Raw genomic sequence first — 513,841 nt, 5'->3', positions numbered from 1 at the left:
CAGCCACGGCCTCGAAGCCAGGGTTGGTCTCCTTGGTCACAATGTTGGCCAAGGGAGCAGCTTGGAAGGTCTTGCGGACGTACTTGGCCACCGCAATCTGACTGGTAAGATCCCAATCGAACTTGTAGTAGTTGGGGTTGATGATCGGCTTGGCAGTAGGATCGGCGGATCCAATGTGAACATGGCCACGGGCAAAGGGCATCAGGGCCCAGTACTGGGCGCTAATACTGCTGGTGCTACCGGGGTAGTACAAGATCTCGGCGATCGTGATCTTATCCTTGAAGATCAGGTCGTACTGCAGCTGGAAGAGAGCTTCCAAATCCTCGGCCTTCATGGTGCCACTGCTCACCTGGGCGGTCTCGTTGGCCCATTGCTTGAGCTGGCGGCGGACGGATTGTGCGACAGACAGGGTGTCGTTGCCAAGGACATCATAGATGTTGGGATACACAACTGTCTTGGTGCCCGTCAGACCAGGAGTGGTGGAAGCAGCCAGCCCCGCGTTGGTCTGGTCCTGAAGGTTCTCACCGACGGTGGGAAGATCGACGCGGACAGAGATGTTGTACTTCTCCAAGATATCCCGGTTACCGATACCGGAGAGTTCCAGGATACCGGGCGACTTCAACGAACCAGCAGAAATGATGACCTCCTGGCTTGCTCCGATCACACTAATGGTGCCATTGGAAGAGGTAATCTCAACACCAGCAGCAGTGGCATTGCCCTGGGATCCTCCATCCTTCCAGACAAGACGGTTGACAAAAGTATCAAGCATCAGGTGCAGGTTAGGACGAGACGCAATGGGCCAATAGTATGCGCGAGCGGCATCTTCACGCACATATGCGGTGTAATCGATGGTGGAAGGGTAGACGTTGAAGCCACGCATCTTGCCGCCGTTGACATCCTCGGTCCATGGAACACCCAGTCCCTAAAAGGTGGCATTCAGGGTGTTGGTGAGGTTACTGGCGGGAATGTCAGGCCAGGCTACGGACAGCGGACCCTCCTCGCCGTTGGCATTTGGGTCGTAGGTGGCTCCTCTAGCACGCTGGCTGGCTGTGGGAACAGTCAAGTTCTCACTCTTCCGATAGTAGGGGAACAGGCTGTCCCAGGTCCATCCCTCGTTACCGATGGTCTGCCATGCGTCAACCTGAACGTCTTCGGCCCGAGTGTACGCCATTCCTGTGAATACGTTAGTGCTTATTTCCATTTCAGCCCACGCATGACATACCGTTGATGGCACTCGTGCCTGAAAGCGCCTTTCCAGCACGCAGCACCTGGGGGGCATTGCCAGCATAGGACTGGTTGATCGTCTCGTACTGCCAGTCGATGTCAGTACCGAAGGCTAGTCCGTATCCATCAACATCCGTGACATTGGAGTTGTTAAGAACAGAACCGCCGGCTTCGATAACGAGGACCGACACATTGGGGTTCTCCGACAGGCGGTTGGCAACCACGAGACCGCTGGTACCTCCACCAACGACGATGTAATCATACTGGGGACCAGAGTGACGGGTAGAAGGCGCTGCAAGGGCTGTTGACAGCGCACCCAAAAGGGTCAAGCTTCGAAGCATCTTGGTGGCCATGATCGCTCCGGAATGTTTGAACGGTGATGATAACTTCAAGACCTTACTCACTGGGCTTTTATACCTCTCATGACGCTGCATCCGTTCTGCAATGGCCCGTATCGAGTTGCTTCATAATCCTCCGTCAGCAGGAAGATATCCACTTCCCGAGCGCACCGGTGACCACGTTGGATCGTCTGTATATTGCTCGTGATCCTGGGCCCATTTAAACTTACCGTGCCGTGATCGGACAGGATCCACCACCAGATATCGGCATGCCGGGTCAGGCATCGGCCTGAGACATCGCCAGACACTAGACACCTCCTAGCCGCAAATCCTGGCTGGCCAGAATCTCCCTGACCGATATCTGCAAGGACGCCACGCAGGGAGACGCATGACACTCGAAGCGTTGCTGATCCGTTTTCGCGGGACTGACACTTGGTTTAATGATATTCATGCGACACCGTTGCATTATTCCCACCGGTTCCCGGAATGGCCATGAGGACCCTGAACGGGTCAGGTTTGATTGTTGGGCTCGGACTGAACGGGTCTTCCCGCTTCAATTCCCGGCCGTCAAAATTTGCGCAACGGCTATTTCCCTTCCGTCACATCATTGATCGTGAAGGTTTCGTGAGGAATCCATAGTGCCTGACTAAATGTTTGTCATCTGGTTATCGGATCCACATTCCCTGTCGATCGGATTCATTTCGGCGTAATCAGATCCCAAGCAGGACACCAAGTGGGGTGGGTGAGTGATTTCTCAGCTTGTCTTTAACTTCGGCCCTGACTATCGCACTGCTTGGCGACAACATGGCCGCCACAGTGCAAGAAGTGAGGTGAATGGCCTAATTTCGGTGAGAGAAAACAGCTATTCTGGCATTAATTAAAGCCTTTGGGCGGGTGTAATTCCGCGTCTGGTCTGCATCGAGGAGAGTTCTGGAAGGACCAGTGGTTTTACTTTCTGTGGCACCATGAGTGAACGTCTGCTTTTAATATATCCCTCTTGTAGGCTGTGCTACATCCAGGGGATTGAAGAAGCAGGACAAGGCCTGTCTGTTGGATCCTGCTGATAGCACCACTTGATGGCATCAGATTGCCTCCGTCCACCTCAGATGACATGAGAAGATAAATGGCCCTTACAGCGCCCCCTCCTCACCGCGATGGTTATATAGGCTGCCAGTATCCGTGTAACCAGCAGCCAGGTTGGCATGTAGCACGGCATGATTTCCGGTGTGAGAGCTCCCACTATGCAAGGAGCTGTGTCACGCCGATAGCATCCGTGCCTGAGATCGATATTTTCCTTTACTCTGGTGCCTCTTACTCAACGCCAAGGCTTCACTGTTGTGGCGCACAACGGATAATTACCTAGCTTGCCTGTCGGCCATCTCCATTTGCCCGATAAGAATATGTGGAGCTTCCCCTCAGACGGTTCTAACTAGCTTCACACTAATTCTGGATACAGTATAGGTGCCTATGCAGCAATCCTTGTCCGCCATACCAATGGCCTGTAACTCGCCATTTGCTGCTCATATGACTGTCAAGGATACAGTAAAGGATTTGGTCATGTGCTGCCTTCAGGAGCTCTTCGACACTTCGCTCCTCGCGCCTTTGGACCGCATGCTCGTTACATTTGTCGTGTATCAGCCAAGTCAGTTCAAGAAGTAAGGAGTTCGTGAAACTACGCCGCAGTCATGACCATCGAGGAATGTGCCCCGCTACCCAGCTTTGACATTACACCCGCGGCGATTCTAGACCATGCCAATCAGGTTATCCGCCGGGTCCAGCTGGACATCAATCATTTAATCGACACAGTTGCAACTGGGGATGCCACTGTCGATACTCTAGTACGTCCACTAGGCAACTTAGATAATGAATTCAAGTATCACATTCAGTATATTGCCCTATTCCAATCAGTCGCGCCGTCCCCGGATCTGCGCAAAGCATCATCACAGGCAGTGAACCAGGTTAATCAAGCTTACCTAGCTCTGTTCCAAGACGAGCACCTATTTGCTCTAGTCGATACCGTGTTTGGCAAGGTCAATGACGACATTGAAGATGGCGAGTCCATACGTCTCCTGTCGAGATTCCATCGCATGTTTGTCGATAATGGCCTCCGTCTGGCTGGGGCAGATCGCGATCGGTTTCAGCACATCGTGAAGCGGTTGCTCGAATTGCGTGTCCAGTTCATGGACAACATTGCCACCGACCCGGGAAGTCTGTGGATAGCGACAGATGAGTTGAAGGGCCTCGATGAGGGCATGCTGAAGACCCTCGAACGGGGTCCTTCCGAAACTAGTCGGATTCGTCTGGATCGGCCAACAGTCAGCACTATTTTGGGAAAGTGCAGCGTGGCTCAAACCCGGCGAGATGTTTTCCTGGGTAGTCAGTCAATCTACTCTCAAAATGTCAGACTATTCCAGGAGACTATCATGCTGCGACATGAAGCTGCCCGACTACTGGGGTTCCCGTCTTTCGCAGCACAACAACTACGACACCAGCTGGTCAAATCCCCCGGCGCTGTCACAGACCTCCTGGAGGACCTCAGGCATAGATTGCAGCCACTTGCGATCCGTGAGTTACAAGCATTGCAGAGATTTGCTGGTCTAGAATCACCGCTTCATCTGTGGGATTTCGACTACTATCACCGCCGGATCCTGCAAGAACAGTATTCTGTCAGCCATGATTTGATTTCTGAGTATTTCCCAGCGGAACATACTATTCAGCGAATGCTGGGCATCTTCGAGAGGCTATTCGGATTATCCATTACGGAAGTCACAGAGAAGACCGACCGGCATGTGTGGCACTCTGATGTCAGGATATTCGCAGTACGCGACATACAGGAGTCTTCAGGCTCCTTCCTAGGCTACCTCTATACGGATATCTACCCTCGGCCAGGGAAATACAACCATGCCGCCAACTTCAACATCCATCCCGTAGGTCTACTATGTTGCAAAATGCCCAAGATGTTGCTAAAGAATATTGCAGGGATTTCAAAGAAAAGATGGGAGTCAATCTCCCGTCGCCACGGCTCTTGTATGCAATGTAACGCCCGCTACAGTTGACCGACCGGCGCTTCTGCAGCACAGGGAAGTCATCACGCTGTTCCATGAGCTGGGACACGGTTGGTCGCATAGATTGCCTTTACAGTTCTCTCCTTACTAATATGGCCTATAGGAATGCATGATCTACTGGGAAGAGCCAAGTACGCTCTATTTTCCGGCCATCGAACTGTGCGAGACTTCGTCGAGGCACCCAGCCAGCTGCTGGAATATTGGTGCTGGGTACCAGAGTGTTTGCAACAGCTCAGCTGCCATTACACGTACCTGCCGGAGTATTGTGAGCAAGCTCGTGCCGCTGGGATCGCGAAAGATGCCAGCCGGCCACCCAGAGAGATCCCCGAGGCCCTGGTCAAAGGACTTGCTGCCGTCAAGCAAGTCAATCAGGGTATCTTAACCCTGCGACAGGTTGCTTTTAGTGCATTCGATATGGAGGTACATGGCGAGTATGGCCACGAAATCTCGGAAGGCAATGGCATTTCCGAGCGATACAACTCGATACTACAAGATATGACCCACCTCCGGGGCCCCGAGGAAGTCAACTGGGGCCATGGATATGCCACGACCCAACATTATATGTGGGGGCAAGAGGCCAACTACTTTTCATACCTCTAGTAAGTGTAGCGTCAATGGGTGTGTGTTTCTTGTTCTTACCTTGACTAGCACACGGACCTTGGCAGCGGACATATGGACCTCCAACTTTCGTGATGATCCCATGAGTGCGGAAGCTGGACTCCGCTATCGACGGATGATTATCGCCCACGGTGGTAGTAGAGACGAGTTGGAGATGCTCAGGGACTTCCTGGGACGATCTCCGTCTCCGGAAGCATATCTTGGGGATCTAGGGGTCGGGGAAGCATAGCTTTCGATTCGTAGTAGAATTTACTATCAGGAGCTTGACGAACCGTGGTTGCTATCTATGCCGTAAAGATCACACGAGCATCAGCGGAGCGCCCCCGAGTCATAATGATGCTCCTTCATTGGCTGCCATCTCGTGTTGGGAGCAAACGCTGTAAGACGGCGGCTCAGCTAGAAGTCTCCGCGGTCGCACGGAGACTTACGGAGGGCGGCGCCCGAAGAATGTACATAAAGACCGAAGGGGATGATGGTGCTTTGAGGATAATCATCGTAAATCACAATACAAACAATCATTCTTTAAATTCAATACGATAAATCAAACATGCAACAACAACAACACCAGCCAACAGTAGCCTTCTTCGGAGCGACGGGGGGATGTGCCAATGCATGTCTGGCTCTTGCCCTACAAGCCGGCATTCACTGTTCCGCCCGTATGTGTTGTTTTTCCGTGTCCGATGCAAACATCTCCAACTGACTCCGGACCTCTGATCAATAATAGTGGCTCGCACTCCCTCCAAGCTCCACAATCTGCTCCAGCAGCTCAATGTCTCCGATTCCGCCATTGCAAACTACCTGACAGTAACGGAGGGTGATATCTACGATCATCAAGCTGTTCAAAAGACCCTCTATGTCGATAGTCGCCCCGTTGACCTGATCATCTCCGGCCTCGGCGGCAAGCCACGCTTCGAGTATGGCATCAAAGCCACCCTAGACAACCCAACCATCTGCCAAGATGGGATCAAGGCCATCATGTCTGCCGCTCGATCGTGTCCCCGGAAGCCCCGCATCGTGATCATCAGCACCATCGGCCTCAGCGACATGCGCGACGTGCCACTCATGTTGCTGCCCCTGTACCATTGGGTGCTCAAGGTACCACGCGCGGATAAGAAGGTGATGGAGGATCTTGTTGTGGCCGAGATGCAAAAGCCGGAGGAGGAACGCGCCATCGACGGGTATCTCTTCGTACGGCCCACCTTGTTAACGAACGGCGATGGCGATGGTCTGTCGAAGATCAGGACCGGCACCGACGAGAACCCCGCGGTCGGCTATTGTATTAGTCGTCGTGACGTGGGTCTCTGGATTTTCGAGAGGGTAATTCATCAGCCATCGCTTGAGGAGTGTCAGTATTGGGGGCAGAAGGTGTCCCTGACGGCCTAAGCAGCTGCGTGGAATATTTATATATAGGTTGATCACTTGGAGCGGGTTCTATGGGATACTGTGGGTAATTGTCTGCACTACTTAAAGTTTACGCTATTATATCAACTTCAATTGACTTTCGAGACTGGCGCATGTCGAATATCTATATTGTAATGTAGACACGGTCAGAAACATACAGTGTTTACTCGTATAACAAGCAAACAGCCGTTTCAATTCATAGCTTGGACTCGTTTTCCATATCCTTTTCAGGAGACTGAGGTCTGATTAGCCTGGTTGCAGCTATCCAGTTAGTGCTGGATTTCACTGCCAACCCGACCATCAGATACTGTAATATCACGTGACCATTACACACTAGTCCTCTCAAGCCATGACATCATTGCATCCTGTCCTACTTAGTCATGAACACCCGAATAGGAAACACATCAACATTTCTCCCATGAAGTAGAAGAGTCAGTGGCCTGGAGATGGGCTATACTCTTGGGAACTCAAACTATAGCATACTGTATCTGTTACCTGCATACGGGTTGTATGATCATTCCTAATAGTGTTTCTCGTTGATTGAATAGTATGATGTCAGTGTCTTTTGTGAGCACTAGTAGTAGTCTCGGGATATATATACATCTATATGTGACCTATTGAGGTATCTCACGACTTCCATCAGACATAACAAGTTCCTATAAACAGCCGTTTATCTTAGGATTTAAAATATAGCATACCTCTTTTACAAACACATATCACGAACTGATTACGGCCCGTAGTAGCTTGCGCGTGGTATTGATCCAGTAAGGTCACTAGCTTATGAGACTAGTAGCTAATGGGATACTGAAGAAAGTGCTGGCTCCAACACATCTTCCCTTCAATTTTATACCAACATACTTTTTCACCAAGACAATCATCGCCGCTTCTTTACCACGACTGCAGTCACTCAATCACGGATTCACGGCACCAATCTTCTGTCGTCATACCTACTGATCTGGCCATATCTTGCCTCAAGAGTTCACGTTGATGAGGAACGCTACATCCACCATCCAGTATGGGACATTAATTTGCAGGCCTAGGTCTACCCCTTCCGAGGATACGTTCTATCTTCGGAGGAAGATCGCTGTTACAAGCTCTCATGGCGAAGGCTAGACGAAGAACATTGGAGCCAACTCCAGAACCTTGCCTGCTATATGCTGGATCCTGATGTCCTGGAAGGCGATTTTTGGAGAGCATGTAGGCTTCTCACCACCTATGAACGTGACCCAGGCCGCTGCTACCTTCTCTCAAGATCTCGGCATTTCTTCATTCCCCTAGTAGATCACCACGCATACTTCCTTCATTGCCGGGGAGGCATTGCGCCTGATGACAGGCACATGATCCCCAAACACAATGCCGTAGCAGAGGTCAGTCATTGCCCATCTCAGCATTGCTGAAAAAAAATACAACACACGGAAACCGAATTGTTGAAGGGCTTGATGCTGGGAAAGACCGGCGAGCCCCGACTACCGATCGCTCAGGAACACAGCTGGGCTACACCGTAGATGAGGCACAGGATCAGAGCCGGCTCTATGGGCCCTGGTGTAAATTCTTCAAGAAAGCGGGCCTTGGTACGAAGCAGAAAGGCTAAGCTTCGCGTCTTCATGGCAAGCATCTTCACGCGCGGATCCGCAGCGTGTTTACGATCGAGCACAGCCGACTCGTGGTATGGAATGCGAGTATACTTCAAAGCGACCAGGATCTTCCATCGTTTATCCCGCACTATCGAAGTCAATGGCTTGATGTGTTGATCACAGCCATGAACAGTAAGTCTAGACACGAGTAGCTGACAATGTCGTGAAGCACAGCAGAGCCTCGGAGGTCACCAGGCTTTGCCAAAGCCATGATCAATAGTCTGGCGTCACCAAAATTGCCAAAGCAAGGGATGGCGACATAGGACTAATTACTGGCGAGGAATGTAAGCCATAAAGTGCCCCGTTCCTTGATGTGTTTGTATGTGTTTGAAGTAATTAGAAGTCGAGGTATAAACAGGGCTTCCTGTGCTGTCCTCACGGATTTATTGAAATTATCGAATCTCACTCTACCTCTATACACAATCAATTATCTTTCACGTTAGTCACGAACCTCATGATGAAGACTTACAGTATCTGGAGCACACTAGCCGCTCTTGGCTCATTCACTCTCTCATCGGCCAAGACCCTCAACTTCGTTGCACACGAGGATGACGACCTCCTCTTCCTGAGTCCGGACCTGATCCGAGACATTCTTTCCGGCGAGCCGCTTCGTACCGTGTTCCTGACTGCAGGAGACGCTGGAATGGGATCTGACTACTGGAGCAGCCGTGAGGCTGGCTCGCGGGCAGCCTATGCGCGCATGGCAGTGGCGAGTAACAACTGGGACGAAGACGTGATCTACGTCGGAGACAAGACCATCACCCTCTACACGCTGCAAGACGACGATGACATCTCCCTGGCATTTATGCACTTGCCCGACGGCAACATGGACGGAACCGGCTTCGGCGGCACCGACCAGAACGACAGTTTGCAGAAGCTGTGGGACGGCGACATTGACGTGATCCGGACCATTGATGGCTCGGGAGTTGAATACACGAAAGATGAGCTGCTGGAAACCATCGCCGCTCTGATTGACGACTTTGACCCCGACGAGGTCAAGACGGGTGACTATGTCAACGACTTTGGCGATGGAGACCACAGTGACCACTACGCCACCGGATACTTTGTCGACAATGCATTGCAGCAGTCCGACAGCGATGCTGATCTGACCGGATACTACGGGTATCCGATCCAGGACATGGATGTCAACTTGGACGACTCGGACATTGAAGACAAGACGAACATCTTTTACGAATATGCTGGTTATGATACTGCCACCTGCGCCACTGATGATGCTTGCTCGAGTCGGCCTGAGTCTGCTTGGTTGCAGCGTGAGTACGAGGTCTAGGAAAGCTTCTCTTGAGCTGGTCTTGGGGACGATTTGGCCATTTACTAGGCTGTGAGACACTGGGTGTTTTATTCTTTGCCATCTTGTACTTTAGTAACGACGCTTTGAAATGTTATATGATACGTTGATTGGTGTATCTAGGAGAGAGCATCATACGTGCCATGGGCAGAGATTGTAGGCCATGCGTTATGTTCATAACCATTGTGTGCTGTAGAGACTTACTACTGAATGACAGTGCGGAATGCACCGAATGATCTTGGACGAACCGCGATGTTTGTTTACTTCTTATTGAGGGTCAAGTATTCGAGACAGTCAACGTTGCTCTGCAACTAGAGTATACATTCCAAGTACCAGCGGAGGAATGTTCCCATTGTAGGCAGTATCACGAGAGAAGCTTCATGGTTCCTGAAGGAGGTTGAAGCTCATTCCGTAGGCGAAACCTAAAGCTCCACGGCATGTATGCTTACCAACGAGAGCTAAATAAGTTTAGTTGATTCAACACCATGCTCATACTAAGAATGTTATTGCACGAATTGCTAATTTCCCCCTTCCTAGCATTTCTCTGGGCACAAGTCGCTCTGTCTGTGCAGTGTGATCATATCGGTCGACTGTTCAGAACGTACTCGAAGTCCCTGACTTAATGGGGTGGTGATTGGTGGTATTGATGGACACGTCGACATGCATGAATCCCGGAATATTTCCAGGGTTATCGGAAATCCCGGATTTACAAATGTATGGAATAGCCGGTACTTCGCAGCAGATTTCATTAACAATTTACCTGTTATCTACTACTGAAATCCCTTTTTAGATTTATACCCACTCTACGCAGTGACCTTCTTCCAGCTCTCCCTAGCCTTCAACCCCTCCCACCACTTCTGCACATGAGGGAACTTGCTCACCAGCTCCGTGAACCCGAATGGTTCAATAAAAACCCCATACGGCAAGTGAGACAAGTCCGCCAGTGTGAGTTGCTGCCCGGCCAGATAAGGCTGCTTGGACAGGACCCGCTCGTAACCTTCGAGAGTGAGTTCGAGCTGGGAAAAGAGGGATTGGACACGGGCTTCATCGGTCTGGCCGTGACCTTTGCGGGCCTTGAAGACCTTTTCGTAGGCGATTTGGGACGCAAGGGGGTCGAAGTAGGATTGTTCGATGGAGAGGGCCTATCCCATTAGCTTCATTGGTCTCACAGAACTTGTGATGGATTTGAGGAATAGGGATATGTACCTGCTGATAATAGGCAAAGGCCTTTAGATCCGATTCAGGAGGGGCTAACTCGGTGCCCTGGCCGCGGTACTTGGTAGCGATGTATTGAGTGATGGCTCGACTCTCTGTTCACAGAGGTAGTGTTATTAGGGTATATCTGGAGATTGTTTATCGCAACACCAACCGTAGATCTGGATGTCTGTTTCTGTATCCTGCAGCACAGGTACCTTGCCAAATGGCTGGAGATCGTTCAGATAAGAGGAGGTCCTCTGTTCGCCCTTGGCCAGGTCGATGGGGACGATTTCAACGTCCAGCCCTTTCTCGGCCAGGGCAGTGCGCACGCGACGGGTGCAGGTGGAGTGAACGAAGCCGTATAGCTTGAGAGTCATGTTGGAAGGATGAGGTGAGATGCCCTTAGTGAGATTCAAGCCAAAGGAAATGAAGATAAAGCGATGGTGGTGAATGCGACCGAGGGGAAGGAGGGGAAGGTCGGGGATAGTTGCATCGAGATGCAAGTCTGGCACGTCATCTCGGGTTCCCCACCACCGCGGAATCATTCCGGCATATAAACAAAATTCTTTGCATGTGCTTACAAAAGATTGATTGATGACAAAATTTCCAATTTAAACAACTACTAACTGATGGACTAAGATGAGGGCCGACGGGGTCGGAAGGTGGCCCACAAGGTTGGTACAGACATGGCGAAGTTATCCAGTTCCTTGCCATCAAAGGCCCGCTGCTCATCGGCTAGCTGGATGTGATATTCTCCCACGATCATCGCCAAAGCCATGCGCATCTCCATCCAGGCAATACTCTTACCTACGCAGTCATACGAGCCTATGCAGAGAAGCATCTTAGTTGACAAAATCACTGAAGATCTGGGTTGACAGACTCACCTCGTGAAAACGGAATGAACGGCACATCGGCCAGATTTTTAATCGACGCCCACCGTTCAGGACGAAACTGGTCAGCATCCTCCCAATAGCGCTCATCACGTTGGATGGCAAAGGTCGGCACGGACACTATCACATCCCCCGGTAAGTGGAGATCCTTGTCCACCTGCAGTCCCTGCGGCGGAGTGACGCGCACTAGACCATCCAGCACCGATGGCTTCAACCGCAGTATCTCGTTGATCACCGCTGTCAGGTACGGGAGATCCTTCACCTTTTCATATGGCAAGTCCTCTATTCCCTCGGGCACTCTCTCGTCGATCTCGCGCTGGAGCTGGACCTGCGCGCCCGGATGCGTCGCGAGGTAGTAGATCGCATTGATTAACGCAGATGCCGTCGTGTCGCTACAAGATCCGATTATCTTTCGTCAGCCTGTTTCTATTCGTCTAGGAATTACCAAGCGTAAGGCTCCTCAGGGCCAACCTTACCTGCCAGCCGCCATAATGAACCAGGCATCATCCTTGATTGCTTGATCCGTGGGTGGCGCGCTAGGATCACCATTCTCCTGGCCTTGGATCAACCAGCTAATGATGTCTTTGGGCTCACTCGACTTGGCTCTAGACTAGAGATGCATTAGCACAGCCAGACAGTGATATTTCTACAGAAGCGGATGGAAGATATACCGCACGCCTCGTCTCAAACAATTCATGACAGCGATGCCGGAACGGATTGAGGGTCGCGGACAGACCGGGAATCCTCAACAGGAGTGGCGGGATCCACGGCATAGTGCCGGCCACTGCAACGTATCGCTGGCCCTCGTCGATAATTTGCAGCTCAGGGATCCTCTTTCCGGTCTTCAGCATCCCCAGCTCCGCTCCCAGGACAACGTGTCCCATGACATCGAATGCGTAACAGTTGATCCAGTTAGTAACGTCCATGGGCTGCCCTTGGCGCTCCCGGATCTTCTCTATCAGGATTTTGCTTTGCTCCTGCACGGAATTATGATAGTATTGGATACCTGGCGCCACACACTTCTGTTAGTGGTCTGGTGGCACCGCGATCGAGAGGAAGAATTTGGTCAGAATCGCACCTTTAGCTGCTTGATCCCACTGTCGACGCCGCTTACTGTGCACCTTGAGGTCGCGGATGGCAAACAATGTCTTCTTGTCGTTCTCATAAGTGACCTGATCGTACCAGGGTCCCTTAATACATCGGCTAGGAGGCCCATAGATGGCTTGAATGGCCGAGGCGCGACAAACGGAAACCTCGCGGGGGCCTATTAAGAGTGTCAGTGGAGGGGGCTTGAAGCAAGATTGTGGGGGGTCTAAGTTACCAATGCGAACGACATCACCATACTGCTGGTGCAGACGCTGGATAGTATAGTGCATCTGCGCATCCTTGACGGTATGGTAGGCAGCGTAGTGACGTGAAACACGGGCTGCGATCGGGCCCGGCACGTTGCGCAGTCGGTGGAAGAAGAGGCGGTACATGAGGATATTCCCGAACAGGCCTGTGAACAGCGCGCCATCCAGGAACAATACTCGAAGGACGATCTCAGATGTGCTTAAGGTGGCGCCTAACAAGGCTGGAGCCAGGGAAATCAGGGCAATGTGGGCAAGAGTGAAGATGCCAAACAACCTCGACAGGTGTTTCTCGATTTCGCCCGAGCGAGTTATAAAAGCCAGTAGCACCCCGGCCAAGGTGCTAAAGACACCCAGCTGGGTCCATGGTGTGTCCATGTTGTGATATGTTAGTTCGTTCCGACTATCCTGATGGTTTGATGATCTTCAAACAAGAAATAATCCAGATCAAAGCCCTTCTTATAGGCGTAGGCGGGCTTAAGACACTGTGAAGACAAGAATAGTGAAGGCACCTTTCAAGTGTGTGAATCTCCACAGTGACGACCGCTGGCAGGGGTAAGAAGGACAGACTGGATGAATTAATTCTAGGGAGGACGCCCCCTACGTCCCTATATATACCAATCGACCGGTGAAACTTGTGTAGATGCGAGGCTGAGACTGACTGGTACTTACCGTCCGCTTAGGCGTGCATCTCCGGCATGAGACGGGCAGCAAGTGACCCACTCATTCATTGTCGCTCAACGAGATGGATGATATTACTAGTCGAACCCACCAATGAGCGGCACTAGTATAGAGGCGATCATTAAATCTAAAGTAGCCGGCCGTGTTTTTCTTTGTTTGTATAGCATCCCTGCTTTGCACTAGAATAGCGCCATGGTGTGCACCCCTAATGTTCGCCGTTTGAGAGTCCAAAAGTTGGCACTCCATGATCGCCAACCTCAACACATATCGATCATCTACAAGGCCTGATCGATGGCCCTGAAAGTAGAGTTCAAGAAGAGAGTTCGGGGTCAACCAAGGAACACCCTCTTCCCCGCTCCCGACTCAATCTCCACTTCGACTGACGCCGTCGATCTCATGAAGCACCGAACAACGCACCACTACCCCATAAAGCTCAGCTGCTATAGAGCACGTAGCTACTCCCGACAAAATGCTTGTTGCTGTTCTTCCCGCATCACCCAAATCCGCTCAAGAGACCATCCGGGCTCTTCTGGAGGCAGACCAGTTAACTGCTCCAGTCCACGTGCGCGCCATCTACCGCGATCCTGCCAAAGCCCCCGCTGAGTTTATCGCACATGGTAGCTTCCACGCGGTCGCAGGCGATCTCAGCAATGCAGCCAGCCTAGACCTTGGAAATGCTGATACCGTCTTTGCCATCACACCACCGCGCTACGATGGCACCGACATGATGCAGTGGGCCCGCCAGGCCTCGGAAAATACCCGCGCAGCAATCCAGAAGGCCGGGACGGTGAAACGCTTGGTGCTCCTCTCCAGTATGGGGGCCGAACAGCCAGAGGGAACTGTGCGTCTGACTCCACACCGTGTTTTATATGAACAGGTACGGAGATTTATTAAACTCACCTAGGGAGAAATCATGACGAACCACGTCGCGGAAGAGATTCTCAAGGATGTCGTGCCCGAGGTAGTCTTCATGCGATGTGCCTACTTTATGGAGAACTGGGCGCCAGCCATGGAAACTGTCCAGTCAAAACATCCACATCTGTCCTCGGCCATCACTCCGCTGGATTATGAAATACCCATGGTGAGATTAGCCTTCTGCTGATGTGAATTGGATAACTATGGGATTAGTGACTGGATCTCTTTGCAAGGTTTCCGTTGCCGATATCGGAAAGGCATGCGCCACCTATATAATGGCCATGGATCACCCCAAGAGTCCATATGTCGTGGAGGTTCACGGTCCACGCGAATACACGGCGAAGGACGTACAGAAAGCATTCCAAGATGTGGCCGGACACGCAGTCGAACTCAAACCCGTTGAAAAAGCAGATTTGCCCGCATTCTTCGGCCAATTCTTACCTGAAGCTTCGGTCGGTCCGTTTGTAGAGATGACTCGGAGTTTCTTGCCGGGAGGAATCATTGCGAAAGAGTCGGGTAACTCCCCATCTCCGGACCGTATGTATCGTGGTCGGACGGAACTGGTGGATGCTATTCGGCGGATAATTAAAAGAGGTTAACTTATGTGGATGGTTAATGCGCTGTAATTGAAGGTTTTCTGTCAGTATTATTGCGTGGTAATCTCAAATTCATAAATGTTTATTATTACACCTACGAATGCACTGTGCCTTAAGCCAAAGTCGCCCATACGTGTTTCGTATAGTCCCAATAATCTCATTTTCTCAACATATCTTACTCAGGCCAAGGCAGCAGGAACAGATCTTGATGTGCAAGCACAAACCCCATAACATTGTAAAGCTACCACATCTTGCTACAATGGAGCTTGCTACGGTGTGACTAATGACCTCCGATCTTGGTTTGAGGATAGGGACAAATGAATGGTACTCTTAATGAGCCGAAATGAAGGAAAGAAAGGAAAATTGACCAATACGGTACAGGCTAATAGTCATTGGGTATCAAAACTTGCTAAAGCTTACACTCACTACTAAACATCTTCCTCCTTGCTTGTTCGGCCTGTTCCTGTACATCTAAATCCCAGAGCCATCGCAATCGTTGCTGGAATGTCTCACGTAGTTTTACCTCATTATCCCCCACACCATCCAAACACAAGCACAGTAGATACGCATTCTCCTTACTCGTAGTGACCACATGCTGACTTCGCGGTCGACGGACTTGATCATAAGCTCTGAATGCTTCCACGACGGCATCTACGCTGTTAACTCGCGGGTCGCTCAAGAGCTCTGCCAGGACGTGGGCATCCTCGATGGCCTGACCGGCACCTGCACCTTGATGTGGCGTAGAGGCATGAGCCGCATCACCTAAGATGGCCACGCGAGATTTCGTGTACGTCGACAAATGGGGATGCTCAAAGATGGCCCACTGCGAAGGGTCAGGCATGCGCTGGTAGCAGTTAGCGTACGCGTCCTCGGGGAATATCATTGACGTACCTCAACGAGAGCCTGCACATATCTACCCATACCCTGAGCATCTCGTCGCATATCTTCTTTACTTGCTGGTCGAACCCATGCCTCATGATCCCAGGTCTCACTCAAGATGTAGAGCCCAAAATTCACCTTTTTGGCACGCATGATGGGATAGGAGATAGCATAGGCGCCCTTTCCGAGATACATGGTGGATACGCGGGCGCGTTGATCACCGACGGCCGTCACCATCTCATCCATGTCGAAGACGGCCCGGTAGGCATACATGCCACTATAGTGAGGTTGTTTGGCAGCAGACTCTTCTGGTAGCATTGATTCCTTGACCTTGGATTTTATCCCATCACATCCTACCACCACATCAGCCATGGCGATTGTACCATCTTCAAATTGTAGCCGGACCCGGTCTGTTGTTTCCGTCAGTTTTTTCAGCCGTTTGCCAAAATGAACGATTTCCGGAGGGACCAGAGCCACGAGGGCGGCGAGGAAGTCCGCACGTCGCAACGTCGTCTGTCCCGATGGCAAGGCCTTTAGGTTCATTAGTGTTTCGCCTTCGTGGTTGCCAGTGGCCCAGACGAGTTCGAACCATGTCTGTTTGTATTGTTCATAGCCGGGGCTATCCGCGTGGGTTGTGACAAGAGCGTCGTAGATGGCTCGAATCTCCGGGTCGATGAGGGGCATAGCCCGGTGAGCTGCTGGACCAATGGACAGCCCTAGGCCTATTTCTGTAAAGGCAGCGGCGGCCTCATAAATCTGGACGGGAACCTGACGTCGTAGCAGACCGACCGCGAGAACGAGACCACCGATGCCTCCACCGATGATGGTGACGGTAAACGGTCGGGGTGGGCCCATTGTGATTTGATGGGCAGCAACTTTGGTTCGGGCGGGGATAAGAAAATAGTGCCCTCAACTAGACTAACCCTCGGCTCGCACTCCCCACTCTCTTGCTTTTTCTGTCTGTCGCGTTCGGGGTATGGCTTCTCCCACTCCCAGTACCTCGTTCAGGTCCAGAACTAGTTTGACATGGGTGAAGGACGAGCCATGAGGCATCTTAAGGGAAGATTAGAAATAGATGGTTATCAATGCGGCGACGACAGGGAAGTGAGCCGCGGTGCCCCTGAGAGGATGGCCATTAATAATTTGGATCACCACGAACAAAGCGTTCAGGAAGCGAAGTAGGCAGGGATGTCCCATATGGATGCGATGTGAGTGGCGTGATCCCATGTCAAAGAATCCTGCCAATGTCACCAAGAATAGACTAAGACAACTAGTGGCCTGCTTAGATTGAGGGGAAATCGACGTGTCGCGGTCATTCCCGATCAGCCAGCCCCAAATGATGACTCCTTGCTTGGTTTCCGAAAAATTCATGATGCGTGATTTTACGACAATGCGATTGATTGGAGGGCTGTCACTAACCAATTGAAAATAGAGTCTGACAGCCGTTGATCCAGACTAGTAGTAGTATCGAGGCATGGAGTCCTCTCGTGCCTGGCAGATGCCCTACTCTTTTGTGTCGGCCGGTTTCCCCGCGATATCTCCGGGCCCGTGCTTGCATCTCTTCCCGTGTTCGACTTGAATTGACTCCAGTTCAGTCCGTTCAGCTCCCCCACACATTCCCGGTCTCAATGCTTAACCCTCTATTCCAAATTCACACATTGCACACTCTAGTCACTGTGATCGCCATCTATGTGCTACAACTTACACTACCAACGATGTTTATCGCAAAATTGAGGAGATTCAGGGTACCCCATCCCAACTACTCCCCGTAAACTATGTCAAGTCATGGACCAGGAGCACACGACAGGTCGCGTGTGTGGAGCCTTCCGTGGAGCATCAATAGATGAATGACTGTGCCAGCTGTAATTCATCCCGCCCTCCTCCATCCTCATTGGCACACTTCCGATCCACCCTGAACAAGACATCAAGAGATCTCGGGCGTGTCCGGCTGCACCCACGGACCAGGTTCATGCGCATAACTTCCTTCGACCTTGGTCTGGACGGACTGAGATCCACGATCTTTTTCCCTTCCGGGCATAGACAGGCCGATTAGGTTGACTTAGCTGGCTATCCCCTGATGGCCTTACGCACGCCTGCCAGGATCAGAGATTTTTTACTCTGGTCTGTCCTGGGGTACAAAGTCTTTTGCTGGAGCCTACCCCGGGGACTCGTCGGTCCCTTCACAGAATACGGATGACTGCGTTGGATTGTTTCTTCTACCACTCAGCGGTGCGGTTCGGTCAGATGCATCATGCTGCCCTGGATACGGGCGGTTGACGACAATGCCTCCCAGGCATCAGTCGTCGTAGTCCCGACCATAGTGACCACGGTCATTGCCGTGGTACTCACCCTGCTGCGGCTGTACGTTCGAAAGTTTGTCATGAGGACACTGTCCTGGGATGACTGGTTCAACCTCCTTGCGACGGTAAGGGCTGCGCTGGTAGGACTGTTCAACGCTTTCACTGATGCCCTTTGACTCAGTTGACCACCCTCGTCGCTATGGCCTTGATCCTCGCTGCAGTCCCGTACGGACTAGGCCGCCATTATGACACTCTCGACGTCGACCGTGCCGTCTATTGCATCAAGCTCATGCGGATGTGCCTCTTTCCGTTGCTGTTCTCGACCATCTTCCTGAAGATCTCCATCAGCCTTCTCTTGATGAGGCTGTTGTACGTCAGACCCGACAGTCGCTCAACTGCACATTAACTGACAAGGCGTTTAGTCTTACGACCAGAGTGTGGAAGATATTCTTCTGGTGCTTTATTGCCTTCAACACGATCACGAGTCTTCTTGATGCCGCGATTGTCCTCCCTCAGTGTGATCCGGTAGCGCGAACATGGGATAAGCGAGTTGATGGAACATGTTGGCCCAAGTCGGCAATCAACGGGGCGGCCATTGCACAAGGAAGTGAGAAACCCTCTGATAATTCTCTGAATCACCGGCTAAGACGTCAGTGTAGCAATCGCTGCCGGAACAGACATCGTGCTATCCATCCTACCCATCGTGTTTCTATGGAAGGTTAAGATCCCGATCAAAGTGAAGGCAGCCATATGCGGGCTCATGGCACTGGGGTTTGCGTGAGTCTATTCGTTGCTAAGGCCGGATAGTATGCTGACTTCGCATAATAGGAGTGCGGGGTTTGCACTTGCGCGAACAATGTACGTTTCTACCTTGACTGAGTCTTCAGATCCTACATGTACGTGAATACCTTCCGATTCAACTCTTGTCATAATAATCCTAACATGGGACTAGGGGACTACGTAAATCTCTACATGTGTGCATTGTAAGCGAGCTCCTTACCACTTACACTTTGTAATGCTGACCATCTCACAGCCTAGAATCCTCCATTGGAGTCATCGCTGCCGCAGCACCCTCCGTGAGACCCCTCCTTCGTCCCGGATTCTGGAACAAGGAATACTCCCGATCGAGATCCCGCTCTTTCCCGCTGCATACGTTGACCGCCAAGAAGAGCGCACGGCCGGTCTGGGGGGATACCCTGTTCGATACTAGGCTCGATCTGGAAGACCGCCCGATTAATTCGAGGGACAGCGAGTCCAAATTGTGGCCACAGCTGAGCATGGCTATTGTTAAGCGGACGTCGATAGAGGTGGTGACCAACTCTTTGACGAATAGCGAGGTGAAGGCCATGGGACGGCGAAGTGCTTAGACCTTTGTATAGATACGAATCGCCGGATGTAAAAGGTCCCCACGTATAATTTGTGCCAATGAACAAAAATAAAGAGCCTAATACCACTCAAATTACCCGGCTATATCTTTAGTCCCTCTTACCGACTGCTAAACCAGTTAGCGTAAGACAGAAAAGTGTTATCCAGTCTTATATCCATCCATCCAATCTTTGCCCGAGGTATATGTCAGATCTGCCCATCTTGTGACTGCGGGTTCATGTCCTTCTCTCATTATTGTGCGCTGAAGCTAGATATACTTAAATCCTTGATCAATTTCACAATCCACCGCCAACATCTCACAAAAGCAAATCCTGTTATCAGATGCGGGTTATCTGATTAGATTAATTCTCGGTACCGGATATGCACATGTGGCAGGATTCACAACTGAGGACAACTTCCCAGAGCAAAAGTGGACACCTCGCTTGGTTGTCGTCGTCAGGACATGATCTCTAACAGGGCAGATTTTCGTCGCCATCGAATAACATCCGAGCAATAAGGTCGTGGACCTGACTCTCACAGTGGAGACGTCGGACATCGGAGGCAGCCAAGTTGATCTGCCCCGACGGGAAACGCAGATCTTAACCCTCCAGGGTACTGCGCGCCAAGAACACCTGCACTGTTCACTTCACGTCTGTGGGATTATCGCTGGTTGCAGGAACATACCAAAGAGGATAAACATGAGTTATTCAACGATATGTCTGGGTGTTGAGGTCTCCAATTCCCTTCATATCTGCCCAAGTTAAGCAACAGAATCTTGATGCTGTTCCTGTACCTTAATTATGGCCGAAATAAGGGTCACTAGTCGGATTGCCCTTCTGTGCTGTGGATTCAGCCCTGAATTTCCGCGCCAATGGATGCGAACACAATACTACTTCATCTTATCTAGTGCAGACCGTCGTCGGACAACGGACGTCGGAGAGAATTCTCCGGCCGCGTCATTATTCATGCCTCAAATCATTGGACTCTTGGCAGGTGGATGTACAGCACCCGTCTGATACTCAGTGTCCGCCAACATCCGGCCGTGTATTCCATCCACATCATGCCCAGCGGAGCTGTAAGTCGGCAGCTGATCCGGAGTTTCAGCAGATGTATAGCGAAGCAATATCATGTTGCTTCTGCATACTCGCCCCGGTCGGACCCTATCACTCTGTTACCCGGCAGAGGCAAACAGATACTACGTGTTGGGCTGCACTGGAACCAGTCCGCGCAGGGCTCGCTTGTAATCAAGTAGAAGGAGTGTGCACGGATTCCACCTGTCCCACATCACCATGACTATGTCAATATCGACCGGGTTCATGATTTAGCCGGTACCCTCCCCAGTCTTGTAGGAAAGGGACGCACAAGTGGAGTTTACAGAGCAGGGCTCCACGCTTAGCAATGTTCAGCAATTCTACCTCAGACGCGGGGCAATAGCGCTTTTGCTGCAGGTCGGAGTGCATAAATACCACCGTCTTCTCGCTCGTCAGTTCTCCGCTCAGGCGTCGCTCATTCAAAGAGACTCAGAGTATCCGGCAGTCCTCCGCAACCATGCGCTGCTCCCTCCTCCCTCTTCTTGGCCTGGCCGCTGTGCCGGCACTTGGAGGCTGTCCCTTCGCACACACTGCGAATATGGATATTGATGATATGGTGAAGGCACACGCTCACATGTCCCGAGGGTTGGTGGCATCAAAGAGCAGCCCCTCAACTGTTCCTACCTCCTCTACTACCCCAGCCGTCGGCAAGAAGGGCGTGTTCATGATGAACCGCATTGCTCCTGGCACCTCTGAACTATACATTGCCAACACGGACGGCAGCAATGAGCGCCCACTCCTCTCCGACCCAGTCTTCGAGTACCACGCCTCCTTCTCTCCCGACGGAGAATGGATTACTTTCACCAGCGAGCGCAATGGCGACGGTAACTCTGACATCTACCGGGTGCGGACCAACGGCTCTGATCTGCAGGAGCTGGTCGCCACGCCAGCAGTGGAAGACTCCGTCGTGATTTCTCCCAACGGTCGTCTGGCAGCCTACGTCTCTACCGCCAACAACATGAAGGCAAACATCTGGGTCCTCGACCTGCAGACCGGCGTGCAGTGGAACCTCACCAACACGCCCACCACTGCCGCCAACTCCTCCCTCATGGAGAGCTACCTCCGTCCTGCCTGGTCTCCCGATGGCGAATGGATTGCCTTCTCTTCGGACCGCAACACCCAATGGGACGGACACGGCGAGCCGACCTTCCTCGGCCGCACGGGCTGGGAGACAACTCAGGAACTCTCCCTTTATGTCATTCGCCCCAATGGCTCCGACTTCCGCCAGATCGTCTCCAAGCCATACTACTCACTGGGATCTCCCAAGTGGTCCGCCGACGGTAAACGCATCGTCTACTACGAGATGACCCGTGAAGACACCTACAACGCCCACCGTCCAGAAACCATCACCACGGCCAACTCAACCATCATGTCAGTCGACTTCGCTACCGGCACCGATGTGCGTGTTGAAGTCGCCGGCTCGGGAGTCAAGCAATTCCCCCAGTACCTGGACAAGAACGGCACCATCGCCTACACCCTCAAGGGCGGCACCAGCGAGGGCTTCTACACCACGGCAGGACTGTATGTCAACACGACCTCAGCAACCCTCCGATCCCCGGCATGGTCTCCCGACGGCAAGCAAGTAGTCTACGAAAAGACTACCTGGAGCATCCGTACGGGATACAAGAAGCTCTACAGCTGGGACAGCGACTGGGACTACCGATTCACGGACGTCTTCCCTCAGATCTCGCACCAGGAGCGCATCGCCATCACGCAGAAGCAGCTGGGCAACTCGTCCATCGTCACGCTAAACACGACTGGCGCTGACCTGCAACTGGTCTACGACCCCAGCACGGCAGACTTCGTCAGCGACAACGAAACCACAGGTATGAGCGCCTACCAGCCCAGCTGGTCCCCATGCGGCGAGTGGCTCGTCTTCGGCGTGGGATTCTGGTTCGAGACTCGAGAAGCCTCCGGCGGATGGATCGTTCGGGCCACCGCCAACGGGAGCTACTCCGAGGTACTCGTGAACAGCAGCTACTCCATCACCGAGAACGGGGCCCTGAACAACGGATTCCCGAGCTTCTCGCCGGACGGCAAGAAGGTAGTGTATCGGGTGTGGGGAGCCGACACTGCGACATACGGCAATGCCAGCGAGATCGGGTTGCGGGTATTGGATCTCGAGACGCGGAATACAACCGTGCTGACGACTGAATGGGATAACCTACCCCAGTTCTCTCCCGACGGGGAGCTCATCCTTTTCACGCGCAAGACTAGCACGTACAACTATGACGTGTGCACCATTCGACCGGACGGGACAGATCTGCGCGTGTTGACGAGCAGTGGTGCCAACGATGCACATGCGGTGTGGTCGCAGGATGGACGGATTATGTGGTCGACGGGAATGTATGGATTCCGGTTCGAGTGTGCCTTGTATGATGATACGTTCCAGCCGTATGGGCAGATTATGATTATGGATAAGGATGGGGGGAATAAGAAGTTGATGACGAACTCGATGTGGGAGGATTCGATGCCGTTGTTTTTGCCCAGGGAGGTACTTTAGTTAGTTGTGGGAGGGTGCTGTTGTTGTTGGGGTATGTGTGTGGTTGGTGTATGATTATAGTTACAACGGTGGTTGTGTGATTATAGGATGATGGAGAGTCTCTTCGGAAAGCAGGATCTATGCGCAACACAAGCAACCTTGCTACCCCAGGGGACTCAGGGTGGTATACTCCGGGCTTTTTGTTACTGTCTATCATGTGTCTGTCTACTCTGCAGAGAATTTCTTCCGTCTTCTGCACTTCCTTTCTTGTGCAATAGTACTCAATGTACTGAAGAGACTGTTTGACCCAAAGCTGGATACATTCAAGCACAGAATCTGTTGAAGCTTGGAATCTCCTTGTATATTTCCGGATTAAAAAGCACGGATGGTATTATTACTTCAGTCCATAGCAAGGTGACAGAATGAGACGACTACTAAGATCTCATAGTTTGCTTTTCCGTGACTTGGCCGCGCGGAATGAACTGGGAGACTTGATCACTCTGCGCCATTCTTCATTCAGCACCAAATGAACCCCTTTAGCCATCTTCTGTCTCTTTATCTTCCACTCCCGCTCAGTGTCGCGGTATCTGCGCATAATCTCATCTAACCAGCTGGCGCAATGGCTGGCTGTCTCTTCCACCACCTCAAAGGCGAAGAAGTGGCCTTGCTTGGGTAGGGTAACCTCCTTGACCTTGTCTTTCCCCCCGCTGCCCCCAACCCCTTGACCACAGCTCTTGATTCCTTCCCGGAGATCCTTGAGATTCAAGTAACTCGCTTCCCCCAGCAAGAAGAGGGCCGACGGTCGTAATGATGGCAACTTATAGAATGTACTGGGTGGTTCGGGGCGATACACTGGAAGGACAGCCACAGAGGGGTCCACATCTGCATGGGTTGAGCGATCCAACTGAACCTGGCCATCCGTCATTCCAGCGTGGAAGCGCTCCCGGATCTGACCTAGCACATCATGATACTTAGTCGTGGTCAGCGTGACAGGCGGATCGGCAGCGTCTGCATCGTCGGGCAGGTCGGGATGCAGGGCCGTGGGCAGATTCCGGAACCCATACTGCACCATTAGTTCGAGACAACGGGGATCCCATTTTTTGAATACTTTCTTGTAACCTGCAGCAGCAGCGGCCCTATTTGGCCAAACGTCGTCACGCCACAAGGCAAAGTTGACGGGACCGGGCGGATCAGCGCCAAAGCCCATCTTGGGCGGTAGTCGTTGAATTACCGGGTCAAAGAGTATGACTGAGGTTAGTAAACGGGGGTGCATCAGCGCCAGATTCGTACTTGAGAGTGATCAGCAACCATGAATCTAGGGTAGTGGGTGGATACGCACATGATGGTACCGCCGAAGCTGTGGCCTATTCCTACTAGCGGTCGGTGCATCTGATCGCGGAAGTGGTTGATCATCAGGAGCAGATCGCGGGGATGGTCCATCCATGAGCCTAGAACATGACCATTTCAGCAGGGTGTCTCGGAATCTGGGCAATATGGGCCCATAGTCACGCACAGTCCATGCTGAGTTTATCTTCGTTGAGTACTCCACTCATGCCCATGTTGGCAACGTCTGCTATCCAGATACCGCGGATGTGGAAGTTGGAATGAGCGGATCGTGCGAGAAGCTCGTCCCAGAGTGGTTCGTAGAGCTCCTATTCCTGATTAGCTGACTTACATGTCTGATGGTTTGAGATGCCGGATTTTACCTTGGGGAAGCCCACGGCGTGAGCGGCAATGATGGTGACAGCATCGACTGGGACGGGATCGGGTAGATGGCGAGGCGTGTATTGCTTGATGTGGAGGTGCAGGACATCTTCTTGGTCCACGGTACTGCCTGCATACTCCCGAACATAACACGCCGGGATGATATGCTCGGTGACTTTAAAGCTGGCGGTTGACATTACTGAAACCACATTGACTGAGAGGTTTATGGAAAAGAGAAATAAGCCGATATGATGAAGGGCGGGGGGAACTACTAAGTCGCTGATGTAGTTGAGCTGAGTGAGACGGAAAGTCTGGGTCGGGCGGCCCACTTCCCCACGGATCTCGAAGCTGGCCAGTGATTTAAGTCAATCACGTTACAATTAAATGCAAGGCGTACTAGACTCTTGTTGTAAGTATGGCTACTGTTAAAATCTTAATGATGTTGTTATCGATTCTTGATGTGGGGACTTGGTTTGTGGCACTGACAGATGCATGCACTGTCACACAGTCATCCCGATAGGGCTGCCACGAGATTGACGGACAAATTAGGGTGATACTTGAGAGATGCCAACTTGTCTCAAAGGCATTGTTGTTGTGACTGTTATTATGCACCTTCAAAAACAATGCATTATACTCCCGAGCGATCACAAGGGACGGGAAGAACAAGAAGAGAAAAAAAAAGAAAACAAAAAGATATGACAAGAGTGGGACTCGAACCCACGCCTCTTTCGAGACTGCAATACATCCAACTGAGTTGGACAAGCGAGATTCACTTGAGTGCAGCGCCTTAGACCACTCGGCCATCTTGCCTTGGATGAATTATTGGCCGAAGCTTTGTGTACATGTTGACGACTGCTTTGACCCGGACGTTGACAATGCAGGTATGGCCTGCGACTGCTCTATTTTCCTTCAATGCAAAACAAGTAAACGTATTTATCTAGAGCTTAACCCAGTATCATCTACTTGGCTTTCTCTGGCGAATACACTAATCCCCAGAATTGCGAGTGGTGATGAAGAGTTTACTACTACAGAGTGCTCTGGGAGCCGCGAATATATTCAGACTCATTCTTGAAACATCACGTTGACTGCCTGTCGGTCACCTCTCCGACCGTGTCAAATGCCTCAAGATGGTTGGCCAGTAAACCGTCACCATTGCGATGGCGTGCGTTGGCGGCACCATCGCCTCATCACCGCCACGCCCAGCCCGGTAACTAATTGAATTGGCGCCTCGGCAGAGGCATCGATCATTTCAAGATGCGGGGAAATACCAGGCATGGCTAATCATCCCCTGCTCCCCGTTTTCAGTTTCTTCAATCTACCCTTCTCCTGCCGTCATGAGCGCTGAAGGAAGGATTCGTAAACGCATCCCCAAGTCATGTAAACGCTGCCACCGACGCAAGCAGCGATGCGTCGGTTATCCGACCTGTACCGGCTGCGATTCCGCCAAACAGCCCTGTCTGAGATCCGAGTCCGTTCCCTCCTGGCATCATGCCATGTCCAAGGGGGCATTGGTGCACCGTATCGAAGTGCTCGAAGCGCAATTATCCGCGGCACTGGAACAGATTCCCCCGGATGAAGACGCGCCAGCAGAACAGCTGTCAACGGGCGCAAAACTACAGCCGCATGACTCCCGAGCTGGAGTGGTCTCGATAATGGCAATGAGCCATGAGGGGAGCGACAACTTGGCGTATTTAGGACCCTCATCAGGAATGTCCATCGCAGAAGATTTGGGCCGTCTGGTGCAAAACGCCGTCTGGCTGAGATCCATCCCCATCAATGGCAGTCACCACCAACCTCCGCCGGATAGCGAGAGGACCGCAGCCAGCACCGCATTACCGACCGAGGCTGTTGCTCTACGCCTCCTCAATGCCTACTTCAAAGACATGCATACCCGTCTCCCGTTCCTTGATCGTGCGGAACTGATGCAGCTGCATGCGACCGTACGAAAGTCCCAGCCAGATGATACGAGCGAGGCTGCACGGTTCAAACTCTTCATGGTATACGCCATTGGCGCAGCTATCCTACAGATGACCGAGACTTACGACTCCACGCCCCCGAGCGCGTTTGTAGCGATGGCACTGCAGCTGGACTCTGTCCTCGGAGAGTCGCAGTCCTACATGAACATCGAAGCACTCATGTTACTCGTCCTCTATCACATGCGAACATCGTCTGCCACGAGGGTATGGTATCTGATAGGTCTAGCCATGCGCATCTGTATTGATCTAGGGTTGCATCGCGAATCCCAGTATCTAAAAATGCGACCGTATGAAGGGCAGATGCGCCGACGGCTGTTCTGGTCTGTTTACCTGGTTGAGCGATACGTGGCCTGGTCATTGGGACGGCCGTTCAGTGTCCCCGAGGAGGACATTGATGTCCATGCACCAGCGGATCTGGATGATTCGTGTATCAGCGACGAGCTGGTTGAGCAGGCTCTGCAGGGCTCAGTGGCTCCGCGCGAGCCGGCGCGTGGAAGGAAGCTTCGGAGATTTATCGCTTTGGCACAGTTGCAGCGCATCATGTCACAGATTCATACCAGGATTTATCGGACAGACAGGAATATTGCAACGCTTGTCCCAGAGACGACTCCTCTGCTTGCTGCCTTAGGAGAATTCGAAGCATCGCTGCCGGCAATGGCACCAGAAGAAGACGACTTTGTCCATATGCATTGGAACAATGCCATTCGGATGCTCATTCAGCGGTTCGTGGGAGTCTTACTGCGAGGCGATCCTCTGATTGAAAAATGCTTGTATGCGTCAGGGCAGATGTGTCAGTGTTTCAAGCGGCTGCGACAGCGCGATTCATCTGGGTACTCATTTCTCCTCGTTAACTCGCTGTATATGGCTGGATTGACTATTTGGTGAGTTTGACCCCTTCCAGCTTGCGATAAAGCTAGAATAACGAAAAAGCCTTTGTCTCTTCCGAGCCCCTCAACTGTGGACAGTAGCCGTGTCGAATGATCTGAGAGCCTGTTCTTCTGCGCTATTCGTTATGGCAGAGAGAAATCCTAGTCTGAAGAAGTACCGAGACGGGCTGGAGATGATCATCAACCGCGTGATGGATTATGTCAATGATGCGGCAAAGGCCGATCCCATGCCAAGTGCTTCTCATACCGAGGACGTTATTCCCACACCACATTCTGAGAGTGTAAGCGCACACACCGACGCAACGACTGGGGACGCTCAATTCTCAGCTGGATGGTTCGACTTTCAGTATCCGTTGCCCCCTACAGGAGGGCTAACCGGGCCTGATCCATATGGACAGGGATCTGCCACAGCAGATACACCCGACTTCTGGCATACATTCGGCGACATGTTCCCGGAGATATGGTCGAACGACCTATTGAGCATGGACATGTCTGATGGGCTAAACTGGTTTACTCCGGAGTAGACAGTAACTAAAAGATACCTAATCCCCACATAGTAATGAAAATAACTACAAATGAGCCGGAGACAGCGTATCCTCGATTCCCAGATCCTCCCTCCTCGACTTACTCTCGGGATCGAAGTAAGGCACCTCACCCACGCCAACAGCGCGATTGCCACTTCTAGGCCCGAAGCCTTCGTGATCACCGGTGGCTGTGTGGAACACACTGCGATTATCCCAGATGGCTATTTGGTTAGCAGCTTCCTACAACCACTGACTATCCAACTTACCAATATCATTCGGCTCATTCCACTTGAACCGCACCTGCAGATCATGACCGTAGGTAATCAGATCATGAAAGTACTGCAGCATATTAGCACTCTCTCGCCGATTCAACTCGTTGATCTTGCTCGGAAAGGCCCCTATTCATATTAGCACACACCACTTTCACCCTCCCACCCACTATCAATATAAACATACCAATTGGGAAGACCGACTTCCACCCTGTAATCGGATTCGTCCTAACAACCTATCCCAACAATCAGCCAAACCCCTCATACCCCAGCGACTTAAGAAAGGGCCATACCGGATGCACCGCCTCCAACTCATCCCCCACATTAACCGGCGCGCCCCTCTCCCCCTCATAAACCTTAACCCCCATCCTCTTGAACCCCTCCCCAACATGCGTCGCACTCAACCCCTCCAAAAACGCCCTATAGGGTTTACTAATACGATCATAGACCTCATACCCGGAAGCCCACAACGTATCCCCCCCGGTAACAGGCAACTGCGTCAACCTGAGACTGGAGAAATCGGCCGGCGCCTTCTCAAACGCAATATCGCTATGCCAGACCGCCGCCATACGGGTGTAATCTGAGCCCTTGTAGAGTTTCTTCCGGCCCTCGGAGTTGATCGTGCTGATTTGGGGATCGGGGTCGCCGAATTCCCGTGAGTCGTTGGTTACGGGGTGGATGTGTAGGCCGTGCGATGGGGGACGGGTGGTGAGGTGGCCCATTTGGAGGATGAGCTGTTTTTGGAGGTCGTTGGTTAGGTTGTGCTGGGAGCGGAAGAAGACGACGCCTCTTTCTGCGACTGTTTATACCAATGTCTTTGTTAGATGGGTGGGTAGGTGGGTTGGGGATAGGGATTGGATGGGATGGGATGTACCGAGGACGGCAAGGTCACGAATACGCTGTTCGGAATTCGGGGCATTGAGAATGTCGTCGACGATGTTGCAGCTGTCTTTGGGGAATTCGGTACCGATGACGGGGGTGACGAGGATGGGGTTGAAGGCGTTGAGGGAGCCGGTGGAGTGGATTCGTTGGGGCATTGTATAGTCGTATGTATGTAAAAAGTGGATAGATGTGTATGATGGTAGTTATTCATGTTAGATCTGGGCATGTGCAGACATTGATATTTATGTCCATTGGGGTGTGGTGTATACATCGGCTTTCGGCGTTAGGAGGGTGCTGGGTTTTGGAGATATCGCCGATTGCGTTATGTGTGGGAAGGATAGCCTGACTAGGCTTGGATGGTGTCACCGGGAATAGTAAGATTCATGAACGTAGAAGTTTGTTTAGATGGGCAATCATTGGGGAAATGGTTGATGTGTGGTCGGCGATGAATCAGGCATAATACTCTGTTGTATCTTGTGACAGTTTATGCTAAAAGACGGCTTGCATAATTCACCCAGCAACTGTATGCTAAGCTCAAAACTATGCGCCATTTCTATGCGGGTCTTACATATTACTGACAGTCTGCACTGGATATATCTCCACAACGCTATGCATATGCATCTGATATCTCAAAGCTCCACAAACGATCATACAGAAGGCTCAAATCGCTGAAGAACAAAACATCCAATATACACAAAGAAGAAGAACAAATAAGATACTAAGGAAATAAATCCATCATCCTCTTCGATGGCGACTCCGATCGGTAATGTCATGCTGCAATCATGTCGAACATTGTCCCGGGTATCTAGACTGTACATCCACCTATCAAACCATATTCGCCCGATGCTCATCCGAAGGCGTCCCCGGCGCCGTCCGGTTCATCGGCACACTCAGAGTCTCACTAGCCGCCATGGAGGTAGGTCTCCTTGCCATCTGGTCTAGGTTGAGCTGCGAGTTGGAGGCGAACATCATGGAGGCGCGGTCAAACTTGGCCTCGCTCTGGGGCCGGCCATCGGCCAGCGGCACCATGGAGTAATCGGCTCCTGCGTCGGCCTTCTTGGCCAGACGGTTGGTCTTGGCCTTCTCGCGGAAGCAGAGGAAGAAGGTGAGGGCGAGGAAGATGAAGATGAGAACACTGAAGGTCACGATGGCGGCGATCTCTCCGCGGTGGTTGTACTCCTTTTGCGCGGCGGAGATGGTGCTCGTGGCGGAGGTGGTGGTACTAGTGGTCGTCGAGGTAGTCGTGGTGCTTTGAGTGGTGGAGGTGGCGCTAGTAGTGGATTGGGAGGAGGATGATGAAGTGGTGCTGCTAGAGCTGGTGCTCGTGGCAGTGGTTGCAGTAGTCGTCGCACTGGTCGTGGAGGTGTCGGAGGTGGTGGTGGCTTCGGTAGTGCTGGTCGACTCGGATGTAGTGGAGTCCGCAGTGGTGGTGGCTGCATCCGTCGTGGTGGTATCATCGGTGGTGGTCGCCCTCTTTTGGAAGTTCAAGGACCGGTTATACCGCTTGGGCTTGAGGTATTGATCAACAATGGATGTTGGTTGAGCGACCGGCGCTTCGGTTTGCGGTGACAGCGAAAAAACTCCAGCCGCTGGTTCCGCGTGCGCAAGAGCGGCCGATGATAGGGCGCTGAGCGCCAGCAGGTAGCGGAGTTGCATGATGGCGTAGAGGAGGGGCCAGATATAGGCAGCAGCCAAGTCGGGTAGAAGTAGTTAGAATGATGAAAGAAGAGGAGGGCGAGGAGGTGGAAGAGAGAGATCAGGGTAGAGAAGGGATTGTAGGGCCCATCGGAACAGAACTACCGACAGGCCCTCAAATATGAATGACGAGCGAGATGATGGGAGAGAGAGCCGAAATCTCTGCCAGGCCAATCTTGCTGGCAGTCGTCGTACTCCATAACGTGCCTCAACTAGGGCTGAGGCTTTCGCAGGTTATTTTTATAGCGAATTGACTCGGTGATTGGCTTCGGGGATCCGGAGTGGGCCGTCGGCCACTCAGCGGCCACGCGGCTTTGGTCCACCCGTTGCTTGTTCGTTTCTTGTCATTAGTTTCTAGTGATGGATGGCGATGGCACCGGCTTTATCTTGTTCATTTCCAGTAGAGGATGAGGGTATCCTTTTCAACCCCAACTGAAATCACTCCCTTCGCGATACCTGTGAGCAGAGAATCACCAATATCCACAACATGAACCCTCACCACACCCCTATGTCCACCCTGACTCCACTGCACCACTTCGTGAGGAAAAGAATTTAGCCCAAGCACACCAAATCTGGTTCCAACCGAAGCGTGCTCCCCGCTAAAAGCTTCGCTCTGCCTCCCCAACAGAGGGCTGGGCAAATGCAACGGCCGATCGTCGAACTGGTGAGCGCCTTGGGCGTGGTCCACCCACGGAAACCCAGCCACACCGAACAGGCCATCTCGAAGCACAAGAATAGCAAAGTGAAACCAACTCTGAACAAAAGTTCGATATCTGCGCCACGCTACTTACGGTAGTCACTCCACGGATTCAACTCTTTCAGGTTTAATGCCGTTGTCCAAATGGACTAAAAAGGTGTGAGATGATGCATTCACGCACCATCTTACGTGGTTTGTCCGTCTCATCAACTCCACTTACTAACCCATATTCTGTGTGCGCAAAAGATCGACGCGTTCTGGCAATAAATCAACTCCCGGCTTAACCTTAAAATGATGCTAGTGTTTTTCTACCGCAATTTCTAGATTCCACGCAATTTTCTCCTTTACCGTCACAGCCTTTATTCCCCGATGGAGCAAAATCTTAGAAAAACTAAATACTTAGTTAAAATGCCGATTGAACATGCCCCGCTCACAACGGTAGACGCAACCAGTAGTTATCGCCGATAGGTTTGATGCTGTATGCCAGATTCTATGTGAGCCACGTATGCGCCTACTTGGACTTTACCTGCAGGGGAGAGAATATATATTATTAGCAGTATTCGACTGAAACTGCATTCCGTAGTTTCGGAAATTTCGGAACCACCTGCCAGGACTTATGCTGTGCTTGTTTTGATTACAGTGATGTACTATGCTAGTGTCGTCGGTTGTTGATTTCTACGAATATCTGAGACATATCACTATGCGCCCCAAAAAAAAAGAGTAACTGAGCGTGGCGCACTCACATCAGCAATTAGCAGCACAACCGTGCCGACCGAACCACTAATAAATATGATACTAGTACCGACTTGAAGGCCTGTGCTCTAGCTACTAGTACGCCGACCGAGGTCACAATGTTTGCGCCCAGTGTGCCGCATCCCAAAGAGTTCGAAACAAAGTTGTCGCAGTGGATGGTTGTGTGAAGGCATCAGTGCAGGTCGACTGACCCTGTTAATGGTTTATCTCCTATTCGAATATCACCGAAGTCATGATCAAACAGAATTCTCCGCGGATCCAATACTATTAAACATGATATATCACAGACTATGAATGCGCTGTGATGGCCATTATAACAGAACAGTTTCCGATTGTGCTTGATAGCATTAATTTTATGTGTGATCATCACTCATACATTCGTCACTCATACAGGCCAACCCCGCTGCTATCAGCTCAACCCCGGCCACGCCGACTCGAACCCCGTGTCGAATCCCAGAGACCAATTCTCATCGAGGAACGGCCATTGCCACATTTCCGCCTCTACATCTGCCCATTCACCGCTACCACCGCTACTTCCACTACCGCCTGGCGCTGTTAACTCGGCCACCGACATGCGTCGCACTCCAACTCCCTCTGAGGATACGCCTGGGCGTCGTCGTGAAGCAGGCGCTGTCTCAGGTCGCGAGACACGAATGTCGCCGTATTCATCGAGGGTACCAGCCAGAGTGAGGTGCTCCGGACGGGAAACGCCTGTAGGGCCTTGGGCGGTGGTTCGGGCGGTTTCATAGAACCGGTTGGCTTCTTGGAGGGTTCGCCACTATCACCTGTTAGTCTTTCAACATAGATTGGATGGGAGGTGTGGGGGTGGTCGTACCCAGCTCGTTCCCACGTCCCAGAACCGACACAGTCGCTCCAAGTAATCCAGATTCATCTTCTTCTCTTCCTGCGCGCGCGCCAACCCCCCCGGGTACCGGCCCGGGCAGACAGTCCCATACATGTTGATATGGGCGGCGACGAAGACGCTGAACCCTGCGTAAGGTGTGATTACCGGGGTAGCGCAGGCCTCGAGAGCAGTGAGTATAGCGCCGATGTGCTGGGCTGTCGCGAAGAGGTGGTCAATGGCTTCGTCGTCCGCAGGGTCATGATGGTCAATGGATGATTTGGGGGTGGAGAGAAAGCGGTCGCGGTAGAGGAACAGAATACTATGGTTGTGTCAGTAATGATCTCATCGAACACCAGGACGGTCAAAAGAACACACCTCATAAAATACACCAGGTTGATATAAGCGAACAACTCCCCCGACCCCAAGGCCACATGCGCCTGCGCATTGGTCTCGGGATACCGCACCGTCGCATCCTGAAGCCCCCTCCACTCGTCCAGCTCGGCTTTGAGCATCTCCCACGCGCGAAGGGACAACCCTGCCGATCCTTGCGCCCGACCGCGACGGCTCTCATTGGCGAATCGGAGTATGCGAACGAATATGTCGAACCCCCGTGTGACGATCGTCAATCCCCGATCAATGGATAAATTCAAGGCCAGAGAGGATGAGCGGTTCATGTCCGCCGGCATCAAGCGCGGCGTGGCTTTCCCAAAGGTAAAGTCGGAATCGCTGATGGGGAGGGGCACGGAGATCTGGCGGAAGGAGAGGGCAAAGTGTTGGCGGGCGCCGGAGCTGAGCTCACAGTCCTGCGCGAAGCAGCACCAGTAGGTGCGGACCAGCTGTTCGTAGGTTATGCGATGAGCGGGCAGGTCGAGAAGGGGTTGTTGTTCCATGGTGTCATCGGCGGTCTTGAGGAGGGATTGGATCATGTAGGTGGCCATGCCTAGATCGGCCCATTGTGTTAGTGATGGTCGGGCTGAAGGGGTAAGTTGAGTGGAACAGTACCGCTGCACATCCATGCGCGATAAGGCCGACCAGAACCCCATTCATACAGCGAGATCATGACAAGGGATTGTGCAAGATAGAGGGAGGGAGCTTCAAAGGCGCGATGGGCCAGCTGAGAGCGCGCATACTCGGCGTAGGTTTCAGGAGCAGCCAGGGCGGCGTCGGGCATGAAGCGGGCGCATAGAGAGAGTAGAGCTGAGAGAAAAACGGGTTCAACCGCGGAGGCATTGTGGGAGAGATCGGCGATCAGCGAGGGATAGTGGAGGAAGTTGACGACTGGAAATTTCTTGCGGTAGATGTCGCATGCTGCGATGAGAGTGGCCGGGGCGATAGCAGCAACGGGGTTAGCGGAATGAGAAGGAGTGGGCGTAGGAGCGAGCGAGCTGGCTGTGGGAGTGGTCGCGGTTGTCCTCGTTGTGTCTGTCGCTGTTCTGGTCCCTGTTGCTATCCCTGATGCCGAACCTGAAGCTGAACCGGTTCTTCTGATGGTGGCTCTGCGAGGGGTTCGGGGCGTACGCACACCGGGAGAGCGCGGATCGGTCAGGACGCAAGAATCGCGATGGAGGCGGTGGCAGCGACGGCAGGGAGGATGGCCATCGTGGATGCACTTGACCTTGGATTGTCTGGTAAGTGAGCAATTGATAAAAGTGATTGGACAGGGAGGATTGGAATGGAATGGAATGGAAGTGAGGGAGCTTAGCTTACCGACAGCTGTCGCAGGAAATGGACAGGCGCATTGTTGCAAATCACCTCAAAGCCGACACGGGAATAAATTAAGATGGAATTGGCCAATATTGAGGGGGGAAGCGGGATTGTGTGAGGGGCACGTGAGGGGTATCAATATTATATTCCCGGCGGTCGGGAATAACAGAAGAATGATCGGGAATAATGAGGGGAAGTGCCATATTCTTTGTCACGGAAATTGCAGCAAGTGGATTCCATCAAGTAATTTCCCCAACAGTCTGGCCCGGCCATTTTGTCTCCCTCTGTTTATTTTTAATTAGGGTTCCATGTTAATCTTCCGATTGACTCATGGAGATCTCATTAGTTCATCACATTAAACTCTGTCTCTGTCACTGTCACTGTCTCTGTCTCTGTCTCTGTCTCTGTCTCTCTATTAGATAGCTCGGGTATTATTATCATGACATTAAGAATGAAGCAAACCCAACTATGCCTGATGGATTGCCTGCAGCCACTGACACAGTTTATCCACCGCCATCTCATCCGTAGCCCACGCTGTCACAATGCGAATCACCGTGCCAGTTTCACGTTTGTCCCACTCGTAGAACCGAATGCGCTCCGCCAGCCGATGCAGCATCGCATCCGGTACCACGACAAACACCTGGTTGGTTTCTGTGTCGGCCGCCAGCTCCCATCCCATGCGCTCAAACTGCGCCGAAATGCGCCGTGCCATGGCATTGGCATGTCTGGCCAGCTCAAAATACAATCCATCCCGAAACAACTCGGCAAACTGCACCCCCATAACGCGAGACTTGCCCAGCAAGGCTCCGCGCTGCTTGATATTAAATTCAAACCCTTCGGCCAGACTTCTGCGCACCACGACCGCCTCGCCCAGCAAGGCGCCCATCTTCGTGCCACCGATCCAGAAGATGTCCGTGTAATCCACCATATCGCGCAGGGTGAGATCATTCATCTCGGCGCTCAGCGCCACCCCCAATCGCGCTCCGTCCACATGCAGCAGTAAATCCCGCCGTCGACACGTCTCCGACAGCCGCCGCAGCTCACTCCGCGTGTAGATCGTACCCACCTCCGTCGCATTGGAGATGTACACCAGCCGCGGCTTGGCCATGTGCGGGAAGAAGGTATTGCGATCCAAGACCCGTTCGAGATTCTCAGGGGTCATTTTTCCCCGGACCCCGGGCACGGGGATGACTTTGTGGCCGGTGGCTTCAATGGCTCCGGCTTCTTTGTCCAGAATGTGTCCAGTTTCTACAGCCAGGACGGCTTCATACGGCCGCAGACAGCTGGCAATAGAGATGAGATTGGCGGCAGTTCCACTGGGGACAAAGTGGATGGCGACTTCATCGTCGGTGGCTTGTATTTGAGAGTAAATTAATTGACGAGCTTCGTGTGTGTATTCATCGGTGCCATAGCCGGTTTGTTGTGTGGCGTTGGTGAGGAGGAGGGACTGCAGTAGGCGTGGATGAGCACCCTCGCTGTAGTCATCCAGGAAGCTGTATGGTTGGGTGAGTTTGACGATCATTGTGTGTCAACCCTGTTGAAGGTTTAATTGGATATATGGGGATGTAAGAAGAAAAGAAGGAAAAAGAAAAACTCGGGAATTGAGTTTGGGAGGGAAGCTTTATGAGGAGAAATTGTGTGAGGGGAAATGGATGTCATTTCCGCTCGGGAATGACTCGGGAATGTGAGTCATGTCAGGATGAAGCCAGAGTTTGACAAAGAGAAATAAGATGGTCGGATCCACTGGGTGGGCCTATTCTAAACTTATCTGTGACAGGTAGATAACCAGATAGATGTACGCTAGATAGATTGTTGGTGGCTATGATGGTGGTGCCTGTCTAAGCTCTCTACCGGGGTTATGGTCACCATAACCCCCACCAGATTCTGTACAATTCCTCGTATAGTTCTACCAAACCCCAAGAACAGTTGGCTGGCAACGCCGGGTTCTGGGCTTATTGATCGACCGAATCCCTGCTTAGCTGCCGCGGGCGATCAGATCTCCTCGGGAATATGTACGAGCATCGGTTTCGACAACGCTTCTGCAAGGCGTATCTCTACCACGACCAGGGAGGCAGTCACCGTATCATATCAGAAGATAGTCGTGTATACAGATAGAATCTGAAGACATGTACTATCTTAATTGACTGGCTGGAGCCGAATATTATAGAATCAAGATATTCTATACTAGTGCTACTACGGAGTAATTTGGTATCACTCCAGGCTGCATGGTCTGATACGTCCTATCTCTGCCATTTCTTTGCACTCCCACACCGACCATTGCAGTAACCATGTGATGTAGACAACCCCCAAGAATGTACATAGAGTTCCTCTACCTCCCATGCAGCATCTGATGATACCATCGTGTTCTTACACTGAAACCGACGCAGCAAAGAGGCCGATCGGGCTGCACTCACTCACCGGAGAAGCTGCTTCCGTCTAGTCCATAGTCAAGAACGATCTCACCAACTGGTGAATTGATGAACAAGTCATAGAACAGGCAAGGATGCCGCATGCCAAGGAGGAACTCATTCCCTGATTCCATCCTTCCACAAGATGGTTGTTCAATGAAATAAGCAAAAGCCCGCGATGAACGGGAATAAAACGGAATTTATCAATCCCGAATTCCTGATGAGGCTAGACCCTCGGAGCGCCCCGCTTAGTCATTAGTGCTTACGAATCGGTCAGTTTCCGAAGTGATAGCTGTATCCAATCAACTCTTTGATATTCGTGAACTATCAAAGTAGTACCGTCAGGTACATCTGCTAGTCTAAACATACAAAAGTATCCACCTATTATTCATCGATTTTTCGTTCCTCTCTCCTTGTCCAAACTCCACCTGCGTTTAAGCGGAAGCGGAAGCGGACGCAGAGGGGGTAGGGAGACCACCGTCAACAGCATCCGGGTCACCGTCACAGGTACCGCAGACAGCCTCGCCGCCACTGGCAGTGTACACATTGGTCCAGTAGGGGTAGTGGATGGCCGAGGTGTTGACGGCAACGGTGAGGTAGGCGAACAGACCGTCCTCGAGGGAGTCACCCAGGTAGACGTAGTTCAGGAAGGGGTCGGTGTCGGCGTTCTCGGTCTCCACGGTGACCACGCGGTCCTCTGCGTTGGGAGTGATGGGGATCGAGTTGGTGTTGTAAGGGTAGGTGGACTCGACCTTGCTGATCATGTCCTGGTCCCAGAAGATCTGGCCAATGTGGGGAATGGAGCCACCCGCCAGGGTGTTGTTGGGCAGCAGAGTAGCGCCCCAGTGCACAACGTTGTGGTAGTGGGTGGTGCGGTCAGCGTAGTGACCGGGGAACAGGGTGTTGAAGGTCACCACTCCGTCCTCATCGGTTTTCTGGACACCACGGAGGAAGGTGCGGTTGTAGTTGGCCAGGTCGTTGGAGTTACCGTTGCCATCAGCCACCAGGCCAGAGTAGACACCAGTGGCGTTGCAGCCCCAGATCTCGGTGTAGATGCCAGTGAGGGGCTGGCAGGTCTCGACGTCAATGAACTGCTGCTCGACGGTGACAGGGATACCCGGCTCGTTCTCGCGGATGTTGCCGCGGATGTGCTCACCGGGGATCCAGTAGGGTCCGGTCTCACCCTCAGCGCTGGGTCCAAGGAGGCAGATCTTCTTGTCGTCGTTGAAGACCTCGGTCTCGGGGGTGCTGGACGAGATGGGACGGGTGGACAGGTGCGACTTGTTCAGCACCTCAGCGGTGTCGCCACGGGCCTGCAGCTGACGGCGGTGCATATCGACCACGGCGCGGCGACGGGCCTCGGCGCGGGCGTGAAGGCCGCTGGCCTCCAGGCTGGCCTCACACTTCTGCAGACCGTGGGCCACACTGCGCTTGAAGGAGCGCTGCTGAAGGGCCTCACGCTCCTCATGGTGACCCGGGTGGGCGGTGGCCAGGAGGGCATTGCCGACGACGGCCAAGTTAAGGACGTTCTTGATTTGCATATTGAATCCGGGAGAAGTGTTGCAGAGATGCTTGACAATGCGAGGATGCTTGCGATGCGAGTGGGAGACTGAAGAGGTATTTGGGAGGGTATGTCCAAGGGGTTTATATAGCTATCTTGGAGTGATTTCGCGATCCCGATTCCTGTCCGGTACAATCAATATCACGCTGTGGTGGGTAATAGTTTATTCGGCATCCTTGTCTCGATGCGACTGAAATTCTCGTGCAGCCGATCCAATACAGGTACCTGCGGTGCACCGAGGGATGATCGTCCTGCAAACAAGGTCGATCACTTGGCATCAGTGTTGCAACCGATGGCGAGCTTCGCCCATGGTCCTCAGGTGTGTCTTCCTCAGGTTTCAATGAGGTCGTGGCCAATATACTCCGAAGGATGGAGCTGATGGAGACTGGATCATCTGGACTGTGATAGGCTGCACAAGCAAAAGAGATACCAGCCATGTAGAGAAGCATACTGAGTGAGCTGGCCAGACCGTCAGTGGCAGAAGGCCATCCTGCCAGAGCGGCCGCTGTGAATGGCTGTGATGTAAACCTCCCACAATAGGATTCTTCCACCCACATTCTCCACAGCCTGGGCATTGTGGGTGAGTGGAGGAGTTGATGGCAACTATCGTTCCAGGTTATCATAACCTAAGTTTCTGCAGATATTCGGAGTGATGGAAGGAAAGGATGCTGGGAATAGTAACCAGGGTGCCGGATGTGGAAGGCGCATAGACTTCAGGTGGTTGTGCCAAGCCGCGATGGAGATGCCAAGCCAGCGTGAGGAAATCGGATTCGACGAGAGCGAGCGCGGACTAAAAACCAGCGCGAAACTAATTCGCTGGGAAGTGCTGATCACGACGATCGGGGGCCAACCGACACGAATAATAATGCATTGTCTCTCACTGGCTGGCGGAGGACTTCCTGCAGACACCGGCGGGCCGAATGACCTCTCCGGACAGTCCGCAGCAAATGTAATCCGTTGAAGGATACTGGGAGATCGGCCGGCTCGACTATGGGAAGAGTCCACTCGGTTCGGCCCACCGTGAGCAGAGAACACCATCTCTGCTTCACATGCCCTGTCGGAATGGTCTCATTGGCAGGTTACTTCGATCTCTGACCCAGATGTGTCGCAGTAAGCATCCCACTCCATATACTTCCCAGTAAAGATACCTTACAGGATGGCCTTCAGGTCTCGAGATGAAGCCTACACACATCTCTCAACAGAAAGGAACAGGTATCCTCCCGAAAAGACAAACGGTCGCACCCGACAGAGTTGTCAAATAGGTCGACCCAACCGGGACAGACTAGCTAGCCACTGCTGCAGACAGCTTATTAGAGCTGCATAAGTCTGCTTGGCGATGCTGCGAGCTGCGCAGGATGAGGACCTCGAACGTCCAGATAGATTGAAGTCGGATTAGAATTTAACCCCAGACGGCGTTCCTTCGGGAAGGTCGCAGATCCACAATCCACCTTCCGCATCCAGACCCGACGCGTCGTCAGCATCGTCCCTTCGATAGCGAAGCGACCCTTTGAAATCAGATCTATTTTGAGCATAACTGGTACTGGGCCCAGCGGGGACCTAGACACGGCTCAGGGTCATCGCTTGGGGGGGAAGAATACGGGGAATAAACCACTACCGGCGAGAACGAGAAGACGGGTATGCCACCATGGCGGTGCACGATAGCGATCGTCAGCAGCGCATCGGTCAATAATGATCCGTTACCGGAGATAAACCTGATCAGGTAGGTGAAGCCGGGCTCCGTCGGCGGCCTACATACTCCTCATGTCGAGTAGATGAAACTGAATGCCTGCCATTGGGCAATAACCCCCTCATGGGAGCTTTCCCTTGGCACTCCAATGTAATCTCTCGACTTCAAGCATGATGAAGGACCGCAGTGGGGTGGTGTCCCTATCAATCCCGCACTAAACACCTGCAGGATTCTGGAGTATCATGTTGAGTCACGATTGATAAGCCGGTAACCTTGGGGGGCAAGTCGGTGGAAACCCCCGGATGAGGATTCACCCATTTAGATTCAGCCGTCAGATAAGGAAGAAGTGTCTCAGCTAAAGAAACACGTCTCGAGCCTTTGCGCACCTCGGAGTCGGACTGGAGAGGAATGCTTTCATTGACTGCCTAGTCAGAACGGTCATTATGAGTTGGTTGGTGGGGGTTATTCCCTCAAGCAACAATGAAGTACATGGTCCTGCAGGAACCGGGAGTGTCCGACGCAACAACGCAATGGCTTCCGAGGCCTTTCCGAGCTGAATAGTAAGTCACTATGTCAATAAGGCCAGCCGGCCCCTCGCCGGCTGGCGTGCTGCTGTTCGATTCTATCATAGCACAGGATTGAGCAAGTAGGCAGGGTCCTCGTCTTATGTTGGGCAGAGGCATTGTGGCATGATGCTATGGCCTGATCATAATGAGCTCAGAGTGACTATACTCTTGGCCAAGGCTTTCATACAGTGGGGGCTCGAGGACCCATCTATCAGAATCCATGAGGCAGAGAGCCTGTATTCCGATCTCTCAGCGAAGGCTTCCCCGATCATGCATGGTCTCTATAACATGTTCATTGGAAGCGTTCAACTGCTACGCTGCGCCATGCAGTACCGGGTAAATCTTCGGCCACGCCCTAGATTCCAAGTGAGGAAGCTAAAGTGAGAAGTAGAGGGTCATTGCGATGGAGAGGGAGTAAGAGTAAGCGGTGATAGGCTCGATTAGTCGGATCAGGTGATCCCTTCTGTTCCTGATGCTCTATAGAGCATAGCGCACCCCCAAGTCTCTGGATATCCTGCCATCACTCCCATGGAGCAGTCCAAGACACCTCGAGCTCTTCCGGCATTACTAAGTAGGTGCCAAATCCTTGCACGATGTACGCTCTTTCAGGAGCATAGTGTTTCGTCTGAATGTCGAATCATCATAAACCATATTTGCTAGAATTTAATATACCACGTGCAGCAAAATCATTCGCCAGACACCCTTAGCAAGGCCTAGGAGAGCCGTTACATGGTTTCTGGGGCTGTCCAAGATAAGGCGACAGAACATTCCAGTCTCTCTACCCAGCTGCATTGGAAAATTGTCATCTGGAAGCTCTCTCGGCTGGCCATGTATACCATAGATTCTGTTATCATCGTAGAACTAAGTTTCAATTTTCCCATAAAGCTATTTTTCGCCCATTGGCATCGGAAAGATATACAACTTGTAATATTGAGATTCCGTATCGGACATTTAATCTGGGATCAGGAAAGATATGTATCCTGCACTCAACTTTGGGGACGTCTTGCGGGTTGCTAAACCACCAGATATGACAACGTGAGAATAGACATGATAATATAAAAGAGACTTATGTAAAATAGTCAGAATTGCAGCTTCATGACACAAACAATCGATCGCAATTTACAATAGTGAAAGACGCGAGTGATTATGTAGACCCGTACTAGGTGTAATACAACCTACTACTAGTCTTGTGCCTAAATATATTTTTCGGCTGTGTTCATTGCACCTAGTACTACGAACTTATACCACAACACAACCATCACCCAAATGGTCCCCAAGAGGTGCCTAAAATCAAGATAGTAGACAAAGTGTTCGTAAAGTACCTAGACATGCAAATATGTATTAATGGTTGTATTATCATCATATAACGGTCAAAAAAAATATCGCCCAGCTTAATGAACCTCCATAGGTAATGAACCGTAGTATATGGTTTATGTATCCAATTATTCGTAAAAGGACATATTTGAGAGCTATCGCATTATTTATCCACACGATATAGCTTACGTCTATACTGTTATATAACTATCAGTACCTATATATCACTGTATATAACTTCTATAAAATCTCTATCACATCCATATAATTCCTAATACGAAAGCCATGGGCTTACTATGATTAGTAATCAATACACCGACGATCAATGAAACAAATCAGTAAAAACGCTCGTGCTTAACTAGCATAATTCATTTTTCTGACTTAATGCGCAAGCTTTCTGAGGATGGGTCATGTTAAGAGAGTCTCTCTATCGTGCCTCTATATATGCCGGTAGTTTTAATCATGGAGCGACCCTACAATGCAAAGTTTCAGAAAGCTTTGCCACGTGATTGACCAGAGTTCAATGCTATAGGATGCGTTTATAGTGGAATCTAGATGCTAGTGACTAATTGATCGCATTGCAGCCGGGAGATTACGTGGAGAGAAGAGTCGTAGTCAGGCCAAACACATCAGGTCAATAGAGACATGAGTCTAGCATTATTCTGTGTTAGTTGCTAAGATCGGATCGAAGTGACGGGAAGAATACTGCCAAACTGAATACTCTCTTGATGCGATAGGTGTCATTGTCGATTGCATTAACTAAGGGTATAATGATTACAGCTTCGCTTTCCGCTCATTCTTCAACGCTGCGCGGACCGGTTCGATGAAGTTAGCCAGCATCTTCTTATCCGCACCGGCATACACATTCGGTGGCGAGACATTCCACGGCGGGATGACTCTACGTCCGTCCGGGCCGGAGCTGGTAATCTCCACCACTGAACCGCCGGGGTATTTGCCCTGCTGGATCAGCTCGAGCATGTACTCTGCCACTTCTGCGGCCGGGACATGTTTTACTCGGTCATAGGATAGATGCTTGCGGACACCGGGGACGGAGTCCCACAGAGGCGTGGGGACAACGCTGGTTGACGTTAGCATGCTCTAGGAAATCGGAGACTCGACGGATAAAAGGGGATGGAATACCCTGGACAGATGGAGGTGACTTTCACGCCCTCCAAGTGGTCAAGCATGGTCATCGACTTGACGAAGCCCCAGATGGCATGTTTGGATGCGCAGTACAGGGGGCTTCGGATCGAAGCATTTATTCCCGCGATAGAAGAGACCAGGCATACGACACCCTTCTTGTCCTTACCCAGGAGAGCTCGGATGGCCAGTCGAGTAAGCTTGATAGGGTGGTTCACGTTGATGTCGATACACGCGTAGTCGGTCGTTTCCTTGTCTTCCCAGAAACTGGACCATGACTGATTTTAAATTTCGTGAGCGAGGAGACCGTGAAGTATTTGATGAAACGAGAGATGCTTGGTTAGGAAGAAACACGTACGGGTTCAAAGATGGCAGCTGATGCGACATACACGTCGGGTACATCGTTCCATTTGTCTTGCGAAAGCTGGATGAGGGCTTGCAACTCGGCCCAGTTACGGACGTCACAGCGCTGGAAAATGACGGCGTCGGAGCTGTCGACAAACTGTTGGGCTTCGGGAATGAGGCGCAGATCGGCAATGATGATTCGGGCGCCTTTGGCGGCGGCCTGGCGGCAGAGCTGCAACCCGATCCCTGAGTGGTGCGTTAGTGTGATGTGGAGAAGGGGTGAAGTGAGGGTCAAATTGAGGCCTCACCGGATCCTCCTCCCGTCACCAGGACGATTTTGTTGTCGACGGGAAAGTCACCGAACATGGTGCCGTAAGACAAGATCAAATTAAAGATGAGGTTGAGGTCGATCTGACAGAGGGGAAGCCAGGAATTAATACGGGATCAGCCTGGCCTCGGCAGGGAGTGAGCTGACTGACTCGCACGCGGACGGTGCTCCACGCCTTGCCCGCTTAGCGCGATCGAGTACCAAACTCTGCCAAGACGATCCTCCTCCGAGCTGAACTTGTTGACTAGGTTGGGAAAAGTGCGGTCGCCGCCATTGAGAGTGCAGACTTTTTAAGTGGGACAGATTTCGTCATAGGAATCGGTAGAGAAACTCCAAATTTTGCAGATTTATAGACGGGTCGTGGCTGGGAATGACCCCCGAAATGTCGGTATAATCCTCGGCAAAATTGAACAGCCCGTACCAATCACTCGGGGCGCTAATATCACCAGTGGGATACTGCGAGTGCGCCGATTGACAAGGTGCATCGAGCGTGTGTCCCTCTGGGTTCATATTGAGAGCAGGGAAAGCATCTGGGGTGGCAGGGACAAAATCGCGGGCTTCGGTCTTTGGGGGAGGAGCAGTGGCATCGACCGGTCGCAGAGTACGGGCAGTGCTATCATCCAAACATCGGAAGAACAGGTTTAATACCCAGTTCTCCAAGTCCCAGGATTTTTGCAGCTCCTGTAGGCTCAAGAGACAAAGTCTGGCTCGGTGTTCCGCCAGTTTGCGACCTGTCCCAGATGAGCGACGGAACTCGATGGTGTGAATACAGAGGGTTGAAAACGCGTGGGTAATTCTACATGGTCAGTTTGATACATGTATGGATTATCGACGAGGACTTACAGATGTGGAGGTCCATGTTGGACCAAATTATGCGAGAGCATATCCTCCAATACTCGTGTGCTTTTGGTCGCAGCATCCAAGGCTATCTGGCCTTGGCTGTCGAACTTCCCATCCGATGGATTGAGAAATGACGGTCGGTAAAGCAGGACATAGAGGTTTCTAGACATTGACAGGTCAGGGGAGTCAATTCGAGTGAAATACATGTTGCTTACTGGTATGTCATTTGTAAGAGTCCCGCTAGAAATCTGGCTCGCGGAGTTGTGGCGTTTTCGAGCTTCAGCTCAGGAGGCATATTGGATTCCCAATCCACCAGTTGCTTATGCAGCACCGCTCGTGACGTACCGCTGGATGACGAAGATACCGGCGAATAATGGGTCGATACAATAGAACGCACTGAACAGTAAGCAAAGATTCCAAGTCGGGAGGTTCAGACATACATAGTTTGGCCAACTTCGCCATCTCGGCCGGATAACGGAGATCTTCTATACACTGCACGCCAAAAAGACCTTGTCCTCCAGCTACCTCTTCTTGGATATCATCTGGCTCGAGCATGGCGACATCGCAGTCTTCGTCCCGAATGTGCGGCGGAAGCCCAAGTGCTGCGGCGCTTTGCTGGTCTCGGGCCTGACAACGATGAGTATTGACACCAGGTTTATGAGAGATGACATACGTAAAGTGACCACCAAATCCGCTTCCATAGCCCCGCTTCTCGACCGGACCCAAAAGAAAACTTCGACCTGATTGAATTAGCAGGTGAGATGGAGCATTAGAAAATACATACATCAAATGCATGCCGCGCTTTTGAGCCAAGTCAATGGCAATGCCCAGCCAGAATCGAATGTCCCGCTCTTCAGAAGGACCTCCACGCCAGAAGCTCAACAGAAACAACGATTGAATTTTGACCGTCTTGTTAGACTCCCAATCCACATCATAGATCGCCTTTGCTCGGCTGTAGAAAAGGAATTTCGCCCAGTATCGAACAGGGAACTCCGTCTGGGCAAAAGCCTCGTCCGTGCAAAGGCTTACGCCAATGAACAGCATAGCCTGGAGGAGCAGGGGTGACAAGCTCCCTTGCGCATAGCCCTCATACACAGCAGTACGATCAACGATCGGGAAACAGGGATGAAACCAGTCAAAGTACGCCCGCAGAAGAATTGCACATGTCTCTGGCGGAGGGTACGAGAAGGCCCCGTCAGCTTTAAGCTGGTCTTCCTTCTTGACTTTGTGCGCACGGAAAGCCTCATCCCGTGTATTGAAAGCGTTGAGCTTCTCTGGAATGGGATAGTGAAAGCGAGTCATGTGCAGTTCACTACTCCCCTTCTCAGGCGATCGGCGCCCTTCGTCAATGACTACAGTGAGTGGACTGGATTCGCCAAAGAACACCGTCTGGTGGGCACTGGCAGCATCCCCTGACATCGGATGAACATGCGGCTCTCTTTCTTCGTGTTTACCACCCGATGGTGACGTTGAGGAATGGCTTCTTCCTTTCCCCGATGATGCCGGCAATTGGACCGAATTGCCGTCCGTTTGTGACATAGCATGTTGCCGGGCAGTCTTCTTACGAGGATATCTATGCCATGAATCAGTCTACGTCCCACGGCCACATTGAGAATAAGGAAAGCATACTTTCCTCGCTTCGAAACGCCTATCTCACAGGGCACATTCAACGAGAGACAATTCTGACATGGGCGCATCTGTAGCACATTGCAGCGGATTCGTCGCCGGTTGCAGTGGAGACAAGCCTGCTTGGCTCTGGTTCTCACCTGTCGGTGACCTGAGGCCTCCTGACTGGACATGATTCTGGAGTTAGTTCCAGCTACTATTGAAAGAGAGAATGTCCGCAGCGGAGTTCAGAGGTGACCAGGGAAGAATGCAAGTAGCCGTAGTCGAGGATAAAGCGGCTTTATGCTACCTCGGTCTTGGCGAGGATGTCGGCTTTTTGCCTGCTTTCCCGATCCACCTGCTTCGGCGATGGGGATATGGTGCCGATATTCACGGCCAAGTCGAACCTGCCACAGTGAGAAAAATGAAGAATACGCAGCAGTAACTTGTTTCGGATAGAGATTGAGTGCAAATTTCATGATGCGAACCACTAGCTCTACGTCTGATCAGTATGCAGTCTACGTACCTCTAACCTTTGAGTGGCAACACCAGCCAGTCCTCTTACGTATTAACAAGGAATCAAAATTTTAACACTCGTAGGTATAGCCAAGTCTAGGTACTAGCCCATCTGTAAAGAGTCTAACTTATTCTACCACTATTTCTCCGTACCCTCCTCGAGCCCCAACTCGGCCAGAATCGCCTTGTTATGCTCACCCACATCAGGGACCGCATCCATGCGCGCCCCATAAGTATCCGCATCACCCATGGTCATTCCAGGAGGCAACAGAGCCGGCACAGTCCCCGCCGGAGTCTTAACGTCAGTCCATCGCTGCCGGGCGTTTAGCTGAGGATGGTTCCAGACGCCTTGCATGTCATTGACGCTGGCATTCGCAATCGCCGCTTCATCCAGTCGAGCAATTACCTGCTCCGCAGAAAGCGACGAGAAGACATCGCAGATGATCTGCTTCAGCTCCTCTCTGTTCTGCGACCGCAGAGAATTGTTCACGAACCGCTCATCCGTAGCCAACTCAGCTTGACCCAATACGATATCACAGAACTTCGCCCACTCGCGCTCATTCTGAATCCCCAACATCACCGTCCCATCACCCGTCTCAAACGGACCATAAGGGTATATAGCCGCATGCGAAGCACCAGCAGGCGTCGGACCCGGGGCATTTTCATAGGTATAGTACATGGGGAACCCCATCCACTCAACCATGCTCTCCAACATTGAAATATCAATGTTACATCCTCGCCTGGCGGGATCCCTCTCCCGCTGATACAATGCCGCCAGGATATTCGAGTAGGCATAGCTACCAGCGGAAATATCTGCGATGGAAATGCCCACCTTGGCCGGCTCTTTCCCTGTCCCCGTGACGGAGAGCATGCCGGCCTCGCTCTGGATCAGCAGATCATAGGCCTTCTTATCGCGGTACGGTCCGTCAGGACCATATCCGGAGATATTGCACACGATCAAGGAAGGATGAGCGGCTTTGAGATCCGCGTAGGATAATCCCAGCCGGGCACTGGCGCCCGGGGCGAGGTTCTGGACGAGGACATCGGCGCGACTGAGCAGGCGCATTAGCACGCTGTGATCGGACGGCTTTTTGAGGTCCAAGGCGAGACTTTCTTTGGACCGGTTGGTCCAGACGAAGTGGGAGGCTAATCCATTAACGCGGGTGTCGTAGTTGCGGGCGAAGTCCCCGACACCGGGTCGTTCGACTTTGATGACTCGGGCTCCTAGGTCGGCTAATTGGCGAGTACAGAAGGGTGCGGCTATGGCTTGTTCCAGACTGACGACGGTGATGCCAGCCAGGGGACCTGCTTTTTTGGCAGTATTTGTGGACGCATGCCGGATGCTTGAGATGTTATGGCATGCCGCGCGGACAATGGGACGAGTGGTAGGCATGGTGGTGGTTGTTAGATTGATTGGGATTCTTCGTGGGGATAACCTAGGCTTTTTGAGGGCATCCCCGACCGGAGAACATCGCCGACCGTGGGGGCGCGGCTTCTCTGGGGTCGGCTATATGCCCCGGCCTGGCCTCGGTCCACCATTAGGATCATGAATGACTGTCGACTATAAAGGACGATGGCCATCCTAATAATGCCCAGGAAGAAGGTATTGATTATGTGCAATAGGGGAACCTTGTTGTTTCCAAAAGGACTAGATGTTTCTTCCAGACGTTATACAGTTTTTCTATAGCGCCTGTGACAACAGCTATTGCTAATTTGCTATTATGTCCATTCACCATTAGGGCGCACCGGTTGATCTCATCATGTTCTTCTTTTGCTATTTCTTTTTCAAGTTTACTCGGCTTAGGTATGACTGTAGGGATAACACTGACCTCTCTAGTCCACGGTTGATTGGCCACTCGTTCAGTTATTCTTGTCGCGCGGTCGCATTCGAACATATGCTTGGAAAGCCCCGATCGTAGCAAGGTTATGGGAAGATTTTACAGATAGCCACTTGGTGCACTGCAAAGGAGCAGTGGGAAGGAAGGTTGCTGGAAACACAGCTTGTCCTCAAGCACGTGGCCGGCACACGGCTTGAGCATTGATCACTTGTATGACTGCGCAGCTCGAACTCACAAATCCTAGCAGCTACATCTACTATGCAAGTCGACAAGGATGCTCCCTGCCAAATGCAGCCACGGGGCTGTTCGGCTGAACCCCTGCTGGGTGCCGCTTGTGGTGATCTTGGACAATGTTCACACCCACGCAAGCACTAAGGAGTCTTCTAGCCTGACATGTTTTTCCTACTACTGCACCTTAATGCGACCAAATGCCGGGGGTTCTTCGTAATGTGCATGTCTGATGACTGTCCCTTTACCAAAAGAACCCGAGCATCCTCAAAGAAATCAAAGCCTGCACCATTTGTAGACGGCGCTGTCAAGCTTTACATCTGTTCCTGAAGTAGCTCGGTCCAACGGACTAGCTGTCTCAACCGACGGATGAATAATGGCTGTCCATCGGGGAGGATGGCATCGTCCAGGGAACTCGCTTGACGATCATCGGGAAAGCCTCAGACCTCTCTGCCATCTGATTGGCGGGGGCAATGTGCTGTTCACGTCATCAATTTTGCGACGGGGGATAGCCCGATGAATGCGACGTGCCTCTTTCATGTCGGTGTGGCAGCTGCAAGCAGACGTTTCGGATACATCCGAAATTCTCCGACAAGAAACCTCCAAGCTATGACCTGAGCAAAGCTGATGCCCAAGTCGATCCTCAATCCACAATCATGTGTGGACAGAAGGTGACTCTCGATCGGCCGTAAGACTAAGTATTGACGGGATATTAGGTAGTATTATTAACTGCTGTCATCCTTTGATCAAATGTCGCATGCACACGTCCCAATGTTGGGCACGTCTTGCAGTAGTTCATGAAGTTCATTGCTCTGTACTTGGATCCGGCAGTTGGGATCAGAGTTTACACAGTGGATACCATGTGGGCCGCATCATCCCAATAATGGGTTCGAGAGTCTTCTGGCCAGGGTTCCCTGGTGTGGCTCGCTCACAGCCGCTTCGTGAGCTTTAGCTGGTCGCGAACGGAGGGGAAAGACCACTGCTCTTCAGCTGAATACCCAGCCCTAGGCTCCTCCACGTCCGATTAATTTACACAGCTCATATACTCTTTCAATTAGAGACATGCAATATTGAATGAGTCAGATCGCACTTGCCTTTGCAATGACACGGCTAACTTCATGCCTAATGCGACAAATGTTCGCATAATTAGCGCGACCCTGGTGAGCAAGATCCTTGTCGCGTCGGCCCCATCGGACATAACGAGAGCCGAAGGCCCGAGACGAAGCTTCTCATCGAAGCCCAGATACTTATCTTAGCGCCCGCATTTGTTCGGTCGGACTTAGCCAGTCGTAGACCGAATCGCTGTCCGGGACCCTGTGGAGGCTTTTTTCCCCGAGAATTTGTCATTCGCCTCATACATCCCTAATTATTCAAGAAGCGCTGTGAACATATATTAGAACAATATCTGCTGGAGAGTTCTGGGCTAGACAAACATGTCCGAGCCAAAGAACCAGCCGGTACAGGAGCCAACCATTCCGCCTGAAGAAGGGGTCAAGGGTTGGCTGACTGTGGCTGGAGGCTTTTGCGCCCTATTCTCCTCCTTTGGGTTCCTCAATGCGTATGTATCGACGGGCTAAAACTGTTACCCATACTCCGTACTGATCTTGTCACAGTATCGGTGTCTTTCAAACAACATACCAGCAAACGTCACTCAAAAACTACGACGCGTCCGACATATCATGGATTTTCGCCGTGCAGTTGGCCCTCATGTGGGCACCGGGACCGCTATGGGGTCGCATAATTGACACTTACGGCCCGATCCCGGTCCTCTGGCCATGTAGCATTCTGTGCGTGCTAGGACTCTGTATGACTAGCCTGGCGCATGAGTATTATCAGATTTTTCTTGCGCAAGGCCTCTGCTTTGGCATCGGCGCAGGCGGTGTTTTCACTTCGGCCATGATTTGCGTCGGCCAATGGTTTGTTCGTCGCCGAGGTCTTGCAACTGGCATTGCTGTATCTGGAAGTTCACTTGGGGGTGTTATCTTTCCGATCTTTCTGGACCGGGTCATCAACGACATCGGCTTCTATGGTGCCGTTCGGTATACAGCGCTATTCGTCGGGATCATGCTGGCAGTAGCCTGCCTGCTGATCCGTAGCCGTCTTCCGCGCAAGGAGTGGAATGGTAAAGCAGCGTGGATTGACCTGACTCTGCTGAAGGATACCGCGTTTGGGTTGTACACCGCTGGTGCATTCTTCATTATGTTCGTCAATATTCCGATCGATGACCCTGGTTATTGACTGACAGTGACAGGTGGGGACTCTGGGCGCCGTTCGACTATATTTCCAGCATGGCAGAGAACGCGGGATTTTCATCGACTCTTGCTCTCTATCTTATTTCCATTATCAAGTAAGGCTGCGCGATGCTTTCTTTCGCAAATCTCAGTGCTGACTCCGGGAAATGTAGTGGTGCCTCCATATTCGGGCGTCTCATCCCTCCCCAGTTGGCAGATGTTTTTGGTCATTTCAACGTCCTGACACTCTGCTGCTTCGGCACCGGCGTGTCAATGCTCTGTCTATGGCTTCCTTTCAACTACCACCCTTCTCATGCAGGGATCATCGTGTTCGCGGCGGTCTACGGCTTTGTCAGTGGCGCTGTTGTCTCTCTGATGATGCCATGTGTTGCCAAAGTGGGGGATCTGCAGACCCTGGGTCAGCGGTTCGGAACATTCCAGCTGATCATGTCAGTGAGGTGAGTATCAGGTTGTTCGAGCAAATTCAGTTTCCTGCTTGCTAACTTTGGCAGCTGTCTCACCGGGTTGCCGATCATGGGTGCCATTCTCGAAAAGCAGAACTACACGGATTATTCCGGCCTGCAACTTTTCGGTGCTTGCTGTGGGATATTAGGGTCTGTATTGATTGGAGCAGCGACGTTCCTGCTCAGGAAACTGCGCAATACGAGCAAAATGTGAGTTGGGCTAGTGACGGCCGGGCTAGCTGGGAAACAAAAAAGACTCGACATTGGGATAGAAGAATATATCTAGCCTTAGTACGACTTGAACGACTGCTACATGTAATAGATAGCATATAATAAACTCGAGCTTAGCACTTACTTAAAGACATGAATTGGGGAGTGTTAAGGGGTTCGGAATCCCCTTCTACCCAAGGGACGATATGTAGCAGCGACCAGCGACCAAAGGAGGATAAGTACCCATGATTTCCTTTAATCTTCTCTGGGTCCGATGAGAACGGCTGGACATCAGTTAGATGTGACAGATAAGCTAGTGATCCTTATCCAATGGCTTATCAGTGGTGTGCTCGGGCGAGCTCCCAACGCCCCCATCTTTGATGCGACAACGCCGAAGCAAGACCCCACTTACCAGCGCTGCTCTGTTATATAGGCACTGTGATGATCCGAGCTTCTCTGAGCCACCCTAACAATTTGTTCCACAAACTTCATCACAATGTGGCGATTACTTGGCCAGTCCTCCAGCACCCCAGAGAAAAGCTCTCCACCTCGGAGCCTTCCGGCGTCATGGTATCGCTCTGATGCCATGTATCAGCTGGAGCGGCGAGCCATCTTCTCCAAGCGTTGGATGTTACTCACACATTCCAGTCGACTTACCAAGCCTGGCGACTTTCTTTCCTTTACCATCTCTAACTTTTCCTTCTTCCTGACTCGAGACCGCGACGGTAACATCAACGGATTTCACAACATTTGTCGACATCGTGCATACCCGGTTGTCCAAGCTCGGTCCGGAACTACCTCTATCCTCAGCTGCAAGTATCACGGCTGGTCCTATGGACTGAAGGGAAACCTATCAAAGGCACCTCGCTTCGAGACTGTACCAAGCTTTGACAAAAGCCAACATGGGCTTCTCCCAATCCATGTGCATATCGATAAAGCGGGCTTCGTCTGGGTGAATCTAGAGGCCGGCGACCCGGAGGTCAAGTGGAACGATGACTTCCAAAAGATTGATGAGCAGCCGCGGATGCAGGATTTTGACTTTGATGGGGAATATTCTTTTGACCATTACTGGGAGATGGACGTGGAGGCGAACTGGAAGCTTCTGATCGAGAACTACAATGAATGTTACCACTGCGCGACCTCACATCCACTGATCAATGGAGTGTCGGATCTTCCTCGGTACCGGGTTGAGCCTAAGGCGAGGTATATGGAGCATCATATCTTCAACAAGGACAATATTGATGCGCAGTTCCGGAGGTCAATCACATACTTTTACCCTACCACATCGGTCACGGTCACGTAAGTTTGTATTGGAAAGGGAAGAGGTCGATGGTGAATTAACACGAGCAGAGATAAATTCTTCTACATTCAGCGCATGATCCCAGTTAGCGCGACGACCAGCAAGATCGAAAACGAAGTATATCGACACCGAGATGCAACGGACGAGGAGTTTGCCAACATCAACGCGTTTTACCGACAAGTCCTAGATGAAGACAAGGATCTCTGTGTTGGAGCACAGGAAAACTTGAGCGCGGGTGTGTTTATCAATGGCGAGCTTCACCCGGACAAGGAGAAGGTATGTATGAGACTTCGACATAAAGAGACGTGAGATTGGGCAAAGCTGACTGTTGGCAGGGGCCCATCCATTTTCAAGAAGACGTGAAGACAATGGTCATGGAGCACCGGCGAAAAGAAGAGGCCCAAGGCGGGGAGGAGATCTGGCCAGCTGTCCCTAAGATGACAGGGGAGATGAGGACAGGGAAGTTGGCAGAGGAGGAAAGGTTCTGTTCTCAGCTGGAAGCGGCGAGTTGCATGGCCAGATCAGAGCTGGCTTGGTAGTGGTTTAGCTGAACATGAAGTAATGAGCTTGAAAGGGTTCGGAGCCTTTCCTAATCAAAGACATTCGCATTAAGCAGTCAATGCAGTCAGATTGTGTTGAAAATTGAAAACATACCCAACGGTTAAAGAGTGGGGGAGTCCCTTATCTGGTAATACTAACTACCCCGATAACGTGATCCACCACCCTTTCCCTATTTGGGTTTCCCCACTACAGCTTCATCTCATTTTCTACTCATACCTTACTACTTACCTTTTCGTCGCGTCAATCCCGGGTTTGGTCGCCACAGCTCGATACTGTCGAGAAAGATCAGCTGGTCACTGTTTCATGCGTCGATCACTACCCCGGCCAACTATTATACTCCTGTCATGAGGTCAGGATATGTCAGCACCTCACTCATTGCCATCATTTTGGTCTGTCGATCGTATACTCAGTGAGGGCATCTCCAATACGCATTTGACAGCGGGTGGACGATTACTATGCTATTAGGCTTTCATCCAAGTGGTTATTCTCCACTCTATCCTGTTTCCAGTGGGCAATTAGCATCACAAAACAAACTTTCCAATCCACATGAAGCTCCGACGCAACCGCAACCGGTTCCAATCCGGAAGCTAGGGCAATGAAACAGGATTCGGCTGAACTTTGCAAAAGGGGCCGAACGCCCTTTGCCAGATATATGTTCCATACTCATGGGGTGCTCGTCATGCGAGAGTGCTAGATGAGTACGAAGCAAAATGGGACTCGACTATATTCTTTTGTAAGAGGCGTCTTTACTACCAATCTCCTTTCTGCATCTGCTAATCTTAAGTACGCAAGTAGTCATTGCACTTACACTATACCTGCTGCATCGGCACTGACTGTGCTCTACTACCCATTCTTCACCGCGCAAGACCGTTGCAAAATATGCATCCTGATTACGGTATTTCGACCGTACCTTAAAGCCAAGAACCTCTGATCTGATTTACCCTGGATTGACAGATTTCCATCATCGCAACAATTCCATGGGATTCTTACCTGATACGGTGTGCTATCTGGACCTATCCGCCCGACGCAGTAGTCGGTTCCAAGATACTTGATATTCCGGTTGAGGAGGTTTTCTTTTTTGTCATACAAACCTACATCACGAGTGTGGCATACTGTATTTTCACGAAGCCGCTTGTGCGACCCATGTACCTTCGGCCACATCTGGGGAGATGTAGAACAAGAAATATGGTAGCATTCGTCATTTTAACCTTGATGGGTGGTGGAATAGCGTGCCTGCTGTTGGGACAGCATATGACTTACCTGGGCCTAATCCTGGTCTGGGTCTGCCCAATCCTGCTCTTCCAGTGGTAAGGTCGGACTACCTTGAATCTATTGAAATGCTCATGCGAGAATGCAGGATGTTGTCCCATCCTTTTCTTATTGGACTTCCCGGCAAGCCCACAATCGCCGCGATCTGCCTCCCCACGCTATACCTCTGGGTTGCAGATTCCTGTGCTATGGAATCGGGGACTTGGAGGATAGAGAGTGGCACAAAATTGGATTATCAGATCGGCGGTCTCGAAGTTGAGTCAGTCAAACTCACCTGTGATTGTTAGACATCAAGTCTAACAGTAACAGAGAGGCGCTCTTTTTTCTGGTCACCAATATGATGATTGTGTTAGGACTAATTGGGATTGATTACGCATATGCGCTCCAAGAATACAAGTCCCTAACACGGCCAGCAGCAGACAAGGGCACCACGCTCAGGACAGCACTGTCTTTATTGTGCAGTCCGCCTTCTATAGACGAATCTCTCATATCTGCATTGTCCCAGGCCGTATATCGTCTGCAGGAGAAGAGTCAGAGCATGTTTCTCGGTAGCGCATTATTCCAGGGTCATCTACGCATTGATCTCATATTCTTGTATTACCCCTCAAACCCATGCGTGGTAAACTCATCTAATATGCATAGGTACTCCTTTTGTCGGGTCATGGATGACCTCATTGACGAAGCTGAGGATGAACGGGAAGCCGGATTATGGGTTACAGAGTGCAAACACCTCCTAGATCTAAGCTATCGCGGCCAATTACATCACGACACCTGTCACGCTTTTAACAAAGGGGAGAAGTATGAGAGACTATATCAATCAATGAGCCACCTGTCTCTCTCCCGTTTGACGGAGAGCTCTATCTATGATTTGCTGGAAGGGTTCGAGACCGACTTGGCATTCGATCCTAAGAAGGGAGCTTCTCCGATCAGATCCGACTCTTGCCTTGACCGGTACGCAGGGTTCGTAGCTGGAGCGGTGGGTACATTAGTACTCGACCTTGTCTTATTCCATCATGGCCATGACTATACGGAGAATGTGCCGCGATTAGGACGAGCGGCGAAGGAGATGGGCAAAGCCATGCAGTGTGTCAATATTGCACGTGATATCCACCGCGATGCAGCAATTGGACGAGTATATATTCCTACAACGTGGCTGGATGAAGTAGGCCTTACTCCAGGAGATGTATTAGAGCATCCTAATATCCCAATCATGTATGGCCTGCAGGAGAGAATGCTGCAGAAAGCAGATGGATATTATCAGGTCAGCCGAGAGGCAATTGAGGAGCTACCTCGTGGTGTAAGAGGGCCACTTCGGGCAACCGTGGAGAGCTACATGGATATTGGACGGCTGCTGAGGGAGCAGAAAGGCACAAGCCTGGCGCGAGCGTCGAAGATGAGGGTACCTTTGATGCGACGGCTAAAAGTTGGTTGGCTGGCAATGTTGTAAACACTCTATGACACAGTTTGTGCTACACATTTTTCTCACAAGGCACTGCTTCAATCAGGTCGAATAAGTGATCAAAATTGTCAGGCGTCAGGACGCAACGCTAGTGCTGACACTGTTTTCCTATTGTCACCTCCCGCCTATCGGCTCGAATGACCACTTCTGCCCCCAGGACCTTGGCTTCTGCACCAGACGGCGCAGGCAACTGGGTCCGAGGATTCAACTGACTTCACTGGTGAATATTATCTGACAGCATAAAAAGACCGCCTCGGCGCTATCTTCCGCCCGTCTGACAACACCATGTGTGGCGTTATTCAGCTGTGCAATGGTTCAGCTACAGCCCGTATCAAGAAGGCGCCATCGGCAAGGATAACCCAAACCTCGTCGTTTTGCTTGAATCGGTATCATACACCAGCTCGTCGGCTTTGACCGTAGGTTTAGCTGAATATCGAGACAGCCAGCCACTGCAAAAATTTCGCAGACAGGAGCTGAAAGGTGGACTCTGAGGCTATTATAGTGCCCACTAAGATTTTGACATGAATTGATTCCAGGAATATAAGGGTGCGACGCACCCGAGACTGGGCCTTCTCCAAGGTAGTTTTCGAAAATTTCAACGTAGACATGTCTCTGCTGTTGAAGCAGATCAAAGTCTGATATGCAGAAAGAAATGGATCTTGTTGATTTTTCTCGCTTCTACGAGATTTGCACGTCTTTACTTGGCGCTGTCGGTGCTTCAGTTAATAGCGATGTCGTAAAGTCCAGCCAGAGCAATACAAGGGCTTACAAAGTGAGTGACCTTCGATATAACCATCAACTCAGAAAGCTCACAACCGTATAGAAAGGATGGTACTGGACAGACCTGGCTCTGACTATCTGGCTGTTCACTGCGGACGACTTTGCAACATTTGTCATTCCTGAGACAGCATTTGGCATTTGTGCTGCTCTGTCCGGGCCTCTTCTGACAGATGAGAACACTCCGGACTTACTCTCAGTCGTTTGTCGAATACCAATGGTCATGTTATGGAACTGGCTAAACCTGTTCGTGTTCAATCTGGCGAATCAGAGGCACCCGGACTCCGTGGCAGAAGACAAAATCAACCGACCCTGGAGACCACTGCCCGCAGGTCGGATCAGCATCCTACAGACTCGCCAGCTACTCTTGCTCACGATCCCACTCGTGCTTGGATTCAGCGTCTACCTCGGTGCATGGGAGGAGACTGCGCTTCTTTACACTCTGAACTGGGTATACAATGACCTGAGCGGTGGTGACGACGGCTTCATTCTACGGAATGTCCTTCTAGCCCTCGCATTCAGTCAATACAACAAGGGATCACTGCGTGTCGCGACCGGAACCGGATTCGACATACTCCCTAGAGCATGGCGGTGGATTTGGCTCACCAGTGCCGTGATCGGCACGACGATGCATATCCAGGACGTCAAGGACGTGGAAGGAGACCGAGCCAAGAACCGCCGTACAATGCCCATTGTGCTGGGTGACGGGCCGGCCCGGTGGTCCGTTGCGATTCCTGTTGCGATCTGGTCCGTTGTTTGTCCTGCTTTCTGGGAGCTGGACGTACCCGGGTATGTTCTCCCGGTTGCGTTGGGAATGGCCATTGCTGGGAGGATCATATTCCTTCGGGAAGGAGTTGCTGATAAGCGGACGTGGAAGATGTGGACGGCGTGGACGGCGGTTATTTGGATGCTTCCTTTGTTCAAGAATCCTAGTGTATTTGTTAGATTTGGTAGAAGTCTGAGATGGATGTAAGGCATAGATTCAGTCATGTATGTCTGCAAGGGTTTTATTACAGGCCGTTGTCATCTTCTTACTTTGCAATCATTTCAGGATGGTCAAGATTACAATAGCGAAATACATTAGAGAGTTCAAAGTTCTAGAAAGACGATCCAACTATTCCATATCACGATCATCCTAATCCACTTCGTTTTGTCTTCGGGCTGTAAATTACTCATCTAATTCATTGGCTCTTAGTTAATTTATTTGCCAAGCACTACAAGCACCAGCATCATTGGTCTAGTGGTAGAATTCATCGTTGCCATCGATGAGGCCCGTGTTCGATTCACGGATGATGCACAGCAATTTCTTTTTGCTTTTTCCCCATAGCCCCCAGAGTGGGGTTGTCCGCCTGCTATTGATTCTCCCTGCGGAAGAACACCGTTTTTAACTGCCTCGTGGATTTAGATGAGTAGCGTCGCATAAAACAGAGATTTAATTACCTCTAAATACGATTTTTCTACTTTGCCGCATCTTTTCTTTTGTCTTCTGATTGAAATGCATGATCAGACCTATTAGTAAATATTTCTACTCGAGCCCGTTTCGGCAGAAATAAAACTTGGTGTTTGTGGTGAACCAGAAATATATTCATTTGCTCATGGACCATCATGAACACATACTAAGCGCTCCACAACATCTATGGAGCTGAGTCCATACAACTACTAAGTAGTATTAGTAGTTATAAAAACCACATATTATAGCAATGGAGACACTTAACAAAACTCGTTTAGTATCAGCCCAAATTCCTCCAAAGCCAATTCAAGGTATTTGAATCAGTTCCATTGTGAAGCAAGTCATAAAATTGCGCTTTCAAGAAAACGCCCAGCCTCCAATAACAGAGAACAATCAATCTTATTTTAGAACCTGGAAAATGATCATAATTTATTCATCAAAGCATACTGCCTTCTAGTCTAGTCTACAATCTACTCCCCATATTGACATGCACCGCCTTAACCTGCGAATACGCCTCCAGTCCCGCCTCACCCAACTCGCGCCCAATACCACTCTGCTTGACACCTCCAAACGGAATCCGCGGATCACAGTCCTGGCTACTGTTAATCCAGACCATCCCGGCCTCAATATCCGCCGCCACGCGATGCGCCCTCTCCAGATCAGTCGTGAAGACCGCGGCGCCCAGACCATACGTGGTATCGTTGGCGCGACGCACCGATTCCTCCTCCGAGTCGAATGGCAGAATCACCACCACAGGCCCGAACACCTCTTCCTTACAGATGCGCATGTCGTCAGTCACGTCAGTGAACACAGTCGGCTCGATGAAGTAGCCCTTTGCGTTCTTTTCATCCTTAGGGGTATAGGGCTTGCCGCCGGTGACTAGCGTAGCGCCCTCCTGTTTGGCCGTCTCAATGTAGGCGAGAACCCGCTCGTACTGTGCCCGGGTGACCTGTGGTCCTTGGTAGGTATTCTCGTCCCACTGGTCGCCAATCTTGGAAGTCGTCTCAATTGCCTCCTTGAATTTCTCCAAGAAAGTAGTGAGAATACTCCGATGCACGAAGATCCTCGACGTAGCAGTGCAGATCTCGCCCTTGTTGGACATGATGCCGAAATGCGACCACTTGACCGCCTGTTCCAGATCCGCATCCGGGTAGACGATCAAGGGCGACTTTCCGCCTGTCTCGAGAGTGATGTTCTTCAATGTGCCGGCTGCCATCTTCATGATTTCTCTGGCGGTGGCAGTGGAGCCCGTGAAAGCGATCTTATCGACGAGCGGGTGCTGGACCAGCGCAGCACCGGCTTCTTTCCCGTAGCCGTTGATGATGTTCACCACTCCGGCTGGGAATCCTGCTTTCTTGATGAGTGTTGCGAGGACCAAAATGCTGAGGGGAGTTTGTTCAGCGGCCTTGATGACCACGGTGTTTCCGCAGGCGAGCGCGGGACCCAGCTTCCACGTCGCCATAGAGAGCGGGTAGTTCCACGGGATGATCTGTCCGACCACGCCGATGGGTTGGCGGATAGTGTATGCGAACTTTTGGGGAGTAGTGCTGATGGTTTGGCCGAAGGTCTTGTCGGCCCAGCCGCTGTAGTAGCGGATGGTGGTGATGGCTTCGGTGAGGTCTTCGGTTAGGGCGACTTGGTAGGGTTTGCCTGTTGGCCAAGTCAGTTTCCGCACAGCGGTAAAAACAGGGATATGCGAACCGTTATCCCATGCGTCAATAGCAGCAAACAGCTCCCGGTTCTCTTCCATTAAATCGGCCAGACGGCCCATCAGCTGTCCGCGTTCGGTGGCGGGGAGGAGCTTCCATGAGGAGTGTGATAGCGCCGCTTTGGCGGCTTGAACGGCCGCGTCGACATCTTCTGCTGTTGCGGCGTGAACAGTGGCGATGGGCTTGTCGGTGCTGGAGAAGTCAGCATGGAAGTTTGAGAGTAGTTCAGAGGTAAGGTGCATACGCAGGATCTAAAGACACTATAGTCTGGCCGCTGGACGAAGGACGGAACTCATTGTTAATAAACAGGCCGGTCGGCTGCTGGTATTGCCGGCCCTTGGGAGTGGTGATGTCGACAAAGAGGGAGTCTGCCATCTTCTCTTCTTGGTCTTAATGTGGAAAGATAACAATGCTGACAGAAATTAGAGATAGTAAGTGCGCGAAGACAGATGTGTTGTCTTGATATAAGCTGCTTGGCTAGAACTTCCTGTTCCGGATGTGGGATGTGCCTCCGCGCAGCCCACTTTGCAATTGAAGTGTGTCACTAGTCAGCTATTGTCTCTTCCGATAAGGCGATAACGAGGATAAGATCGCCCCATTACCCCTCTCTTCATTGATGTCGAGACGCATTGATAATTTGGCGCCAGTGGATGCGCTAAAGCCCTCCCCACTGCACGCCGGAACTGCCTTCCGTTGGGTTACCGGCATCGCCAAATCAGGAAGGTGGTTCCGGCATGGATATCTTGGAACCCCTCCGACATTCTATCCACAGAGTTAGGGCTTCACCATTGACCAGAACATCATTAACAGTGTAGTATAGACTTGAAGTGTAGTTGGGAGGGAAGGCAGTCCCGTCTCGTCATGAAATAAAATGCTCTCAAAACTCACTCACAAGTCCAACAACACCCCCTCATTCCATCCTTACGTTCTTCTTCCTAGCTATACCAAGCAATCACCACTACATCCAACATGACTATCACACAGCAATCCCCCGCCCTCCACGGCATTATGGTCGCTCTGATCACTCCCTTCACAGACGACAAGACCCAGATCGACGCAGCAAGACTAAAATCCCACATCGATCACCTGATCGGCGCCGGCGTGCATGGCCTCGTGCCCGGCGGTAGCACGGGCGAATTCACCACCATGACACGCGAGGAACGCAAGAAGTTGACCGAACTCTGCGTCGAGTACGCAGCTGGCCGTGTGCCCGTCGTAGCAGGCACCGGCAGTACCTCCACCGAGGAGGCAGTGGACCTGGCACGTCATGCCGCACAAGCTGGTGCAGCCGCCGTGATGGTTGTGCCACCATTCTACGACCCCTTGAACGTGGAGCAATTAACCGAGCTCATGGCTGAGATTCATGAAGCCAGTCAGCTGCCGATTGTCTACTACAATATTCCCTCTGCCAGCGGGTTGACCCTCACTCCCCAGCAAATAGCGGACCTGAGCAAGGTCGGCGTCAAGTACCTCAAAGACACCTCCGGAAATGCGCCGGCATACACGGAATTGGTGTTTGGATTGTCGGATCAGATCACCGCTTTTAACGGGTGGGATACCCTTACGTTCTATGGGTTGGCAGCTGGATCGCCTGGAGCGGTTTGGGGTGCTGCCAACATCATTCCGGAGTTGGCGGTAGAGCTGTGGAATGCAGTTGCCGTCGAAGGAGATCTCAAGAAGGGCCGTGAACTATGGGCTAAGGCATGGCCCATTTGCAAGTTCCTTGAGTCGCACAATTACGCTGCGGCTGTGAAGACAGGCGTTGAGCTGAGGGGCCAGGCGACTGGTGGCTTGCGGAAGCCATTCGCCCTCTTGAAGGAGGATCTGCAGAGCGAACTCGCCCAGTTGATGGTGAATGCGAATGTTAATGTTGTAAAGCGTTCGTCATGATTCATTAAAATTGGATATAGAACAATGAAATTATGAGCACATGTCATCGTATCTCGTGTAGCGCCTTGTAATGGACCCACGGTGGTCATCATGCTAAAATGGGCCATATTTGTTTGCTTTTGACAACATCAAGCCAAGTTGGGAAAGCCTCTCCTCTGCTTCGTGTGAAATGTTTATCTTGCCTGTCCCAGACTTGTTTCATGACCTCCCGAACAGTCTGGTAGGCAGAAAATCCGCATCGTGCCTCCCCTTTGTCCAGAAGCGCCGTGATCAATAGCCGCCTATCGGGCGTTGTAGCCTCGCACCCAGCAATGAACAGAGGCCATACAGTGCCCGGGCCAGTCTGGTCGGCTTCCACTAATGCTACATCAAACTCGTTTAATGCTGAGATCACTTTGTCCACTTGGCTCTCCAAGATAGCCGGGTGGACCTGACGAATTCGTCTGTAAAAGAAGATAACCAGTGCAGAGTTCAAAGCCTGCAGAAGGCATCCATGTAATCTGGCCAGTGTATTCGCCGAACCGCATATGTTGTCCTCTGTTCCTCTGGAGGCGAATGTGCAAACCATGCTCTCGAGGCGAGCACTGCGCCGGTGCAAAGCTTCCCATGCTTCGAGACTTGCACTGATTCCTGGACGCATTTCGCGCGCAACTCGAAAAGTCTCCATTACGTTGGCCAGGCGCGTCGTCTGAGATACCAAACTAAGCCACGTCTCGGATACTCCGTAGATCTGGCTGTACAGCGTGGCAGGATATCTTCGCGAATCTTGTAGGTGGATGTCATACAAGCCAACATCAGCTTCCTTTGGCTCGTCAATATCCAGGTCACTATCGGACGGCCGCCGATCGAGGCGCAAGAAGTCGTCCAAGCGTGAAGTTCTGTAACCAGCTGCCTGAGTGTTCTCGACTCTCTGGTGTCGAAACCGATATTTGAGCGCCTCCATAAAGGTGTCCGACGGTGTGTAGTTGTGCAAAGCGTAGGTACTCTCGCCTACTATCCGTAGCCAAGTATATGTGTGGTGTAGCAGGCGTGCTTTCTGAGAGATGCGTTGTTTTGGCAAACCTCGGAGGCGTAGCAGTCGCTCAGCATCAATCACGTAGCACCTTGCGTCCTGCTGCTGGCCACTTAGAACCTGCTTCGGTTAGCAATCTATCCGGAACGTGACTTGACAGCAGTCTTACAGCAAACTCGGTCAAGGCGCAGATTGCCATTAACTGGTCCTTGTATTTGGCTTTCTTTGGCTCTTGCGTTTCATGCTTCAAGGACATTTGCATATGGTCTTTGGCTAGATGGTAAGCGTAGTCTGCTACCGGCTTCCAGCGTTCCGTCGAGTCTGAGGTCCTCATGGAAGGGTTTACTGTTAGATGAAGGGCTGAACAGGCCAAGAGGCAGTAAAGATTAGCCAACCGAGCGTGAGTGATATTTTGAGACCCGAGGAAAGTGATATCGCTGTATGTTACAACAGCAGACGGCACATTTAGTATCTTCCACGGTGACTTCTGATCTAAAGGAACGGCCATCATACGCGATATGACATGATCCTGAAAGTGCCGTAATAGGAAATGAGCATCTGCTAGTACATCGGGTGGATTGCAATCAACAGTTGGTATCATATTAGGAGCACTGTCATTTTCGGGGCCAGAATTGTAGACAGCAGCTGTATCATCCATTAGACTAGGCGCTTCGCCAAGGAGATTGTGTTCTAGTATAGGGGCCTGTGTCACTAAATCGAGGGGCAACCAATCACCCAGGTCAAGTGTGCCAGATAGTGTAGCACTATGCAACTGAGGGTCCAAGCTAAGTATGTCTGACCACTGCAGCAGATCATTCATGTAGGCGAGCGAGTCTTGCGACAGAGCTGGGCTGACCCCGGAAGCCCCTTCAGGCAGGGTATTCCCGGACGATAGAACCACATCATTTGCGACCGTAGTCTCGTCAGCAGGCTGAGCCCTACTTGCAGATTTGGGGCCGGTAAGTCTAAAGTCCAGCACAGAGAATGGCCCGACTACAACATCACCGTGTGAAGGTCTCTCGGCATCCCGGGATCTGTTTTCGATCTCCGCCAAAGAGGCATCAATAGAGCCTGATACCAAGTCTGCACTCAAGGCATCACTCATGGAGACCCTCGATTTCTCTAAGGTCAAAATATTAGCTCCACTATTTCTGGATATGGAAATCAGGTAATCAATCATAGAGAAGGATCAAGAACCTGTGTAGAGATGGCGTCGAGGCCCCTGCTTCTCTGCATCATTTGCCTTGCCAGCTGCTGGCCCCGAAGAAGGTTGGGACTTCCGATCGGACATCCATCGGATCTCATCGACGAACCCCTCACATACCACGCCAGTTGCCCGACACATCTGGCAAGTAGGCCTCTTTTGGTCGCATTTGGCATGACGCCGACGACATGTTCTGCAGGCTCCCAGGGCATGACTGCGACGAGTCCGGCGACCTGATTGCTTGGAGGATGCCATGTCAGTCGAAATAGGCCATATCAACAAAAACGGAAAGTATAGTAATCGAATAGAATATGGGGTATGAGCCGATGTTGTGTTAGAGCTGGAAAGTGAATCAATTAGTAGTGGGTCACAAGAAAGGAGGGTGTGGCCCGACCGGGGAGGAATGTGGTTCCGCCGAACCGGAATCCCCTTCCAATTCGGACCAGAGCAGTGTCGGAAGGACCTGCTGTCCTGGGTTTAGGCCCTGCAGTTCTGATGGGATCTTGATAACAGCAGGTTCTACGCGTGATAATCAGACATGTCGATTTTCGTGGGCAAATAACGTAAGTGTCAATAGGTTCATTCCTGGTTCTCTAATAATTCTTACATAGTTCTATTTCAGTCCAAGTCTCTGTGCCTCGGCAAGAACAGTGTGTGGAATCTCATCCTCCAATGTCCTCCCCTCGGGGACCCATCCCAGGTACTTGGCCGCTCGCTGGGCTACCTGCTGGGCATTGGTCCCCCATAACACTCCGCCATGAGAAGTGAGCGAATCGGCCTCTTCATGACTGATCTCAGTAACCGATTCGGATTCAGCAAGGCCGAGCTTCTTCACTTCTTGCGCCACTTGCGCTGAGATAGAACCGAATGTCTATGTCTTGTTAGAAATTACCCCGTTCTGGGCTCAGGCTAAAAGTTCAGAAGGTAGGGACTTACGATAGCTCCAGTACCCGGGAAGTAGAGCCCGTTCTCATTCCACAAGTCCCCTTCCTCGCCCCGTAAAGCCTTCTCTGCCAGCTTCACAAAGATGCTGCTAACATCCGAGATGTGTATATTACTCCATGTGGCCTCTCCTTTACCCACCTGAATCCCGCCCCGTCGTTGCATTGTCACTCTTGCCAGCTCCGGAATTTGTATGCTTCGCTGGTTAACCGGCCCTCTACCCCGACCATAAATAATAGGAGGGAAGATCAACGCGGTCTTCGGACGATTGGCGGCAGGGGTGAGGCTGAGGATTAAATTGTCGACCACGCGCTTTGCAGAGTATTGTTGGATGAGCTCCCGCAGTTCATCGGCTCCATCGACGTCGCTGTAGACCTTGTCGGAAGGTTCTCCAAAGGCGCTGGCTACAATGTCGGGAATAGAAAGGACGCTTGCGCCTGATATCTGAAGCCAGTGACCTGTTCGCATTATGAGAAACGATAAGCTATGGACGGACAAGGAGGTAAGAGGTAATTACCCGGCTTAGGTCTTTCCGCTGCGGTCAATCCACGAGCGATGGCCTCAGCGCTTTTGACATGGTTTGAGCTTGCCGTGTCTAGTAGTAGCGGACCAATGTCAGTAAGAGGCAGGGGATGTCTCGAAGTGCGATACTCACGGATGACAATGTCCGCTTCCCGTGCCTGCTGTTCCAAAGTAGAAGAAGCATCCAAGTCTCCCAGGACTATTTGCACATCAGGGTATGCTTGAGAGAGTTTCTGCGCCTTTGCCTCGTCCCTCAGCAGGACTGTATACTGGCAGGCTGGAAGGGCTGATTTCAGCGCATAGAGCACATCCCCTCCGATATAGCCTGAGGCTCCTGTGCTATAACTACCGTTAATCGCAATGACAAAGTTAGATCACGGGAGTATACGTACAGAAAGATTTTCGCCATTGTGACTACTATGCAGGAATGCAACAGTTAATAGTGCAGGACAAGGAAACGAAATTGACAAGAGGCATGTAAAATAATCAGGTTCAAATTGAAATGATGTGATGAGGGGTAGACTTCTTCTTTCTGAGGGGCATATTTCTATTTGGTAGGTGATTCCGAGGAACGATCGTCACCCCATAATAGAATTCCGGGGATAGTAGCTGATAACGCTTTCCGCTGCACGGACTTGCCCAATGCCATGGGGCAGTTGAATTCAGAGTGTCCGCGCTTTGCGACAGCATCACGCTGGGAAGGTATCTGAGAGTTGTTATCTTTTGCTTTCCTCTTTCGGCGTCAAGCAATAGCTGCGGTCGCAGGACAACAAAAATTTAGGAAAGTCGGCGACACCGACATGTGGTATATAGGTCCAATTATACCCTACTACAGAATAACTCAATATTATTGAAACCTGACACTTGCTCCTCTTGACGCTTTTTCATCAACCGGTGCCTTGTACTGATCTCATTGCCAGCATGGCTCATCGCGGAGAGACATTCCACAAGGATGTCAGCTGTATCGCCGACCTAAAGGCGATTGGAAGCAAGAAGCTCCCAAAGATGGTCAGAGGTAGGGCAATTGACCACTGAGAAACATGCAATGTTGATCCCTAACATTGGAGATAATTAGATTACTACAATGAAGGTGCCATGGACCTAATAACGTAGGCACAAATCTTCGAGGCTACCATTATCGAAAAATCACTGATGGCACAGACTACGCGACAACGAAGCCGCATTTGACAGATACAGAATCCGCCCACGGGTCCTGGTAAACGTGGCTAACATCGACACCAGCACAGACATACTTGGGACTAAGGTAGCACTCATATTAGTCTAATAGACCACAGAATCGTCGCTAATGCCCTTCCTCAACTATACAGGTATCCCTTCCTTTCGGTTTCAGCCCAGCAGCCGCGCACAAACTTGCCCATCCCGAAGGAGAGCTCGCAACCTCTCGTGCCGCCGCGAAATACGGTATATGTATGGGCCTGTCCTCATACTCGACCACCTCGATGGAAGATGTCGCCAGTCAAGGCTGCGGGAATCCATATGCGATGCAGATGTGCGTGCTCAAGGATCGGTCACTCACATTGCAGTTACTGGAAAGAGCAGAAAAGGCGGGCTACAAAGCGTTGTTCTTGTCGGTGGACGTTCCTGTGCTTGGGAAGCGGCTGAATGAGTATCGCAACGACTACCAGCTACCAGAAGATCTGGAATATCCCAATATTCTCAGTAATGGCAGCGATACCTCCGATCGCACAGATTATGGTTGGTAATTTTCGTATATACCGTCGGACGAGCCGCTGATTATTACTAGATGCTAGTCTTGACTGGGATAGCGCGATCCCCTGGCTGAGGAAACATACCAAGCTTCAGATCTGGTTGAAAGGCAGTAAGTGAAGCACTCCAGATGGAAGCAAACTTAGATTGGCTGACACGGGCAGTCTATGCACCCGAGGATGTTGAACTGGCAATACAACACAAGGTTGATGGGGTTATTGTTTCCAACCACGGTGGTCGCCAACTAGACGGTGCCCCGGCCACGTTGGATGCACTGCGCGACTGCGCGCCCGTTGCAAAGGGCCGTATCCCGATCGCAATCGATGGTGGAATCCGCCGGGGGTCAGATATCTTCAAGGCCCTGGCTCTGGGGGCAGACTACTGTTTCATGGGACGGATTCCCATTTGGGGACTTGCTGTAAGTTGAAGCCGGTAGCTGCTGTGAGCATTCTAGTAACCAGCTATAGTATGATGGCCAGCAAGGAGTGGAGCTTGCTATTCGGATATTGCGCCAGGAGTTGATGATCACGATGGCTCTCGCTGGGTAAGTTGATGTGTATGATTATCAACAGGTACTATGCTAACTATTCCAGATGTCGGTCGGTTTCTGAAATCCAGAGAAGGCATTTATGTGTTCTCCAGCCAGACGGTGTGCTCTCCAAACTGTGATGTTGCATGATGCTTAGCAATCTTTATTAGCATTAGATTAACGATACCAAGTTATCCTTTGATGTGTTTATATAGCTTCTTGTTTGAGTGTGAACTTCAGATACTTGCTGAGTGACTATTATATGGCGTTTGCCTTTCTACGCAGAATGATATCAAGGAAATACTTCCAGGTTGGCAAAGCAAAGGAAGAGTCGTATTGGCGTATCGGCATGCAGAGCATCTCGATGTATCCGAAGTGACACGGACGGCGTTCTAACGGTCGTACCTCTCCATCATCGCTGTTCCTGATTCGCCTTGACAGGGATCGGTTAGTATGCAGGACACAAGCTAACCTACGAGTGGTGCAGCTGTCGAGTTGGCCTCATACCCCGCTTGCCTCACCAAGACAATCTCCCGAGGTTGTCCTTCTCATCACATTTCTGAAACAATGGTCACTGCACCTCCCATCATCGACTTTGAGCGTACGTTCTGACCATATATTTCCACAATAACTGCAACAATATATCTATCCCAGACTCACATACCATAGCATTCTACACCGGTGATGCCGAGCAAAAGGCAGAGCTAGTGCGGCAAGTCCGTCACGCCTGTGAGAGACATGGATTCTTTCAGCTCATCAACCATCGAGTCCCGCTTGATATCCAAGAGGCTATGCTTCAGCAGGCTCGGGGCCTATTCAGCTTACCAATTGAAGTGAAGCAGAAGTACAGTCGAGGTAATCTCATGCAGAGTTTGACGCTTCTGGCAAAGCCGATCTTGGCCACTAACGCTGGAATAGAGGTTGAGCCCGTTAATCTGGGATACGAAGGCCTTCGCTCGCAGAAATTCGAGAAAGAAGGGCCTGGCGATCTGAAAGAGAGTTATTACCTGTCGCAAGATCTGCCTCCAGGGCATCCCTCCACCGGAAGATTTTCTCAAGGGTCTAATAAATATCCCGATGAGATCCGAGATCCAGATCTGTTCCGGAATACGGTGAAAGACTACCACGCGGTGATGTCCGATTTAGGACTGAAGATATTCCAGGTGTTGGCTCAAACGCTCGACTTGAATGAGAATTGGTTCAATGGGTTTTGTCACGACTCGGCCAATATTATACGCTTAGTGCGGTATCCGCCCCAGGAAACGGATGGTCAGGAACGAGGTATGATCTCAACCACGGGTGCAAACATGCCTGCTTACGAAAGTCCTAGGCATCGGGGCTCACACTGATTTTGGCGGCCTCACAATCCTGCTGCAGGATGACAAAGGGGGTCTGCAAGTGTGGGACCGCGAGGCATCCGAATGGGCGGATGCCGAGCCCGTTCCAGGGGCATTCGTGGTGAACCTAGGCAATATGTTGATGCGCTGGACCAACGATCGCTATATATCCAACTTGCATCGGGTTATCAACAGAAGCGGACAAGAACGATACAGCGTGCCATATTTTATATCCGGGAATCTGGACTACGTGGTGGAGTGCATTCCCAGCTGCAAGGCGGAGACGGAGGCGGCGAAATACCCGCCGATAACAGTGGAGGAGTGGATGTTGGCGCGATATGCGGACACATACGGAGGCGGGCAAAAGGGAGCAGGTGAACTGTCGCAGGACGCAGTCCGCGCGAGCAGCTGATTGGAGCGTTTCAGGTAGTGGACAAGCAAGTCATGTGGCTGGCATGTGGATTCTTGTTGATGACACCAAAGTTGGATCAGGTTCTCAACCCGGGGAACACGGAGCACCCAGATTCTCACATGTGAGAGTGGAGCCGCAGAGAATATAGAAGGGGTGGCCATTTTTATGAATCTCATGGAAGGGGCATATGGACAGCACATGTGAAGTATAATGCAACGCCATTCTGATGACCCAGAACAATCAAGCATTCCGTCTCACCGCATTAGAAGGCTGGTGAGGAAAGTCCATCTCATCAGGCGGATATGCCGGCATTAGTGGTACACGGCTAAAGCACGCGGCTGAGACATCAAGACAAAAATACTTGAAATTCGTAGAGGCAGTTACCTGGCAGTTTTTGTCCATCGAAGAGATTCTATTCCATCCCGGGTTATTGTCTGACTGTGCATGTAAGTCGGGTCGGGATGAGTTAGGTCTCAGATATCAGATCGCCAGGGATGCCCGAGGATCCAGGCAGGGAAAGAGAATAGATAAGATGATTCCGGCAGGCAAAATTACCGGGGAACCCCGAAACGTGTCAGCCGAGCGGCAGAACCCAGTGACGCAGCAGGCGGTCAGTCGGTCACCGGGAATTGGCCACTCAGGCATCGAGGCCAAAACCCCTAAGAAGCCTCGGCTATTACCCAAAGGGGCAGGCCCAGCGCCCATCGACGGGAGTTCTCGACCGAAATCATCATTTCGGCTTCCCCGTGGAGGACCGCTTATAACGTCTTTCACGCCCCCCAAACACTTTACCCTTTCTCTCTTCTTTTTCCCACGTTCTCCTCCCCCGCAAACTCCACTCTATCATTACTACTATCATTATGCCATCTTCACCACCGGATTGGGTCAAGGCTTTGAAGCCGGCCGACCCGCAGGGCTCGCAGCTTCTGCAGCACGAGCGCGATCAGTCCAATGTCGCTGTGGACAAATTGGCCGAATTGCTGCACACCAAGGAGGCATTGGTTCGTCAAGAGCACCTGCTGTCTATCCTGCAGGCGGAGAAAGTTTTCGACAAGTCACAGAATCACACGCAGGGCCGGACGGAGCGAATCCAGCGGTCCCTAGCCAAAGCCAAGCGCCTGCAGCAGTTGTCGGTGGAACACAAATGGTCGCAGGAGGAGCTACATGCTGCCAATGAATTGCTTGGAGAGCCCACTCCTTATGGATTGCATGCATCTATGTTTTTGGTATGTTCCGTTTTCGTTTCGTTGTCTCGCGCTACTCTATTCAGAAGCTAATGAAGACTGCGGATAGGTCACCTTGCGGGAACAAGGTACCCCCGAGCAACACAAACTCTTCCTCGAGCCGGCACAGAACTATCAAATACTGGGATGCTATGCACAGACGGAATTGGGCCACGGCTCGAATGTGCGTGGACTGGAGACCACCGCCACCTGGAACCCCGAGGACAAGACCTTCACTATCCACTCTCCCACCTTGACGGCTTCCAAGTGGTGGATCGGATCGCTGGGTCGCACTGCCAATCACGCTGTGGTCATGGCACAGCTGTTCATTGGCGGCAAGAACTATGGCCCCCATCCATTTGTGGTCCAGATCCGTGACATGAACACACATCAACCCTTGGAGAACGTCTACGTGGGAGACATTGGTCCCAAGTTCGGTTACAAGTAAGTGGTCTGACCGATGCGTTGTGACTATGACTGACCAATTCAGCACCATGGACAATGGTTTCCTCCTGTTCAACAAGGTCAAGATCCCTCATATCAACATGCTGGCCCGCTTCTCGCGCATTAACAAGGACACCAACGAGTACATGCGTCCTGCGTCGCCGTCTCTCATCTATGGCACTCTGACCTGGGTGCGCTCCAACATTGTGCTACAGGCGGGTGGTGTCCTGGCACGTGGTGTGACCATTGCCACTCGCTACTGCGCCGTACGCAGGCAGTTTCAGGACCGTGATGCCACAGGCAATGTGGGCGAGAACCAGGTGCTGAACTACAAGATGGTGCAGGTCCGGCTGTTGCCCCTGCTGGCATCTATGTATGCTCTGCACTTTACCGGTCGTGGAATGATGCGACTCTACCAGGAGAACCAGAACCGCATGAAGGCAGCCGCCCAAGCCGCCCAGGAGAAGCGGGGTGCTGGACCGGAGGAATTGCGGGCTGGTGCCGATCTCTTGGCTGATCTGCATGCTACCTCGTGTGGTCTCAAGGCCCTGGCCAGTACGACGGCAGGTGAAGGTCTCGAAGTATGCCGTCGTGCCTGTGGTGGACACGGTTACAGCAGCTACAGCGGCATTGGACCGTGGTACTCGGACTACCTGCCCACGCTCACCTGGGAGGGTGACAACTACATGTTGACACAGCAGGTGGCGAGATACGTAAGTCACCCGCTTTCTTAAATAACCTTCTATAACTAACGTGCATAGCTTCTCAAATCTGCCCGTGCTGTCCTTGCCGGCAAGGGAACCAACAACGACACATCCCGCATTCTGCAGGCATACCTCTCGCGCCGCGACAAGGGTGCCTCGTTCGACATCCTCGGCAATGACAGTGACATTGTGGCTGCCTTTGCCTGGCGGACGGCTCACCTCACATTCGAGGCGCTGAAGCACCGTGATGCTGAGAAGCGGTCCTGGAACAGCCTGCTGGTCGACTTCTGGCGCCTGTCCACGGCTCACTCGCAGTACCTGGTGGTGAAGAACTTCTACGAGGCGGTGACGTCTCCCCAAGTTACGGGGGCATTGGACCCCGAGACCACGGGCATCCTGCACAAGCTGTTCCGTCTGTATGCCCTGCACACGCTGGAGCGTGAGGCATCCGAGTTCTTCTCGTCTAGCGCGGTGACAGTGCGACAGATCGGCCTGACGCAGACCAATGCGGTGATGAAGCTGCTGGACGAGATCCGCCCGCATGCGGTGCGCCTGGTGGACTCGTGGAAGATCCCCGACTGGCAGCTGGACAGCAGCCTGGGCAAGTACGATGGTGAAGTGTACCCAGATCTCTTCCGGCGGGCCAGCCAGGAGAACCCGGTCAATGATCTGGTGTTCGATCCGTACCCGTGGAATGCCGCGGTGCTGAAGAACGAGCGGCCAAGCAAGCTTTGAGTTTCTTTCTTGGATTGGACGTTATTATTATGTGCATAATGTGGTGGACAGAATAGATATAGACTAGAAGATCTATAGACTACAATGGACATACATGGAAGGTTTTAATAAACATTAGCAATCACCAGCAGCACGGGCCAACGGGTTCGGAAGTCCTTCTATCCGGCATTGTTCAGCTCTAATTTTCTGGAATGCCGAGCCCGAGTCATGAAACTCAACATTCAACAACTCATGACATCAGGTATCCCCACCCTGCTTAATAATGTTCTTCACTTCCCCGGAGCTTAGCACTAGACAGCACCCCTGTCCATACTAGCTTCTATATATGTATACCCTATTCACCAATTTCCATACCAATTGAGTCCGTTCCTTATTCCTACATTTAACTATCAAAATGAAGGAAATCATCAACCTCCCCGGCCCGAGCACCAAGCTCATTGACTCGCCCATCCCCAGCATCAACGATGACCAAGTCCTGATCAAGGTGGTCGTGTCCGGCTCCAACCCCAAGGACTGGAAGGTCGCCGAATTGGCCAATGACCCGAACAGCTTTCTGTACTCCCGATACTCGCAGTTCCGCGACGGCGTGAACCAGGGCGATGACATTGCCGGTGTGGTTGAGAAGGTGGGCAAGAACGTGGTGGAGTTCAAGGTATACCTTACACAACATGTGCCATGTCGCATGCGCATGCTAATCATATTCAATGAACATAGAAAGGCGATCGTGTCGCCGCATTCCACGAGATGATGAAGCCCGGTGGTTCATACGCCGAGTACGCCGTGGCCTGGGCACACACCACCTTCCACCTGCCAGAGAGCGTTTCCTTCGAGGGTACCATCCCCATACCCCCAGCTCCATCCACAGAACAGCACTAACCACCCTGCAACCCGCAGAAGCCGCAACCATCCCCCTCGCAGCCCTAACAGCCGTAATCTCCCTCCACCATCACCACGCCCTCCCCACCCCATGGTCCCCACCCAGCGCCACGACCACCCCGACCCCCTTCGTTATCTACGGCGGTAGCACAGCCGTGGGCTCCTTCGCCATCAAGCTCCTCCGCGCCAGCAACATCCACCCGATCATCGCCATCGCGGGCAGCGGGTCCCCCTACGTACAATCCCTGCTCGACCCCAGCAAAGGCGACACCGTGATCGACTACCGCCCAGGCACCGACTCCACCATCGCCTCCATCAAATCCCTGAACCTGAACATCAAAAACGCCCTCGACACCATCGTCGACGCCACCAGCGCACACGTCCTCACTCAGGTAGTCACGCCCGGAGGACAAGTGGACCATGTCCTCCCCCGGGATCCCAAGGATCTGCCCGGGTTGTTGTCGACGAATACGTGGGTGAATGCGGCGCATGAGAAGGCCAATGGGGTGGATGATTGTCGGGATCTGTGTCATGTGTTTTGTCGGTGGTTTAGTCGCGCGTTGAAGGATGGGCGGTTCAAGGGCCATCCCTGGCAGGTTAGGGAGGGTGGGTTGGAGGGCGTGAAGGGCGCGATGAAGGATTTGATGGATGGGAAGGCGAGCGCCGTGAAGTACGTTTTTAGGATTGCGGAGACGCCGGGGTTGTAAGATTATTACTATTGTGGGGCGATGAGGGAATGTGGATAAGATATAGATTGTATAAGATGAGGGGAATATAGGTATGGGGGATGTCCCTTCTATGAACGTTCTATTTCAAGTAGCGTGAAGTTATCTGGTCATTATTATAGATTGTATAGGATTAATGGCATATGAAAACAAATGAGATGGTTGAGTCGGGCATGTCATGTCTATTCTATGTACAGTCTATTAAGCATCACCACACTATATCATCTAAGCATCAAAAATGGAAGGCTTGTAAACGCTAGGATCGATAAACTCGCGACCACCGCGACGAGTGAATCCCCAACGGATCTGGCTCGCCATGGAGATCTCAGTGTCGAGGTGCTGGGCGAAAGTCCAGGCCAAACCGGGGTCCTTCTGGAATCCACGACCGACCAGAGCGACATCTAGACCATCCTTCTCAAGCAAGTCATTAGCCTGGCGACCGTTTGTGATAGCACCGACAGCCGACACCAGCAACTTATCGCCGACAGCCCGCTTGACAGCCACAGCGAAGGGGACCTGGAAGAGCGGACCAGACTTGACCTTCTGAGCGGCGTGCACACCACCGGTACTGATATCAATCAGATCAATAGCACCCTGGTCGGCCAGCGCCTTGGCGAACTTGACAGTGTCCTCGGTGCCCCAGCTCTGCTCGGGGAGAGTCTCCTCGAGCCAGTCGGAAGCGGAGACACGGAGGAAGACAGGCATGTTGGGGCCGACGATGTCGCGAGTGATCTGGGCGATCTCAAGAGGCAGACGAATACGGTTCTCGAAGGAACCGCCGTACTCGTCGGTACGGTTGTTGGCAGCAGGCGACAAGAAAGAGGAGATAAGGTAACCGTGAGCACCGTGGATTTCAATAAAGTCAACGCCGACCTCAATAGCACGCTTCACAGCAGCAGCCCAGTCGTTCTTGAACTGCACAATATCGTCCTTGGTCATGGCCTTAGGCTTGGGGAAAGAGTCAGCGAAGGGGATATCGCTGGGTCCGATAACACGGTCGGGCCAGCCGCCGAGCTCCTCAGTGGCCATGGCGGTACCGGAGATCCAGGGGGCGACGGTGCTGGCCTTGCGACCGGCGTGGGCGAGCTGAACACCGATCTTCTGGCTCTGGGAGTGGGCGAATTCGACGACTTGGCGCATAGGGCCGATCTGCGAGTCCTTCCACAGACCGACGTCCTGGGGAGTGATGCGGCCTTCGGGCTGCACGGCGGTGGCTTCGATCATCATGAGACCGGGACCGCGCTGGGCGATACCGCCCAGGTGGGCGATGTGGTAGGGGGTCATGTGGCCATCTTGGGCGGAGTATTGGCAGAGAGGGGCGAGCTAATACCGGTTGTTGGTTAGTTTTTGAATTATGAGGATAATGAGAAGTTGGGTACATACACCAAGGCGGTTCTGGAAGGTGACGCCGCGGATGGTGAGCGGGTGGAAGAGCTTCGGGACCGGCTTGCCGCTGGTTTGCGGGTTGGCTGCGGTACCGGCGGGGGGGTTCTGGGCGGGTGTGAAGTAGGAGATGCCCTGAGCAGGGTGGTTGACAAGATCGGTGGTAACAGTCATGATGTCGTAAAGGATAATATTAATAAAGGGGATACGTAGTTAGGTATAGACAAGGATAAGATAGTAGATGGAGACTCAAATGAGAGGAATACCGCTTTTATACGGACCCATGGGGAATAGAAGCGAGTGGAAATTGATTTGAAATCCAAAAAGTGGAGGTATACTGATTAAGGTGGCATCGACAAGAATCTGCATCTTTGCCGCATCGGGCGAAGTCTCCGATTAATGGTCTGACTTTTTCTGGGTCTCCAAGTGTGGCTCAAATCAATGGCATGGAAAGCTTCGCGGGGATCCTCAGCCTCCAACTGGCTTTATGCCAAGTTGGTTATGGCTCCACTGATGGACACTCATTCGGCAAATCATCATCGTGGTTCCACCGGGAATTATTCAGCATCCGGAGGAAAATTGCCCCAATGTCTCCGAAAGATGTCCCCATGACTCGGAAAGAAGGCCGAACAAGGGGTAAAGCGATGAGAAAAGCATGAATTTGTATGACCAACCGATTGGAAATGTAATGGGAGGGGGTCTGTGCGAGCTTTGTGCTACTTTAGGGATTCGCCCTGGTCAGAAGTTTATTTTCACCACGTGTGAGATTTGAGGATGCGGCTGTAAGCGCTGTGGCTTGTCGCTAGTGCCGTGGTCAATCGGTATTTTCTCGGGCGGATGGTGGTGGTGTAACAGGACCATGCAATGATTTTTTACCATATTCAGCTAAAGTTAGGAATTATGTCTACTCGATCTTACATGATTTACTGATAGTGATGGTGTTTGTTCGAAACAGCGGAAGGAAACCTCATCGCATAATGTATTTGATGGTTACACAATCTACAGCAACATGATTACTACGTTGCTTCATCCACGACTCTGATCATCAAATATGTGACAAAAATGTTTCAGTATCACATGTATATACGTTAACTGACTCCACATCACTGTCGTCTATTTCCCTCAGCTAATCTCAGAAAATAACGCAGATACTTTTAGTAATTACTTACCCAATACATTAGTGGACAAGGCTACCCCGTAGTAGTGAGCTAATAAGCATATGGACGAACATTCTGGAGGAAGCGATGACTATGCCGCTTATAACCGTGGCACCTTCGTCCTTGTGCTGCCTTTTGACAACTGTCCTGCACCGAGTTGTATGTAATATAGCCGGGACAATAAAAGTAAGACATATGAAGCAGGCGCTATATTGTAACTTCGAAATACCACTCATAGTATTAGCCCTAACCTGTTGCCTTCCTCCTAGCAGAGGGTCGAAGAAGCTTTAGGGTAGCGTTTACTGCAGCCGTTGCCGGAAATATTACTTAAGCAAACCTTAGGGAGATATGTGACTTTCGTTCTTCTGCGTGTATTTCTGCTGGATTTGATGTTGTGGAGGCTTATAATTCCCAGGACATCTAGTACGTCGTCCACCAATAATGGCCACCCTTGCGACTGGACAAGCATGTACTGTGCGAGATTAGAATCGAGGAGATAGTTGTATGTAACGGAAGTTTCAACTGACCAAAAAGATTTCATTGGCCCATCTGACTATACCATCAATAAATCCCTTTGTGGTGCACCTTCCGGATGAGTCCCGTTAGAGTCCAACTTGCCTCTTCCACGTGGTAAGCGTTGAAGATATACTTTGAGATCGGGACATCTTCAACAACCCCCAAACCCCCCGCCCTTTGCTCACCATCCAACTACTAAGTGCACCTCTTTACATACCAGTATATTTAGTTACATGATAACGGAATACATCTATTTTTCTATGTCTGTCTGTGGCTGTGTATGAACTGACAAGAATCTAATCCGCCTAATGTGCAGAGATGGTCTACTTAGCCTCCCGTAGCAGCTGTTTGGGTGAGGGCATCACCACCACCTCATCAACCTTTCCAACTTCCAGACCGTTTCTCCCACTCTCAACTGGCTCCTTCCCGAGACCAATGAGATTGCGATATCGGCCTCGCTCGGGAGCAAATTATGTCTGATACCCGATCCTCAACGGGTGCTTCATTGCCCGATGTTTCCCCTCCGCGAAATCCCAAAAGGCGACGGGCGCGCCACAACAAATCCCGCAAGGGTTGTTACACCTGCAAGCTACGCCGGGTCAAGGTTTGTATAAGCGCCACGCGAAGAGTTGAGTTGCGATGTTGACCCCTTCCAGTGTGATGAAGTAAGACCGGTTTGTGGCGCGTGTTCCTTTCGCGACGAACCATGCTCATTTCCGCCACTAGATGAGCATGTAATGTAGGTACCCAAACTTCATGTCAATGGGGACGACGTTGTCTGGCCGTTGACCCCTTTTCAGCTCCAATATCTGACCTACAAGATAACAGTCCCACAAGTGCAGGGCGCGCTCGTCGCCTTGCGAGCAACAATGTAGGGCAGCCGCTACGGCCGTTAGATTTGCACATACCACCGCTGCCTGAATCAGCTGAGGTCTCTTATTACAACGAGAGCCTTGACATGCCAGACATGAGTCTCTTGACGCATTTCATGGTCCATGTCTCAGGCAGAATGGCCCTCCATCCGGAGCGAAGATTGATATGGCAGCGAGTCATTCCAACCCTGGCTGCAGAAGAAGAGTACTTGATGCATCTTCTCCTTGCGCTGGCCGGTACGCATGCACTATGCGAGGCAGACTCACTCGAGATCAATCCATTGATCCCAAATCTCGATCCGAATATCCACAACAACCCCGAGGCAAATTCTTTTCGTGATTATCACCGGATCCTCGCTCACCACCAGAAAGGCCTTGAAGGTTTCCGACACGCATTATCAGAGGCGACAGCTAGTACAGCCGAATACATCTTCTGTGGCTCCATCCTAATTGTCGCCTTTGCCTTTGCTTCCTTGCGCATTCGCGCCTTAGGCGACAAGGCGACGGGCTTCCACAATGGTGACTCAGCCGGAGAACCCTGGATTGACTGGCTGCACCTAGTCCGCGGCTTGGGAGCCTTCGTAGGAGAGCACTATGCCGTCCTTCGGATCAGCAGATTACGGACAATAATGCAGTATCCTCACGCTAATGAGCACTGGAAGGACTTTCCGGCCACATCACCAACACCGGTGTTTCCACGTCTACAAGGCGCCCCCCCTCGATTTATCCGCTTCTCCCAAGGCGCCGCTCAGCAGATTTCCTTATTGCGTGCCTTCGCGAACACTCTTACCCAGGACTATGGGATAAACATGGAAGACACTCCGAGCCCAGAATCCTATGGATCTCCCAACATCCAAACGATTCCAGAACTTCTACGCGAACAGATCAGCACGATCGATCGTCTTGAGGACATGTACATGCGCACTCTCTACGTCTTTCGGTTCACAGCTAGTGAGCGCGATAGCTCCGTCTCAATGGATATTCAGACCGATCTCGAAGATGCCGCTGTTCTGTCGTGGCCGCATCTCATATCACAATCGTTTATTTCCTCGCTACAGCAGGGACAGGATGCTGGTATCTTCGAAGGCTTTTCATATGTGATCCTGGCACATTTCTATGTGATATTGCTTCTATTTGAGGATCTCTGGTATCTACGAGGGACGTTTCCAAGAGAGATCCGGAACACCCAAATGCTGGTTGTGAAGCTGGGAGACGGGGCGCTGATGCCCCTGATGCAGTGGCCGATGGCAATGCAGGAGGAGTAATTTTATGACAATGTACTCCTTTAATGAACAATATAATCAACAATAACAAACTAATCTATATAGCACAATGATACGCCTCAAACTCCATAACCCAATCCTTTGTTCCAATTCGGTAATCAAAAATACATACCGATACCAAATACAAAACCTAAACAGCCACCTTCCCACCTCTCAAGAAACCCTCCGCCGAATCCGCCCTATCCTCTAACGGCACACCCCCATCCCCCCGTTTCCCACCTCCCAGCACCCGCCCAGGATACCCAACCAACAACAAGATCGCCTGCAGCGCCATCAACACGGCATCAAAGATATACAACAAATACTCCAAATGCATAACGAATCCATCATTTCCCTCGACGAACTCAACGACACGATAGATCGATCGAATGAGAATAAGCACGCACGCCCCGTAAATACACCATAGCATGCATTCCCACGAGTCGCGACGGGAGGAGGATGCCACTTGTCTAGTGGTGTAGTATTGCGGATTTTTCTTAACGCGATAATGGAAGATAGCACTAGCGATAATGAAGAATCCGAAAAAGAGAAGTTGCACGGCTAGACCGCCTATGACGATGTGCGCGCCGTCTTCCATGGCGGAGAGGCTGCCGGCGGACATGTAGCCACCACCTGTAATAGAAAGTCTGTGTTAGGGAACCTCGGGAAAAACATGATGGTGTAGTAGGGTATAGGTACCTCCGCATTGCAATAGAAAGGAAATAATATCCCCGACGACGAATATTTTAGCGATGTATTTCACGCGAAGGAGAGAGGCAGATTCAGCATCGAGGTAGAGGATCAATCTGCCTAGGGTCATGTAGATTGAGGCAGCGAAGAGCGGAGGCGCGACGAGGATGAGCATGGTCTGAACGATGTAGGGGCCGAGGGCGAGAGGGTCATAGTGGGAGAAGATTCGGGCGATGTAGCCGGCTGCTTCGACTGTTCATACCGCGGTACGTTAGTTTGGCGAGTGTTGCGGATTTTCGAAGATGCACTTACAAATCAACCCAATAATGAAAGGGATAAAGTATTTCGATCGGTATCTAAATGCCATATAGGTGTGGACTATCGCCAGGATGATGAAAACAGCAGTGAAAATGGCAGCGGCTGGTATCGACGGAGTGTATCGATAGAGGACGAAGGATACATTGGAGTCATTTTGGGAGGCCATTTTGGGTATAGTAGGGGTAAGGAATGAAGGAGAGATTTGATGAGGAATGGAAACTGTAGCACTAGATGAGATGAGATTAATATAAGGATGTCAAAATCGCTGCATTGGACCCTGAGATCCTTCGAGCCTTAGCATATACGAATACGTGTGGGTCCGCGGAGAGATCGAGCGGACCGCCACGCCCTAACCGCTGGGACCCAAGGGACCAACATCTAAGTTTTTGTTCGCAGAGAGGATAAGGCTGCACAGTTTTCACGAAACGCCTATTATACACAGCGGATTGATATTAAAATATGTTCTGAGATGAGGGGTGATAACCGCAGCGCCCACATCCAAACACGTGGACTTTCATTTTCAGCCTCAGAACGCGATGGTACGATAAATACTCGAAGATCTTGGAATACAGTCATACGTTGATAGATTGATATAAGGATTGGAGATATCCTTAGTAGTATAGACTTTATCTGATAATCCTCACCCATTGAAGCATCGTAATACTGACAGACCGAAGCCCTGAATATTGAAGATGGCCTAGCCATCGAGGCACTCATTATTGTCCAAAATTCAAAGGGAACACTCTTCTAACATCTCTACGTTGTCGAACATTTTACCATATCCAGTATCTAGAGATATTCGTGGCGCAGACCAGGCCTCGATCCCAGGTCTCCGACAGAAAAGGCTGCAATTGCCCATCGTTGAGAACCATAACTGCTCAACGTAGCAACCCCATAGATATCATGTACATGCACTCTATTAAGATCACCAATCACATACGTTGCCCAAGATAGACTGCCTGAAAATCAAGCTTAAAAGTCTAAAACTGGAAACGGAGTGTCTCCGGAGTGGGGCTGCTCTATGCGAACTATACGAATTTACGAGCATGCCTCCCGAGTATACGAACATACGAAGGTGGCAGAATCCACGGCGCTCCACCAAGCAAACCCACCACGTTTTCGTAATGCTCAGAAGTAGCTGTGAAATTTTTAAGGAACATCAATTGCTAGTAGAAATGAGCAGTATTCTAGCCCTGACTTAGGCCTAGAGTCTATTATGGAACCGAGAAAGTTCCCCGTTTCACGGACCGATTAAACGTGTAAAATCAGATAACACTTCGCTATAATTGGAACAGATAATACCCCGAGTTAGATACTATATAATGATTACACTATAGTAGGTATAGTATCCAGTTTAGACGGGTATGATCGCAATTACAGCTTGCTAGCCCATGACCCTTAGCAGCCGCTTTTCGGAATATATTTGCCAGCGTCATCACGAAACAGCTGGTTCATGGCTCCAGCTCCTTTAAGAGCTCCTCATAAAGACCCGATAACTAAATCACCGGATAGGTAGATGGTGGGAACCATATAGGCAGCGACCGTGTGATTCCCAGAATATATGTGGCCAGTGTGGCTAGAATGATCTTAGGTATCGAAGGAGATTCGTGACCAGCCACAAAACAGCTGTGAGTACTACTTCAACCTATAACAGAATTTGACAACGCTGTCACCTTATAGAATGAATGAGACTGCAGGCCAATTTTCCCACCAAGGATGGCGGAACGGTTTGTGGTCAAAGATTGGTTCATAAGCATGTAATGATCGCAATCATATCCTTCGTGGCAACAAAGGCACACGCAATCTTCCTCACGAATCACTGGCTTTTAATAGCACGCATGTGCGTATTGATACCTATGCCATCGTGATTTCTGGAAGCTGTCGGCCTTGACACTCATCCATATTAGGTTTGGCATTGGCTAAATTTATCAACGCATCGTGGACAGACTTGCCATCTGACTGGCCAGGAACACACGAACCACGAGAGCTGTGCGTACGTACATATGCATATAGAAATACTACTGGGATACTACTGGAGAAAGTTAGCTAGGTTAGCGAGGAGGAACAGCCTTTATTTATCTTCGGAACAATTGCGAAATGTCCCGGTCAAAGTGACTAAGATCGTCACCCTCTTTCCGCGAAGGACCTGTCTTCTGTATCATGAAATTCTATTTCTAGGCCCACGGCATCTATCTGACTAGCCTTTGACAAGAATTGAAATCACCGATGTCCGTCATTATGTGGTGTTGGTAGAGAAGATACTCTAGGCAGCCAATGGAGCAATGACGAACTTCGGGTAACGGGTCAGTTGTTAATTGTTACGGCTCTGAGGGTAGCATTCCAGATTCGGGAAATAAGGTGAAAGCGAGTGTGATGCCGATTAGTGACGTGTACAGCGCGTGATATCTTGTTTGCTCTCATATCTTTCGCAAGTCTGCGTTGGAACGAAGTCAAAGAGTATTGAGGAAGAAATCCGGGAGTAGGCCGGACGAAGTCTTCACCATTAAATCGTAATATATCTTGGCTATCCCGAGACGAACTCGATAGGTTCAATACGGCTGTACCTTTGATTAGCGGTTAATTTCCGATAAGTCTTGGCCCCGTGTGGATAGCAGCCGCGATGAAGAAGTCCAGTAACCCGATAAGGCATGTCGAGACAAGCTCCTAGTTTGAGCTCCGACTGCGTGTTAGACTAGGCCGAGGTGGTGGATATATCAAGGTCTCTGGTCTGGATCGGCGCGGCGAGGACACCCCAGAGCCGCAAGGCTATCCGTGCGAAAACAGTGGACCTTCTGTATAGATGATCTTCCACGTATTGGCTGTTAGCGAATGCTATCTGAACAGGACCTCCGGCGGTTCGATCTTGGTTGTTAGGCCTGAAAGCAGGTGCGATAACACCTGTCAGATTATGAAACCTTCCCACCGTCAAACTGGAAGGGAAAATTTCTTCTTGTTAGCACAAGCGCCCAATTAGTGGACCAAAAAACCCTGCATTTGGTGGAACCTTAAGGGTTCGATAGGGATAATGGGGCTAAGCTCGTGCCAAGGCCCTCGAACGAGTCGACTATTTGCATACTAAACTTCACGCTTTACCCGGTCGGGTCCCCGACCCATCGGAATCAGGTCCGGATCGCTATTTTGCTTTCAAGAGTCCACCACAATTTCCGATGTCGACTTTTTGAGCTCCAATGGCCGGACCATTCGGGTAGGCTAGGGGTCCAAAATTACAACGGTTGAGCCCCTGTTGTAGGTCTCGTACCGTCTTAACAGCTGTTGTAAGACATAAGAACGATCGCTAAGATGACTCTGAGAAAGTGAAAATTCTGTGTTGCTTTCAATCACATATTCAATCGCTGCCGGGGTCAAACTTGCAGCAGCTAGGCATGATGTGGTCGTTTCATCCCATTTCCGTACTCTTATGGCTATCCCTGTTGGCGCAGGGTGGTCTCGGGCACAACTCCCAATCGCCCTTGCTTCCGCATGAAGCATATGACTCCAAGACCAGTTCAGTTCAACTAGTATCCAGCCAGGATTTCAGCGATTCCAGTCTCACACAAAGCTGTCAAGATGCTCTATACGCCACATTGAAATGCGACAAATATGTTTTGAAGCTTGGAAGAGGGGACTATCATGGTAGTCTGAAGAGTATCAGCCTGACTGACACTGTGTGTTCAACTGAATGTGGCCAGTCTCTATCTACCTTTCATGACAACGTTGTGGCACAGTGTGGCCTAGACGCTACAGTCGCACGAGGAACTCCGGCTCTTTCCGTGATTGATAGTGTTTGGGCAGGCTGGAATGAAACGTGCCTGAGGAGTCCGAATGGGACCTACTGTAATGGTTTGTTGGCTCCCACTCATTTAGATAATACAGAGTAGACTGATAGATTGCTCACGGGAACCAGAGATCATTGATAGATTCCCCTCGAAGGTAAACCCGGCTGAAGTGGCGAGGCAAGAGTTTTGTTATGATTGCTGGGTTCCAAAATTAAGGATGATGTCGCAGTCCCCTTATTCCACTTGCAACAGTGCCTGGGGAGGTATTCTCAAGGGTGCACTTAGGAGTAAGTTGAAACCACCATATTATTGGGAACCGCAATGTCTATGGTCTGGACAACTTACAGATAATATTCCCATAGTGTGCGACCTCGCGGATGTGTAAACCGAGCCGACTTCTGAACGCATTGATATATCTACTGCCAATCACACCTGCTCAACAGAAATTCGCACACGGTCTAACGTGGAGACCTGCTTGATTCGATCTCCATAGCCCATTCCTTGTTCTCCTCAGCTCTGTATCAAATTCACTCAACCATGATAACTGCATTGACCCAAATAAGCAGCTAGGCTTGAGCCTACCATTGGCATGCGAGTATACCTATCAATTTACTGCAATTAACAATTACCTTACTCTTGTTGCTACCGTTGGACTTTTGTGGATGCACATTGTGTCGTAAAATGGCATGATTCACAGCAATTCTGTATCCTGCTGCCAGGCTAATCGTATATTACATACCAGTTCCGTAACATACCGCGTGAGATGCATCAATGCTAGTCTGCCAGGTATTATACTCTTCGCTACTCCACTTTAACTTTCTTTCTCAACTAGATCCCAGAGTTTTAATCCTCCTGTTTACAACCTCCTTCCACTGAAGTTTCTTCGCAGCCTTCAGCCATCATGGCCTGCTGCTACCCAAGACCCCCATATAATCTTGACGCTGGCCCTGAACATCAGTTAATGGGGTGGACTGCCGTCGGCAATTTCCCCGCCGTGGCTGCGATCTTTGACTCCCCGGAAGGAGTGGATATTCCTACTTTTGGCGAGACGGCGCTACACGAGGCCATCAGATGGGGACAGACAGAGATCCTCCGTTACCTTATTTCCCGGGGGTTCGATGTCAACCAGAAGGGTCCTGAGCCATATGGTGAAATTTGCCTGACACCTATGCACTTTGTCGCCGCGAACAATAATGCCGAGATGGTGGATATTCTCCTAGATGCAGGAGCAGATGCGACCATAGATGACGTTTCAGCAGATGGATTCCGCGGCATTCTTGGTGGAAGTGAAGCGAAGCCACACACTCCTTTTATGGCCGCAGCGTTTTGGGGATCCCACGCGGTGATCGACCGGTTGATTGAGCGCTTACCCCCAGTCGCCATTGGCAGCGATGAATGGCCTCTTGCCGTCGCTGCTGCGGCACTTCATCGTCATCCAAAAACATTGGACATTCTGCTCCGTAGATACCCTTCCCCGGGGATACCACAAGATATTCTGGACCGCGCTTTGATTGACGCTGCTGAAAACTGGGACTATGATCCTTACCATGGGATATTTCCGGCCCTACCCGAGGAATCATGGCCTAGGGGGATCGACACTTTCCGGCTGTTACTTGACCGTGGAGCCCGCCCGAATGCAGAACCCCCAATGTCCATTTACACATACACACCCTGGGCAAAGGACCGACCAATAATCCACGCCACGATTGACAGCTCAATGGGCATGGATATGGTCAATATGCTTCTTGACCACGGCGTGAACCTCCCTGAGGGCTCCGGCGGGGGAGCAGAAGATAAGGATATCACACTTTTCGGCCGGGCGGTTCGGAACGGACACCCGGATCTTATCCGCTTCTTCTATCAGCGTGAGGGTGCTGTGATAAATATGAACGAGGAACTCCCGGGTAGGGACCGCTATTTTAAAGGTTACTTGCTTCACACCGCCGCGGCAAGTGGCCGTCTCGCGAACGTCCAGTTCCTGCTAGATCACGGAGCAGACCCCCTCAAGATGAACCCCGACGGCTACTTGCCCATTCATCGAGCATGTATGGGTCGTCATCTCGACATAATCAAGCTTCTCTGGCCCCTCACGTGTCCTGCGGTGCCAGATTTGGCCAATTATCGTACCAAGGATGGCCAAACCGCCTTCCACCTCACCAACTGCTGGTCTTCCAGCCACTATGATCCCGAAGTTGAAAAACTTAGTATGCGCCTTTTATACTTTTTCAAAGAACAGGGGGCCGATCTGAGCAGTCTAGATGGCCAGGGGAAAAGTTTCCTTCACCACATACTGCCCCACCATGAGGACATGATACCACTGTTTCGTACTCTGATGGAGATGGGCGCACAATTACGGGCCGATGCTCAAGGCCAGACAGAGCTCCATCTTACTCTGCATAATCCGGACTGGAAGCTGGTCGGCCTGAGGTTCCTTTTGGCCCAGGGTGCTGACAAGGATATCAACGCACAAGACAACAAGGGCCGCACGCCGCTGTATTACTACCTGGAGACACATTATTATGAGCCGGAAACCAACCAAAGCGCTCGGCATATACGGGAGGTTGTTCTAGATGTCCTGATGAAAGCCGGGGCCGATCCTGATATTCGTTCCGTTTCGGGCAAATCTGCCAGGGATCTCGTGATCGAGAAAGGAGTTCCGTATAATCTTGATGAGTAGAGAGATATGATGTATACGAATATTGGAAATTAATTGGTTACTATACGATATCTTTTGGATATAAAGGGATATTTCAAAGCTTTTGGAAGATACTCGGTTAGATTAACGCTAGTATTATCATCTCATCTGCCCTATCGGGGTACTGTTCACAAAATCAGAGTTCATGGTTGCACTAGTCATGTTGTGCTTGCGAGGGTACATCGCTGTGACCTATGTATGTCTATCGACATGCCCGTCAGCCCACACTCTTCAGGGGACCATACACACAGCACCGTCAGACCTCCGTCTTCATCGTCCCAGCACCAGCAAGAAACCCGGTGGTCTGCATCATCAACATAGAACCTTACGATTCCGCATACATTTTCTGCCCAAAATAACCCCGGATCAATAACCACATCGATATATGTCGCCGTCACCATAGCTGTCCTAACATCCGTGACCTTTGACGCCCTTCCAATAGACACTGTGCACAGGGACGAAATCTCTAACAATATCAAGGCCACCAGCGCCGCTGGAATTATTACCCGTCTGCTGCTGCTTCACTGGTCCAGTGTGAAATGGTCCCCCCCAATTCCCTGATCCTAAAAACCAATCGGTATGCACCTTAGGCCGGCTATTGTAAGAGAAAGGCGCGAAGAATTCCATGATATTCGGGTTACTACAAATTTAACGTAATAAAAAACCCCTCCGTATGAATCAAATATTCACACCCGCGCTGTAATTGGTGGCAAATGTTAGATCGCTGAGACGGTAGAGCTTAGTTTAAGCCCTCGGCAGGTATTCCTTCTTCAAAGGAGCCAACCCAACACGGATATCATATGTCTCCGGGTCAAAAGATCCAAAGTCGAAAACAGCATAGAAGTTGCTCAACCAATGCTGGCCAATGATAGTATTGTAGCTGTCCCATGGATTGAAAGGAGGGAAGCAATGCTCGTCGTCCTGATACCCTGGTACAGCCAGCTGATCACCGGTCAAGTTGAAGGTAACGCCCTCGCCGTAGAAGCCCATTGTAAAGGAGATTGACCATGTATTGTTGAAATCGGAGCACAGAGGTCGGTATCCGGATGAGATATCGGCGTAAGAAAACGGGGTTATGGCATACATGGCCTCAATTTGGTCATTGGGAATGCTTATCGCGGAAGCGCCTACGCCATTATATGGGTTAGACCGAGTCTTTCAGAAGGAATAATAGTGTCGTAGGGGGGGTTCATACCAGTGTCGAAAATAACCTGGCCGTACCAGTTTAGAACTTCGCTGGACATGTTCTGGCCATTGGAGGTGTTGTGTCCCTGAATGCCAAGGAGATTTGTTTTGTAGATTTCGAAGGGGGACAGCATAGTCATCCATTGCAGATCGCCATCCGCATAGATATCCTCATGGCTACCACCGAAAGTAAACACGCCATTATTCTCCGGATCAGGATTCGATGTGGTCGACACCCCGGAACCTGCGTATAGGGCAAATCGAGGTTCGTCCAAGAGCCCGTCCTGCATCATTTGTTCGAAGGCGGATGTGGTATTCTTGAAAGCAATGGTGGAGGATGCCAAGCCGAGGAATCCATCAGCTGCCAATGCCGCCCAGGTACTGTCGGTGATGATCGCAAAGCTTTGGCGATAGGAGACGTCAGTGTTTGGGATAGTGAGAATATCCGTGGCAGTAAAGCCGCTGACGGTGCCACCGCTATAATCAATGCTGTCTTCGACACCCAAGTTGACGCCGGTAGAAGTGAGATTATAGCTGTGTCGAGAGTAGCTGGTAGACGTCAGTAATATAGTCGTGAAATAAGAGGGAGTGATGAACTAACCCGCTCACATTCACACAATCATCTGTACAATTGCTATCGAGCACCCAGAGCGTTGATGATCCAGTGTCGTACATCAGATCAAACGGGCCTCCCGGGGTTCCGAGGTCAACCTCGATGGTCCTCTTATTCCACAACTTAGCAAACAAATTTTAGGGAGCTAGAATTCACATACATAACCATTTCGGACCTTAATAGCGAGGTCCAATACATTCCCCAGAGCGACCGTCGCCAATGCCGGAATGAGTAGCAGGGTCTTAGACGCCATACTGAATAATCAATTCGCGCACGTTGAAGGAGGAAACTAATGGCGTGAATGACTCTATTTAACCACACCAACCAATGCCTCCCTGAATATCGAACTGCCAAGCCTTCAAGAATAATCCGAGACAAGTGACATGCGGTGGAAACTAGCGGGCCGAAACAACTGATGCTGTTGGACGAATGAGATACCCTGTGAGACACCCAGTTTCATCCTAGTCTAGTTTTGTCTAGACCATCAACATATCCGATGACCATCTATGTATAGACTGCGACCCAAGACATGACATGCTAAAAATACTCGCAACTAACGGTCGGACATATTTCCACTACTCAAAGCATCCGGTCTGACATTGGGATGAACTTGTAAAAAAAAAAAAGGCGAATTTTGAAGATACTGCGGAAATATAGATCTAGAATGTTCTGATTCCTGATGTCTTGTTGGAGTATCCGCCCCTACGGACCAAAATCGAGATATCTTGATTAACAATAAAATTCTATAAGAGTATAATGAATAACAGCCTGAATAGTACAGAACTCCTTTGTAAAAATGTCATGATTCTATCGTTTCTAATTGCACTAACCCGGCCTCTTGAGGCAAAGTCACGTGACGGGAATGTAGCTATAAGCCCCACAATTTGGCAAGGCTTGTTCATCCGCCTGAAATTGAAGGTGTTATTAAGATGTAGATAAGAAGTAGTAAAGAGTCGGGACTGGAAAGAAGACAACGAACATAATATATATAGCGCGAACAGGGGCAGATTTTATGGCGACCGATCGTAGTATCAAGGCCACAGCTATCTCACACATTATTGTACCCTTGGTAGGGCTTTGGGGTCTGCTCTTCTGGGAAAGACGCCATGTCATAGTCATTGGGGTGTTGGAGTAGCTGGCCGATTTCTTGCGGATGGACAACGTTGAATATGACCATGGTGATAAACATCAACAGTGCATCGAAAATATAAAGAAAGGCTTCATGGTGCAAGAGAAACCCATTATTTCCTTGAATGTACTCAATGAGTCGAAACATGGAACGGACCATGATAAAGAAGCTCGTCGCGTAGAGTACCTTCATGTGTTTCTTCCAAGGAATATGCGGAGAGCAAGATCGAGGGAACGGATACTTCTTGACCTTCAGGTAGAAGTGGGTCGCGGTGATCATGAAAAATGCAAAGAAGAATATCTGGATCACAAGGCCTACGACGATGATGTGCTCGCCAGTCTTCATGGCGGACAGACTGCCACTGGACTGGATTCCGCCGCCTGAATTGAGTCAGAGAGAAGTTAAGCACTGAAGGAGTTGACTAGAAAACACGTACCTGCTCCCTGCAGTAAGAACGAAAGCACATCGCCCGTGACAAATCTTCGTCAACCACTTCTTTTTCAGCAGTGCATGGGTTTCAGCCTGTAACACGAGGATAATCCGACCGAGTAGCATGTATATAGAGGCTGCAAGGAGGGCAGGGGCGAGTAAGAGGAACAGCGTCTGCACAATGTAAGGTCCGAGCGTCCAGTTTGGGCTCTGCTTGCTGGACATGGCACGTCCGATATATCCGATGATCTCAACTAGTAAAGTCAGCATGTTTCTGGGCTATTAACAGTGGGGAGTATCATACATATACCGCCTATGACAAATGGAATGAAGAACCATGTGCGAGATTTGACCATTTGGAAGACATGATACCCTGTTGTGCCAATGAAGAGAAGGATGAAAAGAACGGCGCCACCCATGCTGGGGTTATAGCGGTAGAATGCGAATTCATAACTTTCGGGATCTCTGGAGCCCAGCATTTTGTGGTCAATGAAAAGTAATAACAACGAAGTAAAGATATATAAGATCGGAAAAGAGTGTGAGAAAAAATAATAAACAGTAGTGAGAGAAGGAGGGCCTGGAAAATCTCTCGAAGGCCAGACGGGGAAAGTTCTTATGGAGCTGGGTACTTATACTATCAGTCCATAGTGCCTTGGGACTTCGAACAACAGACTAACAGAAAATGGACCCGCACAGGTGAGGTTGAGGAAACCGTTTTGCAACGAAAACCTCGTTGTGTATAGTATGATAATATGGGGCTACGGAGAACACTTCATTTGTACTAAGGCCTTAGCATTGTTCGCCCAGGGAACGGGGTGGTTTATTCGGGTCCAGAAGTCGGTCGGATCAAGAAGCTTGAAACAGGCGCTACTGTCTACAAAGTAGCTGCTATTGGATGTAAGCATCCTATCCTGAACATTTGGTGACCTTTTCGCCGATGATCCCAGATCTATAGTGGGGGTCCACTCGTATATTCGTTTAAGCCGGAGGACCCCTGTTTCTATTTTGGTTCGTTTTCGTGTTCGTTTCCGCCCAACTTTTAAAAAACCAACTATCTACCGCGGACCAGAAGCCGCGAAAAACTGCATAAAACCAGGAAGAAAATCTTTCTGTCGGAGAAAATCTTAAATTTCATTCATTTCCTTGCAGAACAATATATGCTCCTTGATTTTATGTATGACATCTGCTGTTTCGAATTTATTGCTACCCTACAAGTATTCCACTGTGTGATAACCGAAGGCACGAACGACACACTCTAATGGTCGCTCTGATAACCATATACTTTTGAGGAGTTCACTATTTTCACGACAATGTATGGATGATTATTTTTATGGCCAGTTTTTAAATTCATTGCTTGTCCTGTCGACAAACAGTCACCCTTCACCAATGCGGTCCGCTACTAACCACTAAATCTTTTGACAAGAACGTCTCCTACCAACCCGCGAATTACCCCAGCAGCATAATAACTCTTTCAACTATCGAAATAAAAGTCAAGTCGCTTATTCCCCTCATCCGTGGTTGTCTCCAAGTAAGTCGCCTTCTCCTGGGCCGTCATCTTGTCCCATTGAGCCTTCTTCCACCGGTTCCGAGAGACATAATAAAACTTGGCCAGCGCATACATGACAATAGTGGCAACATTGATCGCAATCAGCTGTCTATTTCCACGGCGATACAGAGGCTTATCATCCGATCGGTAAATGTTGGAAGAGGCAATTCCAGACAGTTGAATCATGATATTAAAGACCGCTGCACCGACTGCTCTGGTTCTGACACTGTTACTCAACCGTGAACACCAACTCACCTGGGCAGCTTGTGGATTCGGCCAACCCAGTAAAATGAACGAGACGGCATAGAGCCCCCAATTGGAAAGGCTTCCAGCAGATGTATAGAGGACAATGAGGAGTGGAAGCGACCACAGCTGGGTCAGGAGGCAAACAATTGAGATTTGGCCCCAGAACTCAGATAAGAGCGCGACGAGTACAAGGTTGATAGCGGCAAAGACAGTCACCGGAATGGACAAGAGGGTCGTCTGGAATGTGGAAAAGCCGATCGCCGTTAGCGACAAGGTCAGATAAGACTTCGGAGGTGACGTCGGGATCTCGAACATGATTCCGATGATGTATATCGGCCAGAGGTCATAGTCTTTGAGACTCTTCCACAACATCCCCAGGGACAATGCTTGGCGATTGTGCATGTCGCCCTTCGATGGATCATCACGCAGCACTCTATTAACGATGATGGTCTCTTCTCTTTCCGAGAAGATCCCTTTCGGGTTCCACCACGTTCTGGTCTGAGTGGGTCCAGGGACCAGAAACAAGAAGCTTAAACAGCCGATCACGAAACTGATCAGCGCTTCGATTAGGAAAAGCCATCTCCATCCTTCCCGCCCGTCAACTCCGCGCATATGCAAGACACCGTACGCAATGAAAGATGCGATGACACCCGATATCGAATCAGTGAACCAAAACAGTGCCAGGCGGAACGGCATCTCCGCCTTGGTATAGAAATAGGACAAATACAAGATGGAATCGGGGATAAAGCCGCCCATGAACAGCCCTATGAAGAATCGACACGCGAAGAATCCCGCTCGGTTGTGCATGAAAAATTGTCCTCCGGATGCGAAGCTCCACAAGATGATTTGAACGGGAATCCACCGATCAGGACCGATTGCTTTTCCGAGCATCTGCGAAGGGATTTCTGCAATTAGGAAACCCACGCGGTACATGTTCTGCGCATTGTTGTAGTCGTTCGTAGTCAGGTTCAGATCGCCGAGAAGGTTGTCGGAGTTGGCGTTGCTCAGGTTGCCTCGATCGAGGTTCAACCCGAAGAACATAACCAGGATCCAGAGAAGAATTGACCAGTCTGTCTTACGTCGGACTTTGTTCTCCTCCCGATAGGTCCATCGTGCGCTGGGGTCGAAGCGATGAAGATTCTCATACTTTGGATGGGGTTGGTAAAATGGTGCAAGGGATGGATCGTCGAATACACTTCTAGTGGTGGCGATGGCGTCGGGGTCGTGTTTCTTGGTCCGACGGAAGAGAGAAGTAAGGACTGCATCGGAGCCAGGGGAATCATCCGGCTCGGCAAGGTTCACATAGGTTCCATCTTTGAGGTCTTGGCTTCTGTCCACTTGATCGCGATCCAGAGAAGACGCAGCTTTGGAGGAATTTCGCTCCATAGTCAGAGCGAGCCGTATGCCAGACAAGAACAAGATGGTATAACAGTTAATCCAGGACCGACCGAGATAGTATGGCTTGTTGGAGATGAACGCACGTTGGTTATCTTGAAGTTATATACATGTGATGGGTACATAGGGCAGTAGCCCCTCGAGGCTCGAGTACGGAGGTGCGTGATCGACAATGGCGATGAGGTGATGGGCATTTGCCTTATCAAAGTACCACCAGACATACTATACTATCACTGCTAAGCAAAAATATACTAATGAGATAGTAGTAGAATTATATTATATTAATTGGACGACGACAGCAACTAGCTGCCTTACAATTTGCTTAAGTCTAAGTTGGCGCAAACCGACCATGTGTTGCTGCTGCTGACCATCGTCGTCATGTAAGCGCGGATGACACAAGCTAGGGCTACTCCAATCATAGCCCACGCAGGACCCTGAACGCTGTCGGTGCCCCTCCTTGCTTAATTTACCGACAGTCGAGGCCCTGTTCAAATTTATTTATCAGGATTGGTGGGAAATTGCTAGTGCTGGTAGACCGTACTTCGACTGAGCCAGCTTTGGAATTGGCGTAGTTTGGTATCTCCGTTCACTTGCCAGCGGTGTGTTATTCTACGCAATACTGGGCTGCGCTGATAGGAACATGTGAAAGGATGCTATACGTGTTCGTAAAAGTGGAACTATGGTCGGGAGACCAGCCTTTCATTATCGGGATATGTCAAGGAGCTCTATACTAGTAGCGGGCGAGAATAATTGCTCTTTCTGCCTTACAAAAAAAGCCCAGAAGAAGCTTGTATCAAGCCAAGTCTGTCTATACATTCTCTACTACCATACCCGACATACGTTATACGAACAGTCGTGCTGATGATCTAACTAAAAGCTTCCCCAGTAATGAAGATTGTAGTCGATTCCACCAGGACGCCAAAGGGGTGCGGGAGTATAGACCGGGATGGGTGACGCCGCTATTGACTAGTTAGCTTTCTGTTCAGTGGCACGAACACTACCATTTGACTTACTTCCGTATCCAGTGCTCGGTAAGGCCCATGTTGGGGTTGATGGAGCTTGCCAATTGGTCGGAGAAGCCGTGATAGTATAGGTGCTGGTATATGTATACGGCGACTCTCCAGACTGCAGAGTTTCAATTCCGTCATTTTCTCCATAACTGTCATCTCCAGTGCCAAAGATATTGCTGATCTTATTCACGACTGTCGTACCAGTCTCAGTCCATACAGAGAATTCCTCCACGGTGACGTTTGTTGCAAAGGTCAAGTCACTGGCAAACAGATACAATGGCGGGCGGAGTGCTCCATCGGCAACCGATCCTATGTTTGTGCGTGAGTATGAGGGCTGACTTGACCGACAAAAAGGGGCCGTAATACCTGAGAAGTTCTTGAATACAAGGTTGCTCAATGTCACGGAGCCGGTATCAGGTTCCCATGTGTTTTGCCAGTATTGGTTGATGTCCAATCCGTACAGGCTGTTCAGGGACCGGAAGTTTTCAAACGTGACATCTCTAACGTATCCAGATCCTCCAGGATACGTCTTGATGAAGGCGATGTTGTTACCCTGGATAATGCTGATATTGCGAGCTTCCTGTTTCATATCAGTATCTGCCAAGACCTATGACGAATCAATAACTGATGAGACCCACAATGTTGGATATTTCCGCAGATACGTTGAGACTGCCGATTGAAACGCCAGAGCCTGCTTGGTTGCAAACCAGGTTCTCGACCAAAGCATGATGGGATGGACTTTTCACAGAGACACATTCGTCACGGTTTGTGACCTGTCGTTGGTCTGGTTGTTAGCCCCTGTTATATCGTGAAAATAAGGACCTTTTACTTGCCTCGTTATCGTGGATGTAATAGTTGGTGCCGATGGCATCTATGCCATCATAGCTTCCTAGGTTAGCACCGCGGATAGTAAGGTGGTATGCCTCCAGGTTCACAGCGAAGTCAAACACGATGTGGAACTTGGGACTATCCACAAGGATCAAATCATGCACGGAGGCATTCGTAGGCGAAATAAGCCTCACAAGTCGAGGGCGGTCGGTACTTTGAAGCCCATCAGCTGTGTTTAAGAGCACGATTTCAGATAACTCACTTCTCCAAGTTTCGATAGATATATCCTTGGCCCTGAAATGCGCCCAGCCCGTTGGACGAATAAAACTCGAAATCGACAGCTGTACATATTGAAAGCGAATAAGCCTGAGTAATGTCTTACCAAGAAACAGAGGGTAAATCGTACCGTTCACAATGACGAGCACATCTAGTAAGAATTTTCCGTCACCCTCGCCGTTGATGGTAGAGTTTATTATTTGCTCTCCCGCAAACCCTTGGAGTATCAACTCACGGTCGACTGTCCAGTTTCCACCATATGCCGCGGTGATCAGACCGTCAAGCTGGAATGCCCAATTGGTTCCATTACTCAGAACAACGCTTCGCTTGATCAAATAGTCGCCTTCGGGGATAACAAGACGACTTTTGGGGTTGTTCAGCACACATTCGGTGAAAGTGGCCTCGATGGATGCTGCAACATCGGTCTGATTATCGGCAACACCACCATAATCTAGGATGTTGCACTCAATATTCTTGTCTTCAAGATTAGTTGTTGGACCGACCGGGCCAATCAGCTGGCCAACTGTGAGGCCAGCGAGCAGGGAGACGGGAATTAATGAGGTTAAACGCATTGAGAACTTTGTAATGTCCACGTGGTTTTCTATCTTGCGTGGGAAGAAATATATTGTAGATGGGAGAAGTATTCCTGAAAAGAGGCCGCGAAATTCAGCTACATTATTTATATCTTCTTGGTTATTGCTACGCATAGCATCATCATGCATGTCCAAGTACTACGTGATAGCTCCTTTCTGCCATAAACTAAGCTACCATAGCACAGAGAATATCAGAAGTGGACCCTCTCAGGCACATGCCTCCAACTTCAGCTCTTCTTCAGGAATTCCTAATTTAAGGGCGCATTGCAACATGAAAGCAATATATTGACGGTGTAGAGTATATGGCGTGATTAATTTATATCGATATGTCGACTTACGAGATCATGATAGAAGAAGTGTGGTTTTGATAAGGACGTTATGGTGTTTATGTGTCCGGGAAGCACATCATCTGCTGACGGAATTGCGTTGATGCAGCGGGTTAAACCGAACCTCTAATTACCCGAAGTTCAAGCAAGGGAACTCTTCCTATAGGTGGAATTGCAGTAGTTACCTTAGGTGCTAACTCCTTGAGCTTATGAGGTATTTCCCTATCCGCCCATGCGAGGGTAGGTGATCCTAAGCGGGGTTCAACAGGGGTCTTGGACAGCTTCCCACAGCACCCCGTCTTCCTTTGGAACTTTGCATTTCTTACCTTCTTTGTCCACGAGCTACAAAGGTCTTTGGCGCAGCCTTACTTTATTTTGCTTCTTTCACAACAATGGCGAGTAAGAAGAATGTTCTTCTGTTGATCGCAGATGATCTGGGGAAACAACTCAGCTGCTACGGGGACAACACATCCCAAACGCCAAACCTCGATCGCCTCGCAGAGCAAGGAACCAGGTTTGACTACGCATTCGCAAGTACGGCGTCCTGCAGCGGGAGTCGCTCTGTCATTTACACCGGTCTTCACACCCACCAGAATGGACAATATGGGCTTGCGAGCCACCGTCATCATTTCGTGACGTTTGACCACGTGAAGAGTTTACCTCATCTATTGAATGAAGCGGGTTACTGGACGGGGATTCTGGGCAAGGTTCATGTAGGGCCATCTGCTGTTTATCCCTGGCAACTGCGCAAGGAGAGCGACACTCGCGATGTTGCTGTTATTGCCGACCAGGCCAGATCGTTTCTCGAGGAAGCAAAATCCAGCAACAGACCGTTTGCACTGACTATCGGGTATCACGATCCTCATCGCGACCGAACTCGAGGTGGCTTTGGAAACACGGATGACTATGATCCTCGAATCACTAAGCTTCATCTCGAACCAGAAAATGTTCCGATTCCCTTATTCGTCAATGATACCCCCGGTACTCGCTCTGAACTGGTCGAATACTACAAATCAATTCATCGTCTTGATCAAGGTGTCGGGTTTGTGCTGGATGCTCTAAAGGAGACTGGCCTAGAAGACTCGACCCTCGTCATCTTCCTCAGCGATAATGGCCCGCCTTTCATCAACTCCAAAACAACACTCTATGATGCGGGTGTCCGGCTTCCTCTGATCATTAGACAACCAAACACCCCTCCTGCCGTTAGCCCAAACACGATCTCCTATGTTGACATTCTTCCTACTATTCTTGACTTTGTGGGTCATCCTGAGGTCACCGATCCGGAGAAAAAGCGATTGGGCCGATCCCTTCTACCGCTTGTTGGAACTTCCAACGGCTTGCCAGGTTTCAACCAGACATTTGGCTCGCACACCTTCCATGAAGTGACAAATTACTGGCCCACACGTTTCATTCGCGATCGTCGGTACAAATACCACCGCAATCTGGCCTGGCGTTTGGATTTCCCTTTCGCAGCTGACCTGTATGGATCCCTCTCTTGGGAGGATATCCGTAATTCAAGCGAAACGGACATCATGGTCGGCGGACGGAAACTAAGAGACTACTTTTTCCGCCCCCCAGAGGAGCTTTACGATTTGGAGGCGGACCCAAGAGAGGTTCACAATCTTGCGAAGGATCCAGCTTACACAGCCGTTCTTGACGATCTCAGGTCGCGATTGGAAACGTGGCAACGCCAAACAGAAGACCCATGGCTGTACAAGGATGGTGTCTCTGTCTGGTTTGTTCGTTACCATTTACCAGCTGGTTTGAGAATCCCCGACCGCTTGGACTTTGACCCAGAGAATCCGGGCAATAAGAGCGGTCCGGTAGTTCCACATAGTATCTCATGGGGGAGCGAAGCTACGAGATAGGATTATCTCAGTTTTTTCGATGTCAGCTCTACTCCTAGCGTCACTCGTAAGGTCGATGGAACTCTATATTTCTGCGATTATTCTTCAATCTCAAACGAGACACATTCCTCGGTATATACCAGCCGTAGTAGGTCAGATAAATGTGCCATTATACACTCATGGTTCGAAGTAAATCCTATATACCTGGATTCAGGTATATCCTGAGATGGCCTCGGGGTTTTCGAGAAAGTACTTAGTGTTTCAGGACGGGAAGAACTATATATAGTGGAGAGATATACTCCATACGTACAATGGCCCTGCAAGTTGTTTTGATTAGTACAGAAGGGATCAGAAAGTCAATACAAACCAGCAAAAGGCGGCGTGCCCTATAAAACATAGCAAAGCCGTTATCACGTGTACCAGATCAAAACCTCATCTCATTTGGACTTGCCGGTTGAACGTGCTTGGAACCCACGACAGATTACCTCTGTGCGGTTCGTCGACAGCGGAAACCCGATCAAACCCCCATTTCAGCGTGGTCTAAGTGGCAGATATTTCAGGATGGGAGAGGGATAAAATCGCACCTACGAGAACACACATTATGAAGATACGGAGAGGAGCAGACCCACGTACAGCCCCCGAAGCCTTCGACTGGGTAGGGAACAGGAGAGAGCAAGTTCTGTTGAGGGACTTCGATACGAGAGTTCTGATTGGTTAGCCGGGGATGGCTTTATGTTAGAATGACGGTATTTGAATACGCCACATTTTATAAGCATACCACAGCCTGATGGCTTGCCGTGACCGCAGGCCCACAGAAAGAGGGCCCTGGCTGCCCTAGATTTGGGTACTCCATTCTTTCTAATTCACAAAAGCTCCACCCCAAGTACATGGCTTCCAGCACTCTTTGGCAGGAATTTTTTCTTCAATCACTTTCCATTGTCGAGATTCCTTATTCAACTTAATCTGTATCTTGGCTTTATAAGTAAGCATTAGACTAGAGACATCTTCGTCGGAGATTGATAGGTGAAATTCACGTATAGTTGGATAGTGAACATTGGCAAGGATATGTACTGGGGTGTCCTTGGGAACCTGCAACGGACATCGCGCAACAAAGGCAAAGAAGTACAAGCCAACGTGACGCAATCATAGCTAGGCTCTCAGGGCTGACGGGCTTCCGACCGTCGAGACATCCTCTCCAGCCTTCTCTATTCGCTGGAGAGCAACGTAATATGGCCGATTCGTGTAATTGATAAAGGTGTTCTTATTCCAAGAAAGCTGGGCATCGGGGTCAGCATCGGATATCTACAAGAAGCGACTGTTAGTCAACGTAAATCTCCATAAACATGAGCACTCCACACAAACCTCAAATCGTAGCATTAGTGCGGCCAACAGTTTCTTCATTTCTGCAATGCCGATATGCTGGCCGATGCAGTTTCGCTTCCCATTTCCAAACCAGAGGCCACAGCGTTCCATCTGTATTCGCTGCTCATGAGTTGCTTCAATCCAGCGCTCTGGCCGGAAGGTATCTGCATCATGGCCGTAGACACTCTGATCAGTGTGGATTACCCTGAGCAGGCACCCAACCTCTGTTCCGCCGGGAATGAAATATCCCGACAATTCCATACCCTGACTTGGAACAATACGTTCTAAGTTCAATGCTATTGAAGGAAGACACCGGAGGCCTTCCTTTGTGACAGCGTCAAGGTACGCCAATTTGGAGAGTTCCCTCAAGGTGGGCATGTACGACAACTCACCAGCGCGATGTGCATGGTGAAGTTCTTGTTTCAGACGGTTTAGGGCGTTCCTGTGCTTCAGTAAGTGGTATATTGTCGTGATGAGAGTCGAATTCACCGTTTCCGGGCCAGCTATCACAATACTCGTTATCATGCTCAGGAGGCGCTCCCATGCCATTAAATCTGGTCGCTCCTTTTGGGCTGTGATGAACGTGTCCAACATGTCATGCTTTTTCACCGTAGGTAGACTGCGTTGTTCGTTCTGTCGTGCCCTCAGTAAGTCCAAGGCCATGGACACCAGTCGCCAGCTTGGACCAAAAAGCCAGCTAAGCGCCTGTGCCGTATATGGGACAACGGTAGTGAGAGGAAGAAAGCCGGTGGCGAGCCTGGTAAGAAATCGCAGAACGGGCTGTACGCCGTCTACCATCTCATCGGCATGTTTCATGTAGTGTGGCGGAGTTGAAAAGGCCATTAGAGAAGTGATGTCATGGGAAAAGTACTCTATCCACTTGGTCAGGTCAAATTGGTCAAGCTCTTCAAGCTGCCGCATCAGCTCTAAGGTGCACTCGTCAAGTTGAGGCTCGTATCTCGAGACGGCGCTGATACTGAATGAGTTTACGACTGCTCTCTTCAAAGCAGTGTGCTCGTCCTCATCTAAGATTGACTCTATTCCAGTTACGTCTTTGCCCCGATACCAGCTGCTGAAAACCTTGTATATGGATCCCTAGGGAAGTATTAACCACGGCTCTATTTTGCCGGTTTGTACATTCGACGACTGGGAAATACCTTGCGAAGAACTGGATTAGTTCCGTACACCTTTGGCACGTTGGTCGCATCTGCCACGCTCAGGCTATTCGGGCCAATCCTGATGATGGGGCCATGTGTTTTGTGCCACTTTGTAACAACCTCTTGAAAGTCTCCTTTCCAGTATCGGTATACTCGCCACCACCCTGTGAAAGCGGCGATGAATGGCCCAGGAAATGCGGACAATCTCAGATAGACATGAACACTGCGGGTAATGATAACGGCGCAAGCCGATACAATGATTGCGAGAAACATGACTTTCGCCGGGAGGGCCAGGGTACAGATATAGATGTGTACACTGTGGGAGTTTGCTGCAGCGGGTGCAAGTTCACAAATTAAGAGTGTCTATATCTGGACTGACAAAATATAACGGGGTCAGTTAGACATGTAGTACTTTCAAAAACAACCCGGAGATTACCTACGCTCCGTCTCATCTTCCTCCCCCAGGCACAGTACAGCTGACGAAATTCGAATTTGGAACCACATCACAAACGTAAACGCAGATACCGCGGTGTGACAAATATAACGCAGTTTCGGGCCAGCGGAGATGATCTGATCTGTTACACCACACCTGCAATGGCAGTCGGACGATCACACTACCTGATAATGTGACTTGCCTGTAGGTGTAAGCTAATACAGCTGGGCGCCAGCCAGCCACAACACAACAGTAGGGATGTTGTAATTTGAATTCCTGAAAGCTATTACAGTGATATTACAATCGCACTCCGAAAGCATTATTACAGATACACCACATCACATGGTAATACTGGATACCAGTAATACGCTTCCAATAGCTGAAACCAATCATAGACATAGCTTAATATTACTACCTCTGGCCACTATTACCAAGAAATAGTATCTGAGGCCACCTGGCGTTTGGTGGAGGAGAAATAGTCGCTAAGATCTTCTATATTGCTTTTTTCCTGACCGCTGACACAGTAAGTGACAGCTCAATTTATACAGTAGATAAGTGTAATAAAACATTGTTCGGGCTTAGTGGTATTTACATGACGTCAAAACAAAATGGATACACATAACGGTGGCTACAGATAGATCTCGGGGAATTGTAAAAAAGTTGACGAAAGGGAATTGAGTTATTAATTCTTATAGAAACTAGTGCCTTGGATTGCTTGCAAACACTAAAATCCGTTACATGAAAGCTTGTCCAGTAACAGTCAAAATACATCTCTCCATCCCTACTCACAGGATATACAAAGTGCAGTACACATGGCTGGGAGCCGTGCATAAATCAGGCTAACCAGGTGCAGTGCATAGAATGCCTATTGTACTACCCCAGAACCTAAATATGCCCTTCACGACATCACCACCAACGTAAAGCATTGGTGCGCGTGATCATACAATCTTGAGCGGCTTCCACTGAGACCCGATGTCAGATACCGAGCCATCCGCGATGTATGTTATTACGAGGCTTCATCAGGCAAGTTTATCGAACATCACGGCCAAGACCTGCAACATCCTGCCAAAGGTACACCGCTAGTATGTATGGGGGGTGGTGAAATGTCCGATCTTGCAAAGGCCGCTGCGACCACCGGACTTGAATTTATTATGGATCCCCTCGATTATTGGGGTATCCCCGTACTCCATCCGTGAGATCTATCTGTAGCCAGAGTTTTGAGTATCCACTTTCTATTGAAGTCATACATTGATTATTAAGGCCGCCCAGGTGCCTTCTGATATATACAATGGTAAGTGAACTTTTATATAGTATACAAAGAGTCAGAGGGGGGGAAAAGGGCGATAAAGGAAGATCCCAATGACTTTTCCCTCCACCAGTGGGCCCCAGAGGTTGGTCAAAGGTTGACCAGGAGCAGTAATATAGATGCAGCATCAAACACATGAGAATAAAACTGGCATGAAAAATATGTTTCAGTCGGGCTAGCTCTTTGCGGTTTGCTATGTGGCTGACTGCGCGGTGTCAGATACAGCCACGTGACACGTGCATCGGGTCGGAGTCTCAGAACTCTTCACCTTCACCGAATGCTGGATACGGACGAGGACAACAGCTACTCGTCCTATTGACCTTCATATGCTCCGGTGAGCAAGTGCAGAACGGATGCACATCGCACAACGCATCTCATACAGGACAGAGTAAACTTTCCAATAATACCCACCCGCCTGATACCACCTACGCTGTCGAGTGGTAGTGAGCCACTAAATGACGAGCCAATTGGTACTAGAATATTGCCTAGACATACAAGAAGCGCCAGAAGTAAGGACTGCAGTGGGGAGGTATACATATCAAGCCTACGAACAAGGATATTGATTCATACGTACTAGGAGGCTTTCCCTGTTCCGAATGACATATGTCACTAGGAATCATATGCAACTTACTTCGGACTATCCATACGACTCGGAGTTGCATCAGTCCGAAGTGATATCTGCTGCAGGGAATTGCTCTGATACTATAATGTGGACACGAGAGCTGCCAATGCAGACTTGTCACGTAGTGGCTTGCTGAGTTTGTAGAAAAGCAATGATGTTCAGTTGAATATGTCGGTATACTTAGCACGATCTGCGAATATTACTTTTTTTTCGATGTCATTGCTGTATCTGTATCTGGACGCATCTGATTCTGTGTATAATCCCCAACTACTTCTCGGGCAAGAGCGGATTTGACGGGTATGCATTAGGCTGCGAAATTAATCGGCCCCTGTGGGTGATGGTTGAAATCGGACGGCCTTGAGCTGGTACAGTAAGACCCGTAGAAAGAGTTCCTTGTGTGGTAGACTAAGCATTGGTGGGGGGTGGTTTTCCTTGACTGAGATATAAAGAGATGACTGCCCTGTCATTTGGAAAGAAGAGAAACAAATACGATTCCATTCAACCACTGAAACCAAGATCTTGAATCATCTATTTTGTGAAAACACTTGTTGCCCTTTTCCGATTTACCTCCGACCAAGATGGGCAGCATTGGAACTTCTGAGACGGCCACTTCCTGCCCACTAGCCATCGTAGGGATTGGGTTGAGGCTCCCCGGTGGAGTGACGAACGACTCTGAATTTTGGGACCTGCTTGTGAACAAGCGGTGCGCTCGTAGGGAACTCCCCGCGGACCGGTACAGCATCGATGGGTTCTACAGCGAGTCGGGCAAAAGCGGATCTGTGCGGTGCAAGTATGCTTATTGCCTGGATGAAGACATTGGCAAGTTTGATGCGGAGTTCTTCAACATCTCCCCAATCGAGCTGGCCAGAATGGACCCACAGCAACGTCTACTACTGAAGGTGGTCTGGGAATGCATGGAGAGCGGAGGTCAGGTCGACTGGCAGGGCAAGGACATTGCGTGCTTTGTCGGAGTCTTTGGAGAAGACTGGTTGGATATGACCCGCAAGGACTATCAGAATTTGGGCCAGGGCCGGGTTGGTGGCACAGGTGATTTTGCCATTGCCAATCGCGTTTCTTACCACTACGACCTCACAGGGCCCAGGTACGTTCTACATATGGCTATTGTGTCGTGCCCCGTTGATGAGACCATGTTGCTGACATGAATTATTGCAACAGCTGCACAGTTCGAACAGCCTGCTCCTCATCTCTTGTCGGGCTTGATATGGCTCAACGTGCCATTGCAACAGGGGAATGCTCATCTGCCATCGTGGCAGGAACCAGCCTCCTCCTCACACCAACTTATACAATTGCCATGACTGAAGAAGGAGCACTCTCTCCAGATGGAAGGTGTAAAACGTTTGACGCCTCTGCAAATGGATACGCTCGCGGTGAGGCAATTAACGCTATCTATGTAAAGAAGCTTGAGGATGCAATTCGCGACAATGATCCCATTCGCGGTGTTATTCGGGGAACGGGGACAAACAGTGATGGGAAAACTCCAGGATTATCCACTCCCAGCGCCGAGGCCCAAGCAGCGCTCATCCGGAAAACCTATGAGCAAGCTGGAATTTCAAACCTTGCTCAGACGGGCTATATCGAGGCTCACGGAACGGGAACCGCTCTCGGAGATCGAATCGAGGCTGGGGCGATTGCCAACGTTTTTGGTGAAAAGGGGATCATTATGGGCGCGGTACTATCCATCCTTTTCTCAACAGTCTTAAGACTTGTCACTGACCGCGTTTGCTTGTAGGTGAAACCCAATCTCGGCCATTCTGAGGGTGCCTCCGGACTTACCGGCCTGATCAAAGCTGCGCTGGCTCTCGAGCACAGACAGATCCCGCCAAACATTCACTTCTCCACACCCAATCCAGGCAGTACGAGAAAACCCTCCAATAGCTCTATTTCATTTCAATCCCCGATACTGACAAGTATCCCTGTGATAATCTAGTTCCCTTTGAGGAAGCTCAACTCAGAGTGCCCACTGAAATTACTCCCTGGCCAGCAGACCGCATGGAAAGGGTCAGTGTCAACTCATTCGGTATTGGCGGCGTCAACGCGCATGTAAGACACCCGAAGGTCAGCTTAGACACTTCTGTGCATTTTCTAATCCCAGTAGGCCATCGTCGAATCCGCTCCATTCTATGTCCGGGGCGTAAAGAAGAACAAAGACAGCAAAGGGCGCCCATATGTCCATGTTGTGTCTGCTGACAGCATGGAATCCCTTACCGCCCGAATTAACGCCACAAAGGAGTATCTGGCTACCAGCCAAGCCCCCACAATCGACACCGCATACACACTGTGTCAGCGTCGAGACCACATGATATGTCGAGGCTTCGTGACAAGTGACGACAACGGTCAGCCTGCGCTATCGGATGCGCGCAGATCCCCTGCGAAGCCCCCAAGCCTGGTATTTGTCTTCAATGGGCAGGGCGCGCAATGGGCAGGTATGGCAGCCGAGCTTCTGCAGGCTTTACCCTCCTTCCGAAACAGCATAGGAAGAATGGATATGGCCTTGAGGACACTGGAGGATCCCCCATCATGGACAATCTCAGGTATAACCAATGAACCCTAGCCACCCTGGTGCAAGGGCCTATGCTAACTGACAACAATCAGAGACTCTGGCTGATGCAGCAGTCGGATCCTGGACCGGCAAAGCAGAGTTCGTACAGCCTCTGTGCACAGCCCTCCAAATTGGCCTCGTGGACCTATTCGCCGAGTGGAACATTCGGCCAACTACAGTAGTGGGCCATTCCAGTGGAGAAATAGCTGCAGCCTACGCGATGGGGAGCTTGACTGCAGAAGAAGCGATCGTGGTTGCTTTCTACCGCGGGAAGTTGGCCAGCTCACTCCCGGTTGAAGGGGCCATGGCTGCCGTTGGCTTAAGCGCCCAGGAAGTTGAAGAGTTTCTGGTGGAGGGTGCAGTAGTTGCCTGTGAGAATAGTCCTCAGAGTGTGACTATCTCTGGCGATGTGGACAAGGTCGAAGCTGTCGCCGCGAGAATCAGACTTGCGCGGCCGGAAACCTTCTACAGACGCCTTCAAGTTAATATTGCATACCATTCCCGTGAGTTTCATGCCTGTTGTATACACATCTGGGTGCTTACTGACGCTTGCGGCAAATAGATCACATGAGAGCCATTGGGGAGGAATACAGGGCCATCCTCGAAAGATACGTTGGAACTCATCCTCCCCTTCCATATTCAACAGTGAGCACAGATTTCGAGTCGGGTCCGCCTCAACTAGACGCTGCGTACTGGCAGAAGAACCTGGAGTCTCCCGTGCGCTTCTGTTCCGCGGTTGAGTCCTTACTCAGGGACGAAGAAAGTGCGGTCTTCCTCGAGATCGGGCCGCACTCAACACTGGCCGGTCCCCTCCGGCAGATCTTTTCATCTAGTCGATCGCCCGCGAATCTCGTTCACGTTTCCTCACTGGTCAGAGGAAAGGATTTGGTAGGCAGTTTGATGGCCACGGCGGGCCATGTCTATACGCTTGGTTTGGACGTCAACCTCGGTCGTGTCAACGGAACTCGGGACGAGACAGTTCTTACAGACTTGCCACTTTACCCTTGGCAGGAACGCACCTCATACTGGGAAGAAAGTAGGGTCACGAAGCGGTGGAGGCTCCGAAAATTCCCGAATCATGAGCTTTTGGGGTCGCCAATGCTAGAGGCCAGCGATTTGGAGCCTGCGTGGAGAAATATTCTGCGACTGGAGGATGTGCCATGGCTGGAAGATCACAAGGTCGGCGGTGACATTGTGTTTCCAGGTGCTGGATATGTCGCTATAGTAGGAGAAGCCATGAGAAGGATAACTGGCATCCCCCAGTATACTGTTCATCGGCTGCATATGAACAATGCTTTGCTTCTTCAAGCAGGGACTCCGGTGGAGCTTATAACCAATCTCAGGCCGGCAAAGATCACCAGCGTGTCGGACTCGGCGGCTTTTGAGTTCACAATTTCTTCCTTCGTCAACGATCACTGGACGAAGCATGCTACTGGCCTGGTAAGGGGGGGACAGTGGACACCAAGAGATGATTGTCGTCTTGGAGATTCCTTGCCTCGCAGAATCAACTCGCTCGTCTGGTACCGCGCTCTTTCCACCCTTGGCTTGACGTACGGGCCAACCTTCCAGGGTCTGGAGGATATTACGGTGGATCCGACAGGTGGCAATGCAATCGCTACAGTGAATGATAAGTTCTCGGATAGTGAGTCTTATTATCACATTCATCCCACCATCATCGACCAGTGTCTGCAGCTGATGATCCTGGCAAAATGCGGCGGTAAACCACGCAAGATCGAGCGTCCAGTGGTACCAAAGACAATCACGGAGCTTCAAGTCGCACCTGCAAGCGAAGCTCTCCGTATCCAGGTATCTGTTGGTGCAGCAGAGGGCGATGCACTTGATGGGCGCATAGTGGCCTTTTCGAATGGGGAGCCTGTTCTCCAGATGCAGGGCTGTACATTCAGTAGCCTTGATATGGCAGAAAGGGTTGACGACCTGGCGGCAGTGGAGATGAAGTGGGCTCCCCATATCGATCTCGTGCCATATCAGGACCTTTTCCAGGTGAAGTCTAGCAAGAGCAATGCGGTTTTGCTGGAACAACTCACCGTTCTTTGTGTCCTTGAGACTCACGAGCGTCTTCGATCCACCGATATTCAGATCGATCATTTTGCCAAATATAAAAGCTGGCTTGAAACGGAGACAACCCGCATTACCAATGGCGAGTACAACCATATCATTCCCGAGGCTCGTGATTGGGCAGCATTGGACCCGCAACAACGCCTTACACTCATCAAAGCAAGATCAGTGAGTGCAGTGGATAATGAGCAATCAGCGCCTCTGAGGATGGCCGTGGAATCCATATTCGAGAACATTACGGGTCTGGCGACGGGCGAGGTTGAGCCACTAGAGCTCCTGACGAAAGATAATGTTCTGTCAAACTTATACGCCTCCAAGAAGCAGATAGACTCTTTCTTCGCCACGATGGGTCACACCAGGCCTACTATTAAAATCCTCGAGATCGGCGCAGGGACTGGCAGCACAACAGCCAGAGCTCTCAAGTCGCTTGTTACTAATGCCGGCATGCGCATGTACTCGGAGTACACCTTTACCGACATCTCCCCAGGTTTTTTTGCCACAGCAAAGGAGCAATTTCAGAGCTACGAACAGGTGAATTACCGTGTTCTAGATATTACCAAGGACCCCGAAGAGCAAGGTTTCGCATCTCACAGTTTTGACCTGATTATCGCCGACAATGTAAGATTCATTTCTTCCACCCTATCACCCTTTCAATCTTGTGTGTACTGATTTATGATAATGCAGGTCTTACATGCAACGCCTTCGCTACATACCACTCTATGCAATGTTCGAAAGCTGCTTGCACCCGGCGGTAAGCTCTATCTGCAAGAGCTTTGCACAGGTGAGCTTCAATAATTGAAATGTTCTTTCTGAAGTGCCGCTCACAAAATGCCAGAGATGCTTTTTATGTCCTTCATTATGGTAAGTTGAGAAGAAACGGTTTCAATAACTTTCATTTGCTCTGTACTAATAGCATGTAAAAGGGTACACTTCCAGGGTGGTGGTTGGGCAGCGAGGACGGACGCAGCACCAAGCCCTATGTTCCCGTCCAGAGATGGGACGAGGAACTCCGGAAGGCCGGATTCAATGGAGTTGACTCCGCCGTCTACGATGATGAAGAGCCCTACCAGGTTGATGCTTACATTATTTCCTCTCCAGCGGCGGACGAAGGCGTCCCCGCCCGCTCACCGATTACCCTCCTGTATCACTCCAAGATTACCGACGCAGCAAAGAATATCGAGCGCAGCTTCATCCAGATGGGCTACGATATTTCCTGGCAAAGGCTGGGGCAGGATATGCCGACAGGGCAACTTGTCGTTTCCTTGTTGGACCTAGAAAGCCCCTTCTTCCACGAAATCAATGGCCAGGATTGGGATGCTTTCGTTGCCTATACTACCTCGACCGAGTTCGGAGGAATGGTCTGGCTAACGAAGAACTGCCAAATACACTGTACCGATCCACGCTATGCACTAGTTTTGGGAGTGGCGCGGAATCTTCGGTTCGAAATATCGGTTGATTTTGTGACAGTGGAAGTCGACCATCTTGCTTCCCAAGAAGCCACGGACGGATTACTGAAAACTGTTGCAAACTTTATCGCGCAGAAGCAGCGAGAAGGAGCGGAAATTGACCCCGAGTATGCGATCGTTAACGGTACAGCGCATGTTCCCAGATATTTCCCATATTCGCCAAGTGAGCACACAGAGGAACCGGAAGAGGGCACTGGAAGAAAGTTATTCATTGAGAAGAATGGGTCGCTCGACTCGTTGGCTTGGGTACAGACGCATACAAGAGAATTGGGCGACAACGAGGTTGAGATTCGCTTGGAGGCTATTGGGCTCAACTTCAAGGTGGGTAGAAACACCACTGGAGTGCATTGTCGACCACGCGAATTCGCGGAAACTTGAAGATGCTGACTATTCTATCTGCCTCTAGGATGTTCTCATTGCCATGGGCGTAATTCCTGGATCGAAGACCGCACTGGGACTCGAAGGGTCAGGAACGGTTGTCAGGACCGGGTCTGGTGTTACCCGAGTTCAACCAGGCGATCGAGTAATGACCGGGGCTTCAAGAGGATGCTTCTCAACCAGTGTGATTACGGCAGAGAATCTCTGTGTTCGTATTCCCGATAGCCTGAGTTTCGAGGACGCTGCCACTATCCCGAGTGTATTTTTAACCGCGATCCATTCTCTGATGGAGCTTGCCAAGTTGCAACCAGGAGACGTAAGTTTTTCTACTAGTAGTGGTCTATCTTCGGTCCCATCATGCTGACAATTTCCCTCAGTCTGTTCTCATTCAGTCGGCTTGCGGAGGCGTTGGTCAGGCCGCTATTCAGCTCAGTAAAATGATCGGGGCCGAGGTTAGTCATATAAGATACTGGGGTATTAGCTCCATATTAATGGATCTTTTGAAACTCATTATATATAGGTTTATGCCACTGTTGGGAGCGAAGAAAAAGTTCAATTCCTCATGGAGAATTTCGGAATCCCCCGATCCCGGATCTACAATTCACGAGATGCCAGCTTCGCAGATCAGGTCCTTCGAGACACCGAGGGGAGAGGAGTAGACGTGGTACTGAACTCCCTGTCTGGAGAGCTGCTTCACGCGTCTTGGCGGTGCGTTGCCAGCTTCGGAACAATGATAGAGCTTGGCAAGCGCGATTTCCTCGACTACGGAATGCTCAGTATGAACGAGTTCGCAGACAACCGGAATTTCTCCGGTGTTGACCTATCTGTGTTGATCGATCGAAAGCCGCAGGTGATCCAACGGTAAGTGGGCGTTTGGCGAAAGTGGCAGGCCCATGTACTAATCATTAAATAACACCAGGTACTTGGAGCAATGCGCAGACCTTATCATACAAGGCCATGTCAAGCCGGTCTACCCTACCCATGTTTTCCACGCAGCAGAGGTGACAAAGGCATTCAGATACATGCAAGGTGGACAGCACATTGGGAAGATTGTGGTGAAAATGCCGGAGGAGCCGAAGGAGCTACGCACAAACGTCGGTCTAGAAAGCTCACCACTCTTTTCCAGCGAGAAGGCATACCTCCTTGTCGGTGGCCTTGGTGGACTGGGTCGATCTGTCTCGGCCTGGATGATTGAGAATGGGGCCCGGTATCTGGTTTATCTCTCCCCCACTGCGCACACCAAACCCAGGACGGAAGAGGTATTTCGCGAACTTCAAGCCTTGGGTGGCAATACAACGCTGGTTACAGGAACTGTCACAAACATCGAGGACATCAGGCGGGCAGTGGAACTTAGCCCTCGACCTATCGCAGGTGTGCTACACATGCCAATGTTGTTAAGGGTAAGGCATCCTGCAAACAAATATCGATGAAGTTAGTCATTGACCAATGAATCCTTGCAGGATCGATCTGTAGTGCAGATGACAATAGACGACTGGGAGGGAGCAACCGCGCCCAAAGTGCAGGGAGCGTGGAATCTTCACCAGGTCTTTGACCACAACGTGGACCTGGACTTCTTCCTCATCTTCAGTTCCATTGTGGGCCATCAGGGGAACTGGGGGCAGACCAACTACGCTGCTGGAGGCACCTTCCAGAATGCCCTGACCCATTATCGCCGAGCTTTGGGGCTGCCGGCCAATGTCATCGATGTCGGCGTCATGGGTGAAGTGGGCTACGTCAGCGAGCACGCCGCAACCTTCCAGAAGCTGAAGGGCGTGAACCTTCTACTCTCTGAGAGCGAGGTCCTGCAATCCATCCGGGTGGTTCTCAGTCAGCACCGTGCCGCAAAGGCCGCAGGAGCTGAGAGCTCAGGTGGCATCGCCGACCTCCTTGTCGGCTACATATCCCAAACAAGGGGACTCAATGGCCTTGCCAAGGATGACATCCGAGTGAGCGTGCACCGCAACCTGAACACTTCTCGTAGGAGCGCTTTGGTCTCGGGCGATAGTCCCTTGAAACAATTCCTCAACACGGTGGCTGCCAACCCTGAGGTCTTGCGCGAGGACTCAAGCCTCGAGATTGTTACCAACGAGATTGTGAATATGCTGTGCTCCATCATGTCATTGCGCAAGGAAAGTATAGATATTACCTCCTCGTTAACTGCCCTGGGCCTTGATTCCCTGGTCAGTGTCGAAATTCGCAGATGGTGGCGGCAGAACCTTGGGCTTGAAATCAGCGTGCTGCAAATCTCCTCGCTGGGTTCCGTACAGCAGCTAGGAGTGCTAGCCATCGATGCACTTCAAGAGAAGTACCTAGGAGGTGAGGGACAGCACCCTTCTGCTGAGAAGTAAAGTTTGTCCGCCGAACATGCATCCCTCCACGCCTGATTCAGGAATAATGAACCAGACGACATCCTACTAGGCGTTTACGGCATGGATGGCAGACATGTGTGAGGAGATCACTCCGCAGCAATTGGACCTTGAAGAAGTGGTCAGTATAGAATGAACATACAGAAACTCGGGAATTGAAAACAAATAGAAAAAGATATAATCAAAGAACAACCATTCTCTTTGAAAGCAGGTAGACCACAACCAAGATTTGGTTTTTTATTAAAAGTCTTCTCATATGATGGAGTACATTTGTGTTACTAGTCACGTGAACGCGAGCTATTGATGACTAATGTAAAACTAAGTTGCGGGAAGCCACACGCGACACGCGACGGGGTCAGAAATAACTGCAACAGTGTCAGACCGGAGCTGGAAGACAGTTCGGTCATATCAGAGAAATTTTGACCCTGAATTAACTTATGTACATGATATGATACTGTGTCTGATACTGAGTTAGCTCTGTATGTAATAGGATATTTCCTTCAAGAATAAATGAATAAGTCAATGATAACCCACACAGTCAGCATAGGCTGAAGTAACTATATATACAGGGTGTGGTATCTTCGCCTCTATGTCACCGCTATTAATCCAAACAATTCTTATCTTCAAAACCCCGAAGGCACTTCACCCAATTCCACGATTGATTGCGCCAAAGTATTTAGTAGATGGTTTGTTGTTGTTCATAAAGTCATGCTTGATACTGCCAAGAGAAGGAGCAGCTGGGATCGCCGTAGAATAAGTTCAGCCCGAAATGTCGTGCGAATTGACCGAGTTAAACAAGTAGAAAATAGTCAGTCCCGTCTCTGATGTCTTCAGCTTATTGGAGATACGTCACATGCAGACAGACTCAGACGGGTCAAGTTCCGCATACTCGGCTTGTTGCCAATGTGCCAGGCAGATCTTCTCTATACAGAAAAGGCTGCAGACATATATTTGATACAGCATATGCATTGCAGTAAGCAAATGGCACTAGATTAAAATAGCAGAACCACAGCAAGTAGTGAAGGGGTAAAATCAGCAGTAGTTATTAGGATTATGTAAAAATGTAAATACCTAATGAAAGAGCGAGACAGGATCTACATTGGACGAGAAACAGATAAGAAGCACCAAGCTTGGATAATTGAGGGATGTTGCTCGAATTCTACTAAACAGATATTGAATTCCTTTCTCTCCCCCACTACATTTAGATTCAATGTTCAATTCATATGTTAGGAAGTTGTCATTGCCGTGCGCGCCCGGGCCGCAAGGCCGAGTATACGGTCCCGCCCTTTCGCAAGGTACCCCCGAATGCGGAATTCTGTCGGGGAGGATATCCGGGGCAAGAAACGATCGGCATCCCGGCGGACCCTGGCGGCCATTGCCGGGCGGATGCCAGGGCTTATGCCAAGATAATTATAGGATGTCGTTATGTCTTTAATTGATTCTTCACTGCTCGTTCAATGTATGATCCTCGTTTATTGAGAAGCGTTGACGACAATGTCATGTCAAATTCTGTGCTCGGCGTAGTCTCCGAAAACCAAACGCTTGCTTTATCTCCGAAGTAGGCAGTCTCCGGAATAGCCGATAAATACGGGGACAACACCAAAAAAGGCCGATAAGTCAATCTATTCCAAGGCCTCAGAATTTCACAAGGAGCAGAAAGTAAGCCCACAATATATATTGCTCCCTATACCCATTTACCTTTTCAGGTACAATCTGCAGTAGCTTGCCCGCGACTGCCGGGGATTGAAAGCTATCAGTTTCCACTACCCTAGCATAGCTTCTTCAACATGCAGCACACACTTTTCCAGATCCACTTCGTTTCACACCACAGCCTCGTTACTCAGTTCATCCAGTATAAACACCGGGATTTGCAAATATCGAAGCCCAGTCCCAGATGGCGACTGTAAGGGTACGCGGTTGGGATAAGATCTTCGCCGTTGCGGGGCCGTCCCCGCGGGAAGCCATTATCTCCGAGGCTGCAATATACTTTAAGCTTACGCGTATGAGAAAGATCGCCGGAGCTTCCTCCATCGAATATCTGGTTGCGACATTGGACACATCATCACCATCGACCCGACCACGGAAGGGACGCAATCTCTGTATGAACATAAAATGAGAGCGCCCTCGCCCATAAATCCTATCAACTACACTCCGCTCATCATACAGCAAAAGAAAGTCACTCCCTTAACTACAAACCTTGTCGCTCTTTGAAAATTCCATTCATTTGACTTCAATTCTTCTACCATGCACTTCCTATCTCTCGCAGCACTGCCTTTTCTGGCGTCGGCAGCCACGGCAGCGCCGACCTGCAACCGCTCCCACTTAAACAGCACCGTCGGTCTCTACACCGTCCAAGAAGGCGACACCATGGCCAGTGTCTCCAATTCCGTAAACCGTGGAATCTGCGATATCGCACGACTCAACCGCATGGCCGATGCCATGATCCCCTTCCTGACAGGAGAACAGCTGCTCATTCCCCCGGAGACCTGCACACCCGACAACTCCACATGTCTGCTCTTTCCTAGCCACAACGACAACTACGCCGACTGCGTTTCCGGTGGTCCTCACACATACTACACCGTGAAGGGTGACACTATCCGCACCATCGCCCTGAGGCTGAACATCACTGTCGACGCCCTCTCCGCAACCGCTCAGGGTGGAGTCAGTGATCCTGACGCACTGGTGCAGGTGAACAATGAGCTGAAGGTCCCTCAGTGCAGTCCTAGTGTGTGTGAGGTTGAGCCGTATCAACTTATTTATGGCACCTACAAGGATCTAGCCGACAAGTATGGCTCTACTGTGGGCCAGATCATGGCGTTCAACCCGACTTATAATCACTCGGATGTAGCTAGGGGTGAGGGTGCCGTTATTACTTTGCCCAAGAACTGCAGGAACTTGGGTGATAATGTTACTGTTATTTCTTAAGGAACAGATTTGGTCGGTGGTCCTGTAGGGAGGATGGGGGTGTGATAGGGTGTGTTTGTACATATTGTTTGTACATACTGTTTGTACTATATTGTCTTTCTTGGTAGAATATTTATTTAGACTGTTGATTCAGTTCGTTGTGGGGGCCATTTTCGCTGTCACCATTGTGCTGCTACGTCTTTCCTTGTTCATGATAACTTAGCAGTGCTAGAGAGTTTGGTATAATTGGCCGGAAAGCGGCCAGCCAAAAAATAAATAAATAAATAAAAATAAAAGCTTACTGGAGAGCCTTTTAAGGTTACACCACGGGAATTACCGTATGGGAGTGATTAAAGTGTGCTTTTCTTTCTATTCATTCATTGCCGGAGTCTAACAGTGCCATTCACGGCTAGAACCATACATCCAATCCCAACACTAGTAGCTGATCTTAACAAGAATGACCCAGAGTAGCGACTTAACATAAGCAACTTGTGACTAGCAACGCCGCTCAATCGGAACGATACAATATCCGCCTCCTATACCGAACTTCAATGAGGAGTGTTAATGTATTGATCCAACGACATGCCAGTATCGCAATCAACGGTCCGTGGGCATCGGATATCTATCCTTCGGAGGAGTAGATATATATCGGCATTCCAAGCAAACAACATGAATGCAGCGATTACTTATGCCAACGCCTTCGCCTATTACGGAGGGTGGACCACTGCATACATAGTGACGCACGATGTTGTCCTGTCCACATTTACAGCAGGTCCACCCCCTATCACACATGTCCTTTGTCACACAACCCTCTCGACTACAAAGTGCTCCAATAGTGGTAAAGTGGCGCGTGCTGTGCTCGGAGCACGGTGCACATCGTCTGCTGCCTGGCACTGGGCGTGCTTTTGGGCAGTAGGTGGTGATGGATTGCCAGACGTGGCCACACGGTGAAATCTGATGGATGAGTAACACATTGTGCTGGCCTTTTGCGAATAGTATCAGCTGTGGACGGGATTTGCCAAAACTGCACCTGCGCTAGTAATTCCGATAGTGGGTGTGTTGATGTTGGTACTTTGATTAACTAGGCAGGATAAACATTTATACAGCAATCGAGTGAGAAGAATAATGATCTCTCTTGCATTATTGTCGGAATATCCCGAAACAGGATTTTGATCGTAATAAGGTGGCTGCCGATCACGAGGAGGCATTTACCGCAACAGTTACAGTTATAATCTTCTTCAAGAGTTCTGGCCGCTGCTAGCCTATGGTGTGGTTCTGAGCACTTCACCGAAATAAATGAGTCAGAGGTGTGTAGAAGAAGGACTATAAATAAGTGTACAACAACCTTCTCCTGTTTGAGTAAGTGGTTGTGGTCGCCAGGTTGTACATTCCACCGAAAGTGAACACATTGACTCGCCCGGTCGCCATTCAACAACCTAAATGCTTTCAAACCGCCGCTCTTGCATACCAATCACTCTTTGCACCAATGGTTTCTGGTCAGCATATAGGACCCAAAATGACAGCCCCAAGTCCCGTCTGGGCAGTCCAGGACATCGTCTATGGTAAACATGATATGTGGGCGGAGCTCGACATTGCATGCAAAGGCAAGCGTTTTTCGAATAGAGATTTCCCCCGAGAACTTCGTCAACTCGCAGACATCTTTCAGCAAGTACGCGCGATATATTAACGACATGTTTGACCGAGACTGCAAAACCACATACGATGAATTCTATGACTGGGTTGTAGCTCCATTCCTTCCTATTCTTGCTGAAGTTCAAGCATCGCCATTGGATGGAAGAGCTTTCACACTTCGTGATTACCTCGAACCGGAAACATATTACTTGCAGCTTTACTTCGTCGATGAGAGGATGGAACCCCGGTTCGACTATGATGTTCAAATGCCGCTACGCGAACCGGGCGTTTACATAGGCGACGTGGCCCTTCACCCCGGTTGGAGCGAATACACACCAGAAACAGTACAACAGTGCCTCAGCGACGGTCAATATGGATATTCTAAGCACCCAAGGAAGGTTTGTGTCGATGGAAAGTTATGTTTCTTCAAGAAGCCCCGCAGCAAGCGAGAGCTCCTCCGTGAGTTGGACGTGTACGAGAAAATGGAAAAAAAAAAAAAAAGGACTGAGCAACAATTCGCAAGTACGTGTACCTCGGCTTATCGGTGTGGTATATGCTGGTCAGCACTGCCGTCATGCTATCGGTATTTTGTTATCGTTGGTAGACTGCGACAATCGTACCCTTTCATGTGCACTACATGGTGAAGTCGCAATTGCGCAACGGAGGAAATGGGAGGAGCAAATTACTACGACTGTGGAATTATTGCATGAGGCTGACATTATTTGGGGAGACGTAAAGCCGAACAATGTGTTGATAGACAGGAACGAGGATGCATGGGTGATCGATTTCGGTGGTGGATACACGCCAGGATGGGTGGAGAAAGAGCACATGGAGACAATAAAAGGCGATAGAGATGGCCTTTCGAAAATCAAGGATAGAATATACTCACACGATGGCAGCGAAGAAGGGGGAAGAGCCTCACAAGGAGATGGGACGTATTAGAGAGGGATGAATCGATTTTGAGCGGGATGTCGATTCGATTAAGATCCAGAAATCTACTAGAGGTGTAATGTTCTCATTGACACCCTCTAGCATGTCTCTGGTCATTGACTACTAAGAGTCAATAGTAGTAGGTAGTTCAATTCAAATCAACATGATTACTAAGTTGATTCAGCTAATTCGGCTACGGTGTGTGAGCTGTCATAATGCCACCTCGTTTCAAATTGAGACCCGAGAAGGGTGCTATTCAACGTGAATACTGAGTCTCTTCTATTGAGTACGTCCAGCAATGAAGGTATCTACTTCACTCTGCCAGCGGTGCAGAGTCCTCCAGTTCAATGACGAGGAACACGGGACTGTGGAAAAATGCAGAACAGGCGAGCACCAGGTTATCTTTGACAAATATGATCCGGAGGGGGCGAGGTGTGAGGAGATGGAGCTTCGAAGGCAAACCATTTTCCTGGATTATGATCTTTTCGACAACTTTCCTGATCTTCCTGCCTTGTCGGCCTCTAGTGCATCCGCATGTGGCATGTGCTTTGCCATGCGTGAGAAGATAGTCCAACTCCAACGCAAGGCAGATAACAAGATCTTGCACGTGGGAACGCCCAGAGTTCTGGGATTATATTGATACGACTACCATTACGTTGGTGTAGCGGGGTATTTGGGAAATATATATTCACAAGGTGGAGGATATATAACATGACTGAAGTCATTGCTAAGAAGAAAAGGCGATCAGAACCCCACCTAACGTATTGAGAAATTCACTCCAGCCAGGGTCAGCTGATCTTTCGGCTCTCTGATCACAATCTCCTTTAAACCATCCACCCCACTCTCTTGAGATCTAGATAGATCAAATGCATTTCTTTATTTCCCTTGACAGAAAGTGCCATTCATAGTCATAAGTGATGAGGTAGTTCTCGCCAAGCCGGCCTCTGTAACCAGAATCCTATCCATTGTATTTATTACCAGCAGGAAAAAGCTGTCTACCGATCCATTGCCACCTTTCTTTCGGAAAAAGATACTATACTCAACTGGACCGAGAATATACCTACCAGTGCCTTCTGTGATGGCTGGTCACCTCACCGACCTCGACTAATAGGTGTACTGCATAACAAGACCTATAAGTAATGCCCGTTCTAGACTACCGGGATTATAATAACAGTCAGTATATTACCTCGTTAAAAATTCTCAAGTCTTGGCGCAGTGAGTGCCACTTATTCTTGGATCTTTCTGATAATCAGGAAATGGCATGGTACCAAATGTATACACTTATGGGAATTGAGGAGGAACAGGCCTACCCGAGCGTTATCAGCTGCCAAAGTGGCTACTGACCTTCCTTTCCGTGGCCGATGTAGTGAGTCCACCAGATAGCAACTTAGGCCAAGAGAAGTAAACACAATGCGAGAGCATGGAAGAGACTACTTGCTACTCCGTTTGAACTCGGAACGCTGTGTGCTACGCAACAATATGGCACTAAGGAGAAACATGAAAGCCTAGTGGCTCATGGTCCAGCAATTTTCCGGCTGTTAGTGATAAAGCAAGGAACCTCTTAGAAGCCCGGATACTCAAGCTACAAAACCGGTTATGGCTCGATGTCAAGATGGCGTGCGAAGTATATTGGAGATAATTTCCGTGTGTTATTAGCCAGGAACGGCTATAGAGAGCGAAAACTAGGAAATGATAGGACCAGGAAATCCATCTCGCCACGTTATCGGAAAACAAGACAGACCGGACATGTGGGTACTACTGTGCTCCATTCCCCAGAATGTAACTGAAGTACACGCTAGCTGGGATTCCGATAGGCACACGGATAGTATGAGTTTCGATGAGTTTCTATGGACTTGCGAGATTGAGGTGAAAATCCTTTCATTCTACAGCAGCGGACTCTCCCGACCCTGCTCGATCAACCGTGGCTATTCTACCTTCATTGGAAAACCAGCCATGTTGTCTTTCACCGACACCAGCAATGCGTCGTGTGTCTCTTATATGGCGGTTAGATGTCTGCCCAAGATGATTCTACATCTTGGGTTTCAGTACAATCTTTGTGTAACTTTGAACTGTGTTACTGGGTCCGCAGCACCGTCGGAGTCGCTCGACTATCCCGGAAACGGCAATGATGGCCTCCGTCCGACGCGTCGGCCATGACCAGGGCCCCCTGTTCAATGGGGCTTGGCGACACGCTATAATCTTATGGCTTGCCTTGGGCGATGCTTGATGCTGCATTAGCACAATTTGGGCTTAATGGACATCGGGCGCACAGCAAACAGTGCCACGATCTGTCTCAGTGAAAGCCAGGTGCACGTATCCCGAGGTGTGTAGTGTATGATAGACAGTTCTTAGTTACACAAGTGGGGATTAGCGTCCAAAGCAGGATCTTTAGTTGGCTAGCTGAACCGTGTTACTGTGTTGGCCTTTCTGTTCAAACCATGCTGCTAGTGGCCGAACCGAGGAAGTTACTCAGTTAGATTAAGAGTAAGATGTGGCTTTGTTGTACACGATAGGTTCGGATGTATGCCCCATTATACCACGCCTGCATGCAAAGTTCCCTTGTAGCAAATACGTATTTACATCACAAATGAATTAATGAACGATTGTGTTCACCGTGAAGCATACTGTGCGCTGAGCGCCACGACAGATATGTTGTCAGAATCCTGAAAACCAGCTGAGGCTACTACGAAGCGCGCAGGATGCGCAACTGCGACGGTGCAGATCGCCCCGAGCCTTGTACTGCGCGGATTTCTACCAGTAGGCTGCTCGGCTTCCGACACCACCTCGGTCGTAATCCCACCAGAGAGCCGAGACGAGGGCGTGGGATATGACTTTCTTGAAGCCGAGACACCGGCATGCATATGGACAGCATATGTTACTTGACTCGCATGCGACGAATAACGCAATGGATCCGAATATCATATGATAATGTACGCCGCAGGCGGAACCGGTTTGGATGTCTGCGTGGATGGGAGGGGGATGATGCACTGTGGGTCGCAACTCACTCAATGAGAATGGCCGATGAAATACTTTGTTGCGGTCCACCGATTTAGTGCGATGGAGGGAGCGGGGACGAGAAACGCGGAGCACCAAAAGGAAACATGATTACGGAAATGTTGTTCCTCCCACTCGAGTCTCGACTTATCTGCGAATAAGACTGCGTGGGATGATTGATGTACTCACCTATGGTCTCGAAGGCGTTGACAGGAATATTGTCCATCTGACCAGAGCGAGAATCGGCGGCTATAGAAATTATCCGGACCATAATGTGCGTGAACTTTGTTGAGACGTATCATACTTCTTCCCCTTGACGCGATGCCGTTCCTTGGGTCGACATTAGGTGTGGCGTCGGGTTGCATCGGGAGGCCGGGATGCGAGGCCAGGCGGCACAAGGGAGACGGAATAGCTGCATGGTTTCAAGCCGATAGAGGTTGGCCGTGTACGGATTAGCTTCGCAGCCAAGAGGCTAGACACCGATTTGCAAGGACCGACCCGATATCATCCCCAATACCATGAGGGATGGCATCTGGCAGCGACCACATGGACCATGACGTTGAGGAACGATATCAAAGCGTAAAGTGACGTTGTCAGTTGACACGCGAGCTGAGCCCTGCGTCATGGTGGAGGAGAAGGATATTGGAATTGCTGTGGAGGGACGCGGAGAAGGGACTGGGGAAATGTAGGGTGAAGGAGACGGATGTGGACTACTGTTGTTAGTAGCAAAACTACTTACTTTGGACTGTGTAGGATCCGGCCGGAGAAGGGCGGCAGAAATGCAGGCAGAAACCAGTTGGCCGCCTGACTAGACCTAACTAGGAGTAGTACCAGGGGAATACTGCAATATTATTGGTGGTGAGTAAAGAGATTGGTGACGTCATGGCTCACCGCCAGCCCCGGCCGACAAAAAGTCGTGCCGATCGGGTTAGCCTGAGCAGGTGACCGTGCATTGCTTTTGCATCTTGTACTACAACGGAGCGTGTCTACTCCACAGCCTGTCGCGAAGTCCAGGGAAACCGCCTGCATGGCCACTTTCTGAGCCATTCGGAAAATCCTGTCCTGTACCTTGAGCCTGGCACATCGGGCTGCACCTCGGCCGTGTGGTATCTGTCTCTCCGATCTTTTCCCGCCTCGAAGGAAACCGACCCCAGTGGTCGCCACGCAATCAGTACTTTCACACAATCACAGTAACCCCAACACTTCCGATTTGAGTGCATATCCTTTCGCCGCCGTGGCCAATTATACGGAATTCTATGTGGCTAATACAAAGTACCCTTGTACTTAGCATGATGGTCTAAGCTGAATAATTTAGGAGTCCCCGCCTGTGATTGGGGACCCCAGTTCCTGGTCTGACGGGCTGGAACTATGACGCCAGCGAGGGGAGAAGATCTCTTCCGCCGAGCCCCGACTGCCATCGTTATCAGGCTTCTTTAGCGAACGGCTTCTCGGATTACCTTTTTGAGATATCCTTCCTTTGCCATTTGCTAATGAGACCCCCATGGGTAAGCCCTCACGTCATGCCACTGATGGCAGAAATCGGCTCCGCACTTCAGGGTACCAGGTGCCTCGGAGGAAGAATAATGTATCGGGGTGCAGGAGAAGTGCCTTCCACAAGGGATCAGTGATCTATAAAGATCCCTCACATCCCATCTGGCAATCAATCGTCACTCCAGCATCATCCTCGGTCCAATCAACCTCCTCTCCCTCTCACCTTCCCAAAACACTGATTGGTCTTCTCTATTATCTTTATTTAACCGTCTCCACCCCGCATGACAAGCGTTCTCATACTGTCCTAAGGTGCGCCTTATAATCCATCATCATGACGGCCACTGAGCCCACGCCGCACAACGGTGCCCCTGCCGATCAGAGTATGTATGACGAGAAGAAGTCTGGCAAGACAGACGATGCTCTCAGAACCCTGACCCGCCGATCGGAATCGGACGATCCCTTCGCCCAACAGGCAGAGCATGCCTCGCAACCAACATCTGGAAGCGACACCGATCTGTCCAAGAAAGAGCGATCTGACGGCAAGCGGGAGCTAACTGAGGACGATTGCTACGATAAACTTGGCTTTTGCTTCCCTTGGTACAAGAAATGGACCATCCTAACTGTGATCTTCATGGTTCAAATGTCCATGAACTTCAACACGGGCGTGTACTCGGATGCTCTCACGGGCATTGAGAATGAGTTCAATGTTAGCGCTCAAGCGGCCCGTGTCGGGCAGATGATTTTCCTGGTTGCATACGCCTTTGGTTGTGAGTTGTGGGCGCCCTGGAGTGAAGAATTCGGGCGCTGGCCGATCATGCAGCTCAGTTTATTCTTAGTCAATATTTGGCAGATCCCTTGCGCCTTGGCACCTAATTTCGGTACCATCGTGGTTTGCCGTTTCCTGGGTGGTCTGAGCTCTGCCGGTGGTTCCGTCACCCTGGGTATGACTGCAGATATGTGGGAAGTTGATGACCAGGGGTTCGCGGTGGCATACGTCGTGCTTTCTTCAGTGGGCGGGTCTACCATTGGACCCGTCTTTGGTGGATTCATTGGGCAGTACCTGACGTGGCCATGGGTTTTCTGGGTGCAATTGATTGTCGGAGGCTTCACTCAAGCTCTGCACTTTGTGTTGGTTCCTGAAACTAGGGCGACCATCCTCTTGGATCGCGAAGCCAAGCGCCGCCGCAAGTCCGGCGAAGATCCCAACATCTACGGCCCTAACGAATTGAAGGAAAGCCGCCTGAGTGTCAAAGAGGTGTTGAGGATCTGGAGACGTCCGTTTGAGATGTTCATTCGCGAGCCCATTGTCCTTTGTTTGTCACTCCTATCTGGTTTCTCCGATGCTCTGATTTTCACCTTCACCGAATCCTTCACGCTTGTTTTCGATCAGTGGGGCTTCAACACCCTCACCAATGGCCTGGCTTTCTGTGCCATTCTCATCGGCTATGTCATCGCATACCTTATTTTCCTGCCGGATATCTGGCGGCAACGACAGATCCGCAAGAAGGAAGGCAATGCTGCCCGTCTTGCTGAGCGCCGTCTGCTTCTCCTCTTGTTCCTAGCTCCCCTCGAGCCCATTGGCCTGCTGGGTTTTGCATGGACGTCTATCGGCCCTGCCTATGCTCCTTGGATTGCTCCCCTCATTTTCGCCTGTCTGATCGCCATCGCCAATTACTCCATCTACATGGCTACGATTGATTACATGGTCGCTGCCTACGGTGCCTATTCTGCCTCTGCGACCGGCGGCAACGGGTTTGCTCGTGACTTCCTCGCTGGTATTGCGACCATGTATGCGACTCCTCTGTATGAGAATATTGGCGGCAAGTTTCACCTGGCCTGGGGCAGTACCCTGCTGGGGTGCATTGCCGCGTTGGTGGCCATTCCGATCTACATCTTCTACTGGAAGGGCCCCGAAATTCGTCGTCGCAGCAAGTTTGCCCAGACGCTAGCCGCCGATCGCGAGAAACATGCTGGTCGTCGGGCCAGTCGACTTCGTCGCGAGTCGCAGCCGTTCCCTGTTTAGCATCAGGATTATATTACGAGAATTCTCTATTACATATTACGCGGCTACGAGCACATTATATACCCCGCATGCAATACATCTTGTTATCATATATATAACTGTCAAAAGTATAATATAGATAGGTTATACCCCGATTGTGCAATATAACGTCTTTGATGACGAATTTCTTGGACTTTCTGCGTGAGTAGCGACGTAGGGTCTCGGTGAATAATTGATAGGCCCGAAGTGATGCCATCCTGGTGGGAAATCACCCGGCGGGCAGGCCATTAATAATCCCGTCGGACGTGTAAGCTTTCTTCCTCCCACGTTTTCCTCCCCGCCGGTTCCATCTGCCGATGCCCCGCTTCTGCCGGCCTTTTTATACCCGCCGGTCCCGCCTCTCGTCTTCACCACTTGACAGCTGTTAACTCCCTTAATCGATACACATATTCATCATGTCTTCCCCCAAGATCACCCTCTACACCAATCGCACCTGCCCCTGGGCTCATCGCGCCCACATTGTTCTGCAGGAGCTTGGTCTTCCCTTCGAAGAGGTCACCATTGACTTGGACACCCCACGCGAGCCATGGTATCTGGAAGTCAACCCGGTATGTCCGACCTTCATATCCACCCCCTGCCAGTATTAGCTAACCCATGTTCTCCATAAAAGCGCGGTCTCGTTCCCTCCCTCTCTTACAATAGTGAAGTTATCACCGAATCCGGCATCGTCGCTCAATTCCTCGCCGACGCATACCCCTCCCACCTCGTGCCCCCTTCAAACACCCCCGAGGGTGCTCTGCAGCGCGCCCGCATCGCCTTCTTCGTCGACACCTACTCCAGCAAAGCTGCGCCGCACTACAACGCCGCCCTGCGTGGTGCTACCGAAGCCGACCGGAAGGCCGGCGTTGAGGGATACGTAGCTGCTATCAAGAAGGAGATCGAGCCGCTCCTCTACCAGGGCTTGGAGGGAAAGGAGCACGGACCTTTCTTCGGTGGTAGTGACAAATTGACTTTGGTGGAGGTGCTGCTTGGATCGTTCCTAATCCGTCTGCACGCGTTCGCGGATAAGGAGGCTGGACTGATCGATCCCGCCATCTGGGAGGGATTGACAGAGGCGAAGAACTTCAACCGTTGGGCGCAGGCTACTCGGGAGCATCCTAGCGTCAATGGTATCTTTGATGCTAAGGCGTGTGCGGACAGGACAAAGAAGAAGCTTTTGGCGAACAGGAAGTAGATGTTATGTTGAGCCATTGTTAGGTCGATCACGAAATATATACTCCAAAGAATCATTGCACAATCCTTCATCAGCGAATGCATGTTCAGATACCGACCGTGGGTGAATTACTTACAAGTCTAACTAGTCTAATGAAGGACACAATACTGGTGAGAAGCGATGGTATTGTTCGTATAGTAGGCTGATCAGGTTACTGGGAGACATGTATCGTTTTTCCCGACGTCGCGTTTTTTCAACTTTCCTCTCTGTTGCTATGACACCTTCAGTTTTTCATTGGCACGGCATATCTATCATCCTTTAGAGGTATTTCTTTCTCGATATTGCTTGAATCCTCTACTTGTCAAAAAAATCATACTTAAGCATATTTACACTCGTGGTATGTCGGCTCAGGGAAGTCTTCATGGCCACCCCGTTCATGCAGCAAAACCAACAGCTCGGCTCACTTCGCGACAACCGTCCACCACCCACCCACAATCAACACGGACACAATACCCGCAAGGATAAATACCACCACGTCAGCCGAACCTGGCATTAGCGACGTTGCAACATACCTCCCCGAGGCGCCCCCCAGGATGGCCATCCAAAAGACAAAGAATCCGACTTCCCAAATCTTAAGACGCAGCTTGGAATGCCTCACCTCCTTGTTGGCTCTCATGGTCGTTCCCCATGAATCGTGGAGCACTGTAAGAAAGCTCCATACCTGAATGGCGGGCAACGGCACATGATAGAACATATGTGCGGGCAGACTCCACATCCACTCCTTCATAGTTGGTCGGTATGGATTACGAAACACAAGGTAGGAGATTGTCAGCCCCAGGCGATGGGTGTAATCCTGGAATGAGAAGGCTCGAATTAGGAGCATCCCAGAACAGAGGTACAGGATAACAGTTAGGGGCACGACGAAGGCGGCAAATTGGCGCCGCAGGGCGCCGAAGAACAATATCGGAGAGTGCATGAGGTACACGCTCGGTCTGTGGAAACTTTCGACGTGCACCGCTCGGCCCCAGCGAACCTGGGTATATTAGTATAATGCTTACAACTGGGGCGGGGCACATTCGTTTGGACACATACCTGCTGCAACAGCCACCTCCTGAATGTTGTGGGCGACTCAGTGGCAGTCATAACGTCGGATGCAAAAACCACTCTCCAACCTTTCAGAAGGAGTCGTGTGGTCAAGTGTCGATCCTCGTTAACAACCTATATGGTTAGTCTATGCTCAAATCATGGCGTGGAATATCCTCACCATCCAATGCCCGAACACACTTTGCTTGTACCAAGCCAGCAACTCCCCACTGACTGCAGAGAACCGAAAGGCAGCAGACGGTCCACTTTGGCAGTCATTTGCAGCAACAGCTCCAGTAAAGGAACGTGCCAGGTACAATTCATTCAGGTAGACCGCGTTTCCAAGCTGTGTGATAACTGTTTCATCTTTGTTGTGGATAGTGAGTGCCGTGCTAGCACCTCCAATTCCTGGATCTGCAGCACATGTTGCCATCGTACGCGTTAATGTATCGGGCATCACAATTGAGTCTGAATCGGATGTCCACAAGAATTCGATGTCGAGGATATCTGAGACCACCAAGGAGATTATGAAGGAGGTGAACATGATTCCCTTTTTGTGCATGTGCGGCTGACTAACACACAGTTTCGAGATCCCCTTCTCGCCGACCAGAGTGATACCACTCTTCTCAAGAGCTCCCCTGGCGACAGAACAACATTGTGCGATAATCTCAGCATCAGTTGTCTTGGAGGACCTTGCTCGATCCATCTGCATGGCAATCTCTGCTAAAGGGATATCTAGGTGCATCAATGCAGACCTTTCCGGGTAAACCTGGCCAACGAATGTTAATAAACTATTACACAGACAGAGGATGATCACTTACATCTTGAAAGACCTCAACCATCTCCCGATCCTCTTCTGTATCCCCGTCGATACATACAAGAAGGAATCTGCAATTCTGGGCCTGCGAATAGCTCCCCAATGCCTGTTTCCACAGGGTAGGCTCCTCCCTATACCCAACAATAGCAGCAACGCAGTCCAACCTCTGCTCGCTGGACTTGCCCTTCTCAGCAAGGCCAAGGTTACCGTTCTCTTCCTGCAGAGCTGCATCTCTGCGTCTCTTGTTGTTTCTCCATCGACAGTACTCGGCCAGGATTATACTGATTATCATGTCAAAAGTCAAGGGTTGCTTAAGATACATCAAGCCGTAAAAGTATACCGCGGCCGCAACAATACAACCAAGGAGATTGAGAGTTCGTTCGGCCAGGGAGACCAATCGCTGACTAGAGCCTATGCCACTGTGTGGCTTCAACGGCTTGGGTATGTAATACATGATGGAAGAAATGTGAGGCTTTCAATAGCACAAAACGGGCCGGACAGCGAGACTGAAAACCACCAAAGAAAGAATATTGTCTCAGGGTGATACGACAACTTGTCCTACCCTCTTGGTTGCATTATATGTGACTTGAGTCGGTCCTTGGCCATGGTCCAGGTGGCAATGCAAACCACGTTGTTTAGAACAGTCATGAGCCTCAGCACCCGTTCTTCGACGGCTCATGGCGTGCCAACCTAGTGCTGATGCCAATGCATTCTGCCATCCATTCGTGTTGGCAGGATCGTGATGTTTTGTTGCGCAGTCCCTGCATATGGCAGTGATGTAACTACGATCGGCCCATGCCGGGACAACCTACGCGGTCTTCAGGCGGCCGCAGGTAGCGAACTTGCATTTTGTGTTTCAGAACCTGTACACTGGTTATCACATAAGCGCTACGGAATGTGTCAACAAGGTCAAGTCAACAATTTTCATCCAACTCGGTGGAAGCTACGATTTCCCACATCTAGACTGGATATCGATGTACGAGTTCTGACTTCCGGCATTACAGTGGCCAACCGTGATACTGGGTCAACAACAATTATTAACTGCGATTGGGTAAGGGCATCATCTACCTCGGCAATCACGCGCAAATCAGCAATGAAAGCGGCAGGTGCGTCTTTGGATCTTTTCGAACTCCTTCGGATTCCAACGTCAGTGGCTCATTGCTTAGTTCGACATTAATATAGTAATATATTTGGATATTTAATATTCCTCTAAAGGAATCACTTCTATCAGAAGCGACTGTCGCAACATGGACAGAGGCATCTTGAGCAATCTGGTTGGCTACGCAAGAACCCGTTGACGATGTGCCGAGGACACCGATATACGACGAGGATGATAGATCTGTGATCTGCATAAGCTGCGGGGGTGTCTACTATTTACCTCGTATCCAGACCCTGCTGATAGGTTAGTGCTTATCTCAGTAGCAGATAGATCATGCTGGTCGCGTCGAATGATGCAGCCTGGGTTTAGTGGCTTCGGGATTTGGTATCGGATGGCTCCCCGTCGGACTACGGAGCATCATCTCCGGGATCTTCACATACCTGTCCTATCACGAAGAATGTCACCAACCTTGTGACCCTATGTCGGGATATGCTAGGTACCACACTGCTTTGTTACTCGATAGGGAGGATCTGTTTGCCGACTCAATGCGAGATCGGCCCTGCTGGAACTCCGAGTTGTCGGGGCTGCACCTCGGCCATGCTTCTTAAACCCCCCACTCGACCAAAGTATTACAGCACATCTGATCCTCCTTACTCTAAGAGTATCCCCCAATTCCCGTCGTATACTAAGTATGACATCAGCAGCTTCGGCCAAAGCTCGACAAAATTGGCTGGATGGCCTGCGCGGCATGGCTGCGGCTATTGTCGCCTGGTTCCACTTCACGGTGGGAGAAATGAGAGCTCCCTATCGATCATTCTGGGCTGTCCCCGCGGCTGAAAATCGTCGCTTCTTTCAGTTACCTCCGTTCCGCTTACTGTTTGCCGGGCAGTCAATGGTTCTTCTCTTCTTTGTCATCTCAGGCTATGCCGTGTCGACCTCCATCATACGACTCCGTGATGATGCCCCGGCTCAGTTCTATCGAAAACTTACATCTTCCGTCTTTCGCCGTGGTTTCCGACTTTACATTCCCGTTTTGATCCTTTGCCTCATCTCCCATTTGACTTATTACATGGGTCTGATTGACTGGACGCCGGGTGATCAGGAGGGCTGTCCTGGAGCACAGCCCTGGTCAGCGCTGCAACCTCATCTCAGTTGTCTTACCATGACCTTCCTGACGACTCTTCAACTCAGTGGACCGTTCTATGTGACAGGGTATAATTTCCACTTGTGGACAATCTCATACGAGTACCAATGCTCACTGGCGGTTTATCTGGTCCTACTCGGCCTTGCATCCATCAGACCTATGGTACGACTGGTGGCAATCACCTGCCTGAGTGCCGCATTAATGTGGTTCGGCTCACCTATATTATCGGCCTTCCTTGCTGGTCTCATGTTTGCGGAACTCGATATACTGCGTGAAGCGTCCCGGGATTTATTGATGGCTGGGCAGAAGAGAAAACCGACCACCCTTGTCACAAACTGTGCACGTATCCTCACCGGACTGCTCTTCGTGAGCGGGATTTACCTCTTGTGTCTCCCACAAGACTCCACTTTTCCACCTGACTTCTCGTTCCAATCCTCCCTCAAGCTACCGTTCTATGTAGATCCCGAGATCCGCATCCGGGGATGGCACGCTGTTGGGGCGATCCTTGTTGTTGGAACGCTCAGACATCTTCGATTCCTGCGAATTCCACTAGAGACTCGTCTAGCGCAATTTCTCGGGATGATTTCTTTCTCACTATATCTGTTTCATCCTTTATTCATCATGGTCATCCGCAATCGCATCCTGCAGGCTGTGTGCCATTATCTGTGGGGGACGGATTTCTGGCAGACGCAGCAGGATGAGTCGGCCTGGCATGTAATAATCCTGGCGTGGACTGCAGCTGCGTCTGTTCTCTTTCCGCTGTTAATTCTGGCATCCAAGTATATGTCCAGGATTGTAGACCGGAAGTCGGTTGCTTGGTCGTACCAAGTGGAAAACCTCGTCAGCCGTGCTAGCAGGTGACCGCAGTGGGTCTTCAGATACACACTAGAATTTGTTTTTGTTTTGCCGAGATTGAATCATTCAGGACGACGAAGGCTATCAGCAGGAGGAGTGGCTTTGAATTGGGAGCAGAAGATCTTACGTGGGTTGGCGTTACTCGGCATTCTCCCGCAGCATGAAGATCATCACCTAAATTAGTAGATCTGCACTAATTCATGCCAGCCTTTTTGATGCATTAGCGGTAGACAGCGATCATGATTGGCCGGCCTTGTCAGCACAACTGGATTACCCTCTTGACTCAGCTTTCATCATACCATTATACTCCCGGCCTGGTCGGCATGACTCTAAAAGTAGTTTCCGTCCCTGACATTGCAGATTACTGCATAGTATCACCGATGTTGTCAGCACAGGCTCGTAACCAACCCCGAGGTGCCGAATCCGTGTCCAAGCAGGAGCCGCACATCAGGCGTGCCAAACTGTAAGCTGACAGGAAGGGCTCGGCAGAGGATCGAGCACAGGGGCAGTGCCTGAGGAGAACTCAATAGTGAATGGAAGGTGAAGCGATCAATACGATACCCTGGTCTTCAGGTAGATCTGCAGTGGCCAAGCACGGCTTTGCGTCATCGCTGGGGCTCAGCATACAGAGTTGGTCTACTGGGGTAAACCGTTATGAACAGAAACAAGGTGGATATCCAGCAGCGGCCTACCGAACTCCACTGAATATACCTGGGAAATCATTGAAGGTACACTGAAATCCTCAATAGCTGCTGCTACCACAATGCGGCGCATTCTATTGTCGCTTGTACTATCTCTTTCGCTCCTCTTCCTCTTCTACAAAACTAAGCACATCGGAGACTACACCATTCGAGTTGCCACGCCTGGATTAAACCCGGGGAAGCATATAACTGTATCGAGCTCTAAAAGCGACCGATTTCGTCCCCTCAGACTGACAGAATGCACCGACTCAGCCCCCGGTTACTACGCACCATGTATGGCTCGGACACTACCGAATGTAGTATCCGCTGAGGAGCTGGTCTACCCTGCCTTTACCATAAGCCCGCCAATATTCGCTACGACCCGTCCCCAAGATGCGGAACGGTGGTGGAACACGACGTGGATGATGTGGGAGCGAGCTTATGAGATGAAGGGTCGAGTGCGTTATCCTGAAAAGCACGGTCAGATATATGTAAGTGTACACATCCCTGCACAAGAGACAAATACTTATGTTGCAGGTATTTGAAAATGTCACATTGTCAACCTCCACGCCCTTTGACAAGTGGATAATGCAAGCGTGCATGTCCGGCCTCGCTACAACCTCTCACGTTGTACCTAGCAGCGACGAGCCCACCCTTGACAGCGTGCTGCTGGCAAACTTTCCAGACTCGTGGTCGATGCAGCACTTTCTCGACCGTGGCATGCGGGCAGTCGCTCAGTCGCGGGACCATCAGACGCAGTACGTAGCTACCGGGCGCAAGGGACACAAGTCCGTCGAGGAGTTCTGGTCATACCTTGGATATCCCGCAGACCAGGTGATGCATAGCGATACGAACTTTGTCGCATCGCAGCTAATATGGAGCTGTCGTGCACCGCTTATCCACCCGTGGCTGACACAGAGATCCCTTTCGCTCCTCAGTCCTGATAGTCTCCAGCCAGTGGAGAAGTCAAATCGGAAAATAATTTTATACATGACGCGGTCGAACGGGTTGATCCTCAATGCTGGCCGAGAAGTCCTTAACGAGGATATTCTCCTGGCAGATATCCGATCACTTCTTGATAAAAGAGGGGAAAGGGAAGAACTTAAAATCTTCAACCACGAGGATTTCCCCAGCACCGACTCGCTGATGCGCTACGTTCATCAGAACGTGAAAGCCGTGATTGGTCCCCATGGAAGTGCTCTGCATAATCATTTCTGGGCTGCCGAGGATACACTGTTAATCGAATTTATGCCCACGTCAAGACCGGATTTTGCTTTCTATGAGGCCGCAAGCATGCGGGATCAACCATATGCGGTAATGATGATAAATCCCGTGGATGATCAGCATAATATGATGGTGGATGTACCTGCTGTGCTGGAAATTTTGTCGGAGAGGTTGGACCAGCCACTGGAGAGCGACGAGAGACTTAAGATAGCTTATGATTGGGAGGCGGAAGAGCTGGGAGTTAATTAGCTTGTTCCTGTGTGTTATACCCGGATTGGCCGGAAGTAAATGCGGTTCTTGTAGAGTCTAAACGTCTTTATGTTGGTTTGGGTTTGAATGTTCCTGTTGCTTGTCGACCTGAACCGTGGATACCGGCCCCTCTTTAATTATCCTCTCACTTGCTCCAAACTCCTTGAGTATAAGGCTTATGACACCCAGATGGCTCCGCCATATCTCGCACATGGCTTACTCCATGACATCGGCTCCCAGCCGTAAACGCTAGAAAATAACACAACATTATTTAGTTCCTAAAGCACCTTCTCTTGCTCAATGGAGCCTCCCACTGCCATAGTAGTCGGTATGAAGCACATGTCATCTTCTCTACCCTTCTCTAACTACTCAGCAAACAGGTGGCGGTGCCGGCGGCATCGCCGTCGCAGCACGCCTCGCAAAAAAGGGCTACAAAGTGACGGTGGTCGAGAAGAATGCAGATATCGGGGGACGTTGTTCTATAATGCAAGAGAATGACTACGTGCGTCACTCTATATATCCCAAGGCAATACTAACATCTGTAGCGCTTCGACCAAGGCCCTTCCCTCCTGCTCATGCCGTCCTTCTTCCACCAAATCTTCCACGACCTAGACACCTCCATCTCCGATGAGGGCATCACGCTCCGCAAATGCGACCCCAGCTACCGCATCTGGTTCCCGGACCACGACCATATCGACTTATCCACCGACATCCCGTCGATGAAAGAGCAGATAGAAGCCTATGAAGGACCGCACGGATTCGAAGGATTCCTACGCTTCCTGGTTGAATCCGGTCGACATTATACCTTATCCTGTGAGCATATTTTGCACCGTAACTTCGCAACCATCTGGAGTCTCGTCCGCTGGGACCTTCTCCTCGCCTTACCCAGTCTCCACGTCTTCGAAAGTATATATACCCGTGCGAGCCGGTACTTTCACTCCGACAAACTCCGCCAGGCATTCACATTCGCCAGCATGTATCTGGGTATGAGCCCGTTTGATGCTCCAGCAACATATTCCTTGTTGCAGTATACGGAAATGGCAGATGGGATATGGTATCCTGTTGGTGGATTCAGAACCGTACTCCCCCCAATTTCCTAAAACCAACTCCATTATACATAATCTTAGCTAATCCATATGTAGATCCTCGACGCCCTCGTCAAAATCAGCATCCGTCACAACACCGCATACATCCTCAACACGCCCGTAACCTCCATTGCCCTCAGCGACGACCACAAGCACATAACCGGGGTGCATCTCTCCAGCGGCAAATTCCTCCCAGCAGACATCGTAATCATCAACGCGGACCTAACCTACGCATACAACAACCTCCTCCCGAAAACCACCTACAGCGAATCCCTCCAAAACAAACCCACCTCATGCAGCAGCATCTCCTTCTACTGGGGGCTAGACACCACCCTCCCGAACCTCCAATCCCACAATATATTCCTCCCCCCTTCATCAGAATATAAATCCAGCTTCGACGCTATCTTCAAAAACCACCAAATCCCCGAACATCCCTCATTCTACCTCCATATCCCAAGTAAAATCGACCGCTCAGCCTCACCACCAAACACAGACGCCATCGTCGTCCTAGTCCCAGTCCCTCACCTCCTCTCCCCAACATCATCCTCCTCCTCATCACCAACATCACCAACATCCCCATTAAACCCCCACAACACAACCGCCTACTGGCACACCACCACGCAAACCATCCGCGCCCTGATCCTCTCCACCCTGCACGACCTCACAGGCAACGACATCGAATCACACATCGTATGCGAAAGGATCGAAACCCCACTAACCTGGAAAGACAAATACAATCTTGATCGCGGGGCGATACTCGGTCTTTCGCATTCGTTTCTCAATGTCTTGTGTTTTAGACCGAGGATTCAGCATGAGAGTATCCAGGGGTTGTTTTTTGTTGGGGCCAGTACGCATCCTGGGAGTGGGGTGCCGGTTGTGCTGGGGGGGAGTGGGGTTGTTGTTCGTGTTATTGAGGAGTGGTTGGTTGGGAGGGTGAAGAGGGGGGGTATAGGGGTAGGGGTGGGGAGGGGGTTGGGGAGGAGGGGAGTGTGGGTTGGTGGTGGTGTTGTTGTTATTGTTGTGGTTTTGGTGGTGGTGATGATGCGGGTGGAGATGGGGATGAGGATGGCTGAATGGTTCTGTGGGATTGAGGAAGCGTGGATGGAGAGCGGTGATGAGTCAACTTGGCGGATGTTGCTGTGTGCTATTTTGGGGATTGGGCTTGTCAGGAACTTGTGTCTTGCTTGTACGGGGGTACCTGCTGAGTTGTAGACCGGTCTTGTTCTGGGTGGGGAGAGTAGGCAGAGAATGTGACAGTGTCTGTCTTAGGTATCAAAGGGTAGATTTGTGGATGTGTATTACAGGACTCTGAGAGCTTTTGTATCATATAGCTGCCATGGTATAAATTGAATCAATCCGCTGTAATACAATTGTATGTTCAGTGCGAGTGTTATATGTACATCTACACTCAATATTATAATTAAGTACACTATAGTCATACACCTTTGAAATGTAGATCCGCAGAAATATATACCACATCATGATCAAGCATCTCGCGTGCCACGTTCACACTTGAAACCGATACCACTCATCTAGAACAGACTCAGCGCAACCATGGCACCGGCAGCCGCGAGGACCGATCCCTCCATCACGCGCTCGCGATACCCAGATGCCGCACTCTTCTTCGTGCTGCTGTCTCCACTGCTACTGCCGCCGGTGCTACTGGCTCCGGAGCTGGATCCAGAGGCTGTTGCTGAGTCTGACATCTTGGTGCCAGCAGTCATGTTCAGGCCAGTATCCTGCAGGTTGTAGAGCACGGTGCTGTTCCCGGAGAGTTCGATGGTGTCTGACAGACCGCTGTCGCTGGTGTACACGTAGGAAGTGTCACCCTTGTCGATGGTTCCAGCCGGGGCAGGGTAGCACTCGACCGTGATGTCCTTGTACTGCGCGTAGAAGTAGCCGTACTCCTTGATATCCGTGCTGTCCCAGTCGATCAGACCACCAGCCCATTCAATGGTACCCAGTCCCTCGGCTTCCGAACCACCAGGCCAGATGGACATCTCCAGCCGAGACGGCGTCTGCGGGTACATGTAGATACCCGAGGTAGCGTTGTAGGTGGAGTTCTTGGTCAGTGTGCGCATCACGGTGCCATCGATGAGCCATTCCAACACATCGGGCTTCCAGTCGATGGTGTAGGTGTGCCATTCGTCAAAGGTGTTGCCGGTAGACACGGCGGCGTTGACCTCATTGGTATCTGGAGTTGTCAGTTTGAAAGACGACAAAGGTAAGCTGCGAACATACAGTTTTCTACACCCTGGAAGTAAAAGTTGGTCTGCGCGCTCGACAGATTGTATCCAACCCATTCAAGGTCGATCTCATCAAAATCATCCGACATCAGAATGAAACCCGTCAAGACACCTTGCGTCCGGCTGCTCTTGATCTTGGCCGACACCTTGCCATACCAGATGTAATGGTTGAGGGAGTACAGACTGCCCGTCGTGCCGTTGGGCATCGTCAACCACAGACTATCATTCTTGATCTTGGGGTAGCCGCTGTACACCCAATCGTATTCGGACGCGTTGCCAAGGTAGTGGTCGTACAGGACTGCATTGTCCATGCTTGTGAATGAGTAGGTCTGGTTCTTGCAGATAGGCTCGGGCGTGCAGCTGTCGAGCGAGTACGATTCAAGAGGGTTGCAACCTCCCAGGCAGTAGGTTCCTACACCACATTGTCCACCTTGAAGATGATATGTCAGGATATGCGTGAATTACGAGGCATGGTGTGCTCACTGTAGCAGCACGGGTATTCTTCCGGACACTTGCTGTCGGTGCTGCAAGTCGGAGCAGAGGCCGAGGCGGTGGCCGCAGCCAGACAGGCCACGAACCATGCGGGAATGTGGCGCATATTGGGTCCGAACGAGAATGCTATGCCGCAGTCAAGGGGTGTGGCAGAAGACTGCCAAAAAGGACTGCCGGGGAGAATACACTGGGTACAGTGAAAAGATGAAACAACAGCGTAGTTTCAGTAGCAAAGGAACGGCGGGTTCAGCATTATATTGAGGGAAAATCCCGCATGCCATTGATTCCCCGAACCGACCGGTCAAAAGGGGGAACGTGTGGGACAAGGCGACAGCCAAACGATAGCAGACCGAAAGCCCGCAGATATCGCTTAAGCATATTGAAATTGGATAATCGCATACAAATTTCAAGAGTAGGACGGACCAGCTAACCCAAAATGTATTGGCGAACAGTGGCAATGACGAGTGGTATCACTTTTATGGGTACACTAAATGTCTTGGAGAGGCCCGCTGAAGATAACATGTTGGTGGCGCGCGGCAATACCATGGTAGAGACGGGTCATATTTGGGTCAGGTCACCAGGGGGTCTCATCACAGTAAATCATAAGCGAGCTCGCAGCCCTCCATATCCGCTACGCAGTGACACTTTGCACTTCGTTGTGGTCTTCCCTGGTGATCGTACGTCAGAGAAATTGGATCGAATCTGCACGAATGGCAGGTCTTCAAGCCGGGGAAATTGTTTCACGCCTGCCAAGGGCGACCAATCCGAGCTAGGCAGCAGGATTCTCCTGCGCCATTGTTGGGTCAAGCTTTGCTAGTGCCAGCGCTAGTACAGACTAACCAGCGCCATCCCAGGGGTATTGCGCGTCCCCGTCATTTGTTATCAGAAAGCGGTGATCAATATTTAATTCTAAACAGCGGCGTAGGAGATGGACTGATATGGCATGTAGCTCCTGCGCCATGTTATCTAGCAGTGTGTTCGTCTCGGTGCTGCGTAGATCAACGGGGCGCCGAAATTGAGTTGTCCGCTTCCTGGGGAAATATTTAATGCCGAAATCAGCCGCTATTCCGAACGGCTTGCATTTTTCCACGGTGGGTCTGGCCGTCGGACTTCATTGGCGATGATTCTTCAGTGTTTATCCATGTCTCACCCGGGATCAGCTGGTCAGGAGATGTCCCTGATTCTGTGGTGTTCTGAAGTTCCCGCCCGAATCCGGTCACAACGTTAGCGAGATGACCCTGGAAGAATATGCAGCCGGGGGATGTACTAAGTAATCACTCACCGTAGTGGGCCAAAGATCTCCTAACACCAATTGGGTGTAACTGAGCAAAGCCATGCCTGATTTATCCTCGTTTTGACTCCTCGTACACCCCCTTGTCAGCTTTCCATGAATCATAATCCGGACCAGCTTGGAACTCCGGATGCGATGCCGAAAGCCGTCCCAAAGCTTGGCTAAAGCTTGTCTCAGCCATAAAATCAGTCAGTCCTTGATGTCTCACAAGCATTCGTTAACCGTGGAACCCAAAATAACTAAGACATGTTCTACCTACGATAGTTCGGCCTGTCATAGGCAGTGTTGAAAGACAGAGTAGCGCGTGTTTCGCTTCCTCTAAGAGATCGGAAGATGCTGCTAGCTGTTAATCACGCTAGAATCCTCTTCGTCGTCCACTCAAGCTGTCCAGTTAAGGGGCAATATAGAAGATGAAATATAACCAGTCTTGAAAGAGACGTACCACTAGTCGGAAACCAGTATCTTCCTCCGATGCACTCCGAAAGTTGCGGGGAACCAGAGGAACGCCTGCGCGTCTCCAACCAGCACTGCATCTGCTCATTCTTTAGGCTGCAACTATTTCTTCGAGACATGCCCCTGGCCAGCGATTATTTGATCGTGTATCGGAAGACACACCCCTATGTAAGTTATACGGCTTCTTATTTGCAAACTCATCCTTGAGAAGCGACTCTGGTGGAATGAAAGACAGCCTCTCGTGATAGCCCAAATATTCGAGCCATCGCAGTTCAAACATCGGACCCGGATAAGACAGCGGTTGGGGTTTATGTAGTAGGATGACCATGCGGCCTGAAGCATCGAACCTTGTCATCGAACGATGAAAAGACAAAGACTGGGTAGACGGAGTTAGGGGTGAAGTGATGGAGGAAGGAGTATGTCAAAGCATCGTTGCCCTCGTGACTCGATCAGCTGCAGATCAGGTGATTTTGCCCAAATCCTACCAATATCAACTCACCGTTACCAATAATCATCTCCATCTATGCATGTCTTGGTACTTCGGTCACTGAGTTCCTCTGACCAAGGATTCCACTATCCTCCGTTGACTAAAGTTCTACAGTCCCAGAGATCAATGAAAGTACCACATATTGCCAGCTCAGACAAGCCATGACCAGGGAGTCCTATTACACGGCAAGCGCTGTGCAACGGGGGTACTGAAGACTTCTCAACGTATGCCATGGCCAGCAAGTCCATCCCTATGATTTTCCCAGATGTGTGCTGACACTTGGATAATATTGTCAGAAACCTACAAGCTGAACCGACATACTGGAAGTATGGGCGGCACAAGCTTTACAAAGAGTTATGGGCGCTGTTTACTAATGAAGACAACGGGGTGTGAGGAATAGCTATCGTCAGCATCCAGTTGATAGGCAACTTCATCTTACTTGATTGCTCACCCACTGAGATGAGATGTGAGATCAGCCACAAAGGAATGTTCTCAACGCTTTTGTTGGTACCAATTTCTGTTGGATCCACTTACCCTCCGCATGTCCCCGCAACCACTTAAGATCGGGCATGCGGCTTACGGCCCGGAATAATCTCTCAACGTTGAACGCCGTGGCTACAGGTTTATTGCTGGTTGCAAGTGGTTGCCTATCCATCTTACACCTATAACGCTACAATCTGCTGTTCGCGCCTTTGGGAAATAATTGAACGTTGTCCTTAGCGCTTACGGCCCAACAGTTCAAGTCATCGGCATATCGGCATCCCGTTCTTTCCGACCGTCAGATTATATACTACTAGTGTCGCAGGACCCTCAGTTTGTAGCATTCCGACCACACCTGAGGGAATATTTGCAACAGAGTCGCGCAATCATGGACATACCTCTTACCACTCCCGAAGTACCGCCACAATTCCTCAAGTCGGCGTTTCTCGTCGGACACATCCCCCAGCGCACTCTGGCAGCTGAACCGCGCGTGTCCTACACTCTCTACATCCCTCCCACACATTACAATCCAGACCCCAACGGCGCCTCTCAAGAAAGCCCTTATGACAAACCCAAGCTTTCCTTGCTAGTCAATATTCATGGTACCAGCCGCAACAGCTCCATCCGACCTGAGCAGGCCTCCTTTGCGGAATCCACTCCCTGTGCCATTCTTGCCCCGCTTTTCCCCGCGAACATCGATGGGCCCAATGATCTCGACTCATACAAGGTGCTGCGTTCAGCGACATTGCGCTCTGATCTTGCGCTTCTGGCAATTCTAGATGAGGTGGCCACTGTATGGCCTGGCATTTACACAGAGAAGGTCTTCTTAGCGGGGTTTTCTGGTGGAGGGCAATTTGCGCATCGGTTTCTCTACGTGCACCCGGAGCGATTAGCGGCCGTGAGCGTCGGTGCGCCGGGAAAGGTGACAATGCTTGATGAGCAACGGGCATGGCCGAGTGGGATTGCTAATTTCCAGGAGGTGTTCGGTAAAGGGCTAGACAAGGATATGATGAGAAATGTGCAGATTCAGCTTGTCATTGGAAGTGAAGACGTGAAGGTCCATGGAGGAAAGGAGTTCTCGGAGTGGGCGAAGAAAGTGATGGCCCAACGAATGGCTATGGAAAAGGCATCCGAGAAGGACAGTGGCAAAGAGAAGATGGGAAAGCGGGAGGTGGTGATGATGGACCAGGGACGATCGCAGTCGCTACAGCAGTTGCAGAGCAGCTGGCAGGTAGACGGTATTGAGGCCCAGTTAGACGTGGTGGATGGAGTAGCACATAGCTCGTTAGGAGTGCAGGAGTGTGTATTGAGCTATCTGCAGCCACTGATGCAAAAGCGCGGCTGAAGCTGGATGGCAAAATGGAATTACCAATGTAAAAGGTGGGATATTACCGATATAAAAACTAAGCGAACACTCGGAAGTGTATCTCGGGAAACGGCCGGGGATCTCCTGACGCGGGGATTCCCGTTCCCCGCATGTGCTTCGCTTTTAGCGCGCTTATCAATCACCTTGCCTGTTAGCCCATTCACCAAGTCTCTCGCGTTCCTTTATAAATACCTCTAAATAGCTATTGTGCAAAAGTACCCTTCAAGTACGACCTCGAACTGACCTGGCAAGAACATTCCACTCGGTCGGCACTCGAAATAACATAGAATACCGACCAGCATCTTACCAGAATGGCCACCCCATCAAACACAGCGCTCGTTGTCCGCGTGACAGATGGCCAACCACCCAAGCTGTCCAAAGAAGAGATCTCCCTGCCATCTCCAGCCTCGAATCAAGTGCTAGTCAAGCTGTCGCATGCTGCACAAAACCCGACCGACGGTTGGTCCACCACCCAATCCCATCCTACCTGTCCTGCATCCAACCCCACTTACACACTATAGTGCAATCCTTCGATAGTAACGCGTTTGGCGACGGCGCAGTTCTCGGATGCGACTTTGTCGGCGAGGTCATTGAGCTAGGCAGTCAGGTTACCAGACTCGCCAAAGGTGATATCATTGCTGGCTTAGTCTGGGGAGGTATGTAGTCACCGCATTCACTTGGAAATCACATTGACGCATTCCTCAATGTAGGAGAGATCAAAGGTCTAGGCGCATACAGCCAATACTGCCTCGCGGACGAGCGTATCTCATTCAAATTACCTACCAACAGCAATGTCTCGCGCGCAGAAGCGAGCACCATCCCCCTAGCCGCAGCCACAGCATGGCTAGCTCTATTCTCCAAAAGCTGTCTTGCACTCAATCGTAACCCAGCCAAGGGTACCAGGATCCTGGTATGGGGTGGTAGCTGTAAGTCCCCATGACACTGAACCGAGTACAGTACTGACTTAGTCTAGCAAGCGTCGGCCTATACACCATCCAACTCGCCTCTCTCTGCGGCTTCGAAGTAGTGACAACATGCAGCCCCAAGCACTTCAACCTGGTCTGCGCGTCTGGCGCCAAGTACGCATTTGACTACAAAGATAAGGACGTTGCTGAACAGATCCGGGGACTGGCGCCGGGTCTACGCCATGTCTTTGATACCATCGGCAACGCGACTTCCTCCGCTACAGCTTCACGCGCGCTTCATCCCGGACTTGGGAATCTCTGCACAGTGCGTCCCGGAAAGGCTAATACGAAGAATGTTGTCCCAGGAACGCGCGTCACGGATGTGTTGGTTTGGACGGCGTTCCTCAAAGATCACAGCTATGGAGAGTTCAAGTGGCCCGTGCGTATTCCCATCCCTCCTATCATATCATGTGCCCCGCATGATGAATTAGGCGTGGAAAACAGCTGACTTCTGGTAATATCCAGGCGTCGAAAGATGACCACGAGCTTACTAGCGAATTGTTTGAGAAGTTGCCTGGCTGGTTGGAGAAAGGCACACTGAAGCCTAATACGCCGAAATTGCTCAAGGGGCTAGACGCGGTGGCGGACGGATTCCAGGAGCACAGAGATGGGAAGATCTCGGCGTACAAGATAGTTTACGAGCTTTGAGTCTACCATGAGCTATGATACTGACGATGCGACTATGATGGTTTCATTATGATAGCATGATACAGAGTGGTTAATATCAATCACCAAGACCATTTATCCTTTAATGCCAGTCCACGGTATCTTCTTAATCCTCCCACCCCATCTAAGCATGTATCAAGATACCTCATTATAATGATTTAAAGCTCATAATTGAGTCATTGCAGATAGCCCTTCACTCGTGTGAATGTAGTAGGCAAAAGACCATCGTAAACGCAGCCGGTGAAAGAATCTGTAATGATTATTAATTGGTCGAGACGGGCCCCACAGAGATTATGCTTTTTTGGCTGCATCATAGGCGATTTCCAGAGGCGATATCGAGGAAGAGCTTGTGTAAATTCATTCTCTGCGCAATTCGCAGACTTCGGATCCTCAGTAATCTCTGACTCGGGCTCTTCAACTTCAATGGCCGAATGATAATCTGTCATGACTGCAGCCGGGCACGTTGGAGTTTACCAATCCAGTGCGTTTTAGACAACTTTCTTTCATCTGCGCGCTCCTTCATAACGGTGATTCCTTTTGAATAACAATCCTGTTTCTCTAACAGCCTTTTCAGCCCCGCTTTTTATTCGTCTTCCCTACTCGAGTCGTTTGCCTTTGGCAATAAGTCATGCTCGTGGGGCTCCTTTCCCCCCTGTACGTCATCTGAAGGGGTCTGGATATTTCCACGAGGATTTTGGTATTGCGCCTCTGAAGTACATCGAGACTTCATGGTCTCGAAACCATTCATCTGGAATGGTTCTTGTTGCACTTCGACATCCGATGGTCCGCGACAATGCCTAGGCTAACTGGGTAGCCTGGACCGCTCATAGAGCGAAGATGGTAGCAAACCACAAAAATGGTGCTAGCCAGTTGGTCCTTCCGCTTCATGCACAATCTGACCTGGTTGTCGGAACCAATGATATATGGCCACCCTTATGACACAGCAGTAGAGTTGACCGAGGTGTTGATTCTTCCTAGTAATCGTAGCAGTAGGCGGTTCGCACAACATGTCCCTGCCACTGACTCCACCCAAGAATAAGTTCCCGACGAGTGTGAATTCGTCAAGGCACCATACATACTCATCATTGTTACGGAAGAGCAATGATCGTTTGTCTGGTTTACAAAAGAGATCGTCGTTGATATCAGTCTTTACTATGAAAGCATATTCGATCCCAACCTGACGCGAAGAGACCGTCTCCAATCACACACTAGATGGTGCGCTTTTCCAGAACTGGAAGAATCATAGAGTTCCTCCCAGTTAATCTCTTGTCCTGATGATAGGAACTTGTTTCCTAAATTATGTGTTCCTTCAGAAGATCACGGATATCAAGGACTGGCTCCAGTGATGAGGACAGGACAGTCATAACATAGACATGGCCTGTTGAGTCGCTCATTTGTCTTCAGAGCCATCTGGAAAGCCTCGAGGACGCGGTAGTCATGGCTTGCACTAACCCACTCTTTCTGCTGCATTTGCCCTGCTGACGGCCTGATTGCTGGAGACCAATCCACAAGCGGGCATAACCCGCAATGCTGTTAGATTCATAGCTGATATTCCAGCTATGAGTTTTGCACCAACAGTGAGCTGTCGGTTTCTGGTTGCGCTCCTTTGAGTTGTTTACCAGAGGACTATTATCCATAATGCATGCGTCTATTGGCTTCTTTGCTGTACCTGTGACTGTTCGTTCAGGGCTAGTATATTCCGAATCTCTTTGTTGAGTATACTTGTTCCTTCTCCTGGGGTTACTATAAAGAGGTATCTTATGCAATTATCGATAAAGGAGCTCGATAAGTTCCTAAATCCTTGTTCGCGATTTTGAAAGCTGAAACCTAGAGGAAAGGAGGAGAGATGTCCGGCGCTCTTATGTCGCAGCAGGTTGACTATGGCACTAGTTCAAAGAAGGAACATAGTCAGAATCCCTTATCTGGAACGAATTGTGGTTTTCTTGCCGTACTAGGCAATTTCTCGATGCTTACCTCAGGGTATCAAAAGATAATGTAGATAAAGCAAGCAGAGAAGACTCGAGGAAATCGTTCGCAATACCCATCAGGGCGCACTGCAACATTGCCAAGGCAATGCATATAGAATGATATATCAAGGTCTTAAAAGGCCAATGAATTTCATTACTCTGTACCGCATGGCCACGAATTTGGGCCAGATGCCCTCGGCGCGTTATCTGCCGCGCCGGTGATATAGTTCCCCGGCGATGCTGTGAAAAAATAGATAACAAGGGTGTTTTCGTAGTGGAGTATTCAAGTAAATGTGTATCCGATGGTGGATTCGATGAATCTTCGGCGGCAGCAGTTCTGGGGCCAGACACGTTCTTAATAAGACGTTATGAATCATCAAACCTCAGTCTTAAGATAGGAAGTGGTCAGATATAACGACAATCAGCAGGATAGAAGGTATTGTCATCTATTTCAGTTTACCTTGTTTACCTTGTAAGCTCATTTGGACGTTCAGCGTGTTGCTAGAACTCTCGGGCATTCTCTCGCAGTGCGGGATTGTTGTTGCTGGGATCCGATGAAAGGGTGTATAAGACCTGGGCTAGAAGATAGCAACACCAACCCAGATCGTGCCCAGCATTATGGTACCCATATAGTCGAGTACTTTGGGTGTAAATGTCGTTGAAAATTACCCGTTTTTCGAATATTGATTGCGACTGATACAGTCCTTCCAGAAAATGCGGGAATGGCTGGTTGGTCGTCCGTTCGAGATATTTTCAATAACCCATTTTCTCTTTAGAAGGAAACATTTCCAGTTGCGACATAGCCTATGTCGACTAATATCTTCTCCGACGCCTTCTTTCATAGATACTCCGCAGTAGATCAAGGGGCGCCTGTCTGTAATGAGAGGCTCGAATATAAGCAACCATACTTCAAAGGCTCCTAATTCCTCCATGAATGTAAACTCACTTGCTCTGTAACTGGTAGAACTAGTCCATCCTCTCCACTAGAAAAGCCGTGTAAGAAAGCGAAGCACCAACAAACCGAAACGAACCATCCTCTAGACCCAAATCGTGTGCCTTCATCCATTATCTGACACATGAAACAGCACAAAAGCTCTGGCTTTTTCTGTCATCTCAAGCACAGCCGTATGGACCTTCAGATATATGGAGTATATACCTGCGGTTAGGCTCATATCTGCGCGCTGATCCTCTAATATCTGAGTGTCTGGTTGACGCGTAGATCTTAATATTGCAGCCAATGATATGATGACTATTATTCTTCTGTTTGGATAGAAATGATATGAACTTAGTCTGAAGTTGGGTGTAGATGCTTAAACGAACTATGAGTGAGAACGATGCCTGGATAGACAATAAGACGATAGAAGAGGAGGAAGAGAGGCCAGAGAGTCTTTTTATGATGAGATACTGAGAAGGCAAGGTGAATCATAACACGGTGACTTTGCCAGCGACATTACATCTAGGCAACGACGTGCACTGCAATTATTGAATATGCCTTGATCAGGTTGAAGGACGTGTTAATTGTGAGTCAGCATCGTATCATTCTGTTCGAAGATTCACATCGCCACGGCGATGAGAGCTTCTAGTAGAGTAGAATATAGGGCACGGCGGGTGGTAGACCTCCGCTGAATTCACTGCTAGTATGATAGTTATGCACTTCACTATTACTTCTATTTACACCTATCTAGTAATAAGACCTGTTCACTACAAGCACTCAAGGGCAGCAGAATGACAGTTTAAGGAGAATAATCAATGCTATGCAAGTCTAGTCTATCTAACACATCTATATGCTATACGAAACATCACACATTATACCCACCACCAACATCTCACGCTCTCTTGGCCTTGGTCTTCTTGTTGTACGGCCTCACACGGAAGACATAATAAAACACAATGGCCGCACAGATATTGAACACAAAGTAAGCCCAGAAAATACCATAATCTCTCCAGCGATCATCCCAGCTAATCTCCCGACCGGCCAGATACTGATCAGCCGAGCGGAGCGCGCAGTACTCACAGCTCTCAGTCGCATTCTCATTATATAATCTGCCCGAGGCAGTGGTCAGGTAATCAGCGAGATATTCACCGCAGGTCTGACCAGACGGGGGATTGAACACGCTGAGCTCACTATCCGAGCAGACAATCGGACGGCCGTGCAGAGCAGTACTGGAGATTCCGGCAATGTAGTACGACAGGGGAGAGACGCGCCACATGAAGATCCAGAAGCCGGGCAAAGCAGACGGGGGCTGCATGACACCGTTGAAGATAAGGGAGAGACCGAACATGAAGACGGCGAGCATACCACCCAGTGCCGGGTCGGGGAGGGCGCTGATGATGAACTGGGCGAAACTGGAGGCGAATATGTAGAATTGGATGACGAAGAGCAGGATCAGGCCCATGCGGTCAGAGGATTGGTCGGCGCCGAAGACGGCAAAGTAGAAGGACGCCCAGGCCCATACGGCGAGAACGATGTGCCATGGGATTTCGGCGAGGAATTGAGCGATGATGAAGATCTTCCAGGAGTACACCTTTGATGGTCTTTCGCGGACTTCGTAGAGGGCGCGGTTCGCGACGAAGTGGGGCATGATTCTGGAGGAGTTAGTGTAAAGTCCGTCGTAGGGATGAAGGCAGCACTCACTGGTTGACCAAGGTGGTAAAGATGGTACACAGCAGGAACAAACTGAAAAGAACATTCTGGAACCCTTGCTGGGAGTTGTCGGACTGCCAGAAGGAAAAGCCGATGAAGAGACCGGACACGATTCCGAGAACGAATTTGGCCAGGACGTATTCGGGTTGGCGGTAGTACTGCTGGAACACACGTTGTGTCACGTAGTAGAACTGACTAGACAGAGGCATAGCAAACTCGGCGATGGTTTCGTCGCGGGGCTGCAAAGATGCGCCGTTTTGGCAGATGCGGTCCAGTTCAGCATGGAGTTCCTTGCGCTCGGGACTGTCATTCCAGGTCTGGACCCAGTCGATGGTTGACTTTCCAGAAGCACCCGCGCCGATGATGTCCAGCATGTATTCAGCGGGCTAATAAGGTCAGTATGCATGAATCAAATGGCGGGTGAATGGTGCGACTCACGTTTTCAGTCGCTTCGCAACGACGGGCGCCATTGCTCTGGAAGTAATTCAACAACGTCTGAGACTGCTGGCCAATATCGCCAAAGTACACCGTCTTTCCACCCTTGGCAAGGAACAGCAGTCGGTCAAAGTGCTCAAAGAGCAGAGCACTCGGTTGATGAATCGTAGCCAACACAGCCTGTCCGTGGTGCGCAAGCTTCCTCATGAAGGTACAAATAGCCCAGGCACTCTGGGAGTCGAGACCAGAAGTAGGCTCATCCAGGAAGATTAACAACTCCGGCTTTGCTGCCAACTCGACACCGATACTGAGAAGCTTTCTCTGGCACACGTTGAGACCATTGCCGGGGTTTCCGACCACAGCTTCGGCAAAGTCTTCCATATCCAACATCTTGATCACTTCTTCCACGTAGGCGTATTTCTCCTGGAGGGAAACAGTCTTTGGCTGGCGCAGAACCGCACTGAAGCGAAGTGCTTCACGGACTGTCGATTGGGCCAAGTGCATATCTTGTTGCTGAACGTAACCAACCTTGCGCGGGAAACTTGCGTTCAGGTCTTTGCCATTAACAAAGAGCTCACCGGTGATGACTCCGAGTGAAGCTCTCTGCGCCAAGACGTCGAGTAGAGTAGTTTTACCTAGAACCAATTAGTTTTTATATCATAGATTCCGTCAATGAAGGCCGACATACCAGCACCACTGACACCCTATTAAACAATTAGTATAGATCCTTACAGGTATGGAGAGCGAGACATACCATAAGAGCCGTCAAAGTTCCCGGCTTGACAAATCCACTAACTTCATCAAGAAGCCTCCGTGTTCCCTCCTTCACTGGGATATCGTACGACAGGTTTTTCCAGGTGAAAATCTCCTTTTGTTCCGGAATTTCAGCAGATCCGAGATCAGACTCTCCTGCGCCTTCAGTGACGGCTTGCACGGAATCCACTCCAGTTTCTTCATCATTCTGAAGATTGGCGGGCACATGTCCGGGACGGAAAACCAATGCCTCGGCCGTGGGCTTCGCACCGGGAGAGAGCTCGGTAATGGTGAGGTAAAGGGCATTGAAGAATACCAAGAATGCAATCAAAATTCCGTAATTCCGCCAGATGTGAGAATAGGAGTATTCATAGTTCAAGGAAATGAACTGGTCCCCGGAGACGGTGCGTGCTCCGGCGACAGCGCCAACCGCAGAGCAGATGAAGGAGTCTCCACTAAGACTGGGATAGTTGGGGATGAACTCTGAGCACTCGAAATTCCGTCCATGGAATTCGTTCGCCACCAGACCTTCGAAGGAGTAGAAGATAGGGTTGATCCATCTGATCCAGCTGAACCACGGATGCATGTATGGTTGAGGCAGGGTAAAGCCTGTGTACACAACCATGCAGATGACGCAGATACCTGCCAGCGCCATAGCTTGTCCAATACTCTTGGTGGCAGAACCTAGGCTTCGGAAGACACCAGACATCGTGACAATCGTAGTAATCAAAAACAAGATGTAAATGAAGAATTGAGAAGGTTCACGACGTAGGTTCGCCATAAAGTAGAGAATAATACTGAAGCAGATACATCTGAAGAGCTTGATCGGAAAATCGAGGATGATTGATGCAAGAGCTTCAGCAAACGGATGCACAAATGCATACCCGGCCTGCTTTTCGACGACAGGACGTTGGGCGTAAAGGGACATGATCTCGTTGATAGTAATCAAAGCGTTCATCAGGACCGAAAAGTAGAGGGTAGCTCCCCTTTGGAAGAAGCCAGCGGTTGCAGCGGGTGTGTTGTAGAAAATCGAACCGATAATCAACGAGAGTGCGATTTGAACAAAAACGGTAATCAAGGTAGTTGGAAGGTCATTTCGTGTTCTTTGATATGCTCGTCGGAGGCAAATCCGGATCTGCATGGGAATCGAGAGGAGATAAGGACTCTTCGGACGAACGTGTTTCGCTTGCTGCGCCTGCTTGCTTTCGCCAAATCGCTTCTCGAGCTCGACTCCGGGCGCATATCTCGCCTTATAGCTGTGCATCTTGGCTTTGAGAGCTTGGTATTGCGGGCTCTTCTTCCAGTAAGCTTCAAATTCGGCTGGTGTCCGGGGAACTCTGTCTGCCATGTCTTTGCGAGCAATTCTCTCACGGGGGTTGGTGATGGACGTCAAGAAGTCAGGGGTAATCTGTTTCAGTGGTCGCTCCCAGCCCATTTCTTCGAAGTATTGAGCTGCCTCTTGCTGCGGACCGTAGTAGATCTGTCTACCTTCATACAGCACCACCACCTGGTCGAACAGCTGGTACATAGACTCGGATGTCTGGTACGCGGCAACAGCATGGCAGGACCCGACGAGATCGGAGGAGAGGCGAAGGGCTTGGACAAACTCGAGGGCCATGGCAGCGTCAAGACCGCGCGTGCTGTTATCCCAGGCACCGATAGGAGCATTCGATAGAGCCATCTCGGCAATACTAAATAGTTTAGTAAGCTATAGAATCGTGCGATCTTTGGACGACTTACCTGACTCGCTTCCGTTCACCACCACTGACACCACGGATGAAATCATTACCCACTTTCGTGTTGTATGTATGCGAGAGTCCGAAGAATGCCATGATCACCTGAACCCTCGTCTTGACATACTCTGCCCGACTCATACCACCGATCCGGTTGTGAGGTGCTCGTGCGTGAGCAGCGAACTCGAGGGTCTCTCCAACTGTCAGATGAGGGAAGTGCTTGTCGACTTCTTGATTGTACAGAACTTCACCGCGGTATTCCTTGATCATCTGGTTGAATGCGATACCTTTATACTGCACATTGCTTTGAGGGTCCAAATCCAGTCCATGAAGGTGTCCACTGATAGTTTTGAGAAAGGTAGAGCAACCACTTCCAGGTCTACCCAACACAAGTAACAGTTCTCCACTTTCCAAAAGACCATCATGACTGTGTAGAATCGTGCGACGTGTGCTTTTCTTGCTGCGGAATGCCGAAGTAGCCAGTTTGAAGGGGCTCATGAGGGTGGACAGCACCGTCTGCTGCAGGTGAAGCGAAGAGCCAGATCCATGGACCGACAGATCCTCGAACAGGATACCTTGTTGACGAGCATCGATATCTTCGGCGTCCAAGGCCCGGATAGTGACCTTGGCCCATTGGTACGGATCGAACTGGGGGTGGCTTGGATCTAGAGCCTTCTCGTTGGTGATAACAGCGGCCAGCGACTCATTGTGTAATTCGGAAGCGATGTTGGTGAGAGCACGACGTTGCTCGTTGGTGACCACACTGGAAGCGGTTTGGGTCTTGGTTAGTTGCAGACTGAGGTCATTCTCATCTGCACCATCCCGGTGGGATGGATCCATGATTAGAAGATTACACGCCTTTCAGCGGAAAAAGAATAACTATAGAAATATAATGAAGATGTAAAAAGGTGATTATAAGACACAGTAATGGGCGTATATAGTTGTAGTGAAGATTAATAGTACATGCTTCCAAAAACCGTTCATCTACGCACAGCAGCGACCACGCCCCTTGATATCTTGTTCTCCAACGTGGTGAGTGGAGCCTGTCGAATCCCTACGAGGTCCACACCCACGGCGAAGTCGGTGACAGACTTTGATACAACCGGAAGTGGTCGCCTCCGAGACGAGAAGCAACAGGCAGTGATACCAGATCATTGGCTCCCGCAGTGGAAGATGGAGCATAAGAAAATTTATGTTCGAATTGCGGGCGCAAGCTTAGCCGCCGGGGGGACCCATCGGCATTCGGCTTTGGGCGAACCGACACGGATCCAGCGAATGCCATAGTCAGGCACATCTCAAAGTGTCTCCCTACTGGCTGGTTCCTTCGGTTGCCCCGAGGGGCTCAAAGTGTGAAAGGCTTATGAGTCTTAGTTATCATCTATTTCCAGCAGTCGGCGTTGGAAATCCCGTTTCGCCGACTGTGGGTCTAACGATCGTTCACCAGACAAAACGCTGACAACCAATCCGGTGGATCTGGTTTTACCCTGAATTAGCAATCAATCAAGTTATGGGGCCTATATTTCGGATTTTAAGTCACGGAGTTAACAGGACTTTACACAGGACGGAGTATACATCGGAATAATGACGCTGCATCTGGGTAATTCGTTTCCTCTGCTCCCGGCCGATAAGCAGATAAAATACACAACCCTCCATAACAGTTGAGAGATGCCCAAACCAACATGGTGACTCAAAGACATTGTTCCACCTGCTAGCAATTCTCCGAGTTTGAGCTGACGTACTCCACGTGGTGTTGTGTTTCCTTCTGCGAAGGTTCTAGCCCCTGGATGACTCCTCCGAGCGGGTTGGCTTCAAACCGGCCTTTGTCGGCCCACTCCGTTCGGGCCACCAAGACCGAAGTCCCGTAGAATATCGCGTCGATCTCCTCGAGCCGTCGGCCGGTAGTCTCCGGATATAGCAGGTATATCACCGGCACAAAGCAGAAATTAAACACCGTAAATACCAGGTACCCCTTCCAGCCCTGCTGGCTCATCAGCGAGGGAGTCATCATGACGGTGGCGAAGTTCCAAATCCAATTCGAGGAGGTCGTCAGAGCTGTCCCCTGGGATCGCAGATGAAGAGGCATGATCTCGGCATTGTACAACCAGGGTATCGCCAGGTATCCCAGTGCGAAGAAGGTGTAGTACAGGAAGAAGGCAACAATGCAGACAATCGAGGCTGCAAACGTGCCCGACCGGATCGTCAGTGACATTGTCAGGAAACAGCAGCCCATGCCAGCAGCGCTAATCATCATACACCGCCGCTTGCCGAGATGATTGATCACAAAGAATGGGATGAAAGCTGATAACAGATACCAGAGACCGTTGAACCCAGAAAGGAGCAGGGACAAGTTGTGACTGAGACCGACGGAGACTTCGAAGAGGTATGAAATGTAATAGCCGATACTGCAGACGCCGGACCACATCACCATAAACATCAGCCTGCATAAGATGCATCTAATCAGCCGAAACATCCCGCCGTGACTGATAGGCGAGACTTACCACCATCCTAGCATGAGACGTCGGAAATTTTGTGTGCGTGGCTCATTCTTGAATAGATCAACCCATTTAGTCGCTCCATGTCTGGCTTCAAGCTCCACAGCTTGCTGGATCAAATGGACCTCTGCTTGGACTTCGCTTTGCTGTTCATCCGATGTCCCATGCATTTTCATAGTGTACACAAGGCTTTGTCTCGGTAGCCGTGGACGAAGTGCCATCTAGGGGACTCCGGCATCAATGGAACTACACACTATAAGCTGTGTACCAGGTATGATCAGTAAAAAATACATGAGTTACTTACCAAGGCACATAATCAGCACCGCAAACACAAGCTGCGCTGCGACCAGGAAACGCCATTGAAAAACACTATTTGCGGAATAGGACAGAGCATACGCCATCCAGTAACTGATGGTGGTGCCTGTGCAAACCAACACATACTGGATGGCTCCGAATCGCTCTCGCTTTCTAGCTGGAAGGGTCTCGGCCTGCCATACTGGGATCACAGACGTGTTTAGTCCGGTTCCCATTCCAGACACGATCCGCCCGACAATGAATTGAGCTGGTGAGTATGCGGCTGTTTGAATGACTGCGCCGATCGAGATCAGGACTGTGCCGATTAAGATAGGCTTCTTGCGACCAATCTTCTCGCTGAACGATATACTGCCGACGCAACCGAAAAAGCACCCCAGCGTGTGGAGACTGGACAGTAGTCCTTGCATAAAGGTTGATGGCCGATCCATTGTCTGAAGGTAATCCTCGGCGAGTCTGCACCTCAGTCAGAACCATAACTCGAGGTAGGTGGTGACAGCGTACAGCACGCCTGACATGAACCCCTGGTCATAGCCATAGAGAAGGTATGAGATGCCGCATGTTATGGTCATCAATATACAGAGCACTTGGCCCTGAGGTTTCTTCATGGTCGCCAATGCGCTGTAAACCGCGCGCTTGGAAATTAGTCTGCATCAAGAGTAGAGGCTTCTCCAGCTCTCCGGGAAGATGAAAGGTTCTCGCAGCTCAACATATGGAATGATAAACCTGCACCCCGCATTTTCCTGTTTCCCCAGATCATTTCACCCCAGACCCCGGATATCGAACCTCGTCGCATTAACTAGGATATTTCTCCGACGCCTCGGACGATCGGCACAGTTCCGCTGAGATACGCGCGGCAGCATGACTTGCTCTTCCTTGATTGACCCCTGTGAATTGAACAAAGTGCGGGGTTGATCAACCTGAAGAACAAGTGACAAGACCCAACGATAGAAACAGGCCAACATACGTAACGTCCACGGTCGGGTGTACTCCGGGTGTGGTACTGTACAAGTTTCTACTAGGAATGTTATGCTGCGACTAGTAATCAGTAGGTCGAAAAATATATTTGGCGGGCTAGCCACGCCTTTGTCTCCCACTTTGGGCCCTAAATTTCCAGGTCGTAGGTCACTCCCTACCTTTATCCGTCTATTTACTAACTGTCTACTATTCATTGTGGAAGAGGAAAGAAAAAACAGAGAAAAGGAAAGATAAGAAAAATAAATGCATGAACTGAATTTATATGACAATCGAGATATTACGTAATTTATATTTCATGCCGATGCACCCAAGGTCGGAAATCGGACCACAAGGATAATCCCAGGCATTATATTGTGATATAGTACTTTGAAGAATAAGTCTGTTATCTGAGCTTCACATTATAATTCGGATAGATGAGACACTTGTAAATTCCACAGTTTATGATCACAACCGTTGTCATGCAACTCCTCGACAACGCATACAACAATAAACGCAAATAATGGAACCATTAACTTAGGCTCGCTACAACCCTTGTAGATGACAGTATGCCACCAGATAGCTATACTCGCGAAACTGATAATTATCCGTAGACTTCTGTTTCAACTACAGTATAGCCGCCCATCCACCTAAACACGGCATTTTGCCTTCGTGATATCATCGAACTTGTCCTGTTCTGCCTTGTAATCCTTGCCAATCTTTTCCAAGTCATCCTCAGTCACCGCGCGACGGGCAGCGGCGGCCTCAGAGTAGTCGTCTTCATCGCGCAGTCCCCCACCAGCGATGAGATCCAGAAGCACCATAGGGGCGGAGCTGGGGTCTGAGACGATGCTTTGGATGCCAAGGGCTACGTTACCAGTAGCAGCAACGGTCTCGAAGACTCCGTCCAGCACATCCAGCTCCGGGGTAATATCATCCAGGAAGGGAACGAAAGCAAAGGCAATACCCAGAATCTCCAGGACGAGCTTGATTTTATCCTCCTTTGCCTGCTTTTCGCCAATGGCCTTCACATTCGCCATGGAGGCGATAGCTTGCTGCAACATGAGGACTGGCATTGAGAACGTTTCAAGCAGGTCCTGCATACCGCCGCCCCAGGCACCAAGATTGATATCCATCTCGCGCGCAAGGAGGTTGTTCTGCAGGGTGCCGACAGAAGGCAGCGCCGCAGTGATGACGTCCTTGGGGTTACCAACGTTGATTTCGTTGGACTTGACCGCTTGGGGGATATTAACATACCGATAATCGGTGCCTCCCGAGCAAGCCCCCGGAATACAGTGGCCAACCTCGTGTGTAGGGCCCCCTTCGTCGCCGAAGGTCACCCAGGTGCGATTGATCCCGTAGGTGCTTTCGAGCTCGCTGTAGAAGCCATCGGCGTCCTTGAGAGTGTATGTCATAGTATATCTGGTGGCGCCCATCAACTGGGTGTAGGTGAACGGACACTGCTGCGTTGAGGTCGGTCCATAGCCCTCGCAGGTGCAATCGAAATACTTGTTACCCGCTCCGCCTTCGGGTTGGCTGGGCGTCGAGGCGGCCATGAAGGCGTTGATGGCGTCAGGGACCATCTCGCGAACATATTGTTTGTAGTATCCGAAGTACTTGTCATAGTCCTTGTTGGTTTCAGTATAATTGGCGAGAGAGGCATTCAGAGTGGTGTAGAGAGTGTTCATTGCGTAGTACGGCATGCATTGATCTGGGTAGCTGCTCAGAGCCCCGTTGAGATCGTCGACCGTTGCATACTGCTGGGTCAAGTCGCACTTCCAGGTTGACTGACAGGCCGGGTCGGTGGAATCATCTGTGCACGACCAAATTGGCTGCTCGTAGTCGTCCAGATAAGCTGCGAGAGCGCTCCAGTAGGGATGTCCGATAGCCTGCGTGTTGTTCGCCGCGTAGATGATATCGTTGTCATTGCTAATCATTTCCACGGAACCGATTGTGATAAGATTCCACACGTAGAGACCATAGTTATCGCCCTGATCTTGGACCATCCGCTGCTGGCAATTTTGGGTGTCGACACAGGTCTCGACGTAATTGTCGTACCAGGAGTAGAGGCCCGCTCCCGCAACGGTTAGGTTGGTGTTATCTTTCATGGTCACCGCCCATGCGAAATTGCAGAGCTCCGGCGACGCATTGCAGGTGGTGTCCGGAAAGGGAGGGTCGTTCGTGAAGAGGCCCATCGACGCGTTGAAGGGCCCGGGGGACTCAGTGGCATCGGTAAACTGATAGTATGGAGATTCGGTCTGTATCATGCCAGCCAGGGTGTTGGTAGAGTTGACGAAATTGTATTGATAAAGGATTGAATGCTCAGAGGCAGTGCCGTACATCCAGGTTGGCCCTGAGGTTGACTCAACCAGAAGCCCTCGAGCAACCCCGACGGTGATCTGTGTGTTGGCTGGATCGTCAATATCGTGATCAGCCACCCATAGCCACATGTTTTCGAAGTACCCATTTGCTTCTGGGGCGATGTGTAGCATTAAAGAAGCGGCCACACAACCTGATGCAATCGAGTCGCCGGTAGGACACTCGTCCAGCTGCAGTTTGCTGCCATACGCGCCTCCCACCCGAAAGTGCGAGTCCCAAATACCCACTGAGCCCTGTATCTCAGCCTGAACGTTCCACTCCACCATCACCAATCCTGGTAGCTCTCCAATAGAGGTAAAGAGCATATCACTGATTTCGACCGTTCCCACATCACCGGGGTTGCCCACTTGGATCATGACCTTGGGGGAGGTCATGTCGGCGAAATAGTCACCCGATGCCACAAGCTGTGACCATACTTGTCCAGTAATACGAGCATGTGCTGGAATTACTATGGTAGAGGTGACGATGTAGGAGCCAGGAGGGAAATAAATCAAATTGTCGGCGGTTGCCAGGGCGAGGGCCGCGACAATGGCCGCTGTGTCATCTGTAGCTCCATCGCCCGCCGCCCCATGATCTTTAACGCTGACGATGCTGTCCAGAGAGAGGGTCTCATACTGCAGGCGGTCTTTGTAAAAATATGAGTCTCGGTAAATGATTTGGTCCTGGCCAGCATCCAGAAGAGGCGGTGGAGGTTGCTGCACATTCACTTCGTAATAACCAAAAGTGTTGTCTGATTCTTGTTGGGTGTTCCCGATGACCACGAAGTCCACATCACCATTGGGAAGATCGAGGCTCGTGCCATCAGTGAAGGAGACCATTGTGTCGACAGCGTTGACCCCGATGTTGTCCAGCGTGATAATGCTGGATTCCAGAATGCTTGACTGCTCGAAGCTTGCCTGGATAGCAATGGGAGTTTCATCGAACATGCTATCAAGGATGTACGTAGATCCAGATGGCTGACCAGAAGGATCCTGGGGATTGAGCAGGCTTATTCCTATGGGTGAACTGGAGAGATGCAATCCGGACCAGGTCCAACCCCAATCCCAAATCAAACCAATGCTCGCATTAGTCTGACCGAAGATCTCGAAATCGCGGACCGTGTACTGCTGGTTACCACCATAAATGCCATACGATCCACCTGAGAGTGTGCAGCCCGACATGAAGCCCCCGCTACCATTCTCGGTGTAAATGCCCATCTGGGTGGTTCCGGCACTTGAGCTGGCAGTTATGTACACGTTGGTTAGGGAGGTAGCTTGCGCAACCTGCCAATGCAGTCCGGCAGCATTCGCGGTGATGGTCTCCTCGATATCGAATGATGAAGTTCCGGACTTGACGATAGAAATTGGATTGCTGAAGATAAGACCTTAGCTTGGTTTCCCGAAGGTACCATATCACAGGAGTCGGCTTACTTCAATGTACCACTCATTTCCATTGTCGTTCGGGATATAAACATCACTCTGAATTGCCCCCAGGCCAATGAACGATGGAGACGTTTTGATCACGGGAAGGTCATTTGCATTACCCACCAACTGAGAGTAGTAAGAGGCATTGAGGGGCGAGGAGATGAGGTATGTGCCTGGGGGGAAATAGATGAATGTACCCTTGGTCGAGGAAGATTCGCAGTTTTCCTGGCAACTTCCTCCGTAGGAGATTGCGGCATTAATAGCATCGGTGTCATCCGTCACCCCGTCGCCCTTGGCTCCAAACTTGGGATCGGTAACGTCTCGATAGACGGGGTAGGACGAATCCCACCCCATGGGCGGGCGACCGTGGTCGACCTGGGCCGGCCAGTAGTCCGACGATGAGTCTGTACTGTCCTGTTTCGACGATGTCAAGGGCCTGCGCGCCTTGATGAACTGACTGTAGGATTTGTGAAGAGTGCCATTCCTTAGCTGCTGTGCTGCGTGGCGCTCAGCAAGGAGTGCGGCTGCAGCTCTGAGACGAGAGTCCAACGTGGGCGCCACCGGCTGTGCAGACAATTCGTACTGGGTCGAGGAGTGCGAAGCATTGGAGTGGCGCGATTGATATGTGTTGCGCTTAGGATTCGCCACTCGCCAGGCATTGTATTCGGATTGTTGTGCCACAGCAGCCTCCACGAGCTTCTGAGCCTGTTGAAGCTCAGTGATCGAGGTATTGAGGGAACGCGGCCTCGGTGGATTGGCAAGGGCTCTCCGCTGATGCCACAGATGGAAAGTTGAGTCGGCGATTGGGGAAGCCCCAGTTAAATTTAGACAGAAAGCAAAGATCAAAAGCACAAAGAAAGTCCTCCACATTGCAGCCATTATTATTTGGCAGGGGCATGCTTGGAGTGCTAAACGAAATGAGAACGTTTGTAGGCTAAGCAGTCAGGCTTAGGCAACGTACTTGGCACAGGTGGCCTGAGTCAACATTTAAGGAGCGAATAAAAGAATGACTGGTTAAATGAACAAAAGAGTGACTTGCTGAAGAGCCAAAGGAGAGAAATGAGTGATGAAGGTGCTTTCAGCCGACGGTCGAGTGCCCAGGGCATATAACATATATAACCCCGGCTCGAGCCAGAAATTTCCCAGGCTGGATGAAGCCCCCTGATTCCGATCTATCCGACGGCGAAGTATTCCCTTACGAGATGCCTTCTGCTAATTGCGCTTTGAGGGAAGTAAGACAAATGGCTCGGTTTAGTTTAATTCGACACGTCGAGCTAATGCGAGCTAGGTGCACTCCAAGAGGCGTATCTGAACAGGCTCCACCGTCTTGCGATAAGACTCAACTTATGTTGAGCCCTTCGAGCCAGTCTATAGTAATTGTACTGTGTGCCTGACAGGGATCTTTGCTAGCCCCCAAACACCCCTCTCCCCCGTATTGCTCTTCATCTGCCTAATGTATTTATTCGATGCGATTTGAAACTCCTGTTTCCTCACTGTACGCTCATTGTTTCTCTTCTGTCTCCCATCTCCCATCTTGTTTCTCTCGTTGTTCGCTACGCAAAGCAATCACCCAAGATGTATCTTGTCCTTCGACTTTTCCTTGTCACTTCATGGATCTTGAATCCAGTCTTCGGCCAGCTGGAGACAATTGGTCTCACAACCTCTGGTGTTACACCCACTAGTACGCTCTCGTCGACGGCCAACCCAACCTCATCTTCATCGAGTCCGCCAACTTCGGCAACCCCCTCGCTCACTACTGCCTCGCCCAGTATCACCACTTCGAGTGACTCTTTGGTGCTCACCACTGTGTTTACCCAACCACCAGGATGTGCTGGTGGAATGACCGAGATCCCAGCATGGTCGACCGAGCTCTGGCAGAACATTGTCAATCCGGTTTCCACTATGACCCTTTCATCCTGCTACCCCAGCCAATTCTACTATAGTGCGGTAGCCACTAGTATCCTGCCCCCCTACAAGCAGCTTGTGTGCCCCAAAGACTGGGAAACGTACAATGTTACCGACACGTACATCGTCTGTTGCCCAAGGTATGCTATTTGTCTCTTGCCTCGACTCTCTATTAAGCCCCAGAAAGACTGACTGGACATTTACCAAAAGCAACTATGGAGTGTACATGCCAAACTACCAGAATTCGACGCGACCTGGATTAGGCGCCGTCTGTACTTCTAGCATCTGGCCCGATGTGTTGATGGACATCACCAGCTACGATTCCGCGGGATCGGTCACTGTCATTCCCACCATCGCCGGGGATGATGGGGCCCTCGTGTTCGCAACGGCGTTCGATGGAACCAAGGCTACTGCTGTGGCCTCGTCCACATCCACAGCCTCCGCGTCTTCCTCCAGCGCCACCTCATCCACATCATCCCCAAGTAGCACTGCTCCGGAGACGACCATTGTTCTCACAACTTCTGCTGGCTCAACCGCATCCACTTCGACTTCCGCAACGGCCACCATCACCGGAATTTCCCAGCTCCCTACGTGCGGTGTAAGCCCCTACCCCTACCCTCCGTCACAGTCTACCTGCTAAGTCAATTTTCGTGCAGCAAACCTGCTTCAACAACATGCTAGCCAAATATGGTAGCCTCGGCTGCGAGACATCCGATCCATCCTGCCTCTGCCGAAACATCAATTTCTACTACGGAATCCGTGACTGCGCCAATGCTGCTTGCGGGACTGCAGTGGCAAGCACAGTTTTGGCTTTCGAGAGCGGATACTGCACCTCCGCCATTGCGGCCGAAACCACCTATCCGGTGACTAGTACCACCACCTCCTCGTCGACACCTACAGCAAGTCCCACCGCAATCTCTGACCTCCCCACCTGCGGTCAGACCTGCTTTAACAATATGCTGGCCAAATACTCCTCCCTCGGATGTAGTAGCCCTGACCCTGCCTGTTTATGCGAGAACATCAACTTCTACTACGGTATTCGGGATTGCTCGAATGCTGCCTGTGGTACCGAGGTGGCTACCACTGTTCTGGCTTTCGAGAGCAGCTACTGTGCTTCTGCTACCGCGGCTGCTGCCACTAGTAAGTAAGATATGGGTCAGATAAATGACTGTTGGAGCGCCCAATGGTGCTGGGGGATTGGTTTCACATGTTCATACCTACATTGTTACCCTACTTCAATTCCGCGCTAGCTAGTCCTGTACTTCCCCTCTTTGGATAACCAGGGCCTTAGAGAACCATCCATTAATTAATTCGAGATAATCCACGCTGTAAGCATCTCAGCCTTCCCAAATGTACCACTGATAAATTTGGCCCGATACAAACCATTAGTACGAGCAAACTGTTAACCCCGTTACTAATTTGCCAAGCAAGCATCCATGAACATGTTCACTTCAGTCCTGACCACACGACGCACTAAACCGGGATCTAAATCCTTCTTCCCTATCTCCCCGCCACGGAAATTACTCCGAGACACCCGTGTGGGCATGATACGACCCCGGCTGCTCCTCCATCCAAAGTCTAGGGGTCCATTTCCGCTGCAAAGATAACAAAAGGATTTTAGCCGGCATCGTCCTCCGAAACCCCTGGGACCCTTGGCCCAGGGCTGGTTCGAGGAAGAGAACAGACTAAGCGCTAACCCCGACGGACCTCCGAATTGTGGTTCGGTGGCCAGTTTCCGGGGTTAAAATAGTCTACCTACTAGCCCTACTAGCCTCAATAAGGGTCCAACCAACAAGGTTAGAATCAAGCTCCAACTAAACACTACCAAGCTCTAGCCTGCCAAGATCAACGACTCGTTCTAGTAGAAGCTAAGTACTCGACTATGTATGCATGCAATCTCGCCTACAATGAGATGTCTCACTTCCCCTCAACGGACACGCCGATTACCCGGTCTGTTGTCGGACACAGGGAGAGACTTTGTGTGACTCGAAATTGGAATGTAGGATTCATGTCCAAATCTCCGAGATAGAGGATGCGACAAGGGTGAGCATGTCAACTTCCGATCTATCCGTTGGATGAACACCCCTGATAAGCTAAGACGAGTGACACTTATCTGGAAATTAGAAAGCGATATGATAGATGAACGGGGGATCTGAGCATGGTGCAGTGATAGCCTGTCAGGGGGGTAGGCATCCCCCCGTGCGAATCTGTCTGCCAGCGTATTTCTCAATCTCAATCGATCTCATTTTCTCCCAATTCTCCATTCTCTAGAAAATCGGCTCCCTTTCCTTCGCTTTGTCCATGTCGTTTTGTGTGAAGTCACTCTCTATCGTTCTCGCTCACTCTTGCTTCCTTGATAGTCACTCTTTATCTCGCCTTCGTTAATTATTTTCTTTATTCTGGGTATATTTCTATCGTCAACCCATGCCCAGCACTTGCGCCATACAGAATGAAGTTATTCAATCTATTCCTCCTCTGGTGCTCGGTCTTGTCCACCCACGTACTAGCCAACAACGATGCTGCTCCCTACGAGCTTCTGCACTATTACTACGTGTACAAGATGGAATGGGACGCGGGCGTCGAAAAGACCATTGCCCCTGGCTGTGCCACTGAGTACAAAAAAATGTGTTTCTTTGACCAGTTCGCAAGTTTCCTCATAGAAGACAGATGGAATAAGGTCTACCTGCCGACTAAGGCCGATCGTACCAAGACACCGGGTGTTGGGGCTGCTAAAAGGTTGTCGATTAAAATGCCCACCTCTGCGCGGTACGACCTTGAAAAACTGCTCCCCTCCATCAAAGCCAACGCAAAAGATTTTCCCCGCGTCTTTGAGACTGTTCTTCACTCCGCAAACAAAGCTATCAAGACAGGAAAGGTGAAGAACGATGATGTGAAACAAGCGGTAGAATGGGCCCAGGAAGTCAAGGACATGCGCTATGAGGATGTCTTTGAAGTCGAAATTAAGGTGCTCAGAGACCTCCTTGGCGACGAGGCATATGGTCGTTATGTCGTCACCGGGGGTGGGTCTTCATTCGATTGGGATGCTACCTTAGAAGGGATCGACGACGACGTTGATGCTAAAAAACTCAGTGACAAAGATGCGAAAAGGCTCAAGGAGATCATTGATAATTTCCCTAAGACATTCAACGATCGCATTGCTACCGGACACATTTCCGACATCAATCACATAAATATAATGAGGGCTCTTGAAACTTCCATCACTAGTTTGACGGGGGTTATTGAAGAAAGTTCTTCTGAGAGTGATGACGCCAGTCCAGAGTCCGTGCCAGATGATACGTGTAGTAACATTGAGTTCGCCTTTGACTCAGAATGACTTCAAATTTCGGAGGCTGTTTGCTAGGGCCAGGCACCATGTTTCTCTGCTCGGGGCATTAGATAGCTAGTTTTGTAAAGATAGTTCTCTCGTCGCATGACACTATGTGTCTGCTTTCTCAGCTTCAGACGTCATAGAAGCTCACCAGGAAGTGTATTTTTGCAAGTCGATTCCGGAAAAGTAAAGTCCATTGCATTCATGTAAATAATGCGAGTACCCTTGCTTCATGACACCTGGATAGTTTCTACTTTGCGGTACGCATGGCAAAGGCTTCCATAACTTCTTCCCAATTCGTGTTCAACAATTGAAGTACGGCCAATCCATATTTTCCATCCTGACCAAATTATTCCAGCGATGCTCTTTCAAGAAAGCGTGGCGGTGCCGCCGAGCCTCCGGTAACCCCATAGGCCAGCTGCCCGTCTCTTGCATAATCTGATCGATTATCTCTTGAGGCAGTCCCGCAGCCCTCAGATCCATACCTACCGCTTCTGCCCACCAGTGATGCTGTTGGGGCAGCACATTGCGGGTGGAGCAGACGCGATAGTGAGGGTCAACCAGGCACAACTTGATGTATCTATAATGCCCCGGGCGAGTCCGATCGGCTAGTGAGAAGGCCCCAGCACGGTGCTCTAGGACGTTGGGAAACGTAATCATACGCCCTTGTGCAACCGAGACTACACCTTTATCCTGCCATGTTCTAGTTGCGTGGTTATCAGTATGGAGGTCAAAATCCGAATAGCCCAGGATTTGCGCCAGTTCTGGTAAATCGGAGCGGCTAATCTTTCCATATCTGTGCATCGGCCATTCGAAATCCCACCATTTCGTTTTCTCTTTATGCCTATATTGATAGAAGCATTGATCCATCTTAGTGTTCTGACGGAAGGCGATCTGGGGTTCTGTAACATTCTCGATATCGTATGCAAAGATGGCAACAGCTACGAGGTGCTCGTTAAGTTGGCCTTCCATATGCCAGTCTGTTCCTTTGTAGTCCGGGTTGTCAGGGGTAAGCTCAATGTTCTCCATGTTCACAATTACTTGAAGTCCTTGCGAACGGAAGGTCTCCTGGAGCCGAATAGTATATGGTTTGTGGGAAGGCGTGACAGGTTTGTAGGGCATATCATGCCAGTCGTCCCGCTTGCTGACCATGTTAACCACAGCTCTTTCGTTGTGACGTCCTGTTTTCCACTCTTGGTAAGAAAATACTGTTCCTGGCTCCGGGTGGCGGAAGCGTTGTATTCGCCGGGCCTTTCTTTCGATATACCTCCAGGTGTACTGCTGCCAGTCATCCGGGACAGGAACAGGTGTGGTTGATCCATCCTCGGGGATTTCAAGATACTCCTTTGCGCGTTGCCAGAGGTTGGACTCTTCGGACGGCAACTCCTTGTCCCCAATACCTAGCATGTCTGAATAATATTCCAACCATTTTCGTTCGTATTCAGACCTTTCACGGCGATTGTCTGTGTTGTATCCCGTCCTATTCAAGATCATTTCTCGAGCTTCACGCCTCTCCTGCCTCCTCATAAATTTTGGGACTCGGAAGGCAAGGAGGCATTCAGGAATCACATTCTCCCATTCTATTCCATAGGTGATTATCCGTAGCGGCACCGGCCCCAGCTGGCCCTGGTTCAAGATATCGCTCCAGCCCCGCTGTCCCTGGACCAAGCAGTCGTTCCACAACGGTATTGTCCGGCCTACCAATGTTTCAATTGCACGGTACAGGCCCTGGTGCACAGGGTGCAGATTATTGACATATGAGGTGAGGCGAACCTGCGTCGATCCTGCATCCCCTACAAACTCCACTTCAGATGGCAGAGCCTGGTAATTCGCGCTCCATCGGTAATGAGGTGCTGTTTCACGGTCGACAATCATTGACCAAGACAGCTTTCGCCTCTCATCAATTTGCCTCTGAATGTTTGCCGAATCCGTCCTCTTGTCGACGTGAGTAGGCGCAAGGGATGTCGCACCCTGATACGCGCCAAGCACATTCGCTACTTCCACCCGACCACCATCAGTCAAGACCAAGCTATGCCCATAAACCAGCGGAAACAAGGTCGGGTCGACGATACTTAATCTATTCCTTGACCGCCAGTCCAACAGTCCGGATTCCATTAGGGACCGGAGCACCGGTTTTACTGCGCGTCGGAACTCGCCGGCCAGCTCCACTGTTTGAAGTGCGGGAATATGATCAGACTTGCAAACACAGGATCCAGTGTCCAACACCCGGATATGTCCCTTTTGCTGGAACTCGGTGGCTTTGTCGCGTAGTTCCTGCACGCACCAGTCCCAGGCCCGGTCACTTAGCAGGGGATGCATAGCGATGGAGGCGGTGCTGTCTTGCCGCCAACGCGCCACGACCACATCATCAAATACATCAACATGCCAGTTTGGGCGGTCGGTCAGACGATTCATTACGGCAGTCATGGTCAGCTCACGTGCTGTGACGGCTGGCGCCTGGCGCCACTCTTTTATTCCATGAGCAAAGCGCGCGTCGGATGGAAGCTCGTAATCCAGAGGGATGGCACCAAAGCCGGGCACCCGAAGCGGGCCGTCACCGCTATTATCGAAAGAAATGATTGGGGGCTCGTGGATGGACTCTTCACCCGCGTCATTCGAAGAAAGTGATTCATCATCCATGATGTGCAGAGAGACAGGGCTGGTTTGGCTAGAATGGAATCAGGAAGGTGGGACGATGGTGTGAGATAAGAGGTTTTAATAGTTAGTAGCAGTTTAGCAGTACTAGTTCAAAGATGGAAAGCCTGACTCAGAGAGTCAGCTGGTTACAGGGATCAGGAACAGCTAAGCTCTTTTTGTATCCAGACTAGTACTGTAGCTTGCCATGATGGTTGAATTAGTAGCCTATGAAGTACTAGTTGGTTAGTACGGCTTGCCTCGGTAACTGGATGAGGGCTGATAGCGTAGCAGTAAATATATACAATACCATAAGCGATAAATAAGTTTATCCCCATTGTCAAGACTGACACTTTGATTGCCGTCAAATTCAGACCGCTTAGAGCAGAGCCATGTTCTTCTCATTAGCTATCATGTATGTGGTAAACAGAACTGCTCGAAGATAAGTAGGTTTGGGGGCATCTCGGATCAACTCACTATCCGAAACCATAAACTCTAGTGACCCGTTTGGGATTTTCTCCGATTCGGGCCGCCGCTTTGATGCGGAGAAACACCCTTCCAATTCCTGCGGGATAATGTACTTCGTCCACATTTCTCCCAGTCCCGTTGAACGGCTGCTCTTCCCAGGTTCAAACTCCGACCATGTCCAATCGACAACGGGAACATCTCCAACTTGGGAATGAGTCCAATTCGTCAAGCAACACAAGCCATGTCCGTTCCCCTTTGCCGACCCGAGTCAGTAATGCGTGTGAAAGATGCCGTCGCCATAAAACTCGGGTAAGCGATACTTTCTTTCGCTTTAGTAGTCCTTTGCCAACGTACCAAAAAAGCCACCCATTTATCTGACGTCTACAGTGCGACCCTTTCCGACCTTGCTCCCTATGTGCACGGGCCAAAGTAACCTGTCGTCAGCTCCCTGTTCCCCAGAGGCCTAAGGATAAAAATCGCATGTAAGTCACTCCATTCTCATGAGCATGACAAGAACACTTCCACCTCTATCTCCGGGTCACTGCACCTTGCATTCAGTAACACTCATTAGCGCGAAAGCGGCTGTGCAAAGACGCCAGCGGCAGACTAGGACATCAGCAGCAATTATTGATAATGAACCACAATATACTGATGGCAACTGCCCATCTACGTCCAGAACTGAGAGAGATGACACACAGCTATCTGAGGAGATGCATCAGGCGCAGTTCATGATGGAATATGGCGAAGCCGAATCTACAATGGGTATCGCCCAAAAAATCTACGAGCTGGATAAGCAGGTCATCGATGAACAATCCACCTCCGCCATTCCAGGAGCCCGGACTAGCACAAACGTTGCTGACCGGCGCGCTGTAGCCGGAGGCCAGCGACGTCCTATTGCATCGATTCTGGGACGGCATTTGCCTTCCCAAGATGTCACTTATTCTTTACTCGATGAATACTTTGACACAGTTCATTGGTTTTCTCTCGTTATCTACGAGCCAACCTTCCGTACAAGACTACAGTCTATAATAGATGGGTTCGCTCATCCTTCGCAAAAGTCGTTCTTGCTGCTATTGGCAGTCATGCTGGGCATGAGCGCATGGTATCGATCACAAAGAACTGTCACAGATGCAGCCGATAGTAGTAAGTGGCGGAAATTGAGTGCCGATCTTATGAGCCTTGTCGAACTGCATGTCGTGGAGTTGATGGACGAGTCCTCGGTGACAGCAGCTCAAATTTTAATTCTATTCGGGTCTCACCATGTTTATCATGGTCGTCCAAACTTGTCGTTCTCTCTGCTCGGTGCAACTATCAAGATGTCCCAGGCTGCGGGGCTACATCGAGAATCTCCTACAGGAAAGCTTGAGGAGATTGAAGAGCGGAAGCGAGTATGGTGGACAATATACACGTGGGACCGATTCGCGTCCATCACGTACGGTCGACCATTGGGAATTAATGATAAGGACTGCAACCTCAGCATGCCAGCAGATAACCTGGAGAACCCATATTTTACTGCACCCTATTCGGAGCAAGGATACGCCATCTGCTATTCTCCTTATCAAAGAGAATTAAACACCCTCTATCTAATGGCATCTCCGGCTCTGGAGTTCATTTTCGGCTCGCGCACTTCAGGTTCCTCTAAGGCATTGACCGGGGACGTTTACATTGAAGTAGTGAAAGAAGCGACCCAGAATCTCCAGAAGTGGCAGAATAATCTTCCCGACTACTTGACTCTGGACTTTGACCGAGATTTCGAACTTGATAGTGGGCCGAGTGCAAGAGCGCATGCTCTACAATCCCTGTCGTTGCAATTAACCTACGACAATGTTCTCATTGTCCTCCACCGGCCGTTGCTGGCAAGGCAAGTCAGGCATCTGTCAATAAGTCATCCCACTTCTGGGGCAAGGCTTGGAACGGAATCTCCCATTTCACACCCTGAAGCAGTCTCACCAGCTCAGAAGCTGTCACCGTTCGAAGCCATGTCCCCGAATGAGCCGGTCAAAAGTTCAATGCATTGGTGGAATGCTGCCCTCAGGACATCGCGCGTCACAGAAGTGCCGGTACTTGCTCAACTTGCAACAGATAGCCATCTTGTCGCCTTTCTTGCCATCAATATATTCCATGCTGCAATCGTACTGGCAGTCATGGCCCTATCAGACCCGTTATCAGATTCAACCCAAGTGGCGAAGCGTACAATCACCCGGATCTTACGCCTACAGAGCCTTTTGGGTGAACGGTCAGCGTTATCACGACAAAGTACGACCGTCTTGAAAAATGTGGTCACTCTGATTCTTCGCCGTGAATCGGAGGCCATTCTGGCTCCAGTCACAGGAAACAGTCAACAGGAAGGGCACACATCATCTATGGGATCTGCGTCCATATCCGTAGAAGACACCCTACGACTGCCCCTGGATGCCCCAATAACTCAGACCGATAGTTCATTACAGCGGCCGACATGGCCAGACTATAGCAGGATGCATCGGTTGAATGAGAGTCTAGCATCAGTTCAAAATGGTAAGCGCAATGCCATCTTTCTATCCCTATGATATGTCCAGAAAAGCTGATTGTAGTTTTATCCATCAGTTATTCCTTCTGGCAGGGATGGTAGCCTCCATGACACACACGGCGCAAGAGACAGTCAAGAACAGCTGCCTGATACTCACGAGCACGCCCCAGCTGAGAACTCGTGGCATGGGTCGTTCGAGAATAATTGGAATGACCCTAGCTTTCCCTTAGAAGTTCCAGATATCACCTCAGATGCCTTTGGTGATAATGGACTGTACTGGCTATGGGACATGTCATGGGCCGGAGCGGATCCATGAAGCTAGCATATCTATTAAGCACGCAAAGCGCCTTACAGTTTACTAATACAGAACAATGAGAGGAGATTGGCTTGGTTTATGCCGTGGTTGCTTTCGCTGCATTCTCATCTGCACCGGGTCCATAGATGACAGTCTTGATACCCTGTCGGTTACCGACGTTCTTGAATGCCTCTTCCGCCTGTGTGAAAGGAAACTCATGGGTAACAAGGCCCTCTAGAACAACCCGACCCGACGACAGCAGCCCAATAGCAGTCCGGTAATCTCCTGGGCCATACCGAAAACTACCCCTGAAAACGGCCTCTTTATCACAAATTTGACCGACCGGCAGTGAGGGATTCGGTTTGCCCAAGCCGACCTGAACAAATGTCCCACCCTGCGCAAGGGCTGAAATACCACAGTTCATACAAGGCTCAGCGCCAGTGGCATCCAGTACGATATGAGCCCCAGCATCCAGCTCCGATTCTTCCAAGATTCTGGCGGCATTGTGCTCGGGGGAATCGGCGCTCATCTTATACGTGTGCGTGGCTCCGTACTTTTGTGCCACGCTAAGTCGGTCGGAGTTGATGTCTACAATCACGACTGTTGACGCACCGAATGCGCGTGCAACGGCTGCGCAGAGCAAGCCAACAGGACCAGCGCCGAAGACAACGACCGACTTTTGCTGCATATCTCCTGCCAGGCGACAACTGTGTACCGCCACACTGAGCGGTTCGACCAGTGCTCCGTGTTGTAGTGACACATGTACCGGCAGCTTGTAGCAGCATTCTGCAGGAAGACGGTAGTAGGTCGCCAGGGTGCCATCATAGGGTGGTGTAGCGGCAAAACGCATCGCGCTACAAAGATTGTATCTGCCTGCACGGCAATGCTGGCAGGTATTGCAAGCAATGCCGGGCTCCAGGGCCACGCGATCACCAACAGTGAAGCCTGACTTGCTTCCGCATTCCACTACAATGCCGGCGGACTCATGGCCAAGGACGATGGGGGCTTCCACCACATACCGTCCTATGCGGCCATGCTGCCAATAGTGGATCTAGGTCGATGGTAAGCTGCAGTCCAAGCTAGAAGGACGATAAATGCAAACGAAGACTTACATCAGAGCCACAAAGACCAGTCACGATAACCTGGACGATAACGTCGCGATCCGTCTGAAGACTAGGTATCACACGCTCTTCATAATCGAATTTGCCACCCGGATGTAAAACGAAGGCCTGTACAGACGCCGATCAGGGACGTCAGTAGTCGACTCTTGATGGAGATATTATGAAAAATGAAACGAACCTGATTGATTCCTGAAGGAGCCATTTTAGCCAAGTATTATGTACAGATCAACCAGATTCCAGGGATTGGTCAGGGCTTTTAACAGGGCACTTCTGGCCGGGTGGTACGACGGTGGAGGTCATGCCATCTATGATCTCGGTTCCGGCGGACTGTCTCAGAAGCTCACCCTATCCGTACCCACAAAATGAGCCATTTGCGTTGCCAAAGGAGCCAGTTTGTTGAGACCAGGAGACCATCCCACGGCGGGGAATAAATGCCTCGGAACCGAGTGGGGTCGGAACTGGCCAAGCTGGACTCGGAACCGAAACCACACGGAACCGGTGAGAATACCCCAGAACCCCTACATCCTCTAGCAACCAGCATCGATATTGCATTATGAAGGCTAAATTCTGTCCCGGAAGTCGACCGTGACTACGGGATAGTGAGACAAAATCATTGGCTGAGACCGAAAAACTCCCACTTCGACGGAACAGCAGGTTTCTTGCAACTGGTCGGCACTCACAATGGTCGCCGAGCTAGAGCAACACGAGCGCGCCAACCCCGGATGGCCGACTAGAGTGGCTCAATCCCGACAACCAGCTCCACTTTCAGGGCCTGGAGAAAAGGTCTGCTTCCCCGCGGGACATGATGCTCTGGGGTAGAAATAGAACGACGGCCACAACTGTTTGAAGATGTGTGTGTCTGTCAGAATCGTGGAGTCAACCTGGCACTGCCTTTTGGCTCATTGATGGTGCCCATCTGGAACTATGGCTACCAAAATGTCCTCTGTACCAGCGGATAATGCCGCTTTGACTCGCACGGCACAGGCTGTGGCTGCTCGGGAAGTAGAGCAGCAGAGCTGGCTGGAGCGAAAGCTGAAGCCGACGAAGGTGAGGGCTTGGTATCCCTTCAAGGGAACCCCATTGCTCTATGCGACATGTGGTTTTGGCAGTCTGGGAGATGCCCTGTTTGGGTACAACTCTGGTATAATTGCCTCCTGTTTGGCGATAAAATAGTCATGTCACTTCGTGTCGTTGCTGATGGCTGTGTTCGATAGGAATTATGTCTGGTCTTCTCGTCAATCCAGCCTTTGTGGCTCGCTTCTTCAAAGACTACGGAGGTGCTGACGGCTCAACAACCGGAGTCGATCCTTCAATCACCGGGATAGCTGTTGCTTGTCTACAAGCGTCCGCAGCAGTGGGCGCACTTCTTGCAGGACGACTAGGCGATATGATGGGGCGCAAACGGTGTGTCCGTCTTGGCGGGTTTATCTACTTCTTCAGTGCGTTCATTCAGATCTTCGCTCCCGGCTTTGGCACCTTCATTGCCGGTCGCACCATTCAAGGTCTTGGTGTTGGATTTCTGTCTATGACAGTACCCATCATTCAGACCGAAATTGCCGCCCCTCATCGGCGTGGTTTAATGGTGGGAATCGAATATACCTTTCAGATAGCAGGTTATATGCTTTCATGTTGGGTAGACTATGGTTTCAATTTCCTTCTGCCCAGTGAAATGTCATGGCAAGGTCCATTCATTATTCAGATTGCTCTCTCTTTCATCTTGCTGGCCATGTCGTTCTTCCTCCCCGAGACACCTCGTTGGCTGGCCAAGAACGGATTCATGCAAGAAAGCTTGCAGACGGTCGCTGATCTGCACGCCAATGGCGATACTCAGGCGGAACATGTACAGCGGGTGTTTGTGGAGATCGAGGAAGCAGTTATCTTCGAAACCAATTTAGGGAAGTCGTCTTGGATGGTGAGTTCTTTTTCGCTTGTCGTGGGCAAACATTCGAGTTCAAAACTGACCATGGACAGGAAATGTTCACCCGATACCGCAAGCGGACCATCGTCGGAATCACCGTGCAGATGTTCGCGCAACTCAACGGAATCAATATCATCTCATTTTACCTTCCCAGCACACTTGCTACCGCAGGCTTCGATGAGCGTAAATCCCTTCTGTACACTGCAGCCAACGCACTCCCTTACACTGCGGCGACGATCTCGACTTGGTGGTTAGCAGACCGATGGGGACGAAAGCCATTGCTCATACTTGGAGGTGAGTCTATATCATCCCATTTCATATTGTTCAGTATCATCGTATACAATGTGGACACCCAGCTAAACATGCACCAAACCAGGTCTCGGGATGGCAGTCCTTCTTGGCATCGTCTGCGCCTTCACCGAAGCAGACCTGGACGTCCAGGTCCGCGCCAAGGGCCAATACGCCTTCGTCATGCTCTACAACATCCTATACGGCTTTACCTGGGGTCCAATGCCGTGGCTACTACCAGCTGAAATCTTCCCCTTGCGCGGCCGCAGTAAAGGAATGGCTCTGGCTACTACCAGCAACTGGATCTTCAACTTCATCATCGGCATGGTCTCTCCGGATGCGTTCGCCGGTATCAACGGATACTTTTACCTTGTCATTGCTGGGTTCTGTCTCTTCTCTGCGGGATTGGTATACTTCTACTATGTTGAGACGGCTAATAGCACGCTGGAGGAGGTTGCGGAGTTGTTTGGTGATACAGCTTTTGCGGATACTGATGGGGAGGCGAGGGAGGCGTCTGAGGTGCGGATAGATTATAGGAAGGATGTTGTGTGATTGTTCTGCTGTCCCACTAAATAGCATGGTAGGCCAGCTTGGATCGAATTGGCTATGCTTGCTGTCCGGCTGGCCAGCATATCAGCGTTCATACTACTCTTACGAAGTATGTTTATGCTTACGTATCGCTGCTGCGATGAGCCTTTCAGACGATGACGATGATGATGAACACGATACTTGACTTGTTAATTGCTCTATCTTCAAATACTATTTCTCTTACGCGTTCCCTGAATTGCAATTACTTAGTGAGCTACGATGCAAGCTTTCTATAATCAACAGACATGTTTCAGATAAGGGTAGAGCTAGCTAGATACCAAACGAGCGCGACAACAACAATGAATGAATGCCGATGATCAACGTAACCAATTCCAACACAGAAACCCACAGCTGACCCCAGCCCACATTGACACAAGACCATCGGCATTGTTGAAAGGCACGAAATAATCTGATGCCTACGATAAGCTTAGGATCGGCCCAGCTCTTTCCCCCTGATACCGTAACGATCATATTAAACAGGAGTCTGACAATCCACCGTCTTGTGGTGGTCATCGTATTCACAGTGGTGGCGATCAGTCTTACACTGTAAACAACATTAGCACACATCAATCAGCCCGGGACCCAACAGGGATGATTGTAAGAACATACCCTCAAATTTGTAGCTGAAGGACAGCTGACGACGTGGTTCTTCCCATCCTTTCGGTATGTGCAGGTGTTGTGCTCAAGACTGCATTCCTAAAACAGTTCATGAATGTTAGTGTTATCTCTATAATGATCAGGAGGAATATGTAGAGAGACTTACTCCACCGTATTTACTCAGCTGCGCGTCCCGGGCAAGGAGGTCGTCCGACTCGGTCGCGATGGGGTTGGCAATGGCGCCCATTGCGGCGAAGAGGATGATGGCGATGCTGGTGAGTTGCATTTTGGAGACTGGTTTGTTTCTTTTGAGGAATGATTGCGGTACTGTGCTGAGTTGATGGAGATGATACTTGTGAATTGAAGCGTCGTGGAGTTGTATTATATACTCTGGCAGATCGGGATACGCTTGCCATATTTGACAAATACTATCCTCGGTTTGAAGCAGCCATCATCGAGGCTATCGCTGAGGGATAGTCTATGCTCCAATGAAAGATATGCCTCATATGTTCTTGAAAGCAGCTTGACTTACCAGTTCGTGTGATCTCTTAGGTGAGGTGAACGAGATGTTAGTAATACGACTGGGGTGTTATAGTCCGCGCAGAAGGATCGTTGTACCGGGTGGCCTTACAACTTTGGGGATATTCGAATAAGGAAAGATCTCCTGATTCTCAAGGCAATGATAATATCCTTCGTGAGGAGCATGGCATAGGGCTCAACGCTAAGTGTGACTAGTGAGTTTGCTCAAACTGGTCAAGCCTTGAACCCTGCATACACAGCCCTGTAGCCTGCTGCAGGGCTGGGGCGTAAATCCTGCGGAATAGGGCGGACATGCGATGTAACGATGTAAGCATCAGGCACATGTGACGTGAAGTATTATTCAATATAGTCATGAGTATACAGGGCTCAGGGCCTGACTGATTTAGCTGCAGGGTTGCCATACGTTTGTGAAAACCTTGGAATGAAAGCCTCGGGGCAGTTTCATCTATATTGACTTGCAGTACTGGGTATGTATGTAGCTTCTTGTCTTGAAGTATAGTTCTCGAAAACTACGATGAATAGCATAGTTGAAGCCTTGTTCTTCTGCTTGTTGTATTAACTTACTCTAGGGTTTGTAGACTTCATCATGGTGAATAAGCACTAATGCCTTCTAAGGCAACAAATTATCATCGGCAGTTCATCCACAACTCAATACCCTTCATGCACCAAGTGCTTTGCCTTCCGGCCCGATCCGGATTCAATTGATGCTGAAATACTTTGAGGTCATGCTTGATAATCAAGTATGTCTGATTTAATTACCCAAAGTGGCTATCACTGTAACTAGACTGCCATATCTGTGCAACTGCAGCTAAAAGGGTTCGCTAGCCCCATGACCATCCGAGCGGCTCTCAGGCTAAGCATCTAGTTGGTCACATTGGATGTAACATCAAACAATGCTAATGTATGCAGGGCAACTCATCACATCCCGAGTACGACTCAGCCCTGCAAGCCGTCTTACTCACAGCAATGCGGGGTTGGTGACCTGTCCCTGCTGGATAGTTGCATGATCAACAGCTAATTCTGTCTTAGCTTCCGGCTGATCGACAACAAAACAAAGAAACTAGTCAAGCCCGTCAGCATCTACACGAGTCCAGATTCACATTTTGGGCTGTCAGCCTTGTTAGGCCCTATGTTGCTGCCTAAGATGCAGGGGTCCAGAAGGTCTCCTCACGAGAGAGAATCCCCTGCTTTCTCGTAGATGTTAAGTTTACAACAGTTCGTATCTCGGTCTGATTCTGTCAACTTCTTTGATTCCTCACTCTCTTCTATATCCTGTCTCATTTGATTGAACCATCGATCAATATTAGTATCAGCTTCCAAAATGGATCACCTCCGTGACTCCCTACTAAGCTCTCTGCCCAGAGACAGCCCTTCTACCGCAGCAAACGACCACGCTCGCAGAGACCAAGAAGACACCCGACAGGCCGTCGCACGTGGTGAATACCAAGAAGTTCGAGACATAGCCTTCAGCAACCGGACCTGGGTAGTGACCAGCCGATACTGCGACATCGGAGATGGCGTTGACTCTCTCGAGAATCACATCCATTCCCTATGGTACATGTATTACGAGCTTGGGCGAACTATCCCCTCCGACTCACGTGAGCACGAAGGGCTAGTCCTCGACATCCTCCGCATCCAGGGAATGGGTCCATTGACAAGACCCTCACGGGGTGTCAAAGGGATCGATATCGCACGAACTGTCGATGGTACATTGTGGAACGACCTCCCCTTCCTTGTTGGCGATATGACCGATTTCTGGATCAATCACAGTGCATCTATGTCGGGAACACACCGGCTTAACTTGGCTACATTCCTGGCTAAACTTGCCTCTACGCGTGTCACTAAGGATAGGCTGTGCCAAGTTGCTCTTTTGATCTTTCGCTCTCTGTTTGAGAGTCCCTTGCAACTTCGCTCGGGTGACGTGTCAGACGAGGAAGATGTCAATCGAGGTACGAAGCAGCTGGAGGTGTTCCATCTATTACCATCTGCTGTTGCTTGGCTGAAAATAGCAAACCACAACCTGCTTCTCCTCTCTGAGGTATATTGGAACGACTGTCCAAGCCACATCAGCAAGGGTGGTGAAACGTTCGTTGAATCTGATCTCGGACAGCGGTCACCTACAGGGTTCTCGCCATGGAGATACATGTTCTGGCTGAGGCGACTGCATGAGATTCAGGATGAGGCTAAGCAGGCGGATGAGAAATCTTTGGAGGAGCTCGCTGCTGATGGTATCCAGTACATGGTCAATACAATCAAGGATAGGAATTCTGAGGTTCTCAGAGCATATAAGAACGGGGGAGATGCCTTGCATCAGGATAAGTACCTTTCTTGTCTGAAGACCCTTGCTCGCGTTGGAGAGTAAGGGCTGTGGAGATTTGCAAGGTGTATATGGAGAGAATGTCCCTTCGGTCTTTTGGTCCTTCAAATTGTATGTCAACTTTCTCTCTGGGCTTCTTGTTGTCCTTCCTCCATTAACAATGACTACATTCTACATCAGAACCGTAGGTAGTAGTAAATCCCCGTCGGTAACATGATCAACAGTCACGATTAATGAAATCAATCCCGACATGTACGGCCGGCTGCATCTCCTACAGGTAAACAGTGATTGCCATAACGCAATACACCGGTGACTTGTATTCTGTTATGTCGATGTTTTTGAAGAATTTGCTATAAATTGAGCACAGGAATATTCGTATCTCCAAATTAACCCTGTTTTTCGGCATGTCCATAGTATGGTACTTTCTGCTGAAATGGGAGATGCATGGCATAGGGACGAGAAAGCCTTCTCTATTCCAGAAGTGGAGTTCATGGGCCAACCAACGGTCGCTAATTGAATCCACAGCACTTATGACTACTTTGGTGGAGATCAGCATGGGTGTGTGGGTGGGACGGCACTTCCTGCAACGGCAGACTAGCCTAGCGCTTGTTGCTGCATAATGGGAGAACTAGGCTGGGGCATGGGAGTGACAATATCCGGATAGACCGGATGTTCGATTGCGGGGTAGAATGGTTAATACTGTTAGCATACATGCTGGGTTGTTTGTGACTTAAGTCTTAAGGGTTCATGTATGGACGTGGAATTCATAAGCATTGCTATATCTGCCACATTTGAATGTATATTGACAGTATATTATAAGCGTATCATTAAGTCAGATATCGGTGGAAAATAGTCGCTGTGCATAGACCAGATAGCAAAGTCGGTAAGCAATGCCTTCAATTGGCTTTGATCTCGGTGGACCGTTTCATGCCGGATGTCATCACCGGTGACTGCAGCACCTTGTGCCAGTCATGCAGCATTGCCGTGTTGATAGTAGAGAGGCCGACTTCACTTCCCGCGCGGGGTATCATCTCATCTTCATATCCTTGGATAGCGTCAGCCTGAGTCGCCTCTCCAGAGACGATCTGTTTCACCGCTTCCACCAAATTGGCTGCATCGGTGATGGAATGATTCAATCCCTGGCCACGCTGATATGTCATAGTGTGTGCTGCATCACCAGCCAATGTTACCCGTCCCCCTCGGTTATCCCACCTATGGGATTGATCCCGCGGGTCAAAGTCGCTCAGGCCCATGTACCAGACTCGCTGGTCATCCGGCAGCCATTCAAAGGCGCTCTTCCAGGGGTCGGTGTAAGTCTTGGCAAATTTCTTGACTTGCTCAAGCCTTTGCACATTGCTCCAGCCAGCTGTCTCCCGTTGCTCCTGCAGGGAGGAGTGCCATGATATGTAGAAGAAGAATGTCCAGGTTTCTGGTCGCTCGCGATCTGTTGCTTCGTGTAGTCCAAAGAAAGAGAAATACCCCGCAGGGTTGATGCCAGCGATGTAAAGAGGGTGGAACTGGCGTAAGTATCGAGCACGCTCTGCAGAGTACTGGGCCTGAACAAAGGTGGCGCAGTAAGGAAGTCGGCGGACCTCCCCTCTGCTAGGACCCAGTAAGACACGCCGTGTCGTCGAGCGAGCTCCATCCGCGCCCACGATAATTCTCGCTAAGATGGATGAGCCATCTTCAAATATGGCAGTGGCATGTTTGCCATCAGCAGAATACTGGATGTCCTGGAGCTTTTTGCCATATTGAATGTCCAATCCCTGTTCTATCAATCCTCGTAATTTCCGACGACGCAAGCGATAGAAAAGGCAAGCAGGTATGGACGCCATGACCTCCCCTGACTGGCCGTTGAGGAAGTTGAGAGCATCCTCTTCTGCTGTGGGCTCATTAGGGTCGACCTGAACTGACTGGATTCTTGACCATTGCTCTTCTGGTAGGAGAGCTTGCAAGGGACCTGCACCCCAGTGCAAGCCCATGTTCCAGTCACGGTCATATGCATCTAAACTGTCATGTTTTTCTACCACGAGAGTAGGGATCCCAGCCTAAAACGGAGTGTTTAGCCAGGAGAAATTTAGTAATAGGTGTTATAGTACCTTTTTCAACCCCTGAGCCAAAGCAAGTCCAGTTGAACCTAGCTATAATCAGCTTTATGTGTCCGAATACTCAGTGCATGGCTTCTTCGTAGGGTAAGTCCAACGCAACTACCGAGTCTTACCTGCGCCCACCACGAGAACCGTGGTTGTGAGTTTCGGCTCGGGGGGAACCATCACGTTATTTAGAGTGTGCAAAGCTACAGACCTCGAGTGGGTACAAAAAGGAAGCTCGTGGGTTGACAGAAATATGGCCCGACTTTGTACGGTGGATTGGAAGGATGAGAGGACGAGTGGAACATGTCAAAAAATCCGTTATGATGGAATCAGAGATTCTACGCGCGCAAGGGTCATGACGGGCCTCCACGACTCATGACACTCTTGTGATTTGTCCACTGAGGCTTCGCCAATCTGCGGATCTCACAGGCGAACCCCAGTGGAACCAGGAAAAGTACTCCATACCACATTTCGATCGTGCCGCACATAGTGATCATTACCGTAAAACAGTCACATTGTCCGCTACTGCAAGATGATTCATGGGCAATTCAAGTCCCGGAGAACCCATGCACCACGGCATTAAGCAGCAAGTGCCGAAATTACTCCATTGCGAGTGCTGATCTGGGCTATTGATAAGCGGCTAGTATTACCCAATATGGGTAGACCACACATTGTGGGTAATTGGACATCATCACATCCGTAGACTATGCATGTTGTCACGAGTCATGATCTTTATGCACAATATTATTGACTGTCCTAGAGGAGTGTCGAACAGTCTCCAAAAGTGACAGTGGGTTCGGGAGGACCGAAGTCAAGGGAGAGCCGGACTTGAGTTGGTGACGTCGAGAATGCAGCATTAGTGTGTTGATAGGCGGAGACAGGCCGACGCCGATGGGAGGGGCACCATCCCCATTGCCAGATGGTTGCAGCGCAGCCAAAAAGGAGAGGAGGATCGTCATGACTTGCACGTTGTCTGCCAATGGAGTGGCTGCACTGCAGGATTCTGCAGCGAAATGCCGGCAGCGTGACTAAGCCACTCGTGCAGGATCAGCTGTACAGACTAAACCTAAGACAGTCTAGTGGATGCATCTGCAAGCCATGTGACCCGCATTCTACCGCATCCGATCGGAAAGAAATCAGAGAACATGTCCGAAAAGGAGCAAGCAGCAAAACTCAAACCAGCATCTGCCACCAATGACAGCATAGGAATAGTTACACCGCCTCGGCAGGTGACCCTGAACCCGAGCAGCCCGAGGCACTCCGATACGGCCGAGAGCCGATCATCCACGGGACTAAACCGCACTGGGCAGGTACCATCTGTCCGTTCAAACAGCTTCACCCTCAACACGTTCCACACTGCAATCAACAGTAAACCTTCATCTCCAGCTCGGAGCGTTGCAGACCGCTCAAACTCAGGTTCCGCTCTCTTCAGCTGTACCTGATGGCGTTCCCCCTTTCTTCTCGATCTTTCCGGTCGAATCCCTCTGCCTCCTTGTGCAGCTTCACCATATCGCAACCACCACACTAATCCCCCCAAATCTGAACCCCGCTTCTCCTATTCCAAAGGTGCTGGGTCTTCTACATTTGGTTCATGGGATATCACCCCCCTTGCACTGCCCCAACCGTTCGTGTGCCCCGTACGGAGGAGATCTCCGCAACCGTCCTCAGATCTCGGCTCCCGATCGCCGCCATGACCTCTTCCCGCTGCGAGGAGCATAGCCTTACCACTGAGATCTCATTGAACACCGAACTAGATACCCCACACCCTCTTTATTCTTCTGTCGACATGTCGAACCGCATGAGCGATGGCGAGGATAATATCGCGGATGATGACTCTGCGTACGGCGAGGACTCCTTGATCGGCGATGACACAATCACCTTGTCCACTTACATCACCGACTACCGATATGAGTATGGCCGACGTTATCACTCGTATCGCGATGGAGCCTACTGGGTGGGTTGTTCGGCTTTAAGAGCATTGTCCACAGCTGTGGGCTAACCGGTCATGTTTTGTCCTACAGGGCCCCAACGATGACATTGCCAATGAACAGCAAGATCTAGCGCATCATATGTATTGTCTGACCCTCGACGGGAAACTACACCTAGCCCCCATTTCGAATCCACAGGTATGCCTCATGACTGTCGGCCAGCGCGAACCGACAAGTGTCTAAGAATGCATCGCAGGAAATCCTTGATGTGGGTACGGGAACCGGGATATGGGCAACGTGCGTGATTCTATTCTCCTTCGTCTAATCCAAACCATAGACCTAATACTGACCTTGGCTTAAGTGATATGGCAGATGAATATCCCAGTGCCAAAGTTACCGGAGTAGACCTATCTCCGATTCAACCTGCGTTCGTCCCTCCGAATTGCGTATTCGAGATTGACGATGTGACGCTCCCGTGGACCTATGCGGAAAACCAGTTCGATTTCATTCACGTGCGGGAATTGTTCGGCTGCATACCTGATTGGGATGAGTTTTTTCGGCAATGCTGGCGTTGCCTCAAACCTGGAGGCTACATTGAGGTGGTAGAGCATTCGGTCGAACCGGTCGCGGATGATGGGACCGTGCCTCCAAATCACTTCTACCGACTCTGGGGACAAACCGTTATTGGTGCGGGTGAGCAGTTTGGCAAGACCTTTAAGATCTGGGAACAGAGTGCCGCACGCCTAGGTAATGCAGGTTTCGTTGGCGTTGTGGAGAATAAGTTCCAGTGGCCAATGAATGCGTAGGTCTTGCTCCTCTGTTTTCATGTTTCTTCTGGCTGACGACCACGATAGATGGAGTGCGGATCCCAAATTACATGAACTTGTAAGTGATTGTTCATTATCAGGTATTGCTACTGCTAACACGGTCTAGGGCCGCTGGAATCAGCTTCGACTGCACGGTGGGGTAGAGGGTTTTATGCTTCGTCTTCTCACTTCCACTTTGGAATGGTCATACGAGCGAGCTCAGGTGTTCCTCGCTCAAATGCGCGCGTCTCTGCGCGACTATCAGACCCATGCCTATCTACCAGTGACCGTTGTCTACGCTCGGAAGCCAGAGAATAGTGCTGTATTCCGCTAGGCTTGCGTTGACTGGTCCACTGACCTATGTATCTGTATACTTCGCTTTATACCCCATGACTGATGTACAATATGATGAATAATGAGTTAGCATTCAATGAGGATATGTAATATGCTTTAATTGAGTCCAAGAACCGACTAGCTGTACTAAGTATTTGTCGCAATCACCCAAGGCCCGATTGAGTATTTACAAGTTCCTGGTACAAGCCGCGAAATACTTTTGACCCCGGTAAAATATATATAAACTGTACCATCCACATCACTACTACATCACACATCATAGACACGATCGCATACAGTAAATGCTAGTAGTAATTCTATGGCACATCTTCCCATAGCAACTAACAGTAGACTATTTTGTACGCACCACTAGTAGAAATTGGTAAAAGAAAAACCCGCGAAGATCCCTACCACCCCACGTGCTCACTGCATTAGCGCGACGCACTCCCTGCAGGGACCTTTCGTCCAAAAAAAAAGAAAACGCACATCTGCTTTGATCTTTCCCCCCTATCGCACTAAAATTTGTTATTCTTCGATATGAAGATGATAGCTATATCTGGGTCCTAATACCACCAACAGATCCCCAAATCGGCCTCTCAATTACAGCCTTGCCTATAAAACATAATATTATTGTGATTTTCAACAACATCCGATATGGTGTAGTGGCTAACATCGCCGTCTCTCACACGGCAGCCGGGGGTTCGATTCCCCCTATCGGAGTTTGAATTTCTCTTTTTGTTTTTCTCCATCTCTTCTCTTGTCTAGTTCTCTTGTCTAGTCATGATTGATTTTCCCTCAATAACCTTCCATACGAATTTGCTACTCATTTTGTGTGTGCGTGCAATTGAAGCGGGCGCGCACAATTCGGTTTAACATCTACCTACTACCACTATACGATTAGATCATGGCTTATACCTTTACTGTAGTGCCTAACCACTAGATAAATATTATATATATATAGCTTTATAATCACACGAACTTCATTCAATGAAAGTCCAAATTTGTGTCAAGACGGTGTCTCCCATTATATAAATCTTATCCGTTGCGGAGTATGAACGAATACATATATACTACTAAATACAGTAGCATGGCTGTTGTTTAAACCTATAGCTTGCGATCATAGAATACTACTACTACTACTAGTAAGTAGTATCTGGTCAAATTTAAACGAGTCTCTATTTAGTATCACCTAATGATATCTCTGACGATCATTAGGTCCTCTCATGTGACAGTTTGCTAGAGAAGCCGATCGTAGTAGAACTTCAATCACCAAGTTCCTCTCTTCTTCCTGATCGTTGATTCCAGCCTCGTGCTTGAGGTAGGGACTAATAACGGCCCTGGATATGTCAAATGTCATATACTGGGATATATCCGATCGAGTAGACCACTAATACTACTGAAAGCTAACACACCACCAAGCCGCGCCAATCGTACATCATATTCATCATAATTACACCTAATCTTCTCAGGTACCAGATCTAGCAGCATTACCAAGACCATTCATCAACTGGCACAACCCCTGAACCAACGGGGGAAGCGCATCCTGAGAAGCATCTGCCCGCAGAAGCTCCTGAGTGAGGTCCATGGTCTGTCCGGGATCAGAGACAAACGCAGGGCCTTGTCTACCCTGCAATGCCGGGCTGCCACATCCGAGAGAGATGAATTTCTGCACATCGGTGGTCTCGTCTCCGTCGAGGTAGACTGTTGGGCCGCGGATGGTTGAAGGAGGAGGGCCTAACGGGCGGTTTTCCGAGCCCCCCATTTTATTGTTCTTGGCTTTGAGCACCACGCTATACGACCAAAAGGCCAAGCTGGCGTAGTACACTCCCACCGCTAGGAAGCCGGTCACGGACCCCGCCGGAATGGCTTTGGCTGCCCGGATGACTTGGCCGGCATGCCATACAGCTCTTCGTGAGTCGATGCTGCTGATCCATTCGAGGGCACTGTGGTAGACTCGTCTTGCTTCGCTCTTGTCTTCCTTTCCGGCGAATAGCTGTAGATCCTCTAAAGACATGTATAGTAACATTGAGATCATCTCGTATATTAGGATGACTTCGGGGATGGGAAAGTTGGGCCATTCGTAGCAGATCATGCGAAAGTGCTGCAACGCCTGTGCTAGTTCTTGGTGTCGTGAGTTGGTCACCAGTGCATTCCAATGCTTGGAATTGCCCTTGGAAATAAAGCTAAACCGGTGGTACTCGTTCACCATAGCCGAAAAGCCATGGAGGAGGATGCAACCGGCCAGCTGCATATCGACAGCTCCTTGTAACCGGGACATGTCCCGCATGGCCTCGACTAGAGACGGCTGTCGCTCGGTTGAAAGTAATCCAAGGTCTAGGTAGGTATCCCTCCATGCTGCTGCTGACTTGGCGTCCCATAGTGCGCGGATGGATGGAAGTGGAAGCTCCAATTCAGCGTACGATATGAGTGGACTGACATTCAGCATCATCGCACACTGCGCGTCATGTAAAAATAAATGATGGACAAGTCTGGACGTGTCAGTTGAAGTCTAAAACGGAGAAAGGTGGTGTCACCTTCTGAAAGATTCCTGCTCGATCCAAGCGTGCCATTTCTTCTCCAGCTCTTCCTCGTTGTCCTCGGGGCTTGGCACAATAGTTGTGTAGATAGTCCGGCGAAAACGTAATGCCCGTCGAAGCATCTGAGCCATCGTTAGCGACGCCATATATCTAGTGTAGGTGTGAACTGACCGTCACCAGTGGTTGTTGGAAGCTTTCCGCTATTTCCGTCCTTCGACCATTGCCGCTCCATAAACCAATGTCAATGACGACTGCGAATGTCTGCGAAGGCCGAAGATGGCGTGTGATGCGGTTATCTGACTCGAACTGCCTAACATTAGCATGTGTCAAATGAGCCCATCTAAGGCAAATGTACCGTAGTCGACATGTGGAGGCGTGCAACTTCCATCAATGCGTAGCCAAGTTTACGGATGGTTGGTATGGCCGAGCGGACCGCACCAGAAGCAGCAAGAGCTGTTAGCATGCCGGAGCTCTGTTCATTGGGGTAGAACGTCGGACCATGGATGAATGGATCCAGCTTCTGACTCTGATAGGCAAAATAGTCTTGTATGAGACCATCTAACAGCTCAGTGCTCGGGAATGACTTTATTATCCGTGGAATCATGGCTTTCTCGCTCGTCTGTAAGACCATTCCGAAAATGAGATCGCGACTACCCGGGGCGAGTCTCTCCGGTAGGATCTGCCGCTCTCCTCTGATGCTGGACCCTGGGCTATCCATAACCACTGGAACTGATAGATTGTCTTGGTCAGCAAAGACATGGTCATGCTGTGCCGGTTTCCATGCCGACAACGATGACCGTTTGTAGGCCTCGGCACCAAGCGCGATCCTACTGTCCACATCGGACCGATCATTGGGTGCATCCGGGGGCTGTGGAGCAAGGTGTGATAGCCCCTGGGAATTGAAGTAGTCGATCAGGCCAAAGTCGACTTCAGTCAGATCGAAATCAAACTGCATGTTGGTATTGAGAAGGTTATGGCGGTAGTCTGGCGCAGGGTTCATGGCATTCAGTGGATCTAATTCGTTCGGACGGGATAAGGATGGGATGAGAGCATCGGGAATGAACTCGGGGAAGAAGGTTCCATCGACACTAAAGATACCACTCTCATGATCAAACGCGGGTGATATTGCTTCGGCGAAGCTCGATTAGCACACGCTGCATTTCGATTATGATATAGGCGGAACTTACCGCCATAGTTGGTCGACGGGGGATTTTCGGGAGCGGGGTCAGGCGGGTCAGGCAAATAGTTGTTTACAGCAAAGTCAGGGGTCGTAAATGAAGGATGATCGATAGTGGCTGGGTAGTCGCCCATCGGCGGTATTGTTGGTGAGAACGCGGTCTGCGGTTGGGGTGGCTCGGGATACTGGCTTTGGCCATCAGGGTCATCGTACCCTAAATCGGTCAGTTATCGGATATACCGGCTTTTCCTAGATGAACCAACCTTGCATCGGAGACCCCGGGGTCATTTCATCAAATCCGGCGTCGTGCCAGTCGCAAATAAGCTTTTTGTCCCGACAACGCCGACAAGGCTTTTCCTCGTCGCATTTGAGCTTTGATGTGGCGCATGCTTTGCACGCCTGGGAGACCCGACCGCTCTTCGCATAGGATGGGGGGCGTTTGCGCTTGCCATCTCGCGGATGGTCATGACCTGCAGCGTGTCGCTTCATCAGGTCCCTGATGCGGAGCGGTCAGAACCAGAGAGGGGATGGCAGAGACGGATGAGGACGGACGTACGGCCTGGCGAAGCCTTTGTTACACACGTGGCAAACATATGGTTTCTCGCGGGTATCTGCGCGTGGAGTTAGAAGAAAGAGTTATGGGGGCATGAGGACAGTGTCATACGCGACCGGACGTGTCGAATTAGATGATCTGCCCGATTGTAGTGTTTTTTGCAGAACCCACATTGAAAATATCCATCGCGCGCTTTAGGGAGTGGTCGTGATGGGGATTGCGCTGGGAATGATGGAGAGGACTTATCGAGCATGATGGAGGCGATACATTGGTGAAACTAGAGATGAGATGAAAGGGATGATGAGGTGAAAAAAAAAGAGGAAATAGTGTCAAGTAGACTGAAAGTGAGTTGGAATGACGGACAGTGTGGGGAAGTCACCAAGCGTTAAGCTCGGGATGGCAAAATGCGGGGAACGGGGTCCATGATTGGGATATTCAGAGGGATAGTGAGGACTAGTTCATTATTCAGGCTATCTTTCCCTGGGAACTAAGCCGGATTGAAGAGGGTCTACGTATTTCGCAGAGAGGCGAGGATGGGGCTGGCCAGTCTGCTGCTCGGACTGCGCCATAAAGTTGGCTCCAGCCCTGGATGGCGCCATGACTAAGCGGCAGAAGAGCTGCAGGGTTTCTTTTCTCATATATGGATCATTCAGGATGTGCAAGAATGCAACCCGAATACTACCGGCGATCAACCAGCTAGTATAGGCAGACGAGTTTTACGAGCACACGTCTCCCGGTCAGCCAGATGGGTAAGTAAAAGGGATGGACCCTCGCGATGACCAGTGAGGTGGCTTATCAATTACCTTTGGACCCTTACAGTGTGTTCGGGATGTGGAGGACCCTAACCGAGGCCGCTTCCTGGGTCTCCATCCTGGATGATCCATCTCCTCCAGCTACCAACAGGCCCAGACTAGTCCAGATCCAATTACTTCCCAGTCCATTGTTGGAAGTACCATAACCCCCACAAAAATGATGAAAGCCGAAGCCGAATGGCACAAAACGCGTATGTCCGCAAAACCCCGACCGGACCCCAGCTGGCCAGGACGCAGCTCGAGCCCGGCAGCTATAGCAGATCCACTCACACCGCTAGCTAGGCCTCACCCCGGTCCACATGTTCTCCCATGGCTCTCCGATGATGATATACGAAACGACAGAATCCTCCAACTACTGGCGCAAATGTGGCGATGAAGCACGTGCACACAATGTGAGAGGAATCGTGATGCTGGTGCGTCCTCTACCATCCCTATAATCGTCAACACGCGGATCCACCCGTCAACTCTACACTACCCAAATTGGGGAAATGACATCCACCCACGGACACTAACTCACTAACACCCAATGATGACCAAACCAGAGCTCCCACTGGGCAACACTAGGAGACGGCATCGAAGTGGCCACGAACCCCGCTCCCCAGATCAGCCCCGTAGGTATCGTCCCGAGCAACGACTACAAGGCCTACCAAATGACATCTGACTTGGCCACCGCACAACGATGCATCGACCTCCTCCAAGCAGAGGGATTCAATGTATCCGGCAACCCCAACTACAACTGGATAGTAGACGTGTTCACCATTATCCAGAAGATGTTCCCAGAGGGCAATCCCCCTCCGGTAACAGTGATATCCAGTAACGCGCGATACGATCCGCACTACCATCTGAAAATAGGAAAGACGCTGCGCCAACTCCGAAAGGAGAACTACCTCCTCATCGGCACAGGAGGATCAGTCCATAATCTCTACCGCAATCGATGGGGACCCATGGTCAAACATCGCAATTCCCTAGCCCAGGAGATTCCCCCGGAGGGATGGGCACTGGAGTTCAAGCAATCCCTGGAGGATGTGATGACGAAGACATCGGGATTGCAGCTGCAGCGGGCGGTAACTAGGCTCATGAAGCATCCACAATTTCGCGACGCGCACGGTACAGATGATCATTTCATACCGGCGGCTTTTGTGGCGGGGGCGGCGGGGGATGCAGAGGATGAGGGCTGTTGCGGGGTCTTGGGCGCGGAGACTTGGGAGTTGTGTAATATGGCTAATTTGCAGTTTACCTTTGGGAGGTGGCCAGAACAAAAGCTTGTGGCTGCTTGATGCTTAGCTTAATTATAGTATAGTCACTGTATTATTATGAGATTGTGATTAGACGCTTGGTCATCGAAGCTTTGTACATACTGAACAATATGTTCATTCCTGACCAACCAATTGTCTTGGTCTACCTCACTGCTAAACTATTGCAAGACGAGATGGACTTATCATACTAGCCAATAATTCAGGATACCATCTCCTTCCAAACAGTATTCACACATATTGACACCAAGTCTCATATCTCACAAGTACAAAATGTGACCCAAGATCACAACAACATAACTCACATGCATACCAATTTACTCCAAATAAAGAAAAACACCACTCATAACCCCCTCCACCTCCTCACAGCTGCATACCCATAAATCCCCATTGTCGAGATACTCGCCACAAACGTAAACAGTGTAATAACTCCACCAGTGATAATCCCCTGCTCAAAGAACCCAATTGCCTTGCCACTGCGCTGCCCAATAGCGGGCAGTGGCACCAACGCCTCGCGCAATGCGTCGTTGGACTTGGATGCATAGCTGCTCACTATGTCTCGAACCAGAGCGGTGTTGTTGGTCTCCGTTACGAACTGGGGTCGGGGGACCTGTAGGGATGGTACTGAGTAGCGAGTTTCGCGCGAGGGTTGTTGGTTGATGGGGTATGCGGGGCCGACTGGTCTTGTTAGACATTCCTGTAGAGGGCTGGGAATGGGGGTTGGGAGCTTACTGAGCATGTCGACTGGGACGTGATTGATGTAGGATGTGTAGGAGTCGATGAATTGGGTTAGGTATTTGGCTGCTGCTGGGGCGGAGAAGGCGTATGTTGCTGCTAGGCTTCCCATGCTAGATTTTTGTTAGCTGATTTTCCATAGTAAGGGGGTGGAGGTTTCGGGGCAAGTGGGAGGCATACGAAGTGCTAAAATCAATAGCATCGTCCAGGCTAGTCACCGGATGCAGAACGAGCACTTTCTCGGATACCTTCTTTTGCAGAAGAGACGATTTTCTAGGCTGTCAGCATGCTACTTCCATGAATGGAGGTATAGAGCTTACCGGTCGTGCACCTCAACGACACCCCATTCAGATCCAGATACAATCACCCGTGCACTGGCGTCTTTATACGCCGCATCGAGCAACGAAGCGCCCGAGCTCGATCGTCGCGGATTAACGGCCGTCTGACGAGCGTCTCCATTCTGACCAGCTAGGTACTTTGACGATCGCTGGATAATGGCTTCCACGAACTCCTTCATGGCGAACTCCTGTACGAGTACAACGTCAGGCGAGTAAGTGGAGCGACCGCCAAAAGCGAATCGCGCGGACACCAGCGCATCCGCTGCAGCGGAGATGTTGGCTGTGCGGTCGACAATGGCGACGGTTCTGGCTGAAGTGGGCGAAGAAAGGCTGTTGGAAGAAGGAGGAATAGAGTCACTTTGTGCAATGATACGCGTTTTGTTAAGGAATGCAGTGTCTGGTCTCTCCTCGCTGATAGCGAATGTATCTGCGTCCAGGGTCTGAGGCAGGATCTTCTTGAGCACACCCGGTACGGCCATGGTGGTTTTCGTCAACTATTAAAGTTAGCATTAAGCCAAATAACTCGTGGTGTTGAGCCCACCTCAAGAATCACACAGTTCCCGGCCGCAATGGCAGCACTCAGCGCCGCAACAACAGAGAAAAACATAGTATGCGAAGAAGGAACAATATAGACAATCCCCACACCGCGTTTCCCATCATAATTATCCTTGCCATTGGCAACGCGATACTCCTCCTCCAGGTCTTTCTTCAAGTCCAGCGAAGCATAATGTGTGCGAATCTCCTTCAAGGCAAGGCAGATTTCGGCGCGAACTTCCTCCGACGAGTTTCCCGAATCGGCAGCGATCGCATCCTTGATCTGCTCGATATTCTGTACGAGAATGGACTGTAGGCGATGAAACTGGTTCTGACGGTATCTGATATTTAGACAGCGACCGTCTATCTCAGCAGCGATAATGCGCTGGAAAGGTTGTGTTGCGACCATTGTGCGTTGGTAGTAAGCGTGCTAGGTGGCACTCTGTTACACCCAGGTCTGGAATCTAGATGGATATAGTAGCAGGGGTTAAGCCGACAATCACGTCACACCGTCAAACACGCGATGTGGACACAACTTATTCCTCGGCAGTATGGCCGCAGCTAGTGATCCGATCATGCGGACAGTGGAAGAGTGTGCGGGGGAAATATGGGGGAAAGATGGAGGGAGGCGTTGGGTTGAGTCTGGGCGTTCGGGATGTGGAGGAAGCAAGGGGTGGATGGGATGAACAGCACATCCCTTTTGTTATGCAGGTCGGTTCGGTGCACTATCCACCGCTAGTCAAGAGGAACATCATCTGTTCTAACCTGCTGTTGTTGTCTGTGAAAGTGCTTGTTACACACTCAAGATATTATTTCCATCATGTCGTCCACAACTACAACTACTACATCTACATCTAGGGCTGTTGACGCCAGCACGCTTTCCATCCTCTCCGACTACGAGATCCACCACACCGGCTCAGAGACCCAGCCTCAGCCCCGGGTTCCTCGTGATGCTGTCCCTGTATCCCAGCCTGTGGACTGGCCTTCGCACTATAGACGTATCCCTTCATATCGACCTGTGGATCGGAACTTGAGCTACGAAGAGCGATCGGCTGGGACGAGTCCCGTGGAGTATATGTTTATCCAAACCATGTTGCATGGGGTGTGGTTGAATGCGGTGAGTACCTATGCTCAATCTTCAAATTGGATAGTTCTGATATATGTGCAGTCTGTTGCGCGTCTCTGGCGCTTTACTGGGGGAAGGATTAACGATAAGATCTTCCATTATAAAGTTGGAGGAGAGTGGTGATTTAGTATAGCTTATGTCTGATCTCATTATTTTGCAATATATCAACCGTTTGTACTAGTTATCTGCTATATAAATAACTTATATGCTACGAATTTCAAGCTACTTCCTTTTAATCCTATAGCGAATGTACCAAATGAATAGTAACGTTATAGCACTATATCATCATTTATCCTACACTATAATAGTTCAATAACCTGAACATCCAAGAGGAATGTATCGCTCACAGATCTCAAATGTCTCTAGAATCTCATCCTCTTATGTATCTGCATGACAGCTATAGACATCCTTCCATTCCATCCAGCACTCTAAATACACCCTATATCAACCACGAACCCTCCAACCATCTCATCCCCCTTCCACCCCACAACCCTAGAAAAAAGAAGCTTAAGTACTATCCCTAACCTGAATCCCACCCAAATTCTCCTTCAATCCCTCCCCCAACCCCTTCGCGGGCAACAACACATACAACATCCTGGCCCAGCTCCCCTCCCCATTCTCCCCATCAGGAGTAACATTCCTCCAAGCATGGTTCGTACCCCTCTGGACCGCGACATCCCCTCTCTTCAACAACCTCGTCTCCCCCGAATCCAGCACAAGCTCAACCTCCCCCTCCAACACAACCCCATAATCCACCGAGACAGTGCGATGCATCGGACTCAGCGCATGCGGCGGCATATCCACAATGCGACACACCGAGCCCGTGGAGATGGTGATCCCGGGCGGGTTGGTCAGGTAGGAGGCGTAGGCGGGGATGTCGGCCTCGTCGGTGAGGTTTGCGGGGAAGGAGTCGGTGGTGTAGGCGAGGGAGAATTGGGCGTTGGCGGAGTCTTGGATTTGTTGCACTGGCATGGTTTCTGAGAGGGTGGTGGAGAAGATGGCTTTGTTTGTGGTGGGGTCGTGGGTGGTTATGTAGCGGGAGAGGGGGCGGATGTTTTTGGTGACGGTCATTTTGGCGGTGTTGGTTTGGGAGGAAATGGGTGGTGCTTGTTGTGTAGGATGTTCTGAAAATTGGAATGTAATGAGGAGTTCTTTGTTTGGTTTGAGGTTGGTATACTGCTTAGGATGGGATGCTGTTTGCTATATAATGCTGTGTCTATACTATAGTATACGGATCAGGATGCATCGGGACCACATCCCGATGGAGTTCAGAAGGTGGTTCCAATCGGTTATTCGGCTCTGGCATTACAGAATGAAATTCAATTTCTAATTATCCCATCTAAGTTATGATCTACTTCCTGCGGAGTTCCTCCAGCCAGCCCCGCGGGGGAATAATCGGCAAAGTGACATAGTTATCTCCGTGGCCGAAGTTGATATGGTTGAGTCCGTGGAATCGCTCCGGGGATCTGGCTCTGTCAGCAACGTAGTCTTCAATACAGGCTGGGATCAACTTACCGGTCTACAGGAGAATTGTGCTGGAATATTCCACTTCCTTGTGTATCGCCAGATGCGACCTCAAGGATAATCTTTCCTCCCTTCTCGACTACGACGTTGGTCGGCCACACCTCCACATCGACCGGGTAGACCTCGCCCGGGATAACCGGGAGCACGTCCGTGGAGTAGTAGTTGCGATGAGGGAGCCAGGGACGGTGGCGAGGATGCTCGGGGTCTGTCTTGCGCAGACTGACACGCTGCCAGCCCTTGCAGAGAGGCACTGGGTCTCCAGCTGTGCCGGTGTAGAACACCTCCTTGCCCTCGGGCGAGATGTACCGCAGCGTGACGAACAGGTCGATATCTTGCGGAGTGGGAGAGCCTGGCTGGGGGCTCATCGACACATTGAGATGCGCGACAATGTGTCCGGTGATTTCTGTTTCGCTCTCAAATGGCGGAGTGGTGAACTGCACCAGCTGCGGGTTCTCCAAATTTCCGAGAGCAGGGTAAGTGATTTTGACCGGGCGCTCTTGCGGAGCTGTGGTTACCAGCTCTTTCTTGGAGGTCAGATAGTATCGCGTGTATTGCGTACGCGCAATGGGCCATTCATTTTCAGTACGGCGAGGGAATTGCTTCTCTGCTTCAGAATTGTTGAATCCGACGTCTCCTTTGCGGAGAACCAGATCAACCTTCGGGGCTGTTCCAGTGGACCATCCCTCGCGATCCTCGCCCTTGAGAAAGGCGTCTAAGAAGCTGCGCTGGACTTCCACTTCTTCCGAATAGTAGAAAGGCAGGTCATGGCGACCGGTGATGAAGCGCAGATACTTCAACTCGCTGCCTGCTTGGGTCCAGCCCTCCACATTACCCCGCAAGTGCAGCAAAATGCCACCCCAATTGGCCACGGACAGAAGAGGCACCTGAATGTCGGACATTGTGTACTCCTTACTAGCATAGTATATATCATCGCGGAATCGGTTGTTGACGTTGTCGATTGTCTGGTCCTGACGGTTCGCTTCCAATTCCTCCTCGGGAAGATCACCCTCGATGGTATCAGGACCCCAGTTACGGGCAGCACGACCAGGCCGACCGTACTGGTTAGAGACGACCTGGCGGTCCCACCAGAATTTGATGAAAGCGTTCGAAAGGATACCTCCGTGGCGACAGCGATCACGGTAGTAGTCGGACATGCCCTCCCACGGGATAATACACGACAGGCCCTTGGGTTGCCGCGCACTGACTCTCCATTGACTTCCAGCATAGTAACTAATTCCGAGCAGTCCTACTTTACCAGTGGACCATGACTGTTCGGCTGCCCATTCGACCACATCAAAGAAAGCCTCGCTCGTTTCACGGGACATGGTGTCCAGCTTTCCGCGAGATTGGCCAGTGCCTCGCTCATCCGCCCGAACAACAGCATAGCCATGCTTAGTCCAGAAGGCAGGATCGGGAGTCTCCCAGGCTGAATGGGCAGAGTGATGCTCAGGGTTGACTTCGCTGTATGACTTCGGATGGAAGTCCGAGTATGGAATATCTTTGCCGTAGGGGCCGTAAGTGACTAGCACTGGGGCCTTTTCCAGCTCCTTGGGCCGGTAGACGTTGCATCGGACAAGACCCGATTTATCCTTAAGAGCAATGGTGACATTTTGCTCGAGGATGTAGGGGAAGGATGTATCATCCCGGGTAGTGATGTCTTCGCGGATGGGATTCGGCATGATGGTGATACTGTACCTCACCAAGAAAAATAGAGGGTCAATAGGCGAGGAAGTAAAAACGATGTGTAACAAAAGAACCCAAATTCGGTGTGATAAATAGGCCCTCGTTATCTACCCCTCACGGTGTTTTGCGCCATTTCAACGGTTCCCTTGCATCCGCTCCGAACGTGGAGCCGAAGTGGTTGAGCCGAGGATTGAGATCACGACTCCAGACCCCAAAATCCGTCCGGCATTGACGGTGGACACACATGACTCATCCTGGCAATTTGTGGGGGTGAAAGAAATCATGGGGTTGTCTTGAAAGATATAATTGTGTAGTATGTCATGGCAACACTCCGCTCTTAAGTGGCGAAATAACCCGTGTGTCCCCAGTCTGCAACCTTTAGCCAAACGTGATACACTGCCCTATCTGCAACAATGGGGAGCATTGACCCATGCACAGCCCAAGGAGGCCTTCACATTCTTATTGCCGGCGCTGGTATTGGAGGCCTGGCCACTGCCATCGCTCTCAGACAACAAGGTCACCGTGTTGAGGTCAGTTACTCTTGCATCCGAACTTCAGGGTGTGGACAATAAGTTTGGACTAAAACTTGGACGCAGTTGTTTGAACGCTCCCGCTTTGCAAACGAAATCGGGGCAGCGATTCATCTTACACCTAATGCAAACTCTGCGTTGCTTAGATTGGGGATCGACGGCACCAAATTTGGGGCTGTAGAAACTGAGCAGGTACCCGCTGCCATGCTTGCTCTTAACCGAAAGATCACCTCTGACCTTGCCAGTTACGCATATACACTCCTGGTGGGAAGACTCTGGGTATAGTCGACAACAAAGCGCATGCAGACAAATGGAGACACGTAAGTAAACTTCTCCTGCTTGGAAATCAATCGTCATAACGCTTGATAGAAATGGACCCTGGTCCACCGAGCCCACCTACACGAAGCTCTGAAAGTTGCCTCTCAGGCTCCTGGTCCGGGTATACCAGCTCAGCTGCACACATCGAGCAAGATTGTAGACATTGACCCAAAGAACGCCACGGTGACTCTTGAAAACGGGGGAACTTTCAAGGGTGATGTCCTTATCGGAGCAGACGGTGTCCACTCCCTTGCAAGATCGAAATTGCCTTTCGCAAAGGACATTAAGCCTTTCAGCTCTGGCAAGAACGCATTCCGCTTCCTTATAAAGCGCCAAGATGCCCTAGAAGATCCCGAGACCCGTTCACTTGCTGAGGTGTACAGTTCAGTGGACATGTGGGATTCTGATGAAAAGCGTGTGGTCATTTACCCTTGTGCCAACAATGAGTTGCTGAACTTTGTTTGCATCCACCCTGACACAATGAGCACCATCAACACATCCTCTGATTGGAATCAAGAAGCTAGCAAGGAGGCGCTTCTTGAAGTTTTCAAGGATTTCAATCCCCAAGTTCTCAAGATGCTAGCCAAGGCAGATCCTTACACCTTGAGGGTGTGGCCTTTGTTGGACATGGAAACTCTTCCCACATGGGTTGATGACCGGCTTGCAATCATCGGGGATGCAGCACACCCATTCTTGCCTTACCGTGCATCTGGAGGAGCGATGGCCATTGAGGATGGTATTTCCCTAGCTGTCATGCTGTCCCGCGATGTGACCCGCGAGGAGATACCGGAACGGTTGAAGCTGTATGAGAAGGCTCGTCATACTCGAGCAAGCACTGTGCAGCAGATGACACGAGAGTCTTCCAAGCCGCAGTCAATGGAGACAAGTCAGTATCAGCACCCGCTTATCAGTACATAGCTAATATTCCACAGTGGAAGCAATGACCGACTATATCTACGGGCATGACGAATTCGACTACTCCACGCAGGTGCTGCGTAAGCATCTCTGGAGCAAACTCCCGGCCAAATACTGGCGACAGCCCATTGTCTTCGGCCCCATGCCCGGCCCCAGACAAGACTGGTGGGGCAGAAACCGCGTCCAGAAGTCACTCAAGTCGACGTTCCAGACGGCGTCAATCCGATTCAAAACCAGTCGGACGCTGCTGCAAAACCTCCTTCCTAATGAGAGGTACTCTTTCACTGACCCAAGCACTGTGGCCTACGCCAGCTTCTCGCAAACGAGACTCCACGGCATGGACTGGCTCGGCGGCGGCGGCTACCGTCACCTAGGCCTTTACATCGAGGGCGTGCAGTATAAGAAAACAGACGGCGAGGTTGTCAAAGGACTGTACCTGCCCATTCTCTTCGAAAGTCTGACTGATCCGATCGTGAGTGGCCGCGAAGAGCTCGGCATGCCAAAGCTGTACACTGCCATCGAAGCACACGAGCGGACCAATTCCTACCATCTCACGACTAGCTGGGAAGGAGCTGTATGGGGTCACTTCCATTTGGAAGACCTGGAGGACCAAGATTTCAGCATGAACCCTCCTCAGAACATTGGTAAGGGTGACTTGATCTATCGCTACATGCCGCAAGTTGGACGCGCGAACAAGGGACAGCCTGAGGCTGAGTACCCCGTGCTTGTGCCACAAGAGGAGGAGCAGAAGAACATTCCGTCAAGAATCACTCGGCTCCGGACGACCAAGAACGCCCGTTTTGAGATTGATGCACTCAGCTGGGAAGCATTGCCAACGCTGCATCATGTCATTTCACGGCTGGCTGAGATTCCCGTGGATGAGATTGTTTCGGCCAAGGTAGTTGAAGGCGAGGGGGTAGCAGATGTGTCATGCGCAAGACGTATCGAGTAAGAATTGGGCCGCGTTAGAAGCAGAATATAGCTGGTCGGAGTTATCATTGTCAGCATTGCTGTACCTGTATGTTTTGATAGCAGATTTCAGAGTAGATTGATGTACCTGTTTTGAACGGTGTGACCTAGCTTGGGATCATGTGATACCGGTTCTGTGTCAAGTATTCTGTGAACTATAGATACAAGTACAAGCTAGCGTTCAACTGCTGCGATCACTTTCGAGCTCCATATTCTATGGACCAGTTTCAACTAGTATAAGCGTATATGACTTGAGTACGTATATTTCTATGCCTCGTTCAGTGTCAAGAAAGCTTTGAGTTATCTCTCATCCCAGCTGCCTGAACCTCGATCTAGCCCACCAACCCTCCATTCGTCTTCTTCACCATAGTAAACGGTGCCCCAACTCTTTTCAACAACTTAGCCTCTCTGGGCTTGATAAACAAAGGTTCCGTTGCAGCGAAGTAATCACGATAATACGGCTTCACCAATTGGACCTATCTCAGCACCACTCATTTTAGCTTCTGGTCACCAATGCTGAAAAACAAGGTTTATACTTACCCCCATAAGCCATTCTTTTGACGCAGACCTGCATACAGATGGTAGATTAGCACCAAACTACGAACAAACCCACTGCCAGAAACCAGCAATGGAACAGGACAGACCAATTCTCTACCCAGGAGATAGTTCCCGGGGAATCGAGCGACTGGTATAGTTCGAAGAAAGTACATTCAGGCTCGGCGGTGACAGCCTTGTAGGCAGGTTCGAAAGCGGCCCAGAACTTCGGCACGTCCTCGGGTTTAAGATGGACTGTTACTTGCAGGGAGATGGATTCGGATGAGTCGGACATGGCGAGATTATCTGATTTATTGCTAGCTTCGTTCGAAGGCAGGGAGCTGTGGATGATTGGTTGGCTGAGTCGAAGATGGGGTGATGACAATCGGTAGCAGAACAAGTCCTTTGTAGACAATTGAGGAGGGGTGGTGGCGGGGTTATCGGAGGCCAGTCAGTATCTATCATAAGCGGCTAACTGTAAGCACTAACCACTTAGCAGCACCAAATTGACATGGGTTGATACTTGGTGCTTCTCAGTGGCTATCTTTGATGACCCGTGTCGAGGCTGAACAGTCCAGCCGTATCATGACTGGACATGATTGGCTTCACCGCGAGAAAGATAATATACTACTTCTATGAAGCAGTTTTCTTTAGTACCCTTGCAATCTAAGTATCGGGTTGTTTCTGACTGAAACCGGCGTCGGCCAGTCAATGTTTGCACATCAGCTCAAAGGAAGCCAGAACACTAGCGAGCACAACAGCAAGTACTATCACTGCCAGACACAGCAATGTCTTCAGTCATAGGCGAGAGCTAGCGATGAAGATGAAGAGGGGTATATCATATTAACCTAGATTTGTGGTTATGATAGCATAAACGAACGAGTTTTCACTATCACACCGTCTGGAAGTTTATGATGACAAAGTGTGCAAGAGGATCGGCTCATAATTGTCTAATACTACTTTCCTGGAGCGTATATTTCGTCCACGAGGGATACTGTGTATGCGAAACCAGTCTAAGTATCAGTGGGTCTCGATCGACAGAAAAATTGCTTTTGGCATCGATCGTCCGACTGTCTCTGTATCATGTTTAACTCCAGATCATCATAGAATCAGGATGAGGTGAACGGTGCTGATGAAAAGCTTGTTTCGAGGACCGGATGATGGCAGTACTAGTAATAGTCTTTTCTCATACACCATCAATTTTGTGTGTTGGTATATCCCAGGATCGCTCGCATATACGTATGCATCGCTACTTACCTAATTAGTAGTATGCGAGCTGATATACGCAGAGAACCATATATAACTAGTACTGTCGTAGCTATGCAACGCACTACCTTTAGCATATATGATACCAAGCCCAATTGCCCATAATCTGAAATTTGATGTCCAAGGTCTCAGGAGCACGATCAAGTAATTGTACTTAGCCGCTTGACGACACCCACACTCACATCAGGAAAGTGCATCAGCCAATTAACATAAACCAAGTATCTATTCGACTCAGGCAGAACTGTGCACTACCACTGGCGCAGGCCGCTATGCTAAGCACTAAATTGCACAAGTTGCAGTCTTTAAGGATGAAAGGCCCGGCCGTCTCACTAGCAATATAGTGGACCACTTAGTCTATGGATCATCCGGAACGATACGTATGTCCCGGTCATGACTATACCTCTTGGCAAGGTGATGTGAATTGTGTTGGTGGCACCTATGGCCTCGCAACAAAGCCGCTCGATTGCAGTACAGTATGCAGTATACGCATGAACTGCACAGAAACTAAAGTGAGTGGTTCGAGCACTGAGGCTTCTCTGCAATAGCTCGCAGGCATGCAGACCTTGTCTGCCTGATGTCACCGGGGTCGCGAGGATGAATTCATGGGCCTAATCCCGGAATGACTTCGAGCCTTGGGGCCACTAGTCTCGTATTGTCCCCAGCAGTAAGCAACTAGGTGGCAATCACGGGCATGGATTATTTTCGAGCTAAGAGTGGTAGTAGGAGCGGGCACCTAGATGACTGGACAGTGAATAGCTAGTGAGCACCGTGGGGTCATCATGTCTCGAGCTAGAGAAGCGCGGATATATTCGGGAATGGAAGAGTCCTTTTGTCTGATGAGTGTTCCATGACTCTTGGAGGATGTCCGGTGGCTGCACCTCATGGCATCAGGCCGCAATGGGATGCAGGAATGGCATCTGGGGGAAGAATGTGGGCATGCACACACAGGAATGCATGTGGTGTTCTTATCGTAGTGCTATGAGTGGTAAAAGGCGCTGTTTGAGAGTTCAACGTTCTGCGTAATTTCGTGGAGCAAATATCTTCGAACTGCGGGGATGCTGCTGCTCAACAGATTGGAGAGTTGGTGAGACCACCCGAGTGTGGATTGACGGATCTTTGCTGGATGGATGGACGGGGGCCCAGAAAGGCCTAGAACGCGACCGTAGCTTGGAAGCATTTGAAGGAAGAAGAGCTTTACCTGTACGATGGTTGTCTTTTTGAAGCGAATGTGCTGTGCTTGGAAAATTGAAGAGAGGAGGGAGAAACCCGACATAACACAAGCCAACGTGCGAACTTCCTTAACCATGGAACCTAGTAAAGGGGAAGAAAACAGGATGGGATGGCGACAGCAGGAAGTATAGTATTGAGTGTCGCGGCGGATGACGCATGACTGGCTGCCTACCGAATCAGGCGGCCCGCTGTGAGGTGCTCCGCCCGCTGCTGCACTTCACCAGGAACCGTAACCTCACCTCCTCCCGCCTTTGCTCGTCCTACGCTTTTGCATCTCTTTCTCTACTACTACTGCTACTTCTTCTTCTATCTCCAGGGTACCCTGTCGTCTCGCTTCGACCGTCTCCTGTCTCGTCTGGAGCCCGGTCCTCTCACCTTTCCCTCCCCCTCTCAGCGCCACTTCCCCCCCCCCCTCCCTCGCCCGCTCGCGTCGATCGCTTCGCTGGTGTGACTGTATTTATAATTCGCCCCGTCGGCCACCTAAGGCTGTCCGAACAAAGACCCTGATCTACTGGCTGTCTATAGACTCGATAGAAATCTTGCTCCAGAGTTGGCCAGGGCTTGCATTTGCTGGGTTTCCCAACGTGATTTGACCCTCTCCGAGTCTGGGAGAGCTTCCCCGCACTAGAGCTGCACAGCATCATGTATGTCGTGGAGAAACACATCACAGGAAAAAATGAGAGACCAAGTGAATATGTAGCTAACCGAAGGCTCTCACAATATCCAGGCGCATTACCGTGAGCGTGATTCGTCCGGATCAGGCCGACGCCGACATCTTCTCCCTAGAAGTCGGTGGGGACATGACCGTCGAGCTCCTCAAAGCCATCGTCGAAAGCGAAACCTCCATCCCTCCTCCCTCCCAACGTATTCTCTACAACAATCAACTACTCGCCGATGATGCTCGCACCCTCGAACAGGTTGGCATTGGTGAGGGCGACATGATAGGTGTTCAGGTTACGCTGCGGAGACCCCAGGCCCCCCCACGGAGTATTGGGGGCCCCAGCTCTGCTGCTGCCCAACAAAACCTGCAGCGAAGACAGGCAATGACACCAGATCCCGAGACGATTCGTCTACATATTCTCGGTAATCCGCAAGTGCGCGAGGCTGTTCGACGGCAGAACCCGGAACTGGCGGAGGTGGCCAACGATGCACAGCGCTTCCGTGATGTCCTTCAACGACAACAACAGCGCGAGGCTCAGGTCGCAGCAGAGAAGGAGGCTCGAATTGCGATGCTGAATGCTGATCCGTTCAACCCCGAGAATCAACGAGAGATCGAGGAGATTATCCGTCAAAACGCGGTTACGGAAAACCTCCACAATGCCATGGAACACCACCCAGAGTGTAAGTGGACGAAACGCTTTCCGTGTCGACTTTATTGCTAACATGAAGGCACAGCATTTGGTCGCGTAACCATGCTGTATATCCCTGTCGAGGTCAATGGCCATAGACTCAACGCATTCGTCGATTCCGGCGCACAGGTCACCATTATGTCACCCGAATGTGCGACCGCGTGCAACATCATGCGACTCGTCGACCAGCGATATGGGGGAATCGCAAAGGGCGTTGGTACGGCTAACATTATCGGTCGGGTGCATTCAGCACAAATCAAGATTGGAAGCATGTTTCTTCCATGCTCCTTCACGGTTATGGAGGGCAAGCACATTGATCTACTCCTAGGCTTGGATATGTTGAGGAGACACCAAGCCTGCATTGACCTCAAACGAGGTGCACTCATCATTCAAGACCAAGCGGTCCCGTTCTTGGGAGAGGCGGACATTCCCAAGCACCTCCAGGAGGAATTCGAAGATGAGCCCATGATCAAGGGAGCCGATGGCGCCGAAGTCGGCGCCCGGACAGGTGCGGTCACGCATCAGGCCAGCCGCAGCCAAGCAGCTGGTGGCCCCAACATGGCCTCTGCGGCATCCTCTTCCCGCCCAGCCCCGCCGCAGTCACGCTGGCCGGCGGACTCCATCGCGAAGATCACCGAACTAGGCTTTACGCGAGAAGAAGCCATGCGAGCTTTAGACGCAGCCAACGGAGACCTAGACGGAGCCATTGGATTTCTGATATGACGCAGGTGATGTCACCGCTTTGGAATCCTTCAGCTTTTGGCAAACTTGGTGCCGGGTGAGCAGTCCCGGGAACTTTGGTACCGCTGTAATATGATCTATCATCAACAACAGCGAGACCTGTGCGCAAATTGTGCGATGGCGCTCTATTCCCTACCCATGTCTCTATTTTGTTCCTTTCCCTTGTAACAATGAAGCCTACGGACGTAACTATTACTGCATTTTTGTGACCCTACACACTCCCATGGTCCCAGCCCGGAACTCTATACCTAGCAAGCAAGATAGACACCATCAACAGCCACCCAATTCTTATTGAGGATATTTTGGAGACCATCATTCCATACTATCAGCCAGCCCTGTGGCAAACAATCACAATCCCTGCTTTGCCCCCCCCAAATCCGCAAGCCTCATCTTTCTCACATCGGGCTTCATCCCGACCTACCTATATCATGCAGCTGCAGCATTAAGAGCGATCGGGTCGGTGTAGCGGGTCCTGCTGCCACCTTTACACTTTTTCCACAGTAAGTACTATCTAGTGGGCATGCATTCCTACCTGTACAATGTACAGAGCACAGATCACAGACCCAAAGAAAATTTTGGTTTTCAGCCCACTGCACCTAACTTAGCGAGTTGGCATGTATGCCTTACGCCTTCAGTTCAGACACCCCCCGGCACTAAGTCCAGCACGATAAGGCAGGTTGATGTCCTTGCATGACTAGGCTCATGCAACTTCCTAGGCCTAGAACCCAATGACTGGTCTAGTTTATTGGTCTGCGAAACATTTCCGTCCAGTGTACACCTCTACTGTTACAAAGTACACCTAGAGTAAAGTACTGTGTACAGTGCACTTTCCAGCTTTGCAGACGCATGCACGCCTGAGTTTAGATCTGCCATTCCTTTACTTTATTTTTCATTTTTTTACGTGATCTATGGATTATCGTCCCAGCACATACACCCCCTGCATTGGATACTGTATGCATACATGCCCTCCACTGAAATAGGAAAGGGGAGAATATTGGGGTTATGGGGACTGATTACAGTGGTGACTTACTCCTTCTTGGACTTGACTAGGAGTCTGGTCCGAAGTCTAAAGAACATATCCAGTGCCATGAACGCACCTATCAGAATTAATTAGCAGCCATCCAACTCAGCTTACTTATGTCCAGGTGCATGCAGTATCTTTACTTACCAAGAGCGACATAAGGCCCATATAGCATGCTAATGTTCTGCTTTTGGGCTACAGAGCGATCTGCCCAACTCCAGACCTCAACCAGACAGACTGTGGAGGTAAGGAAGGCCTGAAGACCAAAAATGAGGAGGTGGAGGGGGACGAGAGGGTCATCTGTCATGTATCCACCCCGTTAGCTCCAAGTTCCAGATAGGGAGATACCGAGCGTTTATGATGTAACGGTAGGTATAGTTGTGGATGATAGTAGGTGTAGATCCGCACCTCTCTTCAGGCCGCCAAGTGCCCAGACGCTTACGGGCACATGGTAGAACAGCTCCATAAGTATGAAGAAGTAAAACCAGGGGGCTGGTGGCTCCTCGAAAAACCTGTCATGGTACGTATCGATGTAGAACTGTCGGAGGGTATGGGAAAGGTTGGATTGGAGGGCGGTGGGGAGGATCGGGGCTGCGTCGACCACTAGGAAGATTGATTGATTGATAGCGAGTTAGTGGGTTTCGGGACTACGTAAACGAGTGTGTATATCAGTGGGAATGGGGGGGCAACTTTAGACCGACTTACGAAAAATGATGGGGACATGGATAGCAAAGAAGGAGAAGTAGATCAAGTCGCGTTTCCGGCTCCACAAGGAGGCGGGAGCAGTCGGAGAAGCCATTCTGGGTTTCGGAATTGCGTAAAAAGAGAAGGTGTCCCCGGTTATCTAGAAACGTAGGGCGTAGGATGTAGATAGGTCGGGTCCCTTTCGTCCGGCCGAGAAGTTTCGTTTGACAGCTAAGTGGTAAACTAGTAGAGTCTAGTAGCTGGAGGGGGTGGAAGGGAAAGGATCTGATCTGATATGTGCGAAGAAGAAGCAGAAGAAAAAGAAGAGGAAAGAGCGAGAAAGCGGGTCAGCTGACCGTCACGGGTTCTCCGAGAAGAGGAAAAACGCAAACGAAGCAAACGGAAAAAGCAACTACCATGAGAAAAAAAAAGAAACCATCGAGAAAAAATCCCCGCCGTTCGCCAGACCCGATCGGCTGGAAAAGACAGTCCGAGGCCTAGTACCTAATACTCACTACTTTGGCAGAATGTTTGCTTTTTCCAAACTGCACGCGTCTCAGGAGTCCCTAAACATAGCTTAAGCTTAGCCGTGTGGATCGCAGTCCAGCTATCGCTCAATCAACAATCATGGCTGCTCGGGTAAGATGAGTTTAACCCACTGTCAACCATTAACCAGCCGTGGTGACCCAACGGTTGAACGAGCGCAAAAGTATGAAATTATTGCCAAAAAACAACTGAACTTGATTCTTTCGCCCATCCAACAACAGGCTTGCTTTTTTAGCAAGACTCATCGGCCTTGCATATGGTGTTGAATAGTATATCGATATATTCTTCTTCGATCTTATCGTTGTGTGAGACATCTTAGTGCCATGTCCACCCTGGTAGCTGGTCCAGCTCCGCCCTCAAGCCATCGGTCATAGATTCATGGTGATCTCTCATTCCAGGGCGGCCCGATAAACTGGGCGTCTTCACCGCAATTCTCGAACCCTGCCTTCAGCTTACTCGTTGTGACCTCCGACTCCCGGCAAAGCTTGTGGTGCAAAAAGTCCTCGACGGAGTACTGGAGCCCAGGATCCCTAAGTTGTGGCGCTTGCCCCTCCCCCTTCCCTTGGGGCTGATCTTTTGCCTCTGGGCTCCTTCTTGGCCCGGAATCGGCCTTGACTCAATTTTACGCATCAAAACAAAAGTACTGCAAGGATTCTGAGCAGCTGGTATCCGCCACCTGCACGCTGATCCCACCATGTCTCTCAATAATAGCATGCATTCTGCAGACAAAGCAACCTGATCCAGGAAATGTCCTCGAACGTCAAAATGTACCTGGGTCCCCTATCTCATGATTTGGCTCGGTCCTCCTAGAACATCGTTGTGTGGGCGGACGACGGGAAGCTTACGCTTAGCGCCACACTTTGCACCACCGTCCGTCAGTCCATTGTCGCATAGTGTTTCGCACAGAGTGGGCTAGTCTCCAACAGCCGGAAATGCGTCGCCCGACTCCCAGGGTAGACGCTAGACACTAAGTAGTAAGTACGTACCTTGGAGGTCACAGCGACCCTTTCCCCGGAACTTGGGGCCAAATTTGACCGCCGGTGCTATCTAGTCGCTGTATCTCGCAAGAACACCCTGCGAATAGTCGCCAGCCTCAACCAGTAGTTGACTATCCACATCCACCGTACCCACCGGCACCAAACTTGGGAATCCTTTGACATTCCTTGTACCCCATGTACCAGTTGGGATAATATTTCGTAAGAGATAGCTCATGGACAACGAATCAGTGACGTGACACCTTCAACGGGCATCAATCGACAAAGTACATACTTCTTCCTAGGCTGTCTCGAATGGCAGCAGGAAGAGACTAACTTGGATAGGTAGTAGATATGATCAATGAAAGACAAAGCACTCAGGCCCTACGACGGAAACACGGATGACACGAAAAAAACTTGGTCCCAATTGCAATTCGACCCCTCCAGACTCGGAAGCTCTGAGCTTGGAAGGTTGCTCAAACGCGGTCATGTTGTGGCTTGAACAACTGAGCGGACACAGTCGTACATTATGATCAGACCAATTCTCTTGCATCCTTCCTTCGAGGCTTCTGTGGGCCTTCGACGCCATCTGGGAAATGTTCTAGATAGCCTGGATGACCTTCCGCGGCCCATCTCTACCGATTATGGAACATTAACGTGGCTCGGTGGGGAAACCCGATAGTCCACGGACATTGAACCGCATTCCCGAAATGAAAGTCAACGTCACAACTCGCGCGAGAGGCTCCGTTGACTCTGCGCGCGAGGAGATCGGCCAGGCCTGTCTGTTCCACCCTGGTTCAAATTGGACTTGATGCGAAGGATGGATGGATACTGTGAGCAAGTTTTTCGCCCGTTGGGTGGAAGCCCAAACCGGGTCTATGTGTGACCCTTTTGGCTTACACGGGTGCTCACTCCTTCCGCAAGTGAGCTAAGTGAAAATCTTAATTATTTTTGTTGAAAAGAAAATTTTTGACACCAGTGTTGTTTGCTTCCCTGAAGGGGTAGCATGGATACGCAAAGGCGTCACTAAAACCGAGAGGAAGAGCGAACACATCAAATTTTCGGGGAAGCTACAGTGGGTATGCGCTGAGTCGATTTTGTGCCTCCTCGGCATTGTGGCCCCAAAATAAACTGGAGCCAGGAAGTCGGCACTATTTTTGTTCGATTGAGTTGACGCGATCGATCACCACCAGGATACTGCTAGAAAGAGAGCAGGCATTATCCCAAACAAAAATTAAACCGTGGAAAAAGAAATTTTGAGAAAAAGAAATAACTTTAAAGAAAAATATAAAGGAAAAAGAAAAAAAAAAAAAAAAAAAAAAAAAAAATTTAAAAAAAAAAAAAAAAAAAAAAAAAAAAAAAAAAAAAAAAAAAGCAAAGAATTTCACAACCAAAAGAAAGAAAAAAAAAAAAATAACATTTTCTGGTTCTTTGGAATAAACAGCAGTGGAACACAAATTACTCTAACCCCCTTCACAATGTTGTACTGAGTACGCATGCGCCCTCTTGACATGAGATAAACGGTTTCCACCAACCAAACATTAGGAGAGGGGCTGCAATATTCCTGGATTATTGGCAATGGCTACCTGTGGCAGAGCGCATACAGGCTACAGTAGTACAAAGCAGCCGCGGCCTCGAAGCCGGGAGTTTTACCATCGTCCTTCTGTCGAGCGATGCAAGGACTAATGCAAGATAGCAGAGCTACCGTAGCTGCTGCTTCTGCTTCTGCTGCTGCTGCTGCTGAAAGTAATGGTACTCCTTCCCACTACTGCACAGGACAAATTCCGCGATCTAGTGCCGTCTACCCTAGAAGGAACAGACTCAAACTTAATGATATTGGCCCAACGTGCCGGCCGCATGGCTCCACCTCTGCCTTCTTTGCAGGCCCTCTGGCTGCTTATCGTTCATCCGGGTTCGCTAGATCAGAGCGGTGAAACCACACCAGAACCACATCGAATGGAACAATTTACAGTTGAGAGCCAGTCCCCCGGAACACGCCGGGTCCAGGGAGAAGACAGTGCCTTCCCATCGAAGTATCGGCAGGTCCAATCGCTATCGCTTCTGCGGTCGGTCAGGCTTAGCTCCGAGAAGACAATCGTCGTTGCCATGCCGGACAACTCTCTGCTGCTGTAAGCCCTTTGTCGTCCGATGCGGGAAGGAAGCTATACTCCAGTCTTGGAGTGGGCGCGCCGATGCCCCATTCTTTATTATTCATTGGACCTTGACCGCTTCTCCCAATTCCGTCGTGCATCTGTTGCTCGTCTCGGTCCCTGTTCCGAACGGCCTGCCTCTTCCCTTTCTGGCCTCTTCGTCACTCTGTATGCTCTCTTCCCCTTCACCTTTTCTAGACACTGCTTGTGCCATGCTGGCTCCTAAGTGGTTCATTCCTTTGCCGCCGCCCCCTCACCCCCCTACGATGACCGCTGTTCTCATCTGTCGAGACCCGTCCGGCACCGACTTTGTACCCCTGTCGTCATGGCTTCGAGACGACCTTTTTTTGTGCCCGCCTTGAGTAGTAGTAGCAGTAGTAATCGGGCGTATCTACCAGCCCAAGCTTTCCCGGTCCGGAAAATTGAAAGGGATAATCCCTGGTCTAACTCTTTCTAAGCGAACCTCCGGTGGATGCATTGCCATTGGCGCTGCTGCGGCCATATCATCCACACTTGGCCGTGTTTACTGCTTGTGCAATCCCTTTATCGCCATATCGAGCCGGTGGAGGTTGTATCTGATCAGATATATATTCATCTCTCGTCCACCCTCGACTGAACTTTCTTCTCTTCCCCATCCATCTCCAGAGACTTCAATTGACCTTGATTTCTCGAATTCTGTCCTTTTCCTTTTCCCTCCTAGCTCACTTTCATCTTTCTTGACGTCGAGGGTCCCGCTTAACCTCTTTGTGGCCTTGAGCAACACTACATTACGTACATACTTCTTTCGCACAAGAGCACACACCAGTCAACACGCACATCCGCAACCATGCCGTCCTCTGCGCCTGTCCTACGGCCCAAGAAGGCCCTTCCCATCAATGCCCATAAGGAGGAGGAGCCGATCAGCTACGACATCAATATCCCTTACGTGGATGTCACCAAGGAGTCTCACCTACGCACCAGATACCCCGAATATCTTCCCACGTGGGACAAAGTGTGGTTCGATCCTCTTCCTCCTTTTGAGTATCAGGACCCTGCCCTTCGCGTAAAGGATAAGTCCAAGCGCAATCTTCTGACACCCGGCACAAAAGTGACGGAGATCCAACCGCGCATTGGTAGTGTCGTGGAAGGCGTTCAGCTCAACCAGCTCTCGGATGCCCAGAAAGATGAGCTTGCCCTTTTGGTTGCCGAACGCAAGGTGGTAGCTTTCCCGGACCAGGATCTCATTGACGATGGTCCTGAGGCACAAGAGGCTTTCATGCGTCACTTTGGCAAGCCCAATTATCAGCCCGTCTCTGGCTCAATGCGCGGGCACCCAGGATTCCATATCATCCATCGCGACGGCAACCGCGAGGAAATCACTCGTTTCCTGTCGCAGCGCACTACCACGACGCTCTGGCACCAGGATGTCAGCTACGAGATCCAGCCCCCGGGCTATGTGATGCTTGGGCTGCTGGAGGGACCTGAAGTAGGTGGTGATACTGTTTTCTCGGCGACCGATATGGCATACAAGTAAGTATCATCCTCAAGCGCGACGAATCAGCGCCGGGCAGGTAGATTCTAATGCATGAATTAGGCGTCTTTCTCCAACTCTCACCTCCTGGTTGGACACGCTGCGCGCAACCCACTCATCGGCAAAAATGATCCAGCATGCACGTATGACTGGGAGCCTGGTACGCAAAGAAGCCGTCGACACCGTCCACCCGCTTGTGCGTGTCCACCCAGTCACCGGCGAGAAATGTCTTTTTGTGAACGGCGAGTTCATCACCAAGATTCAAGGTCTGAAGGAGCCCGAGCAGCGCTGGTTGCTGGACTTCCTCATGCAGCATATCATCACTGGGCACGACTTTCAGGCGCGAGTGAGGTGGCAGCCTCGGACCATTGTAATTTTCGACAATCGCTGCACAACGCGTGAGTTCCTTGGTACCTACCAAAGATAAGCACCCAAAAGCAATACTGACGGATATTTGCAATAGATTCCGCCATTGTCGACTACCTCGATGATGATAACGGCGCCAAACTCCGTCATATCTTCCGTCTGTGCGCATTGGGCGAAAAGCCCATCCCTGTATACGACCAATTCGAGTAAATCCCGACGGCCTCCGCCACCTGTTCGAGGAGCTCTATCCTTGTTCTCAGCACCTCTTAGTTCTCACGGAAGGTCAAGGGTGCTGGACGCCACCGCGATGCCTTGCCAGCAATAACGTTCCATGCAGCAGGCTCGGAAGATGTTTCCCCGCTACCCCTCAGACTTTGGGATCCTTGGCGCGTCGCATGTGCCTGATCCTCCCTCCTCCTTCTCATCCTTTCCTCTTTGATCCATCCTCTTCCCGTTTTTCTGCCTGGATTTTTGCTTGGCTACTTGATTTTGATTGATACCTCGGCCTGGTTCATTAGACTGTTTAATGTGGTTTTTCTTTTTTTATTCCCACTTTTAGTGACCTTATTTTGTGCCCTGTTTAGGCTTCTATGCTCTAGAACTAGTGGGGCCAAACTTTTTATTTTTTTCCCCTTTTCTTTATTTTTCTTTGATCTAAAATTTTTGTGTCCGAAAGCAATGTTTTTTGATTCTCTGTTATTTGTTCTTCTTGTTTTTCTTTGTTTTGGATTTGTTAGCCCGATAGACTTCACTTCTTTTATTATCTACCAGATTTAGTTATTATTAAACATATTCACGCGTCAGAATATCAACAAAAACATAACAATACGAATAAATACAATTTTGATCAATAAGTAGTTAAACCAAAACTCAAAATGTAAGTAAATGTTGCTCGGATGTACCCTGTACACCATATATATATTTTATTGTATGCAGCCTCATCGAACACACCTACTTACCCCACCATCCATTCATCAACACCCGGGAAGCGGGGACCAAACATTTTTTCACAGTAGTAAGTACTTAGTAGTAAGTTGCCACTAGTATCTACTCACCTCTTTGAAAAACAAATGCTGCATCTACTATTGCATAACCGGTAGGAATAATACATGTTAAGGTATCAGTGAAGCATCAAGGAAATGAGACGAAATTGGGCTCGAGTCAGGAAACTACTACTAAAGAACAACCGCCAATCAGTAATCTACTAGAAGCACCTATCAGTACTTAGGTAGTAGTAGTATTCATCGGCGAAATACAAGTTAGGAAAATGGTCGTGCTACTAGTATTTACCCAGGAATGGCAGAATGAAAGTCGGTTGGTTATATATATATATCAACCTGGTGATTTCTGCCTGTACAACTACTAGTAGTTGTACAGCTCCGCACCAATAAGGAAGATGCAGCTAAGTAATAGTTATAAACGTCATGATCATCATCTTACATTGATTACATTGATTAATACCCAGTTATAGTATTAGTAGTACACCTTGATCATATCCAGAAAGTGGACAGGAAAAGGGGAGGAAAGGAAGGAAGAAAGACGGCTTTGAAAATGATATAATATATGATGGGATTATTTTGGCACTTCACTTCGGTTCACTTCACTTCACTTGATTCGACTCGACATGACTCTCTGGATGCTGCTTGCATGCAAGAAATTGAAGATGATAAAAGAAAATAAAAAAAAGAAAATACACGAGACTCCAGCGCCCAGGACTAGAACAGAACAGAACAAAAAATAATCGAAGTGAGTTTGGGTTGCATTGCTATACGTGAAGGAGGGGGAGGGGGAAGCGATGAAATTCGGGAACCAGTGGGGCGGACAAATCACCGCAGAATATCATCGATTCTCGTCCTCAATTCTTGTGCCAGCTGGACTTGTTCCGGAGTGATACCACCCTGCTGGAGGAGAAGGAGGGTTTCGAGGATGCGCTCAGCGACAAGGTCGCTTCCGAAGACGACGCCGCCGAGACGGACCGTGTCGTGGAACCAGTGCTCAATTAGGTAGAGAAGATCCTTGGCGATATACTTCTTGTTGGAACCTTGGAAAGGAGCTTCGTCGGTGTAGTACATGGATTCGAGGACGGCGTAGAGAGTCTCGTGTGCGACGCCAAGATCGAGGAAGAGGTCAATGACCCATGTTGCAGGACCGACTCCACGCTGGTGTTCGAGGGCGTAGCGCTCGAGCATGGGTAGGAGAATGGGGATCGGGAACACAGATTCGGACATGCGCAGACGGCTGCCCAAACTGCGGACCTTGTCGATTACAGCCTCATAAGGGATGGGCTCACCCCGTTCGAGGACCTCATCGTGCAGGTCCTGAAGGAGGTGTTGCCAGGTCGAACGGATATCGGCTGGGTTACGATGGTCGGCCAGGAAAAATATCTGGAGACAGATGTCATAGTAGCTTGCAGGGTCGGCGTATTGGTTGAAGAGCTGCAGGAAGATGTTAGCCAAGAAGAAAAGAAAATAGGGAATGACTAGGGGAGGTTGGGCTGATGACGTACAGTGCTAATGTCCTTGATGGGTCCGTCCACATCCTTGAGAACTTCCACCCGGCGTTCCGGCGCAATGCGTCTGTCGTCCTTTAGGCGTTGCAGGAGATCGTCCTGGATGTTCGCAATGTCAATAAGGTTGGAAGTTTCCTGCACCAGTCGCTGTCGGGCTTGTCGGCTAGTGTCGGGCGTGAATGTGGAGGCGTTGGCCCTGGCTCGGCCCAAGTACTCAATGCGACGGCTGAGAGGAAGGGTGAACGCGCTCTGAGCCAGATCCAGTTGTACCTTGGCTGCCTCAAAGAACCGCTGCGACTGAGCAAAGTACCGCCAAAGCAGATCCGCGTGAGCAAGGTCGTCTGCTGATTTACGCTCAAGATATGTCACAACGAAGGGCGAGTTGGTTTGCAGCAGTCGATCGCTCCAGCCTTGCTCCAGATACCAATCGTACAAACTCGTCAAAAATACTTCATCGGTTGAGTCGGAAACGACACCATATGCCTCATTCTTGCGCTTGGCGATTATCGTCAATTGTCCATCAACAACGCCAGGATCGTGAGCGGCGAGGCTGTCAACGGCGAGGATAACCTTGAAGATGAGGTCATAACATTGCTTGCGGTAGTAGAAGTAGTCCTTGCGGGTGTCCTATGAGACAAAATATGTTAAGATTTGCGAGATTGTAGAATCAGGACGATCGCGTGACCTACCTCCTCTGGTCGCCCATCGACGATCCATGAAAGTGCCATGTTGGCCTTGTCTGAGCGAGCAGCAACATTGAGAGCAAGCTGGATCGCGCCTATGAAAACTCATTAGTAAAGTAACGTAAAGTGGGCCTGGTTGAAAATACCGGCAAAGAACTGGTTAGAAATGTAGCTTTCCACCGCAGAAATCAGGTAATCCATGGGCAAGTTGTCAGAGACCTGCTGGAACAAATGAAGGCTTTCATTGAGTAGATTGCGACCAAGTTCCGAGTTGTAACCGGCTTCCGTAGCTCTCTTCAGAAGCTCCTGGGCCTTGAAGATCACTACATCTTCAGCGCTGCAGAAGCTGCCACAACGGCGTCGGAGAGCGTCGGCCACAGTTTCCACATTAGAACCCTTTGCAATGTTGCGGTTGACGATTCCCTTCACGAGCTCCTTGGCCATGTCATGGCCCTTGTTGGTACTGAAGAGCTCCTCGAAGGTAAGCTTCAGGAAGCGCTCTTTCGATTCGGCCGGCAGAGATGCCACGATTTCATCCACTCGCTCGTCGAAAAGAACCAGGACAAACGAGATACCCTCGATCGTGTGGGATACAAGTTGGACCAAAGAATGGAGGGCGCGGTGCTCCGCCTGCAGCGCAGTTTCCTCCTGCTTCGTGGAGACCCGCGTCAAAGCTTCAGGGCCGCTCAATCCTTCGATGAAGCTCTTGTTCGATTTGAAGAACTCCTGCAGAGCCAGAAGATCTCTCTGCACCGCCTGCAATTTGGAAGCAGAAACGGAAGATGCGACCGTCTGAGCACCGTTGGGGGCAATGCCAGCCTTCGCGATCTCCTTCTTCCAGATCGACCGCAACAGCCTAGAGATGTAGAGAGCAATGCCCGCATGACGAGGGGACGGAACGACTGCGTCGATAGCGAGCGTGGTGCTATCGGCGACGGCATTCTCATTCATCGTGGGTCGGCCACCGTACTCGATGAAGACCTTGCGCGCAAACTCCAGGACATCGGGGTCGTTAATCTGCGTTAGTCGTGAGTCAGATGAGATCTCAACACCCTGTCCGCAAGCGACCGCAAGAGCAGTGGCAAGCGTTTCGCTCCGGCCATAGGTGCGAATGAAGTTCTTGACTTCGCCCTCCAATCCCTCATCGCCGGTACCACCACTACGCACCAACGCTGCGAAGACATCAACAAGACGCCTTCTCCGAATAACGTGGATGCCAGTGTTGGTCAGAATGGCGATCTCGGCCGCCGGATTATCAAATTGCACGGCCAGTTCGTTTCCGAATCCACCAGGAGTGCTCGTGGCCGGGGTAGTAGGAGAGCAGAGACCCACGTCTTCAGCCCTGCTGCCCAAAGAGAGCCAGACAGCAGTTTCACCAGCCTTTCCAGGAATAACGCTTTCCTGAGAACGAGCAACGCGCCCCGAATCCGGAGCCGAAATGAAGAGTGTGTCCGACTTGTTCGTGGAGTCCTTACATGTGAAGCAGAGGAAATAACCTGGGGGGTATCGAACAGTAAATCTGGTAGGCTGCAGGGTGTTGATCGGCACTCTGGCCGTAATTGTGGTTTGGAAACGCGGTTGGTTTTGAAGGCTCGGGGGAAGTTGAGCAGCGGAAGCACCGTCATACGGCGGCGTCTTGACATGATGGGCCTGCATACTTGTAGGTGCGTTGGTGCCGTTCGGTGCAGAAGACCAGGTGAAGGAGCCGGTGGCGCTAAGATAAATGCGATAGCCTGTTGCAGTTGTGGCCATCAGATGGTACCGAGAGGCTTCGGCGGCTGGGATGGGACTGATGGAAACAATCGGAACTTTGGGGTTAAGGGTCTCGTTAGACGCGATTATGTGTCCGATATTGGCATAGATATCGAGGGCTGGCTTCGTGATCACCAAAGCAAGGCTGCCGTCTGGCTTCATGTGGAAGACGCGAATGGTGGAGGAAGATGATAGCGTGTACAGTAGCTTTCTTGTGTCGTCGATTTCCATCTGCTCCACATTTTCGAATGACTTTTGCGTAAAGCTCAGGCTCGGCGTGAATGCAGATAGACGAGAGCTAGTGTGATTGACCTTCGAGCAACGACCTTGGAACCATTTCTCCTCCTGCTGATAGATGAGTTCATAAACGTCATTGTCCGAAGTGCCACCGAAGAAGACGCGACCGGTCGAGTCCGAGGAGGCGATGACATGGATATCCAAGCCACGAATGGAAGTTGACATGCCCGTCTGGTATAATGTGACTTGCCGCGCGCCTCCAGCCGTAGTCTCACAACCCATACCAAGCAAAATGACGTCTGCCGTTGTCGATACTACGAGGATGTGCGTGATTGAAGGCAAGAACACACCAGCTCGGGGTTTCGCCAGCTTGACCGTGTTGATGCTGTTCGGTTGGTCTTCAAAACCAACTAACTGAGGGTTAGGATGCGTATAATCCCAGATGTAGAGTGCATTGTCAATGGCAACCCAGGCGTGGTTCAACTCGGCGAAGAGTCCCATGCTTGTTGACACCTGCGCTCGATTGTATTGGTCGAAGATCTGATCTGGGATGTTGTACATCTTCACTTTCTGAAAGGGAGCCCATGATGGTGAGGCGGGTATATCGTAGTCAGACGAGATACCTTCTACACAAGCGTGTTAGATCTGATCCCCCTCGTCAAGACGGACGGGGGGTATACTCACGGGAGAGATAGCTATCCAAGTCAGGATAACGGGCTTCTTGAGCGAGAGTGTCGTTAACTGTTCCTGCAGCACGTTCCTCTGTGCTCAACGCCTGAGACTTGGGCTTGAACGTGGCTGGGGGGAGTCTGGGAAGCGCAACCGGTGAAGCTGCATGTTGCTCCGCGGGGGCCGCGACAGGCTTTGGCGAGAAACTAGGCGCGGCCGCAGCCACGGTGGGTGCAGGAGTCTGAAAGTAAGCACCGGGTAAGGGCTTTTGAGGGGTGAGGGTCGGCGTGAGGTCTGGATAAGACATGATGCCGGTTGAGAAGCCCGTGGGAAGCTTTGGCGATTCGTCGCGCTCCCCGGCGAGGTGAAGATTCGGTCGGCGCAAGGGCGCGAAGAGGACGATCAATTCACGATGGTATAGAGAGGGCGGAGGGAAGAGACGGAGGACGGAAAGGTTTGAGAAAGCAACATCAATGAACAGAGGCGGGAATAGCCGGAGTGGTTGAGGGCGAGTTGTTGATCAGACCGAATAATGACAGGCCTGAGCCGTAAAACGAGCAGGAAGAGAAACAAAATTGTGCACGGGCCCGGAGGTGAGGTCCTGCCCAAGCTCTCTCCGCCTTTGCGTTGCTTTTCCTCCGCCCATGATTTCATGCCCGCAACAAACACCGCAAAGCCCATTCATTCATCCATTGTGCCATTGAAGAGTGTTACTGCTATTCTCTTGCTCACCATGCTTCCCTCAATGCGTCTCACATCCCGTCTGGGTCTGCGCCTGGTGCGCTGGAACTCCACTGCTGGTCCGACTCTGCCGCCTTTGATGACCGCATTGAGAACCGATCTCAAGACTGCCATGCGAGCTAAGGATACGCCTAGGTACTTCTAATGCTCCCTTACAACCCCAAGTGCTATTTGCGCATCAATGCTGACGGATTTTGTTCCAATTATCAGGCTGAATGTCCTTCGCGCTCTCATCTCCGAAACCAACAACGCCGCCAAAACCAACTCGCCCATCCAGACTGACCTTCAACTCCTGTCTCTGATTCGCAAGCGCATATCTGCTTCAAAGGATGCCGCTAAAGAATTCGAGTCTGAGAACCGCCCCGACTTGAAGGAGACTGAGGATCGACACATTGCGATATTGGAAGAATATGGCGCCCAGGTGGAAACCATGAGCGTGGACGATATCAAGACGATCGTCGCTGAGGAACTCGCCAAGTTGAAGGAGACGGGCAAGAAGGTCGAGGTTGGATTCCTGCTCAAGTCCCTCTTCTCCTCTGGAGGAGCCCTGGATGGCAAGCCCGCCGAGAGATCCGAAGTTGCCCGAATTGCCAAAGAAGCAGTTTCTTCCGCTTAACGGTTGACACGAGAAAATGTATAATAACTACTTGTATAATACGCATACCTAGACCAGTTGCCTGGCTCCCCGCTCAATGAAATGTATACGACGGATGAAAAGTCAACAATTGTTCATTAGGCGGAACTTCGGGTCGCCATAAAGTTGCATAGAAAAAACAAGCAGAACTCGCGTGTCTTGAAACGATAGGCCATGCAGACGTGCTGTGCCAAAACAAAAAGACGAAATTTCCCAGCGCCATATTGTATGTCATCCCAAGAATTACCGACCTTATTTATCCATCCCGATTTGTCCTTCCAGTAATGTTCCGAACTCCATATCCATTTATATCCAGCCGTCCATCGTACTTGCTCGGCGGTAACGCGCAAGTTTTGTGGTCATCTAAGAGCGAAGTAAAGTGATCCCTCCGAGTGTGGTCATAAATATACCGAGCCACAGCCAGTTATTCGGGTCACCAACTTTCTCCCTGCTGACCAAGTTCTTTATGCTGAAGCGACCTCCAGTATCCCCCTCGACCTGGCGTTTACTCTTGTTGGAGGAAATTGGATTGAGCGTCTGCGTGGGTAACATCTGTGGCGGTTTGTATATAAGATACATTGGATGCATCGGCGATCCGTCGAAGTTCTTGACGTCAAGGCGTTGGACACCATGGTATGAGTCTACCGAGACAGAAAACGACTATACCTGTCAGTAGCTTTCACATAGTTAACGGGAAGGACTCAAGTACCTCAAAGTGCTCAGTTTGGTTGTATCTGGTATATGTCCCCGTAGAGGACTGACAAGGATCTGATAAGAGCTGGCGTCCATCGACAGCGATCGGAGTCAGGTCCACCGATCCATCACTGTTTACGGTATAGGTACCGTGCTGCCATTGCATAATCCCCTTTGGGCAGGAAGGATCCTGGGCTATTAATTGATGATGACATGTCAGAATCGGGGAAATGCACGCGATATCATGGTTCTAAGGATCCTGGGACTAACGGTTGGCAATGGCACGATAGTAGGCTTCTTCATAATGTCCATCGGCGTTGAACGAGTACGAGATACCAGTGAGGTTGGGTTCGAGGAATTTATCATCAATAGGATTATAAAAGCCCTGTGAATGTCCGGACGTTGAACGGTTAGCGAACAGGTACAGCTGGCCCATTGAAATTGGTAAACAATCAACACGGCGCAAAACATACCGGACCTGTCACAACTTGGCGCGACTTGGTTGACCATGTTCCTTCTAGATCCGATGCGCTGTGGCTGCTGGCCCCAACAGCGGTTAATAGAAGGCCAAATAAGAAGCACGTTGCCATCATGTTGTGATCATACCCACGAGAAGAGATTCAATACAGAAGAAAGGGAGAGACCGATGGTAGAGAGCGAGAGGAATGCGTCGAAAGGCGCAACGCAGGAGGCCCTTGAAGGGTGGAGTACACAAGAGCTCCCCCCGGTACGTGCCACTGGCCCTGCCGATCAAACAAATGAACCGCCATGCAAATCATCCGCCAAAACATGTTCGCCTGCCAAGCCACGCCCGCTTCGGCTACCAGACTAACCTGGTGAAGCACCTTGGGCAGACCGCGTAGACAAACATTGGTCGCTGGTCTACGTACACCGCGTTCTCATCGTGCAAGCAAGGACCAAGATGATGGCTGGGTTGCAAGTCGCAAAGAGGGACCTTCGCCGGAGGATGCGGGATGCTCTCCAGCAGATCCCCCCCGACTCCATTGCCAATCAATGTCAGGGATCTCGATTCGCTTCTGCCCAATATGGTCGTGGCATGTGCTGACCTGCCACAGCCAGGATCGCTACGAATCAATTACTCGCTCTCCAGGAATATCGGGATGCGAAGAGGATCGGGGTCTATCTGTCCATGCCAGCGGGTGAACTCTCTACAACTGCGATAGTGCAGGATGCCCTGGCCAATGGCAAAGAAGTCTTCGTACCTTACATACACAATCTCGAGTTGTCGTCTCAGCCAAAGACATCAGTCATGGATATGTTGCTGCTTGAGTCGATGGATGAGTTCAGATCGCTCGAGCCGGACAAGTGGGGAATCCCATCGCTCTCGCAAGCAAGTGTGCTTAACAAGAGGAACTGCTTCGGAGGCAAGGGAGTCTCACCCCAGCCCGAAGATTCTACGCAGGGACCGTACGGGTTGGATTTGATTGTCATGCCAGGAATGGCGTTTGATGAGGGATTCAGAAGATTAGGCCATGGCAAAGGTTACTATGATCATTTCCTGACAAGGTACTCCAAAGGTCCCGAGAGCACAACAACGGCACCGAAGCTGCCTCTACTAGGTAAGGCATAGTTGTTCCAGACGACAGCAGTCAACCCGAACATATTCCGTCACTAACCCCTCGTATAGTCGCGCTGGCTCTCAAAGAACAAGTGCTTGCTCCGACCGAAAAGATCCCGGTTGCGGATCACGACTGGCTAGTAGACGTCCTCATGGTCGGCGATGACCGGTGCCTCGTGCGCCAACGCTGATAGGATATCCAGAAAAGAAGCGAGCCCTTCATGTCCATGTTTTCATCTAATGCGACAATAATGTGCAGATAATTGTACTCCAGCGAGAACCCGTAAAAAAGTGTTTAGAAAATGCAAACGATATCGTATCACGGCACGAAGTCGGAGATGAATGATTAATTTTCCCTTTCCTGGCTTCCGAAATCCTTAAACGCCCCTTTAAATTCACTGCACGGCCTGAATGAGAGACACGTTATCGCCCTTGAGCAGTATTTGGCCTAGGTTGTTCAAATTGTTATCAGCATTGCAGCACCAACGGGGAGAACACAAGAGCTAAACTGCCGCATACCTAGAGGTCTCCGCTTCTCTTCCTCGGACTTTGTAGCCATGCGAACCTCCACCGCATCGTCAATGACGAGGTTCATGAACTCGTCAAAACCCTACACGAGTCGATTAGTCAAATGCCACGCAAACAGGTCGCCAGAATCCATTTACCCTAATCTTTCCCTCTATGCGGAAAGCAAGCTGCTCGTAAAGCCAGATAGAGACTGTAGACCGTTGCTGAAGAAGCTTGAAGATGAAATGAATCGGCGCAAGCAGGGTCTTGCGAGCGCCTCCACCGCCTCCACGACCGGTCATTGTGATGGATGGATGGAAGGAATGTGTAGGGTATCAAAAGGCGAAGGCAGCGACAGGAGACAACAGACGGGAATGCCGTTCGGTTGATCGAGAAAACGACGCGTGGTGGTGGTTGTTAGGCGGGTGGTGCTGAGAGAGAAGATCGAGAAAGATCGGGAAAGTGGTAAAGCAAGCTTCCATCGTTCTTGCCGCCTCGGGGACGATTGCGGCTCACCAACTTTTCCCTTTGGGTCGATCGTCACCACATCCCACCTCCACTAACCAGTCACTTTACCCCCCGATCTCTCTCTCCGCCACTGTGCTGAAGATTTAGCGCTGATTCCATCGAGGCGGCTTGTTCTTTAATGTTTGTTTAATGACTGTTCATGATCGCACTGCATAGGTGTTGAGCCTCCCGGCCTGGCTGAACCCCTCTTCTCCCATTCCCAAATCGAACAATCCCAAAACATCCCACTTCTCGTCCAAGATGGCCAGCAAGGAGGGGACCGCAGGGCAGTCCTTTGGTGCTGTCCTTGCGGCAGTCACGACTATGTCAGGAAATGTCTCGCGATCGGAGAAAGAACACGCCCATGAGTTCCTGGAGAAGTTCCAGAAATCAGTCCGTTCATCCCTACCCCTCATTCTTCCTCCTCAGGGCCGATTGTTCCACGCCGCCCATAACATTGCATGCTAATCATGATTCGGCTTCTATCTAGGTTGAAGCATGGACTATTACCCACGAAATGCTACAGTCCCCCGATGTCCCTGTCGAGGCCAAGTTGTTCGCAGCGACCACGTTGAAAGGAAAGGTGAAGCGACCCCATCACCTACATGACGCGGTACTGGCATCCCGTACTGACCGTCCCAGATTATCTTCGACCTTGACCAGCTACCCGCGGAATCGATACTCGCCCTCCGAGACTCCGTTCTGAACCTGCTTGTGGCTTATGCTGCAGGCCCTCGGCCGATCCAGACACAGCTTTGCGTCTGTCTGGCGAGCCTGGCCATCCAAATGCTGGATTGGAAGGACGTCCTACCCACAGTTGGCGCGGCTCTGGGTAGCAGCGCGGGGGATTGTGTATTGGAGTTTCTCAAGATTCTCCCAGAAGAAGTGACCGAGGGTCGTAAAATCAATCTCAGTGTATGTTCGGCGGCATCAGCACCTCACCTGTTTACAATCCGTTCCTACGCGATAGGCGACGACCTTTTAGACCGCGACAAACGAGACTCTAACCTGCTGGCTTGACTTAGGAAGAGGACCTTGATTCCAGGACGAAAGAACTATTGGAAGACAACGCCGAACAGGTCATGCACCTTCTGATTCAATATGCTCAGTCATCCCGTATGTGCCCAGCCGTCGAGTCAGCTTCTTTATATCTTGATATGCTGATTATAACTCTGGTTTAGCTTCTGCGTCTACTAACCCCCGTCTCCTCGACTGTATCACCTCATGGATGCGCGAGATCCCGGCGTCGAAGATTGTTGACTCACCCTTAATGGATGTGATTCTCAAGGCTCTGGATGACGACCGATCATTCGAGTCTGCGGTCGACAGCATGTGCACATTGTATAGAGACACTCGGGAGGTCGATGATTCACTGCCAATCATTCAGGCCCTGTATCCGCGATTAATGTCCCTGCGCCCGAAGATTGCCGAATTCGCCGAAGCGGAAGACACAGATGCTTATAGGGGTATCACGAGGCTGTTTGCCGAAGCTGGCGAGGCTTGGGTGGTTTTGATGGCACGCCTGCCGACTGACTTCCGCGGGCTGGTCGAAGCGGTCCTAGAATGTTGCGCTCGCGACTGGGAGCGAGATGCGATTTCCCTTACTTTCGTCTTCTGGTACGAGTTGAAGCAATATGTTACTTTGGAGCGATATGCGGATGCACGGACTGGCTATAGTGATATCTTCTCTAGCCTCGTGGACATCATGGTCAAGCACCTCGAGTACCCGCGGCCGGAGGAGGGTGAGACGGACCTTTTCGGTGGCGATCGGGAGCAGGAAGAGAAATTCCGGCATTTCCGGCACGCTATGGGAGATGTGCTTAAGGATTGCTGTGCGGTCATTGGGGTCAATGAGTGCTTGACCAAGGCTTATCAGCTGATCCAACAATGGGTCTCCAAATATGCCTCCCAGTCCAGCGACGACCATGTTCCCAACTGGCAAGAGCTTGAAGCGCCCCTGTTTAGTTTGCGCGCCATGGGCCGTATGGTCGATCCTGAGGAGAATGTTGTCCTGACCCAGGTCATTCCCCTCATCGTGCAGATTCCGAACCAAGAAAAAGTGCGGTTCCAGGCCATCATGGCGTTAGCGCGTTACACCGAGTGGACTGCACAGCATCCCGAGACATTGGAGGCGCAACTAAACTATGTCATTTCCGGCTTCCAGCACAGCTCTCCGGAGGTGGTTCAGGCTGCAGCCTTGGCCTTCAAGTTCTTGGGCACGGACTGCCAGAAGTTGCTTGGAGGTCACATTGCCCAACTGCACTCGTTTTACGAGTCGGTCCTTGACAAGCTGAAACCGGCCAGTCAGGAAGAGATAACCGAGGGTGTCGCGGCTGTGGTTGCAGTGCAGCCACTGGAGAAGATCTACGAGACGATGAAGTTGTTCTGTGACCCTATTATGGCACGCATCATGAACTTAGCGAACAACGCTAAAGATGAAGAGGGCCAGCGGGCTGTTGCTGGTAGGTATACTTCAAAATTAAAAGGCACTCTGCATACTAACTGCATGGTAGATCACCTTCAGTTGATTACGATCTTCATCTTGGTCGTGAACCCATATGTCTCACCCCGGGAAGAGAACCCCGCAGTCAAGTATTGCGGCGAAATCTTGCCAATCATGACGACAATCGTGATGAACTTTACCTCGTCCACGCCGATTTTAGAGCGCGTCTGCCGTTGCTGGAGAAACATGATTATTTCTTACCGCACGGCTATGACTCCGCTCCTACCCACGCTAGCGCAGAGTCTTGCAAGCGGATTCGAGGCATCACGAGAAGGATGCTTCCTGTGGGCCACTGACGCTGTCGTGCGCGAGTTCTCCGAGGGTGCTGAATTCGTCGATCCCTCCACCAGCCATGCTGTCTTCCAATTTTACGAGCAGCAAGCGGTCGCATTCCTCCGGACCTTAAATGATCTGCCCCCCGAGAATCTCCCAGATGGTAGGTGCTCCCCCAGCTGGAAATTGGATGCTCGTTGCGCCTCAAGCTAACCAGATACAACCAGTTATCGAGGATTTCTATCGTCTGTCTTCCGATGCCGTCCGGTATTACCCCAAGGAGTGTGTCACTTCGTCGCTGTCCGTGCCGATCTTCTCCGCCGCACTCAGCGCTCTCACCCTGCAGCAGATTGACCCACTCATGGCCACCCTTCATTATTACCACGACCTCTTTAGCTTCGCTTTCGATAAGCCGACGGTATCTGAGTTCACCACTGCCGATGGAAGTTCCTACACCAACCCGCCCGAGATTCGCGAGGCCGTCAAGCAGCTGATTGCGTCGCAAGGCCAGCTACTCACGCAGCATATCCTGACGGGTATGATGTTCTCGTTCCCGGGAGAGTGCTTCCCCGACGCATCCAGCGTGATGATGATGCTGTTCGAACTTATGCCCGAAGAGGCAGGAACCTGGCTTCAGGCTACGCTGCAGATGCTTCCCGCCGGCACCATGAAGCCGGGTGAGGCGGAGAGGTTGCTGAAGGGCATCTTCGACAAGGTCCACTCGGGTGAGGTGCGGAAGATCCGGGTCCTTCTTCAAGGTATGGTGAAACTAGCATTTTCTCGCAAGCTTTACATTGGCTGACAAGCACGCATAGACTTCACCAACTCATACCGGCGACGAAACGTGGCACCTAGAGAAGGGTTGGGCCGACTGGAGGCGACCCGGTTCCGGTTTAGCGGATAGATTGTACCATGGGAGAATGGAGGCCAGGACTGAGCAAGTCAGGAACCGCTCAGCGCAAAGGATGCTGGGAGAAAGATTCTCATCAGTTGCCGACGACGCTCAGCCCTTGGAAGGCGGCAATAGTCCTTGGAAGATTAGCGCACGTCATGCGACCCGGCCGAAGATCATCAAGCGCTCGCACGCGTTGAGAATCAAGTTAAAAATATTTGCCCAATCATGTATTCCTTTATGCCCTCCCTTCCCTTTTCCCTCCCTCCCGCGCCCACCCATTATCTCCCAGCGTCACCCGTATACGACATGATGCGGTTGTTTCAGAATCCGAGGCACTCTTGCCTGAGGGAGGGCGATCCCGCGCATGAGACCAGCGGGGTCCCTCCTGCGCATCGGAGGGTGGAGATTCAAGCCCGCTCGCATGATTTCTTGCTTGCCACTACTTTTACTACCCCTTAACACCCGCCTTGTAAATCGAAAGTACTTTCTAAGTGTAGCAATTTAGACCAATGCTTCCCGGCAACCGCGGCCCTACCTAGTATTCCAGCGCGTATCTTCGTATATCAAGTCTTGGAAGTCATGCACCGTAGGATCCCAAACCTGTAAACCAGTATGCATGTGGAGTAGCTGTAAGATAAAAAAACTTGATGAGCCAATAACCTACCACCATGTCTCCAGTATACCTCCCTACCAATATTACAACCATCATCATCATCATCATCATATCATATGACATGCAGAGATTTCATCCTGAGAACCGAACTTACCCTTCACGAGAAGCCCCGGGATAGTAAGTACTAAAATAGGATACCCACATACACACACACACATACGCACACAACACAAGGACACACACGCGCGCTGCCGCGCTACAATGGTTACCCAACGACTCCACCCGGCACCTACTAAGCAATTGATATACACCCAGCACTAAACAAATATATACTAGTTTGGTAGTGTAGTAGTAGTAAATGGGGGACCCATACTGTAGATCCTTATGTTCAGCACAAACAAGTCCAAAACACACATGAAAAATAAGAAGCATGAATAGCCGAGAGAGATGATCGCCCATCCCATCCGAACCCATTGTTTCAGAATCGTTATCAATCAGCCAATGGGTATCCACAATCCACAATTAATCCACAACTAAAAACTAAGTAAGTAAAGACCCGGAGATAAAAAAATTTTGCTATTTCTATTTCAGAGCTGATCATCTCGGATGAAGAGATAAAAAAGAAGGAGAATTTTTCTTGGTTTTTTTTTTTTTTTTTGGCCCCATGTTGGGGGTTTGGGTGGCCAGTTATGTTCGGGTTTGATGGTTAGGTAGGTAGGTAGGTAGGTATCCACTTTCAGGTGCAGGCTGAGATGGCGGGGTTCGGTGATGATGATAATGTTGATCTGAATATGGGTCCTTGATTGATTGATTGATTATCTAGAGTTACGGAAGAGGTTTCAGGGTAGGGTGGGGACTACCTACTTACCAGGTACCGTAGGTCTTAGGTAACGATTTAGGAGGTGTTCGGGGGAGGGTCAGTGATCCATGTAGGTACCTACCTTAGTACCTACAGTAGCTGGCTTATGATGTTGGGGCTCGCTTGTTATGTACTATTTGGGTAGGCAGGGGGGGATCAGAGATTGGTGGTTGGTGGATGAGGGATGATGGGGAAGGAGCGGTCAGCTACATGGATACTACCTACATGGATACTACTCTGACTACTACTACGTAGTTACTTACTTGGTTTAGATCATAGATGGGTGTGAGTGAGTGAGTGAGTGAGTGAGTGTGTGCGTGTGTGTGTGGTCCCGGTGTGTTGATCAGGTGGTTGTTTCTTGGTACACTGTAGGTCATATTTACTTACTTTGGTTAGACAAGGTAGGGGACCATAGTTGACGTTGTCGATCTTGTTGATTTGACTCCATGTCCGCGAAGTGGCTGGTCGTGGTTGATGATATTATTGGTTTTGTTGTTGGAGAGAGGGTTCCGATGTAGGATGGCAGGTATCCCGCTATGTGAAGATTGGTGGCCGGCTATGTGAAGGTTCCGGTGGTGGTCGTGATCACGCCATGGGTTGAGTTGTTCTTGCTTACATTTGGGGATGCCTTCTTCCTCTGCTGCTGCTGTAATGGGTGGCCGCTTATTGGTGGTGGTAGTAGTAGTAATAGGAGTAGTAATATAGTAGTAGATGCGCGCGGTGTACTCCGTAGGGCAGACAGGCAACCTGCGGCTAGTTGGCAGTATACTGGCATAGGACAGGGGTAGTGGTGTGTGAGGAAAAGAAAATGCACGCGGCAATGGCGAGAGAGAGATTTTATTGATCCAATGGAAGGAGAGGCATTCAACTATTATACTCGAGATCATTGGGCCGTGATCTTATGAAGCTTTTGGGGGCTGAACCCATGATGTCAAAGATATATTTCTCGGCCGGTGGATCCTGCTAGTACTAAGCACTTTGTGGAATATGTATCCACCTGGAATTATTTACAGACATAATCCAGGGTCGTGTTAGACGCATGCTCGGGGATCTAGATCCGATGTTCGGACGAGAACGAGTATTTTTGTTGGGGATAATTGCTTTTTTTGTTGTTCCTCTCGGGTTGTCAGCGATACTTGCTTCTTCGGGATGGGTGAGGTGGTGCGGAAATATCAGCACCGGTATCGCTGCTGTAGTGCAATTCTATATTGGGGATCACTCCACTAGGACTCTCTCGGTTTCGGCTCAGGTAGATCCCTTGGCATCTTTGGCGCAGGAACAGGTCTGAGTCAAGACTTCGTAGCCAGATGGCGGCTCAGCCACTTGGAGTAGCCGATCACCATAGCTATACGGGCCACAATGCACTCTGGTGATCGTTATTCCAGTGCGAAATTAGTACGGTTTGCTATTATTGTGGCAAATGTGGCTGTGTGGTTTGTTTAGGGTGTGGTTTACTCATTATTATTATTGCTGGTACCGGTGCGCTGGTACCGCATCGGAGACTTCCGCGCTGGCGGAATGCGTAGGGGGGCACCGATATGGCATAAGACATCTGTCATAGAATCAAATCAGTCGATGTTCTTATCATATCAGTATCTTAAGTTTACGTTCCTGGACCAACGATCCTTCTCCGCGGTCATTGATCCGGGGAGAAGGTACGGAGCACGCCATCCGCCGAGTGTCAGGAGACTCTCGTCTGACGACACTTGGACGGCGGCCGTTCGAGAACTCGATGTTTTCTTTTTCTGCAGGCGGCGCATGATGCGTCTATGGGAATACCCTAGGCGGAATAGAGTCTGTAAGCTGCCTCTTTCCGAGAGACTGAAACCACGCTTAATTAGGTAGACACTGCCACTAGGCTGCCTTTTTGGACCCGTAGTTCCAAAGCCAAACGAAGCTGGTTGGGCTGAAAAGATGGGTCAGGAAAAGGGAAACGGAGATCAAACCTGCCAATCAAGGTACCAATTGAGTCTAATGTACCAAAGGGTAGACGAGACGGAGCAGCAGGTCGTGCGTCACGGCTGCTCCTGATTGACCGTCGCGACTGCACGGTTGTATCATGTATGTCTATGCGTTGATGACGCTTCGAACTCGATCGTGCCCACCCAGAGCCTGCAAATCCCTTTTTCTCCGCACTGCAAAGTTTCAGTTGACAGCGACACTGACACATGAACCGTGATGATTGGCCGGGGACAATCCCATACGAATCGGGAATTAGAGGCATGGAGGATCGCCCGATTGCCTCTGCCGCGAACAAGGCCATCCAGTGTGAAGCTCACCATCCATCTTCCTGGGGGGAAGTAACCGCTGCTGCCGCAATGCATAATCGCCTGCACCGTTTTGGCCTGGGCTGCATCAACTGGGGAAGGGGTGGAGCGTGTTTGTCTGGTCCTTTTCGCTTTTGATTCTATTTCTCCGGGTTGGCATTATTTTCCAAGCTGACCAATTCATTTTTTCTTGGGACCACTAGCGTCAGGGACTATGTAATCCATAGGGTGATTTTCCACATCAATGTCACCTGCGATGTGATGAGACGGCCCAGGAATAGGGCTTCTCGGACGAGTGGTATAACGGGATCAACCTAGATAGTAGGTACTACTAGTAGTATAGACGGAACATGTTTAGAGGAGTGCAGGATGGCACGGGACGCCCAGGATGCAGGAAGAGAGGGGAAAGACTGACCGTGGTCAGTTTCTGGTTCTAGGTGGCTTCTGCGAGTGTTCGGTGCAGAACCAATGATATTGAATCCAGTACCTTAAGTTCTTGGAAGCCAATGAAGATGGATTCTGGCTGGTTTTCCATCGCTGTCCCGCCCGCATCCCCTCCCTTACAACTTCCGGCCATTCTCTTCTCAGCAAAAGATGACCAAGACCCAGTTAGCCTTCAATTTGCTTCTTTTCCGAGCGGTCGTATTTTCGTTTTTCGCGTTTCTTTTTCGTCTCAAATCCGGGAACCACTTGCGCGGCTGTGAGTGGATTCTGTGGCGATGGGTTACCTCTCACCGGGTGGAGTGACCATACAAAAAGGAGGTGAAGGAGCAGGAGCTGAGGGGAGGAAAGAGAGAAAGAGAGAGATGGAAGAGAAGACAAAAAAAATAAAAATAAAAGAAATTCTCTATACAAGTTGGGAAACATCCAAGTGGTACATCCATAATCATTTTTGACTTGAAGCTCTAAAAAGCATCGGCTGCCCCACCTCCGAACGAGCAACCAGAATATTAAGGGACCTCCATTCCCGGTGTCTCTGGTTCCTTTTGCTCCTCCCCGGTCTTCCTTTCTTTGACTTTGGCGGTGACTGCTTCTCTTCTCTTTTACCTTGGATCACAGACTCTTCGTCTCTTGGTTCCACCATCCAGCATTCAGCATCCATTGTGCACCCTCGTGTGCTTGCAGTCTGGCACTTGGGGTTTTGTGTTGGGGGGCCCTTGCTCACTCGGCCCTTTTCCCCTCTTCCACCGTTTCCCCCCCATCACCAGTCATCGTACGACCTTTCTCCTCCGACCTGCTATCTCCTTCATACCTACACCAAATCAATCTCTGGCATACAGAGAATTTGTCTTTCCATCCAAACCTTCCTTGAATTTATCTTAGGACTTGTTCCTTTGCTATCGGAGTCCCCCCAACCCATCGGGAATCGCTGACTCTTCCCGCCCGCCGAGTTTTCCCCACGGGGTTCCCCGTGCGTCACGAATCGGCCCAGAAAGCGGCGACCGTCCACCGTTTACGAGACAACATCCTGCCCGCTCCTTTTTTGCCTTATGCCAGTATACAATCGGGATCACGTTTCATTCTGAGCCCTTTGGACCGGCATCAGTCTGCCGATGAGAAGCAGTCCATCTCAGGTCTGATGAACGTTTCTCTTCCAAGCAACATTTTTGCGGGTGATCTTCGGGGTGTCGGCTAAGGCGCAACAATCCACTCGTGGTATCAAGGAAAGAAAAAGACAAGGTTTCGAAACAATTGATTGATTATTGCCTGCATCTTCTGGCCAAGATGACCATGGCTCTCGCTGCAATGACCCCGCTGGGTTCGGGGCCGAAACGCGATCATACATCGAGTGCAGAGATCGACATGATGACGGAAGCTGATGCGCTCCATGCGGCTCTTAATGGACCCCCACGCAAGAGGAAAAGAACCCGAAAGGTTCAGACGGATCGCAAGTTTGAATGCACATTTGAAGGGTGCGGCAAGAGTTACTCGCGAGCGGAGCATTTGTACCGCCACCAACTGAACCGTACGCATGCAGTCCTTCCAAGAGCTTGTGAGCAAGTACTAACTGGCTGTCGGTCTAGATACTCCCAAGCAGATTTATCGATGCGACTTTCCGGATTGCTACCGCTCCTTCGTTCGACAAGACCTATGTATCCGTCATAGAGAACGCCACACCACCCAGGGATCGCAGCTACAGAAGCGTGATCACTTTGCGCAGACGGCAGCAACCGGCAGCAACCTGAAAAAGCCGCAAGTCTCTCAAGTCATGTCACAGGTGAACGCGAACCACGCGCCTACACTCATTCCGCTACCCTCCAATTATTCGCCCGTACAAGCCCCCTCGGAGGGTCCTACAATGACAGTGCCTGCGATGAGTGCATCGAATCAGCACGTACACATGCCATCGCCCTCGGGATCTGTGGGCATCGGACAGGGGTTCAATTATCAGACTCTGGTCTCCCATCATGCGGTGGACCTGTCTGACCCTACGTTCTCCCGATCGAACAGTTCCAGTAATCATACCCTCAGCTCTCCTCCAGGTCCATCAAGCACAACAACGTTTAGTCCTCCGGAGATCCCGGCGGTGCCTCATACTGCGCCCAATGGTCACTCTGCTGGCAAGTCTTCGCCCAATTCGGGAGACTTGAGCCACGAGGTTCGGTCGCATCACTCCGTAGTCGAAACAACCTCCATAACACACGATATCGACGGCCCTTCGTTGGCTCATCCCCCAACCTACTCAGGTCTACAAATCCCTCCCGGGGGATACACAGAAATATCGATGGCTCCAGCGACGTCGGCTTCGACGGCTCTGGACAACGGAACACTGGAGTCGATGTCAGAGATGATGACATCCGGCCCGTCAGTAGGAGATGCCGGCTTCGACGCGCTGGCTTCTTGTGTCTACCCGGTGTTTGGCGGCGAAGCCCACAACCGTTCACCCTTCGCCATGGCAGATGATTTCACAGCGTGGCTGTTCAACGATCCCGTGACAGGCTCTCCGTCCATGGGGTATCCTGCCCCAACTAACGTGGTGCCAAATTACTTGGACGCCGTCCAACTACAGAACCAATTCTTCATGAATGATCCTGCCTATGGCAGCTTTCTCAGCGGTGTGATTCCGCATCATCCCATGAGTGTTACAAGCATTCTGGATCCGGGATCACCGCGCGCCATCATGTCAGAGGAGAAGAGACAAGAACTCCTGGCCCTCATGAGCTCACGGTTCAATGAGGCCTTCTACGCAGTGTCTGCGAAGCGCAAGGATGCTCTGATGGACGGCGACATTGACGACGACGACCATGTGCTGAGTCTACGCATGATGCAGATGTACATCGGCTCGTATTGGTACCACTTCCACTCTCAGTTGCCCATTCTACATCGTCCAACCTTCGAGGCAGACAAAGCGCCTAATCTTCTTCTGCTCGCAGTGATGGCCATTGGCGCATCCACGCTGGATGGAATCCACGGGTCGGAAGTAACCGAGGCAGCAGCTGAGCTGGCAAACTTTATCGCCTGGCATCTGCGAACGGAGCTTTTCATGGATGCAGACTTTCGCCCGCCAGCTAAGCTGTGGATCTTTCAAGCACTTCTGCTGCTGGAGGTATACGAAAAGATGTACTCCACGCGTGCGCTCCATGAGCGGGCGCATATCCACCACGACACCACACTCACACTGATGCGGCGGGGTAGCTCATTGATTGGTCGCTCTGCATTAGACTCTCCTGCAAGCTTCCGAGACGACCGGCAGGCCCGGTCAGCTTCTGGATCGACAATGGCGCCAGACTTTGTGGCTGAAGAGTCATGGACTCACTGGATCAAGGCGGAGGCCACGAGACGAGTGGCTTTTGCGGCTTTTGTTTTGGACTCTACCCACGCAACCATGTTCGGGCACTCGGCTAAGATGGTGGCTCATGAGCTTCGGTTACCATTGCCCTGCGATGAGGCGCTGTGGTCTGCGACTAGCGCCTCTGAGGTAGCCCGCGTGCAATCGAGCCTGCACGCTAATGGAGTCAAGCCTGTCATGTTCTTGGACGGCCTTAAGAAGACGCTTAACGGACAGCGGGTCCGGACAAATGCTTTTGGACGAACCATCCTCATGGCGGGTTTGCTTAGTGTCAGCTGGCACATGAACCAACGAGACCTCCAGGTGAGCTCACTGGGTGGGCCACCGGCATTGGGAGGCCGGGACAAATGGCGGTCAGCACTGTTGCGAGCCTTTGATAATTGGCGACGAGACTTTGATGAAGCGTTGGGTCAGTCACCATCAGGGCCTTTTCATAGTGGTTACCGTACCCGACACCCTCTGGACGACGACAACGTCTTTGAGTCGCGCGACGTGCTCCATGGACTGGCGCACATGGCTTCTCACGTTGATATCGTCGACTGCCAGATCTTCGCTGGAGCGAATCGGCTCATGGGACGGTCTATCACCCCCAGAGACTACAAGGCGGCGCGCGAAAAGATGGTTGTCTGGGCCACCAAGGCTACAGCCCGCGACGCCACGTTCTATGCTTTAAAGTTCTTATCGGAGTGCCTCCTGGATGAGAGACGAGCACTGAACGAGGATGGGGAACTGTATTCGGGTCGTGACGACTACCTCTTGAACCGGCCGTGGGTGCTGTATGTTGCGGCTCTCGTGGTCTGGTGCTATGGATTTGCACTTGAAGGGCCCTTTAAGACGCCTGTCAAGTTGAGCACTCCTGCTGCGCAGCGGCAGGACATGCAGGAATTCCTGCGCCGGATGGGCAGTGTTCGTGAGCCCAGCGACTTGGAAGGCATGCAAGGGCGCAACCGCTGTCTGGGCTTGTTGTTGGTCCTCCGTGACGGATTCACCAATACGCGCTGGGAGTTGTTGGCCGAAGCTGCCAACCTGCTCACCAGTTGTATCGACAAGCTGAACGGAGCAGCCTTCTGATTCACATGTTTCCTCCAAAATTTATAATTCCTTTGTTAATTCTTCTACATATTTTCTGTGTATATAGCGTTTGAGGGAGGTTTTTGTTATCTTGTACATGGTTGTACTTGTTTTTGATAAGCACCTGCTGCCTTGTTTGCTGTATTCTTCTGCGTGACTTGTGTTGTTGGCTGTCTGAATACTTTGCGCATGTGTTATGACTTGGATACCATTGGGATGGATAGCGTTGCATGTTTGTATTATTGCAATATTAGTATCTACTGTGTGTATCTTCACAGACGCCAGTCATGTTCCATGATCAATGCTAGTAGGAACTAGTGTAGGCTGATGTTGTCATCGTGTCAGACAAAGCGCAGATCGATAGGGGGGTTGTCGTGCCTGAGGTGTCCGGTTACCACAACAACAACCGGGCAAACAGTGCAGCCGGACTCTCCTCCATCCCGCCCTTCTCCTTTCCCTGTTCCCTCATTCTGCCCTCCTCCTTCATTCCAAACCATACGTGGTACTCCTGCCATTGCCGTTCCGTTTGTTTAGATCGTCATCTACATCCCCCTGTCGCTATCCCTCGCAGCCCGCTGCCGCATACTCCTCACGCAATTACCGCAATCAACACAATAAACAGTCATGGTACGTGGCCGTCTCGCAGTTTCGCAATGTCAATTAAAAGCATCATCATCCCTCGCTGGCGGGAGAAGAATTGCCCGGATGGCATCAGGAACGAGCAGTGCTCTGTATCCCTTGTTTGTTGACTGTCGTGGTGAACCTCGGGGATAACTCGTGTGGTTGGATCCATTGAATTCCGGCCCCTCGTCGGCCCATCCAATCCCTTTGCTCGTTTCCATGGTTCACTAGTAGTCGTGGCTGCTTGTTCGTCATCGGCACTCTTCAACTCCCTGTCTTCTTTCCATCCTCATTTCATCTCTGATCACTACTCTTCATCTCGGATTTCTGCCCCTGTGATTTCGTTTTCAAGATGTCCCGCTCACCAGATATGCACCATGACCAGGCCTCGACCAACTACAAGGAAGCCTTTTCTCTCTTCGATAAGCGCGGTACCGGCAAGGTCGCGCTCGAGTCGCTGGGCGACCTCCTGCGCGCATGCGGTCAGAATCCCACTTTGGCGGAGATCGCAGATCTGGAGAAGTCCGTCGGTGGAGACTGTACGTATGCCCTGATTTGAGATGGCTGATACGGATCTAACATGCTTTCGCAGTTGACTTCGAGTCGTTCTTGAAGGTCCTCAACCGCCCTGGAGGTTTCCGTGACCCCGGCGAGCCCGAAGAATACTGCCGCGGATTCCAGGTGTTTGACAAGGACCTGACCGGGTTTATCGGCGTGGGACAGCTCCGTTACAGTATGTGAAGCAGGATAGGATGACTAGAGTGATACTGATGATGGCTACAGTCCTGACGAATCTCGGAGAGAAGATGTCGGATGAGGAGGTCGACGAGCTGCTCAAGGCCGTCGACACCAGCTCCGGCGAGATCAACTACACCGGTAGGCTACCAACTTTGTTCACCACGCATTTGTTTTGCGTCAAGCTAACAGCAGCAGATCTCGTCCGCACCATCCTGGCCAACTAAACGACCCACGACACCGATACCCTCCTGACGTTCCTGATGATTTCTGTTACGACGCGAACCTCCTACCAGCCGTGCCGGAGTTGAAGGCTTGAGCATAGTTTAGTTATAGTGCATTGTATATGGGATATTGCGCGATTCAGCATCGGATAAATAAGACATAAATAAACATGGCATAAATATGGTAAATGATACATGGTATATGAAGTAAAGTATAGCACAAACAACTCCAACTTATATCACTTCCCTCAATACATCGCCCCATCCATAGACTATGCTATGCGCACAGCACAGCATCCAAGACAGACAGACAGACAGAGAGATAGAATAGATAGATAAATCTATCCCTCCAACCACCCCACCCACTCCCTATCCAACCCCTTAACCACCTTCTCCAACTCCTCATCCCGCATCATCACCCCCGTCTCGACTAAAGCCCCAGGCAACAAATACACCACTCTCGCCTTCTCCCCCTCCCCCTCCCCATCTCCATCTCCTTCCCCAACCGACCTCATCCCCCCAAAATGTACCTCATCCAAAAAATACCCCATCACAACTCTACACCGTCCACACCGTAGGAACAACCTCTTCTCGAACCCATCTTCCCTGCGCACGAGCGTGTGTTTGCGATCGGGGATAGTGGTTGAGAGGAGAATGGTGTAGTGTTTTTGTTGTTGTTGTTGCGATTGTTCAGCGTCGTCGGTGCTGTTGTCGCGCGGAAGAGGGAGGATTATCGCCCCGTCTTTTGCGGGGGATTTGCGCCGTGGTAGCGATGGGATTGAGCGGGTCGTTGCGAGGAGGAGGTGGTTGCAAAAGCGGCAGTGGTGGGTTTGGACGGGGAGGCGGGGGGGAGATGATTGTTGTCGGTGTTGTGAGGGGGTGGTTGTGGTTGTGGTTGTGGTTGTGGTGGTTGTTGGGTCGTCTGGGGTTGGGGTTGACATTGTCGGAGTAAGTGTTGAGTAGGTGGGTAGGTCGTTGGTTATTTCGTGGAAGTGTGGTAAATATGGTATGTAGGTCTGTTGCAAACAATTGTTGTGTGGTTGATTGCTGGGATTGGTGTTGATGGTGGAGGGAGCTGGTGGTGACGACGGTGATGTGAAGTTCAATGTTGGGTGTGAGGTTTTCGGCTTATCGATAACGGAGATGGTTGGTTCCTCTGGCTAAAGGCAAACAATCCACTTGGTACTGCGTCCTGAAGAGGCAACCAAAGGGTTCATACAAGAATTCTCAATGCTTGCCAATTCATTATCCTCAAAGAGAAATTTCTTTTCTTTTCCTTTTTTTTTTTTTTTTTTTTTTTTTTTTTTTTTTTTTTTTTTTTTTTTTTATCTTTTGGGAGGTATTCCTGCATGAAGTCAGATTAAGTGCGAACTAGCAAATTCAATAATTTTGTTAACTCTCTACTTCGATTATCTGATGGGCCATTTGCTACAATTACTACTGAAGTACTACTAGTAGTTACGACTTCGATAATCGAGCAGTGATCACAGAGGTTGTGGCAGTAGTACTAGTAGTATAAGCTACAGCATGATATCGGGATAAAGATGATAGAATGCAGCCTGAGATCCCACTAGCCATACGTAGCAGGTCACATGTACACATCGGCATTTGAATGTTTGATGGACAGCAGAAGTCACTTTTGCGCATTCCGAAGTAATGAATTCGTGCTTCTGCAACACAACTACTTTCTTTTTGCTTATAGTATCTTTGGGCGCTACACTCTATGTTTGCTTTTTGGGAAGTGTTACCCGAGCCAATCAACTGACCTGTTGATCGTTCTCCATCCCAGCCTACACTTTGTCCATTACTACTTATCTCTGTGGATGGCCGGCCCCATTAGCCAACAGTGTGATGAACCTGCAACATTACCCTGGTACCAGCCAGCATTGACGATCGGGCCTTGCCTGAGATGCACGATACTAGTTCATCCTGTCGTCCAATGGGAGTGTTCTTCCCACTCCCCGAATCGCTAATGCGATCTCTAGTTCGGGACTCTCTATGATACCTTATCCGGCCGATGAAGAACTCTCTCCCCTTCATCAATTAGTTTTCGTGGAAGCTGAGCGCAGCGCAGTATCTGCTTCACACCAGACTTTCCATTACCAGTTCAAACGAAATTCTAAGACTATTTCTCGGATTCTAAGTCCGTTAGAGAGGCATTCTTGTCCGACTCTAAGTGCCTCTCATCTTCCCTACCATTCCCTCAGAATTCCCACATTCCTAGCAAACAAGACCGAAAAGTGTCTTTTGATGCCTGGCATATGTGGAATCCCTAGTGTGGTACCCTAAGCCACCGTAAATTGTCTGTCGCAAGCTATTTTATGGATCCTCGGGTAATGCGGCTGTGAACCGGAACAGGAGCGTCAGGCACCGCTACAGGAATCTCGGCCAGCACGAAGATTTTCTGGCACTGTACTCGTAGTGCGGCTCGGATATCATTGCTTCCATTGTTAGCTGAAGCAGTCACATCCGCTCTTGTGGCGCTTCGGCACCTATCGCGGCCCTTCCACTAGCCACTACTTACACGTATTCCGCGCTAATCCAAGAAATCGATGAACAGTGGGGCCTTCGTCACGTAGCTGAACTTTCTCAGCCTGAATCATAACATAGCCGAGTCATTGAGGTTGGTTTTTTTTATGTGGCTGGCTGGGATTTTGTTGAAGGGATCTGCTCTACAGTAGTTGTCGCACAACGCATAGCTCGCATGCTTTAGATCGTAGACATATTGAGTCAGTGTCTCCATATCCTCGGTCTACACTGACCCCTCAGATTGGAGACAACATCGATAAGGGCCGAGATAACCGCATACGGCCTACGGAGATTAATGGCGCCGTAGTGCCAGCTGAGGGTGGAAGATCTTGACAATCAAGTGGAGACCAGAACGAGTCAGGGCTAAAAAAAAATATTACCCCGTATTGCTCTAGGCGATGACCCTCTGGGCATCAAATCATTCGCTTCAGCTGAGCAAGCTGCGGTGAACTAGCCGATCTGATGGTAGCTGGGCCTGAACTAGTCGGACACATCAGATATGAGGGGTATATAAATGGCACGTTTCCGGTCAGTGGCCATTCAGCAGGATCTTCTACTAATAAACCCTTCGAGCCACAAAATGGAGTCTTCCCCGTTCAATATCACAGAACATGTTGTTGATTGCCAGCATATCCGAGAGTATGCCCGCGCGACTCGAGATAGCAACGATGCACTAAAGATTGCGGTCAAGCAATACACACCAAAGTCAAATCCAAATCCCCAACCTGGTGATGTGACCATCATTGGGGCTACTTCTGTTGGATCACCTAAGGTGAGTCGGGACGTATCTTCTGCACAGTACAGTGCACTTAAAATGTGATGCCAGAAAATGTAAAATCTAAATCAATGCAATGGCACAGGAACTAAAAGAGCCGCTATGGGAGGAGATATATGAAAGGTTAAGCCGCCAGGGACTTCGCATTCGCTCTATCTGGATTGCAGATTCAGCCCCACAGGCTGAGAGCGCGGCCATCAATGCGGAATACTTAGGGTTTGAGCGTACGCTTTCAAAATGCCTACCAGCCCATTCTCCCCAGATTAACACTATCATAGCATCATGGTTCGACCACAGTCGAGACCTGCTCTACATGATCAACCAATTCAAAGACGATATGCCGAAACCTATTATTGGTGTTGGGCATAGCATCGGAGTCGGGCAACTGTAGGTTTCTCTCACTCTCTCTATACCTGTACTATAGATACACTAACGCGATCCACCAGATTGGGCCTAACGCAGATGCACCCTCGGCTTTTCACTTCCCTTATCCTCATAGAACCAGTGATAGTAAAGGAATTCATTTCTGGAAGAGGCCCAGGCTTTGCCAAAGCAGCGCTGATGAAGAAGGATACGTGGAAGTCCCGTGCCGAAGCAGAGTCGTACTTCAGAGAGACACTCAACGGATGGGATCCACGATGTCTTGATCTCTGGCTCAAATATGGCCTTCGAGACAACACCGCTAAAACCGAGAACTCCGAGTCGTCAGTCGGTCTAGCCACCACAAAAGATCAAGAGATTGCACAGAGCTTACGCCCCAATTTCATCGACTTGCAACCCGGCAGCAACCAATCGGATTACTTACACGATCCTACATTTTGGACCGATGTGACCGGTCATTCGGAAACACTTCCGTTTTACCGCTATGAACCGATTGTGTTATGGAAACTACTCAAATACGTCCGGCCATCGGTACTATGGATCTATGGTGGGAAGAGTATCATGGCAACACCGGATCAGCGTGCAGAGAAGCTCCAGCGGACTGGAACAGGGGTGGGGGGTAGTGGTGGCTACGAGAAGGGCCGCGTCAAGGAGATAGTGATACCGAATGGTGGACACTTCGTTCCGTTCGAGGATGTGGCAGGAGTCGCTGGACCTGCTGCTGAATGGATCAAACAAGAGACGGACAGATGGCATGACGAAGAAGAACGGATCAAGAAGGGCTGGCTGGAATTGACCGCGAAACAGAGGTCGTCAATCCCCAACGAGTGGCTTGCACAGATGGACAAATATTTCATGAAGGGGAAGACGCGTAAAGCGCAAGCGAGCGCAAAGCTGTGAGCAGAGTTAAGAAATTACAATCATATTGTTAACTGTTAACTGTTCAAGTTGTGGGTGGACAAACCCCGACAGACCTTGGCTAATTCTAAATCAAGCCGACTATCTACCCACATACATATATGAGTTCCACTAGTTGATGCGCTTTGCAAGCAGTGTAACAAAGACCCTCCAATCATGTTGCGATCGAATAACAATTAGTACTAAGTAGATGATCTCCCACCTGCAGGAAACAAGGCTACGGTCACCTGACATAAGAAGTAGTAAATTGGAAGCGATTCTCCACACGACCGGGAAGCCGATCATCGCCTCAAGCTCTTACATGGAATGAGACCTATCAACGAAATGCCACCAACACCAGAGCAAAGGGCTTCCACGCCCACCTCTTCACGACTAGCTGGAAGATCACCACGGGTGCTTGCATGCGTGCTGTGCCAGCAGCGCAAGGTCAAATGCGACCGCAAGTTCCCCTGCGCCAACTGCGTCCGGGCCGGCGCGCAGTGTGTGCCCACTCTTGGCCCGCGCCCGCGGCGTCGCAGGTTCCCCGAACGAGAGCTGTTGGATCGCGTTCGGAGGTATGAAGACTTGCTGCGCCAGAATAATATACCTTTTGAGCCTTTGCATGCTCCTGTAGCGGAAGATAGTAGGGTCGTGGTGTCTGGAGATCATGTTCGTTCTGAAGAGCCTAATGTGGGGGATCAGAGGGACGTGGCTGTCAAGGCTGAGCCAGTATACGCGGCTAAGTTGTGCTTCCGCAGTAAGGTTTGTTGAGGTTGCGCTAATTGTTGTGTAGGAATTACTGGAAGGTTCTCAATTCAGTGGTATGTACCTCTTTCTTTGAGTTGGGCTGAACTACGCTCACAGTGGACGTCAGTCCCAAGATACTGAGGAGGCCGATTCCGAGGATGACAGTGAGGATGGCAATGACCTCAGTCACTTTCAATTCACTCTGGGTGGAAATGCCATAAACAAGATGTTTGATGAGGCATACAAGAATAACGACGAGGGGTTTATATTTGGATCACGCAAAGCCAGTGTGGATCTGTCGACATTGCACCCTGATCAAGTCCAGATATTCAAGCTCTGGCAAATTTACTTGGACAATGTCGATCCGCTGCTCAAAGTCACGCATACCCCGACGCTGCAAGCACGTATTATTGGTGCTCTTAGTGATCTGACTCGTATAAGCTCGGAATTGGAAGCACTCCTGTTCAGTGTGTATAGTGTCGCTATCATGAGTCTCGACGATGAAGAGTGCCGAACGTCGTTCGGGTCTCCGAGGAAAGAGCTTTTGCGGGGATATCAATTTGGGTGTCAACAAGCCTTGCTCAATTGTAACGTGCTACGCACCGGGGATCGCGAGTGCCTCACTGCATTGTTTCTATATCTGGTTAGTCCGTCGAGTGACTTTGTCGTTTGTGTCTCTAACCATGTCAGGTATCTGTGAGGTATGAGACGGATCCGAGGTCTTCGTCCTCGATGCTTGGAGTTGCTATTCGGATTGCTCAACGCATGAGCATCCATGACGAAAAGGCAAATTCTAGGTGTAGTGCGCTGGAGGGCGAGATGCGCCGGAGGTTATGGTGGTCGTTGATCATGTTTGACAACCGCATTGGCGAGATGTCGGATCACAAGACTTCAATGTTGATACCGACCTGGGATTGCAGCATGCCTCGCAATTTGGCTGACAATGATTTGCAACCGGAGATGAAAGACTTACCGGCTGCTCAAGCAGGTCCGACCGAAGCGTTGTTCATAACTGCGCGCAGTGAACTGGGAGAGTTTCTGCGACACAGCGCCTTCCACCTAGATTATATCAACCCATCCTTGAAGGCAATCGCCAGAGACACGAAAAGTGATGGCATGACTGATCTAGAAAGGAGGATAGAGGACCAGTATCTCCGACTCTGCAATCCAGATAATCCGCTTCACTATCTCACGATCTGGACGATACGTGGCTTCCTTGCAAAACACCATCTGCTTGAAGAATACTCGAACTTCTCGCCCGCGCAGCACTCAGAAGCGCAGCGCAACAGCGCCAGCTCCTGTGCAATGCGGATTCTCGAGTCCGATACCAAGCTGATGAAATCCCCCCTTACCAAACGGTACCGTTGGCATATACATATGTACTTTCCGTTTCCTGCACATCTACATTTGATTCAAGATCTGAAGAAGCGGCCCACGCAAGAGCACGCTCATGAGATGTGGAAGGCCATGAGCGAAAACGCCGAGATACGCTTCGAAGACATGCATAGATTCCATCCGCTTTCTGAAATCGTGTCGCGAGATATTCTCCAGGCCTGGGAGGCGTATCGAGCAGCATTAGGGGTATTTGGAGAAACAGTAACGCCTCCATGGATTGTGCAGAGTGCTAGAACAAATTTCGACTACCCGATTAAGGATACGGAAAGTTGCAGCGCAGAGCAGCCGAATGACCTGGAGGTCGCCCCTTCACTCTCCATGCCCACGGAGCATGGCATTCCTAATCTGCTATCCGGCATGGAAGGATTTGGCAGCGCAGCTTCCGGGTTTGGTGGATATTCCGACATATTCGAACAGGCTGTCCTGGAAGGTGACGCGTATCAGGCAGGCTGGCCCACGATGAGCTTCTACCCAATGTGGTAGGGGTGACGAAGACTAAGCCTCGTTATTGCGTGCCCTGTACGGCTGCTACCAACCACCGATCAAGCGGACTGAATACAATAGTTCGACTGACGAGAAATTGCGATAGAGTTGTCATTCCGCAGTTCACCCTTATTCTTGAGAACAAATTTCATACGGTGAAAGTATGTTATTCCACCAGTGAAGAAGGGTTTAACGAAGGCTCGGCCGGGAAGAGTGTCCAATGTACATGTGAGTATACTCGCTCAATGTTGCTTGGCTAATGCAATCAAGGAAGGCGCTGATGATACTCTCCACATTTCAAGTATAGCAAATGTAGCTACGAGCGATGCCTCGCGCACAGAATAAGTTTAAGGCACCAATAATACGAAGATGCAGAAGTAATACAAATATTCGATCTAGTTTCACATGATCTTGGGGGCGCAAATGGTGCCTGGCGCCACTCCGGGGCTCCGGCCCGGAGCGGAGCATGGAGCAGCCTCCGTTCACTGCATCCCCGGTTGCAACAATCTGAAGTGGGCGACCTGCCTTCCTGTCACATATTTAAGCCATATTAATTGGGCATTTGGGTGTCTCGTTTGCCTATTGGGCTCATCAGTGGATCGAATCCCTCCGCTTTACCCGGATGGTCCCCTTGCCCTGTGGGCCGTCGACGCGATGGCAGTGCTGCTCTGCTCTGCTCCGTCCCACCTATTGCAAGGCTAACAAGACCGGAAGACTCACTAGCAACCACTAACCCGCCATGGCTGCAGTTCTCAAGTCCACTATTGGTCAAGCCAGAACTTGGGGTTCGTCAGCCTAGTGTCCCGCAGCTACAACCCCAAGCCCCCTCACGGATTGCACATGTCTCAGGTCCTCTTCAAAACCCTTCTTCCATTTCTTGATTCCAAAACTACAACATCTTGTCGCGCAGCCATGTCGCGAAAGCCCACCACATCAGAGCCGCCGAAGCGGAGAAGAGCAGACGGCACAAGGTCGCGAAATGGGTGCCGCACCTGTCGGTAAGTCACTACCATCCAGTCCTCTCCCAGCTGCCGCGGCCGCTAATTCCTTTATCGCATGCAACAGCGCCCGCCGTATTAAGTGCGATGAAACTCCAAACCAATGTAAAAACTGCACATCAACCGGGCGCTCCTGCACCTATGACATCCACCGTCTCCCGCGCGCAGCAAATAACACGCACCGTCATCCCCAAAACCTACTGACTCAAGTAACGGATGGCTTTCGCTGGGCGATAACATCCGACGAGCGGCGCTGCTTCTCGCACTTTCAACACTTCACAATCCCAGGATTACTGGAACTATTCGACTCGGAACTATGGAAACAGCTCGTCCTTCAGATCAGTTACACGGAGCCGGCGGTCTACCACGCTGCGGTAGCCTTGAGCGCCATACACCAGGACGTTGAGGTATCGGGGATGCCATTGCCGGGCCAAACTCGGCAGAATATCTGGCAGAAGTTTGCACTTGAACAGTCCGCACGCTCGTTCGGGATTCTGAGTCGACGGCATGCGAGTGATCCACGCCTACGAGAAGTCATGCTGCTATGTTGTCTTCTGTACTCGCTCCTAGAGCTCCTACAAGGCCAATACGAGCGAGCCTGCCACCACCTGCAAGGCGGCCTACGCATCCTCCGAGAGCTGAAGGTCCAGGAACCTCTAGCAGACGAGACCGAGTCACCAGTGGAGAAGTGCTTAGTGGCAGCATTCGTACAGCTAGACATCCAGTCGACATACTACGGCGTCGACGGGCCAGTTCTCTGCGTGGACAACGAACTAGGCAAATACCAATGGCAACTGAAGAATGCCGACTCCTTCACAAGCCTGATCGAAGCCCGTCAAGCCATCGAGCCCCTAGTCAGTGGCGTGTTTCGATTCACATCGCAATCCTGGCCACTATCTCCCGCCGACGTGGCGAGAGATTACAACTCTTTGCTTCCGCGGCAATACCAACTCCTCTCTCAACTAACCCACTACGCCGAACTATTCACTCCATTCTACAGCCACGCATACCCCGCGCTCACACGAAAAGAGCAACGCGGCTCCGACATCATCTACATCCTCCACCGGACCCTCACATTATCCGTCAAAACCTGCCTCCTAGCCAAGAACCCCGCCGTGCTCGACCTCTACACACCGGAGTACCAAGAAGCATTATACCTCGTCGAGGCACTCTTACAGCGGTACCCGGAACGACCAGCATTCACACTCGACGTGGGCATCCTACCCAGTCTGTACCTGATTTCCTTCGGCTGCTACGATATTCGGGTACGACTACGCGCCATCGAAGTGCTACAGCAATGGCCACATCGCGAGGGACTGTTCGAGTCGAAGTGGGCGTCGTTCCTCCTACTGGAGTTTGTGAAGGCGGATATCAAGAAAGATGCGGAGAACGTGCCAGTAGGAACAATGGATGAGAAGTCGGATGCTGGGTCAAGTTCCGCTGCGAGCTCGCCATCCGCTACGGTGGATCAGTATATGTCTACCGTGGGGCATATTGAGCGCATTCAGCAGCAGATTATGAGCGGTCAGGATTTTGTCTTGCAGGATGCCCTGCAGAGCGCGGATTATTTGACGTCGTGGTCGTGTGTGAAGGCGATTGCGCCGAAGAGGGGGCGTATGGCTTAACTGAATTCATCATACTGTGCCACCCTATATAATATATCAGAAATATATCTTAAAACGTGGACAAAATCTCTGAACCCCACTCAAGAACCACAATGATCCATCTCCTCCCACCCCCGCCTCAACCGCGTATAACACTTCTGCATCGGCCACGAATGCAAATCCCTCGTCCGATCAATAATCCCCAGCAGCGCCTCACGCTCCTCCAACTCAGTAAAATACTCCCCGTAGAGAGTAATAGCTATCACAGCAGTGACTAACGCCGGATGACAGTGGGCGTGGTGCACCGCAATGCCGCATATTCTGAGCACGATGGATCGGACTTCTGCTTCTGCTTTGCGATGCGCGGCTCGAGTGGAGTTTCTGATACGCTAGTTAGGACTTTGGATTTTGGATTATGGATAGGGGGGTTGTGGAACGTACGATAGGTATGGGTTCTGGGCTGTCAAGATCATATTGGCTATCTCGAGGTGCTGCACTGCAGTCACTTGCTCGTCGGAGCTGTACCAGATTGTCGGGAAGAGTTCGCCGCGAGATCGATCTGCTTTGTTTTCGAAGAGGGGTGCGAGGTCGTGCCGGTAGTCGTGTTGGAGTTTGCGGTGGCGGAGCATGAGGCGGTCTGTGAGGACAGGTTAGCGATGCAGGTGATGGATGGATAGATAGTTGGTGAAAAGGGAGGTAACGAACTCCATTCCTCACGCGTACCGTCGCCCCAGCGCCATTTAGTCACTTCACTAGCGAGCATTACCAACGTGTTTGCAGCAGACGCCTTCCGCCAGTCTTCAGGACTGAATCGCATCTTTGGTGCACGCTGTCTCGTGAGCGCGTAGTATACCTCCTGTCGGACAACGATCCAATACGCTGCCGTAGCGAGAGACTGTTCCAGTCGGTGGGATATCATAGCGTCGATGATTCTCTGCGTTATGGCTAAGAAGTTCACTCTGTCTTGCGTGGACATGTCGTGGTCCTCGACATCCTCTTCCATTTCTTCGTATTGGCGGAGAATAACCGTGGCGACCATTATGTTTTCTTGCTCAGTAGGGTCGGTTATTTCGGGGAATTTGAGGAGCTCGGGGATGCATTTGAGGGTGTATTCCACCGCTGTGCATTTCTGTAGATTGGGGAGAAGTTGTCCGCGATAGCATATTCCATTGGGTGTCGCGTATTGTGGGAGCCGTGATAGGTGGCGTGCTGAAACTGCGAATAGAGCGTTGCGTATGATGGAGCAGTGTTGGGCTCGGCGAGGGACTACTAGTTGGAAGTGTCGACGGTCGTCGCAGTGGTCGAACTGAGGTGGTTTAGTTGAGTAGGTTTTGTAAGGCATTGGTTGGCTTACCCATGGTGATATTTCTTCGATGAAATGGCGTAGGAGGCATGCCTCCTGCACGGTGGTCTGCGCGGGTTCGGAGGTAGAGAGAGTATTATCCGGTTCGATTGGTGTTCTTGACCGTGGCATGCCATCGATCAAGCGATTTCTTTCAGTGTTGTCCACGCTGTTCCATCTATGGGTAACATTGGACAGTCTGTTGGCGTTGCCTGTGTCCCCGAAAACGAAGGGGTGAAAGCCATTCGGGGACGGATCATAAGGTGAGCTTTGAACGTCAAGGTGACTGCCATCATCGCGAGCCCAAACGAGACCATCTGGTGCGCCGGATGCTGGGGTGGGCTCCTGGTATGGTGATGGCCTCTGAGCCACATCCATGGACTCTGGGAGTGAAGAGTCTCCGGAGAACAGCTTCCATTTTTTTGGTTGGCTGCTCATCCAAGATTGGTCTTTCGAGAAACTCCCATCAAGCTTGGCCGTTGATCCTTGACGAAAAACAGACTTTCGCTGAACTGGCCTACAGACCAAGTCTTTCTCCTTACATCGGGTGCATGTCGGTTGTTGTTTATCACCTGTACTCGAGTTGAGCAGACATTGGGCATGTTCAATTTCCGAAGCAGACCTACATCTCACGTGTTTCTCTGGGATCAATTAGTATTAGTGTACATCAAGTAGATGAGGACTACTTCTAATTCCTACCGCGGCAGTTAGAGCAAGGCGTCCGTGCCAGTGTAGACTGCGAGGATGGTGGCATTGTTGGATGTGAAGCAATTGGCGGTAACGGCAATTCGACGGCGCGGCCTACTCTTTTGGGCCAAAGCCGCCTTGAGGGGAAGTTCCCCACATCCCCGCATTCCTTGCATTCTCCCACTAAACATAATTTCATCAAGATAAGCGTTTCATTTGACTAACAGTTCTATGAGGTTAGGAGTTTACAGGATCAATGTAAATCATTGCAGTTCAGTCGCTCGCCATTCTCGTTAAACCGGACTACCTCCCCAGACAGCAGAGCACGTTGCAGAGCTTGTCCAATCTTCATCACCATGATTCCTCGCTCTAGCGGCAGCGGAACTTCGGTATCCTTGAGCACTGCATTCACAAACTCGTTGGCTTCCACGGCAAATGCATTCTCGAATCGCTCCCAGTATTCCGGCTGCACTTCGTGTCGCATACCCAGTTTATCGGCAAGGACAACGTTGTTCTGTTGCGGGATCACGTTGACCATCACCTTGCCCTCGGTTCCGGTGATCTCGGTGCACACATCATGTCCATGTGCCTGGGTCCGCGAGCAGTAGAAGTATGCAATCTTGCCGCCCCAGAACTCAACAACACCTACCGCATTGTCGACGTCTGCCAGGTCTTTCAGCTCAGGGTGATGCTGAAGCGTTCCGGCTGCCCAACAAGCTTTGGGCGTCGGGTTATCCAAGAACCAGAGAGACAAGTCAATGTCGTGGATGGCACAATCGACGAAGATACCTCCGTTGCGAGATGCGTATCGGACGAAGAAGCCCGTCTCATCCTTCAGGTCGCAGGTGTTTGACCGGACGAGAAATGGCGATCCAATGGCCTTTTTATCGAAGATCTTGTGGCTTGCGTCCCGGTAGGAGGCATCAAACCTGCGCGAGAAGCCAGCCATCACTTTAAGTGAAGGCTTGGCCTTTGCTGCGTCAACCACAGACTGGGCCTAGGGTCGAAATGTCAGCGTGGGTACATCAGTTACGCCAGTAATAGCATACCTCAGCCAAGTCTGTACTCAGGGGCTTTTCACAAAGGACATGTAGATCCTTGTTGATAGCAGCCAGAGATTGGCTTGCATGCACGTCGGTGCTGCTTGAAATCCAGACTGCCTGAAGTCCGGGGTGAGCCAGCATGTTGTTATAGTTGTCATAGACAGTGATGCCGAAGTCTTTATACTCCTGGTTGCTCGTGGCCCATTCAATCTCGCTAGCATCAGTGCTGCAGACTGCCACCACTCTCGCCCGTGGGACTCGGTAGAGCAATGTATGCACATGGCGCTTTCCCTGGGTGTATATTAGCATTGTGGTACGAGACTCTGAATGCAAAAGATGCGTACCATCCGGCCAAGGCCAACAACTGCAATTTGGACGGAACTCATGGTAGTGTTTCTGGTATTGAACGAGTACTTGAGAAATTGTTTGCTCTAGTATGCTTTCCGGTGAGATTTAGAAGTGCATTCTGGGAGGAATGAGCTCTATTTATGCCTTTTGGTGTTCAGTATACAGAAGCTGGTCACCTTACAATTGTATGAACAGCCGCCGACACTTGCCTAATACAGTAAACGGCTGTTGGCGGCCTTGGCCGCAGCCTCGCCGGGACATACCGGAATAGGCAAAATAGAGTAATATCATGCATTTTTCAAAGCGTTGCAAATCAGCCCCTGACTCCAATAACGGGGAATAAATCTGATATTGACTGCTCTCAAATCGAACATTTGACATCGTTGAGTTCATAGAAATGCTGTCGTAGAAGGAAATAATGCCCGTTGTCCTGAATGTGGAAGATCATGTGACCCACTCAGCGATAACCATCCGTTTGATGCTATCAATTTGTTATCCACTCATCCATCCCCGAACATGGCAATGATAGGAATCCATCTTGCAGTTTCATGCCACGACACAAGTCGCTAAGGCCTTCAAGTACCACCTAATCTTGGTATCAGCTTTACATATGCTTGTCGCCGGGGTATATTCCCCAACCGGCTTACACGATGAAGAATGTTCGGAATGATTTTCTCCCTGCCGATCGGAAAATTGCAACCCGAGGTACGGAGATCGATCACAACTCATTGCAAACCCTGCTGACACTTCAGACTGCCGTTTATGCACCAAAAGACGCATAAAATGTGATCGGACTATTCCACAGTGCCGTAAGTGCACTATTCGGGGGCTCGGTTGTCCTGGGTTCGACGCAGTTCAATTGAATTGGAACCATGCCATGGCACGTCGAGGGAACCAGTCTTTATCTCAACCTGGATTCAGTCCGCAAGATCGAGAAACGGAAGGCTATATCGTCAAGCATGGTACTTCTATCCTCCATACATTTGTTGTGGAGGCCAGTCCGCCGATCCCTCACCCTTTGACAGATGATGGTCTCGGTCGCCGCCAGTCATCGACGGTTCTAGGTGAACGACTGATCAATCATTTTAGCCGCCACGTTGTAAGCATATTCTCGTGGATCGACAGTCACAAGAATCCTTGGAGAAAGATCGTGCTGCCTCTGGCGCAAGGGTCTATAAGTGTCCGCCTGTCTATACTGAACCTCGCTGCCGCTCACTTAGCAGCCACATCTACTGGTACCATTGCATTACGTATGAAACAGGTCAATTTTAGCCTAAGAGATATTGCCTTACGCAGCCTAAACCAAGAGATCCAGCGCCAACTAGACTGCCATGCCGTGAAGCCCCCTGACCAGCTATGTCTGACTAGAATTCTCATTGCTGCGATTACACTTTGCCATGCGGAATTGGTGACTCGCGATTCGACTGACTGGACAACTCATCTACAAGCCTGCCGTGCAATCGTAAGCAGGTATGGAGTGTGCGCTCGCAACGAGACTCTCGATCCCATGACACAATTTGCGATCAAAGAGATCAGGGACGTTGAGGTATTCAATAATGTCTTCTCCTTCTCAAGCAGCAGTAAAGTAGCGACTACAGCAATCGAGTTCCAGCCATGGACATTTACAGACCTGATTAATGACATTACTGCCATGGAAAGGCATCGTTATGGGCATCTCATTGAAGGCCGACAGCCACCTGATGTCAACTTCAATATCTGGCAAGCAAAGCTAGAGCAGGCCTCCACACAAATGAGTCTGTCGGATATCACATGTCTTTTGTCCCAGGGGAAGACTACGCGAGAAGGCTTTGAAGCGCTCATAGACACACATTATTACGCGACGCTTATATACTTTCATCAGGCTTTTGCATCTCCAACCGCAATGATGAAAACCATCTCCTCTACCGTACCCATACTGCTTGATAGAATCCAAAAGGTTGTCTTGGCTTCCGGTGATGCATTCTCACAGGACCTCTTCTTTCCTCTTTTCATTGCTGGTACAGAGTGTTGGGGAGACGAGGTTAAGCAACGAATAGTTGAACAGATTCTGCTAAAGCTACTTGTGACGACTGGGTTGTGGTGCAACCATAGGGCACTGGACTTTCTGCGTGCATTCTGGTCAAGCTCGAAGCATCATGGCACCGGGAAGTGGATACAGTATGGTCGAGATTCCAAACAACAGCTGGGTCATCTTCTTGTGTTCTGAAAAGGATGAGCTCGGAGAATGTCCTCCGTATCTATCACAATATTGAATATCATTCATTGGATCCTGATAATGCATGAAGCCAACACCTGGCTCGCAGACCCCATACCCTAGAAGTCTCTGGGCTTGGGGCTTCATGCTCTTGACTCGTTCCTTTGGAACGACCAAGAACTGGTTCTCGGCCGGACGCAGCGTTGGCTTGCAGAGGAAGATTCCCACCGTTTCGCGGTAATCGTTTCTATGTGTCGGATCGGTCACCAAAGTGCAACATAAGATACGAGGAAAGGAGCAACATACTCAGTGACATTCGCACCACCAGCATGATACAGATTACCCAAGAAAATAAACGCATCACCGGGCTCCAGTTCCGCAGGAACGGCTTCCTCATCTAATGGTTGCCGCTCCGAGCCCCAGAGATGTGAACCTGGAATGGCAACGGTCGCTCCATTCTCCTTGGTTGTCTTCGTCAATGCAGTCACACAACCAATCATCACTGGCAATTGAGCGTCATGTGGATGATAGTCACTGCTATCCTGTCAGCCTACTAGCCAGGCATAGGTCCCTGCAGACATACTTATCATCACGATGAAGCACCTGCTGCTTGCTTCCGGGTGTCACCCGGAACCCAGCCGTGCTAGAGATGATCGGCTTTCCGGACACCGTCACCTTATGATCGCCCCTCCAGAAGGAATAGCTGGATGAGGCAAGTGCATTGGCGACGCTGATATAGGTTGGATTGCAAGCCAAGTCGACGCAGGCATCTGAGATGCCTAGCAGGCCGGTAGCACGCTGGGTGGTTGGAGGGAATAAGCCATACTTGTCTGGTATATCTTTATCAAAGTGTGGCTTCAGATCTTGTTTGATCTGTCCGGCTGCATCACGAGTGATGAGATTTTCCACGATTACGCCTCCGTCTCGACGGATTGCCTCGATGATGACATCAGTAGAGGTAGCGGTAGCATTGAAGCGTGCGAAGGAAGCCTTCTTATCGTCGGAGGTAGCAGGAGCAATCATTGTGACCAATAGATGGATTTCCAGATGAATGAATATGATAGAGGCAATCAAGAGACGATGCTTCTGTCTCGAAAAACATAGTGGATATACTCGACCTTATATAGCCTATCGAGCCTGATACAGAAACTGTATCTACAACCCCTTATTACTACTAGTATTACCAGCTACCCCTCTCAAATGCAACACAACACCCCTCGACAAACCATCCCATAAACCTTCTCCTCCCGAACCTCGTATAGACAAGTAAAACCCAACCCCAATCCGGCAATATACGTGAGAAAGCTTATCCCCGCAAAGGATTCTCTTACCCACCCGCTCATAGAAATCGAAAACTGTGGGGTAAAGGGAGAGCCAATCATGCACTGACACCCATTCGGCATTTGACTACTAGTAAGAATTGAAAACTGCATCCGTAGTGCTTGCATTCTATTTGTTAAGGAATCATGTATTACTATGGGCCGAGTACGTATTTTCTGACTAGAAGAAGACCGACTACGGGCTTACGTTAGTGGTTATTTAGTTTCGAGACATGAACGTCGTCCCCTTCCGGGCGGAATATTTTACTAGCACTTGTACTTAGTACTTATGCTCTAATGGCTGCGTTACCGACTGTTGGTGAGCAACTCTACTATGATGGTGTGTGTGTGTGTGTGTGTGTGTGTGTGCCTGTCTCTGGACTCTTGGGTTATTACGTATAACTTACTAGTTTGGCTGGAAAGAAAGTGATACCAGGGTAGTAACTGACCATGGCGTTCCTAGGTCTAGGTGATACTATAAGACGAATGATGGAAGCACAGCCCATGTTGGAATCTGCAATTAAATCATGTGCTATGAAACCATACTCAGCCACACACGAGGCATTAAAATGCAACTAATAATAACGCCCATGATGCAGGCGACATCTACATGAATATGTTATGGCGACTAGTACTACGATCTAAGCATGTCTGAGCAGGGATCGAACATTATTGAGACAATTTGACCTGACCAATGGAATTAAATTCCATTGATATTCTTATACCTGATTATGCCCACTAATATATCCTGGCCAACAGGATATGTTGTGTAAGCGCCGTGGTTAGTGGTAGTTACCGCCAACCCAACTAACTAAGCAATTGTGATCAGCGGCTCCGGCCGAAAGGAGCCGCTTTTGGGTGGGGAGGTGTACACTTTTCTCCACGCACTGTGGTTATGAGCACGCGTTGGGAGTAGATCAGTTTGTCTACATAGTTGGGTGGTCGTTGGTTGGTAGTATGACATATGGGACCATGGAGGAGTATTGGAGATATGATAACTTCAAAAAGTCTGCATTGAGATGTGGTATCATGGGGTTTGTTAGAGCAAAAGCAACGATAACCCCCTCAGGAACAGTGGATTAGTCGTACAATCATGGTGTTTGTTGTCACAAAACATTGTCGCCTTCACAAATGTGCCAGCACTAGATGAGCGATATTTGCGACAAGAAGCCAAACGGTTCATTTTGTATACAGAAAATGTGAATTTCTGGGACCAGCCCGATCAAGCAAGGTTGTCGGACGACTCTGGTGTATCCCCAAATAACAACTCATGTCTGTCCCGCCAAAAGTTGGTTATCTCTTTCATATATCCCGTCTTCTGAAGAGGTAATTCCCATTCTGGGGTATGCGCTTCGGCTACCTTGAGGTAGGGGTCCATGATCTCGTCAAACCGATCTGGCGGTGCTCCGGGGAAGTGAACCAGAAGGTCGCCATGATGTACTTGGGAGTCCACGGGGCGATCGGGGTTGAGGTCAACAGCATCGGCGTTTCGCGGGTAGGCATTGAACCATCGCAAGGGGTAAAAAACGATAGAACGGCGGAAGTATTCGTGCTCAAGGATAACGTTATCCATGGCGGACTGGTCGGCAAATAATAGGCTAACCTCGGGATGTGCTGTTGGGTAGGCAAGTGTAGCAGAGAGCAATTCTACGGCCCACTGATTGACGCGGATAAAGAAAACTCCGTTATTCATGCCGTTCCAGTCGCTTGTCATGAGGAGATGAGTATCGTCGAATTGAGGAGGTGGGAGGAAGATGTCGAGGGGAATGTTGGGGTTCATAAGGATAGTGTCTCCATCAAACCAACTATTTGTTGGGAAACTTGGTTAGTTCACGGTAGTGATAACCGAGTCTCCTTACATGCTGGTTTGGCAAACTCACAATAACCATTTGGCTTGATCTTCCTCTGGCTTTTCCATTTCCTCTACGAGGGCTGATAAGAGAATGGCGGGTTTACTCCAGTATCCCCCAAGGATGGGTTTGCGCAGCACGGTCATAGGATATCCGAATTTGAGTGAATGATCCTCATGGGTCTTTAAACCTCGATAATAAGAGGTTCTGTTACCATAGACCATAGTGACCTTGCGGATTACAGGTTGAGACTCTGATGTTTGTGCCTCGTGAGGGCTTTCTGGGAAGGTCAGCCTTATACGAATTACAACGTAACTTAGAATGAAGTAAACTCACGGAATTGGGAGAACATCTTCATCAGGCCAATAACGACCATGAAAGCCATCACCACATTAGATAACGACCTGAGCCAGAATCGCTGGCTCCGGCCCATCGTGAAGTATGCACGGTGCATGGTGGGCTCTTTCATTCTGATTCCATTCCTGGTGGGCGAGATCGCAATAGAAGGGTGAAAGCATGGTGCGCAATTTAGGGCGGAGAGGGCACCCATATAACCAAGCCAATTTACAGCCTACCCTGAGCAAGTAGCAGGGTAGACACTACAACCCCAACGGATAGCATGGGTATTTGGGGTCCTGGCCATTGATTGATCGCTGGATGACGGCGCCGGTCCTGCAGCTAACCTATGGCCATTGTCGAATGTGGTAAGAATCTGCGGGATGTTGGTTGCGCGCCGCTCGCCTCCATCTGTTGATTGACAGACAACAATGGGCCGCGAATGCCCTTTTGGGGTTAGAGATTGCTTAGGTAGGGGATCCGGCCTGCTCGGATAGCGACTAGGCCAAGCACTAAACAGCGGCTGAGCCGAACTAAGGGGTGCACGAATGTTAGAGGCCTATCAAGTCAGCTGGGATGACTGTGCAGGGGTCCATTGATGTAGGGATCTTGTAACACCGAATGAGATTGTTCGACGTAGCGCGGAGGCAGTGTGATAGCACCGCTTGTTCTTAGTGCCACCCATAAATTAGACTAAGGGTCCCATCCTAATATAACGATTACCCCTCGCGCCTTTGCTAACCGAAATGCAACCGGAAGATCGCCGAGGGCGCCTGACCACAGGAGAGAAAAGCAAAAAGGGGATATGTCAGCCTTACCATTTGCAGGATCATGCACATGCATGAAAGATGACAAAAGCTGACACTTATATGAAGAAATTGAATAGAATCGCAGGATCATGTTGAGCCGATCGTCCGAGTGAGAAGGAAGAAGAGGAGCAAGTGACTTCCGCGCGCTAAGCTGGCAGCTCGGAATAGCTTCCCTCCCCGGAACTGCCCGGGGCCTAGTTGGTCCGTGGTCGTAGGCCAGTGCTCTCCATTCTCCTGTTAAGGACTCGCTTGAGTTTAGCTTAGCTCCAGGACGGGCCGGAATCCACGCGGGATTCGGGCGGATTCATGATGCGTCTGTTTTTCGGAGGTACATGAACATGTTCGATTTACATTCACAAGAATGCTCAACGATGAATTTATAGGTGTGAAAGTAACACATTGACTGAGATCACAATTTATTGAGTTGCTGCTCCAAGTTATTCCTCGACTAACTCTATGAGGCAGGTAGTTATCTGGTGTGTGTCCCTAAGAAAAGACTAAGGCTGCACGTGCAAGGTACCGTTGACCCCGGGGCCAGTTGCCCTGGCCATTAAGCGCATAGACCACGGTGGACGGCTAAATAAATGGTGTATGAATGGTGTGATAAATATTACTGCGTAGGGTGTAGGTGGTATACTAAAGTTGGCGGCGCATGTTAGTTTGTTATGAGCGTAGTCTAGTTTCTAGATAGTTGCGACGGCCTAATGCAGCCATTAGTGCGGTCCTGGACCCAACGTTCATTCCTCCGTGATAATGAACCATGACAGGGTTGTGTTTCATCTTAATTCTGGGCTGTGTGCTCTGATAAGCCAGTGAAAAGATCTGGTCGTTATATCTTGTTTTCGAGATAATATTCTTAGCACGCTTTATGTTGTAGGGGAATGTGGCCATTTCCGGCCCTTGCCAGATTTGATTGAGAGCTATATGTAGTCTCATTAACAATGGTATTCTTCCTTGAAATTAAATATACTCTGTAGACGCCATTATCATGCACCCAGAAAATATAGGTGATAAATATGTACAAATATAGAAAGAGACAAGAACGTGCGAAATTTCAGTTCAAAGTTTTTATATTCACCTCTCGCCCATTTCCACAGGTGATGAAGCCCACGCATCACCGGGCATACCCCTATACCCTGGTAACTCAGCGGGCTTCGTATTTCTTGCAAATGGCGGATAGTATGCGTAGGCAGCGACCGGCTGTTGACTGTTTACGGCGAGACGTTTCCGCTGGTTGAAAAGTAATAAAGCCAGGATCAAAGCAATTATGCCCACTGCGCCCACCCCAACACCAATGCCAATTCCAGCTTTGGCACCAGTGCTCAGGGTATTCCCAGAAGTTGAAGTATTGTCCTGTGCTGTTGATGGAACCGAAGTTAAAGTGGATGAGGAGGTGGACGCGGTCGCCGTTGACGTAGATGTGGCTGTTGCTGTGGCCGTGACGGGATACTTTATTTCCCAGCCAACTATATCGATTGCCCCAACGGTCGAATCCGTTGTCAATGTCGTTGTCGCTATTGACCATGCTGTATGGTCACTTAATGGCGTTGATCCATATGTTAAAGTCTGCCCGGAATAAACGCTTGACATGCACCTTCCTGTTACCTGCCCGACTGTTCCCTGAGACAGGAAGTAACCTCTGTTTGTGTGTGGTCAGTATGTTGTTTGTAGAATGGAATGTAAATCCTTGTAGATGGAGTGCACTTACGATGGGCAACACATCCATAGCGTGCTGTATTCATTCTTAATCGATGATGCGACCGTTGGCCACGACTCCGGTCCAGTGAACGGCCCAATCTCCATCTGTGTGTGATATTGACCTCCAACACCGAGCAGAGCTTGTTCCCACCAAGTGACCATTTGAGGTGGACAACATCGAGCATTGGTGTCTATGTCAAGCATATATCCAGGATCCCAGGCCATGAGACTCGGCCCGTCAAGGCGAAACTTGCTTTCGCATCCCGAGGAAGCCGTCCATACCGAGGTGAGTGGCATGTAGGATGTGACGGTACCGCTACTATCCGTCTCGGGAGGATAGTTGGATTCAGTCGTGTCCATGCTGACACTCATTCTGACGATATATGGTGACTTTTCGTCACGATACCCGTATTATCGCGTCGGAGGGTCTGTCCAAATCCGTTTGACGACCTGCTCATGCAGACAGAAGGTGCTTGAAGTCGGTCGCAATATCGAGAGAAAGAGAGAGATGTCACGGCAGCCGCAGTATAGCGATGGTAAGTTTCAGACTCCTAAAGTCCTCGCAGAAGACCCAGTAGCAAATGTCGGGTCGCCAACCTCATATAGGCAGTGCTTTAAGCGCCCAATACCTTTCCGGGAGCGTCTTGGATCCATATTTACACTAAATAAGCCTAATGATGCAGCTTCCAGCCCGATCGACATTGCGAGGGGTACTCGATAACGAGTGCCAATCGCTAAGCGCCATAGCCACAAAGAAGGCATGCACCACTATACCTTTTCAGCCGTTGGAGCTATGAGATGGTGACCTGTAGCCATCACAAACAGCGGCGCCAATCTAGCGTTGCTGCTAACGGATAGTACCCTTACCCCCGCCCACTCCATTGACATAGCCAATGGGGGAGCTGTGAACATGTCCGAGCTGTTAGATATGCTAGGAGTGGGGATGGCGGGTGCTGCTCGCAAATTGGAGCCATCCTGTAGCCGCCAGCACGTCCATGTGTGCGCCGCATTTTCCTGCTCAGTGCATGGGATCTGGGTAAGCTTTCTTTATTCAGGGAGTGTTGTTAAACATCACACCTGGCATGGTTTCCGATCAGTTATCGACGTGTGACTTCCATACCCACCACTGATTCCATGGCTTGTAGCGACACAGATAGTCGAGGGAATAAGCGCCGACTGTATGCACCAACTCCGGACACTGGCACTTGGCGCTATTTGTTTCCATCCCCTTCAAAAGCTTCAGCGTCCCTAGTCGCAATATTGGCTTTCATTGTGGGATGGTGCTTCCACTTCTTGAGCCTAGATACACTGCTCGGACCATCTCCTTCAGTCCACAACGACACCTACTGGGAAAGCCATAGAGAGGAGGTTCGAACAGCCTTCATCACAAGCTGGGATGCATACGCAAAATACGCTTGGGGTGAGTGACGAACGGCATTGCATCAAACCTAAGAAATAGAAAATTCAACCTTCGAGCAGGACAAGACCGATTCCATCCGTTGTCAAAAAGGGGCTCTCAGATGAGCCCCAATGGCCTGGGATGGATAATCGTAGACAGCCTGGATACGCTGATGATCATGAACCTCACAACTCGCCTATCAGACGCTCGACAATGGCTTGAAAAGAATTTGACATATGATCAAGACCAAGACGTGAATACATTCGAGACCACAATACGTATGCTCGGGGGCCTGCTGTCTGCTCATTACCTATCCACTCAGCTTCCAGATGCTTCCTTCGGGCGGGATTCCGTTTACCTGTCCAAGGCAGTCGACTTAGCAGACCGACTGCTCGCAGCATATGACTCGGGATCGGGGATCCCTTATGCTAGCGTCAACCTAGCAAAACGAGAAGGAATCCGCTCGCATGCTGATGGCGGGGCTTCATCTACCGCCGAAGCAGCTACCGTGCAGTTGGAGATGAAGTACCTATCCCATCTAACGGGAGACACTGTGTATTGGAATAAAGCTGAAAAGGTTATGGAGGTACTCGATAGCCGCGGTGTGAAAGATGGTCTTGTACCTATCTTTGTGAATCCAGATACTGGAAGGTTCCGGCATAAGACAATTCGGCTCGGAAGCCGTGGCGATTCGTACTATGGTAAGTCCGCATGTCCATTCCCACACGTTGAATACAGGCTCATATAGACATAGAATATTTAGTAAAGCAATACCTGCAGACCAACGAATCTATCTACGGGGAGATGTGGGAAGAGGCACTCGCAGGGATTCAGAAGAATCTTGTTACCTTCACCAAGCACTCCAACCTCCAATACATAGCAGAGCTTCCAGGCGGCATTGGTGGTCGTCTTTCCCCGAAGATGGACCACCTCGTTTGCTTTCTCCCAGGATCCATCGCAATCGGGGCTACGGGCGGGTTGACTGAAGCCGAGGCCCGCAGAACTGGACACTGGAATGCTCAAAAAGAGGAGCAGATGCGTCTCGCTAGGGGGCTAACGAAGACATGCTGGGCGCAATACGCAGTCACAGAGACGGGGCTAGCACCGGAAATTGTATGGTTCGAGACAGATGATTCCGACCTTGAGCCATCTTCCAATTCAAATATGTCTCGACCCTCAAGCAGAGACGACATTAACTCCTGGATTAAGGATATCAACATCCGACTAATAGATGCCGATAACTTACAACGCCCAGAGACTGTCGAGAGCCTCTTCTTAATGTATCGTGTTACGAAAGATCCGATATATCGACAATGGGGATGGGAGATCTTCAAGGCATTCCAAAAGCACACGCGGGTTAAGGACGGGGAAGGTTATACATCTCTTAGTGATGTCACGATAGTTCCTCCGAAGAGACGTGATAAACCTTGAAATACCTCTATCTCCTCTTCTCACCAAGTGATTTTCTCCCATTGACTGACGTGGTGTTCAACACCGAAGCTCATGTGTTTCCACGTCTACATCAGGCAGAGTACAAGACTGGCTGGACCAGAAAGCGGAGGTTATGAGACTGGCAAGTTTCCATGACATTGTGAGAGGAATTTTTATCAAGACTGGGGTGTGAGTATGAACATCTGAGCTTCAATTTAGGTATATAAGGGGACAGAGCCACCGAAATATATATCCACCTGACACATGTATGCTATGGCAGCGATCGGTGTAGAAGAAATAATCGTCCTTTTTTCCGTCCGCATTCAACAAGCGTTTCCGACGTAAAGGGTCAATGCCTGGCAGTTTTGACTTGTAATCGGCCAAACCCACCCAAGATCCAAAAGGTATCACACTGTACATGTGCAGAACCCGCATTCAAATTTCTGCCAATGTATCGGGAGACTAGACCAGCGCCGCCCACAACCCGAGATAACAAGCTCAATACAGAATAAGACCATACCGTATTGCCGAGCTCAACTCAAACGGCATCTTCAGCATATGCAACAAACACCGTTCCAATACCTCGGTTTCGCTAGATGACTTGAGCATGTAGCGCTTTGCATACATGGCCAGAAAGGTGCGAAGATTATTGGTATCTCCCGACGGGACCATCATATAGCCGGCAACCTCATGCGACAGATTCAGTGCATCACCGGGGAGGTATACGTCGCTCATGCGGGATATGGCCCGACCGAATCGGGGAACGAATAGATGAAGCATAGATTTCAGATACTCATAGTCCTGGAAGGAGGCTTGCTCAACACCAGTTCGGCCGAGGATTAATAGGGTGCTGACGCGGGACATTAGAGAGGAGAAACCTTGGTAATATTTGACAGCAAGCAGATTTTCGATAGGAAAGAAAAAGGCTTAGGTACACATACACGTAAGATACATTCTCGCTGCTTGGGGTATCTGCATGGTCACTGTATTTGTTCAGTCATTCTCGTTCCGACGGAGATGTCAAGGTCGGGTAAAGACCCACCGTGGTATTTCGGCGAACAGTAATGTAGGGATAGAAACATTCATCAGCATCTTTTCTACAAAGAGCTGCTTTGGTATGTACGCATCTTCCTTCCCATCGACGGATTTCAAGGTGCGATTAATGAACTGGTACTGTGAGGTGGGTTGATCTGGGCTGTCGTCGAAAATGCTAGTAAGAAGTCAGTGTTTCGGCCGACAGGGGCGCGTAATCGAAGGTAAGCGCATTGTCGGGATAAAGTCTGCTTTGCTTGCTTACATCTCTCCATGAGTATTTTGTACTAGCACTTTCGCCTCCACCGAGAAGTTGTCAGGGGGAGGTAGTTGGGAATGACCTCCATGAAGGAATAAATACCGCATGGAGCCCTTCCCGCCCGATGCGTACAACGCATCGTCCGAGCAACACATATCAGGCATAATGGAAGTCGTAATGCTCACAGATATGGGTGAATTAGACAGTCGGACAGGTGCAGGTACCTGTTTCGTGGTCACCGTATCGTTCGCGGCATTCCCATGCGGAAGCGTGATGATCACGGGTATTTTGAAGAGCTGACAAACAGATACACACGTGGCCCCATCCCACTATTCTATTTATAAAACAATGAGGAGAGTCCCGTAGTACTAAACATCATTAGCTCAATTATTCTTCTCGACTGGGGAGCACGATTCACCGCAGGCTCGGAAGCTCGGATGGCTCGGGGCGTCGCCACAAAAGGATTGAATCGCCTCCTTTAACGTTAACTCACTCAGCGTTGGTCTGTAACTTCTATCGTAACCCCACCTAACTGAGTATCAAAATATCTACCCCAGACTCATCTAGTGATCTGAGTCACCGGCTGGCTATGCCAAAATGCGCTAATGACCCGCAATGATTGTTCAAGCTCTGTCGCAGCCGAGGAGAAACAAGAATCAAGCCACAAATCAGAACACACAGACGTCGCAAGGATGTCTTATCGAGATAGTTTGAGACCTGCTCAGAACCAGGGGACCAACGACATATCAGTTCTTGATATTAATCTTTATGTTAACTTCGTTATGATATGCGTAAGGGAAAAAGAGTGGCCGTCAAGCCAGACCACTTCATGTCGGAACATTTAGTGGAGGTAAATGAGTTCTTCATATCATGTTTCCGGGACCAAACATACCAGCTCGGATGGCCAGCATCATGCAGAAGCCAGTCAGCCAGAATTGCATGCAGGAACAGTGCAGCGCCTGCCACACTATTGCCCTGCGACAGCTTCTCCTTGTGATTGATCGCGTAGTCACGCACCTTCGTGATAACAACAGTATGGAATGCATTCGAGTACCCGCTGGCTTCTGCCCAAACTCAGCCACGCGATATCCCTGAGCGGATGGGAATAGGGGCTCACAGGTTGGCTTAGTGTCAAATCAGACCCGCGTGGTCTGTAGGGCCTTGGCATGATGTTAGCTTTGCAGGGGTGTCGGTCATCACTCTCCAACATTTAGTAATCGCACTCCGTCGGCAAACGCCCAAGTGGATGGTCCTGCGTTTCACTGTAATTCATTCTTACTGTTATCATGTGATGACCGGTGTTTACTTTCTTCTCAGCTGTCAATGAGCACAGGCGTTGAACGAAGCTGAACCACTGACGACGTAACCTCGGACACGCTATGAGCTTAGACCCGAGTTGATAACCTTTAGTCAAGACGACTAACGCAGGCTTTCCCGCTATGAATATATAATCCCACAAGTGTCGCTTAGGATTACCACATCCACTTTTCATTCACTTGCTCGCCACATATCCTTGCAAATGTGGCGCAGCTTCCGCCTCAGCTGCTGGAAGAACACCCTGAACATGAGGGGTACAGTGCCCACTACCCAGTATACATCTGCAACTGGGTCGCACCAACCGACTTCACTCTTTTATACGTCTTTTTAATACTCTCCATCACTGTCACCCATATGGCCCTGCACTTAGAGCCCAACGGTCTCTACCTCCTCCTAGCAGATCGAGAGTCCAGCTCGACATTCCACTGGGGTCTCTGCCTTGCCAAATCCCCGACCGATGGCACCATTTTCAATATCATCAACTTCCCCAACCGAAATGTCTACAGCTATGAGATCAAGTTGGACCAAAAGGTCATCACTTCGAGGCAATACCTTCTGGCGCTGAAGGTGGGAGATCTGCACCCCGCACTGCACGGCCCGTTGGAGACCCGCTTGTCGCAGATCCCCATCCAGTACTCGACGCGCTTTCATGAAGCTATGACTTGTCGTGTTTGGGTGAAAGAGGCCCTCTTCGCATTGGATGATGAGGGCTACATTAAACTTGTTGAGAACATCAATGGTATTGAAGCGGAGGCTAGGTTTGCTGCGATGTTGAATAAAGCCAATGGAAAGAGAACTGTGAGCAAAAGTCGTGGATATGTCTTGTGATGCAGGAGTTGAGCAGTAATGGTTGGTCATTCAGTGTTGATATGTGGATACTAGTGATTTGCTGATTGGTAGTGCTTGATAGTACAGTTCTTGGAAGCGATGTTCATATCTTAACTGCCTGATCTGACCCTACCCTGTCTCCTTGACTATTGCGACCTTCATTCTCCTCTCAGCCGGAATAGAGGGGATAAAAGTCCATAGTAACTCAGGGTACTGGAGCACTGACTAGATCCAAGTCCTCAAGTGAATGGGGGTATAGTAATCAACAAGTCGTGCATAGGGAGGGAGAGGGTGGTCTCGTGATCAAATTTCCCCGCATTGGAACGGGCTTTTCTGCATCCTGCGGCGTTCTGAATTGATAAACCAACTCATCCCATATCGTCCCATCACATAAATAGATCTTTAAGTGCTACTTGGCCTTGAAAGTGTAACCGAACCTGCATCACATTCACTTTTTCTGCGTTGTTATTCGCTGAACGATTGTGTTGACAATAAGGGATAAGGCTGAAACTTCCAAGCCGATGCCAGAGCCAGTGGTGCAGATGTTAGTCCAAACCTTGCCCAGCCGGACCCTTCGGAAAATGCAGCGCTAGATGGGAAAATAACACGTTGGACTAGCCAGCATATGCCAGCACATCCGGATCTGTGATATCATATTTCCGGCTCTCCTTCGGTGCATCAACCGCCTTAGGTACTCAGCCTTATAGCACGCATAGATTATCCGTGACGAGAAAACCTGACGAAAACGAGCTTGAATGAAGAAGTTAGTAGATCAAGAAAGTCTCAGAATTACCTTGTGTCCTGACCTTGAACCCTATCGCGAGTCTGATACACACAAGGCTTTTGCTGCAAAGGTCATCGCGGGGGAAATTATGCGCCTGTCCTAACGTGCTTATTGGTTAGTAAGTCGACACCGGAATTTTAAGCACAACAGACTTTTCTTTTGTAAAAGACCCCAAGTCATGTGTGATCTTGGCCAGTATTGATAAACCCATTACTAGAGTCGGGACCTAAGTTAGCTTACTTAATACCTTATAGAGTATGTCCCTCTTTTGCTGCTCATTCATTTTGTGTAGTGAGCTACAGCGTTTTCGAGTTCGAGGTCGCATCGCTGAACTGCGTGCAGGCTTGGATGTTTACTGTGTAACGCATTGTTCCCCTCAAGTCTATGCCTCCTTGCTTGGACACCTTTCAAGGCAAATCATGCGTGCCCACAACATCCTTTCAATCAGCCTCACTACTACCCAACCCTCAGCTCAGCCGGCATACACAGTTCGTGTATGCCATCGAAGGATGATCTTTTGAACAATTACCAAGTCCAGTTTAGTGATTTCTAGTCTGTTTTCTATGTTGCGGTGTCGTCAAGCTAAGCCCCTTCTGAGAACAATGCCCGATATCTTATTCTCGCAACTGAAACAATGTGCCTCAATAGGCACCAGTACGAGGTTATGTCTCATCTGTCCTGTAGACATGGGCAGATCGAGTCACTAATCGGAGTTTGCGGGGCACCACGCGGCTCGTATAGTGCCGATCGGGCTTGATCTGAGTCAGACACGATCTGAACCCAAAATATCCAACTAATGAATGCCTTGAACATGTCTCGCTCTCGAACCAGTCAATTCTCGCTACGAGTGTCGTGGTGGGTTCAATAGTCACGGGTGGCTTGCCTGACAGCGGCGATCTTTCCGTGGCACCCAGTCCTATGACATCGATGCATCAGACCTGTAGATGCCTATTTTTGGTCTACCCAATTCGGAAACCACGAACACATCTAGAAGGAGAACATCATGGGGATCAAGCGGTGTGGGATTTTACTGAGCGAGTAGGAGCGACTGAAAACATATAAATGTCCCCGTCTCTCCATGTCACTTGAGAAGGAACATATCCCTCTAACCAGCATCTTCTCATCTCTTCAAAAACATCTCATACCAATTCATCCAAAGCACTTTTTCAAAATGAAGACCTCTTTCATCACCGCGGCTTGCTCTACCTTCGCTGCTCTGTCCAGCGCCGCTCCCACTGATAGCTCAACCTTCGAAGTCGCCATCACCTTCTGGGGCGCCGACGGTTCCTCGTTCTTTCAAACCTTCCCAGCTGACGATACCACTCATGCAATCAGTATGTCTTTGACTTAGTTACTCTTACTCCCGGACTTGAAGGACATGTATCTAACATTTTTCATCTACAGCCAACCAACTGTCAATTACCAAAATTTCCTCTGTCGGAGGCGGATTCTGCTCCTTCCAGGGAGTTGATGGTAGCACCACTGTGGTGGCTGGTGAGGTGACTGTGCCTGTCAGTCCCCCACAGACACAGGTGTCTGGAACCTGCGATATTCTGTAAATGTTGAGCAAGGACTTCCTATCGAGACGCGAAAGAACTTTCGACGATGATGAGTGCCTGTCGGTCTGGGCATGATTACCACCAGAGGACACGAATGGACGAATGGATCAATGACTCTATGTGATTAGCTTGACTGTATATGTTGGTTCTGCATTGGCTTGAAGTTTTGTTCGTATTGGGTGTGACTAGCAATGCAAATGATGACCTGAAATCCTTCAGCGCCAGCATGAATTTGACACTTGGAATTTTGTACACTGTAGGCCTGTTTTGCTCTTCATCCTTCGTCTCGTTCGCTCTTATCGCTTCTGTCTGAAATCGGTCGGTTGTGTAAGGCAATGTAGTGTGCAACAATGCTACTGTGCATTACGCAAAGACAATATCCTATAGTAGATTGATCGGTTTCCCCAGATCAACCTTGCCATTGCCCAACCACTGTAGTAAGCTCTGATCAATAGCACTGAATTAGCTAATGTCCATTTGGCCAATGTGCAATGGATGTGTCTAGAGGATTATGGCTCCGGAGTTACTGACTTATATCCTATACCCGAGGAATGACATCACGGTACAGCGTAAGCCGTTGTCTCATAGCTAGAATGTCCTACTATATATATCCCACTGACACAGGTCATTAACTGAACAACCCACGATCGACTAGTTCATGGAACCATCTTATTCTCCTCGTAAATAATGGATACATCGTCGTTTGAGTTTACTCTCCCACTTCATGGCAAGCTCGCCATCGTGACGGGCGCATCCCGCGGCATCGGCGCCAGCATCGCGTGGGAACTTGCACGTCGCGGTGCAAATGTAAGTAAGCCAATATACATACACAACCCCTTCCCTACATCATACCAAATAAACTAAAACCCTCCAGGTCTGCATGACTTACGTCTCCCCCAACAGCGCCCAATCCATCACCGACCTCCGCACCAAAATCAGCCAACTCCCTCACAACCCCAAAACATGGACCATCCAAGCGGACCTCTCCACACCCACCGGCGCCTCAGATCTAATCTCCGAACTCAAATCCCATCCCACCACCCCAACTCCTCTCAAAATAGACATTTTAGTCAACAACGCCGGCATCGAAATCGTCAACCCCCTCACCGAAATCACCATAGACGACTACAACACCATCTTCAACCTCAACGTCCGCGGCACCATGCTCATGACTCAGGCCGTGCTGCCGTACCTCCCACCCGAGGGTCACGGCCGAATCATCAACTTGAGTTCGGTGGGTGCAAGGTACGGTTTCAAGGGGATCAGTCTGTATATTGCGTCGAAGGCGGCGATTGAGGGGTTCACGCGCGCTTGGGCGGCCGAGTTGGGTGGGAATGGGACGACGGTTAATGCTGTTGCGCCGGGGCCGGTGCCGAGTGATTTGCTGGATAGGATTCCGAGGGAGATTGTGGAGGCGCAGATGGCTAGCACGCCGGTGGAGCAGAGGTTGGGAACGACGGGGGAGATTGGTAGTGTGGTGGCTTGGTTGGCGGGGAGGGATGCTTCGTGGGTTACTGGGCAGGTTGTCAGTGCGAGTGGGGGGTGGGCGATGTATTGATGGGATTTGAGGTGAGGCTGGGGGTGTAAGAAGTGTGGAAGCAGTATGTTTCTTGGGAGGAGATGGTGTCGAGGCACTAAGTAACCGCTAGACCAAAAACAATATAGATCAAAAACAATATATATATCGCGTCTAGTCAACCAAGCGATGGAGATATTATATTTGTCCCAACAGATGATGTTGTGCAGTTGCAATAATGGGTGGTTTGATTGTGCATGCGATGGGCAATGATTGGTCTTGTCAGATGAGAAGGCGGGGAGCTGAGAATGTCACCGCATGACTTCGATATGATTCTCTGGAGCATATAGGTGACTTGCAGGACAAACTATGGGAGAGAAATCTTTGTTGTAGCTAACTCCTCTCCATTATCCTACTCAATCATATCTGTGCTACGTTAATTTTCCCGTCGGTATACATGAAGAAGACAAAAGGTCAATGCCTAGTGAAACAAAAAGTGCATTACTCTAATACTTTGCAACGCAAATGCCACCTACCTACTGAGTGACTCCATACTTCTATTCTGTCTCATGTATCCTAGGATGCCCTAGTATCAGGCGACTTTGATACCCCGTCCCAGTCGATACGAACCGATCAAAGAACAATTGAAGCACCCTGAGAAGCTTTACGCGACTTGGAGGCTGGTTTTCACGATTGACTCGGCGCCTCCTTGTGTGACCCTTTGAGCGGATAATTATAGCTGAGACTGGCTGGTGGCCGATGCACTTTGTGTTCCAGCCAAGGGTCCGAAGTCTGAAATGGCGTCACAACAGACTCGGAATGGCAAGTCTTAAAGTGCAGAAAATTGAGCGAACCGCTTTTCAATTGACGAACTTTGGTCAGCTACCCGCTATTTCTCTTGGTACTTTCCCTCCTATTCGCTCATAATCCGAGGAGACATTTGTTGAGATGCTGCCGAACCATCTTGTCTCTCTGATTGGTGCTATAGAAGATTCCGCGCCGATCTCGTTCGGCTGACAGCTTAGTTCATGAAAAGGTGGACCCTCAATGCGCTAAATCGCCGCTCAGCATCCCCTGCCCCTCGATACAATCAACAATGGATCTATCTGCTTCCCTGCATCTATCATCCAAGAACCCCACACATTATCGGCCTACAAGCTTGAATAATATTTGATACACCCCCTTCGCAGGAATTAATCTATTATTTACCCCTATGCTGAGGATATGACTGTGGTGACCCGTCCTCCTCCCGATCGTCATGGTTTCAAGATCGCCATTGTCTGTGCTCTTCCCCGGGAAGCAGATGCAGTGATCGCGCTTCTTGACCATCACTGGGAGGATACCGAAGAGGTATACAGCAAAGTTCCTGGTGATCCCAATGCCTACACTACTGGTGTTATGGGCACGCACAATGTGGTGGTCGCGCATATGCCGCATACGGGCAAGGTCAGTGCGGCTGGGGTAGCTATGGGTTTGCGCACTACCTTTCCCAGTATTGATCTCGCTCTGCTTGTAGGAATCTGTGGTGGCGTTCCATCGGATCCAAACCGACAACGGGATATCTTCCTTGGAGACGTGATCTTCAGTCAAGCAATGGCGGAGTACGATTCTGGGCGACAGTATCAAAGTGGCAAGCAAGCCGATGGTGAGGAGGTTGGAGGTGGCATACCTTCCTTGTCTATCCAATCTATCTTGCGAAAACTGGAGACCGATCGCCATCTACAACACCTCGAGGAAGAAGCAAAGATCTGGCTTCAGACCCTGCAGCACCGACCAAAATACCAGTACCCTGGTCGTGAGTCCGACCGGCTCTTCCAACCATCATATCTTCATCGTCACCGTGAACCATCCACTTGTGGCGAGTGCTCTGACGAGAATGTATGCGCTGATGCATTCAAGGCTTCCTGTAGTGACTTGGGATGCGATGAGGATAACATAGTGCGTAGGGAAAGGACTGTTATGTGTCCGCAAACCCCAGACGGTTCAGAACGAACCGAAACAGGGCCATGGCCAGCTATTCACGTGGGTCGCATGGGCTTAAGCAGTGCCGCCATGGAGTCTGGTAAGCAGCGTGACGAACTTGCTCAGCGCGAAGGCATCATTGGTCTGGAAATAGAAGGCGCCGGCGTCTGTAGCTTATTTCCCAGCTTGGTCATCAAGGGAGTGTGTGACTATGCAGATTCACACAGAAACGAGGATTGGCAGGATTACGCAGCAGCCACGGCAGCTGCGTGCACAAAGGCCTTCTTACAGCATTGGGCAACAGATGCCATGAGTACAATCGTCGAGTTGGGTGATATTATGACCATGGTACAATCTGGGGACCTTCTGCAGGACCAGGGCAAGCCAGCCGCTGCTGCTGTTGTGTTTCGGAAAGCTCTAAAACGGATGCAAGATTCCGAGGCGACAGGTTCTCTCATGGAGATTGACATTATTATGGGATTGACACAAGCCTTGGTCACCCTAAACCGACATGCTGAAGCTGAGCCTCTCCTAGTTCAGTTGGTCAAGTCTTGCATCCGACAAGTGGGTGATCAAGAGTCAACCCTCGCCGCGATGAGGAATCTGGCCGAGTTTTATGAGGAATGGGATATGTGCCTGGCGGCGCAGCCTCTTCGGACAAAGGTCGCACAAATAAACCAACGCCGACTAGGCCGTGGGAGTGTACCCGCTTGTCTAAGCCAGTACGAAGTCGGATTGAATCTCATCCGGCAAGGACGACATGCTGAAGCAAGGCCAAGCCTGTACACTAATCTCGAGTACCCTTTGGAGGCTGAGGATGTGAGCCACAAGGGCAACCTGGATCGCATGGTGAATATCGCAGGTAGACTTGCTGACTGCGGGATTGATCGGTGCGAATATCTCCACGTGGCAGAGCACATGGCACGCGATGCGGTGCGGCTGGTCAGACCACGAATCGAGATGCTACCGTATGTAGCTCTATCAGCCTTCCGGATACTTGGCTTCGTGTACAGACTGCTTGGAAAGGCTGCTGAGGCAGAAGAACAATATCTGGAGGCGCTGACTATTGTCAACGGGCGCAGCCAGATGGAGTGGCTGGAATCAGATATGATGGTCAGGTGTTCCTCAGTTTCTCTCGAGCAGGGGCGATATTCTCCCGCCTTGAGCATGGCTTCCGAGGCGCTAGGGAAGGTTCAGAGGCAGGAAGAGCCTCTTGAAGACACTTTGGCACGCTGCCGTACGAATCTTGCTTTGGCCTGTATAAACATGGGGCAATACCGCTCGGCAGGATCGCTTGTGGTTGACATTCTGAGCAAGGCGTATGAGGATGCGTGGGACATTGGGAAGTCCACTGTTTCCTCCCTCCTTGGAACAGTATCCATCATTGAAGATGTTGCCACTGTATTGAGCAGAGCAGGGTGTTGGCAACAATCTCAACACATTTACGAAAATACGCATTCGATCTTAGCTCAGTTGCTAGGGACGATGGACATGCGCACACTGCGGACCTCCTTGCGCCTCCGAGATACGCTTAGCTTACAGGGCAATTTTATGGATGCCTTGGTCCTCAGTCTTGAGTGTAAAGACCGCTACTTGCAGCGAGTGCGACAGGATACCGTGCCCGAGCGGATGATGATGGCTCAATTGGACATTGGGCTTGCTCGGGCATACGAGGGACTGGGGGACCATACGACGGCAGAAGCACTTGCACGCCAGGCGTTGAAGACGATTACCGAGAGTACTGACGAGAATAGTCCAGAATCACTCCGTGCAATGGCTATTCTGGGTAGCATCCTTGTATCGCAGGGCGGACCCAAGTTGATGAAGGGTAGTGCTATGCAGCGTCGTGTTGTGGAGACATGGGCTACATTGACAGAAGAGAATTCTTTACCAACACTCGAGGCCATAGAGGCGGTCGCTCGGACGTGTGAGATTCAAGGGGATAAGGAGCAGCTCAAGGTTTGGAGGGAAAGAGCCTCGTCGGTGAAAGAGACATTCGAGGAGAGTTTGAGTGAGGAGGAAGAGGACAGGATTGAGTATTTGGTAGGACAGGTATTTGAAAAGTGGGCCGAGAATGGCGAGAAGGTTATCCAAGAGATCGATCGACGGAGGACGAAGGTATTCACGATGATGTTGCCATAGATCAAATACTATGTATATTTAGCTTAGTTGCCTGTTATGGACGATGCCACATCACTTGTATTTATCCTAAAATGTTATAGGATTGCTGTCTATATACCCTGCGATAATTTGCAACATACTTTCTCATCCGAGACCCCGGGGGCGCCAGATATAATGATGGTTTCTATCGTTATTGATATTCTATTACCAATTTATATCTTCGCACGAGGCACCTCAATTACATCAGTAATCCCCACATCTCGCACGACCAAATGATCAAGATCCTGCGTATTAACCAAGGCCGAATTCGCCTGCGAAAGATCTGTAATTCCAACTAATTTCATGGCAGTCTCGAGCTCAGCTTGCAAAACTTCACAATGTCAGTACTACCATGCAGAATATAGAGTATAGATCTGACCCACTATCAACAAGATGCTTCGGGCCGTCCTCCCCATAGGCGAGAGAATACAGAAACGGCCTGCCGATAAGCACCGCCTTCGCTCCCAGACAAAGTGCCTTGAGTATATCAGTGCCACGACGGATTCCTCCATCGATATAGACTTCCAGTTGACTGAAGATAGAAGGAAGATGGCGTCGCAACTCGAGTAACGTTAGCAGTCCGGGCGGGGAAGTGTCGAGGTTGCGGCCGCCGTGGTTGCTTTGTACCCGTTAGTCCGTCATTGAACTCATTTCTGTATTCAAATAGAATAGGATAATAACTGACTAACCTCAAAATAATCCCACTGACACCAACTTCCACCGCCATCTGCGCATCCTCCACAGACTGTAACCCCTTGATGACGATCTTTCCGGGCCAATGTTTCTTCACCCAGCTGAGATCCTCCCAGCAAAATGAGCTATCGATAAACGACCCGGTTGTTCGGGTGAGTCCGCTTCCTGCTTCGTCATTCTTCGATCTTGTGCCTGTCATTGGCATTGATATCATCTCTTGTGCTTTGACTTTCTCGTCCGCTTCCCGTTTGCCCGCTACGGGCGCATCGATCGTCACGAATAGGGTGCGGATACCCAGCTTCCATACTCTGCGGAGAAGGGACTCGGAGGCTGTTCGGTCTTTGGCGACGTATAACTGGAAGAAAAAGACGGTAGAGGGGGATTGGATGTCGGATGTTATGTCTTCGATTGAAATGGAGGCTGTGATTGGTATCTGTCCTCTCGTGTCAGCATGTGGCAATATAAATTCAGACAGATACCATAAGAGAAGGGGAGAGATAGGAACAACATACACAATGAAAGATACCCCTACTAGCAGCAGCCCTAGCTAATCCCTTCTCGCCGATAGGATTCGCTAGACTTGCCAAAGCCACTGGCGCAACGATGACAGGCAAAGCGCAGTCAACACCCTGGACTGTACATTTGGTGCTTATGTCGCGCACATTGCGTAGTAATCGGGGCCGAAACCAGATGCGGTTGTAGAGCGATCGGTTCGCGTTATCGGATACCAGGTCTGTGGCGGCGGACGAGTAGAACGTCCACGCCTTTTTCGAGAAGGTGTCTTGCGCAACGCTTTCGAAGTCGTGGGCGCTTAGTATGGTGCTTAGAGGTGACTTGTTGGGTGGAGGAGCTGCCTCTCGAACAGAGTTGTTGTGGGGTTTCGTGGGGGAAGAAGATTGATCGAGGTGGCCGATGAGTTTGTCTGTAGTGAGGGTTTTGGATATAAGGTCGGGAGTGTGGACTTCGTTGTAGGCCTGGGAGGCATCCTGGCCTGCGTAGCGGAGGATGGCTGGGTTCGAATCATTAGCTTATAGGGTATCATGCATGATGTTGTTGATACTCACCGCCACTGCCACCTGGGTGTTCTGGGGCGAATTCAGTTACATCCCATATTTCATCATTGATCACGACCCAGCAATCACTGGCACTGCAATGTTGGGCAACTTCAGCCGCAGATATGCGCTTAGGGTCAGCCATCCGTAATTGGCAAGGAGAGCAGGGATGGTGGTGGGGACTGGGGAAAGCTCTGAGGGAGGGAGACTTTGCCTCATCTTATGAAGACAAGCCACTTATTCCCATGCAGCAGTGGTCACCTGCCATTCCTCCCCCGCTGAATCCCCCGAGCGCATTCTTCAGTTTTACGACTTGCGCATATTCCGTCATTTTCCAACAGCTCACCTGTGATCTATACCCTCGAGATCGGTGAGCACCGTCAATGCATCTAGTTTAGGGCCACGCATGATGACCACGTCCTCCGAGCCACATATCCGATCGCCGATCTTATCGCCACGTAGATCATAAGAACTAACAATATCTACTAGATGCGCATGCGTGACTAGCGATGATCGTCATTCGCGCATGCAACTTGCCACTTGTTTAGACTTTCAACAGGGTTATTTCGGGCTTTGCATATCATCTCATTGTCCTCCGTGATATATACAGTGACGCTCTAGTAGCCAATAGCATATAAATGTGGAGGAGATAACCTAAGAAAGATCGTGGATCCTTGCAAATGGTTGCAGGGCTCTCTTCGGACTTCCTACACTTTTCTGGTTGGTTTGCCCTCGGTAACCGGTGATTCTTCTCAGCTGAGGCTGTGGATTGACCTTCTGGAGAGTGATTCATTTATTCATCACTTCATGCTACGGGGCAGGCACTATGTAATATTGTTGCAACGGTATCTTGCATCTCCTGTATTCGTTACCTTCATCAGCTCTTAGCCGATTCGTCACTGATACTTTGTAGGTCTGTTGCGCAGATCTCCTGGCATTTACAGATCAGTCTGGGAGGAGGTTATGATGTAATGAATAGTTAACTAAACGGGTACTCTACATAGACCGCTTATTCTAGGTTGTTTTCCATGATGTATGGCCTTGTCTACAACCTTGCCGACACAGTATCGTGCTCATTTCCTGGCACGATCGCCTCGAAATATCTATTAAAAGTCGAGGCAGTCGTTCTCCCCTCACTTAGATCAAGGATACATCCCACATACCCATCGGGACGCACGACGACGATACCACCCTTTTCTGCGTCGAAGCCCATTTTGACATGAGCGTTGCCTTCTGTAGCTTCACCTCTCTGCGACAATTTGCGATTATCCGCGTAAATGTGGTACCTATAGCAGGCAAAATAGTCCGGAAGACATTCCTGGATTTCAATCGTCGATCGCGGTGCGTGGAAAACCAGCGAAAAGGTGAAGAATGTGGAGTGAGGGTTATGTCGTCCTTCATACGAAGTATCAACGTTCCGCTGATATCGGCGAAATATGCTGCTCTTGGCCTGTAGATTTTCGGCGAGATCGAAAATCGCCTTTGAGGTAATTGCAGGTTTTCCCGCAAAGATGTAAATGCGATAGCTACCGTTAAAGGGGATCTCCTGCTCCAGGTAGACGGGACGGGCATCGATGACTCTTGTAACAGTTGCGGTGGGAAAGCTGCGACCAGGACGCAGAGCGGTCGAGTTAGATGGTGTAGAAGTTGAAGGCCAAGTTAAACTATTAACGGGATACTCGACCCCGTAGCCACTCGTCAAGAACGTGTTCTGCTTGAATACCTGGACAAACTCCGAGCTCGGCGCAGCCTTATTCGCGCCAGCGGGCTGGCGAGAACTGAACAAGTTCGCGTATGTCGCATCAAACTCGAGGAGCTTTGCTGCTACAAGCTTACGTTCCCCTTCGTAGGTCTTTAGAAGGGAGCGCCGGAGAAAGCCACATTCGACCAGGTGTAGTTTCCATGCGAGATTGTGTGCATCTAGGAAGCCGTAATTCATTCCCTGGCCGGCTTTGGGCTGTAGGAAAGCGCTCTGTTAGCTTAAAGATTACTTTTATCCTCTGGAGTCTGTCATGTGCTTACACTGTGCGTATGGCATGCATCTCCTCCGATGAAAACTCGCTCATCGAGAGTATATCTTGAGGCGAGCCCTTGTCCGATTCGATATGCAGAGTGCCACTCCACTTTTTCCCACTTCACTTTATACGGAGCAAGAACCTCATTGACTGCCTGCTGGATTTTCGGTACTGTCGCGAACGTGAGGGGCTCTTGTCCCTTCTCCGGAAACATCTGAGCGTAAATACGGACAACGTTGTTGCCGTGGGGAATTATCATGGCGGACCCTTTGGAGGAATGGACGGTAGATTTGATCTAGTAAGTTGTATTGCGGTTAGTGGGTTCAAGGAGCCAAAGCTTGTCGAAAGAAGAATGGATATGTACCTGAATACCCGGAAAGTCGCTTTTTACCACCCCGTCAATGACACTCCACACATGCATTGTTGGATCTTTCGACAACATCGGCACCCCGAGAAGATCCCTGACCCGGCTTCGCGCCCCATCTGCACCAAATAAATATTTTGTTCGCACAGTTGAACCTTCTCTCCCGTCCACGCTGACGATGTCCACTACCAGTGGGTGATCGGGATACTCTCTGCACGGCTCATTCCTAAACCCTGCAATGGTCCAGGTTCTCTGGATTTCAAGCCCTCGCTCCCTCAAATCATCCAGGAATATTTTCTCGATCCGGCCTTGGTGGAGAATGGTAGAGAACGGATGTCTCGTATCGATGTAATCAGGATAAGTTTTCGCTGTCCCCGTTCGTCGAATCCCCGGCTCGTCCTTGGAAGTGTCCCAGAAGGCAACCTCGTAGATTCGGCCTGGGTTATATGACATGATGCCACGTTTGAGGTCCAGATTCTGCAACACATCGAGAGAACGCGCCTGGATCCCAGCAGCGCGCCCAGTCTTTGTCGGGAAGGGCCGCTGGTCAATTTGTTTAATTTTGTAAGGCCCCAAGCGCAAGAGGCATGTTGACAGCATGAGCCCTACCGGGCCAGCGCCTACAACGACGACATCATAGCATTCGGTCATGACTTGGTGTCCCTTTGTGGTTCTCATTCACGTTTCAAAGCTTTGCCAAATGGGTAGCTTCCGTAGGAGACCCAAGGACATCAAGGGGAATTGGAATCGTCCACCTCCCAGAAGAGAAGCGGTTCTTTGGCTTGCTCTAATGCGGAAAGACACCAAAAAAGCAACAACATGGTACAAGTCATCAGGTAAAATAGTGCGCAAACCTTTGCTTACCATTAACCCCGCCAACATATGTGTGCCACGTGCCCCACGAAAAGCCTCCGATTGAAGCTGCAGCATTGCCACCATGATAGCTCACAGAGTGTGCATGCTAATCTCACCCCAGCCACTAAACCTGCACAAGTGTGACTCGAGATGCAGGACAAACCCGTTGTATGACGCGTCAACCAATTCAGCTGTGATCTGTGATCTACGACCCGAGGAGGGCCGCATTAACCTAATCTACCGCAGTTGACGCCCCGGCACAACATTGATTATCTCTTAAAGCTAATGTTAATGTGGGACGTCTACAATGACACAGCTAGAACCCACCCCCTCATTTTAGGTCTACAATTAACCCCTTCATCTGACCTTGTCAGCTCACCGGCGCCGTATCAAGTAAGTATCGAGCTCAATGATGATATTCGACTTTTCTCGGCAAAAGAAGCCTGCCCTATTCTTTCTCTCCCTTGCTGACGCGAGGGGAAAGCGCTCCGAAACCCTCGGAAAGGGCGTCAGTGGCGCTGAATAACCAATCTCGACATGATCTGAAATAGGTTAAGAAGCAGGGTTCGGGGCAGTGGTAACATCAGTGTCAAATTTTAGCACTACAGTCGGCCAGAGTTCACCGATACATTATGCTACTCTTCTTCCACTTCTTGAGAGATATCCTCTAAGGGAGTCGTACAGCTGGCAATACCGGTTCTTCGTTTCCTATCTTTCGGGCGAGATACAGATCAATCAACATCAAACACAACAATCAGATTACAAAAGGAGGCTTGTGACCTGCCACTGCCATGAAACTGATATATGTGGCAAATTGCCAAGCGCCATTCGATTTGTGTACTAGCTTCTGATTACACAATGCCAAGGAAGATTCGGTGTTTGCTTTTTCTTCAGCCCTTCTACCCTTACCCACAGCCATGCATGATGCATGATGTATGATGCATCAGCTGAGATGTAAGATGGCGAATCTCTTCTATCTACACTGTTTTCCGAGAGATAGCTGGCATTGCATTTTCGACGATGGCTATAAATCTGGTCCAGGACAGTATGCCAGGCTCGATATCCCATGCCGTTGTTGAACTTCGGTGTTCCTGTCAAGTCGCTCGATCACCTCTGTATATATCTTGAATCTTACTATTTGCACAACATGCGTTCCACCGGTGTCGACGGCGAGCCATCCAAGGTCCCGCCCAACTTGGCCGTGATCAAAAGCATCAATCCCAACTACACCGGCTTTGACTACATCTCCTGGTATCTGGGCAATGCCCGTCAAGCTGCCACCTACTTCGTTGCCCACTTCGGCTTCCGGGTTATCGCATACAGCGGACCAGAAACCGGATCGCACCTGACAACCTCCTATGTCGTTGCCAACGGGAACGCTCGCTTCATGCTGACTGCCCCAATAACTGGGCCCCAGAACATCCCCTCCGACAAGGACGTGTCCGAAAAAGATCGCAGTCTGTTGACTGAGATCCAAGCACACTTGATCAAACACGGCGACGGAGTTAAGGATATTGCCTTCCAGGTCGACGACGTCAGAGGCGTGTGGGAGCATGCTATCCAAAACGGGGCAACTTCGATCCAGAAGCCAACTATACTTAGCGATGAGAAGGACGGGGAAGTACTCTGTGCAACAATCAAGACGTATGGAGATACAGCTCATACTCTGATCAATCGGTCGAATTATCGAGGAGTCTTCCTTCCTGGCTTCCGTTCTGTTAATGATATGAATGCTCTAAATGAGCTGCTGCCCAAGGTGGATTTGATCGAAATTGATCATTGCGTCGGGAACCAGCCTTGGGATGGTCTTGACGGGATTGTTAAATAGTAGGCATACCCTTTCCCTTATCTTGTCATTCCAATATCTGCAGAAGAACTTTGCTCACTATTGTGACTGTTAGTTACGAGGATGCTCTGAACTTCCACCGCTATTGGTCTGTGGACGACAAAGATATGTGTTCGGACTATTCGGCCATGCGATCAGTCGTTGTGGCATCTCCGAATAATGTGATCAAAATGCCGATGAACGAGCCAGCCACTGGTCTGAAGAAATCTCAGATCGAAGAGTAAGTCGCAACACCCCACCTTAGAAAGAGTCTTGGCGGTTAATCAATTCTTATGTATCTGTCTAGATTCGTGGACTACTACGGAGGGGCAGGCTGCCAGCACATCGCTTTCCGAACCAACAATATCATTGAAGCCGTGGAAAGCCTTAAAAAGCGCGGCGTTAGCTTTCTTTCAGTCCCTAGCAACTACTATGTCAAGATGCGTGAGAAGCTAGCTATGAAGAACGTCAATATTGCCGAAGACATTACCCTGTTACAGAAATACAACATTCTTATCGACTTCGACGAGGGGGGATATCTTTTGCAGATTTTCACGAAGCACGTGGGTGACCGTCCTACAGTCTTCATGGAAATCATTCAGAGGGAGAACTTTGATGGGTTTGGGGCTGGGAATTTCAAGAGTCTGTTTGAAGCTTTTGAGAGGGAGCAGGCGTTGCGCGGGAACCTTTGAGGTTTTTGAAGCACCCAGATGCTTTTGACGACGTATATCTTCAGAGCAGATAGCATGATTTTTTTGGTCAGATTTATATATGAGATTATGTATCAGATATCGCAGATGTCGCAGATAAGACACATATCCCAGAAATGCCTCCCTCCTTCCAATTTTGTCTTTCCTTCCTCCTTGTGTCTTCAAGGGGATCAAAATAGACTCGTGTAGTCATGGGACGCAGAATTGGGTAAGTAACCGATATATTATCGAACCAGCATTGCATTCTTGGTAGCCTGCGATTGCAGGCAAATCAGGTATATTTCAAGGCAGCTCCAAAGTGCCTGGTAAAGCTTGAACTCAAAGTTCATCCAGAAGACAAGCAGCCTTGGCCATGAGTGGACCCACCATCGGCATCTTCCGACACCGGCGACTGATAATCTGATAATCACTGCCGACGCCATATTCAGGAACAATTTTTCCATTTACACTGTCACCACCTATATCACCAACATCAACCAATTATCGTATCCTTTCACTCCTACATACGCATCATCAATGCTAGACTTACTCTCTAGCGTTCCTGCCACCATTCAACATGGTCTAAACTCTGTTCCTAATATCCTCCTCCTATCCATCACCCTCCCCATCCTCGTCTGCATTCTTATCCTTCTCCCTAACCTCAACCCCACACCCCCGCCCCCAAAAGGCTGCCGCAGACTGGGTCTCTCACCATCGCAGCGCTCCAACTTGCACGATGAATACTCACCCAAGTACACCCACGGTGTGCCCAGCACCGACACAGACCCCGACACCGGGCTACCAGCTTGGCGCATAAAAGCACTGTTCACGTACCCGATCAAGAGTTGCGCCGGGGTGGAGCTGGATACAGCAGATGTGATAGAGACGGGGTTGAAGTATGACCGGCTGTTCTGTTTTGCGGAGTTTTTCCCTTCACAACCTTCCAACGCTACCACCAACACATCAACCACAACACCAAATGAAAAAGAAAAGGAAGCAGAGAGCGGAACCTGGACAGCCCGCACCCTCCGAGACCGTGACTTCCGACAGCTCGCTCTCCTCCGACCAGAGATCTGGATCCCAGATCCGTCATCACCTACATATTCACCTACAAACCCAGAGACACTATCTAATGGCGTGCTACTGGTCCACTACCCCCTCCCACCATCTCGCAACCCCCTAATTACCCTGCTAAGAACCCTGCACATCCTCCCATCCCAATCGTCCTTCACCATCCCCCTCGACCCCCCGCCAAACTCATCAACGCAATTCCCCCTCACCCCCGTCAAGATCTGGAAAGACATCCCCCTCGCACACAACTACTCCCACCTCCTCCCCGCATCCCTGAAAGATCTCCTAACATATGACACCACCCTCCCACCGCACCAACGGAGAAAGCTGTCTCTCTTTCGCGCAAGCCACACCCACAGAAGGGAAATCTACCGCAATGCCCCAAGGAAGCAAGAAATAGGCTTCCAGCCCGTGACTGGCTTCGCAGACGCATATCCCATTCATCTACTCAATATGGCGAGCGTGAGAGATATTGCGGCCAACTGTGCGGATGAGATTCCCGAGTTGAGTGTGAGGCGGTTTAGGGCGAATGTGATTGTTCAGGGGCCGGGGAAGTTTATGGAGGATGGGTGGAAGAGGATCTTTATCGGAGGTTCCTCTGGGGATGGTGTCGAAATCTACACAGCATGCCGCACTATCCGGTGCAAGCTGCCCAATGTGGATCCTGATACCGGGGTACGACATCCCCGGGAGCCGGATAGGACGTTGAAGAAATATAGACGCATAGATGTGGGGGACTTGACGAATGCGTGCTTGGGGATGCAGTGTGTTCCTGCTATCAAAGGTATTGTCTTCCTCCTGTTGCTTTGTTTGTGTAGTTTGGTATAACTAACTGATGGTGTAGAATTCACCTTGCGTGTCAATGATCCTATTACGGTGTTGGAGACAGGCGAGCATTGCTATATCAAGATGTTGGCGCCGGGGGAGGAGGTTGAGGGCGTATAATTACGCATTGTGCTAGTCGTGGAGTTGTGATAATCTTGTAACATTATTGTATTAGTAGATTCTTCTACGTGAAGCTTCAGTTTATATCCTCCTATACGTACTGGCTCTCCCAAAAAGATCGTAGCTTCCCTCTTCTGGGTACCGCCGCTTTATCAAGGGTACTCGGGGTTCTGCTCAGTGAGTGTTCTACACTACGAATAACCTCTCAGCGAATGCTCAAGGCCTGATCAGGGAGCAGTCACATCCTCTCTGATCTACTCATCCGTCCCTGCGTTTGCAGCCTTGTGAGACAATTTCACGTGATGTCCCATGTATGGACTAGTTTATCTCAAATATGGGTCGTGCCCCTCCACTAGCTCGTACTTCAAATGCTATCTTCAAGGCTGTGGCCTCCTGCCGTGGAATGGTGCCTCAAGCAGCCTGGATTCTGATTTGCATGCTCGTGCGCACTTGATATGGCTGAACCAATTGGCCTTGTAGGCACTCTCATCGGCATCGTCCAAGTATGTGGTAAGTTGGTATCGGTATGCTATGACTACCGCATGGGCGTCCGAGATGCGCCCCAAGCTATCTCTCGGATTGTGGACGAGGTCGCCAGTGTTGGGTACATCGCACAGCAACTAGTGAAGGCAGTTGATTCCGACGATGCCTCTTCTTTGCCTTCTTTGCCGTCTTTGCAGGCGATGGATGGGGATGGTTGTACTCTCCGCAGTTGCTTGGTCGAATTGCAGGACCTGAAAGCAAGTTTGAAACTAGGGAAGACCTCCAGTTCGAATCGTGCTCTGGTGTGGCCCTTACAACCTGTAGATGCGGAAAAAGTATTGCAGACCCTTGCGACGACCAAGAGCAAGCTGCAATTGGCATTGGCGGCTGATAATACGTGGGTAGTTTGTGACAGAATATGCAACCGTGGCTTTTCTGACGGTTCGTCTAGCCAGAACATGGAGGTTATAAGCCACACCCGGTCGTTGCCGAGCGTTGAGAAGAAGGTTACTGGACTATCAAATAGTGTGGCTCAATCTGACGAGGGTAAGCTGGGGTTCAGAGTCAATAAGACCGCTAATAACAGTTTTAGGCCGTGAATTAGCTGAACTTCTCAGCCAGCTTGGTGGACGCTGTCAATCAGCCAAGCAAGATGAAGAGTACCAAAAGTGTGCCCCAGCTACTGGTGACTGGCTATTAAATACAGAGCAATACATGAAATGGAAGATCAACCGCAACCATCTCTTGTGGGTCAAGGGAGCCGGTAAGTGGCGCCCTCTGTACTGAGCTTAACCGACTACTGATCACCCTGCTTTAGCTGGATGTGGTAAGACCGTCCTATGGTACGTATGCTTCCTATTGGATCCAGTCGACGAGTGTCTCTGCGCCCATTTGAATTATGGAGGTCTGACAACTAGCAGTTCGAGGATCATTAAAGATCTTCAGGACCACTGTGGTGGGGATCAAAGTAGCAGCCTATGCTATTTCTTCATGGATGCATCGGAAGAAAGAGGAGTCGACATCAACCGCGTGTATGGATCCTTCGTCAGGCAGCTGATTCATCAAGGAGCAACCATTCCTCGCTATCTCCCGAGGCCGTGGAGGAATTATAACAGCCCATCCGACGACCAGCATTCAGTTTCATGGAAGAGGTTACTGAATGACCTTTTATTGCAGTTCGAGCATAACTACATTGTTATCGATGGTCTCGACGAATGCGAAGAATACCTCCAGAATGGAGTTCCCGAGCTTGCGAATTTCGTCACGGAGATGATGGAACAGACCAAAGGACAACAGCATTTGATTGTGTTCAGCCGAAACTTGGAGCAACTTCGACCCGCTTTCGAAGGCCTCAAGATCTCCACCGTTACAATTGATGACTCAACAGTGAATGTTGATATGCAGACAGCACTACGACACCAGTTCTCGCGTCAGGGCAAACTTGCCCGGTGGCCAATATCGTTGAAGAAGATGATTGAAGAGAGCCTGCTGGCCCAAGCCAATGGCTCGTGCGTATCCAGCCTTGACCTACAGAACTGTTGAGTGGCTGACATCTTTTGCAGATTTCGTTGGATGGACTGCCAACTGCAGACACTGCGACGGTGTGCCACACCACAGGCGGTACAAAAAGCTCTCAGAGACCTACCAAAGTCATTAGACGAACACTACACCATGACAATCGACAGAATTGATGAGAGCAACCGCATTGCCGTGAAGAACCTTCTACGCTGGGTAGCCTTTGCTCTTCGGCCAGTGAGTAGTCATCACGATAGGAAATCAAGAATCATTCCCGCTCTGACGCATTTGCAGCTATCTCTGCATGAGATCACAAGCGCCATAGCTATCAATGTTGATAATGGAGACATTCCTTTCTGTGACGAAAACTTAGAGCCTCTCGACCCAGAAAGCTTCATTGATTCCTGCTCCAGTCTTGTCTCGACTTATTACCTTGGGGACGAACCGAGTGGCACCCAGTGTGTATATGTCAAGCTAGCCCATTTCACCGTTCGAGAGTTCCTCACTTCTGCCGCAATCTTACGAGACTCATGCTCCGACTTCTTCATGGATGCGAGATTGTGCCATGCGGTCCTGGCTAACTGTAGCCTTGCGTACTTTCACCATGCGGTTCAGTCTGCCGCCGGCGACCCCTGGACTTATCCCCTGGCATGCTATGCAGGGCACTTTTGGAACGAGCATAAAGATCGTTCTCAAGGCGCTTGGCAATACCTTGAACTAGAGACTATCTTACTGGATCTCTTTAACGACAATGGGCCCTATTTTGGGCTAGTATGGAGCAAAGTGGCAAAGGTTGACCGACCGTGGCTGCGGGATGAACCGAGCGACACCAATGACTATACAGCATTATATAACTCTTCCTACTGTGGTCTGACACGAGTGGTAAAAGCAATTCTAAACAAGGGTGCGTCGCCAAATGTCTCCGGCGGGTTGTACCACCGTCCATTACAAGCAGCCGCATTCATGGGCCACCTGGAAATAGTCCAGTCGCTGATAGAGGCAAAGGCCGAAGTCAATGCAAAAGGGGGTGCACTAAGTACGGCGCTTGGTGCAGCAGCTGCTCAAGGTCATTCAGATGTCGCCATCACGCTGCTAGAAGCTGGTGCCAATGTCAACTTCCCGAATCCACGGACTTTTGGCGGCCAAAGGTCGGATCCTCTATTTCTCGCTGTCGCGAGAGGCCATCTACCTGTCTGTGAGACTCTGCTCAATTACGGCGCTGAGGACTACCACGACATGAAAGGGCACCCTGCATCCGCCCTAGTGACTGCAGTTTGTAGTGGTCGCCTTGATATTGTGAAGGCATTGCTAAGGTGCGAGCGCATCACGAATGCAAGGAGCATGAAGCACAGAACCACAGCAGTCATTAGGCCCGTCCAATGTGGCATCACTGCCGCCCAGTATCAGGCCGCGGCTGGCGGCCACGTCGACATATTACGCGAGCTGATAGCCTATGAAATTACACCAGACGAAGCATTGAGATACGCAGCTCGTGCAGGTGACGAGACGCTCGTGCGACAGTATCTAGACGAGGGTCTCAACGTCGATAGCCACGCGGAAGTCTCAGATCACCCAATAGCTCTGCAGTCGGCGATAAAAGGCGGCCATACTGCGATTGTGCATGAGCTGCTATCACGCGGAGCAGATCCCAACCTGGAGTCAAGCTTTTCGACGCCTTTGAGAACTGCGGTGGACGCGGGGAGTTTCGAACTCGCTCAGGTCTTGATCAATGCAGGCGCAAGAGTGGATTCTCACCGGGCTCTACAAAGCGCTCTATCTCAGAAGAGAAAAGATCTTGTTGATCTCCTCCTGCAGAACGGAGCAGATACACACCGAAGCTTACGAGATGCTGTTCGGAGTGCCGATCTTTGGGCTTTCCAATTGCTTATCGATAGAGGAGCGAATATTCATCGCCAAGAGCCAGATGATGAGACATCCATATTGGGAACGGCCGCATGGGGTGGTTCAGTCTCAATGTTAACATATCTACTCGACAACGGACTGCAGGATCAGCTCAATCCGGGGCCTGAAGACACCCCGCCGCTACTTGATGCTGTTGCCGCCACTCGGCCACTCATTGTGGAGCTGCTGATCCAGCGTGGAGCTGATGTTAATGCCTACCCCAAGGCAGCCGACGAGTGTCGTTTCACGGGAACCTACACTTTATATGACGGTCATCGCCGCTGGCCACCTGAATCAATATGTGAAACGGCACTGACACTAGCAGTCAAGGCAAACAATCGAGATATGGCTGAACTCCTGATGCGACATGGCCCGATGGTCACACCGAGTTCACCCGACACCGTCGGCACACCTCTTTTGTACGCGGTAAGAGATCAAAATACTGAACTTATCAGTACACTGCTAGAGAGAGGTGCCGATCCAAACCAGAGAGGCACAATCGTAGAGGAGGGAAAGCCATCATTTCCCCTCCTCATTGCAGCGGAGAATGGTAACCCCGAAATTATCGACTTGCTCTTGAAGGCGGGTTCAAAATTAGATGATCAGGACTCGGAAGGCTTCAGTGCTTTGCATACTGCGGCTGCCTGTGGCACGTCGGATGGGCTCAGGTCACTTCTCCACAAACACGGTGCGAACATGAATGCGAGACTCTTGAACGGCAGTCTACCAATCCATTCAGCTGCATCGAGGGGCACCCCAGAGAACCTTGGAATATTACTCGAAGCTGGAGCGGAGATCAACGCCATGGACGACAATGGTCGCACACCCCTGCATTGGGCAGCAGCTAATGGCAACTGGGAGACGATCGAAGCTCTCCTGAACCGGGGAGCCCTGGCAAATATTAAATCTCAGGACGAAGGAGCCAATACCCCGGTGGACATGGCTTGTTTTGCAAGGGATGAAGCCATATCGGATTGTAGGCCCTTCTCGGAGGACTGGGACGATGAGAGGATAGAGAGGCTATTGCAGAGACTGAAAGAAGCGTCGGATTGAGTGAGGACTTGATTATCCGGTGAGTTGATGATAACTCAACGAGACTAAAACGCCCTTCGAACTACCCAGGAAATCAACTCAATATCTTGTTCTAGCTGTGTATAATATCGTAACGGCAAATACAGCTTGCGATATGCGGTCTGCTAATTGCTACTCCCACCCGGATACTAGGATATATTTGAAGCATACCCTTAAACGTTTTTCTAGTGTGAATATTTACAGCAACATCCACTCCTATATAATCACTGCCTTGGAACCGATTTTTTCGTGGTTATTGGAGATTATCGGACCCGTGTTGAAAGGAGTTTCTCGAATCCTCGGCGTGTCAGCGGAAGTACGTCTGTCAATGCGCCACAGTTTAAGGATTAACTGGCGGATGGAAGTACGAAGCAGGGAAGAAGTGATAGTTGTAGGTAAGGTCTACTACAACAGTCAGGGTAACAACGAAATAAAAAAAAAAAAAAAAGAAAATTACATACAACAGAAGGGATTCGCTGGTGGTCACCCACCCAACTACTAACCTCCCGGCGTGTGGCTTGAGTACGGCTGAGCGGACGGGAAGCCCTATTTTCCACACCCTGTGGTCGTATGTGCTAGATGAAAAGGAAGGGCATAATATATTCACAGATAGTACCAATAAAAATAAGTAAGTTATGTTGGATAACAGTGAGGAGAGTTTTAAGGTGTGGTTGGAACCGAGGGTTTGTTGTATAAGCATGATCGCTGTCAGCCCTAGGAGACTGGTTCAGTGGAAAAGTTTCCACACATGCATCACTCAATTACAGACTTGTATTTGCACGCATCCCACAAAAGTATTAGAGACAATTGACGCAATCTTTAGTAGATTTCTAGCACTAGGTGAGAGGGTAAAAGGGTATCATCAATAGTTATCTCCTTCGTGATGTTGGAATAATTCTTCAATAGTTGTATTAGTAGTGTTCTGCTCGAACTTCAGTATCAATTGTTCTGGACATGCATATCATACCAACGGCAAATACAGTTGGCATACGCTCTACTAACTGTTGCTCCTACCCAAATACCAGGCACATCTCAATCAGCAGAACATAAATGTCACCAGCGCCACTCCCATGCAGGCAGCACCTGGAGTACACATAATTAGTCCCTGCACATATAAATAATATCTTCAAGGCAAGACCTACCCAGAGCAATATTCATATAAAAGTATCCTGCACTCTCAAACAGGAACCCAGTGACGACCGGGCCCAGCATCAAACCAACATTAAACGAAATAGACACCAGCGCGAAGCACCTCGCGCGCCCACCATTGGGCCCAAACAAGGTGGGGGTATCTTTCTCAACTTCCTCTAGGAGGACTAATCATCGTCAGCATTCAACAAGCAAATTGCGTCTCACACTTATTATACATAACCATCGGAATGAGTGGACTTACACCTCATATGAAACGACCCAGCACCTTGAACCGACGACATCACTAACCCGATACCACATATACATACAATAAAAGCGACTTCTGCATCTGTCCGACTGCCACTAGCCTGGGAAATGTCCCTACCAGGTACGCCTAAGTAACACATCAACGGGCATAGAAGAGCCCAACCGACTGCCGTTGGGTATCGTGTACCGACGCGATCTCGGAGGTGGCCAAATAAGGGAGGCAAAAAGATGACAGGGACTTGGAGGGCAAAAAATATCGCCCCGACTGACGATGGGCCCCAGTTAAATGTATCTCGAAGATACACGGGTAGAGTGGCGTTGAATGCTGCCCGGACTGCAGCTTGGGACATTGTGTTCAGAACGGCTGCCCACATTCCTGCGTCTTGGAGCATTACAGTGTAGTAATTGCGATATTCTGTGGTTGCAGTGCTGTCGGGCTCCGCTTTCGTATTGGTGTCTTGGTCGAATGAAGCTGATTGTGGTAGGAAGGGGGACGCTTCGGGGACATTTTGACATAGCTTGCTGCGGTTGGCAAGTCTGGTTGAAGACTGCGTATCAAGTAGAAAATGGTCTGGCTGAATCATGACAAAACGCGCAATCATGTCAAGGATCAACAGAGCCATCGGCAGACACCAAGCTGGCCAGTATCCGAACCAGCCTAACAAAACGCCCCCGAACATCGGTCCGCTGACCGTTCCCAACGTTGAAAAAGACATGCTCAGTCCCAACATTGCCCCAGCTCGTGCACTACCTGCGATCTCGGTGAGCATGGTCGTGCACGCAAGCCATGCAGCCGAGGCAGCAACTGCCTGTAGAATCCTGCCCAGGTATAGCACCCATGCTGGGTCATTAACTCTATTAGCGTTCAGAGCGGGAACGATGTATGGCTAGGGTGACGGGTACATGTGGTGGTTATTGCAAACAGGGCAGTTCCAGCCAGACAGAGCACCAGGGCCGAATAAAGCGGGATTTTCTGGTTCGAGATCGTATCGAATAAAGTCGCGCAAGAGGGGGCAGCGAGAATTGACGCCAGGCCGTGTAGACTGAGCAGGCTGTTGATGGTGGCAGTGGTTTGGGAGGGATCGTTGTGCAGACGCTCTTCTAGCATATACGGAAGCATCGGGACGGGGAAACCGGCTAGAAGCGATTCTGCTCACTGGCGTGGTTAGTGGATGTGAGACAGTTGTCGGCGGGAGGAGGCAGGTATGTGTGTGTTCGTACCAGTAAACATGGCCAGGCACGCGGTGGCGATGATGAACTGGCTCGAAGATCTCCATCGCCGGGTGGTTGAGAGTTTTGTGGATGCATCCATATTGCCGGTATAGGTTTTGGCAGGCTGCTGTTAGTTCAAGACATCCTGTCTCTTTTGAAGAGATGAACGATACATGGAGGTTACGTTGATCGAGTTGATTCAGGGTGGGTGCGCGCCACAATCCACGCAGAGGAATGCAGGGCACCCATGATCAATGTGCCCTGCGATGATCGGCAGGCGCAGGAACAACATCGCGCGTGAGATCTCCCAAAGACAGGAGGGGGTCGGGGTATCTATTTGTGATCGGCCTGGCCAATTTAAATGCAATTCTTCCGGTCCATGGGCGGGGAAGACAGTGTTTGTTATCTTTTCCAAATTCGGATTGTTTCAAATTTCTGTCCAGATTCGGCTAAGTCCGTGTCTGCTCATTGACTAGCATCCCAGCTGGAAAGCAAGCACCAATCATGTTGAGCGGGAATGCTGTGCTGCAACTTGAATACCACGTGGACACTGAAGAAAGTCCGGCAGGACATAGAATCTCGGGACTCGGGTAGATGGAAATAGCACTACTGCTTGGCCCTTCGCCTTGCTTCTACTAGGTACGAAAATGTCTCGATAATAAAATTGTCGTATTAATTCAAATGACCATCTAGGTCAGGGTATCCAAATATAACCATATCGCCAATCAAAACAAACAGAATAGAAAACATGATTAAACACTCGAGGGCTCGCCCTTCGTGTATTGCGTGCTCTCCCTCGAAGTCATCACCTCCTCGCTTCGTCGGTAATCACCCCGTGCCTCCAGAATAGCTGCCTCCTCCTCTGGGTCCTCCGGAAGAATCAGGTTGAGGATCAGCCCGATCAGAGCGGTAATGGCGAACCCGTTCTCCATCACCAGATCAATAGCATCCAGCAATCCTGTCAAGCCGCGGTTGTTGCCGCTGTAGGTAAAGACGTAGTCGAACCAGTCGGATACCAAGGTGGCGCCCATACCAACAGCGAACGAAGCGGTCAGGATGAATCGGTTACGACGCGTAAATGGCACACTGGTGATAATGCGGACACCGGAGATAGCCACAGAGGAGAAAAGGAACGTGGTCATGCCACCAAGAACGCTATCGGGAATGGCAACCAGTGCAGCGGCGAACTTGGCGAAGATACCCATGATGATGAGGAAGAAACAGCAGCAGTAACCAGCTGTGCGGTTGGCGCACTTGGTCAGCGCGATGACACCGTTGTTCTGGGCAAACACCGACATCGGAGTCATGGTCATGAGGCCGGCCAGCACACTGGTGAGACCGTTGCCCAGAACACCACCCTGAATACGTGAGTCGAAGGTGGGACCTTCAACTTCAACCTGAGATACATCGCAAGTGGCGGTAATGTCACCAATCGATTCCATCATGACCACAATATACACTGCCAGCAGTGGAAGGATCATGGGCGGGTAGATGGTCAACGGGAATGTCTTCACCCAGATAAATGAGGCCACCGGCGCAGCATCAATACCCGATCGATCGAAGTATCCGCAGGCAGCCGCCACGATACATCCTACCAACAATCCCACCACGACCGAGCAGGATCGCATGATAGGCGCACCAAACCGCTCACAGAGAATGATCGATACATACACCAGAAATCCGAGACCGATAAACTCCGCACTTCCCCAAGGCAGAGCATGCGGTGCGTCCGCACTAGGACACAAGGCACCGTTTCCAGGATTCTCAGAGCAGGTTCCAGAGCCACCTGCCCAGTCCTGGAAAGCGGATTCGATAAGACTGGCTCCAATCAGGAGAACAGTGGGTCCAGTGACGAGGGGAGGAAAGACACGTCTCAGGATCTTAGGGCTCATGAAGGAAAGGCCAATCTCGAGAAGAGCACACAAACACGATGTTCCCAGTAGAGCGCCATAACCCTTAGGGCAGGGCAGCTTGGTTCCATCCTCAGCGGTCGGGCAATATCCACTGGAGTACATTTGTTCGAAACCACCAGTTGCGACGGTGATTGTAGCAAAGGAGATGCCCACCACTGAAGTCAAGCCAGTACCAATATAGTATTTCGTTCCGTAGATATGGAAACGGAACATCTGAATGGCGGACAAGATACCGGAAGCGATGAGAGATGTTGAGACGAGGTATTGGTAGTCTTCTGTTCCGAAGTTGGCACCAGATGTGCCTCCTATCATGATAGGAGGTGAAATAACTGACGGGTCAGCACGCTTCAAGTATCAGAGAGAATCTAACTCACTGCCACCCAGCATTGCCAGCGCATGTTGTAGTCCAAGCAGCATAGCCAATACGATAGGTACATTGTCTTCGAGCCCGAAGAATGGTGCAGAGCTTCGTTTCTTTGTGATGAAGGGAATATTCGGGGTGAACAAGTAAGCGTAATCATAGTCTCCAATGAGGCCCTCTCTGCGACATATTAGCACATCGACTGGTTTAACGAGCTTCCATGACCGACCTTGTGGTGAAGGTTTTGACAAAGCGGCGGCCGACGTCATTCCAAGTCCGCTTAGGCCGGTAGTCCGGGCCTATCTGATCAGGACCGTCCATAATGTGAGGCAATTTAATGTGTAAAGGATGTGGATGTAGAAGTGTAGATGAAACTCGATGAGTTACGGACGAATGGAAGATATCTCGATGTTAAAATCTGGACCCAGATGAAGTAGTCCGAGTGGAGTGAGGGGTCGGTTCTTAGCAATGGCTAGTTGGATCTGGGGAATAGACTAAGACCATTCCAAACATCGACGGGCGAGGTGTCTATATACATGAACCATCTTCCGTGAGCTCGAAGATGAATCGGGATGACTGAAGCTCGGACCGGGGCGTGGATGATACAGCTATCAGTGGCGAAGATGATGGATGAATCAATCGAATAATGGTAGGCAGTGGTTATCTCTAGGCGCCGGCGTGGCAGACACACGAGCTAATTTCCAAGCGAGCTGCAACCTGCAGCAGACCGGGGCAGCGCTAGCGATGACTGGTTCCTCTGGCGATTACGTTGTTCTCGTCCAGGCTTCAACTGTGGGCCCTCCGATAAGAACGGACGGCTGACACGCTGCCCTCATGTAACCTCCCCGGCCGCTTATCAGTCCCCAGATCGGGTTCCGCCGAAATCCATCTCTTGCGTCTCCCCCCTGATAGCCGGTGGCCGATGGGTCTTGCACTGACGAACCCGACGAGGCCGGAGTAGAACTCATCCAGAACGTGGGAGGACTGGGGGGGGGGGAGATGATCGGACTGATATAAGCTAAAGGCAGACATGCATAAGGGGAGAATCGAAGGGCCGACGATGCTTCTTTCGCCGGGTTGCAGTCCGGGGAACACCAGCCCCAATGCGGCAATCCATTAGTCATAGATTCAATCAGGCCCAACTTTATTGTAACCTTGACTGCTGCCCGTGACTAACAGCGTAGCAGTAGTCTATATAGTACCTGTAGATCTGTGAAGAGCATATATTCCACATAGGATTGATGTAGAGATGAATTGGACGATAAATATGAATGCTGGTGTCTTCAGGTAATATGAGCATCAAACCCTTCTCATCTTGTCTCCACAGTAGGACTGAAAGAAATGTTGGATCTGCGTTCGCTTTAAAACTATGGAGGATTGAATCCTTCGCATCTTCCGGGGTCTTGCATGATCCTATAATAAATACTTTATATGAATGTAACTCTACTATCGCTGTCAAGACGGACAATTCGTTTTGACTAATAGCTCTTACTAGTAGTATGTGAAACTGACTGCGATGAATGTAGCTAGCTAATAACTGTAAAGGAACGCTTTCAACCGCCTCCTAGACTCTTCTAGGGCAAGCCACGATGCACTGAATGCACGCCATACAGCTAGCTTGATAGTTCATAGTAAGTGCTAGACTGGTGGCATTCTTTGACACATCAGACTCCATAATCAGTGGAGCAAGTTCATGACCGTTGCTATAACTATTCTGACGCTTTCGCTAAGACCTGTCACATAATTGTCATATCCGGTATTCCCTCAAAGTCCAGATTTCATGTTACTGACTAGTTGGTATCGGCATGCTTTCTCATTTCCTTTGTTGGGATATTATATATTTGCATCATACATAACTGATAGAGACATTATTACGACCACGTAATATTAGCTTCGACAATTTTTCCTGGGTATCAAGGTTGATAGTCAACAAAATGTTTTGAACTCGTGCTTATAAGTCATGCACAGATGCAAGTTCAGATCTAACAGTCAATAGATAGTAGTTGTACAATCTGGACGCTATGGATAGTATCAATTCAAGGAAGATAACAATTTCGAACGGTTACGTCGTTCTTACAAATATCCTTCTCCCACTCACCAAGAATCTCGATGTAGAGTGAACTTCATGTTTATGTTCCTGAGATTCCCTGGTTGACAAATCTCCTATGAATCATAATGCTGTTGAAGTATATCATTAATACCAATCCCAAATCGACCAAATAGCTCTATACCGGTCACAGAAGACCACTATATCCAACCACCCCCGTAGTTGCCGAACGAAAAGTTGAACTGAATCTGTCACAATTACTTTCCAGCGGGGACAAAGTCCAGGAATTTATAGCGCATCCACACCATAGTCAGCATTAAGGCCTAAACTGTCTCTCAGCATAAATCCGACCTCCAGACTATACTCTCTTCCACTCATCACATCTCAGCATAAAACCCCCGGCATACGGAAATACCCACACTCCGCAACTATCAAGCGTAACCTTAAATAGTCTATATTCAGTGACAAATACCTCCACTAACACCCGTACTATGAACCGATAAAAACTATTCTCCGTTTCTCGGAATATTACTCTCCGACACGATCCCCGATCGGCAAGAGGCTGAGCATTGTCTAGTTCTATCTAGCCGTGGGGAAACGAAAGGGGCTAGAGCTACTAGTGGAGCCGGTCCGTCAGTCCGAACCACGTATTCTTGGCCGCTGCCAACCTCGGATCGGCAAGGGCCGGGAGAGGGGAGGCTTTTGATGCTACATTGCGGGTGATTTCGGAGGAGAGGAGTGTAGAGTTAGTGTGAGTGAGATGAGTGAGTAATGGGGTTGGATAATAGGTGGGTGTATATTTTGATGGCTTTTAGATTTGTCATGGGAATGTGAGGTTGATTGAAGGGTTAGGAAGCTGTAGATTGGACTATGGGATGGAGTGCTTCTGGTCCATAGTTATTTGCGATATTGTTTCTGAAGTGTGTAGGCAGAGGTAGACTTGGAATGGTCGACCACTCATGTTCAGGAAAGCTGCGATGCAATGCTAGAAAAGTCATTGGTGCAATATCTATATTATCGGGCTACCTGTGAGATTATAGTACAGGTACTAAGTATAGTATTTGAACAGATGTTTAGTCATTGCTCTTGAGCTTGATAGACGTGAGAGGATGAAGTAGAGGTTGTATATCAGTACTGATATGCGCCATATCATCATGGAACAAATATTGCTAGCAGTCTTAAGATGTGTAACAAGTACTAGACACGGGGTTTTGCCATCGAAGTATCAGTAGTTGTTGTTGTATAGTATATGGAAAATGGTATAGTATATATTCCTTTTGTGTCGGTCGGACAACTAGTAGTGTTCGAAATGTACCTCGTATGCACTGCAACTGTATTTTCTTTCCTGCAAAACCCCAGACTAGAATTAGTAGCATTCCTACTACTGTCATCTGCCACCGGCGAGGGAATTAAATCTAGCAGTTTGAAACGCATAGAATTGATCGGTAATGTACCTCACTATTTGGGATATCTTTGCATACTAGTCAATATATCCAACTAGAGTATACCCATATCGATTGAACAATATGTGACTATCAATAAACTATGATGATCATCAATGCCTGCTAATTGACCGCCATACTCGTGGTGTGGTTCTAATGGGCTGTGAAATAGTATCTCACCGGTCTAGATAAATACTTCGGTCTATCCATACTCCGGACCGAGTGAAGCGCAAGGGATCTACAGAGTCAAGTCTGGGAAAAGCAACAACCAGATTTTACGCAATGCGCTGTTTAACAACCTGCTGGACAAATCAGAGACTCTCCCAATTATTGATGATTTTATTGGCGGTTAGTGAAGGATGATTTCAAATTTTTCTCAAACCATAGGGTATGGACAAGATCTGTCCCAACCAGATGAAAGTGGCACGACGTGCTCAACGGAGCTGTAATGGCCCCGGTCCATAACTTTGATTTAATGCCACTGGGGCGATCTGATAACGTGGGGATCCAGTGAAAATGATCCCTTGTCTGGGGAATGATTTCAAGACTTGCGGTGTGTGGGACGCCTTGCTTGGATGGGGTGGCATGTCCCAACCAAGCTTGGATCATGTGGTTGCCTGAGGCGATAAGACTCTAGGGGAGGAATGTCACATGTGTCACGTGGTGCGCGGTTGCCAAATAATGAGAAGGAAAAAGTGTTGGGGAGAATGCATGCCTGAATCATGTGGCGACGATCATCAGATTTTCTACGGACTTTCAAGAGCATCAACTGAGCACCCGGGAAGAGTTTGTGCCGAGGAGCTTGCGGCTCGCAGTCATGCCAAAACTGAATTTGGCGTTTCAAACTCGGCCGGTGGCAATAATGTCCACTCATAGGGCTGCCTTCAGCGGAAAAGTCTGAGCTGAGTGGACCAATGAGTGATCCAATCATCCAAGACATGCTGATTATAGCACTAGATTGCGTTAGTGTGGCCACCGCATAAGCAAAGACTCCAATGTTTCAATGCTCCAGAACTAGGATCAGCTTTGAAAGAGATGGGGACAATTGCTCAACTCTGTAGTTAGACGGAGTTGTGCCACTCCGTGCAGGCGATACTTTTATGCGGAAAAAGAAACCGTCCCGAAATCCAAATCGGGATCGAGAGCCACGGGTCAAGCCACCCGAGGCATGACACCAGCCACACAGAGCGATCAAGGGGCAAAAAACGTTGGGGATTCAACGAATGGTTGAACCATCGTGATTGGTGGACCACTCCCGGCCTTACCAAAAATGGCAGTTTCTGGCCGGGCAGCGCCATCGAATCAGAAGTGGCCCAACAAGCTTAGTTGGAGGAACAGGCGGCGCTGTATGGTTGGAGATACTCCGGCCATTTGCCATCGCGGATACACTCTGCGATCCGGACACCTTCCAGACGTGCCTGGATAGTAGTATTGATCCTCTTCTCTCTCTTTCCTTGTGCCTGTTGAAACCCGTCGGCCACTTTGGGACCTCGGGATCTTATGATTACTTCACTGATCTACCAGTGAGCTTGCCGTCAAGCCACCCTTCTTTACTTATTCCACGCGTGTGTCCTCATAGTCGCATCATTATTATTGATTGTCCGCCTTGCTTTTCCCCAACCATCATCCGCCGGTGGACCCTGGTAGAGTTCAACTGCCTCCGAATTTTCCCTCCTTCACTGGCTCAGATCTGCCGCTTACTTCTTCGGCCTTTCGATTGCATTCCCCACCCTTTTTCTCCGTCTCTTTTTTATCTCTCGCCTCTGGCCCTTCTCTTTAAACCCACCCTCTCCCGCACGCATCCCTTCTCCTCCTCATCCGAACCATACTGCAGGGGTCGAGTCGATACACACCAAGGACATCACCATGTCTGCAAAGCCAGCAGACGCCTCCCGGCCTCGCGCCGCTGACCCCAAGAAGGTCCACATTGCCGATACTGTCATGACACGCGGCAACTGGTACAAGCATGTCAACTGGCTGAACGTCTTCCTCATCATCGGTATCCCCGTGTACGGCTGTGTCCAGGCCCTTTGGGTGCCCTTGCAGCTCAAGACTGCTATCTGGGCCGTCATCTATTACTTTTTCACTGGTCTCGGTATCACCGCAGGTTGGTTTGCCCCATCAAAAGGTAACACTGTCAAGACAGCATGCTGACAAAATCTGCCTCCAGGATACCATCGTCTCTGGGCTCACTGCTCCTACTCTGCTCGTCTTCCTCTCCGTATCTGGCTTGCCGCCGTTGGTGGTGGTGCCGTCGAAGGTTCCATCCGTTGGTGGGCGCGTGATCACCGGGCTCACCACCGTTATACCGATACCGACAAGGACCCCTACTCCGTTCGCAAGGGTCTGCTCTACTCTCACCTGGGATGGATGGTCATGAAGCAGAACCCCAAGCGTATCGGCCGCACCGATATCTCCGATCTCAACGAAGACCCTGTTGTCGTCTGGCAGCACCGCAACTACCTCAAGGTCGTTTTCACCATGGGTCTGATTGTTCCCATGCTCGTGTCCGGTCTTGGCTGGGGTGACTGGTGGGGTGGTTTCGTCTACGCCGGTATCCTGCGTATCTTCTTCGTCCAGCAGGCCACCTTCTGCGTCAACTCTCTGGCCCACTGGCTCGGTGACCAGCCTTTCGACGACCGCAACTCCCCCCGTGACCACGTCATCACTGCTCTTGTCACTCTCGGCGAGGGATACCACAACTTCCACCACGAGTTCCCCTCCGACTACCGTAACGCTATCGAGTGGCACCAGTACGACCCGACCAAGTGGAGCATCTGGGCCTGGAAGCAGCTTGGTCTGGCCTACGACCTGAAGAAGTTCCGTGCCAACGAAATCGAGAAGGGTCGTGTCCAGCAGCTCCAGAAGAAGCTTGACCAGAAGCGTTCCCGTCTCGACTGGGGTACCCCTCTCGACCAGCTGCCCGTTATGGAATGGGACGACTATGTCGAGCAGGCTAAGAACGGCCGTGGTCTCGTTGCTATTGCCGGTGTTGTTCACGATGTGACCGACTTCATCAAGGACCACCCCGGTGGTAAGGCCATGATCAACTCTGGTATTGGCAAGGACGCTACTGCCATGTTCAACGGTGGTGTCTACTACCACTCTAACGCTGCCCACAACCTTCTCTCGACCATGCGTGTGGGTGTGATTCGCGGTGGCTGTGAGGTTGAGATCTGGAAGCGGGCCCAGAAGGAGGGCGCCGGCTATGTTCGTGACGATGCCGGCCAGCGGGTGATCCGGGCTGGTGAGCAGGTCACCAAGATCCCCGAGCCCATCCCCACTGCCGACGCTGCGTGAGCGGTGCGATGTCCATGACCCTTTCGCCTTATATTCTGATGTACCATTTGCGAATACGCTGTGTTTCCCACTCCGACGATCCTTCGTCTTTTAATTTAGCACTCGGGGCGTTCATTCTTTCGTGTGTATGGCGTTGATGGAGTTGGCCTACTGTTTTATGTCGACGGAGCGAGTTTGAGTCGACGCGGGTTTACCTATTTTATTTGAAAAAAGCGACGAGATGTGACGAGGAACATCGATTGTTGAAATCCTGCATAGAATCCAGATATCCAAAGTGTGATATATGTTTATGAACAGTTGACTGTAGGGCTTTCAAGCTCTTGTAGCTACGTAATAGATCTGTCGAAGTGGACATGAAAACCCTGGACCCGGCAGTCGTAGAGTGGATCGGGTCGTCAAGCGGGCCATAGCTTGGTAATGAGAACATGATGGAAAGACAGGAATAGCAAACCAGACATGGAGGGAGTGTGGAGTCAAACAAACAGAGAGGAAAGAAGATGGGGGAAATGTTGGTGGTGCTGGAGGAGAACACATGATCGGCCGGACTGCAGGCTCCGCCGGGACCAGCTCAGCTGCACTTCTGCATCACCAAACAGCTTCTCCCCCCAAAGAGTGTCCACTGTCGAGCCACGTATTGATCCGCTTCTTCCATTGCAGTAGCTTGCTTAGCACCCCGCCTTTCCACCACCTGTGCCCCTCCTACCGTCACCATTCGCTCCCCTCTCTGTCGCACCTTTTATCTACCCGCCTTCCTCGTCCTTCTCGTGGGCGTCTTCCTCGTCACCGTGGCTCCCCCGCTTCGCCTTTCTTCTCCCGCCTTCAGACTTTCCTCGGTCTTGGGCCATTTCCGCGGCTCTCGACTTCCTTCAACCTCCCATTCAGCTCTGACAAACCTTCGCAAATCCCTCACAACTGCCAGCATGGCCCCCGAACACCTCCGTCGCCCTCCTCAGGCTCCCCCCGTCTTCACCGCAACTGCTCAATCCATTGTCGATGACGCCAAGCGACTCATTGAAGCCTCCCGCAAAGTTCAGGATGACGTCGTGGCTACCGTCAAGCCCGACACGGCTACTTTCAACGCCGTCGTGAAGCCCTTGGCCCAGGATGAGAACGTCATGTCCCTCGAATCACACATTCTCGGCTTCTACCAGGCCGTGTCCACTCAACAAGAGCTGCGGGATGCGTCATCCAAGGCGGAGGAGCTGATGGATGAGTTCTTCATTGAAGCTGCCATGCGCGAGGATGTGTTCCAGCTCGTCGACGCTGTGCTTAAGAAGAACGAGTCCCTTGACCCCGAGTCTCGCCGTCTGTTGGAGAAGGAACACAAGGATTTCATCCGCAATGGCTTGGGTCTTCCGGCTGGACCCAAGCGTGACCGGTTCAAGGAGATCAAGAAGCGTCTCAGTCAGATTAGCATTGAGTTCCAGAAGAACCTGAACGAGGAGAACGAAGGACTCTGGTTCACCCGCGAAGAGCTCGATGGTGTTCCGGAGGATGTCCTGGCTGGGCTGAAGAAGGGTGAGGGTGAGCACGAGGGCAAGCTCTGGCTGACCTTCAAGTACCCCGACCTCTTCCCGACCATGAAGTACGCCAAGAACCCCGAGACCCGTAAACAGGTCATGATCCAGAACGAGAACAAGTGCAACCAGAACGTGCCTCTTTTCCGAGAGGCCATCATCCTGCGTGATGAGGCCGCTCGTTTGCTCGGTTACCCCAACCACGCGGCATTCCGCATCGAGGATAAGATGGCCAAGACCCCTGAGACGGTCAACACCTTCCTGGGTGACCTGCGGTCTCGTCTGACGGCCGGTGGACAGAAGGAAATCAAGAGCCTCCTTGAGTTCAAGAAGTCCGATCTAGAGTCCCGTGGAGAGAAGTTCGATGGTCACTACTACCTGTGGGATCACAGATTCTATGATCGCCTGATGTTGGAGAAGGACTATTCTCTGGATCAGCAGCTCATTGCCGAATACTTCCCTCTTCAAACCACCATTGAGGGCATGCTGAAGATCTTCGAAGAGCTCTTCGGTCTCGTCTTTGTGGAGATTACAGGTGAGGACCGGGAGAAGGTGGCCCCCACCGGTAAGGGCAGCGACATTGTCTGGCACGAGGACGTCCAGATCTTCAGCGTCTGGAACGATGAGGGTGAGGGCAGCGGCTTCGTCGGCTATCTGTACTTGGATCTCTTCCCCCGGACCGGCAAGTACGGTCACGCTGCCAACTTCAACTTGCAGCCGGTAGGCACTCTACACAGCGCAAAATAACAACATTTGCTGACATCTATAGGGTTTCATCGACGCGGAGGGCAACCGCCGCTACCCGGCCACTGCGCTGGTGTGCAACTTCACCAAGCCGACTCCCAAGAAGCCCAGCTTGCTCAAGCACGATGAAGTCGTGACTCTGTTCCACGAGCTCGGTCACGGCATCCACGATCTGGTTGCCAAGACGATCTACTCCCGTTTCCACGGCACTAACACTGTCCGTGACTTCGTCGAAGCACCCAGTCAGATGCTCGAGAACTGGTGCTGGACCCCATCCCAGCTCAAGTCCCTCAGCAAGCACTACTCCACTCTCTCTCCTGACTACCTCGCCGCCTGGAAGGAGCAAGCCGGTAGCCAGGAAGCCCCCTCGGAGCAGATCCCTGACTCCGTCATCGAGAACCTCATCCGCACCAAGCACGTCAACGATGCCCTGTTCAACCTTCGCCAGCTGCACTTTGGTATCTTTGACATGACCGTCCACCAGCCCGAGAGCCACGAGAAGATCAAGGAGCTTCCTATCTCGGCTACATACAACTCCCTGCGCAAGCAGATCACACAGATGGAGGGCCCAGAGAGCTTGGGCCTGGGCGAGGAATGGGGCCATGGTGAAGCCACCTTTGGTCACTTGATCGGTGGCTATGATGCTGGATATTATGGTTACCTGAGGTACGTCCATTCCCATATTAGGTGTGGCTATTATATGTCATGTACTAATACTTTAACAACAGCTCGCAAGTCTACTCGACCGACATGTTCTACACCGTCTTCAAGGACGACCCCATGAACCCGACTGCTGGCCGTCGTTACCGGTACAAGGTGCTTGAGAAGGGAGGTAGCCAGGATGAGATGACGACGTTGACAGAGTTCTTGGGCCGTGAGCCCAAGACTGATGCCTTCTACAAGGACATGGGATTGGCTTAGACTTAGGAGGAATGATGAGATTCCGGTTGAATTGGATATGGCATGATATAGTATACGACCGGACTGGAAACAAAGATGGGATAGAAATATCGGATAGTCATTGGCTGTTGGTATCAATGAATCCCTTGTACATTCTAAGCAGCATAATTCTTCTAGCCCGCTAGTCCGCATAGTTCGTCCATCCATACCTGAAGCAGCACATGATCTCTGAACGTCAGCAAGCCCAATTCTACCGCAGGACATCTCGCTCCATTGTGTGCAACCTTTACAGTGGCGTTCTAGGACATTCCCCACTGGGCCTGGTGGATCAGTGTCTCTGGATGCTGAGGGGATGAGGTGGTCCGCTATGATCGACTTCCTCTTGCAGCCAGCCACTGAACAGCTACAGTGAGACTAGACCCTATGGGTTCTTCGTACATACAGTAGTCTCTATTAATCGGTGAGCAATCAACCATGATGCTCAATTGGAATTGATACTGGCCGGTTTTAACTCAAGTTATCTATAGGGCTCACCTATGGTTATAGAGCATCGCTAGTCATACTCAATAGTCGCTACTCATTCTGCATGGCGGATAATCTCTCTCTCCCTCTCTCCCCCATCACTCCAAGAAGAATGCAGAGAAATAATCCGACTGGATCCGGGGTTAAATATTCACGTAGTCCACATTGCGGGGGTTGAACCAATACATGTTCTCCACTTTCATTCAGTCCCTTGATAGCAAACTTTAATTTTCAAGTTCTCGGTTTTGTGGAGCAAAACATGTACGTAGATCTAATTGTCCCGATGTCAATTGTATTTCCTTTTCATTTAGAGCCAAACCACAACAAATTACTCAATAGCAATATATATTTCTCAACCCAGACCATTCATCGGCAAGTAATTTTCCACCATCTGACCTAGCTTTGTCTAAACACCCAATGTTCAATCCCAAGCAGACAAGAACCCAAGAGATCCCTACATCTACCTTCTGCTGTGATAGTACCTTCCCAAACCAAATCAATCCCCCGCAACAGCAGCATCATGTAATGCGACCGCCATCAACAAGACAACTAACCAACCACCACCGCAGCAATCCGTTCAGATCTCAAAGATTCCTTCTGCTTTGCAGCTTATGTAGATCATACATGAGTTCGGAAATGGATGTTCGGAGAACCCTCCATACAGAGCCTTGTTTTGTTGCCGGTATGCAACAACACACACACACAGAGATACCAACCAGGGCGGGCAGGGTGTAAGAGAAGCCGTGATTGGTATCCGGAGCAGCCACTTTGAAGTAGACGACGATAGCGATACGCCATATTGAAGGGCCTCCCATCATTCGGGGGTTGGATAGGAGGATTGTAAAACAAATTGGGAGTAGTGATGACGGCAGGTCTATTCTTCTCTCACCATCATGTATGTTCCTCGCAAGCCAGACCGGACCACATCACGCCGAGAAGAGAAACACTAATATCCTCATGAGATATCAACCAGAGCACGATTTTCATATCCATCTTGATCCTCTCAAACTGGAATATTCAGAAGCAAATTCGAGCGATGCATTGGCGACGTTGTTTTCCTTCTCGCTGATTTGTACAAACTCTGCATTGCTTGCTAAATGGTAAACAAGCGGATCATTTCTTGCACATGATCGCTAGTTTCTTTGTATTCTTCGTCTAGAGACGAATGAGACACCGCGTTAAGCCTATGTAACATAAACCTAGCAGTAAGCTTATGCTGCAACGGAGCTATGAGCTTTATGTCGCCATGGTATTGCTGTTCAGACGGTGGTAGTGGTAAGTCCCTCCTTCATCATGGGGTATATATAGAAGACATATGGATGGTCATATGGTGTCTATTCTTTGTCGAGCGTATAGTGTGTAGACCTTTCGTACTTGAAACCATCAAAGCATCACTGCTCGCTTAGAGAGCAGTATTTTTCTCTTCTTTCGTCAGTGATTATATATCGAGGACAACAGAATTGAGTTTTAGTTCAACCTGGATTGACAGAGGGAGACAAGCAGGCGATGAGGCAAGGAATCTCCAATCATGGGAGTTCTCGCTCTCCCGTTGTTACTTTATTCAACAAAAGCTTCCAGTAGACGTCTGTCAGCTTAGGGCAGTCAATCTTGCGGTGATACAGCCCTTCCCACAGCCGCTCTGCAGATACGCCTGGATCCAGTACATGTTCAGCGCCTTCTGCATCGTTTTGAGGTTGATCACACCCAGTCCCCCTTCTGCAAGTGGCCTCATCGCCTGGACATTCGCAATTGGCCGGGTCGCGAATCCCAGATATATTTGCACAGTACCTTCTGGATATGCATGAGCTCATTGACCGTCACCGGTAAGCAGTGGATATAGAACCACAGCTGGCTTTGTAGGCACGTGCGGGCTACGGTACTGGCCCAAGGAATGGGAAATTGGTCCATGACGCGCGGGCCACGGCTTCGTAGCCTTCTCGGGGGGTTACGATAAGTGTACGAGAGACCCCAAAGAGAGCTTCAGATCGGAAAGAGTGGAATTTAGTAACTTTCATGAAGTTGGAAGCAACAGAGGGCCACCCGCCCCTGACTTGGCAAATGGTGCTTCGAAACTTTTTGCGTTTTCTTGCCTGCTTCCGTAGGTCGAGACGTTGAGTCTGGCTTGTTCATTTTTTTTTGTCTGCTTTATCTTGTCAATGATGATTCCAGCTTCGAGAAGTTGCCTCGTTTTCTTCCATGATGTCAAGAGAGTGTATTGTAAGAGATGGTACTATAGCGCCAGACCCAGAAGACATGGATTACCAGGATCAACAAGTTGATGTTGATGTTGATATTGATGCTCAATGTCGAGGTATTTCTTTGGCTGTAATTAGACACTTCTTCTTGCGTCAATCACTCGTATTGAAGAAGAATTGGCCAGCTCTTTTCCGTGTACCCTGCTCATATGGAGGAACAAAACGGATTGATGGATGGCAGGGAAAGGTAATAGTGTCAATTGAGACTGATGATTCGTAACCGTCTCTGGTATGGACGCCAACTAGTCTATACCGACACCGTATCTCGAGCCTTTGCACAATGGCTTGACACTTCTCCTCTTCCATTAGTCATGAGTCAACAGAGTCTATCATCATCCAAAAAGCCAAACAAGGCAAAGTTCGCCAAGGTCATGGATCAGAAATTCTGATCTGAATCAGCCAGAGTAAGTCGAACCATGATCTTCTCCTTTCCTGAAAGTCTCTGTGTCTAGGTAGGTGTAGTATATATATAAATTCCGGACCAGCAAGCAGACCCTATTCTGTCCCAGTATTTCTTCCCCGCGCCATTCAAGGTGTCTTCACATACATATGAAAGCCTTAACTGGCATCATGTCGAGACTTGAAAATAGCCTGTCGTGCTCACCAGATCCGGGTTCCCGGTGGGGAATGTCAAAGTGCACCGACTCTGTACCGCTGATGGGTGAAACAAGGGACCAAGGTGCGAGTAAACATCTCCTCCGAGTACTCCTCATCTTCAGTAGGACCCACAGTCCGGAGGGGGCCTGTCGAGTTCATTGGATGACGTGCCACTTCATCAATGCTGTTTATTCCGAAGAGCCAGCCCCAAATCATGGACATTCATTGTTGTGTACTCGACAAGCTCTGATATACTTGGCTAAGCAACGCAGCAGTCGATGCTAAGGCAATACACGTCTTTCAGACAGTATCAATATCATCGATAGCTCAAGCCAGCCATGCGACGCAGCCTAAGATACACCTGCCACTAGCCTCCCGCTTGATGTAAAACTGCCCGGACTTCAGGGAAGATTAATATACTCATAATGCTCAATACTCCCATTAGTCGAGAGTGGGTATTCTTCCACAATCACTTGTTCTCCAGCTCTTGATATCAGATAGCAACTGACTGCAGAAAACCAACCGGAGAGGATGTTGTCTGAATAACAACGGACTTAGTATATAAGCTCTCGAGGGGCTATTCCCTGATATCAGAACAGCGCACATTGCACAAGTGATCTGAAGGTTAGGGCAACAAAGGATACGGGAGTCACAGAATTCAAGAAACCCGCATCTGCCATCACAATAGTCCGTCTCCCTGCCTTCTTATCTTATGTTTATTCTCTATGCTGACGTTCTTCAGAACAGGCCATCGCATGTGCAGAAGCACACCCACACCCAATCTTTGAGAGCATCATATTGTAGCGAGGCGAATCGTGGTGCAAATCGCATGTCGATACAGCGTCAGCTGTGGTATGGAAAGAAAAGATATCACGATCCACCCGCTCCGTAAAAGGCATCGCTCTGATGTCCTGTCTGCACCTTGAGAAGGATATTCCAAAAAAGGTAGCTGGACTGTGTTGCTGACGTAATGGAGTATTCTGGGATGAGCTTGTACTCTCGCGAGAACAGAAGCATTTTTCGAGAAGAAAAGCATCTCGTGGTGTTGCAGGGGCTTTCCCTCAAGGTCGGAGAATCGCGTGGAAGTACTCAAGCATGGCTCGGACGTCTCGCGTCACGAGCATGGATGAAAGAAGTCATATGAAAGCGACACTCGAGGAGGTAGTGAATATTCTGGGTGGTAGCAGAATAAGAAATTGTTGTAGGAGAGACATTTGTAGCATGTTGCCTTCTAGTCATGGGGTCTGAGAAAGGTATCTCAGGGAGCTTCTCAACGACTGAACTCGCCGAGTTTCACACTGCCCTGGAGCTTCCCACCGCAATCACTAGTAGTTCCTTTTCGATTCTATTTTGTGGTTCATCCTATTCCTGGCTTTTCTGTAGGGGCGTCATGTTCTCTACCCATGACATTTCTCCGGCTAACCACGACGGTTGTATATGGGTCGGTTCGTTAGGCATTTCTTGCCATGCAAGATTGAGGCCCCGATTATCGACAAAGCAGTCAAATAGCTCCGCCCTCTTATTCTCTGTCTGCCTCTTTTGGCCTGGTAAGGGTTTATATATCCGTAATCCATTTTGCAGACCCCATGGCGTGTCAGTTTACGGCAAATAGCACCCACAAGAATTCGTACCTTCTTCGGTACTAGTTGCCACAGGCACTCATGTCTTGTATCGCCTTATAGATATCGAAGCGATTATTGGATACCACGTACGTGGCCTCTTGGAAAAGAAGATGGAAGATGCTATGAGGGATGTGTATGCGATCAATGTCCAGATCAAACCGGGCCAGGGCACCCCATCATTGGTCATCTCGCTATCATTAGTCGACTCATTATTCGTTTATATATACCAACAACTTCAAAGGGAAACGTTGAAGAGCAGCGCGATGTGCCGCAACTCCGCCACTCCACCCAGCGCAGACCCATATGTCCATCGAAGGTCAGTTCTCTGGTCACAGGCACCTGTATGTCTCTCTTCAGTCATCTTCGGTGTACATGGTGAAAAATATTCCATTGATGAGACGGCATCGAGACGACTGATGCAGCGACATGCCAGACACGGTGATTGAGCTCAAGCCGAAGAACCTTGAATTGGACAGAACAGAGCCAAGAGTCATTGCGGATCACCATGTCTTTTGGACTCTGTCCACGAAGCCACAGTGCCATTGATATGGGAATGGGCCGCTTTCTTTTTCGCTATTCTTCGTGCTGCTAAAGCAGTATGATGTATTGTGTATTATATAGACGGTTATATATGATGTTGAGGGGGCAAACGCCCCCTCTGTTGCTTGGTGATGGTTTATATATTAGAGACTCTGATCAGATTGTGTTTGCTGATGATGAAAGAAAGACTGGATGAGTAGCAGGGCAGTGGCTGTTTATATAGGAGTGGGTGGACCTTGGGCTACCAATCCAAGGGAGGAAATTCCCTGCATACAGCAGGGTAATTCCATGAGGGATCGGGACTTACCATGGTTCTGTCAGCCTTCTTGAACAGCTAGAAGCACTAAATTATTTGGAATTTCCCGGTAAATCTTCACAGAAGAAGTCATCACTTGTGTGGTGGAGATTCCAAATAGGTTTGGGAATCTGGACACCTGTATGACGAGGCATGATCCGATTGCGTCATCGTTTAATCTAGCAATTTTATGGACGTATTCATAAGTCAAACTTAATACTGGCTGTTTATTCAAATAACCCTGACATACTGTAGTTCCTAGGATATACAGTGCAATATCGTTTGTGAATGCTAATGCTTTTCGCATAAAATGTTATAGTAGACATACTATACAAGTGAACCTCGATGACAACTTCAGTTTGTGAAGAATTACTGGGAAGATCACAAACAATATTCCTACTACTATACACTTTCAAAAATCTAGTCTAAACCTTCTCCTCCGGTCCTTTTTAGTCATTGTAATAATATAAATGAAGTTTGACCCAATATGATGCCGAAAGCCTAGATAATCAAGATAAAGTGAACCACCGGGAAGGAAGAGCGGAACACCCACCCACTCACCCAATGGATGATGCATCAAACCACCACTTTAAATCCAACCTCAACTCCAAGCATACCCCAGTCAATCTAAGCAAAGCTTAAAATCACACCATCCATTTTCGCTCTACTTCAATTTCTCTGAAAGAAAAAGGATAATATCAATAACAATGCCCCGACCATGACCCCCGCCCATCATCATCTCCAACAATACACTCATCAATTACCACCAAAACGCGTGACGCGTGAACCCATCCACCATATCACCCCAACCCAACTCAACACAAGACAACACCAGAAATGAACCACCTAGGCCTTCCTCTATCTACTCAGGATCCTCGTATTTTTACCTTTTGATTCCTTTCATTATGAGAGAATTCGGGCTAACTACTCACCAGACCGCGTAATCTCCTTCCCGGCCTCGCAGTCCCTACACGCGTCCACCGCGTTCCCAGATGCTGCCTCAGGCAGCAAGGCCATCCCGACTGGGCTGGTCGCGCTGGATGAGGCGATCTCTGCCCCGGTGATATCGACGACGTCAAATGAGCGAATACGTGAGTTTACTGAGGGAAAAGGAGAACAGCCAAAGGGGTTGCCGGTTGGTCATGTTACGGAGGTGTTTGGGCCGCCGGGGGCGGGGAAGACGATGTTGGGGTGAGTCTGAGTTTATTTCTCTATATTGATTTATAGGTGGTTTGAGTGGAGTGGGTCGGTAGTATTATCTGATGTGGTGCTGATGAATGGTGGTTAGGTTGAATGCTGCTGCTGGTGCGCTGGGGAGGGGGGAGGGAGTGGTTTGGATAGGTAGGTTTCTTCCTATTGCTTGTGTTTGATATGAGTTAACAGTTGTTCTTTGGGGTGATTGAAGATACGGCATCGCCACTTCCTAGGCCTCGACTGCGCAAACTGCTCGAGTTGCAGTCTTCCGCATCGCCGTCGTCTCCCAGGTCCGAGACTGAAAACCTAACGTATATTCGTGCCCCCACACTCCCTCATCTCCTCTCTCTCTTCCATCATCCACCTGCCTCTTTTCCACCCCCAAACACAACTCTCCTTGTTATAGACTCTGTCTCTGCCCCCTTTACTCCTTATTTCCCAAACCCTAGTGATATTAACCAACCGCAGCAAGCGCAGAGGGATGTACAGAAATGGCTCACAACGCGAAAGTGGAACGTCATTAGCGATCTTGCTGCTCAATTGGTGAAGTTCGCAAGCAGGGCGAACCTGGCTATCTTGGTTATCAACCAAACGCATACACGAATTCGGGGACAGGTGAGGGCAACGCTGTCTCCCATATTGAGTGGAAGGGGGTGGGAATCGTGCGTTCGTGCTCGGATCGGGGTTTATGGTGATTTTGGGTATGGTGGGGATGGCGGATGGGTAAGGGTTGCGGAGGTCATGAAGAGGGGTGGGAGGCTTGTCACTGTTAGGGACAAATCAACCGTAGTGCCTTTTCGGGTTGCAAATGTGGGTTCTTCTGATTTCCTTTGTTAATTCTTTGCTTGGCTGTAGGTGTGTTGACTTGTCGACTAGGATGGATTGTATGCTGTTGAAATGGGGCTCGAAGGTAATGAAGAAGATGGCGTCGCCGTACAAGTCAGGGAGAAGCAAGCACAGGATGAAGATGTGCTTGAACCGGAAGAACCATTGGAAGAGGAGCCGGTGGAGGAGGAAGAGCCAGAGCTTGAAGATTACCAAGCACAGGACGATTCCGCACAAGAGGAGCTTGCGCCCGAAGACCGTGCACCAGAAGAGCCTGTACCAGAAGAGCCCGCATCAGAAGAGTCTGCACAAGTGGAGTCTGCGCAAAAGCAACCTGCACCAGAAGAGCCCGTAAATGAAGCGTTGGTGCATAAAGAGCCTGTGCACGAAGGGCGCACACAAGAGGAGCACTTGGAGAAGATACAGACCCAGGAGGTTCAAGCACAGAAAGAGCAAGCACAAGATGTCCACTCCGACTCAGCTCCTGATACTGCAAGCCAGCGGAAGCGAAAGGCAGAGGAGATCGCGGACAGCCAGGATGAGGAAGATTCGGAAGGGGTATTTGAGTAGGTCAAAGGTGGAGAGGATCAAAGTATTATCTGCCTTAGTATAGAGTTCTATATATACCCATTGTTTTGGATAGGAAGCAGTCCATAGGTGCCAAAACCTGCTTTATGGCACCCGCACCAATCCTATGAATGAGCTAGTCGATACATCATCATCGGGAATGCGATTTGTGGGTTAGCAGTGATCGTCATTTGGCCGCTGAACCCAAGCTGAAAGCTCCCTCATTGTCACGAGTTTTCCGGTGTCGAGGTTGATGTTTCTATGGGTTCCATTAGCGTACCCTGTGCCTGGCACGCAAAACGGTGTGCGGCTGGATACACTTTCTCCAGCAGATGCTAGGCTCCGATCCGGAGCGCTGGTAGTTTCTCGGTCCAAAGAATAGAGATTGATGTCCCGGTCAATCGATATCGGCCGGCGATTCTGTACCACAGCAACGAGCCGGCCCAAAACAGCAAACTCAAGCTTCAGTTTGATACTGTATATCGCTCCTTTCAGCGTGATCTGCACAGCATAAAAGCTGGCATACTCAAGACCCAGTAATACGAGGTCCATAACCAGCATAGCGACGTTGATCCAAATCAACTGATACATGATTTTTTGGTTCTCACGGACAAGACATATCCGCAGCATTAACAAAGTCTCCCACATGTATAGTCCAGACAGAACGATCTCCTGGATGGTAAAGCCGGTCATCTGAACCTTCTCCATGATATTGTATCCAATCACCCAGGCTGGCTGCTCATCACCGACAGCATTGGATCCGTATGTCAAGACTGTCGTGGGTACATGTAGGAGGAATACATTCGCAATAATCATGTACAGCACTCGCTGTAGGATGCGCTCGTCGCAAATGACAAGGTGGAGTCGTGAGTACAGGACGACCGCCTGGCCCGTGACCATGACCCACCAGCCGATACTAAGTATAGTGACAGATAGATTCGAAGGGGCTTGCGTGAAGAACTTCATAATAAAGCCCAATGTGTATGGTAACACGCCTGCGCAGCCGGATAACAGCAGGCTCCAAAAGTATAGGCCCTTCCATCGTCGGAAGGTCGATAGGACCATGACAACTAGCTCAGCCACATTGTAGCAGGCAATGGCCATGAAGAATAACAAAGTGGCTTTGAAGGCACCACCACTGCTTGCGAGCTCGCCGCTGATGCCATCCAGCGGGTCTTTCGTAGATGATACGGACATAGTAGTTGATAAATGCGAAGTCAGGGAAACACAGAATTAGCATTCCGTGTGCACGAGCCGGGTATCGATAGCGCCGGCGTCACAGGCTATGTTTAAAAGCCAACCGAAGTGAAGACCACAACGCCAATGTCCACCTGAGTAGATTGCAGATTGAGATTCACACGCTCAGCTCTCAACTAATTGAATGAAGTCGTTGTAGGCAGTTCGCCGTCTCTGAGTACCCGCGCCATCAATGTCGATACCTGTGGTCAGAGTACCATCCACATGTTCTCAGCCTTGGAACAAACGAGTCGCAACCATCAATCAATCTCACGGTAGCGTCAGGCATCAATAGATATCTCAAGAAGGAAAGGTTGTTGAATTGGAGTCTGCACAACACACCGCATCCAGGGTCCTGACGTGGTACAACTATCCAGAGTAGTCGATAAAGTCCGGGCCACCTCGGACAGAGTTTCATCTAATGTCCTAGCGCCGTCAGATCTGGGGAAGTGGAAGGATGCGAAGCTAGTTGCCAGTGGTGGAGGGGCTTGGGGTAAGGGGGCAGATCAAGCTTGGGCCACGGCGAGGGTGGACGATGGTTAGAATGTCAACTCAGGGACGAGCGGACGATGTTTTGAGGAAGTCTTGTCCGATCGGCGAGCTGGATGACAGGTAAAATCGCCATTGTTGAGTCCCCGCTTAGGCTTGCTGGTCTTAGTCATTGCTTTTGCTGCGGAGAAATTGGTGGAAGGAATGGCGTCGGCGATCACTAGTCAAGATGGCTGGCGCTGATGGACGTGTGACTGCTGCAGTGACCCGCCCACTGACAATCAAAAGGTCCAACGCTGGAATTGCTTCTGTGTAAATGCCCAGGTTTCCTCCCGAGCTAGATTGGTCATTCCCATTTTGCAGAAAACAAAAAGGACGGACTGACTACGACGTTACAATGGGGGCTCTATGGGTCCAGTCCATCCTGCAGATGCTGTGTGGCCTGCAGGCCCAAAGCCCAGCAGCCCAATTACTGGGTCTAGGAAGACAGGTGCAGTCGTGCAATTTCATTGACAATAGCATTCATTTCCGATCAGGTTTTTGAAGTATTACTGGCGAGTCTAGAACCGCCCAAATATTCGTCAGGTTCCAGGGTCACTCCTGAAAACCCACCTTTCAGCTCCCCGGTTACTGCGTGGCCGGGACGCCCTGTCATATCGCGGAAACCTCGCAAGACTTGAGTCGTGTCTATTATACTACAAGGCTCGGTATGTCAAGATCTGTATCGATCTATGGGGTAGTTCATAGGTTGGTGAGATAGTCCTCAATCTCCTCCTTACTCAGCTTCCTGAAACGGGGTCCGCGCGATCCTTCGACACCCTCATAACCAAGCAGATGATCGGCGGGAGGACCAACAATGCCTGTTATCGTCAGCAAGACAGCAATAGAATCTGCCAGATGTGAAACTCACCAATTTCTATCGTATCACCGTTCATCTCTCCCTCGATGGTCTCCTTCAAAGTCAGGAGAGCAATGTGAATGGCATCTTCCAGCTCGAGACCCTCGGTGTAACGTTTCTCAAGGAATGTCTTTGCGCTCGTCGCATGTCTTCCAATGGCCGTGGCCTTCCACGGATAGTAACTGCCACTGGGGTCGACCTGGTACAGACTGGGGCCGCCCTTCAAGATACCACCCGTCTTGCCAGTTGCTTTCTTAGGCTCGTCCTCGCCATCACCCCGCTGGGCCTCTCCTGATTCAGGCTCAACGCCCTCGTCCCAGCCAGCAATCAACAAGCTGACACCGTACGGTCGGACACCACCAGATTGAGTCGCTTCTTGAACAACTCGGGCAACGTCCTGCACTAATATCCGGGTAGGGGGGTATTCGTTATAGATGCGCTTGTAGCCAGTGTGAGAAACCTTGCGGGCCCGGTCCACGAGCACACGGTAGTCTGGGCCCATTCCAGCGTAGACCATGCCGATGTCGGGTGTAATCAGGGAGATCTTGGAGAGGGAAGGCGGGTCAATGAGAGGTGAGTTGGCTTTCTTTTCGGTTGCCAGAACAATTCCGTTGGTAGCTGTTGAGTAGCGGTGGTCATCAGTAGCTATTCGAGCTAGGCCGGGTGGATCAGAGCTATGTCATACCTTTGATGCCCAGAGCAGTTACACCCTGGTTGACAGCGTTCAAGGCATATTCTAGAACTAGTCAGCACATTTGTTTAAACAGCTAAAGTAGGTAGCTGTCTTCATTACCAATCTGAACCAGCTTTCCGCTGAGCAATGTTAGCAAGGACCCTAGCTATCGAGCAGTGAGCTTCTCTTACCTGGGGGAAAACGTGGTCAGAGAAAAGGAGTAGCGATCAGCCATGAGTGCGTCTTTCCACAATTACAAGCTCCGGCGGGTATGAGAATGTGCAAAAGTGATGGATGAAAGGTGAACGGAGATGGGATGAGGTCGTGGGGGATCAAGAATGGAGCTACCCTCAAGGACAGCAGGCGGCAGGATGTTGACGCAGCAGCAGCAGCACCGCCGGCTGGTTCGGCGCCAAGCCGCGCCTCGGGCGGTGACGGTAGGCGAGCGGCTAGTGCGGTTACGGCACGACTTCTTCTCCACATCGCCTTTTTAAGCTGGCCTCTTTTTCCCTCACCCACTTTTCCCTCTTTTTTCTCCTCGTCCTCGCGCATCTCTCGACACAAACGCCTACCAGTTACCGCTAGAGGTTCTCAGATCGCTGGTAGGTCTGAGAATCATATTATGCCATTGGCTCTGAGACTGTTCAGGCAAAGGCAGAATGGACCTGCGCAATGAGCCGCTCTGGCAGTGGCCTTCGAGCTCTGCCTCCGCCTCAGCTTCGGACCCTGACTTTGATGTAAGGCAGAGTCCAGAAGATGTTGCTGGACCTGATGAACCTTCGCAATCTTCAGGCGAGACTACCAAAAAGCATTACCCTCCTCGTACATGTCGCATCTGCCTGGAGACCGTCTACCCTACCTTCCCTCCTCCATCCGAACACCTGCCTGGGTTTCTTCAGTCCAAGCAACGCGTGACATACCAGTCCTCAGACCCGGAGTCGGGTCGGTTGCTTCGCCCTTGCAAATGCAAAGGATCCTCGCGTTATGTGCATGAGGGATGCCTACAACTTTGGCGTCATGCGGACCCAGGCTATGGCAAGAGGAATTACTGGCACTGTCCGACATGTGGCTTCCGCTATCGCTTAGAGCGCCTCCGATGGGCACACTGGATCAGTAGCCCATTGATGCAGCTTGGACTTACTTTAATTATTCTAATGTTGACTGTATTTTTACTTGGTTTTATTGCTGACCCAATCATTAATCTATACGTGGACCCTATGGACCCCATTATCCGCTCGGATTACTGGGATACACGCCCTGTGTCGAGTATATTACCGGACAATGAAGAGGCTTCCTGGACTGAGCACTTCATCAAAGGGCTAGCCTCTTTGGGCTTTCTGTCTTTCATCAAGGCTGTGTTTGCACTTTCTTCACGGCATGGATTGACACTGCGCGGCACAGGGATGTTTGGTGGCGGAAGGAATTCTGGCCGCAACCGGGTCGCGTGGTTGGTCATCGTCATCGGTGTTGGTAGTTTCCTTTGGGTATGTTTACATCATGACTTCTCCTTTTATAGCAACTTCTGACCGCGAATACTAGGCCGTTTACAAAGGTGTAAGAACATGGAGCTGCAGGGCTCTAGAAAAAGCTGGAGAGCAAGTCATGGATGTTCCGTTGCCCGACGACGAGGATGAAGATGATAAAGCCTCTGCTGAAAAGTCCGAGGAAAGTAAGAAGGAAGACTGACCTTGGTCCGACGTATGTCATCTACAGTCATGAACCTTCGTATCTAAATTTGTTTTTGTTTCTTTAAGTGCTCTATTCGCTGGCGATATCCACGCACTACTTTGAGTTGTCACACTCCTTATCAATGAGGTGCCAATCAGTCACTGTGCGAAGAACGAGGCAGACCCTCGCTAACCTCACAGATCATGTTCTGTTTAAGTAGTGTGGCTGGCGAGGACGTTTTGTTCTTTCCTTTTCACCTGCTTAGTTTCCGCAGTCATGACTGGAGGGAGGGTCAAACTGCATCTCGATTAAACTAGACGCTCGATTTTTCTGTAAGCGTCATGGATTGAGATGCGGTACACTATACGTAGTTTCATATACCCTGAATGTTATTACCTTGTGCCTCTATTTAATTAATGTCATTCTTAAGTACATGTTAGTTTCTCGAGCCAAGCTGTGCTGGTGGGCAAATTGAATTGAGACTTGCTCAAATACGAAGATCGAGGCAACCCTGCTTTGACTTTATCTCACCACTACAAGCGGGGTAACAATGCCCACGAGTGAGTAGGGATGCCCAACTCTGACTATCCGGTAATGTTTCAAGGGTATCTGCCCACCGCAGATCGGCACCTATTTGTAGACCAAATATCGAAAAATTATTAGCAGCGATAGCAATCTCATCCAGGCAATCTTCTTTTTGTATAAACACTTTCTTGGTCCTTTGCCCATGCCATCATCACCAGTTTCAGTTCTCATAGTCAGTAGTGCTTGAGCCGAACCACGGGAAGGGCCGTTCCGCCAGTGGTTGATCCACTATACAACGCCCAACTATTTATTCATGAGACATGGAGTTATTTGCGACATTTCTCACATTTACAATGCAATCGACGATTCAGTATGAGTGGTGATTGAGGACACTAGGTTGGTCTGATACCAAGTGAGAAATTCCGTGTTTTATCCTCGATTCATGGCGTTGAGCCCTAGTAGTCTTCGTCTGTTCTTCATGTCAGTAAAAGCCAGAACCATTGGGTAAGCTCATAGCCCTACTTCTGCCAGAGGATGGAAGCAATTCATATAGACACGAACCACAAGTATGCCGGTATGGTTCGATATCGTGCGCGCGATTGCAACCTTCCAGACCAACTATCTCGAACGGTCAAAGATAGCCGTTATAGGAGATAGTCACATCAAGATAGTTTCCGTCCCTGTGCCCACAACCGCTGTTCCTGTGATCACAGCCGCACGGTCAAGTAGTTCAAGGCGTTGGCAGCAGTATACACAGTGAATCTTTCATTGCTTAGTCGTCGCCGAGATCGCATGGCCCGCTTTGATAAGTGTTCTCAGGAAGATGATCTCCCAGTGTTCTTCTTCTCTCGTCATTACTCTCATCCAACATCATCATATTCGATCTTTCTCAAGTTACTCAAGGCATTGTGATACTGTGTGTGGACTTTTTTCTGCAAGAGCAGTTGTGCATAGCTCTTTATCACACAGACAGTCGCTTCAAGATCTCTGGTGTTCATGAACACATCTGAGCAGTTGTGATATCCTTTTGCGGCGTTCTCTTCCCAGCTCCCAGTGCACTTTTTCACAGTCCTAGGACACGCGATCACTTGCCTATCATGGCATCTGCACTCACAAGCAGTGGATCTCTCTCCGCCAAGTCGAGCATAGAGTCCTGTATCCGTGACCTGTACCGCCACCACATCGCATATCTTGAGGGGTATCCCGAGCAAGCCCAGGATGAAGACAAGGGGATGGTCTCACCTATCAAAACCAACAACGAGAGTTCTGCTATAGAGACAATTATAGCAAACATGCCCGATAATAGAAGCGAGAGTATTGGGGAGCCCGGACCCTCAGTGAATGAGGAACCCATAGAGCCCACTCCGACCTTCCTCACTCAAAACAGACGCGATTCTGGTCTCCCACTTCCTCTACACGTTAACACAGAGCGTTTTCCCGAGTACTACAGGTCGTGTGAAAACCGTGACGCCTATCGAAACAAGCAGATCGAAGATTCATACAAACTAGCCGTCTCCAAGGTTTGCGAGGAAGTTATCAACTTCAGACAGATTGATTCGCTAGCAACTGCGCCTCTTTCCTTCACCATGGCGGGTGAAGAGGAAACCACCAACGCGAGCACTATGACCAATGCATCAGAGACCCCTAAGATCGAAAGCCCCCCTACCCCAGCCTCACAATTGAGCACCAACCAACACGCAGGAGTTGGCTCTGACTCGATTCCACTTGTGCCCGAGGAGCGCAAGAAGAGTACCCTCGAACAAATGAGGGCCATGACCAGCTCAGAGCATATGAGCCTGACTACCAAAACACGCTTCATCGATATGAGCAACACTGTTCTTCGACTTGAGCTCCTCCTCTTTCGCAGACACGCTACTCCCGTGGATCCAGTCCTCGGACTGACCAAAGACGAAGTCAAAGAGGTCATGCACCACTTAGAAGAGCTCAAAAAATGCATCGGCATTGTGGACCACATCTTGCAACAAGAGCTCACCTGGGCGCGCCGGGTGGAGTATTCGGTCAAGCAGATCGCAGAAGATACGCAGTACAACGTGGTGACTCGGTTCAGAAACATGACTGAACTGATTCTAAAGTATGTCTTTCCCCCCCTCCCATTCTCTCACTCAATACCACAAAGCAAGGCAAAGCAAAGCAAAGCAAACTCAACTAACGCCTACCCACTCCAGCCATCTCAACAAGCCTCGCCCATCTGAGCGTGACCTTCTCACCGTCTTCCTGGACTTCTTCGACGCGTACATCTACACCGACTTCATGAATGACTACCAGCGCCAGCTTCCCGTGAAGGAGAACTGGAACCCCGTGCGCGTGGAAATGACTCGTGCCCTCATCGCAGTCTGGGATCTGATCAACCGGGCTATCGAGAGTTACGATGCCATTATTAGAGTCACTGTGGACATCAAGGAACGGTACACGGAGCCTCACTACAGAGAGATGCAGGAGACTCCTCAGGCCTGGAGAAGCGCCATGCTCGCGCACCATATCGAGGGTGAGCGTGAGCGGCAGCGCCAGGCTGCTCAGCGGGCAGAGGCCAGGAAGGTTGCGTATGAGCAGGCGCAGGAGGAGAAGCGCCGCGAAGAAGAGAAGAAGAAGAAGGAGGAGGAAGCGAAGACAGTGGTGGGGGTTAAAGATTACGTTCCTTTCACTGCAGAGATGGATCCGACGGTTAAGGTCCGGGACTTTGCGTATGAGGCGCTGGCTAAGGCTGCGCAGCCTGCTGTGTCTGGCTCTAAGGATGATGAGGATTCGGATGATGGTTGGGTGTTCTGAAGGTGACTTTTAGGTTTGGATGAAGCTTATTTGACACTGGTTAGGTCATGAGGTGAATTGAGGATTGGTGTGAGAGAGGGGATTCTAGGGATCTGATACATATGCAAGAAGCAATGATTTCAAGATACCAATGAGAGAAGAGCGAAAGCAAGGTGACGGATGAAAAATGAAAACTCAAAAAAAGAAAGAAAAGAGAAATCGAAGGAAAAAAAAAAAATGAACAAGGATTAGGAGGTGGACTGACAGAAAGGAGCACATTTACATACTTACATACTTGATGTAGTAGAAGCTAGATAGATCTGAGATGTATTCTAGTGAAACTATCATAGCTCGTCAGCCAGCCGAATACTATAGTAACTCCAATCCAATAAAACCCACAAACGTAAAAAATCAATCTTATCTCATTTCGTTAATGATAATTCACATCTAATTCTTAATCTTCGCATCACAATCCCTAAACGCTCCCAACTTAAACAACCTCGCCGCATTATCCCTCCCAATCTTAACCTTATCCACAAGATTCAACTCAGCGCCATCAAACCAAACACACGCATCCTCAAACGTCTCAAAGGGATAATCAATAGAGAACAGAATGCGATCGACCCCGACCTCCGCCATACAGAAGTTCAAAGTGGTGGTGGAAAAGTGCCCTGACGTAGTAATCCAGATATTCTGAGCAAAATACTCCCGAATCGTCTTCTTACACGTCTCCGCCAACCCTAACAACTTCTTGCGATCCTCGAACCAATGATTAATGCGCCACATATCGAACGGAACATGTTCACCCAGATGGCCCATGATAAGCTGCAGGTTAGGGTGCCGATCAAACACCCCGTTGGTGACCATCCCTAGCACATGCAGACTGACGCCCTGGGCGAAGCTGAGCGGCGGACCCACGAGCCATTTCCGATCGGCCCAGAGCTTCTCGTAGATCGTGCCGGTGGGGTTGCGCGGGTGCAGGTAAAGGGGCACGTCGAGTTCCGTGCATGTTTGCCAGAAGATGTCCCAGGAGGCGTTGTCGTAGAAGATCATGTCGTCGCCGTCGGGCCCGGCGCGTTGGGTGTCGTTGACGAGGGCGCCTTTGAAGCCGTAGGTTTGGACGCAGCGGCGGAGTTCGGAGGCGGCTTCTTGGGGGTTGTGCATGGAGAGGGTCCTTCAGTTGGGAATTAGAGTTAGTGAGGTAAGGTAGTATGTGGGGTATGGGGGGAGGTTTACGCAAATGCGCCAAAGCGATCGGGTTTATCCCGGATCTGCTCTGCGATGTAGTCGTTGATTTCCACGGCTAGGGCTTGGGCTTCGACGGGATCCCAGATGTCTTGGACACCCGGGGCTGTGTAGGAGAGGATCTGGTATCCCACGCCGTATTTGTCGGCATGTTCGATGCGCAGCTTGTTGATGTCGGTGATCTCCTTGACGTGGGTTTCGGGGTCGGTGGAGAAGAGACTGGCCCACCAGCGCGTCTTCTCTTCGAAGCGGGGAAGCGCGAAGGCTTCTTCGAGGGCAATTTTGCCGAGCATATTGTGTATAGTGAGATAGGAGTAGACGAGGAATAAAAGTAAACTGGGGTATTGTACAATTTGCTGGGAAGAAGTGAGGAGTAAGGGCTACTTTATAAACCGGGTGATGCCATCATAGAGAGAGAGCAGAGGCGGGTCGGAAGCGGGTATGTTCCCCCTCTCGACCCTTTGCCGACCCATGGACTCTTTGGTCAAATAACATTAAAGTCTGTGGAGTATGGACTATGGATAGTGGAGATGGATAGATAGTACCTGGATCTATCTATCCGTCTGCTGTTCCGACAGCTAGCAGGGGTGTCTGCATCCGACTATGCGGATGGGCTATGGATTGACAGCGGAGTGGCATACAGTCGGCCAGAGTGGATGTCGTCACCATAGAGACTTGCAGACGTGCATTATCACCAGCTTATAGAAACATGTTCCCTTGTATTTTACAGCACGTTCTTTGACCAGTAATTGTCGGTACAGCTGGGATAACAGTCCAGATGTAGTCGGTTTAGGGAAACTGGTGCCATTGCGGAATGCGGGGTAAGACTGTGACGTTGAAGAGCTGTAAGGAGATCCGAACGGAAAAGCGGCATCAGAACCATCGGATGATCCAACACTATCTACTTATCCTGGGATAAGGATAGTAGCATCAATGGTATGGCTCCATCCGACGGGCCTGGCGCGATCCGACGGTGGAGTAAGAGTGACCCCGCACACCAGTCAATGTTCTAAGCGACGGCGATCCGGGGAATTGAAGATGCGAATTGAGTCTCGGTAATCTTTTCCATCCGTGCTTTGTCTGTCACCTTCATTTCCCAGAACATCCACGAGATTTAGATCTGGAATCGTAAATTGCCCCGATGTTGACGGATGCAGTCTAGATGGAAAAGAAAACTATGTTTGGCATCTGGGGTTGCATGGCCATGCGGATGTCAAACCCGCAATCCAACATGGAGGGTGGCCTCATTGCAGCAAACGAGGCTTGTACAACCTCACTGCTGCCCACTGATTGCCCAGAATGCCACTGCTGGCGACAGGGAACCACGTTTGTGATCACGACCAAAGGCCGTCTCTAAGCCTCAAGGACCAGCCAACCCCAGAGACTGGATGAGTCTCATTCCCTCCTTTGTCTTGCATGTGTCCACGGTGAATGAATCGTGTCTCTCCCTGTCGCTCGTTAGTCAGACTCCAGCCTCTCTCTCTCTTTTCTCTCCCATACACTCTCACCAAAGCATAAACAAGCAACGCGTCCGGCCTAAGCAATCAATTTGATTCGGTGGCCTGTAGATGTCTATGCCCCGGGATGTTGGCTGAAACGGTGAGTCGACAAATGTTCCAGTTGTGCAAGTGGTGATGCATCCCAAGACTCCACTTTTCTGCACGCATTTTCTTCCCTATCCCTGCATCACATCCTACGCGTTGAACAGTTCTTTGTATCATCCAGTTTATCGCTGGTAGACCTGCTTGGCTCGTCTGTTCACATCCGCTCTTCTCACACTACACTTCTTTGTCATTGCTTGCATCCTTTGTTGATGCACCTCGGAGTGGCGCCAACGGTCCAGCCAGGTTTGCGATCCATCCTTGTGCAATGGGCCATTCATGTTGATGTCTCGTCTCGGTCACTCATTTGTTTCTCCATTTATTCCTATTCAAATAACTCTTCGCGTTAGCGACGACCTGCTAATTCTTGCCGATCTTCACGCAGACTTTTGTTTCGACACCCCCCACAGTATCAGCTGCCATCATCGCGACCAGATCCCAATATCTGGAAATGTTTGGAAAAGAGGAGTGCCCGGTCATCGGGGAGCCCATCTTCGAAAACAAGCCCTCGAATGATGAATATGCATCTGACCATAGAGAAAACATTCGTCTCCAGCGTTCCTTTGGAACAGCTGCAGAGCGGGCGCGCCGAAACATGAACGCGAAGCTTGCCAATCCCCTGGCCGGATACACCCAGGAGGAACTACGCCGGCAGGGCATCAACTTCGCCATCACTCACCAGATGGGTGACGAAGAGGATGTGCGTGCCTTTGCAATGGGTGCCATGTTGGCGCAGGTCCCTGAAAGATATGCAGAGGTGCCCGGCCTGACGCCCCAGGAGTTGGCAGTTCTAGAGAATGAATACGCTCATCGCTGGTCCCAGCCGTGGACAATGTACCTGGTCATTTGCTTGTGTTCCCTGTCGGCTGCTGTCCAGGGAATGGGTAAGTCCAAGCCTTTTCTTCAACAGGCCTGATGTGGCACGACACAGGCTAAGGCAATCATGCACCTGCAGACGAAACTGTCGTCAATGGCGCCCAGATTTTCTATAAGCATCAGTTCGGTATTGATCGTGGCAGCGAATCGAGGTCGAACTGGCTGCTTGGCCTCGTAAACTGCGCACCCTACATGTGTTGTGCTCTGATCGGCTGCTGGTTAACCGTCCCGTTCAATGCTTGGTTCGGCCGACGAGGCACCATCTTCATTACCTGTTGTTTTTCGGCCATCACCTGTCTCTGGCAGGGGTTCGTCAACACCTGGTGGCACATGTTCATTGCGCGCTTTGCCCTGGGCTTTGGCATTGGTCCCAAGTCAGCCACCGTCCCGATCTACGCCGCAGAAACTGCCCCTCCGGTCATTCGTGGTGCCTTGGTCATGCAATGGCAGATGTGGACCGCGTTTGGCATCATGTTTGGCTACGTTGCCGACCTGGCCTTCTTCGAAATACAGGACCCTGCAGGGATTGTCGGTCTCAACTGGCGCTTGATGATGGCCTCAGCCTTGTTTCCAGCCCTTCTCGTCTGCTGCTTTGTGTTCACGTGTCCTGAGTCGCCTCGTTGGTACATGTCGCGCAACCGCTATGACAAGGCCTATGAGTCCATGTGCAGTTTACGTTTCAACAAGGTCCAGGCTGCGCGTGACTTGTACTACATGCACACGTTGCTGCAGGCAGAGACAGGCATGAAACTGGGACAAAACAAACTCATCGAGCTTATCGCCGTTCCCCGAAACCGGCGCGCGCTGATTGCGTCGGAGCTCGTCATGTTCATGCAACAGGTATGTCAACCACAACTGCAATTCCCAACTGAGCTGCTGCTAACCGATGCATTAGTTCTGCGGTATGATACCGAGTATCTCTAGTATGTAAATACTAACTCTGCTGCAGGTGTCAATGTTATTGCCTACTATTCATCTGAGATTTTCCTCGGGACTACGGGAAATTCACTGACGCAGTTGTCTGTATCAAACCAGCGGAAAGCACTGGCAGCCTCTTTTGGCTGGGGTATGATCAACTGGCTTTTCGCTATACCGGCTGTATACACAATTGATACCTTTGGCCGTCGCAACCTTCTTCTCACCACGTTTCCTCTAATGGCGCTGTCTATGTTCTTCACCGGTTTTAGCTTCTGGATACCGGAAGATACACACTCCTCAGCCCGGCTTGGATGCATTGCGTTAGGCACGTATCTATTCGCGATAGTGTATTCTGTCGGGGAGGGCCCAGTCCCATTCACCTATTCCGCCGAAGCCTACCCACTATACGTCCGTTCCCACGGCATGGCCTTGGCGACGGCAACAACATGGCTGTTCAACTGTCTGCTAGCCATTACCTGGCCCTCCCTGCGTGCGGCATTTACCCCGCAGGGGGCTTTCAGCTGGTACGCGGGGTGGTGCATCGTCGGGTGGTGGCTAATTCTGATGTTCATGCCTGAAACCAAGGGCAAGACGCTGGAAGAACTGGACCAAGTGTTTTCAGTCCCGACGCGCTTTCATGCCGCATACGGACTTCGCCAGATTCCTTACTTTTTCCGAAGGTACATTCTACGCCAGAAGATCCGCCCGGAGATTTTGTACGAGCGAGACGACGAGGTTCCCATGACCGAGGCTGGATACAACACTGCCTGACGATCACGCTGATCCTTCGCGGAGATCCTGGCGTGATCGATGGTCATATGTATGAAGGTCTACAAAATGGAGGATATGATATGATGACGTTGCTTAGCTTGAAGCAAAGTTACCGAGCAGTTGCTTTGTCAAATAATCCTAATTAGATCGTCAAAATATTTTCCTGGTCGAGTCATAACCCCAATCAGCAATGCACTATTTATACCGTACACAACCATTGCTCATTCTCAGATGCCTAAGATAATCTGTCTGTCGACAACCCCGCATCCACCCAATGGTAACAAAAAGCAATGTGTCCCCTCATCAAAAACCCCTCATTTCTTTCTCAGCTCATCCCCCGTATAGAAATCGAAAGATACAAAGATATTCCTGCCACGGAAATCCCCTCGTGTGTGTGTGTGTGTGTGTGTGTGTGGGGCAAGTGGCAAAGGCATCCGGGCACGTACGTACGTACTTCTTTCTACTAAACGCGGAGCTAGCAAGCTTGACCCCACTCCCACCTCAGCTGAGATGAGATGGGTTGGAAGGCTCGGAGCAGGTAGGCTGATGGATAAGATCTTGATTGAGTGAGCTTAAGCATACATACATGATACTAAGGAATATATTTTTTTCTTTCTCATTGCTAATGTGTTCAGAAGCATACTAGTAGGTACTACTAAGTGAGCAGCAAGTATTCCAATGGAGAGTTGTGGATTGATGGATAATAGTGAAGGAGATGTTGGCTCGAGATGATAGTTCTCCTTCTCTACTTAGGTCCTCGCGGTATGATTGGTAGTAGTTAGTAGTTAGTTAGTAGCTAGGAGTACTTATGGTTGAGAAAGGTGTGGTTTCAGCTTAGTGGGGAGTAGTACATCATATGCAGTCGGTCAGCTCGTCTATGCAGGAATATTCATTCGGGGTTAGGGCCGGAAATTGTTTCCTGGTTTGTGAGTAGTATGTTTTAATATTCTTACTTTGGAAATGATTTCATCATTCAAACAGAATACTACTACTACTACTACTACTACTACTACTACTACTACTACTACTACTACTACTAGTTAGAAAAATAAATACAGGGTTATAATACTAAGCTCGGCTGGGCTGGGATGATCTTGTGCCGCCTATCTACCTAGTTCTCTTACCAGTCCAATTCAATCTATTCTAGTGTAGACGCTGTACACTAGCTAGTAGTTAGGAGCAGGGATTGGTGGTATATCCTCGGAAATACGAGACGGTGCTTCATGTAGACTATCTATCTAGTAGCGGCAAGTGTCTGCCAAGGAGAGCAACTGCATAGTGTCAGTTACCGCTAGAGTAGCTCTTAGTAGGCTATTCGAAGGGCTAGAGCCAATAACACCCCGAGCTAGTTACTTGATTTTGAGCAAATGATGATGCGGGCCAAAGCTGTGCCGATCAGGTAGCATCACGAGTGTATACCTGCTGAAGTCCATCGAGACATTATTTCTTCTCCAGATTCAAGCTGCGCTGAATCTCTTACTAATGCCAATTGTGTAGTTTACTTCAACTGCATACTTGGCAACGATAGTATCACATTCATGCGGGCAGCCTAACGTTCAACTCACATCCAACCCTGACGTGGCAAATATCATACACAAGCCAACATGTAATCAATCAATCAACACCTCTTCTCTTCACCCTCTTCCCCTCCTTAGCAGCTCGAATAACATCCTTAATCCCCTGTGCCGTATACTCATCATAAGCAGCCCTCAAACCCCAGACCGCCGAACCCACCAACGCAACCAAACCCAAAAACACATGCGTGACAACCCACTGCACGCCAAACAACCCTCTACAAAACACAGGCCAATTATCCAACCCATGGCAAATCACCCACAGCTGCAGCGTCAACCACCACTCACTTCTCAGCGGTGTCTTCCCATCACTCGTCTCATCCAGAATGACACTATTCAAGTTACGGAAGAACGCAATCTTGAACGAATCCGCCGGCGCCGTCCATTCATCGACAATCAAATCACCCTCTTCTTGCTCGGGAGCTCGACCCCATTCGTGGACCGTGAATAATGGGATCGGCACGTTGCCGTCCGACGGCCGATAGACTTTGTATTCCCCGTTCAGGGTGAACCAGGCGGCGCCTTGCACGACGCGGAAGTATTCGACGCGCTTTTCGTGCCAGTGTGGGCCTGAGGTCCAGGTGCTGCCTGGAGGTAATGTGATGCGGACTTTGCAGGAGGCGGAGGTGTATTTGGGGAACTCGTAAACGACGTCGCCGGGGCGGGTGAAGGTGAATTTGTTGATGGTGTTGGTTCTTCTTCTTGGCGGGTTTGACATGGTTTTTTCTTATGGCACAAGGTGCAGGTTTTATTGATTGCGGAGATTAAGCGATAGCGAGTTATGGGTGTTTGGGTGAGTTGGCTGAAGGATTTTTCTGCATGGAGTGCAGTAAGTTAGAGGATATGTAAGTATGTTTATGTGGATTAAAGTATGTACACTTACTCCTTTCGATGGTCGTGGTGGATAGGTCATAAACGTCAGGCTCGTTCAGGTTGGACGTGCAGGTAAATAAAATAGGCTTTAGGTTAAGTCCCAAGGGGGCGGAATTGGGTCGCTGACCGTAACTATCTACTAACTAGTGATTTCTAATAAGATTGTAAGGCTGATTGGAGCTGAACGGTGTTTCAACTCGGTATGCAAGGAGGAGGGGTTACATCGTAAGGTGTCCAATCATAGGGTTTCCGTTTGCGCTCATACCTTTGCGCCAACGACAACGTGCATTTCAGCTGAGCACATCACCTCTGCATGATCGATCTGGTTAGTATGCAGTCGTGTTGCATTGTTGCCCGAGGTTAGATTAATATCAGCCAAGGATGGGATGGTGTTGAATATTGCGGTCCGTCGGGATTTAAGCATTACTGTCTACTAGTACTAGTCCTAGTATATACTAATGTCCCCACATGACTTGCATCCAAGTGTCGGTATTGTTACGGTATCTACTATGTTCTTCTCTTTCATGTCTTTGACTGATGCCTGGATGGTTGGAATTGACTTCAGCTCCTCACCTACGTCAATGCAGAATCGTCGTCACAGCTGCATACAACCGACTACCTGCCGCTCCAATGTGCTGCTCATTACCAACAATGTATTGCTGCTGTCATACTCGGAGCAAGATGTAAGTACGGCTGAGAGGTGGCCCACATGGTTGCTCTTGATGATGATCTCGTGGCCCTGCCTGCCTGATGACGGTAAAGTGTCGAGAATGAGACCAGTGCTACAGTTATTGCCAGTATAGGCTCTGCGCGAATCTTCTCATGGTTTATATCGCGTAATTTTGGTCGTGCCTCAGCTATATAAGCTGGCTCTTCTTCGCCTCTGTGGAGCTACCAGAAGACACCATTCGAGTCTCCAGAACAATTCGGAATATGACTACAATGGCTGCAGACGGAAAGATCGTCATCGTTGGTGGTGGGCCAGTGGGCTCCCTTGCGGCCCTCTACGCCAGCCATTACCATGACAATGTCGAAGTATACGAACTCCGTGGCGGTATGCCCTTCACAAGTATCCCTATACCCTTACATCTAGCTAATAGACTACCCTCTAGATGAGCGTCTCAATCCATCAGGCGCCTCTCCCTTGCTTCAGAAATCCATCAACTTCACTCTCTCCGAGCGGGGCATCAGAGCCCTCGAAAAGTCCGGTCGAACTGACCTCCTCCGCGCCATCATGCGGACTGCCATCCCCATGCACGGCAGAATGGTCCACGGAAGAAGCGTCTCAGGCAAACTCCAACAGACCTTCCACCAATACGACGTACACGGAAACTCCCTATACTCTCTAGACCGCAAAGCCCTCAACATCGCCCTCCGTCAAGAGCTCGACGCCACTCCCAACGTGAAGATGTTCTTCCACCACAAGCTCATCCGAGCAGACATGAAAACCCGCAAGGTGTGGTTTGAGCAACGAGAAGACCCCAACACATCACCATCCACAACGACACCACCTCCACCCAAAGAAGTCCCCTTCGACTTCCTCATCGGCGCCGACGGCGCCCACTCCACCACCAGACAACAAATCATGCGCCACACCCCACTCGACTACCAACAACAATACGCCGACACAGTATGGTGCGAACTACGCATCCCACCCACCGAAAAGACCAACTCCTTCCGCTTACCCCCCAACTACCTCCACATCTGGCCGGGAGGGCAATACATGTTCTGCGCCTTCCCCTGCCCGGACCAATCCTTCAACTGCATTCTCTTCGCGCCAGCATCCTGTCTCGACTCTCTCAAAACCTCCCCACCCACCACCCTCTTCGACTTCTTCGACACCCACTTCCCGGGCGTCTGCCCAGACCTAATCTCTCAATCCTCCCTCTCCCAACAATTCTACCAAAGCCCGCACCTCCCCCTCATCGGCATAAAATGCAGCCCGCACCATTACGGCTCCGCAGCCGTGATCATCGGCGACGCCGCGCACGCCATGTTCCCATTCTACGGCCAGGGACTGAACGCAGGGATGGAGGATGTTCGGATCCTCTTCGATTTACTCGATGAGCACCGCGTGTTCAGTCACGGCAAGTTGTTGGATAATAGTAATAAGGAGCATGCCCGCGCCGCTGCGTTGACGGAGTACTCGAATCAGCGTGTTCGTGATGCGCATGCTATTCATGACCTCTCCAGGAGGAATTATCTGGAGTTAAGGGGTGGGGTGAATTCGCCGGTTTATAAGGCGAGGAAGTATGTCGAGGAGGCCTTGCAGCGGTATGTGCCGTTGTTGGGGTGGAAGACGTTGTATTCGAGGGTGAGCTTTAGTGATCAGAGGTATTCGGAGGTTGTGGTGAAGAATCAGTTGCAGGGGTGGGTGTTGTTGCTGATGTCCGGGTTGGGGGTTCTCTTGCATATATTGGTGTTTGGGGTTATTGGGGGTGCGGTTTGGGGATTGAGGGGTGAGTACTAAGATAGTACGTAGTCTTTCTGGTTGGATCGTGGTGATATTCCTATATGTGCTGGGATATCAAAAAGGGATGATGATGGGGAAAGTGTAATTATTAGTATGATGTATACGAGTGACGAGCCGAGGTAGTGTTTCTTTTGAGTGAGTGAAAATTATATACCATGAGTTTACTGCTTATACTTGAAGCTCTATCTTCTATTTGTATTCATTCGGGTACGGTGTTCTATTCAAGTCCAAGTAGTATTTACTATCAAAGTACTTACTATCTAAGACCACACCATTCGATAGTATAATCAGAGTAGAAGTAGGGCTACTAGTATGTACCTTAGACAATGACGGTATCAATTGCCCTTGACTTATAGTATTGCCAGGGCAGATACGGAGTACTATACTATCGCCTTAGAGTATCCGTAGGATTATCATGTCCCTGATAGGCAGGGTATGCTATGCAAATACCGAGGGCCTTAGGATGAGTTCTATAATTGTATGAGAGGATAGGACATGTTTTCTACGACAATTGACTACATTGTGGTATCATTTCACGATGTTGGAAAATTCATTCTTTGATAAATCTATCTTAAGGGCAAGGGAATACAAGTCATCACATCGTCAGACAGCAGTTGGAACGATCGTGGATCCGCATGTTTTGTAAACTCGGAACAGGTCTGTGTGAAATCTTGCTTCATCATTGAAGGATGACTTGTATGTGTGGAACGCTGGTAACAGAAAAAGCAATAAACAAAGAGAAGGGAAAAGTATTGGTGATGGTTCTGCAGATCTGCAGAGCAAATAACGGAATGCATTAATTCCGTAGCTTTGAAGCTGCTGTCCATTAGACAGTCATCATGTTAGGCAGAGATCTGAATTGATTCAAAGGCTGCTGTCGAAATAGATATGGAAGTGAGTGAAGATGGAATGAGAAAAAACAAAGGGCGGCTTTATATGAAGAAAATCTCCCCCGGTTCGCTAACAGGCCAATCATCGGCAGCGCAGAGATTAATCCATCCCCAGCTGTTTGTTCTGTTTGCGGCATTTGCGCTGTTTGGTTTCATTTCGCATCAAAAAAATGTAGAGGGCAATTTTCTGACGCAGGCTACAGCGTCGACGTTTTTTCTGTGTTGGCATTCGCTTTTTTGTTGTCCGGGGGATTTTCTCTTGCCTTGGACATTTTCTGGAAGGCAATTGTTGGCTTTCTGTGACTCTTCTTTTGTCCTGTTCACGGTATGAATACCCTCTTTTGACTGCCATGATCGTCTGTCCGATTAGGAAATAAGTAAATTCTGTGTCAATCCATACTAACGAACCTTGAATCCATAGACTATACCCTCACCCTTCATTTCACATTCTACCGTCACAATGGTCGACGCTCCCGAGAGCCCGAGGCCCCAGGAACAAAGTGTGTAGGCGATCGCATTGGGCTGCTCATTGGGGCTGAATCCAATTTTTCACGGCCATATCCTAAATCGCTAATGCGTGCCTAGCTCCCCAAAAGAATGTCTTCCAGAATGGGGTCAGAACCACAGGCCGGGCCTTCCACTCCCCCAACTGGCGTGTGAAGCGCGATGAGAGCCCTAGTGGCCAGAGCGCCGCTGCCGGGTCCCCCGGTCCCAAGACCAGCACCTCGAGAATTGCATTCAGCAGACCCAGCCCGCATGTGCCCCAGGCTATTTCGGAGGGCCGCCGTCTCTACGTGGGCAACATGCCCTACACGGCCAAGTCGGAGGATGTGCAGGCTCTCTTCGATGCGGCTGAGTTCCGAATGTATGAATACTTTGAACAGAAGACACCCGTGGGAGTTTCAAACTGAGTGCTTAATAGCGAGCGTATCGACATCGCCATCGATCCTTTCACCGGCCGCAACCCCTCATACTGTTTTGTCGATCTGGAGACCAAGGAGCTGGCCGAGCGCGCCATGACGGAGTTGGACGGTCGGGACATGCTTGGTCGTCCCGTCAAGATCAAGCCTGGTGTCGTGAAGACCCAGAGCGAGCGGGCTCAGCAGCAGCAACAGCAACAGCCGCGCTCGGATGCCTCCCCTCGTGAGACTCGTTCTTCTCCGTTCAGCATGGACCGGTGGCGCCGCGGCGACGAGGCCCAGCCCCCGCGCACTCCGTCGAAGACCACTACCACCACCACTGCCAGTACCCCCTCCAACAGCGATCCCAGCCGTCGCCTCTATGTTGGCGGCCTCCCGAGGTTGACGGACCAGGAGGCCATTACCAGCAACATGACCAACTTCTTCAAGGATTACAAAGTGTATGGATCGGTCCCTGCGTGTATTGATTGTCCGGGATGCTAATTGGCTGCATAGTGAGAATGTCAGCAAGCTGTTCGCTCCTCACCCCGCGAAGAGATTCGAGCCCGGTGACCACTACTACCTGTTCGTCGACTTCAGCAGCGTCGAGGAGGCTGAGAATGCCATGAACGCGCTGAACCGCGCAGAGGGTCCCTGGGGTGCCGTTCTCCGGGTCCAGAGAGCCCGCGGAGAGAACAACTCGCAAGAGCGGAGACCCAAGTGGTCGTCCAGCCGGGACGAAGCCACCCCGGTTGCTGAGGAGGTTGCGGCCGCCGCATAGTCTCACTAGCGCGACACATCGGAGCAATCATCCATCATGGGAACCAGACTTCACCCCCAACACTAAAAATAGATGCCTGACGTTGTTACGATATGAATAAGGGGCTTCCACCCCAAAAAAAGAAGTTACGAACTACGCTCATCCGCCTCCGCCTCCGTTGATAAGCCGCGGACCGGGAGCCAATGGCACGCCATGGGTCTGCGGAAAGGGGCAATGCTTAGCAGGGCTGCTGAAGAACCCGCGCTGAAGCATCTATCGATGGCCTCGACGTTTGTATCCGTAGGGCTACGCATCTACCGTACGGATATGAGACGGAGACGGAGACTTAAAAAAGGGGGACACGGTTAAAAATATCGGCCCGATGGCCGGCAAAAGCATTGCATAGCAGGACGCCTGGAATTTACCTATCTATAATATCCACAAATGCACATAATCACTCATGAATATCCATCATCTCTTGTACGTTTTCCATTTTCGGGTATATCTCGCAGTCAATAGATAGTAGGTAGTAGTAGTTTGTATCGGTCACGCGCACTCGAGAAAACTTCAATTCCCGCAAACTAGACGGAATCGACCGGAGCATCACCCAATATTGGGCTCATTGGGTCCAGACTATGGCGAAAAATCGCTCATGTAAATCGACCCCAGGAGTACGGGGTAATGAGGAGTTCGGCTGATAGTCGTCCAAAGTCCCACCAGGGAGACATGCAAGGGACCCAATCGGCGTGGCTCCATTCGATATCAAATCGTTCAGGATGATAGTACAAAGGAAGTATCATATCATGCGATCCTCGACTATAAGAAGTGTCACCAGGGGAGCCTCTCAGGAACTTTGCACCAAGATTTTACGTCCAGATCCAGACTCCTCTTCATCCATCCCGACGCGCCCCTCTTCCATCCAGATTCGGACGCGATTTTACCCGACGAAAACGCAGGAGATCACGTGTGGACAGAAGGGAGGCAATATTACTATTACTAGTTCAATTCGGAGGGAAATTGTCGGGGGGCTAGACGATCAGGCAAAGACTGGGGAAATTTCCATCTCCCCGGATATTCTGCGACCGAAGTTTTCCAGAGGTGTTCTGAGCTGCTTCGATTTACCTTCAGGGAGTGAATGAATCACTTTTAAAGGACTGGATACTTCCTGCCTGGAACTCTCGGCCTTGTTGCGACTGCCCCGCGGCATGACGTCTGTGCTTCTTGTTCTTCACCGCATCGAATTGTTGGGTTTAATGGCATCCAACCAGAGCTGCTGTTGATCGATTGACTTACTTCCACTACTTTGTACTACTTGCTATTGCTACTCCCCCCTCCATACCAAAGACAGGCCGGATCTGTCCAAACTCAACTTTCTAGAACATTTTCTCATTTTCTTCCCTCCGACACGTCCCATTACTTGCAGATTCTAGCACACTTTCGCTACTCTCACGCTCTGTGCCTTTCTATCCGCTACTGACCTTATCCGTCCCTATATCCTTTCTTCCGGCTTGCGTCCGGTCGGGCACCCCTGGTGGCCGAGGTCTTGAGTTCGCCTCATCCCATTTCAAGTCGATCCCAGTCAGGAGTCGATTCCCTGCTCATTCCTTCCGCTCATTCATCATGTCGTCCGGTTCCATTCGGAGGGGCAATGGCCATAATTATTTTGCCAGCGTAAGTGAAACGGTTCTTTTGTCCTTGTCTGTTGATTGAGTGGCGCGGTAACCCAGTGTTGCCGGTGACGTTATGTACTGCCCTGGCCATGCGTCCGGTGAGGCTGTATACCCCTCCTTTTGGGAGGGGCAATTGCCCGGGTCTGCGATGACCCTGAACATAATGCGCTGCAACGCTGCTTGTTTATTATGTATCATGTCTATTTCGTCGCAAGTTGTTACTTTCAATTTGGGCATCTACGTCGTTTCGCAATGGCAGCACTCCAGAGACTTACTCTCCTTAGTCCGATGACTCGAAGATCTGTGTGGTCATGGTTGGCCTCCCAGCCAGAGGCAAGAGTCTCATAGCTGGAAAAGGTACGCTCTGGTGATTTTGGCTGTTGGACGTCAGGCACTAATTGATGCAGCTATGCGATATCTTGCCTGGGTTGGCATCCCCGCTCGGGTATTCAACGTCGGCAGCTACCGTCGTGCAGGCACGCCACAGCCCAATGCGAATTTCTTCGACCCTCATAATACCGAAGGCGAGAAAATGAGACGCGCGGCCGCCGAGGCTGCGGTGTCTGACATGCTCCAGTGGTTTCAGTCCGGGAAAGGCGTCGTAGCTATCTTGGATGCGACCAATTCTACGAAAGAGCGACGGCGCTGGATCCATGAACGCTGTCAGGAGGCAAACGTCGAAACACTATACGTCGAGTCAATATGTGATGATGAAGACTTGATCATGAACAACATCTTGGAAGTCAAGACAACGTCGCCGGACTACAAGGGGCAGGACCCGGAAGTTGCTGCTCTCGATTTCCGTAACCGCATTCGCAATTACGAGAAGGTCTATGAGACCATTGACGATAACGAGAAGCACTTCACCTACGTCAAACTCATCAATGTCGGGTCGACCGTCATCATTAATCAGATTAAGGATTACCTTTCCAGTCGGCTGGTCTACTACATCCAGAACCTTCACATCAAACCTCGCTCGATCTGGTTATCTCGAGTAAGTGCTCCTCCTCTTGGAAGTACGATTGATCTAACGTATGTAGCACGGCGAGTCAGAATATAATCTAACGGGGAAAATTGGCGGCGACTCCAACATTTCAGAGCGAGGAGAGGCATACGCCCGAGCGCTGCCCGGGTTATTAAAGAAGTCTGGGGTCCCACCCAACACCAAGATCGTTATTTGGACGTCAACTTTGAAACGTACGATTCAAACGGCTCGTCATCTCGCCGCGGAGACGGGCTTCGAGAAGCTAGAGTGGAAGGCGCTGGATGAGCTCGACTCCGGGGTCTGCGACGGACTCACGTACGAGCAGATTGCGGAGAAGTACCCGGAAGACTTTGCTGCGCGCGACGAGGACAAGTACAACTACCGCTACCGGGGTGGCGAGTCATACCGCGATGTGGTCATCCGGCTAGAGCCAATTATCATGGAGCTGGAGCGTAGCGAGAACGTCATCATTGTCACACACCAGGCCGTGCTGCGCTGCATCTATGCCTACTTCCTCAACACGCCGCAGGAGCAAAGTCCCTGGATGGAGGTGCCGCTCCATACGCTGATCAAGCTTACACCGCGCGCATACGGCACCGACGAGCAGCGCTTCAAGGCAGACATCCCCGCTGTTTCGACATGGCGGGCGAAGGGCACGTCGGCCAAACACCAGGAATATCCCACGGAGATCAAGGCATGATCTGAGAGGCATTCCGACGACTATTATTATATTTGAAGCTTGATACACATTAGACCTTCCGGTCTTATAGTTATCCTACCTATTGGTTTTGCCTTCTCTCATTCCCGATCGGAATCTGGCTTACCTTCACATTGTACATGCGCCGTGCGTTCACTCCATTCTTTGGTCTTGATATTTGCAAAAGTCCGGATTCCTTGTCGGTCGCGGTCCGTTGGGCTGTGTTATGGGTTTTGATCGGTCGGTTGGCAGTTATGGAATTGATTCATTGCATGGGATCGGAGCTTCAAGCCAGCGGATGGCACACCCATGGATGGGATAGTAGCGGTGTGTGCAGGACATCCATCCATCGGTTAGCTTAGCATAATAGACTAGATACTCAAGACAACGTTGACATAATCATTGCTACAAGTCTATCTTAAAATAAATGACACGCAAGGGATGCTGTCACGAGATAATCCAGAATATACATAGAGATAGTTGTAGTACAGACACAGCCAGCCGGGGAAACCCATCTTGGCACACGGCCCGGGGAGACAGGCAGGGCAGCTGTCCGGTCCAGCTGGACACTCACTCCTCCGTAGGAGCTCCGCCGCTATCAATCAACCTCCGCCCAACCACCGAACCGCACCACATCACTCACCTACATACATACAACGAACACCCAAACCATGACATCCACCTCCACCTTCTAATAACTCCGCCCTTCCCCCGAGAGAGACTAATTGCACATTTTCCACACCCACGACATGACATGAACCTAACTCCCGATCGATCGCGAACGGCGCATTACCTACCTACCTCCCGAGCATCCATCCTCCACAACTTACCGAGCTAGCTAGCCAGCCAGCCAGCCAGCACACCGCCCTACCGATAACTTTGAATATATACACAACACATACATACATACATACGCAGAAGAGCAGCAAAGACAAACAGGGGGTTAACGTTTTTCGTTGTCGACGATGTTATCCGCATTCACGGCCCGTCCGCTCGTGGAACTCAAACCGCGCGATCGATCACGCATCGAGTCTGTGCTGGCGTATGGGGATCGCGTCTTGGCGGGGTTGAATAATGGGAGTTTGAGGATATATCGGGTGAACGAGGAGGAAGAAGAAGGAGAAGGAGAGGTGGAGGCACAGCAGGATGGTGATGGGAAGGGGAAGGGGAAGAAAGATACTACTACCGAGCAACAACATGCAAACGGCAACGGCAACGGCAACGGAGAGACGGGGATAATCGCGAACGGGACTACGAACGGGAACCGGGAACAACAACAGCACAGCAAGAAACCCACGGAGCTACTCCGCGAAGTGGAAAAGTTCTCGCGGTACAAGATCGAGCAGTTGGCGTTGATTAAGGAGGCTAAGGTGCTTGTTTCTCTGTCCGGGGGATATGTGTCGTTGCATGATCTGGGGACGTATTCGTTGCAGGAGCAATTGGGGAAGACGAAGGGGGCGACGACGTTTGCGGTGACGTCGAATATCGAGAATGATTCTGAAACGGGAGTGCCTGCTATTGTGTCGAGGGTGGCGGTGGCGGTGAAGAGGAAGATAATGGTGTGGGTGTGGAGGGATATGGAGATGGAAGCGGGCGGGCCTATGGAGATGACGCTGGTGAGTGGGATTAAGACGTTGACGTGGGTGTCTGGGACGAGGTTGGTGGCTGGGTTGGGGTCAGGGTTTGTGATGGTTGATATTGAGGGGGATGCTGGTGGGACAGTGACGGATTTGACTGGTCCGTCTGGGATTGGGGGATTAGGGGGACAGGAGAGTACGGGGAGGTTGGCCGGTGTGGGAGTCGCCAGTATGAGTTATATGGGGCTTGGGGGCAGTGCGCCGAAGCCGTTGGCGACGAGGTTGAAGGAGGGTCAGGTGTTGCTGGCGAAGGATATCAATACACATTTTATTGATGTGCAGGGGAATTCGCTGGGGAGGAGGCAGATACCCTGGAGTCATGCGCCGGCGGATATAGGGTATTCGTATCCGTTTCTGTTGGCGCTGCATGATGCTTCGAAGGGGGTGTTGGAGGTGCGGAATCCGGAGACGTTGTCACTGTTGCAGTCGGTGCCGTTACCGTCTGCCAGTATTATGCATATCCCGCAGCCGACGATTAGTCTGGCGCATGCTGGGAAGGGGTTCTTGGTGGCGAGTGATCGGACGATATGGCGGATGGAGGCGCTGAGCTATGATACGCAGATTGACTCGCTGGTCGAGAAGGGGTATCTGGACGAGGCGATCAGTCTGGCTAGTATGCTGGAGGATGCGCTGTTGAGGGATAAGCAGGGCCGGCTGCGCCAGATCAAGCTGGAGAAGGCTGAAGGGCTGTTCAAGATGCGAAAGTATACGGATTCGATGGATCTGTTTACGGAGATATCTGCGCCCCCGGAGACGGTGATACGACTGTATCCGAAGATCATCGCGGGGGAGCTGTCGTCGATTGTCGAGGAGCCGGAGGGGTCCGAAGATGGGACGACAGATAGCCAGTCTAAGACGCAAGAGAACAATAGCCCAACCGACACGCCGGCTGCGGAGGAGCCGCCAGCGCCGAAGACACTCTCGCATGCTCCGTCGGTGATGTCTCTTCTGCGGACGCGGACAGATGATGCCAGCGATGCGGGCAGTATCCGGGGCAAGGTGGTCGAGGAGGCCAAGAGCGATAAGGCGCTGGAAGGGGCCGATCTCAAGCTGGCTGTTCGTGATCTGCAGAGGTATCTGGCGGACGTACGGAGACGGTTTCAGCGCTTCTTGAACCCGGACGGTACACTAAAGGTGATTGATGCGACGACGGACGGCGCGAACGATGCGTTGACGGACTCGGTCATGAAGCTGCTGAGCATTGATCCGGAGGGTGAGTATGATCTTGGGGAAAAGCTGCGAGAAAAGGCAAGACTCGTGGACACGACTCTCTTCCGGGCGTACATGTACGCTATTCCAGCTCTGGCAGGGTCATTGTTCCGCATTGCCAACTTTTGCGACCCGGATGTGGTGATGGAGAAGCTGGAGGAGACGGGACGTCACAACGATCTGATTGACTTCCTATACGGAAAGAAGCTGCATCGGCAGGCGTTGGAGCTACTCCAGAAGTTTGGACAAGCCGACGAGGAAGAAGAGACGGCGCCGCAGCTGCACGGGCCGAAGCGAACAGTCAATTATCTGCAGAATCTGTCTCCAGACCACATTGACTTGATCCTCGAGTTCGCTGAGTGGCCGGTACGACAGGATCCTGAGCTGGGGATGGAGGTTTTCCTGGCAGATACTGAGAACGCGGAGACGCTGCCAAGAGACCGCGTGCTAGACTTCCTGCAGGGCATTGACGTCAACCTGGCTGTCCGATACCTGGAACATATCATTGGGGAACTGAATGATATGACACCAGATTTGCATCAGAAACTGCTCGTCCTTTACTTGGAACGACTGAAGAAGCATCAAGCGAAAGAGTGGGAGTTTTCGAGTTTGGATGACTATGTTAATTGGCAGAGCAAGTTCCTGAATATGCTCAAGTCCAGCTCCCAGTACTCTCCGGCTAAGATTCTAGATCGATTGGACCGGGACGGTGAGTACCCTTCTTGCGCTTATATTGCATTGCTGACTTGCGACAGATCCCGAGTTCTTCGAGGCGCGAGCGATTGTCTTCAGCAAAATGGGACAACACCGGCAGGCACTGGAAATCTACGTGTTCAAGTTGGAAGACTACGTCAAGGCTGAAGAGTGAGTTGCATTTATCGATTTACGTGAGTTCTGCTGACCGTTCAGATACTGTAATCATCTCCATAAAGCGGAGGATACGACTGCTGCGGATGGAGCGGCTTCGCGCTGTGTAGCTCTACTGCCGTATGAGGATGACAAACCATCGATTTATTTGACTCTATTGTCTCTATATCTATCGCCGCCGCATGGCTACAAGCCACGGTACGGGCCCGCGCTTGAGATACTGGCCAAACACGGATCCCGGCTGCCACCCAATTCTGCTCTGGATCTGATCCCGGAATCGCTCCCGGTCAAAGAGCTCGAGTTTTATTTCAAGGGCCGTATGAGGGCCGCCAACACAATCCTCAACGAGAGCCGAATCGTGGCCAACCTGCAAAAGGCAGAAGACATCAAGACGCAGGCGCAATTGTTGGTAGGAGAGGGGACAGACGGGCGATCGACGCGCTCGCGACATGTCACCATTACCGAAGAACGGGTCTGCGGCATCTGCCACAAGCGGATCGGAGGCAGTGTGATTAATGTGTTTCCGGAGTGAGTATAACCAGATCTGTTGAATTGAGCCTGGCTAACTGAAGCAGTAACACGGTTGTCCATCTTGGCTGTGCCAATCGCATGCGATGAGCCTGACTTGTGTGTATATAGAGGTTTGTGGTTTATTGTGTATCGGTTATCGCGGTTTTTTGTGCGCTTTTCCTGGTTTCTTTACTTTTTCTCGCTTTGTTTGATCTTCCTTCCGCATTTCCTGGCCATGTCTTGTTCAACGAAAGCATACCGGAGTGGCGGACATTTCCTACACGATGATACCCCGGGATAGCGGTATTCAAGGATCCATGCATATGATTTATTTAGTCGTGATTCGTTCCTCGTCAGCCGTAGCATCCACACACTTTCTCTCGATTGTCTTAATTTCGGGTATGGCAGGATCACGCATCCTCTTCCACAACCTCCTCTCCGTAGTTCTCCTCCTCCTTGGCTTCCTTGTCAGAGACCTTTTGACCCTGGGCCTCGGCGGCCTTCTTGTCCTCTTCCATGCGCGCGGTCAGGAATACGTTGATGTCGTTCTGCAGAGTGGGTACGAGCTTGCGTAGTTCAGCGAGATAGGTCACCTTCTGAGGGACGGCGTCGGCGGAGGGAAGCGGGGAAGAAATGCTGTGCTCGAACGTGCGAGACTGGTCGGGAGCGACATAAGCAGCGTGAAGCTTGTTGGCAGACATTGTGAGAGGTTGCGTGGAGGATTGGAATGGAATAATGAAGGTATATGTCGCGGGGAAGGAATCAAGTGGGATGGATAAAGTTGGAGAAAGAAAGGACGTGCGGGCGGGAGGGGAAGACTTGCTTTGCGCTGGATTTGTTTCACGAGCGAAGATCGTCCGGCCGGGCGCCTTTTCGGTTGCTGATCCTCCCCAAGGCGGCTGAAAGCCAAACAAGCAAGCAATCAATCCAGGGGATCTAGACTGACTGGGTTTCGCCGCCAGCACGACTTTTCTCCTCCTCCCTTCATATCATGGGTTCGGGGTTTGTGTCTCGATAGCATTGTCTCCGAAGCCCTCTATTCGCTCACATCATGTTGCGCTCGCCGGTGTCGCCCGAGCGATCCTCGTCTCGCTCACCTCTTCCTCCTCATCATCCTCCTCCTCCTCCACTTTCACAGCCCCCTCGCCGCTCCTTCGACGACTTCTCCTACGCCCGCCCTGCTTCCTCAGGCAGTGATGCCTCGTCGATTACCTCCAATGTGACCACCATCTCGCCGCGTCACTCTGCCCTCAATCCCGGTGCCGTGTCGGTGACCTCCTCTCCTCGTCCTCCACGTACCTCATCCATCACCGCCAACACCACCGCTCCTCTTCCTCCCATCTCGACCGCCACCACAAATACTACCTCCTCTTCTTCTTCTACGATTAGATCCCCCGTCTCCTTCATGCCTCATGGTGAGATCCTGAGCAGGAAACCGTCGGGTCGTGGTGGCCCGCCGGAACTGCAGAGACGCTCTCGTCACCACTCGCAGGGCTTCTTCGAGCCATCCCTCCCCACCGCGTCCTCCTCCGAGGCTACCATCTCCGCTTCCAGAATCGCAGCCCAGGCGGCCATGCTCCAGCAACAGCAGACCGCTCCCCAGAATCCTCCTAAGCGTCCTCCGCCAGTGCGGGGTGTGTCAGAAGACGGTTCCCGGTCTCGACGAGGCGGGAGCGCTTCCCCTCCGCCCCCGCCGCCTCCAGCACCGTTGTTTGCGCCCCCAACAAGCGCGGGAAGTGCATCCGGGGCATCATATCAGAGTGGGTCTACAAATGGGAATACACATGCCGCAACGACGGCGGCAAATGTGGTGTTTCCCCGGAATCCCGCGCTGCAGCCGCCCGGCCTGGAGCCGCCCGTAGAGCGGGAGCATAAGCACAAGGGCGAGAAATCGAAGATGAAGCTATTCTCGAAACCGAAACATATAGGGATTAGTCGGGATAAAGACGGGATCAGCAAGGACCGGGGCCTGCCATCGCCGAGTAAGATGGGTTTTCCGAGCGGAGGATTATCACGGATCGTGAGTGCGTCGACGACGAGCTTGGCTGATACGTTTCCCTCGAATAACTCGTCACTCTACAACTTGTCGAATGCGTCGGCAAGTACGGTGGTTCCGGCCGATAAGCCGGTGGGGAGTGAGAAGGAGAAAGAGAAGGATAAGGATAAGCACAAGCATCACTTCTTGTCGCGGCAGAAGTTGAAGCTGAAAGACCGAGATGATCATTACAACCTGCCGCTGTCGTCGGCGTCGAGTAACTCGAAACCCTCGGATCCGAATGCCCCTCAGTCGCTGTATTCTTTTACCCCGGCTTCGCCAGGTGCGGTGACGACTACATTTGGGAAAAGCGTGAGTGGCCTGGATCTGCTCCACGGGTTACGAGATAAGAAGAAGGAAGAGAAGGCATTAGAGTCAGAACAGCTGGACTGGGTGGCCAACTCGTCGGGACCTGCGCCGGGGACGTTTGCGGGGCCATCGTCGCTGGGCAGCTCCACGGGAGTCCTTGCGGAAGCGGCTCTTCGAGAGACCCTCCAGGGCTTTGGACTGAATAACATGACACCGGAAGATGCTTGGGACTTTCTCAAGGCCAAGCTTATGGTCATCTTTGACGGAGAGGATGTTCGCATCGCCATCGAGGATCTCAATAAGCTGGTCCTCATCCATATCCAGCGTTGCGTCCAGAAACGCATGCCCACCGCAGTGGTAGACGACTTGCGCGAGCTGTTAGAGACAGGATGCGCCTCCCTCAACCATACACTGAACGGCATCCCCGATGAGAAGCTGGTCCCTCATCTGGTACAAGTGTGGATGCTCGTGTTTGGCACGATCCTGCCCTTCATCCAGGCTGTCTTTCTGCCCCTAGACCTTGAGTTCAAGGGATGCGGGTCCGTCATGAACCGCCGAGAAGCCAGTGAGTTCTGGTCATCCACGTTCAACGGCGAGTACCCCGGCTGCGATCTGGACGTGCGCAACCTCGTTCTGATTGCCTTCCGCGACATGGTCATCCTCTACCGGTACGACGTGCTAAAGGCAACCTTCTCCCGTTTGAGTCTAGACAGCATCAAGCTGGGCACGGCAGCGCTGAGCGTCACGACCAAGAGCAGCAGCAACAGCGCACGGCCGACGACATCGGCCTCGCTGGACGGCGGGTTCGGCAGCTACAGCTCGCAGTCGTCGACGCTCCTCAACGCCGCGAACAGCTACTCGTCTGAATCGCTAGACTGCAACCGCAGCCGGGCGGCGTCCAACACGTCCAACCCGGACCAGCTGATCTTCCAGTCTTTCTCGTCACCCACGCAACGGCCCAGTATCATCCACCGGTCCTCGCACACAGACACGTCACACATCATCACCGAGACCGTGGGACGGATGCTCCAGTGCGTCAGCGTGTTGGCCAGCGTGCAAACCGGCGATCGAGCACAGGAGCAGATCGAGCTCCTGAGCAAGGAGCTGAAGCATAACTGGCTAGGCCGCGGACGCACGGGACGAGACCGACGTGGGTTCGTAGGGACGAAGATCCGGCCGGCGATAGTAGCCCGCACAGACAGTGATGATTATATGAGGGATGGGATGGAGGATTACGGGCGTCGGGAATTAAGTGTGTTGTGATTTTCTTTTTCTCATTTTGATTATGATACCTCGAGTACAGAGAATTGGAGTAAACAAGCATTGATTGATTGTCCTTTTTTTTAAAAAAGAATGACATGCTGTTCACGGTGTAGCTGTATGTTTGTCTGTCACTTTATGACTTCCCAATACCCCCCAGCAAGCTCAGCAGCAGAAGACCCAAAGCCATAGCCATAGCCATAGCCATAGCCATAACGCACCTAATCCTCCTCAGCCTCCATCTTCACATCATCAACATCCTCCTCCTCACTCTCCTCACCATGATCTCCACCACCATTAGCAACAGCAGCAGTGGCAACCCCCTTCATCCCCTTCTCCATCTCCCTCACATACTTCCTCAAACACTCCCCGGGATAAGTTCCCCCACCAACCTTCCCCACCTCCTCAGCAATCAACTTCCACTTCTCCGTCTCCAATCGTCCCTCGATATCTTTCTTAGCTTGGAGGATCTTTGCTTCCTATCACATATACATACACATTAGCCACACACCCACATCACATCCCCCAAATGATACTTAAATAGAATGGAAATGAAAAAAAAGGGGGAGGGAGGAATACATCACCCGGATCGACCACCACAAAATTCTTCTTCATGGTATTGTACCTCGCTCGGAGGGTCGACCCGCCCACACTAATCCCCGTCAGATCCGTCCATGCCTGGTTGATGGCGGTCCAGGGGGTGGAGGACTCGTCCCGGAGACGGAGGATGAGGAGGTCAGAGGCGCTGGCGGAGGCGAGGGTCGTTGGGATGGGTGGGAGGGGAGTGCGAGCTTTAGTACGTTTGTTGTTGTTGGGGCTGGTGGTGGTGCTGGTGGGGGAGGATGGGGTGAGGCGTTTTTTGTTGCTGTTGGTGTGGGTGTGGGTGTTTGTTGAGGCGGGAGTTGGGGTTTTAGGGGTCTAGTATGGGTTGGGGTATCTTTGTTAGTTCTGTGTATACTATATATGGTATGGTTGTGGGTAGTGTATGTGTGGTGGTGGTAGAGTATGGTACTTACCATTGCCACGCCGCCGGTCTTCTTGGTAGGGGTCTTCAGGGCAGTGCCGTTCTTGTGACCGGGGGTATTGTTGACAGGGGTGAAGGTGGGTGACATCTTGTTCATGTCTTGGTTTTCGTGGTAGTGGTAATAGGGTGATGTGATAGGATGGTATGTAGAAGGATGATGGAGGTGAGGTGGGAATGGGAATGGGAAGATGAGAGTGGCAGAAGGGGATGAACAACATAGAAGTGAGTTCTGTTCTGTCAGTGTTGCTATGTCAGTGAAGTGATTTGACTTCTCTTTTCTGTTCTTGTTCAGTGAATTTTAATTGTGGATTAGCTGGATAAGTTGGATTGCGTTGCTAGGGTGCTTGGTTACTATGCTTGTGTTTGGTAGGAACTACCCAGGGTTGGGGGGTGCTATGGTCTATACATTGGGGTAAGGGGGTGTATGCTTGAGATTAGGTGTAGTTGTATGGGTGTGATTGTTGGTAAGGATGGTCGACTCATTTAGTAGTCTATACTAGGAGTACCTGCGTTTAGATGATGTAGAGATGAGGGCAGTGTATATTGCTTTATCATAGGAACTGGGTGAGTGTGAAATGTATACTATGTATGGAGCACTACGCCTGAAAGCGATGATGCTAGCTAGGTATAGATGACAACTGATGTTGATTTGTGTAAATGTAATAACATCTAGTATACTGGTCTGTGTAGGCAGAAACCGGTTATCTCGAAATATAGGAATCTCCCAGAGATTGCTTAGTATGAATTCTGGTTACAGTCCCTACTAACCCAGTTATTGGCTGTAGAGTCTCTCTGTCTAATGATCTGAAATCTACCAAATTCTCAGTCAAATATATAGTTATTTGTGGAATGCGTGTAAGCATCTTAATTTGACATCTCAAATTCTACATTGGAAGACATGGATGTTGCTTAGGGTTGACGTACAAAAGTACGGAGCCGGGGTACTTTGCCGCGGAAGGAACATCCGGGGCATTGCAATGGAGTCGGGATTCTTCACCTGGTTCAGCTGCAGGCAGACAGGGATCTGGAACTGGAACGGAGAATATCAGTTGGTCAGAACTCGGACGAATACGAGCCAGGCTTGCCTGTCAGTGTTCGTGAAGGGTCAGTATGACTCCTCAGTCTAACTTTAGTAGTATGTCACTACTGCCTGCTTCTGCCTGTTATTCCGTGACTACTTACAAATACTAGTAGTACTCCATCTGGATGATCATCCCATCTAAATATTGGGTCAACTTTCCATCCCCAAGCGTGACTGAAAACTGCACTGACAGCGCATGTGAGACACACGCACGTTGGCAAAATGTCGGTGACCGGGGATGGCTCTCCCTCTAAGACTTCTGCGCATCCAGTTGATGATCCTGCGGCTGAATGGCTGTTTGGGTTTGGGGGTCGGAAGTCTGTGCCACTTTCTTTCTCCAAGCGCCTGGCAGGGTGACAATCCAATCCTGATGCATTTGCTGACCCGGTGAGATTTGCATATTGTTATTGGTACTGCCAGTTCTGAAGCTATCCCAGCCTCTTCCCCAATCCGGCGAGTTTCTTTCTTTTAGGTGTAGTAGTTTTACTGTATTTATTTATGCAGCAGGCAGAGAGCAACTGTGAACAGGCATCATTGCTCTTAAGTTGGAGTCAGTTAGTCAGTTAGTCACAATCAATCGCCTCACTCTTGGGGTTATTTATTTATTTAATTACTTTTGTTCGTCGATCTGCCTGTCATTTTTGTTTGCTCTTTTTCACTTCCTTTCTTTTCTCTTCCCTTCTTCTTCTTCTTCTTCTACTACTACTACTTCTGCTTCCTCACTCTCTCTCTCTCATCTTGGGTGGTCAGGCAGCACACACCGCCATCTGCTGGGCCAACACGCAAGGCGCTCTTGCAAGCGAGGATACTTTATTATTCTTAGGCATCCGAGTATGTGAGTCTGTCTCTCTCCTCATCCTCTCTCTCTTTCTCTCTCTTTCTCCCGTTTCCCCATCCACAGCATTTCCCACCAAACTTCTTCCCATCCACCAACTACCCTCATCCACTCTCTCCCATCTACCCCATATCACTACTCTTCATCATCCATTCATCCATCCTCACCTGTTTATTTTTCTTCCTTTCCTTCTTCTACATTCGTCTCATCATTCATATATTCCCAATCTCTCTGCTCACTGGCCATGGCCATCCCCACTGATTCCCAATCCTCCCAGCAAACTGAGCTCGAGACTCAGCGCGACCCAAGCTCCAACAACAGTGGGCCTGTGCCCGTTCCGGTCCCTGGCTCAGCTCCACTCCCTGCCACCACCAGCGACTCCAGCAGTACTACGACCGCTGTGACTGGTACCACCATGGCCGACGCTAGTGGCCCCGTCTCCTCCTCCCCCGAATCCAAGCTTGACGCCGACCCGCCCGTCGATACTCCCCCAGTCAAGTCCGACCCCAAAGCTCCCGTCTCTGTCTCCGATCCCGTCCCCAAAAAGTCCGTGTGTTCCAAGCATGCGACAAAAGACCAGGATCCCAACCGCTCGAAAAAGAAAAAGTCTCACCGCAAGGCCGCTTCCATTGTTACCCCCAGCGATGACAGCTCGTCGGAACTAAATTCCTCTTCCGAGGAATCCAGCGCGGAATCTACCTCCGACGACGAAGACGCTCAGTCGGCGTCAGAGTCCGACGCAGAGTCGGATCGCAAACAGCGTCGCCGCCGGGCCAAGAACAAGATCAAAAAATCGCTCAAAAGTGTGAGCCGTAAGAAGAAGAGCCGGTCGCACCAGACTGAATCGGAACCCGATTCCGATCTCGAGGATAGTAGCGACTCCGATTCGTCTCTTGACGAAAAGACCCTGAAGAAGCTGGTCGCCAAGCTCAAGGCGAAGAAGACCAAGAAGTCGCGCTCCAAGGATGACTCTTCCGAGGAGCAACAAGACGACGATGACGATGCCGACGAGGATGCCGACGCCGACGAGCTCGCCCTTCTGCTAGCCAAGCAAAAGTTGGCTTCCTTGCGTGTCAAGTTGGCCGATGGGCGTCGCAAAGGCCGAGGCAGACGTGGCTCGGGTGACGGTAACACTGACGGCCAGAAAGGAGGCTCGCAAAAGTCCAAGGGACGCAAGAAGGCTGCCTCGAAGATTGCTTTCAAGCGTGTAGATCAGCGTGCGTCATCCTTATCTCTCCTCTTGACCTAGCTAACACCAAAGTCTGCAGTATGGGACAATACGATTCACAACTTCAAGCTGACGGAGACGGTCGACGACCCCGATGCAAACGAGTGGGACCAATACCTCTTCACCGTGCGCCGCAAGTTCGACTGGGACAACAAGTACCTGGAGACTGTGGTAGACCTGAAGAGCAAGTACCTGCGCGATGCGCTGTCCAAGGTCATGGATGGAGTCAAGGGCGTCAGCTTGGTGCAGGAGACGGCGGTTGTCGATCCCAACATGCTCTTCCTCTACCTTGAGGAGACGCGGCAGTACATGAAAGATCTCCGGCAGCTGGCCAAGACCGAAAAGAAGAAGAAAGCCCGCAAGCTCGCCGAAATCAAGGCATCACATCTCAAGGTGCTCATCAAGTATCTGGACACCGACTATGCCGAGACCAAAAAGACCCTCTACCCTCTGTTGGACTCCAGCATGATCACGTTCGATCTCCTATGGGCCATCTTCAAGCCCAACACCGTCGCCTACTCCTCCACCTACGGAAACCAGGATGAGCCTCGTGCCTTCAAGATCGAGTACGCCACCAAGGAGTCCTCCTTCATGAAGGGTCAATGGTACAGCATCGAGGGTCGATACCTCGAGTATGATGGCAAGGCTTTCGGTATGGGAACCATGGCCGCCGAGGTGGAGTCCTTCAAGGGTGCCCGCAAAATCACCAGTCTGAGTTGCTATCCGCTCAAGTATCATCGCGAAGCTGAGAGTGTCAAGGCCAAGCTGATTGAGCGAGGTAAGAAATTCGTGGCGCTGCGAGGCATGAACTACCGGTATCACAAGGGTATGGCTTTCTACAAAAAGAAGCGGTCCGTCATCAAGGTCAACATCAACGGCCGTGTCATGGTTGATCCCGCCATCCACCGGCGCATCAATCCCAACTACCCTATCAGCACCGTCCGTCCCAAGGACCCAGACTACCTTGACGGCTCCGACGATGATGGCAGCAACAATGGGTGCTGCTGTATTCTGTCCGACTCAGAATCGGAACAGACCTACGGGCAACCGCGCGAATCAGACACCCCTCAACTCCTATTCAAGGTGGTACGGGACAAGGAGGGGAAGCCGCACGTCGTCGAGGTCGAGCTGGATGAGAACGGCAATGAAATCGTCAAGGAGAATATGGACGAAGTCGCGGACCCCTCCGACCGCGAATTCACTGAAGAGGAGCTCCTCATCGCAAGCCCCGTGGTACTCGGCTTCGCCTTCAGTGAGAAGCTGTGGCTTGAGTTCAGCATCTCGGGCATCAGTGAGATTGAATGGAACGAAGATGCCTTTGATTCGTTGGTCCTCCCCGACAACCAGAAGTCCATCGTCAAGGCATTGGTCGAATCGCACACTTTCCGCGCGGCCCAGAACATCGACGATGTCATCCAAGGCAAGGGCAAGGGTCTCGTGGCCGTGCTCCACGGACCTCCCGGTACTGGTAAAACCCTTACTGCCGAAGGCATCGCAGAGCTCCTTAAACGCCCGCTCTACATGGTGAGCGCGGGTGAGCTGGGTACCGATCCGCGCACCCTTGAAGCAGAGCTGAATAAGATCCTTGACATCGCACATTCCTGGGGCGCCGTTCTGCTGCTCGATGAAGCTGATATCTTCCTGGAGAAGCGCACCATCCAGGACATTCACCGCAATGCCCTAGTCAGCATCTTCCTGCGGTTGCTGGAATACTTCCAGGGTATTCTCTTCCTGACCACCAACCGCGTCGAGACATTTGATGACGCCTTCCAATCCCGCATCCACGTCGCTTTGCGCTACGGTGAACTCACCACGAAAGCGAAGCGCAGCGTCTGGAAGATGTTCTTGGAGCGAGTGCAGGCCAAGGAGGGTGTGGAGACCGCCACGTTCACAGAAAAGGACTTTGATCTATTAGCTCGTCATAACCTCAACGGACGTCAGGTAAGATCCCCCATACAGTCTACGGAACGTGCACGGATACTAACTAACCTGTTCTTAGATCAAAAACTCCGTCCGCACAGCCCAAGCATTGGCTGTTAACGAGCAAACCCCTCTATCCATGGAGCACATCCGACGTGTTCTGGAGGTCGCCGAAACCTTCGACCGCGACCTTCGCGGGGGGTCAGGATACCTCGATGCTATGAGAAGTTATACCTAGTCATTTTCTTCTGGCTTGCATTATCGTAACGCTGTATTCTTTCGAGCGAAGACTATGATCTCTCCCCATTCTTCCATTCTTCGTGTTTTCTGTTTGCAATTTGACCGAACTACCCCTTAGTATGAAGCAAGATTTTTATTTGCGTGTTGCCCACTGCCAAAGATCTGTCTTCTATGCGTTGTTTTATTCCTGTTGATGTTGATTTTTTGACACCTACACTTCACTGCACTAGCACCTGCGCTTGCTGCTGTTGACGATCTCCGTGATGATGATGACAAGGATGATGACAAGATAACAACTATTACTAGTTAACATTCTGGAATACAATGAGAAACGAAATACCCCACTCTTACTTGACTGACCTCATCTCTTTCTTACATACTAATCTAGTAGTTATTCCAGACGAGATCCTCAAGACTGTATAGTATTGAGTATACACCATCAAATACCTAACCGGCCGGTCAGAAGTGCATTACATTACCACTGCATTAAGCAATCTACCAAATATCACCTAATCACCGTAGTCTGAAAGTTCCAGTATAAGTATAAAATACAATGCACAATTCACAGCTCTGGCTGTTCTGCTACTACTACCACTACCTACTATTATTATATCCGTACTCCTCAAGCCACACTCAATTAAAACTAGTAAGTAGTCCATCGATATGAATCCCGTCTCAGTTGTCAGCAGTAGTACTTGCAACATTATCCCAAACTTAATAGTAACTCAAACCCAATCCCAGACAGTAGTAGTAATCACTGATGGGAATTCTCCTCATGGTAGGTGGATAGGCAGATACATGCATGCATAGTCCATTATCTACTATACTATACATAAAATATCGTGGTAAGTAATACAAGATAACTGGAAAGGGATACCAAGTTATTAGTAAGAAGTAAATGTTTGGTGCCATCATGGTATGTATAGTATCTGGAATAAGTTCCGACTTCATTCATTGGTTTCAATGATACTACTACTTCACTACTACTACTACTACTGAAGTTGAATAGTAGAAACTAGTACTAGTAATTGATGACTCCAAAGACGGGATGTTGTTGGTGCAGGAGTGGTAAGTAGACGTCAAGTATTATATATATTCACTAATAGTATGGAGAAAATGGGGGGGGTTTTTTTTTTCTCCTTTGTCGTTTATTAAACCTATATATCCTTGTCTTCCTGTTACTCTGTTTCTTTTGTTTTGTGATTGATTTGTTACGAGCCGGTATGGATTCATCATTGGGTTGGTTGGGACTGATTGAGTTTTAGCCACGGGTTCGATTTTCTAGGTGCAGCCGAGGCAATTGTAGGAGGTAGTAAATAAACCAACGTGCAGTTCTGAATCCTACAAATACCAATGGATGGCTACAATACTAGTCATTGAATCATTAGATTTTCTTATTTATAGGAAATACACGTTCATGTCCATCTCCCCTGGCAAACCCAGGCTCCTCCAAAAACTCATTGCTATGCGAGTTTCCGCAGCTACATTTCCTCCGATATAAAAGCCACATGCGAGATGGGGATGTGCATAGGGGGCGGGAAGTGGGTATGGATTATCACAAGACTGTTATACAGGGAGGAAAAGCGGCTGCAGAGAGGTATTGCAATTTTGTTCCTTCTTCAAGCAAGTCCAAAAAACATTTAAGGGTTGGCCTTGACGAAGTCAACACCCTTCTGGATGTTCTTCTTGAGGTCACCGAGAGCGGTCTGGATGAGACCCTGCTCGTACTCGTTGACGGGGCCAACCTCGTGGATCTTCTCAACACCGTTGGGGCCGAGCTCGACCTTGGAGGCGAAGAAGTCAACACCCTGGTCCTTGAAGAGAGGGCTCTCAACGAAGGTGGGCTCGACGATACCCTTCTCGCCGTTGGCGGCCTTGAGGAGGGAGTCGGCGAAGCGAGCACCGGCCATGGCCATGGAGAGGGTGGCGGAACCAGCACCGTCCTTGGCCTTGACGACCTCGTCACCACCGAACTGGATGCGGTTGACCAGCTCGTCACGGACGGTGCCGGAGATGTCGGGGTGGTTGGACTGGGAGAGGAGGGGAACGATGGTCACACCGGAGTGGCCACCGATGACGGTGACGTTCTCGTTGGCGGGGCTGGTGCCCTTGACCTGGGAGATGAAGCGGGAGGCACGGACAACGTCCAGGGTGGTGACACCGAAGAGGCGCTTGGGGTTGTAGACACCCTTGGACTTGTAGACCTCGGCGACGATGGGGACGGTAGAGTTGACCTGGGGGGTACCTAATTAGTACAAGGTTCGATCATTTTGGTGGTGATGGGAGAACAACGTACGGGGTTGGAGATGACGAGGATGTTAGCCTCGGGAGCAGCCTCAGCGGCGGCCTTGGCGAGGTCGCGGACAATGGAGGCGTTGGTGTTGAAGAGGTCTGTGACAGGCGTGATTAGTACTCTGACGCTCGCGCCTTGATAATTTTCAAGTGGTCCAGCGCATACCATCACGGGTCATGCCGGGCTTGCGGGGAACACCGGCAGGGATGAGGACAATCTCGGAGCCCTTGAGAGCATCGCGAAGGCCAGAGGGGGTAGGCTCGTAGCCCTTAACGGTGCTGTTGGTGTTGACGTGGCTGACATCGGCAGCGACACCTGTTTGGGGATTCTGTTAGTCGACTCCGATGATCGGATGGGCGTTTCAAACTGGAGGGAAGGGAGAAGCTGTGCGACGTACCAGGTCCACCGCGGATGTCGTAGAGGGCGAGGTCAGTGACCAGGGGGTTGAGCTTCATGAGCAGGGACAGGGGCTGGCCAATGCCACCGGCGGCACCGAGAACGGCAACCTTGGAGGCCTGAGATGGAAATTGCGATGGTTAGCAAGTGGACAAGAGAGCTCCGAGGCAATGTTTTTTATTTGGGCTACACACCTGGCTGGCAGAAGCGGAGAAGCTACGCTTCTGGAGGAGGTTGAGGGACTGACGAGCAGCGAACATCTTGGCTGTGAAGGATAGACTAAAGGTAGATCTATCTGGAAGAAGGATGGGGAGATGGGGAGGAAAGAAGAGAAACAATTGCGATGGAGAGGAAGGAGGAGAGAGAAGAAGGAGAAGAAGGGAGAAGCCGTCGGTGGCCGGTGAGCGCGAAGGATTTTGGGGCGGCTAAATGGCTCCGTTTCCGATCCCCACGGCAGCCATCGGATCATCTTGTCGTGCTTGCCATGTCTGTCCACTTGCCTGGCGACTTGCTCCGATTCCGTCCTACCGACCCTCATATATGCTGGTTGTCGATGATTCTCCGATGCCAATGGTAGTCTTTTTTACTTAATTCAAATTGAATTAACTTCCCTAGACAATTGCTTTCATTGCCACGTTGCTATGGGATCTGCTCCATGGTCCCTAAATTAACCGATGGCCACGTCCCCCCCAACCATTTCCATCCACCCGTCCGTCTTCCTTGTCTACGGCACACTACTTTTGGGTTACTCCACACTCAAACCAATTCCCATTGCGCACGGGGACAGCGAATCTAATCAGTCCTGCTGCAGGGACTACGTATAGACTACGAGCCATCACCACATCCACACACTCACAAGTACATACAATAATGCGCAATAAATTCTCCCCCCCTGCCAATGCGCTCCAAACGCCTGCGCTTGTAAGACAACCCAAGCACCAAATCACAATAGTCCCAGAAAGGTAAGGGGGTAAAAGCAAAAACAATATAAAGGGGAATGAAAAGAAATATGTACCGCAACTATCGCAAGAAGTGCAGGACAGCCCAGCAGAATAGGAAGAAGAGCACCACTCCGCCCCAGAAGATCCACTTGTCTTGTCTTGCGCGACGCTCAACCCTGCGGATTGTGTCGCCGCTGACGCCCAGTGTGTTCGCAACGCTGTAGAGTCGACGCTGCGTGCCTTTCAGCACTTCACGCTGCTGTCCCAAGTCCGCCAGCACAGCACGACCCCGATCAAGAAACTCGTCGATCTGGGTGTTGGTGCTCGCTAGGAAGCTTTGTTCGCGAAGCGCATGTGTTTCCCGGTTGTAGTCGGCCGGCGAAGCTCCAAAGCTGAGTCCTGATCGTGATGAGGAAGGAGCGAACGCAGAAGACTGAGGGAGGGATGGTTGGGCATATGGGTTCTCCGGTGTAGCTGTGTGATGAGGGCGTCGACCGAGGAGCTCGTTGCGGTTGGTGACGGATTGCTGTAGACAAACCATGGTCAGTAACAGTAACTCTCAACGCTGCTCGAAAATGGGAGTGGTATTCTTACAGCTTCCTCCCGTTCTTTCCGTAGTCGATCAAAATGTTGCCGGTAATCTGCCAGTTCTGAGCGGAAATTCTTGACTCGTTCGAATGCCTTCTCTTGCTTCTCCGGAATCAATTCCTTCTTGGACAGGGCAGAGTAGTCGTCAACGGTGCGTGATAGCGATGCTAGCGAAGCAGCGATTTGTCCTATAATTCACTTGAGCTTAGCTCCCTCTGTTGCGTAGTGGAGCCACTATAAGCACCAGTTCCGAAACATACCTTGTAGTGCGGCAGATGAGGTAGCTGGTGATTGGGAGAATGTATCCAGGTCACGGCGGATAGCAGATGACTGCTTGAGGGCGGAATTGAAGAGGGAATTCTAAACAAGAGACAATGTAAGCTCCCATCAGGCATAAACATGATCCCTCAAATTGGGGCTTCACATCTTGAGGTCGTAGACGACTTACCATTTTGTGCGGTGTACCCTATCGGGTGAATATGCTGTATACAATCCCGGCCGCAAAAGGGGAGGTATAGCTTGGGTTTGCAGGTGCTAATTTCTTCCAAGAGTACAAAAACCTTGAGTAAGTCTGCGAAATGTTTAGGAGTCGGCACCAAGAAATAGCGACGTGTCAGGAGAGACCTTCTATATCAGGCTAATAATGATGCTGGCCAAGGCCACATGTTCTTGCAGAGGCCACGATTCTGACGGCGCTGACCGCCCCTGCCACTGCAGCCATTCGTGCGGCCTGACCCGCTTCAGCTCGGTCCGAGCAAAAGTAAGTCCATGCAGGAAGCTAGAGATGTGACTAAAGGCTCTCGACTCTACAGTCTACGTCATTTGATTTTTCTTTTTCTTTTTCTTTTGCAATTGTCTACCCCGCGTGGGACATTGTCTTCGCCTTTGCGATCACCGCAGAATACTTCATGCCCTCATTCTTACGATGGCTGCTGTGCTAAAAAAAGATCAATCCATTAGGGATATACTAGCAACAAACACACTATGACGCCCAAAGACTGCACAAACGCCTCATGTACCCTAAAGGAGTACAACAAACAGTAAAAAGTGATAGACCGCGGAATTGACACTGGGATATCACGACTCCACGAAGTGCTCCGTTTCAACTTCAAGCCTTATTTCGGAGGGTACTTGTTCTGCAGAAGCCATCTAGAGGACGCCCCCACATTAGCAAACGCCATCAACGCACATGCACTTCAGACAGATACTCACTTGCTAACAAAGTAGTCCACGGCACCAAAAGCACCAATAGCGCCAGAGGCCCATCCAATCACTTCCCACGAAAGCTGCCCAGCAGCATGCTTCCGGTATGCTCCATACCCCAGACCAGCGCCAATCAAGGCCAGAATCACAGCATTTCCGAGGTAGACAGGGTTGTGCGCGTTGCTGCGCGCCGATTCAGCCTTCGCCTTGGCTTTAGCCTTAGCCTTGCTCTTCGCTTTCCGTTCTTCGTAGGCTTCCCGCTCCTCTTCTTCTCGCTCTATCCGCTCAGCCTGGGTGGTGGTCTGCACGTCCTGCTTCAGGAAGTCGGGATCCACGGCCTGGACATGCGGCGAGTCGACGTCGACCAGGGAAGCGGTGCTCTCGGCTTCGTCGCGGTACACTCCACCAACGCTGGGGGCACGACTACATGGCTGTTAGCTGTATGGAAGGGTCATTTGTTCTGTGTTGTTGTTGACTTACGCCTGTCCATAGTGTTAGCGATCTGCATAATCTAGATGATATAGCACCTGAACTGGACGCTAGGCGGTGGAGTGACTGTAGACATACCTCCTCTGCGGATTGCTTGGGACCTTTGGCAGCAGCTTCTGCGTAAGACATGATGAATAAATGAGTCGTGTGACTTGAGGGGAATATGTGATCTAGGACGTCATCAGTCGGCGCATCTAAGTTGGGAGTATGCCAAGACCAAGAGTACTTAGCAACCTCCAGGAAGGGCCAAACAAACGCACAGGTAGATTCAGATGCAAGTGACGATAAAATAAGATGTAATAGGCTGACGCACGGGAAAGTATCGAGGTAGGTTTCAGGGGATGAGAACCTCGAGTATTTATGGACACGAGAACCGTCCGAGAGGAATGACATCACGTCATAGATTCCCTGGCGAAGGTTGGCCCAGGCTATGAGCACCGCCAAGACTCTCGTGCCGGACGCAACGCACTGGCGGCTACGCAACCCTTTAGGTTGTTCCTGATGGATCTACCCAATTACTGCTTTGCAAGGCATAAATCTAGACAGGTTGTTGCATCTTTTGAAAGGGGCCGGTTCAATTATCAGGTACAACTTGTGCGACCAATAAAATGGTCCAAAACATGCTGCAAGGCTTAACATCATGGAGGTACGAAACATAGGAAATGCATTGAGAATATCTAGGCTGTACTTGACAGACCGTGACGGTCGTGAAAGGAGGAAACGTTTAATGATTTTAATACATATTACAACAACAAGGCCAAAAGAAACTCCGATCGTAGATAGCTAGTATACTGCGCCGGTCGGGGTTCCACAGTGTAGGGAAGAGCTTACAAAAGAAGCTCGAGGGGGTTCTCAACAACCTTCTTCAGCTCCTTGATCCACTCAGCACCGACAACACCATCGACGACACGGTGGTCGAAGCTACCAGTGACGATGATCTGGTCATCCCACTCAACGGAGGTGCCCTCCTCAGTCTCGACGGGGACGGCAACCTTGCGGATGGTGCCAACAGCCAGGATACCGGCCTGAGGGGGGTTGATGACGGCGGCGAAGCGCTCAACAGCAGGGTTCATACCCATGTTGCTGATGGTGAAAGTGCCACCCTGGTACTCCTCGGGCTTGAGCTTGTTGTCGCGGGCGCGCTTGCCCAGGTCCTTGATCTGGTTGGAGATGCTGGACAGACCACGGCCCTCAACGCTCTTGACGATGGGGGTGATGAGGCCATTGGGGGTAGAGACGGCAACACTGACGTCGACGGTCTTGTGCTGACGGATGACGGTCTGGCCGTTCTCCTCATGCCAGCTGGAGTTGACGGTGGGGACCTTCATGAGGGCGGCACCGCAGGCCTTGACGAGGAAGTCGTTGACGGAAAGCTTGTACTTGCCCTCGGAGGAAGCGTTCAGAGCCTGGCGAAGCTTGAGGAGCTTGCTCACAGACAAAGTGGTGGAGACGTAGAAGTGAGGGTTCTCGCGCACGGACTGCTGGAGGCGGCTAGCAATGGTCTTGCGCATGGAGGTCAGGGGGATGTCCTCGTAGGTAGGGCCGGCAGAAGCACTGGGCTTGTACTTCTCAACGTCCTCCTTAGTGATCTGGCCACCACGGCCGGTACCCTTGAGAGCCTTGATGGGCACACCCTTCTCCAAAGCCAGGGCCTTGGCGGCAGGGCTGATGGAAGGCTCACGGTCCAGACTGGGCTGGAGTTTCTCGCCGGAAGTCTCAGGCTCCACGGCAGCAGGGGCGGGCTCAGAAGCCGGGGCAGCCTCAGCGGCCTTGGACTCCTGCTTGCTCTCCTCAGCAGCAGGAGCAGCCTTCTCACCACCGGCATCCGCCAGGCTGAAAGCCTCGAAAGCGGCAACATCGACACCTTCCTCAACCAAAACAGCGATAGGCTAATGCAATAGCGGTCAGCAAAGGATTCGGTGGGGGCCAAGAACAGAGCAGAAGAGTTATCACATACAGAACCGACAGCGACGTCCTTCTCGCCAGTCTCCTTAAGAACCTTGGCCAGAACACCCTCTTCCTGGAACTCAAAGTCCATCTGGGCCTTATCGGTCTCGATCTCTACCAGGACATCACCGGGCTGCAGGGAATCACCGGCCTTCTTCTGCCAAGCTCCAATGTTTCCGGCGGACATGGTCGGCGACAAGGCCGGCATGCTGATGACAGTGTGGGGAGGGAAGGCTGCAGATCCAATATGTCAGAATCCGATCATCCACAAATCAAAGGTGACAAGAATAACGGCATACACTTGGAGGCATAAAAACGGGAAAGGGCGGACAGGGAAGGCAATTGAGATCTGAAAAAAAAAGTAAGAAGTATGATTAGCATGCTTCGCAGACAGTCAGGTAGACTTCATCGAGGTGGTGCGACATACTGAGCGATATCCTTGAATCTGTGAACAGTTTGCGGCCGCTTCAGGGAGAGGGCGCCTTTGGAGAGGAACATGGCGCTGGGAGCGCGCATCCGGACAGCAGAAGCAACCATGGCGCCCAAATGCTATATGTGATAGAGAAAAAGACCCGAGACGGGAATGAGGGGATTAAATGTGATGAAAGGGGGAGCCGGAGACGTATCTGGCGGAATGAAAGGGCCCGTATCAGAGGAGTTGAGAACTGCAGCTCCAGGAACTTTTCTGTTGAGCTTCCCGGTGAGCGATCGGAATAGACTCGCCGGGCGCCGCCGTGGCCTGATTATGTCAGCGCGGCGGGTGTGGCCCCTAGCGGCAGCCGTACATTCTCCCCGTCCGCGGAGTGAACACGCATCAGTTCCCCAGCGTCCAGGAGGCTAGAGGGCCCTTTCTCTCAGACCTGCATATACCCCTTTAGTTGCTTTTCAGTCCCATGTGGACCCCTCGTCTGCCCAATTCCCAACACTCCGGACGGAGTCTTGCATAAATGGCGGAAGTCGAGAATGGCTCTGTGAACGAGCCACCAACCCAAACATCTACAACCCTGCCGCCGGTAGACAACAAGGAGGATGTTGCCGGCGATGTCCTAGCGCATACGGCATCACCTGTCGACGGAGATAAACCCGCACTACCGGAGGTTTCGGATAGTCAAGGAATTGATGCTCAGAGATCAGAGGAGGCTCATTCATCACCAGAACAATTGGAAACTGCTGAAAACACAGAGTCGCCGGATCAAGCCCCAAGCTCTCCGGAGGGAGCCGTCGCATCATCAGAATCCAAGGCTGACACCGAGCCTGAGTCGACCTCGAAGCCCGATACACAGGACCAACCTGCGGATACATCACCGGTAGTTCCGGCTGTCAATGTTGGAGAGGAATCTTCGGCTGACAAGCAAGATGTTGCTTCCATCCCGCATCAAGATGAGATTCCCTCCGATTCACGCATGCGCTCCGATTCAAGATCGACGACAGCTACATTTGCAACACATCGCTCGGTCACGGTCAGCTCTACCGTTTTTATTGTGACGGCGTTGGATACAATCGGTGCGTCTAAGGAAGCGCGGAGAAGCAAAGAACTTGAGGATGCTGTGAAGAGTGCCCTCGCAAACGTCAAACAGTCGGATGGCCAGCCCATTGACCCTGAGCTTATATTCCGCCCTCTGCAGCTGGCCACGAAAACCTTCAGTATTCCTCTACAGGTCACGGCCCTCGATTGCATCGGAAAATTGATAACCTACTCATACTTCGCCTTCCCTTCATCTCAAGATGGGAAGACGCCAGAGTCGGAGGCCAACCCTGAACAGCCACCCCTGATTGAGCGAGCGATTGATGCGATCTGCGACTGCTTTGAAAACGAAGCCACACCCGTTGAGATTCAACAACAAATCATAAAATCACTCCTTGCGGCAGTTCTGAACGACAAGATCGTCGTGCATGGAGCAGGTCTCCTGAAGGCTGTCCGCCAGATTTACAACATCTTCATCTACTCCAAATCATCTCAGAATCAGCAAATTGCCCAAGGGTCCTTGACACAGATGGTCAGCACTGTATTTGATAGGGTCCAGGTACGGTTGGACTTGAAAGAGCTACGTTTGCGCGATGGCGAGAAAGGGCAGACGGGCTCTTCGGATGCTGTGACTCTAGAAACAGCCGAGACACCACAAGCAACGGAAGATGATCACGATTCAGATGCCCCTTCTGCCGTAGCCTCAGACCAGCCTGTCACGAAGGAGCCCACGGAGAAATTGACGTTGCAAAGTTTCGAGTCGAACAAGGATGTGACCTCGGTCAACGACAATGCCCCCACAATGGTTACTCGTGCCAGAGGCAATCAGAGGTCTGCTCGGTCAATGTCTGCAGCCTCAGCAGAGGACATTGACGGCACTTCCGACGATGATGAAGATGAAATATATGTCAAAGACGCATTTTTGGTTTTCAGGGCACTCTGCAAGCTGAGCCACAAAATACTGAGCCATGATCAACAGCAAGATCTCAAGTCGCAGAATATGAGATCAAAATTGCTCTCATTGCACCTTATTCATTACCTCATCAACAATCACGTTGTGACCTTTACATCTCCCCTCCTGACCATTAGAAATAGCTCCAACAGCCCGGATGCTATGACACTACTACAAGCTGTCCGGCCTCACTTGTGCTTAAGTTTGAGTCGGAATGGGTCTAGCTCGGTGCCTAGAGTGTTCGAAGTTTGCTGTGAGATATTCTGGCTAATGCTGAAGGATATGAGAGTGATGATGAAGGTTAGTATGCTTCATGGACTTATTCGCGCGAGTTGATCTAACAGCCAGCAGAAAGAACTTGAGGTTTTCCTAAAAGAGATATACTTGACTATTCTCGAAAAGCGCAATTCTCCCCTCTTTCAGAAACAGTACTTCATGGAAATTTTGGAGCGATTGGCAGGCGATCCGCGCGCCTTGGTGGAAATGTACCTCAACTATGACTGCGACAGAACCGCATTGGAAAATATTTTCCAAAAGTATGTCATACTTTCAATATTCTGCAGTCCAACTTCTGACTATTCTCCAGTGTTATTGAGCAGTTGTCACGGTATGCAAGTATACCAGTCACAGTCACCGCTTTCCAGCAACAACAGTATCAGGAACATCATGTCAAGGTTTCGACTATCGGTAACGATTGGCATCAACGGGGAACCCTACCGCCCAACCTCACCACAGCTAGCGTAGCCAATGTTCATCAGCCAAACCTACAGCATGTGCCCCCTGATTATATATTGAAGAATCAGGCGGTCGAGTGCCTGGTGGAAATCCTTCAGTCATTAGACAACTGGGCCTCCCAGCGTTTGGTCGATCAAGCGGCGCCGGTTCTCAACTCGTCTTCTCAGAAGTCAATCGACAATCCTAGGGATTCAATGGAAACAACTGCCGCTACCTATCTTTCTTCTCCTAGGATCGAAAGCAATGATGGCAGTACCACACCCGTGGCGGAGGACGACCCGAGCCAGATTGAGAAGGTCAAGCAAAGGAAGATCGCCTTCACCAACGCCATCCAACAGTTCAACTTCAAGGCCAAGCGGGGCATCAAGCTCTTCATCAAAGATGGCTTTGTACGTTCCAGCTCACCGGAGGACATTGCCGCGTTCTTGTTCCGGAATGAACGGTTGGATAAAGCCATGATTGGTGAGTATCTCGGTGAAGGAGAGGCTGAGAATATTGCCATCATGCATGCTTTCGTTGATATGATGGAATTCTCAAAGCGGCGCTTCGTCGATGCTCTGCGTCAATTCCTACAGCACTTCCGCTTGCCAGGAGAGGCACAGAAGATCGATCGCTTCATGCTCAAGTTTGCAGAGCGCTACGTAACGCAGAATCCGAACGCATTTGCAAACGCAGATACGGCCTACGTTCTTGCTTACTCTGTCATTATGCTCAATACTGATCAGCATAGTGCCAAGATCAAGGGCCGCCGCATGACGAAGGAGGATTTCATCAAGAACAACAGGGGTATCAACGATAACCAGGATTTGCCTGATGATTATCTTGGCTCCATCTACGACGAAATCGCAAACAACGAAATTGTGTTGGATACTGAGAGAGAACATGCTGCCAATCTTGGCATTCCGACGTCTGCACCCAGCGGTGGCCTCGCGTCCCGGGCTGGTCAAGTTTTTGCAACGGTGGGACGCGATATCCAAGGTGAAAAGTACGCGCAGGCTTCTGAGGAAATGGCAAACAAGACCGAGCAGCTTTATCGTAGTCTGATACGGGCTCAGCGGAAAACAGCTGTCAAGGAAGCTCTCTCGCGCTTCATCCCGGCAACCTCTGTCCAGCATGTTGGTTCCATGTTCAATGTCACCTGGATGTCTTTCCTTTCTGGCTTGTCTGCTCCGATGCAGGACACCCAGTACCTCGATATCATCCGGCTTTGCATGGGGGGTATGAAGCTGGCTATACGCATCAGTTGCGCGTTCGAACTTGAGACCCCGCGGGTTGCGTTTGTGACGGCCTTGGCCAAGTTTACCAATCTGGGCAACGTCAGGGAGATGGTAGCAAAGAACGTGGAGGCGTTGAAGGCCTTGCTTGACGTCGCTCTTACGGAAGGAAATCATCTCAAGGGCTCTTGGAGAGAGATTCTCACCTGCGTCAGTCAACTCGACCGTCTTCAGCTCCTCACCGATGGTGTGGATGAAGGTTCCCTGCCTGATGTCTCTCGAGCTCGCATTGTGACTCAACCATCCACGGACGGATCTCGGAAGTCGATGCAAGCATCAAGACGGCCTCGCCCCCGATCTATCAATGGACCTACATCTTTCCGTACCGAGGTTGCAATGGAGAGTCGATCTGCAGAAATGATAAGGGGAGTGGACCGCATCTTCACCAATACGGCCAATCTCTCCCACGAGGCCATCATCGATTTCATTAAGGCCCTCAGCGAGGTCAGCTGGCAAGAAATCCAATCGTCTGGGCAAACTGAATCTCCTCGGACGTACAGCCTGCAGAAATTGGTAGAAATCAGTTACTACAACATGACAAGAGTCAGGATTGAATGGTCAAAGATTTGGGAGGTCCTCGGGCAGCACTTCAATCATGTGGGTTGCCATTCGAATACCACAGTGGTCTTCTTCGCTCTTGATTCGCTTCGCCAACTATCGATGCGCTTTATGGAGATTGAGGAGCTGCCAGGTTTTAAGTTCCAAAAAGATTTCCTCAAGCCATTTGAGCATGTTATGGCGAACAGCAACGCTGTGACTGTCAAGGATATGATTCTTCGTTGTCTCATCCAGATGATTCAGGCACGTGGTGACAACATACGCTCAGGTTGGAAAACTATGTTTGGCGTCTTTACGGTTGCTGCTCGCGAGCCGTATGAAGGCATTGTCAATATGGCTTTCGAGCATGTGACCCAGATCTACAACACCCGCTTTGGAGTTGTTATAACACAGGGTGCCTTCCCTGACCTCATTGTCTGTCTCACTGAATTCTCCAAAAACTCAAAGTTCCAGAAGAAGTCGTTGCAGGCAATTGAGACCTTGAAGTCTACTGTTACGAAAATGCTAAGGACGCCAGAGTGCCCGCTGTCTCACCGTGGTGCATCACCGGAGGGCTTCCATGAAGATGCTACCAATCTCTCCCAGCAGCTCACCCGTCAGTCCAAGGAGGAGCAGTTTTGGTACCCGATCTTGATCGCATTCCAAGATGTTCTGATGACCGGTGACGATCTTGAAGTCCGGTCACAAGCGTTGACGTATCTCTTTGAGACCTTGATCCGTCATGGCGGTGAATTTCCGCAAGAATTCTGGGATGTACTTTGGAGGCAGCTCCTCTATCCTATCTTCGTGGTGCTACAGTCCAAATCGGAAATGTCTAAGGTGCCCAATCATGAAGAGCTTTCTGTGTGGCTGTCAACCACCATGATCCAGGCACTGCGGAATATGATTACACTGTTCACCCATTACTTCGATGCATTGGAGTACATGCTCGGTCGGATTCTTGAGCTTCTCACTTTGTGCATCTGTCAGGAGAATGATACGATTGCACGGATCGGTAGCAACTGTTTGCAGCAGCTGATCTTGCAAAATGTTACAAAGTTCCAGCTGGAACACTGGAAGAAGGTCGTTGGCGCTTTTGTCGAGCTATTCAGCAAGACTACGGCTTACGAGTTGTTCACTGCTGCTGCGTCCATCTCTTCAAAATCGCCTGGCTCGCTGAAACCTGCGAATGGAGAACCAGCCTCGAATGAAGAGTCAGGACAAGAGTCTTCCGAAACCGCATCCGATCAGGAACATGTTGCTGAAGCGCAAAAGGCCAATGGAACGCAGAATGTGACCTCTGAGCACGAGGAGGGTGACATGCCTGCGGCCTCAACTCCTGCATTGGAGGATTACAGACCTCAGGCAGACGCCCAGCAACAGCCGGCCGCAGTGACCGTGGCTCGACGCCGGTTCTTCAACCGTATCATAACCAACTGTGTGCTCCAGCTGCTCATGATTGAGACTGTCCATGAACTTTTTTCAAACGATAAAGTCTACGCCCAGATTCCCAGTCACGAGCTGCTTCGCCTGATGGGTTTGCTGAAGAAGAGCTATCAGTTCGCGAAGAAGTTCAACGAGGACAAGGAATTGCGGATGCAGCTTTGGCGTCAAGGGTTCATGAAGCAACCTCCCAACCTCCTCAAACAGGAGAGTGGAAGTGCCGCCACCTATGTCCACATCCTCTTCCGAATGTATCACGATGAAAGAGAGGAGCGGAGGAGCAGCCGTGCTGAAACAGAGGCGGCTTTGATTCCGTAAGTGTTACAAGCGAAGTTTTGTCAATATCAAGTGATCTAGGCCTTTTTACTAACCAGTCATCTTTGCACCAGACTCTGTGCGGATATAATTCGCAGCTTCGTCCGTCTTGACGAAGACTCTCAACATCGTAATGTGGTAGCCTGGCGTCCAGTTGTTGTGGACGTCCTCGAAGGCTACACCAACTTCCCTTCCGAGGGCTTCGACAAGCACATTGGGACTTTTTACCCACTGGCCGTTGATCTCTTGGCTCGTGACCTGAACCCCGAGATTCGGATTTCGCTCCAATCCTTGCTGCGCCGAATCGGTGAGGCGAAACTAGGTATACCTGCCGGTCAAACATCTCTGCAGTCTGGTCACAGGAACTCTGTGTCGAGTCAGTACTCCCGCAAACACAGCGGGGGACACTAGACGAGAAGACCAGTGCTTGAGTGTTTTGTGTTGATGTTGTTCTTTTCACTATTCGTTTTGCGCTTTTCTTGGATATCCTCCCCTACAGGACCGTAGGGCTTTTTATCAATCTGGAGGAGTATTGAATGTAGACCTAGCACAGCATTGCATCATTTTCAATTATCACCCTTCAAGGCTGTTCATTCCAATGGGCTTATATTCTATGTACAAAATAGCAATTATCATGAAAGCATTTCCGTTAATGATAGGTCTGAGTCACTGAGCGATCATCAATAAACTGGCATGTGTGAGCTGTCGTAGGTTTCACGAAGCCATCATCAGTTATAGTGCTACAAGGTCTCTACTGAGTGGTTTCGGTCAAGAGGACCGAACTTCATTCAGGGTCGGGATCTTCCCGGATGCGTAATGGGCTAAAAGACCGTCCATGTCACTGTCGTCCATCTGGACAAGATCCTCTAAGCTCCATGACTCGCAAACTCCAGACATCCTATATTATCGATCAGCGGGGGGGAGGCCATCGTACCGAGCGCATGGCGAGATTGGGAGAAGCGTACCACTTCATTCGTTTCGGGCCTTGGTCAGGATTTGGGGCGACATCCCTCAGCTTCCTCCGCAGCTTACCAACATTGTCTATAGCTGCGCCCATATTGTCGGGGAGGGTTTCCGCTATCTTCTTGCGAACAATGCTGGCCAATTTAGGTCCGTTTCCATTGGTACTGACCATGACCTGCAATGGCCCATCGCGATGGACGCTACCAAAGTAAAAATCACATTCCGACGGTACATCAGCTATGTTTGCAGGGATACGCTTCTCCTTGCAGAGCTTCCAGACCTGTGTCGAGGCTTCTGGGTCATCAATGGCACAGAGTACCATATCTGCGCCGTCCAGATCGGCAGCCTCAAAGTTCCTATCGATGTGATTAACTTGCCCCTCTGCTACCCTGAATGCCACTTCATCATTGAGGCCGGAGGTAGGACAGACAACGGTTACTTTGGCATCGGCATTGAGGGCGTGGAGGATGCGACCTGCAGCCACCTGGGGCGGAATCATCGGTAAGCAACAATTATATATTGTGAAAGAGTCAGGATAAACGGTCTAGGCAAGGGGAAGCTCACTTCTCCACCACCGACAACTAAAACATGTTTCGCTTTCGCCTGCCAGGCGACTATGAGGGAGCCTCCTCCTTGCACGGGAGGGAATTTGTGTGCCATGATCGAACAATGTCCAGGTCAACTCACTTGACCGCGGGGTTACAGGGGAGCTTATCGTTGGGCTCTGAGGGTTTGGAAGAAGTGGGGGGAGCTCTGCTACGGGGAGCCACAGGCACCCTAACTGCTTTCGTTTTCGAACCTCCACTTGAATTTTTTCCCGACGAGAAAACTCCGGACTAATTTTCTTTTTCTTTCATTTCCCTCCACTTCCCTCCACTTCCACTTCCCTTCCCTTTTTTTCTCACTTTTCCTTTCTTTTCCCTCCTTGCTTCCCTCCCTTCGGGCGCTTGAGATGATCTTGCTGCCTACCTTGTCTTCTCTTCCCTCTTTATCAATGGTCTATGTCTTTTAATTCATCTCAATCCTAAGATGCGGGGAGTACAGATCTTCTCGGGGACATCCCACCCCCTTCTGGCTGAAACGATTTGTGAACGCCTGGGGACCCAGCCGGCTCGTGCCGATCTTGGGAAATTCAGCAATGGCGAGACCAGCGTAAACATTGGGGTGTCGGTGCGTAACCAAGATGTTTACATCGTCCAGAGCGGCAGCGGAAAGATCAATGACAGTGCCATGGAACTCTTGATTATGATCTCCGCCTGCAAGGGCGGGTCCGCAAAATCTATCACAGGTATGCGCGGATATACTTCCCGCCAATCCATCGTCGTTGACTGACGCATACTTCTTACCTCCAGCGGTCATGCCGTATGCTTTTACTTGACTCCATGGCTGCACGTTTGATGCTGACACAAACGAGGTACTTCCCGTACTCCCGCCAGTCTAAGAAGAAGAGCCACCGTGGTGCCATCACTGCCCGCATGTTGGCTAACCTTCTCTCGATCGCTGGGGTGGACCATGTGATAACTTTGGATCTGCATGTGAGTCACAAGGCGATCTGTCTGTTGCGTGGTTTTGCAAATGCTTCATTGCGTGGCATGGATTGAGTTCTTATGAACGTGATCGCTAGGCATCCCAAATGCAGGGCTTCTTCGGAAAACCCGTGGATAACCTGTTCGCCGAGCCCTTCATCGCCCGCTGGATTCGTATGAACGTGCCGGGTTGGCGCGAGGCTGTTGTGGTCAGCAAGAATGCAGGAGGCACCAAGCGTGTCACCTCGCTAGCAGACACACTCAAACTCAACTTTGGCATCGTCACGACTGATAGGAGACGTCCGAAAGTACCCCTCGGTATGGCAGATAGTACTGTCTTTTTCGATTCGATCGAGGAAGAGAGCACTCCCGTCGCCAAGGACAAGGATCAAGACCCTTTCACTCTCCACCTACAAAGTGGAACTAGTGAGTGCAGTCAATCCGAAGATGCCCGGGGTGAGCCAAACAGCAACATGGAGTCTCTCGTAGCGGCAAATTACTTGCGCCCTGAAACCCCATCAGGCGCACGTCGTCCTTCGGAGTTGGAAGCTGCACATGAGTATACTGATGTGCGAGTGCGCGAGGTCATTACTGGGCGGCTCGTGCAAGGTCATCTTGTGGACGACGACTACCCGTCAACCGGTCCTACTTCACATCCCGCTTCAGGGGAAACAACTCCGGGGCAGAGTGCCAGCCGTGATGAGCCCGAGGTCCCAGACTCAATGGTGAACTCTCTCATATCCAACACTTCTTCCCTTCCAGGCGACCATGCTCTAGGTGGCTCTTTCGATGCTGCTGAATCTTCAGACGAAGAGGGCAGCAGCGGAAAGCACGTTGAGCAAGAAAAGACTATCACCTTGGTTGGCGACGTCCGTGATCGGACCGTGTTCCTTGTCGATGACATGATCGACAAGAGTAAATCCTGGACTGCCGCAGCAGAAACTGTAGTGAAGAAGGGCGGCGCCAAGAAGGTATACTGCATTGCCACCCACGGCCTCTTCACGGAGGAATCCCTCGAACAGATGGAAGCTTGTGAGTCGATTGACCACATTGTCGTCACGAACAGCTTCCCTGTTCCACCGCAGGTGGTGAAGAGGTCAAAGAAGTTGATTGTCATTGATATTTCGAGTCTTTTGGCCGAAAGCATTAGACGCCATCATTACGGTGAAAGGTTAGTCGCCTTCCGAATCTGGATACAGGATGATTGCTAATCTGCCCAAGTGTTTCGGCGTTGTTCCACCTTACTGACTGATTCGGGGTTGTCAATTGGCCTCACCTTCGGCTTCCGAAGGGTCCTGGCGCTCCTTGCCTTCCCTTCTCTTCCAACTTCCCTCCCGAGTATCCCTGGCAGCTCTATAACAAGCCCGGAGATCGGTAAGATGATGACTAAAGACAGTGACGAGTAAAATTGATGACTTCTTCCTTATTCCGTACAGCGCATGGCGACTTCCCTTGCTTCGATTTATGTGTCGCAAGCATCATCTTATGTGATGATAACATCAGGATACCTTTTCTCACTCACAACTCTTGACTGAAGCTAAATTCAACCATACGGTGTGGTCATGCGACGGCTGTACATTTCAGCCAGCTACACGTCGATTATGAAGACTAGCTCTACTGTCGAATCTATCAGGACGGGGCCCGGAACCCTAGTCTCATTAGCCCTTGCGATCAAGGCTGTCATTTTCCCTTGTCATTTCTGCTTTCTGCGTAGGTGCGCTCAGGCCGGTCTATTTACAATGGCACGGAAATTGAGGAACACGTCACAACTTTACACCAGCGATGCAGTCCACTCTGGGTACTGCAAGAGCATCTTGTTGGAAAGGAGATCTGTCTCCGGACCTAATTCACAAGATGTTCTTAACGGAGCGTTGGGAGATCAATTGTCCAATCTTGTCCGGCCCATTATCGTTTCATGCCATTCGGTGTGTGACGGTAGTGGTGCTGTACAAGGTTGGCCGAGGAATGAAGGCATCAGTTTCTTGGATCTACGTCCTGCGGCCTTGGCCAGTGGAATTGATGCAAGAGAACATCTCGGACATTACAGTATACGTTAAGTGTAGTCTTTTAGCATGTACAGGTTTTTGAATATTACAAATTTTGGCTTCCACATTCGTCATGAATCGATCTATTGTGGCGTGCTAGTTTCGACTGTCCGCCAGCTCAGCTCCAGCGCTTCCCAAGGATGGGATGTCTGTAGCCTCCGGGTGGAACTTACTCGAGGTTCGGCATCGGTCTGACAGGTTTGAGAGCGAAGAGAGATCCAGCCTATAGTTTTTGTAGTTTGGCTTGACAGGAGCCAGCTGAAGGACGCCTCGCACTTGTCTTCGTTCAATGGCTATCAAAGGTCGTACAGCGGAACCGCCGGACAGCTGCCCGGTTCCAGTCAGTGGATATGTTCCGTATCCTTGATCTGGTTTGATGACAACAATAGCGGTGTGCATGAGGCCGAGTACTGAGCGCACAACTTGTACATGTTGGTTGGCGGCAGCATTCACTCTCTGCTGCACTTGACATCGGAGTGCCTTCCGCTAGCTGAAATGGTGATGGATGGTATCCTATGCCGATGACACCTTCCGGAAGCATTGAGAGAGGCCCCGACATGCAAACTTTGACTAATTGGCAGTTGCGTGCAGACATTAGCTACGGCAGGTCAGTTAAACTCTCCCCGGTCCTTCGTACGTGATATCACAATCGTGGGAAAGAATGCCGTTGTTCTAGCCCGGTCGAACATGGGTCCAAAACAGCTCGTTTACAGGCGCCACCGCAGGACTACACATTTGGCAGGTCATCGAACAAATGGGAGTTTGGGAAAAACTCGATGGCTGTGGGGGCGGCGCTCTTCCGGCCCTGATTATAGGAAGGTAACAAAAAGACGTATCGAGAAGCCAAAAGTACCTTGCGTCACCGGAACCGGGCTACGCAGCTCGAAGCCCAGCACCATGGGAGACCAAGTGGTCCTAGGGGCAACACTAGTAGGGACCGAAGCGCACCGGACCAGAAATATGCCCGGGAGCCACTCCCGGTAGATCAGGGAAGCGTGCAGCCAAATGTTCGAGTTTCGACTAGGGACAAATTCAGCATTACCTGATTGAGAAGAAAAGCGGATGCTGTCCCCCTCTAGGCCCGTGAAACTAAGTCAACCATTCGGAGCACCAAGTCCAGTCCGGCGATACACCACCCTATTGCATTCTGCTGTTTATTGGTCCCCGACAGGGGTACCCATGGACCACGAACCGTGGAGCGCGACATGGACGACTCGGATGTTTTACACACGCCGCACCTGTCAACCCGCGGCGTGGCTCTTCAAACATCCCCCGGGAGTTAACAGCAGGGAGCCCAGTGCTTTCGACCCAGGCTTATGCCGTACGAAGGTTATGTAACAGTCACACATCTCACGACAGATGACAACTGCCAGCCATGTGCGTAAGAATTGGCCTGAGCGCCGGGCCGAGTTGCAAGCCAGTGTCATGCTTGAATAAGAGCATAAGAGGAGAAAGCTCGGGGCACTTGATGCACCGCGTGCCCATTGAGTTCATTGGCATTCAGACGCTTAGTGAATCTAGGTGCGAGCGCCCCGGAGATGTCAACTTGGAGCGACGAGCGCCTGTGATTTGCCGCGGCAATTTGAATTTACTCCTTAGCACCAGCCGGCTCTCCGACTAGATCCAGCGCCAAAGCATTTAGCTCCTCCAAATGGAGCGGACCCCTGGCATTCAGCGACTCAGTTGGAGGGATCGACGCGTCCGACTAATTTGGGTGAGCGGAAGATTTCCCGCAGGTCAACTATCCTCCGCTTGAAAGTGAGGAAATTAGCAAGCGATGACGGTTTGAGAAACAGGCCAGCCGCAACGGACAAAAGTACGTGCTTGCAGGATTGGCAGACCCGTTTCTGTCACACCAGACAGAGTTTTTCTTCTTTCCCTTTCCTTGTCTTTCTATACCTCAGCTTGCCATTTCCGAAATTCCTGTGGCACTTCGAAGGTTAGTGGGCTAGTGGCTGAAATAACCTCAGAGGTATCGCTGGATACTGGACAATCCCTTCAGCAAGCCACTCAAAAACGTACCTGGTTGGCGGGCCCGCGGGTCCTCTGCAAATGCCCGGAGCGATCGGCCACGGATCAGCAAGGAGCCCGAGAAGGTAGAGAGACTAAATCATTAAAGAATTTAGTTGGCTGGGAAGTCTTTACCTCCAACGCCCGGAACGTTCTTTGCATCGTACATTAAGAGGGGGTGCAGGTAGAGTCAAGGATATGCAGACGGAAGGACGGGTGCAGGAGTAGAAGGTACGAAGGGGGGTATGAATGAAAGGACGATGCGATGCAGATCTTGGCTTGAAGGCGAAAAGATGTGCCTGTGTACTTGTTGTTTGTCCGGTCGGGGAATCCCTGCTGGTGATGGTGGATCGACTGTAAGAGGATGCCGATGTGTGCTCCTGTCGTTGGCCGTGAGAGGAGTCGAAAAGACAGAAAAGACACTGTCAACTTGACGACCGGAGCAGCTCGGTGATGTTACAAGATCAAACAAGTTGGTGGAAGCTCAGCAGATGGGGCATCCTGATCAGATAGACTGGAGACGAGCTGGTCTTCATGAACGACACTAAGATAGCCCGGCTTTCCCAAATCGGCTGGGCATGACGTTTCCGAAAATCCAGAGTGACAAACAGGGATACTTTTTCTGACTGAAGTGACAGAGACTTGTCTATCATTCCCCAAATATTTACTTGGGACGTGCCCCATTCTCTATCAACCTGGTGGGAACTTGGAAGTCGTCCGCCTCTGTCTCTGTACAACTAGAGACTGGGCAAGATGGACATTTAGGGTGGAGATGAGGAGATTTGTCACAACGAAGATAACAAAATATCTTCAGAATGAGAACTTCCTTAATGCTCCATCAGGATGTCCGATGCTCTCGAGAACCAGGATAGACAGATTAAACAGCGTCGGGGCAGATCTGCACGCCAAAGTCGCAGCGCACCGCAGGGCTGGAACCAGCTCAGCCCCCAAACGGAAGCGCATGAATCGGGAATGGGGGTCCAGATCCAGAGTCCAGGCATTCCCGGGTCGAACCTCAGCTCCTCCCTGGGGAAATCCTAATTTTAGGGGCGAAAGCTTAAAGATGCGAGCGCAGAAGAGAGAAAAAGCAACACACCCCAGGGCAAATAAAAAGGGAAAAAGTAATTAAGGAATAAGCGGCTGTCGCCTACAGTTCCGCACCCACTTGGTTGGGTCCACTGGCGGCGATATATCACTTCCATCATCTCCTTCTAGACTAGGTTCCTGGATTAGCTTGTGTCGCGCTTCCTAGGACCCAGATTTGCGGTTTGACTAGGATAGGAGATGGGCTGTGATCGTGAGGATGATGTAGGTGGTCGTGTGCTTTCTTTTGCCTTTTCGGGGTCCGGTACTCACCCATGGATCTCTCTCTCTCTCTCTCTCTTTCACAGAAGAGTAAAAGAGAGGGCTGCTCTTTTTCCTACTATAATTTACTAACTACTTAATACCTTTTCTGACAGCTTATTCCCCGAACTCCCCTCATCTGCACACCCTCGTTCCTGCTACGTACCAACCTCCCCCATATTTCTGTTTTTGTCCATCACATTCTCCTTTTACATCGCTGGATCTTTTCCTTTCCTCACAACACCCTCTTCCCTGTCGCTTGTTATCCATCACTCAACTCTCTGTCGCTTTCTCCACTCAATTAATGACCCGTCGACAGCCTCGGGTACTTGCAGTTCGATTCCCTGCCGACGGAAAGAGCCATTCCATGCAGCAGACCTGCTTCTAGTCTGGACCTCGTACAGCTGCTGGGACCTTCTCTGAACAACGGTCAATTCGAAGCAATGCACCCATCGCATCACTGAAAAGGAGATGTCTCATGCGCTGGTCCGATTTGAAACCTCGTCCTCTATATAAAGCTATGGCGACGCATCCCAAACGTCCTTTGTCTTTCATCCATCATCAACAACTACATCCTTCTTCCCTTCATTCTTCTCTTCCTTGACTCTCAGACAACTCTTTCGTCGCCTTCCTCACTCAGGTCTTCCATTCTGTTCTTCAGTCTATACATTCAGGGACAAAACAGGCCGTCTACTTTACATTGCAAGTGAAGAAGCTCCAGGCGTTCCATCCCTTCAGCTCCAGTTCTTGACTATCGAGAGATATCTCGTATCACTGCAATCTTGCGCAGCTCACGCATAGTTCTACATCCACCATCTCTGAGACAGAAATTAGTATGTGAAGGATCCTCATTATAACTTCCAGTTCCTGGCAACGCGCAAATTGGAAGGATGTTAACGTGCTGCAAATAGCAACGAAATGGCCAACCAATGCTCGGGTCACGTTTTCGTCATCGTGCAGGCGACAAATGGGAATATCCTTACCTGGCGATGCTCTGACTGCAACTCCGGTCCGTTTGTCGCCATCTGGCGCTGCAAGATCTGTAACCACTGTCGCTGCAACTCCTGCCACACCGCCAAAGGCTAAGAAGAATCACGTCACGCATGCTTTTTTGCCTCTTAATCGGTAAGTGTGCAAGTGGCCTGACTGCGATAGTTTGTGGAAGGCTGTGTACCAGTTGTGAAACTATAAGCTAACCTCTGTTCCTAGTTTGATTCGTACATTTCCTGGAACTTCGAAAAAGCCTTCTGCAGCACTCCTCGCGCCATACCTGCCGAAATCCTATCAGCCTTTTCTTGCGCGACTTGACTTTAATTAATTTTCCCATTTCGTTTGCTTCTCCATTCGGTTCGGTTTCTCCTGCAACTCGTTGAAAAAAATTTTTTTCTCCATCTCTGCGGCATACTGCGCATTGTCCCCTCGGTTTGTTGGCGTCCCAGATCGGAGTAGGGTCGACGGAAGAGCGCCTCTGCTTTGTGGTCTGGCCCAATCGGATATCTTCCTATTCGGGCCAGATCTCAATCGATCAACATCAAAGCTGTGGCTACCTGATGATGATTTGATACCACTCGATGTCTCGCGACCAAAGGAGATGCACCTCGACTCGTAGCTGCAAATGCGATGCAAGCAGTGTTTTCCCCAATTCTCCACCACCAATACTGTCCTCTCCACTCGTTTTCCGCCCCCTTTCGTGCTTTTGCCATCGTTCCTTATGTTGCTTTCTCGACGAAAAGTCCCAAAAGTCCTTCTGATGCTGAGCCACGGCCGGATTTTCATATTTTCACGATCTACTTTGGCCACAAAAAGCAGCATCGCTCTGGTGTTCAGGGTTCGGAAACAAAACAGTCTGTTGGTGATTCAATTGCTATGCCGGCGCCTCCTTTCAGAGAGCCTTGCATCCCTTGTCTTATTACACTCGGCCCTTTTACTTTTTCTGTTTGTTTTTTCCAATAATTTTTTTCTGTGCGATAGAGATGACTTATAGATCCTTATCAGGAATACAATGCGGCAACGCAAATTTAATGGCATTTTGGAACCCCCACCACAATTCCGTAGACACATTCCCTTTCCCTTGGCAAATTCCAAATACGCTTAAAAAAGACATGACACACGAAGATCCCCAGACATAAAATAACTAACATACTTTACGATAAACAAACTATCTATCTATTTGACCCAAATTAAATTTTCATCCCCGTCAATAATTTCCCCACTCATAATAATGACAATTCCTTAATGACAAGCAAAAGTGGGCCGCCGCGCCCCGGCCTCCTTCCGACCCGCAAAAATAGGGAAAAATGAGCCACACCCACACCCCAAACACCACCAAACAGGAAATTTGCACTTTAGTCCAACCAACTCAACCATTACTTTACTTACCCCAGTCCGACAGCTTTACTTACCAAATTGGGTGAGTTGCATGATGTATCGGAAGTCAATTCAAAAAAAAAAGAAAATATAAGAGAAATAAATAAAAAAAAATAATAATATCTTGAGGATAGTATAGATGATTAGTTTGTTAGTAGTGTTGATTAGGTAGTGGAAATTGGGACTAGTTCATATTACTACCTAGTACCTAACCTACGGATAGTAGTAGTACTCTACAATTACTTAGATGAGTTTAGTTGAGTATAGTCGTGGCGTGTAAAAGGTCGTCTGCTTTTTCTCTTTTAGGTTTTGTTTTTATTTAGTTAGTATCACTAGTATTTTACTACTGAATCATCTACATACATAGTACACTAAGTAGATATTCATAACCAGGAAACATAAACGGGGCTACGTACTATCAATCTGTCTGTCTGTCTGTCTGTCATGCATGCGCAACATATGTATGAAATAAATATGCGTATGTAAATGTAAGTATGGAAGGGGTAATAAGTGAGGCTTGCTTACCTACCTACCTACCTACTGCACGGTAAGCCCTACACGAAAGTATGTGAGATATCAAATCCCGAAGACCAAAGTGGGCAATAGGACGAGATGCGTGTGTGGGGAGAGGGGTGGACCGGATAAAACATCCCTTGCAATTAGAGTTCAGGAATTTCTCTAGATAAATTGTGAGGCAGGTAGGTAGGTAGGTAGGTAGGTATGGATGATTTATCCACTTTTTACTTGATTCACGGGGGTAAGATACTTGGGATAGACATGCTTGGGGATGTATGTATGTATGTACCGTACTTGGTTACTGGTCTTAAGGTATGTATGTGTCTGTGTGTATCTCTTTCACTTCCTCAGTCTTTCGGTCTCTTTCTCTCTCTCCCCCTTCTCGTTCACCCACTACTACTACTACTACTACTACTACTACTACTACTACTACTACTACTACTACTACTACTACTACTACTACTACTACTACTACTACCCCTTACGTGGAAGGTTTATGTACTCCGCATCGCAGGTAAACTTTCTTGCGCTTAGTTTGCTTACTATTCCCGGAGGGGTGGGTTGAGTTGGGCACTATGGATCATTAGAATTTAAGTAAGATGGATTTAGGATTATGGAATGGATGGATGGACCATGGGCTTGGGATGGGATGGGAATGAGACGGGATGGGATGGGAATGAGACGGGATGGAATGGCAGGAGGGCTGGGTGATCCGTGGTGTGGGCACGGGCCCTTTCGGGGTGGAGTTTAGTCTAGTCTCTACGTAGGTAATCTTCTAGACGGTTCGTTTTTCTCCTTTTCTTTGCTCCTCTCGAGGTTTAGTCTGTGGCGTCGATGGCGGGTATGATATTGGTATGTACTATTAGGTACTAGGTATGTAAAGCAAGTACAACCTATCGATTGACAATCGGTACTCCGTACTGGAGGCGAAATTTTTCTAGGTGTAAATACTCTGTAGATGAGATTTGTGATACGTTAGCTTATGTTTCACATATTTATCGGTAGGTAGGTAGGTAGGTAGTATCACCTCTGTGATTTGATTCACCGCCAATCCAGGCTCGGCCATGTTGGCATCCTTCAAGAACTCCAGTGGCATCCAGACCAGATGGCCCTTGATTTTATCCAGCTTCTCGCGAATTTCATTGACCGGCTGGAAGGGATCAAACAAGTGACCTTGTTTGATGCCGCGAGGACAAATTCGGTCGTAGTCGTCGAATGTGTGGACGTTGTCGTCGGGGTCGGCGCGGAATAGCATGCGGTACATGTCGGTGTTGACGGTGGCGCGGCCGGTCCACATCTCCCAGAGCTCGTCGCTCATGGGATCGGTGACAAAGTCGTCTTCGGGCCCCTCGAGGACGTGGTTCATGCACATGTAGGGGGGCTTTGCGTTCGGGTCTTCAGAAGCGTCATAACTCTGAGCGGGCAGCAGGCCAAGGTGCTCCCGCCAGAGCTGGCGACGGAGGGTGGCAGCAACACGGGCGGCCTTGTACGGTTTACCATCCATGATGCTGCCGATGAAGTCTTGGTCTTCGACAACAATAGCAAGCTCGCTGTCATGGTAACCAAGTTGGGACTGCTATCGGTTAGTATCGCGTTTATGGAGGTTCAGATATTGGGGAATATACTCTGTCGTTGATGTTGGCACTTCCACAAATGACTACACGGTCATCGACAATGCACACCTTTCCATGCACGTAGAGCTCTTCCTGGATAAAGTTCTCCTTCTCGTCCTCGGGATTGCCCTCCCACGGCTCATCGGACATCTTACCGCCGTTGAGCATGGTGGTGTGGGCGACGGAGTCGCTACCCTTGAGGCCCTCCAGCTCCTTATGACGCTCATGCTGCTCCTCGTACTTGCGCAGCCGTGCGAGACGAACCTCCTTCTCCTGTTGTGCATTGTCATACCCCACTTCATGCTTGTCGCCCTCTTTGCCGATAGCCGGGTGGACACTGTCACTCATGATAGACTCGGCAATGCCACGCTGAACATCGTTGTATGTCACGCCCGCCTCGGACTCCAACTTGACCAGAGCAGGAGTCTTGTTGATGCGATCGAATGCGCGCAGGTTGAACAGGAAAACGTGTTCTAGCTACGTCAGCCTGCGTCTCGTACGGACGGAAGTTCACCTTACCTCTGGGATTCACGCCTTGGGCGGATATCTGGCCAAAGATCGAGTGTTCACCGCGCAAGATCGACTTGTACTGGTAGTCCATGATGGCACGGGTGCCTGTCGCTTCATTCTGGCGGAGGTCTCCCGCAAATCCAGGGATGGCGGGGATCACGATGATCACTCTGAACTTTCTTCCCTCCTTGGCAGCTCTGACAACGGCCTCGACGATGGACTGACCAATGGTGTTGAGAATGGGCGCCTGTTTGTCTCCCGTGGCAGTGACTTGGTGGAGTTAGTAGTTGGTGCAGTGCCCAGGGTGATCAATCTTACTGAAGAATTGATTTTCAATGTAGACATAGTGCTGAGCCTGGCTGATGATCTCCTTGTAAGCGTTTTGGATGCTATGTTCCGTCAAAATTCCACTGCTCCAGTCGGCGCTACTGCGCACGATCTGCGCCCGTGCAAAGCCTTGCTGGCCGAGCGGCTTCGTGTCGAGAGGCGTGAGAGGGTGCTGCAGGTACTCGCCGCACGGGAACTTCGGACGCTGAACGGCAACCAGATCTTCGTCGTCCCCAGTACGACCCTCCAGCATCAGCCAGTCCACACTGTCGTCCCGTTTGTACTTGTCCCGCTTGATGAAGTTCCACCGCAGGACGAAGTGCTCTGCGATGTCATACACACAGTCACCCATCACACCCATGGCGACGTCGTGCCAGGGCATTCGACCATACTCAGCTTTGCTAAGCTCGTTGGCCTGCCAGTCGCCCACGCTCTGGAAATCCATGATGCGGTTGTTGTTGAATTCCTGTCCGGGGAAGACCTCGTTCCGCAAATTAGAGGGGTGAACATCGGCTAGGGGATGCTGATGAGCGTCCCATCTTCCGAAACACAGATCAATACCTCCAATGAACGCCAATGCATAATCGATGACAATGAATTTCTCATGGTGCGCCTAATGAAATTAGCACGCGCTGCCGGAAGCTTCGGGAATTAAGCTCACCCAGTACAAGGTCATGTCAGCCGCATTCTCGAAGATGTTATGATCCGGGTGGCGCAAGACTTTGATGTTTCCGTAACCAGGGCTTCCTTCGGGACAGAGATTGCGAAGCGCGTGCTTGGTATGAGCGGAATTGCAAGTCAATGCTTGGTTGACCTAGTCCATATATTTTAGCAACCCATCAACGATGCGATTAACACCTAGACTAACCTCCTTGTACACAATCACGTAGATTTTGACGCCCGCCTCGGCGCGACGCTTGAGAATCTGATCCAATCGCCATTCCTGGGCCATGAAAGGGGGTCTCCGGAGGAACAATTCAGGAGACAACCACCAATCGGCAATGTAGATGGTCTCTTTGGCCTCCTCTAGAGCCATTGAGACGGCCCACAAGTAGTCCAGAGCATCGACGTACCACTTGACCTTGTTACCCTCACGGATGGGCGCGAACGACTTGAAGCGGTGGGATTCGGAGATCGCGGTGCGTTTGGCATCGGTAGCCTTCTCGTGCGCTTCATCATGGCGATGATTGGGGTTAACAATGTTGAAAAACTTGCCGACTTTGTGCTTGAGGTGGAAAGCCTTCTCCTCGATGTGGGTTTCTGTCGGAACGAAGGGCGGTTAGTGGGATTCAAAGCAGTGGATACAAGAATGACACCTTTGAACTGCTCCTCCAGGTTCTCGATCTTGTGCTTAAACTTGTCCATGACGGCGGGCGTAACCAGATCGACAGCCTCAGGGAGAGAATGAGGAACTTGGGGAGAAGAGGAGGGGAAGCAGAACAATTGTTGGAGCAGTCGCCCTGTAGGGACGGAAAATGAGGGGGAGGGAAAGAAAGCCGGGCTCCACCACACGAGGCCGATGGAGCTAGAAACTATCGGTTGCGATGCTGCCTGGAACCGCTGAATGAATTAATGTTTCAGATCGGCGGATCGGCGGGGTTCAGATCCAGAGGTCAGAGCAGCCGCCATGCAAGAAAAACCAGTTTCCACTTTCCAGAGATGCACTGGAGAGGAGGAAGACTAGATAAAGTGGCATTGATAGGAGTTTAGATCGAGCAATAGATTGGCAGATGAAATCCAACGCGAGCATGACATCACTGCCTGAGTGCCTGAGTGAATCCACCCCCTCTTCCCAGCCTTATCGCCTCAGGCACAAGAACGTCGTCACTCATTACGGAATACCAGCCATTCCATTCAGCCTTCCGTGATCTTGTCTCTGTCGCACCACCAGAATTTCCCTGTTTTCAGTCAACGCGGTCTCGGAGACTCCGTCTGGGCATTCTTCTCGAAAGCAAGCGATAGGTCGCCCAGCAATAGCGTGCCTCTACCGTATCGGGGGAGGATTTCCGGTACGCTCCACTCGCTGCCATTGGTTGTGTTCAGCACCACACAGTCCACTGTGCACGATGCCCGTCCCTGACCAGTGGCACAAGGCACTAACTTTCTCACCTCCAGTAGCACACAATGAGGGCCTCACGCAATATCTACAAGGACGAGGTCGATTTTACCGCCCTTGCCTTGCAATCTCCCGAGTTTGCAAAGTAGTCAGTCCATCCGGTGCAACCTATGTGTTCCTTTTCATCTCCAACTCACTAAAACTTCTCCAGCTTGAAATCCAATGGGCAGCTGGACTTTAGCGACCCGGACGCTGTTCGGTGGGTCAGAGACTAACCTGAATGGTAGCTGCAATTGCCACTGACACGTACTCAGTCAATTGACCAAGAGTCTGCTGCAACGCGACTTTGAGCTGAAAGTCGAGATTCCGGAGAATCGATTGTGTCCACCGGTACGTCTGCCAGCTGCCGATGTCCGTTCCTGCAGCTAACAAGGACACGTGCAGGTCCCGAATAGGTAAATGAATTGCCTGTCTATGGACTAGTTGCATGGTGTAATGCATCTAACCCCAGTATAGACTCAATTACATTCTGTGGCTGCAAGACTTGCTCGACACCACTGGCGATGAATACCGTGATAACTATGACCCTGACCGAGAAGTTATTGGACTTGACATGTAAATCACCACTCCACCTTCGGAGAACTCGGTCGCTAAGCCACTAGTGTAGTGGGACAGGATGTTGCAGCATCTACCCCCTGCTAGGTTGCTCCATGCGACCTCATTGGCGCTTCGTCGCAACAGGTATATTCACACACTATACTGTTTGCGCACCTACTCACATACGCAGACATCGACAATGACAATATCCGAACATCGCGAGATACAGTCTCTGCGAACAAACTCGATTCTCGCATTGAGATCATCCAGACAGACCCGAAGGATGAGCTGATTCCATTAGACACGAAGCTCAATGTCGACAGGTAACTACAAATACCACTCCTACTATCCTATACAACTAACCCACCACAGACTCGACTTCACCATGTGCAACCCCCCATTCTACGCTTCGCGCGATGAATTATTAGCTTCCGCAGAAGCCAAAGAGCGACCTCCCTTCACAGTAATACCTGTTCTCTCCCAGCTCCCTCTCCCTCATTAATACCAACAGGCCTGCACCGGCGCCGAAGTAGAAATGGTCACCACAGGCGGCGAAATCGCTTTCATCACACGCATGATCGAGGAAAGCCTGCACCTCCGCGAGCGAGTAATCTGGTACACCACCATGCTCGGCAAGCTAAGCAGCGTATCCGTCCTCATCGAAACGCTCCTCGAACACAAGAACAACAACTACGCCGTGACCGAATTCATACAAGGGAACAAGACCCGCAGATGGGCCATAGCCTGGTCATGGACGGATCTCCGTCCGACAGTCGTACGATCTACCCCTCTCCATCCTATTCCCTTAAACAATAAACCTAACAACCATTTAGTCCATAGCGCGAGGCACCACCGCCATCCCCAAACACCTCCTCCCCTTCCCCTCAGAATACATCTTCATGACACAGTCCGAGTCCATCGACGAAGTCAGCGGCAAAATAGACACTGAACTCTCCGCCCTGCATATCCAATGGCTCTGGCGCAAGAACCTCGCCACGGGAGTGGGGTTCGCCATGCAGAACGTGTGGTCTCGGCAGGCGCGTCGCAAGATGCAGAACCCGGATGCGATGGCTGAGATGGGGGAAATTGATGAGACGAAGGCAGCGCTGGGTTTCAAGGTGCAGGTGAAGAAGGATGCGATTGATGAGAAGGGGGTGAGGGTGATTGTGCGATGGCTGAAGGGGAAGGATACGGTGTTGTTTGAGAGTTTCTGTGGGATGTTGAAGAGGAAGGTTGAGAGCACTTAGTTGCCTACAAGTATAGATGCGTAATTGCACCCTGAGATTCTATTACAGATTAGACTCAACCGAATGAAACAAACAAATGAACTCTCACAAATGATCTATGTATATGCTGCTTCTGCTCTCGCAACCATAATCAAGAAGAACAGTATAATACTTTTCTTTCAAAACATCCGTCGCATAACCAACCAATCAACCATCACCATCTACTAATTACTTCCCACCTCACTCTGCAACTCCTTCAACCTAGCCCACCCCTCACTATCCTCCCAAAACTCCTTGCCCTTACCCAAGATACCCCTAACCGCACTCCTCGCCTTGAACCTCCAGTCCTTCGCGACCATCTCCTCCGTACCCTCCTTATCCATCGGACCAAACCGCGCATATCCATCGCGCACCAACCTCTCCGTCGCCCGCACAATCTCCATCCACCTCTTCTCATCAGCCATCTGGAACGCACCCTGCGATGCCGAAGCAACCGTCGCGCGCCACGCCTTCTCATGCGCCTCGAAGGCCATGCTCGGGCGTTCGCGGAACACCTCGACTCTTGCGACGAGGAGCCACAGCGGGGCGGAGTGGGTGATCAATGGCACGATACTGGTGTCGATGAGCGAGAGGATCTGGCCGGCGATGGTGCCGCTGCGGACGACCTTCGCAGTGGAGTCGTCGCCATCGATGGAGATGAGGAGGTCGGAGTAGTTGTATGCGGTGACGAGGTGGTCGACGAGTAGTCCTGTGATGGGTAGGTCGATGCACTTCTCGCCGTTCTTGGAGCCGTGGAGCTCGATGACGCGGCGTTGGGCCGTGATGACTTCGCGGAAGGGAGTGAAGGGTGGGGGGATGGAGGCTGCCACTGTGAGGACGTTGTCCCAGATGCGGACGTCGCTGTGTTTGAGCTGGGCGGCGCGTTGGAGGGCCGCTAGGGCTTCACGCTTGCGTTTGTAGGGGTCTTCGGGAGCGGGCTGGCTGGGGGTTTCTTCGTCTTCTTCGTCGTCGGCCTTGGTGGGGGCCTCGGTGATGGGGATGGGGAAGGGTTCGGTTGTCTCTGCGGGTTTGGGAGAGCGCAGGATCGCGGCAGCCAGGTTACTCCAGGCTTCGGCGTCGGTGTCTTCGAGTTGGACGGTGCGGGTGAAGGAGTCGATGGCGTCGTCCCATTTCTGGAGCTCTAGTTGCACGCAGCCGAGGGCGAACCAGGCGCCGTGGTTGAGACGGTTGATGTGGAGACTCTTGAGGTAGGCGTCTTCGGCTTTGTCGAGGGCTGGGGGCTTCAGGCTGAGGTAATGGCGGGCCAGGGAGCGCTGGGCGCGAGCGTATCTGTTGTTGGAGACTGCCCAGGCGCGCTCGTACATGGCTGGGTCGGTGTCGATGTCACCCAGGATGCAGAGGAGGCGGGGAGCATCGGCGGGGAGAGGGGAGAGTTCGGGTCCGTCGAACTTCTCGTTCTCGTCGTCGGGGTCCGCGCCGGTGGGTTGGTAGAGCTGTCTGCGGACGAGGTACTTGGCCTTGTCCTCTCGTTCAGTGGCGGCGTAGCAGAGAGCGGCCTCAGCCCACATCTGTAGACGCTCGTAGATGTCCAGGGCAGTGCGCAGACCTCCAAGGTTGACCCAGCGGGTGGCGAGCTCGGCCTCCAGGCTCCAGCGGGTGGAGAAGCTCAGGATCCAGATGTACTCCAGACGCTCGGCGGCGGAGGCGGATTCCGATTTTTCGGGTCGAGGAAGGAAAGTAGTGGGCTCGTCGACGGACGTGCCTGCTTGTTCATCGGAGGTGGCGGTGTCGGCGATGACCTGGTCGACGAGAGCTTGCATCTGCAGGACGGATCTCTCGACAGTTCTGGCTTTGTAGCCCTCGACTCGACTGCGTACCAGCAGAGCCTGAGTGTAGATCTGCCAATTCGAGCTGCCACCCTCGAGCACACGGGTCGCGTACGGCTGCGTCTCCTCTCGGGTGAGACCGTTCTCCGGTGCGGTGTTTGTGATGGCGGATGCGAAAGCGAGGAGGATAGCAGAGTCGACGGGGTCGAGCTTGGGCTGGTCGCCGGGATCGAGAGATGCCAGGGCAGGAGGGAGGTTCGACTCCTCCTGGACGGTCACTTGCGTATCGTCGGATTTCTGACCATCCGGCTTGGTAAAGGAGATAGACTCGAGAAGAGTGTCATCGTTGAGATCCAGCTTCTTCGGGACAGAGGGCTTGTCGTCCGATTCCGCGGCGGCATCGGCGCTCTTGGCCAGGATGACCAGCTGACTGATATCACGGTCCTGGAACTTGGTTCTCTTTCCGAGCTTACCAGTCAGGGCGAACTCGAATTTCCGTTCCGCGGCAGCCTGTTCGAGATCCTTTCTGGCCTTCGCATCAAAGCTGTGGTGGGTATGAATGGTAGCCCTTTCGAGAAGGAACCGACCCTTCTCCTGTGCAGTGCACTTGTCGCTCAGGACCAGCTTTTCGAGCTCCTCCAAATCGGCATAGATGGAATCTTGAAGCGCGCCAGTGACTTCCGACAGCATCTTCTGGTGAAGGAAGTTGACACGGACCCTCACAGTCCTAGCCACCAACGGACCGTTTGTCACCAAGGCATCAGCATCCACCAGCAGAGCCTTTGCCACAGCGAACAGTTCCACATTAGGAGTGAGCTTGTAAGCGGCCTCACCGTCCACCGAAAGGTCCCGGATGACATGATCACGGACGGCACGGAGGGCCGCTTTGTCCGACCGCAGAGCAGCAGGAATGACAACATCTGCAGGGCTAAACTCCAACGGAGGACCAGTGACATTCGACTGCAAGAAGCCGAACAGAGCGGCCAGACCGATATGGAGCAATTGAGAGCGCTGTTGCTCAGAGGTCAAGCCATCTACTGGTGTCTGGGCGACAGCCTTTGCCTTTTCCGTCAAGAAAGTAGTGTAGGAGATTTCTTTGCGAGAGACACGGCCGAGAGCCTCCGAATCTGCCGCATCATGTCCGAAGACTGCCATTGCGGAGGGCAGCTGCAGGAGGGGCACTATATCCGCATCTGCCAGGCGGATGGGGTCATATTGTTCCCGAAGCGCGGATGACTCGTCGAACAGGGTGTTCAGAGACGCGGGGTAAGTGACAGTAGCGTCGGCCATAATGATTGTCACGGGGTATCGTTGAATGCGTTAAGAGAAGAGCGAAAGTAGCTGTGATGCTGGAAATCAATGCGATTTTCCAATTAGGCTTCTATGCGACTGAATTAATGAGACGGCAAGAGACCCTCAAGTCGGGGTTACTGGATAAATTGACAGGAACGATAGTCTCAGTATAACATGTCCTGTGCGTCCCTATATGAGGATACTACCCCGCAGACCTGATGCCAGAGGAGAAACGTCCAAAGGAGCAACTGGGGAAGATAAAAGAAGGACTGAACGCGAGACCGCGAGAACCCCGCCATCCCGCTTGGTGCCTTTTTTGCACTTTTTTCTGCCGGTTTATCGATAAGCCATCTCCAGGCGGTGACGCTTTATACCGGGACGTGGCATTATGCTATCCCTGCAAGCAGCACCCTTCCCACCGCCATCGTTGCTATGGCCACGCACTTTTACACTCGCAAACGCACTATATGATCAATGGTCAATTTAGGCAGTAAGACCAGGAGATGATGATTGTATTCAATTGTACAGCTATTCATCTGTCGGGTATATCGCCATCCGACTAGCCGTCAAAATCCATTATATGTGCCCTGGGGGTATCTGCAAATACAGACGTCAACGCGTTAAACATCCAAGCAAACATGCTCAAACACCGCAGCCCTGCCGTATAAACAATGCTCCTTGATTTACAAGAGCCAACCGGTAGCAACAATAAACAAGAATCGCTGTATCGCTCCCAAAAGCCTCCACGAATCCGGGGATTCGGACCAGGCATATGTACCATAACATTCCCTCATATCACGCCTAACAGAATTCACCAGTCCTGGCCACGATCTTTCATCAAGATCTCGATAGCCTCATCTTCCGGGACAGGGTTTTCATTCAATTCTTTGACACATTGTGTCAGCCCCTCGGCAGCTTCATCCACCTGTTCGGCAGTCCATCCCGTACAGGCCATGACCATGCGCCGGTAGTTCTGGCCCAAAACCACGTTTTTAGACTTCAGGCGCTCGACCTCATTCAATATATCCTCATTAAACTTTTGATAACCCTCGACCTTTTGTTGTAGGGTTTCGGGTGTGGGGAGAGAGCGAAGGAAGGCCATCTGCTGCTCGGAAAATCCAGAGGCAGGGTCGAATGTTTCGGGGAAGATGGCCTCGAACTCGGCAATGTCGAGCCCGTGTTCTTTGTCGGCGTCCCCAATCGCGCACTTCTTCGACAAATCTAATGAATCGCCCTGGATCCCCTTCAAAATCACCAGCAGGTCGTCAGAGGACTTTTCCAGGTTTTTAAACCGTCTGCTAAGCTCTATACGGTCGGACGATTTGGACTTGAGTTCATCGAGCTGTTTTTGCTCGATCTGTCGTGCTTTGGCCGACTCTCGAATCTTCGAGTGCCAGTGGTCGAACTTTTCTTGCTTCTTAGCCAGGGTGGAGGCCAAATCTCTGTCAAGACCACTCAATGTCTCTTGGACAATTGATGTGATTTGAGACACAGTCGCTTTCTAAGTCAGTTTTGATGCGCAGCTTTCATCCAGGAGCACTTACAATCCAATATTTCTTTCTTCGTCTTCTCCAGCTGGTCCATGAAGGAGTCACCCCCGTTCCCAGCTTGCTGCGACTGAGCGTTACCGTCAACCATGTCTACACCAACACCGTAATCTGCTGGTCGAAGACCTGTGTGATTCGGTATATGAGGATCAGCCCCGACTTCTAATAGTTGGGGAACAAGCACAGAACGTGCACGCCCAGCCAAGTTGAGGGCTGTATCCCCTTGGTCATCTCGGAGATTTACTATTTCAGAGATGAAACGCCCGAGCGTCATGACTTCACCAGCCTGTGATAAACCTTGCCCATTTTCCGAGGCACCGTTCGGCGTTTGCCGGCTCAGCGACGTACCACCATGGCGGACTATGAATTCCAGCAATGCTTCCAGGTAGTGTTTAGCAGAAACGTGACCTCCACCACCGGTAGCAGCCATAACAGCGATGTGGTGAAGGATCGTTCTCCCGCTGTAATCGACCATGTCAATAGTTGGAGCCAGCACCTGCAGTAAACGCGGAAAACTCCTATAATCGAGATTATTTCTCGTTCCTACGGACTTTTGCAGTGCCGTTTCGCCTGCACCGTTCAAACGGAAGATGCTAACTCCTTTTTCGACAAGTGCATAGACAAGAGGCATCCGAGCGAGCATCGCCGCCCAGTGTAGCGCATTGTTCCGATATTCGTCCAACGGAATTTCCAAATCCTCCCCAGTCAATTGCATCAAAGCTGGATGGCTGGAAAAATCGCGGGTCTTTTTGTCGAGGAATAATGTCATGATGAGCTTCATCTTCTGAAACCTCTCCGGGGTGGTGGCGGGCGGCAAAGGCTCAAACCCGCGCTTGCTACCATCCACTATCGATGTTGAAACGTCCATATCTTGGTAAAAGGAGTCATTCGGCTCAGTTGGTGTTGGTTCAGCCATGGAAGCCGTCGAGTGCTCGTAAGGCATCCCAAACGACGGCGCCTGGTGAGATGTAGACCGAACGCGCTTCCGCGGAGGTTCATTTGCCTCCTCGTGGTCGAAGCTGGCACCGTCGTGCATAGCATAGCGGCCGTTGCTCTGGAAATTGTTCCCGAAACCGCTATCAGACGTCACACTATACATGCTTTGTTGACTGTTCAGAGGTATGTGGGTATCTTGGCTGCTCATCTGGTGCGAAGGCTTTCGTATAACACTTGATCGCCTTTGATCAATTCCGCGAGCGGCAGGCGAGTCAAAGCGAGCCTTGCTCATGGCATTCACCGCCGTCGCAGCCGTGCGAGAGATGTTTTGGAAGAATGTGCCTTGTTGAGGTTGGCTCATGCCGCGGTTATCCATCCCGCTGTACAGGCGTTTCCGTTGCGCAGCCATTGCTTGCTCCTTTGTTGGGGTGTCAAGTGAGTCCTGCGCCGTACCATTTGTGCCGCCCATGTCATATTCAAGAAGGGGTCGCAGCAATTCTTCGACGTGGTATTCACGACAGAGCTCCACACCCCTCTGATAGTTGACCCAGGTTCCTTGGTATTTACCATACCCTCCTTGAACCTTCTCATGCTCGCCAGCTGCAATCTCTTTCTCTAGTGTCTTTGTCCTCCTCGCCTTGACCACACCGGCAACCTTGAGAATCTGCGTAGCATTGAGCCACGAGTCGGAGCGACGTTTCATCACGGCGACTCCGTTCACTTCCATTTCGTAGACGGAGACGTTAGAGTACACAGCCTGTTGACACAGCAAAGCGAGTCAGTTATTTTTGAGGGAGTGAAGATGCGCAGATGACAATAAACTGACCCTGTAAATTTGAGGCTTGAACTCTTCATGATACATTATTGTTCCATACCCATTCATGTCCTCAAAACCTGCGAAACTTGACCGAGGGCCGTGCGAAAGGCCATTCGAGTAACCAAAGGACATCGACTGTTGCGACCCTTTCGGAGGAGGCGTAGCTCGAGGGGTGGAGGAGACGGACTGGGAGGCGTTGAAGGAGCCCATTTGCGATTGTGAAAATACCATGCCATTGGCGGAGCTCATGCTGCTCTGAGAGTAGGACATGGGTAAGCCTGGGCGAGCTGGGTGGTTGTTATTGGAGGCCATTGAAGGAACGGTGAATTAGCAGTGTTAGGGTGCCCGACCCAGACACCGACTCAAGGCTGGCTGCTCTGTCGAAGGAAAAATTAAAAAAAGGTTAATAAATACGAATTGCAGGTACCACAAGCCAATAGCAGGGCCAGTTCAACAAGTGAACAGCATCATGACAGAATGAGAGAATCGCGAAAGCATGTGGGGAACTGCACCTATCCTGGGATCTACTGCTCCAGTCTGACTTGACCGGCCAGGCAACTCGGAACGTCGCGCGAAAAGAGAGAGGCGCGTGGCTAGCGCACCGACCGCGAAGGGATGAGACAAGTCAATGAGACTGATTCTGGCGAGGCAGTCGGGTCCTGAACGGCCCGGAGTAATTTACAAGTAGTGCAAGAGCCACTCTATCTGCAGCTCTTTCAGGTAATCCTGTACAACATAGCCTTGCATGAAACAAATGGGGGAAAGGAACGAGATGAATGAGTTGATTGAAGTCGCGGGGGCGTTCGTTATTCGCTCCGGTCGCGTTCGCGGCTAACCCGATTTCGCGTATCGCTGCCTCGAAAACATCTATTGCCTGTTTGGGTGTTGTATCTTCACCGCCTGCTGCTTCTGTCTGATAGCCTCGCGGTGCTGCGGAATCAACTCCGGGCTTGCAGAGGAATTGATTAGAAGATAAAGAAAGGCATAACATCAGACACCATGTCTGCCATTCAGATCCCTCCCGAAACATGGCGGCATCTTCTACGCTCCTTACTCCGCGAATGCTCCTACCTCCCTGACCCTGTCGCCAGAGTTACATTTCATGCTCAGATCCTCCAACGATTCCGACGGTATACCCAGAAGAAAGAGACGGATCAACATCGACTTCTATTACTCCGGAAGTCGGCAACACACCAACTGTCTCTGCTCAGACGAGCCAATGAGGGATATACAAAGCCACTGGAAAAGGTCTTGCAGCAGGCTTATGGCCGCAGAGGGCGACGGAGACAAGAGCTCATACAAGCATTGGTCACACCAGCGGACGCAGTGGACGCATTGAATGCGGCGGATACGCAGACAGTGGCACCGGAAGCACCAGAGATGTTCGAGGATGGATGGCGGCCTCCCTCAGTCATGGTTGATCTTTTGAAAGCCCAGAACCGTAACTCGATGATCACGACGCTGAATGCCGGCTACTACACTAAGCAAGTCGAACCAGTTGTTCCCGCGGAGAATATCTGGGGGAAGCCGCTCGCTCCATCTCGCCGCAGGAACATTCGGAGGAAATGGTACAATCAGACGCTACATAATCTGTTTCCGCCACTGCCTGACTCGGAGCTCAAGGTGTTGGAGGGTCTTATGTCGGGGACTATACCATGGACGCCGCCCAAACGACGAAAGGCAGTTGGGACTTCTTTCGCCCCTGAGTCTACTCTAGATGCTGGCTTTCTGACAGAGGGACCGCAGAAGGGTGATACATTTGAGAATTATGTTGACGGACGACCCCATAACATCACCCGACGGTTCATGCAGAGGCTCTGGAAACGCATATCCTGTCTAGTTCCTCGCGTGAATTGGGATACTAGAAGCGGAAAGCCTGCATTCACCTGGGATGTACTCTACTCAGGACCTAAGCTGGCCCTGAAGTTGGACGAAAGCACAGCGTCTGAGCTCTTCGCAGGCATCGATGCCAATGGTCGAATGATCAAAGATCAACCAAAAGAAGCGTCAGGATGAATATTAACCACTCAACATAATCAATCATGGAGTATGTGACAAAGGACACAACACACAATTCTCGAACAATTCCAAACAAGATGGACCGTAAACGAGCCGCCAGTCACAGTCACGAAAAGTGCACCATCCCATATATGTCAACCCAGGGTCTCACATTGGGACCACACCACATCCTCCCGTTAGCTACATTCTCAAGCTCGAAGCCATTCGGCCAGAGCTTCTCCATCTCAAGTCTAAAGGCGTCCTTCGGCTCTCCATTTTTGATCCTCAACTTCTCAAAATACACATACGAGGCATAGAATACCGTCCCTGAGCTCCCAGCGGTAGGGCCCTTCTTCTTGAGAAACTCCCCGAACGAATTCGCATTCAGCCTCTTCGTACCCTGCGGGTACGCCGCCTTCGCAACATCTCTCATGAAGCCCGCCTGCGTCACTCCGGTCTTACGCAAATGCGCCCGGATTTTCCTCCTCACCACATCGCACGTCTCAAAGACCTGCACACTCCCATCCTCATCTCCATCCAAGTGAACACCCGAAAGATCAACCGCGGCCGGACTCGCTGGCTGATTCTTCTTCGGCCTCTTCGGGGCACTTCCTGCCGCAGTTGCCGCAGGCTGAGTCTCAGCCAACGGCACAACAGGTCCCCCGCTCCGGCTGTCAAAAAACTTCAGGGCGTTCTTATACGTCGCCGACCGGGCGCCCTTGACGCCCTCCTGGCTCAAAAACTCAGAATATGACCGCGGAGACACGTTAATTGCGCGCTGGAACTCGTTGGCGTTCATCTGTCCTGAAGCGATGAAATCGCGTATCTCCTGCCGAATCTCGTCGCAGCTTTTCTGCGTATTTCCAGACGGTGATGCTGTTCCTGCCGCTGGCTGATTCTCTTTATCATGGCCAGTAGCGATCGCAGGATCCATCATATCAGTGGAGGTCCTCTTTTGCGCAGGCATATTTAGTGGACAATCGTTCGACACGATCTAATAAGTCAATGAATATAACGCCTAGGTAATATATATAAGAGGCACAAGAAACCCAAAATGAAGGACGAATCCCAAGTAGTCAAAATAGTAAACAGAAATACGCGCCGACGCGTCCACTGCAGTTCAGTGAGCAAACGGACGGATCAAGCCCATGAATCCCTGTTCAATAGTAAGCGCTGTACTCCGTAGAAACATCATGGTAGTCCGACGGGCAGTGGCATGAGTGGAGCGATATGCTCGTTCATTATTGGTCCGTAAATGGAGATGATCAACAGTCAGTGTTGAGGTATCACATCTTCTGTGTCAGGGGATAGTGGTATCTATTGAATTGACACCTCTGTTATGAGAGGGGTTTGCTTGATTGTTTGACGGGGAGTGGTTGCTGGTTCAGATGTTTGCGAGGATTGAGGTTGAAAGTGACGGTGATGTCTTTTTCAGTATCTTGTGTAGCCTTCTGAGCATGATATACCTCTTGGTTTTCGTGGTGGGTAGGTAGGGGTCACTGGTGGCAATTTCTAAGCAAACATCGTCTAAAGCAGAGTGATTTATAACACATCTGAGCATACTCCGTAGCATTGAGCATGTTGATGTAGGAGACTACTTACTACTAACCAGAGAGCGAACCCGAAAACTACTACTAATAAGCAAGGATAAAGAACCATTCAACATAGAACATCGATTTGCAAGGCACACGCATACAATACTTAGCTCTGAACTCCCAAAACAATTGCGCCTTTTCCTACCTAGCGGATTGTAAATCGAATGTAAAAAGAAAAATCAGACCAGATCATAGTGCAAGCCATCCATCAATCCATCACACATCACTTTACTGCCATCTTGTCTGTTCCTGTCAGATACATCCTGACGGTTCATTCATCCCATCTTCTCCTTCACCACTCCTGTCCAGCCCTATGATATTGTACAATACAATGGATATTATTGAAAAAGCAACCCCGGTCGGCTCCTTCGTCCGGTCGTTAGAAATGAAAGGAAAGGGTTATTGAATTTCTCTCCAACTGTTGGAAAAAAGCATGTCATCATTGGCGAAACATTCCCTTTTCATAGGTACATTACAGGTCCAACGTCTTGTAGTCAGCGCCTGTTTCTGCACTCAGCGGCTGCACGCCTCTAACGTCACCTCCTGCCGGTTGGAAGTTATAGCGGTTGCCGATCCCGGTCGTAGCAGCATCGGCAAGCATGTTGTTGGTCTCCTCGCCAGGGCCCCGAAGACTGACGGCCTGCAGAGTGTCCTGGACCTCCTTGACGCGCTTCTTGAAGGCCATACGGTCGAGGAAGAGCTGCTGGCGAGCGAGCTCAAGTTCCCGGCGTTCGGCTTCGATGATCTCCTCCATCTCGTTAAACTGCTGCAGCTTGATCTCGAACTTCTGGAGGGTGACGTTGACAGCCGATGAAACCAGGCGGGTCATTTCACGTTCTTCGTGAGAAGCCAGGGCGCCAGCACGAGCGGCGGAGGCCGCAAGGGCCACGGTGGGAAGGGAAGCCTTGCCCTTGTCGGAGCCAGCAACCTCGACGGCTTGCTCGGTTGCTTCCTCGCGAGCAGAGTCCACTTCCATAGAATCCTCGGCCTTAACTGTGGCACTGCCTTCCTTCTCCTTGCCCTTGTCTTGGGCTCCAGAGCCCTTCTCGAGCTGCTTTCTCAATTCCTTGCGGATCTCCTCCACGGAGCGGCCGGCGGCAGCTGCGGCCACGGCAGGCTCGGCCATCTGTGCAAGGAACGCAACCACGGACAGGACAGGATTCTCGGTCTGGCTGATAGGCTCCCGCCCATTGCCTGCACGAACCTCGGGCATATCATCCAGATACTTGTCTTCGATCTCCAGCTGCAAGAACTTCATCACGCACTCCTCCTTTGTCCTAGAACCAACGTGAGTGGCAATTTGTTCCCAGTTGTCGTCGAAGTTTTCCAATCCCTCCAGCAACAGCACAAGCTCCGAATCCGACCACGGAGCATCCCGGTCGGGGGCAATCGAGTATGGGCTGTCTTCGAGCTTGACGAAGTCGGAAGCACTGTGGCTGGACGGCATCCGGCCCTGAAGGAAACAGTTGGGGCACAGGTCGTACTTCGTGTCAGGTGCAGCTGGGTTGGCGGTTGCCGGGGTCGCCTTTGCGTAGTGGAATCTGAGGCGAGTACAATCGATGCCACAGGAGAAGCAGTTGAACTTCTTTCTCGGTTCCTTGGAAGTGCTCTCCATTGCCTTGGTCGAATCGCCCGTCGTACCGTTCGTTGAGCCTTCGCCATTGGTCTGCTTGTCTTTGTCCTCCGTAGCAGGGGTGATCTCCTTGCCCTTGTCATCATACACATTGCGACGGATCTCGAGGTTCAGGTCCGCCTTGGCAGCCGGGGTGGCTGATGCTGCACGATCCGTGGCCGGCAAAGGCTTTCCGGGCTTGACGAAGTGGTTGGGTCCGGGCTGGAATGGCTGGAGGCCTCTGGGGGTATCGGCGACCACTCGGAAATGGCCAGTGAAAGGAGGGCCGATGTTGGACGGACGTGTTTGGGGATCCACCTGAGTCAAGGCATCAGCAACTCGGGTCTGAGGTCGGCACCGGGCGGATACTTACCTGGTAGTTGATGAGACCCCATTGCTCCAGGAAGGAGTGCACGCGCATGATCGCACAGACGTCTCCGGCAAGGTTGCGGCGGCAAGCAGTGACTGTGAGGTACTCGATAGGGTTCAAACGGTAGGTGTTGATCATGAAATCACGGTAATCTTTGTAAACTGCAGGGGTCTTGCTACGGTTTCTGCCGTTGAAGAACTCCGCCAGAGCCTTCTTCTCGATCGGGTGAATGAGGTGCATGTCGAACCAGGTGGAGTAGCTGGGGAGGATGATGGCGTGGGTTTGCGAAACAAGATGTGAGCGCGCGGAGGCTTCAATGGATGCCTTGGCCTGCGCCGGCTGTTCATCTGTAGCACCTTCAGCGCCGGACTGTGCGGCAACATCAGCGAGGTCCTCGCCTCCATCGGTCTCCTTCTTGGTCTCCGTCTCGGTGCCGCCCATCTCCTCATCCTCGGGTTCGCCATCGGCATTCTGGGGCTTGGGTGAAGCGGGGGCATCTAGCGGGTTATCAGTATCGGGGCCAGTCTCGGTCTTTTTCTCAGGAGATCCCTGATGCGATTGCGATCCTGGGTGTCACGATTGCGAATGTTGGCAAGTTCCAATCCCCTTAGGGGCGGAAAGAGGGAGAACGCACCGGAAGTGGTAATCACATCACCTGGGGCATCCTGTGCCATGTTAATAGCCTGAGCATCCTCAGTGGCGCCACCAGACATAACCTGGTTGTCCTCCATCTTGTTGGCACGATAGTCGACGACGGGAAGCTGAGGTCGCGGGTGGCAGAGAGCAAGGGACTTGGCTCTGCTCAGAAGAAAGGTAGGCGGGGCGCAGACGCGGCCCTCTATGTGATAGAGACGTGAAAGGAAAGGGTATTAGGGATATGCAAGATAGAATGGGGGTGGATGACTCCACCAGACAGCGACGAGAGATTGATGAATGGGTGGCTTGGAGGCAGAGCGACTGTCGCGACACGGACCGACGCTCCAAAAACTCGCGCCAAGACCCTCAGGTGCGCTAGCCGTATGTGGACTAGTCGTTACCGGGCTCTTCCCCATCGCGGATGGAGCTTCTTCTCTCCACAATATCGATCTATTCCCTACCAGCCCTACTCTGTTCTGACATTGCATCTATTCTACTGCTTCGGTTGCAGGATATCCAAGGTATGGGCAGCTTTATTGATTGTTTTCGAAATCTAATATACTACATACATGGTCCCCATATTCATGCTTCTCAAGTTCCCCTTAAGCCATTATTTTAAATGACACACCAAATCCAAATCCTCAGTGTGTTTCATTCGCGATTGCTTCCTTCTGTAGATTGGCCGTCTTAGAGATAGCCGGTCTTGCCTTGATTTTTTCCAGCCAGGCGTAAAGGTTCGGGTATTCCTTCTCCAGATCAACATCATTATCCGTAGCGGGTCCAAAATAATTGTACCACTGCACGAACGAGATGTCCGCGTAGCTATACCGTCCACCGACCAGATATTCCCTGTCTTTTAGGACGTTGTCCAGCACCCAGGACACCCGAAGAACCTCTTTCTTGTATCTCTCCTGCGCACTAGGAACCACTTCAGGGTGATGTCGTCGGAACCAAACAGCCTGACCGAAGTACGGGCCCTGCCCACTCATCTGGAAGTGTAGCCATTGTTTCGTTTCGAAGAACTCGGGGGTACCAGCCGGGAAACTGATTTTGTTGTCTTTGTCGTATGTTTCGGTCAGATATTCAATGATGGCGCCGGACTCCCATAGTGCGATTCCCGTGTTAGGGTCCTCAATGGCGGGGACGCGGCCGTTGGGGTTGACGAGGGTAAAAGGTTCTTTTTTGACGTCTCCAGAACCTACGTATCTCGTTTTGTAGGGGACTTCGAGTTCTTCGAGGACCATGGCCACTTTCCAGGGGTTGGGGCCCTGGGTGTGGCCCCATAGGGTGATGGGTTTCAGAGACATGCTGTCTGGGCGTTGGTAATTGTGGTGGATGCTGTATTGAGGGAATGCTGTGATTTCTGGTGTGTGAGGGTATTTTGGGTATGGGTATCTACTAGCAGATCTATGTATCCTTTTATATAAGATTCATCTACTCGTTCGATACCTTTCTACAGCTGTTGTCTCCGTCATAGACGATGTTGCTTAGAAACCATTTACTTCGGCCTCTGATCGTCAGCATATGTCGGTGTTTCGGCTCTTCGTATTCCTTGCTGACAAACCAATTGATAGCCAACAATGCCTCGCAATATCGCACCCAGAAAATTATATTGGGTCAGGGCTGCAAAATGTCAGAAGTATACGTTTCTGTGACGTATGCCTATATTGTTGACTGTTGATTTGTAAGACGGACAGGCAACTCCGTACATCAACTCCACCGGGTCAGGGACTTTCAAACCCCGGCAGATCTCATCCCCCTGGATCTGGTATTTCGGTTACTATTTTTGTTTCGCTTGCAATTGGTGGTTGTGTTCTTCAAGTAGTCGTGTCTGCTTATGTCTCTAATTGCATGGTATAGGTGGTGTATATGTCTGACGTAGTATACATTAAGGTGGACAAAAGTATCCCTTGTCAGCTCGTGCATAAGGTCACTACAAAGAGAGAGTCAAGCTATTAGGAATACGATTAATACCACTTCTTTCTGAGTCCTCTGATCCTCAGAGTACCTGTTTCTGTCCTATGCAAGGCGGGATAAGCTGACGGCCCCGCCTTGGCATATGGGTTCCAAATTGTATCTTATCGCAAGGTAATGGTGACATGTGAGGTCTTTCTGGTAGCTATATGCTTTTCACGATAGTGTTTAGGTTGCAGGAGTTACTGGCTTTCGGTACGAACATGGCTGTGAATCATTGAGGTGGTAGTACTTCAGATATTAAATTGCCGAGTCCAGTACCCTGAGCGGCCGAATATATATTAGTAGCCCTACTGCGTACTAGTATTCGAACCTGATAACGGCACGAAAGTGAAGAGTACAAGCAGGCCAACTCGCAGTGAAATCCGAAAAATTGCCCTTGGTATTAGAGCTAAATAGAGGCCAATATGATATGCGAAACCAACATATACAACCGAATGCGCCATGTAGACTTCGTACATACACAATCCCAGCTCAGTAGACTAACAGCGGAAGGATATGGCCCCGCTTGTAAAGCACAAGTTTTGCCACCTTGCCAAGCAAACGGGTCAATAGCTCAGTGGTACGAGCGAGAGATTGCAGATCTTTAGGTCGCGTGTTCGATCCACGCTTGGCCCTTGCTTTTTGCTTTTTGAACTTCATATACAGGTTGTCCTATATAAGAACCTATGGCCTGGGATTTTTTTTATTGCTACATCATACACAGCAAATACCTGAGCGGTAGCCCAATCTGCTGACACGTACCACTATGCATTGAAAGACGAGCTGAGAGACATATATACCCATGCGTAGAACTTCGCAGCCCTATTCAAGTAGTATACCACTTCGTGCACAACCTCACTCATCAGTTGGGAGAGATAAAACTTTCAAGGACTTATGAGAGTCTGTCACATGTGGTGTAGTCAATTGGAGGCTAAGGGAATTTGCAGACCTGAAAATTCCAAAGTCAGTAGTACTTGCTGGGTAACCCAGGGGAAGCCAAAACACACCCAGGAACCAGCGTAAATACAACAAATCCGAGGTTTTGCGTCATTTTGTCACTCAAAGCAATATAATACAAGAATACCATCGATTATTCAACAAGAAAGGGGCCGGTAGCTCAGGGGTAGAGCGTGGGACTGCAGATCTTAAGGTCACGCGTTCAAATCGCGTTCGGCCCTTTCTTTTTCTTTTTTGCCGCGCCGCTTTCTCCTCTTCTTCCTTGAAATCCCTTATGGCCAATTAAGATGAAGGGAATTCGACACCACTTTTTTCTTTTACTTTTTCTTTTTTTTTTTATTGCTAGTATGACTACTTCTACATTAGATACTATTCTAGTGAATGTGATACCACCCTAGTACTAGTTGAGTATCTTTGTAGGAGTACTACGGTTAGGGGATACAGCGGAAGTATATATCCGAGCGGGGCGATTCCGTTGGTCGAATGTTCTAAGTTCAATTTAATAGTGCTTACAAGGTAATTTCGAATTAGAGGGGTATTTTGCGAAATCAGTACTATGATGCCAATCAGTAAGTTAAGCAAGATGCAGTATATTCTGCTTTTCGTTCTGGAGGGGCTAGTTCAATGACTCGGCGTAGAGCATGCAGCGGACAGCTATCCCTTCCGCACATTAGTCCTTGGTACAACATAGTAACTTAATCAGTAGCATATGAGACCAGGTACAGAAATCTACAACTCAGAAAACACCGATCGCTACTACTTAGGAGAAAAAAATCATGCATCGTTGAAAATAGTCCATAACATTTTATCATTACTAGCGAGCCCATCACTACCCCCCTAATGAGCAGCAACAACACCCGCCTCATTAGCCTGAGAGCTAATCAACTTCTTATAAGCATTGACACTGCCATCAAACTTATGCACCGTACCGTTATCACAAACCCAGAGACTAGTGCACACATTCTGCAGCATGGTAACATCGTGAGAGACCATAACCACACCACCCTCGAAGTTCTGCAGCGCCTCGGACAGCGCATCCATACCCTCAATATCCAGATGGTTAGACGGTTCGTCCAGAACCAGGATGTGGGGGTTCGTCAACGACAGACAAGCAAAGGCAACACGGGACTTCTGACCTCCGGACAGGAGTTCCATGCGCTGGAGACCCGTCATACCAGTGATACCGAAGGCACCGAGGTGTCTGCGGTATTCTTCGTCTGTCTTTCCGGGGTAGGTCTTGGCCATGAAGCTGACGGCGCTAGTGGTCAGGTCCAGAGCGTCGACGTGGTGTTGGGCGAAGAACCCGACGCGCAGACGGGCGTGTTGCGAGAGGAGACCCTTCGTCGGTTGGAGTTGGCCGGTGAGGAGCTTCAGCACGGTAGTCTTACCGGCACCGTTGGGACCAACGATACCGATACGTGAATCGAGTTGTACGTCGAGGTCCACGTTGCGGAGGAGGGGGCGGTCGGGGGTGTATCCGAAGGCGATGTCGGACATTTGGACGATGGGGGGAGAGAGTTTCTCGACCTCGGGGAACTTGAAGTGCACAACGTAGTCGCTCTCGGGAGCTTCCAGGATGGGCATTCTCTCGAGCTTCTTGATACGGGATTGGGCTTCGGAGGACTTTGCGGCGTTGTAGCGGAACTTGTCGATGAAGGCTTGGAGATGGGCGCGCTCGGCCATTTGTTTTTCGTATTCGCGCTTGGCGTTCTTCTTGCGCTCTTCCTTGGTGGCGTAGAAGGAGTCGAAGTTGGCGCCCTTGTAGTAGTCGAGACGCTCGGAGTGTTGGTGGATGATGTCGGTGGCGACTTCGTTGAGGAATGCTCGATCGTGAGAAACGACCAGGATGGAACTGGGGTATGTTTGGAGGTAGTTAGAAAGGAAGGTAATGGATGGCACGTCCAACATGTTGGACGGTTCGTCCAGCAGGAGGAGATCGGGTTCGCAGAATAGGGCTCGGGCAAGAGCCAATCTCATACGCCAACCTCCGGAGAAGGTCTTCGTCGCGAATTGCTGTCTCTCGGGCGAGAAACCGAGACCAGCCAGGATACTGGCGGCGCGGGACTCGGCCTTGTCGGATTCCATCTCGGCGAGTTTGGAGTGGATGTCGTTCAGTGTGATGTCGAGACCCTCGCGCTCGTGGTCCAGACGGGCGGCATCCTTGGAGGTGTCTGCCATGGAGGATCGCTCTGCTTCAATGTCTGCCAGCTGCTTGGTGATCTTCTCCAGGTCGGCAAGGAGGCGCTTGCGCCATACGTCGGCGTCAAGGACGGCCTGGAGAGCGGGTGTGTCGTCTCCTGTGATTTCCTGCTCGACGTGAAGAATGGAGATATGGCTGGGAATGGCGACTTCTCTGCGACTGAGTGCACGCAACAGCGTAGACTTTCCGATACCGTTCTGACCGACAAGACCGTAGCGACGACCATACGCCAGGGTAAGGGAAGCGTCTGTCAAGATACGGTGACCACCAACAGAGATGTCGATGCTGTCCACCTTGATATCCTTGCTCTTGGACTGGGAGTCCGAGCCAAGTTGCAGAGGGTTGACAGCCATGAAGAACTCTTCGTAAGACATAGTACTGTCGGGCTGGTTGAGGAGACGGGATGATTCGTATTGCACCGTCTTCATCTGCTTCTTCTCCTGCTTGGCACGAATCTTGCGTTCGGCCTTCTCGAGCTTCTTGCGGTCGACCTTAGACTCGACCTTTCTGGCGTTAGCCGACTCCAAATCGACGTTACCACCGGCCAGACCCAGAGTCGAAGACATGTTGCGTTGGGAGCCGACATTGATGGCCTGGTCGAGCTTCTTGGCGGCAAAGGGCATCTGGCGACGCTCGGCGTCGACTCCATCAGCGGCACTCAATGAGGAGATGAACTTCTCGACCAAGTTGCGGATGGCCTGTTCATTCTCGGAGGTGAAGTCGCCCGATGCGGAGACGAGGAGCTCGGTGACCATATCGGCCGCTTCGGCCAGTGGTGACGGAGCGTTGGCATCTTCGACATAGGCCTTGGAGGCATGGGTCAGGTACCCCACGGAGTACTCTGATACCACGCGGTCGAGACCGGGGATCTGTGCTTGGAGTTCCGACTCCATTGTGGACAATCAGAGCGTGGATCACACTGGATTGAGCGGGGGGTGATGGACTCGGGATGGAACACTTGTCGCTGGGATGGGCGGGAAAGGTGCCAACTCCGTGCAGATACAGGGATCGAGAAGACGCAGGGATATAAGCAGCACTAGTACGTGTCCACTGCAATCCAGACGATATTTAATCGTGTTTCTACTGATATCTAAATGGATACCCACGGGCCTCCGTCATGTGTTGTAAAATTAGAGTTTTCCCGACCCCGGCGCCCCACGGGCACGTGATCATGGGGTATATACATTGTTTCATAGGGAGTGGCCACTGTCAGTTCACTCTCGTTGTATCAATGTATATGAGCTCGTAGAGACTTTCATGGACGAAATATTTACTCGGGCGCTATGAGCCCAGATTGGAAGCTCAGCAGCGGATGGTCAGCTAGACTCTCCCAAAACCCAATCTCAAAGTCTAAGGATTCCTGGTAAGGAAAGCTGGACCATTCGATAAGGTTCGGACTGCGGGGTGTCAAGTCTGATACAGGATGCATGGGCTCAGAAGTGACTGAATCCAGGAAGCTCTGAATTGTTTGCATGGCCTTGGACATTAGCTCATAGTTGGGTTCTTGGGGCCGAATGATCGATCCGGCTTGAATCTCCGCAGCGAGGATTGTCAGATGCTGCAGCGTTCTGGGTCGTGTTATACGGGGCATGCTGGGACTGGCCCGCTCGTTGAGCAGTGCGAGGAGGAGGATTCCTGCGGCGGGGGGACAATGATAGGCGACCTGCTCAAATTACAGTTACCTCAAGGCTACGGTACGAGCTGGGTAAAGAATTAGACACATACCTTCCACAAAAGACATGTTCCAGAGTTCGTGAGTTGGTCACGCAAGAGAACCATGTCCACTGTGACTGAGAGGATCTGTTCAGCAATGTCCACTAGGGTGGGATCTGGCTCAGTAGGAGTACTCAGTAGGAGGAGATTCAGCAGAAAGAGCGCGTGCAAGTGATTCAGCTGCACTGAGCCGATAAAGTCGCGTTCGAAGGTGCTCAGTGTACAGTCTCTGAGATTGTTGCGGAACTGGAAATGTGGGGGCAGTGAAGAGTAATTCTTTTCAGCTTGAGCTTTGATGTCGCTGGTATCGTTAGCACACACACAAACTCGTTCTATTGCAAAGTAAACTTACGCAACCCGTTGATAGAAAAGATCCATGTCACTTGGCCGGCTTCTCTGCAAGTTGAGTATGTCCTCTTTAACCCCAGCACACAATGCAGTCCACCGAGTCTCAGCCATATAGCTCGCTTTAGTCGACGGGTTCCAGCTGAAAGGATAATCGATCTCATTATCCGGCTTGTCAGAGGAGATAAACCAAACATCATCGGGCAGCGGGCTTGATGGAATCTGGAAATAGCAGAACTGTCTATTCATGCGAGGCGGTCGACCGACAAAGATGGCAACGTTTTTGTCCGCCGAATACACGCGGGCAAAGACAGCTTTGCGTAGCTCGGTCAAGAAACGAGGCGTGTCGGGCTTTTCATCGAGATTTTCATGGTAGCCTAGAGCATATATTGATGATATAACATCCCCGAGCTTTCGCCATGAATAGTAACCTGGACGTGGTAAGCGATGCATGAACGTAGAGCAACCACCTGCGAAACGTACTATGGTCCCCGTCTACATGGGAATGCACGATGAAGTTCTCATACTGTAAGCAGACTTGAAGGTCATTCAAACAGTCGAGAGAGATGGTAATCTCCAGAGCATAGTCTGCTAATCTCGTGCATAGCCTCCTAAGGCTATACTTTTTCTCCTCGGTCGTATACAGCGACGGGAAGAACTGAATATCCATAGTGGCTCGGACCACAGCTGACAAAAAGATCGCGAGTGTTTCCCATCGCATATTCTGATTAATGAACTGAGCACAGAACTCGGAAAAGGTAGAGTGCTGAGAGTATCCGAGCGGCTGGGAAGAGTTAGTGAGAAGAGATTTCGCATATAGCAGATGCCAATCTTCGTTTGTTGATGAGGGTGGTAGGGGAATGTTATCAACACATTGATCAACCATAGCCCCCATAATCGCAAGATTCGTTCCCCTTGCCCGCCACAGCTTTATTAGATCTTTCATAGCAGGCAAGGAAAACGTCGTCAAGAGCATTTTGAGGGCATCTGCACATCGCTGGACGACGAGATCATCGTCAGGTGGGAAGAGAGATGCTGTCCACGAAGCGGTGCTAGGACTCAGATGTGATGTAGCACTTTGACTTTCTGATGAAGTAATATGTTTGAATATGGCAACATGACTGGACGATCCAAGATACCCTGGGTTGGGATATCTATTTCCTCCTGTATGAGGTGGAGATGATGCTCGGGGTGATGGGTCTGGAGAGCTAAAAGTGGTGACGCCGAATAAAGTGGCATGGTCTTAGCCGATATATACTCGAACAGTACCAAGGATTAGGAACACCATACTGATGAGAAGGTTTATGCTCCATCACCGCATTGCTAGTCTTTCGTCTTTTGAACGGCGCACTTCTGTAGATACAAAGACCCGGTCGGTTGCCATCCCTACACCGATTGCAGACCGGCTGTTGATGATCACACGCAAGCTTGGACCTCCTGCAAGGCTCACATGCGGCTAATCTAGTTGCCATTGTAATCGCAGATATAATGGTGCAATCACAGTGTTGACGACCTTGAGGGTGGACCGGCGAGTACGGAGAGACGTGGGTAGCGTTGTCGGAGTCTCGGAGCGGGGTAAATGAGTAGGCCGAGACATACTATTTCCCGGACAGAAGAGACAATCAAACAGCCCAAGCTGATCTTGCCTGAGTAACTATTTTGGTCACTACGTAAGTGAGGCTCTGTAATTTTGCAATTGATACTAGTATTCTTTGGCAGGCTTGTTCGGACACTGCGAGTATATTACTATTTGAACTATAGAGTGGCCCTCATTGAACTCATACTAACTTACTTGCAGTGAGGCTCCTGAGAAGAACATACATCTAGCACTATAGTTAGTCGAACAAATCATAGACCGGCCAGAGTTATCCAAAGTAGATATAAAGAGGAAAGCGCGATAAGCGAAAGACAACGAGAAGCGGAGTACTCGGAGAGTTCGAGTACATCACTCCGATCTCTCCGGCATCAAGATAAGTGATGTCTTGTCCTGCCCAAACTATAAGAAAAGACTAGAACCCTTCACATCATGAAGTGCATCTTGCTGCAAACTCTCTAGCCCATAACTTAACCCCACAATGACACGCCTACAATCCACCGAGATCAAAGCCCTTCGAGCTGCGGCGCCTCCTCTCCCTCTCATCCCTGCCCCAGCCGTCTCCTCCGATGAGTACAAATCACCATACAACCGTACAAAACCACCAGCAAAGCACCTAAACCACCACTTCAGCCTCGAAAGCCGGAACTTTACCGGCTCAGCGTTGAAAAAGGGGTCCAGCCCAAGCGGTCCACGGAAGATCATCTCCTTAGGAACGGGACGACCAACAGCGGACTATTATCCGTGGAAATCTATAACCCTGAATGAGCCTACACTAAAAGCCAATCTAAAACTACCCAAAGATCAGGAACAATGCCACTCAGCGAACACCATAACCAAACATGACTTAACATACAACCTCTCAATCGCAATGAACTACTGCCTCGCAAACGGATCAGCACACTTACTCCGATTCATCACCGAGCACGTTGAACTCGTTCACAACCCCCCTTATGCAGATTGGGCAACGTTTCTCTCCTGTGGAGCGACTGCCGCGACGGAGGTGGCGTTTCGCATCTTCTGTAATCGCGGGGATACCGTTCTAGCGGAGCAATATACGTACCCCGGGACGCTGGAAAGTGCTGCGTTGAATGGGGTCCACGTCCAGGGGATTGAGATGGATGAGGATGGCTTGCGGGCTGATGCACTGGACGAGGTATTTTCCTCTTGGGATGATGCTCAGTCTCCCAGGCCGCGCGTGCTGTATACTATCCCGACGGGCCAGAATCCGACTGGAGTTAGCCAGCCGTTGGAAAGGCGCAGAGCTATCTATGATGTCGCAGAGAAGCATGATCTCATAATCATCGAGGATGATCCGTACTATTTCCTGAGGATGGGCCCTTACCACGGCCACGACCAAGACGCCTATAGGAAAAGTGGTACTGATACCAATCACTCTGCCTCAGAAGACGACAAAGCCGCTCAGATCTACCATTCCGAGTCCATCCCCTCCTACCTCACCCTAGACACATCAGGCCGCGTGGTACGTCTCGATTCGGCATCCAAAATCCTCGCTCCCGGGCTACGCGCCGGCTGGGTCACTGCACCCAGGCAAATCATCGATAAGTTCACCGCATACCAGGAAGTGAGTACTTTAGCTGTTAGCGGCCCCTCACAGCTAATGCTGTGGCACCTGCTCGATGAGAACTGGGGGCATGATGGGTTCACCGCATGGCTTGTTCATCTCTCGCGGGAGTATCGGTGGCGGCGGGATGTGCTCCTTGATGCTTGCAACAAGTACTTGCCCAGGGAGGTTATGCAGTGGAATACACCGGAGTTCGGCATGTTTTTGTGGGTTAAAGTTGACTGGAGACAGCATCCTCAGCTCAAGAGCTTGTCTGGATTGTCGATGGAGGAGGTTGGTGCGCAGATAGTCGGATTGGAGGAGAGGATTACAGCTAAGGCTTTGGAGAAGGGAGTGCTTGTGACCAGGGGGTCGCTGTTCGCTTCGAATCAGGAACGAATTGACCATCTGCATTTTCGGATGACGTTTGCGGCTGCGGAGGAGGGGGAACTGAAGGAGGGGGTGAGGTTGTTTGCGGAGGCTGTGAGTGAGGAGTTTGGACTACGCATCTAAGTAAATCAAAAGATACTTGAGAAGGCATTGTTAAACGTATTCTATCTGTCTTAAATATCGGTGCCTAGTTCGAGGGGGCGCTTCATGAGCTAGATGGCCTCGTCATGTAGTGTAGGGTTGGTACGCCTGGTGAGCGCCGGATGGCTAGTTTGGGGTTTGTATTCGGAGAGTTTATGTAGCAGCTAATAGTAGCAGGGTTGGAGAAGAGCATGATGGCCTTTTTATAAGAGCCTAATATACGAAATTGTAGAGAAGCATGTAGATTAACGGCCAAGGAGCTAGCTGAACGCGGCAAGATTGTCCCACTGTATGGCCGACGCGTTCTAGTGGTATCATCCAGAGCTTGTAGGAAATACTACCTAGAAATTCCTGTTTTTTCTAGGATCCAAATACTGAGACGCAAAGAGTTCGCCGTTTGTCGTGTCATGAGTGTCGTAGCAATCGTAAAGGTATCGGCCCTCCCACCCAGAAAGGAAAAGGCAGATTGGAGCGAATAGGTAGACATAAAGGAAGATCGTGTCGTGATGTGAGATGGTTTGGACAGAAGGTTCGAGTGTTGTCTGGCCGCGACAACGACCGAGAACCAAGGTAGCGCGCAGTTTCACATGAAGCAGGAGCGAGTTTATTCAAGCTACCAGAATTGGGAATCCTTAGAGCCCAATGACGGGAGATTATAGTCATCCAACCCAGTGAGGTCTTCCGGGAATTCCGGGGCCTGTATCTTGCTCTTTGCTCCAGATACATCACACTCAATAATGAGATTCGTTTCACCGGGTACATTCTTTGCTCCGATATATGTGCGTCTCATAAAGCCCATCAATGACGTGAGCGCCTTTATTTGCGTTGCCTCAGAAGCCTGTTGGGTGTGCCGGAGTAATTCTGCAAACAGTGCGGGCATGTAATAAAGAATTACAGCTTGTTCACCTTCCAGACCGCTCTGATTAAGCTCTTTGATGAGTTCAGCTCTATGATTATCTGGGAGGCTGAGAAGGGCCTTGCGGAAGCGTTCTGCCAAGTTGATATCTGCTACCCTGCCCATTGCATACAAACGCAAGAGGGCCCGATCTTGCTTATCATCTGTTGACAACTCTGGATAACCCTTGTCGGATAAGATACGGCCTCGATTTTTTAAGACTTCATTGTAGGCTTCCTGGATAGTGATCTCTTTGGATATGACACGCTTCAGGATCTTATAAGTAAGTAGGAATGATTGGCAGACCGGTTCAATCATCCGGACTGAGCCACAAGCATCAACATGCGCCCCTGCGCCAGCCACGTCGAACATGATCTCAAGATATTTCAAATCAAAGGCGCTTTCCTGGCCTCGAAGATCTTGAAGACATTGCAGGCTTCCTGGAACATTCTCACCTTGGGCTAGCTGTGGGATATTGAGCTTGGCGCCCAGCCTCACTCCTTGAATTACATCATCTCGTCGAGGAGGCGGCAGTAAATCCAATGGAGAGGGAGACTCGACGATATTCATTTCAAGAGCCCTTTCGAGGACCGTATCGTGATTCATTTCCTCGTCTGATGGAGTCTTGAGTTGGGCTCGCACCTCTCTAGCTAGATTATCGTCTTTACCCACGTCACCTATGACCAGAGCCACAATCAAGGCCATTAGCCAACCTGGCGTATCTCGGAACTGGTCAATGAATTTGCGAAATTCATTGAAGGTCTCGTTCTTTAATTTTATTGGTCCCTTTTGATGGCAAGTAAAGGTATGGTAATCTCTGACGAGCAGCCATCGCACTGCAAGAACATTGGTCAAGGTTCGATTCACCTCCGAGTAATCCTCGCCGTTGAAAAGATATCGGGAGGGGGTGAGGTTATGATCATTTTCATTGCTTTGTCCCTCGACGCCTGCCCTGGTTAGTAATCCTTGGGGATGCGCATCGTCTCCCTCAATATTTTGTTCGACATTTTTGAGTCTGTCGATTACCGGCTTGAATTGAAGATACACGAAATCAACAAGTTGTTCGTCACTAAGTGATTCGAACTTTCCCCTGTCGATCACTTCTTTCAACGATGTATAGGATGCCATATTTGTGCTGCAGATATTGCGAAGCCTGACGATGAGGCGCGCTAGGAACGGTAATGGCGATGAAGATTGTGAGTTTTTATTATTGCGAGGAGGCCGCACAGTTTGCTGAGGTGATGTTGGTGTTGGCATTGTGGATGGAAGTGGAACGCGCCCCAATTAAATAGTAGGCCTTGCCGTCCCTCGCAGCAGGATGTCCTCCACTCTTATATGGTTCCCGCCCGAGTGCACCGCCTCACACGCTAGGAGAGTTCCTCCTTGACTGGGGCCAGTTGTTTATGTCTTGGAAGATGCCGCGCAGTTCGTATTTGCTCCTCGGTGAGTAACTGCTTTGTGGGTAATGAAATATTCCTGTCTCAAAGTCGGTATCTCCCTAGCTTATGATGTCTGGATCGGATTCTTGGTGGGTATATGATCATGGGGCTCTGGCGGCAAATGGCCGCATGATAGGAACCAACTGACTGATTAACTAGTTATTTTAGATCGTCTAAGCAGGTAGACCTGGTGGGAAAACGCTGCCAGGAACAACAGATTTGATGTTCGATCTCCGCTGACCCACATCCACAAGCGTGAGGCTGGGGAGTGTTAAGCACGAGACACGAGGATGAACCGGGTGAAACGAACCAGGAGGTAGACTAGAACTAAAAAGCAAATGAACCGTCTGTCAAGGAGTTCAGCTGACGAGCCGCATCCCGCCCGATACCCGATTGGGAACTTGAGATATTCGGTCGCGGTGGCTGAAGCTGAGCGTATCGTTGTAGGACAGAGCAATTTGTTAGTAGGTGAAGAATTCCCCGAAGCCTTTAGTAGTACATAGTATGTAACAATCCACCTATGGAGCACTCCATCGGCTGTGGTGACAATTGACGATCTGTCAGATTCCTTCAGACAAATGGCTCAATACGTGTCACTGCATCTGCGATCAGCCAGTCAAGGATGTGTCGCTTTGGTATTTGTCCACCTTTGTTCAACTTGCTGTATTTCTTGTGTTTGGGAATCCCTAGATGGAATCGGCACGTGCCATGATCATTCTAGACTGACTGTTGTCTATTACCTGCTCACGGGATCAGAATGATAGACAATGGAACAGCCCGCCTTACCGTCTTAAGCCTCCCGTATTCTAGTAAGCTAGGCATCATTTTTATCTACTATCACAGACCCATCCAGATTATATAAGAAAGTAGACATCATATTCGCTCTAGAAGCTTATTTTTTTATCTCGCTATTTATACATCAAGAGTCATTTCCAACAACCCTTTACAGCCTCTTCAGGACATCATCCAGAACCTCCTGGGTAGTAGCCTTACCGCCCATGTCAGGAGAAAGGAACTTGGCCTCATCGAGGTTGGCATCAACAGCAGTGTAGATCTTGGCAGCGGCGGTCTCCTCGCCCAAGAACTCCAGCATCAGGGCAACACTGCGCAGAGTGGCAATGGGGTTGGCAATACCCTTGCCCTCAATGTCGGGGGCACTGCCGTGGCAGGGCTCACCGATAGCGAAGCCATCACCAACGTTAGCGCTAGGAACCAGTCCCAGACTGCCAACCAGGGCAGCGGCACCATCCGACAGAATGTCACCGTACAAGTTGGGGGCGACAATAACGTCGTAGTATTCAGGCTGACGGAAGAGCTTGTAAACCATGGAGTCGACAATCTGCTCCTCAACCTGGACGGAGGAGAAGCGGTCGGCGGAGAGGGCCTTGCGGGCGGTCTCACGGAAGAGACCGTCGGTCTGGGAGAGAACGTTGGACTTGTGGGTGATGGTCACCATGGGCTCGGTGCGGAGACCAGCGATACCAGCAACGCTGCGGATCTTCTGGCGACGGAGGGCAATTTCACCGGCAATGGTGGAGATGCGGGAGGAAGCATTTTCGGAGATACGCTTGATAGCCTCGGCAACCTTGCCATTGGGGGTCTCCTTGGTCTGCTCCTCCTTGACGTAGAGATCCTCAGTGTTCTCACGCACGATCACCAGGTCAATGGGCTTGCCGTCGGTGCTGCCGGCGGTAGTCTTGACGGGGCGGACGTTGGCGTACAGGTCGAGCTTCTTGCGGAGGGCGACGATGGGGGAGGAGTAGCCGGCGACCTTGGTGCTGGGGGAGCTGTGGAGGAAATGGTTAGAAGAAGATTGAGTGGTAGACGAGGACGAGGATATCAATGTAGCACCCACCTGACGGCTCCGAACAGGGCACCATCACACTCCTTCTTGAGGATCTCGACAGTCTTATCGGGGAGAGCGCTACCGGTGCGCTTGAAGGTGTCGAAACCCGCATCGAGATCGACGAAGCTGAACTTGAGGTTCAGGGAGGAGGGGAGAGACTCCAGAACCTTCCGGCCGGCCTGATGAAGGGAGTTTCATTAGAATTGGTGTTTCAAAAGTGAGCTATTCGCTGGGGTGACTCACCGGAATGACTTCTCGGCCGATGCCGTCACCGGGGATGAGACCTGCATGAGTGAAGATGTCAGCAACTAGACGGGCGCAGAGAGATCTTAAGAGGTATAGAGGAGCAATTGACCTATGCGAAGCGTCCTAGCAGCAGCAGCCATTGTGAATACCTTGCTAAAGGGGATGTAAGAAAGAGAGTTCCTGCTGGCTGAAGAAAAACATCCGCTTAACGGACGCCGTGATCGGAGGATTCCCGCTAGTTTAGCCCCATCCGCGGGGATGCACGTGATGCGCACCGACCACATATGCGCAAGTGGCGGGTCGGGTCTTCCGTACCACACTATATCGGAGTGTCCTCGGAGTACTCCGTAGAATGCTGCTATCGTCACACAATCTATATTATAGCGTTAAGCTGGACTTTCTGCTACTAAGGCCAATGTAAGTATGGCGGTAATTGGTCTTTGGTAGATTTCTTGAAACTGTCTTATTGTGACCTAATACAAGCCCATATAATTAAATATATCCTTAACTAGCATATCACTCCTAGGGAGACACTTCGAAATCGCATCGCTCCGAATTGTATGGAACAATATCACATCTTCGATGTAGCATACAGTACTAGAGAGCATTTACAGACGACTTCCTTTTGTCTTCCGCTTCGTATCAACCGGCAAATTGACATACTCCATCCATTTCTCCGACAACGCCAACCCACCCCTCCCCGACTTCTGACTATCATACTCCCCCCAGAACTTCTTCTCCTCCATGTACCTCTTCTCCTGCTCCATCAACCAGTCTGAAACTACTCTCGCCGTTTCACCCACCTCTTCAAGAGGAACCGTATGAGATGCCCCTTTCATAACCTCATCCCGAACCATCCCTGCCCGAACACCCCCACTACCCCCAAGCCCAGTGCCAACACGTAACAGTTTATCATCTCTGCGCGCACCGGGGGTATTGATATGACTTTTCTCTCCCCAAACAAATAGAACTGATGGCCGAATATAAGGCAAGAACTCGAACGCGAGACTTGTCCAAGGACAAGTCGTTACGTAGCTGGGATGGTTGTTGGTGCCATCTTTGGCTGATGTAGCTAGGTCAGGGCTGAGGAAGCGCTCAGCACTATCACTACTTATATCCTTTTTAGTAGTACCTTCATATGGCGTGATGTTAAAGCGCAGATATGTCCATGCTTCTTGAGCTTTGGTTGTCGTCAATGTCACTGAGTTTGATGTCACCTTTGCGCTTGACATCTCTCCGTTAGAAGACTGAGGATCAAACGGGTACAAAGCCGTCGGGACAGGCCGGAGACCATGTTCAATGTATTTTGCGACCGCACGAGAATCCCATCTGCGCCAGAAAGGGTTACTCCGGATGTGCTTTTCAGCTTCGGACTGGGACGGCCAGAGGTCGGGGCGGGTGCTGGCCCAGAGGGCAGGGCTGCGGCCACCTGGCTTGCTGGGGCTTTCGATTTGGATCATGGGCTCGAGGAAGATGAGGGTGTGGAAGAGACGGGGGTGGCTGAGGGATAAGTGGACGCTGGATTGTTGGTCAGACGGTCATTCTTTGGTAGTAGGGGAGTAAAAGGAAAGGTGCTTATGGTAGTGGGTGGGATGCGTACAATGACGAGCAGCTGAAACTGTGTGCTACTCCTACAATTGGAGGTTGGATTTGGTCTTGAGAATGAGTGACCATTGAGAGGAGGTCTCGGGAATGGTCGAACCAATTTGCTAGGAGAGAATCATTAGACTGGTTAAAAATTCGAGAACAGTGCCAGTAACTCACGGTCATCACCCAGTTTATCTTCATTCAAGACTCCACTGGCGCCTTGATTTGCGCAGTCTGCGAACCAAATGGCCTTGATCTTCACCTTGCTCGTTGCAAGAAGGTCGTCCCATAGAGGCTCGTAGCACTCCTGTAGTAGTATTAGTATGTCCTTTGCCCAGCACGAATGTAGTCTACTGATAGCACGCTTCCCGACCTTAGGAATCCCATTTGCATGTCCCGCGATAATTGTGATATCATCCGATCCAGGGTGGGGATTATTGAGAGGAACGTATTGTTTGATTGCTAACTGTAGTTTTTGACCACTTCTGACTCCATGGTGATATTCCCGGAGAGAGGGACACTGAATGGTGTGCTCAATAACTCGAAAGTGAGATGTGCTCATGGTCGCAACTCAGGCTTCACGCATGAAAATCAAACGAGGAATAACTCTCCGAAGGGATCAGAACATGAGTGGGAAGTTGGATTGGGTAGTGTAAGCATCGTTTCATGGCTGACCAACTTATAGTAGCTTACTGTATAGTGCTTATTCCAAGCCGCGCAGCTAGCCAGTACTAAGCAGTAGATAGGGCTCACGCCCGACGTGGTGTGGGCTGTTCGTATTTTAGTGTGTAACTAGCAGGCTACCTAACTGGCTAGTTCGTTTAACTGTTGGGCTAGTAATTACTATAGTAGGCCATTCAATGAAAATCTGAGAATGTGCTGGCCTTATCACAGCCGATTAACTAATACCTGTCAGCACAATATCGTTCTTTCCCGTACACCATGTGTTCATATGATCGGCCTGCAGAGGATTGGAATGGCCTAGTTATACGCAACCCAAACAGCAGACCTTGGATATAAAGGTGTACCTTATCATCAGTCAAGATATAAAGCTGACAGCCCAATTGACCTTATATAAGCCTATTACATTGCAGACCCATGGAAAAACTATATCCTTTACTCAATAAGACGCTTAACTGGCGTTAGAGCTTCTCTATGCTCAGATACAGCTCGATAGTAGGATTGGCCCCATCTTAATATATGAGTATCCTCTGTGAAGCACCCTCTTGACAATTTCTTCGTCTACTTAAGCAGACAAACTAGAGCCCCTGGACATTACAATGGAAATGGCTCATCTGTATTAACCACTGCATATTCTATCTGGTAGATGGCTAGTTGTATCCCAAAGGAAATCATCATTTCATCATAACGAGAGGAATTAGTTTTGACCAGTCGAGCGTACTCTCAGTGACGACCCAAACCGTCTATTCGGAATTATCCCATCCGTCTCTTGGCGCCCTCGCTGAGTTCGAATTGGTTGTAACCGTACAGTTTCCTTTGCTGCATGATTTATTAGTACACTGCTGTTTCGAGCTTGGAAGATTGATATAACTTGATGGCAGAAACTGACCAAATGAAATTCTTGACTGGCCACCAAATGAACCAAGGATCTTGCGTGGCTCGTCCTTCTAGTTGGCAACGTCGGCGACGTCAGCAACATCAGCAACATTGGCAACGCCAGCAACACCAGCGACGTCGGCAACATCATTACTGCGAGCACGGTTGATGCTGTTGGCGACATCAGCAACATCAGCGACATCGGTGAGATCAGTGAGGTCAGTGAGGTCAGTGAGGTCAGTGAGGTCGGTGAGGTCGGTGAGGTCGGTAAGATCAGTAAGATCAGCGACATCAGCAATATCGTTACTGCGAGCACGGTTGATGCTGTTGACGACATCAGCAACATCAGCGACATCAGCGACATCAGTGAGATCAGTGAGATCAGTGAGGTCGGTGAGATCGGTGAGGTCGGTAAGACCAGTGAGATCAGTGAGGTCGGTGAGATCGGTGAGGTCGGTAAGACCAGTGAGATCAGTGAGATCAGCGACATCAGCAACGTTCGCAACCTTAGCACCGTTGATGCTGTTCGCAACGTCCGCGACGCCTGCAACTCCGGTAACATACTCTTCTCTCTTGCGCATGGGGCCAGCCATTCCGAGCCCAGCAAGGAGGGGCACAAGGGCAATGGAAACCTTCATGTTGGGTGGATTGTAGTTGTTAGACGAAGGAGGCTGATGGAGAAGGGCTTGAGTGAGGTAGTATGGTAACAGGCGATGGGCCAGACGACAATGAGATAGCTTGAGTGAATACTTTTCTTCCACGGGAGCTATCGACCCTTTTATGGCCCCTGGCCGTTTAGAATAGTAGTATGTAATCTGCAATCCTGAGATATAATGTAGATTGCAGATCTTCGCTATGCTATGCAAGGCTGGAATTGACCGCCATGTAGTGTGACAGACAGTCACTATCTCCTTAGCTTAGGTCGTTAAGTGACGAGAGGGTATCTTGGTCTATCTGCAAGAAATTGATACCGTACTGATGGGTTGCATCAAGGTAGAATGCCTGTCTCATGCATTGACTATAGTTAGCATCTTAGGATGATCATCGGGGAAAAATAGAACTTATTGTTGCCCATTTACAGTATAAGCAGGAAGTAAGTTACGCAAGCATTCCAAGACTAGAAATGACGTGATGCGAATTAACTGGGGCTACTGTCAATTGTCGCCGCTAAGACCACTACACAGGACGTCTGAAGACCTCCCTTTATTATGGGAGTATGGTTGCTGACTTGAGAATGAGCTTCCAAGGGGTAGACCTACTTCTATTCCGCTTCATAATCATACGTATTATCCTCACTTTTCATCTCCTACTATGGTTCAGTTCTAGGATGATCGGTACACCTGCTTTTCATCGGCTACCGGAAGTCGCTCATTGCAGAGCTCTCTCTACACCCCATGCAAGGTTCACGCAAGCCACCGCCTGTCTTTGTAGCAGTGTGAGTCGAGTGATGTGGACATGCCGCATGGTGCATGATAGAGATAGGGTGAAGGGAATGGTGTGAGGATTCTATGTATGAATCCTAGAAAATGGCGGAATCGGAGCTTTTACTAGCAGGAAGCCACATAGAATGTGATTTATGGTTACTAGCCTTTTATGACTTGCAGCAGCACTTGGGGAACAAAATCTAAATTGACTGGAATCCTCTTGCTGAAGTCTTAATTCAACAAGATGTCATAGATTTGACGGTTAAATGTCTTGAATATGATAGTGACATATAGTATATCAAGGCTTGGAAATATGACGACGTCGCTAAGATTCCTTGGAAGACATCAAATAGTGGCAGCAGCAGCAGCAGCAGGAGTAGTAGAAACGATCAGCGAACCCTCTAGCATCTCCCGCAGATCCATCTCCTTAATCCATCTGCTATCAGCCAGAAAATTGATTATCTCGGGGGCCCTGTCCGATAACCCGAAAAGATGAATACATTGGTGATAGATAATAATTCTCCTTCAGACATCAAATACACCGCTACCTCCTCCGCATAACAGCCAACATCTCAAACTCCATCATCCCTACATCCTCAGGGATACACACTTCCGAGAACGACGAATTGCGAAAGCACGGCTCATAATCGACCCAATCTGCACGAGGTCCTAACCACAGAATCATCTGTACTGACGACTCAGGTCGATCGCCATACATCTCGATATACTTGCTGACCAGCTTCGGTTCACGAGGGTAAACAAACATCCATGCTGCCGCCTGCGGCGCACGCGCATACAGATCCCAAGTTCCGGTGACCACGTCGAAGTCCTCTTCTGCAAGGTAGCGGTTGACTGACGCGGAGACTTCTATTCCCGTGATTTGGACGTTGGGGTGGTTATGTAGTATCAGAGCTTCCAGGAGACCGGATCCACAACCTATTGATAGGGTGAACGAGGGCTTTTTAGGGAGGAGCCATGCTAGGTGGGCTATTAGGGTGCTGGAGATAGATAGACAACAATTTGGGAAGGGGGTTGGTGCTTCGGTGAGCTGGGTGGAGAGTTGAGGGATGTCCATTTCTTTTTCTCTTCGTTTATTCCCGTGTATATCTTTTTTTTTCTATTATTTGGTTTATTTTCGGGAAGGTTTGTGCTATAGGATATCCATAGCTGCGGTGACACAAGAGGGGAACAAGAAGCGGTGGAATTCGAATCCTGAATACATGAATGAAGCTTTCCGTTCGGGAGAGGGTCATCGGCCCGGATTTACTTTGTGGATGATGTTTGCTTGTTGGCCTATCAGGTCCTAAGGAAATGCCCCGCGGAATAATAAGTGGGTACTGTGGTAGGGGAAACAAGTATCAGGCATCGCATCCAAAGAAGCCCCTGGCATGTTCAGCAGTAAGGCACTATGGATCGGACCATGGGATTTCCTGTCAAAGTCATTCGGTGACATTGCTTGTTGTGCACAGGGCAGAAGCCCCACATCATTTGTAGACGGCACACACAATAGAACGAACTATTTTTCGTCCTTGTGCCGCGACTTTTCAGGTTAGGGCTAAGGTAAGAGAATACTAGGAGACAACCACCGCGATAGGTCTAGCATACTACGTATTCAACTAGTAACTTCCGCCTTGACGTCACTTCTCTTCTCTTTCTATCCATTATCAATTATTTATCCCCACCCACCATACTGCATGATTGAATGAACGCGCAACGTATGTATTCAAGGGACAGTGGTGGTGACAGCCCAAGTCACTGTAGAACATGACCAGTACATTCTCAGGCCGAGTGAAGGTTTCCGGCCTGTCATCTTTGATTCTATTTAGCCCCGCAGGTAATTTCTGTCACCGTTTCAATTCGCCAACCTTCCCTTTCCCAGCTTCCGCTCATATTCCGTAAGGACAATTAAACCACCAAAATTACCTGCATAACCCACTTAATATCCCCAATTGATCTTCTGATTGGTATTCGTCTTCATTTGCAGATCCCCACACATGTCACGATTATATTGTTCGAAGCTCTTCGAAGGATCCTCACCCCTTCCTCTTTTTCATCAAATTTTGTTCTATTAGTTGGTATATGACTGTGCTTTATGGTAGCTATGAAGGTGTCCAGTGAGATATATGACTAGCCGTACTTAACTAGAACAGCTGAGACTTGTATTGACAAGACAATATGAGGGTGGTTCAATATGTCTTAAGTCTGATTGAAAACGTTTCTTGATATTTAGATTTTCACAGCATAAACAAACGGTGACTTGAGTACCAAATAAGCTAACTAGTATATCCTGGACTTATGCGCCGGACCTGGAAGTCCCCAAGGCAAAGTACTGCTTCGTACAGAAGACCATAGCTTGAATTGCAAAATGCCTTTTTGTAGGACATGTATCTATTATTTTTCTAAAGTATAGTGCAAGGAAGGAAAGCAGCGACACATATGGGGTCACGTTCCCCACGAGTATTCTTTCCTATGCTCGCCCCATATAGAGGTATCGATATGTTGCTCTGTGAATCTATGAAATAAATCAACTCATTGGGGTATCTTGTGGTCTCTACACCATATACTCCAAGATAAGTCTATGTAGGTTCTTTTACTTTAGTAATCCACTTTGCATGATCATTTCCATACTTGGCCACGATACCTTCCAATATCCCAATGGATGATACGGGATAGTGTTCATCAGGTCTTCGCATAGGTGACAACTGAAGCAGGAAAACAGCTACTACTCTTACCAGCTCAGGCATCTAAAGTAGTAGGATGAAAGCATCCAAATGACATAATATATGATATCTAGCGAAAGGAGGGTAATGTTTTTCTCAACACTATTAACACACAATAATAAGATTATCTTCTAAAGCCGTGGCTTCTTCAGTACTCACCAACTCCAATCCATCGTGAGAGGCATAAGATCGTGATATGTTGTCATTACTGTATCCGAAAGACGACCAAGAATTCTGCCCATCCATTAAACGCCATAAGCCCGACCCATTCCTTGATTACACCAACCCAGACCAAAAGAACACCGACCCGTCATATGAACGCAAATACGGCAAAGATAACTGGTTCAACGAGAGGCAGGATCAGGGGAGTATTAAGCCTCTCTTACCCATTGATAGTATCCCCAACCGCAGACGAGCACCACCATCGCAGCAAAATCTTCATCTCGGGGATGTTCTGTTCCCAGAATGCAAAGCGTTTAGATTGACGGATCACCAGGTTGGTGCCATTATGATGGCCCAGGAGAATGCGAGCATGTCTTGGACCCACGAAGGAAATGAGTAGCACCTTTTGGGCAAGTTAGCCACAGGTATTGAGATGAGACAAAAGAAAGAAATCATAACACTTACCGGACTGACTTGATGGGCACGATACTTTTTGGAACGGAGGCAAGTAATCATGATTCGACACATACACAGGATCTCCCCACGGGTAATCTGATCGTCGTTCGCGTCCACGCTCTCGAGTAACAAGCATTTCATTCGGGGCCCACCCGGAATGCCAGTTATACCACCCGCGCACCATTCGAAGGGATTCTCAGTGTCAAGCTCGCAGAGGGAACATGGAAAGTCAATGGGCCTGGAGACGAATTAGTCATTTGTTCGCCGCAAATTACGTTGGGTCTGCCCTGTGGATGGGAATTGATCGTACTGTCTGGGACTGTGATACCAGTTATCACTGCCAAGACGTATGGCACTGGTAATATAATGCCCGAAGTAGTAGCTTAGGATGTGTGCCTCGTCCATTGGATCCGTGGCTTCCTCCGGACTGGAGGGCGAAAACTCCATCTCCTCATCAGGGTTCGGAAGGGGCTTCTTGTAGGGCCAGAAAAATTCAGAGTCGAATAATGGTTCTCCATCGGCGGACAGGGGCATGGGGAGGATCTGAATGGGGAGGTCATGCACGTCTTTGTGCTGATATCGATTTTCCCGACGTTCGGAGATGGCACGCGCGATCTCCTTGATAGTATTTCGACGAGATTGGTGTTCCTTGCTTTCCAGCATTTTAGCAAGGTATTCTCTTCTAGACTACCGAGAACGGACGCTAGGTAAGGTGGTGGGGGAACTCTAGGAAGAAGGAGGTAGTTGGAGGAAGGGAGGAGAAGGAGTAGGTCGATATGGCGGAGGATGTTGATTAGATAAAGGGCGGTCCCGGGGCAACCACCCTCTTCTTTACCGCCCGCAGTATTATGGGCGGTTCCAGACTATAGCCTACTCCAACCCTCAGAGAGACGCACGGACATCTTCCCCTCTTCGTGATGGACTCCAATCCATTCACTGGCGGGTATTCCAAAATGATACACTGTCTCCTTCCCACCTTCACAAGACCCCTGCCAGTGCTGCAGCGTAAGACTTCCACTGGCCAACACCACAAGTAGTGAAAGTCGCCAGCCTTGGTGGCTTCCCTTTAAATAGCAACTATGGACTAGCAGGCCCCCGTAGGCGCCTTCCTTCCCCTCACCCCTCTACAACTTCTGGATTCTTCGCCTTGAGTTTATTGTTAGCCTAGCGCTTTTGCCAAGTACCTCAAAAACGATCTCATGGCTACTACCCGGTGGTAGTCACTAGAAGTCATGAATAAACCAAACGGAGATGTTCCCGCGACAGCCGCTGAGTGGGCTGTTTTGGCAAAGAAGAATGGTGTCCTAAATAAACTCATCCACGCGGAAGAATTGGACTCTGCTTCGAAAATCAAATTGCGTCAGTATCTGCTTCTGCGTATCCTTCGCAAAAGATCACAGAGGACTAAGCTGGATCCCAAGCGGCTTGGCCTAGAACCGTGGATGAACCAGGCTAAGGGCATGCTTCAGTCTTATCCGTCCTGGAACATCTATCGCGAGAGCTTCAGGGGTAAACTTGAGGAAGGGAACTTTTTCTTGGTTAAAAACTCACAGGCCGAGGCAGCGAAGGTCAAAAGCAACGAAATCTCCAACAATGTCATCTTCTCCCCGGTTTCTAAGCGCACGCGCCAAAACACACGCAAAAGACGCGAAGAGCACACACCCGAAGAGCACGCAACGCCGACCAGATCAAACCTGCCTTCTGTTGAGACGCTCACCCTCAATGATGACACTACTTCAAAAGCGCCCGTAACCCCAGGAAACGAGGAAGACGAAGATATCTTCCCGGAACCGCCGTCCGTCTCTACGGGAGGCTCTCTAGGGCCCGAGGAGCTCCTGCGCGAGATGTACCCCGCAGTCGATGATGAGCAAATTGTAAATGTTGCTCTAGTCAACTTTCTCCAAGCTCTAACGGATTATTTCCCTTCGCTTAAGAGCTCCTGGACCATCCACCGCAAGCCGCTTAAAGCTAAGTTCAACGCTGCAGAGTATGAGGCAAGGACGGACGGTTATCTGCGAGGCAAAGTCGATGGGGAGGTGCGTGCTTTGATCGAAGTGAAAGCAGCACTTCGGGAAAATTCCCGGCTTGAGATCTGTATGCAGGAAGGTGCACAGATGGTCGCTTGGCTTAAGAATTATCCCAAAACACCTGGGAAGCTCCCGTTCCGGTAAGCAGGCCATTACTGACAATGTTGTATCGTGTTTTCAAGCTCAACTCGGATTAACAGTCGTTTTCACATCTCCCAAGATAGACATCAGATCTGGCTCAGCTTTGCCGAGTATGACGATGAGTACATCAGATACATTGAGCATGGATTTCAAGATCCAGGACGTCCTCGATCATTCCTGACGATTCATGAATTTGGTCCATTTAATACTCTCAAAGAGTCACATATGACTGAACTTGCAGTTCTTCTCCTTGCGCTTACTCTGCGTGCTGATCACGATCGTAAAGAAGAGCAGGAAAGCAATCCATTCGATAACTAAGGATTTGGTAGTTTGAGGATAGCTGGGGAAGGAGCTTGCAAGACTTCTGCATTTCGCCACGCAAACCGTCACTATGGCTAGACACATCAGGACAGGAGACACTTCCCCAACATTATGCATCATGCGGGGTGCATCAGAGTTCCTAGGTATCATTAGCCAATAGCATAGGTTTCACTACAATCAGTGGTGTTGTTAAAGAGGAATTGTGACTTGCGCGAGCCTTGCATAAGGCGGGGAAAGATTCCGCGGGAACTTTGGAAGAGAGAGGCCAATAAGAATCGAAAAGTATACTCTTCGTCGATGATGCGGGATAGTCAGGCAGCAGTAATCAATAATTCATAACATAAGGGATAGGGTTTAGTTCTAGCACCTAGCGGCAGACGATACCTAAGTAATGAGGAGCAGATTATCTATACCGAAAAAAAAGCTACTAGTGTGGTACAAGTAGGGTAACTTCAACGATGAGAGCCCATCATGAGAATAGCAAAAGACGCCAATACCCAATCATCTGCCTTTGATGAACAAGTCACAGAGTATTAATTGCAATGGCATGTCTTGTCACCATTACTGATAGTAATTACTTACCGCTTCTATTATATAGTCACATTGTGGATTACCTCTCCAGGGACATGCTTCGCTTTGAATGAAATGAGTATTTCGTTGACTACCTTGTTTGAATAACTGCCCGCGGTAGTATCTCACCACTATCCTGTGGCTCAGCTGAGAAAGAGAGAAAGACCTGTTACACTGATCTTGCGGTCAATACCATTCCTTGCGTAGCAAAAGGAAGGGCTCGAAAAGACTCAGATCCTTCTTAATCCATTAAATATTATTAATATCTTTTTGTCGAGGAACCATAGCCTCACCATCAGGTATAAGAGAGTCCACATCATCCAGACCTCACCAGCACAAACCAAAGTAGTCATATCCTCTCAAACAATCCATCAACCACCAAAAATCGTCGCTTTCTCTTGCTTATCCCCACGTGAACAATACTCCACCCACAACATGAAGCCTTCCATGATCCTCGTACCCCTCCTCGCCGGACTCGGCATGGCAGGTGTTGTCATGCAGAGAGAAGATTCCGTTGCAGATGTGGCCGATGTCGCGAATGTCGCCAACGGGGCCAATGTTGCCGACAGTATTGATGTTGCCAATGGGGAGAAAGTCGCGGATGGCGCCGAAGTATGCTGCAACACGACTCCCTGTTTTGGTGGGTGCTTCGTTAATGGCGAATGGGCGGTAAGTTTTTTTTTTTTTTTTTTTCCCTACCAGCTAGACCTTTTTGAAACACTTGCGGTATGCTGATAAGACTTGGGGAAACACCAGTTCTGCTGCTAGATATTGAGATTCCTAGGCGGCACTTGCGCTAAAGGATGGGTAGTTGGTTTGTCCAAGGGGGGAAATAGATAGCTTTGGCCGTTGTATGGAGTTCTCTACATGTACTAAGTAGGTGTGGAGTTTAAGCTCGGCCGGCCAAAAGTGGGTTCCGCTCGTTATTGAAGTTGTTTATGTCTCACGTGTCTACTTTGAGTGTTGTAGAACTCTCAGAAATAGATGCCATTCTGAAACCTAGCCTTCATCATTACAGGTAGAAGAGTGTATCAGTCCGAGAATAACAAAAGAAAAAAACGGACAAGGCCGACGACCGCAGTGATCGAATTGAGATTATATGCCATGCTTGGTTGTGATCATCAGCCCTAAGGTCCCACGGGCATCAGCAAGGAGTTGGCCCTTGACAGTAGCACATGTATAGGAAATGTACCCTACCTTCCACTTCTGAGCTGAGAGCGGATGTAAGTCTTGATATCATAGATCACCTTGTACCACCTGTGTGAATTCTTCACGTTTAACGTGCATCCTTGGGCATTTGAAGCGCTCTAGAAAACTTTAGAAGGTGAATCTGAGGATCGGTCGGTAGAGGTAGTGGAGAGGTAGAAGCATGCATGCAGGAATTTGTCGGGTTGATGTGGCCAATGGTGTGTGGATTGTGTAGGATTGAAGGGTTGGTGATATGTGGTCGAAGGCTGTAAGAAGGCTTGTTGATATAGTGTGAGAAATTAGTTATAGGGTCGGAGCAGCGTCTGTTGCTGCTTGTCGTTTGATAAGGGCCCGTAGGGTGTCTTCGTAGAGTCTACATAGAAGAACGACGATGTTGCGGACGAAACACAGTGGTGGCTTGATCTACTGCAGTTGAACGAATTATATACAGATGATAATTCAAACCTTTATCCATTCATTCACTTCATTCATCATCATCACATTACGCCAAACATAGCTCATCACGTATCCCAAACTCTACCTCCCCTACAAGCGATTCTTCAACGGCGTCTCAAACCCATCTTCACCCGTATCCTCCCGATGCAACCTACTCCCCCTGGGATCGACCAACGGATCGGCCGACACCGTTGCCTTAATCTGTCTCCCAAAATACTCTATCACAACCGCATCCCCCTCGCGAACCCTCCCGGGCAGCCACGCATACGCAGCGGGCTTCTTCGTCGTATAGCTAAACACCGCAGTAGTCACATAACCGACCGGCCTTCCTTCGAAATGAACAGGTTCCTTGCCCATAACCATAGAATGACCATCATCCACAGTCAAGCACCGCAGACGCCTCAGCGGAGGCTGTTTCCGCTGCGCCGCACTCTGAAGCGCAGCCTTGCCCACGAACTCCACCTTCTCGAGGTCAACAAGATGCGCAACTCCCGCTTCGAGCGGATCATGCTCCGTCGTCATGTCTACTCCGTATGTCCGGATTCCTTTCTCCAGCCGCAAAGCGTTCATAGCGCTGCGGCCTGCGGCGATAAGACCGTGCGGTTTACCAGCTTGCCAGAGTATATCCCACAGACGGGAACCGTATTCGGCGCTCGTTTGGATTTCCCAGCCGAGTTCGCCGACATAGGATTTGCGGAGTGCGGTTATGGGGATGCCGGCTACAGTAGCGCGTTTGACGGACATGTAGGGGAGTGCGGTGGTGGAGAAATCGTCGTTGGATACGGCGCGGATTACGGCCCTTGAGCGAGGACCCCAGAGGCCAATGCAGCAGGTGTTCCCGGTGATGTCGGAGACCTGGACCCATTGGGTCGGGGTGTGTTGTCCTTGACGACGGGCTTCGACGGATAGGTAGGCGACATCGGTTGCGGTGTTGGCGCCTATTTGGAAGAGGTTGGGTTCCAGACGTGCGACGAAGATGTCGCTGCGAATTTTACCCTGGGAGTTGAGTAGGAGGGTGTGTGTGATGGCGCCGGGAGGGGCAGTGATGTCGCTTGTGGTTAGGCGCTGCAGGAGGGTGGCTGCGCCGGGTCCAGATACTTGTACGCGGTGGAAGGAGGTTAAATCGTACATGGCGACGGCATTCCGGGTCTTCCACGCTTCCACGGCGGTAATAGGGGAAGTGTATCGAGATGACCAAGTGTCTCGGGGAGGTGGCTGCCATTGTGCTGGGAGGGCGTGGAGGAGTTGTGCGTTTGCTTCGTACCAGAATGGGCGTTCCCAGCCGCCGAGTTCGAGGAAGAAGGCCCCGAGTGCCCGTTGTTTCTCATAGAAGGGGCTCACTCGGAGCTGTCGGGGGGACTCTCTAGGTTGTAGGGGATGGAGAATGTCGTAGATCTCAACAAAGTTCTGTTGCGAGGTCTCGTTGACGTAGTCGCGGCTCAGTTGTACTTCCTCGAAGCGAGATAGCTCGCACTCTGTGAGGTCGATGGTGGATGCTCCGTCTGTGAGTATCTCTGCCATGCTTCGCGCAACTCCTGCGGAGTGAGTGACCCAGACGGCTTCTGCTACGTAGAAACCGTCGAGGCTTGACGCTTGTCCGACGAGGGGTCCTCCGTCTGGGGTGAAGGAGAAGATGCCGTTGAATCCGTCCTGCAACTGCGTATCACGGAGGACAGGCAGAAGCTCCTGTGAGGCTGTCCATGCGGGCGCAAAGTCTTGGGCCGTGAACTCGAGCCGCGAGGGCATATGCTTCTCGTCCACATGCTCCGGAGTCTGACCCAGAGTCGCCGCCACCACCGGCATTGGACGGTGTCCATAGTATCCTATTCCCACCTGGTCTCCATGCTCCCGGTAGTATAGATCCTGATCCTGATGCCGCAAGATAGGCATACTCGCGTTCATTCCGTTCGGACGGCTGTTGACGTCGCGGTTCGCTAGAGCGGGGACTGTGGTTGTCTTCGCATACTGATGGGCAAGTGGAAGGAGAGGGATGGAGACCCCGGCCATAGCACCGATTTCGACGCCCCAAAAGCCGGCGCAGGAGATGACAATATCGGCGGGAATTATACCCTGTGAAGTTTCCACACCCGTCACACGAGATCCTGTCTGTTCAATGCCTGTAACAAGCGTTGAGCCTCGGTAGCGGACCCCGGCCTGCTGGGTCCGGGCGATGAGCAGCTGGGTTGCGCGGGCAGCTAACGCGAGACCATCGGTCGGGGTGTGAAGACCAGCGAGTACGAGATCCTTGTTAAGCAGAGGATACTTCTCCAAACACTCTTCCTTTGTCAGAAGACGCGCTTCAACACCCCAGGATTTCGCATAGCCGTACTTGCGCTTCAGCTCTTCGACTCGGGCCGGTGTCGTGGCCACCTCGAGACCTCCTATTGAATTGAAGCACGGCATGCCATTCTCATCGCTTAGCGATCGCAGTTTTTCGACCGTATATTGCGCAAGACGAGTCATCGTCTTCGAACCGTTGGTTTGGAAGACCAGCCCGGGGGCGTGGGAGGTCGAGCCGCCCGGCAGGTTCAACGGGCCCTGCTCAACGACGGTGATATCCTGCCATCCCCGAGAGACCAATTCATCGGCGAGATTGGCGCCCACGATTCCAGCTCCTATGATGACCACACGTTGTGTCGCTGCCATCTTCTCTATCTTTTGGTAATCTGGGGGTTCATTCGTTGAAGTTGAACAGATAATCTGTTATACATATTGTGAGCAGTCCCTGGCGGAAGGTCAAGCTATTATTGACAGCTGGTGAGGGCAGTGGCCGGCCAGACTGGCCGGCCCAGCAACGGCAACAATTCCGTGGCCGAGCCGAACATGGATGATGGATACTCAAACAGGCCAACACAACCGTTGAGGTGCAGGAATGATAAGACAGTCAAGCAGATCGGATGGAAGGCGGGGATCGGGCCAGGGAACCGTCTCCACCCGGATTCATGCAGTAACGCTTCTTGGGCCATGGAAACATTGCCCTAATGGGGCAAGGCGGTGCTAAGCTGGACCTGGAAGCTTGGGCCACGTCTCTTGCAGTTGGCTCGCCTTGAAAGACAAGTAGATAGTATCCGTGGTCATCATCGCATGACCTGCAAGCTTTCCGACCGTGGATGCGAGGCGGGGAGAGAACCAGATGCAGCTGTGCGGGGTTAACAAGACAATCAATGCTGATTACTGAATGTATTTATTGGCTCAGATAAGATATTATGGTTAGCTCAATAGGGACAATTATCTTAACTACAGCTAGATCTCCATGCACATCAGTGTTCCCAGCCACGGCACATTGTTCGTCCTCATATGACTCCACTCCCCGACAGCCCGGAACCCTTGCTGCTCATAGTACCTATCAAAGAAATCCATGTTAACACCTTCAACTCTCATAATCTGCACAAAATGATGAAGATGAGGATGATATAGAAAATAGAGATAAACGAACCTGATCAATTTCCTCTCATTCCCCGCCCATCCATCCACCCACAACGCCCTCATCCCTTTGGCCTCTCCATACTCCCGAATCCCCCTGATAAGCGCCGCCCCGGCCCCGCGAGACAGCTCCCTCCGATCTTCCCGGTTATCTGTCACCATAACCTCGAGGTAAAGAAACCCTCCACCACCATATTTAACCTCTGGCATCGGGAGATGAGTCTGCGTCTTCACATAATTCGGCACCCAATTTTCGCGAACATACGCAACTCCAACGGGTAAGAAGCGCCGCCCGTCGGGTGTCACTCGTACGAACTCAGCTTGAAGCTGTCCTTCATCGTGCTGCTGCTGCTGCTGGTATAATTCTCGCTCGGCGATGAACATACGGAGATTACTATCCAATCCGCTAGTCCCTGTGAGGCGAAACTCTTCGGAGTAATTCAGTTCTTTTAGGGTTGCTTCGGCAAAGTCCCCTCGCTGGGAAAAAGGGGTCTTGCCCCATTGGTCAAGGCTGCCGATGGAGGTCAGGAAGGGGAGAGAGGAGTCGAAGGCGGACAGGATGAAGGCATGGTCAGCGGAAGTGGGTTTGGCGGGGCGGAGGTGGAAGGGAGAGGTTGAAGAGGTGGTCATTTTGAAGTCTATCGTTAAATGATTATTGCAGGATATGGGGGTAGTGATAGTGATGCTAGGCAGTAGGTAGAGCGCTCGGGATAGATGCCTGTTAGGTTTATGTTCAACCATGCTAGGGGGCTCAGTGGGAATAAAAGGGCTGTACGTTTACGCAGTTAATTTCTGTAATTAGTGATGTCTTTCTTATCAGGGAATAACTAACAGACTAGGCGCTAGTATTCATTGTCACCTAAGTGCACTGCTCTTCACTAGTGCCATATTCCCTCATACGCCATTAACATCACAACTAAGCCCACCTATCATGGCTTCGCAACCCCTGTCTTGGGAAGACACTAATACATCTCGATTTCCACCTTGATATCGCCTTAATACAAAAACACCCCAGGAGAGCCATTTTGGAGCTATACTAATCCGGTGAAGTCCACATTTCACTGAATGCAGTATGGATGTGTTAATTTCGCAGGCCCAATAATAAGAGCAAAATATGTAGCGTGCGAGTTTATCATTGTGAATTGATATGTCTGCGCTAATGTCTTCATAGGCGGCTGTATCCACTTATTGGCTACGTCTAAGGTTAATACTGCTCGAATTAGCCCCTGCTCAACTACTTATACGACATAGCTTCAAACTTAATTATCATTTCTTCTTCCGTTCAAGGTTATTCCCAGATTCCCTCAATGCAGCCAATTGAACCAAAGGCTCTTTCTGCACAGTCACCGCCCTATTCCATTTGTTTCATACAATAATTAGCTAGAAGAGAAAGCAAGAAGTTGAAGCTTGGTCCCTAATTGGTGACTAAGATCTATATATAACCAGCAAGTTCCCTTCAGAAATGATACTGAAAGCACGCAGATTCTCTCATCAAGATTGTCATACTAACACTGATCAAACTATCCCTGTTCATCACCACCCACTCACCCACCATGAGCTCTACCCCCTGTACAGCATGCAGCTGGACCCCCGAACGCCAAAACCACAGCAGCTACAAAAGCCACCTCAAACTACTTCACGAAGCAGGCGACCGAGGCATCTGGTCCCTCGGCTCCAAGGTAATCCTGAAAAACCACGGTCCCAACCATCCAACCTCCGAGGTCCCAAACATCCACTTCGTGCAAGAACGGACCTCTATCCCCGTCCCCACAATCATCGATTCCTGGGAGGAGGAGGAAGATAAACACACCCTCACCCTAATGCGACGCATCCCCGGCAAACCATTAAGCAAACTTTGGTCAAAACTAAACCCCAACGAAAAAGAAAACATAGCAAAGGAAGTCGCCGAGTATCTCCAACAACTACGAACTCTCCAGTCGGATAAAATCCAATGTCTCGGTGGTCGTCCAGTTTTCTCCAACTTCCTGTTCAAGAATAATTCTAGCTCTGCTGGTGAGATTGAAATTCCCCGCGGTCCTTTTGCATCTGCTGACGAGCTTTGGGCTGAGATGGAGCGTGGGTTGGATGAGAGGATCCCCGAGGCTGCGAGGGTACGGCTGAGGCAGCGCATGCCGGCTGCTGTACCGTATACGTTTACCCATGGTGATTTGACGATTGGGAATATTATGGTGGAGGATGGTGAACTTACTGGGATTAATGGTTGGGAGAGGGCTGGGTATTTTCCTGTGTGGTGGGAATATGTGGCCACTTCGGTTCCTGATGGTGAGGACGATAGGGAGTGGAAAGGGTTGTTGAGACGGTATTTGCCTGATTATAGTGCTGCGCGGGAGTTTTGGTTGGAGTTTTGGTATCTTTGTAGGGATTAGGAGGGTGGATGGGCAGGGAGGGCTGGGGGGAAGATGGGGGATGAGATGAGTGGGTGAGGGAGGTTGTGCTGTTGGTGTGTTGGTTGATTTGGACGGTTTTAATGAGATTTTGACTTGCGTCAATTGTGTACGTGAGTATATATTGCATCCGTAATTGGTAAGATATACAACTATCCTGTAGTAGAGGGTTCTAGTCCACCACGGGTCTCTGAACACTATTAATTCCACGTACCCCCTAAACTGCCCTCTGGAAGGAGTCTCATCACAGCCGCATCTCCTCCATGATACCGCCGCAAATACATCCAAATAGCAGGACACTCCACTCTTGCCCTAAGCCCAATCCACCAAATACAACGTCCAGCTTTCCTATACCACAGGTACAGCAACACCAACGCAACAGGATCCCTCTCCCTCAATAACCCCTCAAACCCGCCCTGAATACACCGCATAAACATCTGCACCGGACCCATCGTCACCTCACTATCCTCAACGTCCAAGATCTGCGCTACCGCATGAGCAGCATGGAAATATGGATTCGTTTCCGCCGTCGCATCATCCGTGATACCACACAGCATCGCTAAAGCAGGAGGTATACCCTCCGTACCCCCTTCCGGTAACGGCGAATGTACATAGGCAAACGTCCCCGCCATAACATGAAAGATACTATCCGAGCGCAGCGGATTGACTGTATTCCACAAGGACATTTTGCCCTTGTTCATATGTACCCAGTCCAGATGGGAGGAAGGGGAGGGGTTCAGAGGCCATGATTCTTTTGGTGTGCGTGCGTTGGGTGATGAGAAGGTTAGAATTACTAACGCGGCTGCTGTACCCCATATGGGATCCCTGTCGTTGGGTTCTATGGATTCGCGAAGCTTCTTGTTGAAGAGGATGGTGCTTTGCGACCAGTGATAGCATTCTTCTAGAGTGCGGTGGCTGTCGGAGGGGCTGTTTAGGTGACGGTCGTAGGTGAGTGATACTGCTAGGGAGGCGTGCATTAGGTAGGGGTGCTACAATTGGGTCATTAGTGTCTAAGCTTGGACTTTTGATGGATGGGGTCAACTTACGGTGAAGGCTAGTTCTAGCAGCTTGCGATTTACTTGTCCCATGTTTGGATCATCGGGGGTAATGAGGCTGCGCCCTAGATACCGGGTGATAAAGTCTTGGCATCTGGTGTTTAGTTGATAGAATGTTGAAGCGTCTGAGGTCCAGATGGCATTGGTGAGAGAGGGCTGCAGGCTTGCTGCTGATGCTGTACCTCGAACCATCCATGACCGTCGCGAGTCAGCGGAATTGGGGTGGAGGTCGGGGGTGGTGGATGACAGGAAGTTGCAGACTACCCCGAATGAACTACATCGCTTGCATTGTGGTTTGCTTTCGTCGCACTACTTGATATGGATCAGTGGGGATGGTTTATAAACGAGGTGCTAGGGGCAGCCACCTTCAGTTTCCGCAGCTTGCAATTGCGGCACCCGAATCGTGATCTTCGCCGTGTCTTTCCTTGACCTTCCCGTGCTTCTCGTGAGTCAGTCGATGTCATGGCAGCTGAGGGGATTGGATTCTGAAGATCTGGGATGAGTGGTAGTTATGGCCCCCAATACCTGCATTTAGTCATAAGCTAACCGTGTCTCGGATCTTGCATCTCAACGCTAAACCCGCACTCGGATGCAGACATCGCTGATTGGCTGTCGCTTGCCTCCACTAGGATCTACTACAGAATACATCTAGAGATGATTGAAATGCCATGATACATATTTTCGAATATAAAAAGGGAAGTGTTGCTCGGGATATCTCCCAGTAATTATATTCTTAAGTTTCTACCAAACATACAACTTGAAACTAGTTCGAGACACCAAGAAACCTGCCGTCCAGACCATATACACTACGACTTCTACCCATTAAAGGCTTCATACTTCACCACCACAGCAGTCATACAATACTACAACTATACAGAAAAGAAAATGCCCACCCACCTCGCCGCCCTCCTCCCCTCCAAATCCTCCCCCCTCATCCTAACCACCCGTCAAACGCCGACTCCAGGCCCCAACGACCTCCTCATCGCCGTCAAATCCATCGCCCTCAACCCAGCAGACGCCATCATTCGCAACACAGGCCTCTTCATCCCTTCATACCCTACCGTCATTGGCTTCGACCTATCAGGTCTAGTCCTCGAAGTTGGCGCCAACGTCCCCAAACATTTTCATCCAGGAATCACCCGCGTCGCCGCCTACTCCGCCTCCGTCTGGAAGGGCTGCGATCCAGACTATGGCGCTTTTCAGGAGAAGTGTATTGTTCCGTGGCAGCACGTTGTGCCGCTTCCGGATGAGGGGGTGATGATATCCTGGAACGAGGCGGCTATGTTGCCTGTTGCTGTGCAGGTAGCGCTTAATGCGTGGGAGATGATGGGGTTGCAGCTGGTGTGTGATACGCAGACCAATGATGGAATTAAGGGTCAGATGGGGAAGAAGAGAGAGATATTGTTGGTCTGGGGCGCATCCTCTAGCGTTGGATCGATGGGTGTGCAAGTTGCCCGAGTCCTTCGGGATCAGCCTGATTCTTCGTTTGCTGCTGTGTATGCTACTGCTGGGGCGGCGAATCATGAGTACGTGCGGTCCCTGGGTGCGGATCGTGTGTTTGATCATAGGGATCCGAGGGTCGTGGATGAGATTGTCAAGTCGGCTAGAGAGGATGGTTGTGTGATTCGGTATTGTTTCCTTGCGGTAGGTGATGTGCGGATGTGTCAGGCTGTGCTGGGGAGTTTTGTGGGAGATGTTGATGGGAATGGGGATGGGGATGTGAAGGCGAAGATTGCGTCCGCGCCGGTTGTTCCTTCTGACGTGGATGTGGTGGATGGCGTGGAAGTCATCTTTGTGGTGCCGGCGGTGGATGATGAGGAGAAGAGGTTGGATCAGTTTCGGTATTGGCTGGGGACGTGGGCGAGGGAGAATCTGAATAAGGGGAGCATTAGGCCGAGTCCGGAGCTGAGGGTTGTTGGGAGGGGGTTGCAGGCTGTTAATGATGGGTTGGATGAGTTGAGTCAGGGGGTGAGCTGTACGAAGTTGGTTGTTGAGGTCGCGGAGTGATGGAATTAGATTATTGCTTTGCTTGATGGAGTGACATGTTAATATAAATCAGATTTCGGGTAGTAGTCATAAAACGGGCGTTCTAGATGGGACGTTGCAGATCTAGTTTATAGTATATGGTAATTGCCAAAGAGAACACTAGCAGCATGCACAGTATATAAACGAGCTATTCAATTTAGATGATCGAAGGCGATAAGCCTTCGTGGGTCATAAGTATCTATGCGATTGAAACAACTTAGGGCACACTCAGAGAAAGTCACATTGATAACAAAATCAGACGAGCTGCCATGGAAAGCCAAGCTAGCCCAGTCTCGACTTCACATCTTCAACAGAAAGTACCGGCTGGGTTTCTGAATCCTCGTCCTGCAGCGGTGGAAACAAAACCGAATCCACAACATGACACACTCCGTCACTGGCTAAGCCATCCTGTACAGTCACGTTTGCAATTCCATTCACCTTCATTGAAATCAAGCCCCCACATCGGGTCACAGCAACCGTTAGATGTTGCCCATCTAAGCACGTAGGCAAGGGAAAGCGACGAACCCCCTTTAGTACACGCCACAAGCGATCCGCCTGATTCTCAGCAGTAGGAATCGTATGATCGGGTGTAGCTTCTGGCGTCTGTATGAAATGCTCTGGCGCAGAGTCCTGATCGTAGAGACGGTTGGAGTACAATGATTGATCCGCAATGACATGATATCTCAACAGAGTCTGAAGAGATGCAGCCCCTTCATCGCTAAAGAGGTATGTCAGGACATCCTCAGGCAGCTTGCGGAAAGCTTCGTTGGTGGGGATGAAGACGGTTCCACCGCGACGAGACTCATCCTGCAGAATATCCTGAATAGCTCCAGATTGTTTGACTGCAGATTGAAACAGGTCAAACTCGGATGACGGCAGAGCAGCGAGGAGAGCTGCAATGGTTGGTCGCGATGGGAGAACCCGGTCGATTACATGGACGAGACCGTTTGCCACGAGGTGGTCTTGTTCGATCACAGTTGCGTGGGAGCTCACGCGAAGGCCGTTGAGTGAAGGACGGACTGTTATCCTCTGGGTACCGTTTAATCGGTCAGGATAGAATAGTGTGTCGACGGTTGGGGCTGTCAGAAGGAAATATATTGGAAGAAATGATGGCGAGATGTGTCTTTGAAGGAGAGCCAGAACATCTTCCTTAGATAGCTCATTGCTCAGTTGCTGCAGTGCAGTGTTGCTTGGGACCCAGACAGTAGAGGAATAATCCTTGTTTTGCAATAAATGTTTGATCTGAGGGACTTGGTCCACAAGTCGGATAAATTCGGACGTGTTGGGTTTCGTTGCAAGGAACTCATAGAGGGTCACTGGGATCTTCTTTGCATCGGTCAAGTGTGGCATGAGTGCATGACTGTATCCAGCATACTGATGTTGAAGCTGCTCAAGGCTGCTTTCGGTTGGGGCAGCTGCGGCTATCCATTGCTTGAGCTCGGATGCAGCCATGATGAGCGATGATGGGAGGAGCAAATGGCTAGCTGAGAGGGTGTGAGGTGCTAGGCAGCATCATTTGTTGATATAGTCCCATTGACCCCCTTGTGTTCGCGCCATAGACATGGGTATATGGGTTGATAACAGCGCTAGTGCTAAGTATATTGACTAGCTAGGGGATGGTAACCAATGACCTGCATCGGCGTAGTCGCTGCTCAATATATTGTAGATAAGGAGATTCAAAGACAAGCTCTCCGAGCAGCAAGCCCGTTGCTTTCCGCGTGCATTAGTGCCTAATCTCGTATCTCTACTCCAATATTTTGATCCTACTGAAAGGCTCGATCACCAACCCCAATTGCAATGACTTCATCCTCATTCTGAATCCCCCATACTCCCATCAACCCTCTTCACCCCCTCACCCCCCAACCCATCCACCCACCCATCCTTCCGATGATAATATATCTCCATCTCCACCTCCGAGCACTTAACCCGATGCTCATCATCAAGCGTCCCGGACTTCACCGCGACAACATCCTCATCATCGCTCGATCGTGACGTGAACGGTGTTCCGCAATCAGGACAGAACTCGCGTAGTACCTGTACACCCCTCTTACTGCTGTCCGTATATAGCTTGGGTGTGCGCTTGGTGTACTCGAAACTAGCCTGTGGAATAATGATGTTGGCGGAGAAGCTCGAGCCCGTGTAGCGTTTACAGTGGGTGCAGTGGCAGATGATTAGCTGGTCTTTGTTAGTGGTGGACTTAATACATTGGCCGATTGTGAAAAGTTGAATTGGGGAATAGTACCTTTGGGTATGTCTCCGGGTCTGGCAAGGTAATGCAATATGTGATGTTCCTGCAGAGACAGGCGCCAGTCAACTTGTTCTGAGCCATGATGAGGGTTGGGGGGGTGTTGTGGCGAACAGAACAAACAGCTTTCGGGCTTTTATTATCAGAAGTTCAGCATGTCACTGGAAGGGCGTGGTTCTGGAATCACAGATATAGAGAGATGCTTCGGAGCCAGATTGCTTGGTATCTAGATTTGACCCACTAGGGTCCATACTAGCATAATTCTGAAGCTATTTTTATCCTGGGATAGTGGACAGCAACTGATGTCGAATACGAAGCCAAGAGAAAGTGAAACCGGGCTTGTATCTATAATTAGTCCACCCACAATGCAAAATACTGAGCCATGCGCGTAGTTGACTGTTCTTGACGGTCTCGGCGAGTCTACGCAGACTGTGTCTTTGAGAATATACTACCCTAGGAAAGATGATTGATTACAGAATTATACTCTAGGGTGCTCTTTAATGAAGTCTGCACTTTAATTCGGCAGGAATATCAATACAGACCCAATTGCAGCATAAGATCACAAGTAGTATACACAGTATTGAACATGGCAGCATGGGATATATACACAAGCACACAGCCGGAAATACAAACATAATACAACAATAGTGGAAGTGATATAGAACAAATGCCAACCCGAACTCACAGCAGATCATCAATTTCACGAATCTGCCCCAGACAGTGCTTCTCGCTCCATCGAAGCGCAATCGACTTCGGGTCAATGTCAATACGGCCCAGCACGGCCTCCAACTCATATTCCTCATCCCAACCCTCAATTGTTTCCTGAAGATGGGCCTTCTTGTACAGACGCCGTTCATCAAGAGGGCGCTTTAGTAGCCGGCGACCGGCCTTCTTCACCGTCGGGTTGGTTTTGAGCTGCCACAGCTGGGGATCGCCCTGGCTCTTCTTCTCCAGCAGTTCAACGGCATGCGTCAGATACTCGATCTTCTCCATGTCCCGTGACACATCCTTAGATCCTTCGGCCGAGCTTAGCTGACGATGCAGGTTTCCAGTGACCCGGCGGGCTTCGATGACAAAGTCACGATTGAGTGCGCTTCCTCGGGCCAGAGCGGTCAAGATGCACCACCGCATGCCATGCAAATTACCAGTGGCGGCAAACGCACGAATGAACATTTTCATGCAGACACCATCATATGCCAACGAGTGCCGGAAGCGGGACATGTAGACAGTGGCCAACAGATCAACAGCCAACTCGGGCTTCTTCACTGCGATCAGTCTTCTGCTGGTCGCTACCGTGATGTGGTGCTTGACTGTCATCTTCTTGTTTGACCAGCACAGCTCATAGAAGCGAAGCACGGCCATATTGATCAGCTGGCCTTCGGCTTCGGAATCGACCTCCATGATCTGGCGGAAGAACTGGGGGAAGAAGCGAACCAGGTGGCGAATATTCTTCCACTCGGAGTCGATCAAAGCACGAGCAGCACCGACACCCTCCTCAAGCAGAGTGCAGATAACTGCGAGTTCAACATGCAACTGTTTGAATTGGAACCGCGCGTTCTTGGCATTCTCAAAGCATTTCAACGCCTCCGTCAGCTTACCGACATGCATGTAATGAGACATCTGCTTGTGGAGCTTTTGGTATTGGTCAACCGGCCTCGAGGGAGTCATGTGTTGCAGCGTTCGTTGATACCACGGTAACGGGTCCTGCGTGTACGGCATCAGGTTGACTTCCGCAAGTGGGAAAGACCGCTGGTCATATCCAAGCACTTGTTGCGATGTGGCAGCTTGTCCATATTTCGCCCGAGCTGCCTGCAGCATCTGCCAGAACCCCACTGGTGCTTCCTCAAGAGCGTGACGACGCTTTCGAAGCATTTCCAAGAATTCCTGCTCATTGATGAAGTTCGGCCAACGGCGCTCACGTGCGAACCGCACAAATTCATCAACCATTTCCTTATTACCCTTTTCCACAAATGCCTCCAGTATGTGCTTGTAAAGAATTTTGTCGGGAACCATCTGGAACTTTTCGATATAACGATAGACAAAATCGCGGATCTCTTCACCGGAATGTGATACCCAGTATTCGAGGAAGATGCGGTCAAATATCGGCGTAAAATCATACTTCCTCGAGGTCAACTTAAGCTCATGCATCTGCTGTAACCCAGCGTCCACGCCCTCCCAATCACAGGCTAAAGCCCTTCCAAATACCAAAAGTCCCTTTGTTCGGCAGCGAAGTGGAATGCCGTATCTAGTCGTCATGTCTTTGACCAGTGCTTCCGCATCAGCCAGCCGACCGAATTCCACGTATGCTTTGATCACGGGGTTAAAGAGCTTGTCAGTGGGTTCCTTTCCCAAGCGTGGAAGGATAGTTAGGATCTTCTTCAATTGCCCGTTCAAAAGCTCGATACTCCTTGTCTTCTTCCAAAGCCCGGCGAGATAGGCGCCGCATAAGCCGCAGCCACGATCAACCTCGAGGTTTCGCAGAAGAAACCATTTGGCTGTAGTAAGTCGATGAGACTCTAGTAAACATCGGAGCACGATATCGACCATTTCCGGCGGCACTTTGAATTTGTGCATGTATCGGGTAAATATAGTGGCGACGGATTCGATGCTCCCCTTTCTCGCTAGCGCGAACATCAAAACTTTCCACATGCCAGGAGACACCTTGTCCACGTCTTCTAGGCGTTCAAAAATATTCCTCGCAACCATAACGTTCTCTTCTCTGCAATTCGCATAAAATGTCTTGACCGTAACTTCCCGTCTATCTGTAGATATGCCGTTCAACGTTGCGGGGTGGGCGTCCAAAAACAAGTGGGCGGCATCAATGGGCCGACCGTGGTCAAGAAATTTTTGCATGTCTTCTGTGACTGAATCATGCCATTGAGCTACATCTTCTGTTTGCTTCCCATGATCTTCGGTTGTTCTTTGGTTCGCATTGGCAAGGGCGGATTTTGCTCGGTCCAGTGCATCGGTCGATCGTGTTAGGTTCGGAGGGAGATCGGAAGCTGAGGTCGAATTGGCTGGTACTCGTCCGGGAGTAAAGGTGTCAATCAACTTTGAGCGTGCAGTATTCATATAAGTCTCCGTAGGGGCAGCAGGTTGGTCTTGCAGCTGGACATCCCAGCTCAAGTCGTCACCACGAACGTCCACCCCAGCCGGGACAGCTTGCGCTTCTCTGAACTTTCGGTCTTGCTCCTTTAGTGACTCCAAGCCCATAAACTCTCCCGCCTCAGCCGCCTCCATCATACGTGCTAGTCTCCTTGCTGCAGACGTTGCATCGTAGTTCGGGGCTGAGGTTTGCAAGGCCCGCTTGTTTTCGACAATTCGTTCCGCAACGCGCACCCGACGATGGACGTCGTAGGTAATGGCTGCAACCGTGCAAAAGCTTCCCACAGTCGATCCTGCAAGAGCCAATCGACGGAGGACTCGTAGGGCATTTCGTGATGGCACAGCTGGTGTGCCGCTGGTGGGTTTGGAGACCATGGTGGTTAACCTTGCGCACCGCTGACAGCGGGCTGGGTCGGATCACCACTAAATCATTAAGTGAAAAAGAAGGCTACGAGGATTCAATGACAGAGGGACCGTCAGGAACCCCGCGCCGGCTGGTCAATTGAGACAATTGGAGTTCTATGATGGAGTAGGAGGGATTCGGAGCTTGTCGGTCGGAAAGTTTGCACCAGCTTGGTCGAGTTGGTCGCTACCGCCCGCCGTACCGCATCCGGTCTTTTCCCGGTGTGCCCACTCGTCTTACTAACATCAGTACCCGGCCTTTTCTTAGACTACTATTCTATACTGTGACAACTACTCTATGGAATCATGCTACAATGGTCCTTGGGCAAATTCTATCGAAGGTATAAACTGGTACCCAATAATCACATATATAATTGAACATTTCTATACGCCAATCGTCACGAAGATCAGTCTAATCGTGACCCAGATCAGCGGTCCCGTGTAGCTGGGCTCCACTTCTAGCATCACTAGAGAATAGAATCCGCCACAAAGCCTTCGTCATTAGCCTCACCTCGAGGGCTATTTGGGTAAGAGTCGTCAAGAGTAACTGCCAAGCACAGAGTCGTTAGCAGACATTCCTAGACAATGAGGTAGGTAGGTCACATACCATGTGGTTTGATGAAAAAGCTGGTACAGAAGGTGAGCAAGAACAGGGCCCCCAGGACAACAAATATCGCTGGAGTGAACTTTCCAACCGTCAGGCTGTAAAGGAGGCTGCAAGCGGTTGGAGAGATCACTCGAGCCAAAGCATGCAAGAGTCCTTTCGTGCCAAGGATCTGACCTAACCGTTCACGAGGGACATGTTTCGTGAGAGATGATTGCATTGTCGGTATCCCCATGCCGCCAAGTGCCATGACGATCCCCGAGAATACCATGATGGAACCCTGATATGACATTGCAAAACCCATATAGCCAACCATGTCTAGGAAAAGCGAAAGTCGTATAATAACAATCTCGCAGGTGCTGGAGCCGGGAACGATGTGATCTGGTTTTGGTGGTTCACGGAAGATTGCGATGATGATCGGATATACAACAAAAAGGTTGACGACCCGGGCGATGCTTATAATCGATATGAAGAGGCTTGATTCCACATTGCCCCAGTCAAATTTGTACTCGGCATAAATGATGATCACTTGAGCGGTTCCCAACGCTACCCCAAATGCAATGGTATCCATCGCTGTAAGAAGAATAATATTCCTGCGCAAAGCCGGGGTCGCGCCGTGACGATTGGGGAAAAGCGTGCTGGGACGTCCTACTGGCGGTAGCAGAACAGATAAAGGTGTAATTAGCCGTTTGGGGTTGAGGTTCTCCAGGCTCAGCCAGCCTGCCTCCCCTTCGTCGATGACCTTTCTCCGATGACTGTCCCGCGCTTGCCGCTGCTGTTCTGTCGATAATGACTCCGGGATGATGGTCATGACTGCAATGAGGTAGAGAACATTCAGGGCCAACGACGCCTCAAAGGTACTCAGTGCTTGGCCTGTTTTCTTGATCAAGATAGCCGCCAGCAGAGGCCCAGCTGCGGTTCCAGCAAAAAGAGAGCCGTATACATACCCGAATGCTGCACTCCGCTTCGATGGGATGGTGCAGTCGGAGGCATACGACATTGTCAGCGCCATAATGGTGGTGAAAGAACCACAGACGCCATCCACGATGGCAGCCAGCAAAATCACATGCACAGAAACAAGATCTGGCCTGGCTGAGACAAAGACAAAGATAGCCTCCGCCAAAATGGTCCCCAATGCGTTGAGGGCCAGTATCTTTGTCCTACCGTAGCGATCTGATAGGTGACCGAGTCTGGGGCATGCCAGCGCAGATAGTATCCCGGCCAGGAGATTGAAATACAACTGGAATTGAGCAAGCAATGACTGAACTTCGGGTGTCTGACACTGCGAATTCTTATTTCCAATGATGACAGGCAGATACGTGAAACCCGGGTCTTGGGTCGCCTTTTTCGCCATATAATCCCTGCAAATGAGAGACATCATCAGGTTGATTTTGGGCACTGCAGTGCCGCCGATACCTAGCATATAGAAGACAAGAAATGGAAGAATCCAAAGGATCTGTTACGTGTCAGAAGTCGCGGGCACGACCGTTGTCCATGGTTGATGGAGACTCACGCTTGGCCGTCTCCATGTCTGCCAGAAGCCTCCCTGGCTGACGGGAACATCATATGGTAGGCCAGCCCGATGATCATGCTCCGGTAGGGATTCTTCGTTGTCCTGTTTTAATAGAGGGGTCCGCTCGTGGGTGTGCATGGGGTCTTCCCAAGTCTCCAGTCCGGTATCAATTGGCGCAGAAGCGTCCAGTCCGGCTTGCAATCCCGGACCAACCTCGGTATGCGCAGTCGGCGATGCGCCGCGCCTGATTGTGGACATGGTGCGAGGCGTTTCGCACCTTAGAAGTAGTAATAATGGGTAGAGCAACTAGACTGGTGCCTACATTTGCTTGCTCTGGGGTTAAAACAGTACAACACTTGAGGTGGGCTCAAAATAATCGAGAAAACCGGGCGGGGGGAAAGCCGGCAAGGAGGGAGACCAGATAAATGGTAGTCCGTTTACTAAGTTAAACTCCGAGCAGTTCGCTTATCTATCGGCATGAAACACACGACAGGTCAGCAAATGCTGGGGATTAACACATGCCAGCGCATGTTAGTATCTTAAGAGGTAGGTAGTGGTGACGTGATTCTAGAATTTCAGCCTAGGATGGGCATGCCTGGTGGTGGGTGGTGATTGTGGGAGATGTTTCACGGTTCAAGTCCATTTATCGGGGATCAGCCCCGGGTATGCAGTCTCAGAAATCTCAGAAGCAAGGCAAGTCAGCTCGGCGATAACGCCCTGGACTACCCGCCGCCTCGGGCCACTTACATCACTCCACGCTGTCGACTCCTTCCCAGCTCCAGAAACTCTCCATAGGAACTGCCAGCAGTCAAGACACTGGTACGACGGTGAAAAAAAACTATTCGTCCACATGAGGAATTTGCCGAAATCATAAACTAAATGGTTGTAGCTCGTTGCTTGTTGCTTGTTGCTTGTATAGACACACAAACTATCGTACAGAAAACGCCTTCACATACACACATCAAAGAACAGAACCCTTGTGAAAAGAAACGAAACTCTAGTGCCTGGTGATTATACTACCAAGGATGCTCCCTGTTCACCAGCGAAAAACTTTTTCTGCTCCAAGCACCTCTCACTCTTGCAGCCTTGACAACGCAGAGTCATTTGCAGCGAGCATTTCTCTCCCTTGTGCAAGTGCTCTTGAGCAAGATCTGCAAGGGCTTGGATGAAGACAGGGCTGCCGTTCAGACTTTCGGCCCGCTTGACACCCGGGTGATTCGCCTCTTCCATGACTTCGAGATCCAGCTCATACAGAGTCTCAATGTGGTCGCTGGTGAAGGCGATCGGTACGAGGACAATGTCAGTCTGTCCACGCTTCACATACTCTTGAACGGTATCGCTAGTCTGCGCCCCCAGCCAAGCCTTTGGTCCAACCTGAGATTGCCAACAGAGGCGGTAAGGGTTGCTGAAATTGAGTCTTTGCATGACCGCATGCACAGTTGCAGCGACCTCGGCTGGGTAGGGATCACCTAAAAGAGAAAGTACTCGATTAGCCACCGGGACTTCGTGACAGGTTCCTCAAGGACTCACCTCTGTTCACAACACTCATGGGCAAGCTGTGGGCCGAGAACAAGAGAACCACTCCATTCCTCTTATCTTCCGGATAGGTTTTGAGTTGGTCCTCAATGTTTCTCGCAAACGCCTCCACAAGGCCAGGGTGCGTAGGCCATCTGTCGATAACGCTCCACTGGATGGCTCCGGAAGTGTCCACGTTTCCGTTTGCTCGCTTGCCCTCCAGCCGATTCCTCCATTTCCACAACTCATTCAGAGAGCTACCCGTAGTAGAGCAGGAATATTGGGGGTATTGCGAAAAAGCGACCGCACGACCGCCCTTGCCATTGCCAAAACCATCTTCCAGCAATTGTGTGTACATTTGTTCCGTCAGCGGGTTGGCGTAACGGAAGGCGACATACGGCTTGTGAGGCGCAGTCTCCGGGTTGATCTTGTCCAGCAGCTTGCACATTTCTTCGCATTGGTATTCCGACCATTTCCTGATGGGTGAGCCTCCGCCGATGTCCGCGTACTGTTTTTGGATCTTGGGTGTGCGTCGCTTCGAAATGAGAGGCCCGAGGTAATTCTGGAACCTGCCTAGAGGAATCAAATCGCCGTCGGCCTTTATTGAAAGTAAACTGTTAGAAATATTGCAGCCAAAATGACAGCTTGCCATGGTCGAAGACGTACAAAGAGCCGACTGAGGAAATCCTCTACTTCGTCTGTCGTCGAGGGCCCTCCCATGTTGAGGAAGACCATGGCCGTAGGGCCCTTAGAGCCTGTTGCATCCTGGGTAACTGGAGGTACCGTTGTCGCCAGCCCACATCTTTGTTCCTGCCTGTATCCGAACAGGGTGCGAGATGCCGGTCGCAGCAATTGCCGGGGAAGAGTAAACGGGCGGCGGAGAGCCATGACAGGTAATTGTAGGATCGGGTAAGCTAGTCAAAGGAGGTACAAGGAAAGACCGTTCGTATCGCGCAAGTGGATGAACAATTTAGGCCTGCATTAAATAATCAATTGATAGACGAGTGGCAAGAAGAGGTAGTGGGTGTATACAACAGCGCAAGGCCTTCTGGAAGCTGAAAAGTCCAGAACGGCTTGATGACGGAGCATCGATACCACGACTAACTCCGACCCCCGACAGCCAATGACCGGCCACCTAGCGTCATCAATTACTGGATGGACATCACATGATGTTCGTGTCTCCCCGCGTCTTTCTGCCCGCCGGTTTTATCGCGTCCCTCGCGACGGGATCCAGTGACGATATAGATACTACTACTAGATCTTCCCTCGGCTGCAGGCAGCAGAGGCCAAACAGGCAGACACAACAGCCCCACTTGTTCCTGATTTCGAATGCAACTTATCTTAAACCTCTATACTTCCCTGTCTTCATTTCGATATTACTTTGAATACTTCAACCTACTCTACCACAACCAGTATGGCAGACGGTAACCCACATCGCGAAGACGAAGCGGCTGAGGAAGAGGAGGAGATTGATGAGACTGTACGCACATCCTACCCATGAGCCTGGACCCAAAGTCTGGAACTGACGATAAGATCAGAGCTACAGATCAGTCAAAGATGCAGTCCTCTTCGCAATCGATGTCAGCGATTCCATGTTGACGCCTCGTCCCTCAGCAGACCCTAAGAAACACACCCAAGAATCACCCACTACGGCAGCGCTCAAATGCGCCTATCACTTCATGCAACAACGAATCATATCCAATCCACAAGACATGATGGGGGTTTTGCTGTTTGGGACGCAGGCGTCCAAGTTCTTTGAAGAAGATGAAGACGGTCGCGGAGACCTCTCCTACCCCAACTGCTACCTCTTCACCGACCTCGATGTTCCTTCGGCCCAGGAGGTCAAAGAACTTCGGGCGCTGGTGGATGATGATGGAGACTCAAGGGAGGTCCTATCTCCGGCGAAAGAGCAAGTCTCTATGGCAAACGTCCTATTCTGCGCCAACCAGATATTCACATCCAGAGCACCAAATTTCCTCTCCCGGCGCTTGTTCATTATAACCGACAATGACAACCCCCATGGTGATGATAAAACCCTGCGGTCGGCGGCGACTGTACGTGCTAAGGATCTTTATGATCTTGGTGTCACCATTGAGCTGTTTCCGATCTCACGTCCTGAGCATGAGTTCAAGAACAGCAAGTTCTATGACGTAAGCTATCATACCCTATGACAATGTGGCAGGGGTCATACTCACTCCATATACAAAGGATATTATCTACAAGTCATCGCCCAACGATCCAGAGGCACCTGCGTATCTGCAATCTGATTCAAAGGCGGCGACAGCGACCGGGGACGGGATTTCACTCCTCAACACGCTTCTATCCAGTATCAACTCAAGAACGGTCCCGCGTCGCACTCATTTTTCGAACATGCCTTTAGAACTTGGGCCAGACTTCAGGATCTCGGTATCGGGCTATATACTCTTACGAAGGCAAGCGCCCGCTAGAAATTCCTTCATCTGGCTGAACGGCGAGAAGCCTGTAGTCGCGAAAGGCGTGACTACCCATTCTGCAGATGATACTGGCCGTAACGTCGAGAAATGGGAGATCAGAAAGGCATATAAGTTTGGTGGAGACCAAGTAACCTTTTCGCCCGATGAACAGAAGTCGCTCAGGGACTTCGGTGAGCCAGTGATCAGGGTTATAGGGTTCAAGCCTATCACTGCGCTTCCATTTTGGGCGAACGTCAAACACCCATACTTTATCTATCCATCCGAGGAAGACTATGTAGGGTCGTCGCGAGTATTTTCTGCATTGCACCAGACGCTTTTGCGTAACAAGAAGATGGCACTCGTCTGGTTCATTGCGCGCAAGGGTGCTGGCCCCGTCCTCGCCGCTATGATCGCAGGCGAAGAAAAGCTTGATGAGAATGGCGTACAAAAGTACCCTCCTGGCATGTGGATTCTTCCCCTGCCTTTCGCAGACGATATTCGGCAAAATCCTGAAACCACGTTGAATGTCGCCCCGGAGTCATTAATCGATCAGATGCGCGTGGTCGTTCAACAATTGCAGCTGCCAAAGGGGGTGTACGAGCCTCTCAGATACCCCAATCCATGTAAGTCAAATCTACCATCCACTGCTTGTATGCTATGAGAGGGATGCTGACAGCCCGTAATCAGCCCTCCAATGGCACTACCGCATCCTACAAGCTCTCGCCTTAGACGAGGATCTCCCTGAGAAGCCAGAAGACAAGACTATTCCCAAATACCGCCAAATCGACAAGGTACATCCACCATACCTAACACAAGGAAATACTCTTCCAACGTTCACTAATTAACAACTCTACTCCAGCGCGCCGGTGATTACGTATTATCTTGGGCCGAGGAACTCGAAAAACAACACGCCAAAACCTCAGCAGCGGCCCCTCACCCAACAAGCACCCTCGTGAAAAGAGGATCCAAAGACCGAGCAAGCGAAACCGAAGACTCCAAACCTTCGAAGAAAGTCAAGGTCGAGGAGGGCTCCGGAAACCTAGAGGAAGAGGTCCGCAGGCATCACGAGAAGGGGACGCTATCCAAGGTAAGCTAGCACAAGCGTCCTACATGGCCCCATGCTGGTATCTATGACAGTATACTAACCAGCGGTTTCTAGCTTACGGTCGCCATCCTGAAAGATTTCTTGACCTCGAATGGACGCTCCAATGCTGGTAAGAAAGCGGATCTTATTGAGCGAGTAGAGGAGTTCTTGGAGCAGTAGTCATGGCAGGATTGTTGGATCCGCTGTTTAAAACCCCTAATGGTGGCTATTCGTCATCTGATAGCATGAGCTTGTAATTAATGGTGGGGTTGGATGGTCGAGATAGGAGTCCTTCAACAAAAACCATAATGGAAACCCTTTTTGGGCGATGTACACTTTTTGTCCCATTAAGAATATCGCATCCGCTGGACTAGCGGGATACCATCAAATCGCAGAGTAATAGTAGAGACATAATCATATGAAATCCTGAGGTCCAAGTACTTTTCCAAAACAAGCCGCTTAGAATTCGGTTACCGAGGTCTTTATCCTCAGAAAAAATCCACTAGTGCAGCAGGTGCGCGTCTTTCCAAGTTCGAATTAATATTGAAACGATCGTAACATATCCAACCAGATTCGCCGTTAACGATAGGAGTCAGGTTTCTTCGCCGAAGAGAAAATGGGACAAGTGCGTCAATTGAGTCAACTTGAACCGAGCAGTCCCTGTAAACAACGCCACGCTGTTTGTAATATCCCTGTAGAAACGTATGGTCGCTGGTAATTATCCACAAGAACTGATGTAAACGAGCGAAAGAAAGAAAATCCACAAAAACGGGATAATATGTCGAAAGTAGATAAGATAGAATCAAACAAGAGAGCGCCGAAAGAAGGAAGCTATCGTAATATATACAAGTAGAAGCCGTGGGTATTTTTGGTGAAAAGCAAAAACGTTAATGGTATGCGTACAATGATCAACATTGTCCGTAAACTTGACAGTAGCAGACTTCTTCGTCGGGACAGCTGTGAGTAGCGAAATGTTAGTGGTCAAGCTGCATTCAGGGGGTGAGCGATGCAAAGACAACGTACTATATTGATTCTTTGCCGAATATGACGTGCCAGAGAAATTCCATGACACGACCGCTACTGGCATCATTCTTGTCTGTGTCGATAATCCACTGGCGGATCTTGATGTAATCTTCTCGTGGTCGTTGGTGGACCTGCTCCCGTGACACGGCGAATTGCGCACAACACGCCGCGCCAATCTGTTTCGGCATTTGCAGAAACTTCTGGTATTTAACCTCGTCGTATTCATCTTGCATCGTGAGGCCTCCGGTGGAGTTTAATGGCGGGGTGCTTGTGCCCTCGAAGATCTCTGCAAAGACTTCTTCTGTCACGTGCTGGTTGGTGCGATGGCCCTGCTTGCACCCTGGGTTCCAGTTGCAGCGGAGGTTGACGTAGCCATTATCTTGAACGAAATTGAGACGTAAGGATTTCATCGCAATGACGTTGTCGTGTAAAGGCGCATCTACATGCCAGGCCATCAGGAAACCCGATCGATGAGAATGAAGAAAAGCAATTGTGGATGGTAGGTTGTCGTAATGATCAATTAGGTAGGTGAGATAAGCCATGGACTCGTGACCCTTGTTCAGCGGGGTTGTAAGTGTCGTGTCGTCAGCTGCGACCTGTTTGGAGGGATTCACGATGTATATGGCCCGTTGCCAGCTTTGGAGGAGAGAAGCTATCAGTGCGCTGAAACATATGGGCAATATAGGAGGACAATAACACTCACTCTGGTAGCTCCTCCTCGACCCATTCAGTGTGCTCTTCCTGTAGCTTGGCCATCACAATCACTTTATCCCCTGGTGTGACAGGACGGGAGCCATTTAGTCTGTTCATCGGCGGGCGCAAATCCAGCCAATTGATCAGGTATGCGCCCGCGCGATACTGATCGCAGAGGTCCTCGAGGTGGATCTTCAAGAGATATAAGGGCAAGATGAGTGCTAAACTAGCACATAATGCTATGCGAGCGCCCCATCTCATGGTGGATAGCTGAAAGTCGGTAGCTTTTGTGCACGACTCAGGACTTTATCCAAAGAAATTGGTTGAAAAGCCAACGAGGACTATTATCGTAAGGCCGTAATCAATATAATACAGCTTGGACGCCGTTCTTCTCTTATGAGGGTGACAAGACTGGAGGTTGACTAAGATTGATGTTGTCACAATACAGCTTGGTGTAAGGAATGACTTGAGTCGGGAAGGACCGATAAAGATGCAAGACGGAGAGTATAAATTCAAGCATTAAAAGGAGGGTCAATCCGATGAGGAAGAATCCAAGGGAAGGGAAAGAGGGGGGAAGAATAAATAGAAAAAAAGGAGGGTATTGGAGGGGCTATATGTGTAGCATATTGCGAAAGATAGAGGACGAGAGAGAAGGAGAGAGAGAAGACGGACGAGAGGGGTCAAGGCGAGGTAATCAGGAAAGGAGACTGGAGGAGCATTGATTAACCTATTCGTCTGCCTACCAAGGCGGTAGGTGCAGTGGTAGTATTAAGTAGGTACTTTTTAGTGACTTTGGGACTAAAATAGTCACTACGACGAGTAGTAGTAGACTTAGACTCAGACTTAGTAGGCGTGGGAGGAAGGTCCATCGAATGCTTCCAATTCCAGCCCCCATCTGCCTGCTTCTGTTTCGCCCGCTCAGGCACAGCGAATCTTTCAGTCAGTCAGTCTTTTGTTGTGGCGCGGCAATGGAGGGAGTGGGGCGTAACCGTAACCCCCACTGAGCGGCCACGCGTTAAAATTATTGCTATCGTTTGGCTCCCCAAAGATGAAGACAAAGGGGGGGAAATGGAAGAGACTGTCATAGGCTGTTGGGGAATGGAGAGTCCCCTCAGACAATCGCAAACCTTAAGGGAACCACTTTCTTCCTTAGCGGGCTCTTAGCGGGGAAGCTTGGCAGCCGCCAAGTTTAGACTGGGAGCACGACATCTTGTCTTTAGGTTACTTTGAGACATACCATAATTAATTACGATTTAGTGCTTATAGCACTCTCGATATCTCTCCTAATTTCTTGTCCCCATCTCGGAATATCCCCGCCATGAAAATCTTACTCCCCCTCGTATAAAGAAGTTGAGTTTGCTCGCCCTTCCATGCCTCAACTTGGCTGTGCAAAAACCATGGACCACTGGTGGCGGTCAACCTTTGCCCCTTGACGGGATGACGTCGCGGGGGCCATTGCGCGTACGTGGGCACCACTAATATCTCTAGCCAAATATGCCACGCAGCTGCGACGCTAATCCGCCATGGTTCGCATGTCACAGCCTTCTTTCGAAACCCAACGTTCGACAGTTTCCAAGTTTGTTCGGTTGGAATGCCAAAAACTGTCACCCCGGATCGGCAACATTGTCTCGCACGTCCCGAACACGGTGGATAAGAGAATGGCCATGAGACATTTGAAACAGACATGCACCGGTGGGCAGGCGAACGAACACAAAGAACCATGGCCCACTGCGTACCAATCTAGATACGTACGTGGACAGCTGGGGAATGGATATATGATTTGCCCGCCAGATGACAAGTGCCTCGGGGATTTATCCACTGATAAGGACTCAGAGTCAGACTCCAACCCGCATTTGGATTTAACTTCTTTTATTTTTCCCATTCGGCTTCATCTCGCCGCCCCGCCCATTCTGTGTCTTGACTCTTTTCGGCTTTCCTGCCTCTTCGAATTCGTGGCTCTTGTGTCGCTTAGAATCTTTGGGACATACTAAGCTTACTCAGTACTTTTCCGGTTTCGGAAATCCCCAAAATAGCCCCAACAGTCAATGTGGCGCCCAGCAAGGCTTAGCCAGGCTGACCCCATAAGGAAAGATAATGGCCCCCAGGAATCGTAGTGGATATTATCAGTAGCTAAATCAGTAAGTTAGGACAGCAAATAGTAGTGCGGGGGAGGGGGGCAGGATGAAGGATTCATATGACTACATTAGAAGAATATATCAGGCAATACACAGTGCTACTTTAGTTGGCGCCATACCCAGGCCCATGCACCAGTATCGGCCAATGGTAGTACTACTACGTATCAAGGCTAAAGAGAATAGAATGACACTTCTCTGACCTAGATGACTCCACTGAACCCAACCTTGGAGCCTTCTAAAAGGCCCTTTCTGCCGTGAAAAAGAAAGCTATCAAGGCGCTTCTAGCCTTCCAGCCAGACCACAGCTGCTTTACAAAGAACCCATGCTAGTCAATGTGGATAAATGAAGCAAGAATGACAAGACCGATATGAACTTCATCAGAATATTGGAAGCATGAGCTCCTCCATGAGCCAGGCTTGTTCATACAAAAGCCATCTGAACTTACTTCACTGTCAGCGCACACAACTCTAAATATGTAGTAAGTGGCCGATAACTTCTACTATATCCATACTTTAGCCTGGAGAACTACTCACGACTCTTATGCTATGCTTGGTATCAACTCTACCAGCACCCTTGAACTCGTTCTAATCGAACTTCTACACAACCCATTACCCACACGCACAGACATAGACTGTGGTCTGGAGAAGACAATATAGTGAATTATATCAGCTCCACTCGAAAGAATGAGGTGTGTGGATCCAGATACCAGAGGTCTCACAAGCTGTGATGGCGGAGAAATAAAACCGTCGGACTCCTTCGGCTTCGCTGTGGACAAAGATAAGTATTACCGTGGTCCATTATATTGTTGCCTGGCTCAATTACCCATAGAAACCATCCTTCGCAATTCCCTAACTTACCATTTTCCAGGTACTCTTTCCAGTGGATTTGATCTGATTTTCTTACTACTTTTGATCAGCCAATGCTTATCGCTTGTCATTTTCGAATCTGTTTTGATACTAAGTTCGGAATAACTTGACCCACGAATTTTATATAGTGCGCGGCAGCAGAACAGTATCCCTGGATTTCTGAGAGATCGATGTTGAAATCGCTAACAATGATATATCATGTTGATACTAAAGGCAAGTACCACTTTGCTACAAGACATGATACCTACTGATATTATTGCCCTTCCAGATTATGTTGTCTTGTCAATTTTGTTTTCTTTTGATTTCCCTCCGCAGAATCCATGGACTTGCATTCCACTAAACGAACTGGATAATGCAAGTACTGCATAGCACCGTGACACATAGCAGAACTACATGGGCACCGCTGCATGGACTTATGCCCAAGTAGCGTTACATCCATGAAGTCAAGTACTCGACTGGAAGAGCAGTAAATAGTGGTCAAATCTTAGGAATGGAATCTCCAACGGTCTTGGCAACCGAGTACAAAGGGAGCAAGGGGCGCACAATAAGATTCAATGCTATCGAAGTTGCACAACTCAGCTGAGTCAAAGTTTCTATTTAGTTATTATTCTTTCTCGTCCTTTCGTCCATCTGACGTTTTAACTAGAGCCTCACAGCCAGTACCTAATGAACAGCTCACCCTTTCTCGGTGAGAGAGAGTTTCTGGAATGATGCGTCATCCAATGTGGTTGACACGTGGTTCATCCCCTACGTGCGACATTTGCAGGACCTGCAGATTGACAGATCGAGGTGACGATGGACACAGCATCTGAGCATTGGGGCTGTGCATTCAGCTGAAACTAAGTCTGTCTTTTTGCTTTTCTTCTCTCCCAATAGTACTTTGTAAAGGTGCGCGAGAACTGCCACGGAGTACAGAGTAGTGTTCTGCTCTCGGCTTACAGATCACATGACCATAATTATGTCCCGATCGGCATCAGGTGACTGGGAAAGAGGGAACAAGGCATCCATGCAAACCTAGCAAACAGGCCAGCCTCACCCAGCTGAAAGGCTATCTCGAGGTTAGTATTACCGAATCTGCAAGAGTTGTGGTACGGGTACCTCTTCTTGTTGAATGCCGAGTACCGTGGATGGGATGGTTTTCTGAGGGGGGGAACCCGCCCGACTGGTTTAGCAATGAGCGGGAATGTGATGGTGGTGGTGATCATCGGGCAGGTCACACCCTCGCAACTTAAAATGGGTTGTTGTTCGCTACGCGTGTGCGGGAGGGCTTACTTAGTTCCTCTCCAGTAGTTGGTTTTACTTTGTACTTTGTGGACATCTGAATAACCTTCAATGTTGCTTGTCTGGTTCCAAGGGAAGCTAGCTGATGACAGACCCCTAGCCCGGTAGATCGTGACTTGTCCCATGTCTCTATTCCGATATGGCTTCTCTTTGTATGTATACGTATTATGTATGGATGGAAGGAGAATGTGGTGTCAAGTCAAACAATCAATAAATGCCAGATCCCAAGATCGGCTCCCCCTCTCCCAATCGGCCAGCATTGCCATTACGTATCCGATCAATTAATGCTTCAGGCACCATTTGTTTTGGCTCTGCTGCCCACAATAATTCTTGGAATTATTTGCCGTTAGCCTTTGGGGGGACTTTACCATCCTGGTACCAGCACAGCTGTGACTTTCTAGTAGTTAAAGCAGAGACGAGAGAAGAGAAGAATAAACAGAGACAGAGGACAGAGAGAGGTAGTTCTGTTGTTGACGGTCGGTGCTGACCAGAGGGGAACCTGAGGCAAACGGTGCCCCGAAGAATAATTAATTCCCCTGCCGAAGTGGGCTCCTTTTTCTTAGTGAGTTCCTTTCTGGTGCCTCCCTCGTTCCTCACGACTCTTAGTACTGACTACACTAACTCAGGGTACCCCAAGATTAGTAGTGAGGAAGAGTAGTGAGCGAGTTAAGTGAGGTAGTTAGGTTACTACTGGTTAGGGTGACTGACTCTCGTCCATCCGTCCCTCTCTCCCTCCTCCCTCCCTCCCTCCTCTCCTTCCCCCGCCCAACGAACGAGTCGTCCTCGTCTCGTTGACCAACAACAACAACATCAACAACTGGCACTCTCTGCCTTGAATCACTCCCTCATTTTCCCCTTCCCTTCTCTTCCTTTCCCCCTCATCTCCCCTTCCACCATTTCCAATTTCCCCCTTCATCCAATTGCCCTTGCCCATTTTCCTTGTGTCTACTTCCCCTTCGGACTTAAACCAACTTCTTTCTTTGCCTTTCTTTCTTTCCCTACGTACCCTTCCTTTCGCATTGACCCTTGGTCCTTCCTTTTCTTCTACCACATCATTGTTCACTCTTAATAATCCCTACTTATATCTTATTTTGATCTTATCTATTGTATAGTGTGGACGCTCCATTGCATCCGCCTGTACCCGTAATTTCCTCGATCCTCTTTCCCTCCGTCCTTGGTTCTCATTCTGCGCCCGCATCTCGGCGACTCCCTTGTTTCGCCCGCACGCCGCTGCCTCGTCCCGAAGGCGCACATCTGGTCGCACACGCACAAGATTACTCTGCGTTTACTGGACAGGCACGCGTTTGTTGTCCGAAGCTTCTCTTGGAGCAGGTTTTCACTTCCTTGCCCCAAGTCTCTTCGTCACAATCGAGGCCTAACCGCCCACCTTCGGCTCCCGGTATCGTAATCCGCCGATACCAAAGTGTTTTTGTTGTCTTCTTCGGTCGGCAATCGACGCGGCCACCGCAGCGAATCATCGGTCACCAACGCGCATCCCCTATTGTTTGACGGTCGCGAACTCTTCCAGCCCCGAGGTGTTGCGAAGATCGGGTCGCAGGTCGGCTCACCGAATCGCCATTCGCATTGGAGAGGAAACTAAGAATAAGCAAGCAGGCCGGCAAAGAGATCGTCGCATAACCAGAGGATGACCGAAAACTAAAACGAGAAAACGAGAAACGAAGCGACGACTGTGCGGGCTATTGACGTTGGCTGTACCCTCACCCTACGGGATTAGGCACAGCCTGCTGTTCGATCAGCCGCAAGAGTGGCTGTCTCTTCAGGCCGCATGATCAACGCTACTGCCGATGGTGGACGAGGGACAACTGGCAACATGTCGACAATCGAAGACCCTTTCGTTTCCGCCTCCCAGGAGGGCGCCGTTCCTCGCGATTCGCACCGGTACTCATCCTTTGACACCCAGCTGTACAGTCTAGATGCATCCTCCCCGGCGCAGGCAAAACGAGCCCTCGAGGCGCATCTGGCGGAGACAGAGCGTAGGCTCGAGGAGGCCAGCAAGCTCGGCACTGCCCTCATTGAGCAGCAGAAGGAGCTCGAGGAGAAGTTGAAGGAAGTCGAACAGCAGCAGGAGGCGGGCCAGATTGGGCCCGACCTTCGTCAAAAGCTCGCGGACTTGGAGAAAGAGTACAATGAAATTGGCCGGGAAACTGCGCGGGCTTTCCTTGCCCCGAAACGCATGGCGGGTGGTGAGGATAGTCACTTGGGCACCCCATACGAAAAGGTATGCCGAGGCTATTGTATAAGCCGCTGAGCGTGCGCAGGTTGCTAATCATCCTTCGCAGTCACCAATCAGTCCCGCCCTGTTCGCCGGTCAAGCAACGAATTCCCCAAGTAAAGTCAGCGTACCGTCTCGCAAACAGCGCAACCAATCTTCGACCCGCGTCCATGACATCGAATTCGCGACCGAAATCTCGACCTCCCTCCTGGCCCAGGTTCGCCAGTTACAGGCGTTGCTTGCCGAGCGCGAGGAGGCTTTGAAGGTTCTCAACCTCGAAAAGTCAAGGCTTGAGTTGGAGGCGGAGGGGTACACCCAGCGGATCCGTGCTCTGGACGAGAGCGAAGAGCGCTACAAGGACGAAAACTGGGCTTTGGAGACTAAAACCCACGAACTAATGGCGGCAGTCAAGGAGGCAGCCGATCGAGAGAGTAGACTCAACAGCAACCTAGGTGTTCTGGCCTCCGAGAAGGGCTCCGTCGAACGAGAGCTTGAGGACTTGAAGCAAGTCAATGCGAAATTGATCGAGGATCATACGGCAGCTCAAAAGGCCAACGATTCCGAGATCCATCTCCTGCGAAGAAACCTCAATGCTGGAGATGCCGAGAAGCTTGCTCTTCAAAAGAAAGTGGAGGAGCTCAACTCGCAGAACGAAGAACTCGCGCGAGCAGTGGCAATGCGCATTCGTCAACACGAAGCAGAATCCACTCGCGAGGTTTCTCGTGGCCATGAATCGGATGATCAAGACCAGTCCACGCCAGAGAACTCCCCTCCCCCGTCGCCCAACAAATTCACGCCTCGACACAACCATCTGGAAACCGAGACGCTGCGGAGTTCACTGGGTCATGCCCATCGGATGATCCAAAATCTCAAAAGCACTATTCATCGCGAGAAGACCGAAAAGATTGATCTCAAGCGTATGCTGCAAGAAGCTCGTGATGAGATCGAACAGCGTCGCCGCGAAGCCGCTGCCCCAACTAACCCGTCAAGCAAGCGCCAGAAGACCAAGGCTGAGGCCGCCAGGAAAGCTCCTCGGCCCGACTTGCTGGGTGCCGGACGGAAGAGGGCAGAGATCGAGATCCAGGATTCGGACTGGGAAGACAATGCCACCGAAGCCAGCCCGTCTCACAAGCCTTCCATGAAGTTGCACCAAGGCCGTGTAGGAGGACAATCGTCCGACGAACCGAGCGATGCGTACCAGACTGCCACCGAAGCCGACGACCACTTTGAGACGGCCAACGAACGAGAAACCGCAACCGAAAGCGAAGCTTTCCAGACCGGAATTGAAAGCATGGCTGACGATAGCACTGATACCGATGAGCTCACGGAAACCGAGGAATTGCAGCGGACACCGCGCGGAAGAGTGTCTTCCTTGACATTGACGAAAGCCCGCGATAGGACCTCATACCAGAGTACTGCGTCTACTTCAGGAGATGAAGACGAGGATTACGACGAGGGCTTCCCGTCGCCAAGCCAAATGTCCTCGCCTAGATACCGCCTGAGGAAGAAGAGGAGCGTCATGAGGAAGATTCGTCCTTCAGGAGAAGCCCCAATGGCTTCTGGTAGCCGACCGTCAAGTGCGCGAGAGTCCCCCGCGACAAGCTTCACTCAAGGCTTGCCATCTTCTGAGGGTCAGAGTCTCTTTATGGAGCTTGCGGAACTAGACGGAGAGGAAGATGAGGGTGCCTTTGGCCCCTCTATGCGATTCGCTACTGGCTCGCAGTCCTCAACCCCACGCATGCTGCCTACCCCTGACTCCAGGCGACCTTCGGAGGCTATACTCGACGCGGTTCCCAAGCCTGTTATGGTTGATTCTGGCATGATGACTGATCCTTGGGTCCCCACAAGTGCGACGACAACTAGCCTCCAGGATACGAACGATGAGGAGGCTCGTGGTTTGCCTACAACTCCCACAAAGACAGTTATGTCCGATGCCAGCACCGCGACCGAGGTAGAGGTACCGCCGCAATTGACACACGCAGGAACACAATGGACTCCCATCGAGGCAGAAATGGAGAAGGACCAGGTCGTTGTAGATGCTCAAGATGTCAAACCGGTCGGCCAACCGATGCCTGTTATGGAAACGGATGTCTCTGCAGTTTCTTTCCAGGAGACTGTTCCTGTGGCACCAAGGCTACCAGAATTGAGCACCTCATATGCTGTTGGGGGTACCACGGAGCCCGTCGCCTTCGCTGTTCCCGAACCGCCGGAGGTTACACTGTCAGCCATTTGCTCAGAGTTGACTGCACCGGCTGAGGCAAAACTTCCTGAGCCTGAGCCTGCATACGTGGCAGATATGACCGTCTCGGCGATCGACTTCCAGTGTACACTGCCCGTCGCGCCAGCTCTTCCAGAACCCGCGCCCCCAGTTCTGTTGTCCGAGCAAGGCACTAGTACCGATATGCCCGAGGTGTCTCTGTCAACGATTCTGTCGCAGCATACAGAACCTGTTGAAGCCCTTGTGGAGCCCGTGGAGTCAACCCCAGAAGTCGCGCTTGCAAACGTGGAAGCAGAGTGCCCGGAGATTGCTCTGTCTTCAATCTTTGCTCAGCAGACACAGCCGGCAGCGGCTATCCCAGAACCGAGGGAGATCACCCCTGTAGTCGCCGTTGAGGAGCAAATGGCGCCCAAGGCTGAGCTCGTGTTTTCTTCCATTTCTTCCCAACAGACAGAGCCTATCGATGCCGTTGTACCCGAGCCAACGCTTCCTAACCTTGCCATCTCTTCTACGGCCTCCCAATGCACTGAGCCGATGCCCGCACAGGTGCCTGAATTGCCAGTCCCTATGGTGTCACATGTGTCACTGTCCACTGTCAGCTCCGTGGAAACCCTGCCCGTCAAATCCACCCCCCCGCCACCTGCAATTCCCGTGCTTCAATTCCCTGACGAGAACGCGGCTCCAGAGTTGAATGACAAGTCGCTTAATAGCAGCTCGATGATGGAACCGCCTTCGCTTGTGGTTTCTGAAGATACCCTGGATGATAGTACAGTCAACAGTGCAGCCAACATCAAGTTGGATGAGTCGCTCCCCTTGAGTGCCATTTCCGGGAACGCTGTCCCACGCCACGTGCGGAAGCATTCGTCCTCCAGTCGCGCAGATCAGGGTGCCCAGACGATTCTGTCGTCGAAGCAAATTGATCAGATTCTGATGGATCGTATTGTGGCCCGGCCATTGTCTCCTCCAGACAGCGACAAGGCCAAGGAGCAGAATTCTTCTCCCTTTGCCACGCCGAAGGCAAGGACTCGCCCGACTCACCAACCCTCCGCAACGTCTCTTCCGTCTCACAAGAGGCCTGGAAGTGCTCTTAGCCAGACTTCTAGCATCCAGAGCCATCCTCCCTTGCCCGTGGATCATAGGGAGGCCATCATGGCAGCGGAAAAGAGATCGTTGGACCTACGCCCCTCTTCTCCAAGCCTGATGGGCCCGCCTCTTGCCCCAGCGTCTGCCTACAGGACGAATGTAGCTCAGCGTCCACGGACTCCCAATGACTCCAACCTTCAACCTGGAACCGCAACTACAACGTCACGGATGAAGGTGAGGCGCGAGAGCCATGTGTCGCGGAGATCGTCTGTGTCATCCTTCGCTTCTGAGATTGAAGAACGGTTCAATGGCCATCCAAACCCAGCTCTCGGCCCTCAAGGTTATGCTGCCGGTACAGATCCGCGAATGATCCAGGCAATCACACAGACTATGATCGGCGAGTTTTTGTGGAAATACACCCGCAAGACCGTGTCCGGGGAAATCTCCAACTCGAGGCATCGCCGCTACTTCTGGCTCCACCCGTACACGCGCACGTTGTACTGGAGCGAACAAGATCCACAGAGTGCTGGCAAGAGTGAACTCCGCACCAAGAGTGTTCTGATTGAAGCTGTCAGAGTTGTTCCAGATGACAATCCTTATCCTCCCGGTCTTCATTGCAAGAGTCTCGAAGTGGTTAGCCCGGGCCGCCGGATCAGGTTCACTGCCACTACTAGTCAGAGACACGAGACTTGGTTCAATGCTCTCTCGTATCTGCTGTTGCGTAACTCGACGGAAAACGGTGAGGAGCAGGAGGGCGATGCTTCACTGGAAGACATTGATGAATTCAACCCCGGATTCCGCTCACGGTCACGTCAGACCTCCCGGCTGTCATTCTCGTCTTCTCGGAGTCGTACAAGCCGGAACTGGCCTAAGCAACGTGCAGGATCCATCCTGTCAAATCGTCGGGCGGCCACCCCTGGTCGTAGTTCCCCGGCCTTGAGTACGCCGTCTCATTACTCGGATCAGAGACACGGCTCTTCCTCCCGTCTTAGTACAATCTTAAACACCACAATCAAGGGTTCGTTCGGCCGAAAGGGTCCTAACTATGCTACCTCGAGCATGCATGAAGGAAGCCTTCATACACATGACAGCGAGGAAGATCTGCGGCAGATGATGGAAAGACAGGATGATCGGCTCGAGAATGTGCGGGCCTGCTGCGATGGTAAGTTTTTTGCCCCCCGATCTTGCGATTCCGTTGCCCTACCATCATAACAAAAAGCTAATGACCTTGGAAACAGGCAAGCATGATGTCGGCGCGCTGTCGAGGACCAGCAAATACAGCCCCCGTGTCAACCGAATCCACTCCCATCACTGAAACCGTCATCGAGAGCAATCTACTGAGCCGTGGCCCTTAGGCCTACCTGGCGATTTTCCTCTAGTTTCTTCCCATGGTGTTAAACATTTGCATGAGCCTCTTTTGCATTATCACTATAGTCATATTTTGGCACCTCATCATGTTCATTTGGTGTTTATGAGCGCAGAATCAGCGTCTGGATCAGCTTAGCCGCGAGTTTGCATACCCTCTGATGGGCACATTCCTCACTGCCGCCAGTTTCTATACTTTAGTTCCTTTTAATCTCTGGGGCTTGACCTCATCTCCCCTCTCCTGTGCCCCCATCATTTTTGTTGTCATTCATTTGCGAGCTGTTTTCGCACGAAACCATCCATCTATCCATATGTTTCCTATGTTGATTACTCAGCTGTGAGCTTAACATACTTACTACCTTGTGAACTTGGACCACTCATTACCCACTTGGCTTGATTGCCGTCTGCCACAAATATTTCGTTCTTTTTTGCCTCAACATCTTTCATTTTTCTATATTAACAAGATACTGTGCATTTACCTGTGCTGGATTGCACTTGTGTACGATCGAAGCTGTATTTCTCCCCCTGTCCCCTTTTTGTGAACTCAAATTGGTTGCGATTTTGATGGCGGGTTGTCCTTTTTGTCGACCAATTGCATCCAATTGGTTAGCTTCGCATGTGCCAATGGGATTGGTTGGTCGGTTAGTATCCATGAGTCGTTTTTCTGGTGTGTTCTTTACATTGGGGAAATTGATTAGGTTAACTACCCTTGTGATAATCAAAGATCGTGTGTGAGATTGAGGGATTTTGCTAGCCAGTCGTAGAGAGATGAATTGATACTAAACGGTAATTAAGTCTAGCCTTAGTAGCTTACCAGCACCCCTTTTGAAGTCACAGACATTACTGTTACTATCATCATCAAGCATATTTCGTCATTTCAATCCTCATAAATACTATTTCTCAACTAACTATCTAAGGGTATCATATATAAATTAAGGTCATAACATATCTATCAATCACCAGTATAAAAACTGGAAAGTGTCATGACTAACAAGTCCTAGTCGGCTTCGCCCGTCCAGCCGGCCAATAGTCGAACAGATACTGAGCTTCCCATGTCCATGGGCCACCATCGGTCTCTGGTTCTTCTTCGTTGGCATTGTTGTTGTCAGTTGTATCTAGAGGGCTGTTACCGCTCTCTGATGCTCGACGGCGATGAGTGGGACGATGTTGTTGTAGGGGAGTACGGGTATTGTTATTGTTGGTGGTCACGTTGAAGCGAGTAAAGGCTGTAGGGTCAGAGTGTGCTTTTTGGAGAGAGGAGGTTCTGCGCTCTATTCCGGTTTGCAGGGGTGGGAGTGGTTTTGGTGTAGTTGTTCTAGGGATGGTGGTGGTGGTAGGGTTGTGTTGCGGGCGCGGAGGGGACGAAGGTGGTGGGTTATCATTATCGTCGTCATCTGATAATACTATGGGGTCGTTGTCATTGTCGTTTCTAGTATGAGGTGATGGTCAGTTTGGTCAGTTCGGTTTTGGAGGGTTTGGTACATACTGACTCTAATTGTGGTTGTGGTTGTGGTTGTGGCTGTTGTTGTTGGTGTGGTTGTTGCTGCTGCTGAGCTAGGATGGTATGGTACATGAGTTTCTTGCGAGAGGGTTTGGTTTTGCTGGGGAGACGGAGAAAGTTGGCTTGGGGGTCGTTGTTTCTTGGTGGTTCTGGTTCTGGTTCTGGTGTTGGAGGTTGGGGTTGGGGTTGTTCTCGTGGTCTGGGAGGATTGGGAGCGGTTTGCTTTCGCTGGGGTATATTGTTGGACCGTTCCGAGGGTCTGATGTGGGGGACGGAAGAGGGTGTAGTGTGTTTGTTTTGGTCGGTTGTTCTCGAGTGTACGACTGATGTTGTTTCTGTCTGTCTTCTGGATGTCTCCGGTTCTGGTTCTGTTCCCGTCAAGTCGATGTTTGCTGGTTCACGCCGACGGGCGACCTTCTCGGACGCGCTCTCTGTCTTTTTTCGTTTCGCAGGGTAATCCAACTGCTCGTTCTCCTTCCCATTCACCGGCAATGTATGGGTTTGTCTAGGACCCGTCTGAGGCGAACCTGCGCGCTGTGTCGGAGTCGGAGTCTTCTTGATACCCAGAAGATCATTCAGGGAGCGGGTCGGTTTCTGCTGGGAGGGCAAAGAAGGACGTGCGGGCGTAGAGGAATTGTAGACGACTGTTGTAGGGGTTGGCGTTCCTCCGGGTCGTTGAGACGGCGAGCCTTGACCTTTTCTTTTGTTACTATGCAAGCCCGACAGGTCGGTCTCCGTTCTCTCCACCGGTTCGCAAACTTCAATCAGGGCGCCGTTGTCCAGCTCCAATTCGTCACCGTCTTGGATGCCCTCATCCTGTCGGCAGTGGTGATCGCCCACGTAGTTACCGGCGACATCGTATACCATGATGCGTTTGTTGAAGGTGTGGTATCGGAGGAAGCCATCTTGCCAGCGCTTGGCTTTGCGTCGCATGTCATAGGTGTAGAGACAGCGGAAGCGGATCACCGGTGCGGTGTTTTGGGTCGCGGGGACGTTCATACTGGGGGTACTTCGTGGGGTGGCCATTTTGGTGTGAGTGGGAGGTGGTTGAGACAGAAACAGGGCCCTTGATCGGTGGCCCTGTGTCTGATCACCATGTAATGTGAGAGAGGGAATGGTTGTTGCGGGGAAGAAAGTCGAGAAGATTGGCGGAACTGAGCCGCGGAGACGGGATGTCTGCCTCAGGCAAGTAGTTATGTATTGCTTTTTAGTCAATCTGCATTATTGATTGTTTGACGTGCATATCAGCAATGCACCCATTCCCTGTCATCAATTATTCTCTATTTGGCTGCAACAGAGTCTGTCTTGGCGGTACCACTTGGTTACTGGAGACAATTGCGCAATTCATCCCACGAGGTGTATCCTTAATTACAAGGACCGCGCGGCAGAAGCTATAGAGAGCATGTTTAAGGAGGTTGGCATTACACTTCATAGAGAGATAGATAGCATTCCCACCACATACAAAGTAGCAATATCTGGCATATCAATTAGCGTCAGGGTAGTGCATCGACTAGTTGGAATTGGTCCGTTCCCTGGAAATCGCCAGAGAAATCCATTCATTTGAACCTGATCGACAAGGTACTTTCCCACCGCAGAAAGAAAGACATTATTCGCGACAAAAATAGCGTTGCGTCAGCCCATCCAGCCAGAAGGCTGAAACACGCTTGAGACCCTCTTTTTTTACCCTTTTGCTGGGGAAAGCAGCAGTAGCAGCAACAGCAGCAAAAGTAGTAGCAACGGCCCCTCTGAGGGGGCTGCGTCATGCGCGGCTGGGCTTAGTTCTCACGCGCAAATGAGTCCTTTTCCAGCAATGCCACAATTCCTCATTCTCTCTCTCTTCTTCTTCTCCCCCTCCTGTTTCTAAACTTCTCCTGATTCCGCGGTCATTTTCAATCCCTTTCCTTGTCCCTGAATCTCCTTCTTCGCCAATGACTATCCCTCCATCCTAATCACAAATTCCCCGCCCTGTCTGTCCCAATCTCCGCATTTCTCCCTTTCTCCTCCTCCCGTCTTCCCCTCCACTGAGGGGCTCAATTGGCACATCATGCAGTCTATGCAGAGGCAATTTGGCCGACTGATGAAACGGTCGGCCGATGACAGCCAGGTGGCAATTCTGCTCAAGGATTTTGAAGAAGCAGACAAGATCTTGGGACGAGTAAGTCTTATATTATAATTTCTTTTCCCAGCATCATGCTTTAGCGTGTGCACTTCTCCTGCGGGGTGTGATTTGTTGATATCCTTCCGTATCTTGGAACTGACAGCAATTCTTCCGCATTCCAACAGATCATCGATTCCACCAGCGCATGGCGCGATGCTTGGTCGTCTCTCTTGACGCACCAAAATCGAATGCTGAGCGAGTTTGAAGGCCTCTATGCTCCCATCCTCGGCTCCTCCGATTCTTCTGCGCCACAGCCTGCCTTAACCCCACAGGCCACCCTGGCTCGGACCAACAAGCTCCGCGAGCACTATGAAGAACTCCGGAAAGATCTACTAGGGGACCTGGCTGCCATCGATGATCGCATGATCCGACCAGCGTCGCAAGCTAGGGAGTTCATAAGTCCAGTCAAGAAGACCATCAAAAAGCGAGATGATCGAAAGGTACGTATTATCTTGCATGGGGGACCCATAGGAACCCCGTTCCTGGCCTCCCGCTCAGGAACCCGCCCATCAATGCAACCATTACATGCTAATCATGTTCCCATTCTAGTTGGATTTCGAGCGCTACCAAGGGCGCGTAGACAGCTATGCCAAAAAGACGAAGCGATCAGACCGGGACAATGCAGCCCTTGCCAAGGCAGAGAGTGACCTTGCCAAAGCGACCGAGGTACGTGCCACCTACCATCAATTTATCTATAACTAGTTTCTAACGGTCGCAGGACTACCACGCAGCGGACGACCACCTGCGAGAATGCCTACCACCTTTGATCGCCGCTGCATTCTCGCTACTTCCTCGTCTGCTCGCCACACAGATTGAGATCCAAAACACCATGCTCGCCAACTACTATACCGTAGTCCACAACTACTGCCAGGAGACGCAATTCCCCTCCCCGGCTCCCCCCATGGAGCAAGTCATCCAAGAATGGGAACGCGACCACCTCCCCGTCCAACAAGAAGTCGAAGCATTCGGCTGCATCGTCAACGGCAAAACCGTGAAGATGTCCCAAGTCCCCGAGGAATCACGAACCTCCCGCCTCACCAGCCGTCTCCCAGCCATCAACGGATCCCATTTCTCCCGTCGTCCCTCCAACTCAAACTCAAACAGCGAGACCCCTCCACCCAAGCCCCCACGGCCCACTTCACCTTCTGCTACAGCGACAGCCACAGCAATCAGCAACAAAAAGCTCCCCCCACCCCCCAAACCATCCTACGACACCAAACCATCCCCCGTCTTCGAAACCAAACCCCGATTAGCCTCCTCAGCATCCAACAACAACCTGACCATCCCCTCCAGCTACCACCTCTCCCCACAACCATCCTCCTCCCCAGGCACCGAATCCTACTACTCCGCAACCGAGCACGCCCGCACCCCATCCCCAGGCCCCTCATCCTCCGTCGCCGCCCGCGCCGACTACTTCAGCCGCATCCAGCCCTCATCCACCCCATCCAGCGCCATCCGAGCAACTTCCCCCGGCGTGAGTGCCTTGGTCGCCGGGAAAAAGAAGCCCCCGCCGCCGCCCCCACCTCGGGCTAACTCGAACAATGCCATGTACGTGACGGCCCTGTATGACTTTGGAGGTCAAAGTGCTGGAGATTTGGCCTTCCGGGAGGGAGATCGCATCCGGGTCTTGAAGAAGACGGAGAGTACGGATGATTGGTGGGAGGGGGAGTTGCGCGGGGTGAAGGGGAGTTTTCCGGCGAATTATGTGGAGTGATTGTTTTTCTGGTGGTGATGAAGTACATAGCTGGGAGGATGGGTTGTGTGGTGGGTAGGGGTTAGGGGAAGATTGACAGAGTCAAATGTAATCCACATATTTATTCATATTTAGTAGTTAATATCTTGATAGCATTTCCCCTTGTTGGGGGGTTATAGTGGTTGGGGAGTGGATCATAAGGTGTATACACTGTACATGGATTGTCTTCTCTGATTAAGAGGGCAAATACTCATATAGAAGCGAGTCATTGGGCAATGACTTGGTATAAGTTCTGTCATACACACTATTACTAGACTGATTTGTCTCATCATCTGCCACAATCGGTGTTTGTTCAATCTTTAAAACGTAAGTCATGACCAAAAGGATAACCGAAAAGATACAGATAACCCATTCCTAGTAGAACACTCGCTAATGTAGACTTCCTGCTCGCCGACTAAATGAACGCACCCTCGGATGGTGCTCCGTCTGGTATATCGGTGCCCATTCGTCGTCGGCGACTTTCCAGAAACATATCCACCATGCGTTTACTCGAAATGGGCGAGTACATGTTCTGCAATTGACTGTCCTGGCTAGTGACCTCGTGATACCCACTCTCGACACGGACATTCTCGTCTGTCCATCTTCTATTCTCAAAAGGTGCACGTGAAGTCTTGAATTGGGAGGCCTTCGAATCCAATCTGGAAGGCTGTCTCCCATATCCTCTACCCCCTGTTCTCCACCGGGCTTTGTCCGTTGCATCTCTTCTTGGAGTCGGGGACTCTGGGGCTCGATATCGATAATTCAATAGCGCAGGTACTGGTGACAAGGCCATACCATCAGGCCGTGTCTCGACCTGATTAATGAACAAGCTATGCCCGCTGGAGCTGCTTGATACCTTAGGGGTCAAGTCCGCCGGCAGCGGAGGTGGAGCCAGAGTATCTGGTTGCTCCTTCGGGGCAATAATTGTGGTACGTATACTCGATGACCGACTGAACGGACGCGAGAAGTTGTTTCTGGCTGTCACTTTGCAGGTCGTCCACAGGTCTTCGTCTGGTGATGAACTCCAAAAGCCTCGTCTGTCTCGAGATGGGGTTCGGTAAGCGAAATCCGCTGTTTCGTCTTGGATTTGGGCATCTTCTCGATAAGGACGCCTGGTGGGTGTAAGGCATTCAATTCGCTCCATTTGCGTGTGCATCCATTGCTGCCAATCCCCACTCGGTCGTTGCATCGCATCGGGACCCTGGCCAGTATCACGCTTTGGCGAGCTATAGATCGCCCGCTGACTTGCGTATATGGTGGCCACACCCGGTTCATTCGCCAATTCAGGGTCACACTCACCCTGTTTCGGGTCTAATGTGCTGGGCGAGTTTCCACCTGTTGAGCGAGAATAATTACTTGGAGAATCCTCGCTTTCCTCCGGGCTCTGAGACCTTCCCATAGCCACGTTTCCAGTCCCGTCTCTAGAAGCCTCCTTGATGGTGTGTTTGGACGATGCCAGGTTAAAAGAATCAGTATAATTTCCCTGCAGGTGCTTTTGGCCGTGGGTGCGCTGAGCCTGACATAGGACTGTTTCGCAGGGCGTAACTGTGCCCGCATCAGCTGTCGTATAGGAACCGGGGCTCTGAAGTGACTCATCGCTGGCGATCAAACGAATTGTCTTCTTACTACGGCGAGTGTACATTGAGGACACAGGTGTCGGAATTGCGCGATGTTCCTTGACGTGGCCAAGGACGATTTCCTCGCTTGCATTCTCCGTCTTGTTCCCATCGATGCGCCTCATCAGCGCTGAATACAAGCGCTGACTGTCTATCGTACAGTTAGGCTTTGGAGTACGACGAGTGGCCAGTGAAGCATCTTCGGATGAGCCCGGCTTGAGGACGGAGCTGTCTTGTTCGTCTATAACATACAAAGAGCTATGGTCGTCTGCTCTATGTGTTACTACAGTGTTTGCTATCGTCGAGTCCGCCCAGCTTGTTACGCGAGAGCGACTTGTGGCAAGGCTCTCAGAGCTTCCAGACTTCTTGACTCCTGTATATATCACAGTTCCCTCGGTACCTGGTGAGTGGATAAGGACGCTGTCCTCGATGCCAGACTTCAAGAGATCGGATTGCTTTTCGGATATTGACGAGTGCGACCCCTGTGTCCGTTGTTGGTCATTTGAGGGAGATTTCCCTAGAGACACACGGGCCGAGGATGGTCTGGAGAATCCAAACACCTTCTTGATTCCTTTCTTGAGGGACGACGACAGTGATCTAGCTTTGCCGTAGGATATGACGTTAGTGGACCGCTGCGTTGCCGGCGACACGCTTGCTGGCTCTGCGTCTGATACCCCTGAACGGAGTGTTTTCTTGAAGGGTTTGTGCTCTCGCCTTGACTTGGGAACGACTAGTGATGATTTACGTGGTTCAGGCTGATAATTTTCTGGCTGCTGGTAGTGATTGCGTGCCAATTCAATCGCTGCCTCTTGACCCTTAGCACATCGGAGAGCATCAGAATCTCGAGTGTCCCCTCGGAAGAATGACATGGAGCGCCTCAGCGTGCCAGGAGCGCGTGAAATATCCTGAGGCTCTCTCTTTGGCGGGGAATTAATGCTCGGACATCCAGGTGAGGCCAGTCCACGAGATACATGGGAGGAGCGCTGCCAATTCGTGAACATCGATCGGGTCTTGCGGAGCCGCCGATATGAAGAAGGCAAAGTAGCGATCCCGGCATCGAACCCTCCAAACTCCTTGATAGACGGTAGACCAGCTGGAGGGGATAGATCGCCCGCCTTGTCGAGAACAGATTGACGATGATTTTCATTCTCAGCGGAAGCATTGGTAGAATTGAGTGCAACACCTGCAGGGCGATGTTGCCTCTGTGGTACAGCCATTTGACTTGGGCCACCGAGAACATCATACGAGCACTTGGAACGCAGCATCGCTCGAGATGCAGCTGTAGTAGCCTGGAATCTAGCGAGCTCTGGGTCGAAAGGTTCAGTGGATTGGGAACTGTGATGGCTTCTTCTCATGGACCGAGACGATTGCGATCTTCGCAGGGGTTCCATGGTGTATATAGACGACCAATGGAGGATGTATTCGGTGAGGAAGTATAAGAGGTGGACGGTAGAGATGTAAAGGTAATACTCTCATCTGGGGCAGTTATCAGAGAAGGTGGATGTCTATGTCGGTAGAGCAGAGGGAAGGCACGAGTTCCTGCCGAATATGGACATGATGGTTGCACTTGCACTGTCCCTACCACTGCTATCACAATCACTGCATGACACAAATGGCTTGCCATTGAACCGTAATAGCTGTTATCGGAGGATTAGAAACTGATGGTCTGCAAGCCTCCCCATATAGCCCTTTTTCATAGTATGATAGGGTAATGACATGTTTGACACCTATAGTATGGACAATGAAACCAGTAGGTGAAGTATCAGAAAAAGCCATGCCTAACCTTCCGATAACCCAGCACTCTCAAAGTAGCATTTAGTGCACAGCCCGGAGGCTATGCATCTAGTATAACTCCAGCTTGCAAACAGTTCTGTGCCAGCACAATGGCCTTATCGACGATATATACCATGTCCCGTCAGTTATATCTTCATTTTCTGTCTGTACATAGTAAGAAGAAAAGAAGAGTTGGGTTCTTCAGTGAGTGTAAGCAGGTAATACTAGTACTAGATGAATGCATGGACCAATTGTTCATTATTATCCAGTGCATACTCAGTATGTACTAGTAGGCAGGTTACTACTAATTAATTGTCATTGGTGGGACCCGATCGATCCAACAGTATGACTAAATTAGTAGAATTGATGTGTGGTCTTATTCGAGAGAAGCAGATAATTTCATGAAGTATTAGGTGAGCAACCCTCTTAATATTCCTAAGTTACTAGTAAGTATATGTGAAAATATATATCTAGTAGGAGTACACATTATAAACGCAACAGCCTAGTGACACATTCACATATTTATATCAACCCAAACAGCAAGACACCACTAACTAGTACATAAGTATACAATTTAATCCACTAGAAAAGTAGTAATAAGATCGGAACCCAAAGCCGAGCCACATCACCACCACCACTACAGTTATCAGCCAACAAATCCCAGCACGGATGCCTATCATAGCCGAGCGGACGCCAATAATCTTCCCGCGCTGGGATGATGATGACGATGACGACGCCACACCCTCATCCAAGTTCCAACCCACTCCACTTATCCAGATCAACCCAGTGGGCAAGGGGAGGGGGGACGCGTTATGCTTCATCTCGGGAAGACTGGGGCCAGCATACGTCAGATAGTCAATCACCGTGACCGTGCACACAATACACACATACACACGGGTCGCCAGGGTCAACAAGTTGTGATGAGCGGCACCATGATGGCAAAGTAAGTAACTAGGCAACTAATTACTTGGTAATTAGTATCTAAAGATGAGTAGAAGAAAATGAAAGTATGACAGCCTGGCATGTACATGTAAGCCGGTTGAAGCGATGAACATCCGGGATCCGCGCTCTGCAGGGGTCTGGCCCCAAAGTTTTTGTTCCCATTCTCATTCTCCTTCTCCCCAGATGTCACACCGAAGAAGATGGGACGGAGAAGGAAGGGACAAAAAAGCAAGAACCAAGGATCGACAACGGTCTGCAGGCATTAGATACAATTCCGGAGTCCGGAGTTGCGAGGGAGGAGTAAAGTGGACGGACGGTTCGGGACTGTCAGCCGATCATCATCCATCACCCTAATACTTAGGTCTAGCTTCTTTCATGCTCGTTGCTTTTCGTTCTTCTGCCTTCCAGCACTAAAGAAAATAGAACTGAATAAGTTGAAAAGCAAAAGGAAATAGATACCTAGGGCAAATGCATTATTCGATTTTTTGTTTTGAAAAAAGAGGATAATAAATCGTACAATTAGCCGAATGGGTATGGAAATCGACCAACGATATTACAGAGCACACATGACATGACAAAGAAAATGGTACACGGAGGTGTTGGAACCAGACAAAGACGGTATAGAAAGCGAGGAAGGGGGGGAGAAAGGAAGAGGGAAAAAAAGAATAGAAGAATGGCCGGGCGAGAGAAAGAGAAAGAGAGAGATCCAGCCTGCACCCCCTGCGTCCACTGTTGATTGATTCCCAGCGGTGTGTGCGCGTTCCTGCTGTCGGCAGTCCTGGACTGTCGAGCCCAAGCAGCTTTCTCTTTTTCTCTCTCTCGCCATGGCCCCTTCCGGGCCCAGATCATAACCATCCGGCAATCCACCCAGTAGCCCATTAATAAAATATAGATAACCAAAATGCCGTTCCTGAGATTAAATAAGAAGCAAACCCACATGTACACCAGCCTACTCGACCGCCCTCCGCCCTTCCCGCGCTCTGCAATTTTGCCTGGCGAAAAAAGACGGGGAAGAATGGGGGACGAGAGTGGAACAGTGCCAGACCGCCAGGATAAATAAAATCGATAAAGCCGCCCTTCCATGGTATAATAGATGATCGATCAAACTCCCAGCAATGCATCAAGTCAGAGAGCATCAAGCCGCATATGGTAAGCGAGAAGCGAAGCGAAGAGTTGGCGAGATAGGCTCAAAAAATTCCCTGGGCTTGGTCCCAGCCGGCAGGACCCCTAGAAATATGCACAGTGATCCTTTGGGATCTCTGCGCCCGTCCTATTTTAAAGCGCCATGGGATCGTAGCCGTGTCGTCATAGGGAGCGCTCGATCTCCTTGAATGGCGAGTCGTTGAGGATCTCCGATGGAAGGGCTCTCCGGTAGTCTCGGGGCTGGGCAAAGGGAGATGCTGAAAGAGGCCGACGCAGCTTCAATTGCTGTAAATCGCCATGTTAGCGTTGGGGTTCACGTAGATTGCAAGTGAGATGCGGAGGTCCGCTTTAGGGCTGACGACTTACCACACAGTCAGAGCATTTGCCTCCCTGGTAGTTGACGCGACCGCGGCAACCGCGAGGATAATTGGCACAAGAGAACATGGCGATTTTTTTTTTTGTGGGGGAAAGTTGAGAAATGCGCAGATGTTTTTTTTTTGGTAGTCGTGGTTCGAGTGAAGAAGATAAATCCCGTCAAGGGAGCTTTTCTAGGGCTGAGGCTTGCTGTCTCGGAGCGGAGCAGGAAGGGGAAAAAGTACAATAAAAAAAGAAGTGTCAAAAGCACCGGAGACAATGAATAGTAATGAAGGAGAGACAGAGGGGAGGGTTAAAAAAAATTCAAAATAGCCCCAATCGCAAGCCACGGGGCAATTACGTCAAGATCGCAAGGCCGTTGTCTTGCAGCGGCACCAGCAAGGGGAGCGAAAAAAAGGAAGCGTATTTAGGCGCACCGGCCGGGGTCCGTTGAGGTTCTAGCGCTGAGGTTAGGCTGCGCCACTAAAGTGGGTGGTGGATGGGGCGAAGAGAGACACAAAAGTGCAAGAGCGTGCAGCAGTTGACTAGCAAAAAGGAATGAGTGACAAAAGGAGTGCAGGGCAGATAAATCGATCGATCAACGGTCAATTATCACACGGAGGGAAAATGGGATGGAACGTCGAGGAGACCTAAGAGGAAAAGGAGGTAAATTTGAGGGATCTCAGATTTATATCAGTAATGGAGATCTATGCGAAACGGCTTCCAGGAAGATCGGGGTAAAGGGTCGTCGAAGAACGGGCGAGTATTAGTGACAATAAATTCGGAAAGAGAAAAAAAAATGTCAAATAATATAAAGCAAGCTATGCAAATGGTCGTAATAGGCAAAAACAAATATTAATTTTGGGGTACCATGGCATCCAACGGGCCACGGGACGGGGCAAGATGGAGCCCGTGTGTATATTGTTCTGATGCAGCCCTCGAATTGGAACCAGACTTTGTCCAGATACCCGACTGTGTATGGTCAATGATTACTACCTTGTGGTGCTGGTGACAATGGTGGCGATGATGGATACTAGGATACTAGTAAACAAATCATAAACGCCGGGACTCACCATCATCTATCTCAGCATTCGTAATTTGAGTGTACCACAAGGGCCGCCTTCGCTTGCTATCCTGGGCATCACCGACTGCTGGCCTTGGCATAAATTATTTTGCTCCCTGTGATGTTGATGGACTCCCAACGGGCCATTGGTTCTTCGAATGCCCAACAGTGGACTCTTGTGTTTCCCGCCTGGCTGTTCGAAGGTGATCCGGAATGGGGAAAAAGGGAGGGGGCAAAAGAGCGAAGGGGAAAGGGAAAATTTTTTTTTTTTCTTTTTTCTTTTTTTTTTCTTGTTGTTCCCGAACCTACCATACAGTCTGCCCCCATGTAACAACCTGATCGCCCATATGACTCGCAGTTTTGGCCCCTGGGTGAGTGGAGGATGGATGACTTGATTGCAGGGCGGCGTGGGCCCTGTCAAAAAAGTGATTTTCACGACTCAACCATGCATCGCAATGCAGCTGGTGTTGTCGACCTGGTCGCTTAAGATAGAGAAGCAGATAATAAATGGGGGACCCACTGGTACCAACAGCCGGCATCGTAGCAGCCCATGGAGTTTCGAATAGATGAGGGTAATAGAGCCGTAGCAGCAGAGTCTGGATCTTGGGCCCGAACCGTCGCACCAAGAAAGTTTCCACAGTTTCTGGAACGTCGACTGAGCTTCTTCTCCTTTTCTCTCACAGTTTCCCTTCTCTCCCCCTTTGCCCCTTTCGGAGTTGGCCCCCTCTTCTCACAGTCTCACCCCTTTTGCCCTCTTTAGTGCGCAGTCAGCTGTCGGAAGACACGGGTGAAGTGACCAATGAAAGGGCGGTTTTACTGTCTGGTCTTTGTCCTCACCCTGGCATTGCCTTGATCCATGGCATTCATTGTTACTTCAATCGGGTGAGTCAGAAGACAACCTGAGTAGAGTCTGGATGACACCGAACGGTCCTCCGCGTCTTCCCTGGTTGCGCATCCTTGTCTTCCGTTGTGTTACCTCTGTTGATCACCCCTCAATTGCCTTGTTTTGTGGTGATCATTATTGCTTTTCCAATACATTCTGCCTGTTCGCCTCTCTTATTCGGGCCTTTTAATTTTTCTTTTTCTTTTCTTTTTCTTTCTTTAGTTTAAAAGGGAGTAGTCTCGGTAAGAGTCAAGTGGGAGTCACTAGGTTCCGCACCGCTGGGTTGGCAAAAGTGGGGGGAGGCCTGATTGATGCCTGCCGCAAAGCCGTGGACGGTAAATCCGTAAAGCCTAGCTTTCCCACAGCCTAGCTGAGCCTGAGAGAGGAGGGGCAGGGTATGATTGTGTCTCAGAAGCAGCCAGCCAATTCAGTTCAGTTCAGTCCAGTGCAAAAGGAATACGATCCGCAATTCAGCCTTGTTCATGGCCATCGGGGTCAGGATCCGTCCAGCATGTGCTGCTTAATCCAGTAGTGGACAGGTTGAAGCCGACAGACCCAAGGGAAATAAATCCTGTCAGGTGAGCCTGGGTTCTTCCAGGCTTCCGCAATTGGTCCGCCTGCACAGAAATGCCGTGCCCAGCCATCGGTTTCAGCGAACCTGACAGTAGTAGGTAATCACAACGAGCGCCAGAGAGTTCTGTTCCAGGGCCGATCCAGCAGACATCCCGGGCCGGAGGGTCCAGACCTGGACCGTCATTGTGCGGTACGGCCGAAGGCTGGTGATGTATGGCTGAGCACAGCATCCATCGATCAAGATGCGGAAAGTAAGAGGAGGGGGGGATAGTAGTATGAGGAGGGGAAATGGAAGCATCGGGAAACTTGATCTATGGTGGTCACTTGACCTCCAAAGGATCATGTGCCTGTAGGCTACACGGATGGTCGCATTGGTTATCTCTACTTTACTACACTGTGATATTTAGTAGGTACTAGAAAGTTGTTCTGAATTGCATTCTATAGTTCCAAGTTGGGTGTTATTACTCTCTTTCCATTCTGCCTAATCCCGCTTCTGAAGCGGATTTATTGGGGACGACTCATTGATGCTCTACCACTGCCTCATTTTTGTGTACTCGGTAGGACTAGCCGGTCTTGACGGACTACCCTCAACTCCGTTGACCGCAATAATATACAGGCTACTACTGACTACTAATCAATAATTCCATGACCCGGTGTGCACTTGCATGTGTTCTTCCTGCCACCATCCGGCAAGTAAGACCAATCCGATCTCTCACACAATCACAAGATAGTTGGAGAGGGCCGAAGCAGAGTCTTGGCGAAGCCTGTGATAATTTGTTTGATTTCTATATTATAGATATGAATCAATTACTTAATTATCAGTTATTACAGACCCAGACCACTTATACGCACCGTATGATAACTCAGTGTGGACATCTCCAGCAGCAAATTACCGTCCATTAATCCCCATTAATGAGCAGCAAATTACCACCCTTTCCATAGATTAAACCTTGCAGCGTAGATTAATATCAAGCGTATATTAAAGAAAAACCAGCATCGTCACCATCTTTCATCATCACCAGACTGACGACCACTACCAAGCCGCTGTAACCGAATCCGGTCGGACGACGGTGTGCGTCGGTTACTAATTGGTTTCACCAGTGAGCAAAAAGAGCGGACCCTCTCTTCCTCCAACAACTCAGAAATGCATCCATCTCTTACCACCATTGACTACTAGACACGAGTAGTTCAGCTGCACGATGAAAAACCCTTTCTTTAGCGTCGTTTTTGGTGGTCTCACTTGCTTCGCTTCCATGGAGCGGGCAGCCCGTCCGTCCCTCTCATTAGCTATTTTGCCTTTCTGCCCTTGTTTCTTAATTACCTCGGGACTGGCCCGCTCTGCAACAAAACCCGCCCTTCTAATTAAATATTATGTATTAGATATTTTATCTATCTATTCAGCAATCAATCTATCCTATATAACCGAAGCAGGTCTTCAGCTTGGCCCTTGAGGATCGACCAACCGTGCAATTACTCCCACTTTGCTTGGACGGCAAACGGCAAGCCATCGACTAACTAGTAGACGAGTCTGGATGCCCATCTGGAAGGAATCCATACCCACTGACTGGGTCGCAAGGCTAGATACGACCAAGCCCGTCAGACGGTCAGTGTCCCGATCTAACCGGGGCCAAACTTTCTTCTGTAACGGCTCCATCGTCTCCGGGCACTACTAGGTTGTGTCGCCGGCTGGAATTTGGGAATCCTAGAACGGAAGCCCAGAGCAGCGGAAGCACACAGTGTGGCTTGTACACCTTGCAACTAATCACCAACCCCCGCCCAGGAATCCTTTACTCCTTGGGAAGAAATTTGGTGTCTAGATTGTCGATCTGCTTTGAGCCTCTTCATCCGTGCCGGTCCTTCCTCTTTCCGTCTTCATTGGCATTGTTCCCGACCGTTCTAGATTCGGCTCCCAGTCAGCTGACCCGGTGCAGAGGCAAATCCAATGTTATAGCTTGCTGGGTCCCACTGCAGGTATGGATCCAATACGATGTCGCCGTGAATGCAGTGCCGCCGTCTCAGATGGACGAGGATGTGAGTTATGCTGCGCCGAACGACCTTGAAACGATTATTCACCGGCGGTCAAAATGTTATCATCGTTTGATGGTGAAATCCGAAATAGCCCATGAGATCTAGGAAAATCACCCGTTCGTATTGACTTTGCATCTGCTACGGGAGATCGGGATGATCCACATGGGCCACAGTTTCAGGAAAACTCCGCAGAGCTGCAGGTCTGCAACGCATCTTCAAACGTTAAAGAACGATTGGAGCACGAGCCACGCCCCCAGAAGTCCTACCGCCGATGCAAGTAACAGGCCGTTTCCCTCCCAGGTCAAGGCTAGGTACGCCAAAAAGCCCACCGCAAGTTCCTTTCGTCGCGCTGCATCTCGTTTAGTCTCCCATTCTGGATCGATCGGGAAAGGGACACCCATTTGCGTGGTATCTTCTGGAAGCACGGACTGCGCCGGGATAGAAACGGCCAAGGCGACCGCGCGATGATCGGAGGTTGGGAATAACGGCAGAGCATCATATTTTAGAGGTTTGACCTGACCTCGCTTGCTCGTGCCCGGTGGAGAATCCAGATACAACACACGGTCGCACCAACTGGGCCAGCGGGTCCTTGTCCACTTCCAATCTGGGCGTGCATTATCTGCCGTTGGATCACTTGCTGCCTGGCGTGCTGCCAACGTATACTTGTACGTTGGGGGGAATGTGATCGGGGCTTCGGAGAGTCCGTGGAAACACCGAGACTGTTCCATCTCGCGGGAAAGCTGATCTTGTTTCAAGAGATGTGAGTAGTGCTGAGGGTCGGAAGGGTCTACATCCGCTCGCGGGAATCGGCTATGGTCGTCTGGTCGCGGCGATACGTTGGAGGTACGGTAATTAAGATCACCCGCTAGGAAGAGGTAGCTTGTAGGCGTGTAGATGCCCTGATGGCCTTCCTGGGATTGCCGCAGCAGGGGCGCATTTTCCTCCGCGTTGGCTGTGTCGGGGATTTCCCCACCTGCGGCAGGTGAGTAGCTGAAGACCAATCTCTCGACCAAGCTGCGCCAGTCTGCGTTCCTACGCTCGACAGCATACTCCATGGGGGCGAGGTGCGCAGCAGCGAAAGTGAGGTTCAAAGGATCCCCGGCTCCTGCTGCGCCTCTGTAGGCAATCCGCGCCCCCACGGCACCCTTGTTGCCCATGTCTTGGAAGCCAAATCCTACACGGGCGGTATCAATGGATGAGACTTGGTCAGCGACATCCGAACGAGCGAAGACCATCAGACCGGTCATGCCGGAATTGTCGGTAACCAGATTGACGTAATGGACATCCCAGTACTGGGCAACTGCGCGATCCACCACCTGTGTCAGAGCCGAGAAGTATGGCGTTAGAAACGATCCTCCGAGAAAGGCATAGGCGATAGGAGCTATTTCCTGCAGGGAGAGCACGATGAGTTCCGGGGCTGCGGGCGAGCTGGAACCATCGGTGCGGGGTAAGGCATCGAAGAAATGGCAGGAGAAGCGGTCGATATCGACAGGGTTTCGAGCGCAATTGAACGTGAGGATGTAGAGCAAGAGCGAATCCATTGTGTGGGAGGGTTTCGGTGGAGTTAGTCTTGTTTCATGAGATGTCCAAGAGTCAACAACGAAGACCGAGCGTATAATGCGAAATGAGAGAAAGCGAAGGTTGAGATTGAAAGAGATCTTGGAGAGCTGGCACGGTGGACATGTGACGATCAGTGGATCCGTTGCCGGGGAATGAGATCATTGCTGCCATCGATCTATCACCACCTCATCATCACCACCACCACCAAACACTGCGCAACAAAATAGCAACATGAAAACGCAGTGTGGTGCTTTAGTATAGTCTGATTCATTTTTGTATTATCTTTCCATCATCTCATAGCTGTTATTTGACGCTTACCCGCGCCAGTAACACCTGTTCTAGAGCTTCCCTTGCAACCCGTCGGTCAATTCCACCAACAACATCCCTTCAGCCACATCCTCCTCTTCATCTTCCATCTCATACGCCCATTGTGCTTGCCCTGCGCGAGGACTGCGCACCTCCACCTCCATCTTCATCTGCTTGATAAACGCTATCACCTGGTTCTCAGCTACACGATCCCCGGTCGACACAAGCACTTCAATCAACTTTCCGGATAGAGGAAGGACAATGTGTCGCGGGTTGCTCATGTCTCCGCGGCGATGAGCAGATGAAAATAGAGCAGATGCTGTGGTTGAAGTGGCTGCCAGTTCCAGCCGATAAGCACTGGAAGAATTGGGTGTCTGGTACTCGATATCCGCTGCAAGCGAAGTCGGAAAGTCATTCCGCAGCACGCGTGTTAGTTGGAGATGATGTTGCTGTGACTTGTCAGACGCTTCCACTGGTGTGAGACTGATTGACCATGCATCCCCTCGCCGGAATAGAAGATTCGAAGAAGGCACGCTAGGCAATACAGAGGGACGCTGTCCCTGTACAGGTGCCTGAGTACGGACCGATCGGGAGACAATTGTTCCCTGCTGGAGCACTTGATCCAGACTGGACTCCAGCCATTGTGTGTCAATCCTTCCAGAAAGGAAATCTTCCTGAGCAACAACCCCTCTCAGCAATTCCAAGTTGGTCCGGACACCAGCCACTGTTGTGTCTGCAAGCACTCGCCGGGCCTTGAGCACTGCTGCCTCCCAGGTAGATGCAGTGACAATAATCTTAGCAAGTAAGTTATCCAGCTGCGCCCCTACCACAACAGGACTGGCTCCAGCAGCACGAACATGAGTATCAACTCTCACGCCACGGCCACTCGGAACAACCAATTCAGTCACCTTCCCAACACTCAGGGCAAACTGATTGCTCGGATCTTCCGCACACAACCGGAGCTGAATCGAACAAGCCATAGGCGTATCCAACCCTCCATCCCCAAGCCCAACCTCCGCCAGCGTACACCTCATCGCCAGCTTCAACTGAGCCAGCACAAGATCCACCCCCATAACCTCCTCCGTAACCGTATGTTCAACCTGTAACCTAGGGTTAATCTCCAAGAAATAAAACTCCCCACTCCCCTCATTAACCAAAAACTCCACCGTCCCCAAAGACCTATACCTAATGGCCCTCCCCATCCTCACCGCAGCATCCACCACTTTTTTCACAAGCCCCCGATCCCCAATCACCGACGGCGCAATCTCAACCACCTTCTGAAACCTTCTCTGCACACTGCAATCCCTCTCCCACAGATGCCTCACCTCCCTCCCATCCCCAACAATCTGCACCTCCACATGTCGAAACCCCTTCACGGCCGCCTTCTCCACAAACACCGTCCCAGACGGCGACTCATTCACCGCGCCCCTCACCGCACCCTCCAACCCCTCATCCCCATATACAAGCCGAATCCCCCGTCCCCCACCCCCATCCACTGCTTTCACCATAACAGGATACTGCACTTGCTTCGCGAATGCCCGCACCTCCGCAACATCTGCCGTCGGCTGCGCCATCGCCGGCAACACAGGGACGTCGCATTCCACGGCTAGTCGCTTGGCTTGCAACTTATCCCCTGTGCGAGCTAGTACTGAGCTGCCCGGGCCTATGACAGTAATGCCAACGTCTTGTAAACGGGCTGCGAAGTCGGCGCTTTCGCTGAGGAAGCCGTAGCCGGGGTGGACGGCGTCGATGGCATGCTCCTGGGCTAGATGCACCAAGTACGGGATGTCGAGGTATGTTGACACTGATGGGATGAGAAGTGCTTTATCTGGGTGAGCGCAGTCGCAGTGCGAGGTGTCATCTTCTGTGTAGATGGCGTATACTTCTATGGGTGGGGAAAGCTCGCGAGCGGCTTGGATGATGCGGACGGCGATTTCGCCTCTGTTGCTTGTCAGTTCGGTGTAATGTGGAGATTAGGCAATGGCTTACCTGTTGGCGACGAGAAGTCGTCGGAAGGGTTTAGACGATGTCATCATGGTACTGGTATGTTGTAGTGAAAGATTGATGGATTTGAATGCATAGATAGGTAGATTGGATTGACTTGTTGTATGTCTGGAATGGGGTTGGTTGCATTCCTCGGACCTCGGAATTAAGAGGTCGTTGCACTCATAGATATGATCTTACCCCTCATGAGGGACAAACCCGCTGCAGTAACACGCAAGGGGGAGAATTCGCAATTGAAAATAAGCTCAACAACCACAGCTTGAATAAAAGACATGAATATAACATAATAATCGAACCACATCATGTCCGACAAAACCGACAAACCCCCCAAAGAGGACGCCCCCTCGCGCAACCAAGCCACCAAACGCCTCCGCCAACTCTCCGCACAGGTACTATCACCCGACTACTCCGACGTGCTCTCCCACATCAACACACTCCGCACACTAGCCTCCACCCCGGACCCATCTCGCAGAGGATACATTCGCCAAAAGCAAGCCGGGAAGCTATGGGTTCGTGAACGCCTCGAACAACTTCTCGATCCCGACAGCTTCCAAGAAATCGGCTCGCTCTCGGGTACTGTAACATGGGAGAAAACTGGGCCTATGCGTGAGAAGCCCGTTGCCTTTACCCCAAGTAACAATGTCCAGGGTATGGGGAAATTGCGGGGTCGGAAAGTCCTACTAACTGCGGATGATTTCACTCTGCGGAGTGGACATGCGGATGGTGCTTCGCATGGGAAAACGATATATTTGGAGAAGCTGGCATTGGCGCTGAGGTTGCCGGTTGTTAAATTGGTGGATGGGAGTTCGGGAGGAGGCAGTGTTACTACGATTCGGACGGCTGGGTGGAGTTATTTGCCGTATGTGTCGATGTATAGGCATGTCGTCGAGCAGTTGAATCAGGGGATTCCGAATTTGGGGGCTGTGGTTGGGCCGGCTGTATGTATCTCCCCTCATTTGTGTCGCTAAAGTGAGGGTATTTCAGCTGACAATGGCGTATAGATTGGATTGGGAGCTGCGCGAGTAGTGTCCTGTCATTTTTCCGTCATGGCGGCGGATGTGGGATCGCTCTTTAACGCAGGTCCGGAAGTAGTCAAGGGAGCCACGTTCGAGGAAGGGCTGGACTTCCAGACTCTAGGTGGCCCGATGATACATTGCACTAACGGGACCATCGACAACCTAGCCGCCAACGAAGCCGAGTGCTACGAGCAGCTGCGCACCGTGTTGAGCTACCTGCCCAACTCTGGGCGGGAAGCACCACCGGTTATTGCTGCTGATGATCCAGAAGATAGGGAGGATGAGGCACTGCGCCGGATCATCCCCCGACGGCAGACGCGCATGTACAACCCGTGGACTATTATCACCAGCGTCGTGGACAAGGGGTCATGGTTCGAGATTGGTGCGCTCTGGGGTCGCACTGCTATCGGGGGTCTGGCACGCCTGGGAGGGAGGCCGGTGGGCGTGATATCGCTCAATTGTGAGGTGAATGGGGGAGCTCTGGATGCAGCAGGGAGTCAGAAGCTCGCGCGCTTACTGAAGCTCTGTGATGTGATGAATCTGCCTGTTTTGCAGTTCATTGACGTTCGTAAGTGATACGCTATGTTCTTCCCTTTAGGAGTATCTTCGCTGACCCTATATAGCGGGGTATGCTATCGGCACCGTTGCTGAACGAACCGCGACTATGCGCTGGGGTGTGGAACTAGGCAAGACATATTTCACCACGACGATGCCCCTGTTCAATGTCATTACGCGACGAGCCTATGGTGTGGCTGGAGGTCTTATGCTTGGAGCGCGCGATCCGGTCATGCAAGTGGCTTGGCCATCCGGTCAATGGGGGTCCTTGCCATTGGAAGGTGGGATCGAGGTCGCACATCGTCACGAGTTGCGCGAAGCGGAGAAACTAGGCCAAAAGGAAGCCCGGTATAAAGAGCTGGAGGAGGAGTACCGACGCTTGATGAACCCAGTGCGGACGGCAAATGCATTTGGCGTCGAGGAAATCATCGACCCGAAGGATACTCGTCGGGTGTGTTGCGCATGGGCGCAACATGTATATGAGGTTATGATACCGGAGAGACTGGCCGATCGTGCAGCAGGGAAGATTCAGCCTGTTTTTATGTAGGCTGTTAGTTATGCCCTCTGGTGTTGTAGGCTGCAAAGTGGAAGATACAATCATTTCCCGCTAGTAGTACCTCGTTAGCTTGTGGACAGGGGATGCAGTATATAACCGAGACCACCAAGAGCAAACAAATTAAAACATCCAATATACGAGATTACCCTCTCGTCCCTGGAAATCCCCACTAAGCGTTCATTTCGGTTAAATCCGATGGTGTCTGACAGCCAAGTGGGGAGCAAGCAAGCAAAAGCAATCAAGTCCCTGAGGGGTCGCCCGGAGGTTCGGAAATTAAATCAATCTCAGGGTCCATCAATTAAGCAGTAAATAGATAATAAAGAATTTACCCCCTTCACCACCATGTAGCTTTTATAAAATATCTCTGAACCCAAAAGTATCACTGTACTAACCATCGTACAACAAATACACAAATCATGAACTTCACTATCATCAACGGCCAAATCTACACCCCGGGCCTAGCCATCATCGATGCTCCACAGCCCTATACTCCCCTCGGAGGAGGTATGTCCATCCATCCACCCCCAAACCACCCACCACCCAACTAAACATAAGAAAAAACACAGACACCCTCCAAATCGCCATCGACACCTCCGGCGACGGCCAACTCACCTCTTCCAGTTCCTCCTCCTCCACCGCATTCCACAGCCTCAACCTCTTCCTCACGTCCACAAGCACTCACAAAAACCTCACCATATCGAACGGCACCACTCCCTCTGCCAACAACACCTACGTGGGGCCCGTGCTGGACCTCGAGCCCTCGTCCACCGTCAAGCACGTGAACTGGATCTGGCCGGCTTGTTTTGTGGGTAGTGGCGGGGATAAATCCCCCCGGGGAGATTATAATGTCTCCGTGCATCAGAATTTCCGGTGGGAGGGGACGGATTACTATACGGTGTTTGAGTTGCCGATATCGGTGACGAATGCTATTGGGGAGAGTGAGGAGAGGGTGGATTGTGCGGTGTTGGAGAATGAGTGGGTGGGGTGGGAGGTGTTGAGGGAGAGTAATGAGACGTTGCCGGGGCAGCCTTGGGTGAGTGGAAGTGGGAATGGGAGTGAGGGTGGAAGTGGGAGTGGAGGGGGTGATGAGAGTACTAGTGGGAGTTTGGGAAGGAGGGGGTATAGAGCTGGGGTTATGGGGTGGGTTGTGTTGGGGTTGGTCATGGGGTTTGTTATGTGTTGATTTTAATGGGTGGGGGAGGACGTTCAATTGGTGTGTTATAATAATGTTAATAATATTCGGATTGTCTGTAGTGTTGGCAGGCTTGATACTTCATATGGTTGTTTGTCATTGGTTTATTAAAGTCAAATACATAGGTAGTAGCTCTCAAACTCCGATCCAAATTGAACGCTCATCATCAAAGATAGGAAGTACACTAGACAATCTCCAGCCCAGTATACATACAACAGACGCATCGTGGCGGTCGTGAACAAATGACCAAAGGTGTTAAGACAGGAAGAGAAGATAGAAGCAAAGAACCAAAGGAGGGGAGTGGATAGAATGAAGCCCAGTGGGACTCATCATGCACGCCTCATCCAATACCGGGTTGGTTCGGATTAAATGGAAGGCCGACGGTCGCCCCAAAGCCCAACGATACCCATGGCAAGTGCAAGTCCAGAGAAGACAGCTCGCACCTGCTGGAATCGACGCTCCGTGTTCATCTCCTTCTGCACACTTTCACCGTTGACATTCTCCTCTGCCTCGACCACCACGATGTCCTCATCCTTCTTCTGCTTCTGGACGGTCAGGCAGCCACATCCGGTGTCCTGCAGAACGGACTGAATCCAAGCTACGAAGCCATCCTGGCCGTGGAACCAATAGTCGAAAACATAAGAGCCGACGGTCGAGGTAACGCACATCCAGATCAGATAAGGGTGCTTGCGCTGTTTAGAAGACAGGCTATACGCGAATAGGAGACATCCGTTGGCGATATTGGTCAGTCGCAAACCATGTTTACGGTTCAACCGCTTGACCTCGTTGAGGGACCGGGACGCAGTGGTAGCAGTGGGAAGAAGACTCAGGGAGGGGATGGCGACACTGGAAGCGGAGTATGACATGCCCTAGAGGTGATACATTGCGCGTCAGTTGGCGGTTTACCAGCTTTGATAAGAACTAGCCGAGAAGGCTCAAGATCTTCGCAACAGGTCATAGAAATCATACCGTGAGCAGTCCCAGGGACACTGTGCCAACGAACTTCGAGACAGTGATGGGACACGCCATGGTGATCGCGGGACGGAAGTCAATGCTGCAACAGGAATGTTGTGACTTGAAAGATTTATTTAACCCAAGGAGGATGTATAATCACTTTTCGAGGCGCCTGATAGAATGATTTGTTGATTGAAGGCGTGGTGCGCTTAGAACTTCAAGGCGGGTGCAAAGATAAGGCCATAGAAAAGTTCGCGATGGCAGAAGAAGTGACGTTGTTGCATGCCTGAGGCTGACGGAGACATGTCAGCCAATCACCAGCTCGCTGTTAACATCCCGCGACGCATCCGAAGCTAGTCCTATTCCAGCTAGCTCTTTCAAGTCATGTCTCTCACAGAACTAAGCCTAAAGGAGGCACAAAGAGTGGATTCTCCCAGAACTAACCTACCGAATAGAGTTTAGATCCGATTAGTATTCAAGACGAGAAGCCGAGGCTTGGACTCGGAGTAACCGTCGGATTGCGGAGATTCCATCCAACGACCATCCGGGGTTTCCATTATATCAACTATCTGGGTAACCTGAAAATCGCCAAGCAGCGACTTCACAAGATCGTCCTTCTCATACATACCGTGTATATATTTACATAATATTTTTACCATGTCCCTCCCCAAAGAAGCCTACCTAAGTAACACGTGGAAGGATGGCCTGTTCAGTGAGTCGGCCCGTGGCGGTCACCACATGCTCTGGCGGTCACTGACAACCAGCAGCAAACAAGGTCGTCTTCTGTACAGGAGGCGCAGGAACCATTTGCAGCGCGCAGGTTCGTGCTCTGGTTCATTTAGGTGCCAATGCATGCATTATTGGCCGAAATGTCGAAAAGACCGAGAAAGCAGCCCAGGACATTGCAACTGCTCGTCCGGGTGCTAAGGTCATTGGCATTGGTGCAGTGGATGTACGGAAGTTGGACAGTCTTCAAGCTGCAGCAGATCGCTGTGCTCAGGAGCTGGGTGGTATTGACTATGTCATGTAAGTGTCACTTGGTTTTAGCTGGGACTCTACTAAACTGGGTTAAAACTACCCAGTGCTGGGGCGGCCGGAAACTTTCTAGCCTCGATCAACCAGCTCTCAGCGAATGCTTTCAAATCGGTCATCGACATTGACGTTCTGGGATCCTACAACACCCTCAAAGCGACAATCCCATACCTTGTTGAGTCGGCTAAGAAGCACAGAATGGACTCCGAATCTCGTAAGTGGACGATATCGCGATATTCGCGGTAAGGGCTAACATCAGGCCATCATCAGTCAAACCCTCTGCAGCAGGAACTGGAGGACGTATCATCTTTGTTAGCGCCACTCTCCACTATCGTACGGCACCTTTCCAGACGCACGTCTCGGTCGCCAAGGCAGGCGTGGATGCGCTGTCTCACAGTGTGGCCATCGAGTTTGGCCCTCTGGGTGTCACTTCTAATATCATTGCGCCCGGACCCATTGCTTCGACAGAGGTTTGTCTTTGTCCCTCATATTCGTATAGATACGCACATCTAACTTTTATCGTAGGGCCTCGATCGTCTCCTTCCTAGTGATACGAAGGACACTTACATCAAGTCACAGCCGCTTGGCCGAGTCGGCTCTGTGCGCGACATCGCAGATGCCACCGTATATCTCTTTGCGGACACTGGCAGTTATGTCAGTGGCCAAACTTTAGTGGGTGAGTCTCATTTATTCAGATTCATCATAGAATAGTATGTTAACACCGTTGTAGTTGACGGCGCATCCTGGCGGATGTCGACCACTGGGGCAACATCGGGTAAACTTGCGTATCCCGATTTCCTTCTTTCGGGCAACCCCGTCCCCAACGTCAAAGGCCAGAAGAAGTCTAAGCTGTAGAGTTTTGTCTTCCTTTCTGAGCACAGGAGAGACATTGTCTTGGTTTGCTATCTCCCATAGAGAGTACTCTTTGTTCCCCGGGTTGGTACATACTATACTCTAGATAAAGAAGTCTTTAAGAAAGGAACAAAGGCACAGTGTGCTCCAGCTCTGTACTTAGACTCCATGTTTCATCGGGACATATAATAAAGACTATTTACAGTTTCAAGACAATGCCTTGCTTCGGCACCATTCAACGTAAGATAATCACTGAGCAGCCACCCAATGCATGAAAGCAACAATGGGCTGGCTTATTAGTATGCCGGTAGCCCAAGTTGTTAAGCCCAAGACGAATGAAAGTCTGGAATGCGAACTACCTGCTACACCGTTAACTCTCTGATGAAATCGTACTCGAATATCTAGCCTCACGTCCAGCACGAGCAAAGGCACTTCTACTTCCTGATTACGAAAAATTCCCTGAACCCTCTCCCTTACTCCCAATTTTGCACACCCGCCAAAATGTCAGGCAGACGACCACCCGACCAACGGAGGATACCTATAGGAGCACATAAGCAAATAACTGCATCCGAAAACGACCCCGAAGAATGGCCGCAGGACAATGGCAACATAACCCAGCAACTCACAGAAGCACAACGCAAAGCCTTAGAGCTCGAAAGGGAGAACAAGAACCTAGCAAGCCAAGTCCATGATTTGAACCAAGTGCTTGTCGAGCGAGAACAAGCCTTCGCGCAATCGGAACAAGAGCTGCGACAGACCCAAAAAAATCTCAAAACCATAGAATCCCAAGTCAAGACGAACGAGGGGCATGTCCAAGCCGCCTACAGCGAAAATACTATGCTTAGTACGAAGATCAATGCGCAAAGTGGCCAGATCAATCGCCTTCGTCAAGAGCAAAAGAAGTTGAAAGACGAGGAGGCCATTCGCCGTGTTGAGAATGAGAAATTACAGCAGCAGATGCTTGAAGCAAGTCGAGAACTGAATGAACTCAAGCAGAAGCTCGCGGCGAAGGAATCGGAATCGGCAGCGCAAGAAGCGGAGAAGAAGCAGCTTGCTAAGGCGATGGATACATATAAAGGGAACGATGCTGAATTAAGAAAGCAGTTGAATAGGCTTGCTGAGCAGGTGTATACGAATGAGTCCGCGATGTCAATAGATACTGTCGCACAGCCTACAAACGCGATGTCAACCGCCTTGGTTCCTTACAACCAGAATAAGCTAATTGCTAGCAACCCCTTCGGCTTCTTCAACATCCAGAAACCATCCATGACACTGAGGCAGGAATTGGGAAGTAGCTTATATAGTGGATCGCAGAGCACCGCAAGTAGCGATGCCCCGACACCGGTGGGCCAGGGAGGCAGTATGAGCAGCATTTTCAGCGCGCCAGCGATCCCTGCTCAGAACCTTAGGCCACCCATTGAGGCGGTTCCGGTGGACTGGAGCAATATCCAGCAGGCTGCCAAAACCGGCGCCATTCCGCATGTGGGACAAGCCCCTGTACCTAGCTCCAGCCTGAAGCGACCTTTTGCTGGATTGGAAGCTTTTCAGGGCTTTGATGGCTCGGAAGAGGCGATCAAGAGGCTGCGTGTTGCTGCCGACCAGCAGAATCTTGGGTCCAATTCAGACAACTCATTTTTAACTCTTTTTTCAAAGTATATGCAGATGTTGCAGGAGGCGACTAATCAGAACCAGAGTCAGCAAGAACAGTTAGAGTTGTTCAAGAGAACTGTCCAAGCTCTGACCGCGCAAGGCAATACGAGCTTTGGAAGTCAGTCTTCGGACCCCCAGATCAGTTGGATTCATGATTATCAGAAAGCTGCTGCACAGGCAGCGAATGATCCCTCGAAGGCTCAACCAAAGGCTATAGTTACCGGCGTCAAGCAGTCAAACAAATCACAGTCCAAAGAAAAGCCAAAAAAATTCCTCACACGTACACCGACTAAATTCGAATCATGGCCAGTATATCTGGAAAAGAGATATAACCCGTCGACCTTATTGACAGTACCACCTATTCGAACGACACGAAAGAAGTTTGCCAATTTCACAGTCCCTGGTGCATTTGTTGAAGATGATAAGACTGATAGCACAGGGTCGGAGTCGCAGTGGGAGTCTCAAACTGCACCAGAGTACGTGGAACCTCAGGTCAGTGTCCCAAAGCAAGTACCGATACCACCTGCTGTCATAATGGCACGGTTGGCTTTGCTCTTAGTGGGAGCTTTTATGCTTTTGACGGCCGTGGTTGAAAATCTATTCGGACAGACGAATAGAACGCAGGAGGTCTGGATGCAATATAATGAGGTACCTGATGATGTCTTGGCCAAAGTCCGGGGCAGCGGACCCCCTGTTGTAGGATCGATGCAGGGCTTGGATTACACTTTCGCAAGATTCGTCAATATCAGATCTCGCCTAGTGGGATGATGGATGAAACCGGTCTGCTGGTACAGAGCGGGTATGCGATCTCAGGGAGTAAAAGAAGTATATTCCAGAGTTTTCTATCCATGCCTCGTGTCTTGCCTACGATAATCAAGATGGCTTATGCGTACAAAGTAGTTGTGGTGCTGATCGACCACATTGAAATGAACGGGATTGAAGGCTATTTTAGGAATCCATACCACGTGACTAATATTTTGCAGCGGATGCGTCAGCTGCTCTCAAAGAAGCAGGCGGTGGGAATTTCATGCGTCACCTGCTCCACCCGCGCGCCATCAACAGCCAATCAGGAAAGAAATCGAGCGATGCGCGATTCGCCTTTGAACCCCCCTCCTGGCTGGCTATGCAAAGAAGCGCTCGCTGGTGGAATCCATATCATCAAAGCATTCCCCCCATTCATCTGTTTCTTATTTTCACAGCTGGATATCATCCGCTTTTCATCTCAATAACTGTTGTTCCCATCGCCAAACGATCCCTTCCTTTCATCGTTCTTAATTTATAGCGCCTTTTCACCCGTCTTATCGGTGCCTGGCTTAGATCCGCCTCGGCCACCATGCACCTCCGTTCGTGCCTTGTGGGGAGCGTTCTCGCTCTCGGCGCCAACGCCTTCCTCGTTATCCCCGAAGTCGAGGAAGCCGTCGCCCCTGAGGGTAACTTCCCTCCCCTCCATCCTTTGGAGGTTTATGCTCCCAAGAAAGAGCAGGTTGAGCTTGCCTGCACCGAATGTCCGTTCCGTGAAGTCAGCGAGGATGGGAAGGTCAGCTGGACTGACGGCTTCCAAACCTCTTTGGTAAGTGGTTCCGAGCCGGTGTCTAGTACGACATCGGAAAAGTGAAGGGACATGGATGCTAACAGTCGCTGCAGTTGGTTGACTTCTCCACTGAAAATGGCTTCCTTCTGGCCAACGGTCGTCAAATCTTCCCTCCGCCACCTCCCACTCTCATCACTGCCGTTCAGCGCCGGGCGTCGGATGGCGTAGAAACGGAACCCATCCCGTTGGGATACGCTGTGGAGGAGATGCCCTTGCCTACTCCACCCGAGGACCCTATGGATTTGGTCGCTGTGCGTTTCACTGTCCTCGACCTCGACAGTCGCCCGGTCCCCTTGGATACGGTGGCTTTGACGCTTCTCCATGACCCTAGCAGCGGCGAGCTGTACATCGCCAAGACTGAGATCGAAGAAGCGACCCCCGACCGCGTCTCTTGGAAACAATGCCGCGGAAAGCCGAAATGCCTGAGGAAGCTGTTGTTCGACCGGATGCGCGCCTTGTTCGCAGCGGCCAAGGCCCGTATGCTTGGAATGGCACCTAAGCCGAAGGGCTGCGGTGGTCCTCACGGTTTGGGCTTGCCTCCCCCGCCCCGGCCTCACCATCACCACCACCACCACCCCGACGACAAGTTTGACCCTGAGCGCATGCCGCCCATGCCGCCCATGGAGGGAGAGGAGGCTGGGTTCCACGGCCACATGGACAAGTTTGACCGCCCCCACCATCACCATCACATGCACCACATGCACCATGGCCAGTGGGAACGCACCGTCCACCGCGTGGTCCGTTTCATCGTCGTTCCCGCTGTGCTGGGTGTTTTGGCTGGTCTGGCCGCGAGCGCTCTTGGTATGCTGGTTGGCCAGATCGTGGTCTTCATGTGGCAGCGTTTCCGCCGTTCTACTCCCAAGAAGTCTTTGGAACAGGGCACTGTGTCCGAAAAGCAGGGTCTGATGATGGAGTCTGAAGAACTTCCCCCGGCGTACAGTGATGAAGAGCCTGTAGCTGAGGAAGTATCTTCGGCCAAGAATTAATTCGACCCACAATAATATTTGCCCTCTTTTGCCCCTTCATACCGCACATTAAGATACTGCACCGTTCTTGACCTTTGCTACAAAAAGATGGATTTGGCAAGACTTTCGGGGCACCCCTTATTAAAAACAAATACATCTTTGAACTTTTCCTTGTTTCATTCAAAGTGATACTGTAAAGCGAACCCTCGTTTCAATTTTCTTTCTCTTCTCGAAAATTCTTTACAAATTCATCTTCATTTGATCATGGTTTTCTGCGGGGATTTATAGTTCGCGCTCGGCTTTGCCCTGTCGGCTGTACCAAGCTACTAGTCAGACTTCACTAGTTTCCTTATGTAGTTCCAATATGGTTATAAGTTGTTCCGTAGCGGAAGCACTGTGCATCAACAGTAACACTCACACTAAAGCAGGGGTGCACGTAGCTGCACTGGGGCTGCCTCGTGGATGTTTCAGAGCAAGACAGACCCTTGTCACGTGAGGATATTCACGGCCGCCTGCCAGGAACGGCCGCCGCCAACCTTCCCCTCCTCTTCCTACCATGCCAACCGTCATCGCCCCAGGTTCTTCTGTCTGTCGCAGCCAGAAGCCCTCACCGGACGATGTTGCGCTAGCTCTCTACGATGACCCTGATCCCTCTTGTGAATCATTCGTGGGCTTCTGTGCATCTTCCTCGCCGAACCCTGACTGCCGCTTGAGCTCCAGCAGCTCCCGCTTCCGTCCGAATCGGCCGTCAGCCGGATACTCACCCCAGACGCAGGAGGATACCTGCCTGTTCATTCATTTCACGCCACCGCACCAAATTTCTTGAGCGCCATGATGCAGTGGACGTCATTCGTTCAGAAAGCCCAGTCCTTTATCGACCCGGCGAATTTCACGCTTCCTACCCTCTCCTCCTCCGATCGCAATCCGTCCAAAGCCTCCCTGTTTCGCCAGCAGTTCCGCCTCCCCGATTCTCAAAACCCGCTGCAAGAGATCACCGCAGAGCTCATTCTCCCTATTCCTCATACCTCGTCACCGTCTCATGGAGAATCCAATCGCCCTTTTGTTGAGCGCCCTGGGAACCGCTATGCCGGCAGACTCCATCTGAGCGAACGGTTCATCTGTTTCTCGACCCAGCCGACCAGCTTCGCGCCCTCTGCTAGTCTTGGGGCATCAACCCATTGGGCCGGTCAAACCAACGGCACAGGCCCTTCTGGAAATGGATTCACTATTCCGCTCTGCTGCATCCGGAGGGTGGAACGGCTTAACAGTCTTAGCCATGTCTTCTCCCTTGCGTTGACGACATGGAATGGTGCGCTCGGAAAGCAAAGCCCCGACTTTGTTCCGCAAAGGTTCACAATCCAGCTGGCTGGAAGCAGGCAGGCCTGCGAACGCTTTTGCGATGGTTTGAAGAAGGGACTGCGCGAGTGTATGAAGGAAATTGAGAACCTGCGCGTTGTCGTAAACGACTGTTACTCGGAATATCTACTGTCTGGTGCTAAGTCAAAAGCCCAAAATGGCGAGACAACTGAACAGCGCCAGCCACCCGATGCTGGGCTGGGAATGATATTCCGTTATCCCGGTGATGCTCGCAAGCTTCGGGATCGAAGTAAGATGAGACTATGGGGAGAATATTTCAGAGGTATGCAGCCCAGCCCGAGTGCTATGTATTGGGACTCTTGTTAAGTAATATAATAGAGAATGGCCGCAACGCCACTATCATCCGTCAGCCGACCTTCCATAAGTTGATCAGAGTCGGTCTGCCCAATCGTCTTCGCGGCGAGATCTGGGAGGTGACGTCGGGTTCGCTCTACCTTCGCCTGAGATCTCCGAAGTTGTACTCCGAGACGCTCTCCAAGTTCTCTGGGCAGGAGTCTTTGGCGATTGATGAGATCGAGAAAGACTTAAACCGCAGCTTGCCTGAGTATGCTGGTTTCCAGAGCGAAGAAGGTATTGGTCGCCTTCGGAGGGTCCTCACTGCCTACAGTTGGACCAATGCGGAGATCGGATATTGTCAAGCCATGAACATAGTCGTTGCGGCTCTCTTGATGTTCGTTTCCCAATTTTGATTTTGGAAGTGAAGCTGACCCCTCCAGTTACATGTCCGAGGCACAAGCCTTCTTTCTGTTGTCTGTACTTTGCGATCGTCTCCTTCCCGGCTACTACTCCACGACAATGTATGGCACATTGCTCGATCAGAAAGTGTTTGAATCTCTGGTCGAGAAAACTATGCCCGTGCTCTGGGACCACCTCACGAAGTCTGATGTGCAGCTATCCGTTGTCTCTCTCCCATGGTTCCTTTCCCTCTATATCAATTCCATGCCGCTAGTCTTCGCCTTCCGTGTACTGGATGTATTTTTCCTTGAAGGGCCCAAGGTTCTCTTCCAGGTTGGCTTGGCCATCCTTCGGATCAATGGCGAGGAGCTTTTGGATATCCAGGATGATGGTTCATTTATCTCCGTCCTCAAGGCATACTTCTCGCGCCTCGATGAGTCGGCCCATCCGAGGTCTGAGAATCCCAAGCTGAGGGCCATCACCCGGTTCCAGGAGCTTATGGTTGTGGCCTTCAAAGAATTCTCCCAGATCACTCACCAGACGATTACGGAACAGCGTGAAAAGCACAAGGATGCCGTCCTGGAGAACATTGAAAGTTTCGCCAAACGGACATCCATCCGTAATCTCGGGCCAGACAGTAAGAAGCTGAGCATGGATGATCTTGGCGTCATCTATGACCGTTACTACGAGGTTCTCTATGACCATCAGCAGAGGCAGAAACTCTTGGACGAGGAAAAGAGGCGCCAGGAAAAGAAACGGGTTGAGAGAACATCAATCCTTGGGCCTCCAGTGGATAGAGAGGTCGGTCGTGTTGGCCTTGGTCCTAGTCCCACCCATATGGATTATGACGCTTTCCGGGAATTCCTCGCAGCCACAGCAAAATGGGCAGTGGCAGACTCGCCCCCTTCACGAAAGGAGTCGGCTGAGCAGGGCTTCAACAGCCTGAAGGGCTGGGGCAAAACCTCTTCGTTGTGGAATAACAAGCCCGAAGCAGCAGATCATGAGTTTACACGACGACTTTTCCGGAAATGGGCAACGGATCCCGACGAAGGTCTGAGTTTGCAAAACGTGGTCAACGGCCTTGCAAGACTCAAAGGGCCTCGCGACATCATGAACAACATCCAATACTTTTTCGACCTCTACGATGACGAAGGCACTGGACGGGTGGATAGAGAAGGCATTCTTCGCATGTCAGAGGCGCTTCTGTTCCTTTCTCGGCGAGGCTTTGACGGAGCCATTTCTCCCACGCAGTCTGTGGAAGATATCAAGACGAGTGAACGTGACCCGGATAGACTGAGCACAGACGAACGTTTCTTGGGCAGTGTCAGCTCTTTCATCCGTCGTTGTTTCGAATACGCAGATCCTAGCCATCCGGACAGCAGAGCAGCTGAAGAGCAGAAGGATCAGGCGGATGCAGAGGAAACAGCCGATAAGCTTGGGTCCTTCAGCATCGGTGATGATGATGAAGAAGATCTCATTGATGTCAATGAAGACAACAAATCGACTGCGTCGGCTGAAACCGAAACACCGGCAAAGCAATCGAATGAAGACAAACCCAACACGCAGCAGCATAATCGTGCCGTCTCAGAATCTGCAAACCCCGCCCTCGATCCGAACAATCCTCTACACATTACCCTCCCCACCTTCCGCATGGTGATTCTTGCTGATGAACTGTTGGAGCAATTCTTCGATACATTCTTCCCACAATCATTCCGCCTTTCCGATCATGGATTACAAGCTTTGGCCTCCGCGTCTCTCTCATCCAACCTCACCACCTTCTCCAACATTGGCGTACCCAAACCTCAGTCCAGCGCAGCAGCCGGTGCCTCGGTGGCAGGAGCCTCGGGCGGTATCGTACCACCAGGCAAGGGTCTCCGCGGAGTCCTAGACAACATCGTATCAGACGGTATCCGCATGGCCGCCGAAGTCAAGAAGCGAATGGACGAAGCGCAACGCGAACTGGAGCGCACCGCCCTCAACCGCGACGACGACGAAGAAGACGAAGAGGAAGAATATGATGGTCGCGGCGGCGTTGCTACCGCATCCGCCATGGTCGGCGGCATCTCCAGCTGGGGCGCAGGTGCCTACGGCGCAGATCCCGAGCGACGAAGCGTCAGAGACGCAGATCGCGATCTGCTCGAGGGAGCCGAAGTCATCAGCATGCGTGGTAAGGATGATGTATCCTTACTCGACGACAAAGACGAACATGAGCACACAACAGCACAAGGATCCCAGAGCCCCCATGAGCCAAGTCAAGCCGAACACAACGTCATCAGCAAGGTCGAGTTCGAATCGTAAATTCCAACCCCCCGTCACTACCATCTATCAATCACATCACTTCCCCCGCGCCCACCTACCCCATCTTCTTTCGAATCTTTCTCTCACCCTATCTCCTACATTGTCTGTGTCATGATTTTACATCTATTCCACTGGTTACTCAACTGCCGGTCATAACCCCATACAATTGCTGTCTATCCTCGTTTAGACGTCTGCTGATTGTTTCTGGAAGATCTATTGTATGTATGCATGCATGTACCATGTTGTTATCGCATCCCCCCGCAATACAAACAAAGATCTACCTTACTTTGCGATTATGACAAAACATGTGGTGTAAATCGTAAAAGAATCACACTGTAAGCTACAAAGCAGCATAGTATAGCCATTCACCAGCCAGGCTTCATCTGACCTAGTAGCTGCAAACTGGAACATATGCTACAGCTACCGGAAGAGACCAAGCCGTCTCTTTTGGCTTCCGAATATACATACTATACCTTGTATTACACGTACGAATGAGGTGAGGTAAACGGCACCAAAACTGAGTTTTATGCATTACAATGCGAGGCTATCTTATGTATGTCTGACTGACTATGCCAACTATGTATGTACAAGATCGAACAAACCCGTACTCAATGGCCATGGCCCAAAAAAAGAAAACTGCCCTGGAGTACGGCAAGAAACATGAAAATGGGGAAAGGAAATATATTCACCATGAAATTGAGAAGGGAAATAATGGGGGTATAGAGTCAAAAATAAATAATAATGGGGTAAGAGAGAAGTTGAAGAGAAAGGGGGAAAAGGTAGGGTAGAAATTGAAGGAAGCTGTAAGCTGGCATAGGTAGGAAGGACATTCCGCACAAGTGCCACGCTAGTGAGGAATTTAGTCCTTTTGCCCTTCGTTCTCGATCAACTCGAGAATCAATTGACTTCGCTCGTATTCGGGATGTTGCATGCATATCTTCACGGTGCGGCCATTGTTTGCCAGAGAAGCACCGTTGGATAACCCGCTGGAGAGATTGACAGCACCCCCGGCGCTTGTAGGGATGCTGTTTGCACCAGAACCCGGCATGTGGCTGCCATCGTCGAGGCAGACCACACCGTGGCCTGGGATTACCTGACGTAGGCGGCCGTTCATTGCATTACGCACCTCAACGAAGTCATCATTGAACAAGATGAGGAACCTTCCGTAGAGACATGCAGAGTGGGCATGCCCCACGAATTCCATGACCACGCTGCGCGACACATCGCCATGTTTGTTCACATACACTGCACATTCAGTGTATACGACCAGGAACTCACTGTCACTGAGGCGGAACATGCCTAGTGGGCGTAGAGCACCAATCCGCTGGGCTATACTGCTCAGATGGGCTTGCGCTTCAGGAGGGGCTTCGGATCGGAAATCGGGGACCGACCACGTATGTTTCTTGTCGATCGTGAGAATCTCGATGCCACGTTGAGTGGAGATCGCCAAGGAAGAGTGGAAGAGATTCATGCCATAGCTCTCGGCGGGAATGTAGAATTCATCGTACTCCCGGAAGAACTCCGTCTGCGAACGACGAGAGAAAAGGCGGCTTCTGCTGCTCGACGACTTTTGCGCGACTGGTTCAAGTATCTGTAGACTGATGAGTATGCGAAACAATGTGGGAGGCGACGACAGCACAAACCTTGAAAGTGGACGATAACCCATCTCGCTTCTTGTACATGACCAAAGTCCGGTCTTTCATGTGCCCTGCTGCAAAGAAACCTACTTCTCGACTGCCCGATAGTTTCTGCGGCGCCCGACGTGAGGAGTCCGTTGTTGCCTGTGCTGCAACGCCGCTCGGAGGGCACACAACATCCAGGTGGTAAGCAATCAGCGATTTGTCTGCAATGAGCAGGAACACGTTGAATTCTTCGAAGACAGCAATTTGTGTCACGCGTACAATGGGTATAACCTAGAAGCACAATTAGTATGAGGACGGTGTGTAGACGACACATGTGGTTGCAAAGAGCTACTTACCCGAGTCCAGCCACGAGGGTCATTGTAGTCCGAAACATACACACCATAGTCAGTGCCGATGGCGCATCTCATCCGACCAGGGGGCTGCTGGAAAACAGTGGCACAGTGGACGCCAGTCCGGCAAACTGGCGCCGGCCGTGGAGAGCCATGGTACCGCTCTTCCACGTCCTTAATAGCACGATCAAGAGGCGTCCCGTCAATAATAACACCAGTAGGGATGTACGAGTTGTCGGAGGTGCCAAATGCAGTGTCAGCGAGAACACGCAACCTGAACGGCTCCGCATTCTGCGCGAACAAGGCGGCAGCATGTTTGGTCTTCGCCTCGGTTATCTTGTCGCACCAGTCTTGCCTGTTTTGGGCCGAAAAAGCATAGAGTGTATAGGTTCCGGCTTTCCCGAGATGCTTAACCTTGAACGGATACAGGATTTTATCGTCTTTGGAACTCTCCAGAACCGTGGCAGGTACCAGAGCTCTGCCTCCGTTCGAGTTACCCGAGCTGCCAGAATTGCCGCTGGCGGTATGGGTTAAAGGCCCGCCGGCAGCACCACGGCCAGCAACGGCGGCTGGTGATTGCGCCACGACTCCGCGGACCGCAGACTTCACGACCGGGTCATCATTGGTGCTCTCAAGAACCAAAAGATCCATGGGGATTGGCAATTTGGACACATCGTAGCTCTCATATTTCACACTTCTCGACGTGTCTTTAGCTGTGAAGGCCTTCGCAAGGACCAAGTAATGGTCGAAGAGTATGGCGTGAGTGTCCACCAAGAATCTTGTCCGTGTCCCTGGCCGCTGCAGGTCTCCCCGGAAGACGATTTCGCGGCCCAGATGCTCCAGGTTGAGTTCAACGTCCTTCTTCATCTCAGGACGGAGCTGGAGCTTGGTAGAAAGCTCCATGAGATCAACCTTCCTACTCATCTCACCCACCTTATGATCACATTCAAGTGCCACCATCTTGATCTCATCAATCGCTTGTGCGAGATTTGCCTTCTCCTCGGAATCTTTCACCATGTTCTTGTGCACTGTCGAGAGGAGCAGGGTGTACCGCTGGATACGAGTGATGGGAGCTTTGAGGTACGTGTCCCAGCTGAGACGATTCGACAGCTTGTGGTCACGAACTTGGCTAAGAAACTGCCGGAAATGAACGTTCCTCTCGGCTTCCTTGCGTACCACGTAATTGGCATTCGGGAACGTTGCCGCGTAGTCGACATAGGCCATCTTTGCCTTTCGGATCCATTCCCGAAAAATATCACTGAATCCAGCAATGAATGGACCCTGTTCTTTCTGCCGGTACTTGAGTTGAGCCAAGAGATGGTCTTCGTTGACCTTTTTGACAGCATCCACCTTCCCAAAGACATCGTTCAAAAACCGGTTCAGGCGCTTCGGTGCGATTACCGACGGTTGCATATTTGCCAGCTGATCCCGATAGAGCTCGCGCAAAACATCCAGTTGTGAAATGTAAGAATCTTCGGTTGTCACAATCTCGTGCAAATTGTTCTGTCGATCGATCTCTTTCTTGGAGTGCGTCTCCCACACCTCCTTGGGGACCTTGTAAAAAGTCACCCAGTCTTCTGCTTTCTTCTCCGGCTCCATCATCTGCGCTTTGAGATTGACCTTTTTCAAAGTGCGCATGCAGTGGTGCGAATAGCAACGTCCGAACACTTCCGCCTCCTGTTCGTGAAGGCGGGAGGAGTAGCACCCTGTGCCCGTTATCTGGAATAGGACGCCTGACAAACTTCCAGTGCTGAATTTGACCCATTCTTCATCCTTCACCAAGGCTCCCTCCGCCAGCATATTCTTGACTACCCGTGCGGCTAAAGTTTCTGCATCGGCCATATTCATCGTCGGTACTTTGTGGGTGAACAAAGCAACAATTGCCTCAACAATCGCATGTTCCTTTAGATCCGTCTCATCTTCGCTGAGCTCTCGAATCCAAGCTAGGATGGAGCTTAACGCCCATGGCTCCGTACAGCGTCGGAATTGTTCTGAAGACAGTTTTGTTGGGTTGAACTTCTTACGGCGTCCCGCAGGGATGGTGGGCAGATCAAGCGTCATGGCAGCAGCAGCATCCGGGGAAACGTCAAGCTTGAGCGCGCCATACTGTTGCTGCCGTAATAGCTCCTGTTGCTGTTTATACTTCGCCCGGTCTGCATCGGTTTTCGATCTGATAGGGGGGTCAGTACGAGGTCCAATTGGATGACTCGACAAAGAAGTCGACCGTGGAACTTGGGTAGGGCTGGACACGGTCGAAGAAGCGTACGAATCTGGAGCAACAGGGAATTGGGAAGATGTATACTGGGTAGAGCCCCGCCCATCACCCTGCTCGTGATGCCGGTATGTCCCTGCCGGCATCAAATGCGACATTAAGTTCGGATTACTTGCCGGCTCTACGGGAGCCGGTGGAAGCGGTCGCATGCCAGGATGGAAGAAGAGGTCCCCAGGTTCCTCTCCCCTGCCTGAGCTCTCACTTCCCGAGTGTTGCAAACCATTATTTTCGGAGAAGGGACCGTCGGTCTCATCACCGTAATCGAAACTCATCCGGCGTCCGTACGCTCCAGGTTCCGACAGGCCACCGGTGCCACCAGCGTCCACTCGTGCATGATGTTGCATGTCATTGTACGGATATCCAGAATCATCGAGCGCTGTAGGCGGGTAGTCGTAATCATCCGAATACTCCTCATGCCCGTCTGCAAAGGGGTTAGAACCTCTCATAGAGCCGGAAGAGGGCGCAAGCCTAGGATGACCAGCATCATCATTATGGCCATTTGCGTAGTGATCCGTCTCGTCATATTGTGAAGCACGACGATAGTTGTCGTCATATGACCCCAACTCATCCTGCTGCCAATCTTGCTGAGGAGACGGTACGCGATTCTCTGACCGCGATCCATATGCACTTATGATAGAAGCAGTCGTCTCCCGTCGCGCACGGTCTTGCAAGCGTTCGGCTTGTGCTTTGTCTTCCTCATCTGCCATTTGCAGCATAGCTAGACCTGCAGCAGCCTCCGCATCACTATCATCGCTATACGCATCGTAGTTCACATATTGGCCAGTGCCAGTGGCGATGCTGCCATTAGTGTGAGTATGTCTCTCGTCAGGGGACAGCCGCGGGCCCGGTGAAACGCTATTCGATGGTTCCAGGACCAATGCACTGTGAGGATTCACATGTGATGAATCCAAGCTATAGCCAGACTCTCCAGCCGTCCGTCGATCCGCAACTGCAGCCTCGACCTGTTGCATCAGCTCATCATAGCCAGGCCTAGTACTTGGTCGACTATCCCGGCTTCCATGTCCGTTGGCAGCCATATAGGGCTCTGAATCTACATCTGCATCAATTGGTGGGCCAGGTAACGGGCGCGACTGCGGGTGTCGGGTCAAAGTGTCTGTTCTACGCGGTGACATTTGAGTTTGAGAGGGATAGATCGGCGGTGTTGGAAGGGATCGGCCTGATCCGGGGCGTGTCAAACTAGACCGCTTGCCGAAGGCTTCCTCGGTGGGTGTCGAGTGAGCTGGCGGTGCAGGAGGCTGTTCATCGAACGAAGTAGTGACATCTCCAGGGTGGGGCGGCGACTGCGGCATGTAGGTTGGAACTTGGGCACCTCCGGCGTAGGGGTGGCTTGCAACATTCGCAGAACCAGCAGTAGAAGAGCTGTTGGCAGATATATAGGTAGCACTAGTTGTAGAAGGTGATGCTGTGCCGTAGGATAAAGAGCCAGATGAGAGTGTGGTTGAGGATGATGCCTGCTGGGTTGTGAACCCATACTGCATACCTGGCGAAGCATTTCCATACTGGGGGGAAGGACGGCTTCCATATGGATGGTCCGGTCCCCGAGGAGGTGGAGGGGGCGGCAACTGCGGGTGGGGAGGGCCCCAAGTTTGGGGTGTAGGGGGGGCATGTGCAAAAGCGCTGGTTGGCTGTCTTTGCACGGGGGATGCGACGAAGCTAGCAGGCTGGTAGGCGGCTGGATTATAAGGCTGGTGACCGGTGGCTGTTGCGCTGCTATACGAGGTGCTGGACCCAGTATACGCCAGCGGGCTGAAGCCTACCTGCTGCTGCGATGGTGTAGGGGGCAAGGCATACTGCTGAGGGTTATATGCATGCTGGGTAGGTGATGTGGCAGCCGGGACCGACGAGGTATATTGATATTGGTAACTTGATTGCGAGGAAGCCCGGGCGCGCGACAACTGAGGCGAAGTGGGCGCAGGGACGTGCGCGTATCGAGGGTCTGCGTAGTCATCGCGTCCAGTATTCAGGACATTGTAGCTCGATTGACCCTCTGCCTGTGCATTCCAGCCCGGATAGCGAGCATTCACCTCGGTGGACCTGACGTTCTGGGAATTAGGGGAGCCCAAGAGACCCGCGTCGTCCCCCACATTATAACTGGGCATCCTTCGTAACTGTGGGCTCGTCGGCTGGGTGGGATAGAGATCATAGCGGTTGTGCTGGGTAGGATTCGGTGGGGAACCGGACGGTTGATTGTAGGATGGATAACCATTCTGGTAGTGCGCCATGGTTGTTCAAGGAGGCCCAGCGGGCAGTGGACGGCAGGTTGGACAAGGATGACTGCACGCGACAAGGAGAGTTAGGAAGACGAGGCTCCGAACGGCCTGGGAAGGATTCTCCCGGGTTGAGTGAAGATAGATCGGCTCACTTCAAGACACCGACAGAGACCACCGGAAGCCCCGATCCGATCAAGGCCAGCCTTACCACCACGAGATAAGATGTAGGAACTAGTCGTAGGACCAGTTACCACCAACAGTGGATTGTTGGTAACGATGGGAGGTCGAGCCTCATCCGGACGTCGGCCGACCACAATTAACAAGGAGGTCCGGGGAAAAGAGATCCACCTCTAGACATACCCCAGCAGACAAGGGGGAGGGGGATGTCCCACGGTCGGAAAGAATATGGTTCGAGATGAAACGAAGCAGTAGGGCCAGGAGGCAGAAGGAGGGGGAGAATTAGGTGGAGGGGAAAGGGGGTGGGGAAAGGTGTGAAAGATAAACGGAGGGAAAAAGAGAGAGAGGGAGGATTGATGATCTGGTCTTGGAGTAACAGTCCGTCAGTCCGTTTGGTGGTTGTTTTTGTGCCGGTGGACACTCCCTCTTCTCCTAACTCTTACTACTAGCAGTTAATTCGCTGTGCCGGTTGGGTAGGCGGTCAGTTCTCATCTTCTATGCCTGATGCTAAACGGTGTCTTTCATGCCTGTATGCCTGATTGTCGGCAGGAATGTGAGTGGTCCAGTCAATTTACATGGAAGATATCTCTCGCCTCGTACTCGGTAAATGTGACAATCTTGGAAATCATGGTATGACACTGATTGAACTTCCACGAAGTTTTGATTGATCCGGACATCAAATCCGCAGCGTTTGTTGCTTGCGGTCACCACAAATTGTACCATTGCACAGCAAGCTAGCCATTAGCTTGACAACAAAATGCTGCAAAATGCTGCAATTGCAGTCTTTTATCTTAGCGTAAACCATTATCATTGATACTGCAGTACATAGTAGTTGGCTAAGTATGGCGGAGGCTCAGTCTTACCCGAGCCGAGCACGAGACTCATCCCGCTCCATGGTAACTAAATGGTCCCGGAGTCAAAGAATCGACAAACCCTCATCAACTTTATGTCTTATGTCCTTGATTTACCTCGTAGCTCACTTGATTCGAATTCTAGGTTCGTATTATGGCACTCATAACATACTGTAAACCCTTGTTTTGATCTTGCTGTCTCCTCCGGATTAACTGCAAGGATACAGATATATATAGAAACCGTCATACTACTATTGAGTACGTGTGGGCATTGTGAAGTCCGTGAGGAGGGTAAGACAGACACAATGATAGAAAGTTTATAAAGATTACGTACAGATATAATTAGTTACCAATAGTGAGTCATAATCATAATCTGAATATAATGACAAGTAGTAATACTAGGAACACAATCATCATTTCAGTCTTAAGGATGCCATGAGCTGAAGTCTCAACCTGAAACTTACTCACTCTAGTCATATAGGTAGCTTCCACAGTGGTGCATTACCAGGAAAGTATGATAGAACATTAATGCGACCTCTGGTGTACTATGTTCAGGAACAGCTGAAATCCCATGATGTATACCAATGCTGTACTACCAGGAGCATTGTTACAGCCCATATCTATTCTTAGAGCAGTCCGTTTGATACTCCCTACCTGATTCTTAGGCCTTATGAAAGAGAATAACAACATCTGACTGTGATGTTATCACCATGAGCTCCCTTTTCCAATGATCGAACCTAACAGTGGCGGGTATCCTTCGCTACCTGCTTGATGTTTGTCACTGATGGAATCGGAATACTATACTCCCGAATGCCAGCTCGATCTAACATCAATTGATTTAGAGACTGGTACCAGGTGTAGAGACATATCTCCAACACTGACTAGGGGAGGGTTGGTATCGGTATCGATTAGTTACAGACGCCAGACCGATGAATAAGCACGGACAGCCTGGAGTGGAATTGTAACCTTATAGAGCAATGAATATCAGGCATCCCAAAGCGATCCATAGTTCATTGTCCCATTTACAGGGGAATAGTATTATGGCAGGGTGGCAGTGGCTCACCGTCATCCGTGGTAACTATTCTGACAGCTCGGAAGGGTTTAGATCCGGGGTAACGGTGGGGTTTGGCGGATGCAGAGCTAAAAAGCCCCCGAGATACGCATCCAATACGCATCCAATCAGGACCGGCGTTGAGAACCTTCCGCGGAAGTGACGCTGAGATAATGAACGATGACCGAATGGAGGTCGATGATGAATACGACTTGATGATGGAACCGGAAAAAGTACCTTTTTTGTTATTTGGAATCTCCGACGAGTCATTTACAAGCTACCTCATATATGCCCTTGTTTCTGTTCATGAGCTCATCATATGTAGGAGATGGTCATGATGTTGTGGTAGAGCATTTAACAGCATAGGGTTGATCTTGATCCGGGGAAGAAAAGGAGAGCCATGTGTACCTGAATACTCATCATACTAAGTAACTTTCAGCGGATACGGGCCTGCATCACCAGACAAGGATCAGGTAGCTCTTTGAGCCTGACGCCATGTGAATTCGGATGCTGGCTTTCCGTCTTCCGGGTTTCGAGACCATCGACAATGTACCAGGTAACGAACCTTATTGAATCACTGAAACTTTAGGACCCCTTTGATTATTTCTGACCACCTTGAACTCGACTCCTCGGTCCTTCTTTCCTTCCTGCCCTTTTCTTTTGGTGTTGATTGTGCCTCCTGCATCTCTGTGTCTTGTCTTACCGTTGCTCGTTTGCTTTTCTGGTGCCCTACTATGAATTGCGTAACCCCAGATTGTTGACATTTGTCATGGCTAACCAGCCAGCACCACCTGCGCCCTTTGGGACCCGGGCTATCACCGCTGCGGTGGGCTCGGAGCTGGAAAGTTCGATGCGCGCGGCCTTCACCTCCGGGGGACAGACGGAGAGCTCAGATTCCGCTTGCTTGGAATCGGAAGATAGCATCAGACGGGAAGATCAGCAGGCGATAACCGCACTGGCGCGTAGCCTTTCACACTTATCTAGCAAGAGCGGCATCGGCGAGGGAACGAATACATTCCTGGATCCTACTAGCGACCCCGAGCTGGACCCCAATTCGGAGCAGTTCAACTCGCTAAAATGGACGAAAAACTTGCTCAGGATCACCTCGCGTGATCCAGATCGCTATCCTCGCCGCACGGCTGGTGTCTCCTTCCGGAACATGAACGTCTTCGGCTACGGAACCGCTGCTGATTACCAGGCAAATGTCGCAAACATGTGGCTGAAAGGATTTGGTTGGTTTCGCAAAAAGCTCGGCTATGGGAAGAAAGTCAGGATTGATATTCTTCGTGACTTCGAGGGATTCGTCCACAGCGGAGAGCTGCTGGTTGTGCTTGGCCGTCCTGGAAGGTAATTCATGCAGTGCTGCTCTGCGGCCCCTCAGTTACACCGTGTCGATTTCTATGCAGTCCATGTTGCTAACGGACGATACTTATAGTGGCTGCTCAACCTTCCTTAAGGCTATCGCAGGCGAGACTCACGGCTTATGGCTCGACCACGGAACCGACATTCAGTATCAGGGTATATCCTGGGATGAAATGCATAGCCGTTTCCGGGGTGAAGTCATTTACCAAGCAGAGACCGAAATTCACTTCCCTCAACTCTCGGTAGGGGATACGTTGCACTTTGCGGCGCATGCTCGTGCACCATCCAACAGATTCCCGGGTGTTACCAGAGAGCAGTACGCAACCCATATGCGTGATGTTGTTATGGCAATGTTGGGTCTGAGCCACACCATAAACACGCGGGTGGGTAATGAGTACATCCGGGGAGTGTCCGGAGGGGAAAGAAAGCGTGTCAGTATAGCTGAGACTATTTTGTGTGGTTGTCCTTTGCAATGTTGGGACAATAGTACGCGCGGTCTGGATAGCTCAACGGCCTTGGAGTTCGTCCGGAAGTTGCGGCTTTCCACGGACTATACAGGGTCTACCGCAATTGTGGCAATCTACCAAGCCAGCCAAGCTATCTATGATATATTTGATAAGGTCATTGTTCTCTATGAAGGCCGGCAAATATATTTCGGGCGCTCCGGGGATGCCAGGCATTTCTTCATCGAAATGGGATTTGAATGCCCAGACAGACAGACCACTGCTGATTTCCTGACTTCCCTGACCAGTCCAACGGAAAGAAAGGTCCGCAAAGGCTACGAGCGCTTGGTACCTCGCACCCCTGATGAGTTTGCTGCGCGGTGGAGAGCGAGCACTGAGAGAAGGCAGCTGCTCGCTGACATCGAGGCTTTCCAGCATGAGTTCCCTCTAGGAGGTGAAAAGTTGAAAGAATTCAACCGCTCTCGCGCGGCTGAAAAGGCCAAAAGGACACGGGCCAAATCACCCTACACACTATCGTACCCTATGCAAGTTCGGCTGTGTCTCCGTAGAGGCTTTCAGCGTCTCAAGGGTGACATGAGTATGACCTTGGCTGGTGTTATCGGAAATAGTGTCATGGCCTTGGTTATCTCCAGCGTCTTCTACAACCTTGGACCGACGACAGATAGCTTTTTCCAACGAGGAGCACTGATCTTCTTTGCAATATTGCTGAACGGATTTGCAAGCGCGCTCGAGATCCTCACTCTATGGCAGCAACGACCCATTGTAGAGAAGCATGATAAGTATGCTCTCTATCATCCATCTGCAGAAGCAATCAGCTCCATGATTGTTGATCTCCCGTCGAAAGCGATCGTATCAGTGGTATTCAATCTATTTCTCTATTTCATGTCTAATCTACGCCGTACCCCTGGGCACTTTTTCGTGTTCTACCTATTCTCCGTGACAACTACTTTGACCATGTCTAACATCTTCCGCTGGACGGGAGCGATTTCGCGATCTATGGCCCAGGCCATGGTACCTTCCTCGATATTCATGCTGATTCTCGTGATATATACGGGTTTCACCATTCCGGTCCGCAATATGCATCCATGGTTCCGATGGTTGAATTACTTGGACCCAATAGCTGTAAGTGCACCCATATAGCTGGGCAATGATACAACGCCCTTACCTTGCTTGCAATTCGACACCAGCACTACTCGAGCCTTATAACCATCGCTAACACTGAGGTAGTATGCTTTCGAGTCTCTCATGATTAACGAATTCAGTGAGCGTCGCTTCCCGTGCGCAGTGTATGTACCTTCGGGCCCAGGCTACGAAAATGCTCCTATTAGCTCCAAGATCTGCAGCCAGAATGGTGCCGTAGCCGGTCAAGACTACATTGATGGCGACAGATACCTGAATGTCTCTTTCCAATACTACAAATCGCATCTCTGGCGCAACTATGGCATTCTATTGGGCTTTCTGTTCTTCTCCCTCGCACTTTACATCATTAGCAGTGAGCTGGTCCGCGCGAAGCCTTCGAAAGGCGAGATCTTGGTATTTCCTCGCGGGAAGATTCCTGCATTTGCACGACGAATCCCTGGTGTCGGGGATGTGGAAAGCTACCCCACATCAGAGAAGTACGCCGTCGATGGCGAGGGTGTTGACCATACAGCCGCAATTGTCAAACAAACATCCATCTTTCACTGGCAAGATGTCTGCTACGATATCAAGGTCAAGGGGAAGCCACGCAGAATTCTTGATCATGTGGATGGATGGGTCAAACCAGGCACTCTTACTGCCTTGATGGGTGTAACTGGAGCTGGGAAAACATCTCTCCTCGACGTATTAGCTAATCGGGTAACCATGGGAGTGGTTACTGGGGATATGCTAATTGATGGAAGGATGCGGGATGATTCTTTCCAGAGAAAGACTGGTTACGTCCAACAGCAAGATTTGCACTTGGAAACAACCACGGTGCGGGAAGCCCTTGTTTTCAGCGCACTACTTCGTCAGCCAGCTACTACACCGCGAAAAGAAAAGCTTGCGTACGTGGAGGAGGTAATCAAAATGCTCAACATGGAAGCTTACGCAGAAGCTATTGTCGGGGTTTTGGGTGAGGGGTTGAACGTTGAACAGAGGAAAAGGTTGACGATCGGAGTAGAGATCGCGGCCAAGCCTGACCTTCTTCTGTTCTTTGATGAGCCCACCTCGGGACTTGATAGTCAAACCGCATGGTCTATCTGCTCCCTCATGCGAAAGCTAGCAGATCACGGGCAAGCGATTCTATGTACCATTCATCAACCATCAGCAATCCTCATGCAGCAATTCGATCGGCTGCTGTTCCTAGCAAAAGGTGGTAAGACGGTGTACTTTGGGGAGCTTGGCCAGAACATGGAGACCTTGATAAGGTACTTCGAGGCAAAGGGCTCTGTGAAATGTCCCCCCAACGCTAACCCCGCCGAGTGGATGTTGGAAGTAATCGGAGCTGCCCCAGGCTCCCATGCTGATCGTGATTGGACGGAGGTATGGAATCAAAGCCCTGAGCGCACTCAAGTACGCCTAGACCTTGTCGAGATGAAGCAGGAACTACTGCAGCGGCCACCACCACCTCGGATGGTGGGATATGGAGCGTTTGCCATGCCTCTTTGGGCGCAGTTTGTCCTTTGCCTGCAGCGGATGTTCCAACAATATTGGCGTAGTCCATCATACATCTACTCAAAGGCTGCCATGTGCGTTATACCAGTAAGTACTTCGTGGCCCTCTCGGTTTGCAGAGCTAACCGGTCACCATAGCCGATCTTTATTGGCTTCACATTCTGGCGAGAGCCGAACAGTCTTCAAGGATTGCAAAACGAGATGTTTGCCATTTTCATGCTGTTAGTCATCTTTCCCAACTTGGTGCAACAGATGATGCCATACTTTGCAAGACAGCGAGCTCTTTATGAAGTACGAGAACGGCCTTCCAAAACATATTCTTGGGTAGCATTCATGCTAGCCAGTATTCTGGTTGAGTTGCCCTGGAACATACTTATGGCAGTCCCGGCGTACTTCTGCTGGTATTATCCAATTGGCCTATACCGCAACGCCATTCCAACGGACTCGGTCACCGAAAGAGGTGGAACCATGTTTCTTCTCGTCCTGATCTTCATGGTGTTTACCTCAACATTCAGTTCCATGGTTATCGCCGGCATCGAGCAACCAGATACAGGTAGTAACGTCGCCCAACTTCTGTTCTCGTTCTGCCTGATCTTTAACGGGTAAGTCATACTGCATCGTTTGTCTGTGAGGAAGACTGACCGTCGTGAATATAGCGTGCTGGCCACCCCATCTGCCCTTCCTCGCTTCTGGATCTTCATGTACCGGGTTTCACCCTTCACCTACCTGGTATCCTCCGTCTTAAGTGTAGGCATCGCAGGAAACGACGTCGAGTGCTCCGATATAGAGCTGCTGCATATCCCACCTCCAACGGGACAAAATTGCTCCAGTTATCTAGACACATACGTTCGCAATTACCAAGCGACTCTACTCAATCCCGAAGACAACAGCGAATGCCTCGTGTGCTCGATCTCGAAGACCGACCAGTATCTGAGCGCGCTGAGCATGAGCTACTCGGACCGGTGGCGTAATGTGGGTATTCTCTTCGCGTTCATTGTGTTTAACGCCATTGCAGCAGTTTTCTTGTACTGGCTGGTGCGCGTGCCGAAGAAGAAGTCGGTCAAGGAGAAGGACGAGTAGGATGAAGGGGAGGGGGAAGAAGGAACTAAGATCTCAGGGGACAAAGAAGTCAGGGTTGTTGGTATGGCAGAGCTAGATAATCTTACTACGAAGTAGAGTAGATATGGGGTATTTTGCTTGCATGGTTACTAGTCTTTAGCTGCTTCAAATGTCGGAAAGTCATCGCTAATCTTCAAATGATTTTCTCTACCAATAATACAAATATCACATTATGTTGTTCCATTCCTCCCCATGCAGATAACCCAAGGTAACATCCACCAGAGTCTAGACGCAACCAACAATACAACAATACCCCAACAAGGCACATTGTGCACCATCGCACAAAACTCTACAATGTGGCTTTGCTATGCCCATGATGTCATTCAATCGTACAGAGCAGAGCACATACAATGATGTAGTCAAAACTAGACATAGATATTCCCGCATGATACATGTGAGGGCACCAGGGCGTCACTGGGGCTGTGGTGCACACGCATGCGGCGAGCCGAGAGCCCGCGCCTGCAGCGCAGAGCGCAGCCCGGGCGGGTTGTGGGCGTTGAGTGAGATCCAGACCGAGACCAGGCCAGACCAAATCAAAACAAAACAAATGATGGGAAGGATGTTCGCCCGGGCGCGCTGAATGAATAAAATTGATAGATCGATGGAGGGATATTCCCGGTTGGGCAAGAGAAGGGGGGGAAAATAAAGCGCCTCCCCGGGGAATGGTTGAAATGCACAACATTACCGTCGCACCAGGCAAAGACTCCGGGCGATACATTACCGTACGTGATTGTTACTGATTGAGCTTTCCAGGAGCAGGGATGTTCATCCGTGTCGCTCAGTGTCGGAGTCAGAGTGGACTAGTTGTGGTTGTTAGTTAATTAGTTTAGTCCGCTCAATTGAGTAAGAGTTACAGTCAGAGTAACTACTTCATTGACTTCTGGAGTTAACCGCGCGATCATGTGGCTCTCTGGCTTAATTTCCCGGAAGCTTCCGACCACGCTTGCTAGCTGCGAGAGAGCTGCAGTCATGGTCGGGGAGTCGCACTAATTACCCCTTCCGCATTAGTAGTAGACTAGTCATCGAAGGAATGGATGTTATCATTGTCGATGCCCATGAGCGGGAGGTAGAGAAATCTTGATCACTTGGCAATGCTGTCGGAAACCGGGGTTCGATGGAAAGAAGCCTCGCAAGACTTCATGGCAGATGGGCAGACGTCGAATCAATTTCACGGAGGAGTAAGGCAGATTCGAGGCACAGCCAACGCGCCTCAGCCACACGAATATCCCGCTTGGGGGGTGTGTCCGATGTTGGTTGTCCAGCATGCCAGAGTGTAGCGCGACTTTGTCCAGGCCCGATACGCTGGCCTGAGAGTTTTGACGGGGATGACAGCAAACGACTTTCGAACTAATCGCCAGGATCAAGTCCGATGCGACATGGCATTGTTAACTTGTTTAGTCAACTGTGCCTTGGCCAGTAATTGGTGCTCATCACAAGATCGGCCTATGACTCGATCAAACGCTACCCCGTAGTACCAAAGTAGTGTATCCATCATCGTCGATGTTTAATTTCGTTTTTGACGAACTGTCCTATGAGAGATTAAGTACCCCCATGATCATCGAGCGGTGTCATAGTAGATTTATTTTCGGCCCCCAAAAACAGGCACTAAGTGGATTTGAGCAGCTGCGTCCACAAGATGCACATTGCTCCATAGTCCGTACATCCCCATCAACGACAGTAACAGGCTAACAGCAGATAATGGACAAGAAAGGGGTAGTAGGAAGTGGGTCGACACTCTTTCAGTGATACGTTACCATCAAAGCGACGATAACGGATCCCAGCTCGGAGGATGACCAAGGTGCTAACGAGAGACACCACCAGATACTACTAAAGGTATGAGCTGTCAGACTCTAAGCGGATATCCTGGGCGGGTGGCACCCCAGGGGCTATCCGCAGGCGTCTTCTCCGATCAGCAGTTAACAGTTAAGACTCATCGTCATTTTTCCTGAGTTCTCGGTGCACCATTCCAGAAGCGTGTCGGGGAACAGCGTGGCGCGGGCTTAGTGCCGTGCGGGCATGGGCGACAGGGCCAAACCGTGCCCTGGAAAAGGTCAACAACTGGGCAAGAGGCAACCAACTATGGACAGATCAGGATTCCGCTAATCGTCGACCATTACCTGATTGAGAATCCTTGCACCACGACACCGAATTAGAGCGAGGTATGGATGCAGCTAATGACTCGGAATGTTGGTTCACAATCAGACGAGCTCGACGATAACGCTCGCTAAGTTGACCCGCGGCGGCCCCGTATAGTTTGGCCCCCGAAACCCTGTGGTGGTTAGTGGTTCCCTCCGTTGCCCGACTAATGCAGTATTAACTCAGCACTGCCTATCATTGAGGCTGAATTGCCTTCTCTGGGTGTGTTGGGCAAGAGACAAGAGGGCAGCAAGGCCAATCAGACGATGGAATGTGGATGCGTGAAATTGGGCTCGAAGCCACGAGGATGTGGAAATAGTCTGACGCCAGAGACTGGCAAAAAGACAATTTCAAGCGCGCATGTAAAGTTGGCGCACTCACCGGTCTTTGCGGCTCTCTCGGGGAATCGGACGGTCGGAGAGGCCTGGAGACAGGCCCAACCTTTGGCCCAGATCGATCATTTCCTCTGGTGGATGCTGCCGTTCTGTCAATCCCCAAACACGAGGACCACCATCCTTGCAGCCCAGAGGCGCCGTCTCACGACGATGCCATTCAACCCTTCCACGGCGGAATCGATACCCACCTGGAAAGTAAGGAAATTAAATTGCATCAAGGATCGTAAAATAGTATGCAGAAAATTGGAAAAATAGAAAAATGAAAAACCAAAAGGGGGGGGGACCTCTCCCAAAATCGCGAATTTTCACTGGCCGATTCGAGTAGGTTGACATCCAGACGCCCAGGCTAGAAGATTGTCGGCCGTCGCTGCAGGGGCGCACTACTCCGGCTTCCCAAGGTGCACTCCAACTCGATGCTCTCGACAAATAATGGCTCAGTCTGCTCAGTCGATGCGGCTCAACAATGGCCTTGACTCCACGCTCCTCTCGGTTCGCAGTGACCCATCGCGTGTACCGCCCTCGTAGGCCAGTACATAACCATGGCACCCCCAGCTGAAGAGGTACTGCCTCTGGTTTCTATCGCTATAAAGCAGCGATTTCTCAGCTGGCATAGCTTTGGATCCCTGGAAAGCAAGCACAACGTCGCAGCTTATACATAATGGCCCACTTCCAACCCTTCTCAGACCTCCCGCATACATCCTCCAAGGACGATCTGGCCCAGGATTATGAACTGTTTCCCTGTCAGTACGAGCCTTATTCGGACCCCACGACTATCCAACGCCCTTCAAGCTTCCAGTTTCATCTCTCTCCTGTCGACCTACCCATGAAGAACCCATACATCGCCCCATCCATGTCGTGGTCAAACGAGCCGGTCTTACCTCACAACACCGACTCATTGACTGCTGCTTCTTCTGAGTTCGGCTCACCTTGGAGCAATGAACTCGTCTCTAGTCCAGAGACAAAAGACAGCCTCGCCACCGGAAGTTCGAATTGGTTCAGCATGGGATGCTATATGTCTCCTCCATACACCTGCGATGAAGTCGCACTCCCGCCACTGGGGTTCGGATCTTGTTCTTCCCCATCTGCCCTAACAGACGTCGACAGTTTGGTGGCGCCTTCCCAAGTATATCCCGAACCCGACCCTATCGTCAAACTCGAGACAGACTCGGAGCATGCTTTGGGCGGTCCCTTTTGCTATAACAGCCCTCCCCAACACGATGAATTTGATACTGCTTGTGACATTCAGAGTTGCCAATACGCAGAGACCACAAGTCAGCAAGAAGCCTGCAGCTCTTCCAGTAATCAGTTCAAGACGCCGAAGCTGTCTATCACGAACACAGGCCGCATCAGCAAGAAGCGACCTCGCAAAACGTCCACCAAAGCAAGACCTACCTCTGCAGCCCGGGCCTCTACAAAGACCAGCGGTAAGAAGGATGGTGCAAAGACCAGCCGGGTGTTCATTTGCAGTTTCTCCCACTATGGGTGCCAGAGTACCTTCGTTTCGAAGAACGAGTGGAAGCGCCATGTGACCTCGCAGCACATCCAACCTGGCTTCTACCGTTGTGACGTCGGACGCTGCAGTATGGACAATTTAAGCAAGAACAAGGGCCAAGACACGAATAACAGCTGTGCCTCTTTTAACGAGACGCATCTCGTCAACGACTTCAACCGAAAGGATCTCTTCACTCAACACCAGCGTCGTATGCATGCGCCCTGGGTCGGGCGCAACAGCAAAAAGCCTGAAACTGAGAAAGAGCGCGATGATTTCGAGCAGACCCTTGAGGCTGTTCGAGCTCGTTGCTGGCATGAGCAACGCAAACCACCTAGCCAGAGCGCCTGTGGCTTCTGTGGGCAGCGTTTCATCGAATGGAATGATCGAATGGAGCATGTTGGTCGTCACTACGAGAAAGGTGACGCGCAATATGAAGCCGAAGATCCTTCCTTGCGCCAATGGGCAATTGAAGAAGACATCATTCGGCAAGTGGATGGGCAGTGGAAGTTGGTCGGTCTTTGCGAGAAGTGAAGTGAAGGCTACTACTGCCTCCTTCCAAAGTATCCAACTGCTGCCCCACCCCGCCTTCCTCTATCTCTTCTCTAGCCTTTTATTTTCTGGTTCTGGGCTTCTTTTATTTTTTTTATTTCGTTTCTATTTCCTTTGTTTTACTCTGCTACTTCCTTATAATACTCTCGGTCTGGTTATGAATTTTGCACATCTATGTGCGCGGACTGACTGAGATGATGATTAATGACTGATATCCTGTATTCACTATGTTTATGTCATGATTGTTGGACCCTTTTAAGGTTTCCCCTGGTTTTGCACAATACCCCATACATATCGAGAGAAAGGAGCAAGGGACTGCTGAGCTATATGGTTTTGGTTTTCGGCATTATTCTAGCATGAGGAGTTCATGACCAATAGAGAATGCGATGATACATATTCATTACTACCACTATACTGCATAACCTACTCGTAGTATTCAGTACCCCGAGAGTAAGCCTCTTCCCGTAAGATAATACTCGATAGACACTCCGCAGATGAACACGGAAGTGAGTAATTTACCCTCAGCCGCAGCGACGGTCAGATCGACCAACCGATTCAGCTCGCCTCACATTTCCAGAGACCCCCTCACCAATCATTCCCAGACACTAAACTAGCATCGTCCGGTGCATGTCAGCATAGCCCCCAATTCCCAGATAACTGCAAATCCACAAGAATATGGTCCCCGAAAGGGAGTGAAACGTTCCACGTGGCACGGGTACCCCCGGCGCCCCATAACAAGAAGTTCCCATCCGATCAGTATAGTACTGACTGACGTACGTAGCTGACCCCTTTCTCTCTTCCTTCCTTCCAGTCTAGTCCAGTCCCTTCAATCCCAGATCGACGGGTACACAGGATCATGCCACGGGCCTACAACCTGAAACGATAGTTCGTCCTAGATACATGCTGACACCCTTGTGGGTTGTGGTCGTGGATCGTGCAGGCCCATGGCGCATTCCTGATATGCTCGGTAGGCATGTATACCGGTTCTAGAGATGCGTCCGATAGTGTAATGCAATGCGTTAGTTCTGGAGGTACTCCGGGCACAGTAAGAAAATCACCGAGATTGATCGGCAAACAGGGTTTCCACTTACGAACACGTACGTATCTGAGTGTACCTCCCCTCTGCGCGTCTAATAGTATGTATCGGCCGCCCAGAGCCTATCCGCCGGCCGGCCGAGCTAGACTAGTGTATCAGAATTCAGCTGGGTCTGGCTGGTGGGTGAGATTTTAGTTTGCATACAGATCGGCGGGTCAGCTGCATGCACCTTCATCTGGACTGGATGGGGGGCATCCACTGACTGTTTTCAGTGGTAATCTGTAAGTTGGAATAAACGGGGACCCTTCTAGCGTTAGACTAGTGTATGTAATCAGGTCGTAATGCATCTTGAGTCGCTCGTGGAATTTGGTTGCTTCCTTGCGTTCCTTCTTGTTTTGATAACAGCTGAACAGGGTTCTGGAATTCTGGTGCCATGTGGTCGGATTGTATCCGGGTTGGCTCGCAGTACGTAAACAGTTGTCCAGACTGATGCGCGCGCTTCATCCTTCTTCTGTAAGGAGTGCCCTTTCTTTCTTTGTGCACTTTTCTTATCTCTATTTCCGGCCCTCACTGGGTGTATACTCCATGCTCTTGTTTAGACGCCCGGGACTTCTTTGGAACCGGTACCGAGCAGCGCGATGATAGTGATGTCACAGAATCATAGGCTCGTGTCGAGAACAACGCTGATCTTCCCGATTGCTATTCTGGGGCGCAGCGGTGGCCAATATATTTCTGACAGCCATTGAATATGCAGTTGGATCCAACAGGGCTTAGACATCTTCTTCCAAAGCAGCAGATAGTTGTACCGAAAAGAGATAGGATCGGACTGTTGCCTAGACACCAGTAGTCATAGAAGCTTTATTGTAGCGGTAGTATAGCTTACACATTGATGCTGGTCAGACCCTGGCTGGTCATCTTGCTTTTGAACACTGGGATGAGACAATGTTCTCGCTAGTAAATAGTAAATGCGTAATAGTGCCACGCAAAGGAATAGTTCCACGGCAATTTCGTCAGTGACAGTCCAGATCTGTGCCGTTACTGCTATGATATCCATGTGGTGAAGACTGGATACTATATTCCTCGTGTTGACAGTGGGCAGAAACCAGCCATCGAATGCTCCGACGGGCAGGCTATGACGCGTGCGGGGATTTCAAAGTCCACGCGGGGTTCCAATCTCCCGGCTATCTACTTGCACAGTACTACTCGGCCACCACTTAACCAACATTCTGCAGTAAATGCAAATCATACTATCCGTGAAGATTATCCCTCTCAGCACACATTAGATCCTGAAGGCCTTCCAAGCAGCCTAACTCAATCTGTATTCCAACATGGCCTCGCAAAACCCCACTCCATACCCGTTCCAATTTGACACCTCCGATCACATCGAAACACGCAATAATACCACCACATTGACACTCAAAAATGCCCGCGGCAAAATCCCATCTGCACAGACCTCTCGTCTACGTACAATGTGGCTAGAAGCTCACCGAGATCCTACCAAAATCATAGCCCACCCCTGTGGCTACGACGGCCTTTCAGCGCGACTGATAGAGGAAGCTGGCTTCCCTATGATATTTATTTCCGGATTCTCCGTGGCAGCCTCTCATGGTCTTCCGGATACCGGGTACATTGCCATGGGAGAAATGTCCGCCAGAATCCAGGAAATAGTTCGTGTGACGAGTATACCTATCATGGTCGATGGAGATACCGGGTACGGGAGCCCTATGAACGTGCGACGCACTGTGGAGTGTTTCGCTGCGGCGGGTGCGGCGGGTGTGATGATCGAGGATCAGACATGGCCGAAGAGTATGTATAGGTTCTTTGGAGATGCGTCTTCATGACACACTGGGTCAAGTCTAACGGAATTGTGTACAGGATGCGGCCATACAAAAGGTAAATCGGTTGTATCTCGAGGCGAAGCCTACGCGAGGATACAGGCTGCTGTTGATGCACGTAATCAGGGACGGGATATATTCATCTTGGCAAGGACGGATTCATTGATCCACGGGTGGGACGAAGCGATGACTCGGGCGAAAGAGTTCAAGCGCTTGGGAGCAGATGGCGTCTTTGTTGAGGCGTTACCTGACAAAGAAGCTATGAGGAAGTGCGCAGAGGAACTGGATATCCCTTTGCTTGCTAATATAATTGAGGGTGGAAAGTCGGAGAACTTATCTGCTAAGGAGCTAGCAGAGTTGGGGTTTGCAGCTGTCGCATACCCCTGGACGCTGGTAGCTGCAAGGCTTAAGAGCATTCGGGAGGCTTTGGATGGATTGAAGCGCAGTCTAATGACTGGTGCTCCGCCCATGATACTTGGATATTCCGATGTCTGTGAGGGTGTTGGGTTCAATAAGTATTGGGTGAGTTTGGTTTCTTCAATTTGTTTGTCCGTATGCTGATCTTGTCACCCAGGATATGGAATCACGATATGAGTACGACGAGGAGGGGCTCACAAACCCTCCGAAAACCACTTGATCATGGCACAACCTACATCAAATTGGAACTTGCCTGACTGAATTTCCCGAAGTCGGCTCCGCGGACATGGACTCTGAACATCGATGACCCGGACTCTTACCGAGCTCAGCGCGAACACTACAAAACAGGCAAAACAATGAATTAGGGAATAGCACTGAGATATGATACCATCCGAACAGCACATACACGCGAATGACCCATATTCAAGTCAAGCAAAAAGTTTCATGCGGCTAAGTCTTCAACTGCTGGCGGGGCTGATGGCCCGCCTCGGCTTTAAGTCACTCGGCGCTCAGGACCGTAAATGGCGTTTGAGACCGGAGACTCGGCTTTAAATACCACTTACAGATTAGGCCTCGGCTCAACAGATACTCGGCCTGAGGCGTTCAGCCGACCAGCCAGCCCTATGGCTATATCTATTGACCGATAGTATCCACAAAAGTCTTGAACCCCTCCGAGGCGATGATATAATCGGAGATAAAATCGGAGAAGTAGTGGCGCAGCAATGTAGAGATGGTAAAGTGGACTCATTCCTACTGAGAATAGTGGTTCTCTACGTTGAACGTAGCGGCATTATGGTATAAATACCCACTGCCAGCACCGGTCCTCTAGATGCCCAAAATCAACAGACATAGGTGTATCATTTGAACATCTACTACTCCAAATAGCTACATCTATCTTCATACCCTCACCCAGAAGCTACCTTCACAGTACTTGACATTCATCTACTACTATAACATCCTACCTTCAACAACCGAAATACAATCTAGTACTGCTTCCTCAAACACAACAATGGCCTCCCAAGACACCGTAAGTCCGAAACAACAAGCAAGACCTGCATCAGTCCTTCTATAGCACCATCGAAACTAATACCTATCTACACCAGGTCCTCCAATCCAACGCCCAATTGGCCCGGGACTACATCCTCTCCCAGCCCAGCGATGCCCTAAACAACAACCCTTGGGCCGTATACCAAGCCCTCGACCTCTTCAGCCGCACCGCACGTCTGATGAACTTCAAACAAGCCAAGCTCAACGTCGCCAAAGAAGCCCTTAAGTCCATGGAATCCCCACCCAAAGTTGTGATCGAATTCGGCACCTACATCGGGTGCTCTGCCGTCGCGTGGGCCGCCATTCTCCGCGACCTGCACGGTCCGTTCGCCGAGGGGCTGCACGTCTACACCTTCGAGGTCAGCGAGGAGGTGGCAAGCGTAGCGAGAGACATAATCCGCGTGGCGGGCGTCGAGGATATCGTGCATGTGCTGGTGGGGCCTGCGTCGGAGTCATTGGCGAAGCTGGTTGAGGAGGGCAAGATTGTGAAGGGAGGAGTCGATATGGCTTTCTTTGACCACTGGGAGAAGTTCTACTTGAGCGATTTGAAGCTGTGTGAGGATCTGGGCCTCTTTAGAGTCGGATCTAGTGTTATTGCTGATAACACGGATATTCCGGGAGCGCCGGATTATTTGGAGTATTTGAGGGCTGGGGGGCGAGGTGGGGAGGGATCCGTGAAGTATGTGACGAAGTCGGTGCAGTCGGAGCATATTGTTGAGAGGAGACCGGTAAGTTGGATCCATTTCTTGGATTGTTGCGCTGCTTGGGTTGTAGATGTTGGCTAATTATGACTGCAGAATATGGTGGAGGTCTCTACTGTTGTGGCGGCTCCTTGAAGGGGTTTAAGTTTGGGTTTGAAAGGGAATATGATACTGGTTATTATGATAATGAGCGTTAATATTAAGTGTCATGTATGTCAGTTTTTGTATGTTGCGTTGTTTTTGAGCTTGATATCATCCTTCAAGGTAGCAGATTGATCTTGCAATTCGAGTTGATATTACTGGCACATTTTCTCGAGTTTAGAAAGTAGAAGTAAAGATAACCCATTATATCCGTAACACCTAGAAAACAAGCTCACGAGCAATGTAACTCCAAAATGTCTTTCTACCTTGTTTAGCAGCGCGAACAATGCCGCCATCTAAAACTCGACAGCAATGTATGAACAAATGCACACTATTGGCTGGCATCCCCTACCTCAGGGCGGTGAAGACACAACCACCCTGAGCAACTAGGTGCAGTATAGACAACCCAACCAACAAGCAGCGAGCGCACTCCGCAATGTCTCCGGCAAAGACGCCCATGCTATGATGACACCAACAACAACAATTACGATGTGAATGCGCGAACACACGAACAATCTCCCTCTACCGTCACCATACCTACCCACAACAAGCCAATCCAAGTGATGCTGCATGCGCCAACATCCTGACGCCCTGCTTAAAAGGACAACAACACTTGTCCGACCTCGACACCTATAATCACCATCACGAGCCCCCTCCTCCGCAATGTACGTCGCAACCAGAACCCCCCTCCAGCAAAAAGCCCAACTCCTAACAGTCCCCATCTAGGGCCGTATTCTCCCTCATAATAATCAACAAAGCCGGTGGGCTAGTCTACCAGCGCGAATTCCAACCAGGACTGCGCAAGCTCTCGACAAACGACTACCTCGTCCTGGCGGGCACATTTCACGGGTACGCACACACCAACCAAGCCAACAGCTACCTCCTCTTTACTACATATATATTCTTAAGAATTCACACACTAAATACCTTTCTCATTGATTGTACAGTGTCCACGCCATCACCCGCTCCATCACCCCCAAGCTCCCCCTCGCCCCCGCCGCAGCACTCGCAACAACACCCACCACCGCGACCACACCCTCCCCCAACAATGTCGTTTCTCCCTCCGCCACATCATCAACCCCTACCTCTTCTACAGCCTCATATTCGTACCCGAACCCCGGAGTACCCGCGACGGGTCTCGAGTGCCTAGAAACGGACAAGTTCCGATTAACGTGTTTCCAGACGTTGACGGGCACCAAGTTCCTCTTGTTTACGGATCCGTTGATGGCGAATATCGAGGTGGTTATGAAGAAGATATATGAGCTGTATGCGGACTTTGTTATGAAGAATCCATTCTATCAGTTGGAAATGCCGGTGAGGTGTGAGGCGTTTGATCGGAATTTGCAGGGTTGGTTGAGGGGGAGGACTTGATTGATAGATGATGGCCTAGGCGGGTTTTATTATTGAGGTTTGATTGTGGTGGGCGGGGTTGTGATCGATGTCTTTTCTTTGTTTTATATGATTTTGCTTTTGGTTTTGCGGTGGCATGCATGGACATGTTTGATATCTGGGCGTCATAGTTTGTATCATGGAACAACAACAAGTTACGATGGCGATAGATTTGCATATGAGATACGCATCCGTTTCAAAAGCGAGTTGCCGGAGAACCAACCGCTTTCTACAATTACAGCAAGAAAACGAAAGTACATTAAAAACGCCGGGTATGCATCAAATCATCCAGGAGGTTGTTCTGGTCTCCACATTAAGCAGTGTCCATCTTGTCACCATCCTCTTTCTTGTCTTTGCTCCCGCTGGAGCCCTCCTCGGGAATGTTGTCCAAGTTGGCTTTGCGCTCTTGCTCCTCCCGGTCCCGCTTCTCCTTTTCTTGCCGGTTTTTCTCCTCTTCCAGAGATAGACGGAGGGCGAATGCCAGTTCGGGGTCGTTCTCAGCCGCATCCTCGAATCCAAAGGCACCATCACCGCCTTCAGGACCTGCACCATCGGCACCGGAACTGTCCCCACCGAGGATGGGAGTGACCTGAAGCTCCTCACTCAGCAAGTTGGGGCCCGGGGGAATGATGGCGAGGTTAGAGCCGTCGCCACCCTTGACGTTCTCGACAAATGCCTCCAGTTTCTTAGTCTGATCGGACTCCAGATCTCCGAAGGCAATCACATCGATGGACACATTGTTCTTCTTCATCTTCTTGGCCAACTTCACTAATGTCTTCTCGTCTTCTTCGATGGGAGAGCAGGAGAACACGATGATGCGCTGTCTCTGGGACTTCTCGGAGCGGTGTTTGAGGGCAAGCTGCGCCAACCACCAGGTTAGCAATCAATCCCATAAATAGTACAGTATTCAAAGAAAGAGATGATGGGGTGGTTTGAAAACATACACCGGCCACTTGTATGCTGGAGCTAAGGTGGGCAGTGCCATGGATCTTCGTGCGATGCAGACCGGCCAAGATACCACCAAAGTCGGTGGTAAATGTCGAAAGGACCTCGGGGCCCTTTCCACCCATGCTCATAAGACCGACAGCAGATTGAGGGTGCACGCGCATCTTAGTGGTGTGAATGACGCTCACGGCGTCGATCTGAGCTTGCCATCGTGTCGAGCTGGCAGCTGTTAGGAACCAGGCGGTCGATTCTGAGTGACTCAGAATTAGCAACTTACGTATAATCTCCATTCCTGCTGCTTTCGCTATTATCGACACTGTAGATGGCGTTAGTAGGTGCGCACAGAGCTTGGATGAAGGTGGCTAGACGGACATGATCATGGTAGCTTCGAGCGACATCTTGGAAGGGGACTGGCGGGGTTGATTCTGAAATGTATGGGTATGATCAATAAAATTTGGGAAGAAGCAAGAATTCCTGAGAAGTATATGTCCTGGGCGTGGGAGCAAGGAAAGCGATGGGGGAAGTGGATGATGGAGGTTGGCGGAGGAGGGATGATGATGGAGCTGCTGCTGCTGAGGACGCAGATGTCACACCGTCCCGATCGGAGCTAACCACGAATTAAGTCAGCGCTTGTTTATCCTCTCCGCCATCCGCTTTCCTCCAGAACTCCCTCCAACGCGCTCCCCTCCGTCTCTCGATTTCCATCCCTTCCGCTCCAACTCTTCCACACAACACATTATACGCACCAGCTCACCTATTACTCCTTTTATCGCTGTTGCTCACCACCCACCTCGACCACTCACGATTGCGCCCAATGGC

General features: G+C 50.6%; 188 protein-coding genes and 5 non-coding genes across 193 annotated transcripts in view; 99 read left to right on the top strand and 94 right to left on the bottom strand.

Moving 5' to 3' along the window:
* Positions 1 to 1,577, bottom strand: part of BO88DRAFT_427192 (GMC family oxidoreductase) — a gene marked incomplete at both ends in the record, with an annotated part of 1,900 nt that extends 323 nt beyond the window's left edge. The window contains 3 exons of the mRNA XM_025708963.1: positions 1 to 922; positions 983 to 1,173; positions 1,223 to 1,577. The exon at positions 1 to 922 is cut by the window's left edge and continues 45 nt beyond it. Of these exons, the coding sequence (XP_025561255.1) occupies positions 1 to 922; positions 983 to 1,173; positions 1,223 to 1,577 (1,468 nt within the window). The remainder of the gene's footprint in view (positions 923 to 982; positions 1,174 to 1,222) is intronic.
* A 1,508-nt stretch (positions 1,578 to 3,085) lies between these two features.
* BO88DRAFT_392025 (M3 family metallopeptidase) lies at positions 3,086 to 5,722 on the top strand. The gene is made up of 4 exons (XM_025705038.1): positions 3,086 to 4,489; positions 4,542 to 4,677; positions 4,731 to 5,226; positions 5,276 to 5,722. Exons 1-4 carry the CDS (start codon positions 3,248 to 3,250, stop codon positions 5,472 to 5,474), a joined length of 2,073 nt encoding a protein of 690 aa, XP_025561254.1. The 5' UTR covers positions 3,086 to 3,247; the 3' UTR covers positions 5,475 to 5,722.
* A 20-nt stretch (positions 5,723 to 5,742) lies between these two features.
* Positions 5,743 to 6,758, top strand: BO88DRAFT_406313 (NAD(P)-dependent oxidoreductase). Its single transcript, XM_025707122.1, has 2 exons — positions 5,743 to 5,901; positions 5,970 to 6,758. The coding sequence occupies exons 1-2, from the start codon at positions 5,793 to 5,795 to the stop codon at positions 6,626 to 6,628; spliced, it is 768 nt and encodes a 255-aa protein (XP_025561253.1). The 5' UTR covers positions 5,743 to 5,792; the 3' UTR covers positions 6,629 to 6,758.
* Positions 6,759 to 8,123: 1,365 nt separating this feature from the next.
* On the bottom strand, positions 8,124 to 8,491 carry BO88DRAFT_455476 (uncharacterized protein; the record flags this gene model as incomplete). Its single annotated transcript, XM_025710868.1, has 2 exons — positions 8,124 to 8,368; positions 8,425 to 8,491. 2 exons carry the CDS (start codon positions 8,489 to 8,491, stop codon positions 8,124 to 8,126), a joined length of 312 nt encoding a protein of 103 aa, XP_025561252.1.
* Positions 8,492 to 8,629: 138 nt separating this feature from the next.
* On the top strand, positions 8,630 to 9,800 carry BO88DRAFT_406311 (uncharacterized protein). Its single transcript, XM_025707121.1, has one exon. It carries the CDS (start codon positions 8,735 to 8,737, stop codon positions 9,566 to 9,568), a length of 834 nt encoding a protein of 277 aa, XP_025561251.1. The 5' UTR covers positions 8,630 to 8,734; the 3' UTR covers positions 9,569 to 9,800.
* A 548-nt stretch (positions 9,801 to 10,348) lies between these two features.
* Positions 10,349 to 11,235, bottom strand: BO88DRAFT_445116 (glutathione S-transferase family protein). The gene is made up of 3 exons (XM_025710176.1): positions 10,956 to 11,235; positions 10,793 to 10,896; positions 10,349 to 10,728 (listed from the first exon to the last, which is right to left on the bottom strand). Exons 1-3 carry the CDS (start codon positions 11,158 to 11,160, stop codon positions 10,390 to 10,392), a joined length of 648 nt encoding a protein of 215 aa, XP_025561250.1. The 5' UTR covers positions 11,161 to 11,235; the 3' UTR covers positions 10,349 to 10,389.
* Positions 11,236 to 11,398: 163 nt separating this feature from the next.
* On the bottom strand, positions 11,399 to 13,582 carry BO88DRAFT_392013 (cytochrome P450). Its single transcript, XM_025705037.1, has 6 exons — positions 12,995 to 13,582; positions 12,752 to 12,937; positions 12,345 to 12,679; positions 12,150 to 12,283; positions 11,668 to 12,065; positions 11,399 to 11,608 (listed from the first exon to the last, which is right to left on the bottom strand). The coding sequence occupies exons 1-6, from the start codon at positions 13,398 to 13,400 to the stop codon at positions 11,418 to 11,420; spliced, it is 1,650 nt and encodes a 549-aa protein (XP_025561249.1). The 5' UTR covers positions 13,401 to 13,582; the 3' UTR covers positions 11,399 to 11,417.
* A 412-nt stretch (positions 13,583 to 13,994) lies between these two features.
* On the top strand, positions 13,995 to 15,217 carry BO88DRAFT_445114 (NAD(P)-binding protein; the record flags this gene model as incomplete). Its single annotated transcript, XM_025710175.1, has 4 exons — positions 13,995 to 14,011; positions 14,136 to 14,544; positions 14,608 to 14,784; positions 14,852 to 15,217. 4 exons carry the CDS (start codon positions 13,995 to 13,997, stop codon positions 15,215 to 15,217), a joined length of 969 nt encoding a protein of 322 aa, XP_025561248.1.
* Positions 15,218 to 15,589: 372 nt separating this feature from the next.
* Positions 15,590 to 17,246, bottom strand: BO88DRAFT_406307 (putative salicylate hydroxylase). The gene is made up of 2 exons (XM_025707120.1): positions 16,106 to 17,246; positions 15,590 to 16,058 (listed from the first exon to the last, which is right to left on the bottom strand). The coding sequence occupies exons 1-2, from the start codon at positions 16,946 to 16,948 to the stop codon at positions 15,624 to 15,626; spliced, it is 1,278 nt and encodes a 425-aa protein (XP_025561247.1). The 5' UTR covers positions 16,949 to 17,246; the 3' UTR covers positions 15,590 to 15,623.
* Positions 17,247 to 18,392: 1,146 nt separating this feature from the next.
* On the top strand, positions 18,393 to 19,861 carry BO88DRAFT_406305 (uncharacterized protein). The gene is made up of 6 exons (XM_025707119.1): positions 18,393 to 18,762; positions 18,816 to 19,000; positions 19,053 to 19,170; positions 19,222 to 19,289; positions 19,346 to 19,376; positions 19,427 to 19,861. The coding sequence occupies exons 1-6, from the start codon at positions 18,593 to 18,595 to the stop codon at positions 19,758 to 19,760; spliced, it is 906 nt and encodes a 301-aa protein (XP_025561246.1). The 5' UTR covers positions 18,393 to 18,592; the 3' UTR covers positions 19,761 to 19,861.
* A 1,432-nt stretch (positions 19,862 to 21,293) lies between these two features.
* BO88DRAFT_466053 (TolB family protein) lies at positions 21,294 to 23,582 on the top strand. Its single transcript, XM_025711452.1, has one exon. It carries the CDS (start codon positions 21,307 to 21,309, stop codon positions 23,350 to 23,352), a length of 2,046 nt encoding a protein of 681 aa, XP_025561245.1. The 5' UTR covers positions 21,294 to 21,306; the 3' UTR covers positions 23,353 to 23,582.
* A 123-nt stretch (positions 23,583 to 23,705) lies between these two features.
* BO88DRAFT_392005 (alpha/beta hydrolase) lies at positions 23,706 to 25,232 on the bottom strand (the record flags this gene model as incomplete). The annotated part of the gene is made up of 4 exons (XM_025705036.1): positions 23,706 to 24,620; positions 24,671 to 24,779; positions 24,845 to 24,983; positions 25,038 to 25,232. The coding sequence occupies 4 exons, from the start codon at positions 25,230 to 25,232 to the stop codon at positions 23,774 to 23,776; spliced, it is 1,290 nt and encodes a 429-aa protein (XP_025561244.1). The 3' UTR covers positions 23,706 to 23,773.
* A 499-nt stretch (positions 25,233 to 25,731) lies between these two features.
* Positions 25,732 to 25,845, bottom strand: BO88DRAFT_t190. Its single transcript has one exon. It is a non-coding gene; the product is annotated as a tRNA-Leu (tRNA).
* A 484-nt stretch (positions 25,846 to 26,329) lies between these two features.
* On the top strand, positions 26,330 to 28,451 carry BO88DRAFT_369096 (uncharacterized protein). The gene is made up of 2 exons (XM_025704134.1): positions 26,330 to 27,892; positions 27,942 to 28,451. Exons 1-2 carry the CDS (start codon positions 26,370 to 26,372, stop codon positions 28,420 to 28,422), a joined length of 2,004 nt encoding a protein of 667 aa, XP_025561243.1. The 5' UTR covers positions 26,330 to 26,369; the 3' UTR covers positions 28,423 to 28,451.
* Positions 28,452 to 28,467: 16 nt separating this feature from the next.
* Positions 28,468 to 29,728, bottom strand: BO88DRAFT_466048 (TauD/TfdA dioxygenase family protein; the record flags this gene model as incomplete). The annotated part of the gene is made up of 5 exons (XM_025711451.1): positions 28,468 to 28,643; positions 28,689 to 28,820; positions 28,879 to 28,927; positions 28,985 to 29,425; positions 29,573 to 29,728. The coding sequence occupies 5 exons, from the start codon at positions 29,726 to 29,728 to the stop codon at positions 28,468 to 28,470; spliced, it is 954 nt and encodes a 317-aa protein (XP_025561242.1).
* A 594-nt stretch (positions 29,729 to 30,322) lies between these two features.
* BO88DRAFT_82187 (uncharacterized protein) lies at positions 30,323 to 31,334 on the bottom strand. Its single transcript, XM_025713168.1, has one exon. The coding sequence runs from the start codon at positions 31,227 to 31,229 to the stop codon at positions 30,399 to 30,401; it is 831 nt and encodes a 276-aa protein (XP_025561241.1). The 5' UTR covers positions 31,230 to 31,334; the 3' UTR covers positions 30,323 to 30,398.
* A 1,545-nt stretch (positions 31,335 to 32,879) lies between these two features.
* On the bottom strand, positions 32,880 to 36,836 carry BO88DRAFT_369091 (PLP-dependent transferase). Its single transcript, XM_025704133.1, has 6 exons — positions 35,778 to 36,836; positions 35,081 to 35,177; positions 34,565 to 34,984; positions 33,938 to 34,502; positions 33,554 to 33,881; positions 32,880 to 33,496 (listed from the first exon to the last, which is right to left on the bottom strand). The coding sequence occupies exons 1-6, from the start codon at positions 36,786 to 36,788 to the stop codon at positions 33,128 to 33,130; spliced, it is 2,790 nt and encodes a 929-aa protein (XP_025561240.1). The 5' UTR covers positions 36,789 to 36,836; the 3' UTR covers positions 32,880 to 33,127.
* Positions 36,837 to 38,026: 1,190 nt separating this feature from the next.
* Positions 38,027 to 39,414, bottom strand: BO88DRAFT_406300 (intradiol ring-cleavage dioxygenase). The gene has a single exon (XM_025707118.1). The coding sequence runs from the start codon at positions 39,213 to 39,215 to the stop codon at positions 38,109 to 38,111; it is 1,107 nt and encodes a 368-aa protein (XP_025561239.1). The 5' UTR covers positions 39,216 to 39,414; the 3' UTR covers positions 38,027 to 38,108.
* Positions 39,415 to 43,524: 4,110 nt separating this feature from the next.
* BO88DRAFT_406298 (15-hydroxyprostaglandin dehydrogenase) lies at positions 43,525 to 44,693 on the bottom strand. Its single transcript, XM_025707117.1, has 4 exons — positions 44,596 to 44,693; positions 44,301 to 44,533; positions 43,943 to 44,220; positions 43,525 to 43,880 (listed from the first exon to the last, which is right to left on the bottom strand). The coding sequence occupies exons 1-4, from the start codon at positions 44,651 to 44,653 to the stop codon at positions 43,577 to 43,579; spliced, it is 873 nt and encodes a 290-aa protein (XP_025561238.1). The 5' UTR covers positions 44,654 to 44,693; the 3' UTR covers positions 43,525 to 43,576.
* On the bottom strand, positions 44,612 to 47,254 carry BO88DRAFT_466014 (fungal specific transcription factor domain-containing protein; the record flags this gene model as incomplete). The annotated part of the gene is made up of 8 exons (XM_025711450.1): positions 44,612 to 45,411; positions 45,459 to 45,617; positions 45,671 to 45,851; positions 45,896 to 46,082; positions 46,129 to 46,195; positions 46,240 to 47,028; positions 47,085 to 47,152; positions 47,222 to 47,254. 8 exons carry the CDS (start codon positions 47,252 to 47,254, stop codon positions 44,925 to 44,927), a joined length of 1,971 nt encoding a protein of 656 aa, XP_025561237.1. The 3' UTR covers positions 44,612 to 44,924.
* A 429-nt stretch (positions 47,255 to 47,683) lies between these two features.
* BO88DRAFT_489378 (CaiB/BaiF CoA transferase family protein) lies at positions 47,684 to 48,969 on the bottom strand (the record flags this gene model as incomplete). Its single annotated transcript, XM_025712694.1, has 1 exon — positions 47,684 to 48,969. The coding sequence occupies one exon, from the start codon at positions 48,967 to 48,969 to the stop codon at positions 47,716 to 47,718; it is 1,254 nt and encodes a 417-aa protein (XP_025561236.1). The 3' UTR covers positions 47,684 to 47,715.
* A 2,006-nt stretch (positions 48,970 to 50,975) lies between these two features.
* Positions 50,976 to 52,607, top strand: BO88DRAFT_369079 (MCT family MFS transporter). Its single transcript, XM_025704132.1, has 5 exons — positions 50,976 to 51,200; positions 51,256 to 51,843; positions 51,894 to 51,989; positions 52,047 to 52,331; positions 52,386 to 52,607. The coding sequence occupies exons 1-5, from the start codon at positions 51,076 to 51,078 to the stop codon at positions 52,549 to 52,551; spliced, it is 1,260 nt and encodes a 419-aa protein (XP_025561235.1). The 5' UTR covers positions 50,976 to 51,075; the 3' UTR covers positions 52,552 to 52,607.
* Positions 52,608 to 53,043: 436 nt separating this feature from the next.
* Positions 53,044 to 54,469, top strand: BO88DRAFT_489376 (aromatic ring-hydroxylating oxygenase subunit alpha; the record flags this gene model as incomplete). Its single annotated transcript, XM_025712693.1, has 3 exons — positions 53,044 to 53,846; positions 53,898 to 54,123; positions 54,183 to 54,469. The coding sequence occupies 3 exons, from the start codon at positions 53,044 to 53,046 to the stop codon at positions 54,384 to 54,386; spliced, it is 1,233 nt and encodes a 410-aa protein (XP_025561234.1). The 3' UTR covers positions 54,387 to 54,469.
* Positions 54,470 to 55,102: 633 nt separating this feature from the next.
* On the top strand, positions 55,103 to 57,182 carry BO88DRAFT_445102 (terpenoid synthase; the record flags this gene model as incomplete). Its single annotated transcript, XM_025710174.1, has 5 exons — positions 55,103 to 55,303; positions 55,363 to 55,715; positions 55,766 to 55,940; positions 55,973 to 56,271; positions 56,320 to 57,182. 5 exons carry the CDS (start codon positions 55,103 to 55,105, stop codon positions 57,122 to 57,124), a joined length of 1,833 nt encoding a protein of 610 aa, XP_025561233.1. The 3' UTR covers positions 57,125 to 57,182.
* A 594-nt stretch (positions 57,183 to 57,776) lies between these two features.
* BO88DRAFT_465991 (UbiA family prenyltransferase) lies at positions 57,777 to 58,929 on the top strand (the record flags this gene model as incomplete). Its single annotated transcript, XM_025711449.1, has 2 exons — positions 57,777 to 57,908; positions 57,960 to 58,929. The coding sequence occupies 2 exons, from the start codon at positions 57,777 to 57,779 to the stop codon at positions 58,884 to 58,886; spliced, it is 1,059 nt and encodes a 352-aa protein (XP_025561232.1). The 3' UTR covers positions 58,887 to 58,929.
* A 210-nt stretch (positions 58,930 to 59,139) lies between these two features.
* BO88DRAFT_t191 lies at positions 59,140 to 59,210 on the top strand. Its single transcript has one exon. It is a non-coding gene; the product is annotated as a tRNA-Gly (tRNA).
* Positions 59,211 to 59,826: 616 nt separating this feature from the next.
* BO88DRAFT_489374 (aldehyde dehydrogenase ALDH) lies at positions 59,827 to 61,447 on the bottom strand (the record flags this gene model as incomplete). Its single annotated transcript, XM_025712692.1, has 3 exons — positions 59,827 to 61,013; positions 61,065 to 61,264; positions 61,317 to 61,447. 3 exons carry the CDS (start codon positions 61,445 to 61,447, stop codon positions 59,827 to 59,829), a joined length of 1,518 nt encoding a protein of 505 aa, XP_025561231.1.
* A 228-nt stretch (positions 61,448 to 61,675) lies between these two features.
* BO88DRAFT_465985 (dihydrodipicolinate synthase family protein) lies at positions 61,676 to 62,962 on the top strand (the record flags this gene model as incomplete). The annotated part of the gene is made up of 1 exon (XM_025711448.1): positions 61,676 to 62,962. The coding sequence occupies exon 1, from the start codon at positions 62,042 to 62,044 to the stop codon at positions 62,960 to 62,962; it is 921 nt and encodes a 306-aa protein (XP_025561230.1). The 5' UTR covers positions 61,676 to 62,041.
* An 88-nt stretch (positions 62,963 to 63,050) lies between these two features.
* Positions 63,051 to 65,079, bottom strand: BO88DRAFT_344405 (C6 transcription factor; the record flags this gene model as incomplete). The annotated part of the gene is made up of 2 exons (XM_025703230.1): positions 63,051 to 64,094; positions 64,144 to 65,079. 2 exons carry the CDS (start codon positions 65,077 to 65,079, stop codon positions 63,051 to 63,053), a joined length of 1,980 nt encoding a protein of 659 aa, XP_025561229.1.
* Positions 65,027 to 65,475, top strand: BO88DRAFT_406294 (uncharacterized protein). Its single transcript, XM_025707116.1, has one exon. The coding sequence runs from the start codon at positions 65,182 to 65,184 to the stop codon at positions 65,413 to 65,415; it is 234 nt and encodes a 77-aa protein (XP_025561228.1). The 5' UTR covers positions 65,027 to 65,181; the 3' UTR covers positions 65,416 to 65,475.
* A 316-nt stretch (positions 65,476 to 65,791) lies between these two features.
* Positions 65,792 to 67,051, bottom strand: BO88DRAFT_489372 (uncharacterized protein; the record flags this gene model as incomplete). The annotated part of the gene is made up of 5 exons (XM_025712691.1): positions 65,792 to 66,049; positions 66,115 to 66,578; positions 66,638 to 66,715; positions 66,776 to 66,981; positions 67,035 to 67,051. 5 exons carry the CDS (start codon positions 67,049 to 67,051, stop codon positions 65,792 to 65,794), a joined length of 1,023 nt encoding a protein of 340 aa, XP_025561227.1.
* A 512-nt stretch (positions 67,052 to 67,563) lies between these two features.
* BO88DRAFT_427167 (alpha-hydroxy acid oxidase) lies at positions 67,564 to 69,039 on the top strand (the record flags this gene model as incomplete). Its single annotated transcript, XM_025708962.1, has 8 exons — positions 67,564 to 67,657; positions 67,718 to 67,751; positions 67,804 to 67,906; positions 67,971 to 68,362; positions 68,415 to 68,482; positions 68,535 to 68,788; positions 68,838 to 68,914; positions 68,964 to 69,039. 8 exons carry the CDS (start codon positions 67,564 to 67,566, stop codon positions 69,037 to 69,039), a joined length of 1,098 nt encoding a protein of 365 aa, XP_025561226.1.
* A 427-nt stretch (positions 69,040 to 69,466) lies between these two features.
* On the top strand, positions 69,467 to 71,132 carry BO88DRAFT_445099 (isopenicillin N synthase family dioxygenase; the record flags this gene model as incomplete). Its single annotated transcript, XM_025710173.1, has 4 exons — positions 69,467 to 69,500; positions 69,569 to 69,754; positions 69,818 to 70,180; positions 70,230 to 71,132. 4 exons carry the CDS (start codon positions 69,467 to 69,469, stop codon positions 70,646 to 70,648), a joined length of 1,002 nt encoding a protein of 333 aa, XP_025561225.1. The 3' UTR covers positions 70,649 to 71,132.
* Positions 71,133 to 71,353: 221 nt separating this feature from the next.
* On the top strand, positions 71,354 to 73,798 carry BO88DRAFT_406292 (fatty-acyl coenzyme A oxidase). The gene is made up of 4 exons (XM_025707115.1): positions 71,354 to 71,874; positions 71,942 to 72,315; positions 72,362 to 73,028; positions 73,077 to 73,798. The coding sequence occupies exons 1-4, from the start codon at positions 71,509 to 71,511 to the stop codon at positions 73,752 to 73,754; spliced, it is 2,085 nt and encodes a 694-aa protein (XP_025561224.1). The 5' UTR covers positions 71,354 to 71,508; the 3' UTR covers positions 73,755 to 73,798.
* Positions 73,799 to 73,939: 141 nt separating this feature from the next.
* BO88DRAFT_391961 (zinc-binding alcohol dehydrogenase family protein) lies at positions 73,940 to 75,337 on the top strand (the record flags this gene model as incomplete). The annotated part of the gene is made up of 3 exons (XM_025705035.1): positions 73,940 to 74,406; positions 74,469 to 74,586; positions 74,649 to 75,337. Exons 1-3 carry the CDS (start codon positions 74,149 to 74,151, stop codon positions 75,335 to 75,337), a joined length of 1,065 nt encoding a protein of 354 aa, XP_025561223.1. The 5' UTR covers positions 73,940 to 74,148.
* Positions 75,338 to 75,431: 94 nt separating this feature from the next.
* Positions 75,432 to 77,090, bottom strand: BO88DRAFT_445096 (NADH:flavin oxidoreductase/NADH oxidase). Its single transcript, XM_025710172.1, has 2 exons — positions 76,739 to 77,090; positions 75,432 to 76,678 (listed from the first exon to the last, which is right to left on the bottom strand). Exons 1-2 carry the CDS (start codon positions 76,910 to 76,912, stop codon positions 75,581 to 75,583), a joined length of 1,272 nt encoding a protein of 423 aa, XP_025561222.1. The 5' UTR covers positions 76,913 to 77,090; the 3' UTR covers positions 75,432 to 75,580.
* A 1,726-nt stretch (positions 77,091 to 78,816) lies between these two features.
* On the top strand, positions 78,817 to 80,565 carry BO88DRAFT_369052 (Zn(II)2Cys6 transcription factor). The gene is made up of 3 exons (XM_025704131.1): positions 78,817 to 79,015; positions 79,068 to 79,150; positions 79,240 to 80,565. The coding sequence occupies exons 1-3, from the start codon at positions 78,884 to 78,886 to the stop codon at positions 80,546 to 80,548; spliced, it is 1,524 nt and encodes a 507-aa protein (XP_025561221.1). The 5' UTR covers positions 78,817 to 78,883; the 3' UTR covers positions 80,549 to 80,565.
* Positions 80,566 to 80,696: 131 nt separating this feature from the next.
* Positions 80,697 to 81,719, bottom strand: BO88DRAFT_465967 (RTA1 domain-containing protein; the record flags this gene model as incomplete). The annotated part of the gene is made up of 3 exons (XM_025711447.1): positions 80,697 to 81,178; positions 81,245 to 81,487; positions 81,548 to 81,719. The coding sequence occupies 3 exons, from the start codon at positions 81,717 to 81,719 to the stop codon at positions 80,697 to 80,699; spliced, it is 897 nt and encodes a 298-aa protein (XP_025561220.1).
* A 3,194-nt stretch (positions 81,720 to 84,913) lies between these two features.
* BO88DRAFT_436747 (uncharacterized protein) lies at positions 84,914 to 85,504 on the top strand (the record flags this gene model as incomplete). The annotated part of the gene is made up of 2 exons (XM_025709580.1): positions 84,914 to 85,393; positions 85,458 to 85,504. Coding segments are annotated over exons 1-2 (504 nt in total), but the record flags the coding sequence as incomplete, so codon positions are not given.
* A 726-nt stretch (positions 85,505 to 86,230) lies between these two features.
* Positions 86,231 to 88,006, top strand: BO88DRAFT_445094 (ankyrin repeat domain-containing protein; the record flags this gene model as incomplete). The annotated part of the gene is made up of 1 exon (XM_025710171.1): positions 86,231 to 88,006. One exon carries the CDS (start codon positions 86,231 to 86,233, stop codon positions 88,004 to 88,006), a length of 1,776 nt encoding a protein of 591 aa, XP_025561218.1.
* A 762-nt stretch (positions 88,007 to 88,768) lies between these two features.
* Positions 88,769 to 90,089, bottom strand: BO88DRAFT_465960 (pepsin-like aspartic protease; the record flags this gene model as incomplete). The annotated part of the gene is made up of 4 exons (XM_025711446.1): positions 89,983 to 90,089; positions 89,811 to 89,932; positions 89,220 to 89,758; positions 88,769 to 89,151 (listed from the first exon to the last, which is right to left on the bottom strand). The coding sequence occupies exons 1-4, from the start codon at positions 90,073 to 90,075 to the stop codon at positions 88,769 to 88,771; spliced, it is 1,137 nt and encodes a 378-aa protein (XP_025561217.1). The 5' UTR covers positions 90,076 to 90,089.
* Positions 90,090 to 90,870: 781 nt separating this feature from the next.
* BO88DRAFT_455441 (RTA1 domain-containing protein) lies at positions 90,871 to 91,859 on the bottom strand (the record flags this gene model as incomplete). The annotated part of the gene is made up of 3 exons (XM_025710867.1): positions 90,871 to 91,331; positions 91,416 to 91,634; positions 91,691 to 91,859. The coding sequence occupies 3 exons, from the start codon at positions 91,857 to 91,859 to the stop codon at positions 90,871 to 90,873; spliced, it is 849 nt and encodes a 282-aa protein (XP_025561216.1).
* Positions 91,860 to 92,758: 899 nt separating this feature from the next.
* BO88DRAFT_369046 (putative MFS transporter) lies at positions 92,759 to 94,558 on the bottom strand (the record flags this gene model as incomplete). The annotated part of the gene is made up of 1 exon (XM_025704130.1): positions 92,759 to 94,558. The coding sequence occupies one exon, from the start codon at positions 94,556 to 94,558 to the stop codon at positions 92,852 to 92,854; it is 1,707 nt and encodes a 568-aa protein (XP_025561215.1). The 3' UTR covers positions 92,759 to 92,851.
* An 879-nt stretch (positions 94,559 to 95,437) lies between these two features.
* On the bottom strand, positions 95,438 to 97,253 carry BO88DRAFT_344444 (putative rhamnogalacturonase; the record flags this gene model as incomplete). Its single annotated transcript, XM_025703232.1, has 7 exons — positions 95,438 to 95,526; positions 95,581 to 95,886; positions 95,944 to 96,157; positions 96,216 to 96,315; positions 96,400 to 96,618; positions 96,668 to 96,746; positions 96,812 to 97,253. 7 exons carry the CDS (start codon positions 97,251 to 97,253, stop codon positions 95,438 to 95,440), a joined length of 1,449 nt encoding a protein of 482 aa, XP_025561214.1.
* Positions 97,254 to 97,992: 739 nt separating this feature from the next.
* BO88DRAFT_416905 (sulfatase family protein) lies at positions 97,993 to 99,468 on the top strand (the record flags this gene model as incomplete). The annotated part of the gene is made up of 1 exon (XM_025708278.1): positions 97,993 to 99,468. The coding sequence occupies one exon, from the start codon at positions 97,993 to 97,995 to the stop codon at positions 99,466 to 99,468; it is 1,476 nt and encodes a 491-aa protein (XP_025561213.1).
* Positions 99,469 to 100,596: 1,128 nt separating this feature from the next.
* BO88DRAFT_465956 (pisatin demethylase) lies at positions 100,597 to 102,239 on the bottom strand (the record flags this gene model as incomplete). The annotated part of the gene is made up of 3 exons (XM_025711445.1): positions 100,597 to 100,749; positions 100,810 to 101,904; positions 101,967 to 102,239. 3 exons carry the CDS (start codon positions 102,237 to 102,239, stop codon positions 100,597 to 100,599), a joined length of 1,521 nt encoding a protein of 506 aa, XP_025561212.1.
* A 2,666-nt stretch (positions 102,240 to 104,905) lies between these two features.
* BO88DRAFT_465950 (type I polyketide synthase) lies at positions 104,906 to 113,391 on the top strand (the record flags this gene model as incomplete). The annotated part of the gene is made up of 15 exons (XM_025711444.1): positions 104,906 to 105,429; positions 105,504 to 106,017; positions 106,078 to 106,201; positions 106,276 to 106,388; positions 106,444 to 106,879; positions 106,941 to 107,390; positions 107,450 to 109,581; positions 109,648 to 109,744; positions 109,799 to 109,824; positions 109,887 to 110,750; positions 110,836 to 111,123; positions 111,185 to 111,259; positions 111,328 to 111,668; positions 111,727 to 112,207; positions 112,268 to 113,391. The coding sequence occupies 15 exons, from the start codon at positions 104,906 to 104,908 to the stop codon at positions 113,153 to 113,155; spliced, it is 7,353 nt and encodes a 2,450-aa protein (XP_025561211.1). The 3' UTR covers positions 113,156 to 113,391.
* A 1,676-nt stretch (positions 113,392 to 115,067) lies between these two features.
* Positions 115,068 to 116,136, top strand: BO88DRAFT_445092 (LysM peptidoglycan-binding domain-containing protein; the record flags this gene model as incomplete). The annotated part of the gene is made up of 3 exons (XM_025710170.1): positions 115,068 to 115,214; positions 115,291 to 115,348; positions 115,440 to 116,136. The coding sequence occupies 3 exons, from the start codon at positions 115,068 to 115,070 to the stop codon at positions 116,096 to 116,098; spliced, it is 864 nt and encodes a 287-aa protein (XP_025561210.1). The 3' UTR covers positions 116,099 to 116,136.
* A 1,457-nt stretch (positions 116,137 to 117,593) lies between these two features.
* Positions 117,594 to 118,651, top strand: BO88DRAFT_427151 (uncharacterized protein; the record flags this gene model as incomplete). Its single annotated transcript, XM_025708961.1, has 3 exons — positions 117,594 to 117,652; positions 117,687 to 118,168; positions 118,212 to 118,651. The coding sequence occupies 3 exons, from the start codon at positions 117,594 to 117,596 to the stop codon at positions 118,649 to 118,651; spliced, it is 981 nt and encodes a 326-aa protein (XP_025561209.1).
* Positions 118,652 to 123,154: 4,503 nt separating this feature from the next.
* Positions 123,155 to 125,280, top strand: BO88DRAFT_81970 (MFS transporter). The gene has a single exon (XM_025713167.1). It carries the CDS (start codon positions 123,456 to 123,458, stop codon positions 125,145 to 125,147), a length of 1,692 nt encoding a protein of 563 aa, XP_025561208.1. The 5' UTR covers positions 123,155 to 123,455; the 3' UTR covers positions 125,148 to 125,280.
* A 225-nt stretch (positions 125,281 to 125,505) lies between these two features.
* BO88DRAFT_369038 (glutathione S-transferase family protein) lies at positions 125,506 to 126,478 on the top strand. Its single transcript, XM_025704129.1, has 2 exons — positions 125,506 to 125,734; positions 125,797 to 126,478. Exons 1-2 carry the CDS (start codon positions 125,582 to 125,584, stop codon positions 126,358 to 126,360), a joined length of 717 nt encoding a protein of 238 aa, XP_025561207.1. The 5' UTR covers positions 125,506 to 125,581; the 3' UTR covers positions 126,361 to 126,478.
* Positions 126,479 to 126,799: 321 nt separating this feature from the next.
* Positions 126,800 to 128,693, bottom strand: BO88DRAFT_344544 (glycosyltransferase family 2 protein; the record flags this gene model as incomplete). Its single annotated transcript, XM_025703236.1, has 4 exons — positions 126,800 to 127,372; positions 127,432 to 127,557; positions 127,604 to 128,191; positions 128,244 to 128,693. The coding sequence occupies 4 exons, from the start codon at positions 128,691 to 128,693 to the stop codon at positions 126,800 to 126,802; spliced, it is 1,737 nt and encodes a 578-aa protein (XP_025561206.1).
* Positions 128,694 to 130,029: 1,336 nt separating this feature from the next.
* Positions 130,030 to 131,417, top strand: BO88DRAFT_465934 (acyltransferase family protein; the record flags this gene model as incomplete). Its single annotated transcript, XM_025711443.1, has 1 exon — positions 130,030 to 131,417. One exon carries the CDS (start codon positions 130,030 to 130,032, stop codon positions 131,341 to 131,343), a length of 1,314 nt encoding a protein of 437 aa, XP_025561205.1. The 3' UTR covers positions 131,344 to 131,417.
* A 683-nt stretch (positions 131,418 to 132,100) lies between these two features.
* BO88DRAFT_427146 (uncharacterized protein) lies at positions 132,101 to 133,490 on the top strand (the record flags this gene model as incomplete). Its single annotated transcript, XM_025708960.1, has 2 exons — positions 132,101 to 132,508; positions 132,555 to 133,490. The coding sequence occupies 2 exons, from the start codon at positions 132,101 to 132,103 to the stop codon at positions 133,488 to 133,490; spliced, it is 1,344 nt and encodes a 447-aa protein (XP_025561204.1).
* Positions 133,491 to 133,790: 300 nt separating this feature from the next.
* BO88DRAFT_465930 (phytoene desaturase family protein) lies at positions 133,791 to 135,787 on the top strand (the record flags this gene model as incomplete). The annotated part of the gene is made up of 4 exons (XM_025711442.1): positions 133,791 to 133,818; positions 133,871 to 133,992; positions 134,036 to 134,569; positions 134,633 to 135,787. 4 exons carry the CDS (start codon positions 133,791 to 133,793, stop codon positions 135,785 to 135,787), a joined length of 1,839 nt encoding a protein of 612 aa, XP_025561203.1.
* Positions 135,788 to 136,075: 288 nt separating this feature from the next.
* On the bottom strand, positions 136,076 to 137,419 carry BO88DRAFT_391939 (uncharacterized protein; the record flags this gene model as incomplete). Its single annotated transcript, XM_025705034.1, has 3 exons — positions 136,076 to 136,769; positions 136,817 to 137,251; positions 137,305 to 137,419. The coding sequence occupies 3 exons, from the start codon at positions 137,417 to 137,419 to the stop codon at positions 136,108 to 136,110; spliced, it is 1,212 nt and encodes a 403-aa protein (XP_025561202.1). The 3' UTR covers positions 136,076 to 136,107.
* Positions 137,420 to 137,584: 165 nt separating this feature from the next.
* BO88DRAFT_81944 (uncharacterized protein) lies at positions 137,585 to 138,249 on the top strand. The gene has a single exon (XM_025713166.1). It carries the CDS (start codon positions 137,750 to 137,752, stop codon positions 138,128 to 138,130), a length of 381 nt encoding a protein of 126 aa, XP_025561201.1. The 5' UTR covers positions 137,585 to 137,749; the 3' UTR covers positions 138,131 to 138,249.
* Positions 138,250 to 140,154: 1,905 nt separating this feature from the next.
* On the top strand, positions 140,155 to 141,418 carry BO88DRAFT_406287 (poly hydrolase). Its single transcript, XM_025707114.1, has one exon. It carries the CDS (start codon positions 140,413 to 140,415, stop codon positions 141,367 to 141,369), a length of 957 nt encoding a protein of 318 aa, XP_025561200.1. The 5' UTR covers positions 140,155 to 140,412; the 3' UTR covers positions 141,370 to 141,418.
* A 188-nt stretch (positions 141,419 to 141,606) lies between these two features.
* BO88DRAFT_489359 (zinc-binding alcohol dehydrogenase family protein) lies at positions 141,607 to 143,075 on the top strand. The gene is made up of 5 exons (XM_025712690.1): positions 141,607 to 141,849; positions 141,912 to 142,046; positions 142,101 to 142,316; positions 142,364 to 142,734; positions 142,821 to 143,075. Exons 1-5 carry the CDS (start codon positions 141,702 to 141,704, stop codon positions 143,001 to 143,003), a joined length of 1,053 nt encoding a protein of 350 aa, XP_025561199.1. The 5' UTR covers positions 141,607 to 141,701; the 3' UTR covers positions 143,004 to 143,075.
* A 3,667-nt stretch (positions 143,076 to 146,742) lies between these two features.
* BO88DRAFT_391934 (ABC multidrug transporter) lies at positions 146,743 to 151,505 on the bottom strand. The gene is made up of 6 exons (XM_025705033.1): positions 150,561 to 151,505; positions 148,822 to 150,511; positions 148,756 to 148,771; positions 148,071 to 148,702; positions 147,624 to 148,018; positions 146,743 to 147,574 (listed from the first exon to the last, which is right to left on the bottom strand). The coding sequence occupies exons 1-6, from the start codon at positions 151,391 to 151,393 to the stop codon at positions 146,815 to 146,817; spliced, it is 4,326 nt and encodes a 1,441-aa protein (XP_025561198.1). The 5' UTR covers positions 151,394 to 151,505; the 3' UTR covers positions 146,743 to 146,814.
* A 756-nt stretch (positions 151,506 to 152,261) lies between these two features.
* Positions 152,262 to 153,965, bottom strand: BO88DRAFT_445084 (sugar transporter; the record flags this gene model as incomplete). Its single annotated transcript, XM_025710169.1, has 5 exons — positions 152,262 to 152,991; positions 153,052 to 153,186; positions 153,231 to 153,291; positions 153,350 to 153,813; positions 153,862 to 153,965. The coding sequence occupies 5 exons, from the start codon at positions 153,963 to 153,965 to the stop codon at positions 152,262 to 152,264; spliced, it is 1,494 nt and encodes a 497-aa protein (XP_025561197.1).
* Positions 153,966 to 154,961: 996 nt separating this feature from the next.
* Positions 154,962 to 158,972, bottom strand: BO88DRAFT_465902 (glycoside hydrolase family 55 protein; the record flags this gene model as incomplete). The annotated part of the gene is made up of 2 exons (XM_025711441.1): positions 154,962 to 158,040; positions 158,110 to 158,972. 2 exons carry the CDS (start codon positions 158,970 to 158,972, stop codon positions 154,962 to 154,964), a joined length of 3,942 nt encoding a protein of 1,313 aa, XP_025561196.1.
* Positions 158,973 to 159,668: 696 nt separating this feature from the next.
* Positions 159,669 to 161,146, top strand: BO88DRAFT_465897 (CFEM domain-containing protein; the record flags this gene model as incomplete). The annotated part of the gene is made up of 3 exons (XM_025711440.1): positions 159,669 to 160,138; positions 160,209 to 160,596; positions 160,655 to 161,146. The coding sequence occupies 3 exons, from the start codon at positions 159,669 to 159,671 to the stop codon at positions 161,144 to 161,146; spliced, it is 1,350 nt and encodes a 449-aa protein (XP_025561195.1).
* A 1,143-nt stretch (positions 161,147 to 162,289) lies between these two features.
* Positions 162,290 to 163,476, top strand: BO88DRAFT_465895 (uncharacterized protein). Its single transcript, XM_025711439.1, has one exon. It carries the CDS (start codon positions 162,448 to 162,450, stop codon positions 163,330 to 163,332), a length of 885 nt encoding a protein of 294 aa, XP_025561194.1. The 5' UTR covers positions 162,290 to 162,447; the 3' UTR covers positions 163,333 to 163,476.
* Positions 163,477 to 163,576: 100 nt separating this feature from the next.
* Positions 163,577 to 166,133, bottom strand: BO88DRAFT_406283 (DUF4246 domain-containing protein). Its single transcript, XM_025707113.1, has one exon. The coding sequence runs from the start codon at positions 165,964 to 165,966 to the stop codon at positions 163,630 to 163,632; it is 2,337 nt and encodes a 778-aa protein (XP_025561193.1). The 5' UTR covers positions 165,967 to 166,133; the 3' UTR covers positions 163,577 to 163,629.
* Positions 166,134 to 166,602: 469 nt separating this feature from the next.
* On the top strand, positions 166,603 to 169,250 carry BO88DRAFT_344400 (Zn(II)2Cys6 transcription factor; the record flags this gene model as incomplete). The annotated part of the gene is made up of 4 exons (XM_025703228.1): positions 166,603 to 166,737; positions 166,816 to 166,910; positions 167,000 to 168,942; positions 169,012 to 169,250. 4 exons carry the CDS (start codon positions 166,603 to 166,605, stop codon positions 169,248 to 169,250), a joined length of 2,412 nt encoding a protein of 803 aa, XP_025561192.1.
* BO88DRAFT_406282 (uncharacterized protein) lies at positions 169,082 to 170,311 on the bottom strand. The gene has a single exon (XM_025707112.1). It carries the CDS (start codon positions 170,077 to 170,079, stop codon positions 169,327 to 169,329), a length of 753 nt encoding a protein of 250 aa, XP_025561191.1. The 5' UTR covers positions 170,080 to 170,311; the 3' UTR covers positions 169,082 to 169,326.
* Positions 170,312 to 171,155: 844 nt separating this feature from the next.
* On the top strand, positions 171,156 to 173,373 carry BO88DRAFT_489352 (sugar porter family MFS transporter). Its single transcript, XM_025712689.1, has 4 exons — positions 171,156 to 171,491; positions 171,565 to 172,262; positions 172,322 to 172,562; positions 172,645 to 173,373. Exons 1-4 carry the CDS (start codon positions 171,275 to 171,277, stop codon positions 173,106 to 173,108), a joined length of 1,620 nt encoding a protein of 539 aa, XP_025561190.1. The 5' UTR covers positions 171,156 to 171,274; the 3' UTR covers positions 173,109 to 173,373.
* Positions 173,374 to 173,616: 243 nt separating this feature from the next.
* BO88DRAFT_455414 (uncharacterized protein) lies at positions 173,617 to 174,027 on the bottom strand (the record flags this gene model as incomplete). Its single annotated transcript, XM_025710866.1, has 3 exons — positions 173,617 to 173,688; positions 173,754 to 173,840; positions 173,908 to 174,027. 3 exons carry the CDS (start codon positions 174,025 to 174,027, stop codon positions 173,617 to 173,619), a joined length of 279 nt encoding a protein of 92 aa, XP_025561189.1.
* A 1,575-nt stretch (positions 174,028 to 175,602) lies between these two features.
* On the top strand, positions 175,603 to 176,698 carry BO88DRAFT_445079 (DUF3632 domain-containing protein; the record flags this gene model as incomplete). Its single annotated transcript, XM_025710168.1, has 1 exon — positions 175,603 to 176,698. One exon carries the CDS (start codon positions 175,603 to 175,605, stop codon positions 176,641 to 176,643), a length of 1,041 nt encoding a protein of 346 aa, XP_025561188.1. The 3' UTR covers positions 176,644 to 176,698.
* Positions 176,699 to 177,472: 774 nt separating this feature from the next.
* On the bottom strand, positions 177,473 to 179,139 carry BO88DRAFT_81819 (FAD-dependent oxidoreductase). Its single transcript, XM_025713165.1, has 3 exons — positions 178,820 to 179,139; positions 178,698 to 178,735; positions 177,473 to 178,646 (listed from the first exon to the last, which is right to left on the bottom strand). The coding sequence occupies exons 1-3, from the start codon at positions 178,869 to 178,871 to the stop codon at positions 177,495 to 177,497; spliced, it is 1,242 nt and encodes a 413-aa protein (XP_025561187.1). The 5' UTR covers positions 178,872 to 179,139; the 3' UTR covers positions 177,473 to 177,494.
* Positions 179,140 to 180,381: 1,242 nt separating this feature from the next.
* BO88DRAFT_344285 (class I SAM-dependent methyltransferase) lies at positions 180,382 to 181,759 on the top strand (the record flags this gene model as incomplete). The annotated part of the gene is made up of 6 exons (XM_025703226.1): positions 180,382 to 180,645; positions 180,713 to 180,817; positions 180,876 to 180,916; positions 180,981 to 181,421; positions 181,474 to 181,504; positions 181,553 to 181,759. 6 exons carry the CDS (start codon positions 180,382 to 180,384, stop codon positions 181,757 to 181,759), a joined length of 1,089 nt encoding a protein of 362 aa, XP_025561186.1.
* Positions 181,760 to 182,406: 647 nt separating this feature from the next.
* BO88DRAFT_t192 lies at positions 182,407 to 182,478 on the top strand. Its single transcript has one exon. It is a non-coding gene; the product is annotated as a tRNA-Glu (tRNA).
* A 436-nt stretch (positions 182,479 to 182,914) lies between these two features.
* BO88DRAFT_369011 (putative C6 and C2H2 transcription factor RegA-like) lies at positions 182,915 to 186,472 on the bottom strand. Its single transcript, XM_025704128.1, has 8 exons — positions 186,137 to 186,472; positions 186,029 to 186,083; positions 185,736 to 185,968; positions 185,483 to 185,686; positions 184,651 to 185,423; positions 184,467 to 184,601; positions 184,293 to 184,417; positions 182,915 to 184,247 (listed from the first exon to the last, which is right to left on the bottom strand). The coding sequence occupies exons 1-8, from the start codon at positions 186,276 to 186,278 to the stop codon at positions 183,224 to 183,226; spliced, it is 2,691 nt and encodes an 896-aa protein (XP_025561185.1). The 5' UTR covers positions 186,279 to 186,472; the 3' UTR covers positions 182,915 to 183,223.
* A 238-nt stretch (positions 186,473 to 186,710) lies between these two features.
* BO88DRAFT_391912 (DODA-type extradiol aromatic ring-opening family dioxygenase) lies at positions 186,711 to 188,240 on the top strand. The gene is made up of 4 exons (XM_025705032.1): positions 186,711 to 186,774; positions 186,845 to 187,028; positions 187,120 to 187,250; positions 187,380 to 188,240. The coding sequence occupies exons 2-4, from the start codon at positions 186,995 to 186,997 to the stop codon at positions 188,112 to 188,114; spliced, it is 900 nt and encodes a 299-aa protein (XP_025561184.1). The 5' UTR covers positions 186,711 to 186,774; positions 186,845 to 186,994; the 3' UTR covers positions 188,115 to 188,240.
* Positions 188,201 to 190,262, bottom strand: BO88DRAFT_369003 (uncharacterized protein). Its single transcript, XM_025704127.1, has 5 exons — positions 189,705 to 190,262; positions 189,146 to 189,657; positions 189,006 to 189,098; positions 188,823 to 188,938; positions 188,201 to 188,768 (listed from the first exon to the last, which is right to left on the bottom strand). The coding sequence occupies exons 1-5, from the start codon at positions 190,104 to 190,106 to the stop codon at positions 188,434 to 188,436; spliced, it is 1,458 nt and encodes a 485-aa protein (XP_025561183.1). The 5' UTR covers positions 190,107 to 190,262; the 3' UTR covers positions 188,201 to 188,433.
* Positions 190,263 to 190,408: 146 nt separating this feature from the next.
* BO88DRAFT_489345 (uncharacterized protein) lies at positions 190,409 to 191,036 on the top strand. The gene is made up of 2 exons (XM_025712688.1): positions 190,409 to 190,814; positions 190,866 to 191,036. The coding sequence occupies exons 1-2, from the start codon at positions 190,518 to 190,520 to the stop codon at positions 190,944 to 190,946; spliced, it is 378 nt and encodes a 125-aa protein (XP_025561182.1). The 5' UTR covers positions 190,409 to 190,517; the 3' UTR covers positions 190,947 to 191,036.
* A 294-nt stretch (positions 191,037 to 191,330) lies between these two features.
* On the bottom strand, positions 191,331 to 191,894 carry BO88DRAFT_489344 (cupin domain-containing protein; the record flags this gene model as incomplete). The annotated part of the gene is made up of 1 exon (XM_025712687.1): positions 191,331 to 191,894. One exon carries the CDS (start codon positions 191,892 to 191,894, stop codon positions 191,331 to 191,333), a length of 564 nt encoding a protein of 187 aa, XP_025561181.1.
* Positions 191,895 to 192,172: 278 nt separating this feature from the next.
* On the bottom strand, positions 192,173 to 194,056 carry BO88DRAFT_489343 (CocE/NonD family hydrolase; the record flags this gene model as incomplete). Its single annotated transcript, XM_025712686.1, has 2 exons — positions 192,339 to 194,056; positions 192,173 to 192,289 (listed from the first exon to the last, which is right to left on the bottom strand). The coding sequence occupies exons 1-2, from the start codon at positions 194,024 to 194,026 to the stop codon at positions 192,175 to 192,177; spliced, it is 1,803 nt and encodes a 600-aa protein (XP_025561180.1). The 5' UTR covers positions 194,027 to 194,056.
* Positions 194,057 to 194,398: 342 nt separating this feature from the next.
* On the top strand, positions 194,399 to 196,894 carry BO88DRAFT_391900 (putative salicylate hydroxylase). Its single transcript, XM_025705031.1, has 5 exons — positions 194,399 to 194,560; positions 194,627 to 194,752; positions 194,806 to 194,880; positions 194,930 to 195,764; positions 195,811 to 196,894. The coding sequence occupies exons 1-5, from the start codon at positions 194,444 to 194,446 to the stop codon at positions 196,743 to 196,745; spliced, it is 2,088 nt and encodes a 695-aa protein (XP_025561179.1). The 5' UTR covers positions 194,399 to 194,443; the 3' UTR covers positions 196,746 to 196,894.
* A 149-nt stretch (positions 196,895 to 197,043) lies between these two features.
* BO88DRAFT_489341 (putative quinol monooxygenase) lies at positions 197,044 to 197,591 on the bottom strand (the record flags this gene model as incomplete). The annotated part of the gene is made up of 3 exons (XM_025712685.1): positions 197,044 to 197,238; positions 197,303 to 197,330; positions 197,407 to 197,591. The coding sequence occupies 3 exons, from the start codon at positions 197,589 to 197,591 to the stop codon at positions 197,095 to 197,097; spliced, it is 357 nt and encodes a 118-aa protein (XP_025561178.1). The 3' UTR covers positions 197,044 to 197,094.
* Positions 197,592 to 199,885: 2,294 nt separating this feature from the next.
* Positions 199,886 to 200,509, top strand: BO88DRAFT_81687 (uncharacterized protein). Its single transcript, XM_025713164.1, has one exon. The coding sequence runs from the start codon at positions 199,949 to 199,951 to the stop codon at positions 200,297 to 200,299; it is 351 nt and encodes a 116-aa protein (XP_025561177.1). The 5' UTR covers positions 199,886 to 199,948; the 3' UTR covers positions 200,300 to 200,509.
* Positions 200,510 to 202,742: 2,233 nt separating this feature from the next.
* Positions 202,743 to 203,966, bottom strand: BO88DRAFT_81657 (EXPERA domain-containing protein). Its single transcript, XM_025713162.1, has 4 exons — positions 203,609 to 203,966; positions 203,312 to 203,506; positions 203,051 to 203,203; positions 202,743 to 202,979 (listed from the first exon to the last, which is right to left on the bottom strand). The coding sequence occupies exons 1-4, from the start codon at positions 203,700 to 203,702 to the stop codon at positions 202,909 to 202,911; spliced, it is 513 nt and encodes a 170-aa protein (XP_025561176.1). The 5' UTR covers positions 203,703 to 203,966; the 3' UTR covers positions 202,743 to 202,908.
* Positions 203,967 to 206,856: 2,890 nt separating this feature from the next.
* On the top strand, positions 206,857 to 207,240 carry BO88DRAFT_455400 (uncharacterized protein; the record flags this gene model as incomplete). The annotated part of the gene is made up of 1 exon (XM_025710865.1): positions 206,857 to 207,240. The coding sequence occupies one exon, from the start codon at positions 206,857 to 206,859 to the stop codon at positions 207,238 to 207,240; it is 384 nt and encodes a 127-aa protein (XP_025561175.1).
* Positions 207,241 to 207,831: 591 nt separating this feature from the next.
* On the top strand, positions 207,832 to 209,454 carry BO88DRAFT_391894 (TauD/TfdA dioxygenase family protein). Its single transcript, XM_025705030.1, has 3 exons — positions 207,832 to 208,766; positions 208,831 to 209,165; positions 209,231 to 209,454. The coding sequence occupies exons 1-3, from the start codon at positions 208,084 to 208,086 to the stop codon at positions 209,341 to 209,343; spliced, it is 1,131 nt and encodes a 376-aa protein (XP_025561174.1). The 5' UTR covers positions 207,832 to 208,083; the 3' UTR covers positions 209,344 to 209,454.
* Positions 209,455 to 210,568: 1,114 nt separating this feature from the next.
* Positions 210,569 to 215,525, bottom strand: BO88DRAFT_406264 (putative non-repetitive nucleoporin). The gene is made up of 5 exons (XM_025707111.1): positions 214,999 to 215,525; positions 212,472 to 214,940; positions 212,332 to 212,420; positions 211,640 to 212,269; positions 210,569 to 211,568 (listed from the first exon to the last, which is right to left on the bottom strand). The coding sequence occupies exons 1-5, from the start codon at positions 215,288 to 215,290 to the stop codon at positions 210,960 to 210,962; spliced, it is 4,089 nt and encodes a 1,362-aa protein (XP_025561173.1). The 5' UTR covers positions 215,291 to 215,525; the 3' UTR covers positions 210,569 to 210,959.
* A 191-nt stretch (positions 215,526 to 215,716) lies between these two features.
* On the top strand, positions 215,717 to 216,340 carry BO88DRAFT_344483 (uncharacterized protein; the record flags this gene model as incomplete). Its single annotated transcript, XM_025703233.1, has 2 exons — positions 215,717 to 215,859; positions 215,935 to 216,340. The coding sequence occupies 2 exons, from the start codon at positions 215,717 to 215,719 to the stop codon at positions 216,338 to 216,340; spliced, it is 549 nt and encodes a 182-aa protein (XP_025561172.1).
* Positions 216,341 to 216,436: 96 nt separating this feature from the next.
* On the bottom strand, positions 216,437 to 217,641 carry BO88DRAFT_391888 (uncharacterized protein; the record flags this gene model as incomplete). The annotated part of the gene is made up of 4 exons (XM_025705029.1): positions 216,437 to 217,018; positions 217,068 to 217,246; positions 217,322 to 217,436; positions 217,525 to 217,641. The coding sequence occupies 4 exons, from the start codon at positions 217,639 to 217,641 to the stop codon at positions 216,722 to 216,724; spliced, it is 708 nt and encodes a 235-aa protein (XP_025561171.1). The 3' UTR covers positions 216,437 to 216,721.
* Positions 217,642 to 217,973: 332 nt separating this feature from the next.
* Positions 217,974 to 218,821, top strand: BO88DRAFT_344353 (5-formyltetrahydrofolate cyclo-ligase; the record flags this gene model as incomplete). The annotated part of the gene is made up of 3 exons (XM_025703227.1): positions 217,974 to 218,067; positions 218,128 to 218,631; positions 218,700 to 218,821. 3 exons carry the CDS (start codon positions 217,974 to 217,976, stop codon positions 218,819 to 218,821), a joined length of 720 nt encoding a protein of 239 aa, XP_025561170.1.
* Positions 218,822 to 219,025: 204 nt separating this feature from the next.
* Positions 219,026 to 219,439, bottom strand: BO88DRAFT_455394 (small nuclear ribonucleoprotein E; the record flags this gene model as incomplete). Its single annotated transcript, XM_025710864.1, has 3 exons — positions 219,026 to 219,078; positions 219,150 to 219,240; positions 219,296 to 219,439. The coding sequence occupies 3 exons, from the start codon at positions 219,437 to 219,439 to the stop codon at positions 219,026 to 219,028; spliced, it is 288 nt and encodes a 95-aa protein (XP_025561169.1).
* A 466-nt stretch (positions 219,440 to 219,905) lies between these two features.
* On the top strand, positions 219,906 to 223,736 carry BO88DRAFT_465870 (nuclear import receptor MTR10; the record flags this gene model as incomplete). Its single annotated transcript, XM_025711437.1, has 8 exons — positions 219,906 to 220,037; positions 220,135 to 220,227; positions 220,287 to 220,559; positions 220,670 to 220,760; positions 220,826 to 222,106; positions 222,158 to 222,583; positions 222,648 to 223,178; positions 223,236 to 223,736. The coding sequence occupies 8 exons, from the start codon at positions 219,906 to 219,908 to the stop codon at positions 223,322 to 223,324; spliced, it is 2,916 nt and encodes a 971-aa protein (XP_025561168.1). The 3' UTR covers positions 223,325 to 223,736.
* A 2,502-nt stretch (positions 223,737 to 226,238) lies between these two features.
* BO88DRAFT_455392 (uncharacterized protein) lies at positions 226,239 to 226,547 on the bottom strand (the record flags this gene model as incomplete). The annotated part of the gene is made up of 2 exons (XM_025710863.1): positions 226,239 to 226,339; positions 226,409 to 226,547. The coding sequence occupies 2 exons, from the start codon at positions 226,545 to 226,547 to the stop codon at positions 226,239 to 226,241; spliced, it is 240 nt and encodes a 79-aa protein (XP_025561167.1).
* A 1,803-nt stretch (positions 226,548 to 228,350) lies between these two features.
* BO88DRAFT_81351 (putative C2H2 finger domain protein) lies at positions 228,351 to 232,079 on the top strand. Its single transcript, XM_025713160.1, has 2 exons — positions 228,351 to 229,020; positions 229,079 to 232,079. Exons 1-2 carry the CDS (start codon positions 228,780 to 228,782, stop codon positions 231,913 to 231,915), a joined length of 3,078 nt encoding a protein of 1,025 aa, XP_025561166.1. The 5' UTR covers positions 228,351 to 228,779; the 3' UTR covers positions 231,916 to 232,079.
* Positions 232,080 to 232,439: 360 nt separating this feature from the next.
* Positions 232,440 to 233,670, top strand: BO88DRAFT_406255 (putative cytokinesis EF-hand protein Cdc4). The gene is made up of 4 exons (XM_025707110.1): positions 232,440 to 233,075; positions 233,129 to 233,269; positions 233,320 to 233,412; positions 233,470 to 233,670. The coding sequence occupies exons 1-4, from the start codon at positions 232,889 to 232,891 to the stop codon at positions 233,496 to 233,498; spliced, it is 450 nt and encodes a 149-aa protein (XP_025561165.1). The 5' UTR covers positions 232,440 to 232,888; the 3' UTR covers positions 233,499 to 233,670.
* On the bottom strand, positions 233,586 to 234,517 carry BO88DRAFT_81384 (uncharacterized protein). The gene has a single exon (XM_025713161.1). The coding sequence runs from the start codon at positions 234,434 to 234,436 to the stop codon at positions 233,837 to 233,839; it is 600 nt and encodes a 199-aa protein (XP_025561164.1). The 5' UTR covers positions 234,437 to 234,517; the 3' UTR covers positions 233,586 to 233,836.
* Positions 234,518 to 236,604: 2,087 nt separating this feature from the next.
* Positions 236,605 to 238,080, top strand: BO88DRAFT_465869 (toxin biosynthesis protein; the record flags this gene model as incomplete). Its single annotated transcript, XM_025711436.1, has 4 exons — positions 236,605 to 236,796; positions 236,885 to 237,023; positions 237,078 to 237,186; positions 237,246 to 238,080. 4 exons carry the CDS (start codon positions 236,605 to 236,607, stop codon positions 238,078 to 238,080), a joined length of 1,275 nt encoding a protein of 424 aa, XP_025561163.1.
* A 342-nt stretch (positions 238,081 to 238,422) lies between these two features.
* Positions 238,423 to 241,075, top strand: BO88DRAFT_445060 (C6 transcription factor; the record flags this gene model as incomplete). The annotated part of the gene is made up of 4 exons (XM_025710167.1): positions 238,423 to 238,806; positions 238,871 to 238,898; positions 238,959 to 239,467; positions 239,515 to 241,075. The coding sequence occupies 4 exons, from the start codon at positions 238,423 to 238,425 to the stop codon at positions 240,700 to 240,702; spliced, it is 2,109 nt and encodes a 702-aa protein (XP_025561162.1). The 3' UTR covers positions 240,703 to 241,075.
* A 536-nt stretch (positions 241,076 to 241,611) lies between these two features.
* On the top strand, positions 241,612 to 243,385 carry BO88DRAFT_391867 (Zn(II)2Cys6 transcription factor domain-containing protein; the record flags this gene model as incomplete). Its single annotated transcript, XM_025705028.1, has 2 exons — positions 241,612 to 241,700; positions 241,768 to 243,385. The coding sequence occupies 2 exons, from the start codon at positions 241,615 to 241,617 to the stop codon at positions 243,323 to 243,325; spliced, it is 1,644 nt and encodes a 547-aa protein (XP_025561161.1). The 3' UTR covers positions 243,326 to 243,385.
* Position 243,386: 1 nt separating this feature from the next.
* Positions 243,387 to 245,505, bottom strand: BO88DRAFT_465855 (uncharacterized protein). The gene is made up of 5 exons (XM_025711435.1): positions 245,346 to 245,505; positions 244,659 to 245,153; positions 244,028 to 244,610; positions 243,746 to 243,941; positions 243,387 to 243,685 (listed from the first exon to the last, which is right to left on the bottom strand). The coding sequence occupies exons 2-5, from the start codon at positions 245,082 to 245,084 to the stop codon at positions 243,406 to 243,408; spliced, it is 1,485 nt and encodes a 494-aa protein (XP_025561160.1). The 5' UTR covers positions 245,085 to 245,153; positions 245,346 to 245,505; the 3' UTR covers positions 243,387 to 243,405.
* Positions 245,506 to 245,557: 52 nt separating this feature from the next.
* BO88DRAFT_391862 (Gfo/Idh/MocA family protein) lies at positions 245,558 to 246,762 on the bottom strand (the record flags this gene model as incomplete). The annotated part of the gene is made up of 3 exons (XM_025705027.1): positions 245,558 to 246,330; positions 246,383 to 246,667; positions 246,721 to 246,762. 3 exons carry the CDS (start codon positions 246,760 to 246,762, stop codon positions 245,587 to 245,589), a joined length of 1,071 nt encoding a protein of 356 aa, XP_025561159.1. The 3' UTR covers positions 245,558 to 245,586.
* Positions 246,763 to 247,390: 628 nt separating this feature from the next.
* BO88DRAFT_427107 (uncharacterized protein) lies at positions 247,391 to 248,930 on the top strand (the record flags this gene model as incomplete). The annotated part of the gene is made up of 2 exons (XM_025708959.1): positions 247,391 to 247,429; positions 247,530 to 248,930. 2 exons carry the CDS (start codon positions 247,391 to 247,393, stop codon positions 248,928 to 248,930), a joined length of 1,440 nt encoding a protein of 479 aa, XP_025561158.1.
* Positions 248,931 to 248,984: 54 nt separating this feature from the next.
* On the bottom strand, positions 248,985 to 249,923 carry BO88DRAFT_308498 (phytanoyl-CoA dioxygenase family protein; the record flags this gene model as incomplete). Its single annotated transcript, XM_025702442.1, has 3 exons — positions 248,985 to 249,165; positions 249,225 to 249,460; positions 249,498 to 249,923. Coding segments are annotated over 3 exons (843 nt in total), but the record flags the coding sequence as incomplete, so codon positions are not given.
* A 1,536-nt stretch (positions 249,924 to 251,459) lies between these two features.
* Positions 251,460 to 252,439, bottom strand: BO88DRAFT_427105 (glycosyltransferase family 34 protein; the record flags this gene model as incomplete). Its single annotated transcript, XM_025708958.1, has 3 exons — positions 251,460 to 252,042; positions 252,118 to 252,367; positions 252,424 to 252,439. 3 exons carry the CDS (start codon positions 252,437 to 252,439, stop codon positions 251,460 to 251,462), a joined length of 849 nt encoding a protein of 282 aa, XP_025561156.1.
* A 1,867-nt stretch (positions 252,440 to 254,306) lies between these two features.
* Positions 254,307 to 255,302, bottom strand: BO88DRAFT_416855 (uncharacterized protein; the record flags this gene model as incomplete). Its single annotated transcript, XM_025708277.1, has 2 exons — positions 254,307 to 254,871; positions 254,941 to 255,302. 2 exons carry the CDS (start codon positions 255,300 to 255,302, stop codon positions 254,307 to 254,309), a joined length of 927 nt encoding a protein of 308 aa, XP_025561155.1.
* Positions 255,303 to 256,064: 762 nt separating this feature from the next.
* BO88DRAFT_427103 (glycoside hydrolase family 47 protein) lies at positions 256,065 to 257,897 on the top strand (the record flags this gene model as incomplete). Its single annotated transcript, XM_025708957.1, has 4 exons — positions 256,065 to 256,350; positions 256,407 to 257,030; positions 257,084 to 257,746; positions 257,830 to 257,897. 4 exons carry the CDS (start codon positions 256,065 to 256,067, stop codon positions 257,895 to 257,897), a joined length of 1,641 nt encoding a protein of 546 aa, XP_025561154.1.
* A 361-nt stretch (positions 257,898 to 258,258) lies between these two features.
* Positions 258,259 to 259,215, bottom strand: BO88DRAFT_455378 (uncharacterized protein; the record flags this gene model as incomplete). The annotated part of the gene is made up of 4 exons (XM_025710862.1): positions 258,259 to 258,610; positions 258,702 to 258,743; positions 258,803 to 258,970; positions 259,058 to 259,215. The coding sequence occupies 4 exons, from the start codon at positions 259,213 to 259,215 to the stop codon at positions 258,259 to 258,261; spliced, it is 720 nt and encodes a 239-aa protein (XP_025561153.1).
* Positions 259,216 to 260,622: 1,407 nt separating this feature from the next.
* On the top strand, positions 260,623 to 261,293 carry BO88DRAFT_406245 (uncharacterized protein). The gene has a single exon (XM_025707109.1). The coding sequence runs from the start codon at positions 260,723 to 260,725 to the stop codon at positions 261,194 to 261,196; it is 474 nt and encodes a 157-aa protein (XP_025561152.1). The 5' UTR covers positions 260,623 to 260,722; the 3' UTR covers positions 261,197 to 261,293.
* A 1,428-nt stretch (positions 261,294 to 262,721) lies between these two features.
* BO88DRAFT_406243 (uncharacterized protein) lies at positions 262,722 to 263,743 on the top strand. The gene is made up of 2 exons (XM_025707108.1): positions 262,722 to 263,314; positions 263,385 to 263,743. The coding sequence occupies exons 1-2, from the start codon at positions 263,152 to 263,154 to the stop codon at positions 263,537 to 263,539; spliced, it is 318 nt and encodes a 105-aa protein (XP_025561151.1). The 5' UTR covers positions 262,722 to 263,151; the 3' UTR covers positions 263,540 to 263,743.
* Positions 263,744 to 264,226: 483 nt separating this feature from the next.
* BO88DRAFT_391851 (SDR family NAD(P)-dependent oxidoreductase) lies at positions 264,227 to 265,097 on the top strand (the record flags this gene model as incomplete). The annotated part of the gene is made up of 2 exons (XM_025705026.1): positions 264,227 to 264,346; positions 264,414 to 265,097. 2 exons carry the CDS (start codon positions 264,227 to 264,229, stop codon positions 265,095 to 265,097), a joined length of 804 nt encoding a protein of 267 aa, XP_025561150.1.
* A 1,093-nt stretch (positions 265,098 to 266,190) lies between these two features.
* BO88DRAFT_445052 (purine and uridine phosphorylase) lies at positions 266,191 to 269,159 on the top strand (the record flags this gene model as incomplete). Its single annotated transcript, XM_025710166.1, has 1 exon — positions 266,191 to 269,159. Exon 1 carries the CDS (start codon positions 266,280 to 266,282, stop codon positions 269,157 to 269,159), a length of 2,880 nt encoding a protein of 959 aa, XP_025561149.1. The 5' UTR covers positions 266,191 to 266,279.
* A 112-nt stretch (positions 269,160 to 269,271) lies between these two features.
* On the bottom strand, positions 269,272 to 271,067 carry BO88DRAFT_391848 (cytochrome B2; the record flags this gene model as incomplete). The annotated part of the gene is made up of 5 exons (XM_025705025.1): positions 269,272 to 269,508; positions 269,561 to 269,796; positions 269,867 to 270,303; positions 270,383 to 270,879; positions 270,935 to 271,067. The coding sequence occupies 5 exons, from the start codon at positions 271,065 to 271,067 to the stop codon at positions 269,351 to 269,353; spliced, it is 1,461 nt and encodes a 486-aa protein (XP_025561148.1). The 3' UTR covers positions 269,272 to 269,350.
* A 900-nt stretch (positions 271,068 to 271,967) lies between these two features.
* On the bottom strand, positions 271,968 to 274,075 carry BO88DRAFT_368941 (phenol 2-monooxygenase; the record flags this gene model as incomplete). The annotated part of the gene is made up of 3 exons (XM_025704126.1): positions 273,302 to 274,075; positions 272,945 to 273,232; positions 271,968 to 272,894 (listed from the first exon to the last, which is right to left on the bottom strand). The coding sequence occupies exons 1-3, from the start codon at positions 273,977 to 273,979 to the stop codon at positions 271,968 to 271,970; spliced, it is 1,893 nt and encodes a 630-aa protein (XP_025561147.1). The 5' UTR covers positions 273,980 to 274,075.
* A 1,006-nt stretch (positions 274,076 to 275,081) lies between these two features.
* On the top strand, positions 275,082 to 276,798 carry BO88DRAFT_406242 (4-hydroxyphenylpyruvate dioxygenase family protein). Its single transcript, XM_025707107.1, has 3 exons — positions 275,082 to 275,983; positions 276,058 to 276,222; positions 276,289 to 276,798. The coding sequence occupies exons 1-3, from the start codon at positions 275,304 to 275,306 to the stop codon at positions 276,671 to 276,673; spliced, it is 1,230 nt and encodes a 409-aa protein (XP_025561146.1). The 5' UTR covers positions 275,082 to 275,303; the 3' UTR covers positions 276,674 to 276,798.
* A 342-nt stretch (positions 276,799 to 277,140) lies between these two features.
* BO88DRAFT_368937 (MOSC domain protein) lies at positions 277,141 to 278,731 on the top strand. Its single transcript, XM_025704125.1, has 2 exons — positions 277,141 to 278,525; positions 278,586 to 278,731. The coding sequence occupies exons 1-2, from the start codon at positions 277,208 to 277,210 to the stop codon at positions 278,684 to 278,686; spliced, it is 1,419 nt and encodes a 472-aa protein (XP_025561145.1). The 5' UTR covers positions 277,141 to 277,207; the 3' UTR covers positions 278,687 to 278,731.
* Positions 278,732 to 279,076: 345 nt separating this feature from the next.
* On the top strand, positions 279,077 to 281,921 carry BO88DRAFT_465832 (ankyrin; the record flags this gene model as incomplete). Its single annotated transcript, XM_025711434.1, has 7 exons — positions 279,077 to 279,566; positions 279,621 to 279,715; positions 279,762 to 279,932; positions 279,987 to 280,011; positions 280,090 to 280,677; positions 280,732 to 280,921; positions 280,979 to 281,921. Coding segments are annotated over exons 1-7 (2,437 nt in total), but the record flags the coding sequence as incomplete, so codon positions are not given.
* Positions 281,922 to 284,533: 2,612 nt separating this feature from the next.
* Positions 284,534 to 286,640, bottom strand: BO88DRAFT_445046 (MFS general substrate transporter). The gene is made up of 5 exons (XM_025710165.1): positions 286,277 to 286,640; positions 285,959 to 286,204; positions 285,051 to 285,896; positions 284,800 to 284,973; positions 284,534 to 284,740 (listed from the first exon to the last, which is right to left on the bottom strand). Exons 1-5 carry the CDS (start codon positions 286,365 to 286,367, stop codon positions 284,694 to 284,696), a joined length of 1,404 nt encoding a protein of 467 aa, XP_025561143.1. The 5' UTR covers positions 286,368 to 286,640; the 3' UTR covers positions 284,534 to 284,693.
* A 379-nt stretch (positions 286,641 to 287,019) lies between these two features.
* Positions 287,020 to 288,862, bottom strand: BO88DRAFT_416842 (nucleobase:cation symporter-2 family protein; the record flags this gene model as incomplete). Its single annotated transcript, XM_025708276.1, has 3 exons — positions 287,020 to 288,509; positions 288,555 to 288,721; positions 288,771 to 288,862. The coding sequence occupies 3 exons, from the start codon at positions 288,860 to 288,862 to the stop codon at positions 287,020 to 287,022; spliced, it is 1,749 nt and encodes a 582-aa protein (XP_025561142.1).
* A 4,814-nt stretch (positions 288,863 to 293,676) lies between these two features.
* BO88DRAFT_81063 (stearoyl-CoA 9-desaturase sdeA) lies at positions 293,677 to 295,486 on the top strand. Its single transcript, XM_025713159.1, has 2 exons — positions 293,677 to 294,137; positions 294,201 to 295,486. Exons 1-2 carry the CDS (start codon positions 293,897 to 293,899, stop codon positions 295,328 to 295,330), a joined length of 1,371 nt encoding a protein of 456 aa, XP_025561141.1. The 5' UTR covers positions 293,677 to 293,896; the 3' UTR covers positions 295,331 to 295,486.
* A 764-nt stretch (positions 295,487 to 296,250) lies between these two features.
* BO88DRAFT_344233 (M3 family metallopeptidase) lies at positions 296,251 to 298,512 on the top strand (the record flags this gene model as incomplete). Its single annotated transcript, XM_025703224.1, has 3 exons — positions 296,251 to 297,567; positions 297,617 to 298,257; positions 298,320 to 298,512. 3 exons carry the CDS (start codon positions 296,251 to 296,253, stop codon positions 298,510 to 298,512), a joined length of 2,151 nt encoding a protein of 716 aa, XP_025561140.1.
* Positions 298,513 to 305,159: 6,647 nt separating this feature from the next.
* On the top strand, positions 305,160 to 306,911 carry BO88DRAFT_344543 (uncharacterized protein; the record flags this gene model as incomplete). Its single annotated transcript, XM_025703235.1, is given in 5 exon segments — positions 305,160 to 305,199; positions 305,258 to 305,513; positions 305,611 to 305,686; positions 305,706 to 306,326; positions 306,393 to 306,911. 5 exon segments carry the CDS (start codon positions 305,160 to 305,162, stop codon positions 306,909 to 306,911), a joined length of 1,512 nt encoding a protein of 503 aa, XP_025561139.1.
* An 85-nt stretch (positions 306,912 to 306,996) lies between these two features.
* BO88DRAFT_80856 (uncharacterized protein) lies at positions 306,997 to 308,219 on the bottom strand. Its single transcript, XM_025713158.1, has one exon. The coding sequence runs from the start codon at positions 308,103 to 308,105 to the stop codon at positions 307,083 to 307,085; it is 1,023 nt and encodes a 340-aa protein (XP_025561138.1). The 5' UTR covers positions 308,106 to 308,219; the 3' UTR covers positions 306,997 to 307,082.
* Positions 308,220 to 309,126: 907 nt separating this feature from the next.
* Positions 309,127 to 310,553, bottom strand: pre8 (proteasome core particle subunit alpha 2). Its single transcript, XM_025707106.1, has 5 exons — positions 310,396 to 310,553; positions 310,325 to 310,344; positions 310,217 to 310,267; positions 309,544 to 310,149; positions 309,127 to 309,493 (listed from the first exon to the last, which is right to left on the bottom strand). Exons 1-5 carry the CDS (start codon positions 310,437 to 310,439, stop codon positions 309,375 to 309,377), a joined length of 840 nt encoding a protein of 279 aa, XP_025561137.1. The 5' UTR covers positions 310,440 to 310,553; the 3' UTR covers positions 309,127 to 309,374.
* A 176-nt stretch (positions 310,554 to 310,729) lies between these two features.
* Positions 310,730 to 312,365, top strand: BO88DRAFT_368912 (RING finger domain protein). Its single transcript, XM_025704124.1, has 2 exons — positions 310,730 to 311,688; positions 311,744 to 312,365. The coding sequence occupies exons 1-2, from the start codon at positions 310,864 to 310,866 to the stop codon at positions 311,888 to 311,890; spliced, it is 972 nt and encodes a 323-aa protein (XP_025561136.1). The 5' UTR covers positions 310,730 to 310,863; the 3' UTR covers positions 311,891 to 312,365.
* A 1,129-nt stretch (positions 312,366 to 313,494) lies between these two features.
* Positions 313,495 to 315,184, top strand: BO88DRAFT_465808 (uncharacterized protein; the record flags this gene model as incomplete). Its single annotated transcript, XM_025711433.1, has 2 exons — positions 313,495 to 314,489; positions 314,539 to 315,184. The coding sequence occupies 2 exons, from the start codon at positions 313,495 to 313,497 to the stop codon at positions 315,182 to 315,184; spliced, it is 1,641 nt and encodes a 546-aa protein (XP_025561135.1).
* Positions 315,185 to 315,524: 340 nt separating this feature from the next.
* Positions 315,525 to 316,779, bottom strand: BO88DRAFT_445037 (amidohydrolase family protein). Its single transcript, XM_025710164.1, has 2 exons — positions 316,400 to 316,779; positions 315,525 to 316,337 (listed from the first exon to the last, which is right to left on the bottom strand). The coding sequence occupies exons 1-2, from the start codon at positions 316,699 to 316,701 to the stop codon at positions 315,611 to 315,613; spliced, it is 1,029 nt and encodes a 342-aa protein (XP_025561134.1). The 5' UTR covers positions 316,702 to 316,779; the 3' UTR covers positions 315,525 to 315,610.
* A 1,681-nt stretch (positions 316,780 to 318,460) lies between these two features.
* Positions 318,461 to 328,516, top strand: BO88DRAFT_445033 (uncharacterized protein; the record flags this gene model as incomplete). Its single annotated transcript, XM_025710163.1, has 9 exons — positions 318,461 to 318,893; positions 318,965 to 319,320; positions 319,399 to 319,729; positions 319,835 to 320,483; positions 326,071 to 326,131; positions 326,409 to 326,556; positions 326,970 to 327,249; positions 327,307 to 327,744; positions 327,800 to 328,516. 9 exons carry the CDS (start codon positions 318,461 to 318,463, stop codon positions 328,062 to 328,064), a joined length of 2,961 nt encoding a protein of 986 aa, XP_025561133.1. The 3' UTR covers positions 328,065 to 328,516.
* A 1,508-nt stretch (positions 328,517 to 330,024) lies between these two features.
* Positions 330,025 to 339,225, top strand: BO88DRAFT_427079 (HbrB-domain-containing protein; the record flags this gene model as incomplete). The annotated part of the gene is made up of 13 exons (XM_025708956.1): positions 330,025 to 330,070; positions 330,121 to 330,707; positions 330,754 to 331,355; positions 331,721 to 331,724; positions 332,427 to 334,879; positions 334,904 to 334,950; positions 334,997 to 335,105; positions 335,151 to 335,636; positions 335,750 to 335,753; positions 335,873 to 336,177; positions 336,651 to 338,316; positions 338,338 to 338,430; positions 338,488 to 339,225. 13 exons carry the CDS (start codon positions 330,025 to 330,027, stop codon positions 339,223 to 339,225), a joined length of 7,140 nt encoding a protein of 2,379 aa, XP_025561132.1.
* Positions 339,226 to 339,443: 218 nt separating this feature from the next.
* BO88DRAFT_416826 (uncharacterized protein) lies at positions 339,444 to 340,334 on the bottom strand (the record flags this gene model as incomplete). Its single annotated transcript, XM_025708275.1, has 3 exons — positions 339,444 to 339,701; positions 339,802 to 340,140; positions 340,239 to 340,334. 3 exons carry the CDS (start codon positions 340,332 to 340,334, stop codon positions 339,444 to 339,446), a joined length of 693 nt encoding a protein of 230 aa, XP_025561131.1.
* Positions 340,335 to 342,577: 2,243 nt separating this feature from the next.
* BO88DRAFT_344198 (ATP-binding protein) lies at positions 342,578 to 345,548 on the top strand (the record flags this gene model as incomplete). The annotated part of the gene is made up of 3 exons (XM_025703223.1): positions 342,578 to 343,379; positions 343,431 to 345,331; positions 345,390 to 345,548. The coding sequence occupies 3 exons, from the start codon at positions 342,578 to 342,580 to the stop codon at positions 345,546 to 345,548; spliced, it is 2,862 nt and encodes a 953-aa protein (XP_025561130.1).
* Positions 345,549 to 346,696: 1,148 nt separating this feature from the next.
* BO88DRAFT_436680 (malate dehydrogenase) lies at positions 346,697 to 348,745 on the bottom strand. The gene is made up of 5 exons (XM_025709579.1): positions 348,434 to 348,745; positions 348,241 to 348,358; positions 348,009 to 348,158; positions 347,847 to 347,941; positions 346,697 to 347,784 (listed from the first exon to the last, which is right to left on the bottom strand). Exons 1-5 carry the CDS (start codon positions 348,497 to 348,499, stop codon positions 347,191 to 347,193), a joined length of 1,023 nt encoding a protein of 340 aa, XP_025561129.1. The 5' UTR covers positions 348,500 to 348,745; the 3' UTR covers positions 346,697 to 347,190.
* A 514-nt stretch (positions 348,746 to 349,259) lies between these two features.
* On the bottom strand, positions 349,260 to 353,944 carry BO88DRAFT_427075 (putative pyruvate dehydrogenase complex, dihydrolipoamide acetyltransferase component; the record flags this gene model as incomplete). Its single annotated transcript, XM_025708955.1, has 9 exons — positions 349,260 to 349,706; positions 349,775 to 349,956; positions 350,693 to 350,697; positions 350,981 to 351,382; positions 351,539 to 351,553; positions 352,292 to 353,349; positions 353,418 to 353,641; positions 353,707 to 353,756; positions 353,835 to 353,944. 9 exons carry the CDS (start codon positions 353,942 to 353,944, stop codon positions 349,260 to 349,262), a joined length of 2,493 nt encoding a protein of 830 aa, XP_025561128.1.
* A 302-nt stretch (positions 353,945 to 354,246) lies between these two features.
* On the top strand, positions 354,247 to 360,539 carry BO88DRAFT_489290 (Arf family guanine nucleotide exchange factor SEC7; the record flags this gene model as incomplete). Its single annotated transcript, XM_025712684.1, has 4 exons — positions 354,247 to 356,124; positions 356,176 to 356,360; positions 356,411 to 360,127; positions 360,203 to 360,539. The coding sequence occupies exons 1-4, from the start codon at positions 354,355 to 354,357 to the stop codon at positions 360,537 to 360,539; spliced, it is 6,009 nt and encodes a 2,002-aa protein (XP_025561127.1). The 5' UTR covers positions 354,247 to 354,354.
* A 145-nt stretch (positions 360,540 to 360,684) lies between these two features.
* BO88DRAFT_406217 (bifunctional precorrin-2 dehydrogenase/sirohydrochlorin ferrochelatase MET8) lies at positions 360,685 to 361,811 on the bottom strand. Its single transcript, XM_025707105.1, has 3 exons — positions 361,656 to 361,811; positions 361,094 to 361,575; positions 360,685 to 361,026 (listed from the first exon to the last, which is right to left on the bottom strand). Exons 1-3 carry the CDS (start codon positions 361,749 to 361,751, stop codon positions 360,897 to 360,899), a joined length of 708 nt encoding a protein of 235 aa, XP_025561126.1. The 5' UTR covers positions 361,752 to 361,811; the 3' UTR covers positions 360,685 to 360,896.
* A 309-nt stretch (positions 361,812 to 362,120) lies between these two features.
* Positions 362,121 to 363,828, top strand: BO88DRAFT_344676 (ribose phosphate diphosphokinase subunit PRS1; the record flags this gene model as incomplete). Its single annotated transcript, XM_025703241.1, has 4 exons — positions 362,121 to 362,379; positions 362,444 to 362,453; positions 362,506 to 362,626; positions 362,716 to 363,828. 4 exons carry the CDS (start codon positions 362,121 to 362,123, stop codon positions 363,826 to 363,828), a joined length of 1,503 nt encoding a protein of 500 aa, XP_025561125.1.
* Positions 363,829 to 363,835: 7 nt separating this feature from the next.
* BO88DRAFT_406216 (uncharacterized protein) lies at positions 363,836 to 364,975 on the top strand. The gene has a single exon (XM_025707104.1). It carries the CDS (start codon positions 364,180 to 364,182, stop codon positions 364,672 to 364,674), a length of 495 nt encoding a protein of 164 aa, XP_025561124.1. The 5' UTR covers positions 363,836 to 364,179; the 3' UTR covers positions 364,675 to 364,975.
* A 4,176-nt stretch (positions 364,976 to 369,151) lies between these two features.
* BO88DRAFT_80338 (uncharacterized protein) lies at positions 369,152 to 370,042 on the bottom strand. Its single transcript, XM_025713156.1, has one exon. It carries the CDS (start codon positions 369,826 to 369,828, stop codon positions 369,331 to 369,333), a length of 498 nt encoding a protein of 165 aa, XP_025561123.1. The 5' UTR covers positions 369,829 to 370,042; the 3' UTR covers positions 369,152 to 369,330.
* A 1,701-nt stretch (positions 370,043 to 371,743) lies between these two features.
* pldA (putative phospholipase PldA) lies at positions 371,744 to 375,191 on the bottom strand. Its single transcript, XM_025713154.1, has 8 exons — positions 374,666 to 375,191; positions 374,218 to 374,609; positions 374,011 to 374,163; positions 373,341 to 373,962; positions 373,032 to 373,292; positions 372,525 to 372,985; positions 371,927 to 372,472; positions 371,744 to 371,851 (listed from the first exon to the last, which is right to left on the bottom strand). Exons 1-8 carry the CDS (start codon positions 374,712 to 374,714, stop codon positions 371,837 to 371,839), a joined length of 2,499 nt encoding a protein of 832 aa, XP_025561122.1. The 5' UTR covers positions 374,715 to 375,191; the 3' UTR covers positions 371,744 to 371,836.
* Positions 375,042 to 377,351, top strand: BO88DRAFT_80163 (DUF890 domain protein). Its single transcript, XM_025713155.1, has 11 exons — positions 375,042 to 375,358; positions 375,465 to 375,553; positions 375,617 to 375,664; positions 375,720 to 375,795; positions 375,850 to 375,860; positions 375,922 to 376,020; positions 376,073 to 376,146; positions 376,193 to 376,325; positions 376,375 to 376,465; positions 376,514 to 376,777; positions 376,836 to 377,351. The coding sequence occupies exons 2-11, from the start codon at positions 375,474 to 375,476 to the stop codon at positions 377,247 to 377,249; spliced, it is 1,290 nt and encodes a 429-aa protein (XP_025561121.1). The 5' UTR covers positions 375,042 to 375,358; positions 375,465 to 375,473; the 3' UTR covers positions 377,250 to 377,351.
* On the bottom strand, positions 377,269 to 380,622 carry BO88DRAFT_406209 (tetratricopeptide repeat domain protein). The gene has a single exon (XM_025707103.1). The coding sequence runs from the start codon at positions 380,342 to 380,344 to the stop codon at positions 377,453 to 377,455; it is 2,892 nt and encodes a 963-aa protein (XP_025561120.1). The 5' UTR covers positions 380,345 to 380,622; the 3' UTR covers positions 377,269 to 377,452.
* A 223-nt stretch (positions 380,623 to 380,845) lies between these two features.
* BO88DRAFT_406207 (putative APSES transcription factor (MbpA)) lies at positions 380,846 to 384,412 on the bottom strand. The gene is made up of 4 exons (XM_025707102.1): positions 384,160 to 384,412; positions 383,657 to 384,024; positions 381,892 to 383,587; positions 380,846 to 381,844 (listed from the first exon to the last, which is right to left on the bottom strand). The coding sequence occupies exons 2-4, from the start codon at positions 383,915 to 383,917 to the stop codon at positions 381,159 to 381,161; spliced, it is 2,643 nt and encodes an 880-aa protein (XP_025561119.1). The 5' UTR covers positions 383,918 to 384,024; positions 384,160 to 384,412; the 3' UTR covers positions 380,846 to 381,158.
* BO88DRAFT_80005 (uncharacterized protein) lies at positions 384,303 to 385,717 on the top strand. Its single transcript, XM_025713152.1, has one exon. The coding sequence runs from the start codon at positions 384,647 to 384,649 to the stop codon at positions 385,661 to 385,663; it is 1,017 nt and encodes a 338-aa protein (XP_025561118.1). The 5' UTR covers positions 384,303 to 384,646; the 3' UTR covers positions 385,664 to 385,717.
* On the bottom strand, positions 385,718 to 387,098 carry BO88DRAFT_80004 (uncharacterized protein). Its single transcript, XM_025713151.1, has 2 exons — positions 386,852 to 387,098; positions 385,718 to 386,801 (listed from the first exon to the last, which is right to left on the bottom strand). The coding sequence occupies exon 2, from the start codon at positions 386,610 to 386,612 to the stop codon at positions 385,773 to 385,775; it is 840 nt and encodes a 279-aa protein (XP_025561117.1). The 5' UTR covers positions 386,613 to 386,801; positions 386,852 to 387,098; the 3' UTR covers positions 385,718 to 385,772.
* Positions 387,099 to 387,533: 435 nt separating this feature from the next.
* On the bottom strand, positions 387,534 to 390,162 carry rscE (putative RSC complex subunit (RSC8)). Its single transcript, XM_025707101.1, has 3 exons — positions 389,857 to 390,162; positions 389,226 to 389,788; positions 387,534 to 389,170 (listed from the first exon to the last, which is right to left on the bottom strand). Exons 1-3 carry the CDS (start codon positions 389,951 to 389,953, stop codon positions 387,713 to 387,715), a joined length of 2,118 nt encoding a protein of 705 aa, XP_025561116.1. The 5' UTR covers positions 389,954 to 390,162; the 3' UTR covers positions 387,534 to 387,712.
* Positions 390,163 to 390,389: 227 nt separating this feature from the next.
* On the bottom strand, positions 390,390 to 391,231 carry BO88DRAFT_406203 (glutathione S-transferase family protein). Its single transcript, XM_025707100.1, has one exon. The coding sequence runs from the start codon at positions 391,163 to 391,165 to the stop codon at positions 390,500 to 390,502; it is 666 nt and encodes a 221-aa protein (XP_025561115.1). The 5' UTR covers positions 391,166 to 391,231; the 3' UTR covers positions 390,390 to 390,499.
* A 1,146-nt stretch (positions 391,232 to 392,377) lies between these two features.
* On the top strand, positions 392,378 to 392,450 carry BO88DRAFT_t193. Its single transcript has one exon. It is a non-coding gene; the product is annotated as a tRNA-Cys (tRNA).
* A 470-nt stretch (positions 392,451 to 392,920) lies between these two features.
* Positions 392,921 to 392,992, top strand: BO88DRAFT_t194. Its single transcript has one exon. It is a non-coding gene; the product is annotated as a tRNA-Cys (tRNA).
* A 393-nt stretch (positions 392,993 to 393,385) lies between these two features.
* BO88DRAFT_79940 (putative AAA family ATPase GCN20) lies at positions 393,386 to 396,274 on the bottom strand. Its single transcript, XM_025713150.1, has one exon. It carries the CDS (start codon positions 395,862 to 395,864, stop codon positions 393,609 to 393,611), a length of 2,256 nt encoding a protein of 751 aa, XP_025561114.1. The 5' UTR covers positions 395,865 to 396,274; the 3' UTR covers positions 393,386 to 393,608.
* On the bottom strand, positions 396,053 to 398,554 carry BO88DRAFT_79936 (Zn(II)2Cys6 transcription factor). The gene is made up of 5 exons (XM_025713149.1): positions 398,320 to 398,554; positions 397,513 to 398,237; positions 397,037 to 397,460; positions 396,697 to 396,985; positions 396,053 to 396,634 (listed from the first exon to the last, which is right to left on the bottom strand). Exons 1-5 carry the CDS (start codon positions 398,499 to 398,501, stop codon positions 396,242 to 396,244), a joined length of 2,013 nt encoding a protein of 670 aa, XP_025561113.1. The 5' UTR covers positions 398,502 to 398,554; the 3' UTR covers positions 396,053 to 396,241.
* A 337-nt stretch (positions 398,555 to 398,891) lies between these two features.
* BO88DRAFT_391745 (aminotransferase-like domain-containing protein) lies at positions 398,892 to 400,700 on the top strand (the record flags this gene model as incomplete). The annotated part of the gene is made up of 1 exon (XM_025705024.1): positions 398,892 to 400,700. Exon 1 carries the CDS (start codon positions 399,105 to 399,107, stop codon positions 400,698 to 400,700), a length of 1,596 nt encoding a protein of 531 aa, XP_025561112.1. The 5' UTR covers positions 398,892 to 399,104.
* Positions 400,701 to 401,331: 631 nt separating this feature from the next.
* BO88DRAFT_416806 (uncharacterized protein) lies at positions 401,332 to 402,870 on the bottom strand (the record flags this gene model as incomplete). The annotated part of the gene is made up of 1 exon (XM_025708274.1): positions 401,332 to 402,870. One exon carries the CDS (start codon positions 402,868 to 402,870, stop codon positions 401,332 to 401,334), a length of 1,539 nt encoding a protein of 512 aa, XP_025561111.1.
* A 1,051-nt stretch (positions 402,871 to 403,921) lies between these two features.
* Positions 403,922 to 405,318, bottom strand: lysB (homoisocitrate dehydrogenase lysB). Its single transcript, XM_025704123.1, has 4 exons — positions 405,254 to 405,318; positions 405,142 to 405,182; positions 404,908 to 405,077; positions 403,922 to 404,839 (listed from the first exon to the last, which is right to left on the bottom strand). The coding sequence occupies exons 1-4, from the start codon at positions 405,282 to 405,284 to the stop codon at positions 403,996 to 403,998; spliced, it is 1,086 nt and encodes a 361-aa protein (XP_025561110.1). The 5' UTR covers positions 405,285 to 405,318; the 3' UTR covers positions 403,922 to 403,995.
* A 434-nt stretch (positions 405,319 to 405,752) lies between these two features.
* On the bottom strand, positions 405,753 to 407,293 carry BO88DRAFT_465772 (toxin biosynthesis protein; the record flags this gene model as incomplete). The annotated part of the gene is made up of 4 exons (XM_025711432.1): positions 405,753 to 406,662; positions 406,745 to 406,853; positions 406,909 to 407,038; positions 407,105 to 407,293. 4 exons carry the CDS (start codon positions 407,291 to 407,293, stop codon positions 405,753 to 405,755), a joined length of 1,338 nt encoding a protein of 445 aa, XP_025561109.1.
* A 1,066-nt stretch (positions 407,294 to 408,359) lies between these two features.
* Positions 408,360 to 408,926, bottom strand: BO88DRAFT_416803 (uncharacterized protein; the record flags this gene model as incomplete). The annotated part of the gene is made up of 1 exon (XM_025708273.1): positions 408,360 to 408,926. The coding sequence occupies one exon, from the start codon at positions 408,924 to 408,926 to the stop codon at positions 408,360 to 408,362; it is 567 nt and encodes a 188-aa protein (XP_025561108.1).
* A 1,087-nt stretch (positions 408,927 to 410,013) lies between these two features.
* BO88DRAFT_406200 (uncharacterized protein) lies at positions 410,014 to 410,902 on the bottom strand. Its single transcript, XM_025707099.1, has one exon. The coding sequence runs from the start codon at positions 410,785 to 410,787 to the stop codon at positions 410,257 to 410,259; it is 531 nt and encodes a 176-aa protein (XP_025561107.1). The 5' UTR covers positions 410,788 to 410,902; the 3' UTR covers positions 410,014 to 410,256.
* Positions 410,903 to 412,476: 1,574 nt separating this feature from the next.
* Positions 412,477 to 413,797, bottom strand: BO88DRAFT_445012 (uncharacterized protein). The gene is made up of 3 exons (XM_025710162.1): positions 413,361 to 413,797; positions 413,060 to 413,288; positions 412,477 to 412,997 (listed from the first exon to the last, which is right to left on the bottom strand). The coding sequence occupies exons 1-3, from the start codon at positions 413,711 to 413,713 to the stop codon at positions 412,815 to 412,817; spliced, it is 765 nt and encodes a 254-aa protein (XP_025561106.1). The 5' UTR covers positions 413,714 to 413,797; the 3' UTR covers positions 412,477 to 412,814.
* Positions 413,798 to 414,045: 248 nt separating this feature from the next.
* On the top strand, positions 414,046 to 415,722 carry BO88DRAFT_391735 (uncharacterized protein). The gene is made up of 2 exons (XM_025705023.1): positions 414,046 to 415,217; positions 415,278 to 415,722. Exons 1-2 carry the CDS (start codon positions 414,283 to 414,285, stop codon positions 415,534 to 415,536), a joined length of 1,194 nt encoding a protein of 397 aa, XP_025561105.1. The 5' UTR covers positions 414,046 to 414,282; the 3' UTR covers positions 415,537 to 415,722.
* Positions 415,723 to 416,544: 822 nt separating this feature from the next.
* BO88DRAFT_455324 (uncharacterized protein) lies at positions 416,545 to 416,877 on the top strand (the record flags this gene model as incomplete). Its single annotated transcript, XM_025710861.1, has 2 exons — positions 416,545 to 416,778; positions 416,866 to 416,877. The coding sequence occupies 2 exons, from the start codon at positions 416,545 to 416,547 to the stop codon at positions 416,875 to 416,877; spliced, it is 246 nt and encodes an 81-aa protein (XP_025561104.1).
* An 817-nt stretch (positions 416,878 to 417,694) lies between these two features.
* On the bottom strand, positions 417,695 to 420,617 carry BO88DRAFT_406198 (GcvT family protein). Its single transcript, XM_025707098.1, has one exon. It carries the CDS (start codon positions 420,397 to 420,399, stop codon positions 417,844 to 417,846), a length of 2,556 nt encoding a protein of 851 aa, XP_025561103.1. The 5' UTR covers positions 420,400 to 420,617; the 3' UTR covers positions 417,695 to 417,843.
* Positions 420,618 to 420,996: 379 nt separating this feature from the next.
* On the bottom strand, positions 420,997 to 421,806 carry BO88DRAFT_416797 (uncharacterized protein; the record flags this gene model as incomplete). Its single annotated transcript, XM_025708272.1, has 1 exon — positions 420,997 to 421,806. The coding sequence occupies one exon, from the start codon at positions 421,804 to 421,806 to the stop codon at positions 420,997 to 420,999; it is 810 nt and encodes a 269-aa protein (XP_025561102.1).
* Positions 421,807 to 422,729: 923 nt separating this feature from the next.
* On the top strand, positions 422,730 to 423,563 carry BO88DRAFT_391728 (kinase-like protein; the record flags this gene model as incomplete). Its single annotated transcript, XM_025705022.1, has 1 exon — positions 422,730 to 423,563. One exon carries the CDS (start codon positions 422,730 to 422,732, stop codon positions 423,561 to 423,563), a length of 834 nt encoding a protein of 277 aa, XP_025561101.1.
* A 218-nt stretch (positions 423,564 to 423,781) lies between these two features.
* On the bottom strand, positions 423,782 to 425,106 carry BO88DRAFT_391725 (uncharacterized protein; the record flags this gene model as incomplete). The annotated part of the gene is made up of 3 exons (XM_025705021.1): positions 425,002 to 425,106; positions 424,628 to 424,945; positions 423,782 to 424,570 (listed from the first exon to the last, which is right to left on the bottom strand). Exons 1-3 carry the CDS (start codon positions 425,098 to 425,100, stop codon positions 423,782 to 423,784), a joined length of 1,206 nt encoding a protein of 401 aa, XP_025561100.1. The 5' UTR covers positions 425,101 to 425,106.
* Positions 425,107 to 425,521: 415 nt separating this feature from the next.
* On the top strand, positions 425,522 to 426,643 carry BO88DRAFT_465770 (zinc-binding alcohol dehydrogenase family protein; the record flags this gene model as incomplete). Its single annotated transcript, XM_025711431.1, has 1 exon — positions 425,522 to 426,643. One exon carries the CDS (start codon positions 425,522 to 425,524, stop codon positions 426,641 to 426,643), a length of 1,122 nt encoding a protein of 373 aa, XP_025561099.1.
* Positions 426,644 to 426,943: 300 nt separating this feature from the next.
* On the bottom strand, positions 426,944 to 428,199 carry BO88DRAFT_368820 (fasciclin domain-containing protein; the record flags this gene model as incomplete). Its single annotated transcript, XM_025704122.1, has 1 exon — positions 426,944 to 428,199. Exon 1 carries the CDS (start codon positions 428,111 to 428,113, stop codon positions 426,944 to 426,946), a length of 1,170 nt encoding a protein of 389 aa, XP_025561098.1. The 5' UTR covers positions 428,114 to 428,199.
* A 271-nt stretch (positions 428,200 to 428,470) lies between these two features.
* Positions 428,471 to 429,078, bottom strand: BO88DRAFT_391721 (GFA family protein; the record flags this gene model as incomplete). Its single annotated transcript, XM_025705020.1, has 2 exons — positions 428,904 to 429,078; positions 428,471 to 428,836 (listed from the first exon to the last, which is right to left on the bottom strand). The coding sequence occupies exons 1-2, from the start codon at positions 428,988 to 428,990 to the stop codon at positions 428,471 to 428,473; spliced, it is 453 nt and encodes a 150-aa protein (XP_025561097.1). The 5' UTR covers positions 428,991 to 429,078.
* A 509-nt stretch (positions 429,079 to 429,587) lies between these two features.
* BO88DRAFT_344123 (MFS general substrate transporter) lies at positions 429,588 to 434,794 on the bottom strand (the record flags this gene model as incomplete). The annotated part of the gene is made up of 4 exons (XM_025703219.1): positions 429,588 to 430,157; positions 430,341 to 432,396; positions 433,101 to 434,473; positions 434,531 to 434,794. Coding segments are annotated over 4 exons (4,263 nt in total), but the record flags the coding sequence as incomplete, so codon positions are not given.
* Positions 434,795 to 435,387: 593 nt separating this feature from the next.
* BO88DRAFT_406194 (ferrochelatase HEM15) lies at positions 435,388 to 437,118 on the bottom strand. The gene is made up of 3 exons (XM_025707097.1): positions 436,712 to 437,118; positions 436,061 to 436,643; positions 435,388 to 435,999 (listed from the first exon to the last, which is right to left on the bottom strand). The coding sequence occupies exons 1-3, from the start codon at positions 436,931 to 436,933 to the stop codon at positions 435,542 to 435,544; spliced, it is 1,263 nt and encodes a 420-aa protein (XP_025561095.1). The 5' UTR covers positions 436,934 to 437,118; the 3' UTR covers positions 435,388 to 435,541.
* A 167-nt stretch (positions 437,119 to 437,285) lies between these two features.
* Positions 437,286 to 440,162, top strand: akuA (putative DSB repair complex subunit Ku70). The gene is made up of 6 exons (XM_025713148.1): positions 437,286 to 437,525; positions 437,584 to 438,195; positions 438,254 to 439,100; positions 439,165 to 439,268; positions 439,337 to 439,564; positions 439,637 to 440,162. The coding sequence occupies exons 1-6, from the start codon at positions 437,460 to 437,462 to the stop codon at positions 439,739 to 439,741; spliced, it is 1,962 nt and encodes a 653-aa protein (XP_025561094.1). The 5' UTR covers positions 437,286 to 437,459; the 3' UTR covers positions 439,742 to 440,162.
* A 307-nt stretch (positions 440,163 to 440,469) lies between these two features.
* Positions 440,470 to 441,538, bottom strand: BO88DRAFT_427047 (DUF3431 domain-containing protein; the record flags this gene model as incomplete). The annotated part of the gene is made up of 3 exons (XM_025708954.1): positions 440,470 to 440,518; positions 440,585 to 441,220; positions 441,288 to 441,538. The coding sequence occupies 3 exons, from the start codon at positions 441,536 to 441,538 to the stop codon at positions 440,470 to 440,472; spliced, it is 936 nt and encodes a 311-aa protein (XP_025561093.1).
* Positions 441,539 to 442,580: 1,042 nt separating this feature from the next.
* Positions 442,581 to 443,499, top strand: BO88DRAFT_79787 (uncharacterized protein). Its single transcript, XM_025713147.1, has one exon. The coding sequence runs from the start codon at positions 442,801 to 442,803 to the stop codon at positions 443,266 to 443,268; it is 468 nt and encodes a 155-aa protein (XP_025561092.1). The 5' UTR covers positions 442,581 to 442,800; the 3' UTR covers positions 443,269 to 443,499.
* A 3,891-nt stretch (positions 443,500 to 447,390) lies between these two features.
* Positions 447,391 to 452,448, top strand: BO88DRAFT_344156 (putative nuclear migration protein (ApsA); the record flags this gene model as incomplete). The annotated part of the gene is made up of 3 exons (XM_025703221.1): positions 447,391 to 447,798; positions 447,860 to 452,236; positions 452,332 to 452,448. The coding sequence occupies 3 exons, from the start codon at positions 447,391 to 447,393 to the stop codon at positions 452,446 to 452,448; spliced, it is 4,902 nt and encodes a 1,633-aa protein (XP_025561091.1).
* Positions 452,449 to 453,359: 911 nt separating this feature from the next.
* BO88DRAFT_406191 (DNA helicase ZGRF1-like domain-containing protein) lies at positions 453,360 to 455,079 on the bottom strand. Its single transcript, XM_025707096.1, has 2 exons — positions 453,949 to 455,079; positions 453,360 to 453,887 (listed from the first exon to the last, which is right to left on the bottom strand). Exons 1-2 carry the CDS (start codon positions 454,983 to 454,985, stop codon positions 453,446 to 453,448), a joined length of 1,479 nt encoding a protein of 492 aa, XP_025561090.1. The 5' UTR covers positions 454,986 to 455,079; the 3' UTR covers positions 453,360 to 453,445.
* A 643-nt stretch (positions 455,080 to 455,722) lies between these two features.
* BO88DRAFT_445000 (BAR and SH3 domain-containing protein) lies at positions 455,723 to 458,105 on the top strand. The gene is made up of 4 exons (XM_025710161.1): positions 455,723 to 456,114; positions 456,243 to 456,557; positions 456,667 to 456,783; positions 456,836 to 458,105. Exons 1-4 carry the CDS (start codon positions 456,004 to 456,006, stop codon positions 457,829 to 457,831), a joined length of 1,539 nt encoding a protein of 512 aa, XP_025561089.1. The 5' UTR covers positions 455,723 to 456,003; the 3' UTR covers positions 457,832 to 458,105.
* A 159-nt stretch (positions 458,106 to 458,264) lies between these two features.
* On the bottom strand, positions 458,265 to 460,856 carry BO88DRAFT_465765 (uncharacterized protein; the record flags this gene model as incomplete). Its single annotated transcript, XM_025711430.1, has 1 exon — positions 458,265 to 460,856. One exon carries the CDS (start codon positions 460,854 to 460,856, stop codon positions 458,265 to 458,267), a length of 2,592 nt encoding a protein of 863 aa, XP_025561088.1.
* A 1,540-nt stretch (positions 460,857 to 462,396) lies between these two features.
* On the bottom strand, positions 462,397 to 463,374 carry BO88DRAFT_79646 (uncharacterized protein). The gene has a single exon (XM_025713146.1). The coding sequence runs from the start codon at positions 463,261 to 463,263 to the stop codon at positions 462,700 to 462,702; it is 564 nt and encodes a 187-aa protein (XP_025561087.1). The 5' UTR covers positions 463,264 to 463,374; the 3' UTR covers positions 462,397 to 462,699.
* A 111-nt stretch (positions 463,375 to 463,485) lies between these two features.
* On the bottom strand, positions 463,486 to 463,767 carry BO88DRAFT_455307 (uncharacterized protein; the record flags this gene model as incomplete). Its single annotated transcript, XM_025710860.1, has 2 exons — positions 463,486 to 463,608; positions 463,690 to 463,767. 2 exons carry the CDS (start codon positions 463,765 to 463,767, stop codon positions 463,486 to 463,488), a joined length of 201 nt encoding a protein of 66 aa, XP_025561086.1.
* Positions 463,768 to 468,043: 4,276 nt separating this feature from the next.
* BO88DRAFT_79623 (putative inositol 5-phosphatase) lies at positions 468,044 to 469,944 on the bottom strand. The gene has a single exon (XM_025713145.1). The coding sequence runs from the start codon at positions 469,763 to 469,765 to the stop codon at positions 468,440 to 468,442; it is 1,326 nt and encodes a 441-aa protein (XP_025561085.1). The 5' UTR covers positions 469,766 to 469,944; the 3' UTR covers positions 468,044 to 468,439.
* A 178-nt stretch (positions 469,945 to 470,122) lies between these two features.
* Positions 470,123 to 472,197, bottom strand: BO88DRAFT_391698 (putative pyruvate carboxylase; the record flags this gene model as incomplete). The annotated part of the gene is made up of 2 exons (XM_025705019.1): positions 472,080 to 472,197; positions 470,123 to 472,031 (listed from the first exon to the last, which is right to left on the bottom strand). Exons 1-2 carry the CDS (start codon positions 472,124 to 472,126, stop codon positions 470,123 to 470,125), a joined length of 1,956 nt encoding a protein of 651 aa, XP_025561084.1. The 5' UTR covers positions 472,127 to 472,197.
* Positions 472,198 to 472,328: 131 nt separating this feature from the next.
* On the top strand, positions 472,329 to 474,359 carry BO88DRAFT_436646 (acyl-CoA carboxylase subunit beta). Its single transcript, XM_025709578.1, has 3 exons — positions 472,329 to 473,032; positions 473,096 to 473,678; positions 473,734 to 474,359. The coding sequence occupies exons 1-3, from the start codon at positions 472,397 to 472,399 to the stop codon at positions 474,210 to 474,212; spliced, it is 1,698 nt and encodes a 565-aa protein (XP_025561083.1). The 5' UTR covers positions 472,329 to 472,396; the 3' UTR covers positions 474,213 to 474,359.
* Positions 474,360 to 474,637: 278 nt separating this feature from the next.
* On the top strand, positions 474,638 to 475,404 carry BO88DRAFT_436645 (uncharacterized protein; the record flags this gene model as incomplete). The annotated part of the gene is made up of 2 exons (XM_025709577.1): positions 474,638 to 474,725; positions 474,788 to 475,404. The coding sequence occupies 2 exons, from the start codon at positions 474,638 to 474,640 to the stop codon at positions 475,402 to 475,404; spliced, it is 705 nt and encodes a 234-aa protein (XP_025561082.1).
* Positions 475,405 to 475,476: 72 nt separating this feature from the next.
* On the bottom strand, positions 475,477 to 476,606 carry BO88DRAFT_406183 (uncharacterized protein). Its single transcript, XM_025707095.1, has 2 exons — positions 476,383 to 476,606; positions 475,477 to 476,282 (listed from the first exon to the last, which is right to left on the bottom strand). Exons 1-2 carry the CDS (start codon positions 476,440 to 476,442, stop codon positions 475,779 to 475,781), a joined length of 564 nt encoding a protein of 187 aa, XP_025561081.1. The 5' UTR covers positions 476,443 to 476,606; the 3' UTR covers positions 475,477 to 475,778.
* Positions 476,607 to 476,904: 298 nt separating this feature from the next.
* On the top strand, positions 476,905 to 478,445 carry BO88DRAFT_406181 (SDR family oxidoreductase). The gene is made up of 6 exons (XM_025707094.1): positions 476,905 to 477,079; positions 477,135 to 477,393; positions 477,450 to 477,613; positions 477,670 to 477,869; positions 477,925 to 478,075; positions 478,130 to 478,445. The coding sequence occupies exons 1-6, from the start codon at positions 477,025 to 477,027 to the stop codon at positions 478,252 to 478,254; spliced, it is 954 nt and encodes a 317-aa protein (XP_025561080.1). The 5' UTR covers positions 476,905 to 477,024; the 3' UTR covers positions 478,255 to 478,445.
* An 841-nt stretch (positions 478,446 to 479,286) lies between these two features.
* On the top strand, positions 479,287 to 480,790 carry BO88DRAFT_406180 (uncharacterized protein). The gene has a single exon (XM_025707093.1). The coding sequence runs from the start codon at positions 479,314 to 479,316 to the stop codon at positions 480,667 to 480,669; it is 1,356 nt and encodes a 451-aa protein (XP_025561079.1). The 5' UTR covers positions 479,287 to 479,313; the 3' UTR covers positions 480,670 to 480,790.
* A 219-nt stretch (positions 480,791 to 481,009) lies between these two features.
* BO88DRAFT_406179 (uncharacterized protein) lies at positions 481,010 to 482,839 on the top strand. The gene is made up of 2 exons (XM_025707092.1): positions 481,010 to 481,471; positions 481,546 to 482,839. The coding sequence occupies exons 1-2, from the start codon at positions 481,235 to 481,237 to the stop codon at positions 482,476 to 482,478; spliced, it is 1,170 nt and encodes a 389-aa protein (XP_025561078.1). The 5' UTR covers positions 481,010 to 481,234; the 3' UTR covers positions 482,479 to 482,839.
* Positions 482,840 to 483,025: 186 nt separating this feature from the next.
* On the top strand, positions 483,026 to 487,129 carry BO88DRAFT_391677 (GTPase-activating protein). Its single transcript, XM_025705018.1, has 3 exons — positions 483,026 to 484,096; positions 484,153 to 484,504; positions 484,551 to 487,129. Exons 1-3 carry the CDS (start codon positions 483,289 to 483,291, stop codon positions 486,805 to 486,807), a joined length of 3,417 nt encoding a protein of 1,138 aa, XP_025561077.1. The 5' UTR covers positions 483,026 to 483,288; the 3' UTR covers positions 486,808 to 487,129.
* Positions 487,130 to 487,666: 537 nt separating this feature from the next.
* On the bottom strand, positions 487,667 to 493,294 carry BO88DRAFT_344430 (putative Rho guanyl nucleotide exchange factor; the record flags this gene model as incomplete). The annotated part of the gene is made up of 3 exons (XM_025703231.1): positions 487,667 to 488,398; positions 488,451 to 488,720; positions 488,786 to 493,294. 3 exons carry the CDS (start codon positions 493,292 to 493,294, stop codon positions 487,667 to 487,669), a joined length of 5,511 nt encoding a protein of 1,836 aa, XP_025561076.1.
* A 2,677-nt stretch (positions 493,295 to 495,971) lies between these two features.
* On the top strand, positions 495,972 to 501,127 carry BO88DRAFT_406176 (pleiotropic drug resistance family ABC transporter). The gene is made up of 5 exons (XM_025707091.1): positions 495,972 to 496,708; positions 496,797 to 498,309; positions 498,415 to 499,908; positions 499,959 to 500,422; positions 500,477 to 501,127. Exons 1-5 carry the CDS (start codon positions 496,131 to 496,133, stop codon positions 500,898 to 500,900), a joined length of 4,473 nt encoding a protein of 1,490 aa, XP_025561075.1. The 5' UTR covers positions 495,972 to 496,130; the 3' UTR covers positions 500,901 to 501,127.
* BO88DRAFT_79514 (uncharacterized protein) lies at positions 501,118 to 501,882 on the bottom strand. The gene is made up of 2 exons (XM_025713144.1): positions 501,794 to 501,882; positions 501,118 to 501,739 (listed from the first exon to the last, which is right to left on the bottom strand). The coding sequence occupies exon 2, from the start codon at positions 501,655 to 501,657 to the stop codon at positions 501,259 to 501,261; it is 399 nt and encodes a 132-aa protein (XP_025561074.1). The 5' UTR covers positions 501,658 to 501,739; positions 501,794 to 501,882; the 3' UTR covers positions 501,118 to 501,258.
* Positions 501,883 to 503,879: 1,997 nt separating this feature from the next.
* Positions 503,880 to 505,882, top strand: BO88DRAFT_406175 (putative C2H2 finger domain protein). The gene has a single exon (XM_025707090.1). The coding sequence runs from the start codon at positions 504,129 to 504,131 to the stop codon at positions 505,491 to 505,493; it is 1,365 nt and encodes a 454-aa protein (XP_025561073.1). The 5' UTR covers positions 503,880 to 504,128; the 3' UTR covers positions 505,494 to 505,882.
* Positions 505,883 to 507,870: 1,988 nt separating this feature from the next.
* Positions 507,871 to 509,209, top strand: BO88DRAFT_406173 (isocitrate lyase/PEP mutase family protein). The gene is made up of 2 exons (XM_025707089.1): positions 507,871 to 508,353; positions 508,423 to 509,209. The coding sequence occupies exons 1-2, from the start codon at positions 507,876 to 507,878 to the stop codon at positions 508,941 to 508,943; spliced, it is 999 nt and encodes a 332-aa protein (XP_025561072.1). The 5' UTR covers positions 507,871 to 507,875; the 3' UTR covers positions 508,944 to 509,209.
* Positions 509,210 to 509,808: 599 nt separating this feature from the next.
* Positions 509,809 to 510,682, top strand: BO88DRAFT_444987 (putative O-methyltransferase; the record flags this gene model as incomplete). The annotated part of the gene is made up of 3 exons (XM_025710160.1): positions 509,809 to 509,826; positions 509,903 to 510,574; positions 510,644 to 510,682. 3 exons carry the CDS (start codon positions 509,809 to 509,811, stop codon positions 510,680 to 510,682), a joined length of 729 nt encoding a protein of 242 aa, XP_025561071.1.
* Positions 510,683 to 511,153: 471 nt separating this feature from the next.
* On the top strand, positions 511,154 to 512,059 carry BO88DRAFT_427029 (trafficking protein particle complex subunit 4; the record flags this gene model as incomplete). The annotated part of the gene is made up of 3 exons (XM_025708953.1): positions 511,154 to 511,179; positions 511,415 to 511,537; positions 511,636 to 512,059. 3 exons carry the CDS (start codon positions 511,154 to 511,156, stop codon positions 512,057 to 512,059), a joined length of 573 nt encoding a protein of 190 aa, XP_025561070.1.
* Positions 512,060 to 512,390: 331 nt separating this feature from the next.
* BO88DRAFT_344401 (proteasome regulatory particle base subunit RPN10) lies at positions 512,391 to 513,420 on the bottom strand (the record flags this gene model as incomplete). Its single annotated transcript, XM_025703229.1, has 4 exons — positions 512,391 to 512,936; positions 513,022 to 513,241; positions 513,300 to 513,338; positions 513,395 to 513,420. 4 exons carry the CDS (start codon positions 513,418 to 513,420, stop codon positions 512,391 to 512,393), a joined length of 831 nt encoding a protein of 276 aa, XP_025561069.1.
* A 286-nt stretch (positions 513,421 to 513,706) lies between these two features.
* BO88DRAFT_391658 (uncharacterized protein) overlaps positions 513,707 to 513,841 on the top strand; it is a 1,708-nt gene continuing 1,573 nt past the window's right edge. Inside the window, exon 1 of the mRNA XM_025705017.1 lies at positions 513,707 to 513,841. This exon is cut by the window's right edge and continues 143 nt beyond it. Coding sequence (XP_025561068.1) covers positions 513,837 to 513,841 — 5 coding nt within the window. The 5' untranslated portion in view covers positions 513,707 to 513,836.

The sequence above is a fragment of the Aspergillus vadensis genome (genome assembly GCF_003184925.1).
Source record: "Aspergillus vadensis CBS 113365 unplaced genomic scaffold BO88scaffold_17, whole genome shotgun sequence".
Classification (NCBI taxonomy): domain Eukaryota; kingdom Fungi; phylum Ascomycota; class Eurotiomycetes; order Eurotiales; family Aspergillaceae; genus Aspergillus; species Aspergillus vadensis.
The sequence above is the reverse complement of the archived record's forward strand: the minus strand, read 5'-3'. Positions and strand labels throughout refer to the sequence as shown.

What these genes read in the sequence shown, in the direction of transcription:
- BO88DRAFT_406298 (XM_025707117.1), bottom strand. Translation starts at nt 44,653, where the DNA reads ATGTTCGGTGACTTTCCCGTCGACAACAAAATCGTCCTGGTGACGGGA. An exon ending in CAGCTGCCATCTTTGAACCC is followed by an intron (nt 44,221 to 44,300) that starts GTACGTGTTTCT and finishes ATTTAAAATCAG; the next exon opens with TCATGGTCCAGTTTCTGGGA. An exon ending in GTCACCTCCATCTGTCCAGG is followed by an intron (nt 43,881 to 43,942) that starts GTATTCCATCCC and finishes AACGTCAACCAG; the next exon opens with CGTTGTCCCCACGCCTCTGT.
- BO88DRAFT_80163 (XM_025713155.1), top strand. Translation starts at nt 375,474, where the DNA reads ATGAGGGCCTCACGCAATATCTACAAGGACGAGGTCGATTTTACCGCC. An exon ending in ACGAAGCTCAATGTCGACAG is followed by an intron (nt 376,326 to 376,374) that starts GTAACTACAAAT and finishes AACCCACCACAG; the next exon opens with ACTCGACTTCACCATGTGCA. An exon ending in AAGAGCGACCTCCCTTCACA is followed by an intron (nt 376,466 to 376,513) that starts GTAATACCTGTT and finishes TAATACCAACAG; the next exon opens with GCCTGCACCGGCGCCGAAGT.
- BO88DRAFT_406181 (XM_025707094.1), top strand. Translation starts at nt 477,025, where the DNA reads ATGTCCCTCCCCAAAGAAGCCTACCTAAGTAACACGTGGAAGGATGGC. An exon ending in GGTGGTATTGACTATGTCAT is followed by an intron (nt 477,394 to 477,449) that starts GTAAGTGTCACT and finishes AAAACTACCCAG; the next exon opens with TGCTGGGGCGGCCGGAAACT. An exon ending in GACCCATTGCTTCGACAGAG is followed by an intron (nt 477,870 to 477,924) that starts GTTTGTCTTTGT and finishes CTTTTATCGTAG; the next exon opens with GGCCTCGATCGTCTCCTTCC.
- BO88DRAFT_80856 (XM_025713158.1), bottom strand. Translation starts at nt 308,105, where the DNA reads ATGTCCGTATCATCTACGAAAGACCCGCTGGATGGCATCAGCGGCGAG.
- BO88DRAFT_81970 (XM_025713167.1), top strand. Translation starts at nt 123,456, where the DNA reads ATGACGGCCACTGAGCCCACGCCGCACAACGGTGCCCCTGCCGATCAG.
- BO88DRAFT_406207 (XM_025707102.1), bottom strand. Translation starts at nt 383,917, where the DNA reads ATGTCCTACTCTCAGAGCAGCATGAGCTCCGCCAATGGCATGGTATTT. An exon ending in TCAAGCCTCAAATTTACAGG is followed by an intron (nt 383,588 to 383,656) that starts GTCAGTTTATTG and finishes CTGTGTCAACAG; the next exon opens with GCTGTGTACTCTAACGTCTC. An exon ending in GAAGAAAGAAATATTGGATT is followed by an intron (nt 381,845 to 381,891) that starts GTAAGTGCTCCT and finishes TGACTTAGAAAG; the next exon opens with CGACTGTGTCTCAAATCACA.
- BO88DRAFT_406209 (XM_025707103.1), bottom strand. Translation starts at nt 380,344, where the DNA reads ATGGCCGACGCTACTGTCACTTACCCCGCGTCTCTGAACACCCTGTTC.
- pre8 (XM_025707106.1), bottom strand. Translation starts at nt 310,439, where the DNA reads ATGGCTGATCGCTACTCCTTTTCTCTGACCACGTTTTCCCCCAG. An exon ending in CGGAAAGCTGGTTCAGATTG is followed by an intron (nt 310,268 to 310,324) that starts GTAATGAAGACA and finishes GACTAGTTCTAG; the next exon opens with AATATGCCTTGAACGCTGTC. An exon ending in AACTGCTCTGGGCATCAAAG is followed by an intron (nt 310,150 to 310,216) that starts GTATGACATAGC and finishes GCTACTCAACAG; the next exon opens with CTACCAACGGAATTGTTCTG.
- BO88DRAFT_391912 (XM_025705032.1), top strand. Translation starts at nt 186,995, where the DNA reads ATGATGAAAGCCGAAGCCGAATGGCACAAAACGC. An exon ending in AGCCGAATGGCACAAAACGC is followed by an intron (nt 187,029 to 187,119) that starts GTATGTCCGCAA and finishes ACCGCTAGCTAG; the next exon opens with GCCTCACCCCGGTCCACATG. An exon ending in TGAGAGGAATCGTGATGCTG is followed by an intron (nt 187,251 to 187,379) that starts GTGCGTCCTCTA and finishes TGACCAAACCAG; the next exon opens with AGCTCCCACTGGGCAACACT.
- BO88DRAFT_406203 (XM_025707100.1), bottom strand. Translation starts at nt 391,165, where the DNA reads ATGTCTCTGAAACCCATCACCCTATGGGGCCACACCCAGGGCCCCAAC.
- BO88DRAFT_368937 (XM_025704125.1), top strand. Translation starts at nt 277,208, where the DNA reads ATGCTAGACTTACTCTCTAGCGTTCCTGCCACCATTCAACATGGTCTA. An exon ending in GTGTGTTCCTGCTATCAAAG is followed by an intron (nt 278,526 to 278,585) that starts GTATTGTCTTCC and finishes CTGATGGTGTAG; the next exon opens with AATTCACCTTGCGTGTCAAT.
- BO88DRAFT_406294 (XM_025707116.1), top strand. Translation starts at nt 65,182, where the DNA reads ATGGCGTCGAGGCCCCTGCTTCTCTGCATCATTTGCCTTGCCAGCTGC.
- BO88DRAFT_489359 (XM_025712690.1), top strand. Translation starts at nt 141,702, where the DNA reads ATGGCCACCCCATCAAACACAGCGCTCGTTGTCCGCGTGACAGATGGC. An exon ending in CCTGGTATGGGGTGGTAGCT is followed by an intron (nt 142,317 to 142,363) that starts GTAAGTCCCCAT and finishes GACTTAGTCTAG; the next exon opens with CAAGCGTCGGCCTATACACC. An exon ending in ATGGAGAGTTCAAGTGGCCC is followed by an intron (nt 142,735 to 142,820) that starts GTGCGTATTCCC and finishes GGTAATATCCAG; the next exon opens with GCGTCGAAAGATGACCACGA.
- akuA (XM_025713148.1), top strand. Translation starts at nt 437,460, where the DNA reads ATGGCAGACGGTAACCCACATCGCGAAGACGAAGCGGCTGAGGAAGAG. An exon ending in AGAACAGCAAGTTCTATGAC is followed by an intron (nt 438,196 to 438,253) that starts GTAAGCTATCAT and finishes CCATATACAAAG; the next exon opens with GATATTATCTACAAGTCATC. An exon ending in AATACCGCCAAATCGACAAG is followed by an intron (nt 439,269 to 439,336) that starts GTACATCCACCA and finishes ACTCTACTCCAG; the next exon opens with CGCGCCGGTGATTACGTATT.
- BO88DRAFT_406216 (XM_025707104.1), top strand. Translation starts at nt 364,180, where the DNA reads ATGCGACGGCTGTACATTTCAGCCAGCTACACGTCGATTATGAAGACT.
- BO88DRAFT_406194 (XM_025707097.1), bottom strand. Translation starts at nt 436,933, where the DNA reads ATGGCTCTCCGCCGCCCGTTTACTCTTCCCCGGCAATTGCTGCGACCG. An exon ending in ATTTCCTCAGTCGGCTCTTT is followed by an intron (nt 436,644 to 436,711) that starts GTACGTCTTCGA and finishes CTTTCAATAAAG; the next exon opens with GCCGACGGCGATTTGATTCC. An exon ending in CATGAGTGTTGTGAACAGAG is followed by an intron (nt 436,000 to 436,060) that starts GTGAGTCCTTGA and finishes TTTCTCTTTTAG; the next exon opens with GTGATCCCTACCCAGCCGAG.
- lysB (XM_025704123.1), bottom strand. Translation starts at nt 405,284, where the DNA reads ATGGCTGCTGCTGCTAGGACGCTTCGCATAG. An exon ending in TCGGCCGAGAAGTCATTCCG is followed by an intron (nt 405,078 to 405,141) that starts GTGAGTCACCCC and finishes TCCCTTCATCAG; the next exon opens with GCCGGCCGGAAGGTTCTGGA. An exon ending in GCCCTGTTCGGAGCCGTCAG is followed by an intron (nt 404,840 to 404,907) that starts GTGGGTGCTACA and finishes TTTCCTCCACAG; the next exon opens with CTCCCCCAGCACCAAGGTCG.
- BO88DRAFT_406176 (XM_025707091.1), top strand. Translation starts at nt 496,131, where the DNA reads ATGGCTAACCAGCCAGCACCACCTGCGCCCTTTGGGACCCGGGCTATC. An exon ending in CTGCCATGTGCGTTATACCA is followed by an intron (nt 499,909 to 499,958) that starts GTAAGTACTTCG and finishes CGGTCACCATAG; the next exon opens with CCGATCTTTATTGGCTTCAC. An exon ending in TTCTGCCTGATCTTTAACGG is followed by an intron (nt 500,423 to 500,476) that starts GTAAGTCATACT and finishes TCGTGAATATAG; the next exon opens with CGTGCTGGCCACCCCATCTG.
- BO88DRAFT_445046 (XM_025710165.1), bottom strand. Translation starts at nt 286,367, where the DNA reads ATGGATGCATCCACAAAACTCTCAACCACCCGGCGATGGAGATCTTCG. An exon ending in GTTTGCAATAACCACCACAT is followed by an intron (nt 285,897 to 285,958) that starts GTACCCGTCACC and finishes TTAATGACCCAG; the next exon opens with CATGGGTGCTATACCTGGGC. An exon ending in TGGGTCGTTTCATATGAGGT is followed by an intron (nt 284,974 to 285,050) that starts GTAAGTCCACTC and finishes GACGATGATTAG; the next exon opens with TCCTCCTAGAGGAAGTTGAG.
- BO88DRAFT_436680 (XM_025709579.1), bottom strand. Translation starts at nt 348,499, where the DNA reads ATGTTCGCTGCTCGTCAGTCCCTCAACCTCCTCCAGAAGCGTAGCTTC. An exon ending in TCTCCGCTTCTGCCAGCCAG is followed by an intron (nt 348,359 to 348,433) that starts GTGTGTAGCCCA and finishes TTTCCATCTCAG; the next exon opens with GCCTCCAAGGTTGCCGTTCT. An exon ending in CGACATCCGCGGTGGACCTG is followed by an intron (nt 348,159 to 348,240) that starts GTACGTCGCACA and finishes ATCCCCAAACAG; the next exon opens with GTGTCGCTGCCGATGTCAGC.
- BO88DRAFT_391735 (XM_025705023.1), top strand. Translation starts at nt 414,283, where the DNA reads ATGAATAAACCAAACGGAGATGTTCCCGCGACAGCCGCTGAGTGGGCT. An exon ending in CCTGGGAAGCTCCCGTTCCG is followed by an intron (nt 415,218 to 415,277) that starts GTAAGCAGGCCA and finishes TCGGATTAACAG; the next exon opens with TCGTTTTCACATCTCCCAAG.
- BO88DRAFT_465855 (XM_025711435.1), bottom strand. Translation starts at nt 245,084, where the DNA reads ATGAGCAGCCAACCAAAAAAATGGAAGCTGTTCTCCGGAGACTCTTCA. An exon ending in TCGAAGAAATATCACCATGG is followed by an intron (nt 244,611 to 244,658) that starts GTAAGCCAACCA and finishes AAACCACCTCAG; the next exon opens with TTCGACCACTGCGACGACCG. An exon ending in TAAATGGCGCTGGGGCGACG is followed by an intron (nt 243,942 to 244,027) that starts GTACGCGTGAGG and finishes CTGTCCTCACAG; the next exon opens with ACCGCCTCATGCTCCGCCAC.
- BO88DRAFT_406264 (XM_025707111.1), bottom strand. Translation starts at nt 215,290, where the DNA reads ATGTCTTATCCAGACCTCACGCCGACCCTCACCCCTCAAAAGCCCTTA. An exon ending in TTCTAACCAGTTCTTTGCCG is followed by an intron (nt 212,421 to 212,471) that starts GTATTTTCAACC and finishes GAGTTTTCATAG; the next exon opens with GCGCGATCCAGCTTGCTCTC. An exon ending in CCATCAAGGACATTAGCACT is followed by an intron (nt 211,569 to 211,639) that starts GTACGTCATCAG and finishes ATCTTCCTGCAG; the next exon opens with CTCTTCAACCAATACGCCGA.
- BO88DRAFT_445000 (XM_025710161.1), top strand. Translation starts at nt 456,004, where the DNA reads ATGCAGTCTATGCAGAGGCAATTTGGCCGACTGATGAAACGGTCGGCC. An exon ending in CAGACAAGATCTTGGGACGA is followed by an intron (nt 456,115 to 456,242) that starts GTAAGTCTTATA and finishes GCATTCCAACAG; the next exon opens with ATCATCGATTCCACCAGCGC. An exon ending in ACCTTGCCAAAGCGACCGAG is followed by an intron (nt 456,784 to 456,835) that starts GTACGTGCCACC and finishes TAACGGTCGCAG; the next exon opens with GACTACCACGCAGCGGACGA.
- BO88DRAFT_79623 (XM_025713145.1), bottom strand. Translation starts at nt 469,765, where the DNA reads ATGGATTCGCTCTTGCTCTACATCCTCACGTTCAATTGCGCTCGAAAC.
- BO88DRAFT_406183 (XM_025707095.1), bottom strand. Translation starts at nt 476,442, where the DNA reads ATGGCGTGTCCCATCACTGTCTCGAAGTTCGTTGGCACAGTGTCCCTG. An exon ending in TGTCCCTGGGACTGCTCACG is followed by an intron (nt 476,283 to 476,382) that starts GTATGATTTCTA and finishes TATCACCTCTAG; the next exon opens with GGCATGTCATACTCCGCTTC.
- BO88DRAFT_406305 (XM_025707119.1), top strand. Translation starts at nt 18,593, where the DNA reads ATGGCCTTGATCCTCGCTGCAGTCCCGTACGGACTAGGCCGCCATTAT. An exon ending in GGCGGCCATTGCACAAGGAA is followed by an intron (nt 19,001 to 19,052) that starts GTGAGAAACCCT and finishes ACGTCAGTGTAG; the next exon opens with CAATCGCTGCCGGAACAGAC. An exon ending in TGAGTCTTCAGATCCTACAT is followed by an intron (nt 19,290 to 19,345) that starts GTACGTGAATAC and finishes ACATGGGACTAG; the next exon opens with GGGACTACGTAAATCTCTAC.
- BO88DRAFT_406283 (XM_025707113.1), bottom strand. Translation starts at nt 165,966, where the DNA reads ATGGATGATGAATCACTTTCTTCGAATGACGCGGGTGAAGAGTCCATC.
- BO88DRAFT_79787 (XM_025713147.1), top strand. Translation starts at nt 442,801, where the DNA reads ATGGTTCGCATGTCACAGCCTTCTTTCGAAACCCAACGTTCGACAGTT.
- BO88DRAFT_406282 (XM_025707112.1), bottom strand. Translation starts at nt 170,079, where the DNA reads ATGCGTTTTGCCGCTACACCACCCTATGATGGCACCCTGGCGACCTAC.
- BO88DRAFT_81657 (XM_025713162.1), bottom strand. Translation starts at nt 203,702, where the DNA reads ATGGCTTCTCCGACTGCTCCCGCCTCCTTGTGGAGCCGGAAACGCGAC. An exon ending in CCATGTCCCCATCATTTTTC is followed by an intron (nt 203,507 to 203,608) that starts GTAAGTCGGTCT and finishes CAATCTTCCTAG; the next exon opens with TGGTCGACGCAGCCCCGATC. An exon ending in TGGGCCTTATGTCGCTCTTG is followed by an intron (nt 202,980 to 203,050) that starts GTAAGTAAAGAT and finishes TAATTCTGATAG; the next exon opens with GTGCGTTCATGGCACTGGAT.
- BO88DRAFT_465895 (XM_025711439.1), top strand. Translation starts at nt 162,448, where the DNA reads ATGAAGTTATTCAATCTATTCCTCCTCTGGTGCTCGGTCTTGTCCACC.
- BO88DRAFT_369096 (XM_025704134.1), top strand. Translation starts at nt 26,370, where the DNA reads ATGAGCGCTGAAGGAAGGATTCGTAAACGCATCCCCAAGTCATGTAAA. An exon ending in ATGGCTGGATTGACTATTTG is followed by an intron (nt 27,893 to 27,941) that starts GTGAGTTTGACC and finishes ATAACGAAAAAG; the next exon opens with CCTTTGTCTCTTCCGAGCCC.
- BO88DRAFT_391900 (XM_025705031.1), top strand. Translation starts at nt 194,444, where the DNA reads ATGGGGAGCATTGACCCATGCACAGCCCAAGGAGGCCTTCACATTCTT. An exon ending in AACAAGGTCACCGTGTTGAG is followed by an intron (nt 194,561 to 194,626) that starts GTCAGTTACTCT and finishes ACTTGGACGCAG; the next exon opens with TTGTTTGAACGCTCCCGCTT. An exon ending in GGGCTGTAGAAACTGAGCAG is followed by an intron (nt 194,753 to 194,805) that starts GTACCCGCTGCC and finishes TGACCTTGCCAG; the next exon opens with TTACGCATATACACTCCTGG.
- BO88DRAFT_406179 (XM_025707092.1), top strand. Translation starts at nt 481,235, where the DNA reads ATGCACCTCCGTTCGTGCCTTGTGGGGAGCGTTCTCGCTCTCGGCGCC. An exon ending in ACGGCTTCCAAACCTCTTTG is followed by an intron (nt 481,472 to 481,545) that starts GTAAGTGGTTCC and finishes CAGTCGCTGCAG; the next exon opens with TTGGTTGACTTCTCCACTGA.
- BO88DRAFT_391934 (XM_025705033.1), bottom strand. Translation starts at nt 151,393, where the DNA reads ATGGATCCATCCCACCGGGATGGTGCAGATGAGAATGACCTCAGTCTG. An exon ending in GTTGCGAAGCGACTGAAAAC is followed by an intron (nt 148,019 to 148,070) that starts GTGAGTCGCACC and finishes TGACCTTATTAG; the next exon opens with CCCGCTGAATACATGCTGGA. An exon ending in TTTACCACCTTGGTCAACCA is followed by an intron (nt 147,575 to 147,623) that starts GTGAGTGCTGCC and finishes TAACTCCTCCAG; the next exon opens with AATCATGCCCCACTTCGTCG.
- BO88DRAFT_79646 (XM_025713146.1), bottom strand. Translation starts at nt 463,263, where the DNA reads ATGGAAGGGCGGCTTTATCGATTTTATTTATCCTGGCGGTCTGGCACT.
- BO88DRAFT_369038 (XM_025704129.1), top strand. Translation starts at nt 125,582, where the DNA reads ATGTCTTCCCCCAAGATCACCCTCTACACCAATCGCACCTGCCCCTGG. An exon ending in GGTATCTGGAAGTCAACCCG is followed by an intron (nt 125,735 to 125,796) that starts GTATGTCCGACC and finishes TCTCCATAAAAG; the next exon opens with CGCGGTCTCGTTCCCTCCCT.
- BO88DRAFT_369079 (XM_025704132.1), top strand. Translation starts at nt 51,076, where the DNA reads ATGTCCGAGCCAAAGAACCAGCCGGTACAGGAGCCAACCATTCCGCCT. An exon ending in GCTGGTGCATTCTTCATTAT is followed by an intron (nt 51,844 to 51,893) that starts GTTCGTCAATAT and finishes TGACAGTGACAG; the next exon opens with GTGGGGACTCTGGGCGCCGT. An exon ending in TATCTTATTTCCATTATCAA is followed by an intron (nt 51,990 to 52,046) that starts GTAAGGCTGCGC and finishes CGGGAAATGTAG; the next exon opens with TGGTGCCTCCATATTCGGGC.
- BO88DRAFT_445037 (XM_025710164.1), bottom strand. Translation starts at nt 316,701, where the DNA reads ATGCTCGGCAAAATTGCCCTCGAAGAAGCCTTCGCGCTTCCCCGCTTC. An exon ending in GATCGCTTTGGCGCATTTGC is followed by an intron (nt 316,338 to 316,399) that starts GTAAACCTCCCC and finishes TCCCAACTGAAG; the next exon opens with GACCCTCTCCATGCACAACC.
- BO88DRAFT_406307 (XM_025707120.1), bottom strand. Translation starts at nt 16,948, where the DNA reads ATGGGCCCACCCCGACCGTTTACCGTCACCATCATCGGTGGAGGCATC. An exon ending in ATGTGCAGGCTCTCGTTGAG is followed by an intron (nt 16,059 to 16,105) that starts GTACGTCAATGA and finishes AACTGCTACCAG; the next exon opens with CGCATGCCTGACCCTTCGCA.
- pldA (XM_025713154.1), bottom strand. Translation starts at nt 374,714, where the DNA reads ATGGACAAGTTTAAGCACAAGATCGAGAACCTGGAGGAGCAGTTCAAA. An exon ending in CCTGGAGGAGCAGTTCAAAG is followed by an intron (nt 374,610 to 374,665) that starts GTGTCATTCTTG and finishes TCGTTCCGACAG; the next exon opens with AAACCCACATCGAGGAGAAG. An exon ending in ACGTGATTGTGTACAAGGAG is followed by an intron (nt 374,164 to 374,217) that starts GTTAGTCTAGGT and finishes TATATGGACTAG; the next exon opens with GTCAACCAAGCATTGACTTG.
- BO88DRAFT_406198 (XM_025707098.1), bottom strand. Translation starts at nt 420,399, where the DNA reads ATGGCAGCGACACAACGTGTGGTCATCATAGGAGCTGGAATCGTGGGC.
- BO88DRAFT_406287 (XM_025707114.1), top strand. Translation starts at nt 140,413, where the DNA reads ATGGACATACCTCTTACCACTCCCGAAGTACCGCCACAATTCCTCAAG.
- BO88DRAFT_406217 (XM_025707105.1), bottom strand. Translation starts at nt 361,751, where the DNA reads ATGGCACACAAATTCCCTCCCGTGCAAGGAGGAGGCTCCCTCATAGTC. An exon ending in TAGTTGTCGGTGGTGGAGAA is followed by an intron (nt 361,576 to 361,655) that starts GTGAGCTTCCCC and finishes ATTCCGCCCCAG; the next exon opens with GTGGCTGCAGGTCGCATCCT. An exon ending in GGCCCGAAACGAATGAAGTG is followed by an intron (nt 361,027 to 361,093) that starts GTACGCTTCTCC and finishes TCGATAATATAG; the next exon opens with GATGTCTGGAGTTTGCGAGT.
- BO88DRAFT_406191 (XM_025707096.1), bottom strand. Translation starts at nt 454,985, where the DNA reads ATGGCCACCCCACGAAGTACCCCCAGTATGAACGTCCCCGCGACCCAA. An exon ending in CAACCACAACCACAATTAGA is followed by an intron (nt 453,888 to 453,948) that starts GTCAGTATGTAC and finishes ACCTCATACTAG; the next exon opens with AAACGACAATGACAACGACC.
- BO88DRAFT_369091 (XM_025704133.1), bottom strand. Translation starts at nt 36,788, where the DNA reads ATGATCGTCAAACTCACCCAACCATACAGCTTCCTGGATGACTACAGC. An exon ending in TCGCGCATGGATGTGCAGCG is followed by an intron (nt 34,503 to 34,564) that starts GTACTGTTCCAC and finishes GGGCCGATCTAG; the next exon opens with GCATGGCCACCTACATGATC. An exon ending in GGGACGTGGGAACGAGCTGG is followed by an intron (nt 33,497 to 33,553) that starts GTACGACCACCC and finishes AACAGGTGATAG; the next exon opens with TGGCGAACCCTCCAAGAAGC.
- rscE (XM_025707101.1), bottom strand. Translation starts at nt 389,953, where the DNA reads ATGGAGGACAACCAGGTTATGTCTGGTGGCGCCACTGAGGATGCTCAG. An exon ending in TGATGTGATTACCACTTCCG is followed by an intron (nt 389,789 to 389,856) that starts GTGCGTTCTCCC and finishes CGTGACACCCAG; the next exon opens with GATCGCAATCGCATCAGGGA. An exon ending in GGGGTCTCATCAACTACCAG is followed by an intron (nt 389,171 to 389,225) that starts GTAAGTATCCGC and finishes GCCTTGACTCAG; the next exon opens with GTGGATCCCCAAACACGTCC.
- BO88DRAFT_80338 (XM_025713156.1), bottom strand. Translation starts at nt 369,828, where the DNA reads ATGCTGCTTTTTGTGGCCAAAGTAGATCGTGAAAATATGAAAATCCGG.
- BO88DRAFT_392025 (XM_025705038.1), top strand. Translation starts at nt 3,248, where the DNA reads ATGACCATCGAGGAATGTGCCCCGCTACCCAGCTTTGACATTACACCC. An exon ending in CCAACTTCAACATCCATCCC is followed by an intron (nt 4,490 to 4,541) that starts GTAGGTCTACTA and finishes AGAATATTGCAG; the next exon opens with GGATTTCAAAGAAAAGATGG. An exon ending in GTTCCATGAGCTGGGACACG is followed by an intron (nt 4,678 to 4,730) that starts GTTGGTCGCATA and finishes TATGGCCTATAG; the next exon opens with GAATGCATGATCTACTGGGA.
- BO88DRAFT_406242 (XM_025707107.1), top strand. Translation starts at nt 275,304, where the DNA reads ATGCGTTCCACCGGTGTCGACGGCGAGCCATCCAAGGTCCCGCCCAAC. An exon ending in CTTGACGGGATTGTTAAATA is followed by an intron (nt 275,984 to 276,057) that starts GTAGGCATACCC and finishes TGTGACTGTTAG; the next exon opens with TTACGAGGATGCTCTGAACT. An exon ending in AAGAAATCTCAGATCGAAGA is followed by an intron (nt 276,223 to 276,288) that starts GTAAGTCGCAAC and finishes GTATCTGTCTAG; the next exon opens with ATTCGTGGACTACTACGGAG.
- BO88DRAFT_80004 (XM_025713151.1), bottom strand. Translation starts at nt 386,612, where the DNA reads ATGCCTGCGCAAAAGAGGACCTCCACTGATATGATGGATCCTGCGATC.
- BO88DRAFT_436646 (XM_025709578.1), top strand. Translation starts at nt 472,397, where the DNA reads ATGTCCGACAAAACCGACAAACCCCCCAAAGAGGACGCCCCCTCGCGC. An exon ending in GGGCTGTGGTTGGGCCGGCT is followed by an intron (nt 473,033 to 473,095) that starts GTATGTATCTCC and finishes AATGGCGTATAG; the next exon opens with ATTGGATTGGGAGCTGCGCG. An exon ending in TTTGCAGTTCATTGACGTTC is followed by an intron (nt 473,679 to 473,733) that starts GTAAGTGATACG and finishes GACCCTATATAG; the next exon opens with CGGGGTATGCTATCGGCACC.
- BO88DRAFT_445012 (XM_025710162.1), bottom strand. Translation starts at nt 413,713, where the DNA reads ATGCTGGAAAGCAAGGAACACCAATCTCGTCGAAATACTATCAAGGAG. An exon ending in TGGTATCACAGTCCCAGACA is followed by an intron (nt 413,289 to 413,360) that starts GTACGATCAATT and finishes ATTCGTCTCCAG; the next exon opens with GCCCATTGACTTTCCATGTT. An exon ending in GTGCCCATCAAGTCAGTCCG is followed by an intron (nt 412,998 to 413,059) that starts GTAAGTGTTATG and finishes CTTGCCCAAAAG; the next exon opens with GTGCTACTCATTTCCTTCGT.
- BO88DRAFT_406245 (XM_025707109.1), top strand. Translation starts at nt 260,723, where the DNA reads ATGGCCCTGCACTTAGAGCCCAACGGTCTCTACCTCCTCCTAGCAGAT.
- BO88DRAFT_81351 (XM_025713160.1), top strand. Translation starts at nt 228,780, where the DNA reads ATGACCATGGCTCTCGCTGCAATGACCCCGCTGGGTTCGGGGCCGAAA. An exon ending in GTACCGCCACCAACTGAACC is followed by an intron (nt 229,021 to 229,078) that starts GTACGCATGCAG and finishes CTGTCGGTCTAG; the next exon opens with ATACTCCCAAGCAGATTTAT.
- BO88DRAFT_406300 (XM_025707118.1), bottom strand. Translation starts at nt 39,215, where the DNA reads ATGCAAATCAAGAACGTCCTTAACTTGGCCGTCGTCGGCAATGCCCTC.
- BO88DRAFT_406255 (XM_025707110.1), top strand. Translation starts at nt 232,889, where the DNA reads ATGTCCCGCTCACCAGATATGCACCATGACCAGGCCTCGACCAACTAC. An exon ending in GAAGTCCGTCGGTGGAGACT is followed by an intron (nt 233,076 to 233,128) that starts GTACGTATGCCC and finishes ATGCTTTCGCAG; the next exon opens with TTGACTTCGAGTCGTTCTTG. An exon ending in CGTGGGACAGCTCCGTTACA is followed by an intron (nt 233,270 to 233,319) that starts GTATGTGAAGCA and finishes TGATGGCTACAG; the next exon opens with TCCTGACGAATCTCGGAGAG.
- BO88DRAFT_406311 (XM_025707121.1), top strand. Translation starts at nt 8,735, where the DNA reads ATGATGAAGACTTACAGTATCTGGAGCACACTAGCCGCTCTTGGCTCA.
- BO88DRAFT_81063 (XM_025713159.1), top strand. Translation starts at nt 293,897, where the DNA reads ATGTCTGCAAAGCCAGCAGACGCCTCCCGGCCTCGCGCCGCTGACCCC. An exon ending in TGGTCTCGGTATCACCGCAG is followed by an intron (nt 294,138 to 294,200) that starts GTTGGTTTGCCC and finishes ATCTGCCTCCAG; the next exon opens with GATACCATCGTCTCTGGGCT.
- BO88DRAFT_81819 (XM_025713165.1), bottom strand. Translation starts at nt 178,871, where the DNA reads ATGGTTCCCCCCGAGCCGAAACTCACAACCACGGTTCTCGTGGTGGGC. An exon ending in GGTTCTCGTGGTGGGCGCAG is followed by an intron (nt 178,736 to 178,819) that starts GTAAGACTCGGT and finishes GATTATAGCTAG; the next exon opens with GTTCAACTGGACTTGCTTTG. An exon ending in TGGCTCAGGGGTTGAAAAAG is followed by an intron (nt 178,647 to 178,697) that starts GTACTATAACAC and finishes ACTCCGTTTTAG; the next exon opens with GCTGGGATCCCTACTCTCGT.
- BO88DRAFT_79936 (XM_025713149.1), bottom strand. Translation starts at nt 398,501, where the DNA reads ATGGCAACTAGATTAGCCGCATGTGAGCCTTGCAGGAGGTCCAAGCTT. An exon ending in CCATGTAGACGGGGACCATA is followed by an intron (nt 397,461 to 397,512) that starts GTACGTTTCGCA and finishes TACCACGTCCAG; the next exon opens with GTTACTATTCATGGCGAAAG. An exon ending in GAACATGTCTTTTGTGGAAG is followed by an intron (nt 396,635 to 396,696) that starts GTATGTGTCTAA and finishes TAATTTGAGCAG; the next exon opens with GTCGCCTATCATTGTCCCCC.
- BO88DRAFT_79514 (XM_025713144.1), bottom strand. Translation starts at nt 501,657, where the DNA reads ATGTATCGCCCGGAGTCTTTGCCTGGTGCGACGGTAATGTTGTGCATT.
- BO88DRAFT_406175 (XM_025707090.1), top strand. Translation starts at nt 504,129, where the DNA reads ATGGCCCACTTCCAACCCTTCTCAGACCTCCCGCATACATCCTCCAAG.
- BO88DRAFT_81384 (XM_025713161.1), bottom strand. Translation starts at nt 234,436, where the DNA reads ATGTCAACCCCAACCCCAGACGACCCAACAACCACCACAACCACAACC.
- BO88DRAFT_369011 (XM_025704128.1), bottom strand. Translation starts at nt 186,278, where the DNA reads ATGCTCGATAAGTCCTCTCCATCATTCCCAGCGCAATCCCCATCACGA. An exon ending in AACAAAGGCTTCGCCAGGCC is followed by an intron (nt 185,969 to 186,028) that starts GTACGTCCGTCC and finishes GCTCCGCATCAG; the next exon opens with GGACCTGATGAAGCGACACG. An exon ending in GAGCAGGAATCTTTCAGAAG is followed by an intron (nt 184,248 to 184,292) that starts GTGACACCACCT and finishes TGACACGTCCAG; the next exon opens with ACTTGTCCATCATTTATTTT.
- BO88DRAFT_369052 (XM_025704131.1), top strand. Translation starts at nt 78,884, where the DNA reads ATGTCTGATACCCGATCCTCAACGGGTGCTTCATTGCCCGATGTTTCC. An exon ending in GCAAGCTACGCCGGGTCAAG is followed by an intron (nt 79,016 to 79,067) that starts GTTTGTATAAGC and finishes GACCCCTTCCAG; the next exon opens with TGTGATGAAGTAAGACCGGT. An exon ending in CCACTAGATGAGCATGTAAT is followed by an intron (nt 79,151 to 79,239) that starts GTAGGTACCCAA and finishes ACAAGATAACAG; the next exon opens with TCCCACAAGTGCAGGGCGCG.
- BO88DRAFT_391677 (XM_025705018.1), top strand. Translation starts at nt 483,289, where the DNA reads ATGATGCAGTGGACGTCATTCGTTCAGAAAGCCCAGTCCTTTATCGAC. An exon ending in ATGGGGAGAATATTTCAGAG is followed by an intron (nt 484,097 to 484,152) that starts GTATGCAGCCCA and finishes GTAATATAATAG; the next exon opens with AGAATGGCCGCAACGCCACT. An exon ending in GTCGTTGCGGCTCTCTTGAT is followed by an intron (nt 484,505 to 484,550) that starts GTTCGTTTCCCA and finishes TGACCCCTCCAG; the next exon opens with TTACATGTCCGAGGCACAAG.
- BO88DRAFT_391894 (XM_025705030.1), top strand. Translation starts at nt 208,084, where the DNA reads ATGCCGTCCTCTGCGCCTGTCCTACGGCCCAAGAAGGCCCTTCCCATC. An exon ending in GCGACCGATATGGCATACAA is followed by an intron (nt 208,767 to 208,830) that starts GTAAGTATCATC and finishes TGCATGAATTAG; the next exon opens with GCGTCTTTCTCCAACTCTCA. An exon ending in CGACAATCGCTGCACAACGC is followed by an intron (nt 209,166 to 209,230) that starts GTGAGTTCCTTG and finishes TATTTGCAATAG; the next exon opens with ATTCCGCCATTGTCGACTAC.
- BO88DRAFT_81944 (XM_025713166.1), top strand. Translation starts at nt 137,750, where the DNA reads ATGTATTGGCGAACAGTGGCAATGACGAGTGGTATCACTTTTATGGGT.
- BO88DRAFT_368912 (XM_025704124.1), top strand. Translation starts at nt 310,864, where the DNA reads ATGGACCTGCGCAATGAGCCGCTCTGGCAGTGGCCTTCGAGCTCTGCC. An exon ending in GTGTTGGTAGTTTCCTTTGG is followed by an intron (nt 311,689 to 311,743) that starts GTATGTTTACAT and finishes CGCGAATACTAG; the next exon opens with GCCGTTTACAAAGGTGTAAG.
- BO88DRAFT_406180 (XM_025707093.1), top strand. Translation starts at nt 479,314, where the DNA reads ATGGATACATATAAAGGGAACGATGCTGAATTAAGAAAGCAGTTGAAT.
- BO88DRAFT_406200 (XM_025707099.1), bottom strand. Translation starts at nt 410,787, where the DNA reads ATGGACATCCCTCAACTCTCCACCCAGCTCACCGAAGCACCAACCCCC.
- BO88DRAFT_466053 (XM_025711452.1), top strand. Translation starts at nt 21,307, where the DNA reads ATGCGCTGCTCCCTCCTCCCTCTTCTTGGCCTGGCCGCTGTGCCGGCA.
- BO88DRAFT_369003 (XM_025704127.1), bottom strand. Translation starts at nt 190,106, where the DNA reads ATGGTCGCAACACAACCTTTCCAGCGCATTATCGCTGCTGAGATAGAC. An exon ending in GGAACTGTGTGATTCTTGAG is followed by an intron (nt 189,658 to 189,704) that starts GTGGGCTCAACA and finishes TAACTTTAATAG; the next exon opens with TTGACGAAAACCACCATGGC. An exon ending in GTCGTTGAGGTGCACGACCG is followed by an intron (nt 189,099 to 189,145) that starts GTAAGCTCTATA and finishes CTGACAGCCTAG; the next exon opens with AAAATCGTCTCTTCTGCAAA.
- BO88DRAFT_445116 (XM_025710176.1), bottom strand. Translation starts at nt 11,160, where the DNA reads ATGACTCTCAAGCTATACGGCTTCGTTCACTCCACCTGCACCCGTCGC. An exon ending in AACAGACATCCAGATCTACG is followed by an intron (nt 10,897 to 10,955) that starts GTTGGTGTTGCG and finishes CTCTGTGAACAG; the next exon opens with AGAGTCGAGCCATCACTCAA. An exon ending in CCTTTGCCTATTATCAGCAG is followed by an intron (nt 10,729 to 10,792) that starts GTACATATCCCT and finishes CTAATGGGATAG; the next exon opens with GCCCTCTCCATCGAACAATC.
- BO88DRAFT_82187 (XM_025713168.1), bottom strand. Translation starts at nt 31,229, where the DNA reads ATGCAACTCCGCTACCTGCTGGCGCTCAGCGCCCTATCATCGGCCGCT.
- BO88DRAFT_80005 (XM_025713152.1), top strand. Translation starts at nt 384,647, where the DNA reads ATGTCTGCCATTCAGATCCCTCCCGAAACATGGCGGCATCTTCTACGC.
- BO88DRAFT_81687 (XM_025713164.1), top strand. Translation starts at nt 199,949, where the DNA reads ATGACTGGCTGCCTACCGAATCAGGCGGCCCGCTGTGAGGTGCTCCGC.
- BO88DRAFT_79940 (XM_025713150.1), bottom strand. Translation starts at nt 395,864, where the DNA reads ATGGAGTCGGAACTCCAAGCACAGATCCCCGGTCTCGACCGCGTGGTA.
- BO88DRAFT_406173 (XM_025707089.1), top strand. Translation starts at nt 507,876, where the DNA reads ATGGCCTCGCAAAACCCCACTCCATACCCGTTCCAATTTGACACCTCC. An exon ending in GGATCAGACATGGCCGAAGA is followed by an intron (nt 508,354 to 508,422) that starts GTATGTATAGGT and finishes AATTGTGTACAG; the next exon opens with GATGCGGCCATACAAAAGGT.
- BO88DRAFT_406292 (XM_025707115.1), top strand. Translation starts at nt 71,509, where the DNA reads ATGCCATCTTCACCACCGGATTGGGTCAAGGCTTTGAAGCCGGCCGAC. An exon ending in TGCATGCATCTATGTTTTTG is followed by an intron (nt 71,875 to 71,941) that starts GTATGTTCCGTT and finishes GACTGCGGATAG; the next exon opens with GTCACCTTGCGGGAACAAGG. An exon ending in CACAGCAGGTGGCGAGATAC is followed by an intron (nt 73,029 to 73,076) that starts GTAAGTCACCCG and finishes TAACGTGCATAG; the next exon opens with CTTCTCAAATCTGCCCGTGC.
- BO88DRAFT_489352 (XM_025712689.1), top strand. Translation starts at nt 171,275, where the DNA reads ATGGCTACCAAAATGTCCTCTGTACCAGCGGATAATGCCGCTTTGACT. An exon ending in TAGGGAAGTCGTCTTGGATG is followed by an intron (nt 172,263 to 172,321) that starts GTGAGTTCTTTT and finishes GACCATGGACAG; the next exon opens with GAAATGTTCACCCGATACCG. An exon ending in GCCATTGCTCATACTTGGAG is followed by an intron (nt 172,563 to 172,644) that starts GTGAGTCTATAT and finishes GCACCAAACCAG; the next exon opens with GTCTCGGGATGGCAGTCCTT.
- BO88DRAFT_489345 (XM_025712688.1), top strand. Translation starts at nt 190,518, where the DNA reads ATGTCGTCCACAACTACAACTACTACATCTACATCTAGGGCTGTTGAC. An exon ending in ATGGGGTGTGGTTGAATGCG is followed by an intron (nt 190,815 to 190,865) that starts GTGAGTACCTAT and finishes ATATATGTGCAG; the next exon opens with TCTGTTGCGCGTCTCTGGCG.
- BO88DRAFT_445096 (XM_025710172.1), bottom strand. Translation starts at nt 76,912, where the DNA reads ATGACTGTTACCACCGATCTTGTCAACCACCCTGCTCAGGGCATCTCC. An exon ending in CCTTCCAGAACCGCCTTGGT is followed by an intron (nt 76,679 to 76,738) that starts GTATGTACCCAA and finishes AACCGGTATTAG; the next exon opens with CTCGCCCCTCTCTGCCAATA.
- BO88DRAFT_406243 (XM_025707108.1), top strand. Translation starts at nt 263,152, where the DNA reads ATGAAGACCTCTTTCATCACCGCGGCTTGCTCTACCTTCGCTGCTCTG. An exon ending in CGATACCACTCATGCAATCA is followed by an intron (nt 263,315 to 263,384) that starts GTATGTCTTTGA and finishes TTTCATCTACAG; the next exon opens with CCAACCAACTGTCAATTACC.
- BO88DRAFT_392013 (XM_025705037.1), bottom strand. Translation starts at nt 13,400, where the DNA reads ATGGACACACCATGGACCCAGCTGGGTGTCTTTAGCACCTTGGCCGGG. An exon ending in GTGGGATCAAGCAGCTAAAG is followed by an intron (nt 12,680 to 12,751) that starts GTGCGATTCTGA and finishes GTGTGGCGCCAG; the next exon opens with GTATCCAATACTATCATAAT. An exon ending in TGTTTGAGACGAGGCGTGCG is followed by an intron (nt 12,284 to 12,344) that starts GTATATCTTCCA and finishes ATGCATCTCTAG; the next exon opens with TCTAGAGCCAAGTCGAGTGA.
- BO88DRAFT_406313 (XM_025707122.1), top strand. Translation starts at nt 5,793, where the DNA reads ATGCAACAACAACAACACCAGCCAACAGTAGCCTTCTTCGGAGCGACG. An exon ending in CGGCATTCACTGTTCCGCCC is followed by an intron (nt 5,902 to 5,969) that starts GTATGTGTTGTT and finishes GATCAATAATAG; the next exon opens with TGGCTCGCACTCCCTCCAAG.